This window comes from Drosophila rhopaloa, unplaced genomic scaffold, assembly GCF_018152115.1.
Source record: "Drosophila rhopaloa isolate 14029-0021.01 unplaced genomic scaffold, ASM1815211v1 contig_133, whole genome shotgun sequence".
In the NCBI taxonomy this organism is placed as follows: domain Eukaryota; kingdom Metazoa; phylum Arthropoda; class Insecta; order Diptera; family Drosophilidae; genus Drosophila; species Drosophila rhopaloa.
Window position 1 is genome coordinate 511,872 of NW_025335010.1, and position 576,716 is coordinate 1,088,587.

General features: G+C 40.0%; 5 protein-coding genes and 1 pseudogene across 8 annotated transcripts; 2 read left to right on the plus strand and 4 right to left on the minus strand.

Moving 5' to 3' along the window:
• Nucleotides 1–10,485: 10,485 nt before the first annotated feature.
• Nucleotides 10,486–477,295, minus strand: LOC108049303 (transcription-associated protein 1). Of its 4 annotated transcripts, XM_044456610.1 has the most exons (21): nucleotides 476,972–477,295; nucleotides 467,423–467,608; nucleotides 413,139–413,336; nucleotides 367,732–367,898; nucleotides 306,696–306,786; nucleotides 296,721–296,859; nucleotides 286,705–287,077; nucleotides 285,590–285,674; nucleotides 285,390–285,533; nucleotides 285,136–285,339; nucleotides 240,668–241,285; nucleotides 234,872–236,264; nucleotides 221,299–221,594; nucleotides 158,857–160,443; nucleotides 158,512–158,797; nucleotides 141,009–141,159; nucleotides 136,364–139,160; nucleotides 134,963–135,499; nucleotides 107,955–108,077; nucleotides 42,359–43,573; nucleotides 10,486–11,298 (listed from the first exon to the last, which is right to left on the minus strand). In XM_044456610.1, the coding sequence occupies exons 1-21, from the start codon at nucleotides 477,206–477,208 to the stop codon at nucleotides 10,726–10,728; spliced, it is 11,400 nt and encodes a 3,799-aa protein (XP_044312545.1). In that variant the 5' UTR covers nucleotides 477,209–477,295; the 3' UTR covers nucleotides 10,486–10,725. The 4 variants fall into 4 exon arrangements, with proteins under 4 accessions (XP_044312545.1, XP_044312546.1, XP_044312547.1 ...); XM_044456611.1 differs by lacking the exons at nucleotides 10,486–11,298; nucleotides 42,359–43,573; nucleotides 107,955–108,077; ... (3 more) ...; nucleotides 158,512–158,797; nucleotides 158,857–160,443 and adding an exon at nucleotides 163,009–163,275; XM_044456612.1 differs by lacking the exons at nucleotides 10,486–11,298; nucleotides 42,359–43,573; nucleotides 107,955–108,077; ... (6 more) ...; nucleotides 234,872–236,264; nucleotides 240,668–241,285 and adding an exon at nucleotides 254,332–254,388.
• LOC108038927 lies at nucleotides 368,278–368,671 on the plus strand (annotated as a pseudogene).
• Nucleotides 433,659–435,484, plus strand: LOC123037113. Its single transcript, XM_044456614.1, has 2 exons — nucleotides 433,659–433,748; nucleotides 433,803–435,484. Exon 2 carries the CDS (start codon nucleotides 433,827–433,829, stop codon nucleotides 435,135–435,137), a length of 1,311 nt encoding a protein of 436 aa, XP_044312549.1. The 5' UTR covers nucleotides 433,659–433,748; nucleotides 433,803–433,826; the 3' UTR covers nucleotides 435,138–435,484.
• Nucleotides 477,296–535,093: 57,798 nt separating the features above from the next.
• LOC123037106 lies at nucleotides 535,094–536,008 on the minus strand. The gene is made up of 3 exons (XM_044456601.1): nucleotides 535,856–536,008; nucleotides 535,624–535,769; nucleotides 535,094–535,557 (listed from the first exon to the last, which is right to left on the minus strand). The coding sequence occupies exons 1-3, from the start codon at nucleotides 536,006–536,008 to the stop codon at nucleotides 535,401–535,403; spliced, it is 456 nt and encodes a 151-aa protein (XP_044312536.1). The 3' UTR covers nucleotides 535,094–535,400.
• Nucleotides 536,009–539,083: 3,075 nt separating this feature from the next.
• LOC123037095 lies at nucleotides 539,084–539,823 on the minus strand. Its single transcript, XM_044456585.1, has 3 exons — nucleotides 539,596–539,823; nucleotides 539,364–539,509; nucleotides 539,084–539,297 (listed from the first exon to the last, which is right to left on the minus strand). Exons 1-3 carry the CDS (start codon nucleotides 539,746–539,748, stop codon nucleotides 539,141–539,143), a joined length of 456 nt encoding a protein of 151 aa, XP_044312520.1. The 5' UTR covers nucleotides 539,749–539,823; the 3' UTR covers nucleotides 539,084–539,140.
• Nucleotides 539,824–542,823: 3,000 nt separating this feature from the next.
• On the minus strand, nucleotides 542,824–543,534 carry LOC123037096. Its single transcript, XM_044456586.1, has 3 exons — nucleotides 543,336–543,534; nucleotides 543,104–543,249; nucleotides 542,824–543,037 (listed from the first exon to the last, which is right to left on the minus strand). The coding sequence occupies exons 1-3, from the start codon at nucleotides 543,486–543,488 to the stop codon at nucleotides 542,881–542,883; spliced, it is 456 nt and encodes a 151-aa protein (XP_044312521.1). The 5' UTR covers nucleotides 543,489–543,534; the 3' UTR covers nucleotides 542,824–542,880.
• Nucleotides 543,535–576,716: the final 33,182 nt, after the last annotated feature.

Here is a 576,716-nt window from a genome sequence, read left to right on the forward strand (position 1 = left end):
TCGCGAAAATTTTAATTTAAAACCTTTAAATACCTCGATAGCTTGACGAATAGTAGCTATACCTGGCATTAGCTTGGATTTTTGGAAGTTTCTGGATGGATCTTAAATGTACTAAGTGTTCATGGTTTGTTTACGTTAAATGAGCCTAATCACCTGAGTGGGACCGCCCAGAATCACCTATTGGTACTTTCGGTTACTGCAGAACGTGGTTTAGTGAATACGTCACTATATATAAGTTATTTTGATTTGGTATTTGGTATTTAATTAATCCCTATTTCTCCTAAACCTGTTAAGGCAGAGGATAATAAAGACACGGTGCGATATTAAGTTTATTATTTATTACTCCTAAACCTGTTAAGGTAGAGGATAAACAAGACTTGATTTACAAAACACAGCTAGGGCTGCGGAGTACAAATTTAGACTAACTTAAGGTCCCGGTCCGGCCGCGGATCGAGGCTTTTGCCTGGTCGCAGCGCTGCCGCTAAAGTGCCGGGTCAGCACTTGGTATCCGGCCGGTGGCGATTATCCGCTGAGTAAGTGTTCCCAGCGCCAGAAGTAAAGCACCAGGTCAGCAGCAGATATCCGGCCGGTGGCGATCACTCGCTCCGCGAGTGCTCTGACCGGACTCCGGGCAACTGCCCTCGGAGTGCAGAGTCGGCGGTTTCTTTACTGCGCGTGTTGGCCACCGGATATGGCCTGCAACTTGACAATTTGTCTTTGTGGGAACTGGGTGTGTTAACTTCTCCCTCTTTTAAGTGGTCGCCGTCCCGGTTAAGCTAGGGTTAAGCCCATTAGGATATTTTCCAGATCTGTGATAACGATTCCATTTTTTGCCAAAATGATTTCCAAGAGGTGTGTTTCTTTATTGGTTTCAAACTTCTGAATTTGATTCATTGCGCTCGCGAGTTCGTTCAAACGTTCCTGAAATTTAATATTTAATTCAGTTTGGCCCTCGTCTGCGTTCATTAGTTGCTCTTGATTGAATTTTATCTGTTCCCAATCATTGAAGTCGGGAGTGCCTGCAATGACCTTTAAAGCTGTCCCAATTAAGTTTATACTTCTAGCGGACCTATGATGGATTTTTAGGGTAGCTACCAACTTGCGAATGTGCTTAAGGTCTGTTGTTATAACCGGTATTCTATGGTCGTCAGTAAAAGTCCTCGTCAATGTTTCAGTCTGGTCGGCGTAGTCTTCGTAGGTCGTCATGTTCGTTGCGTGCTGTAAGTATCCGTAAGATTCCCAAACTACTATGCTACCGTCCTCTATTGGGATATAGTCTGCGTTCGTATAGTCGTTCAGTTTTACTGTCGCGTCCGTCCCAGCAGCCGTTAGTGCGATCTTCTAGCGAAGATGATTAGCGCAGATTGTCCTTGTGGACCACCCTCCCACTAATTAGGACCGTTGTCCCAAGGTCTGCTTCAATAACTTCTTCCGAACATAGCGGTGAGAGTTTATTTCCTAGGCGCTTGTTTGCTTTAAGAAAAACTTTTTCGCCGACCTGATAGTCCTTATAAGTCCTACCCTTGTTTGCGTGGTCAAGGCTCCTTTCTTGGGCTTGTTGAATTTTCCTACTAATTCCTCTCTCGAATTCTGTGGACTTTGAGTGAACTATTTCCATTGGTTTCCTGTCAGTTACTGAGTGAATTGAATTGTTATATTTGTTAGCTGCCAAAAGGATTAATTCGATAATGTCGTTTAGTTTGTTTTCCAGTTTCAGGCATCTGGCCATTTCTGCCAGAGTACCATGAAACCTCTCCACTTGCCCATTCGAGGTGCTATGTAGGGGTGGAGCGTTGGAAATGGTTATATTGAAGTGGTTTAGCAAAATTGATTTAATGGTTTCAGAGTTTAGTGATCTTTCATTATCGCAATAGATTGTTTTTGATTTTGGGAAAAAATTTATTACATGTAGTAAGGGGGCTTTAATGTCCACAATTGCCCTCGATGCGATGGCTTGCACTGTGGCGAATTTCGAGAATTTATCTACGCAAGTGAGGAATAGTTTTCCGTCTGTTGAGAAGATATCGATGTGTAGGATTTCTCCCACGGAAAAAGGAATAGGTGTTTTCGCTAATGCCTGCTTAGATGGATGGCGTTTGTATTTTGCCATAGAGCAGGTTCTGCAGGTTGAGGTGATTTCCGTTGCTAGCCGAAGCATTTTTGGGAAAAAGTAATCTCTAAGGATTTGCTTCACGTTTTCCTGTGCAGCTCGGTGAGCCCTGTTGTGTTCTGTTATGACGATCTCCTTCTGTTCGGTTGTGCCCCTTATGTCCTGAACAAAGCTCTTCGCGTACTTGAAGAATGTGCTAGGGAACGACTCGGCCAGCTGATGTTGAATAAATGCCAATGTTGGTAGGGAGCAGTGAATTGCGTTTACTACCTCATCGTTTGCGACATCTTGTAGTGCGTTTAGAAGGTTTTCCCGATTAGGTGTTCTAATTGTATGCCTCACCTTACTCTTAAACAAGATAAATGTGTCTACCGAGAAGCTGTTTCCGTCCTCAATTATTATTTGATTTCGGAAACAGTTTACTGGGTTGTCAGTTGTATCAATCGTGTACGTAAGCGACTGTTCGCTGTGTATTGTGGCTGCATCTGATTCCTGTCCGTCTTTTAAGGCGTTTATGTTCTGGCGGGATAATGCGTCCGCCACAAGGTTTTCCTTGCCTGGCTTATAAACTAGTTTTGCGCCATGATCATCAATAATCCCCTTCCAACGTTTTAGCTTCGCGTTGGGATTTTTGTCCGAGACAGCAAAGGTTAGTGGCTGGTGATCGGTAAAAATCTGTAAGCCTTTTACTCCGTAAAGGTAATTCCGGAGGTTTTTTAGTGACCAAACAATGGCGAGGAGTTCTCGTTCATTGGTCGCATAATTTTTTTCGCAGTCACGTAGGGCACGTGAAATCATTGTGATTGGGCGGCCATCTTGGGATAGCACCGCCCCCAAACCAAAGCCCGATGCATCCGTTGTTAAATCGAATGGTTTCTTAAAATCTGGATACGAGAGCAGAACATCTTCTGACGCCAAGATTTCCCTTAGTCTGTCAAAAGTTTCTCTCTGTTCTTTGGTGAAATCTATGTCAATTTTCCTTGACTGGTATTTGCTGGCTTTCCCATTTTCTCCCTTTAGGATGTTTGTCAGGGGTCTTGCGATTGTCGCGAAGTTTTTGATAAAGCACCTGTAGTAGCTTGCTAACCCCAGGAAGGATCTGAGGTCGAAAAGTGTTTTTGGTTGGGGAAATTCCTTTATGGCTTTTACCTTTTCAGGTGAATTTCTAAGCCCCCCTTGTGACACAATGAACGCCAAGTACTCAACGCTCTTTTTAAAGAACTTTCATTTTTCCTGGGATACTCTCATGCCTGCTTCCAGGAGTTTGGTTAGTACCCAATCCACGTCTTTAACGTGGTCCTCTTTTGTCTTAGAAAATATTATGACGTCATCTACGTACACGTAGCATAACTTAGGAGATTCCTTCTCTAAGCACGTCGTCGATGGCCCTTTGAAATATGCTTGGGGCGTTTTTGAGTCCGAATAGCAATCTACAGAATTCGTACTTGCCGTTGTTTATAGAGAAGGCAGTCTTTTCCCTGTTCTTATCCGCCAGCTCTATCTGGTGAAAACCTGATTTGAGGTCGAGTGTCGTAAAGAATTGTGACTCGCCCATGTTCGACAGTATTGTCGAAATTGTAGGGATAGGGTATCTATCATCTACGGTTCTTTCATTCAACTTCTTAAAGTCGATAACCAATCGCTTCTTCTTAACGCCATTTTGGTCTGTGCCTTTTTTGTATACAACCCATTTAGGGTTGTTATATGGGGACTTGGGTGGCCTTATTACGCGGTCCGCAAGAAGTTGTTTAACCTCTCCATTGACGAATTCGGTTACACCCATGGGATGCGGGTACGACTTGGACACCGGCTCCCCGTCAGTTTTAATCGTGACGATCGAGTTTATATTAAACGGCAATGCTTCGTCTGGGTCGGCGAAGGCCCTATGATTTTTTACAATCATTTTGTCAAAGGTGGCTTTAATTGCCAGCGGAACATCCTCATCATCGATTTTTATAAAGTTAACGTTTTCTGCTTTAGTAAACTGGATCTTTTCAGTTCCATTGTTTGTAAGCAGGATATTGCCAGTAAAATCGAGTTTCGCATTCACTTGTTTAAGCAAGTCGAGCCCGATAATACCGTCAAAGTCTTTAAGGTTATTTAATATAAAAAAGGGCGTTTTTACGTTAAAAACTGAAACTAGACATTTTTTGTCTATTTTGGTGAAGCCATGTATTGATTTCACTGTGAAATGTTTCTCCGCCGCCACGATGCCTTTTAGCCCCGGGAGTGGAGTGATATAATTTTTGGAAGTGCCTGTATCTAGTAGTAATTTTATTTCACTTCCTGCTACCTTACGCGTAATGTAGGGGAGCAGGGACTTTACCCTAAAAAATTACAGGAGTCCTCTGCGTCTAACTCGTCTTCCATCTCAGTAGCGCAGGCCTGGGCAATGGAGTCATAATCTTCGTCCTCGGGTTTTTCCTCCGGCATGAAGTTTATTTTTTGTTGAAACCGTGCCGACTGCCCTTTTTGCCATGTTGTGGGCTGCCTAAATCTGGAGGAGGTATCAATCTCCATTGGCTCTGGTGTTGGCTGGCCCTGATTATTCCCTGTGCTATTATATGGCTTCTGACGGAAAGAACCATTTTGGTTGTTGGCTCCTTTCTGGGTCCTAACGAAGTTGGGGTTTTTTTTTATTGCCCCTTGATTTTGGTTCTGCTCATAATTTTTCCAACCTGCTTGTCGCTGGTTGCTCGGCTTAAATGATTTTTCTTCACTGTGCCGGGCGAAGGTTGCCGCAAATATGCTGACGGCAAGTCCCGTGGCTGTGCCGGAAAAACGGCTATTTTCAGTGATTTTTTTAACCCAGATATGAACGCATGCAAAGCGTCTTCTCTGTGTTGTTCATTTAGGACGGCCGCTGCGGCTGCGTCGTGTGTCATGATAGTTTTGTTAGTTAGAAGCGTTAGCTTCCGTTCTATTTCATCGTAATACTTGAGCAGAGGTAGTTCCCCCTGCCTCGACAAGCTTAATTCTTGTTCAATTACGTGTGTCGGAGTTTTGTCCGCATACGTGAAGTCTAGGCGTGCCAGTATGGCATGAAAATTGAATACCGTGTTGAAAGAGGATAGCGCAGCAGCCGCTGGTCCCCTTACTTTGTTTTTCAGTATTCCGACAGCCTGATAATGTCGGCTGCTGCCTTCATAGCCCTCAAATACTTTGTAGGCTGCGGTGGCAGCTTGTCTCCAGCAAACATAATTTTCTTGTTTACCGTCGAATTCTGGGACTGACTTGACCATGTCAAGAGGTTCGTCACAACGTACTCTTTGTGGTTCTAATTTAATTTCTTCGAATGTTTGGATTCGTGGAACATTATCCTTAACTTTTAATGAGTTTAACTCCCCTACAATTGCGGCTAATTTTTCATCAAATAGCTGCTGTTGTTTTTGGAGTGCGCCAGCTATGGCGGCCTCCATATTTGCAATCTGTTCTGCTTGCATATCTTGTGCTTCTTGCTGGGTTTCTGGGTTTGTGACGTTGAGAACGCTGTCTCGAATGAATACTGCCCTACTGCTAGATGGGTAATCTGCCTCGGAATGTTGGTAATTTTTATTTTTTACGTTTGTATTTAAGAGTTTCCTATATTCCTCGAGAACCTCCTCGTCCGATGAAACCCCCTCGTCAACCCTATACATAGGTCCGTATTTCGAAATATTTCATGAGAATAATTTATTTTCAATATTTATTTTTTTCCACAACGATAGTAGAAGAGAGAAAAAAAAATTCAAATAAAAATGTGTAGCACCAGTTTCTATGGGTGCGACGAAATCCGATCAAGAGTTTTCTTGAATATTGTGTAGATGAGTTTTAATGTTTTCTCACTCCGACAATTAGAGAATGGTAATTTAAAAAAATTTTTTTTTTTTTTAAATATCTTGAAAAATTTTATTTGTTTTAATTAATAATTCATTTTATTACTTGAAATAAAAATTGAATACACGGGGAATACTAATGCTCCCACCGTTAATAGATTTTATTATAATTTTAATATTTTAATATTTCCAGAAAAACACTCCTTGTATCCTTTGGCAATTAATAATTAATTTGTTCAAAAATAACAAAAATTTTGTGTGGGGAAAATAATAATGTGTGCCCACTGTACCGGCAATTTTACTTCTCCGAATACTTTATTATTTATTTATTAATTAACGAGGACGGAAGCTAACTTCGGCAAGCCGAAGTTTTAATACCCTTGCAGACTTTGACGAAATTGCTAAAAGTGAAAAAGTAGCGAAAGGAATAAGGTATACATAAGTAAACTAGATTTGCATCGTTTCAAGTCAATTGCTTTTATACTGCAAAAATGTCATATACAAAAGGGATACTTTCGCAGCCTTTAACAATTTTTACTATCTCCTTTAAGATATAGACTTCCGAGCGGCAAGCGCTTTTACCCTAATCAAGATATGCGTAAATAAATAAGAATTGGAAAATTTTATGTTAGTAGCTTACACACTGCGCGAAATATTCTGATAATCATCAAATTTGGACCGATTTCACCCTATTGTTCTTATGGGAGCTATAGGATATAGACGTATGTCAATAGCTTATACACTGCGCGAAATATTCTAAAAAACATGAAATTTTGACCGATTTCACCGTATTGTTCCTATGGGAGCTATAGGATATAGACGTCCGATCAGCACGCGCTTTTACCTTGATGAAGGAATGCATAAAAAAATACGATTTGAAAAAATGTACAGCAATAGCTTTTACACATCGCGAAATATTCTGAAAAACATCAAATTTGGACCGATTTTACCCTATTGTTCCTATGGGAGCTATAGGATATAGACGTCCGATCGTCACGCGCTTTTACCCTGATCAAGGTACGCATAAAAAAATAAGATTTGGAAAGATTTATGTCAATAGATTTTACACTGCGCGAAATATCCTAAAATCATTAAATTTTAACCGATTTTACCCTATTGTTCCTATGGGAGCTATAGGATATAGACGTCCGATCGCCACGCGCTTTTACCCTGATCAAGGTATGCATAAAAAAATACGATTTGTAAAGATTAATGTCAATAGCTTTTACACTGCGCGAAATATCATAAATTCTTGCAAGATATATCCAATTGTTCCTATGGGAGCTATAGGATATAGACGTCCGATCGGGGCGATTTTCAAACTTGATCTGCGTACACATGTTTTAGGACGATTGTGAAAGTTTCAGATCGCTAGCTTTTAAACTGAGCTCGCAAACGGTATTGAAACAGACGGACAGACGGACAGACGGACATGGCTATATCGACTCCCCTATTGATCCTGATCAAGAATATATATACTTTATGGGGTCGGAAACGTCTCCTTCACTGCGTTACAAACTTCTGACCAAAATTATAATACCCTCTGCAAGGGTATAAAAATAAAAAAATTTGTGTGGGGAAAATAATAATGTGCCCACTGTACCGGCAATTTTAGCTCTCCGAATACTTTATTTATTGGCGAGTGAAAAAAAAGACAAGAAGCCTACTCACATTTCTTATGGTTACTCCGCCGTCGAGATTTTTTATTTGTTGTCTCTGCACGCGCTGCCTTCTCTGCCGCCTTTTCTGCTGCAGTCGTCTCTGCCGTCGCTGCAGTTGTCTCTGCCGGCGCTGCAGTTGTCTCTGTCGCCGCTGTTGTCTCTGCCGCCGTTGCAGTCGTCTCTGTCGCCGCTACAGTTGTCGTTGTTGTTACCGCTGTCGTTGCTGCTGCTGCTGCCGTCGTTGTCGTTACTCGGGTGGCGGGTGAGAGGTCTTGTGTTCCCCTTTATTTCCCGTCGCTGATTTCTTAGCGTTTAATTTTATATGTCTCTGCTGCCAATATCGATGCTTTATTTGCTTTATTTATTTTGCCGTTTTTCTATTTTATTTTATAGGCAATTTAATTATTTATTTATTATTATTTTTTTTAAATTCACTGCACGGTGTCGCGCGAGTATTTTTAATACTTTTGAATTGCAAATTACTTTTTGTAATTCGCACGGTACCGAGTATCGCGGGATCGGTTACGTTGAGCGCCAGTTATTTTGATTTGGTATTTGGTATTTAATTAATCCCTATTTCTCCTAAACCTGTTAAGGCAGAGGATAATAAAGACACGGTGCGATATTAAGTTTATTATTTATTACTCCTAAACCTGTTAAGGTAGAGGATAAACAAGACTTGATTTACAAGCACTAAGGCTGCGGAGTACAAATTTAGACTAACTTAAGGTCCCGGTCCGGCCGTGGCTCGAGGCTTTTACCTGGTCGCAGCGCTGCCGCTAAAGTGCCGGGTCAGCACTTGGTATCCGGCCGGTGGCGATCATCCGCTGAGTAAGTGTTCCCAGCGCCAGAAGTAAAGCGCCAGGTCAGCAGCAGATATCCGGCCGGTGGCGATCACTCGCTCCGCGAGTGCTCTGACCGGACTCCGGGCAACTGCCCTCGGAGTGCAGATTCGGCGGTTTCTTTACTGCGCGTGTTGGCCATCGGATATGGCCTGCAACTTGACAATTTGTCTTTGTGGGAACTGGGTGTGTTAACTTATTCATAACTAAAAATATTTAAATTTTGAAATGAATTCATGCCATTCGTGCTGGCTAGTTTTGGGACCAAATTTTAATTTAAAACCTTTTGCTTTAAATCCCTCGGTAACTTAACGAATAGTAGCTATACCTGGCATCAGCTTTCCAGATCTACTACGATTTTTGGAACTTTCTGGATGGTTCAAAAAGGACAACCATCGTGCACTAGGGACTTTAGATTTCAGATACGATGGGAAGCGCGTAAGAGGGGGATAAACATTTTCATCCTCAACCATTTAAAAACGAACATAATCTATCCTTTATGAAAACTATACATGGCAACCAACTCCACTCGCCATAGCACAGTGGCCGATTTGGCTTATCTAACTTAAAAAATGGAATTTCATAATAAATAACGATAAGTTTGAAATTTTTATGGAATGTCAACCCAAAAAGGAATAAAATTTAGCACTTTTAATTTAATTTAATTTAATTTTTTATTTTTTATTTTTAAATTAAAATTTTTTTTTAGTTTTTTTTTTTAATTGAATATTTATTTTGTTTTTAAAGATGTTATTTAAAAAAATAAACCTATTTCAATTTTCCGATTCTGAATCGGAATTTTCTTGTTGTACATTGTAGTCCAAAAGTAAATTTTGACCTTCAATATCAAAAGAAACTTGTTGGCTCAAGTTATTGGCCGAACTTTTGCATAAACTTGTTATTACTGGATCCGACGATACTAACAATAAGTGCAACTGATCCTCCATTGTGTTAGACCGCGAGTTTTTGCGCGTATGGTTCAAGCGACAATTTCTTAAATCTTTGTTTCGGGCTTCCAAGGCTTCTTCTGACAACATCCCGATTGGAAGTGGTACAGTTTTGAGGATGGCATGTAAAGCCACGGATATTCTTTAATAAAAATGCGTGCAGTTTCGAAAGCATATTCGCGAAATCTCTGAATGTTAAAGGTGTATCCAGAAGCCGTACAGCGCGTTCTTGTTGTCGAAACGCTTTATATCCCTATTACATTTTCTCCACCTTTTACATAGAATTTTACAACAAATTTTAAAGGTGCCATATATAGAATTCAAATTCGTTTCATAACATTTAGATTTGTCTAGAAAATTCTCAATAATATGCTCAACTAGTGCAGTATTCTCCTTCGTGGCGTCTGTTTCCCCATGCCATACTGCAAAAAGTGCATGTTTGCAGACCGACATGATTGCTGCAAATATCCCAAACTTTAGCAGGGGCACGTAAGGTCAGCTGATCTTGAATAATTTACACACTGGACGAACCATAGTTTACCACAGATATTCACTTTTTGCGGGCCGGGACGGGCTTCACAAAGTTTTAGTCTACAGAAGCTGAAGTTTTCTTTCAAAAAGCGGGCTACAAACATTGATGGATTTGAACTAAAACTACGAATACAACATCTACTCACAAAACATTCATTTTATTTACTACATACCTTGAACATAAGGAAAATGGGGAACTTGTTTCAAAACAGGTGAAATCCAACAAAATGTCGCAAATATAAAAATAAGTGCATCAATCAAGCTAAACGCTTTAAGAAGTTTAGTGCTACAATATGTTACCTTTGAGGGTTAACAGCCGATCTAGTTTATCGAATTTTTCAGGGTTAGTTTTTTTTTCGATAAATGACTATTTTACTATCGGTAGAAAACAAAACTTTTATTATTTTTAACAGTTCAAAATTTGCTTAATCTTAAGCTAAAACAGCCATATCGGCCACTGTGCATAGGGCCGAAATGTCCAAATGGCGAGTATTAATTAATTTTTTTTTTTTTTTTAATTGGGCCAATGTTCTTTTATTATCGATAGCTAAGGCATCCTAGGATTTTTCGCACACAATATTGTGGTTTTATTATACAAAATAAAAATTGGCTTAATTTATTATATTTATTTGTATTTGAAAGTAATTTTATAACAATATGATATACATAAATTGAATCGAATCTTAAATAACTTCAATCCCTTAAAAGGTGAGCTTTACAATACAAAATGGGGCATTTTTGTCGTTTCATTAGGTAAAAGTTCATTTAAAAGATTTCACAAGACAAACACATTAATGCAAGACAACGATGAGTTCTGAATTATAGCCAGGGATGCCAGGCAGGGTCCATACGACAAAGATTATCTATGTTTGTTGCCGATTGTATAAGCAAAGAAATCTTTTTATTTTCAATGCTATCGAAATAAGAAATTGTATTAAAACGAGTCAGTATAATATCCACCGCTGAATTAACAACGTTAACTGTGTGCTCCGTAAAATTTCCATCGGAGTAACTGTCTTCCGACCCCTCGGTTAATTTACATTCTCTTAATCCTTTTTTTTGCATTGCTATTATTTCATCTCTTAAAATAGTTTGTAATATAGAGCATAGCTTATAATTTGGCTGAATAAAACATCGAGCTGTAGCCACAATTGCCGCCGATAAAGGTCCAGTTATTCCAATATGTGTTATAAATTCTCCAACGTTCGGAGTTAAGCGAAATGGTACTGGTCTATGTTGATTAAGTTGACACTTATCATCATTCACATCAAACTTGAAATAAGATATGTTCATCAGTCCAGAATCTTGATGAAGATACATCATATCAGCATTTAAACGAGTAAGGTTTAAAGCGTGCTCGCATAGAAAAGCCAAAGCCAACTGTATGGTAAGCTGAAAAATAAAGATAATAAATTTTTGTAATTGTCGATGTAAACATTTTAAGAGTTAATTATGGTATTATCAAGCTTGACCGAAAATATGCGATTTTTCAATCATTTCCACGAATTTTTACCTAGTTTAAAATCCACTAATGTAGTGTCCTTTAATAAAAACGATAAACTTGATCTGACAAGCCGATCCAGACTTTTGGGTAAAAGATAGTAGGTGAGTAGTCGTGTGCTAATTGCGAATCGGCGAAAACTCATTCAGTGAACAAATTTTCTGTGTTCATAACTTCATGAGACTTACTTTTGTTTAGCATTTAAACAAACCTTTTTGAAAAAAGATATCAAAAGTTGACACCTTTGAAAATCAAATATTCGTTTTATTTTAAGTAGCAGTGAAAACAATTTTTAACACAGACATCAGCAAAAAAATTTAATTTTTTGATGGCTAAAATAGCTTAAGTGTCCACTATTTAGAATATTAATCAAAATTAAAATTTTGAAGTGAGTATTATTTTTTGGATAATTTCTGTTCTTGTCTTTCTGGTAAAGATAAAACCAACGAATGGAATTTTAAGTTCGATGCAACCTTTGATTTTCTGCCAACTAAAAAATCGAACGACAAATTTTCGTCTTTGACTTTCAAAGTGAACGGTCGTGTTTTTTTTCTGAGCTTCGAATTTTGTATTTTGTTTTCGTTTATTCCCATCGGTGGGTTTTATAAAAACAACATTAAATTTTCTTTCGGTTATTTAAACATAAATTTAAACTCCGTTCGCTTCGCGAGTGCACTTTGTATTGATACTAATAAATTGTTTTAGTTTTTCGTAATTCTTATCTGTGTTTTCTATCCTATTTATATCCACGCTGTTTCTCTTTTGTGCATGCACTTTAACTTATTTACGCTCCCGCTCTCTTGCTCTCTTTGCTTTTGAAAGTTCTAAGCGTGCAGTTTCTGCGCTCTTGCGGTACTTATAACTGCTCGCTTATAAATTTCAATTTCTCTTTCTTGGTACAGTGGTAAATAAATAAAATGAATAATAAAAATTTAGTCTGCTTCTGCAAAAAATGCAGCCTCGTAATCAGGGCTGACCAGTCTAATATGACTTGCTGGCTCTGTGAAAATATGGTGCACACCAAGTGCGCCGGTTTTACCGGCCGGACAAGTGATGACCTTTCAAAGGGGCCCAATTTGCAGTTTTGTTGTGACGCTTGTGTCGAGGTTGCGAACGAGATGAAATTGTTCATGCGCCAAACTAAAGGCGGCCTGATGGGACTGATTAGCTGTTTCGGAGTGGCTAGAGATAGTTTTCGCCGAGCTGATGATCTCCTATCTGCGCTGGACTCGCAGTTTAATAGTCGTAAGCTATTAGAAGAGTCCCCTAAGCGCAAAAAGGCCGCTGGTGGTAAGGAGCAAAAGGGGAACACCCCGCAACCGAAATCAAAAGAACAACAGAGCATTCCGGCGGATCAGCAGCTGATTTCAGCAAACCCTGAAATGTTGCTAAGATCAGCAGCTAAAAAAGATTCGGTATCCGAACAATCCGTTACAGAATGCATGCAACCAGGGACTTCTAAGAATTCCGATTTGTCCGTAGTGGTTTCACAATTAGTGGATCCACCTATCTCTCAGAATGTAGTATCACCACCACAAGGGACTACTGAGTCCGGACAACCGGCTCAAGTTGGTTTTGCAGAAACAATGTCTGCTCCACCAAAATCCCTTTTAGTGGTTCCACTAAAGAAACAAATTTTCGTTTCTCGGCTTTCCCCTGATCAAACATCTTCTGATGTATTGTCTTATATACAAGACAAAACTAAAGCCGATTGTAATAGTGTAAAGGTGGAAAAGTTTAAGTTTTCTTATGCTAGAGACATTTCATCTTTCAAGATAACTGTCCCTAACGAGCTTTTTGAAGCCATATGCTCGGGCGACTTTTGGCCGGATAATATGGTTGTAAAAGAGTTCGAGGCTAAGATAAAGAAGAAGGGGCCCGTAGGAGTAAAACTTCCTAGTCGAGGCCAAACCAGTGTACCAATTTCAAAAAACTAACTTCTAACCTCCTTCTTTCCTATCAGAATGCAAGAGGTTTGCGTAGCAAACTCACTAAATTGTATTCTGATAGCCTTTCCTTTGCATCTCATATTATTGTGTTCACAGAAACCTGGTTAAAGCCGGAGATCTTTAGCTCCGAAGTTTTTCCAGGTAAGTACACAATATATAGGTATGACCGTCCCTCTAGACGGGGAGGTGGAGTCTTAATTGGAGTTGATTCAAACTTCCCGTCTGAGGTGTTATTTTTTGATGAATTCAATACCATTGAATTTATTTGTGTAAAGTTATCGCTTCCTGGTAACTTTATATACATAACTTGCTCATATATTCCGCCGTTGTCTGAACTTCCTGATTATTTAAATCACCTATCCGTTATTAAGTCCATTGCAAATAAGCTTTCCGATAGGGATCAGTTGATAGTTCTAGGTGATTTTAATATACCTGGAGTTACTTGGTCCACTGAGGATGGATCGAATGTCTTACTACCTATAGCACAGCATGATTTTATTGATGACCTGCTTGACATATCTCTATCTCAAGTAAACCATGTTCGAAATTCATTAGGTGGTCGCCTACTTGATTTGTGTTTTGTATCAAATCCTGAAGGTGTATTTCTGTCCAGAGTAGCACCACTGACGCAACCTGAAGATCCATATCACCCAACAATCGAACTTTCATTTGATACGGGTAGAGTTATAGAAGAAAAATCAGAAAAATCCAAACGAATGCATTGTTTTCGCAAGGCAGACTTTCTGAGGCTAAATAATTTTATTTCTGGCTTTAATTGGTCTGATATTTACTTATGCATTAATATGTCCGATGCAGTTAATGTTTTTTACACTGCAATAAACTCATTTTTTAATTCCTGTGTTCCGTGGTACTATCCGTCAACTTCCAATAAATCACCTTGGTTTAGCAAAGCGTTGACACACTTAAGAAATGTAAAGTCCAGACTTTTTAGGAAATATAAAAATACCGGTTCTCAATCTGTTTTTACTAGATATTTAAGTGCTCGGTCAAGATTTACCGTGCTTAATGCTTAATGTTATAATAGTTACTTAAACCGTTGTAAGGTCCAGTTCTCTCAGGACCCGAAACAGTTTTATAATTTTGTTAACACCAAGCGTAAATCTAATTCTTTTCCTTCCTCTCTGTCGATCGAAAACATGACGGGAACCACAGATCAGGCAATAGCCGATATATTTGCCCAATTTTTTCAAACGACTTACTCTACTTTAGATTATTCATCTCAGCCTTATTCTTACACCATGCCCAAGTCAAACCTCATATTCTGTCCCACTTTAACAGAAAGCTCTCTTCTTTTGGATCTTCTTCGTATTAAGCCTGTTTATTCGCCAGGGCCCGATGGTATTCCTGGGTGCGTGCTTAGGTATTGCGCTAAGGCCCTGTGCAAACCTCTTCACAAGTTGCTTACCTTATCTCTAGAAACGTCCCAATTCCCAAATATTTGGAAGGAATAATTTGTTATTCCTCTTTTCAAAAAAGGTAACAAGTTAGAAGCCAGTAACTACAGAGGTATTTCTAAGTTGTCAGCTATTCCTAAGCTTTTTGAAAAAATTATTACTCCTCATTTGCAGCACCTTTGCAGATCAATCATTTCTCCGTGTCAACACGGATTTATAAAACGTAGATCCACAATCACAAACCTTCTAGAGCTCACTTCATTTGTGATAAAAGGCTTCAATAGTAGTGTTCAAACAGACGTCATTTACACTGACTTTAGTAAAGCATTTGACTCTGTAAATCACTTACTTCTCATTCAAAAACTTGACCTTTTAGGTTTTCCAGTTGATCTGCTTAAATGGATTTCAAGTTATCTAAATGGCAGGTCACAAAGGGTCCTTTTTAAAAATTCAATTTCTGAAATTCTCCGTGTTACCTCCGGTGTCCCACAAGGGAGCCATCTGGGTCCTTTACTTTTTACATTATTTATTAACGATCTTCCATCAATTATAAGTCATTCTCGCGTACTTATGTACGCAGATGATGTTAAGTTGTGCCTGCAGTATAAGGACATTTCCTGCCATTTAGACTTGCAATCCGATCTAGATAATTTTCAAAACTGGTGCCGAGTTAATTTACTAAATTTAAACGGTTCCAAGTGCAAGCTGATGACTTTTTATCGGGCCAATCCGATATACGCGCCTTACACGTTAAGTGGCAGCTCTTTGGATAGAATAACTCTTGTAAACGATCTTGGCGTTCTCTTCGACCCTAAACTAAAATTTTCTAATCACATTTCGTCCATGGTTAATAAAGCCAGAGGAGTGCTTGGATTTATTAAAAGGTGGTCAAAAGAATTCGATGAATTCTGGAGTCCACAATACGGAATACATATTGGTCGTATTGAATCTGTACAAAAAAACTTCCTTCTTTTTGCTTTACGGCGCCTAAACTGGGATGCAAATCTTATCTTACCTTCTTATTCTAGTAGACTTCTTTTGATTAATTTACCATCCCTAGCCAACCGTAGAACGATGCTTGGTACTATCTTTATTTATAACCTTATACATGGTGATATTGACTGCCCCGACTTGTTAAGTCGGCTAAACTTTTCTGTGCCAAGTAGATTAACTAGAAATTATATTCCCCTAATTTTAAATCATTGTAGATCTAACTATGCCTTGCATGAGCCTTTCAGAGTATTATGTTCTGACTATAATAGACTTTTTCCTGTAATATCAAATCTTGACTCTCTGCCGCTCCTAAAACGATTAATACTTGCTTCATTGGCACAAGATTGATCTAACTATTACTTTTTTCCCCGGACCTTTACCTTTATTTTCCTATCTCGCGTCTATCCTATCGCGAATCGTGCCGTACGATACACGGCTGCGCCCCTCGGTCGGTTGGGCGGGTAAGTGGGCCGTGGGACTCCGCGCGAAAAAAAAAAAAAAAAAAATTAAACAAAATGCTGATAGTTTAACCAGGCTGCTACAAAAAAGGGCTGAAAACAAATAAGGGCCCTAGACAAAGAAGGAAATCCCGAAGACGAAGGTTGTAGCACAAAATAATCTGTGTTCTGCATTAACGACAATCATAAAGAAATTATTCATTAAAATAAAGAAACACGCAGAACTTACATTACAACTTAAATAATTCATTAATTAGTAATTAAAAAATAAATTAATCGAAGACGCGATTATTTTTCTTGGTTCTTAAAGAAGATAGGCAAGTCCTTACTGATAACCGGTCTTGTTGCTATCTGCGATGTGTAATCACACCCTTTCGTCAACGCCGAAACCACCGTTTGAAAGTTTAGGTGCGGCCGATGAACACGTCTTCATTCGAATCACTATTTCGAACTCCAAATGTTCTTCTAGTTCTGCAGAACTCGTAACAGATATAAAGTCGAACTTTCTGTTTTCCAAACTTACGCTTTGGTTTCGACTTTATTTACGTAAAATCGAACTTCTAGCTTGCGCCAGTCACATTTAAACTATTTTTAAACACTTAAAATAATCAAATCGGCGGCCTATCACTAAGCTAAGAAAGCTGTGTTAAAAAATTTTACTTTTAATTTTTCATTAATAAAAGTAATCTTTTCTAAAATATTCCAAACTACGAAAATTTTCAAACAACCAAGTGTTTTCCGAAATCTTTCCTTCTAGTTGAAAAAATTAGCATTCTTATAATTTTTATCAGAAATAATACAATATTAATATTTAATTTTGAACACCGATGAACACGTCTTCATTCGAATCACTATTTCGAAACAACTCCAAATGTTCTTCTAGTCCCGCAAAACTCGTAACAGATATAAAGTCGAACTCACTGTTTTCCAAAATTCCGCTTTGGCTTCGACTTTATTTACGTAAAATTGAACTTCTAGCTTGCGCCAGTCACATCTAGTCTAGTGACATTTTAACTATTTTTGTACACTTACAAAAATCATATCGGCGACCTAGCACAGCACTACGCTAAAAAAGCTGTGTTACAAAATTTGACTTTTAATTTATTTCATTAATAAAAATAATTTTTTCTAAATGTTTCCAAACTACGAAACACCCAAGTGTTTTCAGAAATTTGACCTTCTAGTTGAAAAATTAGAATTCTTATAATTCTTATAATTATAATTCAGCAATGTTGAGATTGTGGATAGCAAGAAAGAAATTGTGTAAATGGGATATACAAGCGATGGACACGAGGAGTTGGACATTATAGTTCATTCCATGAAATTAATCTGAGTACAAGTTGGAAAACAGTTTATAGATGAAAAAGCCGGTTTACTGTCCACCTACACCACCACACACTACTGATTTTGGCTAGTAGTTATGTTTTCCATCTAAACGATCTTCCTAAGCGGACAACCCATGACTTTTACAGAAGCAAGATAACCGGCAACACCGCAAACGTAAAAAGCAATGTTGAGATTGTGGATAACAAGAAAGAAATTGTGTAAATGGGATATACAAGCGATGGACACGAGGAGTTGGACAATATAGTTCATTCCATGAAATTAATCTGAGTACAAGTTGTAAAACAGTTTATGGATGAAAAAGCTGGTTTACTGTCCACCTACACCACCACGCACTACTGATTTTGACTAGCAGTTATGTTTTCCATATACTAGATCTTCCTAAGCGGAGAACCCATGACTTTTACAGAAGCAAGATAACCGGCAACACTGCAAACGTAAAAAGCAATGTTGAGATTGTGGATAACAAGAAAGAAATTGTGTAAATGGGATACACAAACGATGGACACGAGGAGTTGGACAATGTAGTTCATTCCATGATATTAATCTAAGTACATGTTGGGAAACAGTTTATGGATGAAAAAGCCGGTTTACTGTCCAACTACACCACCAGGCACTACTGATTTTGACTAGTAGTTATGTTTTCCATCTACAAGATCTTCCTAAGCGGACAACCCAGGAGTTTTACAGAAGCAAGATAACCGGCAACACCGCAAACGTAAAAAGCAATGTTGAGATTGTGGATAACAAGAAAGAAATTGTGTAAATGGGATATACAAGCGATGGACACGAGGAGTATGACGAATGTTAAACGTAAAAAATTACGGTTTAGGGGCTGTATGCTATACTATCCGGTTCGTTCCGACTGAGTACAAGATGGGAAACAGTTTATGGATGAAAAAGCCGGTTTACTGTCCACCTACACTACCAGGCACTACTGATTTTGACTAGTAGTTATGTTTTCCATCTACAAGATCTTCCTAAGCGGACAACCCAGGACTCTTACAGAAGCAAGATAACCGGCAACACATCAAACTTAAAAAGCAATGTTGGGACTGTGGATAACAAAAAAGATATTGTGTATATGGGATATACAAGCGATGGACACGAGGAGTTGGACAATTAAGTTTATTCTATGAAATTAATCTGAGTACAAGTTGGGAAACAGTTTATGGATGAAAAAGCCGGTTTACTGTATACCTATACAACGAGGAACTACTGATTTTGACTAGTAGTTATGATATCTATCTACAAGATCTTCCTAAGCGGACAACCCAGGACTTTTACAGAAGCAAGATAACCGGCAACACCGCAAACGTAAAAAGCAATGTTGAGATTGTGGATAGCAAGAAATAAATTGTGTAAATGGGATATACAAGAGATGGACACTAGGAGTTGGACAATGTAGTTCATTCCATGAAATTGGGAAACCAAAACTAGTTAAACCGTCGTCGCATGCAGACGTGTATTTATTGTGCTCCGGGAAAAAGTATTCAATAAAATCACAAAAGTGCAGTGACCGATTTAATAAATCTACTATAACGCGAAAAGACGCTTTCTGCGATGAAATCGCGAAATTTTATATTGATTGGTCATTTAATTAATATAAAATTTAACTTTTAAAACTCTAATTAACTTTACGAATACAATGAGTCTGAACGAAGTTCGCTCACAACGTCAACGTGAGCAAGACGAGAGACGGCTCTCAGTACAAAGAAATAACGCGTACTTCTCTTTTAAAGCAACCGAAAATAATGCAAGCTCTGATCAAGCGCGGGCAATTACCCCCAACTTGACCGAGTTCTTAAACGTAGCGAGCGAGAGAGCGCGTTCTTGCTCCCCCTCGCTACCATCGACGTCTCTGCAGCCAAAGAGCGCTGAAAGTGCTCCAATGTAGGTATGCAATAACCTAAGCTCATCAGCAGTAACTAGCACCGCAATTTCTTTAACAACGTCAACTGTAACTACAACAACAACTGCAACCTTATCGACTGCGCGTTTAATGACATCATCAGCTAGCAGCGCAAATATTAATACGTCTGCCGCTGCGCTGCCCGAAAAACAGAACAAAACCAATGAATGTGCTAAGCCGGCTGTGCAGACTGGTATGGATCGCTACATCCAAATCAAAAGGAAGCTGAGCCCTCTAAAATCTCAACGCAAAATAACCAGTAACAATGCTAGCCTAGCTGGAATAGGAACGCCTATGACGTTGAGGCGGATCCACTGAAGTCGAGAAAAGGAAGCCAAAACCTCCGCCTATTTATATTCGAGAAAAAAGTTCCAATGTTCTTGTCAACAAAATTATCGAGCTTATTGGAAAGGATAACTTCCACATAATACCTCTAGTAAAGGGCAACTTCCAGGAAACAAAGGTTCAAATGAAGTCTGAAGATAATTACAGAGTATTATCGAAATATCTTTCCGAGAATAAAAAGAACTTTTATACGTATCAGCCCTGTTTATAAGGAGCTGAAAAGTCGCATCCACCAGAGAGGAACTGCCGCCCGCACCCAAAATAAACAGATGACATCTTCCAGATCAAACCCTGAAGTCTTCTTCTCGACTGCAGCCAGATCCTCACTAGGACCCTTAAACTCTGATAAAAATATGACTTACGCAAGCGCTTTAAAATGAGGACTGGCTAACCCTGTCTCAAAAAGTTGATTTCTGCAATCAGCATACCAAGAACCGAACACGGCTCAGCAGCAACAACTCCCGGAGCAGTCAAAAAGCAACTTTGAAGATATGATATACAGCCTGCAGCAAAGCCTTACGGAGTTTATGTCGTTTATGCGCACAACTATGCAAGATTTAATGCGAAACCAAAATCTATTGATTCAAATGCTGGTTTCACAACAATCCTAATAATGACTTCCCTAAGGATATCTACGTGGAACGCTAACGGCGTCTCACAGCATAATCTTGAGTTAGCTCAATTCCTACTCGACAACCATATCGACGTAATGCTGCTTTCAGAAACACACCTTACAAACAAATACAATTTTCAACTACGAGGTTATTCATTCTACGGAACCAATCATCCAGATGGTAAAGCACATGGTGGGACTGGAATTCTAATCAGAAGCCGTATTAAGCACCACTATCATAACAAATTTGCTAAAAATTACCTACAGGCCACATCTATAAATATACAAACAAATACTGGCAACCAACATACACTAGCCGCCGTATACTGCCCCCCTCGCTTCACCATAGCTGAAGATGAGTTTATACAGTTTTTCAACTCACTAGGAGACCACTTCATAGCAGCAGGGGACTACAACACCAAGCACACACACTGGGGATCACGTCTCGTGACTCCAAAAGGAAAACAGCTCTATAATGCAGTTATAAAAGCCAAGAACAAGCTGGACTATGTTTCTCCTGGCAGACCAACATACTGGCCGGCAGACCCAAGGAAACTACCCGATTTAATAGACTTTGCAATTACCAAAAACATTCCTAAAAATCTGATAAGCGCCGAATGCCTCTCGGATCTTTCATCGGATCACTCGCCTGTCCTGTTTATTCTACTCCGACATCCAGGCGCATTGGAGCAATCGTTTAAATTGACATCTCAGAAAACCAATTGGGTTAAGTACAAGAAATACATTAGCTCACACATTGAGCTAAGTCCTCATCTCAACGATGAAGCCAACGTAGACAGATTTGTTAATACACTGGAGTCTGTACTCGTCTCTGCAGCTCGAGTTTCAACACCCCAAACTACAAGTACACAAAGCAACCAAAAGAAGACAAATCTACAAATAGAACAGCTCGTCCTCGAAAAGCGACGCTTACGTCGAGAGTGGCAACTCCACAGATCACCATCTGCTATGCAAAGCACTCACTATGGAGAGCTCACCCTACTCTAAGCTCACCGAAAGTAACCGTGATGCCTATTAGAAATCCCACAGGCGGCTGGGCGCGCAGCGATGCACACAGAGCCAGCACGTTTGCCAACCACCTTAAAACTGTCTTCCAACCAAATCCTGCCACTAGTGCGTTCACCTTGCCGACTTTACCACATGAGCCTCAGCTTCAACATGAACCAATTGAGTTTCGCCCAAACGAAATCGTTAACATCATCAAAAATCAGATGAATCCGAAAAAATCCCCGGGCTGCGACCTCATAACTCCCAAAATGATTATTGAGCTCCCATATTGCGCCGTTTGCACTATCACCCAGCTTTTTAATGCCATCGCAAAACTTGGCCACTTTCCAGTGAAATGGAAAAAGTCGATTATAATAATGATAGCAAAGCCAGGAAAAGACCACACAATTCCCACGTCGTATAGACCTATAAGCCTACTCTCATGCTTATCTAAACTCTTTGAAAAATGCGTATTGACTCGGATAAACACATACCTAAGAATCCAGGAAGGAATTCCGTCACATCAATTTGGGTTTCGTGAAAAGCACGGAACAATTGAGCAGGTAAACCGGATAACATCAGAAATTCGGAACGGGTTCGAAAAACGAGAGTACTGTACTGCCATATTTTTAGACGTCTCTCAAGCATTTGATAGAGTTTGGCTAGAAGGTCTAGTGTACAAGATCAAGACAATGCTTCCCTACAACACCCATAAGCTTTTAGAGTCTTACCTCTACGACAGAAAATTTGCTGTTCGATGCTACACTGCTATAACTGACGATTTCACTATTGGAGCTGGAATTCCTCAAGGAAGCGTGCTCGGGCCAACATTATATGTCCTCTACACAGCAGACATCCCAACAAGCACACGACTAACAACATCTACGTTTGCTGATGATACAGCCATTCTCAGCCGCTCAAAATGCCCGATGCAAGCAACTGCGCAGCTCGCTCTTCATCTGGTCGATGTAGAAAAGTGGCTTTCAGATTGGCGAATTAAAGTGAACGAACAAAAATGCAAGCACGTTACGTTCACCCTGAACAGGCAAAACTGCCCGCCGCTCATGTTAAACCATACTCTACTCCCGCAAGCAAACGAAGTGACATATCTAGGAGTACACCTCGTCAGAAGACTCACATGGCGCCGGCACATTGAAGCCAAAAGACCACACCTAAAGCTAAAAGCCAGTAGCCTTCATTGGCTTATCAACGCTCGGTCTTCCCTTAGTCTTGAATATAAAGTCCTGCTGTATAACTCGGTACTAAAACCTATATGGATGTACGGCTCTCAGTTATGGGGGAATGCTAGCAATAGCAATATTGACATAGTCCAGCGAGCTCAGTCGAAGATCTGGAGAACAATCACCGGGGCACCGTGGTACGTTCGCAACGAAAACATACATCGCTACTTAAACATTCTACCAGTCAAAGAAGTGATCGCAGAACAGAAGGAAAAGTACTTTACCAATTATCGTTGCACCCTAACCACCTGGCGAGAGGTCTTACAAGGTTGATCAACCAATCACGCCTTCGTCGCAATGACTTACCCACCCAGCGACCGACTTGAGGCACGCGCAACCAGAATGCAGTCTTATTATACTGTTAGTTAAATTTAAATGTTAAGATTCGTAAACTTATTGTTAGTCTCAAAATTAAGAGAAGATTCACTAAATAAAAGCAAAGTTAAATAAAAAAAAAAAAAGTTGGCAAACCGTTTATGGATGAAAAAGCTGGTTTACTGTCCAACTAAACCACCAGGCACTACTGATTTTGACTAGTAGTTATGTTTTCCATCTACAAGATCTTCCTAAGCGGACAACCCAGGACTTTTATAGAAGCAAGATAACCGGCAACACCGCAAATGTAAAAAGCAATGTTGAGATTGTGGATGGCAAGAAAGAAATTGTGTAAATGGGATATACAAGCGATGGACACAAGGAGTTGGAGAATATAGTTTATTCCATGAAATTAATCTGAGTACAAGTTGGGAAACCGTTTGTGGATGAAAAAGCCGGTTTAGTGTCCACCTACACCACCAGGAACTACTGATCTTGACTAGTAGTTATGTTTTCCATCTACAAGATCTTCCTAAGCGGACAACCCAGCCTCTTACAGAAGCAAGATAACCGGCAACACCGCAAACTTAAAAAGCAATGTTGAGATTGTGGATAACAAGAAAAAAATAGTGTAAATGGGATATACAAGCGATGGACACGAGGAGTTGGACAACATAGTTTATTTCATGAAATTAATCTGAGTACAAGTTGGGAAACAGTTTATGGATAAAAAAGCCGGTTTAGTGTCCACCTACACCACCAGGCACTACTGATTTTGACTAGTAGTTATGTTTTCCATCTACAAGATCTTTCTAAGCGGACAACCCAGGAGTTTTACAGAAGCAAGATAACCGGCAACACCGCAAACGTAAAAAGCAATGTTGAGATTGTGGATAGCAAGAAAGAAATTGTGTAAATGGGATATACAAGCGATGGACACGAGGAGTTGGACAATATAGTTTATTCCATGATATTAATCTGAGTACAAGTTGGGAAACAGTTTATGGATGAAAAAGCCGGTTTACTGTCCACCTGCACCACCAGGCACTTCTGATTTTGACTAGTAGTTATGTTTTCTATCTACAAGATCTTCCTAAGCGGACAACCCAGGACTTTTACAGAAGCCAGATAACCGGCAACACCGCAAACGTAAAAAGCAATGTTGAGATTGTGGATAGCAAGAGAGAAATTGTGTAAATGGGATATACAAGCGATGGACACTAGAAGTTGGACAATGTAGTCCATTCTATGAAATTAATCTGAGTACAAGTTGGGAAACCGTTTATGGATGAAAAAGCCGGTTTACTGTCCAACCACACCACCAGGCAATACTAATTTTGACTAGTAGTTATGTTTACCGTCTACAAGATCTTCCTAAGCGAACAACCCAGGACTTTTACAGAAGCAAGATAACCGGCAACACCGCAAACTTAAAAAGCAATGTTGAGATTGTGGATAACAAGAAAGAAATTGGGTAAATGGGATATACAAGCGATGGACACTAGGAGTTGGACAATGTAGTTCATTCCATGAAATTAATCTGAGTACAAGTGTAAGTGTGATGAAAGTTAAGTGGAATAAATCGTTGCGTTATAGAAGAAATTAAAATATAACCAACGTATGACCTCGAGTAATTCAATAACACTACAATTATTGTTTACAAGGTCGATACAAAACCAACATAAACAAAAGGGATCCACTCGCCCTAAATTCAGCAATTAAAAACAATCTTCAACTATTTGTTGTATTTACCAGTCTGCATATCGAAAAAAACCGAGGGGTTTTTCAACAGACAAAACACTGAAAACTTTCACACACTGATAGAAGCTTTAACGACAGAACTCCACCTATGTTAAAACCAATGAACTTTGGCAACTCACAATTGCCAAAAAGCTTATCTGATCGTAATATTGGGGAGTTTCTGACGCTCTGCTTCCATCCCCGTAGATAGCTGATGAGTCTGAGGTGACGTGCAGACGAAACTAGCTAGTCCTATCATAGTCGGGTTCACTCCCCAGGGAGCGTAAGTGTGATGAAAGTTAAGTGGAATAAATCGTTGCGTTATAGAAGAAATTAAAATATAACCAACGTATGACCTCGAGTAATTCAATTATACTACGATTGTGGATAGCAAGAAAGAAATTGTGTAAATGGGATATACAAGCGATGGACACGAGGAGTTAGAATATAGTTTATTTTATGAAATTAATCTGAGTACAAGTTGGGAAACAGTTTATAGATAAAAAGCCGGTTTACTGTCCAACTACACCACCAGGCACTACTGATGTTGACTAGTAGTTATGTTTTCCATCTACAATATCTTCCTAAGCGGAAAACCCAGGACTTTTACAGAAGCAAGATAACCGGCAACACCGCAAACTTAAAAAGCAATGTTGAGATTGTGGATAACAAGAAAGAAATTGTGTAAATGCGATATACAAGCGATGAACACGAGGAGTTGGACAATGTAGTTCATTCCATGAAATCAATCTGAGTACATGTTGGGAAACCGTTTATGGATGAAAAAGCCGGTTCAGTGTCCACCTACACCACCAGGCACTACTGATTTTGACTAGTAGTTATGTTTTCCATCTACAAGATCTTCCTAAGCGGACAACCCAGGACTATTACAGAAGCAAGATAACCGGCAGAACCGCAAACGTAAAAAGCAATGTTGAGATTGTGGATAGCAAGAAAGAAATTGTGTAAATGGGATATACAAGCGATGGACACGAGGAGTTAGACAATATAGTTCATTCCATGAAATTAATCTGAGAACAACTTGGGAAACAGTTTATGGATGAAAAGGCCGGTTTACTGTCCACCTATACAACGAGGAACTAGATTTTGACTAGTAGTTATGTTTTCCATCTACAAGATCTTCCTAAGCGGACAACCTAGGACTCTTACAGAAGCAAGATAACCGGCAACACCGCAAACTTAAAAAGCAATGTTGAGATTGTGGATAACAAGAAAGAAATTTTGTAAATGGGATATACAAGCGATGGACACAAGGAGTTCGACAATGTAGTTCATTCCATGATATTAATCTAAGTACAAGTTGGGAAACAGTTTATGGATGAAAAAGCTGGTTTACTGTCCACCTACACCACCAGGCACTACTGATTTTGACTAGTAGTTATGTTTTCCATCTACAAGATCTTCCTAAGCGGACAACCCAGGACTCTTACAGAAGCAAGATTACCGGCAACACCGCAAACGTAAAAAGCAATGTTGAGATTGTGGATAGCAAGAAAAAAATTGTGTAAATGGGATATACAAGCGATGGACACTAGGAGTTAGACAATGTAGTTCATTCCACGAAATAAATCTGAGTACAAGTTGGGAAACAGTTTATGGATGAAAAGGCCGGTTTACTGTCCACCTATACAACGAGGAACTAGATTTTGACTAGTAGTTATGTTTTCCATCTACAAGATCTTCCTAAGCGGACAACCCAGGACTTTTACAGAAGCAAGATAACCGGCAACACCGCAAACGTTAAAAGCACTGTTAAGATTGTGGATAGCAAGAAAGAAATTGTGTAAATGCGATATACAAGCGATGGACACTAGGAGCTGGACAATGTAGTTCATTCCATGAAATTAATCTGAGTACAAGTTGGGAAACCGTTTGTGGATGAAAAAGCCGGTTTAGTGTCCACCTACACCACCAGGCACTACTGATTTTGACTAGTAGTTATGTTTTCCATCTACAAGATCTTCCTAAGCGGACAACCCAGGGCTTTTACAGAAGCAAGATAACCGGCAACACCGCAAATGTAAAAAGCAATGTTGAGATTGTGGATGGCAAGAAAGAAATTGTGTAAATGGGATATACAAGCGATGGACACGAGGAGTTGGACAATATAGTTTATTCCATGAAATTAATCTGAGTACAAGTTGGGAAACCGTTTGTGGATGAAAAAGCCGGTTTAGTGTCCACCTACAACACCAGGCACTACTTATTTTGAATAGTAGTTATGTTTTCCATCTACAAGATCTTCCTAAGCGGAAAACCCAGGACTTTTACAGAAGCAAGATAACCGGCAACACCGCAAACGTAAAAAGCAATGTTGAGATTGTGGATAGCAAGAAAGAAATTGTGTAAATGGGATATACAAGCGATGGACACGAGGAGTTGGACAATATAGTTTATTTTATGAAATTAATCTGAGTACAAGTTGGGAAACAGTTTATAGATAAAAAGCCGGTTTACTGTCCAACTACACCACCAGGCACTACTAATTTTGACTAGTAGTTATGTTTTCCATCTACAATATCTTCCTAAGCGGACAACCCAGGACTTTTACAGAAGCAAGATAACCGGCAACACCGCAAACTTAAAAAGCAATGTTGAGATTGTGGATAAAAAGAAAGAAATTGTGTAAATGCGATATACAAGCGATAGACACGATGAGTTGGACAATGTAGTTCATTCCACGAAATAAATCTGAGTACAAGTTGGGAAACAGTTTATGGATGAAAAAGCCGGTTTACTGTCCACCTATACAACGAGGAACTAGATTTTGACTAGTAGTTATGTTTTCCATCTACAAGATCTTCCTAAGCGGACAACCCAGGGCTTTTACAGAAGCAAGATAACCGGCAACACCGCAAACGTAAAAAGCAATGTTGAGATTGTGGATAGCAAGAAAGAAATTGTGTAAATGGGATATACAAGCGATGGACACTAGGAGTTGGACAATGTAGTTCATTCCATGAAATTAATCTGAGTACATGTTGGGACACCGTTTATGGAAGAAAAAGCCGGTTTAGTGTCCACCTACACCACCAGGAACTACTGATTTTGACTAGTAGTTATGTTTTCCATCTACAAGATCTTCCTAAGCGGACAACCCAGGACTTTTACAGAAGCAAGATAACCGGCAACACCGCAAACGTAAAAAGCACTGTTGAGATTGTGGATAGCAAGAAAGAAATTGTGTAAATGCGATATACAAGCGATGAACACTAGGAGTTGGACAATGTAGTTCATTCCATGAAATTAATCTGAGAACAACTTGGGAAACAGTTTATGGATGAAAAGGCCGGTTTACTGTCCACCTATACAACGAGGAACTAGATTTTGACTAGTAGTTATGTTTTCCATCTACAAGATCTTCCTAAGCGGACAACCTAGGACTCTTACAGAAGCAAGATAACCGGCAACACCGCAAACTTAAAAAGCAATGTTGAGATTGTGGATAACAAGAAAGAAATTTTGTAAATGGGATATACAAGCGATGGACACAAGGAGTTCGACAATGTAGTTCATTCCATGATATTAATCTAAGTACAAGTTGGGAAACAGTTTATGGATGAAAAAGCTGGTTTACTGTCCACCTACACCACCAGGCACTACTGATTTTGACTAGTAGTTATGTTTTCCATCTACAAGATCTTCCTAAGCGGACAACCCACGACTCTTACAGAAGCAAGATTACCGGCAACACCGCAAACGTAAAAAGCAATGTTGAGATTGTGGATAGCAAGAAAAAAATTGTGTAAATGGGATATACAAGCGATGGACACTAGGAGTTAGACAATGTAGTTCATTCCACGAAATAAATCTGAGTACAAGTTGGGAAACAGTTTATGGATGAAAAGGCCGGTTTACTGTCCACCTATACAACGAGGAACTAGATTTTGACTAGTAGTTATGTTTTCCATCTACAAGATCTTCCTAAGCGGACAACCCAGGACTTTTACAGAAGCAAGATAACCGGCAACACCGCAAACGTTAAAAGCACTGTTAAGATTGTGGATAGCAAGAAAGAAATTGTGTAAATGCGATATACAAGCGATGGACACTAGGAGCTGGACAATGTAGTTCATTCCATGAAATTAATCTGAGTACAAGTTGGGAAACCGTTTGTGGATGAAAAAGCCGGTTTAGTGTCCACCTACACCACCAGGCACTACTGATTTTGACTAGTAGTTATGTTTTCCATCTACAAGATCTTCCTAAGCGGACAACCCAGGGCTTTTACAGAAGCAAGATAACCGGCAACACCGCAAATGTAAAAAGCAATGTTGAGATTGTGGATGGCAAGAAAGAAATTGTGTAAATGGGATATACAAGCGATGGACACGAGGAGTTGGACAATATAGTTTATTCCATGAAATTAATCTGAGTACAAGTTGGGAAACCGTTTGTGGATGAAAAAGCCGGTTTAGTGTCCACCTACAACACCAGGCACTACTTATTTTGAATAGTAGTTATGTTTTCCATCTACAAGATCTTCCTAAGCGGAAAACCCAGGACTTTTACAGAAGCAAGATAACCGGCAACACCGCAAACGTAAAAAGCAATGTTGAGATTGTGGATAGCAAGAAAGAAATTGTGTAAATGGGATATACAAGCGATGGACACGAGGAGTTGGACAATATAGTTTATTTTATGAAATTAATCTGAGTACAAGTTGGGAAACAGTTTATAGATAAAAAGCCGGTTTACTGTCCAACTACACCACCAGGCACTACTAATTTTGACTAGTAGTTATGTTTTCCATCTACAATATCTTCCTAAGCGGACAACCCAGGACTTTTACAGAAGCAAGATAACCGGCAACACCGCAAACTTAAAAAGCAATGTTGAGATTGTGGATAAAAAGAAAGAAATTGTGTAAATGCGATATACAAGCGATAGACACGATGAGTTGGACAATGTAGTTCATTCCACGAAATAAATCTGAGTACAAGTTGGGAAACAGTTTATGGATGAAAAAGCCGGTTTACTGTCCACCTATACAACGAGGAACTAGATTTTGACTGGTAGTTATGTTTCCCATCTACAAGATCTTCCTAAGCGGACAACCCAGGGCTTTTACAGAAGCAAGATAACCGGCAACACCGCAAACGTAAAAAGCAATGTTGAGATTGTGGATAGCAAGAAAGAAATTGTGTAAATGGGATATACAAGCGATGGACACTAGGAGTTGGACAATGTAGTTCATTCCATGAAATTAATCTGAGTACATGTTGGGACACCGTTTATGGAAGAAAAAGCCGGTTTAGTGTCCACCTACACCACCAGGAACTACTGATTTTGACTAGTAGTTATGTTTTCCATCTACAAGATCTTCCTAAGCGGACAACCCAGGACTTTTACAGAAGCAAGATAACCGGCAACACCGCAAACGTAAAAAGCACTGTTGAGATTGTGGATAGCAAGAAAGAAATTGTGTAAATGCGATATACAAGCGATGAACACTAGGAGTTGGACAATGTAGTTCATTCCATGAAATTAATCTGAGTACAAGTTGGGAAACCGTTTATGGATGAAAAAGCCGGTTTACTGTCCAACTACACCACCAGGCACTACTGATTTTGACTAGTAGTTATGTTTTAGATCTACAAGACCTTCCTAAGCGGACAACCCAGGACTTTTACAGAAGCAAGATAACCGGCAACACCGCAAATGTAAAAAGCAATGTTGAGATTGTGGATGGCAAGAAAGAAATTGTGTAAATGGGATATACAAGCGATGGACACGAGGAGTTGGACAATATAGTTTATTCCATGAAATTAATCTGAGTACAAGTTGGGAAACCGTTTGTGGATGAAAAAGCCGGTTTAGTGTCCACCTACAACACCAGGCACTACTTATTTTGAATAGTAGTTATGTTTTCCATCTACAAGATCTTCCTAAGCGGAAAACCCAGGACTTTTACAGAAGCAAGATAACCGGCAACACCGCAAACGTAAAAAGCAATGTTGAGATTGTGGATAGCAAGAAAGAAATTGTGTAAATGGGATATACAAGCGATGGACACGAGGAGTTGGACAATATAGTTTATTTTATGAAATTAATCTGAGTACAAGTTGGGAAACAGTTTATAGATAAAAAGCCGGTTTACTGTCCAACTACACCACCAGGCACTACTAATTTTGACTAGTAGTTATGTTTTCCATCTACAATATCTTCCTAAGCGGACAACCCAGGACTTTTACAGAAGCAAGATAACCGGCAACACCGCAAACTTAAAAAGCAATGTTGAGATTGTGGATAAAAAGAAAGAAATTGTGTAAATGCGATATACAAGCGATAGACACGATGAGTTGGACAATGTAGTTCATTCCACGAAATAAATCTGAGTACAAGTTGGGAAACAGTTTATGGATGAAAAAGCCGGTTTACTGTCCACCTATACAACGAGGAACTAGATTTTGACTGGTAGTTATGTTTCCCATCTACAAGATCTTCCTAAGCGGACAACCCAGGGCTTTTACAGAAGCAAGATAACCGGCAACACCGCAAACGTAAAAAGCAATGTTGAGATTGTGGATAGCAAGAAAGAAATTGTGTAAATGGGATATACAAGCGATGGACACTAGGAGTTGGACAATGTAGTTCATTCCATGAAATTAATCTGAGTACATGTTGGGACACCGTTTATGGAAGAAAAAGCCGGTTTAGTGTCCACCTACACCACCAGGAACTACTGATTTTGACTAGTAGTTATGTTTTCCATCTACAAGATCTTCCTAAGCGGACAACCCAGGACTTTTACAGAAGCAAGATAACCGGCAACACCGCAAACGTAAAAAGCACTGTTGAGATTGTGGATAGCAAGAAAGAAATTGTGTAAATGCGATATACAAGCGATGAACACTAGGAGTTGGACAATGTAGTTCATTCCATGAAATTAATCTGAGTACAAGTTGGGAAACCGTTTATGGATGAAAAAGCCGGTTTACTGTCCAACTACACCACCAGGCACTACTGATTTTGACTAGTAGTTATGTTTTAGATCTACAAGACCTTCCTAAGCGGACAACCCAGGACTTTTACAGAAGCAAAATAACCGGCAACACCGCAAATGTAAAAAGCAATGTTGAGATTGTGGATGGCAAGAAAGAAATTGTGTAAATGGGATATACAAGCGATGGACACGAGGAGTTGGACAATATAGTTTATTCCATGAAATTAATCTGAGTACAAGTTGGGAAACCGTTTGTGGATGAAAAAGCCGGTTTAGTGTCCACCTACACCACCAGGCACTACTTATTTTGACTAGTAGTTATGTTTTCCATCTACAAGATCTTCCTAAGCGGACAACCCAGGACTTTTACAGAAGCAAGATAACCGGCAACATCGCAAACGTAAAAAGCAATGTTGAGATTGTGGATAGCAAGAAAGAAATTGTGTAAATGGGATATACAAGCGATGGACACGAGGAGTTGGACAATATAGTTTATTTTATGAAATTAATCTGAGGACAAGTTGGGAAACAGTTTATAGATAAAAAGCCGGTTTACTGTCCAACTAAACCACTAGGCACTACTGATTTTGACTAGTAGTTATGTTTTCCATCTACAATATCTTCCTAAGCGGACAACCCAGGGCTTTTACAGAAGCAAGATAACCGGCAACACCGCAAACGTAAAAAGCAATGTTGAGATTGTGGATAACAAGAAAGAAATTGTGTAAATGGGATATACAAGCGATAGACACTAGGAGTTGGACAATGTAGTTCATTCCATGAAATTAATCTGAGTACAAGTTGGGAAACCGTTTATGGATGAAAAAGCCGGTTTACTGTCCAACTACAACACCAGTCACTACTGATTTTGACTAGTAGTTATGTTTTAGATCTACAAGATCTTCCTAAGCGCCAGGACTTTTACAGAAGCAAGATAACCGGCAACACCGCAAATGTAAAAAGCAATGTTGAGATTGTGGATGGCAAGAAAGAAATTGTGTAAATGGGATATACAAGCGATGGACACGAGGAGTTAGAAAATGTAGTTCATTCCACGAAATAAATCTGAGTACAACTTGGGAAACAGTTTATGGATGAAAAAGACGGTTTACTGTCCAACTACACCACCACGCACTACTGATTTTGACTAGTAGTTATGTTTTCCATCTACAAGATCTTCCTAAGCGGACAACCTAGGACTCTTACAGAAGCAAGATAACCGGCAACACCGCAAACTTAAAAAGCAATGTTGAGATTGTGGATAACAAGAAAGAAATTTTGTAAATGGGATATACAAGCGATGGACACAAGGAGTTGGACAATGTAGTTCATTCCATGATATTAATCTAAGTACAAGTTGGGAAACAGTTTATGGATGAAAAAGCTGGTTTACTGTCCACCTACACCACCAGGCACTACTGATTTTGACTAGTAGTTATGTTTTCCATCTACAAGATCTTCCTAAGCGGACAACCCACGACTCTTACAGAAGCAAGATTACCGGCAACACCGCAAACGTAAAAAGCAATGTTGAGATTGTGGATAGCAAGAAAGAAATTGTGTAAATGCGATATACAAGCGATGGACACTAGGAGTTGGACAATGTAGTTCATTCCATGAAATTAATCTGAGTACAAGCTGGGAAACCGTTTATGGATGAAAAAGCCGGTTTACTGTCCAACTACACCACCAGGCACTACTGATTTTGACTAGTAGTTATGTTTTCCATCTACAAGATCTTCCTAAGCGAAAAACCCAATGCTTTTACAGAAGCAAGATAACCGGCAACACCGCAAACGTAAAAAGCAATGTTGAGATTGTGGATAGCAAGAAAGAAATTGTGTAAATGGGATATACAAGCGATGGACACTAGGAGTTGGACAATGTAGTTCATTCCATGAAATTAATCTGAGTACATGTTGGGACACCGTTTATGGATGAAAAAGCCGGCTTAGTGTCCACCTACACCACCAGGAACTACTGATTTTGACTAGTAGTTATGTTTTCCATCTACAAGATCTTCCTAAGCGGACAACCCAGGACTTTTACAGAAGCAAGATAACCGGCAACACCGCAAACGTAAAAAGCACTGTTGAGATTGTGGATAGCAAGAAAGAAATTGTGTAAATGCGATATACAAGCGATAGACACTAGGAGTTGGACAATGTAGTTCATTCCACGAAATAAATCTGAGTACAAGTTGGGAAACAGTTTATGGATGAAAAAGCCGGTTTACTGTCCACCTATACAACGAGGAACTAGATTTTGACTAGTAGTTATGTTTCCCATCTACAAGATCTTCCTAAGCGTACAACCCAGGGCTTTTACAGAAGCAAGATAACCGGCAACAACGCAAACGTAAAAAGCAAAGTTGAGATTGTGGATAGCAAGAAAGAAATTGTGTAAATGGGATATACAAGCGATGGACACTAGGAGTTGGACAATGTAGTTCATTCCATGAAATTAATCTGAGTACATGTTGGGACACCGTTTATGGATGAAAAAGCCGGTTTAGTGTCCACCTACACCACCAGGAACTACTGATTTTGACTAGTAGTTATGTTTTCCATCTACAAGATCTTCCTAAGCGGACAACCCAGGACTTTTACAGAAGCAAGATAACCGGCAACACCGCAAACGTAAAAAGCACTGTTGAGATTGTGGATAGCAAGAAAGAAATTGTGTAAATGCGATATACAAGCGATGAACACTAGGAGTTGGACAATGTAGTTCATTCCATGAAATTAATCTGAGTACAAGTTGGGAAACCGTTTATGGATGAAAAAGCCGGTTTACTGTCCAACTACACCACCAGGCACTACTGATTTTGACTAGTAGTTATGTTTTAGATCTACAAGACCTTCCTAAGCGGACAACCCAGGACTTTTACAGAAGCAAAATAACCGGCAACACCGCAAATGTAAAAAGCAATGTTGAGATTGTGGATGGCAAGAAAGAAATTGTGTAAATGGGATATACACGCGATGGACACGAGGAGTTGGACAATATAGTTTATTCCATGAAATTAATCTGAGTACAAGTTGGGAAACCGTTTGTGGATGAAAAAGCCGGTTTAGTGTCCACCTACACCACCAGGCACTACTTATTTTGACTAGTAGTTATGTTTTCCATCTACAAGATCTTCCTAAGCGGACAACCCAGGACTTTTACAGAAGCAAGATAACCGGCAACATCGCAAACGTAAAAAGCAATGTTGAGATTGTGGATAGCAAGAAAGAAATTGTGTAAATGGGATATACAAGCGTAGACACGAGGAGTTGGACAATATAGTTTATTTTATGAAATTAATCTGAGGACAAGTTGGGAAACAGTTTATAGATAAAAAGCCGGTTTACTGTCCAACTAAACCACTAGGCACTACTGATTTTGACTAGTAGTTATGTTTTCCATCTACAATATCTTCCTAAGCGGACAACCCAGGACTTTTACAGAAGCAAGATAACCGGCAACACCGCAAACTTAAAAAGCAATGTTGAGATTGTGGATAACAAGAAAGAAATTGTGTAAATGCGATATACAAGCGATAGACACTAGGAGTTGGACAATGTAGTTCATTCCATGAAATTAATCTGAGTACATGTTGGGACACCGTTTATGGATGAAAAAGCCGGTTTACTGTCCACCTATACAACGAGGAACTACTTATTTTGACTAATAGTTATGTTTTCCATCTACAAGATCTTCCTAAGCGGACAACCCAGGGCTTTTACAGAAGCAAGATAACCGGCTACACCGCAAACGTAAAAAGCAATGTTGAGATTGTGGATGACAAGAAAGAAATTGTGTAAATGGGATATACAAGCGATGGACACGAGGAGCTGGACAATATAATTTATTCCATGAAATTAATCTGAGTACAAGTTGGGAAACCGTTTGTGGATCAAAAAGCCGGTTTAGTGTCCACCTACACCACCAGGCACTACTTATTTTGACTAGTAGTTATGTTTTCCATCTACAAGATCTTCCTAAGCGGACAACCCAGGACTTTTACAGAAGCCAGATAACCGGCAACACCGCATACGTAAAAAGCAATGTTGAGATTGTGGATAGCAGGAAAGAAATTGTGTAAATGGGATATACAAGCGATATTTCTAACTCCTAGAAAATGTAGTTCATTCCACGAAATAAATCTGAGTACAAGTTGGGAAACAGTTTATGGATGAAAAAGCCGGTTTACTGTCCACCTATACAACGAGGAACTACTTATTTTGACTAGTAGTTATGTTTTCCATCTACAATATCTTCCTAAGCGGACAACCCAGGGCTTTTACAGAAGCAAGATAACCGGCTACACCGCAAACGTAAAAAGCAATCTTGAGATTGTGGATGACAAGAAAGAAATTGTGTAAATGGGATATACAAGCGATGGGCACTACGAGTTGGACAATGTAGTTCATTCCACGAAATAAATCTGAGTACAAGTTGGGAAACAGTTTATGGATGAAAAAGCCAGTTTACTGTCCACCTACACCACCAGGCACTACTGATTTTGACTAGTAGTTATGTTTTCCATCTACAAGATCTTCCTAAGCGGACAACCCAGGGCTTTTACAGAAGCAACATAACCGGCAAGACCGCAAACGTAAAAAGCAATGTTGAGATTGTGGATGGCAAGAAAGAAATTGTGTAAATGGGATATACAAGCGATGGACACGAGGAGTTGGACTATATAGTTTATACCATGAAATTAATCTGAGTACAAGTTGGGAAACAGTTTATGGATGAAAAAGCCGGTTTACTGTCCACCTACACCACCAGGCACTACTGATTTTGACTAGTAGTTATGTTTTCCATCTACAAGATCTTCTTAAGCGGACAACCCAGGACTTTTACAGAAGCCGGAAACACCGCAAACGTAAAAAGCAATGTTGAGATTGTGGATAGCAAGAAAGAAATTGTGTAAATGGGCTATACAAGCGATGGACACGAGGAGTTGGACTATATAGTTTATTCCATGAAATTAACCTGAGTAGAAGTTGGGAAACCGTTTATGGCTGAAAAAGCCGGTTTACTGTCCAACTACACCACCAGGCACTACTGATTTTGACTATTAGTTATGTTTTTCATCTACAAGATCTTCCTAAGCGGACAACCCAGGACTTTTACAGAAGCAAGATAACCGGCAACACCGCAAACGTAAAAAGCAATGTTGAGATTGTAGATAGCAAGAAAGAAATTGTGTAAATGGGATATACAAGCGATGGACACTAGGAGTTAGACAATGTAGTTCATTCCACGAAATAAATCTGAGTTCAAGATGGGAAACAGTTTATGGATGAAAAAGCCGGTTTACTGTCCACCTACACCACCAGGCACTACTGATTTTGACTAGTAGTTATGTTTTCCATCTACAAGATCTTCTTAAGCGGACAACCCAGGGCTTTTACAGAAGCAACATAACCAGCAACACCGCAAACGTAAAAAGCAATGTTGAGATTGTGGCTGGCAAGAAAGAAATTGTGTAAATGGGATATACAAGCGATGGACACGAGGAGTTGGACTATATAGTTTATACCATGAAATTAATCTGAGTACAAGTTGGGAAACAGTTTATGGATGAAAAAGCCGGTTTACTGTCCACCTACACCACCAGGCACTACTGATTTTGACTAGTAGTTATGTTTTCCATCTACAAGATCTTCTTAAGCGGACAATCCAGGACTTTTACAGAATCCAGATAACCGGAAACACCGCAAACGTAAAAAGCAATGTTGAGATTGTGGATAGCAAGAAAGAAATTGTGTAAATGGGCTATACAAGCGATGGACACGAGGAGTTGGACTATATAGTTTATTCCATGAAATTAATCTGAGTATAAGTTGGGAAACCGTTTATGGATGAAAAAGCCGGTTTACTGTCCAACTACACCACCAGGCACTACTGATTTTGACTATTAGTTATGTTTTCCATCTACAAGATCTTCCTAAGCGGACAACCCAGGACTTTTACAGAAGCAAGATAACCGGCAACTCCCCAAACGTAAAAAGCAATGTTGAGATTGTGGATGGCAAGAAAGAAATTGTGTAAATGGGATATACAAGCGATGGACACTAGGAGTTGGACAATGTAGTTCATTCCACGAAATTAATCTGAGTACAAGTTGGGGATCAGTTTATGGATGAAAAAGCCGATTTACTGTCCAACTACACCACCAGGTACTACTGATTTTGACTAGTAGTTATGTTTTCCATCTACAAGATCTTCCTAAGCGGACAACCCAGGACTTTTACAGAAGCAAGATAACCGGCAACACCGCAAACGTAAAAAGCAATGTTGAGATTGTGGATGGCAAGAAAGAAATTGTGTAAATGGGATATACAAGCGATGGACACTAGGAGTTGGACAATGTAGTTCATTCCACGAAATTAATCTGAGTACAAGTTGGGAATCAGTTTATGGATGAAAAAGCCGGTTTAGTGTCCACCTATACAACGAGGAACTACTTATTTTGACTAGTAGTTATGTTTTCCATCTACAAGATCTTCCTAAGCGGACAACCCAGGGCTTTTACAGAAGCAAGATAACCGGCAACACCGCAAACGTAAAAAGCAATGTTGAGATTGTGGATGACAAGAAAGAAATTGTGTAAATGGGATATACAAGCGATGGTCACGGGGAGTTGGACTATATAGTTTATACCATGAAATTAATCTGAGTACATTCCACGATATAAATCTGAGTACAAGTTGGGAAACAGTTTATGGATGAAAAAGCCGGTTTACTGTCCACCTACACCACCAGGCACTACTGATTTTGACTAGTAGTTATGTTTTCCATCTACAAGATCTTCCTAAGCGAACAACCCAGGGCTTTTACAGAAGCAACATAACCGGCAACACCGCAAACGTAAAAAGCAATGTTGAGATTGTGGATGGCAAGAAAGAAATTGTGTAAATGGGATATACAAGCGATTTACACGAGGAGTTGGACTATATAGTTTATACCATGAAATTAATCTGAGTACAAGTTGGGAAACAGTTTATGGATGAAAAAGCCGGTTTACTCTCCACCTACACCACCAGGCACTACTGATTTTGACTAGTAGTTATGTTTTCCATCTACAAGATCTTCTTAAGCGGACAACCCAGGACTTTTACAGAAGCCAGATAACCGGAAACACCGCAAACGTAAAAAGCAATGTTGAGATTGTGGATAGAAAGAAAGAAATTGTGTAAATGGGATATACAAGCGATGGACACTAGGAGTTGGACAATGTAGTTCATTCCACGAAATTAATCTGAGTACAAGTTGGGGATCAGTTTATGGATGAAAAAGCCGATTTACTGTCCAACTACACCACCAGGTACTACTGATTTTGAGTAGTAGTTATGTTTTCCATCTACAAGATCTTCCTAAGCGGACAACCAGGACTTTTACAGAAGCAAGATAACCGGCAACTCCCCAAACGTAAAAAGCAATGTTGAGATTGTGGATGGCAAGAAAGAAATTGTGTAAATGGGATATACAAGCGATGGACACTAGGAGTTGGACAATGTAGTTCATTCCACGAAATTAATCTGAGTACAAGTTGGGAATCAGTTTATGGATGAAAAAGCCGGTTTAGTGTCCACCTATACAACGAGGAACTACTGATTTTGACTAGTAGTTATGTTTTCCATCTACAAGATCTTCCTAAGCGGACAACCCAGGACTTTTTACTGTCCAACTACACCACCAGGCACTACTGATTTTGACTAGCAGTTATGTTTTCCATCTACAAGATCTTCCTAAGCGGACAACCCAGGACTTTTACAGAAGCAAGATAACCGGCAACACCGCAAACGTAAAAAGCAATGTTGAGATTGTGGATATCAAGAAAGAAATTGTGTAAATGGGATATACAAGCGATGGGCACTAGGAGTTGGACAATGTAGTTCATTCCATGAAGTTAATCTGAATACAAGTTGGGAAACCGTTTATGGATGAAAAAGCCGGTTTAGTGTCCACCTACACCACCAGGCACTTCTGATTTTGACTAGTAGTTACGTTTTCCATCTACAAGATCTTCCTAAGCATACAACCCAGGGCTTTTACAGAAGCAAGATAACGGGCAACAACGCAAACCTAAAAAGCAATATTGAGATTGTGGATAACAAGAAAGAAATTGTGTAAATGCGATATACAAGCGATGGACACGAGGAGTTGGAACAATGTAGTTCATTCCATGAAATTAATCTGAGTACATGTTGGGAAACCGTTTATGGATGAAAAAGCCGGTTTAGTGTCCACCTACACCACCAGGCACTACTGATTTTGACTAGTAGTTATGTATTCCATCTACAATATCTTCCTAAGCGGACAACCCAGGATTTTTACAGAAGCAAGATAACCGGCAACACCGCAAACGTAAAAAGCAATGTTGAGATTGTGGATGGCAAGAAAGAAATTGTGTAAATGGGATATACAAGCGATGGACACTAGGAGTTGGACAATGTAGTTCATTCCACGAAATTAATCTGAGTACAAGTTGGGAAACCGTTTATGGATGAAAAAGCCGGTTTACTGTCCAACTACACCACCAGGCACTACTGATTTTGACTAGTAGTTATGTTTTCCATCTACAAGATCTTCCTAAGCGGACAACCCAGGACTTTTACAGAAGCAAGTTAACCGGCAACACCGCAAACGTAAAAAGCAATGTTGAGATTGTGGATGGCAAGAAAGAAATTGTGTAAATGGGATATACAAGCGATCGACACTAGGAGTTGGACAATGTAGTTCATTCCACGAAATTAATCTGAGTACAAGTTGGGAATCAGTTTATGGATGAAAAAGCCGGTTTACTGTCCACCTATACAACGAGGAACTACTGATTTTGACTAGTACTTGTGTTTTCTATCTACAAGATCTTCCTAAGCGGACAACCCTGGGCTTTTACAGACGCAAGATAAACGGCAACACCGCAAACTTAAAAAGCAATGTTGAGATTGTGGATGACAAGAAAGAAATTGTGTAAATGGGATATACAAGCTATGGACACGAGGAGTTGGACAATATAGTTTATTTCATGAAATTAATCTGAGTACAAGTTGGGAAACCGTTTATGGATGAAAAAGCCGGTTTACTGTCCAACTACACCACCAGGCACTACTGATTTTGACTAGTAGTTAAGTTTTCCATCTACAAGATCTTCCTAAGCGGACAACCCAGGACTTTTACAGAAGCAAGATAACCGGCAACACCGCAAACGTTAAAAGCACTGTTGAGATTGTGGATAGCAAGAAGATAGCAAGATAGAAAGAAATTGTGTAAATGCGATATACAAGCGATGGACACTAGGAGTTGGACAATGTAGTTCATTCCATGAAATTAATCTGAGTACAAGTTGGGAAACCGTTCATGGATGAAAAAGCCGGTTTACTGTCCAACTACACCACCAGGCACTACTGATTTTGACTATTAGTTATGTTTTCCATCTACAAGATCTACCTAAGCGGACAACCCAGGACTTTTACAGAAGCAAGATAACCGGCAACACCGCAAACGTAAAAAGCAATGTTGAGATTGTGGATGGCAAGAAAGAAATTGTGTAAATGGGATATACAAGCGATGGACACTAGGAGTTGGACAATGTAGTTCATTCCATGAAATTAATCTGAGTACAAGTTGGGAAACCGTTTATGGATGAAAAAGCCGGTTTAGTGTCCACCTACACCACCAGGCACTACTGATTTTGACTAGCAGTTATGTTTTCCATCTACAAGATCTTCCTAAGCGGACAACCCAGGACTTTTACAGAAGCAAGATAACCGGGAACACCGTAAACGTAAAAAGCAATGTTGAGATTGTGGATAACAAGAAAACAAATTTTGTAAATATGATATACAAGCGATGTACACGAGGAGTATTACAAATGTCAAAAATTACGGTTTATCCGGTGCTATTCGGTTCGTTCCGACTTATTTACTACCTCCGATCCTATGAAGCATATATATTCTTAATTAGGATCAATAGCCGGTCTGATTATAGGTTTTATTATATATTTAGTCTCGCAGAATCCACTTTAACAATGTTTGGTTTGATTATCCACAGCTGTTCAGATTAGCTGTTAACGGATAGAAGATGGTGGATTTGGATGGAATCTATGGAATGAGGGTATTCGAAACTCAATACACAAAAAAATCAAAAAACCAAGTAAACCGAAAACAAACTTACTACTTTACATTATGGGTGATCACCGATTGGAGATCCATCTGTTGTCTTGCCATAGGTAGTCTCATATCCGTTATATAACAAATAAATTCAAAGCATGATCTCTCAAAGATCAGGCAACTTCTACACGATGACGACGGCCTCAACAGAAGTGGGAAAAATATAAACACTAGCACTTTGAACAACAAGTAGGTGCTTACTGCAAGACTCGGAGCACCTTCATGGTTTCGTATCCAAGCGTTACCGCTGACAGGGTAGCGGCGGTCAAAAAAATTGGTAAAAGCGACACAAAAAAAATATTTTGAAGGTATTCCAATTTTGTCTTGTTCTAACATTTACCCTACAGTAACCACTCGCAAATGAATACTCTGAGATCTAATAATAATTTAATAATCAGTTTAACTCTATAGTACATAATATAACATTTAGCTTAACGATTAAAAGATATGATAATATGCGGAAATAAAATAGTGCTTACCATTTTTCTGAAATGCCAAAAGTCTGTAGCCGCCCTAAATATTTTTAAAGCCCAATGCTTTAGTAATGTCTTTGGGACCATAGTCCATTGTATTTCAGAAAATATTTCTCTTAAAATTGAATGTGTAGTCTGTGTTCCTCGTGCCTGAACTTCAGAAAGACGATCATAATACTTTACTATAGGCATATCGTAGTCTATCTGCATATTGTGGCAACATTTTTTAAATATTTTAAGCAAAGAAATGCTGTTTGGATTATCTTCCGCCAATCGCATTTGGGGCGATATTGGAACAACCCTTGGTACTGTTATATTGAGAAAACGCCGGCTTGTCTCTTTTTGCTTTTCTAGGTAATAGTTCAACATGCGTTTTAATTGCAGTACTCGTTCTTCTCGGCGAGCATCTCCTAGTCCTGAATCGAGAACCACAAGATAAGGATATATTTTTCCATTCGTACCTCTTATATAAAGCCTTCGCGCAGCTGTATTATTTTTTTGTACAATTTCCACACGTGGCATGAACCTGGCGATTCTTACATAGTAATGAGATGATAAGGGTATTAATAATTCGCCAGGAAGTTCAACCTCAGCTGTTTTTTGACTGAAGTTTGATAAGAACCTACACTTGTCTTCTATTAAAAAAGATGTGGGTAGTTTTTTAACCTTTGTTTCAAGAACCTTTATCCATGTTTTTAATTTTGATATCAAATTATGCAACTTCATGGCACCTGGCTTCGAAAAATCAAAGTCATTGGTAAATTGTTCTTTCATTTTTTGAAACACTGGATCCTGGAAAGTAACTTGGGCACGTCGGGCCAAAGATTCGGAGGCTGCTGAATTAGATATTGATGAGGTCACAGATCCTGGAACATTTTCTATTCCTATGCCAAACGTAGAACCAAGCTTTTTAACAAAATGCAATGTGTGGGGAGTTATAGTAGAATGTACAACAGTATTTCTATTCTCAAATGCTATGGCATAGCATTTTATCAAACCTTGGCGTAGTTGTCGAAGAACTTCCTCTGTCCAACTTTCTCTAAACCAAACCATTTGGTCTACAATTCCTTCCAAGGAACTTAATATTGTGGGGTGTACTTCTCTTTGTAATTGCATCACCTTGGAGCAACGCCACATAGGAGGGGTTGCTTTTATGGGATTCACTGATGAATTGTTTCCGAGATTAGCTCTTCCATAATTTGAAGCAATGCCATCCATATTCTAAAAAAAAATACATTTATAAAATAGTTTGTTTAATTCTCAAAGGCTTAAAAGAACAGGAAGAAATGCTTTAAATTTAAATATTTCACAGCAAGTATGAAGATAGTCTAAAACAAGGAAAAAAGAGTTCAGTCGAGTGCTTCAACTATAAGATACTCTTTACTCAGCTAACCAATTTCTAAATAAAAATGCACCCAGATGAATAAAAATAGTATTATCTGCAAATCGCAGTGCCAACAACTCTAGCTGAAAGCGGGCACTCTCTTAAATATATGAACTCCGATTTTCTTGAATATGCAGTGACGTCATAATTAACACTAAATTTTTTAATAACTTCTAAAGTAATTTAACTTAGAAAATTATTGGTGTGTCGATAGATATAACCCGAATGCGTTTTAGTGCCCTTTTGACATACTGCCCAAGGGATTCTACCATGTACCTTAAAAAGGTCTTAATTATACAAATATTATGGAAATTAAAATCTAATTCAACAATACTAAACACTACCGATACTCCAAAATTGCATTATATTAATGTATTGTATTAATGTCTGTATAGTCAATTCATGTATTTTCCTATCATCTTAATCTATCTTATTATCCTATCATAATGATTAATAAAATAGGTTCTTATAATATCATAATAATTAATAATCAATCATATTATCCTATCATAATAATTAATAATCTTATTAATTTTGTAAAGCTGTGACATGACAGGCCACTGATAGCTGTGAGGCGGGACAGCGCTTGTTGAAATCGCTAATCATTAACGGATCCTTTTTATACCCTTGCAGAGGGTATTATAATTTCAGTCAAAAGTTGACAACGCAGTCAAGGAGACATATCCGACCCTATAAAGTATATATATTCTTGATCAGCATCACCAGGAGAGTCGATCTAGCCATATCCGTCCGTCCGTCTGTCCGTCCGTGCGTCCGTCCGTTTCTACGCAAACTAGTCCCTCAGTTTAAAAGCTATCTGCTTGAAACTTTCCCAAAAATTGTCTTTCTATTGCAGGTAGTATATAAGTCGGAAAGAGTCGGATCGGGCGACTATATCATATAGCTCCCATAGGAACAATCGGAAAAAAAATTCAAAAAAATTATAACATTGTTTTGTTTGTTTGTTCTTTGGAATTTGGTAATATTTAAATATTATTGATTTAATTTAATTAACGGATTTAATTAGCTGCCATAGAAAAGATGGAAAAACGCAGCGTAAAATCAACATAGCTTCATTGTTATTATTAATATAGGCATAGAAATTCAAATGTAGTCGATTTGTAATAACTGCAAGGGTATATAAACGTCGGCTTGCCGAAGCTAGCTTCCTTTCCTGTTTAATTTAGTATCAAACTGTACAGAAAACTACTTTTAATTTTGCTCATTAGGCCTAATACTCAGATCGACGAAAATATTCCAGAAAGAACCTAATTTTCTTAGAACCTCATTCTTTTATTTATTTTTATCATAAATAAAAAAAGTTATAAAAATTATCATTAATAGCATTGAAAAAAGTAATGCCAATTAAAAAATATTTTATTCGATTTTTAAAAAGTAATATTACTGAATGAAATATTTTGTATTATAATTTGCTTAATGATATTTAAGGAAGAACATCTATGCTTATAGGCACAAGTATTAAGAACTACTATGCTATTGCTATATTAAATTAATTAAAACTATACTTTTTCTATATATTAAAAATAGCTCTCATCTCGACAATATTTTCTTTAGCATATATTATATATTAGGTGTTGGAATTAGTTTTAAAGGTTTTTCTAAGTGTATGTTGCATGCGGGCTATAAAAAACAACGAGTATAGATTTTTCAAAATTTTTTTTTTATTGGATAGCCTCATTATTGCGGTTTATGTATGAAACACCACGTATAACGCCAAGACCGAATATCCATGGACTTTTAGTGCGATCAGTTGGGCGTCATTTATTATGAGCTGCTCAAACCGAGCGACAACATCACCGGGGCCCTCTACCGGACGCAATTGATGCGTTTGAGTCGGTCATTGAAGAAAAAACGGCCGCAATTCGACCAGCAGCACGACACAGTCATTTTGCAACATGACAACGCTCGTCCTCATGTCGCAAAACCCTTCAAAAAGTATTCGGAAACGTTGAAATGGGACGTTCTTCGGCAACCGCCGTATTCCTTAGATTGCCCCGTCAGATTACTATTTGTTCCGATCGATGGCACATGGCTGATCAGCACTTCACTACGAGGAAACAAAAAAATGGATCGATACATGGATCGCATCAAAAGACGAACTAACTGTTCTTCCGAGCTGGTATCCGAAAATTGACAGAAAGATGTAAAAAGTAGTGGCTAGCGATGGGCAATTGTACATTGTACATTGAATAATCGATTAATCACCATATTTGTCTCAATTAAGCCTCAAAGTTCGAAAAAAAACCTTTAAAACTAATTCCAACGCCTATTACAAGAAAATTTTTAAAATAAAGTATAATTTTATTAAGCCTGAGTACAATACAAAGCAATTGCTATAACGTCTATAACTATACAAGTGACGTATTCGTAAATACCCAAACACCAATCCCAACACACAACACACAACACAAGCACCCTAATTATAAACATTTTACACGCCTTTATCAACGACGGCAGATATAAACAATATTCAAACTTTTAAGCAAAGGGTCCACCCTGAAAACCCATTCAGCATAAAAGCTTTGACCAATCCAAATTAATTAAGCAAAAGATACAGCCAAAAAACCATTTCATCAGGTCACAGTTTTGACCTATACAAATTCTCTAACCACCGCTTAAAGACATAATTATAAGAATAATGTATTTTGTAAAATCAGTTTAAGATTGGGGATCTAACTTAAAAGAACTTTACCAATAAAGACTCCGCTATATATTAAAATAAAAATCGTTTTTTTTAATATATCCCGAACCGAAAAACATAATTGGCGCAGCCGGTAGGATACAAGTAATATCCTCGCGAGTGGCTATCTAAAAAGAACTTAAAAATTTCTTCGCGAAAATAAAACATTATTTGTATCCGCAAAACGAACTTACTTTAAAAAAAATTGTAAATCAACATTAGTTAAATCAAGGAATAATGTATTTTGTAAAATCAGTTTAACATTGGGAATCTAACTTTAAATAACTTTACCAAATAAACTACGCTGTATTTTAAAATAAAAATTGATTTCTTTTAATCTTTCCGGAAGCAAAAAACATAATTTATAAGTAAATATATGGATGACTGTTGGTAACCTACATAAGCTTGAACTAAATGACCACAATTTTCCAAGAACTTAAAACATCAAGATTTTGCTATTTTTCGGTAAAAATTTTAAGAATCAGTTTAAAACAAGAGAGAACGCTGTAGTCGATTGCCTCGACTATTAGATACCCGTTACTCAGCTAAATAAATTTAGATTTTGCATTAACATAATGTGAATTAGGGTGACCACAGGGAAAAAGGACAAAAAGTTCAAATTATCAATTTAAATTCGTCGATCTCTTAGAGCTGGCAGCTTTACAGCACGAGCATCAGCACCAGCGCTGCTTTAGCGCAGGCAGCTTTTGTCCTGCACCAGCATACACACATACGCCATTGTTTGACTCAGACCTCCAATTTGGCTAACTTGATTTGATTGGCATAGTTCTTGGGATATAGTTCGGTATTGACAAATGAAAACCACCGCAATTTCCTTTAATAGAAATCCTTATAGAGAATTAACGTTGACTCTGTTGAGCACCTTGGCCAGCTGTTCCAAAGTCATCATCTACCATCTACCCCAATACATGGGTTTTTGGGCGTTAGAGTGGGCGTGGCAAACTTTTATTAGGCCAATCGATAGGTATTGACGAAACAAATACATATCAATTAAACTTTTCATAATAGCATCAAAACTGTGGCCAGAGCTTGTGGCTTGTGGGCGTCAGAGGGGGCGTGGCACCATTTTGAAACAAACTTGCGCTGCGTAGGAACTCCTAAAATCTACATGCAAAATGACAATCTTCTAGCTTTTATAGTTTCCGAGATCTCAGCGTTCATACAGACAGACAGACAGACGGAAAGACGGACATGGCTAGATCGACTCGGCTAGTGATCCTGAACAAGAATACTTCATAGGGTCGGAAACGCTTCCTTCTACCTGTTACATACTTTTGCACGAATACAATATACCCTTTTACTCTACGAGTAACGGGTATAATAACAAAAGACAACAAAAATCTTAATTAAAACACCTATTGGGCCAAAGGTGACAACAAAAAATTAAACAAGAAAGGAAAGCTAACTTCGGGCGGAGCCGAAGTTGAAATAGCCTTGCAGATTATTCTGCAAATTATATTCTCTAAAATTATTCATATGATATATTCTTAACACTCATAAAAATCCCAACTTTCTAACTTTAAAATCACATAAGTTATGGCATTTCCAATCGTTCAGTTATATGGCAGCTATAGGATATAGTCATCCGATCCTTATGAAATTTAGTAGGTCGGATTGATTGGCCAAAAATAAAACCCATAGAAAATCCCAACTTCCTAACTTAACAAACACCAAAGTTAGGGCATTTCAGATCAATCAGTTATATGGCGGCTATAGGATATAGTCGGCCGATCCTTATGAAATTTGGTAGGTCGGATTGATTGGCCAAATATAAAACCGATAGAAAATCCCAACTTAACTTTACAAACACCAAAGTTATGGCATTTCCGATCAATCAGTTATATGGCAGCTATAAGATATAGTCGGCCGATCCTTATGAAATTTGCTAGGTCGGATTGATTGGCCAAATATAAAACCGATAGAAAATCCCAACTTCCTAACTTTACAAACACCAAAGTTATGGCATTTCCGATCAATCAGTTATATGGCAACTATAGGATATAGTCCGACTTATATACTGCGTGCAAAGGAAAGAAGGGTGTGTGCAAAGTTTCAATTCGATATCTTTAAAACTGAGAGACTAGTTCGCGTAGAAACAGACAGACGGACAGACAGACGGACAGACAGACGGACAGACAGACGGACAGACAGACGGACAGACAGACGGACAGACAGACGGACAGACAGACGGACAGACAGACGGACAGACAGACGGACAGACGGACATGCTTATATCAACTCAGGAGGTGATCCTGTTGAAGAATATATACTTTATAGGGTCGGAGATGTCTCCTTCACTGCGTTGCACACTTTTGACCAAAATTATAATACGCTCTGCAAGGGTATAAAAACAACTATAAGTATTACAAAAACAAAAACTAAAGAAATGCGAAAAGTGAAATCTAAAAAAGAATTAAAATGGAACTGAACGAAAACAACCTAAGTGAAGTCCTTAGGCAACTAAAGAACATTATCCCGGAGAACCGGAAATCCAATTTACATATATTAATAGGGTCGACTTTACCTTGCCGCTCTACCAAACAGACGACGTTCGACAACAACGCATTTTACTCGGAGCTATTGAAAGAAATCTTCGTGGATCCGTAACCAGATCAATGGGACTACCAAATATTGAAGATAGGCCTAACCTGAGAACGATATTAATTGCAGAACACAAACCCCATACGCCAAACTACAATTTGCTGGAGAATTTCCTTGAGACCCTTTAGAAAGGGAGCCTGCGAGGATTCTGCGAGGAAGCCGAGAAACGACGTCAGCTGCTTATTTCGTAACTGCATTTAGAAGCTAACCAGGCAAACCTAATTATTTATCTTAAAGCGATTAGAGACCCTATTAAGACATTTAACACCAAAGTTATGGCATTTCCGATCAATCAGTTATATGGCAGCTATAGGACATAGTCGCCCGATCCCGTAACCAGATCAATGGGACTACCAAAAATTGAAGATAGGCCTAACCTGAGAACGATATTAATTGCAGAATACAAACCCCATACGCCAAACTACAATTTGCTGAAGAATTTCCGTGAGGCCCTTTAGAAGGGGAGCCTGCGAGGATTCTGCGAGGAAGCCGAGAAACGACGTCAGCTGCTTATTTCGTAATTGCATTTAGAAGCTAACCAGGCAAACCTAATTATTTATCTTGAAGCGATTAGAGACCCTATAAAGACATTTATAAGAAAACTACCAATCCAACGGTTTCCTATATTGGTTCACCACGATATTACGGACTTCAAATCTATAATTAATGTTGCACAAAACGAGGGAATTTATGAGGAACACATTAATTTTAAAAAGAATAAATAAGAATCAAATAAAATTATTAAATGTTTACCAAAATCCAAATCAAAAACCCCAATATAAACCAAGATACCCCCAAAATTAACCAAGAACCACCAATATTCTCAGCCTTTGCAACCAAATCTTAATCAATTTATCATTTCATCAGAGTAGATACAGACCAAATTATTTTGGTCCTAACAGGAACATGAACCCAAAAACCATACAATCCCAACCTCCCAAAATAAAAACTCCCGGAACCAAACGATTAAGACCATCCGACAGTGTAGAGAGTAAAATGCCAACTAATAAAAGTAGACTACAAGATGCACAAGATTCCAACTTCCTAACTTTAAAAACACCAAAGTTATGGAATTTCCGATCAATCAGTTATATGGCGGCTATAAGATATAGTCATCTGATCTTTATGAAATTCGGTAAGTCGAATTGATTGGCCAAAAATAAAACCGATAGAATATCCAAATTTCCTAACTTTAAAAACACCAAAGTTATGGCTTTCCGATCGTTCAGTTCGTCCCGGACAGAGGCCTATATATATGGAAGGTCATGCCCTTCGGACTTCACTCGGCCAGCGCAGCGTTCCAACGCGCTTTGGATAGCGTGATTGGTGCGGACATGGAGCCGTTCGCCATTGGGCGATATCATCGTTATAGGTGCCATGGAGGAACAACATTTGGCCAACCTGGCCGAAGTCTTCCGTAGGCTACGGAGGGCGAACCCAAAGAAGTGTGCGTTCTTCAGGCGGAGATTAGATTACATAGGCCACGTAATTAGTGCCGAATTACCAACCTAAAGCCAGCCTCAAGGAGCTCCGGCAGTGGCTATGCATGGCGTTTTGGTATCGCCGGTACGCCCCTAACTTAGCGACTGTGGTACAACCGATGACGGCCGTGTTGGAGAAGGGTCGGAAGTGGGCATGGAGGCACGAAGAACGGAAAGCGCTAAGAGAGGTGAAAAGGAGGTTAACCATTGCCCCCGTGTTAGGATGTCCCGACTTCGAGAAGACGTTTGTGTTGCAAACTGACGCTAGTGACGTGGGAGCAGTCCTGTCGCAAGACATCGAAGGCCAGGAGAAAGTTATCGCTTACGCCAGCCGTCGACTCACGGCCACGGATGGCAATGTCACGACAACAGAGAAGGAGTGTGTGGCCATCATATGGGCCATTAGGAAAATGCTGTGTTACTTGGAAGGTTATCGGTTCGAAGTGGTTACCGATCACCTAGCCCTCAAGTGGTTGAACTCCATCGAAAGCCCCTCTGGTCAGGTAGCAAGATGGGCGCTGGAGTTACAACAGTTCCATTTCGACGAGCGTTACCGACGAGGCAAATTGAACGTGGTAGCGGACAATTTATCCCGACAACCCTGTGATGTCTTGCAACAGATGTCCGAAATGAATCCAAGGTATGAACGTTAAGATATGAGAATACGTAGTGGAAAACGGACAACTGTACTGTAATCTAGGACACAGAACTGATGACGAGGACTACTTCCCATGGAATCTGTGCGTCCCTACTCCAAGTAGAGTCCGAGTCCTCCAAGAAAGTCACGACGCACCCACTGCTGGGCATCTGGGGGTCCGAAAGACCGTTTCTCGACTAAAGGTGGCCGAAGGTTTCGCCGTCAAATTGGACCAAAATATGACGGCCCCTACACCGTTACGAGGTTCTCATCGCCTAGCCTTGCTCTTTTGCGACGCCCGTAGAAAGACGCTCACGCTCCGCCAACATCAGTCAGCTTAAACCCTACTACTCTGAAGACTTCGAGAATGCAGACGCAGAAGAAGGTGACGAGACTACCCATGGAGTTCACACGAGAAGAAAAGCAGGGTAGAAGGTCACACGGTGATTTCGGAATTGTATTAACACACACTATGTTATTATCTAAGTATTCTAAGTCGAGGTTTAACTGCAGCGATAGGTAGGGAGCTTAAACAATAAGGGTCTCGTATCTATTAGTTTAGTCTTCGCTTTCAGATGGAAGAAGTCATCGAGTTGTCGGATAGTTCCGACGATACTAAAAGCTTTCACCACGACCTTTCTGATCGCGACGAGTGGGTCGCGGAAGGGTACGACGGAGGAGGTTCGGAGGCATCGGAAGGCAAAGAGGGAGAGAGGGCCGACGATGGCGGCCAAGGTAAAGAGGACGCATACGACGGCGCAGAGTCTTCCGACGACCAGGAGTCAGAGGGCACGGGTAAGTCTCGGTTTGCGGACATGTGGAGCCGTAAGCCCGGCGAGACGCGACGACCCGCTCGACCCTCGGCAATTTACCACGTCGAGGATGACTCCAGCAACGCGAGCGTCAGTGACGCGCTGAGCCTCAAGATTATACGCAAGGTCGTCGTTCACATGGGTCACGGTTTCACGAGATCCTCGAGACGGTCACCCGAAATACACTGAGTCCCGCCAACGCCCTTCCATCGAACACACTTATCACTGTACGGTCGAAGACCAAGACAGTCGTTGGGAAGGACATGTCTCGATGATGCGCATCGAAGTCAAGTCGGTCGTAATCAAGGCACCGTGGATACGCGCCGGAGGTCCTCACGAGGACGAATTTCCGTCACCCCCGCCACCCCCCACGTTGGGATAGGACGCGACGTTCCATTTAGAGGCAGATATTCAGACATCCCCGACTCGTCTACGACGCTCGCCGAAGAAGACTAGTGCGCAGTCTGTCTAGACGTCCCCGACTTGCCTGCAACGCTCGCCGAGGAAGACTTCTGTCCAGGCGGCCCAGACATCCCCGGTTGGAATGCAGTGTGAGTGTGAGTTGGCGACCGATAGCGAGGATGGGGTAGAAGATCGTCCACTTTTTCGTCCTGAACCCAGCGACATCCAAGGCCAGTACGGCGGGTTTGACCTCAGCGAGACCGAGGAGAATGATGTGACGGCTCAATCGGCGTCAATCCCCGATCTGCGCCCCGCCAGACGCGCCGCTGACAGAGTGGGAGGATGGCGTCCTCGATCAGGCTTTAACCGAGATTCAGGGAACCGGTTGGGACGGGTCATTCGTGGAGGAATTGGTATCTCTGGATGAGTTACGTCCGTTACCAGAAGGCTGGACCGGGACGGGCGAACTACGGCTACTGCCAGCATCGGTAATTCGAACAAACCGAACAAACCGGACGAGGACACCGCATTCGCTTCGCCGTCAAGGAAGGAGATTGGCATTACGTCGTCACCATGAAGAGTGACGGACGTCTCATCATTAGCCCCGGGAAGTAAAAACGCGGTCGTTAGGAAAATAAAGTTAGTGAGCAAGAAGTGTAATCGGCGCAGTGAAACAAGAATATATTTATGAAACGGAACCACGAAGAAAGGTGACAGTGAATGAAAACAAGTGAAATATATATATATATACAAAACGACAAAGGATGGTTTTAACGTGTATTATATTTACCCAAACGCACCCTTTTCCCAAAGTGACTTAGGTTACCGATGGCCGGCGATCCAATTGGGAACGGTAAAGATATTGACACTACATATATATTCTCACAACTTTCTGGCCTTCATTCATTCCATCCTGCGCAGTGAGGCGGGATATTTCCTCACTCTCCCACTTTCGAGAATTGCACGACCTACGCCCACCTGAAATACGCCCCTCGAGCGGATAGACCTAAATCTCCGGGATAATTAATTAAAAATCATCGTTCGCCCCGCGGACATTACTCTCTTGCAAAGTGTCTAAGTGATTTTACAAATTTTTTGCAAAAGGTCCTCTGGATCCGACTGAGAGTTGTACCCCGGCCAGAGAGCATCCTTACAAGGGCAAACAGAACTTTATAGCCGATGCGTTGCAAGAATCAGCATAGTGCAGAAGAAGATGGTAGTGGATTTTTTTAGTAAACCGCAATTTAATAATCAAAATTTTCTATGATAAAAAGACTCTTGACATATTCATCTCCAAAAACCGTTGCTATGTACATAAAAAGTGATGCCGATTTTGAAATTATTCAGACAGCTTGTAGATAAATTAATAATACTTCCTATACCAAGGTGATTTGTAGCTTTATCCTACTAAAAAACGTAAGTTCATATGCAGAATTTAAACAAATTATACTTTAATCCCATGAAAAACTAGTACACCCAGTTATGATACCTTACCCCCAGTCCTGAACACTGCCGCATTAGATTCGTGGTTGACATTTATTCGTCCGAAGGCAAACATTATCTTAGTTGCATTAAAATGTACTCAAAATTTTCCACCGTTCACCAAAAAAAAAACCAAAAATCGGCTATGGGTATTTTTAACCAACTGGGCGCATTTTCCAGTCTAGCCCTTAAAGGATGTCTCAAGAGCGAGGGCATTGACACAGCAAAGACACGTGTTAGCAGCTCATGAGAGATTGCACAAAACCATAAATAAAAAAAATCTTACAATCCATTCCTCAAATGACGATGAAAATTAATTAAGCGAAATGGAAAATATACTTTACATATACAATCACAAGACCAGTCATGATACTACTGAGCAGGTACCCTGATCAGGGTATGCATAAAACAAGAAAGAAAAGCTAACTTCGGGCGGAGCCGAAGTTGAAATACCCTTGCAGAATATTCTGTAAATTATATTCTCCAAAATTATTCACTCATTATTCAAATGATGCATTCTTAACAGTCATAAAAATCCCAACTTCCTAACTTTAAGAACACCAAAGTTTTGGCATTTCCAATCGTTCAGTTATATGGCAGCTATAGAATATAGTAAGCCGATCCTTATGAAATTTGGTATGTCGGATTTATTGGCCAAAAATAAAACCCTTAGAAAATCCCAACTTCCTAACTTAACAAACACCAAAGTTATGGCATTTCCGATCAATCAGTTATATGCCAGCTTTAGGATATAGTCGGCCGATCCTTATGAAATTTGATAGGTCGGATTGACTGGACCATAGGAAATCCCAACTACCTAACTTTACAAACACCAAAGTTATGGTTCCGACTTATATACTGCGTGCAAAGGAAAGAAGTGTGTGTGCAAAGTTTCAATTCGATATCTTTAAAACTGAGAGACTAGTTCGCGTAGAAACAGACAGACAGACAGACGAACATGCTTATATCAACTCAGGAGGTGATCCTGATCAAGAATATATATACTTTATAGGGTCGGAGATGTGTCCTTCACTGCGTTGTACACTTTTGACCAAAATTATAATACCCTCTGCAAGGGTATAAAAATACGATTTGGAAAGATTCATGTCAAAAGCTTTTACACTGCGTGAAATATCATCAATTCTTGCGAGATATGTTCAATTGTTCCTATGGGGGCTATAGGATATAGACGTCCGATCGGGTCGATTTTCAAACTTGATCTGCGTACACGTATTTAAGGACGACTGTGAAAGCTTCAGATCGCTAGCTTTTAAACAGAGCTCGTAAACGGTATCGAAACAGACGGACATGGATATATCGACTCCCCTATTGATCCTGATCAATATTTATATGTCGGAGATGACCGAGCTTGCGCCGGGATTGAAGGTGTCTCATCCTTTTCTGCCATATCAAGTTTAGAGTAGCACTGCAAGTCGCCTGTGTTGTTCTGCTCTTCGCCTTCTCGAACTGACTGACTCGCAAGCCCTTCCGCGCTCTCATTCTCCTTCTCCTCTTTCGACCTATTCTTTGCTACAACTGTACTAAGAGTAGAACAACTACAGGCGCCATGCACTTCTGAATCAAGTTCAAATGATGCTCTCCTTGTATAACAAAATTATCTCTCTCTCTTTTGATGCAACGGAATATTGACATGATTTCAAATTCAAATTTAAATCTTCTTCTTTGTGCAATTAAAAATAATTTCAGTTAAATTCAAAATGATGATATCGATCCCCGACACGGCCTTCCTGACGATCACGACACCTCGCGGGCCATGTCTCTATTCACAACTCAACAGCAGATTTCTTTCAAAGTTTTTATTATCAACTTTCTGTTGTCTTAACTTAATATTGTTTCCTTCCTTAAAGTTTAAGTTGGTATTAACTTAACATTACTCTTCAGTATACGGTCATAAATCAAACATAAATGTAATAGGAAAAACTAATTTAGTTTAACGAACTAGTGTAGCGCTCCATGCCTTGCTCAATATAAATATATATATTTTTTGTGTTTTTTACATCTTTTTCTCTTCAATCGTCTCTGAACTTTTCCACCATAACTCCATCTCTTTGCATGCTCATGTTGCACACCTTGCAACGCTCTCTCGCACAATCTGCGTCATGTTCCCACTGGACCCAAATAGTCCCCGCCATAAAGTTACTGCGCAGCTAATTGCATGGCGCGGCTAAAGCCTTGTAAATGTTTTACACTGAGTCAATGGTATCTACGACTGCCTCAGCCGGCGATCTCTTCTTCTGCGTCCACCTCCTCAGGCATGGCACGTAACTGTTCATAGGCATATTTGTATGTCCTTTTACTTTTTAAGGATTTTAGCACATATCGGTCACCATCTAGACTCTCTATAATCACAAAGGGTCCTTTAAACTTCGGATCTAGCTTTGTTTGGTGCCGTTCTTTACTCTTGAGCAAGACATGGTCTCCTACCTTGTATCTTTTTATCTTAGCCTTATTTTTATCGAAAATTTGCTTTTCATATTCGGCAGCCTTTTCTTTATTCTGTAGTGCATTCGATCTTACATTGTCGATATCTATTTCTAATTCTTCTAGCAACGGCATCATGCCCAGCTTCCTTACCAATTAAATGTTCTAATGGACTTGTCTGCGTAACTCTATTGGCCGTGCAATTCATTGCCAACTGAACCTCCTTTAAGGCTTCTTGCCAGGATCGTTCACTTGTCTCTACCGCTGTCAACATCGCCTTCGTGGTACTCATTACGCGCTCCACCTGCTCATTGGTACGGCTGGCGCCGGTTGCGATTAGGTGTAAGTCTATTTTTTGTGTAGCACAGAACTGCCTAAAATCGTTACTGGCAAAACTGCGGCCCTGGTCGGCAATTATACGACTTGGTACCCCAAACATACAGATAGTTGATTTTAACGCCTCAAAGCAGCTGTTCGTGTCAAGGCCAAGGGAGTGATGCAAATGAACGTATTTAGTGAAGGCATCTATTTGCACTATCACATATTCTTTGACACCATTCTTAGCACTCAGCTTGCCACTGATGTCCATGTGCACTGTATGTCAAGGTACACTGACTTTTGGTATGGGATGGAGTTCTACCTGCGCCTTTCCCGAAAATGATTTGGAAAGTTTGCATGTGATGCAATTGTCTACAAATTTTCGTACGTATTTAGACATACTCGGAAACCAATACTGTGTTTATACCTTGTCTAAAGTTTTCTCCCAGTCCAAGGGCATTAGTGCCACATGCACGTCATTGATTACGGACCATTTAAACGCTCGTGGGATTACCGGCAGACATCGATTTCTTCCATTTCTTTGTATTTTCCGGTATAACATACCAGATCGCAACTTTTTTGCATCTTCTAACTTTAGTTCATTGTTTTGCAGCTTTGATACTAGTTCGGAAAATTTGGAATCTCGATGCTGTTCAGCAAGCAGCCAGTCATCGGATATATTTGCTAGATCTATTCGCACTTCTGTTGTTTTTGTAGTCTGCTTAACAATTGGTAATGGATTCCGTGAGAGGAAATCTACATGTAGCATGGCTTCCCTTCCTATACTCTACCACGAGTGGCATCTTGTTTCTGCTCCCGTGATGCACTTGCTATAGTACTCAATGACTCTAGGTTTACCGTTTACCTTGTGCATCAATATTGCACCATACCCATCTGCACTAGCGTCAGTGTGAAGTTCAACCGGAAACTGTGGATCATAGATGATAAGTATCGAATCGCTAACCAAAGTAGATATAATCTCTTGACGCACCTGCTCATGTTTGTCACGCCACTCAAACTTCGAAGATAATAAATACAAGGGCATTTTCTGGTGCCGCCATCTTTGTGTGAGTATATGCGTTTGAAAGATACATTATTCACCGATTTTCCCTCCAAATTTCAAGACATTTGGAACAGTGGAATTAGAATTATTGCGTTTTAAGTGACAGTACCTTGTGTTAGTTGGTCGACGAAAAATCATGGAGCAAAGAGCGGTTATTAAGTTTTGTTTTAAACTCGGTAAAACTTTCACCGAGACTCATAAATTGATGAAACAAGTTTATGGTGATGATTGTCTATCCCGTACCTCAACTTACGAGTGGCTTAATCGTTTTAAAAATGGTCGTGAAAGCCTGGAAGACGACGAACGTTCGGGCCGTCCGAAAAGTGCTGTTATTGATGAAAACATTCAAATTGTTCGTGATTTTGTCAAAAAAGAACCAAAATCTTCGTTGAGATACATAGAAATGGAGTTGGAGATATCCTATAAGTCTATTCATCGCATTTTGATTGAGCATTTGGGTATGCGGAAGGTTTGTGCACGGTTTGTTCCACACACACTCAAAGAGCACGAAAAGGCGCTTCGCATTCAGCATTCGAAAGACGTCGTTATTGAAGCACGAAAAAATCCTAATTTTCTTTTCAACATCGTGACTGGTGACGAGACGTGGTGTTTTCAATATGAACTCGAAACTAAGCGTCAGAGTGCGGAATGGAAGGAGCCAGATGAGCCGAAACCCAAAAAAACACGCCGCGAAAAGTCAAAAATCAAGTCTCACTTGATTTGTTTCTACGATTCGAAGGGAATTGTTCATTGGGAATTCGTTCCAACGGGCCAAACCATCACTGGAGCATTTTATCTTGGTGTCATGAAACGTTTGCTCTGTCGTATTCGTCGTATACGCCCAGAATATCGCGAAAACGGCAGTTGGCGCTTGTTGCATGATAATGCGCCGTCTCATCGATCAACGCTTTTGACCGATTTTTTAACAAACAAGAGAGAACGCTATAGTCGGGTGCCCCGACTATCAGATACCCGTTACTCAGGTAAAGGGAGTGCGAGGGAGATGGAGATAGAAACTTTGATCACGCATAACTTTTTAACGAATGGTCCGTTTTGAAAAATTTCTTCTACATTTCGATAGGTATTGATAAACACAATAAAACTGCATTTTTACTTTTCCGAAATATTTAAATTTTTAAAATCGTATATAAGCGATTGTGGGCGTTAAAGGGGGCGTGGCACCTTTTTGAAACAAACTTGCGCTGCGTAGGAACTCCTAGAATCTGCATGCAAAATGCCAATCTTCTAGCTTTTATAGTTTCCGAGATCTCAGCGTTCATACGGACGGACAGACAGACGGACAGACAGACAGACGGACAGACGGACAGACGGACAGACGGACATGGCTATATCGACTCGGCTAGTGACCCTGATCAAGAATATATATACTTTATAGAGTCGGAAACGCTTCCTTCTAGCTGTTACATACTTTTGCACGAATACAATATACCCTTTTACTCTACGAGTAACGGGTATAAAAATCACTTTCTTACCGTCAACCACTCACCATATTCACCTGATTTAGCTCCGTGTGACTTTTTCCTATTCGGAAAATTAAAATTGGCAATGAAAGGAAGATATTTTGATGACATAAAGTCCATTGAAAAGGCGACGACCGACATACTCAAGGCCATCCCGGTTGACGAGCTAAAACACTCATTCGAATCACTTTTAAATCGTGCAAATCGTTGTATTGAGTCGGAGGGAGACTATTTTGAATAAATGCAAAGTTTCATTCCAAACTATTTTGTAGTTTTTTTTCTTTTTGAAAAGTTTGGAAACTTTTGACACACACCTTGTGTAAAGGTTTCATTAATTCGGAAAATCGTGGGACGAATTGTCGAAAATAGAATGACAAGCCAATGAATTGTCTGAGCTGCGTAACTGACTGAGGGGGCGGCAATGCGGCCAATGACTGAATTTTTCGTGGGTTTGGTCTTATTTCACCCATCTCAATTTTATATCCTAGATATTCTACACTAGGCTGTAAGAAAGAACACTTGTTTATGTTGTAGGAAAACCCAGCACTTGATAGTCTTTGCAATACCTCCTTGAGTCTAGAGAGAAGCTTCCTCCTTTGTGTTAGCGACTATAAGGACATCGTCGATGTAAATAATTGCATATGAATAAGCCGCTTCACCCAAGGCTCTCATGATGCCTCGATGACACTGATAATGCGTTTTTTAAACCAAACGGCATGGCTATGAACTCGTATTTTCCATCTGTCGTGACGAATGCAGTGCGTTCAATAGAGTCTGGATGTATGGGTATCTGGTAAAAGACACTGGCCATATCAAGACTCGTGAAATACTTGCTGCCACGCAATCTATCAATTTGATCTGCAATCAGAGGCAGTGGGTATTTATCTGAGACTGTATTTGCATTCAACTCCCTAAAATCAATACACAAACGATCACTTCCATCCTTCTTCTTTACCAATAACATTGGGCTCGCTCAAAAGGGGAGCAACTCGGTCGTATGACTTTGGATGCCAGCAGTTCCTGTATTTTATCCCTCACCAGCAAATTTTTCTTCCGTGCTGAGCCTATATGGACGCCTCATTACCGTTTTATTGACATTAATTAGACGGATTTCTAGTTCGCCTGTGGTAACTCGTCGGCTTAGAATACCCTTTATGAATGCTGATGCGTGTACCTTTAATATTTCTGCCAGTTCGGCTTTATCGGACGGACTCAGATTCACATCACCATTTATGGAATACATAAAATTTAGTTCAGCAATGTTGGCTGTGTTAATTTTGTACAGAATGAATTTGTTAGCATCTATAGTTACACCAAAACCCTGGCCTAGAATTTCACGAAATTTATACATCACTACATGAAACAAAATTTCTATGGAAAGTTCACATATTTTTACAGTGGCTAGAATTTGCTTTGTGCATATAACAGAGCCTTCGCCTATGCCACTTATAAGCACTGTGTTGTTGATCTTCTTACCCACTAACTTATCTGATAATTTCTCTTTTATTAGAGAGCACTCTGCTCCGGAATCAAAAAAGTATAGAACGGGCTCACCATGTTGGTAAAGGATTCCCTTTGGATCGACGACGGTTCACACATCCACTCTCTTCTCAGACGGGTTGCCCTTGCTTGACGATGATGAGGCCATTATACCACAGGTCACGGCTGACATGTCTTTCCTCTGTAAGGTGTTGCTGCGAATCGAGTTGCTTTTTACGTCACTTCCGCCTCCAGGTCTCCTGCTTCGACAGTCTGCAATTTTATGTCCAGGTTTTCCACAAAAGTGACACTTCACTTGCCACGGCGATCTCTGCTTCTTCCGGTCTGGGCCACTGGCGTGGTCTGGTGTTTGAGAATCACTGCGCTTGCCAAAAGCATAGGCACGCAGTTGTTGCTCCAGTTCGCATCGTGATGTTATGTTTGTTGTAAATAGCAAACGTTGCAGCCGTTTGTCATGTTATTGTACAATGGCTTTGGGACACTGCTGAACATGTTAAGCAAAATGGCGGCCGGCGTCTCAACACCTTCGTGACGTTAAATGAAGAGTTCTCGGAATTCTTGCTACTTTATTAGCAGATTTGCGACACTGAGATGCTTCTCCGTCCAGAGAGTTACTTAGTGCCATAACAAGGGTGCCACCTTCCAGAGTGTTCTCTACCATCGACGGTTTTGCACCAAGCAGCAGCGTCAGCATTCGCAGCGTCTGGGCAGAACTTTGGTAGCGTCACTTTATTGCTGGGTTGCGTTGCCATTTTTTCTGTCTGCATGGATTTAATTAGATCCAGCAAATTTTTGTTTTGTGCTTCCAATAAGGAACGCCATTGATCATCGGATAAGTCTCGTGGTGAAGTGGTGATGTCGGAGATGACCGAGCTTCCGCCGGGAATGGAGGTGTCTCATCCTTTTCTGCCATATTAAGTTTAGAGTAGCACTGCAAGTCGTGGTTCTGCTCTTCGCAGAAGACCCTTGTACTACCCTTGTAGTTATTACAAAACGACTACATTTTGATTTCCCTATATTACTAAAAACAATGAAGCTATGTCGATTTTGCTCTGCATTTTGCAATCGCTTCTATGGCAGCAATGACAGCAATTTTGAAAAAACTAAAAGCGTAATTCTGAAATTCCGAATTCCTTGACTCAAAGTAACAATGCTATTCCTGCTAAGGCCATGCCCAACATAACCAAATAAACACCATTAATACCGATCACTGCTATCTACTTTTTTTAAGTAAACCAGTTCAAATATTATCAGCATTTGAACACCTTTGCCCAAAGATGAATTTATCAGAAATCACTGCTATAACTACATATTTTGGTAACAAATTGCCCAGACACACCTCGCGTAAAATTTTTGTATAATAAAATAATTAAAGAATTAAACGGAATAACCTTGCATAGAGATCTGTTTTCAAATATCTTTTGGGTACACTTGATGATTCCGACAGAGTAGAAATATAGGAGAAAAAAGAAGCAAAAGCGGCAGACTCGATCAGGATGCATGAATTTTACGACGTGATCCAATTTGTCAATAATGGACTAAAAAGAATAAAAAAATACAAAAGTAGTATTGATAAACCCGTTTATGAGCTTTGTAACGAACTGATTTTTATGGTCTGCTCGCTACGAGTATCGTGCGGCTAGCTCAGAAGATTTGTGTTGTTCGTCCCACCAAATTTATATAAACGTGACCGCCCGATTGTCTAGTGAGAACGCACAGAATGTTGGGATGTTTATGCTAGGATCTTTATTCGCCGATTTGTCCCTCGGCCTGGGACTTAATGGTGACAGATGGTTGTCTCAACGCCTTCCTGATGGACTTGGGAATGGCTGCTCCACCGTCGCTCTCCGCTGCCTCGTTTCGCTCTGGTCCGGAACGCCTCCGTTGTCTTTGGCCTCGGGGCTATGAGGGTCTAGGGATGCGTCACCGTTCCCAGACTAGGGTGAACAGGCACTGGGCTCATAAAGCGTACGCCTTTCGCAGCCACAGCCTCCTGTCCCTGGATCTGTCCCGGCCGGTCGCACCAGACGCCTACACAGTTTCTAAGGCCGCCAATGCAGTCCCTGTGGCAGGACGCTAGGTTCAAGACGAACGCTTCCGCTTCTTAGCCGCGGACTGGATACGTTGGAGTATGGCTTGCTTGCTGCTGGGCCTACGATGACTGCTCGTCGTTCCTTGTGTCCTCGATGTCCTTGCTCTGCTCACGGCGCGAATCCTGGCTCCGTTGTCCGCGTGCTCTTGTGAGACTAGGTGCAGCGGGTCTTTGGCTCTCGGGATTCGGTCAGCTGCCTGTCTAGGACTCGGACGCGCGTCCTTTTTGACTAGTCGCACCAGGGCCTGCACAATTCTCGCCTGTCGGTTCAGGCGTACGCCGGAATTCGACAAGGCAATTGTTTTCGCACGTCAGCTGGTTCTGGACAACTTCCCTTCCGAGCCCACGGTTCTTTGTCGAAGGACTCTTTTTATTCACTTCTGTCGGACTCGCCGAGCAATACGCCAAGCTCAAGTCGCGACTAGAATTAGAACAAAGCGCCTGGACTTAGCCGCGTGATGCCTTAAGGACCTCAGCTACCTGTTTCTCAGTTCGGAGACTTCAACTCTAAGTCCCGAACGTCTTGATGTAGCGATCTTGCTCCTGTTGATTTGGCGCGGCTCTGCTTCCTCCTGATGTTGAATTGACTTGTTTTATTCACTGGTTTTCTGCTTGTCTACTGATCTTGCTGGATTGACTCCTTGTGATCGACTGATCCCGCTTCCTGCGCTCGGTCCGCTTATATAGGCCGGCGCATCCCGTTAATTCTCGGCTTCTCCTTTTTTCGGTTTTGCGCACGGCGCCATACTCGGTCCAAAGTCCGCCGCCTTCTACCATTACACGTTCTCTCCAAACTCTCTCCAGCTGTATTCTCCAAACTCTCACCAGCTTTATTCTCGAAACTCTCACCAGCTGTATTCTCCAAACTTTCACCAGCTGTATTCCTCCAAACTCTCTCCAGCTGTATTCTCCAAACTCTCATTCATTTGTGAGGGGTTATTTAACTCCTCACATTCTCCCCTTTTTTTCTTCGGGAACGAAATGAGACTTGCACATCTTCTTCGGCTGTTATCTTGGAGTTCTCCTTGGATCCGCTGTTCTGGATCGCTGATGTTGGTCCTCCTTCCCTCGACGTCGCTCCTTCTCGTTCTATGTATTTCTCGCCACAAGATGTTTCCCCCATAGACTTGATTTTCCTCTCAGGCTGTTTTTCTTGTAAATTCTTGTAGCCTGCGAGTCCTCTTGCTCCTTCAAATGGTTGCCTCGACGCTCACATCTCGTACCTGAGTTTCACAGAGCCGATGCTCCATTCCTTTTCCCGCCCAAGATGTTTCCCCCATAGACTTGATTTTCTTCTCTCCGGCTGAGTCAAGGAATTGTATATCATTGTAGCCTTCAAGTCTTCTTGCTCCTCCAAATGGTTCCCTCGACGCTCACAGCTCGTACTTGAGTTCCACAGCTTTTCCCGCCCAAGATGCTTCCCCATAGACGTCTCGTGTTCTCCTTCGTATCTCCATTGAATGTCCCGCCCAAGATGTTTCCCCCTTATACTTCGCGTTCTAAGCATCTCCTTTATTTCGTTGTCTGGTCACACTACCGCTTTCCCGGTCGGTTTTCCAGTCGATCTCGATGATTCGAATTATTGCAGCGTAGCCACCCGGTGGTGGCGATATTTTTTAGTGTGACCCTTCCTGTGCCGTCATCTCCAGTGTTCTGTGCCCATCGATCGACACTATCGTCTAGTGCCAATCGACCGCTTATAAATCGAAGCGCCCCCATCCCTTTATAACGTGCAGCGTGCTAGGAAATTTTCTCCGGTAAGTTTTGTCCTTTTCCTCTTGCTTTCACATTTCTTACTTTTCCTCTCTCTTCCTTTTAGCCTTCCCCCACACGCCTCACCTTTGCCCTCGGCCGAGGCCCTTGGAGGCGTACCAGGACGGGCAGAATTGCCACTGCTTCTTCAATTCCCCCCGCTCAGCTGGCCGGAACCCCTCATCACACATGTATATCACAGTGAGTACCTTGCCGCTTCTTCTTGGTGGGCCGAACTTAATGCATTTCTCTTTTTTTCCCAGGTTTTTTTATGCAAATATACAACCCCTTTTTTTTATTGTGTTATTATTTTGTGTGTTTTTGTGCGCGTTCGTGATGTTTACCCCGTTCACCCAGTGCCAAATATATTTATACCCTTGCAGAGGGTATTATAATTTTGGTCAAAAGTGTGCAACGCAGTGAAGGAGACATCTCCGACCCTATAAAGTATATATATTCTTGATCAGGATCACCTCCTGAGTTGATATAGCCATGTCCGTCTGTCCGTCTGTCTGTTTCTACGCAAACTAGTCTCTCAGTTTTAAAGCTATCGAATTGAAACTTTGCACACACCCTTCTTGCCTTTGCACGCAGTATATAAGTCGGAACGGCCGGGATCGGCCGACTATATCTTATAGCTGCCATATAACTGATTGATCGGATATGCCATAACTTTGGTGTTTGTAAAGTTAGGAAGCTGGAATTTCCTATGGGTTTTATATTTGGTCAATCAATCCGACCTACCAAATTTCATAAGGATCGGCCGACTATATCCTATAGCTGCCATATAACTGAACGATCGGAAATGCCATAACTTTGGTGTTCTTAAAGTTAGGAAGTTGGGATATTTTATAAGTATTAAGAATGCATCATATGAATAATTTTGGAGAATATAATATACAGAGTATTCTGCAAGGGTATATCAACTTCAGCTCCGCCCGAAGTTAGCTTTCCTTTCTTGTTTTTTTTTATTCCAGGTTTGTGTTCCTTTTATTGTTTATACACCCTCATACCTGACGGCCCCAGCCGTACTCGGCGTCCGCCCCGCTGCACCAGGACGCACTGTTTCCCGCCCCTTCGTCGCGCGGCTAGAACCGCCGGTGCTGCCTCGATCTCCGAGGGCCCCTGCTGCCTCCGGACCTCCATCCACCGTCGCTCGTCGGGCAACGACACTTGCCGCACAAAATGAGGCCTGATGGTTCCGTCCGGCGCGGAACTCTGTCTGGCCAACTTCGGCCTTCCTCCAGGCTCGGGATCGGGCCACTCCCACGGGCCTTTCTCTACGGGCTCCTCCTCCTGCGCCGACCTACCGCCGTCTGCCGATAGGGACTCGGCCGAGGTCGGTGGTGTCGGCGGAGTCACGTGGGCGTGTCCCACACGTAGGCGGGGGTCTCTGGGGTTGGGTGGGGGTTTAGGTGTCTCCTCTGCATCCTCGGTCGGCGCTGGTCCTTCCGCACGGGTGAGCTCCCGCTCCCCATGCAGCCCAGGGGTGTTGGGGTCCCCGGTAGGATGCTACCCATCATGGGGTCCACGGCCCTCCTTTCCATGCTTTGATCTTGGCAATGGCCCGACGAAGTCCGCACATACTGTTGCCCATGGTTCCCTGCATTTTCCCTGCAGCTGATTGGGCTTGTATTTCAGGCAAACTTCACACTTGCGTACGTGGGTCCTGGCGTCCCTGTGCATTCCTGGCCAGTAGTACCGGGCTGCCAGGCGTGCTATAGTTCTTCTACTCCCAACATGACCAGCAGATGGGGAGTCATGGTTTTCTTCCAGTACTGCTTGTCTTAAACCCTGCGGAACGCACAGTTTCCAAGCCACGACATCTTCGTTTCCCGCTCTGTGTGGAATGTGCCTATAGAGAGACTCGCCTTCCATTAAATAATCTGGATACTTTTGAGGTTGGGCTTTTATTTTCTCGCACATACTCCTGATCCAGCTGCAGCTATTGATCGGTTTTTTCGATGCGTCTTTTATGGCCATGAGTGTCTCCGGCAACGGTTGTCGGGATAGGGCGTCTGCCACTACATTCAGCTGTCCTTCTATGCTGTTTAACCACTTTAAAGCCATGTGGTCTGTAACCACTTTAAAATGGTAGCCCTCCAAGTACGGCTTCAGCTTCCTGATTGCCCACACGACTGCCAAGCACTCTTTCTCTGTTGTGGAGTAATTTTTCTCCGCGCCGTTTAGAGTCCGGCTTGAGTATGAAATGACCCTTTCGCCGTCCTCTGTCTCTTGCGTCAGGATTGCACCTAATCCATAGTCGGTGGCGTCCGTCTGAACGATGAACTTTTTCTCGAAATCTGGGCACGCCAGCACTGGATCGGCTACTAGTCGTGCCTTTACTTCTTCGAAAGCCTGTTGGTGTTCCAGCGTCCATATCCACTTTGTGCCTTTGCGTAGTGGTGGTTTTACTAAAAGCGCAAAATCTGGCACAAATCGTCGATACCATGAAGCTACGCCTAGGTATTGCCGTAGTTCGCTTACTGTCGTTGGTGGCTCTAGTTCGGCTATGGCCGCTACTTTCTCGGGATCTGTGCCTATCCCTTCGCTAGTAACGCGGTGTCCTAGTTAAAGCAACTCTCGCTTGAAGAATTTGCATTTATCGGCGTTTATTCTTAAGTTTGCTTCCTTGAGGCGCCTAAACACTTCCTTTGGGTTCTCCACGTGTTCTTTCAGCGTGCGTCCGATCACAATGATGTCATCTTGGTATGCAGACGCGTATGGTGATATCTCCGGGCCGATTACCTGATCCAGAGCCCTTCGGAACGTGGCCGAAGCTGAATGTAGACCGAAAGGCATTACTTTCCATTGGAACAAGCCTTTGCCGGGTACTGTAAACGCCGTATATTGCCGACTATTTACCTCCAAAGACACTTGCCAATATCCGTCTTTCAAGTCTAGACTACTTATGTATTTCGCCTCTCTGAGTTGGTCCAGGATATAATTAATCCGCGGCATCGGGTAGGCATCTTTTATGGACTTCGCGTTTATTTGTCTGAAATCAACGCATAGCCTCCACTTGCCCGTCTTCTTTTTCACCATTACGATGGGCGAGCTGTATGGACTTCTTGAATGTTCTATGAAGCCCATTTGTAACAACTCGTCCACCTTTGCGTTGATCTCTCCTTGGACTCTTGGGTTCTTAGGATAATAAATCTGTTTGATTGGCTTGTCGTCTTTCATGGTGATTTGGTGCTCGGCCACTGTAGATGTTCCTCTTCATCACTTACGTGTGAATCTACCGCCACCGACAGCCTTTCTTCCAGACATCCATTGTGCCGTTTTCTTGCCGGTATTCGCAAGTCATGCCCGGCACATTTTATTTCCGCCTAGACTCCCGTGAGGAAATTCCACCCCAGCACTACTTCATCCACTACTCCTGGAAGTATTAGCAGATTCATTTCCAATTGTTTGTTTCCAAATTCCACCGTGATCTCGAGCTGTGAGCTTATTCTGCTGCACCTGCCGTCTGCCAACCTAACTTGCCGTCTTGTCCTTGTGATCCTTCCTTTGTCAGCCAGTCTATCCGCTAGCTCCTCGTTGATGAAACTTGACGTAGCTCCCGTGTCAATTGTGGACTTGTAAGCGACGCCTTCACTTTCAACGTACGCGGATAACTGCTGCTCTTCCTTGATCAAATTGCCCGTTAGTTTGGAGAGGAGACACTTTGCGATCCCTGTGCGCCTCTCTGCGACTGGGATTGCTGCCCATTTCCCGCTTTTTGGCAGCACTCTACGCTCCTGATACCAACTTTGCCGCACACCTAACAGAACAGTACTCTCTGGTTTCTGCATCCTCGTGCCCAGTGTTCGTGTCCTCCACAACGGCGACATGCATCCTGTGGGTTCACTATGTGGGTCTGTGCATTGGTGGCTCTTGGTATTGGGTTGCGTGCCACCTGAATGGTGATCTGTGGCCTCCATAATGTGTTCGTTGGCTGCCTTTGGTGTGTTACATTGGCCGGTGTTTACTGGCCATAGGACGGTGTTTGGTTTCCCGTGCTGTCTTCACATCTCCTGGATGTAGTTGGGTGGTGCTGCGATTTTGTTTCGAGAGAACTTGTGTTCGTGAACGAATTCTTCTCGCTCTTTGTCCAGTTCTTCGTATTCGTCACCCAAGATCATTAATGTGTCCAGATCTTCCACTTTGTACGTTCTTAGTGAAATTCTCAGGTCTGGTGTGCAGTTGTCCTTGATTATTTCTAGGGTCTCCTTAGGCGAGTACCCGAGTGGCCTCATCAAAGTCTGCATGTCCACCATGTAGTCTTTCAACGGTTCCCTGAAACCCCTGTTTCCGCTGTTTCACCTTGTCTGCCAACTTCGAGAAAAACCCTCTCGGCAGAAAGTAAGTCTGGAAACTTTCGCTGAAATCTCCCCATGTTCTTCAATGTTTATTGTTTGAAATAAACCATTTTAGAGCTTTGCCTTGCAATAGTTCTGGCATTGCACGTGGGATCATGTTCAGGTTAAGACCGTACGTGTTTGCAGACCACTCCACCTGTTCTAGGAATTCCAGTGGCTTCTCTGTGCCATCGAATTTGAATGACCACTCTCTCACTTGCTTTGCGACTTTGGCGTAATCTGGTGTGCTAGGTCTTTGCTGCCCTGATTTTCTTTCCTGGCTTGCGTTTCGACTCCTGCCAGCTTCCTTCATGCTGTCCACTCCAAGGCTAGCTATGAGTTCCTCGGCGTCAGGGTTCAGCAATTTGATTGTTGGGCCTGGCTTATCGTCGTATTTCTCTTCCAGCTCAGCCCAGATCTCTGTTTGGGTCATCCTGTTTTCTCGTTAGGTACTCTGAGAGGCCTTTCCTCATGTCATCCGTTCTTCCCTCCAAAGTGTTGCCTAACTTGGCTCCTATTTTGGCGAAATCCTCTTTCTTGAAGAGATATATCCATCCTTTCCCCATTTTCTGTATATTTGCTGATTTTCACCGACCGGACAATCACGTTTTGGGCGCCAGATGTAACGAACTGATTTTTATGGTCTGCTCGTTACGAGTAGATTTGTGTTGTTCGTCCCACCAAATTTATATAAACTTGACCGCCCGATTGTCTAGTGAGAACGCACAGAATGTTGGGATGTTTATGCTAGGATCTTTATTCGCCGACTTGTCCCTCGGCCTGGGACTTAGTGGTGACAGATGGTTGTCTCAACGCCTTCCTGATGAACTTGGGAATGGCTGCTCCACAGTCGCTCTCCGCTGCCTCGTTTAGCTCTGGTCCGGAACGCCTCCGTTGTCTTTGGCCTCGGGGCTATGAGGGTCTAGGGATGCGTCACCGTTCCCAGACTAGGGTGAACAAGCACTGGGCTCTCAAAGCGTACGCCTTTCGCAGCCACAGCCTCCTGTCCCTGGATCTGTCCCGGGCGGTCACACCAGACGCCTACACAGTTTCTACCTGACGGTTCAAGCATACGCCGGAAGGCCGCCAATGCAGTCCCTGTGGCAGGACGCTAGGTTCAAGACGAACGCTTCCGCCCTCGCCTCTTAGCCGCGAACTGGATACGTTGGAGTATGGCTTGCTTGCTGCTGGGCCTGCGATGACTGCTCGTCGTTCCTTGTGTCCTCGATGTCCTTGCTCTGCTCACGGCGCGAATCCTGGCTCCGTTGTCCGCGTGCTCTTGTGAGACTAGGTGCAGCGGGTCTTTGGCTCTCGGGATTCGGTCAGCTGCCTGTCTAGGACTCTGGCGGTGAACTACTGTGCTCTCGACGCATACTCCTCTCGAGACACCCGTGGTTCGGACGTGCGTCCTTTTTGGCTAGTCGCAACAGGGCCTGCACAATTCTCGCCTGTCGGTTCAGGCGTACGCCGGAATTCGACAAGGCAATTGTTTTCGCACGTCAGCTGGTTCTGGACAACTTCCCTTCCGAGCCCACGGTTCTTTGTCGAAGGACTCTTTTTATTCACTTCTGTCGGACTCGCCGAGCAATACGCCAAGCTCAAGTCGCGACTAGAATTAGAACAAAGCGCCTGGACTTAGCCGCGTGATGCTTTAAGGACCTCAGCTGCCTGTTTCTCAGCTCGGAGACTTCAACTCTAAGTCCCGAACGTCTTGATGTAGCGATCTTGCTCCTGTTGATTTGGCGCGGCTCTGCTTCCTCCTGATGTTGACTTGACTTGTTTTATTCACTGGTTTTCTGCTTGTCTACTGATCTTGCTGGATTGACTCCTTGTGATCGACTGATCCCGCTTCCTGCGCTCGGCCCGCTTATATAGGCCGGCGCATCCCGTTAATTCTCGGCTTCTCCTTTTTTCGGTTTTGCGCACGGCGCCATACTCGGTCCAAAGTCCGCCGCCTTCTACCGTTACACGTTCTCTCCAAACTCTCACCAGCTGTACTCTCCAAACTCTCACCAGCTGTATTCCTCCAAACTCTCTCCAGCTGTATTCTCCAAACTCTCATTCATTTGTGAGGGGTTATTTAACTCCTCACAGCTTATGCAATTTATAAAATATATTGAAGACCTAGAGATGGGTATGCAAATTTCACGGCTAGGACTATTCAACGTCAACAGACCAAAAATACTACTAATAAAACATCCACATGGATTAATTATAAAAGTAACGAACTACTAATAATATCACACATCCCCATTTGTTCAGGCCACAAGCACCCTGTGTTTGATCCGCTCATGGTCACTCTCCCCCGCTCTGGCTGCCTGCGCTTCCAGGCTCTCCATGAAGTCTCCATGAAATCTCCATGAAGTCTCCAGTACGCTCGGAAGGGCATCGTTCTAATTAGTTTTAAGTAGTTCTCAGACGACAAATCGTGATTAAACATCGCCCGGCCGCTCCACGCATTTTTGAAAAGACCACAGTGTTTTAATTCCTTTTAGTTTCTCCTTCGCGCTCGCCGAGTGGTTTTTTTCCCCTCACAGCTTGCTGCCTCCGACTAAGTTCAACCCCCGAGCAACAACCGGGTTTTTCCAGCCCCAAAATTTCGCAAGATAAGTACGAACTTGTATAAAAACAAGAGAGAACGCTATAGTCGGGTGCCCCGACTATCAGATACCCGTTACTCAGGTAAAGGGAGTGCGAGGGAGATGGAGATAGAAACTTTGATCACGCATAACTTTTTAACGAATGGTCCGATTTGAAAAATTTCTTCTACATTTCGATAGGTATTGATAAACACAATAAAACTGCATTTTTACTTTTCCGAAATATTTAAATTTTTAAAATCGTATATCAGCGATTGTGGGCGTTAAAGGGGGCGTGGCACCTTTTTGAAACAAACTTGCGCTGCGTAGGAACTCCTAGAATCTGCATGCAAAATGCCAATCTTCTAGCTTTTATAATTTCCGAGATCTCAGCGTTCATACGGACGGACAGACGGACATGGCTATATCGACTCGGCTAGTGACCCTGATCAAGAATATATATACTTTATACGGTCGGAAACGCTTCCTTCTAGCTGTTACATACTTTTGCACGAATACAATATACCCTTTTACTCTACGAGTAACGGGTATAATTATTTTAAATGCCGGTCAACAGTCAGCCATCGAAAACTCCGTTTCGTTTGACTTTCTGTATGATTTGTCTAAAATCAAACTTCGATTAATCCGACAACGGCAATTAAAATACAATTTCGTCTTTCCTTATTTTTCTTTGATCGTGCGGCCATTTAAATCCATTTTCCTTTTGTGCAAATTAAGTACATTTGGAATACATAAGAACATTTGGCAGTACATCAAAGCCAATTATATATATACATTCCGAAATATACATAAGTGTACATACATAATTAAAATACAGTGAACTGAAAAGTTTAAAGTGTGCAAAATAAATTCCCAGCGCACAGTGAAAATTAATTTAAAGTGCCAGTGCTTCACTGTGTTTCCACGGCTAAAATATTGTTTTTCCACACCTTTTACATTTCAAATACAGTCTACATAAAATCAAAAATTACAACACATTCCCGCCGGCCAGATTTATAAATACATTTTTCGCCACCTACATACATATAATAACATACCACATATCTACTTCAAAAACATATTTACACTACGCATTTGACACACCCAAAATCATCGGCTCCCAAGAGTCGCCAATTAATATAAACATCCTCTTGAGTTATAAACAAATGAAAGAACACCAAATTGTCGGCTCCCACGAGTGCCCAATTAATGTAAGCATCCTCTTGCACTATAAACAAATGTCCCCAAACTCCAAAAAGCTTTTATCCCCCAATTCTGTAAAATTGCAGACGCAGCTCAAACCTAGATCGCTCTCATGCTCAGTGCTCTCATTTTGGACACTCTCAATTTATCAATCGAGTTATTTCTCCCAATCGAAGGTTTGATAAGCGTCAGCGTAGTTTATAAGTTTGAGTTTTAAGTTGAATCTTGTAAAATTAATATTTTTTCAAAGTGGTAAATCCCGAAGTTCTTATTATTTATATTACATACATATATTTTCCTACATACATATATATTACATACAGCATAGTTTCCTACGTACATATATATTACATTCATCATATTTTCTAAATCCTACAGCGAAAATATAAATATACAAATATACAATAAATAAAATTCCAAGGCCTACGGCTAAAACTTTCCCAGTGTTTTTTCTCTCTGAACCTGTGTCCCATTTAGGGTTGTCGAAAATTTTAAAAATATCGTATCGATGATATTTTTTTTGTCAAAAAAAAAATTATAATATTTAAAATATCACATACAAATTTCGATATATTTGATATACTTGATATTTTTTGTGTTAAATGAAAAAATTGACCGCCCACAATAAAAAGACAATAAGTTTTTTTTAAAAAACAATAGTATTTTATTATGTATATTTTATGCCCAGTGTGCAGGGTTTAGGGATTTTAATACCCTTTGCGTTATGTGTGTGTCAGTCATCCTGGTTCTTGAGTCGCACACAACACATTTGATAGCGGACGCCGTTTTTTATATCCGTATAGTTTGATTTTACACTCAATTTTTTATTTCGCGCCTGAATTCTTTCACTCGATGTCGCTTTGGAATTCAGAGTGATCAGATCACCTGTTCCATCACAAACAATACCAAAAATTTCGGTAATGCCGCCCACTCCTAAGAAGGTAAAGTCGCCACCTCCTGAACAGTCTCCGCAAACTCCTCAAGCACAATCGGGTCCTTCCCAGACGTACATTCCGTCAGGCTGTCGGCTTCCTCCGTGCGACACCGAGGTTTTCACTGGGTATTATCTTCGATGGCCGACTTTTAGGGATCTGTTCACGGCCATTTATATTAACAATCCGAGGCTAACGCCTGTTGAAAAATTATTCCACCTTAACGCCAAAACGAGTGGAGACGCGCACACCATAGTTTCTAAAGCGCCTCTTACTAACGATGGTTTTCGCTCAGCTTGGGCTAACCTAACTGAGCGTTTCGAAAACAAACAATTGTTAGTAAAAAGCCAACTAAAAATATTGTTTAATGTGCAGTCGGTCACTCAGGAATCTGGGTCGGCTTTACGAGAATTGCAAAGCACCATGCAAGGGTTCCTCGAGGCGCTACAAATGTGCGGAATTAATACTGAAAATTGGGATTGCCCTCTGGTTTACATGTGCTCCTCCAAACTCCCGAAGCTCACGCTTTCCTTATGGGAGCAGTCGCTACACGACAAGGCCAATATTCCTACTAGAGGGTGCGATTTGTGTAATCGGGAAAACCGTACGAACATGCCCCCGGTTTCTCCGGATGTCTGTCGATGAGCGGTCCGATTACATAAAATTGAAAGGGCTGTGCCTGAACTGTTTCGCACGAGGACATCAGCTGCGTGACTGCGAAAGCACTCATAACTGCCATCACACGCTACTGCACCGAGGCAACTCAAACCCAGCGCCTTCCAATCCGACTCCGTCACCCAGACCAAGACCAAATACACCCGTTCCCGCGGCTACCGTTGCTACGGACTCCACTGTGCAAAATTACTTTGAGAAGGGGTATAGATCAGTTTTGCTGGGTACCGCTATAATCGACATTTGTCACATGAGTTCCAATATTAAAGATCGTGCTCTGATAGATTCAGGTTCTGAGGCAACCTTTATCACTGAGCGGCTTTTCAAATTAATTAAGTTACCTCATCAAGTTATCCAAGCTCAGGTATTAGGCTTAAATCAGACAGTATCCGCTGAATCCAAAAAGCTCTGTCACTTTACTATTCGTTCGCCAAACCGGCCTAGCTTGCAGTTAAGTACGACTGCCTACGTTCTTCAGCAACTAGCGGGAAATCTTCCATCCTGTCCGATTCCGCAACATTTTCTCCGGGATCTTCCCGAACTTCCACTAGCGGATCCAAAGTTTTACGAGAGTGCACAAATAGATCTTCTGATCGGGGCCGATATACTCCCATCCATTCTCCTAAGCGGTACCCGACCGAACATCTGTGGCACTCTTCTCGGTCAAGAGACAATTTTCGGCTGGATCCTAACAGGACCAGTGCCTGCGTCAAGGTGAAATACGATTTCCGGCTTTTCCACGCGAATTTCCCACGCGGTTGACACCTCCCTGGATAAACTACTCACCAAATTTTGGGAGGTGGAGGAAATGAAGAAAAATTCCTTCGGACAACTACGAGGGACAATAGAGGCAGGTATGTCGTAAGTCTTCCGTTCCGTGATTTCGAAAACGTAAAGTCAGCCCTAGGATATTCCAGATCATCTGCGTTAGCCCAATTTTTAAGGAATGAGCAACGCCTAAAAATGGATAGTCAACAGAAAACTAAGTTGACTCCGTGACTCCAACGACATGAGAGAGGTACATCCCACCCACGATGCTGCCAGCTATTACCTTCCGCATCATGCCGTGCTCAAGCCGGAAAGTACGACCACCAAGCTTCGGGTGGTATTCAATGGCTCCAGCCCTTCAGAAAATGGAGTCAGTCTAAAGTACATCTTTCATGCTGGCCCAGCCTTACAGTCCGACTTAATCATCCAAATCCTAAAATGGCGTTATTTCCGATACGTCTATAGTGCAGATATCGAGAAGATGTATCGACAAATATGGGTAAACCCAAAACACACCCCGTTCCAACGCATTTTATTTCGCAACAACGGGGGGTATGTTCGAGATTTTGAGCTCAAGACGCTAACGTTTGGAGTCAACTGTGCGCCCTTCCTGGCAATTAGAGTTCTGCAACAACTGGCGACAGACGTGCAATGTCATTCGCAAATACATGTATGTCGATGATGTTCTTTTGGATGCTGACTCCGCAGATGACGCTCAGCTCATTGTTCGGGAGCTACAAAGTGCCCTAGATTCCGCGGGTTTTTAATAAAATGGACCTCCAACCACAAGGAAATCTTAGCTCATATCCAAAGCAATCATCTTCTGAACACAGACTTTTTCGAGATCGACACTGAAAGTACAGCCAAAACTCTCGGCTTGGAAAGAGACGTCCGATGAATTTTTCTTCGTCCCACCAGTGTTGACAATGGAAATCTTCCCCACAAATGCCAGGTCCTTTCCCAAATTGTCAAGCTGTTCGATCCAGCAGGCTGTCTAGCTCCATTTCTTGTGTGTGCCAAAGTCTTTATACAAAAGATTTGGCTTTAGAAGATGAACTTCCAATTGAGCTGCGCCAAAGGTGGCGCGACTTTTTCCAAAGTTACTCGGTCCTAGATCAGATCCGAATTCCAAGATGGGTTTCCTTCCGCCCAGAAGTCCGAGTAGAGCATCACGGATTCTGTAACGCCTCTCAAAACGCAATTTATGTGCGCGTAGAGATGGGGCATACGACGGTGGCACATCTTCTCACGGCCAAGACGCGCGTTGCGTCAGTCAAAACTGTGTCGTCTAGAGGGCCAAGAACTTGTCGCCGCTGAACGGTTCATGGTCATTGGCACGCAGCGCAGATATTTTGCTAATGAATATCGCTGGTTGAGTCAAAAGCGCCTAGTGTCCGCGTCAAGGCCTACATCCGATCTGACGACTGAGAAATTTCTTGCAGCTTTTGCTCGGTTCGTATCCAGAAGAGGGTGTCCTCGTCACGTTCAGTCCGACAATGAAAAAACCTTTGTCGACGCCGCCACCCTGCTCTCCGAGATTTTTACAAGCCGTAAAAGAGTCTGTGACTGATGCGTATAGTCATCAGCTGCTCAACTGGCAATTCATTCCTTCTGGGGCACCCCAGCTTCAAGACCTTGTTTTATAAGTCCACCGCTACGCGAAGAGGATAGCCGATGGTAACGTCCGCGTAGTCGACATTCGTACGACACGCGGCGTTGTCCGGCATCCGATAACTAAGGTTGTTCTCTTACCGGGGGCGCCTTCCGCATCTTTTACATATTATTCCATTTTCTGCTATCCATAGTCTATAAGCACGCACCACTACAGCATAAATCATATCCATTTGTTTTCTTTCTTTTCCCATGAATCACCGTCAGATCCATTAAGGATGGCCCCACGTCAACGCAGCGTCCAAGCATTGGAGAGCAGACGTACTCGAGGTACGCAGTCCTACCATGCCGAGTCTGCCGGGGAATCCATCCATCCTCGTAGCAATGACCGGTGCAAGATTTGCAACCGGAGTCACCACATGCTGCTCCATATGATAGAGCCTCCCAGCGCCCAGCGACGTTCTATAGTTAATTCGGCCAAAAAAGGCCGGGTATTGTCAGATCAATTTTTTTATAAGCATATCAAAGTACAACATTTATGCTGTTTTCATAAATTTTCATGGAAAAAAAAATAAATGAGCCGTTCGCAGCCAAGCTCCGTAGGCGCCTCCAAAAAGAAAGGTTTGGCGGAAAAAACAAAAAAAAAATTGTTTATTAGTTAAGATGTTTCTAAAGGTAACTACGTTGAGCTCTTTTTTTTATTCAATTTTTTGATTTTTGATAATACTTTGAAGTCAAAAACGTGATTCGATATATTTGATATTATAAAATGAAAAAAAAAACAGTAAACAAACAAATCCACGTCAGTACCTGTGGATTTAGGTACAAAAATTGTGTGCAAAATTTCAAAACGATTCGTCCAGTAGATTTTGCAGGATCGTGTTCACCGTGTTGGACACCCAAAAATCGAATACAAAACGAGCTCTTACCGATGTTCAACTGCCCATAACTTCGGAAGTTTTACTCGGATCAATTAAAAATTGTAACGCAATATTCTTCAAATATTGTACACGCAGAAAAAAAATTAATGTAAAAAAGCAAAAAACATTGTAATACCATACCATAAACAAGCTGGAGAGATTATTATGAAGAAAGAACAAGACGGAATAAAGACAAGTAATAAGATATTGTCGTGGAACTCGAGAGTACAAAACTCATATGCAGAATTTGAAGTCCAATAATCTTAGACAAATGCTCATTGTAGTATGTTCACATTTCGAATGCACACTGTCCTCAGTGTTATGCATAAATAATATTTCAAACACATTGTAGCACTTGGCCACAATATTTAAATACAAATCCACGACCCAATCCGACATATATCAAAATGTTCTTCGTTCCACAAAGGTTCAATGTAAATGCACAAAAATTGGATTAAACAAATTTAATTAATAAGTAAAAAAATGGCACCTGCTATTAAATATCATGCTCTTCGGATTCTAGTTCAATATTTCATTGAAAATCAAAAGGATTCTAATTTTCAACGCAACTAGTGTTAAGGTTGCAAAACTTGAGGTTATGTACTTAAAAATTAAATTTCGGAAAAAGTGGCAATAAGTGGCGATTCCAACCATATACATTTTAAAAAGAATTTAATACTCTACAAATCTCAATAGGTTTCAGAAGTGGACTCCCTTGGACTCACTTTGTTACTCCACTTAAAAATTAGTTTTCTAATTAAAAAACGCGTTTTAGACAACTCACTTTAACACTTAAGTACAAAGACAGATTTCAACCATTTAAACACTTAGTACACACCACCATTCATCGAATTCATATCACAAACATTTTTTGGAACGCTTATAAACTGCTTTTTTAAATACTTTAAAAATGCAATTTATAAGTCCAATTTCAAAAGCACGTGGCTTGCATCTTAAACATCTGATTTAACAGCTGTTATCTTATTAGTGCGTAGGTTACAAACTCATATTTGACATTATTTAAAATCAGTTCGTCACCGACAACTAAACCAACCGGAGTTTTCATTGAGATTACAATTACAAAAGAAATTATCCAGCAAATCAATTGACGGGAGATGACCACCCAGACCCAGTGAAAAGGGAGAAGACCCCGACAGAATCATCTAAATTCACAAAACTCAACTATAATTCTGTGCTCGTTCTAAAAATAATAAAGAATCCCTAGTACAACAAATCATATTGTTACCAAGTTCATCAACGCTTCAACCCACGTCTAGTAATAATCATCAATCTAAAAGTACAAACGGGGACATTCAATAAAGATATATCAAACTAGAAGGTTAATTTTCTTCAAAACAACTAAGCTGCATTGGAGGCTTCAAGTAGAGCTGGAAAACAATCGATGGCAATATCGATACCATCGACGTTTCTTAAATTTTCTAAACATTTATGTTTCTTAAATTTTATAAACATCGAAACATCTATGTTTCTTAAATTTTATAAACATCGATGGTTCTGTGGCCACTATTGATTGTTTTTATTGTATCTGTGCATTGAGACAACGTGTAAGTAAAATTTAATTTGTGTCGCATTATTATACCCGTTACTCGTAGAGTAAAAGGGTATATTGTATTCGTGCAAAAGTATGTAACAGGTAGAAGGAAGCGTTTCCGACCCTATAAAGTATATATATTCTTGTTCAGGATCACTAGCCGAGTCGATCTAGCCATGTCCGTCTGTCCGTCTGTCTGTCCGTCTGTCTGTCCGTATGAACGCTGAGATCTCGTAAACTATAAAAGCTAGAAGATTGGCATTTTGCATGTAGATTTTAGGAGTTCCTACGCAGCGCAAGTTTGTTTCAAAATGGTGCCACGCCCCCTCTGACGCCCACAAGCCACAAGCAGTGGCCACAGTTTTGATGCTATTATGAAAATTTTAATTGATATGTATTTATTTCGTCAATACCTATCGATTGGCCTAATAAAAGTTTGCCACGCCCACTCTAACGCCCAAAAACCCATTAAACGCTTAAACCTGGCTAGCGCCTACATTTCCGCCTTTCATGGCCCGTGGTACCACTGTAGCGCCATCTAACGGATGACTTTGGAACAGCTGGCCAAGGTGCTAATTCGAGCGGCGAAAAACATACAAGAAGGCATATTTATATTAAGTTGTTTAGCTGAGTAACGGGTATCTAATAGTCGAGGCAGTCGACTATAGCGTTCTCTCTTGTTTTTATTGTATTAAATGTTTGATCACATGTAGTGGTGTTGGCTGTGGGCGTGGTGTTACAAAATGGACAAATTTGTGATAAGTAAGTTTTGTTTCTAAATGGCGCTCTGCATACAAGTGAAAATGTATACATGCGTATGTAAGATAACATTACTGATTTTGAATTTGAATTTGCAACTTTTTTTTTCGATTTGCTATTAGCAACAAATCTAGCAACTTTTCATTTTTTTTTGCAATTTTAGCAACTTTATTACAAAACTAAACATTTTTTTATTTTTATACCCTTGCAGAGGGTATTATAATTTTGGTCAAAAGTGTGCAACGCAGTGAAGGAGACATCTCCGACCCTATAAAGTATATATATTCTTGATCAGGATCACCTCCTGAGTTGATATAGCCATGTCCGTCTGTCCGTCTGTCTGTCCGTCTGTCTGTTTCTACGCGAACTAGTCTCTCAGTTTTAAAGATATCGAGTTCAAACTTTGCACACACCATTCTTTCCTTTGCACGCAGTATATAAGTCGGAACGGCCGGGATCGGCCGACTATATCCTATAGCTGCCATATAACTGATTGATCGGAAATGCCATAACTTTGGTGTTTGGAAAGTTAGGAAGCTGGGATTTCCTACGGGTTTTATTTTTGGCCAATCAATCCGACATACCAAATTTCATAAGGATCGGCCGACTATATCCTATAGCTGCCATATAACTGATTGATCGGAAATGCCATAACTTTGGTGTTTGTTAAGTTAGGAAGTTGGGATTTTCTATGGGTTTTATTTTTAGCCAATCAATCCGACCTACCAAATTTTATATGGATCGGCCGACTATATTCTATAGCTGCCATATAACTGAACGATTGGAAATGCCATAACTTTGGTGTTTTTAAAGTTAGGAAGTTGGGATTTTTTATGAGTATTAAAAATGCATCATATGAATAATTTTGGAGAATATAATTTACAGAGTATTCTGCAAGGGTATATCAATTTCGGCTCCGCCCGAAGTTAGCTTTCCTTTCTTGTTCTTCATCATTTTGAACTTTTTATACCTATTCCAATTTACTGAACCAATTACAATCGAAAATGGTTCACAAAGATATCGGAATTATTTTTTAACTCAGTGGTTCAATCATATGAACACTTTTGGGCACTTTTCTGCTGTGTTGTTTTCCGGATGCCTGGCTGCGCTACGACGAGTTTAAGGAGTGGATTCGCAAGGACTGCACGGACACTAACAGGGCCTATTGTGCGTATTGCAAATCCACAATAGGCGCGAAACTTTTCGAGATCCGACACCACGCCGCATCAAAAAAAACACGTGGCTGCGATGGGCGCTGTTACACAAACAAATAAGTTGCCCTTCCTTCAAAAGTCCACGAAAACGGAGGAACAAGAAGCGGCACTATACCTATACATTGCAAAACACTCGGCGATAGCGACAAGCGATCATTTATATGCATAATTAGTTTAAAAGTTAAATTTAACTGATCTATCATTTTTTTGGCTATTTTCGACGAATTTTTAGCAATTTCTAGCATCTTTTTTTTCATAATCTAGCAATTTCTGCTTGGGAGTTTCTGGCAGCACTGTTCGTGATTGGCAGGGCTAAATACTTTACAACCCTGGATTTAAAATCCGGATATCAGCAAATAGTCCTCGCCGAGCAAGATCGTGAAAAACCTCATTTTCAGTCAACTGAGGAAAGTATGAATTCTGCTGATTGCCTTTTGGGTTAAAAAATGCTGGTAGCATCTTTCAAAGGGCAATCGATCATGTCTTGAGAGAGCAGTCTATGTGGACGAGGTCATTATTTTCGGAAATCGAAAATGAACACGTCAATCACATAGATTGGGTCATGAAAAAATTAGATTAGGACTTTTTTAAAGAAAGTGTCCAATGCCTCGGCTTCGTAGTGAGACGAAAAGGGGCTACAACCGACCCTGAGAAGGTAGCAGCTCCTCCTTAAGGGAGAGAACGGTTCCGTAAGTAAGCACATGTCAAGGAAAATATCAATAAATTTTAACGAACAGCTAAGTGACTCATTCAATAGACTACGAAATATTTTGTCATCAGAAGATGTCACTCTCAAATACCTGGACTTCAAGAAACCGTCCGATCTGACCACTGATGCCTCAGCTTACGGCATCAGGGCTGTCCTGGCACAAGACAAAAAACCCATAACCATGATATCCAGAACCCTTAAAGACTGCGGCACCCGTTACGCAACAAACGAAAGAGAGTTGCTCGCTATAGATGGGCTCTAGGAAAATTAAGGCAATATTTGTATGGCATTCGTGACATAAGAATCTGCACAGACCATAAGCCGCTAACGTTCGCTGTCTCGGACAAGAACCCAAATGACAAAATAAAGCGTTGGAAAGCATATATAGATGACTACGGCGTAAAAGTCATATACACTCCGGGCAAAGAGAATTATGTCGCCGACGCCCTTTCACGACAAAACATCAATGCCCTCCAAAACGAACCCGAATCTGATTGTGCAACAATTCACAGTGAAGAATCTAGCACTTATACGATCGAAACAATGGAAAAACCCTTAAATTGTTTCAGAAATCAGATAGTCCTAGGAGAGGCAAAGTATTCCTTGAAGCGATACTTTATATATTCGGAAATAAGTCCCACCATATTATACATTTCACGGAAAACCCCACCCTTTTAGAAACATTAAAACCAATCATCAACCCAAAAGTTGTCAACGCTATTCATTGTGACTTGCCAACATTGGCCAGCATTCAACATGCATTAGTGTCAAATTTTTCAGCGACGAAATTTTGGCATTGCAAGAACTTTGTATCAGACATTTCCGATAGAAGTGAACAGATCGAAATAGTTACCGCAGAGCACAATCGGGCACACAGAGCTGCTCAGGAAAATATCAAACAAGTCCTTCGAGTCCTTGTCACTACCGAGGTAGTGACAAACTGCAAAATATGCACTACAGCGAAGTATGACAGACACCCCAAGAAACAAGAACTTGGGGAAACTCCAAATCCATCATATGTCGGCGAAATGCTGCATATTGACATTTTTCAACTGATAAAAAACTATTTTTAACTTGCATCGACAAGTTCTCCAAATTTGCAACAGTACAACCAATAGTGTCTAGGGCGATAGTGGACGTGAAAATCCCTATCATCCAATTAATAAACTTATTCCCAAATACCAAGACAATATACTGTGATAACGAAGCGCCTATCAGCTCTAAAACGATCACATCGCTGCTCAAAAATCAGTATGGCATAGATCTTGTAAATGCACCCCCGCTGCACAGCATTTCAAACGGATAAATCGTACGCCTCCACAGCACCCTAACAGAAATAGCGAGGTGCATCAAAATGGATAAGCAAATTAATGATACAGTGGAGTTAATTATGCGGGCGACCGTTGAATATAATAAAACATTACACTCAGTCATTAATCAAAACCCCATTGATGTGATTCACTCTGCTTCCGACGAAATTAATTAAAAATTAATATTGCAAAAGCACAAAAGGATAATCTTGACAGATGTAACCCATCAAGACAAAATAGAGTATTTGAGGTAGGAGAAAAGGTCTACTTAAAGAACAATAAACTGGGCAATAAGCTAACTCCGTTATACACGGAAAAACGCATAGAAGCGGACATGGGGACAGCTGTCCTCATCGGAGGGAGGGTGGTCCATAAGGACAACCTTAAATAACTTTTTTCTCTAATATACGTACTTAACACACCCGACACAAACACACACTTAGTTTTCTAAGCCAGTAGATTTAACCTGTCATTTTCTTACCGGATCGCGGGAATCATATTAACAATATTAGTAGTAGTTAACGCCAGAGTGACAGACTGCACTCACGCCCGATACATCCCATAACGGACGGAGTTGCATTGCTGTGGGAACATAGGAATTACTTTAGACATTCGAGAAATTTAACAGAGTTCTCAATTATGATAGACGAAACAACTAAATTGTCCGAGTTATTTCCAGAATCACACATGCGAAAATTGTTAGACGTTGATACTGATCATCTTAGAAATATTTTGTCCGTATTAAAGGTACACCACAGAATTGCCAGAAGCCTAGACTTTTTTGGTCTGGAAGCCATCGTCGTCCAAGTCCAAACAATATCCACATTTTAAGCAAAACAATAACGCACAACCTCGCAGGCAAAAAATTGCAAAAGACCAAACTCCTCAGATAGGATAACTGACCAAAGGCGCAAGCGGTTTGACAACTCCGAGCAGACCGTCAGTGCCAAAGACCAAGAATATGATAACGCTGCGGTTGCCGCGCTGAGCGCAAACGAAGACGACAGCGACTCGGGCGACTCCCATGACCTTCTCAATTTTTTAGAGAGCGGTTCCGGCTTCCGTTCATCGAAAGACGGTTGGCTGGGACAACTTTAAAAATTCTTATTGACACAGGGGCAGCGAAAAGTTATATAAAGCCCGTAAAGGAGCTTAAAAATATAACGCCAGTAGCCTCACCGTTTTGCGTGAATTCAATTCACGGGTCCAATGGCATAAATAAAAAGTGCCTAATAAGCGTCTTGGGGAAAACTTCCCCATTTTTTATATTAGATTCCCTAACAACATTTGATGGGATCATAGGCTTCGACTTGCTAACTCAGGTGGGAGCCACCCTCAATATGCAAACTAAAAAAAAAATTTTGTATGGTTCCGTATCTGAGGACCTGCAGTTCCTTGACTGCGACAATGTGAATTTTACCAACATAAAGGAAATAGTTGTTCCAGAGTCAGTGAAAAAGGAGTTCATCGAAATGATGAAAAAAAGATTTAAAGTCTTCTCCGACGCAACTCAAACCTTGCCGTACAACATAAATGTTGTGGCAACTATTCGCACTGAGGATAAAAACCCAGTCTACTCTAAAACGTACCCACACCCAATGGGTCTTGCAGAGTTCGTTAATAAAGAAATAAAAGACCTACTGAAGTCTAATATTATTACCCCGTCGAGATCACCGTACAACAATCCCACTTGGGTGGTCGATAAAAAAGGATTAGATAAGACAGGTAGTAGGAAAAAGCGTTTGGTAATCGACTTTAGGAAACTGAACGAAAAAACCATTCCTTGCCAAGCATCGAGTTAATACTGGCAAACCTTGGCAGGGCTAAATACTTTACAACCCTGGATTTAAAATCCGGCTATCACCAAATTTTCCTCGCGGAACAAGATCGCGAAAAAACCTCATTTTCAGTGAACGGGGGAAAGTATAAATTCTGCCGTCTGCCTTTTGGATTAATAAATGCTGGTAGCATTTCTCAATGTCTTGAGAGAGCAGATAGGGAAATCATGTTGTCTATGTGGACGATGTCATTATCTTTTCGGAAAACGAAAAAGAGCATGTCAATCACATTGACTCGGTCCTGAAAAAATTAAACCAAACCAACATGACCATCTCACAAGAGAAAACCCATTTCTTTAAAGAAAGTGTTCAATACCTCGGCTTCGTAGTAACCCGAAACGGAGCTTCAACTGACCCTGAAAAGGTAGCAGCTATTAAGGAATACGCAGAACCCAAAAGCTTATTCTCATTAAGATCATTCTTAGGACTCGCCAGCTATTATAGGTGTTTCATAAAGGATTTCGCTACAATAGCTCGGCCATTTACCAACCTCCTTAAGGGAGAAAATGGTTCCGTAAGTAAACACATGTCTGGGAAATTACCAATAGATTTTAACGATCACCAAAGAGACGCATTCAATAGACTTCGAAAAGTTTGGCATCAGAGGATGTCACTCTCAAATACCCAGATTTTAAGAAACCGTTCGATCTCACAACCGATGCGTCAGCTTACGGCATCGGGGCTGTACTGTCGCAAGACAAAAAACCCATAACGATGATATCCAGAACCCTTAAAGACTGCGAGACCCGTTACGCAACTAACGAAAGAGAGTTGCTCGCTATAGTCTGGTTTCTAGGAAAATTAAGGCAATATTTGTATGGCACTCGTGACATAAGAATCTACACAGACCATAAGGCGCTAAGGTTCGCTGTCTCGGGCAGGAACCCTAATGACAAATTAAAGCGTTGAAAGGTATTTATAGATGACCACGGCGCAAAAGTTATCACAGAATTATGTCGCCGACGCCCTTTCACGTCAGAACATCAATGACCTCCAAGACGAACCCTAGTCTGATTGCACAACAATCCACAATGAACAATCTAGTACTTTCACGATAGAAACAACGGAGAAACAATGAAATTGTTTCAGAAACCAAATGGTCCTAGAAGAGGCAAAGTATTCTCTAAAAGATGCCTTATACTTTTCGAAAATAAAATCCGCCTTATGATCCATTTCACGGAAAAATCCACCCTTTTAGAAACTTAAAAATCAATCGTTAACCCAAAAGTGGTAAACGGTATTCATTACAACTTGACAATGTTGGCCAGCATTCAACATGCGTTAGTTTCACATTTTCCAGCGACCAACTTTTGGCACTGCAAAAACTTTGTATCAGACATTTCTGATAAAAGCGAACAGATCGATATAATTAACGCAGAGCACAACCGTGCATACAGAGCTGCCCAGGAAAATATCACACAAGTCCTTCGAGACTACTATTTACCGAAAATGTCCAAATTAGCGACCGAAGTAGTCACAAATTGCAAGATATGCACTACTGCTAAATATGACAGGCACCCTTAGAAAGAAGAACTTGGAGTAACACCAATTCCGTCATATGTCGGCGAAAGGTTGCATATTGACATTTTTTCCACCGATAAGAAGCTATTTTAGCACCGACAAATTCTCCAAACTTGCGACAATTCAACCGATAGTATCAAGGGCAATAGTGGACGTAAAAATCCATATAATCCAATTAATAAACTTATTCCCAATTACGAAGACCATTTACTGTGATAACGAGGCATCTTTCAACTCCAAAACGATCATATCGTTACTCAATAATCAATATGGCATAGATCTTGTAAATGCACTCCACCTGCACAGTAGTTCAAAAGGGCAAATGGCAATTGAACGCATCCACAGCACCCTAACAGAAATCGCGAGGTTCATCAAAATGGATAAACAAATTAATGATACTGTGGAGCTAATCATGCGGGTGACAATAAAACGTTGCATTCGGCCATTAACCGAAAACCCATCGATGTAATTCACTCTGCATCCGATAAAGTCAAGCAAACAATTAAGGTAAATATTGAAAAAGCACAAAAAGATAATCTTGACAAGTGTAACAAATTAAGGCAAACTAGAATATTTGAAGTTGGTCTATTTAAAAAATAACAGAAGACTAGGCAATGAGCTGACTCCGGTATACACGGAAAAAGCAGATGCTCTCCGAGTACTACTTTTCAAAAATGGTTAAGTTAGCGAATGAAATCGTCGTTAACTGCAAAACTTGCGCAAAGGCAAAATATGAAAAATATGAAAATATGAAAGGCAAACTTGAGCTCGGAGAAACGCCAATCCCATCTCATGTAGGGCAAATGCTACATTTATAGATTTTCCCCACGGACAAAAAATATTTCCTTATGTGCATCGACAAATTTTCCAAATTTGCCGTGGTTCAGCCAATTCCGTCTAGAACCATAGAGGATCTGAAACATGTCAAATACACAGTGTCTCGAACGGACAAGTGGAACGTTTCCACAGCACTCTGATAGAGCTTGCTTTAAAATCGACAGAGGCATAAACGAAACGGTAGATATAAGCTTTTATCAAATGCTAGTAAAGTTAGTAGTACTTTATTATACCCTTGCAGAGGGTATTATAATTTTGGTCAAAAGTGTGCAACGCAGTGAAGGAGACATCTCCGACTCTATAAAGTATATATATTCTTGATCAGGATCACCTCCTGAGTTGATATAGCCATGTCCGTCTGTCCGTCTGTCTGTCCGTCTGTCTGTTTCTACGCGAACTAGTCTCTCAGTTTTAAAGATATCGAATTGAAACTTTGCACACACCCTTCTTTCCTTTGCACGCAGTATATAAATCGGAACGGCCGGGATCGGCCGACTATATCCGATAGCTGCCATATAACTGATTGATCGGAAATGCCATAACTTTGGTGTTTGTAAAGTTAGCAAGTTGGGATTTTCTATGGGTATTATATTTGGCCAATCAATCCGACCTACCAAACTTCATAAGGATCGGCGGACTATATCCTATAGCTGCCATATAACTGATTGATCGGAAATGCCATAACTTTGGTGTTTGTAAAGTTAGGAAGTTGGGATTTTTTATAAGTATTAAGAATGCATCATATGAATAATTTTGGAGAATATAATTTACAGAGTATTCTGCAAGGGTATATAAACTTCGGCTCCGCCCGAAGTTAGCTTTCCTTTCTTGTTTTTATACTAAGTTAATATCCTTGGTGGTGGGCTACCTCATTATGAACAAACATAACAATACAGGTTTACACCCATACCCCTACTCTTCCTTCTTAACATCGGCTCACGTCACTGACAACTCCCAGGCGAAATATAATCTCATTATTCGCATTTGTAAAACTCTCAGCGAATCTCTCAGAAAATCGGCGCGTAGTGAAGGAAACCGATGACTTGACCAACACGTTTCCCCAGTTACACATGCAAAAGCGGGGCCTGCTCGACTCATTAATGATCCACGCTTCGACTTCCTAGGAACGGCGTTAAGGTAGTGGAAATTTGGAAAACATTAAATTCACTGAGGTTCAATTAACAAATGCAAACAATAAAGAAATATACATCAATATTAACATACAAGATCAAATTACCAACATTTTTACTACTGTCAATCAAATTCTGAGGTCGGCTAAAAATTCCCAAATTGATACAGGACACCTATACGAGATGTTATTAACTCGGAATAGGATGATTGCAATTGAGCTGCAAAATTTAATATTATCCGTAGCCCTTGCTAAAGTCAATATTGTTAGCCCTAGCATATTAGATCATGCAGACATGGAAAATGTGTGGATGAAGGAGCCGACCGAAACTCCTATCAAAGACATATTGTCTGTTGGGTCCGTTAAAATCTTACAATCCGTTAAAATTATAATTCTTATCATTAAATCAAAGATCAAGATGCTTAGGTTAGTAGATAACGTCGTGTCGGAATGTAGCGGAGAATTTCACAGTCAGAAACTGTTCCATTGCACCGGGGGTCACGTTTTGCCAGCTGGCGCTAAGAAGGAGGGACAGCGCACTGCGGGACCCAGAAGAGTGACTTACATCCCATCACTTACGTCGACGAGGGAATCATCTTCGTAAACGATCGACCAGCTCGCGTCAGTATCCATATTCGTTGCTCACATTTTATTACCTTTACCGAGTGTGCCATGGTCAACGAAACCCGATTTTTCAATCATGACACAGCACAGAAAACGGCTCCAAGTGTAGCCAGCTCGCCATGAAACACGACAACCTCAGTCTTCCATACCTTCACCGCTTAAGTGAACGTAATTTGGAATATATTCGGGGAGAATGTCATCAACTACCGATAACATCATATAGCGCTAATTGCAGGAGCAATATATAGGAGGGCCAGGAGATCTGCGGCCCAATAAAGAGAAGTGATTGCCCAAATAGCGTGGGCCGAGGGCGGACGCATTCCTGAGTGGGGAGTAGTTAACATCGCGACGGCGATGACCAAATGTCCGAAGACCGACACCGGCTAAACTGCTGACATAGCGTCTGGCCGGATGCTCGTGCATAGCCAGCGAACAGTTAGCTTTAAGTTCAGTTTATTTTGAAGACTCAATAAAGAACACTAGATCTCTTGATAAAAATAACTCCGGCAAGCCGCCGTTAAACGTTTAATTATTTCACACTGTCTGAGTCCCGAGGCCAGCAAGTTAAGAAGGGCAGTAAACCATCCACCATAATCTACCTAATTCATCATTACATGACCAATCGGCCACTCATAACCAGTGACCACTGAGAGGGAGCCCCCTTTGATTTTCTCAACAGTAACATCAAATCCGATTGGAATTGAACTTGGCTGTCTGTCATCCTTGACATGGTCTCGGTCTGCGCTCGCTGATCCTCCAACCGTTCTCGAGCTATCTCCACAAGCTCGGCCTTGTGGTCAACCTTTGCGCGCTTTGCAGGAGTCGTAGTGTTGACCGAGCGTTGACTTCTGCTGGAGATGCAGGCTTTCATGTCATCTGGGTCCACATCATAATTACATTTTACTAGTTAATTGTAAACCACAAATATAATATCCATGTTGTGGGTGCACTATGCGCCTAGGAAAGAGCGGAGCTACTCCTAATGCTGACACACGGATAGAGCCCCACCGCACAGTGTTGGCGCCCATAGGCCAAAATTAAAAAAATCGACGGAACCTAAAATGGGCAAAGGGTATGCAAATTTTCTCTAAAATGCCCAAGCTTCTTTGTGGTATACCAGATATTTCTGGAAAACCATCGGTACTTTCTAAAAATAGACCTAAAGTCGATTTTAAAAAAATCCTTCCATTTTTGTGCGAATTTAATAATCCTAGTTGATGGTATAGCCATACATGTACTCTTCCTAATCCCGTTGGAATTTTTGGTTTCAGAAGTTCCAGTGATCACAAGAGTTGACACAAACAGGGATTTGGTGAATAGATTGCTCTTAAGCTCAGACCCTTTTATAATGGGGCAAAGACTCTTCCCATGCACTAAAAAAACCAAATTGTTACCCGGTGTGCATTTGTTGTTAGATGAATAAATTTTATATTTTATTAATTAATGATTGTTTTGACTTTTGGGGACGAAGATTTCACCAACGATCACATTAAGAGGGTAAATATTCAAAATAAGCCTTGAAAACCCAATTTTATTAAAAGTGGCACAATCCGTTTGTATGGGAGCTATAAGATATACTGGGCCGATGTACACCATTTTTATACCCTTGCAGAGGGTACTATAATTTCAGTCAAAAGTTTGCAACGCAGTGAAGGAGACATTTCCGACCCTATAAAGTCACCAGGAGAGTCGATCTAGCCATGTCCGTCTGTCCGTATGTCCGTCCGTCTGTCCGTCCGTCTGTCCGTCAGTCCGTCCGTTTCTACGCAAGCTAGTCCCTCAGTTTTAAAACTATATGTTTGAAACTTTCCCAAAAGTTTTCTTTCTATTGCAGGTAGTATATAAGTCGGAACGAGTCGGATCGGGCCACTATATCATATAGCTGCCATATAACTGAACGATCGGAAAAGCCATAACTTTGGTGTTTTTAAAGTTAGGAAGTTGGGATTTTCTATGGGTTTTATTTTTGGCCATAAGGATCGGCCGACTATTATCTTATAGCTGCCATATATCTGAACGATTAGAAATGACATAACTTTGGTGTTTTTAAAGTTAGGAACTTGGGACTTTTTATGAGTATTAAGAATGCATCATATGAATAATTTTGGAGAATATAATTTATAGAATATTCTGCAAGGGTATATCAACTTCGGCTCCGCCCGAAGTTAGCTTTCCTTTTTTGTTTTAGTTTATGTTTAAAACATTTTTATAAAACTTTGGACAAAATTTCATAGGGATATCACCATCAGAAGTATTTTTGACAGCAGCTCCATACAAGCCCAACCACCTGTGCACCGCTTGGTCGCATTTTATTTTATTCCCGCCTGCAAAGAATAATATAGTGGAATATATTACCAAAGTCAGGTTTTAAATTTTTGTCCGGACATGTTTGTAGGACATATCATAGCCAGCTTCCATTTAGGACTGGGCCATCTCTAAGGGTCGGTTGAAATCTTGGGAGATTATTGGATCGCCCTTGTGTTTCTAGATGCCGACTCAGCACAGCCGCCTTTGGAGGTCGCGCTCGGATCCCATTGGTTCCCGGTATGGTAAATTGTGGCCATACTGCAACCGTCAGCATTTGCAACAATTTGATATTCGCCCACTGAGCTTAATGCCAGGGGTATAGGGGGCAGTCACCCTCTTATCGTAAACTTCAATTGATTTATCGACACCGGACTCCCTCGTGGGCAGCAGCCACGGCACCCAGCGGGACACCTAACGATGCCACGTGACTACCGGCCCACCCTAATTTAATATAACTTGTATAGGTATGCAAAAGCATTGAAGTGGCAAGAATTTATACATATACTCTTTACAGAAAAGTTGGACAGATCGTCGTTTAAGCTATTGTTCTTATACAAAATTCAACCACATGATCTCTAATAAAAAAACTTGTAAATTTTTATGTTTTAGGGTAAAAAAATTAAAATTTGCAGAGGGAAAGTCCAAACATAGAGGAAGGACAAATTTTCTTATTAAAGGTCATATACTTAGGTGGCCAATGGAGAAAGTGGACTAGGGCAAAGACGAAAAGGTTAGGGTGGTATAAGTTAAAATACAAGATGGATTTATAACTAGAAAACAATTTGTTCCTTAGACGCAATAAAGTCTGTCGATAAAATAGAATCATAGACCCGAAAAAACAAAACCCAAAAGGTATACAAGAGGTCATTTATATTCTGACAGTTTTCTAACGCATCAGTTTGAGTTATTCATTATTTAATAATAACGGACGTTTAATTTGGAGATGCTAAAAAATGGTAAAGAGTTAATACCAAAATTGAGAGTTATTAGCGAACGACTTTATAGTTTTGAGGATCAATGCCACTAGTTCTGAGTAACACAGAAAGGTAGATCTCAGACTTAAAAGAAAATAATAAACTGTTTATGGCTTAGGGTAAATCGAGAAATAAACGTACTTTATCTTCATCACATTCTATTTGGAGTAATGGATGAAGACGACAGGTTAGAAATGGGGGATAAGCTAAAAAAACTTATTAAGCAATCAGCTTAGGCTTAATAAGTTAAGTAGGATAAAAACTTCTTTAGTCGATTGTACAACCAACATTTTAAAGAAAACGACTGATAAATCAAATTTAACCCTCTACTGCATGAGCATAGAAATAATAAAGGAAAAAATTTTTTGAATGTAATTAAGTGTTTATTTAGGCCAAAATAATATATATTTGGACTTTTTTTTTTGGGTAGGGGCATAGTTTGGGGTGGGGGAAATGGGGCCATATATGGCTTTGTATGCATTCAGCTGATTCCATAGTTTGCCATATATGGCTCTGTATGCATGTATACATTACTTCATGTGAAAGTTGGTGAAACAGTTTCTTTTGTCGTTGTAGCATAGAAATACATTGCATTTCTCACAAAAGTGTATTAGCGGAAAGAACAATCGTTTTTGCAGAGTTGCCTTTGCTTTTTCCTGGTGGGAAAATGCCCAATATGGTCCTCCCGAACAGAATTCAATGGAATTTCCTGGTGCTTTCGTCTTTTGCTGGTAGTAGGAGTACCTTCCCTACTTGTACACGGGGATGAAGTTGGAGTCATCGCAGGTCGTCCGCGCTTCTTTACTTTTCCTGCCTTGCACAGGTGCTCAGCTATTAAAAGCTTGAAATCGAAGAGTGGCATATATTGATCTGACTTACGACGCCATAGAATCCATGAATTCACTATGCACATATCAATCATGTGAAAAAATATTTTCTTATACCATTTTCTTGAGCGCAATTGAATTCTATAAAGTCCAAGTAAAGAATCCAGTAAGTCAACGCCACCCATATAATTATTGTAAACATCAACTGCCTTAGGAGAGTTGATTTCTACATACTTTTTGTCTTTCTTACTGAATCGTTTTTTTGTTGTAACAGGATTGCTTCCCACGTAACTAGAAAGAATGTTGACTACTTTATTGCATATAGAGCCATATATGGCGTCCACAGTTTTTTGCATAGAATAGTATATGTGATGCTCACCTATAGTCAAATTCTATTTTTTATGAACGAAAACTTTATATTCTCTTAGGAAAAAAATACTTTTCAGTGATAAAACTGATTTTTAGTGTAGTAATTTTAATTTTAATTTCACCACAATTCACTTTCGTTCGTCTGCTTAAGACGCGAGCACAAAACTGATTGAAACTTGAGATAAGGCAACACAAAGAAGTTCTGAGTATAGACATCTAACAGAAAATAGTTGGAAGAGAATAAGTGATAACAAACGGTTTAGTATATGTACCGTTTTATTGCAAAAAAAAATTATTGAAAGTGAAAGGCCATATATGGCTTTGTATGCGGTAGAGGGTTAAGGGGAATCGACAAGAGATATAAGAGCACCTTAGCAGAAATAAAGAAACAGGCAATGCTTCGTTTCATGAATATGGAGTAGAAATTAAAAAAAATTAAAATCTAAGGTTAGACCATACTAAATCATAAAGAAATATATGGATTAGGACAAATGGTCAAAGTGCAGAAAGTACTTTTTACCGCATAGGGCTCTAATAAAAGATTCAAACCTGATGACCAAATGTCATTTATTATTTTCTAATTGTAGATATCAATTTTAAATAGTTTTATTAATCCTATTTTTTTTTTGGTAAACTAATTTTTATTTATTCTTTTTATGTCAATCACCCATTCATGGATTCATGAAATCAATCAATGACAATCCATCGAACTTGACATTTTTGTAGTACTTTAACTTCTTGTGTTTATATGACTCCGCCCAATTTGTGTAATAATGGAATTATGATTGTTTGATTTGTTTGAAAATTGGTTCAGTTTTCCATTTGCAAGTGAGCGATTACGCGCAAAAGTATCCATTATTTAAATGTCTGATGGCTTCATATTTTGCGAGCTGAGAGTCTTTTAAAAGTATAAATCTTTTTAATTGTCTGGATAACTAAATATGTTATTAGTGCTTGGAGTAGCCATAATTCTCATCCTGGTTAAGCGAACAAATAAATTTTATTTTTTTTAAAACGACCATGTTTTGATTTTGAGAAAAGGACGGACGGATATGTTACAAAAATTAATTAATTAATTCCTTTTTTTTAACGACCATGTCTACCCAGGACAGACGAATAGACAGACATGGCTAGATCGACTCTCTTGGAGATGGTCCTCACGAATGTATATCATGAACGTCTGGTTCACTGTCTGACCTTTGACTGAAATTACAACACCCTTTGCAAAGGTAAGCAAATTATTGTTGATTAATGCTTTTTTGTCCAGCAAATGTATTTTCAATATTACATAACAATTGCAATATATTTACAGGTTTTGCCTCAGCAAATGGAGTCATGGGACTTTAGAGTCCTATTTAAAAGTACATTTAACTTGGCTAGCAACTCCGTTTTATGTTTAGAACTTGATTTGAACCAATGACTCTATTCTTAGCAGTTTTGTATCAAAAATTGGGGTCTGTACCTTGAATATTTTGTTAATTGCTACAGATCAATGTAAAGCCAAATTTAAAAAAACTATCGTGCCTGTCCAAATTACTGGAAAAATGCCTGCTCACGCGCATCACACCATATTTAAGAGAACGAAACTTAATCCCGGCACATCAATTCGGGTTTCGTGAAAGCCACGGAACCATCGAGCAAGTCAACCGGATAACTTCAGAAATTCGTACAGCCTTCGAACATCGGGAATATTGTAGTGCGATATTCCTCGACGTCTCTCAGGCATTCGACCGAGTGTGGCTTGAAGGCCTTATGCATAAAATCATAACATTACTGCCAGAAAACACTCATAAGTTACTTAAGTCGTACCTCTACCACAGAGTCTTTGAGGTTAGATGCAATACAACGACATCCAACGAGTATAACATTGAAGCCGGAGTCCCACAAGGTAGCGCCCTGGGCCCTACCCTGTTTATTCTATACACAGCAGACATCCCTACGAACGAGAGGCTGACTACGTCCACATTTGCTGACGACACCGCAATCCTGAGCCGCTCGAGATGCCCAACTAGAGCAACAGCTCAACTGGCTGATCATTTGGTGGTAGTTGAAAAGTGGCTATCAGACTGGCGAATCAAAATTAATGAACAAAAGTGTAAACATATAACGTTTACCCTTAACAGACAATCGTGCCCGCCGCTAACTTTGAATGGTACGCAGATTCCCCAAGCCAGCGATGTAACATATCTCGGCGTCCACCTCGACAGACGCCTAACCTGGCGGAGGCACATTGAATGCAAGAAAGTACATCTCAGACTTAAAGCTAGCAGACTACACTGGATTATAAATTCTCGATCACCCCTGTGTCTGGACTTTAAAGTTCTTCTCTACAACTCCACCCTCAAGCCCATTTGGACCTACGGCTTCCAGCTCTGGGGGAACGCGAGCAACAGCAACGTTGACATCATACAGCGCTCACAATCAAAAATCCTGCGAACAATCACTGGGGCACCATGGTATGTTCGGAACGAAAACATCCACAGGGATCTGGGCATACCACCGGTCAAAGATGAAATAGCAAAGTAGAAAGCGGCCTACCATAACAAGCTTACACTGCACCCAAATAATCTCGCAAGGAACCTAAGACGGGTTTCGAACAGAACTCGTCTGCATCGTAACGATCTACCAGCCCAGCAATAAATATTAGGGCCCGTTAGTCTAAATTCAGTCTACATGACTGTAAGTTAAGTTATATTCTTAAGATTTGATATACTTATTGTTAGTCTCATATAGAGAAGATTCAATAAATAAAGCATATATTTACAAAAAAAAAAAAATATATTTTTAGAACAATATGGCTTGATAAAAAAAAATGGAGTCAGCATGAACAACAGGCGCAGTTTTGCTAAATGTAAGATGGTAGGTAAAGTAGTTGTTGTAGTTGCTTGTTTTCTGAATGAACAGTATTCGAGTAATAGTGATATAAGTTAACACAAAACGAATTCGCAACCGAAGTTGGCCACGCGCATCCGGTATTGCACCAGCAAGTAGAAGTGCAAGGGCAACTTCCCGGCTTCGGTCAGTAGCTCCCAAAAAGTGCTGACTGCAGGGTCTGAACCACTTCCCGCTGCAGCGACGACAACGGCAAAGCTCCGACGTTGGCAGAGGCAGCGACAAAGTTATTAGGTATAAATATGGCAATTTCTGTAATCATAATTTAGTTCCAATTTTTGTGCAAATAAATACGGACCAAGTGTCCTAAAATTTATATTTTTTTAAATACTGAAGTCACTCGTGTTTAACTGGCGCCCAACGTTTAAGGGTCCTGTCTGCGGAAATATCCTTGGTATCGAATCAAAGGAACACTCGTAAGAGCACCCCATAGGCTGCCCGGGTTCCACCTATCCGAAAAATATGTCGCGACTCCAAAAATCACCTGCAAGTGCACCCCATAGGCTGCTCTGGTAACACCGGAAAAAAGGCGCACCAAAGGAAAGGCAACACTGCTGGACGACCCGCCAAGAAAAGGACTCACTTACATCAGACTGCAGGCGATCGCCGTAGACAACTGGACGGGAGTGTCAGGAAAAGGTACCCCAGTAGCAAGGAGCAAAAAGGACTACTACCAACTGACCGGTTCAGGATGCATTTTATTTTACTGTTTACTTTTAATTACAAACCACAAACCAAACAAGAAATCACAAAAGTGAAACATACCTAAAAGAAATCGTTTTAAACAAAAGCTAAAAAGCTAAAACAAAGGCAAAAAAACCGCAACAAAAGCAAAAATAAAGCAAAGAAACACACAAAACAAATCATATCTAAAATCTAAAAAATTATTAATTTAAGAATTTATATTTTACATACAACCCTACACAACCATACACATACAAAAAATATTTTATTACAATGGCTAATCCTAATAATCTGATCAGGCCCGCGATGCTACCCAATAGTGGGGTACAAGCCTCTGAAATAAACCAAGACCCAGCAAACTTAGTTAATATGAAAGCCCAAATACAAGAAATAGTAAATTAAATCCAGATTCAGTACCGCTACTCGATCAAACTTATACTGCTAATGCAAATAATATGAATGAATTTGACAGAGTCCCAGACATAGTAAAAAGCCTCAGGGAATTTTCTGGCCAAGCAGGAGAATTCAGCTCTTGGAGAAAGAGCGTAGAGAGAATAATAACAATATATTCATTAACAGAAGGATCCCCCAGGTACTATTCAATTTTAAATGTTATTAGAAACAAAATAGTAGGTAATGCAGACTCAGTTCTAGAATCATATAACACACCACTAAACTGGACAGTAATCTCCAAATGTTTAACAGCCCACTACGCTGATAAACGAGACGTTACGACATTAGAATATCAGATGACTTCGCTAGTACAGGGTAATCAAACCACAGCAGATTTCTACCAACAGGTAGAATCACTCATCTTGAACAAAATTTCATGCATGGAAATGGGAAGAGAATCAATCGATCTTTTAGCCAAATCTTACAGAGACAAGGCGCTTGATACTTTTATTAGAGGCTTAACGGCGACTAGCCTAGACTGCTAGGTACCAAAGAGCTGGCAGATCTTCCATCTGCACTTCAACTTTGCGAAAGACTAGAAAATCAAAATTTCAGAACCAATTACGCCAATAATAATCAAAACAATTCAATAAAATTTGAAGGCCATACTAGAGGACCTGCCTTACCAAAAAATTTCGCACAGCAACCATTCAACGCAGCTAGACAACCATTTATCCCACGACACCCTATTTTCCACAGCAGCAAATGCAATTCAGTGGACATCGACAACAATATTCTGCTTACCCAGCAATACAACCACCACGTCCATTGGCTCCAAAACCTCAGCCTAAGCCAGAACCTATGGATATAGATAAAAGTTTACAGACAAGACAAATAAATTATATGAACAGACCAAATAATGGAATGCAGGGAAAACGACCACCACCTCAAATGACAAGCGGACTGGTAGATAAAAGACAGAGAAATTTTCACATAAACACTTAACAAGAACAGACATTAGAATATACCGACCAATTAACGGAAACTGACGAGACAGCAGCCGAATACCACGCGGAAATTCCAGATTTCGAACAAGAAACAGAGGAAACCGAATATACTGGCCTTTATTATTATCCCCGTTACTCGTAGAGTAAAAGGGTATATTGTATTCGTGCAAAAGTATGTAACAGGTAGAAGGAAGCGTTTCCGACCCTATAAAGTATATATATTCTTGTTCAGGATCACTAGCCGAGTCGATCTAGCCATGTCCGTCTGTCTGTCCGTCTGTCTGTCCGTATGAACGCTAAGATCTCGGAAACTATAAAAGCTAGAAGATTATGAAAATTTTAATTGATATGTATTTGTTTCGTCAATAAACATCGATTGGCCTAATAAAAGTTTGCCACGCCCATTCTAACGCCCAAAAACCCATTAAACGCTTAAGCCTGGCTAGCGCCTACATTTCCGCCTTTCATGGCGCCATCTAACGGATGACTTTGGAACAGCTGGCCAAGGTGCTCAACAGAGTCAATGTTAATTCTCGATAAGGATTTCTATTAAAGGAAATTGCGATGGTTTTCATTTGTCAATACCGAACTATATCCCAAGACCTATGCAAATCAAATCGAGTTAGCCAAATTGGAGGTCTGAGTCAAACAATGGCGTATGTGTGTATGTATGTAAGCATATACATATGTATGTATTTACATTGTACACAGTTGCAATTGCCCGGCAAAGATAACTCCTTTCAAAGAAAGCTATTCGCTATACCCGTTACTCGTGTTGTGCAAACATTTAGACTTTAATATACATAATATTATTTAATACTTAATCTTATATTAAGTTGTTTAGCTGAGTAACGGGTATCTAATAGTCGAGGCACTCGACTATAGCGTTCTCTCTTGTTTAGAGTAAAATCCTCTACATTACCTTACTTTCAATGTAAAACCGGTGATGGAGAGATGATCAAAATTTTAATAGACACCGGCTCTAATAAAAATTATATCCAACCGCGATTGGTAGAAAAACCAATCGAAAATAATAAATCTTTTTATGTAAGCTCCGTAGCCGGAGATATCCATATCACCCACCACACAATTGCCAACCCATTTGACTTAAAAGATACATTTGTTAAATTCTTTTTACTACCCTCATTAAAATCTTTCGATGCTATTATAGGAAATGATACACTTCGCGAAATCAACGCTCAAATAAATATGCAGGAAGGTTACATTTCAATTAAAAACAAACGTAAAATTAAAATAAAACAGAAAGCTTCTCCCGAAGTCAACAAGTTAGATATTCGAATAGACCATACAACAAAAACGCAAAAACAACATTTAAAAATTATTTGCTTAAAATTTCCAAACTTATTTGGCGACCCGGACGAAAAACTGACATACACTACCAAAGTAGAAGCCACTATAAGAAGTACAAACGAAAGTCCAATATACTCGAGGCACTACCCATACCCAGAAGCTCTTAGGCCCGAAGTCGAAAAACAAATACAAGAGCTACTCGAAAACGGCGTAATTAGACCTTCAAGGTCTCCGTATAATTCTCCAATAAGAATTGTACCCAAAACAAGAAAGGAAAGCTAACTTCGGGCGGATCCGATCTTGATATACCCTTGCAGAATACTCTGTAAATTATATTCTCCAAAATTATTCATATGATGCATTCTTAATACTCATAAAAAATCCAAACTTCCTAACTTTAAAAACACCAAAGTTATGGCATTTCCGATCAATCAGTTATATGGCAGCTATAAGATATAGTCGGCCGATCCTTTTGAAATTTGGTAGTTCGGATTGATTGGCCAAATATAAAACCCATAGAAAATCCCAACTTCCTAACTTTACAAACACCAAAGTTATGGCATTTCCGATCAATCAGTTATATGGCAGCTATAAGATATAGTCGGCCGATCCCGGCCGTTCCGACATATATACTGCGTGCAAAGGAAAGAAGGGTGTGTGCAAAGTTTCAACTCGATAGCTTTAAAACTGAGAGACTAGTTTGCGTAGAAACAGACAGACGGACAGACGGACATGGCCATATCAACTCAGGAGGTGATCCTGATCAAGAATATATCACTGCGTTGCACACTTTTGACCAAAATTATAATACCCTCTGCAAGGGTATAAAAATGGATGCCTCCGGACAGAAAAAACATAGAATGGTGATTGACTATAGGAAGCTTAACTTGGTCACTATTCCAGACAGATACCCTATACCAGACATAAACAATGTACTGGCACAACTAGGACAAAATAAATTTTTTTCTGTTTTGGACCTTAAAAGTGGATTTCACCAAATCCCACTCAGACAATCAGACATAGAAAAAACTGCATTTTCAGTAAATCAAGGCAAATATGAGTTTACCAGAATCCCGTTTGGACTTAAAAATGCCCCTTCCATTTTTCAAAGAGCGCTAGATGACATTCTTAGAGAACATATAGGAATTAGGTGTTTCGTCTACATTGACGACATTATTATCTTCAGTAAAAACGAAGAAAATCATCTAAAAGACATGGACAAAGACAAAATTCTTGAAGATGCAAACATGAGAATTCAGTTAGATAAATGCGAATTTTTTAAGAAAGAAATTGAATTTTTAGGATTTTAAGTAGCAGATACCGGTATTAAGAAAAATCCGGAAAAGGTGAGAGCAATCGTCGAATTCCCCGAACCAAAGACACTTAAAGATCTTCGTTCCTTTTTAGGACTGTCAGGGTTCTAACGTCGCTTCATTAAAGATTATGCAAAGCTTGCAAAGCCCCTAACAGCCCTTTTAAGAGGGGAAGAGGGCCGAGGCCGTATCTCAAAAAATGCCTCAAGCAAAACTCTGATTGATCTTGACAAAGAGGCAAGGGAAGCATTTAGAAAATTAAAACAAACTCTCGCCTCCGAGGAGGTAATGTTATCATATCCAGACTACAATAAAGAATTTAAATTAACTACCGATGCTTCAGATTATGCTATTGGTGCCGTATTGGCCCAAGAAGACAAACCTATAATGTTTATTTCTAGGACTCTAAGTAAGGCAGAAGAAAGTTATGCCCCTAACAAAAAGGAAATGCTAGCTATAATTTGGCCTATACAGACTCTTAGAAATTTTCTGTACGGTCCGACTAAAGTGAAAATATTTACAGACCACGAATCTCTCACACACCCAACTAACCCTAAAAGCCGTAACGATCAGATGAAGAGATGGAAAGCAATTCTAGAGGAGTACAATCACGAACTGCTCCACAAACCTGGCAAAGCAAACGTTGTTGCCGATGCTCTGAGTAGACCTCCCATTCAAACGCGAGGGGAAGTAAACACACTAACAGGCACTATTCACAGCAGTTCTAGTTCTCCTGAGAGACTAATACCAATGGCAGAAGAACCAGTAAATGTTTTTAAAAATCAAATACTATTATATTTAGGAAATACACCCTCCTATAAATTCGAACTTTTTCCACTTTTCAATAAATATAAAACCAGATTCTCAAGCAGACTAGTTAAAGATTTAAAAGACGAAACTGATCAAGAGAATGCAATTATAACAGAGCATAGAAGAGCACATAGAAATAGCAATGAAAACAAACAACAATTGTTAAACAAAGTTTACTTTCCACACATGAGGGCCAAAATAATAAAACTTGTAAAAAAATGCCAAAAATGTAAGGAACATAAATACGAAAGACACCCCAACAAACCAGAGTTACAAAAAACACCAATACCACAATACCCAGGTCAAATTAATCACCTTGATTTTTACCTCACATGCAAACAAGTCGTTTTGACTGCAATAGATAAATATTCAAAATTTGCACAGGCTAGGATAGTCAAATCCCGAGCAACTCAAGACATAAAAGAACCTTTAAAAGATTTATTAATCAATTTTGGTATCCCAGAAATAGTAGTAATGGATAATGAGAAATCACTTGGTTCGGCTCCCGTAATGCGGATGCTACAAGATCAATTTAATATTGAAGTTTACAAAACACCTCCATATAACAGTTCAGCAAACGGCCAAATCAAACGTTTCCATTCAACACTGTCAGAAATTATTCGGTGCCAAAAGGCCGACAAAGTACACGCTTCGTTAAAAGATCTTATAGACAGATCAGTTGTCAAATATTATATTATATTATTATATATTATTCAATACACTCAACCACTAACAGAAAACCAGTTGACTTATTTTTTGGAAGAAAGGTAGCACTTAACCCTAAACTACAACAAACAGAGAGACAAAAAATTACAGAGAGAATTACAACCACACATGAAAAAGACAAAACAAAAGTAAAGATCACATAAAAAAATATGACCCAGGAGATGAGATATTTGTTCAAAATAATAAAACATTAGGTACAAAACTATCCGCCAGATATAAAAAGAAACCGTAAAAGAAGACAGAAACACCACAGTACTAACAGAAACTGGAATAATTATTCATAAACAACTTATTCGAAATTAAATCACATTTACAGAACCCTTTTCACTGCGTGCGCGGCTGACGTACAAATAACTGACTACACGAAATCCAATATCGTGACTCTAATTACCGGACTGGCAAAGGTTCAAACGGGAACCTTCAGATTAATTCATATTATTGACTTAGAAAAATACGAAGAAACACTTGGAAAAATTAATTACACTGCTAACTATAAATTAAAAACATACGACCCAATATTTCAAAAAATTTAATTAATAACCTCAAGATTAAGAGTAGAAGGAAAAGACATATAGATTTATTAGGCAGCGCCTGGAAATGGTTAGCTGGATCTCCCGACAGTAGATTTCGAAATAGTTCAAGAAAAAATAAATTCAGCATTAACTAACAACAACAATCAAGTTATTCTAAACAGACTTATCGTAGAAAAAATAAATAATATCACCCAGGCCAATGCAAATCTTATAAACAGCTTAAAATACGGAGGAGATCCTCAAAGAGACACTAGCACAATATTAATGTTTCAAATTAAAATGCTTAAAGAAGAAATTGTCAACTTAAACCACGCAATACAATGGGCAAAAGCAGATATTAGTAACACCCAGATATTAGGAGATGAAGAGGTAAATGAAGTTATAAAAACACTTGATCAAGACCAGTTGCCCTACACTAATTTTGAAGAAGCCATGAAAATAGCAGAAGTAAGCGTAGCAAGCAATGGGCCAGCACTTATTTATATCATTAAAATTCCTATAACCGACACCAACTATTGTGAAGAACTTTTAATCAAACCAATAAAAATTGGTCAATATGTTAATAAAATTCAAAGCGAAAATGTAATCAAATGTAAAGGAAAACTTTTTGCAAAAATTTCCAAATGTAATAATAATAATGAGATAACCATTTGTAAACATAGAAATATGATAGACATAAGTAATTCCTCTTGCCTACCAAATTTATTAAAAAGTCGCCCTGCCACCTGCACTCGAATCAACAACCAACACATTCCAGTTATTGACGAACTCGCACCTGGAGTCATTCTACTCAACAAATTCTCCGGCAACGTACAAATAAATGGGACATCCACAAGTCTCAACGGAACCTTTGTTATTAACTTCAGCAATTCCACAATTAATATTGATGGACAGACCTTCACCAACAAAGACACGGTACACTATCACCCGATGCCAGCAATTCTCCAAACTGAGATGACCATTAAAAAGATAGAAGAAAAGCTATCATTAGAATTGGTAAAAGAACTGAACATCAACAATACGAAAACCTTGGAACTGTTAAAAACAACATCGCATACAGCCGATTTTCTAATAAGTTCCATAACATTCATCGGACTAACTGCACTAGCTAGCCGCTTCTTGATTAAAAGGCTCAAAATACTGCACATCAACAAAATAGCTTCTGATAACGACATCAATGACCGCATCGAGCGTGGACACTCGATTTTAAAGGTGGAGGAGTTAACACAAAACGAATTCGCAACCGAAGTTCGCCACGCGCATCCGGTATTGCACCAGCAAGTAGAAGTGCAAGGGCAACTTCCCGGCTTCGGTCAGTACTGCTGACCCAAAAAGTGCTGACTGCAGCGTCTGAACCACTTCCCGTTGCAGCGACGACAACGGCAAAGCTCCGACGTTGGCAGAGGCAGCGACAAAGTTATTGGGTAAGAAGATTATAAAATGAAAGACCGATTTTTAAGGGGATACGGCCACAGCCCAAACCGTAAGAGCAAGAGCAGCCAAATTTTTTCACAGTATTCCATTGGGGGCGTGGGCGCCCACTAAGATCCGATATGTCCCCCCAGTGGCCCCAAACAGCTCCAACATCCATTATTCTGAGCAAAAACAAGTTGATGTATTTAAGCTTAACTTCTAAAGTGGTTGGAATTTTGATATTTGGTTTTTTCCGAATTTTAGGTTTTGAAAAGGCCTAATTAGAAATCTAAAAGAAATTTCGATATCCCCCATAATTTGGGGGCTACATTTAAAATTAACTTTTCGATTTAAAAAATCTAAACCGCTGCTCCGATCAAGATGATTTTTCGCTATTTATTTAGATTTTCTAAGTTATTGCGTTGCATTTTGCGGGAGCCTGTCGAGAGAACGAAACCCAGAGAGCGGATGCCAAGAGAGCGACGGCCGAGAGAGCAACAGCCAAGAAAACTGATGAGGGGGAGGGGTAGTGCTGCAGGGAAAGGGGAGGGGAAAGAAGCAATTTAAGTTAAATTTGTTTTGGATTTTAAAAACTTAAACTGCTGCTCCGATCAATATGATTTTCGATCAATAAAGAGCCTTATTTAATTTCCACCATGGAAGAAAATAGAAAATTACTACAAATTCTGTAAGCAAAGCCAAAATGTTTCCAAGTTAAATATTAATCTTAAGATTCGAACTTTTGACCAAATACATATGTATATTTGGATATGTTTTGATTTGCTTATATGTACAATACATGTACATACATACAATGTGTGTGTATGTTTCTATTCGAAAGTAGATAATGTGCTTAAATACAAATAAAATGATTTATTATACCCGTTTATCGATCAAATGTGGAATCTGAAAATAATACGTTACTTTGCTGTTTTTGTATTGGATGCCAATCTTTTACTGTGTGTACAAAGGTTTTCGTTTCATTCAAAACAAGAAATTTGAAAATAACAAATTCCAATTTACAAACAAGTATACATATTTGTGCGCAAATTAAAATTGCATTGATAACATTGTAACTGATAAAAAGTATACAAGCTCACGACTGTCACTTTCATTTATTATATAGCTCTGCCAGTATCCTTCTGATTCTCTCTCTTGAAAGATCTTCTACAAAGGTTGTTAATACAAAGGTTTACAAAAAACGCGCAAATAAGAAATAAGAAAGTCCTGACAACCCAATTTCCTAACTCCAAACTAATATTAAGCGAACGAGCAAAAAGTCGTATACAATACAATTTTACAAAGCGTTGGGGCTGAGATGGGTGAAATATTTTTTTTGGATGCACCTGGAGGGACAGGTAAAACCTTCTTGACAAACTTATTGTTGGCAAAAGTTGGAAGTTAAAAAAAAATAGCCCTAGCTGTAGCATCTTCCGGTATAGCTGCTACCCTGCTCAATGGAGGTCGAACTGCTCATTCTACATTTAAACTTCCTTTGGATTTTGTTGATTAAGAAACACCTCATTGCTCTATTTCAAAGCAATGTAATATGGCTGCGGTGTTTAAAGATTGTAAGTTAATTGTTTGGGATGAGTGCACAATGTCACATAAAGGTGGGCTTGAAGCCATAAATACAACCCTGCAAGATATTAATGAGAATACTATGTTGATGGGTGGTATTACAGTCCTGTTAGCTGGAGACTTTCGCCAAACCCTTCCTGTTGTGCCAAGAGGTACAAGAGCTGACGAAATAAAGGCCTGTTTAAAATCTTCATTTTTATGGCCACAGATAAACAAACTAGCGCTCACGAAAAATATGCGAGTGCACTTAAAAGGAGACAGTTCTGCAGGAATTTTTGCCGAAACTCTTTTAAAAATTGGGAATGGCGTCCATCCAACAGTTGATGGAAAAATAGTTATAACATCACGCTTAGGAAATGTAGTCAAAAACGTTCAAGACCTTACATCCAAAATATTTCCTGACATTTCCAACATATCATGTAAAAGCTTAGATTGGCTATCTGAGCGCGCCATTTTGACAACGAAAAATGAAAGAGCAACCACTATTAATAATTTATTGCTAAACTCATTTGATGGTTTAGAAGTCTCCTATAAATCGGTCGACTCTGTTCCTGATGCTGATAATGCTGTTCATTACCTTGTTGAATTTTTAAATTCTTTGAATCCTCCAGGAATTCCTCAGCATAATCTGTCTCTTAGGATTGGAGCACCCGTAATGTTATTGCGAAATTTAAGTCCCCCAAAGTTATGCAATGTGACACGATTGCAGATAAAAGGTCTTCATAAGAATGTAATCGAAGCAACAGTATTTTCGGGGTGCGCGAAGGGGGAAACAGTGTTTATACCCAGGATCCCATTAGCACCATCCAGTCTGCCGTTTAAGTTTAAAAGGCTTCAATTCCCTCTAAAAGTTTGCTTTGCAATAACTATAAATAAATCGCAGGGGCAGACTTTGAAGCTGGCTGGACTAGATCTTAGAGAAGATTGCTTCTCTCATGGACAATTTTATGTCGCATGCTCTAGAGTTAGCTCTGCCAGTAGCCTTATTATTCTCGCTCCTGAAGGATCTTCTAAAAATGTTGTTTACACAGAGGTTTTAAAGTAATCATATTAATTAACATTATTAAACCTAGAAAGTTTCAGTGGAATAGGTCTAATTGGAGATACCACATTAAAAAAAACGCGCCAATTTCTCTATATCAGGGGTGGTGTGGAAATGGGAAAGTCTTGACAACCGTACTCAAAACTAATTTTAAGCGAACGAAGTCGCGCCGGGTACAGCTAGTTGGGTATAAATATGGCAATTTCTGTAAACATAATTTAGTTCCAATTTTTGTGCAAATAAATACGGACCAAGTGTCCTAAAATTTATATTTTTTTAAATACTGTAGTCACTCGTGTTTAACTTATATAAGGAAGGATCTCCAATCTGATAAGGTAAATATGATAGAGCTTCAAATTATGCAGAAGAAAGTCCGACTGGCAAAAGTTGCACATACAAAAAATACGATTTGGAAAGTTGTATGTTAATTGATTTACACTCCGCGAAAAATCTGCGTAGAGCTATACAGCAAGTATGGCAGATATATGAGAACTATAGGATAACGCCGATTGGATAAATGGAATATTATTATTATAACATTATTAAATTACAATTTTTGAGGCCGAAATAAGTAGTTTAGTAATAACTTATATATTTATTTTTAAAATGTTTATATTCGGACATTAATTACTTGTGTTTAATAAATTTGACACCCCTTGAACGGAAAATGATTTGAATTCGAAAAAATATGGCCTATAAAAAATATGGTATATAAAAAAACAGTACTCACCGAGCTTCTCCCAGCATAAACAGCTTGTTCGGCCGTTTTGTGTTTTTCACGTTGTTCGATTTTTAAAGTTAAATATAATGTCCTGATCGGAAAATAAACCGCTTGAGGATATAGGCGTCCAATCTATATTAAATACACAGAATAATAAATGTTAACTGTTTCTGAATACATTTTTTTACCGCATTTTTAGATAAAATTTTGTTTATTATTTACCCCCCTGCCTAATCCACTGCTATGGTCAGTGGGGCATTTAGCTATGCACCGATAACGAAATTGCAGGTAGTCAAAAACAACGCAATAGTTTAGAAATTAGGTAAGCGGGGTGAGCTGAGAGAAGAAGGGCAATCTATTAATCACAAAGTTGTTATACCCTTGCAGAGGGTATTATAATTTTGGTCAAAAGTATGCAACGCAGTGAAGGAGACATCTTCGACCCTATAAAGTATATATATTCTTGATCAGGATCACCTCCTGAGTTTATATAGCCATGTCCGTCTGTCCGTCTGTCTGTCCGTCAGTCCGTCTGTCTGTTTCTACGCAAACTAGTCTCTCAGTTTTAAAGCTATCGAATTGAAACTTTGCACACACCCTTCTTTCCTTTGCACGCAGTATATTAGTCGGAACGGCCGGGATCGGCCGATGATATCCTATAGCTGCCATATAACTGATTGATCGGAAATGTCATAACTTTCGTATTTCTAAAGTTAGGAAGCTGGGATTTTCTATTGGTTTTATATTTGGGTAATCAATACGGCTGTTCGATGACATCATAAGTCAACATTAATTTTGATTTAATTATTATTATTGTTATGAATAACTTCGTTCAAGCTGATTAATAATTTGAATTCTTTGCCAACTTGTTATATTTAATTACCTCACACTGTAATCATATGCTAATGTTTTGAATTCGCCTTACGCTCTTTTATACATGCAGCTCACATATAATCTCGAAATCGAACATTAAAAATCAGTGCATATTAGAGACCGAAACAAGTCGAACGTTTTATTCCATTCTAATAACTCTGCATTCGGCAGAGTCCGCACATTTTGGCGACCGTGACAGGACTCTGCATTCGGCAAGTCCCACCATAAACCACTTCGAATCATTCCCTCTGCATTCGGCGGAGAAATAGATTCCATCAACGCCAGAATAATTGGTGTATTTCGGCACGCAGTGCAGCTCATCGGAGTATTGGCAGTGCGTTTGGCATCAGCGTTGGATCTCCGAAAGCATCGTTGGATCACCGGAATCTTCGCCACTGGATCGTCGTGGATACCTGCATACAGGGTATGCGCATCATAACCGTCGCAAGAACAGATTTGGAGACCAAAGAACAGCGGCACAAAGAGGACGAAAAACTGTAAGCTAGACTCGCAAATGCAATCGCGGTTTTGTCATTCCACTCTGAACCAAAGGGCATTGCCCATATACACACATACAAACTTGTGCAGCTGGTCTGCAAATAAATAAGCCAAAAATTGAGTTATTTTCCCAAGCATCGGAGTGTTTTGTTTTCTCCCTCTGAACCAAAGGGCATTGCCAACATATTTTGAATTGCTTCACTCAATAATTACTCCACAATTAGTTTTCGCTAAATAAATCGTTGCAAAAATGACTGATACTCAACTCGTGTCTTTAAGACAACAAAGGAATACAATTCAGCGAAATATAGTTAATCTCAAAGTTCGCATCGAACTGCAGAACGACCTTGCTGCCCTTGAATGCCAGTCACAAATTTTGGAATCGTATTTTAAACAAATTCTTCAAATTCAATCACAGATCGAACGGCTGGATGCGGCTGACGACGGCCGGCAAGAATTAGAGGACGTATTCATAGAATAGTCAAAGAAGGACCGGCCAGAAGATGCAAGTTTCTTTAATTCATCGGCAAATTGCGCAACTGGGCACCATAATCGTTTGCCTTCGTTAAAGCTGCCTAAGTTCGACGGGAAGTATGGTGACTACATGAAGTTTATTACTGCCTTTACTAGCATGGTACATGATGACGCTTCTATATCAGCTGTTGACAAATTTAACTACTTGCTTAGCTGTTTGTCTGGCCCCGCGCTGAGTGTTGTGGCCCCTTTTCAAGTGTCCGAAATCAATTATCCAAAGGCGTTAAAGCAGTTAAAGGAGCGTTACGATAAAAAGGTTTTGATTTTCATAGAGCACATATCTAGCTTATTTGATATTCAAATTATGAAAAGATCTGATCCCGCAGCTCTTCGTTGTATCTTGGATACCGTCTCCGCGCTGCGTGAATCGTTGTTGTCGTTAGGAACAGAAGCAGATGTTATGAACGCAATACTAATTCATCTTGTTTTATCTAAAATTGATGCAGATTCGAAATTATCGTACGATCGGGTTCAAGAATACGAGGTGTTGCCTACTTGGGAGGATTGTTATCGCAGTTTAAGCCGTCATTGTCAATTTTTGGAAAGCAACGTTAAACGAACATCTGATGAGAAGCCAAGGGAAAGGCCCACGCAGAATAGAAGAGCCTTTGTTACGGCACAGGGTGGTTGTAAAAAATGTTCTGTTACTGATCACTCTCTCAATCAGTGCCCTTCATTTGGTTTACTAGACTGGCAGGATAAATTAAATTTCGTCAAGCAATCCGCTCTGTGCATAAATTGTTTGCGCACCGGCCATTTGGCGAGCAGATGTCCAAGTAGATCTCGTTGCCGCGTTTGTCAAGGCTTACATCATACTATTCTGCATAGAACTGCTCATCCAGAGCAACCAACACAAATTGTCTCCCACACATCTCAGCAGCAGCGGGAACCCACACATGCTGTTTCCATGCTTTCGCGTCATTCGAGGCGCGCTTTAATTCCTACGGCAATAGTATTGATTAAGGATAAGTTCGGAATATTTCAGCCAGCCAGAGCTTTGCTTGACTCAGGCTCTGAAATAAATTTCATCTCTAAAGAGTTGGCCAAGCTCCTTCAGCTCAGATTCGAGAGACAGAAGTATGACATTTCTGGCATAGGCGATGTCAGAACGCAGATGAGATTCTCGGTCTCAACAACTATTCGATCACGATTATCTGTAAATGAATGGCATTTACAATTCGCTGTAGCCAAGACAATATCGCTTAATTAGCCAGAGCAATTCGTTGACACTTCACACTGGAACATACCCTCAGAGATTGACCTTGCAGATCCAGGCTTCTACATGCCTCACCGGATTGACCTACTCATCAGCACACAAGAGTTTTTTGATTTACTTTCACATGTCAAAATTTCTTTAGGTCCAGGCCTTCCTTGCCTGGTCAATACTGCACTTGGTTGGATCGTTGGCGGAAAGGTTTCTGATATTCCGCAATCCCAAGTCGTAACATGCAACATGGCACGTTCTACGGAGCTGCAAGGTGCATTAGAAAGGTTTTGGCTAATCGAGGAGTTTGATTCGCACGATCAAGGTTTCACCGCAGAAGAGCAGGAATGCGAACGACATTTTGTGGCAAACACAAGGTTTCTCACATCTGGACGAGTCCAAGTTTGCTTGCCATTTAAGGAGAATCCTCACATGTTAGGTAAATCTTTTGAAATTGCCAAATCCCGGTTTTTGCAAAATGAACGGAGGTTGAGCCGCAACCCGTTGTTAAAGGAGATGTACGTTCAATTCATGAGGGAATACCTAGATTTGAATCACATGCAATTGGCATCTGATTTCGACTCTCAAAAGACCCATTATGTAATCCCGCATCATGGAGTCCTGAGATCAGAAAGCACGACTACCAAGCTGCGTGTTGTGTTTGATGCATCGTGCAAAACAACGTCGAACCTTTCTCTGAATGAGTTGTTGATGATTGGCCCAAGCATCCAGCAGAATCTTATCCTAACACTTCTTGCCTTTCGCTTACATCGTCATGCACTTGTAGCTGATATCTGCAAGATGTATCGCCAGTTTGAAGTATCACCAGACGATCGTATGTATCAACTTGTTCTCTGGAGAGAATCCTCAGCTGCGCCTTTAGAATTGTTTCAGCTCAACACTGTCACGTACGGCATGTCCTGCGCACCATTTATAGCAATCAGGAGCTTGAAATATATTGCAGATAAGTTCTCAAATCAGTTTCCCATCGGAGCACCAGTACTTAAAGAAGATATGTACGTCGATGACCTCCTTACTGGAGCAGACAGTGTCGAAGAGCTTCATCTCAAGGCTACAGAGGTCACCAGCATACTTTCTAAGGCTGGATTAGAGCTTGCTCACCTGTACGATTTGCTAGGGCTCGTATCACCAGTCGTTATTCGATGCAAAATATTGGTCCAAGAGTTGTCGATGCATCGTCTAAACTGGGACGATCCACTTCCCCCTGAGCTTCAATCTCAGTGGAAGCGAATAGAAGAAGATTTGCACAATCTTCAAATCATCGAAGTTCCAAGATTCATTAACTCGTCACCTAAAAATCTATCGGAAATACACGGATTTTCAGATGCATCGCAGCGAGCTTATGGCTGTTGCCTATATTTACGAACATACATAAACGGAGAGTTCAAATCAATGCTAATCATCGCCAAGTCTAAGGTGGCCCCAATAAAAGCAATTTCATTGCCGCGGCTAGAATTGTGCGCCGCATATTTATTGTGTCAAACATGGGCCAAGATTAAGCATAAATTCGAAAAATACATTGATAGTATTTTCTTTTGGACAGATTCAAGAATCGTTCTACAGTGGCTTACCATGCACTCGTCCAGGCTAAACTGTTTCGTCGCTAACCGGATTTCTGAGATGCAATCAACCACGTCAAACATCACTTGGAGGCACGTTCCGGGCAAGGACAATCCCGCGGACATAGTTTCAAGAGGCTGCGCAGCGTCCGAGCTTATGGAAACTATATGGTTTCGTGGACCAAGCTTCTTACGTCAAGACTCATCTGGATGGCCTCAACCAGTACCAAATTCTCAGGACACCAATGAAGAGTTGGAGCTGCGAAAAGCAACAGTCCTCACATGTACCGATAATGGAAGCAAGGAAAATGTATTCGATGAAGTTATCAACAAATTCTCATCCTATCGGCGCATTTTGCGAGTCATAGCTTTTGTGTTGCGCGTCTTTAATAGAATCAAGGTCAACAAAAAGGTGAACTTAGTCGATGTAATTCATACACCAGCAACTGAATTGCAATACGCGTTCAAGCACATCGTATCACATATTCAGCAGAAGACCTTTTTCAACGAAATCCAGCAGCTAAAGGAAAACAGGATTTTAAAACCCGAATTTCAGAAACTAAATCTGTTCCTAGCAGCGACTAACGGGCCAAACGGTTCGATAACACTATTACGTGTAGGAGGCCGCTTAGCCAAGGCGCCCATTTCACTCGATGCAAAATTTCCTGTTCTTCTACCAAAGAATCATTGCTTCACGTTGAAATTTGTTGAGTATCTCCACCGGCATCACATGCACGCTGGACCAAAGGCTCTCATTGGAATCCTGCGACTTCAGGCTTGGATTGTAAACGCCAGAGAAGTTGTGCGAAAGATTGTACGGCGCTGCACACACTGTTACCATTATAAGCCTCGTTTAATGGAACAAATGATGGGATCACTTCCAGTTGATCGCTTTCATTCACAACGACCTTTTTTTGTAACTGGAGTCGACCTATGTGGACCATTTTCCACATCATACCGCATTCGAAGCAAGGTGCCATATAAAACATACATGGCTGTGTTTATATGTTTTTCATCAAAAGCAATCCACATAGAACTCATTTCCGATCTATCTACTTATAATTTTATTCTCTGCTTAAAGCGCTTCGTCAGTCGCAGAAGCATCCCACTACGCATTTATTGTGACAATGCAACTAATTTCGTCGGTGCACGATCGCAGCTCGAGGACTTTAAGCAGCAGCTATTCGACGAAGCCAACACATTGAATTTGCAGAAGTTCAGCAGCATCGTGGGATTCGAGTTCAAGTTCATCCCTCCGCGTGCTCCCCACTTTGGCGGCTTGTGGGAGGCCGCAGTGAAGTCCATGAAGAGCCTAATGATGAAAAACTTGGGCAACACTGGGCTAACGTACGAGGAGCTTCAAACAATTGCAATCGAGTCGGAGGCAATCTTGAACTCAAGACCAATGGCACCCCTTTCCAAAGACCCAAACGATGGAGAGGCGCTTAGCCCAGCGCACTTGCTGATTGGGTCCTCATTGATGTCCGTACAGGAGCCTTCAATTGACGAGAGCAGACCATCTTATCTTACGCGGTGGCAGCGCGTAACGTATTTGAAGCAGCAGTTCTGGGAGCTATGGAGGCGTGACTATTTACACACGCTTCAGGAGCGCTCCAAATGGCTCAAACCCCACGCCAACATTCAAATTGGACAAATGGTGATTGTTCACGAGGATAATACACCTCCCCAGGAATGGATCCTTGGTCGCATCACCAACACGCATGTCGGAGCTGATGGACGAGTACGAGTGGCCGAGATCAAGGTGAAAAATGGAACCATTCGAAGACTTATCTGTAAGATAGCGCCCCTGCCTGAGCAAACTGGTGCTTGAATACTCCTTGGATCATTCAACGGGCGGAGAATGTTCGATTACATCATAAGTCAACATTAATTTTGATTTAATTATTATTATTGTTATGAATAACTTCGTTCAAGCTGATTAATAATTTGAATTCTTTGCCAACTTGTTATATTTAATTACCTCACACTGTAATCATATGCTAATGTTTTGAATTCGCCTTACGCTCTTTTATACATGCAGCTCACACATGTACATACATACATATCTCTCTTTATAATCTCGAAATCGAACATTAAAAATCAGTGCATATTAGAGACCGAAACAAGTCGAACGTTTTATTCCATTCTAATAACTCTGCATTCGGCAGAGTCCGCACAACGGCCTACAACATTTCATAATGATCGGCCGACTATATCTTATAGCTGCCATATAACTGATTGATAAATATTGACTGATTGTAAATGTAGGATTTTCTATGTGTTTTATATTTGGCCAATCAATCCGACCTACCAAATTTCATAAGGATCGGCCGACTATATCATATAGCTGCCATACAACTGATTGATCGGAATTGCCATAACTTTGGTGTTTGTAAAGTTAGGAAGTTGGGATGTTCTATGGGTTTTATCTTTGGCCAATCAATTCGACCTACCAAATTTTATAAGGATCGCCTGACTATATCCTACAGCTGCCATATAACTGAACGATTGGAAATGACATAACTTTGGTGTTTTTAAAGTTAGAAAGTTGGGATTTTTATGACTATTAAGAATGCTTAATATGAATAGTCTTGGAAAATATAATTTACAGAATATTCTGCAAGGGTATATCAACTTCGGCTCCGCCCGAAGCTAGCTTTCCTTTCTTGTTTTTATTTGTAAATATTCTAGTCGATACTTATAAATAACATTAATTTAAGGGTATACTTTAAAAAAATACCATTTATTTTCATCGTTCTAAAAGAAATTAATGCATATATTAAGTCAATTTATGTTACGTAATATAATAATGCCTTGATGCGAAGCGAAAACAATAAAAAATAGAATGAACTGAGACTATTTCTTGTACGAAGTTGTTTTTACTTGTACTTTGCATTTGAAGAAGAGATCAAATAAGCGTCGGAGATTTTTGTGCGAAAAATTAAAAAAAAATTTGTAATCTCGTAAACAAACATCTCAAAGAATTAATAACACAACTTTTTTTATATTGGCAGAATGTGGAGGATGTAGAAATGTAATATTATAGGTTTATTATATATCCACTTTTTTTTCTATACTAGTAGAAATAAGTAAGTAATACGTAAATAAGTTGCCAGTAAAAATCACATTTCCGACCTTATAAAAAATTAAAGAAAACAACGCCTCTTTACGAAGTCGCACTTTCGAATTTTGTGAGAAAAAATGATTGGGCATTATTTGATATCTAAAATATATAGTATTGAAAATAACAAATCACTCAGTGAAATGCAGTAATATATATAGAACATTTAATTCCTTAGAGATACTGTTAGGATAGCATATCTACACTATTTTTCTAGCATTGATGTTTATTTAAGAAAAATAAGATTATTTAATAAGTCCTACAGGAAGAACTACAGAGGACAAAGCAGAATGCGATCGGCTAGACGAGCAAGCGGTCGCGATTCGTCGTTAAATTCGCATCAAAAAGCGGATGCGAATTTGCTTTCACATCAACTGAGAACAGGTGTCAAAACTGCCGAAGCTGCCAGCCCCATCAGTCCGGGCACCGAACCAGGAAAACGCTCTGGGAGTATCTGGTTGGCCTATAAGTTCGAAGCAAGTGATACCAGCAGCAACCTAACGCACGACGTCGAGGACAATATGACCATGTTCGTCAACCCCAGACCAAAACTTATATAATACATAAATAGATAGACAACAACCGGATAAAATTGGCTAAATTTGGTTGTTTTCGAAAAAGTATGCGAATTTCTTGCTGTTTTTTGAGTAATATTATATTATTTCGAATCCATCCCTTTAGCTTTTTTAGTGTTTTTATAGGTTTAAGGTCAAAAATTAAATAAAAAGGTTTTTAAAAAAAATCATTGTGCAGCAGAAACATATTTTTATTATAAATATTTCAAATTCAAAATCAGTAAGCCTTTCGGAAACACCTAAAATCTATATGTAAGTACCAAGTATAAATGAGAAAAAGTCAATCTTTTGCAAAATATGAAAACACACTCCTGCATGTGTTATTTTACGACTTACGAAACTTGCCTAGAATTTGCTAAAGAATTCCAAATAAAATGTTTGGTAACACACATAAATTAAAGATTAAACGAGGACGGAAGCTAACTTCGGCAAGCCGAATTTTAAATACCCTAAAATTGAAAAAGTAGTGAAAAGAATAAGTTATACATAAATAAATAAGATTTGAGTAGTTTCATGTCAAAAGCTTTTATACTGCAAAAATGTCATATAAAACGAGGACGGAAGCTAGCTTCGGCAAGCCGAAGTTTTAATACCCTTGCAGACAAATAAGATTTGGAAATATTTATGTTAATAACTTTTACACTGCGTGAATTATCTTCCATTCTTGAAAGTTATATCCGATTGTTCCTATGGGAGCTATAGGATATAGACAACCGATCGGGGCGGTTTTCAAACTTGATCTGCGTACACATGTTTTAGGACAACTGTGAAAGTTTCAGATCGCTAGCTTTTTGGCTGAGCTCGCAAACGGTATTGAAACAGACGGACATACGGACAGACGGACAGACGGACAGACGGATAGACGGACATGGCTATATCGAATCCTCTATTGATCCTGATCAAGAATATATATACTTTATTGGGTCGGAAACGTCTCCTTCACTGCGTTACAAACTTCTGACCAAAATTATAATACCCATTGCAAGGGTATAAAAAGCAAAAAAGGGATATTTTCGCAGCCTTTAAAAATTTTTCCTACGGAAGCTATTGGATATAGACGTTCGATTGGCAAGCGATTTTACCCTGATCAAGGTATGCGTAAATAAATAAGACTTGGAAAGAATTATATGAATAGCTTATACACTGCTCGAAATATTCTGAAAAACATCAAATTTGGACCGATTTCACCCTATTGTTCCTATGGGAGCTATAGGATATAGACGTCCGATCGGCACGCCCTTTTACCTTGAGGAAGGTATGCATAAAACAAGAAAGGAAAGCTAACTGCGGGCGGAGCCGAAGTTGAAATACCCTTGCAGATTATTCTGCAAATTATATTCTCTAAAATTATTCATATGATACATTCTTAACACTCATAAAAATCCCAACTTCCTAACTTTAAGAACACCTAAGTTATGGCATTTCCAATCGTTCAGTTATATGGCAGCTATAGGATATAGTCGGCCGATCCTTATGAAATTTGGTATGTCGGATTGATTGGCCAAAAATAAAACCCATAGAAAATCCTAACTTAACAAACACCAAAGTTATGGCATTTCCGATCAATCAGTTATATGGCAACTATAGGATATAGTCGGCCGATCCCGGCCGTTCCGACTTATATACTGCGTGCAAAGGAAAGAAGGGTGTGTGCAAAGTTTTAATTTGATATCTTTAAAACTGAGAGACTAGTTCGCGTAGAAACAGACAGACGGACAGACAGACGGACATGCTTATATCAACTCAGGAGGTGATCCTGATCAAGAATATATATACTTTATAGGGTCGAAGATGTCTCCTTCACTGCGTTGCGAACTTTTGACCAAAATTATAATACCCTCTGCAAGGGTATAAAAATACGATTTGAAAAGATTCATGTCAATAGCTTTTACACTGCGCGAAATATTATCAATTCTTGCTAGATATATCCGATTGTTCCTATGGGAGCTATAGGATATAGACGTCCGATTTTCAAACTTGATCTGCGTACACATGTTTTGGGACGACTGTGAAAGTTTCAGAGCGCCAGCTTTTAAACTGAGCTCGCAAACGGTATTGAAACAGACGGACATGGCTATATCGACTCCCCTATTAATCCTGATCAAGAAAATACTTTATGGGGTCGGAAACGTATCCTTCACTGCGTTACAAACTTCTGACCAAAATTATAATACCGTCTGCAAGGGTATAAAAAAATAAAGCTTATATTTTTTTAAAAATGATTAATTAATGTAAAGCAATGATTTTATGAATTGAAAATGCCCTAAAACTGTCACCCGCTCTGGAATACTGAGCTTTTTTGAGCTACCGAGATATTCCGTCCTCAACGCCATTGATTTTTCGTCTGTGAAGCTTCGCTTATCAGTTTCTCCAACACTTTCGTGTGGTTTTTGTTTCTTCCTTTTATTTGGATTTTTTCTACCTTTTCTTGCAGTTCAGGTTCGACTATGCTGATTTCCCTGGCCTTAGGGATGGTTATGTACAGTTAACATAGAGTAACATATATAAAGAAGCCTTGTAGCTTTAGACGCTTTCGTCCAGCGAGACTAATCCGTTGAAGCCGTTCAGCATTAAAGTGCCTGTCAATTTTGAAAATATGGTATGTGTTGATTGTTGAAAAATAAATGCAATTTGGAATTCAGATTCTTAATGTATTTATCAAAAGCTATTCAAACTTCACTTACGGGTTCTCTGGCTAAAATAATGTTTTGATATTATAGAGACTTATCAAATTCCAAGTTAAATTCCAGGTATACGAACTTAACATTTTTATAGCTAAAGATATTTGGTATTACCATATAATAAATAATAATAATATTTACCAACATTTTTAAGTGGATTTTCTTTTTGGGAATAAGAACCGACATTTTTAAGTGTTTTTTTTTAATTAAAAGAAGATTAATTATAACTCAGCAATTGTTAAGTTCTAGGTTTTTACTAATCGTCTTTTCGAAATCTTTTAAGCCGCGGTCGTTCTGCTAACCACTCCAGTGTACCGAATCTCAAAGGGAAACCAAAAATTGTTTTAGAAGTTTTTACTTTCTCTTTTAAAATTGGTTAAGTCTTGCAAAATTTTATATATTTTGTGGGTTCTAGGAAATTAAGATGCAATAGCCATGGCACTACATATTCTTGTTTAAGGTTTCCAACCCGAGTCGATAATTTGTGTTTCTGTTTTTTTTTTATATTTCAATATGTCAATGGACCTCTCTGTTGTTACCGAACGAAACGTTGTATTACTAAATACCATATTCCCATTGTATTCTTTTTCGATGGGGTCGACTGGAACAACTCTATTTTTCCGTACTTGACGTATTTAAAGTTGATAGCATAATTCAAATTGCCATTACCATTACCCAAATACGGATGGCCACTTTCGCCCAACTCACTTTTACCTCTTGGCGTTGCATTGTAGAACTACACCACCTAAATCGGTCCTTGATACACCACAAGTGCCACGGCTATAAAAACAGGACTTTACCAACCCGAGCCGAACAGGGAAAACATGGAACAGGAAATGGGACAGTCAGTCATATAGCAATATTGAAAATATAATGAAAACCCAATCATTCATCATTCATATGCAAAATCAAAATATTCTGATTCAGATTCTTGATGCTAAGCACTCGAAATATCAATGCGGAATTTAATTAAATCAGCGATTCGCGGCATTAACTCCAATGAATAACTTAGTTGCTTAATGGTGATCGTCTTCGACGTTAGGCTGCTAAAAAAAACGAATCTCAAAAAAATTCAAATTCCGAATTAGTGGGTATACTTTCTATTGCACATTTAATCCGAATACTAGGGCTTTTGGGCAATCTGTAATCTTATTTAGGGAGCGCATGAAGCATTAAGCAACGCCCGCATTACCATCGCCGCAGTCTACTGCCCACCATGCTCTAGAATATTTGAAGGACTTATACAACTCCCTTGGGGATCGTTATTTTGGCAGCAGGAGACTACAAAGCAAGGAATAAGAACTGGGGACACGCGACAGATTTCTTCGACAAAAAACATCGCACGCAATCTTATAAAAACTATCATTGGACCAATCGCATTTGAAAATAAGTATGTGAGTTCTCAAATTGAACATTTAGGCCGACATCGATTTTAAAAAATGATACGTCTTAAGAAACAATAACACAGTAAAGGCAACGATGCACACCATTCTATTTCTGAAGCCATGTCTTTTTTAACATAATTAAGAAAGCTAATCAAACCACATGCTTAGAAAGTATTAAAAAATTCTATTCAATAGTTTTATTTAAAGTTAAAAAAATAGTGCACCAAAATGGACATTTGGAAAATATTGAATTACCAGGCGAAACAGTATTTTTATGTTGTATGGTTACGATGGAATTTAAAAACAAGAGAGAAAAGCTTCGGCTCCGCCCGAAGTTGATATACCTTTGCAGAATATTCTGTAAATTATATTCTCCCAAACTATTCATATGATGCATTCTTAATACTCATAAAAATCCTTCAACTTCTTACCTTAAAAAACACCAAAGTTATGCCATTTCCAATCGTTCAGTTATATGGCAGCTGTGGGATATAGTCGGCCGATTCTTATGAAATTTGGTAGGTCGAATTGATTGGCCAAAAATAAAACCCATAGAAAATCCCAACATCCTAATTTTAAAAGCACCAAAGTTATGGCATTTCCGATCGTTCAGCTATATGGCAGCTATATAGCATAGTCGCCCGATCCGGCTCGTTCCGACTTATATACTACCTGCAATAGAAAGACAACTTTTGGGAAAGTTTCAAGCAGATAGCTTTAAAGCTATGTGACTAGTTTGCGTAGAAACGGACGGACGGACAGATTGACAGACGGACAGACGGACGGACAGACGGACATGGCTAGATTGACTCTCCTGGTGATGCTGATCAAGAATATATGTACTTTATAGGGTCGGAAATGTTTCCTTTACTGCGTTGCAAACTTTTGAATGAAATTGTAATACCCTCTGCAAGGGTATAAAAATGTGACTTTCAACACAATTTTGAAAACTAATTAAAAATTCTTGTCCATATAAATGGATTAAATTAAAACGCTTGAGCCCATTTAGGATAATCGTGTCAATATTCGGCAAGTTTTTAGTGAGGTAGATGAAGGAATCGATCAAAAAAATAAATATTCTTACACTTACTATTATGGGTTCCAAAATATGTTTAAGAATCTACAAATTGTCTTTGTTTTAATTTCAACATGTTGGCCATTTTAGTCCTTAATTTTATTAAGATCTATAATAATCCAGTAACAAAATAATTAAAAAATTAAAATTAGGAATTATTAATTGAGGAATCGACACGGATGTCCCAAGCCAGTATTTTTGGCTGATGTTTAGCGGTGGAATGGCTGCGCCCGAAACATGAAGCCGAAATCTCCGAGTTCTGTCAAGAGCATCAGGTTCATCAAGATATCGATGAGTTTCCATTGGTATGCTACAACCGCCGCAAGGGAGGCCAGAGATGTTACGGTAGCGGAGCAGCAAACACGTATAAGCCAATCTTATACTAACGTTTCATCACGCCAAGTGTCTTGGCTATTCGAGAAGAAACTCGTCTAATAGAACCGGTCAATTGTACAACTTTTACAAGGACGGAAATTTTCTCGAACAGAACTAATTACTGCGGAAATGTGGCTCTGAAGAATTCGCAGCTTGTCAAAGGCTAATCGAGGCTTTGCTCAAAAACATCTAATGCACTTGTTTACTGCCACTGTTTACTGCCTTGCTCACAGGAAATTATGTCGAGCAGTAATCAGGGCACAGCATAGGTGCAGGTTGCCTTCACGAACGTGAGTAATAATGTCCGGAGTGACCGGATGACTTGATAAAATAATGGCGTGATGGCCATCATAGAACATTTCCCTCGTCTACAATGACTTAATTTCTTTCCATAGATGAGAGCGTTGAACAAGTCGCAGCAGCAGTTTGGTTGCGTTTTTTCAGGGGCGTTGGGTACGATTGCTAATATGTCTGTGTTATAGCTTATTAGTAGAACCATTTGAGAAATTTTAAAGGGAATACCCCAAATCTTGAAGGCTCGACCCGGATCATTGAAAGTGCGACAGGCGAGTCACTCCAGTAATAAAACGGTCCTTTAAATAGTCAGATATTGTTGCGTTGCATCTCTGTTGCTCGACACATGAGTAGAACACCTCAAATGTAGATTTTCTATAGTTAATTGCAGCTCAACCAAGCCAACTAGGAAAATAATTTTTGTGTTCTTTTAAGTACAGGGGTGGTCAAAAGTATTTGCACAAATTACACGTACTTACTCATAAGAAATGTGCAAATACTTTTGACCACCTCTGTATATATATATATTTAAATGTAGTAATTTGACGAAAAATTACGAATTACAATTTGATGATAATTACAACATTTTGCAAAAGTCATTTTGCACCACTTGAATAGGACACTTTAACTAAAGACCAATTCAAAATATTTTAATCCTTTTCAAATAACAATATTCTGAAATTAGAAATTATTAAGCAAAAGAAAAAAGTTCTTTCTCCAAAACTTCACACATTCGGTCTGGAAGGGATAGATGCTAATTTGATATCTGCAATTAGTTCGGAACCGGTCGAAAATGGCTGACCTGATCCATAAACATAACGAGTCAGCCATCCCCACATATTCTCAACGATATTCAAGTACGGTGAATAAAATGGGCAGTTTAATGAACTCCATTACATATGTATAGGGGCATTATCATGTTTTTTAGATACTATTAAAACAAAACGCATTCATGATGGTTGGACCAAATTTAAGCTCACAGATGCCGTAATAGGAAATAGCCCCCACAATACCTCCAGCACAGCTGTGAGACTTATCAAGTGGCTTTTTTCAAAGAATTAAACTTTTTTTCGTCCGAAAAGACAACACGATGCCACTGTGGGTGCGGCCCTTCATGTTTTTTATACCCTTGCAGAGCGTATTATAATTTTGGTCAAAAGTGTGCAACGCAGTGAAGGAGCCATCTCCGACCCTATAAGCATGTCCGTCTGTCTGTCCGTCATGAATTCCGTCAAACACGGCTGGATTATTAGAGCACCATTTCCGTAGCTTAATGTTGCTTCTATCAGGATTTCGAGATAACTCCTCCTCATGTCCAAATGGAAATGCTGCCTGCTCAAATCAGTTGTCATGCACGGTCCTCAAAGCTAAATATGATGCAGCCTTGTTGCCATAAGTAACTGGGTCCAGCTTGAACACGCGCAAGTCGCCTTGAGATGAGTCCATTCACATAATGCATTGAAAGTAACAATCCTCATGTAGAAGAGTCTTGGAAAGCTCACTAAAAAACAAGTACAAAATATCGCCAGAAGTCGACAGACATCGATTTATGCCATCCTGGTATTTTATAAAAAATGCCGTTAATTGAGCCTTTACGGCTGGGCGACGTTCCACCACTCTTTTAAAAGACAATAATCTATTAGTAGGACTGCCCAATAAATCCAGATTAAACTTGGCTGGCAGTCGAACACAATAACTTCCACCTGGAAAGCGAATTAAAGGATTTTATAAATGTCTGTAAGTTAAGGAGTATTATTTTCTATTTTCTATATGCCTTGATTCTTGTTTCACTCCAGCGTTAAGCAAAACTTCGAGTTAGGGCGCTGACGTAGCATAGTCGCCTTTGGGGCTGCACCCTAATCGCGTTGGTCACCAGCGATGGCGTGATTCTTGCACTTCTTACCTAGTCAGCAATTACCATTGGGGCGTTTCGAAAAACATAACTTCGGCTATAGCTGTTTGACTTTGTCAGTCTGAGTCTTCAGACCAGCGGTAACGGAAGAGTAATTCAGCATCCCCATTTGACTGATTATAGGCCCCAGACACCACTCAAGGTAGACGAGTCATATAAGTAGCAGCAGCTTTTAAGATTGACTTTCTGCAACTAAGGGATCCAGACGCTGAGAAATATGGAGCTTGGTGTCAGCCAGTTGTATGTTCTGGGGTACATCCCAGTTGCAGTTGTCAAATTTTAAGCCTGTCTGCCGGTCTGTTATATTGGAGAAAACCCTTGCGGTGATGGTAGCCGAGAAGTTCGACTAATATTAATTAGTTCGTGTCGAATGAAATGGACTCATATGTACGGTAATGGTTGCAGTTGCTTTGTCGCAATTAATGCTCAATCTTAGCTAATGCAAAGATCGAGCTTCCTTGCTTCTTGAAGACGACTGGCGGAAGACTGTTCTTAGAAACTCGGGAAATGGTTTTACCCTCGATGCAACTTCATTGCAATCTAATTCCTCAAGCCCGTCCTTTAAATGTTTCTACAACCTCATCGATTGGGCAGGACCCTACCCAAAATAATCAGACATAGACCTTACCCGTGGAGTGCACTATCATGGTTAAGTTACAGATCATAGAACATTGACGTGGATGACCTGAAAGTTAGAAAGTTGGAAATTACGACAACTAAATTATGATTATGTTATAGTTGCCTACAGAATGATCGGAGTGCACGAACTCTGTGTATTGGAAACTGTAAAAGATATAGCAACAAAAAAATGCTTTCTGCAGAGGAAGAGTTACATTTGGGTTTCCAGATATCAGAAAAATCGTTACATTTAAATTGTTGTGAAGGAGGGCAGTCTGTTCAGAACTAAATTTAAATATTTCTGCAAACAGTACGACGTAGAATTACACGCCGACTTTTCCACAGTCGTCGATAAGCAGGGAAATAGGAGAGACATTTGACCTCAAGATTTACTGCACACAAAGTCTCAGAGATAGCGGAGATGGTGACTCTTTTAGATCACTTCAAGGTCAAAAAAGAGAAAGTTGAAACCATAGTCCCTAAAAAAAGAAAAATTTGGAGACTAATTACCAGACTTGTAGTAAAAGCCATTACTGGAAACGTGGAGGAATCGGAAAGACTGAAACAAAAAATTCGAAAGGTGCAAGTTACTGAAACAAAAAATCAGAAAGGTACATGTTACTTATCTTGATCATTTTCAGGTTTTTGTGTTTCAGAGCTTAAATGCACACAAACATGTGCAAAAGGCTTAACGCAATGCATTAATGAAAAACAGGTTACGGGGAACTCTATTATATATAGTTAAAAGAACGGAATTAGTAAGACCTTTATCGAATTTAAAACACATGTATTAAGATGCCAAGCTGACGCTCTTTAAAATGAGGTTTTGTCAAGCATCGACAATTTGGAAGAACTCCTCGCATCTGAAGATAATTATTGGGTTAATTATGATGAAGATTTTGGACCGCTAGATGATGTTCCCTTGCAGACATATAAAAACATTAACAACCCTAATGATTTGTATAGCAGTTTGGTGGACAAGAGAAATGTTTCGCTAAAGAACTCGGTTCCAACTAGATGGCACAGCGTGTTAGCAATGCTAGACAGTCTCGGGTGTCAACGAACAGCAATAAATAAATTGCTCACAAGCAGCAATAAGAATCATTTGATACTATCCGAGGCTGAAGCACAGCTTTTATATAAAGTAACAGAATTCTTAAAAAAATTTAAAGACGCTGTTAACATTCTGTCTGGAGATAAATATCCATCAATAAGCGTGGCCTTATTAATTCGTACGGAAATCGTATCAATATTGAATGAAAGCACAAACAACGAGCCACTTGCTTTGACTTCGATGAAAAACAATATAAAAACTAAATTGAATAATAGATTCCCTTTATCGGATATACCAGTCTGCGCATCATTATTAGATCCGCGATTCAGCTCTCTGGATTGTGTGCTTGACTATTGTGGTGAACAAAATTAAAAAAAACGGAGTTTTTGTTAAAAATGTATAAGGAGCTACTTGGCGATCCACAACAAGATATTGATCAGCAGGATAGTTCCAGAGATGGTTCATCAGCATGCAAAATTTTAAAGCTAGCTCAACGACACTCCAAAAATACAAAAAACAGCAATTTGGAAGCTGAATGCCACCTACTTTTAAGTTTGTCCTCATCCCAAGACGTTTTAACATTTTGGAATGAAAAGGCACCTGCAATACCATTGTTATCGAAGCTGGCACAGAAGGTGTTGTGTATTCCGGCAACGAGCACACCTAGTGAGCGAGTTTTTTCGATTGCTGGTCTTACCGTTTCTCAAAAACGATCTCAGCTCAGTCCTCATAATGTAAATAAAATTATATTTATACATGATAATTACGAAACATGCAAAGTTTAAAAAAAATAAAAATTTAAGAAATTAAGAAAACTTTTATTTAAAAAAAAAATTTTTTACTGCGTACGCCGCCGGCCGCCGACAAATTCGACGGCTTAGCTGCCGCCGCCGCCGCCGTTTCCATTTTAACTCTACGCCGCCGCCGGCGGCTTTTCTTGACCCCCACGCCGCCGCCGACGACCAAGCCATCGGCGTAAACCTCTAGTTCAAACTACGAAGGGCAAAAAGAAGAAATTTTTTTTGTACCGACTCAATACGGTCAATGTGCACTTGATATTGTGGACTCCAAACCGACGAACAATATTCCAAAATAGGACGGACAAGGGAGGTAAATAATAATTTGGTCGTATAAGGGTCATCAAATTCTTTTGACCAACGCTTTATAAAGCCAAGAACACTCATGGCTTTATTAACAGTGGACATTATGTGGCAGTCAAATTTAAGTTTAGGGTCAAGAAGAACACCTAAATCGTTAACTGAATATATACGGTCGAGTGACGTATTTTCAAGAAAATAACTAATAAACGTAGGAGTACCCCTATAAAAAGTCATGACGTTGCATTTAAGGTAGTTCAACTTTAAAAGGTTGTACTCACACCATTCATGAAAACAATCAATATCTGACTGTAAGTTAAATCCCGACGCTATATCATTATATGATAAACAAAGCTTAACATCATCAGCATACATTAGAACACGAGAATGTGTTATGATAGAGGGAAGATCGTTGATAAACAAAGTAAACAGCAAAGGGCCCAGATGACTTCCCTGAGGGACTCCAGATGTCACGTAGATCAATTTTGAAACAGAATTCTTATAACCCTCTGAGTCCTACCATTCAAGTAACTTGAAATCCAAGTTAATAGATTACCAGGAAACCCAAGCAGATCTAATTTGAATAAGAGAAGAGAGTGGTTGACGGAGTCAAAAAAAAATCTGTATATATAACGTCAGTCTGCATTTTTTTCTGAAATCCATTTATTACAATAGATGACAATTCAAGAAGGTTGGTGGTGGTCGATCTTCGCTTAACAAAACCATGCTGACACGGTGATATAAGCGGGGAACATAAATGTTGCAAATGAGAAGTGATAATACGTTCAAATGCTTTAGGAATTGCCGACAATTTGGAAATACCTCTATAATTCTTGGCATCAGCCTTCGCACCCTTTTTATGAAGTGGAATAATAAAAGAGTCCTTCCAGATAGTAGGAAAAACTGATGATGAAATAGACAAATTAAAAAGTTTAAGAATCGGTTTACAAATGACGCACAAAACTTGAGCACACATCCAGGAAGTCCATCTGGACCGGGAGAATAAGTCGGCGTTGTTGTTTCTAAATCTATTAAGAGAGAGTTTTCAGTAATTAAAGGGGAAAAAATACAATTTGCCCTATTTAAGGGATTAGGGTAGTTAGAATTTGACCACGCTGTCGAACTATAAGTGGTTTTAAAAAAACTCAGCAAATAAATCAGCAATGTCAGAATCCGTCGATGCCTCCATTGAGTTTAGACGTACCGATGAAGGCAATCCCGATGACTTACGCTTGGCATTAACAAAGCTGAAAAACTGTTTCGGATCATTTGAAAATTCAGATTTACATCGATTTAGATACATAGAATAGCAATGACATTGAGAACTACATATTTCGAAAAATCTGATGGCTTACCCGATTTTTTATACTTTTTATAAGTATTTGATTTAAGGTTTTTAAGTCTTTGAAGCGCATTGGTAAACCAAGGAGGCCTGTTTAGGTTTAAAGGAAACCTATCAGGAACGCATTCATTAAAAAAAGTATCTAACGCTATATAGAATAGTTCAGTGGCACTTTCAATGTCTGTACAATTGTACAAGTCTGTCCAATTATAATGAGAAATCATATCGTTAAGTTTATTATAGTCACATTTACGAAAACATCTCATTTTAGTTGGAGAAACTAAAGGAGAGAGGGTATCAGAGCAGGGGAGGCATATTGTCAATTCCATTGTTGGATGATATCGGTCTTCAGGTACAGACTGGTCTGAAACAAACACAAGATCTAATTGTATATTTAAAGAATTTCGTATAAAGCTTACTTGCTGTAACGATAATTCTAAAAGGCCATCTACAAAATCATGGGCGGATAAAGGTATAGCGACAAGTGTGTCAGTGGGAGGAGATCAAGAAATATCAGGTAGATTAAAGTCACCCAAAACAATCAAAAGGTCTCTGTTAGAAAGCAGGGATAGTACGGATTTTATTGCGGACAGATGGTGCTCATAAATTACTAGATCAGAGCCAGGTGGAATATAGGAACATGTAACAAAATTAGATAAAGATTGCAAAGAAACTTTCACACTTACAAATTCAATTTCGTTTGGGATATGAGTGAGAATTCTTTCGGATGTTAGGCTAGAGGTAGCGATCGGTCCTATAAGTATTAAAGTTATTTGACAGAACTTCAGAGTCAGATATCTCTGGTTTTAGCCAAGTTTCCGTAAAAGCCAAAATATCTTCGGTGAATGCAGAGGAGTCGGCATAAAGCTTGTGTAGCTTCATATTTAGTCCCCTAACACTTTGATACGCCAAGAATAAACTATTTAGTTTTTTGGCACAGTGGAAGGCCTGTTATTTGTTCTCGGTTTATTTGGAACAAATTCTTTAATTACTAAATCATCATTAAGCCAAAAACTTTCAGAAAGTAACACATTAAACACATCAGGCGGAGCAAATATTTTAAAAGACGATATCCTACGAGCGTAAGAAAATCGAAATTGTTCAACTGCAATATCCTCGGATGGGAATTTTTCACGTATAAATTCCAAAACATCCTCAGATGTGGTATCTGGGGTGAATCTAGAAACAAATAATTGCTTCCTTTGTGGAACAACTGAAAGTTTCTTACGGCCCCCACCAGCAGTCTGAACCACACTGGGCTGAGAACCAGGAACGGTGTCTACTGTACCTGTAGGTACGGTCGGCAACGAATTCTTTGACTTAGCCAGTACTGTAGCTTTTATTCTGGAAACAGACGTACCACCCGAACTAGCTGTATCCATAGGCACAGTTGGTTCATTTACCCCTGTGTCAACAGAAACTGCTGCTACCAAGTTCGGATTTGGGGTGGATTCCACAATCATATTAACGGCGGTTAAACTTTTTTACGTTTAGGCGACTCGGTTAATAATTTTTTATTATTAAACTGGGCACAGACGGAATTGAACCCCTCATTGAGTTGTTTAAAAGCTCCTGAGATATTCAATAAGCTGTCTCGAGTCTGCCTCATAAAGCCACTCATCTCAACAACCATTTCCTTGCAGGACCCACATGACCACATGAGACCAGAATTAAGATCAATGAAATCTTTGACTCTGCCAGTAAATCCTGCACATTTAACGTGCATCATCGAATCGCAGAGCCAGCAAAAAAATAAAAGGGTCTTTAGTTGAAGACGCAAGAGTACAATTTTTCTTAGAACAGACAAGAGCCATTGTAAGTTTAAAGCAAAATAAAAAAATAAGAGTATGAAAAATACCTCAAAGTAAATTTGGCACTGGGATCAAATCAAATTGTCAAAAACCACAAAACACGAAAAAAGTAAGAGCGCGAGCTCACGAAATTAAGTCGAATAAAGAGAGCACGAGAGAATAAATCTTATATCGACTGAGCGTGGCTTGTGCAACACAACAACTTTAATCAATAAACAAATGCAATGTAAAGCATGCAAGAGAGAAGAGAGAGAGAGAGAGTTAGAGAAATAAACGAACAAGTCTACCAGAAGTTCATAGAGAGTAAATTACAGTTATAAAATAGAGCGGGAGAGATTGAGAGGGAGTAAAAGAGTTCTAGCAAGTATAGAGAGCGTAAATTACACTAACAAAGCTACGAGATTAAACAAATCTAATAGAAATGTTAAAACAATTCTAAACACATACCCGTTTACTGGGAGATCTATTTAAAATTTCTAACACAGATATGTATTAAGTTAAGCTTTGTAAATAAATTAACACAAAACACTCGCACAAAATCACTGAAAAAATACAAAAACTCAGAGCACAAAGGTAAACACAACTGTTCACAAGCGACGCTAAATCGAAGTGATACCGGAACTTCAAAAAATTACATTGAACACCTTTCGATGCTGAAAGGCGTCGTGGGAGTAAAATCCCCATTTAGTGTTAAGTCAATTCATGGTCACACACAAATTACAAATAAGTGATTTCACTAAAAATATGTTGCTCACCAAATCAGAGAACGTCAATTTCATCAAAATTTATGACGAAAGTCATGAAGGGATAGGGAAAAAACAGCTTTTTCAATAACGGTAAATATAAATTTTGTAGATTGTCGTTCGGACTAAAAAATGCTCCGAGCATTTTTCAAAGAGCCATTGATCATCATCATATTGCGGGAAAAATTTCAAAGACTTGCTACGTGTTTGTCGATGATGTAATAATTTTTTCCCAGACAGGAGGACCACCTTAACGACATTCACTGGGTTCTCGAAAAACCCTTAGAGGCAGGCATGAAGGTGTCCCAAGAAAAATCAAAGTTTTTTAAAAAAAAACATTGAGTATTTGGGATTCATAGTATCAGAAGCGGGCTTACGACCCTCACCCGAAAAGGTCAAGGCCATTAAGGAATTTCACCTACCAAATCTCCGACTCTTTTTGGGACTGGCAAGTTACTATAGATGGTTTATTAAAGGTTTTGCATCAATAGCGGGTCCCCTTACAGGAATGCTAAAAGGAGAAAATGGAAAAGTAAGCAAGTATCAATCGAGGAAAATTTATATCGAAATGACTAAACAACACAGGGAAGCATTTCATAAGCTAAGAGAAATCTTAGCATCAGAAGATGTTCTTATATCATGCCCTGATTTTTCGAAGCCGTTTGATTTAACAAGGGACGCTTCAGGTTTTGGTTTGGGGGCGTTATTATCCCAAGGGGGACACCCCATTACAATGATATCTCGAACGTTACGTGATAACGAAAAAACTTCGCAACAAACGAACGTTAGCTACTTGCCATAGTATGGTCCCTACAAAATTTCTGCAACTACTTATACGGAGTAAAAGACTTACACATTTATACTGATCACCAACCGTTAGCGTTAGCTGTGTCGGATAAAAATCCCAATGCGAAACTAAAACGCTGGAAAGGTATTATCGATGATCACGGAGCAAAAGTAATTTACAAGCCAGGCAAGGAAAACCTTGTAGCGGACGCGCTGTCCCGTAAAAATATAAACGTACAAGACACTCCAAAATCGGATGCGGCTACTATGTATCGTATCGCGAGCAATCGCTTTCTTACACCATTGACACGACCAACAACCCGGTCAACTGCTTCCGAAATCAAATTATAATTGAAGAAGGAAACAGTTCATCTGTAGACAACTTTATTTTATTTAAAAATAAAATGAGACACATAATAAAGTTCTCCGACCGTAATAGCCTAATTAATACAATTCAAGATATAATTAATCCGGAGGCAGTAAACGCGATACATTGCTCCCTCCCAATCCTAGCTTTTATTCAGCATAGGTTAATCGAGTTATTCCCAAGCACAACATTTAAGTACTCGAAAAGCTTTCTACAAGATATAACAGATAAAACTGAACAAAAGGAAATTATAATTACCGAGCATAATAGAGCCCACCGTGCTGCTCAGGAAATGTAAAACAAATTTTACGGTACTATTTTTTCCCAAAAATGTTCAGGCTAGCAACGGAAGTAACTGTAAATTGTAAAATCTGTTCCATGGTAAAGTACAGCCGCCACCCCACCAAACAGACGGTCGGACAAACACCAATACGCAGGAGAAATTCTTCATATCGACATATTTTCAACGGACGGAAATCGTCTTTTCACATGCATTGATCCATTTTCCAAATTCGCTATAGTACAAAAAATAACTTCAAGTGCCATCGTTGATGTAAAAGCCCCAATATTGAACGTAATAATTTTTTTTCCGAACACAAAAACTATTTACTGTGACAACGAAAGGTCACTTAACTCTGAAACGATAAAATCAATCCTACTTAATAATGTTAATATCTGCATCTCAAATGCACCCCCACTAGACAACACCTAAAATGGTCAGGTAGAAATATTCCATAGCACTCTCTCAGAAATAGCTAGGTGCTTGAAACTGGAAAATAAATTAAACGACACTACCGAAATCATTTTACTGGCAACAAACAGATACAATAAAACTATTCACACGGTAACTGACAGGAAACCAATAGAATTAATACATTCGACACCCACGGACAGGCACAGGGAAAGTCTCTTGACTACGTTAACAAGTACAGGACCAATAAAAATTATCAGAGCGGATACAAGGTCTTCTTAAAGGCAAATAAACGTCTCGGAAATAAACTGTCCGCTTTGTGCTCGGAAGAAACCATTGAAGCAGAGATGGGACTACGGTTCTTATTAAAAAAATACTTCTTACTACTTACGCTAACGGCTGCCATGACGAACGCGACAGTAAAACTTAACAACTACACAAACGCAGACTACATCCCCATAGTGAACGGTGACATTTTAATTTGGGACTGTTACGGATACCTACGACATTCAACGAACTTGACATCGTACGAGGACTATGCGGACCAGACAGAAGCAATGACAAAGACCTTCACGAACGATAATAGGACTCAGGTAATAACCACTGAATTAGTTGCTAACCTGAATGTGCAACACAGGGATACGAGCATTAACTTAATCGGAACAGCACTTAAAGTCATTACAGGAATTCCAGTAAATAAAGTTTAATCAAGAACAATTAATTAACGCTGAAGAAGGACAATCTGAGTTAAATATTAAATTTTAAGAACGTTTAAATGCACTTACCAATTCTATGAAAAAAATTCAAAAGGTAGACAGGTACAAAGAGACCCACCTTTTAGAAATCATCTTAGCAAAAAACAGAATTGTTATCACAGGACTTAGAAAATATTTTGATGGGCCTAACCCTAGCAAAACTTAATATCGTAAGCCCGGCTATCCTGGATAGCAGCGACATAAGCGAATTCAAAGACAAACAGCCTACTAACATAAGTTTAATAGAAATATTAGAAGTATATAGTTTAAGCGTTTTTCAAAATTCAGAAATAATCCACTTCCTCATTAAATTCCCCTACTCTAAGCTAGTATGTAAAAAGATAACAGTCTATCCGGTTCAGCACCACAACAAGACCCTAGACTTTGAGAATGGAGACCTAATCGCCGATTGCGCAGCACGAATTGTCAACATCGGGGGCTGCAAAGCTGCAGTAGGCGCTACCTTCTGCAAGGACCTTCAAGGCGACACATGCGCACAACAGATGGTGGCCGGGGTGACTGCACAATATACTATAGTGGACCACGGTACCCTCATCATCAAGGACGCCAAAGTGACCGTAATCGACGACCTCGGTCTAAAGCAAGAAATATCTGGCTCAAACCTTGTAACCTACTCTAGCAAGGTATCACTCAACGGCACCAGGTACATAAACCAGCTTGGAACTTCGAAGAAAAAGCCTGTAGTCTCAGCCTCCCGTTTCTCCACGAACTGAGCTTGAGGAACGTCCATCACATCGGGACTCTGAGAGAAAAAATAACAATCGGTTCTCTTCTCGGCAACACCATCATTTTCTTCGCCGCCTTATCTCTATGCTGTGTAGCCTGGCTTGTTCATCATCACCTGATAGCCAAGTACTGCTCCGAGCCAAGGAGTAACGAGGATATAGAAACGACAGGTCACCGGGACGACGACCACTTAAAGACGGGAGGAGTTAACACGCGCATCCAAAAGGCAGAAAAATTGCCAAGTTGCACACCGGATACGGTGGCCCACACGCGCAAGGTCGAAAAAGCTGACCACGCATTTCTTGGGCTAAAGCCGGCTGCCCAACTCGGGCACGCCTGCAACGTATGATAGTTGCTGGGCGAATACAAAATGCCGTCAAGTGCGCTGTCGCTCGAAGTAGGATTGGAGTTCCAGCCGCGGTAAAGTTTAAATGAGTCTAAGTTGTACTCCTTAGGATGAAGCTTGCGAAAAATATTGTGAACCAACTTATTAAATATTCTTGCTCGAAGGAGTTCAATACTAATAAAATAAAATAAAATACCATCAAAGGAATTTATTAATTTATATGTCGGAACGAGCCGAATCGGGCGACTATATATCATAGGAACAATCGGACAAAAAAAATCAAAAAAATTATAACTTTGTTGTTTTTAATTGTTTTTCTTTGGGATTTGTTAATATTTAAATATTATGAAATTACGGTTTTAATTATATTATAATCGGAAATCTATATCATATAGCTTCCACTTTAACCAAATCTGGAGCAACAGTACCAATAGAGATCTTAAGGCTTCTGTTAAAAATTATAATATCCTCAAGGGACAATAATACATCTATATAATTTTGTCTGGTGATCCCAGCCAAAAAATAAATAAGTAATTTTGTTTTTATTACTTACTTGACTTAGAAGATTTAATATAACATCTCCATCGAATTGCTCCAAGCAACATAGCAATTGAGGTATCCATGGTAACCAGTAAGAGGGTGGAATGCCAGACACATACTTTTCCAAAGTGCTTATGAGTGTTTTAGTATGGTTATCATATGACAAAAACCACAAAACTTTTGCAATATATTTTCTGGTTTTGCTTTCAATTTGATTCCTGCTTGCATGTAGATAGCATATTAATGCATTAGCGGCCAGTGCGATTTGCTTTTCCTTTAAAAAAATGTTTTCCATATAATCGCCCCACATAGCCCAGGCCTTCGTAAGACCATCATGAAGCTGTGCAGCGGCACTAAAAGATTTTCCAGCTTCCTCTGTTCGTCCAATTTGACCTAGCAAAAGTCCTTTCAGAGCATAAAATTCAGCATTCATTTCACCAGTAAAGTATTTCAAATTAGTGGACTCAATAACTTCCAAAGCTTCATTAATTTCATTTTTTCCAGATGTTGAGGGCATTTGGAGATAGCATTTAACTTGCTGCCGAATTTTCTGCGAATAAAAATTAAAAAGAAAAGAAATCTTTTAAGAATATTGTGTTAACATTTTAGATTGATCCGAGTAAAACTTCCGAAGTTATAGGCAGTTGAACTTAGGTAAGTTAGCTCGTTTTGTTTTCGATTTTTGGGTGTCCAAAACTTTAAAACGCTCTCCTGAAAAGTTGCCATTTCAAAGTCGGTGTACACGATTCTGCAAAATCTACTGGACGAATAGTTTTGAAATTTTGCACAGTTCTTCTTTCCTAAATTCCTCAGGTAATTCTGTCGAGGAACGAGAAACGGACGGACGGACATGGCTAGATCAACTCTCCTGGTGATGCTGATCAATAATATTATAGGGTCGGATATGTTTTCTTCACTGCATTGCAAACTTTTGACTGAAATTATAATACCCTCTGCAAGGTTATACAAATTATCTCTGATAACGGATCCAACTTTGTAGTTGCTAGAAAGACGTTTGCGTTACATAACATTTACTTAATAACATTTTGGTAAATTCACATTACATATGTCAGTTCGGGCCAGATTATAATTACTATTATTGTTAATTAATTTTACCAAGAATTTTTTTTGTGCGGTATTTTTTTTAAAGGAGATAATTAAGCAATCATCGTAGCCCAGCTATGTATTTAAAAATGGTACAAAATATGTTCTTTTTCAAAAAAAAATGTTCAAAATGGCGGACATATGAAGTATGTACCAAAGCGTCTCATTCAAAAAACAAAAAATTTTTGTTTTTTTTATAAAAAAAAATTGATTGCAGTATTTATTTTTAATACGCATTTGATGAAAGTTAAAGATTTATTGGAAGATGCAAGGGCATAGTAAAGGTTAATTTTTTTTGTTTTTTAGTTACCTGAAAACAATCTACAATTGGAACAGAGGGAATTGTATATATCCTGGACAATGTCTCTTGACAAACACCGGTTAAGTTGTGTTTTCTAGCTATTTTTCCAAAAGAAATTATAGCTTGTGCGGATGCGTGTACTCCTAACATTGTATTTCCTTGATCGGATTGTTGCTCTAGGTGCTGTGTTATTATTTGGTAGTGATGTTGTCGCCAAGTAAATATATCACTCCAATGAGATAAGTCGTCAGAAATGATTGGTAACCGATTCCGCCATGTTTTAACGATAGCTTTCATATCGTGCAACGAATTATTACGTGATTGGGCCAGGCCTTGATGGATTTGGCTTGCCTCATGAAGTTCCATAATTTGCTGCGACGCTTGAAGATATGGCAAGTGGATGTGTGAAACAATGTTAGGCAATCGACGCCACTCACGAATACATAAGCTAGATGCAATTTCTACATATCGTTCTATACTGCCAGTTTGCCGTTCATCTTGGTGAAGAATACTTAAATAGCCTTTGTAAAGGTTTATTTTAAAACCATGATGTTTTAAATAACATTGTTCTGTTTTAGTCAATGCTGTTTTCATTAAGTTCCAATCAGGAACGCGCCATGAACTTTCAAGAATTAAAAACATATTTTTATCTTTATTAGTTTGGGCATAGTCCAGTAAAATGTCCCATTGATTTAGTTCCTTAGCACAACGCATCCAGTGCTTTTCCCACAACAATAATTCGCTATTAATGTATGAATTAACGACACCGTTATTTAAATCTTGCTTAAATTTGGTCATCGCTAGATCATAGGCACCTTGGGCCTCTTCGAAAAATCCCATTTGCTCATAGGAAACAGCAATATTTGTTTCCGGATAGTGAGCAAACTTCAGCCAAAGACCAGCCCATAGATCTTCCTCATGCATTGAAGAATACATTTTTGAAAGTGTGTCATATATATTGTTAGATTGCTGTATATCTATCTCAGACAAAATATTATCCACATCATCAGTGTTATCCTTATTTTGCGTTGATTGATTAACTGCCATTTCTTCTAAGACCAGGATTGCTCTGTGCCATAAGTTATGTGATTTTCCAAGGTAAGCTAATAAATTGGGCGGAATGTATATTGACGGCGTGCATTTTGTCAAACTTTCTACAAAAGTATTAAGTGTACTTGGAAAGCAGTCCTTTTGATTTACATTAGTTCCAGACGATAAAAAGGGTACTAATTCTTTTGTGATGTTATACCTTTGGTCTTCAGTAAATATACTCCAAATACGAGGAAAAATTGACAACCATACACTTTGAGCTAATTGAGTGTCAATATGGCAAAGCTGGGAAGTGGCAACCAGCATCTGATCAGTTCTAATATTTCGATTTGCTTCTAAAAATTCAGCTTGCTTATAAACCAGTTCAACTAACGTAACACGTCGAGTTGGTAAAATTTGTTGGCAATCATCTTTGCGGTCAGCAGTGAATTCAAGTGTTATATCGATATCAAACACGTCATCTTTATCATCAACACTTTGAACAACATCAAAAGATTCCGACTGAGATGATAAGAAGGACACGAAAGAATTTTCCTGTGTTTCGGCTGAGTTAGGTGGAATAACTGAAGTAATGCTGGGTATTTTAAATTCCTCATTTGAACATTGAATTTGCACCATTGTGTTAGCTGTTAAAATAAGCAATTCAATGCATTGTTTTATCCAATAATGGGAACCAATTGTGTCCCATGCTTGGGAACAAATTATATACAGCAATCTATCATGGAGTCTACGACGCATTGAAGAGTCCAAAATTTCAAAGAATTTTGCCCGTATGTGGGGATTTTGAAAACGTAAGCCATTTAGAAATGCTCCCTCCAGTTTGCTTGTTAACTCTGTTTGTTTAAGAATTTCATCTCTATAAATAAAATTTATAATTTCCAAGAATTGTACATTTAGTTCTGTCTCATCATTGAATTTCTTTTCAACGTTTTGCATTAATTTTACCAGCAAAGCTGATTTTTCCCGAATAGATGGAACTTGAGTCATAACATTTGGTTCTTTCGTTTTAACCCAATCATCAATCATTTTAATTATGCATTTTATAATTTTTACCTCCGAGCTCTTTTCTATAAGACTAACCAAAATTGTGCCTATAAAAAGTTTTCTGATTTCCACACTCATTATAAAAATTCTGTTCTTGATTAACTCTAACGAAAGGACCAAGAGCTCTAAAGGTAAAGAATTGGAATCAGGGGGTTGGCTGATAACATTATTACCACTGATGGAGTTAATATGATCCTTAGTAAGACGATTTAGGACTCTTATAAATTGAACTAAAATTCGGTCAATATAACTGTGGTTATTGGTGGTACATGCTTTCAAAATCATCAAGGTACCAAATAGCGACGAAGCATTCGGTTGGGGACTCTTTTCGTAAAATGTAAGGTTCTCAGCAATCATTTTACTAACAGCGTTATATAATAACTCGAGATCATCATGTTTATGTTGCGTGTCTGGTGGAAATATCCCCATAAGTCGGGTTAAAAAAATATGCATCAATCGCACAATCCGAGTATTTTGATGAATTATACATAAGGACAGGCCTCGTTGAACTGGTCGTATAATAGATACCAACTGCTCCGAGTTTAATATTGTAGTTAAAAATGTTAAAAAATCGATTCCAGTACAAATGTTGTTTAAGTTGTGATGAGGAGTTTCCACTGTTGCAAGAACTTTATCAAGCCAGTTAAGCTTGATATCAAAAGGTTGAGGCCAAATCTCGGGACGCATTGCCATTTTAAGGAGCATAACACATCTAAAAAACAATGATATATAACATAATTAGTCCATATTATAACAAATTGCATTGCAAAACTATATAAATTTAACAATACTCACTAAATATAAATACTGTATCAAAAAAAAAAACTGTATGTTAATTTATGTGTGTATGTTAATTTTATGAAAATGAAGAGTGATCTGTGGAGCTTCTCAAAAACAGCCCTTTCTATCGTCTTTTACTTTTTTGATCGGCGCGAATCGCGTTTCGCCCAACCATTATTTCATTTAAAGAAAGATTCTGTTTTTATTTATCACATCAGCCCAAAAAATTAGCATAGTACAATGGGATCAATAAACGAGGACGGAAGCTAACTTCGGCAAGCCGAAGTTTTAATACCCTTGCAGACTTTGCCAAAATTGTTTAAATTAAAAAGTAGCGATAGGAAAATGGTATACATAAATAAACTAGATTTGCATAGTTTCATGTCAATAGCTTTTATACTGCAAAAATGTCATATAAAAAAAGAAAAAAAGGGATATTTTCGCAACCTTTAACAATTTTTCCTACGGAAGCTATTAGATATAGACGTCCGATTGGCAAGCGATTTTACCCTGATCAAGGTATGCGTAAATAAATAAGACTTGGAAAAAAGTATGTGAATAGCTTATACACTGCTCGAAATATTCTGAAAAACATCAAATTTTGACCGATTTGGACTATTGTTCCTATGGGAGCTATAGGATATAGACGTTCGATCGGCTCGCCCTTTTACCTTGATCAAGGTATGCATAAAAAAATACGATTTAAAAAGATTCATGTCAATAGCTTTTACTCTGCGCGAAATATCATCCATTCTTGCAAGGTACATATATCCGATTGTTCCTATGGGAGCTATAGGATATAGACGTCCGTTCGGTTCGATTTTCAAACTTGATCTGCGTGCACATATTTAAGGACGACTGTGAAAGTTTCAGATCGCTAGCTTTTAAACTGAGCTCGCAAACGGTATTGATACAGACGGAGAGATGGACAGGCGGACATGGCTATATCAACTCCCCTATTGATCCTGATCAAGAATATATAACTTTATGGGGTCGAAAACGTCTCCTTCACTGCGTTACAATCTTCTGACCAAAATTATAATACCCTCTGCTGGAGTATAAAAAATAAAATTTTGTGTAATTATACAGGGGCGGTCAAAAGTATTTGCACAAATTACACGTACTTACTCATAAGAAATGTGCAAATACTTTTGACCAACCCCTGTACATAAAAAAAAGAAAGGAAAGCTAACTTGGGGTGGAGCCGAAGTTGATATAACCTGGCAGAATATTCTTGAAATTATATTCTCCAAAATTATTTATATGATGCATTCTTAACACTCATAAAATCCCAACTTCCTAACTTTAAAAACACCAAAGTTATGGAATTTTCAATCGTTCAGTTATATGGCAGCTATAGAATATAGTCGGCCGATCCTTATGAAATTTAGTATGTCGGATTGATTGGCCAAAAATAAAATCCATAAAAAATCCCAATTTCCTAACTTAACAAATAACAAAGTTATGGCATTTCCGATCAATCAGTTATATGGCAGCTATAGGATATAGTCGCCCGATCCCGGCCGTTCCGACTTACATACTGCGTGCAAAGGAAAGAAGGGTGATTTGATATCTTTAAAAATGAGAGACTAGTTCGCGTAGAAACAGACAGACGGACAGACGGACATGCTTATATAAACTCAGGAGGTGATCCTGATCAAGAATATATATACTTTATAGGGTCGGAGATGTCTCCTTCACTGCGTTGCACACTTTTGACCAAAATTATAATACCTTCTGCAATGGTATAATAAATTATGGTTACAAATTTTTACATTACCTTCGAGATAAACTTTCCCCTGGCGAAATTAATACAGCTTGTGGATCATTAACCTGGCATGCTAAACGCACCAAAAAATTTAAAACCGTATCGCAGTATGATTTATCTATGGAGCGCAAAATATCATCAGCCTTGGTATATGGTCCCACACCTGTAAAGATAAAAAGAAAACAAAGTAAGAATTATTCCTTTTTTTATCTTTTTAAATAAGGTTTTTAATAATTAATAATTTTTTTTTTTTTCGCGCGGAGTGCACGGCTTACTTACCCGCCCAACCGAACGAGGGCGCGGCCGTGTATCGTACGGCACGATTCGCGAGAAGATAGACGCGAGATAAGGAAATATAGGTAAAAGTCCGGGGAAAAAAGTAACAGTAAGATTAATTTTGTGCCAATGAAGCAAGTATTAATCGTTTTAGGAGCGGCAGAGAGTCAAGATTTGAGATTACAGGAAAAATTATATTATAGTCAGAACATAATACTCTGAAAGGCTCATGAAGGCATAGTTAGATCTACAATGATTTAATATTAGGGGAATATAATTTCTAGTTAATCTACTTGGCACAGAAAAGTTTAGCCGACTTACCAAGTCGGGGGAGAAAATATCACTAAGTATAAGGTTATAAATGAAGACAGTACCAAGCATCGTTCTACGGTTGGCTAGGGAGGGTAAATTAATCAACGGAAGTCTACTAGAATAAGAAGGTAAGTTAAGATTTGCATCCCAGTTTAGGCGCCGTAAAGCAAAAAGAAGAAAGTTTTTTTGTACTGATTCAATACGACCAATATGTATTCCGTATTGCGGACTCCAGACGGGAGACCCATACTCCAGAATCGGACGGACTAACGAAATAAATAAAGTTTTAGTTAAATAAGGATCATCGAATTCTTTTGATCACCTCTTAATAAATCCAAGCACTCCTCTGGCTTTATTAACCATGGACGAAATGTGGTTTGAAAATTTTAGTTTAGGGTCCAAGAGAACCCCAAAATCGTTTACAAGAGTTATTCTATCCAAAGAGCTGCCACTTAATGTGTAAGTCGCGTATATCGGATTGACCCGATAAAAAGTTATCAGCTTGCACTTGGAACCGTTTAAATTTAGTACCAGTTTTGAAAATTATCTAAATCGGATTGCAAATCTAAATGGCAGGAAATGTCCTTATACTGCAGGCACAACTTAACATCATCTGCGTACATAAGTACGCGAGAATGACTTATAATTGAGGGAAGATCGTTAATAAATAATGTAAAAAGTAACGGACCCAGATGGCTCCCTTGTGGGACACCGGAGGTAACACGGAGAATTTCAGAAATTGAATTTTTAAACAGACAATCAGATGACTTGAAATCCATTTAAGCAGATCAACTGGAAAACCTAACAAATCAAGTTTTTGAACAAGAAGTAAGTGATTTACAGAGTCAAATGCTTTACTAAAGTCAGTGTAAATGACGTCTGTTTGAAAACTACTAATGAAGCCTTTTATCACAAATGAAGTGAGCTCTAGAAGGTTTGTGATTGTGGATCTACGTTTAATAAATCCGTGTTGACACGGAAAAATTATTGATCTACAAAGGTGCTGCAAATGAGGAGTAATGATTTTTTCAAAAAGCTTAGGAATAGCTGACAACTTAGAAATACCTCTGTAGTTACCGGCTTCTAACTTGTTACCTTTTTTGAAAAGAGGAATAACAAATGATTCCTTCCAAATATTTGGGAATTGGGAGGTTTCTAGAGATAAGGTAAACAACTTGTGAAGAGGTTTGCACAGGGCCTTAGCGCAATACCTAAGCACGCACCCAGGAATACCATCGGGCCCTGGCGAATAAACAGGCTTAATACGAAGAAGATCCAAAAGAAGAGAGCTTTCTGTTAAAGTGGGACAGAATATGAGGTTTGACTTGGACATGGTGTAAGAATAAGGCTGTGATGAATAATCTAAAGTAGAGTAAGTCGTTTGAAAAAATTGGGCAAATAAATCGGCTATTGCCTGATCTGTGGTTGCCGTCATGTTTTCGAACGACAGCGAGGAAGGAAATGAATTAGATTTACGCTTGGTGTTAACGAAATTATAAAACTGTTTCGGGTCCTGAGAGAACTGGACCTTACAACGGCTTAAGTAACTATTATAACACTGAGCATTAAGCACGGTATATCTTGACCGAGCACTTAAATACCTAGTAAAAACAGATTGAGAACCGGTATTTTTATATTTCCTAAAAAGTCTGGACTTTACATTTCTTAAGTGTGTAAACTCTTTGCTAAACCAAGGTGATTTATTGGAAATTGACGGATAGTACCACGGAACACAGGAATTAAAAAATGAGTTTATTGCAGTATAAAAAACATTAACTGCATCGGACATATTGCGAAAACAATGTATTCGTTTGGATTTTTCTGATTTTTCTTCTATAACTCTACCCGTATCACATGAAAGTTCGATTGTAGGGTGATATGGATCCTCAGGTTGCGTGAGTGGTGCTACTCTGGACATGAACACACCTTCAGGATTTGATACAAAACACAAATCAAGTTGGCGAACTAATGAATTTCGAACATGGTTTACTTGAGATAGAGATATGTCAAGCAGGCCGTCAATAAAATCATGCAGGGCTATAGGTAGTAAGACATTCGATCCATCCTCAGTGGACCAAGTAACTCCAGGTAAATCACCTAGAACTACCAACTGATCCCTATCGGAAAGCTTATTTGCAACGGACTTAATAACGGAAATGTGATGTAAATAATCAGGAAGTTCAGACAACGGCGGAATATATGAGCAAGTTAAGTATATAGAGCTACCAGAAAGCGAAAACTTTACACAAATAAATTCAATGGTATTGAATTCATCAAAAAATAACTCCTCAGACGGGAGGTTTGAATCAACTCCAATTAAGACTCCACCTCCCCGTCTAGAGGGACGATCATACCTATAGGTATGATAGGTGGATCCACTAATTGTGAAACCACTACGGACAAATCGGAATTCTTAGAAGTCCCTGGTTGCATGCATTCTGTTACGGATTGTTCGGATACCGAATCTTTTTTAGCTGCTGATCTTAGCAACATTTGAGGGTTTGCTGAAATCAGCTGCTGATCCGCCGGAATGCTCTGTTGTTCTTTTGATTTCGGTGGCGGTGTGTTCCCCTTTTGCTCCTTACCACCAGCGGCCTTTTTGCGCTTAGAGGACTCTTCTAATAGCTTACGACTATTAAACTGCGAATCCAGCGCAGAGAGGAGATCATCAGCTCGGCGAAAACTATCTCTAGCAACTCTGATATAGCTAGTCAGCCCCATCAGGCCGCCTTTAGTTTGGCGCATGAACGATTTCATCGCGTTCGCAACCTCGGCACAAGCGTCACAACAAAACTGCAAATTGGGCCCCTTTGAAAGGCCAGTAAAACCGGCACACTTGGTGTGCACCATATTTTCACATAGCCAGCAAGTCATATTAGACTGGTCAGCCCTGATTACGAGGCTGCATTTTTTGCAGAAGCAGACTAAATTTTTATACCCTTGCAGAGGGAATTATAATTTCAGTCAAAACTTTGCAACTCAGTGAAGGAGACATTTCCGACCCTATAAAGTATATATATTCTTGACCAGTATCACCAGGAGAGTCGATCTAGCCATGTCCGTCTGTTCGTCCGTCCGTCCGTCTGTCCGTCCGTCTGTCCGTCCGTCCGTCCGTTTCTACGCAAACTAGGCCCTCAGTTTTAAAGCTATCTGCTTGAAACTTTCCCAAAAGTTGTCTTTCTATTGCAGGTAGTATATAAGTCAGAACGAGCCGGATCGGGCGACTATATCATATAGCTGCCATATAACTGAACGATCGGAAAAGCCATAACTTTGGTGTTTTGAAAGATTTTCTATGGGTTTTATTTTTGGCTAATCAATCCGACCTACCAAATTTCATAAGGATCGGACGACTATATCCTATAGCCGCCATAAAACTCATTGATCGGAAATGCCATAGCTTTGGTGTTTGTAAAGTTAGGAAGTTGGGATTTTCTATGGGTTTTATTTTTGGCCAATCAATCCGACCTACCAAATTTCATAAGGATCGGCCGACTATATCTTATAGCAGCCATATAACTGAACGATTGGAAATGTCATAAATTTGGTGTTTTTAAAGTTAGGAAGTTGGGACTTTTTATGAGTATTAAGAATGCATCATATGAATAATTTTGGAGAATATAATTTATAGAATATTCTGCAAGGGTATATCAGCTTCGGATCCGCCCGAAGTTAGCTTTCCTTTCTTGTTATTATTCATTTTATCTATTGGAACCACTGTACCAAGAAAACGAATTGAAATTTATAAACGAGCAGTTATAAGTACCGCAAGAGCGCAGAAACTGCACGCTTAGAACTTTCAAAGCAAAGAGAGCAAGAGAGCGGGAACGTAAATTAGTTAAAGTGTATTCACAAAAGAGAAACGGCGGAGATATAAGAAAAGAAAACACAGATAAGAATTACGAAAACTAAAACAATTTATTAGTATTACTCGCGATGCGAACGGAGTTTAAAATGTATGTTTGAATAACCGGAAGAAAATGAAAATTTGTTTTGATAAAACCCACCGATGGGAATAAACGAAACAAAAATACAAAATTCGAAGCGCAGAAAAAAAACACGACCGTTCACTTTGAAAGTCAAAGACGATATGATAATTAATTTTTAATAATTAATTAATTTATTTGAAAGTTACGGTACCTTATATCAATATCACTAATTTCATAAAAAGCATGGAAGATCCATGTTTTTTTAAAACAAGACATTTAACGAAATTTCACGTGAGACCAAAAGAACACCTTCAAACTTCTCAATATAAAGTTGATTATTCGATGGGTTTGCTTGGTCACAAATATACCTGGATACCTGTATATCACAGGAAGTCAACTGTAGTAAGAGGACAATTTTCTTTATGCTCAAGTGACCAAAATATGAAAATATTAAATACTAGCACAGCGTACCAATAGCTACACTTGACGGCTATTTCTAGATCCGGATATATCCTAAAGCTGTCACACGATGTAGCCAAATTTTCCTATACCAATTAAAAGTAGTAACAAGATAGGTAGCAACCTTCGCCAAGCCGAAAGTGAAAGTTTTCTGTGCTTTGTCTGTTAAAAAACCTTCGGAGACGTTTTCGACCCCATAAAGTAAATATATTCTTGATCAGGATCAATAGGGGAGTCGATATAGCCATGTCCGTCTGTCCGTCTGTTTCAATACCGTTTGCAAGCTCAGTTTCAAACCTTGCGATCTGAAACTTTCACAGTCGTCCTTAAATACGTGTACGCCGATAAAGTTTAAAAATCGGCCCGATCGGACGTCTATATCCTATAGCTCCCATAAGAGCAATCGGATTATATCTAGCAAAAATTGATGATATTTCGCGCAGTGTAAAAGCTATTGACATGAATCTTTCCAAATCGTATTTTTTTATGTACACCTTGATCAAGGTAAAAACGCGTGCGATCCGTCTGTTTCTAGCGATCTGAAACTTTCACACTCGTCCTAAAACATGTGTACGCAAATCAAGTTTGAAAATCGCTCCGATCGGATGTCTATATCCTATAGCTCCCTTAGGAACAATCGGATATAACTTGCAAGAATGGAAGATATTTCGCGCAGTGTAAAAGCTATTGACATAAGTCTTTCCAAATCTTATTTTTTTATGCGTACCTTGATCAGGGTAAAAGCGCGTGACGATAGGACGTCTATATCCTATAGCTCCCATAGGAACAATAGGGTAAAATCGGTTAAAATTTAATGATTTTTAGGATATTTCGCGCAGTATACAAGCTATTGACATGAATCTTTCCAAATCGTATTTTTTATGCATACCTTGATCAGGGTAAAAGCGCGTGACGATCGGACGTCTATATCCTATAGCTCCCATAGGAACAAAAGGGTAAAATCGGTTAAAATTTGATGATTTTTAGGATATTTCGCGCAGTATACAAGCTATTGACATGAATCTTTCCAAATTAGAGTATGAAGGAGATGTTTCCGACCCTATAAAGTATATATATTCTTGATCAGGATCAAAAGGGGAGTCGATATAGCGATGTCCGTCTGTCCGTCTGTGTCAATACCGTTTGAGAGCTCAGTTTATATATAATACAATATAACCATCCACTCACTAATAAATAAACCACCTATTGACATAATCCATTCATCGAACACTGAGCTTAACCACTAACCATACAACATATAGACTGATCATTTCATACAACGAATTTGGTCACAAAATTTTTCAATCGGGGGCCCCAGTGCTGGAATCGGCAGGCCCCGACACTTCGTGTGCCTTCGGGTTTTTTCGCTCTCGTTCTAATTCTTATTTTGACGCTCGCGCTCGAGTTCGGTCGTTCAGTCGCAGAGACGCGCATTTTGAAGAAGGTTGGCCTGCGCTTGAATTGGGCTTTGTATGTATGCGTGTTCATGCATTCTCATACAGGGGTGGATGTGTGCGATCATTTCATTTCGATGCAGCAAGAATATTTTGTCTTTTGCTACTTTTCAGACTTGGTACTTTAACAATATGGGCGTATTCACTATTGGGTTAATGATAAAAACAAGAAAGGAAAGCGAACTTCGGACGGAGCCGAAGTTGATATACCCTTGCAGAATATTCTGTAAATTATAAAATTATAAATTATTCATATGATGCATTCTTATTACTCATAAAAAGTCCCAACTTCCTAACTTTAAAAACACCAAAGTTATGACATTTCCAATCGTTCAGTTATATGGCAGCTATAAGATATAGTCGGCCGATCCTTATGAAATTCGGTAGGTCGGATTGATTAGCCAAAAATAAAACCCATAGAAAATCTCAACTTCCTAACTTTAAAAACACCAAAGTTATGGCTTATCCGATCGTTCAGTTATATGGCAGCTATATGATATAGTCGCCCGATCCGGCTCGTTCCGACTTATATACTACCTGCAATAGAAAGACAACTTTTGGGAAAGTTTCAAGCAGATAGCTTTAAAACTGAGGGACTAGTTTGCGTAGAAACGGACGGACGGACGGACAGACGGACAGACGGACGGACAGACGGACAGACGGACATGGCTAGATCGACTCTCCTGGTGATGCTGATCAAGAATATATATACTTTATAGGGTCGGAAATGTCTCCTTCACTGCGTTGCAAACTTTTGACTGAAATTATAATACCCTCTGCAGGTACAACAAGAGAACGCTATAGTCGGGTCCCCGACTATCGCGTTACTCAGGTAAAGGGAGTGGGGAGATGGAGATAGAAACTTTGATCACGCGTAACTTTTTAACGATGGTCGATTTCAAACTTTTACATTTCGATAGGTATTGATAAACACAATAAAACTATTTTTATTTCGAAATATTTAAATTTTTAAAACCGTATCTAAGCGATTGTGGGCGATAAAGGGGGCGTGGCACCGTTTTGAAACAAACTTGCGCTGCGTAGGAACTCCTAGAATCTGCATGCAAAATGCCAATCTTCTAGCTTTTATAGTTTCCGAGATCTCAGCGTTCATACGGACGGACAGACGGACAGACGGACATGGCTATATCGACTCGGCTAGTGACCCTGATCAAGAATATATATACTTTATAGGGTCGGAAACGCTTCCTTCTAGCTGTTACATACTTTTGCACGAATACAATATACCCTTTTACTCTACGAGTAACGGGTATAATAAGAATATTATATGTTACAGTATATTTTTTAATATTTAAGCATATATTTCATCTTGGTTTACAAATTCATATCAGTGGTAGCAGAAGAATGTTTTGCATATATGTAGGTATTCCAAATAATATAAATCAATCTAATGAGATAGGAACAGGGCACATCGCAGTCGGTGTCTGCGCTTAGTGGTTCAGAAAACTTCAAACCAAATCAGCTTTAGTTGTTGTTCTGCGAGCGGATAGTGCCTGCATACTCGATTGAATTTTAGGGGTGGGGACAGAAAGAAGAACGTTTTTTAGGACACTTGTTTTAAATGTTATGTTTAATGATAATTAATTTTATAATTTTTTTTATAGTAAAAATCATTAAAAGTTTACTTCTTGATTTAAAATAGTAATATAAATTTAAGAACAAACAATTTGTTGTTTTCCAAGATTAAAATTATAAAATTATTATATGTACATATGCAGGGACTGAAACCGATTGGAATACCGGTTCCGATTCCGGTTTCGGTTCCTATAAAAATCTGTTAGCGGTTCCGGTTCCAATTTCGGTTCCTAAGAAAAATCGCAAACCGATTCCGGTTTCGGTTCCGCTTCCTAAAAAATATTACAAATCGGTTCCGGTTCCAGTATCGGTTCCGGTTCCAGTATCGGTTCCGGTTCCAGTATCGGTTCCATTTTTATACCCTTGCAGAGGGTATTATAATTTTGGTCAAAAGTGTGCAACGCAGTGAAGGAGACATCTCCGACCCTATAAAGTATATATATTCTTGATCAGGATCACCTCCTGAGTTGATATAGCCATGTCCGTCTGTCCGTCTGTCTGTCCGTCTGTCTGTCCGTCTGTCTGTTTCTACGCGAACTAGTCTCTCAGTTTTAAAGATATCGAATTCAAACTTTGCACACACCCTTCTTTCCTTTGCACGCAGTATATAAGTCGGAACGGCTGGGATCGGCCGACTATATCCTATAGCTGCCATATAACTGATTGATCGGAAATTCCATAACTTTGGTGTTTGTAAAGTTAGGTAGTTGGGATTTTCTATGGGTTTTATATTTGGCCACTTAATCCGACCTACCAAATTTCATAAGGATCGGCCGACTATATCCTATAGCTGCCATACAACTGATTGATCGGAAATGCTATAACTTTGGTGTTTGTAAAGTTAGGAAGTTCGGATTTTCTATGAGTTTTATATTTGGCCAATCAATCCGACCTACCAAATTTCATAAGGATCGGCCGACTATATCCTGTAGCTGCCATATAACTGATTGATCGGAAATGCCATAACTTTGGTGTTTGTAAAGTTAGAAAGTTGGGATTTTCTATGGGTTTTATATTTGGCCACTTAATCCGACCTACCAAATTTCATAAGGATCGGCCGACTATATCCTATAGCCGCCATATAACTTATTGATCGGAAATGCCATAACTTTGGTGTTTTTAAAGTTAGGAAGTTGGGATTTTTATGAGTGTTAAGAATGCATCATATAAATAATGTTGGAGAATATAATGTACAGAATATTCTGCAAGGGTATTTCAACTTCGGCTCCGCCCGAAGTTAGCTTTCCTTTCTTGTTTTAATGTATAATCGTGTAGAAAAGTAATTGCGACAACATATGTATATATCATCATCAATTGCCCTATTGCGAGCACTGTTAGAACTGTACTATGATGAAATATTTTATGATTTAAAATCCGAGACTCATTCTCAAAAAAAGAATATCGGTTTCGGTTCCGGTTTCGGTTCCACAGTATGCCAAATAATCGGTTCCGGTTCCTGTTCCGGTTCCATCGAAAATTAAAATTTCGGTTTCGTTCCGATTCCGGTTACGTAAAAAGGAAACGGTTACGGTTCCGGTTTCGGTACCGGTACCGGTTCTCTTCAGTCTCTGTACATATGTATATTTATCGGTAACTAATTCAAGCGGCGACTTTCAAGAATAAGCAAACATAAAAATATATACCCTGCAGTACCGTTCATCACCTTTTAATCGCTTTTTCATCACCAAAAATTCATCACTGCTGATTAATCGGCGATGAAACTTCATACAAATTAGTGATGAATTTAACATTGGCATGTCCTAGGAGTTAATCAGTGAAAAATTCATCACTCTTTAATCAGTAATTCATCACTCTTTTTTCAGTTTTTCATCACTCTTTAATCAGTAATTCATCACTCTTTGAACAGCGTTTACTGATGAACATGCGATGAACAAGTGATTAAAATGCGATGAAATAGTGATTAACGAGTGATGAATTACAAATTAAAGAATGATGAATTCATCACATTTTCATCAGTAATTCATCACTCTTTAATCAGTAATTCATCGCTTTTTCATCTCATTTTCATCGCTCTTTCATCGCATTTTCATCGCTTTTTCATCGCATTTTCATCGCTTTTTCATCGCTTTTTCATCATCAGTAAAATTCATTCAGTAAATTTTCATATAAATTTAATTTTTTATTTTATTACAATATTTCATTATTATTTCATTACATATAACTAATTAATTTAACTTAATTCAATCTACATACAGGGTTGCCCATATTCGATGGACCCATCTGACGACGCCATAACTTTTGACAGAGATGCCAGATCGCTTAATGACATACAGCGTTTGAAGCGTCAGTCCAAGCAGATTTTTACCATGGAACAATACACGCCACGCGAGCGCTCTGAAATAGTTGAAATTTACATTCAACAGAACAAGTCAATTGTGAAAACTGAAGAAATTGTTTCCGGGCCGTTTGATGTCGAAAAGTGGTGATTTGGACTGGCCACCGCGTTCGCCCGATTTGACGCCGCCTGACTTCTTCTTGTGGGGATATTTGAAGTCAAAGGTTTACGTTAACAAGCCAAGGACCCTAGAAGAGCTCAAGGACAACATTCGTGAAGAAATAGCCGCTATTCCGGCCGAAATGTTGGCGAAAACGATGGAAAATGCTGCAAAAAGGGCACAATACCATCACGCCAGGGCCATTTGAAGATATTATTAAAATTGAGTAAACAAATCTACTTGGAACAAATTAATATTAAGATGCCAACAAATTTTTTTTTTTATTAAAAAAAATGTCCGTCGAATATGGGCAACCCTGTATGTACGTTTTCAGTTGTCCCGGAGGTGTTGAGGATGTTTCGGTTTCCGTGCCCTTTTTTTGACTTCGTGCTTTATGTACTGGCTCTTCCTGACCAAGTATATCTCAAATAGAAAAATTATTAAAAAATAAAAACTTACTGCGTTTTTTGTTTTGCCGCCGGCCAAGTCCAGCTTAGTTTATGCTGGCCCAACAGTTTTATTTTAATCTTCGCCTTAAATAATGAATAAATATATTAACAGTATATGTAGGTACAGTTCAAAATAATTAATAAAATAACACTTACATAAATTTCTGATAAATTTAGTTATATAATTTCACAAAAAATCTCAGCTTCGATCTGTTCTCTCCGTTCTCTCAAATGCAAGTGCAAGTAAAAACCGCGAAAACAACTTCAGTTGAAAACAAGGGCGCCGTTAATCCTATTGTTCTTTCCTCTGCCTAATTTGTCTTTACAAGTTTCGCTTCGCGTCAAAGCAGGGTATATAAAAAGGAATCAATACCTTTCAAAACTATCATAATAATTTTATTTTTAAAAAGTATTTCCATAAAATAATATAATTAATAAGAATCAACGACTACAATACAAAAATTATGCTCATTTATTTTCAAGGGTGTATAAAGGTCGATCTGATTTTAATACATTGTCCTCCACCTCTCAGCGCATTTTATGGGGGGAGAGACAGAGTAAGAGAGGGAGATGGAAATTTTTCTGCGTTGCCTACGATCGGGGACTGAGAGTTTCGGCTCTGCCTTCGTCGCACCCGGCTCTGCCGACTTTGCCTTTGGCTCTGCCGGCGTCGCAGTCCGCTGCTGATTAAACAGTGATGCATTTTTGTAGTGATGAATTTCGGAACTGCAGGGTATGTACAAAAAACATAATACAATCAAAAAAAAAAATCAACCAAAACTCATTAAACATATCATTCAAAACAAGTGTCCTAAAAAATGTAAACAAAAGCCAAACAGCCGTTCTTGTTTCTGTCCCCACCCCTAAAATTTAATCGTCGGTAGGGTATGCAGGCACCATCCGCTCGCAGAACAACAACCAAAGCTGATTTGGTTTGAAGTTTTCTGAACCACTAAGCGCAGACACCGACTGCGATGTGCCCTGTTCCTATCTCATTAGATTGATTTATATTATTTGGAATACATACATATATGCAAAACATTCTTCTGCTACCACTGCACTATGGGGAATTTGCCCGATTTTTTGGAATAAATGTATTTTTTAAAAGTATGCCGATTTTCTATTTTTTTTTTTAATGTATTAAGAAAACATCAAGCTGTTTGGTAACATACCGCAAATGTTAACTTAAAAGTCTAGTATTTAAATACCAACTGTTAAAGTCAGCTGTTGCAAGCGCACATGGTTTGTTTACATTTTGCTTAACTTTGAAGCTCACTTTCAAATCATTATCTCTGCAACAAAATGACGTAAGACAGTCAAATTTGAAATGATTACCAATTCTTAAGGTATGTTCTGTTCAAAAATACTTATATATTGCTTAATATGTGCGTCCAATTTTAACCATTTGAATATGTAGCAGGTGATGTTTTCGTTTGTGTTTTGGAAAGAAAGTTAAACTTTCAATAGAGTTTTAAAAAAATGTTTAACTTTGTTCAGTGAGTGTCTATATCCATGTTGTAGAGTCATTAATTCCGAATTTAGAACATATTGTCTCATCGTGCGCTTCGTGCGACTTTTCGCGTAATTTAATTTTTAAGAAACCAATCTTTTGATCAAAAACGCAGCCCTGCTGGAAGTGTGGCATAGGCAAAAGGGTCTTCGAGAAAAAGAAGATGCCGTATTCACTTTTGTTAGCAAGCAAGTTGATCCCACAGTCGAATCGCCAACTTTACAGATGTTTTTGAGAGAGCCATGGATACTTCAGACCCCATAATTTCATCTATGAATTTGAAGAAGCTGCTTTCTCTTCTACCAGAAGTCATTCAGTTGTTATTATGCCAATATGAACCTGGAGACGGGTCTTTAGATGTTGATGATTATAAAGAACAAAACAATTATGATTTTTTGTACAACATTGAAATTGAAAATAAAGAGCATATAAAGCTAAATTTGTAAAAAAAAAAAAAAAAATTTTGGTATACTTTCACTTTTCTAACAGGTGTGTATATGTATGTAGAACACTATAAAAAAAACCTCACTGAAATATGTTACATAGTTCGCGAGTTATTAATTTATTCCAAAAAATCGGGCAAATTCCCCATAGTGCACTGATATGAATTTGTAAACCAAGATGAAATATATGCTTAAATATTAAAAAATATACTGTAACATATAATATTCTTATTTTTATCATTAACCCAATAGTGAATACGCCCATATTGTTAGGGTACCAAGTCTGAAAAGTAGCAAAAGACAAAATATTCTTGCTGCATCGAAATGAAATGATCGCACACATCCACCCCTGTATGAGAATGCATGAACACGCATACATACAAAGCCCAATTCAAGCGCAGGCCAACCTTCTTCAAAATGCGCGTCTCTGCGACTGAACGACCGAACTCGAGCGCGAGCGTCAAAATAAGAATTAGAACGAGAGCGAAAAAACCCGAAGGCACACGAAGTGTCGGGGCCTGCCGATTCCAGCACTGGGGCCCCCCGATTGAAAAATTTTGTGACCAAATTCGTTGTATGAAATGACCAGTCTATATGTTGTATGGTTAGTGGCTTAACTCAGAATAAATGAAAAAAGTCCTAAATGCACAGCAAATAAGTTACAAAGATGAAATGAAAAAAGACAAGACAAACAAGAAATTTTAAGGTGGGAGACAAAATCCTTGTAAAATCAAAAAAGAGATTAGGAAATGTCATTCACAATTGTACACTGAAGAAACAATAGAAGCATACTTAGGTACCACAATATTAATAAAACGAAGGACAATTTATGGTAATTAAAAAAAATATTATTTTTTTGTTTTTGCTACATTAGGACTCTCATACCTCTCACTCTCTCAAAATATCATAAGCCGTATATAAGCATGTAAGAAAATAATCTTGCACCAAGTTCAACACAACGCCACTTTTCTTAATTTCTACGAAGACAATAATTTAACTGACCAGATTATGCCTTACAACAACATTCTGCAGAGAAATGATTTACCCAACATGCGCACAACAACTCCACTCAGTAGAAAACGCACAGTGTACCCCGTTGAACACAACAACACTATTCTTAATTTTACCGATGACAATAGTTTAGCTGACTGCAGTTACAAGATTATGCTGATTGGAAAATGCAGCGCTGCCCTTACAACAACATTCTGCAGATTTCTTTGCACAAAATGCGCACAGAAACTCGACTCAGGAGGCAACTCACAATGTACCACTCGCCCCAGACACCTTTGACCCGCTATGACGGAACAGCTACGATCAATGGACAACTAGTAATTGGAACGATCGTCGTTACATTTGAACGATCGTCGTTACATTCTTTTGGGGAAAAAGTCGTGGAAAAGTTCAAGACTTTCGGGGAACTGCATGAGAAGTCTTTTGGGAAAAACAGTCTTTTGAAAGGTTAAGGCTTTCGGGGAACTATCTGGGGAATATCTGGCGGGGAATCCGAATAGCCTACACATTGAGGGCGGAGAAAATCAGCACTTTTATCACGTTTCCGAAGGAAGGGGGAATGCGAGTAACCTTAAAAACTCCCGATGTAGAAGAGCGGCTTGGCAACAGGGAAGGAGGCGGGAATGCCGGAGCAGTGAAGGGCATCTAGGTCAAACGGGAAATATACGGACCTTGTACAAGTTCGAAGGGTAAACTGTCGGACTTCGGACCCGCGTTCCGTGAATCACCGGTACCGCGATGGACCTTAGACCCATGCACGGCAAGGGCAACAAGGTCGAACTGTAAACTGGAGGACTTTGGACCCGCAGAACGAGGACGCACCGTGAATTAACGGTACTGCAGTGGACCTTGGACCCGATCTCGAGGGAAATAACGGCACCTCCAGCGCATATAAAAGGACGTCGAAAGCGCAGCTCAGGGACAGTACGAGTGCGAGACTCAGACCGAGTACTTGAACGCGGAACAAGTAAAGTCAAAACCCAAGTGCCCAAGGAGCAAGATTGCCGAGATGCCGAACGTCGACAAACTGAACTTAAGGGCGATAAGGGAGAACCCAGTTCTACCTGCTAGGCGTTACACCTTGCCGACAAAGTCCAGACTGAACTCCAGGAGCTTGCGATAAAGGTGGCTAGGCGATAAAGCGAAAAATTGTTTCACCTGCTAGGCGGTACAACTTGCCGGCCCCGGTAGGGAAGTTCAATTACATCCAGGGTCTCGTTGGAGCCGTCCCGATCTCAGTCACCCGGAGCAGCAAGCCCGAAGCGACGCAGCAGCGGGCAGCGAGGAGCGACGCAGCAAAGAGCAGCGAGAACGAGCAGCAGAAGCAGTAGCAATAAGGCTATAGTACGAGAAACAATAAACCAGCACCAACCCAATCCTTTCTTACGTTATCCCTTGGCCACCGTCAATCACACATTATAAATTTGGTGGAACAAGCTCACAACCTCTCTGAGAATTATACACCGGGAGAGTAGGCGGGAAAGGAAGTAGAGCACCAGGACGCATAGCAGGAATACGCAAAGGTAGCCAAGCAAGTCCGTGAGTGGAACTTCCGCTACGACGGCAACGACAGGCCCTTGGAGTTTTTGGAACAAGTAGAGTGGTCAGTCGTGACGGACGGTCTCGACATAAATCAGATCCCACGAGCAATGCCGGAGCTGCTACAAGGCAGAGCCTTAAAGTGGTTCATAGCCAACAATCGGCACTGGGAGACCTAGGGACTTCATCTACAGCTTCCAAAACTACTTTCTTCCTCGAGGATACATGGCGAAGCTGGCAGACCAGGCAAGCCTACGGATAGAAGCCAGCCTACCCTGGCAACTAGCAAAGGGAAAATTTTGAGCTGGGGAACAATTCCCACAAGCAGCAAGTGCCGACCCATCCAGTGCCAAGGCCAAGGACAGACCAGTGAACACACAACCAAGAAGCGCGCTCCAAACCAGGAAACAATCGCGGCGGATACGTAATGAATCCTACAGATTCCTCCTCCCGCAGATGCGGAGGTCCAGACCGTTGGGCCAAGGAGTGCCGAAATCTACGGCTTACGTTCTGCTGGCTGTGCTGTTCTAGGAAACGCCCAGCGACCCCAGCCTCCGAGGGGCGACATGGGATCGCAAGGAGCTGCCTCTCGAAATTAAAGGGCGACCTGCAGGCGGAAGAAATGCAACTGTCCGCCACAGTGCTCATAAGTGACAAAAAAGTTAAGGCCACGGTGAATACCGGCGCCGCGGCGAGCTTCATTAGCGAAGAGCTGGCGGACAGATAGAGACCAACATCGGCTAGTGGAATTTCCTCCCCAGAATCGCCGCCGGCGAAGCAGGCACCGCACCACCGCCGTCACAGTCGCCGCCGATACCGCCGCCACAAATGGTGATTTTCAATTCGGCATAACAGTATTGGGAAAGTTCAAGTCTTTCAGGGAACTGTATGAGATTAGTCTTTTGGGGAAACAGTCTTGGGAAAGGTCAAGTCTTTCGAGGAACTGTCTGAAAAATATCTGGAACACAAGTCGGGCGGGGAACGCTACTGCGTCGCCAGCAAGGAGCAACAGCAGAAGTAGTAGCTGTAAGGCTATAGTAAGAGAAATAATAAACCAGCATAATCCCAATTATTTGTTATCCTTTGGTCACGGGAAATCACACAATATAAATTTTGGTGGAACGAACTCATAACCTCTCTGAGCTAGCCGCACATTTACAAGGCGAGCGAGGAACAAAAGAATCAGGTCGTTACAATACTTTTTTTAAAAATGTAAAACAAAGGTACTCGTTTCTTTTTTGATTGTCTAAATAGTTACTGAAATCAATATGAAAGATTCTGTTATGACATTTATAATATCAATTCCAAAAAAACCTTACAAATAATTTTAAACAATTAACTATTAACAGTTAACATATCTGTCTTTTCTACTTGGTAGTGAAAACCCTTGCAGAGGGTATTATAATTTTGGTCAAAAGTGTGCAACGCAGTGAAGGAGACATCTCCGACCCTATAAAGTATATATATTCTGGATCAGGATCGCCTCCTGAGTTGATATAAGCATGTCTGTCTGTCCGTCTGTCTGTTTCTTTTTAAAGTCAGGAACTGATTTTTTATGAGTATTAAGAATGCATCATATGAATAGTTTTGGAGAATAATATTTACAGAATATTCTGCAAGGGTATATCAACTTCGGCTCCGCCCGAAGTTAGCTTTCCTTTCTTGTTTTTTATAAAAGCTGTAAGGGTATAACTGTAAGAGCTGCAAGGGTATATAAACTTCGCCTTGGCGAAGTTTGCGTCCTTTATTGTTCATTATTAAAAAAAGTCAAAAAAACAAATTTAAATCAATTACAGGAAATAATTGTTCTTAGTCGGATTCCCAATTGTCAAGCAAATCCGGATATTTCGATCATTAAAGTAAGGCCAGTAAGGTGTGGTCGGTTCATATTTAAAATTAAATGTAAAGCGCGACTTAATGCTTAAGTACAATTATTTAATGAAGACAAGGTGGACTTAAGTAAACAATGGTTTTGCAAGGATTTCACTCTTGACCATTTTAGAAAATACTTGACCTCAAGTTATAAAAAACTTTAAATACTGTACATAAGGACTAAATTACTTTAAGAACATCTTTCATACCTTGTATTGTTGATTCTCGGTTGTTGTCAAATGACTTTTTTCGGGTTTCTGCCGAATCAATACCTGACCGTTTTATTGAGCTTTCTTGCAATAATTCTTCATCGGTTCCATCAGCTTTGGTTTCTCTTTCATCCTCTTTAATACGGTGCAGCTCCCATTTTATAATAACTTCTGCTAAGTCCACAGCTAGTTTCTTATGTTCAATAGATGCAGTAGGCGGAAATCCTAAGCGTTGCATATAATTTATCAAGTGTTGCACTAGTTGATGCCTAACAGGAAAATACACCTACAAAATAGTTCAAAAAATTAAAAGATTGAATCATTACAATTTAAATTGGTACTTACTTTATAATGACGAATTATAAGTTGTAAAATATGAAACAGCTGTTGCATTGCATGGCCTTCTTCAACGATAATTTTTTTTGTCCAGTGTGTCAGCATAGTGTTCCCGTCTTCCATTCGCAACGGCATAGCAGGTGTAAGTACATCGAGAGCTTGTTTGACTATAGATCTGGCCTCTAATGCATGTCCTTTTAGCAACGAATGAAATACTTGCAAAACAATTTTCTTATGAATTGCCAATCTAGCTATTATATGCGCAAGCAATAAATGTCCATGATATCGAGCAGTTGGGTCCACCGAATTCTTACTAAGCAAACAGGGCCAAGCAAAGGTCATGAGACGCCTAAGCTTATTACCTTGTCGCTTATTATTAGCATCTCCATCATGTATGTGCTGGGATGCGCGTTCTACCAATAAACATGCTAGCTGTAATAGAGCAATTCTAACTGCATCGTCATATTGTTTATCCGGGTCAAAAACTTTATTAATAAAAACGGAAACAATATTTTTTTCATCTTCATGATATGGCGTCGGAGGAGCTCCAATAAGTTTGTTTCCTTCACCTTTATCGAAACTTACAGTAAAACAAGGAATTATGACAGCTGTAATAATTTTCGCTTTTAGCTCTTCTGAAATTGTACTGTTATTAAAGTTTTCAACAAAATAAAAAAATGCGCTTCGTTTCCAGGTAACGGTAAAGCTTTGAGCAACTGTGTTTTGCAAGAAATCTCGTAAGAAGTACACATCAGGGATAAAACGAAAGCATAATGCCCTTAATAACTGAAAGAGGAGTTCAATATCATTTGTATTATTTGAAAAATATAGCAAAAGTATTTTTCCGATTAAGTGCCATAAATCGCAAGCTACGTTTTCAGAGCATGTGGAATATAAATTACTCTGCCAGCAATTTTTAAGGGCGTCAACAATGTCTTGCCGTGTTGGAATCCATTGATCGTCTGATTCCATTAACGTAAAAATTATTAATACGGCTTGGTAATTAACTTCGTATTTATATGTTTTCGGTAACTCGGAGTTGAAATTTAGATAAATTAATAATCTATTATATTTACTATTTTTTATAACTGAACGAAATGGTGATCCCATTTCGTGCTTCAAAAGAAATATAAAAAAACGATTCCATTGAGGGTCTACCATAATAGATTCCATTAAAAATAAATCCACTGTTTCTGCTGGAAATCGTTGAAGAAACTTAAGAAGCGCTTCTCGATATGGGCTTGATGCCTCAATCATTAAGTTTTTTTCTGTTTTTAACACGAGTTGACACAATTTTTCAATATATTTTACTGATGCTGAGATATGAAAAAACATTTCGATTAGTGTGACAATTTTCAGTTCATAATCTCCACCTTTTGACGATGCAAAAAAGTTAATATTCGGATTTGTGCACTTATAGTCTCCCACAAATATTTCAATAATTTTTGCGCAATGTTGCAATATTTGCTCACTTAACTTTTCGTTAAACATTTGTGGAAATAGCTGCGTAAAATAAGATAACCGTTTTATAGCTGGTATTGATAAATTTCTGTGATCGCCCAATTTTAAGAGCAGAGGGCGCATTGCAGATTGTACCTGTAAACGATAAACAAACGTGTATTATTATTATTATTATTTTATTAGTATTTAAATGCATATAAATACATTTTTATACCCGTTACTCGTAGAGTAAAAGGGTATATTGTATTCGTGCAAAAGTATGTAACAGCTAGAAGGAAGCGTTTCCGACCCTATAAAGTATATATATTCTTGATCAGGATCACTAGCCGAGTCGATCTAGCCATGTCCGTCTGTCCGTCTGTCCGTCTGTCTGTCCGTCTGTCTGTCTGTCCGTATGAACGCTGAGATCTCGGTAACTATAAAAGCTAGAAGATTGACATTTTGCATGTAGATTTTAGAAGTTCCTACGCAGCGCAAGTTTGTTTCAAAATGGTGCCACGCCCCCTTTAACGCCCACAATTGCTTATATACGATTTTAAAAATTTAAATATTTCGGAAAAGTAAAAATGCAGTTTTATTGTGTTTATCAATACCTATCGAAATGTAGAAGAAATTTTTCAAATCGGACCATTCGTTAAAAAGTTATGCGTGATCAAAGTTTCTATCTCCATCTCCCTCGCACTCCCTTTACCTGAGTAACGGGTATCTGATAGTCGGGGCACCCGACTATAGCGTTCTCTCTTGTTAAACATATATTCTTTGTACTTTTTTATAAAAAAGTCTTTATTATAACTATATTGCACACATAAGGGTATTTCCATGTACAAGAATAAAAATTAACATATTAAAATTAACTGTTGGCCAGTTTCTCCAGTTTTTTTTTACGTTAGCATTTTTGTAGTTTTGTTAATAATAGCAATAAAATTTGTCTTTGGCCAACTGTAGTAAGAAATGAAACGGAATATTATGAATCGATGAAACAGGAATATAGTATTTTATTAAGTTTGAATATGGGAAATAATCCTTATACATTTTTTTTTTGGGTTCGGGCCCCAGTCGCGATATAAAGGGACCTCTGCATTCTTCAAGATAAAAGCTAAGCATTTAGTAAAGAGAGCTCTTAGCAGAGTAATTTTTAGGGAATCCTTGTGCTTTTCCACTCAAGACATTTTTTTTCCAGATTCTTAGGTAAATTAATTATTTCCTTATTCAGGTTTTTACTTAAGACGCGCGGTACTGCGCGAATGAGAAGACTTAGGTTTCGGGAGGCGAAAAAAATTCAATTCCAAAATTCAACTAAATACTAAGTACATAAATTCTTATAATGAAAGCTAGCCCTATGCCCTGAAAGTGCTGACCCGGCGCCCCGTGTGTGGTGTTGGGTAGCCGTCGGTTGCGTCGCAGTGCATTGCCCGCTGATAGCGCTGACCGAAGCTTGGGCTTCTGCTACCGTCGTTGTGCAATATCCGCAGGTGTCGCTGGCTTTGCATTATTCTCATGCCGGCTACGCGTGATCAGTTTGGTAACTTCTCTGTTGCCGGGTGACCGTGTTAACTCCTCCCCCGCTTAGATGAAGGACGTCCTCGGACTTCTTGAAACCGTCAATAATAACTTGAAGGTCATGCTGGCGACGAACTCGCTGGCGTCTTTGGTAGAGCTTGAAAATGATAAAGCAGATGGCGAAGAAAGCGATCGCGGCCACTCCAGATATTATAGGCCGGTTTTCCAGTCTCTTTTCCATTTCGCCAATGTATCGTAGGTTTTCTATGTTTAATTTCTGTAAGTATTTCCTGATGGTCTGTAATGTTAAGGACCGTTGATGCAGCGGGTGCTGGGAATTTTTTTACGTAGCTCTTCAAGTTTCGGTATAAGATGTTGTTTACTTTTACCTCCTCGTCGAATGTAACGAGGAACGTTCCAGTTACCAGTTGTCCATTGACCGTAGCTGTTCCGTCATTGAGAATAATAACGCCGTCATCGATGATTGTTAGTGGCTCGAGGTGGCTGGTGCGAGTCGAACAGTGTGCGTTGCCTCCTGAGTGGAGTTGTTGTGCGCATGTTGCATAGGGCAGTTCTCTGCAGAATGTTGTCGTAAGGGCAGCGCTGCAGTTTCCAATCGGCATGATTTTGTTACCGCAGTCAGCTATACTATCGCCTTCAGCAAAATTAAGAATAGTGCCGTTGTGTTCAACGGGGTGCAAGATTATTTTCTTACAAGCTATGTAGAGCTTAGGATATTTTAATATAAAGTGTAAAAAGTTATTATTTAATAAAACTTTAATTTGAGCTACTTCCATTAGATCGGTTATAGTAACATTTGTGGAATGTTCATTGATTAAATTTTGTAAGTCATTTGAGTCTAAAATCGCGGGATTGATTATTCCAATTTTTGCAAGAGTAACCGACAACATTAAGGCCTCGAGTTCGGAAATAATAATTCTATTTCTTGATAGCAAGTTCTCATATAAATTTTCTGTATTTATCTGTTTTGCTTTTGCATTTTTTACTAAAATGTTTACCGTGTTCGTAAGGATATTTATTTGTTCCTGGGTCTTTGTGTTAATGTTTATTTGTCTACTTTCTGATTCTATGAGTTCTTTCTGCCTAAATTTAATGTTCTCAAAGTCATCAAAATCTGGAGTACCGGCTACGATTTTTAATGCGGTGCCTAATAAATTTATGCTTTTAGCGTGTCTATGATGAACATTTACGGTATCTATGAGAGTCTTAATGTGTCGTAAATCTGAGTCTAATATCTGCCTCATATGTGACTGGGGGAAATGGTTTCTCATTTCTTCTGTTTCTTTAACTATTTCCGAGTACATGGTTAAGTTGGTTGAGTGTTTGAGGTATTGGAAGTCTCTCCAAATAGTCACATGCCCGTCTATGATTGGTATGTAATTTGAGGCCGTGTAGTCGGTCATTTTAGCTGCTATTGGTACGGCGAGGAGTAGAATCATCCAAATCCTAGTGTGTCGAAGATAAAAATAAAAAGAAAAATAAGATTTATTGTAGTTACCTCAAATTGTCCTTATGGACCACCCTCCCTTTTATTAAGACTGTGGTCCCTAAGTCTGCTTCGACGGTTTCCTCGGAGTACAAATCTGAAAGTTTGTTTCCCAACCTCTTATTTGATTTCACAAGAACCTTGTCTCCTACCTGAAAATTTCTGTCTTGTCTTGTTTTGTTCAATCTTTGTAGTTGAATGTTCTGGGCATTTAAGACTTTATCCCTAATTTCTGTGTTGAGCTCAATGGTCGATGAGTGTATTATGTCAATGGGTCTTTTATTTGTTTCTGAGTGAATAGTTCTATTATATTCTATAGCCGCGGGAAGTATTAGTTCAACAGTGTCTTCAATACTTCTTTCAATTTTTAAGCACCGTGCAATTTCTGTCAGTGTACTGTGGAATCTTTCCACTTGTCCGTTCGATGTAATATGAAGAGGCGGTGCATTAACGATTTGTACGTTAAACCGGTTACTTAAAAGGGACTTAATTGTTTCGGATTTTATAGAAGGCTCATTATCGCATTAATTTTTTTTTGGTCGTCGATAGAAATTTATAAGTTGTAAGATCGCGGTTTGTACGTCTGCAATGGTTCTGGAAGCAATTGGTTGAACAATTGAAAATTTTTAAAATTTATCTACACAAGTAAGAAAGTATTTTTTGTCGGTCGAAAATATGTCAATATGTAATATTTCGCCCGTGTATGAGGGAATAGGTGTTTCCCCGAGATGATATTTTGCCTTCTGGCAAATTTTACAATTTGCGACGACCTCATTTGCCATATGAGTCATTTTGGGGAAAAAATAGTCCTGCATGATCTGCTTCACGTTTTCCTGTCCAGCTCTATGAGCCCTGTTATGTTCTGACACAGTAATTTCTTTTTGTTCGTTTTTGTCTAAGATGTCGGTCACCATGCGGTTTGTGTAACGAAAAGTGGTTGTCGGAAATGTTTCTATTAATTTATGTTGGATAAATGCCAGTACTGGTAGTTCGCAAAAAATTGCATTGACTACGTCCTTCTTGACCACATCACATATTTTCTGCATAAGTGTTTCCCTATCCGAGAAATGTAAGAGATGTCGAGTCTTTTCACCAAACATAATGACCGTTCTAACTGAAGCAATTCCGCTTTCTTCTATTATTATTTGGTTCCGAAAGCAGTTGACGACCGGCTTGTCCGTTTTTTCGATGGTGTAGGTTAGTGATAATTCGCTATGTATTGTGGCAATATCTGACTGCGCATCTTCTTCTAGCGAGTGAATGTGCTGTCGGGACAGCGCGTCAGCAACGTAGTTCTCTTTTCCTGGCTTGTAAAAAATTTGTGCATTGTGCTCGTCAATGAAAGCTTTCCAGCGCTTAATTTTTGCGTTTGGATTGCGATCTGAGACGGCGAAAGTTAGTGGTTGGTGGTCAGTAAAAATGTTTAAATTTTTTACGCCGTATAGGTAATTTCTGAGGATCTTTAAGGCCCACACAATTGCCAACAACTCTCTTTCGTTTGTTGCAAAATTTAGTTCCCTGTCTTTTAAAGTTCGTGATATCATGGTTATGGGTTTTCCGTCCTGTGATAAGACTGCTCCCAAACCGAAAGACGAAGCGTCCGTCGTTAAGTCAAAGGTTTTTTATAATTTGGATATAATAACATTACGTTTTCTGACGCGAGAACACTCTTAAGCTTCTCAAATGCCTGGCGCTGATGTTCATCAAAGTTAACGGGTATTTTTTTAGATTGACCTGCGCTTACTTTGCCATTCTCGCCTTTTAGGATGTCACTTATAGGTTTTGCAATAGATGCAAAGTCCTTAATAAAACACCTATAGTAACTTGCTAATCCAAGGAATGATCTGACATTAAATAGTGTGGTTGGTTGCTCGTAGTTACGAATTGCATCTACTTTGCTAGGGCATGTTCTTATGCCTCCTCGTGCAACTACGAAACCTAAATACTCTACGCTTTCCTTAAAGAAATTAGATTTTTCACGCGAAACCTTCATGTTGGCCTCATATAATTTGTCCAAGACCCATGCTATGTGTTTCACATGATCGTGCATATTTTCTGAAAAAATAATTACGTCATCGACATAGACATAGCATGATTTCCCTATTTGTTCTCTGAGCACATCAACGAAAAAAATGCTGGGCGCGTTCTTCAATCCAAAGGGCAGTCTGCAAAATTCATATTTCCCATTTCCTAATGAGAAGGCTGTTTTCTCTCTGTCGTTTTCGGCGAGAAGTATCTGGTGGAAACCAGACTTCAAATCCAATGTGGTAAAGTGTTTCGCCCTCCCTAAATTTGCCAGGATAAAAACAACATTCGGGATAGGGTATTTGTCGTCTATTGTCTTTAAGTTAAGTTTTCGGAAGTCTTTTACTAGGCGTTTTTTTGTGTTTCCCTGCTCATCGGTCCCTTTTTTATCTACAACCCAAACAGGGTTGTTATACGGAGACCGAGATGGTCGGATTATGCCGTCTCGTAACATGGCTTTTGTTTCTTTATTTACAAAGTCGGACACACCCATCGGGTATGGGTACAATTTTGAATATATTGGGTCTTCGTTCTCTGTCCGGATAGTACCAATGATATTAGTATTGTAAGGCAGCGCCTCGTTCGGCTCTGCGAATACGCCTGTGCGATTTCCCAACATGTCCTGGAATTTTTCTGAAATTTCCTGGGGTACCTCAATATCCTCAACCTTTGTAAAATTAACATTTGCACATTTTAAAAATTTAATTTCTTCTGCACTGCTATTAGTTATTAATTTCTTGTCTTTTAGGTCGAGTACGACATCAGTTTTTTTTAGTAAGTCTAGTCCGATTATTCCGTGAAAGGTCGTTAAGTTCGGTAGTAAGAAAAATGTTGTAGTTGTGTTAAAAGGGTGCATCATACATTTTTTATTTATGGTGTTGTGACCATGGATTGATTTTACAGAAAAAGGTTTATTTACGTAAATAGTGTTTTTTAATTCTTTCATAGGCTTGATATAATTTTTGGAAGCCCCTGTGTCTATCAAAAGTTTGATTTTCCTCCCTGCGATATCCCTTTCTATGAATGGGAGCAGGGAGTTATGCCTAAAAAATTTATTTCGTCATATTCTACAAGGTCATCGTCTACATCTTCTACTTCTTCCTCTGCTACTGTAGGGTATTCGTCATTGTTTTCGTTCGATAAATCGTTGTCTAACGCTAAATGGTTTATTCTTTGATGTTTCGGTCCTGTGTACCTAGCGCTACTATTATTAGGTCTTTTACTTGCCAGTCCCTGGTTATTGTAAGCGTTCGCTTGGAAATTTTGTGGACTTGTCTGCCATTGACTGTTTTGGGGCTGTCTTTGAAACGGACCACTTTGTTGATTTTGAGTTGGCTGTCTAAAGCGAGATGAGCTATCGACGTCCATTGGCTGTACCGGATCTTGTCTAAGTGGCTGTCTTGGCCTTTTATTAAAATAGGTGTTTTTTCCCTCCGGGTGGAATCTAGATTCTGTTACCGGATTTCTTTCTCTGTCCAGTTGTCTCTGTTCGGACCTTTGGAGTTTTTCCTCCGTGCTACGGGCAAAATTACTTGCGAACATATATCGCTCATGGTTAGCCTCTACTTCCTGTGCTAGCGCTAGAGCGGAAGGAAGATCAGATGGTCTTGCTGAAAAAAGAACATCGCTTAGCGATTTTCTTGTTCCAGAAATAAAAACGCGTAGCGCATCCGCTCTGTATTTTTCGTTCAGTGGAGCAGCTACGGTGTTGTCGTAGGTCATAATTGTCTTATTTATAAGCAGAGTCAGTTTTTTCTCTACTTCGTCATAGTACTGTAAGAGTGTCATGTTTCCTTGGCGGAGCGTTGACATCTCCTGTTCTATTAAATATACCGGCCGCTTGTCGGCGTATGTGAAGTCTAGTCGGTTTATTATGGCCCTAAAGTTCAGAGGTGTGTCGAACGACGAAAGAACCATATCGGCTGAATTTTTTATTTTATTTCTTAGTATCCCTAAAGCTTGGTAATGTTTGGAACTACCATCGTATTTTTCGTACACTTTATATGCGGCGTGCGCCGCTTTTCTCATTTTTACCCTCGAAGTCCGGCAGGGACTTCATAATATCATAATAATTACATGTAATACCTATTCTGATATCTGCATCTCTGTATGTTTCAACTTCTGGTGTACCGATATTAACACCACCTAGGCGCTTCTGAACGTCCTGTAATTTTTGTTCGAAATTTTTTTCCTGTGCGGCGAGTGCGCTCGCAACCGCGCCCTCTATAATGGCCTTTAATTGGTCGTTGGTCATTGCCATATTTAAGTTGTTTTGGTCTACTTGAAAATTATTCGCGCTTTTTAGCTTTCGGAATTCTTTTAACAATTCTTCTATCTCACTATATCACTACTCATATGTTTTAACACAAAGAACAAAGAATTTTGTTTTTACTGTATTTAATTTCTTTGTCGGAAAAATAAAATTTTGAAAAATTATTTCCCGAGCTTGTGCCTTTTTTATTTTTTAGACTCTTGAAATATTTTTATATATTTTGTTATTTTATAATTGTCAAAATTACTTTTTGGAAAATATTCTGATCTTAAAAAAAATTCGGGGAAAAATATCAATGAACACTCCACTTACAAGGTTTTTATTTAATTGTAGAAAAATTAAATCGCTGCTGATGCTCGTGTTATCTTCCTTCATTTAATTGCTGCTGCCGGTTCGACGGAGTTGGCGAATTGGATTTTAAAATGTCTTTTTTTTTTAACTGTTCGAGGGTCTTACGAACGTGTTTTTTATTTTTTATTTTAACGGATCGAGGGTCTTACGAACGCGTTTTTTATTTTATTTTTTATTTTAACGGATCGTTGGGTGCCAATTAATTATTTCCTTATTCAGGTTTTTACTTAAGACGCGCGGTACTGCGCGAATGAGAAGACTTAGGTTTCGGGAGGCGATGACCGTCACGATTTATTTCCAAAATTCAACTAAATACTAAGTACATAAATTCTTATAATGAAAGCTAGCCCTATGCCCTGAAAGTGCTGACCCGGCGCCCCGTGTGTGGTGTTGGGTAGCCGTCGGTTGCGTCGCAGTGCATTGCCCGCTGATAGCGCTGACCGAAGCTTGGGCTTCTGCTACCGTCGTTGTGCAATATCCGCAGGTGTCGCTGGCTTTGCATTATTCTCATGCCGGCTACGCGTGATCAGTTTGGTAACTTTGCCGGGTGACCGTGTTAACTGGTACATTTGCTTGAGTTTCTCGCTTATGACAGAACAGCGGTTCGCCTGGCCTACAAGGGCTAGAGAGAGGCAGTCATTAACCAGCTGACCGACAGTAATATTGGAAGATAAATACATATCCATTTCCAGATTTTTCTTAATAGCTAAAGCCTGCACTAACTAATATAGTTGGCAATTTCTGTCGAACCGTCTAATTCCATAGGCCGCAACTTAAACAAGAAAGGAAGCAAACTTAAACAAGCCGAAGTTGATATACCCTTGCACTTATTAGAAAACATTTCGATTTCTAGGCCAATATTACTAAAAAACAATAAAGCTATGTCGATTTTGCGCTGCATTTTGACATCGTTTCTATGGCAGCTACATGATATTGTTGCCCGATTTTGAGAAAACTAAAACCGTAATTCTGATAAAGTAAATCATTATTATACCTCAATTTTATTTTATCTTTTATTTTAATTTTTTTATTTTCCTATTGGAGCTTTATGATAGATATACGATCTTAATTTAATTAAAACCGAAATTTTATAGTAATTATTAGTAATTACCAAATCCCAAATTAAAATTTATGTAATTATATAAAAAAACAAGAAAGGACCCAAACTTCGCCAAGCCGAAGTTTATATACCCTTGCAGTTGTTACTAGTCTATGGCAGCTATATGACATTGTTGTCCGATTTTAATTTAATTAAAATCTAAATTCCATAATATTTAAATATAACCAAATCCTAGAGAACAAAAAAAAAATAATTAAATACAATAAGGTTATAATTTTTTTGGAATTTTTTTTTCCGATTGTTCCTAGGAGCTATATTATAAAGTCGCCCGATCCGACATATATACTACCTGCAATAGAAAGACAATTTTTGGGATGTTTCAAGCAGATAGCTTTAAAACTGAGGGACTAGTTTGCGTAGACAGACAGACGACCATGGCTAGATCGACTATCCTGGTGATGCTGATCAAGAATATATATACTTTATAGGGTCGAAAAAGTCTCCTACACTGCGTTGCAAACTTTTGACTGCAATTATAATACCCTCTGCAAGGCTATAAAAAGATTACCTATATGTAAACAATTTAATTTTTAAATGGCAGCTGTGGTTTATAGTTGTCTGATTGGCAAGAACTTTTACCCTGAGCAAGGTATACATAAATAAATTAGATTTGCATAGTTTCATGTCAATAGTTTTTTTACCGCAAAAATGTCATATAACAAGAAAGGAAAGCTAAATTCGGGCGGAGCCGAAGTTGATATACCCTTGCGGAATCTTCAGTAAATTATATTCTCCCAAATAATTAATATGATGCATTCCCATAAGTATCCCAACTTCCTAACTTTAAAAACACCAAAGTTATGACATTTCTAATCGTTCAGTTTTATGGCAGCTATAGTATATAGTAAGCCGATCCTTTTAAAATTTAGTAGGTCGAATTGATTCGCCAAAAATAAAACCCATGGAAAATCCCAACTTCCTAATTTTACAAACACCAAAGTTATGGCATTTGCGATCAGTTATATGGCGGCTATAGGATATAGTCGGCCGATCCTTATGAAATTTGGTAGGTCGGATTCATTGGCCAAAAATAAAACCCATAGAAGAAACCAACTTCCTAACTTTACAAACACCAAAGTTATGCATTTCCAATCAATCAGTTATATGGCGGCTATAGGATATAGTCAACCTATCCCGGCTGTTCCGACTTATATACTGCGTGCAAAGGAAAGAAGGGTGTGTGCAAAGTTTCAATTCGATATCTTTAAAACTGAGAGACTAGTTCGTGAGAAACAGACAGACGGACAGACAGACATGCATATATCAACTCAGGACGCGATCCTAATCAAGAATATATATACTTTATAGGGTCGGAGATTTCTTCTTTACTGCGTTGCACACTTTTGACCAAAAGGGTATGAAAATAGAAAGAGGGATATTTTCACAGCCTTTAATAATTATTCCTATGGAAGCTATAATATATAGAATCCGATCGGCAAACGCTTTTACCCCGATTAAGGTATGCGTAAATAAATAAGACTTGGAAAAATGTATGTCAATATACACTATTCACCCTATTGTTCCTATGGGAGCTATAGGATATAGACGTCCGATCAATACGCGCTTTTACCCTAATCAAGGTATGCATATAACAAGAAAGGAAAGCTAACTTCGGGCGGAGCCGAAGTTGATATACCCTTGCAGAATATTTTGTAAATTAAATTCTCCAAAATTATTAACATGATGCATTCTAAATACTCATAAAAAATCCCAACTTCCTAACTTTAAAAACCCCAAAGTTATGGCATTCCAATCGTTCAGTTATATGGCAGCAATAGGATATAGTCAGCCGATCCTTATGAAATTTGGTAGGTCGGATTGATTGGCCAAAAATAAATCATATAGAAAATCCAAACTTCCTAACTTTACAAACACCATAGTTATGACATTTCCGATCAATCAGTTATATGACGGCTATAGGATATAGTCGGCCGATCCTTATGCCATTTCGTAGGTCGGATTGATTGGCCAAATATAAAACCCATAGAAAATCACAGCTTCCTAACTTTACAAACACCAAAGTTATAGCATTTCCGATCAATCAGTTATATGGCAGCTATAGGATATAGTCGGCCGATCGCGGCCGTTCAGACATATATACTGCGTGCAAAGGAAAGAAGGGTGTGTGCAAAGTTTTAATTCGATATCTTTAAAACTAAGAGACTAGTTTGCGTAGAAACAGACAGACGGACAGACAGACGGACAGACGGACATGGCTATATCAACTCAGGAGGTGATCCTGATCAAGAATATATATACTTTATAGGGTCGGAGATGTCTCCTTCACTGCGTTGCACACTTTTGACCAAAATAATAATACCCTCTGCAAGGGTATAAAAGTAAGATTTGGAAAGATGCATATCAACAGCATTTACACTGCGCGAAATATTTTAAATTCTTGCAAGGCTAGATCGACTCTCCTGGTGATGCTGATCAATAATATATATATTTTATAGGGTCGGAAATGTCTCCTTCACTGCGTTGCAAACTTTTGACTGAAATTATTATTCCCTCTGCAAGGGTATACAAATCTAAAGTGCAATCACAGATCACGGGATCATTCAATTAAGTTGCCAGTCGAAATAAAAATAATATTGGAAGATGATATATTTTTCAAGCAGAGAGCTTAAAACTGAGGGAGTAGTTTTCGTAGAAACGGTCGGACGGACGGATGGACGGATAGACGGACACACGGACCGACACGGCTTGATCGACTCTCCTGGTGATACTGATTGTTTAGGTCAGTGGCCCACCGCTGTTCACTAAGCTCTCCGAGCTTTCGCTCTCGCCCCTCTTGCGCTCCCTCGCTCGCTTCTCGCAACGTCCGCGCTTCACAGTGCGAGCTCCGGGTCTCGGATCCGAACTCCTCGGACGGCCGCTGCCGATCTCCCGCTCTCGCTTCAGCGGAGTAAAGCGGGCGGGAGCGCGGCTTTAGGTGTAAGTTACAGTCTCATGTATGGAGCCGAATAAAACACATTGAATTACACCAACGCCCCGGTGATTTTTTCCGCAAAAAAGATAAGTACGAGCATTATCCGACTCTCTCTCGCTGCCGGTCTTCAGCAGTGGTTCGACCATTCAATTTCGTTCACACTGCAGCAAGATCAATTTTTTCGTGTCAACTCCACGTCCAAGATTTCCCGACACAACGGCAATCGAGAAATTTAACATTCATTCAATTCCAACAAATTTTCTAACCGTCTCTGCTTTGTGTACGTCGCCATACTCCTTGCCGTTTTTTTCGTTCCCCATTGTACACCAACTTGCCAACGGTCAAGGCATATGTGCATCCAGACATACACATACACGCGCCTGACAACTTGTGTACATAGTGTAGTGCAATTCTGCCTCCGAGAGAAAAGAAATACGACAAAAAGTGAAATTGTGTGGTGGAAAATAAAAAGGCATAACTAATATCAGCCACTCGGTGTGAACTACAATAATTTCGGGAGTTTCCCTGTTTATTTTATCTCCACATAATTTCACCTGTTCTGTCACTTCAAATACAGTCCACTCCTCGACGCTCTATTGTACCGATACACCTACACATATCCATAAACGCATGCAAATTAAATTTGATCGTATTGGTTGATTAAAAAAGATATAATTTTTATTTTTTAATTTTACTTTATTGGTGCAGACCTTAATTCACTAACTCAATAATACATCAAGACACTTTCACTTAAGATTATTTCCTATGACCGATCCCGGTTTCAATCCGAATAAGACTGGCTCCTTAATTCTAAAATCTTCTCCAACGAACCTCGCCAGAAGCTTTTCTTTTTTAAGCTTCTAGAACTTTTATTATACCCTTGCAGAGGGTATTATAATTTCAGTCAAAAGTTTGCAACGCAGTGAAGGAGACATTTCCGACCCTATAAAGTATATATATTCTTGATCAGCATCACCAGGAGAGTCGATCTAGCCATGTCCGTCTGTCCGTCCGTCTGTCCGTCTGTCCGTCCGTTTCTACGCAAACTAGTCCCTCAGTTTTAAAGCTATCTGCTTGAAACTTTCCCAAAAGTAGTATTTCTATTGCAGGTAGTATATAAGTCGGAACGAGCCGGATCGGGCCACTATATCATATAGCTGCCATATAACTGAACGATCGGAAAAGCCATAACTTTGGTGTTTTTAAAGTTAGGAAGTTGGGATTTTCTATGGGTTTTATTTTTGGCTAATCAATCCGACCTACCAAATTTCATAAGGATCGGACGACTATATCCTATAGCCGCCATATAACTGATTGATCGGAAAAGCCATAACTTTGGTGTTTTTAAAGTTAGGAAGTTGGGATTTTCTATGGGTTTTATTTTTGGCTAATCAATCCGACCTACCAAATTTCATAAGGATCGGCCGACTATATCTTATAGCTGCCATATAACTGAACGATTGGAAATGACATAACTTTGGTGTTTTTAAAGTTAGGAAGTTGGGACATTTTATGAGTATTAAGAATACATCATATGAATAATTTTGGACAATATAATTTATAAAATATTCTGCAAGGGTATATCAACTTCGGCTCCGCCCGAAGTTAGCTTTCCTTTCTTGTTTTTGTTTAAAATAAAAGCTTATGCTGAAACTGTCGCATCTCGTTGTGAAATTAAATTATGCTAACCGATGCAATTTTGATTGAAAATTGGAACGCAATACTTTTGGCTTTGAACGTGAGAGTTTGGCTTCGAACGGAAGCTGTTGTTTACTTTACGATAGGTTTATTTATCTTAGCAGAACGGTCAAGCGCAGCCCTCGAAGTCAATGAAAAAGGCGAAGGCAGGATCATAAAGAAAGGCAATGTAGCTGAGATTGAATTTAAAAATTTGTTTACTAATTCCATAAGTGGAACCGTTTCACGGGTTCGATAACTCTCCCCCTTCTAAAAAGGATCGTCCCGATTCATTATGGATTTCGTTTAAACGATCTCTTAATTCTGTTAAAAATATTTCTTCGTTAATAGGTTTTTTAATTCTGGCCGTTGTTTTTTGGTTACAAATATATTTCTGTATTTAATAATAGGTATCTGTTACAATAGACAGATCCAATGAGCTATACTTTAGTGGGTTAATGTTCCAATCAGCAGATGAGTGGCTGGAATTGTACCGTTCAACATAAGCTTTAAGCGCACTTGTGGGGTACGCGAGTACTTGCTTCGCCCATGCTTATTCAGTACAGCATTAGCCACCGTCTGCTACGATTATTTTTAAAGCGGTTCCCTTACTTCTTCGTCTCACGGCTTTATGTAACGCCATACAGCCAGCAGTTATATACTGAATAATAAATTGGATATAGGTTAACCTGCGAGTTTTATTAAGAACGGGACGCGCTAAGTAAAGTCGAGGACAGGGTGGCGCTGGCCTCAACATTCTTTAAAAATAATCGTAATAAATTACGTAACTAAACACGCGGATCACGTGGTTCCCGACTTAATAGTCCATTAGCCCCGACCAAGTGAAAATAACAATATTCGGGGAACTGCCCGACATACATACATACATCAATTCCTAATATGGATAACAACAACCTATCAAGTGGAGTGTACCATTGCAAGCTATGTGCACAGGAGGATTGTGATCAAATGGTTCAGTGCGGCAAATGCCACTCCTGGTACCACAGCGAGTGCGTGGGCGTTGATGATGATCACAGCTGGCAATGTGACTGCGAGAATATAATACGCGACGTCATCACAGTGGTGCCAACGATGCCGATGTCATTCCACAAATCCAGGCCTCCTCATCACCGACACAAGGAAATGGATTGGCGAAACTTCCATACAACCCGTCATTTCAAGCTTCTCATTTGGAACACATTAACAAAAATACACAGTACGCGTCGACGACGGTCACGACCACTAGCATGGCAGTGGGTGTCATCTCAGCGGTAGGTGAAAAGCCCGCTCAAACACCATGCGGTTTATCGAACCTAACCTCACATGGTCCGGCCCCGGTTACGCCACAGCTGATCAGGCCAAAGGACGGCGAAGCCGCAGGGCGCTTATTAGTGGGACCAGACGCAGCCAACAAAATAATGCTGACCTCTGGCATACCAACACCTTCGCAGATAGCCGCTCGTCAAGCGATCCCAAAAGAGCTACGAGCATTCGATGGCAACCCCCAAGCTTGGCCATTATTTTATAGCAGTTTTCAAACTAGCACAGAGATCGCCGGCTACACCAACGCGGAGAACCTCATGCGCCTACAGTCGGGCCCGAGAACTAGTACAAAGTAAATTACTATTACCAGCGATGGTCCCCGAAATCATACAGACACTTCAAATGTGTTTCGGTCGGCCAGAGCATGTACTTCAAACAATGCTTGATAAAGCACGTAAAATGCCGCCTCCAAAGGACAAACTAGAACCTCTGATCGAGTACGCGCTCTGCGTCAGAAACAAATATTCAACGATGGAAGCCTGCGAGCTAGTCGCCCACATGAGCAACCCACTCCCTGTGCAGGAACTAGTGGAAAAGCTTCCTTCGCAGCTAAAATTGGGCCATGCACCCAAAAGAAACCGCAGTACCGGTGGTGAAAGTATTCAGCGAATGGATGTACACAATTGCCGAAGCAGCTAGTCAAGTATCATCCCCACTATACTTCGGCCGCAGCGAACGCCTTAATTACCATTCGGCGAGTGAGGAACGACTTCGTGTTAGAGGGAAATGCGTGATATGCGATGCGGGAGACCACAAGATCCAAACCTGCCCTAACTTCTCCGCTATGAACATGGCAGAAAGATGGGACGTGTCCCGCACCCATCACTTTTGCCCCAATTGCCTCAACAAGCACCGAAGCCAGTGCCTTTTCAAGGAAGACATGCAACATAAACAACTGTCGTGAAAGTCACCATCCACTACTGTACGCACAACAATTCTACCGCGCCGAACATCCGCGCCAGCCAACAGCACCCGAGCTGGAGAGCGGTCACATTCTCGCCCATAGACATGCGGATCAAACTAATTTCCTTTCTAGACGAAGGATCATCAATAACGCTGATCGAAGAAACTATCTTTCAGCAACTGGGGATGACAGGCGTACCACACCCACTCTGCCTGAAATGGACCGACAATACAACCCGTGTCGAAGAAACTTCTAAGATAGCAAATTTACGTGTCATCAACACGCAGAACGGAGCCAAATTTAAACTGAGAGATGTTCGCAGCGTCAGAAGCCTAAACTTGCCAATGCAGTCCGCCAACATGGAGGAGCTCGCTATGAAGTTCCCGTACCTTAAAGGACTACCGATCGCCTCATATGCCAACGTGCGACCAACTATAATCGTTGGAGCAGATAACTGGAATTTAGCCGTACCTCTTAGAATCCGGGAGGGAGCGTGGCGCCAGCCAATTGCTTCCAAAACTCGACTGGGATGGACGTTGCAAATCCCTCCGAGCAAAAGAACTAACGCAGAGGGACACGTTAACATCCATGAGTGCAGATGCTACGAAGCCGACACCGCCTTACACTAGGCCATTAAGCAATCCTTCGCAGTAGAGACTCCCCGTCGTGTCCTCCTATATTCTGAAGCTGACTCCCGTGCCCTAGCCATCATGAACTCGACAGCCAAATTTAAGGACGGCAGATTTGAAATTGGACTGCTGTGGAAAAGCGAGAACGCAGCTCTACCAGATAGTTACCCAAACGCCCTTAGACGACTGATGTGCCTACAACGGAAATTCATCAAGGAACAAGTACTAAAGATTCAAACACAAAAGGAGATCGATAATCTCGTGCAAAAAAAATATGCCCGTAAGCTTAATGCAGCCGAGATACTGGAAGAACACGCGCGGGTATGGTATCTACCAGCCTTTATAATTACAAACCCGAACAAACCTAATAGGGTTCGGCTAGTTTGGGATGCAGCGGCGCAGTCAGGGGGACAATCCCTGAACGACTTCATACACGCCGGTCCCGATCTCTTGAAACCATTGGTGGATCTGCTGATCTCATTTCGCGCCGGAAAGGTGGCGATCATCGGTGACATCGCGGAGATGTTTCATCAAATTCGAGTCAAGCCGAAAGATGCCCATGTTCAGCGTTTCCTTTGGTACGAACAAGATGACGAGCTACACCACCCAAGCGTCTACGCGATGGAAGGGCTCACATTTGTCATAAACTGCGCGCCATGTATCGCACACTTCATACGGAACAGAAACGCTGATAGGTTCCAACAGCAATATCCCGCCGCAACACAAGCCGTAAAAAATTACCATTACGTCGACGACTTTATCTACAGCGGCAATGACAATAAGGAGTTCGCCATATTCACGCCGCAGGGGGGTTCTATATTCGCAACTGGGCATCGAACTCGAAGACTGTGCTTAGCGAACTAGGCGGAGAGCCATCGTCAACGGAGGTCGAAATCACCACCGCCGAGAAAGTCCTCGGCCTATACTGGATCCCGGAAACGGACGACCTAACGTTTATCTTCAAATTCTCACGTCTAAAACGCGACATATGGACAGAAAACGATGCACCCTCGAAGCGGGAACTCCTCCAAGTACTTATGTCAATGTACGACCCCCTCGGCCTCATCGCCTGCTACACTATAGAGCTGAAAATATTATTACAAGAAGTGTGGCGGACCCCCACCGACTGGGACGACTGCATACCAGAAAGCCTGCTCCCAAGATGGAAACGATGGAAGAAGGCATTAACCTTAATCGCCACGGTTAAGATTCCGCGGTGCTCCACACCTTCGTAGCGAGTGAACTCGCATATGCAGCAGTCTCGTATCTTCGCATCCACCAAGGCAACTCCGTTTATCTTAGCCTACTAGCAGCCAAAACTAAAGTTGCCCCGCTAAGCCCGCTGTCCATTCCCCGTATGGAATTACAGGCAGCAGTCACTGGTGCCAAGCTTAGCCAGCTAATTCAAACACATTCTCGGCTATCAGTTAACTCCCATTACTACTGGACGGACTCCAAAACAGTTCTCAAATGGCTGCGAATGGACCCGCGCCAGTTCCAGCAGTACGAAATGCATCGAGTAGGAGAAGTGTTGGAGCTCACCAATGTCGACCAATGGAACTGGGTGCCATCGGACTTAAACCCTGCTGACGTCGCCACTAAGACTTCGTGTTTCACTTCCATGCATAAATGGTTTGATGGCCCGGAGTACCTTCTCCAGGAACGCTATCGTTGGCACACCTGTACCGACCTAGGAGCCCCAACCAACATCGAAGTGAATCAGGTAATTTTCGTCGCTACTACGCCACTGGACCCCATTGTGAACGTAGAACACTTTTCCGACTGGCGGAGGCTATATCGAGCGGTAGCAACGTTCATATTATACGTCGAAAAGCTGAAAGCAACAGCCCGGAAAACGCCTCCGATTACGAGCATTAACGCTGAGATGATACGACGCGCTCAAACAACACTGATAAGCTACGCGCAAAAAAGAAAATGTTTACTCTCCAAAGGTAAAGCTCTAAACGCAAATTTAAAAATAATTTGTCTTAATGTGTTTCTAGACGATGACCAGCTGCTACGAATCCGAGGGAGAGCGGAAAACTTGTGCCCCCCACAGCAAATAATACTCCCTTACGGACATTACGTAACACGCCTAATTGTCAACTGGAATCACCGTCAGATGCACCACACCATGCACGAGGCCTGCATTAATAGGATTCGTGGCATTTATTATATACCACGCTTGCGAGTTCTTGCAGAAACGATAATGCCTCCCCAAAACTGCCGCAAATGGCCCAACTACCCATTGCTAGAGATCCAATTTATAATAAACTCAAGGCCGCTCACATTCATATCGCTGGACACCAACGATGACGAAGCCATCACACCCAACCATTTACTACTGGGGTCAGCAAGCGGATATAAGCCCATCATCGACAACAACCTCCCGGTTCGAGGCATGTGGCAATCGGCTCAACTATTCGCCGACCACTTCTGGAAACGATGGGTCAGGGAGTACCAAGTACGCCAAGCAGCCACCCTTAACGATTGGCAGCGTCATCCTCATAGTAGACGAAAACTAGACTGTTACAATAGACAGATCCAATGAGCCCGCTATACTTAATAATAGGTATCTGTTACAATAGACAGATCCAATGAGCTATACTTTAGTGGGTTAATGTTCCAATCAGCAGATGAGTGGCTGGAATTGTACCGTTCAACATAAGTTTTAAGCGCACTTGTCGGGTACGCGAGTACTTGCTTCGCCCATGCTTATTCAGTACAGCATTAGCCACCGTCTGCTACGATTATTTTTAAAGCGGTTCCCTTACTTCTTTGTCTCACGGCTTTATGTAACGCCATACAGCCAGCAGTTATATACTGAATAATAAATTGGATATATGTTAACCTGCGAGTTTTATTAAGAACGGGACGTGCTAAGTAAAGTCGAGGACAGGGTGGCGCTGGCCTCAACATATATAATGATTAAAATTAATAATATAAAGGATATAGATATTTTGGTATTTTTAATTTTAATGAATGAATTTAAAATATTTATATTATCTAAAGAGAGTTCCGAGTTATTTGAAAATATATTATCGGATATTTCATAATTTTTGAAGTGGTTTGTAGTAATATAGTTAAGAATTTTGTTGTCTAAATTGGTATATGAAACGTTATTTATTGTGGCTGTACCGTTAAATGTTTTTAAGAATGAACCACTTAATTCAGAGTTGTTGACGATGTTGTTACCATTTATTAAAATGGCACCATCTTGGATAATTTTTTTTTCTTATTTTTTTACAAATTGATTATTCACCGTTTAATAGTCAGGTAAAACATGTTTTTTCTAAACTTAGAGTGCAATAGTTATTAAAGAGTTATTTCTTAAATGTAGACATTTCATAATATGTATTTTCGCATTTTGCGACTTGATTACTTATTAATAATTTTCCATCCATTTGGGAAATCGGTCGAGTGTAATATAATTCGCATTTATTATTTATTATTGGGTATTTTATATAAATTATTAAAAGTTCTTTATGTAATGCGATTTTGAACACAGCGATATCCATTAAGTCAGCGATAATTACTGGCTTTGCTCGTGTTTTAATATTTCTTTTATATCTTCATTGTTTAAAATTTTGGTGTTGAAAACGTCAATTTTTGCAAGGGTGATAGTATCAATTAAATTTCGTAGATCAAATGTTATCAATCGTAAGCGATGTTTTCTTAGTGGTAAATCTTGATCAATAAAAAACCTTTTTAAAATCTTCAAAGAGAGATTGTATTTCTTTGAACAATTTGGAATCAATAATAGACTGTTTATTATTATTTTCAATTAAGTCATTGATTTTATTTTGTACTTTAATGAAATCATTATGATCCGGAGTTCCAGCTAACCATTTCCACACGGTGCCTAACTCATTTATTCCTATTTTTGTTCTAGCTGATATTAACTGGGATAAGATTAATTCGATTACTTCTATGTCGTACTTTATTTCCCATTGTGACATTTTATTTGAATCCTTTTTTATATTATCTGATTCTATATTAATTATTTCCTTTTAAATACTTAAAATAAATCGTTGTAAGATTCATAGGTAAGTACATCCTTGTTGTCTTTGAACAGAAAAAATACATGGTTCGAGTAATCAATTATTTCTGAACTGGCCAATATTATAATTGATAAAATATGCTTAATATTATCTTTGTGAATAATTCTGTTTCTACTGTTGATTATTATTTTATTAGGCATAACACCTTTAACTATTTGCTTCTTATATCTTGGTTTAAGTTTATTTCTTTCTCCATATTTCTTTTCATAAACAACTTGTCCTACGTGATTTTGTTTTTCCTCTCTGTTTTCATTGTGTTTCTAACATTTTCTCCTGTGTATTTTTTAATAATTGTGGAATATTATCGTGTTCGATTTTATTATAAAGAATGTCAACAGGTTTTTGGTTTGTTGTGGAATGAATACTCTGATTATATTCCTGAGCGGCTCTTATTACGATTTCGGAATAGTCAGTTAAATAAAATTGTTCTTTTATGCAGCGAGCTAATTCTGTTAATGTCGAATGTGCCCTTTCCACTTGTCCGTTTGAGGTACTGTGCCTCGGGTCTGCGTAATGTAGAGTTACACCGTATCTTTGTGCAAAAGATTTCAATTGTAGAAAAAATCGCATAAAAAAAACTTTGTTAGTAAAACTATTACTTAAAGAAACTGGAATATGATATAAATCTTCTAAACTGCAATAAATTCCAACCGTTATGTTAGGTGGAAGATACTCTCTTAATATGCTTATTAAGTTCTCAACTGTATCATATTCGATTATGTGGGTTGCCTTGTCAAAAATGTCCTGTGACTCATGTATTGTATACCTCCCCGTTGTTAATAACAATTGTTGTTAAATTGATTCCACGGTTTACGGGTCTCTTGTATTACATTTTCAAAACTACTTTCAGCTGAATGCTGTGTGTCTTGGGCTGAGCTTGACTGTTCAGAAACGTCTATATCGCTGTTTGTAACATTATTTATTTGTATTCGTGATAATGCATCGGCTACAACATTTGTTGTTCCGGGTTTGTATATAATTTTTGGGGTAAAACTTTCAATGAAAGAATACCATCTTTTCATCTCTACGTTTGGATTTTTATCCGAAATTGTGAACGATAAGGATTGATGATCCGTTTGTATTTCTATGCCAATTACTCCATATAAATAATTCCGAAGTTTTTTAAAGCCCATACTATAGCTAACAATTCTTTTTTATTTGTGGCATATAGTTTTTCCGTTTTATTTAATGTTTTTGAAATAAACGTAATTGGTTTATTATCTTGAGTTAGTACTGCCCCGACAGCTACGTCTGATGCGTCTGTAGTTAAAACGAATTTCTTACTATAATATGGCTGAATTAATTCGACTTGTGCTATTAGATTCTCTTTTAGTTCGTTGAAAGCTTGTACAGCTGATTCGTCAAACTGTATTGAAACTTTAGTAGACATTCTTTTAGAAACCTTTCAATTTTCCCCTCCTAGATATTTTGTTAATGGTTTAGCAATTTTTGCATAGTTACGGACAAATTTTCTGTAATACCCTGTTAAACCTAGAAAACTTCGGAGTTCTCTAATATTACGTGGAATCGGATATTTTGTAATTGTGGCCATTTTTTTGGGATCCGTTTTAATTACATTATGAGAAACAATGTACCCTAGAAATGTGGTTTCTAATTTAAAGAATTTAGATTTTTCGAGAGCAATTTTCATATTTGCTCTTTGTAAAATATTAATTATTTTAATTAAATCAGCATAGTGTTGTTCAATAGTGTTTGAAAAAAAATTTATATCGTCCATATAAACATGGCAAATTTTTCCTACTTGATCTCTTAAGATATCATCCATAGCTTTTTGAAAAATTCTGGGTGCGTTTGTTAACCCGAAAGGCATTCGTAAAAATTCAAATTTTCCGTTATTTATAGAAAATGCTGTTTTTTCAATATCTGAATCTTTCATTAAAATTTGGTGGAATCCAGATTCCAAATCACCAACACTGGAGAATTATAAGGACTTCTACTAGGTCTTATAATATTTTCCTTAAGCATTCTATTGATTTCCGTATTAACGAAATCTGATACTGATAAGGCATAAGGATATTGTTTACTATAAATTGCCCTGTCATTTTCGGTGTTTATATCACTCCGAATATCGGTACGAAATGGAATTTGTAAATTTATTTTTGAGTGTTCCTCCTCGATTATGTCAATTATTTTCTTCTCCAGTACTTCTATTCGATTTGTACTGGTCATATTAATATTGTTCATTTTATTTCGCTTGGGCTCATTAGTTTCAATATTTTTTATTCTTTAGTTGTCGGAAAAATCGACGTCGGGCTGTTTAGGATTTCCCTATCCTAAACCAATAATTTTTTTGTTGACGGAAACTTCATCGTCGGCGTGCTCAGGATTTGTTGATCCCAAACTATTTAATTTTTTGTTGACGGAAATTTCATCGTCGGCTCGTTCAGGATTTATTGATCCCAAACTATTTAATTTTTTGTTGACGGAAATTTCCTCGTCGGCGTGCTCAGGATTTGTTGATCCCAAACTATTTAATTTTTTGTTGACGGAAATTTCATCGTCGGCTCGTTCAGGATTTATTGATCCCAAACTATTTAATTTTTTGTTGACGGAAATTTCCTCGTCGGCGCGTTCAGGATTGGTTGATCCCAAACTATTTAATTTTTTGTTGACGGAAATTTCATCGTCGGCGCGTTCAGGATTTATTGATCCCAAACTATTCTCGCTTCTTTTCACAAATATAGAATCTGTGTTTTCGAAACTTATATTATCAAAATATTTTTTTATACCCTTGCAGAGGGTATTATAATTTCAGTCAAAAGTTTGCAACGCAGTGAAGGAGACATTTCCGACTCTATAAAGTATATATATTCTTGATCAGTATCACCAGGAGAGTCGATCTAGCCATGTCCGTCTGTCCGTCCGTCCGTCCGTTTCTACACAAACTAGTCCCTCAGTTTTAAAGCTATCTGCTTGAAACTTTCCCAAAAGTTGTCTTTCTATTGCAGGTAGTATATAAGTCGGAACGAGCCGGATCGGGCGACTATATCATATAGCTGCCATATAACTGAACGATCGGAAATAGCATAACTTTGGTGTTTATACCCGTTACTCGTAGAGTAAAAGGGTATATTGTATTCGTGCAAAAGTATGTAACAGGTAGAAGGAAGCGTTTCCGACCCTATAAAGTATATATATTCTTGTTCAGGATCACTAGCCGAGTCGATCTAGCCATGTCCGTCTGTCCGTCTCTCCGTCTGTCCGTCTGTCTGTCCGTCTGTCTGTCCGTATGAACGCTGAGATCTCGGAAACTATAAAAGCTAGAAGATTGGCATTTTGCATCTAGATTTTAGGAGTTCCTACGCAGCGCAAGTTTGTTTCAAAATGGTGCCACGCCCCCTCTGACGCCCACAAGCCACAAGCTGTGGCCACAGCTTTGATGCTATTATGAAAATTTTAATTGATATGTATTTGTTTCGTCAATACCTATCGATTGGCCTAATATAAGTTTGCCACGCCCACTCTAACGCCCAAAAACCCATTAAACGCTTAAGCCTGGCTAGCGCCTACATTTCCACCTTTCATGGCGCCATCTAACGGATGACTTTGGAACAGCTGGCCAAGGTGCTCAACAGAGTCAACGTTAATTCTCGATAAGGATTTCTATTAAAGGAAATTGCGATGGTTTTCATTTGTCAATACCGAACTATATCCCAAGAACTATGCAAATCAAATCAAGTTAGCCAAATTGGAGGGTTGGGTCAAACAATGGCGTATGTATGTATGCTGGTGCAGGACAAAAGCTGCCTGCGCTAAAGCAGCGCTGGTGCTGATGCCCGTGCTGTAAAGCTGCCAGCTCTAAGAGATAGCCGAATTCAAATTGATAATTTGAACTTTTTGTCCTTTTTTCCTGTGGTGACTCTAATTCACATTATGTTAATGCAAAATCTAAAGTTGTTTAGCTGAGTAACGGGTATCTAATAGTCGAGACACTCGACTATAGCGTTCTCTCTTCTTTTAAAGTTAGGAAGATGGGACAATTAATCCGACCTTTCAAATTTCATTAGGATCGTCCGACTATATCCTATAGCTGCCATATAACTGAACGATTGGAAATGCCATAACTTTGGTGTTTTTAAAGTTAGGAAGTTGGGATTTTTAAGAATGCATCATATGAATAATTTTGGAGAATATAATTTACAGAATATTCTGCAAGGGTATTTCAACTTCGGCTCCGCCCGAAGTTAGCTTTCCTTTCTTGTTTTTTTGCTGTTAAACATTCTACAACACCTTTTTGGACGCCTTTTCCTGATTTTTCCTGGCGTAGCCCAGAATAACCAGACTCGCGTCATTACCACCATGATTGCTTTTTGTAACCAGTTGGACAATGTTTGTATGTTGCGCAAATGTGGATCTAAAAACACCACAACAGCCACTGATAATTGCGATAGTAAATGAGAAACAAATCTTGTTGGTACTAGGACTGAGACTATATCCCATAGCTGCCATATAACTGAACGATTGGAATTGCCATAACTTTGGTGTTTTTAAAGTTAGGAAGTTGGGATTTTTTATGAGTATTAAGAATGCATCATATGAATAGTTTTGGAGAATATAATTTACAGAGTTTCTACAAGGGTATATCAACTTCGGCTCCGCCCGATGTTAGCTTTCCTTTCTTGTTCTTAATAAATTATACCCAATTAATAGGTCAGATTCCAATCCTTCTATTTCATAGAACAAATGTCTTGTTCCAAATATATTTATATAACTAGCTGTACCCGGCGCGACTTCGTTCGCTTAAAATTAGTTTTGAGTACGGTTGTCAAGACTTTCCCAATTCCACACCACCCCTGAGGTAGAGAAATTGGCTCGTTTTTTTAATGTGGTATCTCCAATTAGACGTATTCCACTGAAACTTTCTAGGTTTAATAATGTTAATTAATATGATTACTTTAAAACCTCTGTGTAAACAACATTTTTAGAAGATCCTTCAGGAGCGAGAATAATAAGGCTACTGGCAGAGCTAACTCTAGAGCATGCGACATAAAATTGTCCATGAGAGAAGCAATCTTCTCTAAGATCTAGTCCAGCCAGCTTCAAACTTTGCCCCTGCGATTTATTTATAGTTATTGCAAAGCAAACTTTTAGAGGGAATTGTAGCCTTTTAAACTGAAACGGCAGACTGGATGGTATTAATGGGATCCTGGGTATAAACACTGTTTCCCCCTTCGCGCACCCCGTAAATACTGTTGCTTCGATTACATTCTTATGAAGACCTTTTATCTGCAATCGTGCCCATTGCATAACTTTGGGGGACTTAAATTTCGCAATAACATTACGGGTGCTCCAATCCTAAGAGACAGATTATGCTGAATTCCTGGTGGATTCAAGGAATTTAAAAATTCAACAGGGTAATGAACAGCATTATCAGCATCAGGAACAGAGTCGACAGATTTATAGGAGACTTCTAAACCATCAAATGAGTTTAACAATAAATTATTAATAGTGGTTGCTCTTTCATTTTTCGTTGTCAAAATGGCGCGCTCAGATAGCCAATCTAAGCTTTTACATGATATGTTGGAAATGTCAGGAAATATTTTGGATGTAAGGTCTTGAACGTTTTTTTACTACATTTCCTAAGCGTGATGTTATAACTTTTTATACCCTTGCAGAGGGTATTATAATTTTGGTCAAAAGTGTGAAGGAGACATCTCCGACCCTATAAAGTATATATATTCTTGATCAGAATCACCTCCTGAGTTGATATAGCCATGTCCGTCTGTCCGTCTGTCTGTCCGTCTGTCTGTTTCTACGCGAACTAGTCTCTCAGTTTTAAAGATATCGAATTCAAACTTTGCACACACCCTTCTTTCCTTTGCACGCAGTATATAAGTCGGAACGGCCGGGATCGGCCGACTATATCCTATAGCTGCCATATAACTGATTTATCGGAAATGCCATAACTCTGCTGTTTGTTAAGTTAGGAAGTTGGGACTCTCTATGGGTATTATATTTGGCCAATCAATCCGACGTACCAAATTTCATAAGGATCGGCCGACTATATCTTATAGCTGCCATATAACAGAACGATTCGAAATGCCATGACTTTGGTGTTTTTAAAGTTAGGAAGTTTGGATTTTTTATGAGTATTAAGAATGCATCATAGGAATAATTTTGGAGAATATTATTATGGAGAATTCTGCAAGGGTATATCAACTTCGGCTCCGCCCGAAGTTAGCTTTCCTTTCTTGTTTTCCATCAACTGTTGGATGGACGCCATTCCCAATTTTTAAAAAAGTTTCGTCAAAAATTTCTGCAGAACTGTCTCCTTTTAAGTGCACTCGCATATTTTAGTTTTTTTATCTGTGGTCATAAAAATGAAGATTTTAAACAGGCCTTTATTTCGTCAGCTCTTGTACCTCTTGGCACAACAGGAAGGGTTTGGCGATAGTCTCCAGCTAGCAGGACTGTAATACCACCCATCAACATAGTATTCTCATTAATATCTTGCAGGGTTCTATTTATGGCTTCAAGCCCACCTTTATGTGACATTGTTCACTCATCCCAAACAATTAACTTACAATCTTTAAACACCGCAGCCATATTACATTGCTTTGAAATAGAGCAATGAGGTGTTTCTAAATTAACTAAATCCAAAGGAAGTTTAAATGTAGAATGAGCAGTTCGACCTCCATTGAGCAGGGTAGCAGCTATACCGGAAGATGCTACAGCTAGGGCTATTTTTTTTTAACTTCGAACTTTTGCCAACAATAAGTTTGACAAGAAGGTTTTACCTGTCCCTCCAGGTGCATCCAAAAAAAATATTTCACCCATCTCAGCTCCAACGCTTTGTAAAATTATATTGTATACGACTTTTTGCTCGTTCGCTTAATATTAGTTTAGAGTTAGGAAATTGGGTTGTCAGGACTTTCTTATTTCTTATTTCGGCGTTTTTTGAAAACCTTTGTGTAAACAACCTTTGTAGAAGATCCTTTAAGAGAGAGAATCAGAAGGATACTGGCAGAGCTCTATATTAAATGAAAGTGATCCAAGTAAAAGTCGTGAGCTAGTATACTTTTTATCAGTTAAAATGTTATCAATGCAATTTTAATTTGCGCACAAATATGTATACTTGTTTGTAAATTGGAATTTGTTGTTTTCAAATTTCTTGTTTTGAATGAAACGAAAACCTTTGTACACACACTAAAAGATTGGCATCCAATACAAAAACAGCAAAGTAACGTATTATTTTCAGATTCCACATTTGATCGATAAAAGGGGTATAATAAATCATTTTATTTGTATTCAAGCACATAATCTACTTTCGAATAGAAACATACACACACATTGTATGTATGTACATGTATTGTACATATAAGCAAATCAAAACATATCCAAATATACATACGTATTTGGTCAAAAGTTCGAATCTTAAGATTAATATTTAACTTGGAAACATTTTGGCTTTGCTTACAGAATTTGTAGTAATTTTCTATTTTCTTCCATGGTGGAAATTAAATAAGGCTCTTACTTCTGCTACAAAATGAAAAATAAAACCTAAGCATTTGATCCACAGGACTGACTATTGATCGAAAATCCTATTGATCGGAGCAGCAGCTTAAGTTTTTAAAATCCAAAACAAATTTAACTTAAATTGCCTCTTTCCCCTCCCCTTTCCCGGCAGCACTACCCCTCCCCATCATCAGTTTTCTTGGCTGTTGCTCTCTCGGCCGTCGCTCTCTTGGCATCCGCTCTCTGGGTTTCGCTCTCTCTAAATTCGTTAAAAATACTTTAAAAAAATGTTAAAAACTTGAAAAATTAAAATTAAGCATTTGGGCCATAGAATAACTATTGAGCGAAAAATCATCTTGATCGGAGCAGCGGTTTAGATTTTTTAAATCGAAAATTTAATTTTAAGTGTAGCCCCCAAATTATGGGGGATATCGAAATTTCTTTTAGATTTCTAATTAGGCCTTTTCAAAACCTAAAATTTGGAAAAAACCAAATATAAAAATTCCAACCACTTTAGAAGTTAAGCTTAAATACATCAACTTTTTTTTGCTCAGAATAATGGATGTTGGAGCTGTTTGGGGCCACTGGGGGGACATATAGGATCTTAGTGGGCGCCCACGCCCCCAATGGAATACTGTGAAAAAATTTGGCTGCTCTTGCTCTTACGGTTTGGGCTGTGGCCGTATCCCCTTAAAAATGGGTCTTTCATTTTATAATCTTTAGGAATGGTAATATTTAATAATTGAATACCCATGAACTGTAGATACTTTTTTGTAAATTGATAATTCATTTTTATTCTCAAAAATTCCCTTCTTTATATAGCAAGCCGTAGCTCCCGTGTCTATTAAAATATATAACACTTTCTTAGCTTATCTGTCCACTCTTTTTAGATTAGGAATTCCCCTGTAGGGGTCTGATCTAAAAAATGATCTTCATTGATATTATTTAATCTTGTTACCTTATTAGCAGGCTGATTAACTGTTCCTTCTAGTTCCCTTTTTTGAGCTTGAGTTTGCTCTTTGGTTGATTGGACGATAATAGTTTGTGCGATTATTGTTTTGATAATAATTATTATTATATCTACCTCGATTATTATTTGACTGCCAATTATTACTGGGCTTATTTTGAAATTGGAGCGATGAATCTACATCCATTGGCTCGACAGGTTGTTCTTTTTGATTGGTATTCTGATTATTATTTTGCCAAAAATTCTTATTCTGTGGCCAATTATTATTTTGATTATAATTCCAATTATTTCCGTTCCCTTTAGTATTAGTGTTTTGTTTAGAATTCATCTTAAATTATTTCCCTGATTTTTATTTTCATTTTTAAAGCCATAGTATCTGTTTGCAAATTGAGCTCGGAAATAGTTTGACTCTAATTCCTGGACCTTTGCCAACGCATTGGGCAAGTCCGGTGGATTTAATGAGAAAAGGGTTTCTGCTATCGGACCATTTAATCCAGAGATAAAAATTCGTAGAGCATTGCTCCTTATTGTTTTGTTTGTTTCTTTGGTAATTACGTTATCATTTTCGTTTGTCATTATAGTTTTGTTTATTAGTAAAGTCATTTTTTTATTAACTTCATTATAGTATTCAGTAACCTTCTCTAAGGATACTTAATTCGGACTCAAGAATATGGATTGGTCGTTTATCACTATATATAAAATCCAATCTAGATAAAATTCCTTGAAAATTTAGAACAGTGCCATGATTGGTAAGAGCGTCATGGGCTGATCCCATGATTTTATTTCGTAAAATTGTTAACGCGATAAAATACTGCTGACTCAGAATTTTATAAAGGCTCATTGCAGTTTCTGCAGCTTCTCTCCAACCTACGTATTGTGTTGGTTCCCCGGTGAACTTCGGTAATGATTTGATTACTTCAAGAGTGGTTTCACATTTTATATTTGGGTCAACTTCTTGAATTTTATAGTCCTCTACTATGTTTGCGTCTGTAACTAACTTTTCTTCCAAACCATCTATTTTATGGCTTACTTCGCTCAATTGAACATTAATTAATCTGTTAATTAATTCCACAGTTAGTTTACTGGCTGTGGCTAAACCACCTGCAGAAAAATTAGCTGAACTTACAGTTGCCATTGTTAAATTTAATTCACCGAAACTATCTATTAAATTTTCCAGATTGTTCTTTTTTATTCTCACTGTTATTTCATAAAAAATTTGCTTGTCTTAAATTAATTCTCTTTTCAGCTCCTTATTTAAAATAAAATTATATTTATCCTCACGATACTGTCCGATGGGTTCTTCCTTCAATTTATGCGATGTTCTTCTTGTTGTCGATAGAGATTAAATTTTTTTTCCAGTGTTGGCGAGGGATTGCCCTACAGCCCTTCCTTCCTATCAATTTGTCTTTGGTTGGTTATTAGTTGTCTGATTATTGGCTTGTTGTTTTTGGTTAATTTTGTAGTTTTAGTTGTTTTAGCGGTTTTCGGATTTATTTTATTTTTATAGTGTTCTTGATGTTTGAGATTTAGATCTTCAGTCCACCAACTAATCAACTTAATGGATTATTTCATTTATTGATTTCCATTACACGATCACTGTTTGGTGTTGGATGTTTTAATTTTTCCAATAAAAATTTTAGTTCTTGGCTGCGCGAGTTCCGTTGTAAATTTAACTTAGTTTTTCATTTTCGGTACAACAAAAAATTTCTTCTATTTGCCCTTTGTAGTTTGAACTGGGATCAAAACGTAAGGCTACCTTTCTACCAGAGTACATTGCTGTTGCTTAATTGCTACACTTGTAAATCGTAAAACAATGCTTGGTAATATTTTTATGCATAATCTTATAAGAGTTGATATTGATTCTGCAGAACTTGTAAACCGGCTAACTTTCAATGTTCCTTTTAGACTTACACGAAATTATATCCCTCTAAATTTGCCACGATGTTCATCAAATGTTTGTCTGCACGAGCCCTTTCGCGTTACATGTAATAATTATAACAACCTTTATCATCTAATTTGCATTTCAACTTCTATCCCGTTATTAAAAACTAATATTTTAACTTATTTGCTTTTCTCTTAATTGTGCCTTTTATTTTCACTTGTGTCTTGTCTCTATTTAATTTATGTATTTTCCTCGCGAACTCGCATTTTTTGCCCAAATTGATAATAGGGCCCGCGCGTAACAAGCACGAGCTTGGTGTCGTTGGGCCACTTGTTTGTGCTGCTCGTAGTGCATCAACGTCCATCAGAATTAAATTTTTATTTTTTGAACTTTTTAACGACACAGCCCCATGTTGGGCGCCAATTAAATTTGATCGTATTGGTTGAATATATAATATAAATAAAATATATATATAAAATATAATTTTTATTTTTTAATTTTACTTTATTGGTGCAGACCTTAATTCACTAACTCAATAAAACATCAAGACACTTTCACTTAAGATTATTTCTTATGACCGATCCCGGTTTCAATCCGAATAAGACTGGCTCCTTAATTCTAAAATCTTCTCCAACGAACGTCGGCTTTTCGTTTTTCAGTTTTTCTTTTTAAGCTTTTCTTTTTTAAGCTTCTAGAACTTTAATTTTTGTTTAAAATAAAAGCTTATGCTGAAACTGTCGCATCTCGATGGAATTTTGATTGAAAATTGGAACCCAATACTTTTGGCTTTGAACGTGAGAGTTTTGCTTCGAACGGAAGCTGTTGTTTACTTTACGATAGGTTTATTTGACTTAGCAGAACGGTCAAGCGCGGCCCTCGAAGTTAATGAAAAAGGCGAAGGCAGAATCATAAACAAAGGCAATGGCAATGTAGCTGAGATTGAATTTAAAAATTTGTTTATTAATTCGATAAGTGGAACCGTTTCACGAGTTGGATAACTTGCATGCCCATATCTACATCAAACTATTTTCTGCCTCCACATACAGGAACATACACATATCCATAAACGCATGCATGCACATATCTACATAAATATATTTTCTGCCTCCACATACAGGAAAATAAAATAAAATAAATTCAAATCCACACGGGTGCGACCGTGATTGTTTTTTTCCAAATTGCCGCAATTAACCTTCCCAGCGGCTGTGTTATTATTGTTGCTGATTTTTTCCCTTCTCTCACTCTCCCGGGTCCCTCACGCATGCACTGCGCTGCTGACGGCATAACCCAGTGAACATTTCTCCAGAACCAAAGCCCAGGTTTTAATTCCACCGTTCCGGCTCCTCTCAAAAATAATTATTTATAATTATATTTATTATTTAATTATAAACATTATTAATTCATAATTATAATTATTATTTAATTATAAATATTATATAATTATTTCCGGCAAAGTAATTAATTTATTTAATGTATTAATTTATTTATTTTTATTGCGTTTTCCGGATTTTTTTTGCGATCAAAGATATTTTCCAAACCCAAAAAAAAATAAGTAAAATAAATAATTAAATACAATTAAATTATTTGGCAACAATAACTAAGGTAAAAAATTAAAATAAACAAAAAAACAGAAGTCAACAAAGGGAGTAACAAGACATATAAATATATAAACAAGATATACATATAATCAATACATTTTCATCTATTTCCAAATATTTTCTTCCGATTATTCTCGTTTTTAAGCACTGTGCTTTCTACTCCGCACAAATTAACAGTGTGACCGTTCTCGGTGTTTTTTTTTTGGTCGTTCACTTGCAGCGACGACCAACTCGTTGGCGACTCAGATCGCGCCGAGAGCTTAACGATGAATATCCTCACGTTCCGAACGAAATGCCCTTGCTCAGGTCAGTCGACAAAAGTTCGAGTCCGGGAATGCCCCCGGGAGACGACAAGAAACCGAGGTCGATCCCATCTATCCGTTTGGACAGGTCCCAATCCGCGTCTCCGAGGCCGTCTCAATTAACGCCAAAGGCTGCCATTGCCATTCCAAGGGCAAAAAGCGACGAGTCCGTCGAGACTATCCCCGGTCCCCTGTCAAGGCTTTCTCGGCTGGTGTCCAAGATGCCTCAAACTGCGATAGACATCGCCCTCAAAAAGTTTATTGCCACAATAGACCGGGTTAGCCAATTTCAAGCGGATATTCATACTCCGAGCGCCGCTGGACCAGAACGACTTTCCCCTGGCATGTGTCAAGTCCATCGGGACGAAATCCAGGCCTTGTGGGAAACGGTGGAGAACAGCTATGAAAGTTTCTCCGATCTTCTTTCCGCGTCCACCCACAGTACGGCCACCCCGACAGTGCGTGAATCCAAGTACAGTTACTGCTACTCCGTATATTCGAGATGTTCAGGACATAATAGACAAAGCCGCCTCCCAGCCCACGCAGGCTTCTGTCAGTGTTCCAACACCGCCGTCTACGGGCTGTCGTTTGCCACCAGTCGACACCGAAGTTTTCGCTGGTGATTACCTGCGTTGGCCCACCTTCAGAGATCTTTTTACCGCGATATACATCCACAACTCGCGTCTTACACCGATGGAGAAGATGTTCCACCTATTGTCAAAAACAAGTGGCGATGCGCACGCCATTGTTTCCAAAGCCCCGCTGACCAACGACGGGCTAATCTCCGCGTGGCGAAGCCTCACCAACCGCTTCGAAAATCGGCTGTTATTAGTCAATAGCCAGTACCCCAAGAGTCCGGATCCGCTCTGAAAGATCTGCAAGGCACAATCCAAAGTTGCCTGACAGCCTTAGAGATGTCCTCTATTCAAGTCGAGACTTGGGATTGTCTCCTGGTGTATATAATTTCTTTAAAGCTGTCCAAAATCACGCTTTCGATGTGGGAGCAATCCATTCACAACAAGGCTGAGATTCCAACATGGAATGAGTTAGACTCGTTCTTAACAGAGCGTCATCGCACTCTGGAGGCTATCGATGACATCAGGCCTAGCAGTTCGGGTCAGTTTCCGCCAAGGCCGACACCTGCGAGGCCAGAGTGACTCATCCTGTTCGCTTATGTCCGCGCTTCCTTGAGATGGATGTAAATGGTCGCTCCGACTACATTAAGAAAAAGCAGCTTTGCCTGAACTGTTTTGCACGAGGGCACCTGCAACGGGATTGCACTAACGCCCATACCTGCCACAGCCGTCATCAAACCCTCCTGCACCGCTCCAATTCCGTCGGCGCCATACAGGTCTCGACCCGCGCCTACTAGAAGAGGCACGAGCGCCACAGAGGATCACTCTGATGGGCAAGTGTGCTTCGCTTCCGGCTCAAGAGCCGTCCTACTGGGCACAGCCCTCATTAACATTTGCCATCTAGGGTGCAATTTCCAGGCGCGAGCCCTCATCGACTCTGGTTCCGAGGCAACCTTTATTGCGGAGAGACTTTTCAACCTCGTGAAACTTCCATTTAAGACTATCCAGGCCCAAGGTTGTGGTCTTAATCAAACCGTTGCCGCTCAGTCCACGGGCTGAATTTAGAAACTTCAGCTTACGTTCTTCCGCAGCTGGCTGGGAATCTGCCTTCGTATCCAGTCCCTCGAGATCTTCTTAAGGGAATTCCTGACATCCCTCTTGCGGATCCCAAGATCTTCGAGAGCTCCCAAATCGATGTCTTGATAGGAGCCGACATTCTTCCGTCCATCCTCCCCGGCAACGCCAGGGCTAACATTTGCGGTTCACTTCTCGGCCAGAAAACCATTTTTGGTTGGGTGCTGGCAGGCCCCATATCTCCAGCGGCCCCCCGCAATGTGTCCGCCTTCTCCACGCAAGTTATCTGCGGACTCGACGACTCGTTGGATCATCTCCTTACCAAATTCTGGGAGGTGGAGGAAGTGCAAGTGCAAGTGGCAAATACGTTGTGATGCTCCCCTTGCGCGATCCCGAGCATAGTGGTTCCGAGCTCGCACCTTCACGATCCTTTGCTCTGGCTCAATTCCTGCGTAACGAACAGCGCCTAAAAAGAGATCCTCCTCTGAAGGCCCGGTATGACTCTGTGATCCAAGAATACCTCGATTTAGGTCACATGGCCGAGGTCCCTTTGACGAGCAGTTCCGCCACGTACTACCTTCCACATCACGCTGTTCTTAAGCCCGAGAGCACAACCACTAAAGTGCGGGTGGTTTTCAACGCCTCTAGCCCTTCCGCAAACGGGACCAGTCTGAATGACATACTTTACGCGGGCCCGGTCTTACAATCCGACCTCACGATTCAAATCCTGAAGTGGCGATACTTTAGGTTCGTTTTCAACGCCGACATCGAAAAGATGTATCGGCAAATTTGGGTAGACCCCAAGCAGCGTATTCTATTCCGCAATTCCGATGGGGAAATCCGCGACTACGGGTTGAAGACTGTCACCTTCGGGGTCAATTTCAACGCCGACATCGAAAAGATGTATCGGCAAATTTGGGTAGACCCCAAGCAGCGTATTCTATTCCGCAATTCCGATGGGGAAATCCGCGACTACGGGTTGAAGACTGTCACCTTCGGGGTCAATTGTGCCCCGTTCCTAGCGATCCGTGTCCTGCATCAGCTCGCCGACGACGAAAAGTCGAGGTATCCGCAGGCGAGTCGGATTATCCGACAGTACATGTACGTCGACGACGTACTCGCCAGGGCAGAATTCAAAACCGAAACGCAAGCGGCTATCCGCGAGCTCCAGGGGGCCCTGGATTCAGCAGGATTCCCTCTTAGAAAATGGACATCCAATAGCAAGGCGATTTTGGCCAACATCCAGAGTGAGCATCTGCTTCGCGCGGACTTCCTTGAAATCGACGCAGAGAGCACGGCTAAAACTCTCGGAGTGCGGTGGAAGACGACGTCTGACGAGTTTTTCTCCATTCCGCCCGAATTGACCTTGTCTTCAACATTCACCAAGCGTCAAGTCCTATCCCAAATCGCCAAACTATTTGATCCAGCGGGTTGGCTCGCCCCCTTCATAGTCCGGGCAAAGATGTTCATGCAGGACATTTGGCTCCAAAATCTAGGATGGGACGAGGCCCTCCCTCGAGTTTTTTGCCAAAGATGGGTTGACTTCCTGGAAAATTACTCCGCTCTTGATCAGATCCACATTCCCCGATGGGTCGCTTTCCGACCACATTTGAAAATTGAGCATCATGGGTTCTGCGACGCCTCGCAGAAGGCGTACGGCGCAGCCCTCTACGTACGAGTTGAGTCTGGGTCCGCGGTAGTGGTGAACTTGCTCACGGCAAAGACGTGGATGGCCCCAGTAAAAACGGTGTCGCTCCCCCGGCTCGAGTTGTGCGGAGCCTTATTATTGGTTGAAATGGCCAACGCGTTTCTTCCGAAGATGCCCGGGCCGGCGTCCGCCCTGCACTGTTGGACGGACTCTACGATTGTTCTCGCCTGGTTTCATAAAACGGCGTGCCACTGGACAACGTTCGTGGCAAACCGTGTGACCAAGATCACCCAGTTCACCGAGGTGGAGAAATGGGCACACGTCCGCTCCGAGCATAACCCGGCAAATCTCGCTAGCCGGGGGTGGCGCTTCATGACCTTGCGGACAGCCAGCTGAGGTGGCATGGTCCTTCCTGGCTGCAATGGCCTCGCTGCGAGTGGGCCACTGAAGGCTATGACCCCCGTGTGACTGAACTCGAGAAGCGAGCAGTCAAAGTCCATGTTGCGAAGGCTCCCCCTGAAGACATTCTTGAGCGTTTTTCCACACTCGACAAGGCGTTGCGAGTCCTCGCTTACGCTCATCGGTTCATCCAGCGCTGGCGAAAGCTCAGGTCTCCGTGTGAGGATCCCTTGACAGCTCCTGAAATTGCGTCGGCCGAGCGTCTCCTGATTTCCGTCACGCAACGCAAGCACTTTGTCCTTGAGATTGGCTGCTTAAGCCAAAAACGGCCAGTGCCAGCATCCAGCCTTGTCCAAAACCTGAACCCGTTCCTTGATTCCCAAGGGCTCATGAGAGCATGCGGCCGGGTCACGGCCTCAGAACTTCTCCAGTATGATGAATGGCATCCTGTCATCCTTCCATACGACTGCCATCTGTCTCGACTCCTCGTCCATTTTACGCATCGCATAACGCTGGACGGCGGCAATCAGCCTATTATCCGCTTGATCCGTTCCAAGTTCTGGGTCCCGAGGGTTAGAAATTTGGTCAAGTCCGTCATATATTCGTGCAAGGTATGCGTCATACACAAAAAAAAAGTTGCAAACGCAACTCATGGGAGACTTACCCAAAGAACGGACGTCCTTCTCGCGTCCCTTCACATATACTGGTGTGGACTATGCCGGTCCCTTCGACATCAAAAACTACACGGGACGAGCCTGTCTCATTACAAAAGGGTATGTGTTGGTGTTCGTGTGCTTGGCAACTAAAGCTGTCCATTTAGAGCCTACGTCCGACCTTACGACTGAGAAGTTTCTCGCCGCCTTCGCTCGTTTCGTGTCCCGTAGAGAATGTCCCCGGTAAGTTCAATCGGACAATAGGAAGATTGTGGGTGCGGCTGCCCTACTCTCCCGCGATTTTCTCCAAGCTCTCAAAGAAGCTGTGACAGGTGCCTATAGTCACCAGCAGCTGCTCTGGCAGTTCATTCCTCCGGGACCCCCGAACATGGGAGGCTTGTGGGAAGCAGGTGTTAAGAGCTGCAAGACCCTGTTTTCTAAGTCTACGGCGATGCGAAAATACACGTTCAAAAAGCTGTCCACGCTTCTGGCTAGAATCAAAGCATGAATTCGCGTCCGCTTGCGCCGATGTCCGAAGACCCCACTGATCTGTTGGCACTAACGCCAGGGCACTTTCTTGTTGGAGGTCCCCTCCTCGCCATGGTTGAAACCGAGGAGGCCGCTGGCAGCACCTAAAGGCTCTTCATAAATAATTTCGTCTGCGATGGAAGGAGAAGTACCTCAAGGAACTCCATAAGCGAAATAAGTGGCGAACCCCTACCAGAAATCTCCGTGCCGGCGACATGTGGTAGTCAAGGAAGACAACCTTACGTCCAATGAGTGGCGATTAGGCATAATTGACGCGGTGTTCCCAGGATCCGATGGCCATGTTCGTGTAGTCTACATCCGCACTGCGCGGGGACTCATTAAGCGTCCCATAGCGAAGGTCGTCCTTCCGATGGAAACGTCCGCCTCCCCACAATATCCAGTCGCCAGTTCAATTAATAGTTCCAACCCGTAGTTCCAATTCGCAGTTCTTATCAGTACTGATCCAAATTTTTCATTTGTCCTATTCCGCCAATCAGATCTCACACGATGTCTCCACGTCCGCGCAGCGCCATCGCATTGGAACACAGACGAACTCGAGGTATGCAATCCTACCGTTGCCGAGTCTGTAGCAGTATCCATCCACTTCGGAAATGTCGTCGGTTCCTCCGTCTGAGTGCCGAAAAGAGGCTCCGGGCTGTCCTTGCCAACTGCCACCGCTGTTTGGCCCACGAGCACTCCGAGATGATCGCTGCAAAACGTACGGCCAAAATCACCACACTCTTCTACATCTCTCGAAACCACCGATGTCATCACGGCAGTCCCGCCCGGCGGCACGCCGGTCGCAGAGCTCCGTTGCCACTCCACGATACTCCTCAGCCGATCCTCGGCCCTCGTCCACCACTCCACGGAACCCTTCAGCTGCTCCTCGGCCCTCGGCCCTCGTCCACCACTCCACGGCACCCTTCAGTTGCTCCTCGGCCCTCGCCCTCCACTTCACGGCATTCTTCAGCCGCTCCTCGGCCCTCGTCCGCCACCCCACGGCACTCATCCAACGCTCCGCGACAATTTTCTGCTACTCGTCGGGGTGCCCCGCAGCCCGCGGTCGCCGCTCCGTCCTTAACGTCCCTCCTGCAGCGGTGCAGCATCAACCTCCTCCCGACGGCTTTGGTGCGGTTAGAGACCGGGAGTCGAGTCTTCGACACTGCGGCGCTCATCGACCCGTGTACGCCTATGAGCCGCTTGCCGACCACCAACGTGGGAGGCGAACAGATTTGATCGGCAACCGTGGGGTCCAGAATCGACAGCGCTGTCCGGCTCGACGTAATTTTTAAAATACAGCCTCACGTGCGCATCCGCACTCCAATCCGGGAGCTGAGCGACGCGGTACGGACCCACTTCCGGGACATTACGCTGGCTGACGAGCGTTTTTATCTCCCCGCGACGATCTCCATCATCCTGGGCGCGGATATGTATTCGAGCGTAATGCGGCCCGGCTTCCTGCAAATTCAGGATGGACTACCAGTAGCCCAGAGCACGGTGTTTGGGTGGGTCGTGTCCGGAGCCTGCCACCAGCCGTGAGAAGAGCAACCAGGCTATGTTGCAACCCGAATAGTTGCAAGGGGGGGTGGAATGTTTAGGTCAGTGGCCCACTGCATCGCCGCTGTTCACTAAGCTCTCCGAGCTTTCGTTCTCGAATAAATCACATTGAATTACACCACGACGCCCCCGACTTAATTTCGTCCCCTTTTCCGTTTGCGCCGAGAGAATTTCTTGTGCCTTCAATTCTTTTTTGTGGCAGGATCGCCCCCCTTCAACACTGATCAAGAATATTTATATTTTATAGGGTCGGAAATGTCTCATTCACTGCGTTGCAAACTTTTGACTGAAATTATAATACCCTCGGCAAGGGTATAAAAATCTAAAGTGCAAAAACAGATCACGGGATCAATCAATTGAGTTGCCAGTCGAAATGAAAATAATATTGGAAGATGATATAGTCTGCCGCTATGTACGAGCCGTATTGATTAATTAATTATTAATTATTACAGTCCAAAAAATGGATGACATTATCATACCAACAAGAGAGAACGCTATAGTCGAGTGCCTCGACTATTACATACCCGTTACTTAGCTAAAAAAGTTCAAATTATCAATTTGAATTCGGCGATCTCCTAGTGCTGGCAGCTTTACAGCACGTGCATCAGCACCAGCGCTGCTTTAGCGCAGGCAGCTGTTGTCCTGCACCAGCAGCTGTGTTTATATTTATGTTTTTGAGTGCAATAAATTGACTAGAAATATTAAGCATACATACTTATATTGGCTAAACACATACATTCTTAAATAGTATTGAGTATATTAAAGTCTAAATGTTTGCACAACACGAGTAACGGGTATAGCGAATAGCTTTCTTTGAAAGGAGTTATCTTTGCCGGAAAATTGTGCAACTGTGTACAATGTAAATACATACATATGTATGCCAATTTGGCTAACTTGATTTGATTTGCATAGTTCTTGGGATATAGTTCGGTATTGACAAATGAAAACCATCGCAATTTCCTTTAATAGAAATCTTTATCGAGAATTAACGTTGACTCTGTTGAGCACCTTGGCCAGCTGTTCCAAAGTCATCCGTTAGATGGCGCCACGAAAGGCGAAAATGTAGGCGCTAGCCAGGCTTAAGCGTTTAATAGGTTTTTGGGCGTTAGAGTGGGCGTGGTAACCTTTTATTAGGCAAATCGATAGGTATTGACGAAACAAATACATATCAATTAAAATTTTCATAATAGCATCAAAACTGTGGCCACAGCTTGTGGCTTGTGGGCGTCAGAGGGGGCGTGGCACCATTTTGAAACAAACTTGCGCTGCGTAGGAACTCCTAAAATCTACATGCAAAATGCCAGTCTTCTAGCTTCTATAGTTTCCGAGATCTCAGCGTTCATACGAACGGACAGACAGACGGACAGACGGACATGGCTAGATCGACTCGGCTAGTGATCCTGAACAAGAATATATATACTTTATAGGGTCGGAAACGCTTCCTTCTACCTGCTACATACTTTTGCACGAATACAATATACCCTTTTACTCTACGAGTAGCGGGTATAACAATTGATGAGAATACAGGTCTATTAGTATTTAAAGAAGTCTTGGAAGTAGCAACTAAAAAAGGGCTGCGAATCAAGTGAAAAAAGGGTCATTGCTTTAATCGAAAAATTACATTCCTAGGATACGTAATCGAAAACGCAACTATTGCACAGACTGAGGATAACCAGTACCGCCAGCAGAAAGGCACATGAATGATTTTTGGGCTTTACATCTTATTCGCGAAACCGTTAAGTGATATACTTCGTAAAGCAGACAGGTAGCGAGAGGAAAAAATTAAGTTAGACGATCAGTGTGAAGTCAGCTTCGATAATCTAAAGAGCATTTTAATCACTGCACCAGTTGTCAAAACCATATGAATCTTGCGACAATACTGAAGTCCACACCAGACGCAAGTTGTTTCGGATGTCTTGAAATTCAGGTGCCAAAAGACTTAGGACCAATTATAGTAGAATTTATGAGCATAAAAAAAACATAGTGCGGTCAGCCGCCTAAAAAGTAGTACAACTTTGTTGTTTTTGAACAAATACAGATTTACTCTGATGAATATTAGTTTGACACAATTTCAGATGTATGGATTTAATTTTTTAAAAATCGTTGAAAAAAATGTTTTGGAAAATCGACAAAGCTTCATTGCTCTTAAACATATTAAATAATTATTCCATAAAACATTTAATTTATATTATAGCAGCAAGGGTATATAAACATCTGCTTACCAAAGTTGCTTCCTTTCTTGTTTTTAATTTTTAATAAACATGTTTTAAAAATAATACATAGTTTTTGCTGTTCATCCTGCCAGATCCAGTAATGGGAAAATCTATTGACAAATGCATTTCATATTTTATATATTGCTGAATACAATTTATATCCTGTGAAGGGCACATTTCAGACCCCATAAATATATATATTTCTGATCAGCATCACTAGGCGAGTCGATCTAGCCATGTCTTTCTGTCCGTATGTCCTTTAAAATGTTTTTTTTTAATTGATGCTGCAGCCATTGCAGCTGATATTATTTTCATTTTGGGGTTTACATCTATCTGAATTTACAAAACTCTGTATTGGTAGTTCAGTGAAATAGTCATCAGTAGATCATTTTTTTAAATTTGCCTCTTTTCATAGCATTGCTTTACATCGCCAATCTTCGCCTTCGCGGCTTTTTTTAAATTGCATGCATATTGCGTTTAGAATATGTTAACATAACATATGTGGCTGAGAAGTATTCATAGCTTGTATTACCTTTGTACTGCTTTCACTGCTACTAGCATAGTATAGTGCGATACGGATAGTCTCAGCTTAATTTTTGCATGTGATGGGCAACATTTTAATAACATGTGTGAATTTTGTCATCCAAAAATATTAAAAATTGAGTGAGATACAGGCAATCTCCGGCGGCGAATAAAACACGTTTTGCGGTGTACACGATAACTGCTCACAGAATCATCTCATTTAAAAAAATAAAATTGCATTAGTTTCTGTGCTCAAGGAATACTTGAGCCTGTAGAGTATTCGGAGTGGGCCACTCCGACAGTGTCCATAGTCAAGAAGGATGGTTCATTCGCATTTGTGGAGATTATAAATCGACGCTTAACACCAAATTCCTGCAATCAACACGCTATTAGCATCGATAAAAGGAAAAAAGACCAGAGAAACAGTTATATTTCTTATTTCTCAACCCGTGATACAGAAGTAGAAAGAACTTCTTCAAAGAGCAACTCAGCCCTACTGACCATTGACAGTGCGAGAGCACGGTCTTGCTCTCCCGTCCTACTCACACCAACTCCCACTTCATGGAGCTTGCAGTGTAGAACCCCACCCCCAGCTTCGACTCACAGCTCACCAGCCACGAGCACTGCGACCTCGTTAATTTCTGCAACCGCAGCCACTGCAACAACAACATCAACGGTCGCCGTTAACAATAACGCGATTTCGAATGCGTTTGCAACTTTTGCAGCGCCGAATAAAACTACAAGGCCAATTGTAAGTTCGAGTGCCAATATCGGCAATATGATGTGTTTAATGTGTTACTTTCTGAAAGTTTTTGGCTTAATGATGATTTAGTAATTAAAGAATTTGTTCCAAATAAACCGAGAACAAATAACAGGCCTTCCACTGTGCCAAAAAACTAAAAAGTTTATTCTTGGCGTATCAAAATGTTAAGGGACTAAATATGAACCTACACAAGCTTTATGCTGACTCCTCTGCATTCACCGAAGATATTTTTGCTTTTACGGAAATTTGGCTAAAACCAGAGATATCTGACTCTGAAGTTCTGTCATATAACTTTAATACTTATAGGACCGATCGCCCCTCACGTAGGGGGGCGGTGTACTGATTGCCGTTGCCTCTAGCCTAACATCTGAAAGAATTCTCACTCATATCCCAAACGAAATTGAATTTGTAAGTGTGAAAGTTTCCTTGCAATCTTTATCTATTTTTGTTACATGTTCTTATATTCCACCTGGCTCTGATCTAGTAATTTATGAGCACCATCTGTCCGCAATAAAATCTGTACTATCCCTTCTTTCTAACAGAGACCTTTTGATTGTTTTGGGTGACTTTAATCTTCCTGATATTTCTTGGTCTCCTCCCACTGACTCACTTGTCGCTATACCTTTATCCGCCCATGATTTTGTAGATGGCCTTTTAGAATTATCGTTCCAGCAAGTAAGCTTTAATCGAAATTCTTTAAATAGACTAATAGATCTTGTGTTTGTTTCAGACCCGTCCGAGGTCACGGTATGTAGAATTGACGCTCTTGTTGTACCTGAAGACCGATATCATCCAACAATGGAATTGACAATTTGCCTCCCCTGCTCTGATACCCTCTCTCCTTTAGTGCCCCCAACTAAAATGAGATGTTTTCGTAAATGTGACTATAATAAACTAAACGATATGATTTCTCATTATAATTGGACAGACTTGTACAATTGTACAGACATTGAAAGTGCCACTGAACTATTCTATTTAGCGTTAAATACTTTTTTTAATGAATGCGTTCCTGATAGGTTTCCTTCAAACCTAAACAGGCCTCCTTGGTTTACCAATGCGCTTCAAAGACATAAAAACTTTAAATCTAATACTTATAAAAAATATACAAAATCGGGTAAGCCATCAGATTTTTCGAAACATGTAGTGGATCGATCGGATTTTAATGTTCTCAACAGTAATTGCTATTCTATGTATCTAAATCGATGTAAACAGTTTTTCAACTTTGTTAATGCCAAGCGTAAGTCATCGGCATTGCCTTTATCGGTACGTCTAAACTCAACGGAGGCATCGACGGATTCTGACATTGCTGATTTATTTGCTGAGTTTTTCCAAACCACTAAATAAGGCAAATCGTATTTTTACCCCTTTAATTACTGAAAATTCTCTCTTAATAGATTTAGCGACAAGAACGCCGACTTATTCTCCCGGTCCAGATGGACTTCCTGGATGTGTGCTCAAGTTTTGTGCGTCAACCAATTATAAACCGATTCTTAAACTTTTCAATTTGTCTATTTCATCATCAGTTTTTCCTACTATCTGAAAGGACTCTTTTATTATTCCACTTCATAAAAAGGGTGCGAAGGCTGATGCCAAGAATTATAGAGGTATTTCCAAATTGTCGGCAATTCCTAAAGCATTTGAACGTATTATCACTTCTCATTTGCAACATTTATGTTCCTCGCTTATATCACCGTGTCAGCATGGTTTTGTTAAGCGAAGATCGACCACCACCAATCTTCTGGAATTGTTGTCTATTGTAATAAATGGATTTCAGAAAAAATTGCAGACTGACGTTATATATACAGATTTTAGTAAGGCCTTTGACTCCGTCAACCACTCTCTTCTTTTATTCAAATTAGATCTGCTTGGGTTTCCTGGTAATCTATTAACTTGGATTTCAAGTTACTTGAATGGTAGGACTCAGAGGGTTATATTCAAGAATTCTATTTCAAAATTGATCTACGTGACATCTGGAGTCCCTCAGGGAAGTCATCTGGGCCCAAGAGTATGGACACACCAGAAACAACTGCGGGCTTCGTTCAGTCTGCGTAGCTTGTGGTGGCTTCCACAAATCCGAACCTTGCCCTGCAAGCAAAGAAGACCCAAAGACAAAGAAATGCGCTAACTGTGGAGATAACCATACCGCAAACTACAGGGACTGCCCGGTCTATAAAGAGCTGAAGAGTCAGTTTCAACAAGCAAAACAAGCACGCTCCCAGAATGCACGAAATGCGTACGTGCAATCCCAAATCACACCTAATAGTTTCTTTGTGAAAGCAGCCAGATCTTCATTTGGGCCCCTCAACACAAATGGGGGAGTTTCATACGCCAGTGCCCTAAAATCAGGACTTGCCAATCAGATGGGGGTTCCCACAAGCTCAATGCTCTGAGCAAAATATAATAACACCTCAGCAAGCAATAGGACAAATACCAACCAGCATGGAAACCATGATGCTGACTTTACAACAGGGTATAATGGAATTTATGTCCTTCATGAAAACAACAATGACAAACCTTATGCAAAATCAAAACATTTTAGTAAATTTGCTCACATCCCAACAATCTAAATAATCGATGTCTTGTCTTCGAATATCCATGTGGAATGCCAATGGCGTTTCACGGCACAAACTTGAAATAACTCAATTCCTCAATGAAAACCAAATAGATGTAATGCTGCTGGCAGAAACGCATCTCACAAGTAAATACAACTTCTAAATAAGAGGTTATACTGCACAGATCATCCGTACGGTAAGGCTCACGGAAGAACTGGAATCTTAATCAGGGAACGCACCAATTTCACCAGAGGTTTGCAACAAATTATTTGCAGGCTACATCTATAAAACTACAAGCAGGCAACGGCAGTATCACTATAGCCGCTGTCTATTGCCCACCGCGTTTTACAATAACTGAAGAGCAATTCTTGGACTTCTACAATTCACTCGGAGATCGCTTTATAGCAGGAGGAGACTACAACGCCAATCACACGCACTGGGGATCAAGACTCGTGACCCCCAAAGGAAGACAACTGTATAAAGCAATCATAAATTTGAGCAACAAACTCGACTACTTCTCCCCTGGCAGCCCCACATATTGGCCAGCTGACCCCAGAAAACTCCCGGACTTAATTGACTTCGCTGTGACCAAGAACATCCCAAGAAATTTAGTAAGCGCCGAATCGCTATCGGACTTATCATCGGACCACTCGCCTGTTTTAATAACTCTCCTTCAAAGCTCGAAAGTAATTGAGCACCCCTTCAGGCTGATCTCGACTAGAACTAACTGGCTAAAGTACAAAAAGTACGTAAGTTCCCACATTGAACTAACACCACAGTTAAACATAGAAAACGACATCGACTTCTGTGCTGATGCCCTGGAGTCAGTACTCGTGGCAGCAGCCAAAATCTCAACACCAGAAGAAACAATCGTGCGTAGCAACCAATACAAAACTAATCTGCAAATCGAACAACTGGTTCGGGAAAAACGACGTCTACGACGCGTTTGGCAATCCTGCAGATCGAAGCAACTCTATAATGATGCCACCCGCAGACTCACCAAAACCGTCAAGCAAGAAGAGGAGCTTGCGCAGCGCCGGTACATCGAGAAACTGTCGCCGACCAGTACAAAGCATCCTTTGTGGAGAGCTCACCCAAATTTAAGCTCTCGGATAGAATCAGTCACTCCGATTAGAAACTCCTCGGGTACTTGGGCCCGCAGTGACGAAGACAGAGCCGAAACTTTTGCTTTACACCTACGAAATGTATTTCAGCCAAACGCCGCCACAAACTCTCTTCAACTACCGCCGCTTAGCTCTGAAATTGCAATTAACCCGATTTTGTTTCAAGCACCTGAAATTTCTAACGTCATTAGGAAGCAAATAAAACCGAAAAAGGCTCCAGGAGGCGACCTAATAACCCCAAAAATGATAATTGAACTTTTAAACTGCGCAGTGGATGTTATATGCAAGCTATTTAACGGGATCACAAAACTTGGCTACTACCCCAAAAAATGGAAAAAGTCCGTGGTTATAATGATACCGAAGCCTGGGAAAGACCACACAATTCCCTCATCGTACAGGCCAATAAGCTTACTATCGTGCCTGTCCAAATTACTGGAAAAATGCCTGCTCACGCGCATTACACCATATTTAAGAGAACAAAACTTAATCCCGGCACATCAATTCGGGTTTCGTGAAAGCCACGGAACCATCGAGCAAGTCAACCGGATAACTTCAGAAATTCGTACAGCCTTCGAACATCGGGAATATTGTAGTGCGATATTCCTCGACGTCTCTCAGGCATTCGACCGAGTGTGGCTTGAAGGCCTTATGCATAAAATCATAACATTACTGCCAGAAAACACTCATAAGTTACTTAAGTCGTACCTCTACCACAGAGTCTTTGAGGTTAGATGCAATACAACGACATCCAACGAGTATAACATTGAAGCCGGAGTCCCACAAGGTAGCGCCCTGGGCCCTACCCTGTTTATTCTATACACAGCAGACATCCCTACGAACGAGAGGCTGACTACGTCCACATTTGCTGACGACACCGCAATCCTGAGCCGCTCGAGATGCCCAACTAGAGCAACAGCTCAACTGGCTGATCATTTGGTGGTAGTTAAAAAGTGGCTATCAGACTGGCGAATCAAAATTAATGAACAAAAGTGTTTACAAGTGTTTAAGTGTTTAAAACGTTTACCCTTAACAGACAATCATGCCCCCCGCTGACTTTGAATAGTACTCAGATTCCCCAAGCCAGCGATTTAACATATCTCGGCGTCCACCTCGACAGAGGCTTAACCTGGCGGAGGCACATTGAATGCAAGAAAGTACATCTCAGACTTAAAGCTAGCAGCCTACACTGGATTATAAATTCTCGATCACCCCTGCGTCTGGACATTAAAGTTCTCAACTCCACCCTTAAGCCCATTTGGACCTACAGCTCCCAGCTCTGGGGAAACGCGAGCAACAGCAACGTTGACATCATACAGCGCTCACAATCAAAAATCCTGCGAGCAATCACTGGGGCACCATGGTATGTTCGGAACGAAAATATCCACAGGGATCTGGGCATACCACCGGTCAAAGATGAAATAGCAAAGCTGAGAGCGGCCTACCATAACAAGCGTACACTGCAGCCAAATAATCTCGCAAGGAAACTAGGACGGGTTTCGAACAGAACTCGTCTGCATCGTAACGATCTACCAGCCCAGCAATAAATATTAGGGCACGTTAGTCTAAATTCAGTATACATGACTGTAAGTTAAGTTATATTCTTAAGATTTGATATACTTATTGTTAGTCTCATATAGAGAAGATTCAATAAATAAAGCATATATTTAAAAAAAAAAAAAAATTCTTGTCCCGAAGGCCACCATTGCGGAGCCCTTACATATACTTCTAGACAAGAACGTACCATGGACATGGCGTCCAGTGCACCAAAAAGCATTCGCAGAACGTCAGATATACACCATGATAGAATGGGTAACTGATCCCACTGTCACCGCGAACACCTTAGCAACCAACACGTCTAAGGATTGCAGCCTCAGGAAGGTGCTCAACTGGGTGTTAAGGGGATGGGGTAGTGTTAAAGTTCAGCGTGATGATAACCTGTTCCCTTTCTTTGTTCGGCGAAACGAACTGACCAGTAACCAAGGAATATTCAGATATTTCCCTTATGGACAGGCAGGAAATTCTCTCTGCGTTACACGCGCACATCCCGGGAATCGTTCGAATGAAGGCTTTAGCCCGCAGTTACGCCTGATGGCCCGGTCTGGATGCAGATATCGAAAAGGCGGTGAGTCAATATTTAGTGTGCCAACATACGCGCAATTTCCCCTCAAGATCGGACGTACATCACTGGGAGTCTGCCAAGAAACCATGGACCCGCCTGCACATTGATTTCGCCCGACCGTTCCAAGGGAACACGTTTGTCTTAGTCGTCGATTCCTTAACGAAGTGGCATGAAGTTTTCCCCGTCAAATCGACATCCGCGTCAGCAGCAATCACCTTCCTTCGGCAGCTGTTCGCCGCTCATGGCATTCCGGATAAAATCGAGTCGGACAACGGAACTGCTTTCACCTCCGAGGAGTTTAAGTTGTTTACAAAAAAAAAACAATCGGGTCCGTCACATCCGATCATTGCCGTTCCACCTTGCAACCAACGGGAAGGCCGAACGAATTGTTTAAACCACGAAGAGTTACTTGAAGAAACTATATCGTCACACTGACATCAACTTAGCTTTGGCTCGTTTTGTCTTTCTACGCCACATTCGGTCACAAAGCCTTCGCCAGCAGAGTTACTGTTCAATAGGAAGCTCCAGACATTCTTTGACAAATTAAGTCCAGGCGAAATATCAAATGGTAAGATCTGCGAGGCCCAAGTTCAAGAGTCTTTTGTTACAGGCAGCCCCGTTCGGGTCCGAAACTATGCAAGCGATCCCAAGCGGATTAAAGGCAACGGGACTGATTTCCTATTTGGTGTGTCTGGAAGACGACCGATCAGTCAGACGGCAACTAGATCAGCTGCGATTGCGCAATCCTTCGCAGCAGCCAACACTAAAAGAGATATTATCACCAATTTGCTGATCCCCTCTAACCCCAGCTGAAGCTGTAGCTGGCGAATCGACAACTCCAGTTGGGCCACAGCGCTCGCCTGAGCCAATCGAAACTGGAGGGCCGCCGCGCAGGTCGGCCCGTGACCGTCGCCGCCCTCAGTTCTACGATCCGTCTGGGTGTTATGTTTGCAACTGCATTATCCCGCTCAGCGATCTTGCCATCTGAAGTCTGTCTTCACTTAAAAAATTTTTTTTTACCTCCGATACCAATAAATAAACTATGATTCATATTAGTTTTTAAAATACTCAAACAATTTTTTTTTACCTCCGATACCAATAAATAAATTATGATTCATATTAGTTTTTAAAATAAGTTCTTAATTAGTTTTTAATAAAGCTGCCAGGAATCTGATAAATGGTCAACATTGTTAGTTTAATGTCGGAAGGACAATGACCTTAACGAGAACTCCATGGCCGGAAGAGATAGGCCGCTACCTGGACGGGGTCTCGCTGACCTACCGAGTCGATCAGTTTGCCCCTTCCAACAAAGGCGACGGTCTAGGGTAACTCAGAGGTACGTCACCTTTTATTTGTGCTTAAGCGTATTCCTATCATGTAGAGGCTACGTGAACGACCATCCAGCGTGGCATACTGCGTTTTCTCTCTTAAATTCTTAAAAATTAAGATTTTTGTCCGCTGCATTTGCGAATTGATTTAAATTCCTATCAGCTGTCTATATTTTGCTGTGATAGTTTTTCTTACATAATTCTGGTTAATGCCGGAGATTCTAAGTTTCAAAGGATTGATCGTCTGTCCATATCATAAATGCTGTTGACTCAAACCTTACGAAAAACTAAATGACAGTAGTTTTATATATGTATATTTGTAACATAGAGTAGGCAAGCAGATCTACTAAAGGCACACTGGTTAACAGCAGCAGAAGTCTTACATCAGAGTAACAGCAGAAGAAGAAGAGAAGGAGCAGCCGAACAGAGTAACAGCAGAAGAAGAAAAGAAGTAGCAGCTGAACAGAGTAACAGAAGAAGAAGAAGAAGTAACATTAAAAACAAATTAGTAGCAGGAGAGAATCGAATCAGTCGAACGTGTGTGGAAAATCAGTAGAAAGTAGCAGCATTTATCCAGTAGTTTAATAAAAGCCAATTGTTATATTCATTACCTGTGCACCGCGAAATAATATTAACAAACAGTACTCAATAATATCTCACATATATATTAGGTGTGAATTAGTGTTACTCTTTTTTTTCGAACTTTGTGGTTTTATTGAAACAAAAATGGTGCTAAATCGATTATTTATTATTCATATGTTGCATTCTTAATACTCATAAAAAATCCCAACTTCCTAACTTTAAAAACACCAAAGTTATGGCATTTCCAATCGTTCAGTTACATGGCAGCTATAGGATATAGTCGGCCGATCCACATTTGATAGGTCAGATTGATTGGCCAAAAATAAAACCCATAGAAAATCCCAACTTCCTAACTTAATAAACACCAAAGTTATGGCATTTCCGATCAATCAGTTATATGGCAGATGTATAGTCGACCGATCCTTATGAAATTTGCTAGGTCGGATTGATTGGCTAAATATAAAACACATAAGAAATCCCAACTTCCTAACTTTAAAAACACTAAAGTTATGGCATTACCGATTGTTCAGTTATATTGAAGCTACAGGATATAGTCGGCCAATCCTTATGATATTTGGTAGATCAGATTCATTGGTCAAAAATAAATCCTATAGAAAATTCCAACTTCCTAACTTTACAAACTCCAAAGTTATGGCATTTCCGATCAATCAGTTGTATGGCAGCTAGAGGATATAGTCGGCCGACCCTTATGAAATTTGATATGTCGGATTGATTGGCCAAATATAAAACCAATAGCAAATCCCAGCTTCCTAACTTTACAAACACTAAAGTTATGGAATTTCCGATCGTTCAGTTATATGGTAGCTATAGGATATAGTCGGCCGATCCCGGCCGTTCCGACTTATATACTGCGTGCAAAGGAAAGAAGGGTGTGTGCAAAGTTTCAATTCGACATCTTTAAAACTGAGAGACTAGTTCGCGTAGAAACAGACAGACGGACAGACGGACATGCTTATATCAACTCAGGAGGTGATCCTGATCAAGAATATACATACTTTATAGGGTCGGAGATGTCTCCTTCACTGCGTTGCACACTTTTGACCAAAATTATAATACCCTCTGAAAGGGTTTGGTGCCGCATTCCTCAAAAGCCACCAGCAGAGGAAACGAGACAACAACCAGAAGGAAAGAAGATCAGAAAAAGAAAACGGTATTTTCAAGCAGACTACCGGTAAAGGTATTGCGCAACAGAATTATTATGACAAATGAAAAGGAACCACAAGATGAGAAAGTGGAAAAATACGAGGGACCAAGTGGATGAGGGACAGGTGGAAACAATCGCCGAAACGACACAAACGTCTTAGAAGAAAACACGCAGACTCTCCAAAACACTAAAGTTATGGCATTACCGATTGTTCAGTTATATTGAAGCTACAGGATATAGTCGGCCAATCCTTATGATATTTGGTAGATCAGATTCATTGGTCAAAAATAAATCCTATAGAAAATTCCAACTTCCTAACTTTACAAACTCCAAAGTTATGGCATTTCCGATCAATCAGTTGTATGGCAGCTAGAGGATATAGTCGGCCGATCCTTATGAAATTTGATATGTCGGATTGATTGGCCAAATATAAAACCAATAGCAAATCCCAGCTTCCTAACTTTACAAACACTAAAGTTATGGAATTTCCGATCGTTCAGTTATATGGTAGCTATAGGATATAGTCGGCCGATCCCGGCCGTTCCGACTTATATACTGCGTGCAAAGGAAAGAAGGGTGTGTGCAAAGTTTCAATTCGACATCTTTAAAACTGAGAGACTAGTTCGCGTAGAAACAGACAGACGGACAGACGGACATGCTTATATCAACTCAGGAGGTGATCCTGATCAAGAATATACATACTTTATAGGGTCGGAGATGTCTCCTTCACTGCGTTGCACACTTTTGACCAAAATTATAATACCCTCTGAAAGGGTTTGGTGCCGCATTCCTCAAAAGCCACCAGCAGAGGAAACGAGACAACAACCAGAAGGAAAGAAGATCAGAAAAAGAAAACGGTATTTTCAAGCAGACTACCGGTAAAGGTATTGCGCAACAGAATTATTATGACAAATGAAAAGGAACCACAAGATGAGAAAGTGGAAAAATACGAGGGACCAAGTGGATGAGGGACAGGTGGAAACAATCGCCGAAACGACACAAACGTCTTAGAAGAAAACACGCAGACTCTCCAAGATTTGGTTAAACTTCTCACGTTGAAAATTAGCGCCGATGAAATTGACAAAAGAAATGATGCGAAGCTGGTAGTGGAAAATTTTGCCAAAATAATTACTGAGTTCAGTGGAGAAAATATGTCAGTGCAGCAGTGGTTTAATAACTTCGAATTAAACGCCCACGCATATGGGCTTAACGACAAACAGAAATACGTACAAGCTTGTGCCAAAGTGACTTGTACTGACGCTCTTTTTCTCTAGTCTACAGAAGTGTACGAGTACAGCCAGCTGCGTCACCAACTTATAACGGAATTCGAGTGCGATTGTTTATGCAGTGCCCAAATTCACAATCAGCTGTCTGTGCGAGTGAAAGCAAACAACGAAAGCTTTCACGAATACATGCTACAGGTAATTCGGTACATTGTCGACGGATTGAGGCTTAAAACGGTTTACAAGTACACCTTGTATGGATGCAGTTCTTACAAGCAGCTAAAAGAGAAATACGAAATCTACGAACGAACGCGTCAGATCGATGATAATGTGATGGTGAAGAAGAAAGAATCACAGCCGCTCGCAATGAAGCCCGAGCACAACAGCTATGTGAGAAACTGCACTGCTACAATTGTGGATCCCAAGAACATCTACGCAAGGATTGCCGAGCTGCATTAAAGTGTCGATTTGCTATGACTTTATATCCAAATTCACAATGAGGTCGACGCCGGAAGGATATCAGTTTTCTCCTTTGAATGAGGAGGAAACTATGAACACGAATCAGTTAAGTATATACAATGTGGTTAAAGAAAACACTGATATAGATGTCCCCTCACAGTACAGAGATACCGTCCAATCGATGATTGAAGAATTTTTGGAAAAGAAACAGACTGCTGTGTGCCCGTTCACGCTGAAAATTTTATTAGATGAGAACATAACACCGTTTCGACATGCTCCAAGCCGAGTGGCTATTAGCGAAGCTGATGAAGTCAAGCTGCAGATTGATATATGGCTGAACGCTGGAATAATACGGCGCTCATCCTCAAATTTCGCCAGCCGCATAGTCATTGTCAAGAAAAAAGATGGGAGCAACAGGGTCTGCGTGAACTATCGCCAGTTGAACAAGATGGTGCTAAAAGATTGCTTCCCCGTTCCAATCGTTGAAGATGTGCTTGAAAAACTGGAAAATGCAAAAATGTTCACCATAATGGACTTGGAAAATGGTTTCTTCCACGTTCCAGTCGAAGAAAGCAGCAAGAAGTATACAGCGTTCATAACGAATGAGGGCCTCTTTGAATTCAATCGAGCGCCTTTCGGTTATTGCAATTCGCCAGCAGTCTTCATCCGCTTCATTGGTCATTTTTGCAAAACCTCATAAATGAAAACATTCTGGATCTTTACATGGATGACATTGGTATACACGCCGAAACTGCCGACGAATGCCTGGGAAGGGTAAAGAAGGTTATAGATGCAGCAGCTGAATACGGGCTGAAGATGAAGTGGAAGAAATGTCGATTCCTGCAGTCCTCAATAACATTTTTGGGACATCAAGTTGGAGGAGGAGAAATTAAGCCAGGACCGGAGAAAACCAAAGCCATTAGAAAGTTTCCAATTCCGCAAAACATCAGGGCGGTGCAGTCGTTTTTGGGGTTAACTGGGTTTTTCTGTAAGTATATAACAAACTATTCACTGATCGCAAAACCATTAACGAATTTGCTGCGAAAAGACGTTAAATTTAAAATGGGTCTGGAGCCAGGCGGTCGCCATATTAAAGGAAGCATAGGTGAGCGCGCCGGTGCTAAGACTCTACCGCAGGAATGCAAAAACCGAGATACACACCGACGCGTCGAAGCATGGGTTCGCAGCTACGCTGTTACAGTGGCATGCATCCGGTCTTACTCTGGAGCAAGAAAACTTCGGAGACTGAAGCACGACAGCATAGCTATATACAAGAAGCCAAAACTATTTTTCTCGCATGCAAAAAATTCCGTCAGTACATACTCGGTGACTGATTCCGCCGCTTTTAAACAAACGTTAAGCAAAAAGGACGTTCCGCGAGAGGTAGCCCAATGGATACTGTACCTGCAGGACTACAGTTTCGAGGTGGAACACAGACCAGGAGAGCGGCTGAAGCACGTGGATTGCCTGAGTCGATACCCAATTGATGTCATGATGGTATCGTCGGAAGTCACACCAAGAATCAAAAAAGCCCAGCAGGAGGATACGATGATTAAAGCAGTCTCCGAAATGCTGAAAAGTAAGCCATATGACAACTTTAAATTAAAGGCTGGTCTGGTGTACAAGGTTGTGCAGGGAACGGATCTGTTAGCAATACCGAAATCGCTGGAAAGAGAGATAATAACAGAGGCACACAACGCAAGCCACAAAAGACAATGCATGCCATACAGCAGAGTTATTGGATCCCACATTTAGAAGGGAAGGTACAGCAGATCCTAGGAAACTGTATGAAATGTATAATCTACAACAAAAAGTTGGGTAAAAAAAAGAAGGATTTTTGCATCAAATCGACAAAGGATCAGAGCCGCTTCATACTATACACGTAGACCATCTGGGATCAATGGATGCTGCTTCAAAGCACTACAAGTATATCTACGGGATGGTTGACAGCTTTAACAAGTTCGTATGGATGTATCCCACCAAAACAACAGGTGCAGACGAAGTCCTCAAGAAGTTACGGGAATGGTCGGACATCTTTGGTAATCCGGCTCGTATAGTAAGCGATCGCGTCTAGCTTTGAGGAATTTGTAAAGGAAGAAAACATCGAACACGTTTGGAGCACCACAGGAGTTCAAAGAGGCAATGGACAAATAGAACGTGTAAACCGATCCATCCTGAGCATTATTGCAAAGTTGTCGTCGGAGGAACCTGGAAGATGGTACAAGTTTGTACCTCGAGTTCAGATGGCTATCAATGGCACAGTTCATGAATCTACAAAGCGTTCTCCATTTGAGCTGCTGATCAAGATAAAAATGCGTTGTAGACCAGATAGCGATATACTTCAACTACTAGAAAAGGAGATGGTTGATAACTTTGATGACGAAAGAAAGAAGATGTGACAAGAAGCAAAAGACAATATTCGGGAGGGAAATATAAGGAGCAATTTGATAAAAAGCGAAAATGAGAAAGATGGCTATCGAATTCTTAGGTCCATACGAAATAACAGAAGTGAGACGAGGCGGACGCTATAATGTACGAAAAGCAGCAGACGTCGAGGAACCCAAAAATACGAGCACGAGCAATGATATCATGAAACTATGGAGTTTTTCTGTACACAACGAGGAGGCATGGTCATCAGGGACTGATGACTAATCAGGATGACCGAATGTAACAGAGAGTAGGCAAGCAGATCTACTAAAGGCACACTGGTTGACAGCAGCAGAAGTCGTACAGCAGAGTAACAGCAGAAGAAGAAGAGAAGTAGCAGCCGAACAGAGTAACAGCAGAAGAAGAAGAGAAGTAGCAGCCGAACAGAGTAGTAGCAGGAGAGAATCGAAGCAGCCGAACGTGTGTGGAAAATCAGTAGAAAGCAGCAGCATTTATCCAGTAGTTTAATAAAAGCCAATTGTTATATTCATTACCTGTGCACCGCGAAATAATATTAATAAACAGTACTCAATAATATCTCACATATATATTAGGTTTGAATTAGTGTTACTCTTTTTTTTTCGAACTTTGTGGCTTTGTGGCTTTATTGAAACAAAAATGGTGCTAAATAGATTATTTAAAGTATTCCCTATCGCTAGCCACTATATTCCCCATCTTTCTGTCAATTTTCGGAGACCAGCTCGGAAGAACAGTTCGTCTTTTGATGCGATCCTTGTATCGAAGTGTCGTTCTTCAATCAATCAATCGAGTCAAACTCATCAACCGAGTTTGGTAGAGGGCCCCGGTGATGGTTTTGCTCGGTTTGAGCAGCTCATAATAAATGACGCCCAGCTGTGCCCACCAAATACAAAGCATGAGCTTGGATCCATGGATATTCGGTCTTGGCGTTTATGACGATGCGTGGCCTGGGTATCTATAAGATTTTCTCCGTTGCCATCCAAAAATCCTTTCCTTTTTCCTTAAGTCGCCTCTCCATGTCTGTCGGCTTTAGCTCGTATGGCACGGAATTTCCTTGCTTCTGAATCATACCTACGACTTTGAGACGTTTGCCGACTGTTGACAAGCCAACCCCCAATGATAGCGACAATCCTTCGAGCGTTCGACACGGATCTTCGTCGAATAACGCCTTCAATTATTGATCTTCCGAAACCGTTTTTTCGGCACGAAAGTCGACATATTGAATGGTCATTTCAAATGAACGTTGTAACATTTGTGCGTAACGAATACTAATAGTCCTAGCTATGATAAGATACATTTGCGCTAGTTTCGATACATTTGCGCTTGTTTTGGTGTGCCGGAATGCAACATACACTTATAACTCCATCTCTTAGAAAACCTTTAAAACTAAATTCAACACCTAATATATTTTGCCCGTTTTTTTTTTTGGGATCTTTTGAATTAATTTGTCAATACACGAAAACAAGGTCCATCCTTGTGTGGCGTGTTCAATAAAAATGTAAAAGAAAAACCTGTGTCTTATATTCCACCATAATCTGAGTTCCCAATTTAAGCGAATAACAATTCTGCTTTGCGGTAATTTTCCAATAAATCATCAGATCGATCATGCACTAAAATGGCTGAGGATGTTAATATTTTTTATAGTGCATTGAATTACTTATATTTTCTGTGTGTTCCGTTACACTTTCCGTCAATTTAATAAAGAGTTGTCACACCTTAAGAATGTTAAGTCCATATTTTTCCATAAATTTAAAATGTGCGGATTACAATCTGCTATTTCCGATAACTAAGGGTGCTTTACGCCCGGTGTTCTAAAAGCTATCTGACTCGTTGTAGGGTCTAGTTTCTGGTCTTGTTCATATGCCAGGTCGAAGTCAAACTTAATTTTTAGTGCGAGTTTAAGGGAGGGCTCCCTTTCCTTGGATCTCCAAAAAGTTAAACCAGTCTTTTCGCTGGGCTAGACGAAGTTCCAGGCTGCGTGCTTATTTACTGCGCTGAAACCCTGTGCAGACTTATGAACAAATTATTCACCTTATTTGATGATACCTATGTCACAAAGACTCATTTCACTAGTCCGTCCAGTCCTAAAGTATTGTTCAGCAGTTTTGAGTTCTCAGTATGATGTACATATAGACTGGATAGAGTCTGTGCAAAAGAACTTTTTTTTATTTGCAAGTGCATAACCCTTGCGATCGGATTAAATATATATAAATATCGAGGAGCTCAAAACTGGTCATTACTCTCAGTGGGAAACCCGGAAAACAACAATAGGACTGAGTTTATTTTTAACTTTTTTGTTACTTAACACATAATTATATCATAAATAACAGGATAACACTCCTGTTTCTGAATGAGGTGGACTGTATTAATTTATATATAGGTTTTGAGATTTTACAAGGTTTTTTGCGATTAGCGAGCGGTTGCAGTGAAGTCAACTATATGAATGCCCAAAAAACGAGCAGAACAAAGAGAGAGCAGAAAAACGCGTGATATTTCAATACTAATGCAGATCTACTGCATTTTCGGGTATGCTTGTGAGCTTAAAGCTTTTTTGTAGAACAAAACAATGATGAGCGTTTAACTAGGTGCTATTATATGCCGATATTAAATGACTGATCTATTTCTCAACAACACCTTTTCTGAACATAGGTTCATAGACCGTCTAGACCGATATAAGGCATTCGTGTTTCTCAATACAAAAGGAAGAAACTGGCATATACCCTCCCTAAGGATCCGCCATGCAGACACAAACCTTAAATCAAAGCACTCCTCTAATACGAAAATTCACAGACAAATGTAATCTAGATTTAAGGACGCCGTGCCTAAGAAGTTTATGAAATAGCCGATATCAACACTCAGGACCAGTTGTAGTGCTCTATTCAGATATCCAAAAAAACCGCTGATGGCGCAAGATATCACAAACACCCCCCAAATGCTAGTGTGGCGAATGAGGAACGGCATTTCTCGCAAGGCCCGCACTCTAAAAGAAGGAGTAGGTCTCTCCCCTTCATAGCAGTAAACAAGCTGCTGTGTAAGTTGGAAGATGAATGCTCTGTAATCTTTCGAAAAGAAACGGACTGGCGTCAACCCATCTAAACGGAATTATGTTCTATTCCATTCTAAATATTTTTAAGCGATAGCGCTTGACACTGAGGTTTAGTATTAGTCAAGCGGTTGAATTGGATCAAAAACAACCAAGAGAGGGCTTAGGAAGCAATTGTTGTTGTTTGTTGCACCAAAAATTAGGCCATAGATATTAGATGGGATTAAAAGGATTTTCATGGCATTGGTTAAACCTCTCTTACTCAACGGAGAAACAACCTGGTGGTCTCTTAAGTTGTCTACCAAATGACAGTTATTTAATTTGCTGCGATCAGCGGCACTTTGATTTAGTGGCGCCCCATGTAGTTCACCAAACAACGCTCTAAATACTATTTACCTCAAAGAAATTTTAAATTAATTTTATTTTTAATCAATAAAAAAAGCAATCTTTGAAACTTATAAAGCGCTATTAAAAAACTGAAACTTTATTTTATATATTACCTTTTACAATAAACGGTAAGGTAAAACACAATTGTAATGTTTTTGTAAAAATCTACTAGATAGTTAGACTTCTTCTGTTTAATTCAGAAGTCAATAGGCGCCAGCAGAAAATATGTATAACTGTCATACAATAAATATTATTTATTTTAAATTAAAATTTTAAAATTTTTACAAAACCAATACAACCTTAGCTTTTTATACCCTTGCAGAGGGTATTATAATTTCAGTCAAAAGTTTGCAACGCAGGAAGGAGACATTTCCGACCCTATAAAGTATATATATTCTTGATCAGGATCACCTCCTGAGTTGATATAGCCATGTCCGTCTGTCCGTCTGTCTGTCCGTCTGAGTTTTAAAGCTATCGAATTGAAACTTTGCACACACCCTTCTTTTCTTTGCACGCAGTATATATGTCGGAATGGCCGACTATATCCTATAGCTGTCATATAACTGATTGATCGGAAATGCCATAACATTGGTGTTTGTACAGTTAGAACGTTGGAATTTTCTATAGGTTTTATATTTGGCCAATCAATCCGACCTACCAAATTAAATAAGGATCGGAAGACTATATCCTATAGCTGCCATATAACTGATGGATCGGAAATGCCATAACTTTGATGTTTGTAAAGTTAGGAAGTTGGAATTTTCTATAGGTTTTATATTTGGTCAATCAATCCGACCTACCAAATTTCATAAGGATCGGCCGACTATATCCTATAGCTGCTATATAACTGAACGATTGAAAATGCCATAACTTGGGTGTTTGTAAAGTTAGGAAGTTTGGATTTTCTATGGGTTTTATTTTTGGCCAATAAATCTGACCTATCAAATTTCATAAGGATCGGCCGACTATATCTTATAGCAGCCATATAACTGAACGATTGGAAATGTCATAACTTTGGTTTTTTTAAAGTTAGGAAGTTGGGACTTTTTATAAGTATTAAGAATGCATCATATGAATAATTTTGGAGAATATAATGTACATAATATTCTGCAAGGGTATATCAACTTCGGCTCCGCCCGAACTTAGCTTTCCTTTCTTGTTAAATTCCAATTTTTTAATTTTGTCGGAGACTTTGACGTTAAAAACACAATGTTTTGGAAAAAAATCCGCTAATTTTTCATTTTGAAATCAAAATTATGAACAAAAAAAAACTCGACAGCGTTACCTTGTAAAATATGTATAGAAATAGTGTTTAAAATTTCAAAAGGATCGGTGCAGGATTTTTTAAGTTATGAGGGGCACCGACTTTGAAATAGAAACTTTTCAGGAGTGCGATTTAAAGTTTTGGACACCCAAAAATCGAATACGAAACGAGCTAACTTACCCACGTTCAACTGCCCATAACTTCGGAAGTTTTATTCGGATCAATCTAATATTTTAACGCAATATTCTTCAAATGTTGTGCATTCAGAAAAAAAATAAATGGCAAAAAAAAAATTTGTATACCTTACCCCCCTTAAGTAACAGGAAAAGACAGATTGTAATTCGCACACTTTAAATTTATTGTAAAGTCAGGATTTCACAGTTTTATACCTTTCGTTGAGTAACACCATTTAACTGTGTCGTCAGGAAAAAAATCCCAAAAACTTTTTTCGTATTATTTGAGGAATTCGATGATCCGCGCGTAACAAGCACTTGTTTGATCTGATCATAGTGCACCAACGGATGAATACAATAAGAAAATACGTTTTCTTTATACAATTTGCCATATGGCCATTGCCTCTAGTTCACTAGTTTTTAACTTTGGTGGAAAAAAAAAATTTTTTTTACCATTGTTGCCATAAAAATGTTATTTGATTATTCTTCTGGGTATTTGGAAAGTTATAGCCGTCTGTATGTTTTTTTTAACTTCGTTAAAATTACAAGTAAATATGTGGTGCCCTATTTATTCTGATAGGACTATTGATAAGGGTTTTAAATTATGCGGCTATTTACATGGGTCTCCTCCCGAAATCTGTCTGTCTAATTCTTTATGATCGTATAGAAAATTTGGCTTAGTGAGAATGAGAATAAGGATACATTACCTTTTCTTTTTCTAGTGTAACTCCAGTAATAAAATGCTTCATGCATAGGTAGGCAGTTTCCTGAAGTTCCGATTTATCATTTTCCATTACTTTAAAAATTATATTTATAATTTTCTCTTTGTATCCAATATCACTGATATAGTGACATGCTGCTAATGCTCGCAACGCACTGACCCGAAGTGGTATAAGATTTGGAACGTTTTTATAACAGTCCAACTTAGCTAATGTGGCATCTTCGGCTTCACTTAATGTTAGCAACTCGTGAAAAAATAGTTTATGATAAGTATTCGTCAAATCTGAAAATTTACAAAAGCATTGAATACCGTTTGAACATAAACAAGAACAGAAGAAAACTTCGGTAAGCCGAATCTTAAACCAACTATGATACAAATGTTATCTATATGTTAAGTATTTTCTGTGGTAAGGAATTATTATTAATTAAAATAAATCTTATTTTTCTTTTTATTTTTGCTACATTAGGACTCTCATAGCTCCAATAAGTATTCATAATAGAGACTACAGAAGCATTAATTTATTAATCAGAAAGCAAACAGATAAATATTAACAAAATGACCAAAACAAATAAAAAGTCTTACAAATGCAATTAGCATTTTAGTAAACAATCCAAAAACAAAACAGACACAGAGAATTTAGATGAAACCACCTTGCTATAAAAAAATAGAGCAATAAATTCTAAACTCGAATCCTTGATGATATCGGTTACACTTGCGAAAACTAGAATAATCAACCCCGCGATTTTAGATTCTAATTAGCTTAAGGCAGGCTTGTACCTTGTGAGGTCAAAAAAATCATTTTTTTTTTTGCTGTTTCGGATACATACATGTTTCAATTTTACTCTCCTAAAATTTCAAGTCGAAATCTCTTGAATTACGAAAGTTATCGGCCGTTTGGTGGACCGGTGTCAAGCGCGTTGCCATTATAGTGCAAATTTTCAAACGCGATTTTCTCGAAACCATGTTTTCCGAGTTGGCGGAAGTCGTACAATCCGCAAAAATTGAGCAATCGTCATGAAATTTTTTATACATGTTCCTCAGAAGTATGTGCATGGCATAGACTACGTTCTTTTGAAAATATTAAAAATTGTTTATTTAAAAAAATAATGAGTAACGAAAAAATGAGGAAAAAACCGATTTTTTTCAAAAGCTCATAATTTCTGCATTTTTTATGTTTTTTCAATTATCTTAGTTCAAGCCATGCGAGCAAGTGTACAGATTAAGAATATATTCGTTTTTTGCGTTTCAGATTATTTCTTAAAATTCCATAAAATCCGCCATGAGGACGAGTTTTTCGCGCACATGCCGCCATTGTTGGGTACTCCCCCTCCCCCCTTCGCTTGGATCGCACTCAAAAAAATTGTGTAGCTTCTATAAACTGTACCCTACAACTGGCTAAAATTTTATTCCCACACCTACCATACTTTCCAAGAAATAAATTCCAGAAAAAAATCAGGTTTTGGGCGCCAACAAGGTGCAAGCCTGCCTTAATCAATGAACGTTTTACAAATAACACAATTTTTACCCCAAAATAAAGTCTTACTAAACGATAATTTTTCACACTTTATATTAAAATATCATAAGCCGTACATAAGCATGTAAGAAAATAATCTTTCATTAAGTTGAACACAACGCCACTTTTCTTAATTTCTCCGAAGACAATAATTTAGCTGACCAGATTATGTCTTACAACAACATTCTGCAGAGAAATGATTTACCCAACATGCGCACAAGAACTCCACTCACGAGGAAACGCACAGTGTACCCCGTTGAACACAACAACACTCTTATTAATTTTACCGATGACAATAGTTTAGCTGACTGCGGATTTCTTTAAACAAAATGCGCACAGCAACTCCACTCAGGAGGCAACTCACAGTGTATCACTCGCCCCAGACACCTTGATCAACAATGGACAACTGGTAACTGAACCGTTCATCGTTACATTCGACGAGGAGGTAAAAGTAAAAAACACCGTATACCGAAACATAAAACCGTATGCATCAACGGTCCTTAACATTTCAGGCCATCAAGAATTACTGAGTTTACCATACTTGCAGAAATTAAACGTGGGATACCTACGTGGCGAAATGGAAATGGGACTGGTAAAACGGCTTAAAATATTTGGAGTGGCGATCGTGTCAAGCTGATCACGCAAAGCCGGCATGAGAATAATGCCAGGATGTTACACAACGACGATTCCGGAAGGCCAGGCTTCGTTCAGCGCAATCAGAGGGCACTGCACTGCGACGAAAGCGATGGCTGCACAACACCATACTCGAAGCGCCGGGTCAGCACTTTCAGGGCATAGGGCTAGCTTTTATTATAAATTTATGTACATAGTATTTAGTCGAATTTTGGCCTCGGTATCCTAAAGTCTTCTCATTTCTTCAGTGTACAATTGTGAAAGATATTTCCTAATCTCTTATTTGATTTTAAAATTATCTTGTTTCCCACCTGAAAAGAGCGGACCCGAAGAGAGCTCTGGGAAGAGTTGAAGAAAGTGGGTGTATTAAAGACAAATCAAATTAAAAACAACTAAAAAATTTGTTATTACAAATTATGCGAAATGACGCTAAAACAAAAAATCAGTGATATGATTAAATCAAGTGCAAATTATTGTATAATAGTGCCACGCCAAAAGTTTAAAGGCCGAAGCTCGGTGTGCCGAAGAGACGGTTACTTCTCGTATATCTCTACGCGCGATAGCCAAGTGGAAAAAACGTCTACCAAGACCCACCGGGCTCTACTGGCAGTCGATCGACAGCGATTTCGTCGACTGCAGTGCCAAATATAACGTCAACTAAACTTATGACAAAACAAAACCAAATAAATATTCAACAAGCAGGCCCGGCCCTATAGACCGGCATGGATCGCTACATCCAAATTAAGCGTAAGCTTAGCCCGCAGAACACCGCGGTATGTAATAAGCCAAAAATAAACCGTGTCCAAAGAGACAACAAATTACCCGAGATATCCAAGAACAACAGATTTGCCCTCCTAACTTTAACTCAACCAGAACTGGGTAAAGAGACCCAACCGAAACTAAAGCTCCCACCAATTTACATTAGGGAGAAAAGCTCCAACGCCCTGGTCAGCAAAATTGTGGCGCTGGTCGGGGACGGAAATTTTCATGTGGTTCCGATCAAGGGAATATTCACGAAACCAAACTTTAGATTAAATCCTATGAACATTTCCGAGCTGTTTCTAAATACCTGGAGGAAGCTATGAAATACTACTACACGTACCAACTAAAAGCAGCAAGTGCTTGCAAGTTGTACTAAAAGGGTTAGAGCCCGATTTAACCCCCAATGAAGTTATCGATGCCCTCAAAGAATGGTTTTTCTGCAAAGAACGTTAGTAACATCATTAACAGGAACAAAAAGCAGCAACCACTCTTCAAAGTAGAGCTGGAGCCAGACAGCAGAGTCTTGAAGAAAAATTAGGTGCACTTCATCTATAACCTGCAATACCTATTGGACCAAAGAATTAAGGTGGAAGAACCACATAAAAGGAACGGCTCAGTTCAATGTACAAGCTGTCAGGAGTATGGACACACCAGAACATACTGCACACTTCGATCAGTATGTGTAGTTTGTGGAGACTTTCACAATTCCGCTAATTGCCCTGCCAACAAGGAAGAACCCAAAAATAAGAAATGTGTTAACTGCGTAGAAAGTCACACGGCAAACTACAGGGGCTGTGTGGTAAACAAGGAGTAGAAAAACTGCATGCGACAAGTGACAACAACGCGCCATCAAACTCTCAAACCGTGTACACTTACTCAAAAACGACGCCGGAAGTATTTTCGGGACCCAGAAAGGATTCTCATACGCCGATGCCCTTGGAACGAAAAACCCACTCCAGTCTAATATAAAACACGTTCAGCAGGTCCCAGGACTGTCACAAAACACACTGGCTGCTATGATGGTTACTATGCAACAAAGTATGATGGAATTTATGTCCTTCATGAAAACGACCATGCAAACACTGGTTCAAAACCAGAACATGGTGTTACAGTTGGTTGCAGCTAAGCAGTCCAAATAATTGATGGCAAATCTACGAATAACATCAATGGCGTTTCCCGGTACAAACATGAAATAACACAGTTCTTGAATGAAAACCATCTCGACATTATGCTACTGATAGAGACGAACCTCACAAGCAAATACAATTTCCAAATAAGAGGCTACACCTTCTACCGCACAGATCATCCAGATGGTAAAGCCGGAACCGGCATCCTAATCAGGGAACGCATCAAACACCACTTTCATGAAAGGTTTGCAACTAATTACTTGCAGGCCACGTCTATCAAAGTGCAGTCAGATAGCGGACCCCTTTCCATAGCCGCTATCTACTGCCCGCCTCGCTTTAAAATTACTGAAGGACAATTCATAGATTTTTACAACTTACTTGGAGACCGCTTCAGAGCAGCAGGAGATTATAATGCCAAACATGCCCACTGGGGATCACGACTCGTGGCTCCCAAAGGAAGGCAATTATATAATGCAATTATAAAACTAAGAAACAAATTGGACTATGATTCCCCAGGTAGCCCCACATACTGGCCAGCAGACCCCAGAAAGGTCCCAGACTTAATAGATTTTGCGGTGACAAAAAACATTTCACGCAATATAATAAGCGCCAAAGCGCTTTCGTACCTTTCATCTGACCACTCGCCAGTGCTAATAACTCTTCTTCAAGGCCCAGAAACTACAGATCACCCCCAGAGATTGACATCGCACAGAACAAACTGGTTAAAATATAAAATGAATGTAAGTCCTCACATCAAACTAACCCCGCAGCTCAACATCGAAGAGGACATCGAAAAATCCACTGATGCTCCTGAAGATGTTCCCGTGGCAGTAGCCACTATTTCAACACCACAACCGAAGGACGTGCAAATCAAGCATTTTAAAACTAATCTTCAATTGGAACAGCTTGTACTGGAAAAGAGGCGTATGCGACGTGCTTGGCAAACCAATAGATCGCCATCTTCAAAACAACGCCTTAATGAAGCAACTCGCACACGAAACCGAGCCCTGAAGAAAGTTGAAAATGCACAACTGTGGTACATCGGAAAATCACTTCGATAAGAAACCCATTAGGAAGCTGGGCCCGCTGCGACGAAGATAGAGTCGTAACTTTTTCTTCACATCTCCGAAGCGTTTTCCAACCGAGCTCGCCACTGGTCCATTTCTCCTACCACAAATCGAATCTGAAACTATATCCTTACCAAATCTGGAATCTGAAACCGAAAAAGGCTCCGGTCGGTGATCTAATAACACCAAAAATGATATTTGAACTTCCTAAATATGCTATTGAAGCTATTTGTAAACTCTTCAATGGGATCAAATGGAGTAAATCTACTATCATAATGATACCGAAGCTCGGAAAAGACCACACAATACCGCCATCCTACAGACCAATATGTTTATTATTATGTGTTCGAAAAATGCCTCCTTACACGCATAATACCATATCTGGAAGCACACAATGTTATCACGGCACATCAATTTGGCTTCCATCAAAGCCATGGAACAATCGAACAAGTTAACAGAATAACATCAAAAATACGCACAGCCTTCGAGCATCGGGAATATTGCAGCGCAAGAGATGCACCCGATTGCCTAATCAAAAAAGATTGTCACACTTTATGTATGACTCGACAAGTAGAAACAATAATAGCAGACTGTAGTTTATCCCTCCTCGAAAGCACTATCATCGGCAAGATTAACATTGAAACCAGTATGTAAAAATGGTCAACTTAGTTTAGCATTAGAATCGTATGATGTAACAGAAAATCAGAATTATTTGTACGGTTGTACAACAGATAAGGTGCAGTCATGGGGGTGCAGTCCTTGCAATGGAAAATCAATATAGGTTAAGAATTTATTTATACCTATGAAAGAGGCCAAATGGGAACAATTCTAAGCTTGATATAAAAAAATTGTTAGCAAACAGTACATAAGCAGTTTCAGGTTGGTTGTCGCAACTATTACTTGTAACTATAAGGACTGGTATGTTGCACAACAAAATGGGCCGCTTGGGTACCTAAGCTTAATTTAAGCGTAACAAACGAAAATCACTTTCCAGAAAACGTCTAGGTAGCACAAGACAATAAAAATTCCATTTTCAAAAAAAGTGTTCAGCACCTCAGGAAATATTGCAACAAAAATATTTTCGGCATTGAAAAGAAAAATCTCACCCGAAATCTGGAAAGGTTATGTCAACTTTAAAACAGATTACGAATTTAGCAGATCAATATTTCATACTTCACCACTATGTGCTGAAACCCAATAGTAGCACAAAGAATCTACAAGTCGTATTTGACGCTTCTTGCAAAGCAGCAAGCAATAAATTATTAAAGCTAGACCCACGGTACGGAGCGAACTAAAGACCATTTTACTTCGCACGTACGTATTTAGCAGATTAGGTGCAGGGATGGGCGTTTCAACTCGGCTTTGACTCCCACTAAAAAACTTAGGCATTGAAAAATGGTATAGTTATGAAGCGTTCCGGAAGCAATTCAATTAATAAGTTTAAGCTGCGGAAGTAGTTTTCAAACAACGACGAAATTTTGCAGAAGGACACTATAAGCGATGTTAAATTGGACGAAACCTTTCAGAACTAAAATGTAAAAACGGTCTCAGGAATTACATACCTTGCATAATGCCTCTAAACGAGCATACAGCGAGTAGCTCCGAAGGCACTGCGCAGAACTTACCGATTGAATTAGAAAGGAGTCCTAATACTGGATATTTCTTGAGTGATTCCACAGTGGCAAATTGAATAACTAAAGTTTCGTCAGTTATTTTCGGTCAGCAATGCTCCGGGTGGTCCTCCGAGAAATAACCGCCAGAAAATTAGTATGGTATTATGAGCCACTATTCTAATATTCTAAGGGAAAAACCACGAATGGATACCCAGCAAGCTGGAACGGCGAACAAAACATTTAAGTTTACCGATTGCGACAAACACCTTTTGAAAGGAAATATACAACAATATACAACAAGAAACATGACGTTAACGATAAAGCTTACTGCTGGGAGGAAAGAGACAAAGCAATACATCGGTTAGCGACTTAACAACAGGCTCCTTTTTAGCCGCTTTGCGGAATATTTAAAGAATATTTAAAGAATTTAAAGAAGGCCTTATAAAGGATATTGTTCCAAAAGACATTGTTCTTAAAGGACTATGATCAGCACAAACAAGTGGCTGGGCTTGTATGGGGAGGGCGGCCAAAAATACTTCTAGTGAAGATACAAATTTGTAATTTTTTCCAAAATTCTATAAAAATATAATAAAAAAAACAAAAACAAAAAATCGTTGTTATTCAACCTACTTCTTAAGTTACACCCCCTGCTCTATATAAATATATCAACATTTTAAGACAGAATCATGATTTTGATTCTAATCTTAGCACGTATATTTTATTGTATAATATTATATGTTATTCCAAAAGATCAAAAACATTTTTATTTAAAACTGAATTCTTTCAATAAGGTCTTTTTATCTAACCCTGTAATTTCTGAAGATAACCCAGGATTACCAAAGAATTGTCTGACAGTGTTTCCATCATTCAATGTACCAGAACCCCCAACCTTCGGCTTATCTAAGATCTGTTTAAATGTTCCTTTTTCTTTAAAGAACTTTCTCTTTTCCTCCAATGCTCCGAACTTGCCAGAATTGTACATCAAGTCTGTACGACAAATGAATAAAATATTCAAAAAATCGTATGTATGCATGAAGAGGTGACAATCCGAACTTCCCTTTCTAAACTTGTCTGAATATCGTTCATCTCAGTTGGCTTCGCGTTGCATGCATAACATTTTGAAGATGGTGTTTGAGATAAGGCATTACAAATTTTGCCATCAACCATTGTGAGTTGCAAAATATGCTAAACATATATTGTTTTATTACCGAAAGTTATTTTCGTCGGAACAAGATTCTTAATTTTGACTTTAAAGTATTTTTCCTCCTTGATACTCAATTCAGTTGATTCCTTTAAAAATTGAAATCGCACAAGTCGACAATATCGTGTGGATGCGGGTCGTGAGTTTTCCATATAAGATATAGTCGGCCGATCCTTATGAAATTTGGTAGGTCGGAAATGCCATAACTTTGGTGTTTGTAAAGTTAGGAAGTTGGGATTTTCTATGGGTTTTATATTTGGCCAATCAATCCGACCTACCAAATTTCATAAGGATCGGGCGTCTATATCCTATAGCTGCCATATAACTGAACGATTGGAAATGCCACAACTTTGGTGTTTGTAAAGTTAGGAAGTTGGGATTTTCTATGGGTTTTAATTTTGGCCAATCAATCCGACCTACCAAACTTCATAAGGATCGGCCGACTATATCCTATAGCTGCTATATAACTGATCGATTGAAAATGCCATAACTTTGGTTTTTTAAAGTTAGCAAGTTGGGATTTTTTATGAGTATTAAGAATGCATCATATGAATAATTTTGGAGAATATAATTTACAGAGTATTCTGCAAGGGTATATGAACTTTGGCTCCGCCCGAAGTTAGCTTTCCTATCTTGTTTCTTAATTAAATATAATAGTTAATACCTTTCTTTACAATATTAAATACTTCCATTGTTGTCATAATCGATTTTAAAATAGTTTTTATTTTTTGTTTCGAATTCTCACTTGCAACTCGCTAACACTGCAAAACCAATAAATTGTGTTCCTCTATGTTTAACTGGTATTCTTGAGGAGGACAACTGGATCAAAACAAAAATAACAGCGGATTAAAAAATTTGAGCTATTAAGAGACAGTGTTGGCACACTTTTAGCTATAATTTTAGCTTTTAATTTTGTATTTATGGCCTATGGGATTTTACAAAAGGATATAACATCGAGACTTCAAACAAAAAACAATGAATTGGTGGAAAATCTTTCCATAAAAGGAGTTATTTCACGGAGCGAAAGGAATAAGTTAGACACGACAGCGGCATTATCCCCATATACGGACTACCAAAAATCCACAAGGAAGGGACTTCCTTAAGGCCTATATGCTCATCTATTGGATTACCATCACACGGTCTTTGTAAATACATTCAATTATTCAATACATTGCAATCAAACTCATTAAAGAACATCACGATGGACTCTACCTACAACATTAAAAACTCAGTAGAATTTAATGAAAAAACCAATGAAAAATGAATACCTTTTTTTGTATTGCCCTGCATACCTATAGACCTTGTACTAGACACAATTAGAAAAAGATGGACAAAAATAAAAGAGCATACAAATATTCCGAATATAAGGTTTATGGACATAGTAAAATTTTTATACCAGGAAAACAGATATTTTAAATTTTAGGACGATATATACACACAACTAACAGGAATGCCGATGGAATTTCCTACTTTACCAATCATTCCAGCCATAGTAATGGAAGGGCTATTAGGCAATACTTTAAAAAAACTAGGACAAAAACCAAGACTTTTGATGAAGTACGTAGATGTTTTATTCGCAATAGTAAAAGAAGACGAAATACAAAACACAATTGACGCTTTAAGGGTATATACCTTTTTTTGTCAAACTATTGTTTTTATTAAATGAATGATTATATTTTCTGAAAGTTTAGATCGTTGACAATGTTTATGCAAAAATTTTTGAAAAAATATTTAATAGTTTTTAAGGTGTGGCTGTTTCTCTTAAACGTCTTTTTTTAAAGAGCCTTGCGGTGATAATTCCCCAGGACGAATGGGTCAACTGATACCGAAAAAATAAAAATATTTCATTAGTTCATTGGTTCTTTAATGGTATTTGCCATTTCCCCTGAACTATTATTTTTTCTCGTACTCTTTTATAAATATACCCTCGGGCCAGAATCTGGCGGAACACACAGATGCAAATTGAGCACAAGGAATACCAATCTTAAATGTTGATACTTTCTTAGCATAAGAAAATTTAAATTGTTTGACCATCAAATCACCAACTGGGATTTAGTTTCCCATAAACACCATTTTTTGGAAGAGCCTTGCGGTGATAATTACCCAGGACCAACGGGTCAACTGAAACCGTCAAAATAAAAATATTTCATTAGTTTAGAGATATATCCTGTACTTGAACGATCGTTTTAAATTTTTTTTTTTTTGTGCATACGGAAACGTTTTATGCATAAAATTAAGTTTTTGAACGCCATGGTGAATCGTAAAAATGACTGTAAAAATGTGTTTTTACTGAACCTTTTTTTAATGTGTAAATTGCGTTTTTCACTGTTGGTATTTTTATACCCGTTACTCGTAGAGTAAAAGGGTATATTGTATTCGTGCAAAAGTATGTAACAGCTAGAAGGAAGCGTTTCCGACCCTATAAAGTATATATATTCTTGATCAGGGTCACTAGCCGAGTCGATCTAGCCATGTCCGTCTGTCCGTCTCTCCGTCTGTCCGTCTGTCTGTCCGTATGAACGCTGAGATCTCGGAAACTATAAAAGCTAGAAGATTGGCATTTTGCATGTAGATTTTAGGAGTTCCTACGCAGCGCAAGTTTGTTTCAAAATGGTGCCACGCCCCCTCTGACGACCACAAGCCACAAGCTGTGGCAACAGTTTTGATGCTATTATGAAAATTTTAATTGATATGAATTTGTTTCGTCAATACCTATCGATTAGCCTAATAAAAGTTTGCCACGCCCACTCTAACGCCCAAAAACTCATTAAGCGCTTAAGCCTGGCTGGCGCCTGCATTTCCGCCTTTCATGGCCCGGGTAGATGGCGCAATACATTAGCGCCATCTAACGGATGACTTTGGAAGGATTTCTATTAAAGGAAATTGCATTTGTCAATACCGAACTATATCCCAAGAACTATGCAAATCAAATCAAGTTACATAATTTTAAGGTCTGAGTCAAACAATGGCGTATGTGTGTATGCTGGTGCAGGACAAAAGCTGCCTACGCTAAAGCAGCGCTGGTGCTGATGCTCGTGCTGTAAAGCTGCCAGCGCTAAGAGAACGCCTAATTCAAATTGATAATTTGAACTTGTTGTCCTTTTTCCTGTGGTCACTCTAATTCACATTATGTTAATGCAAAATCTAAAGTTGTTTAGCTGAGTAACGGGTATCTCATAGTCGAGGCACTCGACTATAGCGTTCTCTCTTGTTTTTATCATAAATTTATTAATGTAGAATTAATAATATTTTAATTATTTCATAATTTTTATTTTTCGCTTTTAAACTAAGATAAGGGTAATTGTCAATTTTTATTTAACAATTGAACGATAAGAATGGATTTTAATTATATTTTCTGAAAGTTTAGATCGTTGACAATGTTTATGCAAAAATTTTTGAAAAAATATTTAATAGTTTTTAAGGTGTGGCTGTTTCTCTTAAACGTCTTTTTTTAAAGAGCCTTGCGGTGATAATTCCCCAGGACGAATGGGTCAACTGATACCGAAAAAATAAAAATATTTCATTAGTTCATTGGTTCTTTAATGGTATTTTCCATTTCCCCTGAACTATTATTTTTTCTCCTAGCTTCGTACTCTTTTTTTGAAATATACCCTCGGGCCAGAAACTGGTGGAACACACAGATGCAAAAAGAGCACAAGGAATACCAATCTTAAATGATGATACTTTCCTAGCATAAGAAAATTTAAATTGTTTGACCATCAAATCACCAACTGGGATTTAGTTTCCCATAAACACCATTTTTTGGAAGAGCCTTGCGGTGATAATTACCCAGGACCAACGGGTCAACTGAAACCGTCAAAATAAAAATATTTCATTAGTTTAGAGATATATCCTGTACTTGAACGATCGTTTTAAATTTTTTTTTTTTTTGTGCATACGGAAACGTTTTATGCATAAAATTAAGTTTTTGAACGCCATGGTGAATCGTAAAAATGACTGTAAAAATGTGTTTTTACTGAACCTTTTTTTAATGTGTAAATTGCGTTTTTCACTGTTGGTATTTTTATACCCGTTAATCGTAGAGTAAAAGGGTATATTGTATTCGTGCAAAAGTATGTAACAGCTAGAAGGAAGCGTTTCCGACCCTATAAAGTATATATATTCTTGATCAGGGTCACTAGCCGAGTCGATCTAGCCATGTCCGTCTGTCCGTCTCTCCGTCTGTCCGTCTGTCTGTCCGTATGAACGCTGAGATCTCGGAAACTATAAAAGCTAGAAGATTGGCATTTTGCATGTAGATTTTAGGAGTTCCTACGCAGCGCAAGTTTGTTTCAAAATGGTGCCACGCCCCTCTGACGACCACAAGCCACAAGCTGTGGCAACAGTTTTGATGCTATTATGAAAATTTTAATTGATATGAATTTGTTTCGTCAATACCTATCGATTAGCCTAATAAAAGTTTGCCACGCCCACTCTAACGCCCAAAAACTCATTAAGCGCTTAAGCCTGGCTGGCGCCTGCATTTCCGCCTTTCATGGCCCGGGTAGATGGCGCAATACATTAGCGCCATCTAACGGATGACTTTGGAAGGATTTCTATTAAAGGAAATTGCATTTGTCAATACCGAACTATATCCCAAGAACTATGCAAATCAAATCAAGTTACATAATTTTAAGGTCTGAGTCAAACAATGGCGTATGTGTGTATGCTGGTGCAGGACAAAAGCTGCCTACGCTAAAGCAGCGCTGGTGCTGATGCTCGTGCTGTAAAGCTGCCAGCGCTAAGAGAACGCCTAATTCAAATTGATAATTTGAACTTGTTGTCCTTTTTTCCTGTGGTCACTCTAATTCACATTATGTTAATGCAAAATCTAAAGTTGTTTAGCTGAGTAACGGGTATCTCATAGTCGAGGCACTCGACTATAGCGTTCTCTCTTGTTTTTATCATAAATTTATTAATGAAGAATTAATAATATTTTAATTATTTCATAATTTTTATTTTTCGCTTTTAAACTAAGATAAGGGTAATTGTCAATTTTTATTTAACAATTGAACGATAAGAATGGATTTTAATTTTTGATTATTTAAAAATACAAAAGTAAAAAAAATACAGTCAATACAAATTTAGACAAATTTATATTTTTCCTGGATTCTTATTAAAAAATATGTTATGTAGAATTATTTTACTCTCCCTTTTTTTTTGCGTTGAATTGTTTTTATTTGTAGTCTCTTTTTTTTTGTATACCCATGCACGGATATATAATTTAACATATTTTTTAACAATTAAAAAAGAACTAATGAAACGAAGCATACATAAATATGAAAATATTTGTGTTAAAATGCAGTTAAAAACCCTAAAAAATTTATATGAGAATCTGACAAAATTAGTTAATATTGTTGTGAAAAATATATATTGCATATATTTTAGTAAAACCAAAACCAGACTTCTTAAACTAATAATTATTATTATTTTCGAGATCCCGATTTTGGCACGGACAGACATGAATAGATTGACTCGAGTGATAACCCTGATAATAAATTAGATATTTTATAAAATCGGAAATACCTCATTTACTTCGGCTCGACAAAATAACAGCCAATTTCATAAGTCAAATCAAAAAGATATGCTTTTTCATTCAAATAAATTACAAACGTCGAACAGATTACTCTAAAGTTAACTTACCAATCGTAAATAAACGTGGCTCTAAAGTTGTACAGAATGTATTGCCATCCATTAGTCCAATTTGTGCATTAGCAGGCTGGTGCCTCAATAAATGCTTCTTTGGAGGTATTATGTCAGCAAGAACATCTTTATGTGGATCCATAACTTCAGAAACTGTTTTTGATTGCATTGTTCCAATGTGTTTTAATAATATCATAGATTCTTCTCTAACGATTGCGTTGGGACTTGTAATATGTCGCACTAACTCGTGAATTACTTCATAAGAGGCTTTGGCTTGTAAATCTTTTAAGTCTACATTTTTATAAGATTCACGTATGGGGCTTAAACAAATTTCCAACATAGTCTTCATATAGTTTTTTGTTATTTCGATAGCGCCGTTAGAAACATCTCCTTCTAGGTCCATTAGGACAAACATAAACGCTTTTAAAAAATTAAAGAGATTTTGAAAAAGAGCACGCAGAGACATATGTTTACATAAAAACTGAATAGCTTGACAACCGCCCACTTTTGAGTACCAAGGGCGGTCATAACATAGGGATATCATTTTTTCAGCTAGATACTGGATAATAGGTAATCTGCACGCTCTTTCTTTATTACCCATAATATTTGTTGCAGTTTCAATAATAATACCCATACATGCTATTCCGGGTTTACATAATTCCTTTTCTTCGTGCCCCATGCAAGAGGCTAAAGCATCAATTAATACCATGGGATCGATCCCATTCGAAGTTTGATACCCTTTCTGTGAAAAGGGTCCCGCCTGTTGTGCAATAGCTACCATGGTATAATGTCTTACAACAGCAGCCATTACTGGGCACACAGAATCACGCAAATCCTTTGTGGCTGAAGCAACCAACATTCCTATTAGAGCTGTCTGATGGGTTCCTCGAACAGTTTCATCCTCAACTTTATGTTGAAAAAACGTAGACGAATTTATATTATTTTCAACAAAATCCACATGAGTAAAAAGTTTGAGCAATATATGTTTCTCATCGTCCAAACTAATAAACGCAGCTAAGAAACATCGGATAACTTCCCAGCTTTGTCGTCTATAAAACTGGTCAGTAGAGTTTGATCCCAAGGCTCTAAGAGCTGATTCAATCGCCTCATCGACAGGGAAATCTATTGGGGTTTCATATTCCTGAAAATATGTTACAATTGAAATCACAGGCTTTTCAGTTTGCTCATATGATAAAGTTTGCGGCTCCACCATCATTTTTCGATTTCCGCCTCCGAATTTCCCAAGAACGCGAAATGCAACTAAAGCGGCGTTGTCCTGATTTCTTAAGGTTTTCCACAAAGCTTGCATCAAAGCTGCTCGCACTGGTTGTATATGATCGTATAAAAAGTCAGGCTGCAAATTATCAACGCACAGTTCCAATGTTCGCAAGCCCTAAAAATATAAACAACATTATTAATTTAAAAGCATAAGTGTAAAGTTAGAAAGTCGAATTGCTACCTAATAATATAAAACATAAAAAAATCGTAGTAGATGCTTCCTAGATTCAATGAAAAATTAATATACATTTTCAAATATATGTTTAAACCAAGGGCCGACGATCTAGGACACGGGTTTTATAATAAATCACGTTCTTTATGATGTTTGATTTCGCAACATTTAATGTTTTGTTTTTTGTGCTGTTTGACTACTAGTAAAGTGTGCGGCGCCTTTGCCATAACATTAGGTGTACAGAACGTTATACAAGGCGCACTGTTTGGAAACATTTCTTTAAAAAATTTGTTTATTGCAGTGTAATAAACATTAAGAGCATCGGACAAATTATTGCATGAGTAAAGATCACACCAACTAAGGGGTTATCCGGGTCTTGAAGCACGAAAAAAAGCATATTTTCGTGAATTTTTTTAAAGGATCTTACGAATTTCTCAAATTTCATTTATTTTACATTAATCTTTAAAGTTTGACCAACATTGTGTAAAAAATTGAACCAAAAAATTTAAAAATTGAGACGTTGAGGCAGGCTTGAACTTGACCACATAACAAATTGTGTCCTTGCGGTTGGCAAAATATCTCCGTCTGTCTATTTCTACGCGAACTAGTCTCTCAGTTTTAAAGATATCGAATTGAAACTTTGCACAAACCCTTCTTTCCTTTGCACGCAGTATATAAGTCGGAACGGCCGGGATCGGCCGACTATATCCTATAGCTGCCATATAACTGAACGATCGGAAATTCCATAACTTTGGTGTTTGTAAAGTTAGGAAGTTGGGATTTTCTATGGGTTTTATATTTGGCCAATCAATCCGACCTACCAAATTTTATAAGGATCGGGCGACTATATCCTATAGCCGCCATATAACTGCTTGATCGGAAATGCCATAACTTTGGTGTTTGTTAAGTTAGGAATTTGGCATCAAAGTTAGAAAGTTGGGAATTCCTATGGGTTTTATTTTTGGCCAATCAATCCGACCTATCAAATTTCATAAGGATCGGCCGACTATATCCTATAGCTGCCATATAACTGAACGATTAAAAATGCCATAACTTTGGTGTTTTTAAAGTTAGGAAGTTGGGATTTTTATGAGTGCTAGGAAAGCATCATATGAATAATTTTGGAGAATATAATTTACAGAATATTCTGCAAGGGTATTTCAACTTCGGCTCCGCCCGAAGCTAGCTTTCCTTTCTTGTTTACGTAAATGTTGGCCATATTTTGGCTTATAAAATGAGTTGTAATTGAAAATAAAACAAGAGAGAACGCTATAGTCGAGTGCCTCGACTATTAGATACCCGTTACTCAGCTAAACAACTTAATATAAATATGCAATTGCAACTGTGTACAATGTAAATACATACATATGTATATGCTTACATACATACACACATACGCCATTGTTTGACTCAGACCTCCAATTTGGCTAACTTGATTTGATTTGCATAGTTCTTGGGATATAGTTCGGTATTGACAAATGAAAACCATCGCAATTTCCTTTAATAGAAATCCTTATCGAGAATTAACGTTGACCCTGTTGAGACCCTTGGCCAGCTGTTCCAAAGTCATCCGTTAGATGGCGCCATGAAAGGCGGAAATGTCGGCGCTAGCCAGACTTAAGCGTTTAATGGGTTTTTGGGCGTTAGAGTGGGCGTGGCAAACTTTTATTAGGCTAATCGATAGGTATTGACGAAACAAATTCATATCAATTAAAATTTTCATAATAGCATCAAAACTGTGGCCACAGCTTGAGGCTTGTGGTCGTCAGAGGGGGCGTGGCACCATTTTGAAACAAACTTGCGCTGCGTAGGAACTCCTAAAATCTACATGCAAAATGCCAATCCACTAGCTTTTATAGTTTCCGAGATCTCAGCGTTCATACGGACAGACAGACGGACAGACAGACGGACAGACGGACATGGCTAGATCGACTCGGCTAGTGATCCTGAACAAGAATATATATACTTTATAGGGTCGGAAACGCTTCCTTCTACCTGTTACATACTTTTGCACGAATACAATATACCCTTTTACTCTACGAGTAACGGGTATAACAAGAAAGGAAAGCTAACTTCGGGCGGAGCCGAAGTTGATATACCCTTGCAGAATACTCTTTAAATTATATTCTCCAAAATTATTTATATGATGCATTATTAATACTTATAATAAATCCCAACTTCCTAACTTTAAAAAGTTATGGCATTTTCAATCGTTCAGTTATATGGCAGCTATAGGATAGGCCGATCCATATGAAATTTGGTAGGTTGGATTAATTGGCCAAAAATAAAAGGCATAGGAAATCCCAACTTTCTAACTTTACAAACACCAAAGTTATGGCATTTCCGATCAATCAGTTATATGGCAGCTATAGGATATAGTTGGCCGATCCTTAGGTCGGATTGATTGGCCAAATATAAAACCCATAGGAAATCCCAGCTTCCTAACTTTATAAACACCAAAGTTATGGCATTTCCGATCGTTCAGTTATATGGCAGCTATAGGATATAGTCGGCCGATCCTTATGAAATTTGATAGGTCGGATTGATTGACCAAAAATAAAACCTTCTTCGTTTAGTTAATTTTTCTGATTTCTCTTCTATTACGGTACCCGTGTCGATTGTCAGTTCGATTGTAAGATTATATGGATCTTCAGGTTATTATCGGCCGATCCTTATGAAATTTGGTAGGTCGAATTGATTGGCCAAAATAAAACGCATAGAAAATCCCAACTTAAGGGTCCATTCGGGTTAGTTTGTTCAAAAAAATTTTTTTTTGCATTTTTTGATAGCTACAGGTGTCTAGAATATCATACTAAAAGGGCAAATCGATATAGTAATAGTTTAAAAGTTATGAGCCTCCGAGCCGGCAGACTCAAAGGAGGTATGAAGCGTACATCAAACTTTAAACGCGTTTTCTGGAAAACTACATTTTTCGAGCTGGCGACCGTCATATCTCAGTCAATTGTTAACGAATCTTAATTTTTTTTTTTAAATACGCGTTATTAAATTGTCTATGGATTGAATAGCTTATAGATTAGATTTTTTATCGACAAAAAATTGAAGAAAATTTCGGTAAATTTTGTTATTTTTTATTCAATTTCGATAAATGTAGTTCAGTCCATAATTTCACTCCTACTAAACTAGAAAATTTTTGAATATTTTGTTTTACACGATTTTTACGACCTGTAGAAGGGTCGCCAGAGGGGTTCCTGTGTTTCCCATTGTCCTCTGTCGCCCTGTGTCCCGCGTCCAAAAATGTTTCAAAATTTTTGACATTTGTACAAAATAAACCTTAATATATCAGAAATATACATGAAAAGTTTGAAGTACCTATGGTTTTTTCTTTGTTCAATAAAAAATTCCCGCAAATGGCCTATTTAGTGACAGAACTAACCAGAATGGACCTTTAACAAACACCAAAGTTATGGCATATCCATCAATAAGTTATTTGCCAGATATAGGATATAGTCAGTCGGATTGATTGGCCAAATATAAAACCGATAAAAAATCCAAACTTCCTAACTTTAAAAACACCAAAGTTATGGCATTTCCAATCGTTCAGTTATATGGCAGCTATAGGATATAGTCGGCCGATTCTTATGAAATTTGGTAGGTCGGATTGATAAAACCCATAGAAAATTCCAACTTCCTAACTTTACAAACACCAAAGTTATGGCATTTGGATATAGTCGGCCGATCCCGGCCGTTCCGACTTATATACTGCGTGCACAGGAACGAAGGGTGTGTGCAAAGTTTCAATTCGATATCTTTAAAACTGAGAGACTAATTCGCGAAGAAACAGACAGACGGACAGACGGACATGCTTATATCAACTCAGGACGCGATCCAGATCAAGAATATAAATACTTTTTAGGGTCGGAGATGTCTATAATACCCTCTGCAAGGGTATAAATACAAAAAAGTTATAATATTTTTGAATTCTTTTTTTCGATTGTTTCTATGGGAGCTATATAATATAATCGACCGATCCGGCTCGATCCGACTTATTTACTACCTGCAATAGAAAGACAACTTTTGAGAAAGTTTCAAGCAGATAGCTTTAAAACTGAGGGACTAGTTTACGTAGAAACGGACGCACAGACGGACGGCAGACGGACATGACTAGATCGACTCTCCTAGTGAATGATGATCAAGAATATATATACTTTATAGGGTCGGAAATGTCTCCTTCACTGCGTTGCACACTTTTGACCAAAATTATAATACTCTCTGCATGGGTATAAAAAAAAGAATTTCTTGGGCTAAACGAAATTCCCCTTAAAGTAGCATTTTTCCATAAATATAGAATATTGAGTAAAACGTTAGTAAATAATATTGGTACTTACCTGACTTATTAAAGTAGGGGAACCGTTCAACGCAGAAACTAATGGATCCATTAACATTGGTAGATATGGAAGTAAAGATGACAATCGAACCGGTACTGTAAGACAAAGTTCTACAAAAAGATCCCGCATATGTTGTTTATGAAATCCACTTTGTAGGCGATTTAATCCTTCCAACAAATTTGGTAAAAGTGGCAGAAACTCCTGGTACAGAAGGTCATGGCTTCCACCTCCAATTGATCTAAATAATGCTCTTAGGAGTAAAAAATAGTTGTACGGCTCGTCCGAAATTAAAGCCAATTCCATTGATCGGATGACTATTTTATGGAGATGGGGACGCAACATTTGTTCATTTTCCACTGGGAAAAGACTGACGCTTCCAAAAACCAATTTGAATAACCGTAGATACAAGTTAGAACGCTCCAGGTTGGATCCCATTTCTTCCATTTTTTCCAAAAGATATTCCACTAACACTGTGGCAAAAAGTGGTGATGTAGTCGGATTAGCTAAAAATGAGTTTGCTATCACTTGCAGGGATTGATTTTTATGGATCCTTTCCACTAAGAAATGGATTGTTGTCGAAAATATTTCTTGAAAATTTTGGGAATGCATCATTAAGAACTGTTAAAAAATAAGAGACAGCAGAAATTTTTTATTAGTATTAAAATAAACAATAAACGCCTTCATGTGAAAAAAAAATTCTTAAAAAATAATTCGCCATATATTTAAAATTGTAATAATTATTAAAAAAAACGTTTTTTCTTGAGCTCTTAACTGACTTGAGATAAAGTACAGTTTAAAGTTAAGTTAAAGTTTCAGTGTTTTCGGACGTAATTAAATTAAAATGTGTCCACTGTCCTTTTATAAAATCCTTTGACCGTGAAGGCTAATATGAACCATTTTTACAGAAAAATATTCGCGAGTGCCATGACAACCACTTTAAACATAAAAATAAAGTATTTATATTATCGATCAGCATCACCAGGAAAGTCGATCAAGCCATATCCGTCTGTCCGTCCCTCCGTCTGTCCGTCCGTCTGCCCGTCCGTCCGTTTCGACGCAAACTAGTAACTTAGTTTTAAAGCTATCTGGCTAAGGATCGCGTCCTTAGTTGATATAAGCATGTCCGTATGTCTGTCCGTCTGTCTGTTTCTACGCGAACTAGTCTCTCAGTTATAAAGATATCGAATTGAAACGCAGTATATAAGTCGGAACGGCGGGGATCGGACGACTATATCCTATAGCTGCCATATAACTAAACGATCGGAAACGCCATAACTTTGATGTTGTTAAAGTTAGAAAGTTGGAATTTTTTATGAGTATTAAGAATGCATCATATGAATAATTTTGGAGAATATAATTTACAGAATATTCAGCAAGGGTAAATCAACTTCGGCTCCGCCCGAAATTAGCTTTGCTTTCTTGTTTTATTTACCAAAGTTGAAATAAAAGATAAAAGCTGGCATCAGACTAAATCTGATGGCCATACCTTCCTACCTCTTGTTTGAAATTGTATGCAAATTAAATTTGATCGTATTGGTTGATTAAAAAAAAAAATATAAATTTTATTTTTTAATTTCACTTTATTGGTGCAGACCTTAATTCACTAACTCTTTATTACATCAAGACCCTTTCACTTATTATTATTTCTTATGACCGATCCCGGTTTCAATCCGAATAAGACTGACTCCTTAATTCTAAAATCTTCTCCAACGAACCTCGGCCAGAAGCTTTTCTTTTTTAAGCTTCTAGAACTTTGATTTTTGTTTAAAATAAAAGCTTATGCTGAAACTGTCGCATCTCGTTGTGAAATTCAATTATGCTGACCGATGCAATTTTGATTAAAAATTGGAACGCAATACTTTTGTCTTTGAACGTGAGAGTTTGGCTTCGAACGGAAGCTGTTGTTTACTTTACTATAGGTTTATTTATCTTAGCAGAACGGTCAAGCGCGGCCTTCGAAGTTAATGAAAAAGGCGAAGGCAGAATCATAAATAAAGGCAAAGGTAATGTAGCTGAGATTGAATTTAAAAATTTGTTTATTAATCCCATAAGTGGAACCGTTGTATAATTGAATTTAAAAATTTGTTTATTAGTTCCATAAGTGGAACCGTTTCACGGGTTGGATAACTCTCCCCCTTCTAAAATGGATCGTCCCGATTCATTATGGATTTCGTTTAAACGATCTCTTAATTCTGTTAAAAATATTTCTTCGTTAATAGGTTTTTCTAATTCTGGCCATTGTTTTTTGGTAACAAATATATTTCTGTATTTAATAATAGGTAGAGAAATCAAATATATAATGATTAAAATTAATAATATTAAGGATATAGATATTTTGGTATTTTTAATTTTAATGAATGGACTTAAAATATTTATATTATCTAAAGAGAGTTCTGAGTTATTTGAAAATATATAATCGGATATTTCATAATTTTTGAAGTGGTTTGTAGTAATATAGTTAAGAATTTTGTTGTCTAAATTGGTATATGAAACGTTATTTATTGTGGTTGTACCGTTAAATGTTATTAAGAATGAACCACCTAATTCGGAGTTGTTGACGATGTTGTTACCACTTATTAAAATGGCACCATCTTGGATAATGTCTATTATTTTATTTTTTTCTCTTATTTTTTTACAAATTGATTGTTCACCGTTTAATAGTCGGGTAAAACATGTTTTTTCTAAACTTAGAGTGCAATAGTTATTAAAGAGTTCTTTCTTAAATGTAGACATTTCATAATATGTATTTTCGCATTTTGCGACTTGATTACTTATTAATAATTTTCCATCGATTTGGGAAATGGGTCGAGTGTAATATAATTCGCATCTATTATTTATTATTGGGTATTTTATATAAATTATTAAAAGTTCTTTATGTAATGCGATTTTGAACACAGAGATGTCCATTAAGTCAGCGATAATTACTGGCTTTTGCTCGTGTTTTAATATTTCTTTTATATCTTCATCATTTAAAATTTTGGTGTTGAAAACGTCAATTTTTGCAAGGGTGATAGTATCAATTAAATTTTGTAGATCAAATGTTATCAATCGTAAGCGATGTTTTCTTAGTGGTAAATCTTGATCAATAAAAACCTTTTTAAAATCTTCAGAGAGAGATTCTATTTCTTTGAACAATTTGGAATTAATAATAGACTGTTTATTATTATTTTCAATTAAGTCATTGATTTTATTTTGTACTTTAATGAAATCATCATGATCCGGGGTTCCAGCCAACCATTTCCACACGGTGCCTAACTCATTTATTCCTCTTTTTGTTCTAGCTGATATTAACTGGGATAAGATTAATTCGATTACTTCTAAGTCGTACTTTATTTCCCATTGTGACCTTTTATTTAAATCCTTTTTTATATTATCTGATTCTATATTAATTATTTCCTTATAAAAACTTAAATTAGTTACGTGGAATAAATCGTTGTAAGATTCATACGTAAGTACATCCTTGTTGTCTTTGAACAGAAAAAATTCATGGTTCGAGTAATCAATTATTTCTGAACTGGCCAATATTATAATTGATAAAATATGTATTAAAGAATACATTTTCTGTAAGTTAAAAAAATAATTTATTAATGCTTAATATTATCTTTGTGAATAATTCTGTTTCTACTGTTGATTATTATTTTATTAGGCATAACAACTTTAACTATTTGCTTCTTATATCTTGGTTTAAGTTTATTTCTTTCTCCATATTTCTTCTCATAAACAACTTGTCCTACGTGATATTGTTTTTCTTTTCTGTTTTCATTATGTGTTTCTAACATTTTTTCCTGTGTATTTTTTAATAATTGTGGAATATTATCGTGTTCGATTTTATTATAAAGAATGTCAACAGGTTTTTGGTTTGTTGTGGAATGAATACTCTGATTATATTCCTGAGCGGCTCTTATTACGATTTCGGAATAGTCAGTTAAATTAAATTGTTATTTTATGCAGCGAGCTAATTCTGTTAATGTCGAATGTGCCCTTTCAACTTGTCCGTTTGAGGTACTGTGCCTCGGGTCTGCGTAATGTAGAGTTACACCGCATCTTTGTGCAAAAGATTTAAATTGAGCTGAGGTAAAGCTCGGTTCGTTATCGGTCATAATTACTTTGGCTAGGGGAAAATATTGAAGTAGTTCCATTACTTTATTTTCGATATTTAATTTATTCTGAATTTCTTTAACTACTAGGAATTTAGAGTATGCGTCAATACAAGTTAAAAAAGTTAATTCTCAACTGTATCATATTCGATTATGTGTCTTGTCTTGTCAAAAATGTTCAGTGACTCATGTATTGTATACCTCCCCGTTGTTAATAACAATTGTTGTTTAAATTGATTTAACGGTTTACGGGTCTCTTGTATTACATTTTCAAAACTACTTTCAGCTGAATGCTGTGTTTCTTGGTCTGAGTTTGACTGTACAGAAACGTCTATATCGCTGTTTGTAATATTATTTATTTGTATTCGTGATAATGCATCGGCTACAACATTTGTTGTTCCGGGTTTGTATATAATTTTTGGGGTGAAACTTTCAATGAAAGAATACCATCTTTTCATCTCTACGTTTGAATTTTTATCCGAAATTGTGAACGATAAGGATTCATGATCCGTTTGTATTTCTATGCCAATTACTCCATATAAATAATTCCGAAGATTTTTTAAAGCCCATACTATAGCTAACAATTCTTTTTTATTTGTGGCATATAGTTTTTCCGTTTTATTTAATGTTTTTGAAATAAACGTAATTGGTTTATTATCTTGAGTTAGTACTGCCCCGACAGCTACGTCTGATGCGTCTGTAGTTAAAACGAATTTCTTACTATAATATGGCTGAATTAATTCGACTTGTGCTATTAGATTCTCTTTTAGCTCGTTGAAAGCTTGTACAGCTGATTCGTCAAACTGTATTGAAACTTTAGTAGACATTCTTTTAGAAACCTTTCAATTTTCCCCTCCTAGATATTTGGTTAATGGTTTAGCAATTTTTGCATAGTTACGGACAAATTTTTTGTAATACCCTGTTAAACCTAGAAAACTTCGGAGTTCTCTAATATTACGTGGAATCGGATATTTTGTAATTGTGGCCATTTTTTTGGGATCCGTTTTAATTACATTATGAGAAACAATGTACCCTAGAAATGTGGTTTCTAATTTAAAGAATTTAGATTTTTCGAGAGCAATTTTCGTATTAGCTCTTTGTAAAATATTAATTATTTTAAATCAACCAACGTAGTGCTGTTCAAAAGTGTTTAAAAAAATAATAATATCGTCCATATAAACATGGCAAGTTTTTCCTACTTGTTCCCTTAAGATATCATCCATGGCTTTGTGCAAATTCGTTTGTTAACCCAAAAGGCATTCGTAAAAATTCAAGTTTTCCGTTATTAATAGAAAAGGCTTTTTTTAATATCTGAATCTTTCATTAAAATTTGGTGGAATCCAGTTTTTAAATCAATTGTTGAGAAGTATTTAGCCTTTCCTAAATTAGCTAATATTACAGACGGGTCTTGCATCGGGTATCTGTCCGGTATAGTGTTTTCGTTCAGTTTTTGTAATCTATTACTAATCTATGTTTGAGACTGCCATCTTCATTTTGACCTTTTTTGGGTACCACTAACACTGGAGAATTATAAGGACTTCTACTAGGTCTTATAATATTTTCCTTAAGCATTCTATTGATTTCCGTATTAACGAAATCTGATACTGATAAGGCATAAGGATATTGTTTACTATAAATTGCCCTGTCATTATACCCTTGCAGAGGGTATTATAATTTCAGTCAAAAGTTTGCAACGCAGTGAAGGAGACATTTCCGACCCTATAAAGTATATATATTCTTGATCAGCATCACCAGGAGAGTCGATCTAGCCATGTCCGTCTGTCCGTCTGTCCGTCTGTCCGTCTGTCCGTCCGTCTGTCCGTCTGTCCGTCTGTCCGTCTGTCCGTCTGTCCGTCCGTCCGTCCGTTTCTACGCAAACTAGTCCCTCAGTTTTAAAGCTATCTGCTTGAAACTTTCCCAAAAGTTGTCTTTCTATTGCAGGTAGTATATAAGTCGGAACGAGCCGGATCGGGCGACTATATCATATAGCTGCCATATAACTGAACGATCGGAAAAGCCATAACTTTGGTGTTTTTAAAGTTAGAAAGTTGAGATTTTCTATGGGTTTTATTTTTGGCTAATCAATCTGACCTACCGAATTTCATAAGGATCGGACGACTATATCCTATAACCGCCATATAACTGATTGATCGGAAATGCCATAGCTTTGGTGTTTGTGAAGTTGGGATTTTCTATGGGTTTTATTTTTGGCCAATCAATCCGACATACCAAATTTCATAAGGATCGGCCGACTATATCTTATAGCTGCCATATAACTGAACGATTAGAAATGTCATAACTTTGGTGTTTTTAAAGTTAGGAAGTTGGGACTTTTTATGAGTATTAAGAATGCATCATATGAATAATTTTGGAGAATATAATTTTTAGAATATTCTGCAAGGGTATATCAACTTCGGCTCCGCCCGAAGTTAGCTTTCCTTTCTTGTTTTCGGTGTTTATTTCACTCCGAATATCGGTACGAAATGGAATTTGTAAATTTATTTTTGAGTGTTCCTTCTCGATTATGTCAATTATTTTCTTCTTTAGTACTTCTATTCGATTTGTACTGGTCATATTAATATTGTTCATTTTATTTCGCTTTTTTATTCTTAGTTGACGGAAAAATCGACGTCGGGCTGTTTAGGATTTTTATATCCTAAACCAATAATTTTTTTGTTGACGGAAACTTCATCGTCGGCGTGCTCAGGATTTGTTGATCCCAAACTATTTAATTTTTTGTTGACGGAAATTTCATCGTCGGCGCGTTCAGGATTGGTTGATCCCAAACTTTTCTCGCTTCTTTCCACAAATATAGAATCTGTGTCCAATTAACAGGTCAGATTCCAATCCTTCTATTTCATAGAACAAATGTCTTGTTCCAAATATATTTATATAATGGTAATATTTAATAATTGAATACCCATGAACTGTAGATACTTTTTTGTAAATAGATAATTCATTTTTATTCTCAAAAATTCCCTTCTTTATATAGCAAGCCGTATCTCCCGTGTCTATTAAAACATTTAACTCTTTCTTAGTTTTTCTGTCCACTCTTTTTAGATAAGGCATTCCCCTGTAGGGGTCTGATCTAAAAAATGATCTTCATTGATATTATTTAATCTTGTTACCTTATTAGCAGGCTGATTAACTGTTCCTTCTAGTTCCCTTTTTTGAGCTTGAGTTTGCTCTTTGGTTTGATTTGGACGATAATAGTTTGTGCGATTATTGTTTTGATAATAATTATTATTATATCTACCTCGATTATTATTATTTTGACTGCCAATTATTTCTGGGCTTATTTTGATATTGGAGCGATAAATCTACATCCTTTGGCTCGACAGGTTGTTCTTTTTGATTAGTATTCTGATTATTATTTTGCCAAAAATTCTTATTCTGTGGCCAATTATTATTTTGATTATAATTCCAATTATTTCCGTTCCCTTTAGTATTAGTGTTTTGTTTAGAATTAAATCTTAAATTATTTCCCTGATTTTTATTTTCATTTTGAAAGCAAATTGAGCTCGGAAATTGTTTGACTCTAATTCCTGGACCTTTGCCAACGCATTGGGCAAGTCCGGTGGATTTTATGAGAAAAGGGTTTCTGCTATCGGACCATTTAATCCAGAGATAAAAATTCGTAGAGCATTGCTCCTTATCATATCATATTCGATTATGTGTCTTGTCTTGTCAAAAATGTTCAGTGACTCATGTATTGTATACCTCCCCGTTGTTAATAACAATTGTTGTTTAAATTGATTTAACGGTTTACGGGTCTCTTGTATTACATTTTCAAAACTACTTTCAGCTGAATGCTGTGTGTCTTGGTCTGAGTTTGACTGTACAGAAACGTCTATATCGCTGTTTGTAATATTATTTATTTGTATTCGTGATAATGCATCGGCTACAACATTTGTTGTTCCGGGTTTGTATATAATTTTTGGGGTGAAACTTTCAATGAAAGAATACCATCTTTTCATCTCTACGTTTGAATTTTTATCCGAAATTGTGAACGATAAGGATTCATGATCCGTTTGTATTTCTATGCCAATTACTCCATATAAATAATTCCGAAGATTTTTTAAAGCCCATACTATAGCTAACAATTCTTTTTTATTTGTGGCATATAGTTTTTCCGTTTTATTTAATGTTTTTGAAATAAACGTAATTGGTTTATTATCTTGAGTTAGTACTGCCCCGACAGCTACGTCTGATGCGTCTGTAGTTAAAACGAATTTCTTACTATAATATGGCTGAATTAATTCGACTTGTGCTATTAGATTCTCTTTTAGCTCGTTGAAAGCTTGTACAGCTGATTCGTCAAACTGTATTGAAACTTTAGTAGACATTCTTTTAGAAACCTTTCAATTTTCCCCTCCTAGATATTTGGTTAATGGTTTAGCAATTTTTGCATAGTTACGGACAAATTTTTTGTAATACCCTGTTAAACCTAGAAAACTTCGGAGTTCTCTAATATTACGTGGAATCGGATATTTTGTAATTATTATTACATTATGAGAAACAATGTACCCTAGAAATGTGGTTTCTAATTTAAAGAATTTAGATTTTTCGAGAGCAATTTTCATATTTGCTCTTTGTAAAATATTAATTATTTTAATTAAATCAGCATAGTGTTGTTCAATAGTGTTTGAAAAAAAATTTATATCGTCCATATAAACATGGCAAGTTTTTCCTACTTGATCTCTTAAGATATCATCCATAGCTTTTTGAAAAATTCTGGGTGCGTTTGTTAACCCGAAAGGCATTCGTAAAAATTCAAATTTTCCGTTATTTATAGAAAATGCTGTTTTTTCAATATCTGAATCTTTCATTAAAATTTGGTGGAATCCAGATTCCAAATCAATTGTTGAGAAGTATTTAGCCTTTCCTAAATTAGCTAATATTACAGACGGGTCTTGCATCGGGTATCTGTCCGGTATAGTGTTTTCGTTCAGTTTTTTGTAATCTATTACTAATCTATGTTTGAGACTGCCATCTTCATTTTGACCTTTTTTGGGTACCACTAACACTGGAGAATTATAAGGACTTCTACTAGGTCTTATAATATTTTCCTTAAGCATTCTATTGATTTCCGTATTAACGAAATCTGATACTGATAAGGCATAAGGATATTGTTTACTATAAATTGCCCTGTCATTTTCGGTGTTTATTTCACTCCGAATATCGGTACGAAATGGAATTTGTAAATTTATTTTTGAGTGTTCCTTCTCGATTATGTCAATTATTTTCTTCTTTAGTACTTCTATTCGATTTGTACTGGTCATATTAATATTGTTCATTTTATTTCGCTTTTTTATTCTTTAGTTGACGGAAAAATCGACGTCGGGCTGTTTAGGATTTTTATATCCTAAACCAATAATTTTTTTGTTGACGGAAACTTCATCGTCGGCGTGCTCAGGATTTGTTGATCCCAAACTATTTAATTTTTTGTTGACGGAAATTTCATCGTCGGCGCGTTCAGGATTGGTTGATCCCAAACTTTTCTCGCTTCTTTCCACAAATATAGAATCTGTGTCCAATTAACAGGTCAGATTCCAATCCTTCTATTTCATAGAACAAATGTCTTGTTCCAAATATATTTATATAATGGTAATATTTAATAATTGAATACCCATGAACTGTAGATACTTTTTTGTAAATAGATAATTCATTTTTATTCTCAAAAATTCCCTTCTTTATATAGCAAGCCGTAGCTCCCGTGTCTATTAAAACATTTAACTCTTTCTTAGTTTTTCTGTCCACTCTTTTTAGATAAGGCATTCCCCTGTAGGGGTCTGATCTAAAAAATGATCTTCATTGATATTATTTAATCTTGTTACCTTATTAGCAGGCTGATTAACTGTTCCTTCTAGTTCCCTTTTTTGAGCTTGAGTTTGCTCTTTGGTTTGATTTGGACGATAATAGTTTGTGCGATTATTGTTTTGATAATAATTATTATTATATCTACCTCGATTATTATTATTTTGACTGCCAATTATTTCTGGGCTTATTTTGATATTGGAGCGATAAATCTACATCCTTTGGCTCGACAGGTTGTTCTTTTTGATTAGTATTCTGATTATTATTTTGCCAAAAATTCTTATTCTGTGGCCAATTATTATTTTGATTATAATTCCAATTATTTCCGTTCCCTTTAGTATTAGTGTTTTGTTTAGAATTAAATCTTAAATTATTTCCCTGATTTTTATTTTCATTTTGAAAGCCATAGTATCTGTTTGCAAATTGAGCTCGGAAATTGTTTGACTCTAATTCCTGGACCTTTGCCAACGCATTGGGCAAGTCCGGTGGATTTTATGAGAAAAGGGTTTCTGCTATCGGACCATTTAATCCAGAGATAAAAATTCGTAGAGCATTGCTCCTTATTGTTTTGTTTGTTTCTTTGGTAATTACGTTATCATTTTCGTATGTCATTATAGTTTTGTTTATTAGTAAAGTCATTTTTTTATTAACTTCATTATAGTATTCAGTAACCTTCTCTAAGGATACTTAATTCGGACTCAAGAATATGGATTGGTCGTTTATCACTATATATAAAATCCAATCTAGATAAAATTCCTTGAAAATTTAGAACAGTGCCATGATTGGTAAGAGCGTCATGGGCTGATCCCATGATTTTATTTCGTAAAATTGTTAACGCGATAAAATACTGCTGACTCAGAATTTTATAAAGGCTCATTGCAGTTTCTGCAGCTTCTCTCCAACCTACGTATTGTGTTGGTTCCCCGGTGAACTTCGGTAATGATTTGATTACTTCAAGAGTGGTTTCACATTTTATATTTGGGTCAACTTCTTGAATTTTATAGTCCTCTACTATGTTTGCGTCTGTAACTAACTTTTCTTCCAAACCATCTATTTTATGGCTTACTTCGCTCAATTGAACATTAATTAATCTGTTAATTAATTCCACAGTTAGGTTACTGGCTGTGGCTAAACCACCTGCAGAAAAATTAGCTGAACTTCCAGTTGCCATTGTTAAATTTAATTCACCGAAACTATCTATTAAATTTTCCAGATTGTTCTTTTTTATTCTCACTGTTATTTCATAAAAAATTTGCTTGTCTTAAATTAATTTTCTTTTCAGCTCCTTATTTAAAATAAAATTATATTTATCCTCACGATACTGTCCGATGGGTTCTTCCTTCAATTTATGCGATGTTCTTCTTGTTGTCGATAGAGATTAAATTTTTTTTCCAGTGTTGGCGAGGGATTGCCCTACAGCCCTTCCTTCCTATCAATTTGTCTTTGGTTGGTTATTAGTTGTCTGATTATTGGCTTGTTGTTTTTGGTTAATTTTGTAGTTTTAGTTGTTTTAGCGGTTTTCGGATTTATTTTATTTTTATAGTGTTCTTGATGTTTGAGATTTAGATCTTCAGTCCACCAACTAATCAACTTAATGGATTATTTCATTTATTGATTTCCATTACACGATCACTGTTTGGTGTTGGATGTTTTAATTTTTCCAATAAAAATTTGAGTTCTTGGCTGCGCGAGTTCCGTTGTTAATTTAACTTTGTTTTTCATTAAATTTTTATTTTTTGAACTTTTTAATGACACCGCCCCACGTTGGGCGCCAATTAAATTTGATCGTATTGGTTGATAAAAAAAAAAATATAAATTTTATTTCTTAATTTCACTTTATTGGTGCAGACCTTAATTCACTAACTCTTTATTACATCAAGACACTTTCACTTATTATTATTTCTTATGACCGATCCCGGTTTCAATCCGAATAAGACTGACTCCTTAATTCTAAAATCTTCTCCAACGAACCTCGGCCAGAAGCTTTTCTTTTTTAAGCTTCTAGAACTTTGATTTTTGTTTAAAATAAAAGCTTATGCTGAAACTGTCGCATCTCGTTATGAAATTCAATTATGCTGACCGATGCAATTTTGATTAAAAATTGGAACGCAATACTTTTGTCTTTGAACGTGAGAGTTTGGCTTCGAACGGAAGCTGTTGTTTACTTTACTATAGGTTTATTTATCTTAGCAGAGCGGTCAAGCGCGGCCTTCGAAGTTAATGAAAAAGGCGAAGGCAGAATCATAAATAAAGGCAAAGGCAATGTAGCTGAGATTGAATTTAAAAATTTGTTTATTAATCCCATAAGTGGAACCGTTGTATAATTGAATTTAAAAATTTGTTTATTAGTTCCATAAGTCGAACCGTTTCACGGGTTGGATAACTTGCATACATTACATAAACAGGTTGGTTGTCGCAACTATTACTTGTAACTACTGAGACTACGGAGATAGTTTCAATCTAAAAACACTTTCCAGAAAACGTCCAGGTAGCACAAGACAATAAATTTATCATATAACTTCCATTTTCGAAAAAATGTTCAGCACCTCAGGAAATATTGCAACAAAAATATTTTCGACATTGGAAAGAAGAACTTCGTCCGAAATCTGGAAAGGTTATGTCAACTTATAACAGTGTACACAGGATTGGGACATTTGAAGCCAGTATCGTTAACGACATTTTAGGAGATTACTATTTAAGAGGGAATATACCATTTTTATTTTCAAAAAATCAAAAAAAAATGTTCAGCACCTCAGGAAATATTGCAACAAAAATATTTTCGACATTGGAAAGAAGAACTTCGTCCGAAATCTGGAAAGGTTATGTCAACTTATAACAGTGTACACAGGATTGGGACATTTGAAGCCAGTATCGTTAACGACATTTTAGGAGATTACTATTTAAGAGGGTATGTACCATTTTTATTTTCAAAAAATCAAAAAAAAATTTTTGCTTTATCTTAAAGAGCAACTTCTTGAAAACATTTCCCCAAATTTTTATAGAGATTTGAGCAGTAGATAAAAAGTTACAGCGCTCCTAGCCGCGCGCCTCGTCCCCGACCAAACCCAAACTTGAAACTTTAAACGCGAATATCTCGAAATGGTGTTTTTTGAAAAATGACTTTGCGGTGATATGGATTGGCAAAAAACTACTGAACTGATTTTCTTCAATTTTTTTTTTTTTGAATGTTCGTAATGAATTTTATGAGTACTTCGATCGATTTTTCATGTAAACAATTGTATTTCGCCGGAATATATACTTTTGTAAGAATTCTAGCGTTCAAAAACTTAATTTTATGCATAAAACGTTTCCGTATGCACAAAAAAAAAAATTTAAAACGATCGTTCAAGTACAGGATATATCTCTAAACTAATGAAATATTTTTATTTTGACGGTTTCAGTTGACCCGTTCGTCCTGGGTAATTATCACCGCAAGGCTCTTCCAAAAAAAGGTGTTTAAGGGAAACAGCCATTTTTTCACAAATTTTGGCACAAATATTGTCAACAATCTAAACTTTCAGAAAATATAATCATTCATTTAATAAAAAAAAAAGTTTCATACATAACAAACTTACCTATTTTTTTCGACAAAAAAGGTATATACACCTTAAGACAATCTAATGGCTGCTAAGAACCGAATACATCATGCAGCAGATTAGTTTTTCCTAGTATAGCCAGGGACTGAAACCGATTGGAATACCGGTTCCGATTCCGGTTTCGGTTCCTATAAAAATCTGTTAGCGGTTCCGGTTCCAATTTCGGTTCCTAAGAAAAATCGCAAACCGATTCCGGTTTCGGTTCCGCTTCCTAAAAAATATTACAAATCGGTTCCGGTTCCAGTATCGGTTCCATTTTTATACCCTTGCAGAGGGTATTATAATTTTGGTCAAATGTGTGCAACGCAGTGAAGGAGACATCTCCGACCCTATAAAGTATATATATTCTTGATCAGGATCACCTCCTGAGTTGATATAGCCATGTCCGTCTGTCCGTCTGTCTGTTTCTACGCGAACTAGTCTCTCAGTTTTAAAGATATCGAATTCAAACTTTGCACACACCCTTCTTTCCTTTGCACGCAGTATATAAGTCGGAACGGCTGGGATCGGCCGACTATATCCTATAGCTGCCATATAACTGATTGATCGGAAATTCCATAACTTTGGTGTTTGTAAAGTTAGGTAGTTGGGATTTTCTATGGGTTTTATATTTGGCCACTTAATCCGACCTACCAAATTTCATAAAGATCGGCCGACTATATCCTATAGCCGCCATATAACTGATTGATCGGAAATGCTATAACTTTGGTGTTTTTAAAGTTAGGAAGCTGGGATTTTTATGAGTGTTAAGAATGCATCATATAAATAATGTTGGAGAATATAATGTACAGAATATTCTGCAAGGGTATTTCAACTTCGGCTCCGATCGGCCGACTATATCCTATAGCCGCCATATAACTGATTGATCGGAAATGCTATAACTTTGGTGTTTTTAAAGTTAGGAAGCTGGGATTTTTATGAGTGTTAAGAAAGCATCATATAAATAATGTTGGAGAATATAATGTACAGAATATTCTGCAAGGGTATTTCAACTTCGGCTCCGATCGGCGACTATATCCTATAGCTGCCATACAACTGATTGATCGGAAATGCTATAACTTTGGTGTTTGTAAAGTTAGGAAGTTCGGATTTTCTATGAGTTTTATATTTGGCCAATCAATCCGACCTACCAAATTTCATAAGGATCGGCCGACTATATCCTGTAGCTGCCATATAACTGATTGATCGGAAATGCCATAACTTTGGTGTTTGTAAAGTTAGAAAGTTGGGATTTTCTATGGGTTTTATATTTGGCCACTTAATCCGACCTACCAAATTTCATAAGGATCGGCCGACTATATCCTATAGCCGCCATATAACTGATTGATCGGAAATGCTATAACTTTGGTGTTTTTAAAGTTAGGAAGTTGGGATTTTTATGAGTGTTAAGAATGCATCATATAAATAATGTTGGAGAATATAATGTACAGAATATTCTGCAAGGGTATTTCAACTTCGGCTCCGCCCGAAGTTAGCTTTCCTTTCTTGTTTTAATGTATAATCGTGTAGAAAAGTAATTGCGACAACATATGTATATATCATCATCAATTGCCCTATTGCGAGCACTGTTAGAACTGTACTATGATGAAATATTTTATGATTTAAAATCCGAGACTCATCCTCAAAAAAAGAATATCGGTTTCGGTTCCGGTTTCGGTTCCACAGTATGCCAAATAATCGGTTCCGGTTCCTGTTCCGGTTCCATCGAAAATTAAAATTTCGGTTTCGTTCCGATTCCGGTTCCGTAAAAAGGAAACGGTTACGGTTCCGGTTTCGGTACCGGTACCGGTTCTCTTCAGTCCCTGAGTATAGCTCATCTTCTTATAGAAAAATGGTTATGGTCGCGAAATAAATCAATAACTCACCACTATGTGCTGAAACCCAATAGTAGCACAATAGATCTACGAGTCGTATTTGACTCTTCTTGCAAAACATTAAGCAATAAATTATTAAATTAATACTGCAAGCTGGACCCATGGGACAGAGCGAACTAATGGCAATTTTACTTCGCACGTACCTATTCAGCAGATTAGGTGCAGGGATGGACGTTTCAACTCGGCTCTCTGCAGACTGCCACTAAATAACTTAGGCATTGAAAAAATGTATTGTTAAACCCAGAAGATCAGTTTCATTAATTGATCATTTGGAGAAAGAGGCCTTCAGAACATATAAAATATTAACGACTAAAATTATCACACCTGCTCCTGGACCTTCAATCAACGAAGAACATCATTACCAATCGGATAATTAATTCTAAAAAATGATTTTTAGGAGCAAATAGCGTTCCAGAAGCAATTCAATTCATAAGTTTAAGCATCGGAAGTAGTGTTCAAACAGCGAGTAAATCTTGCAAGGAATTGCTGAGAAAGACACTGTAAACGATGTTAAATTAGACGAAACCTTTAAGACTTATAGTGTAAAAAACACTTGCTCTCAGGAATTACATAGCCTACATTATGCCTCTGAACGAGCATACGGCACATCAACAACAAAAACAACCGCGTTTCAGTTCAATTACTCTGCTCAAATTCCCCAGTAGCTCCGAAGGCACTGCATACCTTACCCCGCAGAACGTACCTATAGAATTCGAAAGGAATCCTAATACTGTTGCAGAATATTTCTGGAGTGATTCCACAGTGGTACTGTCCTGGATTAATTTAACTGCATCAACCTTCCACACTTTTATTGCAAATCGAATAGTCAAAGTGTCGTCAGATATCTTTGGCCAACAATGCTGCGGGTGGTCCCAGAGAAATCAGAAAATTAGTATGGAAAAATCTCATCTCATACCCAGAAACCTGAAACGGCGAAAAAAACATGTAAGTTTGCCGATTGCGAAAAACACCTTTGAAAGGACACACATATATAACAATATACAAAAAGGAACATGACGTTAACGATAACGCTTACTGCTTCGAGGAAAAAAGCCAAAAAAAAAAACAAAACAAATAAAAAACCATCGTGCGTCTTCACAGTAAACGGTCGTGTTTTTGTTTTGCGCTCCGAATTTTCATTTTTCTTATTGAAACCATCGGGGTTTACTTAAATATTTTTAACGTTTCTACACCTTTAAGTGTCTTCTAACAACTTTCCGTTCGCTTCGCGAGTGCATAGTGATTAACTTGTGTTTAGAAAATATAAAGTTTTTATCATAATTTAATTCGGTGCTGGTTTGTTGTTATTGTTTTCTATAGCCCCCCTTTTCAGTCTTTCTCTTCGTCGTTGAGCGCTGTTGGAACGGCACGCACTCCAACGGTAATATCTCTCAGAGGTGTTTTATACCGGAGTTAATCGGTTAATAATCCCGCTCTCTCTCTCTTTTCGTTTCTATCTCGTTTCGTGGTGCCTAACATCAAAGTTAATCGGTGTCGCTCTCCTTGCTCTCTCATTAAAAAGTTCTTAAGCGCTTTCGAATTTTTTGTCCGCTATAGTGCACAGTGGTCCGTGGTCAGTGATAATGGCATTCTGTTCATTGAAAAATTGCAAGAAAGTTATCTCGCTGGACAGCAAAGTATTCCCTGCCATACAGGTGATAAAATTTAACACGCAAAGTGTCTTGGCTATTCTGGCCTGGCCTGCCATCGATAAGAGGAGTGGCCTACGCTACTACTGCGATGAATGCATCGTATATGAGAACCAGGCAATATCTATTAGGGGGCTCACAAAAAGCAGTGTTAAGGAATTAATCCGGAACTGCCGTAAAAATACGGACCTGCTCGTGGCGCTTGAATCGCAGCTCACTAGTCACATGCTAGCTGAGCCCGATTCCCCAAAAGGCAAAAAAGTCGCGGTCGGTGGGCATTCTATGGCAGGTGCCGTGCAACCTGCTGCCCGCGATTCAATTCCAGCTCAGCTGCCAATCTTAGGCGCCACTCAAATTGTACTAAGATCGGGGGCAAAAAGTGATTCGGTACCCGAAGTTGCTGGAACCGATGTGGCGCCGATAGGTACTTCCGCTCTGTCCGATCAAAATAAAGTAGTGGCCCCATCACCTCATGTAGACTTAACGACCGGATTACCGGCCGATACTAGTAGTACAGATACAAATTCTGTAGTACCAAAAAAGGGTGCCTCTTTGCTATCAGAATACAAGAGGCTTACTTAGTAAGCTGACTAAATTGTATTCGGATAGTTTTTCATTCCCATATAATATTATGGTATGTACAGACCCCTGGTTAAGGCCAGATATTCTTAGCTCCGAAATTCTCCCGGGTAAGAACACAATTTATATCCTTGATCGTCAGTCCAGACGGGGAGGTGGAGTCCTGATTGCTGTCGACTTCACCTTTTCGTCTGAATTACTGACTTTCGAAGAATTTTATGACATCGAATTCCTAGGTATAAAATTATCGTTTCCCGGTAGTTTTGTAAATATATCCCACCATCATCTGAGTTCCCTATTTCCGCAAATCACCTTTCCGTTATTCAGTCCATTTCCAAAAAACTGTCATATCGAGATCAGTTAATAGTATTGGGTGATTTTAATATACCTTCTTCCGTTAGCGCAGCATGACTTTATTGACGGCTTGCTTGACATTGCGCTATCCCAAGTGAACCATGTTAAGAACTCCTTGGGACGTTTACTGGACTTGTGTTTTGTTTCAAATTCAGAAGGCGTTTGCCTATCAAGTACATCACCACTTACACAACCGGAAGATCCTTATCATCCAACTCTAGAGCTGACTGTAGACGCAAGAACAGAGCTGAATAAAAAATCTGAAAAGTCGGTTAAACGAATCCGCTGCTTTCGCAAGGCAAACTTTCATCTTTTAAATACTTTTATATCCGGCTTTGACTGGTCCGAATTTTATTCATGCACTAACGTGGCTGAGGTCGTTAATATCTTTTATAATGCATTGAATTCCTTCTTTTATCTGTGTGTTCCGTTATACTATCCGTCAATTTCAAATAAACCTCCGTGGTTTAATAAGGAGTTGTCACACCTAAAAAAATATTAAGTCCAGACTTTTTAATAAATTTAAAATGTGCGGTTCACAATCTGTCTTCTCTCGGTACCAAAGGGCTCGGTCAAGTTTTATCGTGCTTAACGCCCGGTGTTATAAAAGCTATTTGACTCGTTGTACGGTCAAATTTTCACAAGATCCAAAACAGTTTTATAATTTTGTTAACACTAAGCGTAAATCAACCTGTTACCCTGCACCGCTCTCATTCGAAAACTATACGGCAAATTCTGATCAGGCAATTGCCGATCTATTTACCCAGTTTTTCCAGACAACATATTCTGTTTCATCCCGTCCAAATCCGACTTATTCAAATGCCATACCCAAGTCGAACTTGATTTTTTGTCCGAGGTTAAGCGAAAGCTCCCTTCTTTTGGATCTTCATAAAGTTAAGCCTGTCTATTCACCGGGTCCGGACGGAGTTCCAGGCTGCGTGCTGAGGTACTGTGCTGAAACTCTGTGTAGACCTCTGTACAAATTGTTTACCTTGTCTTTAAAAACATCTCATTTCCCACTTATTTGGAAGGAGTCATTTGTCATTCCCCTCATAAGAAAGGAAATAAAAGCAATAAAAGTAATTACAGAGGCATATCCAAATTATCCGCCATCCCAAAGCTTTTCGAAAACACTATTACACCCCATTTGCAACATCTTTGTAGATCGATTATTTTTCAATGTCAACATGGATTTATGAGGCGAAGATCTACGACGACAAACCTCTTGGAGCTAACGTCTTTTGTAATAAATGGCTTTAGAAAGAACATGCAGACTGACGTAGCTTATACCGATTTTAGTAAAGCGTTTGATTCAGTAAATCACTCGCTTCTTGTATTAAAGCTAGACTTATTAGGGTTTCCATGTGATCTTCTAACATGGATCTCAAGTTATCTGAGTGGTAGGACTCAACGAGTCCTCTTTATCCTCTCTGATTTGATCCGAGTTACTTTAGGCGTCCAACAAGGAAGCCACCTTGGCCCACTTCTTTTTACTTTATTTATAAACGAACTCCCTCTAGTCTTGCCAAAGTCGCGTGTCCTTATGTACGCAGATGACGCTAAGTTATGCCTGCAATATAACGAAATTTCTAGCAGTTCAGACTTACAATCTGACCTAAATGCTTTTCAAACATGGTGTTGTGAAAATCTTTTGGATTTAAATAGCGTTAAGTGCAAAGTAATGACATTTTTTCGGGTGAACCCACAATATGCAACGTATACGCTGGGTGGTTGCGCGTTGTCTAGAATTACGCATGTTGATGACCTTGGCGTCCTCCTTGACCCTAAACTTAAGTTTTGTGACCATATTACTTCTATGGTGAATAAAGCCAGGGGAGTACTTGGATTTATTAAAAGGTGGTCAAAGGAATTCGATGATCCCTATGTTACAAAGACTCTCTTCATTTCACTAGTCCGTCCAATCCTGGAGTACTGTTCTGCAGTTTGGAGTCCTCAGTATGGTGTACATATAGACCGGATAGAGTCTGTGCAACAGAACTTTTTATTATTTGCTCTACGGGGCCTTAACTGGAATGCAAGCCTTATTTTACCATCCTACTCTAGTAGACTTCTCCTAATTAATCCACCATCCTTAGTAAACCGTAGAACGATGCTTGGCACAACTTTTATCTATAAACTTATTCACGGGGATGTGGAGAGCCCCGAGCAACTGGGTCGCATAAGCTTCTCCGTGCCTAATAGAATTACCAGGAACTATGTTCCACTTACATTAAATATTTGTAGATCTAACTTTGATATGCATAAACTGTTTAGAGTACTGTGTAACGACTATAATAGACTATACCATATTATTTGTACTACCGACTCTTTGCCAAGCCTAAAAGCATTTTATCTTACTTAGCACAAAATTAGTATTAGTATTAGTCTCGTACGTATTTCTAACTTAGTATGTCCGCTTCTATATTGTCCTTTTTCACTTCTCGCGATCTAGTTTTTACGCCTATTGGGTAATAGGGCTCCGCGCGTAACAAGCACTGCTTGGTGTTGTAAGGGCCACTTGTTTACGCTGATCATAGTGCATCAACGTACGGAAAAAAAATACATACAACGTCATATTTTGCTGTTTCTCCACAAAGGCAGTACATTAGTTAGCGACTTGGTGCCTGTTTGAGAACTTTGCGGTTTTATTTAAATTTTCTTGTTTCCAGTTTTTAGGCGAGAGCCGGGGAACCAATAAAGCATTTATTCGCTTTTGCGAATACGCCCCGTTTCTCGCCCCTTAGCTAAACATAGGTTCTAAGAAAAGTAAAATGAAATTAAAAAGTCTGTGTTAAATCGAATCTGATCCTCACCGCACTCCCTTTCGGAGTCGATATTTCGTTCAGTAAATTGCTATTACAAATCAAAGCTCGCGTTTCTTTTTTGGTTAATACAAAACAGTATTACATTTTTATTTTGACCCCGACGTGATCAATTGTAATAGCGTTAGCGATTTGACCCCAATTTTATTGGTATAAACAACCACTTGTTCGAGTCGGTACGGCAAAAAATTTATTCGGAAACCGTCTGCGTTGGAAGTGTGTGCCGATCCCTTTGTTGCTGCTTCTGCTTGGAGATGGATTTAAAGGAAGTTTCAAACCCCGAACTGGGCAACAAGCTATAGAGTGCTTAAAATTGAAAGTTAATCTGTGGCGTTTGTTATTCGTGTTGGGCCCATCTTTCAACTTTTTGCATTCGGGAACAAATCGGTATATAGTGAGCATTCTAACCAAGAAAATACAAAATTGCATGTACTAACAATTATAATTATTATAATATTATACATCGAATTATACGCTTTGGACATTACGGGTTTATATACAGCTAGGATTTTCAAAAAATCGATTTTTTTGTTGCATTTTCTTAATATTTATATATATCTGAGTATACACACACAAAATTTCAAGTCGATCCGACGAATATTTTCGAATTTATAGACACATTAGTGAATGTGCGCCGCGGCATCTCGCAGTAGGGGACCGATCGATAAAATGACAGTTTGAAATTGTGATTCAGTTAAAAATATGCATCTGGGCCACATTTGATCATTACTGCTCAACAGACAAGAATCCAAACATGAAAAGTGCCGGACCGGAACAAAATCATGGTGCTCTTGGCAGCGGCCGCAGCTGCAAATGAGTTATCTACGTATGAGCATGATTATTAACCACTTCCAGAAGATGTTGCTATACGTCCAATCTATGAACATCTTAGCAGTGAAGAATTATTGGAAAGATGTGTGGGTGGATTTACTCAAAATAACAACGAGTGCTACAATCAACTGATATGAAAGATCTCTCCAAAAGTACTTCTGGTTTAATAACGGTGGAAATGAAGGCGCAGCATCACTTCTATATTATATGAAGGCAATCGGGGTCTCAGCTGGGCCCAATGCGCATTCGTATGCCGACAGAGAAGATGGACAGCGCAAAAGGATCTCTGACTTGAGAGCGCATGAGGGCACGCGGGAGGGAATAATGGCTCGCTGACAGCAACAAATTGAATTATTAGAAGCTGCTACTGCTGCAGATGGATTATTATACGGCCCTAGAATAGATGACTAAGTGTAAGTTGAAAAAAAAGAGACAGGAAAGCTAGCTGCGGGCGGAGCCGAAGTTGATATACCCTTGCAGAATACTCTGTAAATTATATTCTTCAAAATTATTCATATGAAACATTCTTAATACTCATAAAAATCCCAACTTCCTAACTTTACAAACACCAAAGTTATGGCATTTCCGATCGTTCAGTTATATGGCAGCTATAGGATATAGTCGCCCGATTCTCATAAAATTCGGTAAGTCAGATTGATTGGCCAAAACTTAACTTCCTAACCTTACAAACACCAATGTTATGGTATTTCCGATCGTTCATTTGTATAATATAGTCGGCCGATCGTTATGAAATTTGGTAGGTCGGATTGATTGGCCAAAAAAAAAACCTACACAAAATCTCAACTTCCTAACTTTACAAACACCAAAGTTATGGCATTTCCGATCAATCAGTTGTATGGCAGTTATTGGATATAGTCGGCCGATCCCGGCCGTTCCGACTTATATACTGCGTGCAAAGGAAAGAAGGGTGTGTGCAAAGTTTCAATTCGATATCTTTAAAACTGAGAGACTAGTTTGCGTAGAAACAGACAGAAGGACAGACGGACAGACAGACGGACAGACGGACATGCTTATATCAACTCAGGAGGCGATCCTGATCAAGAATATATATACTTTATAGGGTCGGAGATGTCTCCTTCACTGCGTTGCACACTTTTGACCAAAATTATAAACCCTCTGCAAAAGTATAAAAATCATTATTTTTGATATCTCGATATATTTTTTATACCCTTGCAGAGGGTGTTATAATTTTGGTCAAAAGTGTGCAACGCAGTGAAGGAGACTTCTCCGACCCTATAAAGTATATATATTCTTGATCAGGATCACCTCCTGAGTTTATATAGCCATGTCCGTCTGTCCGTCGGTCTGTTTCTACGCGAACTAGTCTCTCAGTTTTAAAGATATCGAATTGAAACTTTGCACACACCCTTCTTTCCTTTGCTCGCAGTATATAAGTTATTTTAGTTTGGTATTTGGTATTTAATTAATCCCTATTTCTCCTAAACCTGTTAAGGCAGAGGATAATAAAGACACGGTGCGATATTAAGTTTATTATTTATTACTCCTAAACCTGTTAAGGTAGAGGATAAACAATACTTGATTTACAAAACACAGCTAAGGCTGCGGAGTACAAATTTAGACTAACTTAAGGTCCCGGTCCGGCCGCGGCTCGAGGCTTTTGCCTGGTCGCAGCGCTGCCGCTAAAGTATCCGGCCGGTGGCGATCATCCCCTGAGTAAGTGTTCCCAGCGCCAGAAATAAAGCGCCAGGTCAGCAGCAGATATCCGGCCGGTGGCGATCACTCGCTCCGCGAGTGCTCTGACCGGGCTCCGGGCAACTGCCCTCGGAGTGCGGAGTCGGCGGTTTCCTTACTGCGCGTGTTGGCCACCGGATATGGCCTGCAACTCGACAATTTGTCTTTGTGGGAACTGGGTGTGTTAACTTCTCCCTCTTTTAAGTGGTCGCCGTCCCGGTGACCTGCTGCTTCTACGTTACCATTAGCCCCTGATTTGACGGGGCTCCTGGTCTTCAGATGGTGGTAGCCGAGCCAAACAGTGGAACACAGTAGGAAGGAGGCGAGTAGGGTGATGGAGTAGCTGAGGAGGGAGCCCAAGGAAAGCTCTTCTCTAAGGGTCCCGATGTGGTGAAGGTTTCTCAGGCTCAGCTCGTGGAGAAATGGGAGACTTAGCCGGTTTTGGTGTGCCGTGACGTTGACAACTGCCATGGCCGATACGGCGGGTTTTTTCATCGAGTTTATGAACCAAGTTCCGTTGAGACTTATTCTGTCGGAATAGGTTACCAGGTAGGTCCCAGATATTTTTTGGTCCCGTCCTTGGTCGTCGGTTATGGTCATGTTGGCCTCGTTCACTATGAGGGTGCCGTGATCTACTACCGTAACTGGATCCAGATGCCCTGGAAGCGTGGAGCAGTGCGCAGTGGCTCCGGAAACTAGTTGCTGGGCACAAGTACCATTTTGCAGCTCCCTGCAGAAGGTGGCGCCAACCGTCGTCTTGCAGTATCCGATGTTGAGATTTCGCCCTGGGCACTCAGCGACTAGGTTTCCTTTTTCAAAGTCCAGTATTTTTTTGTTGTGCTGGACCGGGTAGACCGTTATCTTTTTACATACGAACTTAGATGGAGGATATCGAAATTTTGAAAAACACTTATACTAGATACTTCTAATATTTCTATTAAACTAATGTTAATAGGCTGCTTGTCCCTAAATTCGCCAATGTCGGAGCTATCTAGAATTGCCGGACTTACAATATTTAATTTTACTAGGGTTAAGCCCATTAGGATATTTTCCAGATCTGTGATAACGATTCTATTTTTTGCCAAAATGATTTCCAAGAGGTGTGTTTCTTTATTGGTTTCAAACTTTTGAATTTGATTCATTGCGCTCGCGAGTTCGTTCAAACGTTCCTGAAATTTAATATTTAATTCAGTTTGCCCCTCGTCTGCGTTCATTAGTTGCTCTTGATTAAATTTTATCTGTTCCCAATCATTGAAGTCGGGAGTGCCTGCAATGACCTTTAAAGCTGTCCCAATTAAGTTTATACTTCTAGCGGATCTATGATGGATTTTTAGGGTAGCTACCAACTTGCGAATGTGCTTAAGGTCTGTTGTTATAACCGGTATTCTATGGTCGTCAGTAAAAGTCCTCGTCAATGTTTCAGTCTGGTCGGCGTAGTCTTCGTAGGTCGTCATGTTCGTTGCGTGCTGTAAGTATCCGTAAGATTCCCAAACTACTATGCTACCGTCCTCTATTGGAATATAGTCTGCGTTCGTATAGTCGTTCAGTTTTACTGTCGCGTCCGTCCTAACAGCCGTTAGTGCCAAAAGTAAAATGCACCTTCCTAACCTAGAGAAATATAAAGTTGTAAAAAAGGAATATAAGAATAAAAAGAATACAAAATATAAAAAGTATAAAAATGGGTCGGGAATCTAGCGAAGATGATTAGCGCAGATTGTCCTTGTGGACCACCCTCCCACTAATTAGGACCGTTGTCCCCAGGTCTGCTTCAATAACTTCTTCCGAACATAGCGGTGAGAGTTTATTTCCCAGGCGTTTGTTTGCTTTAAGAAAAACTCTTTCACCGACCTGATAGTCCTTATAAGTCCTACCCTTGTTTACGTGGTCAAGGCTCCTTTCTTGGGCCTGTTGAATTTTCCTACTAATTCCTCTCTCGAATTCTGTGGACTTTGAGTGAACTATTTCCATTGGTTTCCTATCGGTTACTGAGTGAATTGAATTGTTATATTTGTAAGCTGCCAAAGGATTAATTCGACAGTGTCGTTTAGTTTGTTTTCCAGTTTCAGGCATCTGGCTATTTCTGCCAGAGTACTATGAAACCTCTCCACTTGCCCATTTGAGGTGCTATGCAGGGGTGGAGCGTTGGAAATGGTGATATTGAAGTGGTTAAGCAAAATTGATTTAATGGTTTCAGAGTTTAGTGATCTTTCATTATCGCAATAGATTGTTTTTGTTTTCGGAAAAAATTTATTACATGTAGTAAGGGGGCTTTAATGTCCACAATAGCCCTCGATGCGATGGCTTGCACTGTGGCGAATTTCGAGAATTTATCTACGCAAGTGAGGAAAAGTTTTCCGTCTGTTGAGAAGATATCGATGTGTAGGATTTCTCCCACGGAAAAAGGAATAGGTGTTTCCGCTATCGCCTGCTTAGATGGATGGCGTTTGTATTTTCCCATAGAGCAGGTTCTGCAGTTTGATGTGATTTCCGTTGCTAGCCGAAGCATTTTTGGGAAAAAGTAATCTCTAAGGATTTGCTTCACATTTTCCTGTGCAGCTCGGTGAGCCCTGTTGTGTTCTGTTATGACGATCTCCCTCTGTTCGGTTGTGTCCGTTATGTCCTGAACAAAGCTCTTCGCGTACTTGAAGGAAGTGCTAGGGAACGACTCGACCAGCTGATGTTGAATAAATGCCAAAGTTGGTAGGGAGCAGTGAATTGCGTTTACTACCTCAGCGTTTACGACATCTTGTAGTGCATTTAGAAGGTTTTCCCGATTAGGTGTTCTAATTGTATGCCTAACTTTACTCTTAAACAAGATAAATGTGTCTACCGAGAAGCTGTTTCCGTCCTCAATTATTATTTGATTTCGGAAACAGTTTACTGGGTTGTCAGTTGTATCAATCGTGTACGTAAGCGACTGTTCGCTGTGTATTGTGGCTGCATCTGATTCCTGTCCGTCTTCTAAGGCGTTTATGTTCTGGCGGGATAATGCGTCCGCCACAAGGTTTTCCTTGCCTGGCTTATAAACTAGTTTTGCGCCATGATCATCAATAATCCCCTTCCAACGTTTTAGCTTCGCGTTGGGATTTTTGTCCGAGACAGCAAAGGTTAGTGGCTGGTGATCGGTAAAAATCTGTAAGCCTTTTACTCCGTAAAGGTAATTCCGGAGGTTTTTTAGTGACCAAACAATGGCGAGGAGTTCTCGTTCATTGGTCGCATAATTTTTTTTCGCAGTCACGTAGGGCACGTGAAATCATTGTGATTGGGCGGCCATCTTGGGATAGCACCGCCCCCAAACCAAAGCCCGATGCATCCGTTGTTAAATCGAATGGTTTCTTAAAATCTGGATACGAGAGCAGAACATCTTCTGACGCCAAGATTTCCCTTAGTCTGTCAAAAGTTTCTCTCTGTTCTTTGGTGAAATCTATGTCAATTTTCCTTGACTGGTATTTGCTGGCTTTCCCATTTTCTCCCTTTAGGATGTTTGTCAGGGGTCTTGCGATTGTCGCGAAGTTTTTGATAAAGCACCTGTAGTAGCTTGCTAACCCCAGGAAGGATCTGAGGTCGAAAAGTGTTTTTGGTTGGGGAAATTCCTTTATGGCTTTTACCTTTTCAGGTGAAGTTCTAAGCCCCCCTTGTGACACAATGAACCCCAAGTACTCAACGCTCTTTTTAAAGAACTTTGATTTTTCCTGGGATACTCTCATGCCTGCTTCCAGGAGTTTGGTTAGTACCCAATCCACGTCTTTAACGTGGTCCTCTTTTGTCTTAGAAAATATTATGACGTCATCTACGTACACGTAGCATAACTTAGGAGATTCCTTCTCTAAGCACGTCGTCGATGGCCCTTTGAAATATGCTTGGGGCGTTTTTGAGTCCGAATGGCAATCTACAGAATTCGTACTTGCCGTTGTTTATAGAGAAGGCAGTCTTTTCCCTGTCCTTCTCCGCCAGCTCTATCTGGTGAAAACCTGATTTGAGGTCGAGTGTCGTAAAGAATTGTGACTCGCCCATGTTCGACAGTATTGTCGAAATTGTAGGGATAGGGTATCTATCATCTACGGTTCTTTCATTCAACTTCCTAAAGTCGATAACCAATCGCTTCTTCTTAACGCCATTTTGGTCTGTGCCTTTTTGTCTACAACCCAGGTAGGGTTGTTATATGGGGACTTGGGTGGCCTTATTACGCGGTCCGCAAGAAGTTGTTTAACCTCTGCATTGACGAATTCGGTTACACCCATGGGATGCGGGTACGACTTGGAGTACACCGGCTCCCCGTCAGTTTTAATCGTGGCGATCGTGTTTATATTAAACGGCAATGCTTCGTCTGGGTCGGCGAAGGCCCTATGATTTTTACAATCATTTTGTCAAAGGTGGCTTTAATTGCCAGGGGAACATCCTCATCATCGATTTTTATAAAGTTAACGTTTTCTGCTTTAGTAAACTGGATCTTTTCAGTTCCATTGTTTGTAAGCAGGATATTCCCAGTAAAATCGAGTTTCGCATTCACTTGTTTAAGCAAGTCGAGCCCGATAATACCGTCAAAGTCTTTAAGGTTATTTAATATAAAAAGGGTGTTTTTACGTTAAAAACTGAAACTAGACATTTTTTGTCTATTTTGGTGAAGCCATGTATTGATTTCACTGTGAAAGGTTTCTCCGCCGCCACGATGCCTTTTAGCCCCGGGAGTGGAGTGATATAATTTTTGGAAGTGCCTGTATCTAGTAGTAATTTTATTTCACTTCCTGCTACCTTACGCGTAATGTAGGGGAGCAGGGACTTTACCCTAAACAATTACAGGAGTCCTCTGCGTCTAACTCGTCTTCCATCTCAGTAGCGCAGGCCTGGGCAATGGAGTCATAATCTTCGTCGTCGGGTTTTTCCTCTGGCATGATTTGTTGAAACCGTGCCGACCGCCCTTTTTGCCATGTTGTGGGCTGCCTAAATCTGGAGGAGGTATCAACCTCCATTGGCTCTGGTGTTGGCTGGCCCTGATTATTCCCTGTGCTATTATATGGCTTCTGACGGAAAGAACCATTTTGGTTGTTGGCTCCTTTCTGGGTCCTAACGAAGTGGGGGTTTTTTTTATTGCCCCTTGATTTTGGTTCTGCTCATAATTTTTCCAACCTGCTTGTCGCTGGTTGCTCGGCTTAAATGATTTTTCTTTACTGTGCCGGGCGAAGGTAGCCGCAAATATGCTCCTTTCGTTACTTGATTCAGCCTCTTGCGCTAACGCCAATGCTGATGGCAAGTCCCGTGGCTGTGCCGGAAAAACGGCTATTTTCAGTGATTTTTTTAACCCAGATATGAACGCATGCAAAGCGTCTTCTCTGTGTTGTTCATTTAGGACGGCCGCTGCGGCTGCGTCGTGTGTCATGATAGTTTTGTTAGTTAGAAGCGTTAGCTTCCGTTCTATTTCATCGTAATACTTGAGCAGAGGTAGTTCCCCCTGCCTCGACAAGCTTAATTCTTGTTCAATTACGTGTGTCGGAGTTTTGTCCGCATACGTGAAGTCTAGGCGTGCCAGTATGGCATGAAAATTGAATACCGTGTTGAAAGAGGATAGCGCAGCAGCCGCTGGTCCCCTTACTTTGTTTTTCAGTATTCCGACAGCCTGATAATGTCGGCTGCTGCCTTCATAGCCCTCAAATACTTTGTAGGCTGCGGTGGCAGCTTGTCTCCAGCAAACATAATTTTCTTGTTTACCGTCGAATTCTGGGACTGACTTGACCATGTCAAGAGGTTCGTCACAACGTACTCTTTGTGGTTCTAATTTAATTTCTTCGAATGTTTGGATTCGTGGAACATTATCCTTAACTTTTAATGAGTTTAACTCCCCTACAATTGCGGCTAATTTTTCATCAAATAGCTGCTGTTGTTTTTGGAGTGCGCCAGCTATGGCGGCCTCCATATTTGCAATCTGTTCTGCTTGCATATCTTGTGCTTCTTGCTGGGTTTCTGGGTTTGTGACGTTGAGAACGCTGTCTCGAATGAATACTGCCCTACTGCTAGATGGGTAATCTGCCTCGGAATGTTGGTAATTTTTATTTTTTACGTTTGTATTTAAGAGTTTCCTATATTCCTCGAGAACCTCCTCGTCTGATGAAATCCCCTCGTTAACCCTATACATAGATCCGTATTTCGAAATATTTCAACGATATTTCAACGTATTTTCCACAACGACAGTAGAAGAGAGAAAAAAAAATTCAAATAAAAATGTGTAGCACCAGTTTCTATGGGTGCGACGAAATCCGATCAAGAGCTTTCCTGAATATTTTGTAGATGAGTTTTAATGTTTTCTCACTCCGACAATTAGATGTGGGAATGGTAATTTTAAAAAATTTTTTTTTTTAAATATCTTGAAAAATTTGTTTTAATTAATAATTCATTTTATTAATTGAAATAAAAATTTAATACACGGGGAATACTAATGCTCCCACCGTTAATAGATTTTATTATAATTTTAATATTTTAATATTTCCAGAAAAACACTCCTTGTTTCACTTGGCAATTAATAATTAATTTGTTCAAAAATAACAAAAATTTTGTGTGGGGAAAATAATAATGTGTGCCCACTGTACCGGCAATTTTACTTCTCCGAATACTTTATTATTTATTTATTAATTAAAAATAAAAAAATTTGTGTGGGGAAAATAATAATGTGCCCACTGTACCGGCAATTTTAGCTCTCCGAATACTTTATTTATTGGCGAGTGAAAAAAAAGACAAGAAGCCTACTCACATTTCTTATGGTTACTCCGCCGTCGAGAGTTTTTTTATTTGTTGGTTCTGCACGCGCTGCCTTCTCTGCCGCCTTTTCTGCTGCAGTCGTCTCTGCCGTCGCTGCAGTTGTCTCTGCCGGCGCTGCAGTTGTCTCTGTCGCCGCTGTTGTCTCTGCCGCCGTTGCAGTCGTCTCTGTCGCCGCTACAGTTGTCGTTGTTGTTGCTGCTGTCGTTGCTGCTGCTGCTGCCGTCGTTGTCGTTTCTCGGGTGGCGGGTGAGAGGTCTTGTGTTCCCCTTTATTTCCCGTCGCTGATTTCTTAGCGTTTAATTTTATATGTCTCTGCTGCCAATTTCGATGCTTTATTTGCTTTATTTATTTTGCCGTTTTTCTATTTTATTTTATAGGCAATTTAATTATTTATTTATTATTATTTTTTTTTAAATTCACTGCACGGTGTCGCGCGAGTATTTTTAATACTTTTGAATTGCAAATTACTTTTTGTAATTCGCACGGTACCGAGTATCGCGGGATCGGTTACGTTGAGCGCCAGTTATTTTAGTTTGGTATTTGGTATTTAATTAATCCCTATTTCTCCTAAACCTGTTAAGGCAGAGGATAATAAAGACACGGTGCGATATTAAGTTTATTATTTATTACTCCTAAACCTGTTAAGGTAGAGGATAAACAATACTTGATTTACAAAACACAGCTAAGGCTGCGGAGTACAAATTTAGACTAACATAAGGTCCCGGTCCGGCCGCGGCTCGAGGCTTTTGCCTGGTCGCAGCGCTGCCGCTAAAGTGCCGGGTCAGCACTTGGTATCCGGCCGGTGGCGATCATCCGCTGAGTAAGTGTTCCCAGCGCCAGAAATAAAGCGCCAGGTCAGCAGCAGATATCCGGCCGGTGGCGATCACTCGCTCCGCGAGTGCTCTGACCGGGCTCCGGGCAACTGCCCTCGGAGTGCGGAGTCGGCGGTTTCCTTACTGCGCGTGTTGGCCACCGGATATGGCCTGCAACTCGACAATTTGTCTTTGTGGGAACTGTGTGTGTTAACTTATACAGGGGTGGTCAAAAGTATTTGCACAAATTACACGTACTTACTCAAAGAAATGTGCAAATACTTTTGACCACCCCTGTATGTCGGAACGGCCGGGATCGGCCGACTATATCCTATAACTGCCATATAACTGATTGATCGGAAATGCCATAACTTTGGTGTTTGTAAAGTTAGGAAGCTGGGATTTCCTATGGGTTTTATTTTTGGCCAATCAATCCCACCTACCAAATTTCATATGGATCGGCCTATCCTATAGCTGCCATATAACTGAACGGTTGGAAATGCCATAACTTTGGTGTTTTTAAAGTTAGGAAGTTGTTATTTTTAGGAGTATTAAGAATGCATCATATGAATAATTTTGGAGAATATAATTTACAGAATATTCTTCAAGGGTATATCGGTTCCGCCCGAAGTTAGCTTTCCTTTCTTGTTATACCCTTGCAGAGGGTATTATAATTTTGGTCAAAAGTGTGCAACGCAGTGAAGGAGACATCTCCGACCCTAAAAAGTATATATATTCTTGATCAGGATCACCTCCTGAGTTGATATAGCCATGTCCGTCTGTCCGTCTGTCTGTTTCTACGCAAACTAGTCTCTCAGTTTTAAAGCTATCGAATTGAAACTTTGCACACAGCCTTCTTTTCTTTGCACGCAGTATATATGTCGGAACGGCCGGGATCGGCCGACTATATCCTATGGCTGCCATATAACTGATTGATCGGAAATGCCATAACTTTGGTGTTTGTAAAGTTAGGAAGTTGGAATTTTCTATGGGTTTTATATTTGGCCAACCAATCCGACCTACCAAATTTCAAAGGGATCGGCCGACTATATCCTATAGCTGCCATATAACTGATTGATCGGAAATGCCATAACTTTGGTGTTTGTAAAGTTAGGAAGTTGGGATTTTCTATGGGTTTTATAATTGGCCAATCAATCCGACCTACCAAATTTCATAAGGATCGGCCGACTATATCCTATAGCTGCCATATAACTGAACGATTGGAAATGCCATTACTTTGGTGTTTTTAAAGTTAGGAAGTTGGGATTTTTTATGAGTATTAAGAATGCATCATATGAATAATTTTGGAGAATATAATTTACAGAGTATTCTGCAAGGGTATATCAACTTCGGCCCCGCCCGAAGTTAGCTTTCCTTTCTTGTTTCAATTCAGATAATTCTGTGACCCGTTATGGTGTACACCGCAAAACGTGTTTTGCGCCGTCGGAGATTGCATGTATCTCATTCAATTTTTAATATTTTTGGATGAAAAAATTCACACATGTTGTTTAAATGTTGCCCTATCACATGCAAAATTGAGCTGAGACTATTCGTATCGCCAATAAAAATTCTTAATAGATGACCGATTTTGCACCGAATTAACTATACCCCCCCTTTAAAGCAAATTTGCAACGCAGTAAAGGGCGACACATTTTCGACCCCAAAAAGTTTTTTATTCGGACGCTGATGCACTATGATCAGCGTGCAGTGCAAGTTACGCGCGGAGCCCTTTTCCCCAATGGGTTTAACAAAACGAGATCGCGAGAAATGAAAAAGAAAACGGACAGACTAAATTAGAATGCATGCGAAACAAAATACTAATACTAATTTTGTGCTAAATTAATGCTTTTAAGATTGGCAAAGAGTCGGTAGTAGAAATAGTATGGTATAGTCTATTAGAGTCACTACATAGTACTCTAAAAGGTTCATGCATATCATAGTTAGATATACAATGATTTAAAGTAAGAAAAATAAAGTTCCTGGTAATTCTTTTAAGCACACAGAAGTTTAGGCGACCCAGTAACTCGGGACTCTCCCCATCCCCGTGAATATATATACCTCAGTAAAATTGATATATGTGCACATTTTATTTTTGATATTTCCGTCGTTCTAATAGTGACAGTTATATTATTTTGAGTACACCCAATTTTTATCTTATATGTATTCATGTTTCTTCATACATTGATTTCTTATCAGATCCAAATCTGGAGCATCGTTAGAATAAAGAAGAACGCAAAGTGATGCCCTTCAAAGAAAATTGATAAATGTGCAAAGTTCTTCATTTGCGTTTTGAGTGTGATACGGAAATAATTTCAAGGAACAAAGTGACTAAATTTGTGTGATCACCTAAAAAACCAAATTAAAAACAAGAGAGAACGCTATAGTCGGGTGCCCCGACTATCAGATACCCGTTACTCAGGTAAAGGGAGTGCGAGGGAGATGGAGATAGAAACTTTGATCACGCATAACTTTTTAACAAATGGTCCGATTTGAAAAATTTCTTCTACATTTCGATAGGTATTGATAAACACAATAAAACTGCATTTTTACTTTTCCGAAATATTTAAATTTTTAAAATCGTATATAAGCGATTGTGGGCGTTAAAGGGGGAGTGGCACCTTTTTCAAACAAACTTGCGCTGCGTAGGAACTCCTAGAATCTGCATGCAAAATGCCAATCTTCTAGCTTTTATAGTTTCCGAGATCTCAGCGTTCATACGGACGGACAGACGGACAGACGGACATGGCTATATCGACTCGGCTAGTGACCCTAATCAAGATATATATACTTTATAGGGTCGGAAACGCTTCCTTCTACCTGTTACATACTTTTGCACGAATACAATATACCCTTTTACTCTACGAGTAACGGGTATAATTATATTGCGTTACTTTGACAAGCTTTCAGTAAAATAAACGGTAGAAACCAATTAAAATGCCACGTGGAACCGAATTGAGTAAAGAAGAGCAGATTAAAATCAAAACTAAGGCTGATTGTGACGTTAAAGTGGGTGTTATTGCTGCATCATTAAACAGGCATCAAAATACTATATCGAATTTTCAAAAGTATCCGCAAAAATATGCTCAGAACATCCGAAAAGGTGCAATTCGTAAGGTTGATTAGCGCACTAAACGCCACGTTCGAGCTTTAGCAACTGATAAAATGATGAGTTGCACCCAAATTAAAGCAGAACTGAAGCTGCCAATAACTCGGCAAAGGGTGCAGCAAATTTGCCGAAAGGAGTTACATCTCCGATATGAAGCTAAGGTACCAAAACCTAAGCTATTAGGACGCCATAAAATGGCCCGAATTGCTTTTTATGAAAAATATAAATTTTGGGATGGTAAATTCCATAATGTCGTCTTTAGTGATGAGAAAAAATTTAATTTAGACGGCCCAGATGGAAACCAAAAGTATTGGCGAGACCCCAGGCATCCCCGGCTGACTTGCCACAGGCGCAACCATGGTGGTGGCTCTCTTATGGGTTGGGCGGCTTTTAGCTTCTTTGGAAAATCGCTAGTATGCTGTACCAGGTCACATTAATGCGGAAATATATACGAATCTCTTAGAAAGTGAACTTATATCATTTTCTGAAAAGTTCCATTGCGAGGATGTTGTGTTTCAACAGGATAACGCTCCTATACATGTTGCACGGTACACAAAGACGTTTCAGGAATCAAAAAAAAATACCCTTGATGCAGTGGCCTGCTAAAAGTCCGGACTTAAATCCGATTGAGGATCTTTGGGGCATCCTATCAGCTAAAGTTTTCGGAGGTGGAAGGCAGTTTGAGACCTTAAGGGACTTAAAGGTGGCAATTATTAGGGAATGGGCAAACATTGATAAACCTGTCCTGGAGAACTTGGTTAATTCAATGCCTAAACGATTGTAATTAGTGGAGCAACAAAAGGAAGACACTATATCATACTAAAAATTATTAAATCAGTTATATTATAAATGTATATACAACTTTTTTCTTATCAAGTCAATTTTGCACATTTATCAATTTTCTATGAACAATAATTTTAAGTTATTTTTTAAATATGAAACAAGGCTTTATTAAATATATTCGAAGCTCATTCATTTTGTACACATACTACCTACATAAATAAGAAAACTAAAAATGTAACATGAAGAAGTTAAACAAAAAAAAAAACAGCAAAAACTCGATGCACATATATCAAATCATTGAAACACCCGGAGAGTGCATACGTGAAAAACAAATAACTAAAAATACTGGAGTAGTGTAATAAAGGCAATCTTATTGCTAAAAACAGAAAATAAAATAGTATATAATAATTAGTGCTATGTATAAAACTAGTGCAAAGTTATTATAAAAACTAAGAAGTGCCAGGAGTAATAGCTCAATGAGCGGCGATTCAAAAAATGAGCGTAGAAGCTCCGTAGACCAGAGAAACAGTTATATCTCTTATTTCTCAACCCGTAGAAAGTAGAAAGAACTTTTTCAAAGAGCAACTCGGCCCTACTGACCATTGACAGTGTGAGAGCACGGTCTTGTTCTCCCGCCCTACTGACACCAACTCCCACTTCATGGAGCTTGCAGTGTAGAACCCCACCCCAGCTTCGACTCACAGCTCACCAGCCACGAGCACTGCGACCTCGTTAATTTCTGCAACCGCAGCCACTGCAACAACAACATCAACGGTCGCCGTTACCAACAACGCGATTTCGAATGCGTTTGCAACTTTTGCAGCGCCGAATAAAACTACAAGGCCAATTGTAAGTTCGAGTGCCAATATCGGCAATATGATGTGTTTAATGTGTTACTTTCTGAAAGTTTTTGGCTTAATGATGATTTAGGCCTTCCACTGTGCCAAAAAACTAAAAAGTTTATTCTTGGCGTATCAAAATGTTAAGGGACTAAATATGAACCTACACAAGCTTTATGCTGACTCCTCTGCATTCACCGAAGATATTTTGGCTTTTACGGAAACTTGGCTAAAACCAGAGATATCTGACTCTGAAGTTCTGTCAAATAACTTTAATACTTATAGGACCGATCGCCCCTCACGTAGGGGGGCGGTGTACTGATTGCCGTTGCCTCTAGCCTAACATCTGAAAGAATTCTCACTCATATCCCAAACGAAATTGAATTTGTAAGTGTGAAAGTTTCCTTGCAATCTTTATCTATTTTTGTTACATGTTCCTATATTCCACCTGGCTCTGATCTAGTAATTTATGAGCACCATCTGTCCGCAATAAAATCCGTACTATCCCTGCTTTCTAACAGAGACCTTTTGATTGTTTTGGGTGACTTTAATCTACCTGATATTTCTTGGTCTCCTCCCACTGACTCACTTGTCGCTATACCTTTATCCGCCCATGATTTTGTAGATGGCCTTTTAGAATTATAGTTACAGCAAGTAAGCTTTATACGAAATTCTTTAAATAGACAATTAGATCTTGTGTTTGTTTCAGACCCGTCCGAGGTCACGGTATGTAGAATCTTGTTGTACCTGAAGACGGATATCATCCAACAATGGAATTGACAATTTGCCTCCCCTGCTCTGATACCCTCTCTCCTTTAGTGTCGCCAACTAAAATTAGATGTTTTCGTAAATGTGACTATAATAAACTTAACGATATGATTTCTCACTATAATTGGACAGACTTGTACAATTGTACAGACATTGAAAGTGCCACTGAACTATTCTATATAGCGTTAAATACTTTTTTTAATGAATGTGTTCCTGATACCCTCTCTCCTTTAGTGTCGCCAACTAAAATGAGATGTTTTCGTAAAGGTGACTACAATAAACTTAACGATATGATTTCTCACTATAATTGGACAGACTTTTACAATTGTACAGACATTGAAAGTGCCACTGAACTATTCTATATAGCGTTAAATACTTTTTTTAATGAATGTGTTCCTGATAGGTTTCCTTTAAACCTAAACAGGCCTCCTTGGTTTACCAATGCGCTTCAAAGACTTAAAAACCTTAAATCTAATACTTATAAAAAGTATAAAAAATCGGGTAAGCCATCAGATTTTTCGAAATATGTAGTTCTCAATGTCATTGCTATTCTATGTATCTAAATCGATGTAAATTTGAATTTTCAAATGATCCGAAACAGTTTTTCAACTTTGTAATGCTAAGGCATCGGCATTGCCTTCATCGGTACGTCTAAACTCAACGGAGGTATCGACGGATTCTGAAATTGCTGATTTATTTGCTGAGTTTTTGCAAACTACTTAAGTTCGACAGCTTGGTCAATTTCTAACTACCCTAATCCCTTAAATAGGGCAAATTGTATTTTTACCCCTTTAATTACTGAAAATTCTCTCTTAATAGATTTAGCGACAAGAACGCCGACTTATTCTCCCGGTCCAGATGGACTTCCTGGATGTGTGCTCAAGTTTTGTGCGTCAACCAATTATAAACCGATTCTTAAACTTTTCAATTTGTCTATTTCATCATCAGTTTTTCCTACTATCTGAAAGGACTCTTTTATTATTCCACTTCATAAAAAGGGTGCGAAGGCTGATGCCAAGAATTATAGAGGTATTTCCAAATTGTCGGCAATTCCTAAAGCATTTGAACGTATTATCACTTCTCATTTGCAACATTTATGTTCCTCGCTTATATCACCGTGTCAGCTTGGTTTTGTTAAGCGAAGATCGACCACCACCAATCTTCTGGAATAGTCGTCAATTGTAATAAATGGATTTCAGAAAAAAATGCAGACTGACGTTATATATACAGATTTTAGTAAGGCGTTTGACTCCGTCAACCACTCTCTTCTTTTATTCAAATTAGATCTGCTTGGGTTTCCTGGTAATCTATTAACTTGGATTTCAAGTTACTTGAATGGTAGGACTCAGAGGGTTATATTCAAGAATTCTATTTCAAAATTGATCTACGTGACATCTGGAGTCCCTCAGGGAAGTCATCTGGGCCCTTTGCTGTTTACTTTGTTTATCAACGATCTTGCCTCTATCATAACACATTCTCGTGTACTAATGTATGCTGATGATGTTAAGCTTTGTTTATCATATAATGATAAAGCGTCGTAATTTAACTTACAGTCATTTATTTATTGATTGTTTTCATGAATGGTGTGAGTACAACCTTTTAAAGTTGAACTACCTTAAATGCAACGTCATGACTTTTTATAGGAGTACTCCTACGTTTATTAGTTATTTTCTTGAAAATACGTCACTCGACCGTATGTCCACTGTTAATAAAGCCATGAGTGTTCTTGGCTTTATAAAGCGTTGGTCAAAAGAATTTGATGACCCTAATACGACCAAATTATTATTTACCTCCCTTGTCCGTCCTATTTTGGAATATTGTTCGTCGGTTTGGAGTCCACAATATCAAGTGCACATTGACCGTATTGAGTCGGTACAAAAAAAATTTCTTCTATTTGCCCTTCGTAGTTTGAACTGGGATCAAAACGTAAGGCTACCTTCCTACCAGAGTAGATTACTGTTGCTTAATTTACCTACACTTGTAAATCGTAGAACAATGCTTGGTACTATTTTTATGCAAAATCTTATAAGAGGTGATATTGATTCTGCAGAACTTGTAAACCGCCTAACTTTCAATGTTCCTGTTAGACTAACACGAAATTATATCCCTCTAAATTTGCCACGATGTTCATCAAATTTTTGTCTGCACGAGCCCTTTCGAGTTCTATGTAATAATTATAACAACCTTTATCATCTAATTTGCATTTCAACTTCTATCCCGCTATTAAAAACTAATATTTTAACTCAGTTGCTTTACTCTTAATTGTGCCTTTTATTTTCACTTGTGTCTTGTCTCTATTTATTTGGTGTCGTTGGGCCACTTGTTTGTACTGCTCGTAGTGCATCAACGTCCATCAGAATAAAATAAAAAAAAAAAAATATCAAACAACAACAAGTGGGTCCGGCTATACAGACTGGCATGGATCGTTACATCCAAATCAAACGGAAGCTAAGCCCGCAAAATAAAATGGTTGGAAATAAACCAAAACAAAATTGCCCTAATAAAGGCAGCGAACAACCAGGGGCATCTAGTAACAGCAGATTCGCCCTATTGTCGAAATTGACAATAATCAATCCGAAGCTGGACAGGTTGTTCAAAAGAAACCAAAGCCTCCACCAATTTACATAAGGGAACAGAACTCAAATGCCCTAGCAAAGAGAATTGTTGTGCTGGTCGGGAATGACAACTTTTATGTTACTCCTCTTGTTTAAGGGAATGTTCATGAAACAAAGCTTCAAGCTAAAATTGAAGATCAATTCAGAGCTGTAACCAATTACCTAGACGAGGCTAGGAAACCCTACTACACGTACCAGCTCAATAGTAGCAAGGGCTTGCAAGTAGTGCTAAAGGGCATAGAGCCCGACGTATCCACCAATGAGGTAAAAGAGGCACTGAAAGAAAAAGGATTCTTCTCCAAAAATATTATTAATATTATCAACAAAAATAAAAAGCCGCAACCACTCTTTAAGGTCGAACTGGAGCCTGAAAGCAGAGCCTTGAAAAAAAATGAAGTGCACCCGATCTACAAACTGCAATTCCTGTTGCATAGAAGGATTACTGTTGAAGAACCGCATAAGCGAAATGGTCCGCTGCAATGCACAAACTGCCAAGAGTATGGGGACACACCAGAAACAACTACGGGCTTCGTTCAGTTTGCGTAGCTTGTGGTGGCTTCCACAACTCCGAACCTTGCCCTGCAAGCAAAGAAGACGCAAAGACGAAGAAATGCGCTAACCATAACGCAAACTACAGAGGCTGCCAGGTCTATAAAGAGCTGAAGAGTCAGTTTCAACAAGCCAAACCCGCACGCTCCCAGAATGCACGAAAAGCGTACGTGCAATCCCAAACCACACCTAATGTTTTCTTTGCGAAAGCAGCCAGATCTTCATTTGGGCCCCTCCACACAAATGGGGGAGTTTCATACGCCAGTGCCCTAAAATCAGGACTTGCCAATCAGACGAGGTTCCCACAAGCTCAATGCTCTGAGCAAAAAATAATAACACCTCAGCAAGCAATAGGACAAATACCAAACAGCATGACTTTACAACAGGGTATGATCCCATACCAATTTCCCAATAATCTAAATAATCGATGTCTTGTCTTCGAATATCCATGTGGAATGCCAATGGCGTTTCACAAACTTGAAATAACTCAATTCCTCAATGAAAACCAAATAGATGTAATGCTGCTGGCAGAAACGCATCTCACAAGTAAATACAACTTCCAAATAAGAGGTTATACTGCACAGATCATCCGTACGGTAAGGCTCACGGAAGAACTGGAATCTTAATCAGGGAACGCACCAATTTCACCAGAGGTTTGCAACAAATTATTTGCAGGCTACATCTATAAAACTACAAGCAGGCAACGGCAGTATCACTATAGCCGCTGTCTATTGCCCACCGCGTTTTACAATAACTGAAGAGCAATTCTTGGACTTCTACAATTCACTCGGAGATCGCTTTATAGCAGGAGGAGACTACAACGCCAATCACACGCACTGGGGATCAAGACTCGTGACCCCCAAAGGAAGACAACTGTATAAAGCAATCATAAATTTGAGCAACAAACTCGACTACTTCTCCCCTGGCAGCCCCACATATTGGCCAGCTGAACCCAGAAAACTTCCGGACTTAATTGACTTCGCTATGACCAAGAACATCCCAAGAAATTTAATAAGCGCCAAATCGCTATCGGACTTATCATCGGACCACTCGCCTGTTTTAATAACTCTTCTTCAAAGCCCGAAAGTAATCGAGCACCCCTTCAGGCTGACCTCGACTAGAACTAACTGGCTAAAGTACAAAAAGTACGTGAGTTCCCACAATGAACTAACACCACAGTTAAACATAGAGAACGACATCGACTTCTGTGCTAATGCCCTGGAGTCAAATCGGGGAAAACGACGTCTATGACGCGCTTGGCAATCCTGCAGATCGAAGCAACTCTTTAATGAAGCCACCCGCAGACTCACCAAAACCCTCAAGCAAGAAGAGGAGCTTGCGCAGCGCCGGTACATCGAGAAACTGTCGCCGACCAGTACAAAGCATCCTTTGTGGAGAGCTCACCCATATTTAAGGTCTTCTATACAATCAGTCACTCCGATGAGAAACTCCTCGGGTACTTGGGCCCGCAGTGACGAAGACAGAGCCGAAACATTTGCTTTACTCCTACGAAATGTATTTCAGCCGAACGCCGCCACAAACTCTCTTCAACTGCGTCGGTAGCTCTGAAATTGCAATTAACCCGATTTTGTTTCAAGCACTGGGCCCTACCTTGTTTGTCCTATACACAACAGACATCCCTACGAACGAAAGGCTGACTACGTCCACATTTGCTGGCGACACCGCAATCCTGAGCCGCTCGAGATGCCCAACTAGAGCAACAGCTCAACTGGCTGATCATTTAGTGGTAGTTGAGAAGTGGCTATCAGACTGGCGAATCAAAATTAATGAACAAAAGTGTAAACATATAACGTTTACCCTTAATAGACAATCGTGCCCCCCGCTAACTTTGAATAGTACTCAGATTCCCCAAGCCAGCGATGTAACATATCTCGACAGACGCCTAACCTGGCGGAGGCACACTGAATGCAAGAAAGTACATCTCAGACTTAAAGCTAGCAGCCTACACTGGATTATAAATTCTCGATCACCCCTGTGTCTGGACTTTAAAGTTATTCTCTACAACTCCACCCTTAATCCCATTTGGACTTACGGCTCTCAGCTCTGGGGGAACGCGAGCAACAGCAACGTTGACATCATACAGCTCACAATTAAAAATCCTGCGAACAATCACTGGGGCACCATGGTATGTTCGGAACGAAAACATCCACAGGGATCTGGGCATACCACCGGTCAAAGATGAAATAGCAAAGCAGAAAGCGGCCTACCATAACAAGGTTACACTGCACCCAAATAATCTCGCAAGGAACCTAACACGGGTTTCTAACAGAGCTCGTCTGCATCGTAACAATCTACCAACCCAGCAATAAATATTAGGGCCCGTTAGTCTAAATTCAGTCTACACGACTGTAAGTTATAACTGTAATATAACTTTGTTAAGATTTGATATACTTATTGTTAGTCTCATATAGATAAGATTCAATAAATAAAGCATATATTTTAATAAAAACAAAAATATATTTAAATTTTACTTAGGTATATCTGAGTATACTAACACGAAATTTCAAGTCGATCCGACGAATATTTTCGAAGTTATAGACACATTAGTGAAGGCGCGCCGAGGGATCTCGCAGTAGGGGGCCGATCGATAAAATGACAGTTTATTATGGTTTAGCGATCAGGAGAAATTGTGATTCAGTTAAAAATATGCATCTGGGCCACATTTGATCATTACTGCTCGACAGACAAGAATCAAAAACATGAAAAGTGCCCGATCGGACCAGAATCATGGTGCTCTTGGCAGCGGGTCGCAGCTGCAAATGAGTTATCTACGTATGAGCATGATTATTAACCAATTCCAGAAGATGTTGCACTACGTCCCATAGATTGGACATCTTAGCAGTAAAGAATGATTGGAACAATGGGTGGGTGGTTTTACTCAAAATAACAACGAGAGCTACAATCACCTGATATGGAAGATCTCTCCAAAGGTACTTTCGGCTGGTTTCAAAACGTTGGAAATGGCTACATATATAGCTGCTGGCATGTTAAATGAAGGCGCAGCATCACTTCTATATTATATGAAGGCAATGGGGGTCTCAGCTGGGCCCAATGCGCATTCGTATGCCGGCAGAGAAGATGCACAGCGCATAAGGATCTCTGACTTGAGAGCGCATGAGAACAAGCGGTAGGGAAGAATGGCTTGCAGACAACATCAAATTGAATTATTAGAAGCTGCTACTGCTGCAGATAGATTATTTTATGGTCCTGGAATAAATGACTCAGTGAAAGTTGAACAAGAAAGGAATGCTAACTTCGGGCGGAGCCGAAGTTAATATATACTCTTGCAGAATAATCTGTAAATTATATTCCCCAAAATCAGGTCGGTTGGCTAAAAATAAAACCCATAAAAAATCCCAACTTCCCAACTTAAAAAAACGAAAGTTATGGCATTTCCAATCGTTTAGTTATATGGCAGCTATAGGATATAGTCTGCCGATCCTTATGGCAGGTCGGATTGATTGGCCAAAATTAAAACCCATAAAAAATTCCAACTTCCTAACTTTAAAAACGCCAAAGTTATGGCATTTCCGACCGTTCAGTTATATGGCAGTTATATGATATAGTCGCCCAATCCGGCTCGTTCCGACTTATATACTACCTGCAATAGAAAGACAACTGGGAAAGTTTCAAACAGATAGCTTTAAAACTGAGGGACTAGTTTGCGTAGAAACGGACGGACGGACAGACGGACATGGCTAAATCGACTCTCCTGGTGATGCTGATCAAGAATATATACACTTTATAGGGTCGGCATTGTCTCCTACACTGCGTTGCAAACTTTTGACTGAAATTTATTATACCCTCTGCAAGGGTATAAAAACGAGAAAGGGAAGCTAAATTCGTGCGGAGCTGATGTTGATGTACCCTTGCAGAATATTCTGTAAATTATATTCTACAGTCGGCCGATCCTTATGAATTTTGATAGGTCACATTGATTGGCCAAATATAAATCCCATAGAAAATCCTAACTTCCTAACCTTAAAACACCATCTTCTCTAATCTCAACAAATCTTAAAAAAAAATAAATAAAAACATAAGGAGACATTTCCGACTCTATAAAGTATATATATTCTGGGAAGCTGGAGTAAAATCTATGAAATACAATCTTAAAAGGGTTATCGGGGACAACAGCCTAACATACGAAATGTCGACGCTCTTGTGTCAAATACGCGCATGTTTCAACTCAAGACCTTTATACACTGTGGAAGATGGTATTGATCAACAAGAAGTTTCTACTCTAGGTCATTTTTTGATTGGTAGACCACTATTAGATTAAGTTGGGCCAATGACAGACGACAAAAGAAAGGAAGTAAACTTCGGCACGCCCAAGTTTATATACCCTTCCAGTTATTACAAATCGACCACATTTCGATTTCTACGCCTATATTACTTAAAACAATGAAGCTATGTCGATTTTGCGTTGCATCGTTTCTATGGCAGCTATATGATATTGTTTTCCGATTTTAATTTTAATTAAAACCGTAATTCAATAATATTTAAATAAAACCAAATCCCTAATTATAATTTTTTGAATTTTTTTTCCGATTGTTCCTATGGGAGCTATATCCGGCTTGATCCGACTTATATACTACCTGCAATAGAAAGACAACTTTTGGGAAGGTTTTAAGCAGATAGCTTTAAAACTGAGGGACTAGTTTGCGTAGAAACGGACAGACGGACATGGCTAGATCGTCTCTCCGGGTGATGCTGATAAAGAATATATATACTTTATAGGGTCGGAAATGTCTCCTGAAAATTTTTGACTTAAATTGTAATAATCTCTTCAAGGGTAAAAATGTCTAACTCAAAGCATGTGATACCGCAAAGTTTCACTCAAGGCATCAATCAATTAATCATCACGAGAAATAAAAGTATTTTTGTAGTACTTACAATGCCACTAAAATGTTCTAATACTTCTTTTTCTTCTTTACTCCTAGATATCAATCCAGACGTTCTCTGTTGATTTGGATTAACGTTAATAGTATAAATATCTAAAGCCTCCATTGCATAATGGACCAAGTCGATATAAGAGCATAAAATTTCAGGGCTGAACAGCTTTTCGTGTTGGGGTAGACCTGTTTCAGATATCTGAAACTTTTCGAGACATTATGAATAATAAAAGTGATAAATTGTGAAAAACGTACCTTAGAGTTGAAAAAACCCCATGTTATAGTTTTAACTCCACCCACAAGAGTTTTAACTAAGCTTCGAAATTCGGCAACATTTACAGAATTCACCCATTGCGATCCAGTTCCATATGATTTTGTTTGTTCATTGGATATTTGATCCTAGTAGAATAAATTTTGTTTAGCAATAATGAAAATAATTTATTTACAATACATACATCCTTTAAGTCTGCCACATTAATAAGCGACAATGAAACAGTGCCAGTTGTATTTGTCGGTGCTCCAAAATTAGATTGTCCTTTGCTTTAATGTAAATAAATAAATTAAAGAGTTCAATGCAAAATTAATTAAAGAACACTACGATTTATTTTATTACCAAGAACGGCCATAAATGTTTTTATTGTTTTACAACAGCATCTCTTTAAATCAATACTAAAATCAATATTTAAATTTCATTTGGCGGAAGGACAGACAGGCGTTGTTGATATTCTTTTCACCGGTGTTTTTGAATGTTCAATTATAAATTATTATTACACCATAGTCGAGACCTAATATTTTGAGTTATAACGGTCAGTCGTCGATTAAAAAGATATATTGTATGACAGATTGTCCGTCTCTCGGTATGAACATCGAAAACAATAGGTACACTTATGGACAAAATTATAGGTGTGTTTTTTTCTTTTTATACCCTTGCAGAGGGTATTATAATTTAAGTCAAAAGTTTCCAACGCAGTGAAGGAGAACTTTCCGACCCTATAAAGTATATATATATATTCTTAATCAGCATCACCAGGAAAGTCGATCTAGTCATGTCTGTTTGTCCGCCCGACCTGTTCGTCCATCCGTCTGTCGGTCCTTTCCTGTTTTTTTTAATTTTTTTTTGTTCGTTACTGTTTTAATTAAGGAAAAATTTGACATCTAAATTATATAGCTCCCATAAGAAAATCAAAAAAAAAACAAAAAAAAATTATTAAAAAAAAATTATTAAAAAAAAATTATTTTGCTGTATTTCATTTCATTGGTCAAAATATTCCTTTTAGATATAGTATTTATTTACTAAGACAATTAATAAACTTCCATAAAAACGATGACAAAATGCAACGCAAAATCGATATAGCTTTATTGTTTTCAGTAATATCGAAATCGAAATGTCGTAATAACTGCAAGGGTATATAAACTTCGGTTTGCCGAAGTTGGCTTTCATTCGAGTTTTTTGTGCTTTTAATAAATCAACGTACATCAATAAGTAAGCAAATTATCTTGTGAACTTAATAGAACGTGTGATTTCATTTAAACCATGATGTGTCATTTTACAAGCCTGAGTTGTACTTACCATTTATGAATTATTAATGGAAGCTGAATTTTGGCAATAGTTTCAAATTTTTTTACAAAAACTTTTAAAAGTTTTGAAAGAATAGCTCTAGATTTTTGAGGCTCTATTTCACTGTGATGTCGTAAGCAATCAACTAGATTCAACAAAAGCTTGCAAGACATGGTTTGTATTCCTACAGCAAGTGTTTCATCATGAACATTTTTTGAAAAAAGATTTACTGCTTTTATTAATACGTCTAAACTAAGGCTTTGGCGAACATGGTGAGCAAGATCTGCTAGTGTTGAATATGCCAAAGGTCGAATCGAATCCAACGTGATCCCTTTTCCAATAAGCAAGTCTTCATCAAATAGGTTATCAATTGACGGAATGAATTCTAAAAAAGAAATAATTAAAATAATATAGTAAAAATTAAGTCAACTGTTTTAAACAGGCGTTATTAGCAGAATATCGCGTTTGGGTATAATAATTTGCAAAAAAAACTTTGCAAATCATATTTTGGTATGTGTGAAATAACATATATAATATATTATTTTTGCCCACTAAGGCAATAAGAAGAGTTTAATAAAACAAGTCTACTTATTCTTGTCACTCACAATATACAGTTTAGCTGAGTTTTTGGGATTATCTCTCTAGTCACCTATTTTTATCTTCTTCTTTACGTTTTAATCAATAAAATGTAAATTGAGGGTTGCATTTGTTGTGAAATAGACAAAGGAATCCAAATAAAAATTGTTTGTTTTTCATATTTCCTAGTTTAAAGTTGATCGGAACAACAGCTCTAAGTTGGGTAAACAAAAAGCCTAAAACCTAAAAAGCCTTCCCTTACACCGTGGAAAAATCTTTTTTTTTATTTTACTCATTTTCTAACTATTCAACAATAAAAATCAGTACAGTTCCGAAGCCAACTTCCATTATTTCGAAAGATTTGATAGAGCAAGGGATCCAATTGGTATGATCCGGTCCTGTCTACAGAAAACTATTAGGCATCATAATTGTTTTTTTGAAAAATAAATGTTGCACTCGACACTGCTGGGAAAACCAAAATACCTGAGGAGTTTATTTACAAATTCTATATATAATTTGTTAGTCCGCTTCTCCGCAACTTAGTCTTAGCTTTACCAATTCGCCTTCAGCTAAAAATTTGCTTTTAAAAACATTTTTGATATGACTGACGAAAGTCGTCAAGCTTGATTTGAAGTTTGAAATTAATCAACTAAATAAATTAAGTTATTTGGTAATAACATTACGGTTTATTTATTGATTTTTAAACCGTTCCAGAAGGTATTATAATTTCAAAAGTCAAAAGTTTGCAACGCAGTGAAGGAGACATTTCCGACCCTATAAACCATATATATTCCTGATCAGTATCAGAGTCGATCTAGCCATGTCCGTCAGCCCGTCTGTCCGTCAGTCTGTCGGTCTGTCCGTCAGTCTGTCCGTCCGTCTGTAAGTCTGTCCGTCCGTCCGTCCGTTTCTACGCAAACTAGTCCCTCAGTTTTAAAGCTATCTGCTTGAAACTTTCCTATTGCAGTTCCTATTCTTTCTATTGAGTTAGTATTTATGTCGTATCGCGATTCGTCCACACAGATCCACAAGTCCCGATTCAAATTCAAATGGTTTCGCTGACTCTTCCATGCGAACGTATGGAGCGTGCATCTACGTTCGTACTTAAACTGCTAAAGATTTAAAAGTGTCTTTATTGACCGCCAAATCGAAAGGAGATCCCCTCAACGTGTCTTTGGAGAAACGTTCCCACGAAAGTTAACCCAGCAGACATTGAGTCCCATGGATGTGACGTTGAGGAGTTTACAACATCCATTTTGTCCGGCGGGCCTCTATTCTTGCTGGACTCAGAAATTAATTGGCCTGTAAATCGAAATTTCGAACTGCCGGCCGAAGTAGTTTCCATGGAATTACGCAAATCGGCATTAGCTCTCGTAGTAAACCCAGAGCCAAATTATCTGCTTCAGAAAATAGAAGAGAGAACTGAATTTCGCTTTTGAGAAAATTGTTGAAGTTATCCCATTTCATGAATTCAGTGACGATATTAGTAAAATTCGGAAAAATCGTTAACAACGAATATTCAAATCTAAACCCCGTTATTTAGGATAATAAATTAAATTGGTGTTTCTCGACATTGCTACGAGTTAAGGGTCGGTTTTTGAATGCTCCTATTCCGTTCGAAGCGAAATTCCCGTTGTTGCTGTCTAAAAGCTCACAATTCAATAGATCCTAAGTGTCATACCTGCACGTTACGAATAGTCACGCTGGACCTCGAGCTCTTGTAAGTCGTCCGCGGTATACAACCATACGCATCAAAAAAAGTATGCGAGTTTGCGTTCATACCGCCCAGAGCACCGCACTTCGGCAGACTTTGGAAAGCAGGTGTGAAGTCAAAGCACCTGTTCCTTCGAAAGGTCGGCTAAGACCTCTTGACCGCGGAGGAATTCTTCTCACCAGCGTGGAGGCCGTGCTGAACTCCAGGCCTCTAGGAGCCTTCAGCAGTAACCCAAACGACGGCGAAGCCCTGACCCCCGGACATCTGCTCATTGGCGGGCCCCTGTTGGCCCCACGTTCGGAAGCAGTCCCGGAGCTCATCAACCTGACCTGCTTGCGTCGGTGGAGAGGGTTCTTCTCGCTCAAGCACAGGTTTTGGCAGCGATGGTCCCGGGAGTACATCTTAAGCCTGCAGCAGAGGACAAAGTGGTACAAGGAGGAGCCAAAAATCGACGTGGGAAGAATGGTCGTCGTTCACGAGAACAACCTTCCACCCCAGCAGTGAAGGATCGGGCGAGTGGTAGCGGTCCACGCCGGCGCCGATGAGAAGGTTCGGGTGACGGACGTGCGGACGCAGGAAGACGTATACCGGCGAGCTGTCCATCGGCTGGCCCCTTACCTGTGTTTGGCTAAAGGACGTTGTTCCTTCAGAGGGGGCGCGCATTTGGCGCTTTAATTTAAATTTTCTAGCTGTAAAACGAGAGCATGAGCCAATAAAGCTTTCATTCGCTCTTGGGAATTCGCCCCGTCTATCGCCAATGGCTAAGCATAGGTCTAGAAGCCGTACTATAATGTGAAATTAAAAAATCAGTGTTAAATCGAAGCTCATTATCACCGCACTCCCTTTCGTCGTCACTATTACGGTGAGTAAATCGCTATTACAAATCTAAGTTCGCGTTTCTTTTTTGGTTAATACAAAACAGTGTTAAATTTTCAATAATTCTAATAGTATATACAGCACTAAAGTAGTATAAATATATTAAATCCATTTTCTGAAAGTCGTCTTAAAACATGTGTTCCCGATCGGACGTTTATATCCTATAGCTCCCATAAGAACAATCGGATATACCTTGCAAGAATTGAAGATGTTTCGCGCAGTGTAAGGCCTATTGACATGAATCTTTCCAAATCTTATTTTTTATACCCTTGCAGAGGGTATTATAATTTTGGTCAAAAGTGTGCAACTCAGTGAAGGACACATCTCCGACCCTATAAAGTATATATATTCTTGATCAGGATCACCTCCTGAGTTGAGGTGTCTGTCTGTCCGTCTGTCTGTCCGTCTGTCTGTCTGTCTGTCCGTCTGTCTGTCTGTCTGTCCGTCTGTCTGTCCGTCTGTCTGTCCGTCTTTCTGTCCGTCTGTCTGTCCGTCTGTCTGTCCGTTTGTCTGTCCGTCTGTCTGCCCGTCTGTCTGTCCGTCTGTCTGTCCGTCTGTCTGTCCGTCTGTCCGTCTGTCTGTCCGTCTGTCTGTCCATCTGTCTGTTTCTACGCGAACTAGTCTCTCAGTTTTAAAGCTATCGAATTGAAACTTTGCACACACCCTTCTTTCCTTTGCACGCAGTATATAAGTCGGAACGTCCAGGATCGGCCGACTATATCCTATAGCTGCCATATAACTGATTGATCGGAAATGCCATAACTTTGGTGTTTGTAAAATTAGGAAGTTTGGACTTTCTATGGGTTTTACATTTGGCCAATCAATTCGACGTACCAAATTTTATATATCCTATAGCTGCCATATAACTGATTGATCGGAAATGCCATAACTTTGGTCTTTGTAAAGTTAGGAAGTATTTTTGGCCAATCAGTCCGACCTACCAAATTTTATAAGGATCGGCCGACTATATCCAATAGCTGCCATATAACTGAACGATTGGAAATGCCAAAACTTTGGTGTTTGTTACGTTAGGAAGTTAGAATTTTCTATGGGTTTTATTTTTGGCCAATCAATCCGACCTACCAAACTTCATAGGGATCGGCCGACTATATCCTATAGCTGCCATAGAACTGAACGATTGGAAATGCCATAACTTTGGTGTTTTTAAAGTTAGGAAGTTGGGATTAAGAATTGAGTATTAAGAATGCATCATATGAATAGTTTTGGAGAATATAATTTACAGAATATTCTGCAAGGGTTTATTAATTTCGGCTTCGCCCGAAGTTAGCTTTTCTTTCTTGTTTATGCATACCTTTATCAGGGCTTGATAAGCGCTTGCCGATGTGACGTCTGTATCTTATAGCTTACGTAAAAAAAAAATGTTAAAAGCTCGTTTTTTTCTTGTTTTCTATTTTCATATGACATTTTTTCAATATAAAAGCCTATTGATTATTGTAAAAGTTCTTGCCAATCAGAAAAATATATACTACAACTGCTATTTAAAAATGAAATTGATCTTTTTTATACTCTTGCGTTGATCTTTTGGTCAAAAGTGTGCAACGCAGTGAAGGAGACATTTCCGACCCTATAAAGTTTATATATTCTCTTCCTGAGTTGATATAAGTAGAGGTTTACGCCGATGGCTTGGTCGTCGGCGGCGGCGTAGGGGTCAAGAAAAGCCGGCGGCGGCGGCGTAGAGTTAAAATGAAAACGGCGGCGCCGGCGGCAGCTAAGCCGTCGAATTTGTCGGCGGCCGGTGGCGTACTCAGTAAAAACAACATTTTTTTTTAAAATAAAAGTTTCCTTAATTTCTTCAACTTTTATTTATTTTCCGTATTAAACATAATAACATAATTAAACAAACATAAAATTTCAAGAAATTAACACTTCTTTTTCTGAGAGATGGAGCTGAAACAATATCGATTCTTTTATTCGATTACTTAAAAGCATCGTGATTCGGCGGCGGCGCCTTAAAAAAGACAAAAATCGGCGGCGGCGGCGGCGGCGTGGCTCGGCGGTGTAAATTGGGATTTTATATGAGTATTAAGAATGCATCATATGATGATGAGTCCGAGCTCAGTTTAAAAGCTAGCGATCGGAAACTATCACAGTGTATGCAGATCTGTACGCAGATCAAGTTTGAAAATCGCCCCGATCGGACGTCTATATCCTTTAGCTCCCGTAGGAACAATCGAATATAAATAGCAAGAATTGGTGATATTTCGCGCAGTGTAAGGGCTATTGACATGAATCTTTACAAATTTTATTTTTTATGCATACCTTGATCAGGGTAAAAGCGCTAGCCGATCGAACGTTTATATCCAATAGGAACAATAGGGTGTAATCGGTCAAAAACTGATGTCTTTCAGGATATTTCGCGCAGTATATAAGCTATTGACATGAATCTTTCCAAATCTTTTTTTTATACCCTTGCAGAGGGTATTATAATTTTGGTCAAAAGTGTGCAACGCAGTGAAGGAGACATCTCCGACCCTATAAAGTATATACACTAGTCGGCATAATTATTTTGACGAAACCTCTTTTTGACTATTGAACTTAGCGTTACTTAAAATCGTCAAATAACGGTTTAAAACGTAAGTGCAAAGCAAACAATATATTTTTAGCTATGTGCATTCCCAATTTTGTTTCGTTTACCCTTTGCATTCTCTTTTTGCTGATAAGAATGCATGCAGACAACGGGTTTTTGAATGGCATAAGTATTTTGCGAGCATCTTTGTGGATATATTTTCACATTTTTGAGCACGCGAGAATCAAACAGCTTTTGTGCTTAGCCTTTATCAAAATTATATGTTATTATTAAAATACAAAAGTATTAAATAACATAGGTAAAACGGCTGAGTCAAGTTTGGCTACCAGATCTTCAATGGAAGCGAAGTTTAAGGCTGGAATTGCAGTCAAAGACATTGCCAAGGAGTTTGATGTGTCGCGTCAGACAGTGCACTACCAAATTAAGAAGTTTGAAAAGCATAACGACTTGCGTAATTGAAGAAGATCAGGTGCCAAGCGCAAAACAAAACCCAGTGAAGACCGAGTCCTTATACGGGAATTTAAAAAAAATGTTTTTCTGAAGCCTCAGTCTACTGCCGATCAATTTAATTTAACAGTGAAGACCCCAATTAGTGAGCGCACAGTCCGTCGGCGACTAAAAGAAAGTGATCTTTAGACCTACAAAGCCAAGGACGTGCCATACATATCAACAGCAAACAAGCTTTAAAGACTGTCCTTTGCAAAAAAATATATCAATAAGCCAAAGGAATTGTGGAGAAGCGTTTTATGGACATTTCCGATCGTTCAGTTATATGACATCTATAGGATATAGTCGGCCGATCCTTCTGAAATTTGGTAAGTCGGATCGGCCAAAAATAAAACCTATAGAAAATCCCAACTTTCTAACTTTACAAACACCAAAGTTATGACTAGTTTGCGTAGAAACACACAGACGGACAGACGGGCATGGCTATATCAACTAAGGAGGTGATCCTGATCAAGAATATATATACTTTTTAGGGTCGGAGATGTCTCCTTCACTGCGTTGCACACTTTTGACCAAAATTATAATACCCTCTGCAAGGGTATAACGAGGACGGAAGCTAACTTCGGCAAGCCGAAGTTTTAATACCCTTGCAGACTTTGCCGAAGTTGCTAAAACTGAAAAAGTAGCGAAAGGAATAAGATATACATAAATAAACTAGATTTGCGTCGTTTGATGTCAATTGCTTTTATACTGCAAAAATGTCATTTAAAAATTGAAAAAAAGGGATACTTTCGCAGCCTTTAACTATTTTTCCTACGGAAGCTATAAGAAATAGACGTCCGATCGGCAAGCGCTTTTACCCTAATCAAGATATGCGTAAATAAATAAGACTAGGAAAAATGTATGTCAGTAGATTACACACTACGCGAAAAATTCAGAAAACCAACAAATTTGGACCGATTTCACCCTGTTGTTCCTATGGGAGCTGTAGGATATAGACGTCCGATCGTCACGTGCTTTTACCCTAATCAAGGTAAGCATAAAAAAATACGATTTGGAAAGATTCATGTCAATTGCTTATATACTGTGCGAAATATCCTAAAAATCATTAAATTTTAACCGATTTCACCGTATTGTTCCTATGGGAGCTATAGGATATAGACGTCCGATCGCCAAGCGCTTTTACCCTGATCAAGGTATGCATAAAAAAATAAGATTTGAAAAAGATTTATGTTAATAGCTTTTACACTGCGCGAAATATCTTCCATTCTTGAAAGTTATATCCGATTGTTCCTATAGGAGCTATAGGATATAGACGTCCGATCGCCACGCGCTTTTACCCTGATCAAGGTATGCATAAAAAAATACGATTTGGAAAGATTCATGTCAATAGCTTTTACACTGCGCGAAATATCATCAATTCTTGAAAGATATATCCGATTGTTCCTATGGGAGCCATAGGATATAGACGTCCGATCGGGGCGATTTTCAAACTTGATCTGCGTACACATGTTTTAGGACGAGTGTGAAAGTTTCAGATCGCTAGCTTTTAAACTGAGCTCGCAAACGGTATTGAAACAGACGGACAGACGGACAGACGGACATGGCTATATCAACTCAGGAGGTGATCCTGATCAAGAATATATATACTTTATAGGGTCGGAAACGTCTCCTTCACTGCGTTACAAACTTCTGACCAAAATTATAATACCCTCTGCAAGGGTATAAAAAGAAAGGAAAGCTAACTTTAATTTTTCTAATTCAAAGTTATTTAAGTAAGAACAAGAAAGGAAAGCTAACTTCGGGCGGATAAGTTGATATACCCTTGCAAAATATTCTGTAAATTATATTCTCCAAAATTATTTATATGATGCATTCTTAATACTCATAAAAAATCCCAACTTCCTAACTTTAAAAACACCAAAGTTATGACATTTCCAATCGTTCAGTTATATGGCAGATATATGATATCGGCCGATCCTTATAAAATTTGCTAGGTCGGATTGATTGGCCAAAAATTAAACCCATAGATAATCCCAACTTCCTAACTTTACAAACACAAAAGTTATGGCATTTCCGATCAATCAGTTATATGGCGGCTATAGGATATAGTCGTCCGATCCTTTGGTAGGTCAGACTAATTGTCCAAAAATAAAACCCATAGAAAATCCCAACTTCCTAACTTTAAAAACACAAAAGTTATCGTTCAGTTATATGGCAGCTATATGATATAGTGGCCCGATGCGGCTCGTTCCGACTTATATACTACCTGCAATAGAAAGACAACTTTTGGAAAAGTTTCAGTCAGATAGCTTTAAAACTGAGGGACTAGTTTGCGTAGAAATGGTCGGACGGACAGACGGACATGGCTAGATCGACTCTCCTGGTGATGCTGATCAAGAATATATTTACTTTATAGGGTCGGTAAAGTCTCCTTCACTGCGTTGCAAACTTTTGACTGAAATTATGTAATACCCTCTGCAAGGGTATAAAAATTGATGTAAGTTTTACAGGAGCTCGCGTAAATCAACTTAGCTCAGTTCCGTACTCGCGGACGTTTGTAAGTAGATGACATAGTTCTGGTTAGCGATTAATTTATTCGATGTATTTTGCCGAGTATGATGGTTTACGTCATATCGAATCAATCCCTTGAGTAAATTGTATTTAAAGCGGTCATACGTATATTCGTGCAGACCACGTTGTCAACAATTTTCCTTATAACAGCGTGGATATTAAAAGTAAGGCTTGCTGATTCAAAATCAATCAAAAAAGGAAGGTATATACCCTAGCAGCTGTTTTAAAAATTAAATATTCTATATTTCTTTATCTTTAAAACAAGAAAGCTAGGTTGATTTTCAGATTGTTCAGTCGTGTTCAGATACAGTCGTCCGATTTGTATAAAAGTAAAACCGTAATTCTGAAATCTTTAAAATACAATATAAATGTTTTAATTTTATTAAATTGTTTCTGATTGTTCCCTTATGATATAGTAAGGCGTTCCGACCCGTTCTGGAAACGGACAGACGGACTTGGATGGATCTACTCGTCTGGTGATGATAACAACCTTTATACCCTCTGCAAGGGTATAACAAAAATTGGTTATGCGCAATTCGAGTTATGGAGTTGGCAATGTCTAAACGCTAATTCAGTTATCGCTGTTTTGGTATGCACCATGGATTTTTTGACAGCTCTCTCTTTATTTCTTTTTGAGCTGTCTATGCACGTAAACTCGTGACTTAGACCAAAATCAGAATTAATGGAAAACAAAATGGGAGAAATGCTATCAGAAACTAAAATGTTTGTATAATGCAGGGGAGTATTACAAATAAAGAAAATCCCAAGAACACATGATTAAAATAGTTTTAAAATTGCACAATCCTATCAGCTGCAGCTTTCAACAACTTCTTTCCCAGAAGCCTTTCATTTGTATAAAACTGGACAAAAAACAATGGCCTACCTTTACCAATGTGGGTAATCCTTGATTGGAAGCTCGACTTGAACCTTAATATACACAAGCTGGTGCGAAACTACGGAACAACTACCGGCCTTTATACCCATCTGAAGGCCATAGGGTTAATCTGAGGCATGGCCTCATTGGCAATACAATGGATATATATTGTGCAGATCCGATCGATATCCGCTTCGATCTCTTCCCTTCATAGCGTTGCGGGCTATATCGAAAATGTGGCTGGTCGAATTAAGTGGCTTTACGTTTTCAAAGTTATCAGACATGTTGATCCTTTGTCAATTAACTCTAAGGTATTGGACAAACAGTTTGCTAAGATCGATTGCGTACTTAAGAATTACGTACTTATAAACGTAGTATGTAATCGTATAATATCATCAAATTGATGATTAAAAACTTACTTTGACGTAGGTCTGTAGCAAATATATGACGAGCCGCAATTAAAAGTTCTTTCCGGAGATGAGCTGCTTCCTTGGGACAATTTCTCATCAGGTTGAGCATACCGCTTGTTACAGATAATGAGCTGGTAATCACTACTTCCTTAAATATAAATATAAGAAATATCAAATCAATTAAAGTAGTTCATTTTGCAATTAAAAATAATATTTAACAAGAAAGAAAAGCTAGCTTCGGGCGGAGCAGAAGTTGATATACCCTTACAGAATATTCTGTAAATTATATTCTTCAAAACTATTCATATGATGATATGATCTTAATACTCATAAAAAATCCCAACTTCCTAACTTTAAAAACACCAAAGTTATGGCATTTCCAATCGTCCAGTTATATGGCAGCTGTAGGATATAGTCGGCCGATCCTTAAATTTGGTAGGTCGAATTGATTGGCCAAAAATAAAAGCCATAGAAAATCCCAACTTCCTATCTTAACAAACACCAAAGTTATGGCATTTCCGATAAATCAGTTATATGGCAGCTATAGGATATAGTCGGCCGATCCTTATGAAATTTGGTAGGTCGAATTAACTAACCAAATATAAAACCCATAGAAAATCACAGCTTCCTAACTTTACAAACATCAAAGTTATGGCATTTCCGATCAATCAGTTATATGGCAGCTATAGGATATAGTCGGCCGATCCTGGACGTTCCGACTTATATACTGCGTGCAAAGGAAAGAAGGGTGTGTGCAAAGTTTCAATTCGATAGCTTTAAAACTGAGAGACTAGTTCGCGTAGAAACAGACAGATGGACAGACAGACGGACAGACAGACGGACAGACGGACATGGCTATATCAACTCCAGAGGTGATCCTGATCAAGAATATATATACTTTATAGGGTCGGAGATGTCTCCTTCACTGCGTTGCACACTTTTGACCAAAATTATAATACCCTCTGCAAGGGTATAACAAGAAAGGAAAGCTAACTTCGGGCGGAACCGAAGTTGATATACCCTTGAAGAATATTCTGTAAATTATATTCTCCAAAATTATTTATATGATGCATTCTTAATACTCATAAAAAAACCCATTTTCCGGAAGGAACGAAGGGTGTGTGCAAAGTTTCAATTCGATATCTTTAAAACTGATAGACTAGTTCGCGTAGAAACAGACAGACGGACATGCTTATATCAAGTTAGGACGCGATCCTGATCAAGAATATATATACTTTATGGAGTCGGAGATGTCTCCTTCACTGCTTGCTCACTTTTGACCAAAATTATAATACCCTCTGCAAGGGTACTAAAATTATAATACTAAACATGGGTGGTACTGAAATTGCTTTTTACATTTACCAACTTTGCCGCTTTCCTTTTGGTTTTTCATAAGTGAAACACATTTGAATAAAGATTAATTATCGCATATATCCACATTGTTGAACACAAAGTTTTAAAAAGCAAGCTTACTACTAGGCCACATAAATCTTTAATAATAAGTATCGAACAAATAAACCCAGCAGTATGACCGCATTAGAAAAGAACGACGAAGGCAGCAACTTGGCTCCCTTTCCTAACGCCACGCCATCGACATTATGCGTAATCGGCCACAAGCAACCAAGTACGAGGTCACCAAGGAAGTTACATCCGGAAGTTCTCGGGCTCCCACCAAAGCAGGTTTGACAACTGGGCAGCTTTAAACCATCACAGTTCCTAGAAAAGATGAAGAACTTAGCTGGCTTTACAATGCCGAATAAAGTAGTAAAATGTCTCTGGCTGGAAAAAAAAAGCTTAAGGCTGACGATCCATTTATATCATCTTTCTAAAACAAATCGAACTCTTCAACTCGATCGGGGATATGACCATAAAGTGCGCTGAGCTAAGCGATGTGATGGTCAGCTTTGTATGTGTACGGCTTAAGTCATATACATACGTAGTTTTGAGAGTCACTTTGTTTGTCTTATCTTATCTCTTAAACAAAAGCTGAAAAGATAAAGCCACGCTTGTGTAAAAGAACTTTGGTTAGCTGATTTATCTTAGTCAGCAATACTATCTGTTTTTTTTTTTGGAAGTAAGCTTATCCTACGCCCACTCGGTTTATGGAAAACTTTTAAGCATGTGCATTTAGTTGGTCAGAGTCTCTCAAATAAATCAGATCGTTCTTGGAGTAAATAAAATCGTACAGTTAAAACACGTGATAATTTTTGCACATGCCAAATAAATATAAAATGGCAATTTTATTCAAAGTGCGTTACAAAAATATTAAGTGCATAATAGAAAAACGTTCAAGAGACGTAGGAAGAACCTAACTTGGCAAAACATATATATGTGCAGGTAAAATTTGTCACAAAAAATATCAATACATGTGACTGAAATAAAACATAAAGTTTCAGGATTTGTGGTTGGATTTAAATCCACCAATTAATGAAACTGCACCTTCTGACGAAGCACCACAAAATAATTTAGCTGCTAAGCTGGCCAAGCGACGTTCAACCTGATCAACTAAAAACTCACAGCAGCGCAGCGTAAAGGAAATAACTTGGATGCGAACTAAAACTATATATACTGGACGAATAAAAAACGAAAAGAGCATGCTACCACAGATATTTTTTAATTAATAATTTTTTATATTTATATAACCTAACCTTAACCATTAAAGTTACAGCCACTCAGCTACAGGCCTGCATGTTATCCAACCCATGAATATTCATAGCTTATGAGTTTCATAAACAAATTTCCAATCGTAGCAACCACTGAAAAATCTAAGCTTCGCTAGCAAAATCTCCCCTCACTCAAACCGGCCACATTCGGGCTATTATAAACAAATGACCCCTTCCAATCTTAGCAACCGCTGGAAATTCTAGCTTCGTTAACAGAATCTCCCCTCACTCAAACCGAGCGCTGTGAGAACCACATCCGGCCTACTGTAAACAAATGACCCCAGTCATAAACAAAGCTTCCAAATTTTCCACTTAGGGTCCGATCTAGTCCGAGCCAGTTGCTAACCAAATTTTTGTCAAATAATCAATTTATTGAGTTTCAATTACTTCTCAATTATTTCATCAGCCAATTGTCCTACTCTCTTAACTTTGCCTAATCTCTTTTAATCTCTTCTGAGCAAGATTCTCTTAAGCCGAGGTTTCATGATTAATATTTTATCAAACGAAGGGCAGTTCTTTTTTGGAGACGACTCGATCGGTCGGCAAAATCAAATTGTATGTTAAGTGACTTGTGAAAGTGAATTTAATAAAATAAAAGGTGAACATCAAAATAAAAATAAAAAATTAATTTTTTTATAAAAAATTATCAACAAATAAATTTAATTGGCGCCCAACGTGGGGCCGCGTCTTCAAAAGTTCCTAAATTTTTTTAAGGAAAACAAATTAAAAATACAAAAAAAACGGAACTCACGCGGTCAAACAACTCGAATATTTTGTGGAAAAATCAAACTGTCCGCAACCGACACAAACCCAAAGTGATTGTGATCGTTAAAACATTTAAGTGGAAAATAATAAATAAAAAATAATCCATTTAAAAAAAAATAAAAGTTGATAAAAAGGTGTACCAAAATTTAAATTCACTAAAAAGCAAGAACACAATAAATAAAATAAAGAACTCAAAAAAAGGGAAAAACACAAGTAATAAAAACACATAAATTAAAAGATATATAAAAATAAATAAACCAACACACAAAAAAAACCGCAAAAGAAGGAAGGAAGGGCTGAGGGCATTCCCTCGCCACAGAGCTACACTAGAAAAGTCTATTCGCTGACAGGAGGAAGGGCTGAAGGGCAATCCCTCGCCACAAAGTTACACCGGAAAAGTTTTAATTTCTTACCTCAGGAGAAAACAACAATCAACAACGACCAGCGGATCAAATCCTGACGACGATCAACAGGAAGCAAGCAAATCGTGAGGAATTGAAAATTAATTATTTTTTTGTTTACATATATAATTATATCATTTAAAGTTAGCCGATAGTTGATAATCTTGAATACTTATTGAACCTCTGTGAATCGAAAAACAATCTGGAAAATTTATTAAAAAACTTTGGAAATTTAAATTTGAATATGGCAACCGGTGGGACAGGTCAAAATCTTACCAGCAGTGGTCTGGGATCAAATCTAACAATGGAATTAATAAACCGAGTGGTAAATTTACAGTTGACAGGTTTAAATGAAAAAATTAATGAGCTTAGTTATAAGTTAAACTCGAATGCAAATGTAGTGGAAGACTATAAGCTTCAAATAATTGACCCCACAGTTAGATGCGATACAACTCTAGAAGTAGTAAAAGCTGTGCCAAAATTTTTGGAGAACAATCCCAGTATGTCGGATGGAGGGAGGCCGCAGAAACATCTATGAGCCTATACAAAATTAATAGTGAACAGTATTTTATTGCCCTAACTATTTTACGGAACAAAATCATGGGAGCGGCGCACGACGCCTTAACTAGCCATGGTACCGTATTAAATTTCAAGGCCATACTTTCGAGACTGGATTTTATCTACAATGATAGAAGACCAATCCACGTTCTCGAGTCAGAATTAAGTATTTTGAGACAGGGTAAAATGACAATTACGGACTTTTATAACGAGGTAAACAAGAAAATGACAATGCTTATCAACAAAACCATAATGACCTATGGAAAAGAAAGCGAAATTACCAGGGAGACTACAAGAACAATAAGAGCCAACGCCTTAAGAGTTTTCATTTCTGGACTGAATGGTTCAATCTCCGAAACTCTATTCTCTCTAAGCCCACCAGACTTACCGAACGCTTTAGCGAAGGTTCAAGAACTAGAGTCGAACAACTTCCGAGCTCAGTTCGCAAATTCGGAAATTATCTAAGATTCAACCAGGTGCAGCCCAACCAAAACTTCAACCCTAAAACGGGAAATAATTGGTATCAAAATAGAAATTATGATCAAAACAATTTTCACCAAAAACAAGCAGTAGAACGTAACATAGAACCAATGGAAGTTGATCCATCAAATCAAATTAAACCCTTTAAAAATTGGCAGGGACATAATGAAAGACAGGGGAATTACAATTATTATAATTCCAACAAAAACTACAACCGACCGTATTCAAGCCGTCCGAACCATTACCAACAAAATAGTAACGAGCCAAAACAAACACATCCACCACTAAAACGCGAACCAACTAACACTATAAATCAGCCCCAAAATAAAACCATGCGAATTAACAACATCGAAGAGAATCATTTTTTAGACCAGGAACAAAAGTAGGGTTACCCTACTTGACGAGGATAGATAGGCAATCAAAGCAAAAATTAAAAATATTGATTGACACAGGAGCAACATCCTGTTATATAAAAAAGGGGATCTATTCAAACAAAAGTGAACTCCCCATATACAAAATAATATAATCCCCATTAATGGATACTCAATAATAAAACATTACCACGTAATAACTATTTTTAATACAAAACAAATATTTTACGAAATTGAAGGGTTAGACGCCGATTTGTAAGTAGGATTTAACCTACTTAAAAAAATAGGTGCCGTAATTGACACAAATATAGGCGTCATGAAATATCACGGAAAGGAAGAAAAATTAGTTTTTCATAATAAAGTGAGCGGAAATAAAGCATCTCCCACCGAGGAAAAAATTAATCTTCCCCTAAGTGAATTCATTATAAAAAAATACTTCAATGAATTAGCATTAAATAAAACCGATTCACTCTACGTTGAAAAAAGTAATTGCAGCTCGAAAACCGAGCGTTCCGACGTTGAATTATCCGTCAATAGTGAATTAAATAATATCCAGTTGGAATTTTCAAACCAAGTGGAAAGAATGAAAGAAAATATAATAAATCAAATCGAAGCAAAACATTCTACGATCGATATCCAAATTCCATTTCGAACGGATATAAGAGGAGAAATTACTACAATTCATGACAGACCAGTTTACAGCAAACAGTATCCCTACGCTCTGTCTGTCTCAGATTTTGTTAATAGGGAAATAAGCCGAATGCTATCGGAACAAATAATAAGGCCAAGTAGAAGCCCATACAACTCACCCGTCTTAGTTGTCTCGAAAAAGGGACAAAATGAAGACGGAAGTCCTAAGTTAAGATTAGTAATTGACTATAAACAAGAAAGGAAAGCTAACTTCGGGCGGAGCTGAAGTTGATATACCCTTGCAGAATATTCTGTAAATTATATTCTTAAAAATTATTCATATGGTGCATTCTTAATACTCATAAAAAATCCCAACTTCCTAACTTTAAAAACACCAAAGTTATGCCATTTCCGATCGTTCAGTTATATGGCAGCTATAGGATATAGTCAGCCGATCCTTATAAAATTTGGTAGGTCAGATTGATTGGCAAAAAATAAAACCCATAGAAAATCCCAACTTCCTAACATTAAAAACACCAAAGTTATGTCATTTCCAATCGTTGAGTTATATAACCTTATGAAATTTGGTAGGTCGGATTGATTGGCCAAACATAAAACCCATAGAAAATCCCAACTTCCTAACTTAACAAACACCAAAGTTATGGCATTTCCAATAAATCAGTTGTATGGCAGCATGTCTATATCTTAAGACGGCGAATGCGGCCGTTCCGACTTATATACTGCGTGCAAAGGAAAGAAGGGTGTGTGCAAAGTTTCAATTCGATATCTTTAAAACTGAGAGACTAGTTTGCGTAGAAACAGACAGACGGACATGCTTTTATCAACTCAGGAGGCGATCTTGATCAAGAATGTATATACTTTATAGGGTCGGAGATGTCTCCTTCACTGCGTTGCACACTTTTGACCAAAATTATAATACCCTCTGCAAGACGAGTGCCTCAACAATAAGATCCCCGTTACTCAGCTAACCAATTAAAAACAAAATTTGCGCCATCTGCCGAACTGAAGTGGAAACACCACAAGCTGAGAGCGACCACATCCCACCCCCACAAGGATTCATTGATTTGGCTATTTATCCCGATCAACAATATATAATACATACTTTATAGGGTCCGGAAAGGCTTCCTTCTACCTGTTAAATCCAGACAGCTTTAAAGCTGAGGAACCAGACCATTTATATTATTAATATTATAAATAGGATTTACACTTCAAAATGTAAAAGCTATTCGCGGACAGCTTTGAGAGAACACATACTACGGTGGGCAAAAGATGGCGGACTAGTTCTTTTTTTCTTGAGTTGACATCTGGCGGTTATTTCATGTCAATGCCTGTATCAGTACTATATTTACGCTTGTGTTTACCAAACGATCAAGAGTGCATTTGTCGATTTTTACAATGTCTGATTTAATTGAGCAGAGAAGTGCCATCAAATTTTGTTTGAGAAATTAAATTTCGGCTGCGGAAAGATGGTGATTGGTGATTCTACCATGTCCCAGAAAAATGTTTATAAGTGGTACAAAGACTTCAAAGAGGGTCGGGAACGTGTTGATGACTTGAAGCGCTCCGGACGTCCATCGACGTCAACAGATGACCAACACGTCAATGAAGTGAAGGAATTAGTGCTCAAAAATCGTAGGTTGACTGTTAGAGACCTTACTGATATGATCGGAATATGAGAAGGATCTGTGAAAACCATTTTGAAAGACCATTTGGGCCTACAAAAAGTCAAATCTCGTTCTTTGTGACCAAATCGCCAAGAATTCGACGCATATCGTTCCGCAACCACCGTATTCTCCTGATTTGGCTCCGTGTGACTTCTGGATATTCCCAAAACTCAAGAGACCACTCCGGGGAACGCGTTTCGAGTCGATTGAAGAGATAAAAGCGGAATCGACGAGGGCGCTCATGGCTATGGGATTTAAAACAAGAAAGAAAAGCTAACTTCGGGCGGAGCCGAAGTTGATATACCCTTGCAGAATATTCTGTAAATTATATTCTCCAAAATTATTCATATGATGCAATCTTAATACTCATAAAAAATCCCAACTTCCTAACTTTAAAAACACCAAAGTTATGGCATTTCCAATCGTTCAGTTATATGGCAGCTATAGGATATAGTCGGCCGATCCTTATGAAATTTGATAGGTTGGATTGATTGGTTAAAAATAGAACCCATAGAAAATCCCAACTTCCTAACTTAACAAAAACCAAAGTTGTGGCATTTCCGATCAATCAGTTATATGGTGGCTATAGGATATAGTCGGCCGATCCTTATGAAATTTGGTAGTTCGGATTGATAGGCCAAATATAACACCCATAGAAAATCCCAACTTCCTAACTTCACAAACACCAAAGTTATGGCATTTCCGATCAATCAGTTATATGGCAGCTATAGGATATAGTCGGCCGATCTTTATGAAATTTGGTAGGTCGGATTGATTGGCCAAATATAAAACCCATATAAAATTCCAACTTCCTAACTTAACAAACAGCAGAGTTATGGCATTTCCGATCAATCAGTTATATGGCAGCTATAGGATATAGTCGGCCGATCCCGGCCGTTCCGACTTATATACTGCGTGCAAAGGAAAGAAGGGTGTGTGCAAAGTTTCAATTCGATATCTTTAAAACTGAGAGACTAGTTCGCGTAGAAACAGACAGACGGACAGACAGACGGACAGACAGACGGACAGACGGACAGACGGACATGGCTATATCAACTCAGGAGGTGATCCTGATCAAGAATATATATACTTTATAGGGTCGGAGATGTCTCCTTCACTGCGTTGCACACTTTTGACCAAAATTATAATACCCTCTGCAAGGGTATAAAAACGTTGGCATAATTTTTTTTTTTATCAGGAGGGGATTACTTTGAAGGGGATGAAATTGATTCAGGAGAATAAATAATGAATTTTCACTTTACAAAAAAATTCACCTTACTTTTTGCCCACAGTAGTAGTTTCTAAGACTCCTTTCGACATAATATAGTAAATAATATCATTTAATAATAATAATTGATCATTTCCGTAAAAATATAAAATTTTCGTAATATATATCGTCAAATAAAACATTAAACGAGGTAAAAAAGGAGTTACGGTCGCACAATTAAAATGTAAAACTTCAGGTATCCAATTTTGGAGCGAAAACTAATTATATTTTCGTGTAAGCAAATACAACATTTTTTAAAATTGTCTTATTCCGCTCGCTGCAATAAATACAAGCTTTACCTATTTTTACCTATTCAAATATCTCTTTCATCGTGCCGACTGAGGAAACTGTATACAATCATAATAACAGATACGTCGTCTTACAATCTCTCCAATCTAACGACTATATTCTCTAGTTGCCATAGGAAAATTTTGTAAATAAATATTTACATAACAGGAATAGCAGATTTCCAATGAAACCTGCTATTAAATATAACTTCTCGTTTACTTAAGTTTGTCTATCAGGGAGATCAAGAATCTTTTAAGTCTTCTTACTGTTATGCTATTGTCTTATAGACCTAGGGCTAAATTATTTTCATGAATGTGAAGTCTGTCTGTATATTTCTTACTAAATTTGTTTATCTCTTCTTTTATTGTTGAAATGTGATGATCTTTATGAATATTTGCATTGGTTACATAGAATGGAGCGTTAACGCAATGTTTATACCCGTTACTCGTAGAGTTTGGTGAACCTCAGTTCTCCATGTATTTTATGGAATGACAAAAACGTAGTCTGAAACTAAAATTATGCCTAATCAAATCGATTTTTATAGATGTAACGAGCTAAAGGTCAGAATTCCAGATATAAGGCAAACATTTTTATGTAAATCAACATTCCTGGAAACTCTGATCAAGAATATAAATACTTTATATAATGGGAGTAGTCACCATTTCTGCATTTCACATCTAAGCAAAATACTCTCGAAAAGGGAAGCCGCTGGGGGATTGCATTTAAATTATTTGATTATCTAAAATGGCTCTATTGACTAGGGCCACAAAATAGAATTCAATGAAAATAAAATTGATTTTAGTCATATATATTAATTAGTTTTATAGTTTATAGTTATATATAAAAAATGTATTATATTGATAAAATATGCATTACCTGAAAAATTCGAACAATGTACGCCAAAAACGAAAGAGTTTTAATTTGTGCACCCATGAAATCTACAAAAATTTCTTTTTGTGGCGAGTTTCTGTAAAGAAAGTTTTATAAAATGAATTAAAATGTAATAAATGAACATTTAATTTAAATTAAAATTTCTAAAGACACTGTACTATTCAAATGTCTTTAACATGAATCAAAACACAATACAATACAATTCAGCATGAATACGAGAAAAGGACAAAAATACAATTGTCCTCGATTTTATGCTGAGCATAACAATAAATGTAAAGACCAATATACGGTGTGTTAATTTTGGTTGCTCTCAATGTATTTGCCAAGTAAAAATCAGCTGATGACAAAAGAAAATCTTAATCTTGAAACTACAAAAATTATATTCTTTTTAAATCATTTTATTCAATTTGGACGAAACCTTTTGTTTCTGATGTTATTAAAAAACATCTTTAACATTTTGTCATTTATTTTTTTTTTTTTTGAAGGAAAACAAAGAAGGGAAGCTAACTTTGGGCGGAGCCGAAGTTGATATACCCTTGCAGAATATTCTGTAAATTATATTCTCTAAAATTATTCATATGATGCATTCTTAATACTCATAAAAAGTCCCAACTTCCTAACTTTAAACACACCAAAGTTATGGCATTTCCAATCGTTCAGTTATATGGCAGCTATAGGATATAGTCGGCCGATCCTTATAAAATTTGGTAGGTCAGATTGATTGGCAAAAAATAAAACCCATAGAAAATCCCAACTTCCTAACAATAAAAACACCAAAGTTATGTCATTTCCAATCGTTCAGTTATATAGTATAGTCCGTATAAACGGACAGACGGACGGACGGACGGACAGACGGACATGGCTAGATCGACTCTCCTGGTGATGCTGATCAAAAATATATATACTTTATAGGGTCGGAAATGTCTCCTTCACTACGTTGCAAACTTTTGACTGAAATTATAATACCCTCAGCAAGTGTATAAAAATAACTAGTTCTAAAATGTGGTCAAAAGTTATTTGTTAAAATTAAACGTTTTCAAGTGCGATGCAGATGACTTTTTTTTTAATAATAACGTGGTGGCCAAAAGATTTTTGTCAAAATTAACTATTTTTAAGAGGTTTTTTTTTTAATACTTACAGGTCAAGAGATGGCCAAACATGGGCATCTTCTATTTTTTCTAAATAACGATTTTTAAGTGGGCAAATGATTTTTGTGAATAAGAAAGGAAGCTAACTTTTGGCAAGACGAAGATTATATACCCTTGCAGCTATTACATAACGACTATATTTCGATTTCTATGCCTGCAGTACTAACAAGAAAAGAAAGCCAACTTTGGGCGGAGCCGAAGTTGATATACCCTTGGAGAACACTATGTAAATTATATTCTCCAAAATTATTCATATGATGCATTCTTAATACTCATAAAAAATCCCAACTTCCTAACTTTAAAAACACCAAAGTTATAGTCAGCCAATCCTTATGAAATTTGGTAGGTCGGATTGATTGGTCAAAAATAAAATCTATAGATCGGCCGACTATATCCTATAGCTGCCATATAACTGAACAATTGGAAATTCCATAACTTTGGTGTTTTTAAAGTTGGGATTTTTTATGAGTATTAAGAATGCATCATATGAATAATTTTGGAGAATATAATTTACAGAGTATTCTGCAAGGGTATATCAACTTCGGCTCCGCCCGAAGTTAGCTTTCCTTTCTTGTTCTTTATCTAATATGATGATATTTTAATGAAGAAAAATATTTTTAGATATAATCATTAATTTAGTGTTAAATACAAGTGACTTCATAAACTTATCTTTTATAAATAATTTAATAAAAATAAAAAACAAAAAATGGACCAAATTTCTCTGAATTAATTATTGGCACACTTGGGTTTTAATTAACTATTTTGTTAAAAGTTTATCCATTTGGCCACTTGGACCCACGCAGTTGCAAAATGCAGGGAGCTGGAGCTCCAAGAGGACAATAAGGGACGGGAACATAATAAATAAATACAAAAAGTATTTTAGGTACATACGTACAAAAATTACTTAAAATAAAATTTTGGGACGCCAACGTTGACGACGGCCAGTATGCCACGCAGGGATTTCGGCAAGATAACCTTTGGCTGCTGGTCCCAAAAGTCAAAACAAATGTCGGCCAAGAAGAACTTAATCCCGTTTCGTCTGCGCCACGCCGTGCTCTAGCCACTGCGGATCGCAAGGATAGAGATGCCGCGTGGTGAAGGGCCCTGTCAGATGAACGGAGTCACCGAGAGAAGTTTACTTTTCTTGGTGGCTGTTGTTCGTGGTGGTTGCTGCCAATTTCTTTCCAGCCAGTTCCAACTTGAAATGCAACATGTTGATTTTTCTTTAAACTCTACTGAGTTTTGATGTTGTAGGTCGTGATGTTCTTTAATGCGTTATAAATGTATTTTCAAAGTCCGTGTGATGGTGATCCAAGCGATAAACATATAGGCCTTAAGGGAATCCCTTCTTTGTGGATTTTCCCTGAACTAAATTATTGCCACACTTGGGTTTTAATTAACTATTTTGTTAAAACTTTATCCATATGGCCACTTTTTTTTTATTGATCCCATTTGCCTCTATACTCTTAATGGTATAATGATTAATTTGATGGCTAAAATTATTTTAGTGCCTTAAAATAAAGGAAAAGTTGTTTTGACTTTACAATGTAAAAATTAAATCAAGCGCATGTGTCCAAAAACTAAAACTTAATAAGCAGGATCAATGTGTTATTTAATGTGTTAAAAATGTATTTTCAAAGTCCGTGCGATGGTGATCCAAGCGATAAACATATAGGCCTTAAGGGAGTCCCTTCTTTGTGGATTTTCAGTATATATATATTTATATATATATATTTTTGGCGACTTCGAGGCCCTTTCAAACATCGAAAAAGTGATTTAACAACAAAAAATTAAATAACAACAAAGTGACTCCCAATAATACAAAAAAAAAAATACAAATAATAAAGAATAATAAAGTGACTCCCAACAAAAAATCAAAAAAATCTTAATTCATCCGTAAAACACCAAAACTGCATAAGGGACTCCTGGACTTTAAGGACTTTAGCAATACAACGACTACTACAACTACAAGATCGAGAACTGCATCGGGAAAAACACGCAAGCATCAACAGAGGCAAGAAACATCGAGGATTCAGGAGCGAGGACAACAGCGGCAACAAAATTCATAGGATCAGAGAAGTCCTAACTATCAAATTAAAAAAAAACAAGAAAGGAAAGCTAACTTCGGGCGGAGCCGAAGTTGAAATACCCTTGCAGAATATTCTCCAAATTATATTCTCCAAAATTATTCATACGATGCATTCTTAATACTCATAAAAAATCCCACCTTCCTAACTTTAAAAACACCAAAGTTATGGCATTTCCAATCGTGCAGTTATATGGCAGCTACATGATATAGTCGGCCGATCCTTATGTCCAAAAGTAAAACCCATAGAAAATCCCAACTTCCTAACTTAACAAACACCAAAGTTATGGCATTTCCGATAAATCAGTTATATGGCAGCTATAGGATATAGTCGGCCGATCCTTATGAAATTTGGTAGGTCGAATTAACTAACTAAATATAAAACCCATAGAAAATCACAGCTTCCTAACTTTACAAACATCAAAGTTATGGCATTTCCGATCAATCAGTTATATGGCAGCTATAGGATATAGTCGGCCGTTCCCGGCCGTTCCGACATATATACTGCGTGCAAAGGAAAGAAGGGTGTGTGCAAAGTTTCAGTTCGATATCTTTAAAACTGAGAGACTAGTTTGCGTAAAAACAGACAGACGGACAGACAGACGGACAGACGGACATGGCTATATCAACTCAGGAGGTGATCCTGATCAAGAATATATATACTTTATAGGGTCGGAGATGTCTCCTTCACTGCGTTGCACACTTTTGACCAAAATTATAATACCCTCTGCAAGGGTATAACAAGAAAGGAAAGCTAACTTCGGGCGGAACCGAAGTTGATATACCCTTGAAGAATATTCTGTAAATTATATTCTCCAAAATTATTCATATAATGCATTCTTAATACTCATAAAAAATCCCATTTTCCGGAAGGAACGAAGGGTGTGTGCAAAGTTTCAATTCGATATCTTTAAAACTGATAGACTAGTTCGCGTAGAAACAGACAGACGGACATGCTTATATCAAGTTAGGACGCGATCCTGATCAAGAATATATATACTTTATGGAGTCGGAGATGTCTCCTTCACTGCTTGCTCACTTTTGACCAAAATTATAATACCCTCTGCAAGGGTACTAAAATTATAATACTAAACATGAGTGGTACTGAAATTGCTTTTTACATTTACCAACTTTGCCGCTTTCCTTTTGGTTTTTCATAAGTGAAACACATTTGAATAAAGATTAATTATCGCATATATCCACATTGTTGAACACAATGTTTTAAAAAGCAAGCTTACTACTAGGCCACATAAATCTTTAATAATAAGTATCGAACAAATAAACCCAGCAGTATGACCGCATTAGAAAAGAACGACGAAGGCAGCAACTTGGCTCCTTTCCAACAACAGGCAAAACCTAACGCCACGCCATCGACATTATGCGTAATCGGCCACAAGCAACCAAGTACGAGGTCACCAAGGAAGTTACATCCGGAAGTACTCGGGCTCCCACCAACGCATGTTTGACAATCTCTAGCAGGAAGTTCAACTGGGCAGCTTTAAACCATCACAGTTCAGAAAAGATGAAAAACTTAGCCGGCTTTACAATGCCGAATAAAGCAGTAAAATGTCTCTGGCTGGAAAAAAAAAGCTTAAGGCTGATGATTCATTTATATCATCTTTCTAAAACAAATCGAACTCTTCAACTCGATCGGAGATATATCCATAAAGTGCACTGAGCTAAGCGACTTCAAAAACTTAACCCGGTGAATTAAAATTAACTTCACCTGTTCGAGGTTTACAGCGGAGACGCATTGAAGAAGACACCGCAAACGCTGGAAGCTTTATAAAAAAGAAGCATTGTTTCCTATTAGTTTCTGCGTTCCTTTTATTGTACTGTCATTATTATACCTTTCATGCGGACCGGAATAGTGTGCTAGGGCAACAAACAAACAAAAAACACTACACGCAAGAGCAACACGCAAAAATGAAAATCTGCTGTGATGATCCGATTGTTTGATGATCGATTTTAGTAAATAGACGCAAAAAACATTAAAGGTTATTAAAAAACAAGAAAGGAAAGCAAACTTCGGGCGGAGACGAAGTTGATATACCCTTGCAGAATATTCTGTAAATTATATTCTCCAAAATTATTTATATGATGCATTCTTAATACTCAAAAAAAATCCCAATTTCCCAACTTTAAAAACACCAAAGTTATGGCATTTCCAATCGTTCTGTTATATGGCAGCTATAAGATATAGTCGGCCGATCCTTATAAAATTTGGTAGGTCGGATTGATTGGCGAAAAATTAAAGCCATAGATAATCTCAACTTTCTAACTTTACAAACACCAAGTTATGGCATTTCCGATTTGAAATTTGGTAGGTCAGACTGATTGGCCAAAAATAAAACCCATAGAAAATCACGACTTCCTAACTTTACAAACACCAAAATTATGGCATTTCGATCGTTCAGTTATATGACAGCTATACGATATAGTGGCCCGATCCGGCTCGTTCCGACTTATATACTACCTGCAAAAGAAAGACAACTTTTGGGAAAGTTTCAAACATATAGCTTTAAAACTGAGGGACTAGTTTGCGTAGAAACGGACGGACGGACAGACGGACAGAAGGACGGACAGACGGACAGAAGGACGGACAGAAGGACGGACAGACGGACATGGCTAGATTGACTCTCCTGGTGATGCTGATCAAGAATATATATACTTTTTAGGGTCGGAAATGTCTCCTTCACTGCGTTGCAAACTTTTGACTGAAATTATAATACCCTCTGCAAGGGTATAAAAAATACATTTAAACACAAACATAAAAAGGAATGAAGAAAACTTTGGCAAGCTGAAGTTTATAAACCCTTGAAGCCACCATATATATGTAAAACTTTATAGAACGACTATCGAGTTTAAGCATGTATGTTTAACAAGAAAGGAAAGCTAACTTCGGGCGGAGCTGAAGTTGATATACCCTTGCAGAATATTCTGTAAATTATATTCTCAAAAATTATTCATATGGTGCATTCTTAATACTCATAAAAAATCCCAACTTCCTAACTTTAAAAACACCAAAGTTATGGCATTTCCGATCAATCAGTTATATGGCAGCTATAGGATATAGTCAGCCGATCCTTATAAAATTTGGTAGGTCAGATTGATTTGCAAAAAATAAAACCCATAGAAAATCCTAACTTCCTAACTTTGAAAACACTAAAGTTATGGCATTTCCGATCAATCAGTTATATGGCAGCTATAGGATATAGTCGGCCGATCCCGGCCGTTCCGACATATATACTGCGTGCAAAGGGACGAAGGGTGTGTGCAAAGTTTCAATTCGATACTTAAAAAATGAGAGACTAGTTCGGTTAGGAACAGACAGATGGACAGACAGACGGACATGCTTATATCAGCTTAGGACGCGATCCTGATCAAGAATATATATACTGTATTGGGTCGGAGATGTCTCCTTCACTGCCTTGCACAATTTTGACCAATATTATAATACCCTCTGCAAGGGTATATATATTATAATATTATATAAGTTATCGGTAAATTAATAATAATTAAAAAATATTACAAGTTTATCATTTAAAAAAAAAAAACAAAAGAACTTATAAAAATGTTGTCCGCTCAGATTATCGCCCTGATAAAAAGGCAGGTTGAAATTACAAACGCCAGTAAGGCGCTTGAAGATCTCCCAAGTTTATCTTTTGAGTATTTAAAAAAATTTGACGAGCTGAAGGCAGAGTGCATTCAAAATAACAAGGCTCTGATTCATATTGGAGTAGTCAAGCATGACTACTTCATTAAGAATCATTACAAGGTTGTAAGTGCAAGCTGATGTCTTTTTATCGGGCCAATCCGATATATGCGACTTACACATTAAGTGGCAGCTCTTTGGAAAGGATAACTCTTGTAAACGATCTTGGCGTTCTCTTGGACCTTAAACTAAAATTTTCTAATCACATTTCGTCCATGGTTAATAAAGCCAGAGGAGTGCTTGAATTTATTAAAAGGTGGTCAAAAGAATTCGATGATCCTTATTTGACTAAAACTTTATTTATTTCGTTAGCCCGTCCGATTCTGGAGAATGGATCTCCCGTCTGGAGTCCACAATACGGAATACATATTGGTCGTATTGAATCTGTACAAAAAAACTTCCTTCTTTTTGCTTTACGGCGCCTAACCTGGGATGCAAATCTTAACTTACCTTCTTATTCTAGTAGACTTCTTTTGATTAATTTACCATCCCTAGCCAACCGTAGAACGATGCTTGGTACTATCTTTATTTATAACCTTATACAGGGTGATATTGACTGCCCCGTCTTGTTAAGTCGGCTAAACTTTTCTGTGCCAAGTAGATTAACTAGAAATTATATTCCCCTAATTTTAAATCATTTTAGATCTAACTATGCCTTGCATGACCCTTTCAGAGTATTGTGTTCTGACTATAATAGATTTTTTCCTATAATATCAAATCTTGACTCTCTGCCCGATTAATGCTAGCTTCATTGGCACAAAATTGATCTTACTATTACTTTTTTCCCCAGACTTGTATCTTTATTTTCTTATCTAGCGTCTATCTTCTCGCGAATCGTCCCGTACGATACACGGCTGCGCCCCTCCGTCGGTTGGGCGGGTGAGTAAGCCGTGGGGCTCCGCGTGAAAAAAATAAATAATAATGACTGCCTTAACCGAATAGAGGATAGGGAAGAATTACCTTTTATCGTAGATGAATCTTTGAACAGCTATATCGACATTAGCTTTATTCAATACCAGCGCCATAAGCACAGTTTTTCATGTTTAAGAGAGCTGTGTGGCCACGAATTCAATATGCCATACCCTCCAATGCCTGAAACATTGGGTTTATATTCATTGAAAGAAAACGAAACCAATGTTGAACATTCTAAATAATTGTTTAAAAAAACTAAAGAGCTTTTAAAGTCTAGTTCCGATGATTTCGCTCCAGCCTAATAAACCTCAGATATTGCTTCGTCGCAATTTTTCCGACAGGTTGTTCAATGCTTACATAGGGAAAACATGGATATTCAATTTATCCAAGATGCGTACGCGTGTTGTAGTTATATAGTTAGCTACATTTTAAAATTCAACCGTGTCGTGTCGCAACTCCTTCGGGAAGCAATGAATGAAATAAGTCACGGAAATATTTCTGTTTAAAGAAAACTGCAGCATCTCGGGAGCTCACTAACGCTACAGAGATTTCTGCCCAAAAAGCAGCTTACATACAACATTTTAGGATTTCATATGTCAGAGACTAGCGAAGGAAATATTTTTGTTAACACTTGCCATCCAGATAAAATAGTGCGGATAGAGCGATCTGTTAGGGAATTAGAACAGCTTCCTGAAAACTCCACTGATATATTTAAAAAACAAGAGAGAACGCTATAGTCGGGTGCCCCGACTATCAGATACCCGTTACTCAGGTAAAGGGAGTGCGAGGGAGATGGAGATAGAAACTTTGATCACGCATAACTTTTTAACGAATGGTCCGATTTGAAAAATTTCTTCTACATTTCGATAGGTATTGATAAACACAATAAAACTTCATTTTTACTTTTCCGAAATATTTAAATTTTTAAAATCGTATATAAGGGATTGTGGGCGTTAAAGGGGGCGTGGCACCATTTTGAAACAAACTTGCGCTGCGTAGGAACTTCTAAAATCTACATGCAAAATGTCAATCTTCTAGCTTTTATAGTTTCCGAGATCTCAGCGTTCATACGGACAGACAGACAGACGGACAGACGGACATGGCTATATCGACTCGGCTAGTGACCCTGATCAAGAATATATATACTTTATAGGGTCGGAAACGCTTCCTTCTAGCTGTTACATACTTTTGCACGAATACAATATACCCTTTTACTCTACGAGTAACGGGTACAAAAATACTTGATTAGTATCTACAAAGGCATGAACAATTAGAGTCAATATGTCTTGCAGAATTTGGGGCTTGGTAAAGGGCGAAAGAAGATTATGATGGACCGATCGACTTAGAACCAGATGGTAAAAACGCCATTGCTGAACCATGTTACGCACTTCAAGATGGGACTGGTAGTGTGAAAAGGCGTAAGCATGCCTTAATTCTTAGATGGGTTCGCTTTAGCTTAAACTCTTTCCCATCTGATTATTTTAGAGAGCATTTAATGTTTTTCTTTCCGTAGAGGAGTGAGGAATCGCAACTTATTTTGCAAAATTTTAGTAGAGAACCAAACAATCCTCTAACCGAGGGGCTTGCTTCCCAATACCTAGATGAAGAGTTCAGAGCCTAGAACCAAACGTTGGGCAAAACGTAAATGTACTCCAAGATGACATTGATAATAAGCCAGAGGATGGAGAACTTCAACTTATTAGACTATCTGAAGACACACTTTGCTCCCTCACTCAATAGGTAGGATACATGAAAAAAAAAAAAAAAAAAAAAAACAAAAAAAAAAAGATACATAAGAAAGAATAGATGAGGAATAATTCGATAATTAAATTCAGTGAGGAAATAGTTGATAATTATATTTATAATTATAATTTTAACAAAACAATAAAGGCTATAGTAGACGATAAGTCAGTGTATTCCACTGCTAACGTAATAAAGACATTTCCACGAATGGTCATACAACATCAACACCTCGATCGGACCAAAGTAATGTATTCCAATTTCAAGTAAAAGTAAATGTTTTTTATGTAGGTTAAATTTTAAATTTGGGAAGCTGTTTCAGTCTGTGGCTTGGCAATCTATTTTTTAAAAAATTGACAGTTACAAAATATTGTATTGACTGTACATCTAACTATTTTAGTCGATATTTAAGTGAATATGTGACAATGTTGCTGTTTACAAATTGAAATATTCAAGTAAAGCTTTCAAAGTTATGGGCAGTTTAAAGCATATAAATTAGTGGGTTTTATATTCAAATTTTGTTTGGCCAAAACTCTCCTGAAAAGTTGACATTTTCAAGGTCGGTGTAGAAAAATTCGGGACTATTAAGGGGTATATACCTTTTTATTTTCAAAAAATCAAATTTTTTTTTTGCTTTCTCTTAAAGAGCAACTTCTTGAGAACATTTCCCCAAATTTTCATAGATAGTTGAGCAGTAGAAAGAAAGTTACTGCGCTCCATGCCGCGCGTCTCGACCCCGCCCAAACCCAAACTTGAAACTCAAAACGCGGATATCTCGAAATGCTGTTTTTTGAAAAATGACTTTGCGGTGATAAGAATACGATCGTTCAAGTACAGGATACTTCTCTAAACTAATAAAATATTTTTATTTTTACGGTTTCAGTTGACCCGTTCGTCCTGGGGAATTATCACCGCAAGGCTCTTCCAAAAAAAGGTGTTTAAGGGAAACAGCCATTTTTTCACAAATTTTTGCATAAATATTGTCAACAATCTAAACTTTCAGAAAATATCATTTAATAAAATTTCATTCATTTAAGGAGAATTCCTCCATTCTCGATTTCAAATTTTGACGATTTTCAATGGGCTGGAAAATGCACATATATTATTTTTTAGGCTTGCAACTTTGCATCGATTTAATTGAAGACTTAAATAATAAGAAAAAAATTTAACATTTAAATATATTTTTGTTTTGTTTGTCGTTGTTTTTTGTCATTGAACAAAAGGCCTTCTTTTCGTCGGCGTAGTGGATTTAAGCTCACGGGAACATCTGAAACCAAAAATTCCAACGGGATTAGGAAGAGTATACGTATGGCTATAGCATGAACTAGGATTTTTAAATTCGTACAAAAATTAACAAAATGGCGGACCTTTGAACATTTGTTTTTCTATATCGCCTTCTTTTCAGCCACATATCAAGTTGAAATGTAAAGAAGATCTTCGCCGATTTGATTTATTCTAGTTCATGCTATCGCTATATATGTATAGAAAAACGTATTAAAATTTGGAACCGATTGGATTAATAGTTTTTGAGTAATCTCCTTCGCCAGTCGTAAAAATACTGTTTCGAGAAAAACGCGTTTTAAGTTTTGAGAAGGCCTCGCCGTCGCGTGAGGCTTGCACCATAAATCGGCTATATCTTCAAAAGTTTTTGAAATTTTCTCTTGAATATTCTTGAATAGTTATAGGTTCGAATTAAATACGATTTTTTAAACCGAGAATGGGGGGTCCCCTTAATAAAAAAAAATTTTTACATACATGAAAAAAATCCAAACTTTCCTATTTTTTTCGACAAAAAACGGTACACTCATAGCAAAATTAACCATAAATTTTAGAAATTCGCCATAAAACTTTTTTTTTTAAATCCAAGAAAAGATTATTATTTTCAAGGAATTTTTTTTCTCAAAACAAGAGAACTTGTTTTGAATCAAGAAAGTATTTCTCCAATGTAGAAATTGTCGCCATATACTAAACTCGCCCCAAATCCAAGAAAAAATTTCTATATTTTAGTAAAAATGGTACTTGTTTTTAGAATTTTTTTTCTTAAAATTAGGAATTCCGCCCTAAAAAGTTATTTACCCTAAAAAATATACAAATTTTCTCAAAATAACCTTAAAAATTCGATAATCCTAAAAAATAAAAACGCTTTCTTAAATATAGAAATATTTTCTTAAATATAGAAATATTTTCTAAACAAGAAAGGAAACCTTATGAAATCCTTATGAAATTTGGTAGGTCGGATTGATTGGCCATATATAAAACCCATAAAAATTCCCAACCTCCTAACTTTAAAAATACCAAAGTTATGGCCTTTCCGATCAGTTATATGGCAGCTATAGAATATAGTCGGCCGATTCGGCTCGTTCCGACTTATATACTACCTGAAATAGAAAGACAACTTTTGCAAAAGTTTCAAGCAGATTGCTTTAAAACTGAGGGACTAGTTTGCGTAGAAACGGACAGACGGATGGACAGACGGACATGGCTAGATCGACTCTCCTGGTGAATATATTAGGTTGGCAAAAAAGTCTTGCGGTATTTTCGCTAGTTGGTCATACTATACCTTTTTGGAATGCTCATTTCACGCGCTAACACGTGTTTGATTGATTGTCTTTTCTTTTAAGTCGTTCGTTAGTTATAGCGTCGCAATCATGGAGCAAAATAAAGAGAAAACACGGCATATTTTACAGTACTACTACGATAAAGGCAAAAATGCATCTCAAGCCGCCAATAAAATTTGTGAAATTATAATACCCTCTGCAAGGGTATAAAAAATACATTTAAACACAAACATAAAAAGGAATGAAGAAAACTTTGTGGCCCTTGAAGCCACCATATATATGTAAAACTTTATAGAACGACTATCGAGTTTAAGCATGTATGTTTAACAAGAAAGGAAAGCTAACTTCGGGCGGAGCTGAAGTTGATATACCCTTGCAGAATATTCTGTAAATTATATTCTCAAAAATTATTCATATGGTGCATTCTTAATACTCATAAAAAATCCCAACTTCCTAACTTTAAAAACACCAAAGTTATGGCATTTCCGATCAATCACTTATATGGCAGCTATAGGATATAGTCAGCCGATCCTTATAAAATTTGGTAGGTCAGATTGATTTGCAAAAAATAAAACCCATAGAAAATCCTAACTTCCTAACTTTGAAAACACTAAAGTTATGGCATTTCCGATCAATCAGTTATATGGCAGCTATAGGATATAGTCGGCCGATCCCGGCCGTTCCGACATATATACTGCGTGCAAAGGGACGAAGGGTGTGTGCAAAGTTTCAATTCGATACTTAAAAAATGAGAGACTAGTTCGGTTAGGAACAGACAGATGGACAGACAGACGGACATGCTTATATCAGCTTAGGACGCGATCCTGATCAAGAATATATATACTGTATTGGGTCGGAGATGTCTCCTTCACTGCCTTGCACAATTTTGACCAATATTATAATACCCTCTGCAAGGGTATATATATTATAATATTATATAAGTTATCGGTAAATTAATAATAATTAAAAAATATTACAAGTTTATCATTTAAAAAAAAAAACAAAAGAACTTATAAAAATGTTGTCCGCTCAAACTATCGCCCTGATAAAAAGGCAGGTTGAAATTACAAACGCCAGTAAGGCGCTTGAAGATCTCCCAAGTTTATCTTTTGAGTATTTAAAAATTTGACGAGCTGAAGGCAGAGTGCATTCAAAATAACAAGGCTCTGATTCATATTGGAGTAGTCAAGCATGACTACTTCATTAAGAATCATTACAAGGTTGTAAGTGCAAGCTGATGTCTTTTTATCGGGCCAATCCGATATATGCGACTTACACATTAAGTGGCAGCTCTTTGGAAAGAATAACTCTTGTAAACGATCTTGGCGTTCTCTTGGACCTTAAACTAAAATTTTCTAATCACATTTCGTCCATGGTTAATAAAGCCAGAGGAGTGCTTGAATTTATTAAAAGGTGGTCAAAAGAATTCGATGATCCTTATTTGACTAAAACTTTATTTATTTTGTTAGCCCGTCCGATTCTGGAGAATGGGTCTCCCGTCTGGAGTCCACAATACGGAATACATATTGGTCGTATTGAATCTGTACAAAAAAACTTCCTTCTTTTTGCTTTACGGCGCCTAACCTGGGATGCAAATCTTAACTTACCTTCTTATTCTAGTAGACTTCTTTTGATTAATTTACCATCCCTAGCCAACCGTAGAACGATGCTTGGTACTATCTTTATTTATAACCTTATACAGGGTGATATTGACTGCCCCGTCTTGTTAAGTCGGCTAAACTTTTCTGTGCCAAGTAGATTAACTAGAAATTATATTCCCCTAATTTTAAATCATTTTAGATCTAACTATGCCTTGCATGACCCTTTCAGAGTATTGTGTTCTGACTATAATAGATTTTTTCCTATAATATCAAATCTTGACTCTCTGCCCGATTAATGCTAGCTTCATTGGCACAAAATTGATCTTACTATTACTTTTTTCCCCAGACTTTTATCTTTATTTCCTTATCTAGCGTCTATCTTCTCGCGAATCGTCCCGTACGATACACGGCTGCGCCCCTCCGTCGGTTGGGCGGGTGAGTAAGCCGTGGGGCTCCGCGTGAAAAAAATAAATAATAATGACTGCCTTAACCGAATAGAGGATAGGGAAGAATTATCTTTTATCGCAGATGAATCTTTGAACAGCTATATCGACATTAGCTTTATTCAATACCAGCGCCATAAGCACAGTTTTTCATGTTTAAGAGAGCTGTGTGGCCACGAATTCAATATGCCATACCCTCCAATGCCTGAAACATTGGGTTTATATTCATTGAAAGAAAACGAAACCAATGTTGAACATTCTAAATAATTTTTTAAAAAAACTAAAGAGCTTTTAAAGTCTAGTTCCGATGATTTCGCTCCAGCCTAATAAACCTCAGATATTGCTTCGTCGCAATTTTTCCGACAGGTTGTTCAATGCTTACATAGGGAAAACATGGATATTCAATTTATCCAAGATGCGTACGCGTGTTGTAGTTATATAGTTAGCTACATTTTAAAATTCAACCGTGTCGTGTCGCAACTCCTTCGGGAAGCAATGAATGAAATAAGTCACGGAAATATTTCTGTTTAAAGAAAACTGCAGCATCTCGGGAGCTCACTAACGCTACAGAGATTTCTGCCCAAAAAGCAGCTTACATACAACATTTTAGGATTTCATATGTCAGAGACTAGCGAAGGAAATATTTTTGTTAACACTTGCCATCCAGATAAAATAGTGCGGATAGAGCGATCTGTTAGGGAATTAGAACAGCTTCCTGAAAACTCCACTGATATATTTAAAAAACAAGAGAGAACGCTATAGTCGGGTGCCCCGACTATCAGATACCCGTTACTCAGGTAAAGGGAGTGCGAGGGAGATGGAGATAGAAACTTTGATCACGCATAACTTTTTAACGAATGGTCCGATTTGAAAAATTTCTTCTACATTTCGATAGGTATTGATAAACACAATAAAACTGCATTTTTACTTTTCCGAAATATTTAAATTTTTAAAATCGTATATAAGGGATTGTGGGCGTTAAAGGGGGCGTGGCACCATTTTGAAACAAACTTGCGCTGCGTAGGAACTTCTAAAATCTACATGCAAAATGTCAATCTTCTAGCTTTTATAGTTTCCGAGATCTCAGCGTTCATACGGACAGACAGACAGACGGACAGACGGACATGGCTATATCGACTCGGCTAGTGACCCTGATCAAGAATATATATACTTTATAGGGTCGGAAACGCTTCCTTCTAGCTGTTACATACTTTTGCACGAATACAATATACCCTTTTACTCTACGAGTAACGGGTACAAAAAATACTTGATTAGTATCTACAAAGGCATGAACAATTAGAGTCAATATGTCTTGCAGAATTTGGGGCTTGGTAAAGGGCGAAAGAAGATTATGATGGACCGATCGACTTAGAACCAGATGGTAAAAACGCCATTGCTGAACCATGTTACGCACTTCAAGATGGGACTGGTAGTGTGAAAAGGCGTAAGCATGCCTTAATTCTTAGATGGGTTCGCTTTAGCTTAAACTCTTTCCCATCTGATTATTTTAGAGAGCATTTAATGTTTTTCTTTCCGTAGAGGAGTGAGGAATCGCAACTTATTTTGCAAAATTTTAGTAGAGAACCAAACAATCCTCTAACCGAGGGGCTTGCTTCCCAATACCTAGATGTAGAGTTCAGAGCCTAGAACCAAACGTTGGGCAAAACGTAAATGTACTCCAAGATGACATTGATAATAAGCCAGAGGATGGAGAACTTCAACTTATTAGACTATCTGAAGACACACTTTGCTCCCTCACTCAATAGGTAGGATACATGTAAAAAAAAAAAAAAAAAAAACAAAAAAAAAAAAGATACATAAGAAAGAATAGATGAGGAATAATTCGATAATAAAATTCAGTGAGGAAATAGTTGATAATTATATTTATAATTATAATTTTAACAAAACAATAAAGGCTATAGTAGACGATAAGTCAGTGTATTCCACTGCTAACGTAATAAAGACATTTCCACGGATGGTCATACAACATCAACACCTCGATCGGGCCAAAGTAATGTATTCCAATTTCAAGTAAAAGTAAATGTTTTTTATGTAGGTTAAATTATAAATTTGGGAAGCTGTTTCAGTCTGTGGCTTGGCAATCTATTTTTTAAAAAATTGACAGTTACAAAATATTGTATTGACTGTACATCTAACTATTTTAGTCGATATTTAAGTGAATATGTGACAATGTTGCTGTTTACAAATTGAAATATTCAAGTAAAGCTTTCAAAGTTATGGGCAGTTTAAAGCATATAAATTAGTGGGTTTTATATTCAAATTTTGTTTGGCCAAAACTCTCCTGAAAAGTTGACATTTTCAAGGTCGGTGTAGAAAAATTCGGGACTATTAAGGGGTATATACCTTTTTATTTTCAAAAAATCAAATTTTTTTTTTGCTTTCTCTTAAAGAGCAACTTCTTGAGAACATTTCCCCAAATTTTCATAGATAGTTGAGCAGTAGAAAGAAAGTTACCGCGCTCCATGCCGCGCGTCTCGACCCCGCCCAAACCCAAACTTGAAACTTAAAACGCGGATATCTCGAAATGCTGTTTTTTGAAAAATGACTTTGCGGTGATAAGAATACGATCGTTCAAGTACAGGATACTTCTCTAAACTAATAAAATATTTTTATTTTTACGGTTTCAGTTGACCCGTTCGTCCTGGGGAATTATCACCGCAAGGCTCTTCCAAAAAAAGGTGTTTAAGGGGAACAGCCATTTTTTCACAAATTTTTGCATAAATATTGTCAACAATCTAAACTTTCAGAAAATATCATTTAATAAAATTTCATTCATTTAAGGAGAATTCCTACATTCTCGATTTCAAATTTTGACGATTTTCAATGGGCTGGAAAATGCACATATATTATTTTTTAGGCTTGCAACTTTGCATCGATTTAATTGAAGACTTAAATAATAGGAAAAAAATTTAACATTTAAATATATTTTTGTTTTGTTTGTCGTTGTTTTTTGTCATTGAACAAAAGGCCTTCTTTTCGTCGGCGTAGTGGATTTAAGCTCACGGGAACATCTGAAACCAAAAATTCCAACGGGATTAGGAAGAGTATACGTATGGCTATAGCATGAACTAGGATTTTTAAATTCGTACAAAAATTAACAAAATGGCGGACCTTTGAACATTTGTTTTTCTATATCGTCTTCTTTTCAGCCACATATCAAGTTGAAATGTAAAGAAGATCTTCGCCGATTTGATTTATTCTAGTTCATGCTATCGCTATATATGTATAGAAAAACGTATTAAAATTTGGAACCGATTGGATTAATAGTTTTTGAGTAATCTCCTACGCCAGTCGTAAAAATACTGTTTCGAGAAAAACGCGTTTTAAGTTTTGAGAAGGCCTCGCCGTCGCGTGAGGCTTGCACCATAAATCGGCTATATCTTCAAAAGTTTTTGAAATTTTCTCTTGAATATTCTTGAATAGTTATAGGTTCGAATTAAATACGATTTTTTAAACCGAGAATGGGGGGGTCCCCTTAATAAAAAAAAAATTTTTACATACATGAAAAAAATCCAAACTTTCCTATTTTTTTCGACAAAAAACGGTACACTCATAGCAAAATTAACCATAAATTTTAGAAATTCGCCATAAAACTTTTTTTTTTTAAATCCAATAAAATTTGTGCTCTTTATGGACCCGATACAGTTTCCATTTCCACCGCACAACGATGGTTTCAACGTTTTCGTACTGGTGTAGAGGTGGTCGAAGATGCGCCACGCTCCGGAAGGCCTGTCGTCGAAAATTGCGATAAAATCGCTGAATTGGTCGAAAGAGACCGGCATAGTAGCAGCCGTAGCATCGGTCAAGAGCTGGGCATGAGTCATCAAACCGTTATTAACCATTTGAAGAAGCTTGGAGTCACTAAGAAACTCGATGTATGGGTGCCACACGAATTGACGCGAAAAAACATCTTTGACCGTATCGACGCATGCGAATCGCTTCTAAATCGCAACAAAATCGACCCGTTTTTGAAGAGTATGGTGACTGGCGATGAAAAGTGGGTCACTTACGATAACGTAAGGCGCAAACGGTCGTGGTCGAAAAGCGGTGAAGCGGCCCAGACGGTGGCCAAGCCTGGATTGACGGCCAGGAAGGTTCTTCTGTGTGTTTGGTGGGATTGGCAGGGAATAATCCACTATGAGCTGCTCCCCTATCGCCAAACGCTCAATTCGGACCTGTACTGCCAACAACTGGACCGCTTGAAGACAGCACTCATGCAGAAGAGGCCATCTTTGATCAACAGAGGCCGAATTGTCTTCCACCAGGACAACGCCAGGCCACACACATCTTTAGTGACGCGCCAGAAGCTCCGGGAGCTCGGATGGGAGGTTCTTTTGCATCCACTGTATAGTCCGGATCTCGCACCAAGTGATTACCACCTGTTTCTGTCCATGGCGAACGCGCTTGGTAGTCTGAAGTTGGCCACAAGAGAGTCCTGTGAAAATTGGCTCTCCGAGTTTTTTGCCAATAGGGAAGCGAGCTTCTATGAGAGGGGCATTATGAAGTTGGCATCACGTTGGGAACGCGTCATCGAACAAAACGGCGCATATTTGACTTGAATCGCATTATTGTAACCAATTTTATGAACAATTGAAAATTCAATAAAAATACCGCAAGACTTTTTTGACAACCTAATATATGTATACTTTATAGGGTCGGAAATGTCTCCTTCACTGCGTTGCAAATTTTTGACTGAAATTATAATACCCTCTGCAAGGGTATAAAAAGAAAAATTAATCCCAAAATATAGAAATATTTTCTATTACATGGGAAACATTTTCTAAAAAATCACACCCTGACCATAAAATTTTTTAACCCTGTCCGAGTAGCCTAGGGGTTAGAACGTCTGACCAGAAATCTAAGCACCGCAAGTTCAATTTCAGCTGCCGTCGGGCCATACATCTTTCTTTTTTTCTTTTTATACCCTTGCTGAGGGTATTATAATTTTGGTCAAAAGTGTGCAACGCAGTGAAGGAGACATCTCAGGCCCTATAAAGTATATATTATATATTCTTGATCACGATCACCTCCTGAGTTGATATAAGCATGCCTGTTGAGGGTTTACCTGAAGTTGTATTATTAATATCCGATCGAAAGACCAAATTTAAAATGCGCGTCTCAGATTTGTACGTCGTTCACATAGACACTTTATTTCGCAAGTGGTCGCCTCTTCTGTCGGCGTTGCCAATTCGGTTTTTACATAATATAAATGCATTCTTCAACACTGATCGTCTGTTATATGTTTAAATTTAAACTAAAAATATATAAATGTTCAACATTCTCCTCCCAAGTATTGCATTATAATTAAGTTGGCAATACTTAAGCTCTTACATTGTTTTCTTAACATCTAATTTAATTAACTTAACAATGGGTCTCTTGTAGATGTTTCCTTTTATCTTAACGTCTACAATTCGAACAGTGTTATCTTTGGCAGGATAGGTTTTTACAATAATACCTTTTGGCCAAACGTTTCTTGGTAAATCTGCATCCATAACCAGCACAATATCTCCTTCCTTTAAATTATCAAATTTTTTAACCCATTTACGGCTATACAGAATATATTGCCTGTATTCTTTTCTCCACTTGACCCAAAAAATATCAGCCAGTCTCTGAGAAGCCTTCCACATATTTAACAATTTTAGGTCTCCATCCGACACATCAGAATGGAAAGATTCTCGAAAATTTGGACCAATTAATATATTATTTGGCGTAAAAGGCTCTTCATCTGGTAAATCAGATGACACAAACAAGAGTGGACGACTGTTCATCATGAATTCAATTTCGCAAAACAAAGTTTTAAGTGTGTACTCTTTTGGGAACCGTTCTTTAAGTAAAAAACATAAATATTTTTTAATAGATTGAATTAATCTCTCCCAGGCTCCTCCCATATGAGGCGACAACGGGGGATTAAACGACCATGTGCAATTTTTTTGTGCCAAGAACTCTGTCATTTCGTCATTTGACCAATTGTCAATTATTATTTTAAGATCCTTACTTGCTCGTTTAAAATTGGTCCCATTGTCTGAGTATAATTCTATTGGAAAGCCACGACGGCAACCAAACTGACGAAACACATGCATAAATGCATTACAAGACAAGTCCTCTGCTATTTCTAAATGAACTGCACGAGTGGTCATACAAGTAACAAGACAGGAAAGCTAACTTCGGGCGGAGCCGAAGTTGATATACCCTTGCAGAATACTCTGTAAATTATATTCTCCAAAAATATTCATATGATGCATTCTTAATACTCATAAAAAATCCCAACTTCCTAACTTTAAAAACACCAAAGTTATGGCATTTCCAATCGTTCAGTTATATGGCAGCTATAGGATATAGTCGGCCGATCCTTATGAAATTTGATAGGTCGGATTGATTGGCCAAAAATAAAACTCATAGAAAATCCCAACTTCCTAACTTAACAAACACCAAAGTTATGGCATTTCCGATCAATCAGATATATGGCGGCTATAGGATATAGTCGGCCGATCCTTATGAAATTTGGTAGGTCGGATTGATTGGCCAAATATAAAACCCATAGAAAATCCCAGCTTCCTAACTTTACAAACACCAAAGTTATGGCATTTCCGATCAATCAGTTATATGGCAGCTATAGGATATAGTCGGCCGATCCTTATGAAATTTGGTAGGTCGGATTGATTGGCCAAATATAACACCCATATAAAATCCCAACTTCCTAACTTTACAAACACCAAAGTTATGGCATTTCCGATCGTTCAGTTATATGGCAGCTATAGGATATAGTCGGCCGATCCCGGCCGTTCCGACTTATATACTGCGTGCAAAGGAAAGAAGGGTGTGTGCAAAGTTTGAACTCGATAGCTTTAAAACTGAGAGACTAGTTTGCGTAGAAACAGACAGACGGACAGACAGACGGACAGACAGACGGACAGACGGACAGACGGACAGACGGACATGGCTATATCAACTCAGGAGGTGATCCTGATCAAGAATATATATACTTTATAGGGTCGGAGATGTCTCCTTCACTGCGTTGCACACTTTTGACCAAAATTATAATACCCTCTGCAAGGGTATAAAAATTACACCATACCTTTTTACATGACTTCTGTTTACCAATACCTCGATGGGACCGAAGTAATCTATTCCAACTTTTAGGAAAGCTCTTTCTGTTGGTTCAATTCTGCATTTAGGAAGCTGTCCCATTAGAGCTGTCTGTAGCTTAGCACGTCTATTCTTACAAAATTGACACTCACGAATTATTTTCTTCACCGTATTTCTACATCTAATTATCCAATATTTCATTCTAAGATTAGAAATTACCGTCTCAGTAAAAATATGACAATTTTGTTTATGGTAAAAAAAGATCAGCAGCGCAGTGATTGGATGGTCGTTACTAAGAAGTATCGGATTCTTTGCGTTCATGTTATAGTCCACGTCATTCAAATTGTCCAATCTCCCTTTTAATCTGAGTAGTCCGTCGGTTGTAAAATATAATGGTAAAGCTTTTAAGCGACTTGAGTTCCCTATTGACTCTCCTTTTTGTAGACTTTGAATTTCAGCTTGAAAGGAATCCGATTGAATTTTTCTGTGAATTATATTTTCGGCATCAACTAACTTATTAGCTGTAAGTTCGCCATAAAGGCGAAGTTCTTTGTTGCTCCTGAGATTTTTCACAAATCGAAGTAGCCAAGCGGTTGTTCGTAAAAACCTTGTCCAACTGGAGAATCTGCTTACATCAGGTAAAACAAATGTACGTTTTGCTTCAGATATTACATTTACGTATTCGTTTGTGTCGTCATCTTCAAAGGTTATTTGACTTGTTGGCCACTTTTTAATATTGGTATACAAGAATTCTGGGCCTTTTATCCACGAATTGTTCTTTTCCAAATCTACCTTTGCGACCCTTGTGGCTTCATCAGCGGGATTGATTTTTGACGGAACATATCTCCAATCACGAACGTTGGTTAGTTCTTGAATTTCACCTAACCGCTGGGATACGAAGGTTTTAAATCTTTTACTGCTAGACCTTAGCCAGTACAAAATAATTTGAGAGTCAGTCCACAAATATATTTTATTTATTTTCAAATTTAATGTTTCTAGTAGTGCTTTGCTCATTCTTGCACCTAATAAAGCACCCTGTAATTCCAATCTTGGGATCGACATAGGCTTAAGAGGAGCGACTCGTGACTTCGCTGTTATCAACATGCAATCGATTGTCTCATTTTTTTCAAATCGAATGTAAGCGCATGCTGCATATGCAAATTTTGATGCGTCAGTAAATATGTGCAACTGAATGTCGCATTCTGTGATTGGCAATGTTGTCATAAGTCTGGGAATTGCAAAGTTTCGGATTTTTCGAAAAGAATCGCAGAGTGTTTTCCAAATCGCAAAATGTTCGTCAATGATTTGGTCGTCCCAGCCAATACCGCTATCCCATATAGCTTGCAAAAGTATTTTGTTAGTTATGAGAATATTTGAGAGAAAACCCAATGGATCAAAAATCGACATTGTAATCTTTAGAATCTCTCGCTTGGTGGGTCGCCTGGACATATTAATTATTTCATGATGTGCTTTTGTAAATTGAAGATTATAGGCGAATGTGTCGGTTTCGTAATTCCACATTAGCCCTAGCACACGTTCTTCTGTAAGTGTTTTGATTTTATGAGAAGCCTGAGCATTATTTTGACCATTGACAGTATTTATTTGATTCAGAACCTCTGCTGAATTTGATATCCAATTACACATTTGGAAGCCACCTTTTTGATGTACAAATGAAATGTCTTTGATCAGTTGAACAGCACTGTCAATGTCATCTGCTCCGCCTAAGTAATCGTCCATATAATGCTTGGTTATAATGTCTTGACAGGCCTTGGGATACTTCTGTTGGAAATCATTCGCGTTGTAATTTCTTACTTGTTGAGCTATACTCGGACTGCATTTGGCTCCGAAAAAGATAACTTGGATTTCATAAACGTCCGGAGGGCCCTCTCCATAGAATTCTTTGAGCATGTCTATCTGTCTCAGGTACTTGGATTTGCAGAAACATTTCTTTAATGTCTCCTACGAAAACTATTTTCTTTTCTCTGAAGTTCATAAGAACGGAAGATAATTGATTATAGAGGTCAGGTCCAGGTAGTAAAAAATCATTCAAGCAATAGTTGTGGTTTTCCTGGTTTGTTGATGTTTTGTACACCAAAATGCGGAAGATAGTAAGTCAGTGGTGTTTTAATGTTAGCTTCTGTCGAGCTTAGCTTTTTTAAATACCCTTTTGAAATATAAGATTCCATTACTTCGGAATATTTTTGTCCATAGTCGGGATTCTTGTCAATTTTACGTTCGCATGATAGTAACCTAGACATAGCGTTATTATAGCTTTCAGGAAGCTGTAGGTTATCTTTTTTCCAGAAAAGTCCGCACTCAAACCTGTCACCTACTCGCTTTAAAGTATTGTCAACAATACTTATGCATCTTTTGTCGTCTACAGACATTGGAAAGTCTTTTTGAGTTGAGAGTTTGTTTTCGATTGACCAGTAAGACTTTACTAGGTTATGAAGCTCATCCAAATCGTCATTTTCTGTAAAATGGTTGGTTACATGTAGTGTATGATTTGTCTCGTTCGACTGTCTTTCAGGTTGTGTTAAACCATGCACGACCCAACCTAACCATGTGCTGCTAGCAACCGGACCGTCAAAGGATTCGTACTTCAACTTGCGTGATACAATAAGAGACCAGTTGTCTTGTCCTATTAGAATTCTAGGATGTGCCCGATCGTAAGAGCAATGGGTAAAGTTCTTTAAAAACTGAATGTTGTCTGTCATGTCGTCTATGTTTAAGGTTTGCAGCGGCAAATTGAGACTAGAAACAGTCCTTACCCTTCTCATCGTGTGTGTCTTAGTATTAGAACCACTGCCTTTGATGCGTACGCTGACTACTTTAGAGTTATCTTGTTCATATGTTTCATTGTTAGTCCATTGCATTTTCAAAGGCTTTGTTGGACCGTCAAGACCTAAATCGTTAGCTAACTTTTCATCAACTAAGGAAATGGTGGACGCTTCATCAAGAAGAGCATATGTTTCAATCGTATTTTGTGGTCCCATAAGAGTGACATGTACCACTTTTAACAAAACTTTGTTTTTATTCCAGTTAACGTTGCAATTCTTTTCTGTGTTACTTGAGACTGTCTGTTCACTACCATCAGACTTGCCTGATTGTATGTTTTGAGATTTGTCTTTATGTAGAAGACTATTATGACTGTAACTACAATTATTTCTGTTACATTGCCTTTTACGATTGCAGTCTTTAAGTAAATGGTTTTTACCAAGGCACGAAATACACAGGTTATTTTGAGTTACATGCTCCCAGCGTTTGTCAACATTTAAATCTTTAAATTTAGTGCAAGTATTCACGTAGTGATCAGTCAGTTTGCAAAAATTGCAAAAACCTTTCACCTGAGCTTTGCCTGTGCCATCCCGAATACCCGAAACCGTCAAAGTGGTGTCTCTAGACTTGCTGATAATGTGGCCAAATCCTAAAGTGGTGGCAGCTTTGATAGTCTCACCTAGCCACGAATGAAAAATGATTATTTTTGGGTCAATTTTTTCTTTTAACTTTTGATAGTATTTTACGAAGGCAATACGTTGATGCATGGGAAGCTTGTCTAAAATCTCATCGAAAATTAAAGGGTTTCGTATTTGATCTATATCACCGATATTCAGCAAAGTGTGAACCAGATTGGTGATTATGTCATAGAATGCAAAAAGTTTGTCGTATTTGTCGTCTCTAATAACTGGGAACTGTTTGATTTTGTCAAGGAGCAATCTTATTATGTAACATGGGTCTCCAAAACGCTCTTTAAGGATTTCAATAATGGTGTCGACATTTTCTGGTAAAATTAAAAGTGCCTGAACACATTCTTTGGCACGTCCTCCTAAAGCTTTTCTGAGTCTATTTAAGTTTTCATAGTCATTGAAATTACAAATTTTAGTAATATTTTCAAACTCTGCATAGAATATGGGCCACTCTAATGGGTCCCCTGAAAACGATGGAAGATCTTGTTTGATCGTCTGCCTGGCCATGAATGTTTCGATATCGTTATGGTTAGATAATTTGTTTTCAGACATAGTATCGTTTTGAAACTTAAGCTTACGTTGAGCTCCATTGACCCACTCACGCGTACGGAAATCTTTGTTGTCGTCGTCATATTGTTCCAGATTGTCCAGATTGTTGTCATCTATTTGGCTGCCTGCATCGGATCCCAATTGGGCCAAATATAATTGCTGCTCGAGATCCAATTGTTCCTGTTGAAATTGTAGCCGTGCTCGCTCTTGTTCCTGTTTTGCCAGTTGATCACGTAGCTCCTGTAGTTTCTTAGAGTACTCAAGCTGTACCTGAAGTCGTTGCACCTTGGCTGAACTGCGGGAGGATTGACTTCCTCCGAAGTGTATGCGGTTTCCATGCGGATGTACGGATTCATTCACTGCGTTTATAATCGCCGGTGTAGATGCAACCAGTGTTTGGTTGCGATTTTCTAGAATTGTGTCCCTTGTGGTCGAAAGATCGGGTCGCGGTGTGTCGTCAGGTCTATCCGCTTTAATTTGTTTTGTGTTTGAAGTTTTTTGTTGTTGATTTCCTTGCGATTTCTTTTTATGTCCTGTTGGTGCCATGATTGCTGTCTGCGTCTTGTTTTCACCTCACAGAGATCGTAGAGAAATCATTTATTGCGTCGTAGATTCCGAATTTCACAATCTTACGATATATTGCAAGCTTTCGCGAATACACACACACAACTCAAGTCGTCGTCTATGTGAGCGTGTATGTGAAGTCCTGAGGAAGCGAAAACTGAGGTTGCGAAAACTATTTTTCAATCCATTTGCTGTTCAGTTGACATCGAAGGACCATGTTGAGGGTTTACCTGAAGTTGTATTATTAATATCCGATCGAAAGACCATGTTGAGGGTTTACCTGAAGTTGTATTATTAATATCCGATCGAAAGACCAAATTTAAAATGCGCGTCTCAGATTTGTACGTCGTTCACATAGACACTTTATTTCGCAAGTGGTCGCCTCTTCTGTCGGCGTTGCCAATTCGGTTTTTACAAAAATTCTTATTTTAAAAGAGCTAAATTATAAATGCATTCTTCAACACTGATCGTCTGTTATATGTTTAAATTTAAACTAAAAATATATAAATGTTCAACAATGCCGGTCTGTCTGTTTCTACGCAAACTTGTCTCTCAGTTTTAAAAATATCGAATTGAAACTTTGCACACACCCTTCTTTCCTTTGCACGCAGCCGGGATCGGCCGACTATATCCTATAGCTGCCATATAGCTGAACGATCGGAAATGCCATAACTTTGGTGTTTGTAAAGTAAGGAGGTTGGGATTTTCTATGGGTTTTATATTTGGCCAATCAATTCGACCTACCGACTATATCATATAGCTGCCATATAACTGAACGATCGGAAATGCCATAACTTTGGTGTTTGCAAAGTTAGGAAGTTTGGATTTTTTATGAGTATTAAGAATGCATCATACGAATAATTTTGGAGAATATAATTTGCAGAGTATTCTGCAAGGATATATCAACTTCGGCTCCGCCCGAAGTTAACATTCCTTTCTTGTTTAAACTAATATTCTTCGCAAACGCCTTATCATATAGTATTTTGTTTTCCGTGCGTTCTTCGCGCGCGACCGTGGCTCCATTCAATGTCTTTGAACTCACGCGCGGAAGACCTGGGTTCGAATCCCACCGACGGACGAATAAAATTAAAAGTTTTTTCGGACAAGATACTTATTGGATTTTACTTGTAAGAACTGAAATATATCATAATTGTGCTATTTTCTCTATTCTCTCTCTTCCACACAGAATTACAGTTGAAATCGATATTGGCAGTTCATTAGTGCAATGCTGATACAAACTTTGTGACTATATCTTATAGCTGCCCACAACTGATTAGGAAGTTGGGATTTTCTATGGGTTTTATTTTTGGCCAATCAATTCGACCTACCAAATTTCAAAGAAGGATCGGCCGACTATATCCTACAGCTGCCATATAACTGAACGATTGGAAATGCCATAACTTTGGTGTTTGTTAAGTTAGGAAGTTGGGATTTTCTATGGGTTTTATGGTTGGCCAATCAATCCGACTTACCAAATTTCATAAGGTTATATAACTGAACGATTGGAAATGACATAACTTTGGTGTTTTTAATGATAGGAAGTTGGGATTTTGTATGAGCATTAAGAATAATTCATATAAATAATTTTGGAGAAATTAATTTACAAAGTATTCTGCAAGAGTATATCAACATCGGCTCCGCCCGAAGTTAGCTTTCCTTTCTTGTTTTTAATTTTTTTTTTTTGTTCTTTGTGATTTGGTGATATTTAAATATTATGAAATTACGGTTTTAATTAAATTAAAATCGATCGAAACGATGGAAAACTGTAGCGCAAAATCGACATAGCTTCATTGTTTTTAGTAATATAGGCATAGAAATCAAAATGTAGTATATATGTAACAACTGCAAGGGTAAATAAACTTCGGCTTGGCGGATTTTGCTTCCTTTCTTGTTTAATATTTGATTGAAAGTTTGGAGTATGGACACAACTGGGATCGTTGTTCATGTTTTTTCAATCTTCCTCAATTTTCATACTACTGTGAGCAAAAAGAAAGGTGAATTTGTTTGTAAAATGAAAAATCTTTATTTATTCTCCTAAAACAATTTTATCCCCTTCAAAGTAATCCCCTCGGCAACGTTTTTTCAAATCCTCGAAACATGCCAAATAGTCCCTTTCCGGTATAGCCATGAGCGCCCTCTTCGATTCAGCTTTTCGACTCGAAACGCGTTTCCCAGAGTGGTCTCTTGAGTTTTGCGAATAGCCAGAATTTACGGAAAGATATGCATCGAATTCTTGGCGAAATGGTCACGAAGAACGAGTGCAGTGTGAGACGGTGCATTATCGTTATGGAAAAACCTAGAATTGTTGGCCCATAATTCTGGTCGTTTTACACGAATTGCATAACGCTCAAATAATAATCCTTCTTAACAGTTTGGCGATGTGGAAGGAATTCATGGTGCACCACACCACGAAAATCAAAAAAAAAACTGTCATTATGACCTGTATTTTTGAACGACTTTGACGTGTTTTTTTCGGTCTAGCCTCGCCATTAGCACGATATTCGCTTGATTGGTCTGTTGTTTCAGGGTTATAAGAATAAATCCAAGTCTCATCTCCCGTAATTTGCATTTGAGCTTGTCTTGATAGTCAGAAAGCATTGTTTCACACACATCAAGCAAGCAGATGACTTTTTTGCAAGAAATTGAGCGTTTTCGTTACCAAACGAGATTTTACTTTTCGTAGGCCCAAATGGTCTTTCAAAATGGGCTTTCAAATAGAATCACCAAAGGCATTCCCGAACATCTTCAACGTTTCCGCAGCCGAGATTTCATTTCTCAAACAAAATTTGATAGCACTTCTCTGCTCAATTAAATCAGACATTGTAAAAATCGAAAAATGCACTCTTGCTCGTCAGATGTCAGCAACAGTCCTGCAAACTCACGAAAAAAAGAGTAAAAATGCTTCATACATATTCTACTAGTGCCTATAAAGACCATTTTTGCTTCAGCCAAGTGCCACGCCCACTTTTAAGCCCACAAAAACCATCAACGCTAAAATCTGGCTAGCAGCCGCATTTCGAATGATTTTGTAAAAATGTAGATCAATACCCATATACTCATTCAAAATTGTTTAAATCGGACCTTCGGCTGAGTAACTGGTATCTGATAGTCGGTGCACCCAACAATCGAGTAAACTGTTGTTTTATTTGTAAATTCTAGACTCCAAAAATTTTCGAATCACTCCAATCGTATTTTTTTTTTTTTTTTTTTTTTCGCGGAGTCTCACGGCCCACTTACCCGCCCAACCGGCCGAGGGGCGCAGCCGTGCATCGTACGGCACGATTCACGATAAGATAGACGCGAGATAGGAAAATAAAGGTAAAGGTCCGGGGAAAAAAGTAATAGTTAGATCAATCTTGTGCCAATGAAGCAAGTATCAATCGTTTTAGGAGCGGCAGAGAGTCAAGATTTGATATTACAAGAAAAAGTCTATTATAGTCAGAACATAATACTCTGAAAGGCTCATGCGAGGCATAGTTAGATCTACAATAATTTAAAATTAGGGGAAAATAATTTCTAGTTAATCTACTTGGCACAGAAAAGTTTAGCCGACTTAACAAGTCGGGGCAGTCAATATCACCATGTATAAGGTTATAAATAAAGAGCATCGTTCTACGGCTGGCTAGGGATGGTAAATTAATCAAAAGAAGTCTACTAGAATAAGAAGGAAAGATAAGGTTTGCATCCCAGTTTAGGCGCCGTAAAGCAAAAAGAAGGAAGAACAGATTCAATACGACCAATATGTATTCCGTATTGTGGACTCCAGACGGGAGACCCATACTCCAGAATCGGACGGACTAGCGAAATAAATAAAGTTTTAGTCAAATAAGGATCATCGAATTCTTTTGACCACCTTTTAATAAATCCAAGCACTCCTCTGGCTTTATTAACCATGGACGAAATGTGATTAGAAAATTTTAGTTTAGGGTCCTAGAGAACGCCAAGATCGTTTACAAGAGTTATTCTATCCAAAGAGCTGCCACTTAACGTGTAAGTCGCGTATATCGGATTGGCCCGATAAAAAGTCATCAGCTTGCACTTGGAACCGTTTAAATTTAGTAAATTATCTCGGCACCAGTTTTGAAAATTATCTAGATCGGATTGCAAGTCTAAATGGCAGGAAATGTCCTTATACTGCAGGCACAACTTAACATCATCTGCGTACATAAGTACGCGAGAATGACTTATAATTGATGGAAGATCGTTAATAAATAATGTAAAAAGTAACGGACCCAGATGGCTCCCTTGTGGGACACCGGAGGTGACACGGAGAATTTCAGAAATTGAATTTTTAAAAAGGACCCTTTGTGACCTGCCATTTAGATAACTTGAAATCCATTTAAGCAGATCAACTGGAAAACCTAAAAGGTCAAGTTTTTGAATGAGAAGTAAGTTATTTACAGAGTCAAATGCTTTACTAAAGTCAGTGTAAATGACGTCTGTTTGAAAACTACTATTGAAGCCTTTTATCACAAATGAAGTGAGCTCTAGAAGGTTTGTGATTGTGGATCTACGTTTTATAAATCCGTGTTGACACGGAGAAATGATTGATCTGCAAAGGTGCTGCAAATGAGGAGTAATAATTTTTTCAAAAAGCTTTGGAATAGCTGACAACTTAGAAATACCTCTGTAGTTACTGGCTTCTAACTTGTTACCTTTTTTGAGAAGAGGAATAACAAATGATTCCTTCCAAATATTTGGGAATTGGGAGGTTTCTAGAGATAAGGTAAACAACTTGTGAAGAGGTTTGCACAGGGCCTTAGCGCAATACCTAAGCACGCACCCAGGAATACCATCGGGCCCTGGCGAATAAACAGGCTTAATACGAAGAAGATCCAAAAGAAGAGAGCTTTCTGTTAAAGTGGGACAGAATATGAGGTTTGACTTGGACATGGTGTAAGAATAAGGCTGTGATGAATAATCTAAAGTAGAGTAAGACGTTTGAAAAAATTGGGCAAATAAATCGGCTGTTGCCTGATCGGTGGTTGCGGTCATGTTTTCGAACGACAGCGAGGAAGGAAAATAATTATTAGCTTGGTATTAACGAAATTATAAAACTGTTTCGGGTCCTGAGAGAACTGGACCTTACAACGGTTTATGTAACTATTATAACACTGAGCATTAAGCACGGTAAATCTTGACCGAGCACTTAAATATCTAGTAAAAACAGATTGAGAACCGGTATTTTTATATTTCCTAAAAAGTCTGGACTTTACATTTCTTAAGTGTGTCAACTCTTTGTTAAACCAAGGTGATTTATTGGAAGTTGACGGATAGTACCACGGAACACAGGAATTAAAAAATGAGTTTATTGCAGTGTAAAAAACCTTAACTGCATCGGACATATTAATGCATAAGTAAAGATCAGACCAATTAAAGCCAGAAATAAAATTATTTAGCCTCAGAAAGTCTGCCTTGCGAAAACAATGCATTCGTTTGGATTTTTTTGATTTTTCTTCTATAACTCTACCCGTATCAAATGAAAGTTCGATTGTTGGGTGATATGGATCTTCAGGTTGCGTGAGTGGTGCTACTCTGGACAGAAACACACTTTCAGGATTTGATACAAAACACAAATCAAGTAGGCGACCTAATGAATTTCGAACATGGTTTACTTGAGATAGAGATATGTCAAGCAGGCCATCAATAAAATCATTCTGTGCTATAGGTAGTAAGACATTAGATCCGTCCTCAGTGGACCAAGTAACTCCAGGTATATTAAAATCACCTAGAACTATCAACTGATCCCTATCGGAAAGCTTATTTGCAACGGACTTAATAACGGATAGGTGATTTAAATAATCAGGAAGTTCAGACAACGGCGGAATATATGAGCAAGTTATGTATATAAAGTTACCAGGAAGCGATAACTTTACACAAATAAATTTAATGGTATTGAAGTTTGAATCAACTCCAATTAAGACTCCACCTCCCCGTCTAGAGGGACGGTCATTCCTATATATTGTGTACTTACCTGGAAAAACTTCGGAGCTAAAGATCTCCGGCTTTAACCAGGTTTCTGTGAACACAATAATATGAGATGCAAAGGAAAGGCTATCAGAATACAATTAAGTGAGTTTGCTACGCAAACCTCTTGCATTCTGATAGGAAAGAAGGAGGTTAGAAGTTAGTTTTTTGAAATTGGTACACTGGTTTGGCCTCGACTAGGAAGTTTTACACCCACGGGCCCCTTCTTTTTTATCTTAGCCTCGAACTCTTTTACAACCATATTATCCGGCCAAAAGTAGCCCAAGCATATGGCTTCAAAAAGCTCGTTAGGGACAGTTATCTTGAAAAATGAAATGTCTCTAGCATAAGAAAACTTAAACTTTTCCACCTTTACACTATTAAAATCGGCTTTAGTTTTGTCTTGTATATAAGACAATACATCTGAAGATGTTTGATCAGGGGAAAGCCGAGAAACGAAAATTAGTTTCTTTAGTGGAACCACTGTAAGGGATTTTGGTGGAGCAGACATTGTTTCTGCAAAACCAACTTGAGCCGGTTGTCCGGACTCAGTAGTCCCTTGTGGTGGTGATGCTACATTCTGAGAGATAGGTGGATCCACTAATTGTGAAACCACTCTGGACAAATCGGAAATCTTAGAAGTCCCTGGTTGCATGCATTCTGTAACGGATTGTTCGGATACCGAATCTTTTTTAGCTGCTGATCTTAGCAACATTTGAGGGTTTGCTGAAATCAGCTGCTGATCCGCCGGAATGCTCTGTTGTTCTTTTGATTTCGGTTGCGGGGTGTTCCCCTTTTGCTCCTTACCACCAGCGGCCTTTTTGCGCTTAGGGGACTCTTCTAATAGCTTACGACTATTAAACTGCGAGTCCAGCGCAGATAGGAGATCATCAGCTCGCGAAAACTATCTCTAGCCACTCCGAAACAGCTAATCAGTCCCATCAGGCCGCCTTTAGTTTGGCGCATGAACGATTTCATCTCGTTCGCAACCTCGACACAAGCGTCACAACAAAACTGCAAATTGGGCCCCTTTGAAAGGTCATCACTTGTCCGGCCAGTAAAACCGGCGCACTTGGTGTGCACCATATTTTCACACAGCCAGCAAGTCATATTAGACTGGTCAGCCCTGATTACGAGGCTGCATTTTTTGCAGAAGCAGACTAAATTTTTATTATTCATTTTATTTATTTACCACTGTACCAAGAAAGCGAAATTGAAATTTATAAGCGAGCAGTTATATGTACCGCAAGAGCGCAGAAACTGAACGCTTAGAACTTTCAAAAGCAAAGAGAGCAAGAGAGCGGGAGCGTAAATAAATTAAGGTGCATGCACAAAAGAGAAGCGGCGGGGATATAAGAAAAGAAAACACAGATAAGAATTACGAAAAACTAAAAAAATTAATTAGTATTAAATACAAAGTGCACTCGCGAAGCGAACGGAGTTTAAATTTATGTTTAAATAAACCGGAAGCGAATTAGAATTGTTTTGATAAAACCCACCGATGGGAATAAACGAAAACAAAATGCAAAATTCGAAGCGCAGAAAAAAAACACGACCGTTCACTTTGAAAGTCAAAGACGATATGATGTTATTTAAAGGTTTCAATATGTATTTTATTTAAAGGTTTCAATATGTACGTTTAAAGGCTTTATTAGGGCACCAAAAACTTTAAACCTAAAGGAGAATAGAGGAGGAAGCGCTGTACTATCAAAAAAAAAAAAGTAAGACGTCTCATTCGATTCGCATAAAAGCGTTATATATGCCCCATGCATTTTAAACCTGAAGGAATTGTCTAATTTTTGACCATGTTAATTAAACTTTTATTTGATGGTACAGGTGCTCTTTTCCTTGATTCTCATAAAAACGTAGAGGGTCGGGCAATAAAATTGTATATTTCGCGCAGTGTTTAAGCTATTGACATCAATTTCCCAAGTCTTATTTATTTACCCATACCTGGACTAGGGTAAAAGCGCTTGCCGATCGGACGTCTATATATTATAGCTTCCATAAGAAAAATTGTTAAATATCCCTTTTTTTCTCTTTTAATATGACATTTTTGCAGTACAAAAGCTATTGACATAACACTATGCAAATCTAATTTATTTATGTATTTAAAGTTCTTGGCAATCGGACAACTATATACTACAGCTGCCATTTAAAAATTAAATTGGTTACAAAAATGACCTATATTTTTATACCCTTGCAGAGGGTATTATAATTTTGGTCAAAAGTGTGCAACGCAGTGAAGGAGACATCTCCGACCCTATAAAGTATATATATTCTTGATCAGGATCACCTCCTGAGTTGATATAGCCATGTCCGTCTATAAACACAAATCTTACATATCTTGAGCGATCAACGAATATGAAACCACGAGTTGACTGTTTTAAAACAAAAAGTACATACAGTGGAGAGCAAAATTGAGTGCATATTCACGACACAGCCTTTTTCTTCACCCATAAAATCAATTTCACACAAGAAAATCCAAAAAATTATTTTGATTTGTATTATTTTTATTATTTCATTCTTAATGAATTCTAAGCAAAAACAAAGATGACTTAAAATTAAAACGTGTTTCGGGCTAAGCAAAGTGTTTTTGAATTAGCTTGTAATTATAAATAATATGTTATAAATTTGCGAACAAAAAAATTAGAAAACAAGAGAGAGCGCTATAGTCGAGTGCCTCGACTATTAGATACCCGTTACTCAGCTAAACAACTTAATATAAATATGCCTTCTTGTATGTTTTTCGCCGCTCGAATTAGCACCTTGGCCAGCTGTTCCAAAGTAATCCGTTAGATGGCGCTATTGAAAGGCGGAAATGTAGGCGCTAGCCAGGCTTAAGCGCTTAATGGGTTTTTGGGCGTTAGAGTGGGCGTGGCAAAATTTTATTAGGCCAATCGATAGGTATTGACGAAACAAATACATATCAATTACAAGAGAGAACGCTATAGTCGGGTGCCCCGACTATCAGATACCCGTTGCTCAGGTAAAGGGAGTGCGAGGGAGATGGAGATAGAAACTTTGATCACGCATAACTTTTTAACGAATGGTCCGATTTGAAAAATTTCTTCTACATTTCGATAGGTATTGATAAACACAATAAAACTGCATTTTTACTTTTCCGAAATATTTAAATTTTTAAAATCGTATATAAGCGATTGTGGGCGTTAAAGAGGGCGTGGCACCTTTTTGAAACAAACTTGCGCTGCGTAGGAACTCCTAGAATCTGCATGCAAAATGCCAATCTTCTAGCTTTTATAGTTTCCGAGATCTCAGCGTTCATACGGACAGACAGACGGACAGACGGACAGACGGACATGGCTAGATCGACTCGGCTAGTGATCCTGAACAAGAATATATATACTTTATAGGGTCGGAAACGCTTCCTTCTACATGTTACATACTTTTGCACGAATACAATATACCCTTTTACTTTACGAGTAACGGGTATAACTATCTGAAGCATACGAAAATAATGTTGCAAGCCTGACCGAGAATGGTTTTATTTGGTATAAGCACTAACCATACAACATATAGACTTGTCAGTTCATACAACGGAAATGGACACAACAATTTCTTAGAGACAGGCCCCAAGGCATGATACAATAACAAATAACAAATATATATTATTTATTGTATCATGCCCCAGGGCTCCTAAAAGCAGGCCCCGGGCGCTTCGTGTGCGTTCGGGTTTTTCGCGCTCTCATTCTTATTCTCATGATGCTCGCGCACTCATTGCACGAGTTCGGTCGTTCAGTCGCAGTGAGGCGCATTTTAAAGAAGGTTGCCCTCCGCTCGAATTAGTCTTTATATTTATGCGTGTTTATGCATATTGGGCATGTGTGCGATTATTTCATGTGTGCGATTATTTCATTTCGATGTAGCAAGAATATTTTGCCATATTTTTTCATACTTGGTATTGGGTTAATGATAAAACTAATAATATTATTTGTTATAATATATTTTTTAATATTTCAGCATAAATTTCATTTTGGTTTACAAAAAAAATCAGTGGTAGCAGTAAAATATGTTGCATATATGTATGTATGAATTACAAACACATTGTAGCACTTGGCCACAATATTTAAATCCGAGTCAAAAGCAGTTCCCCAAGTAATATAACCGCGGCGACTCTTCGTCGTCATTTACTTATAGTAAGAAATTGGATTTGAGTCGAATAAAAAATCCACACGCCGAACTTTGAATTAAAACACGATTGAGATTGTATGCGGTGCTGTGTCTTTATTATTTAAAGATTAGCTTATGTTCGAATTAAGCGCCAAAGCGTCAAAGTATCAATCTGGTAACATTAATTTCAGGCATCTACTGACACATCTTTCTCCACACTTTTTTGGTTTACTTATACTCGCGTTTATGTAAGTTAACATTAATGAAGAGTAACAAACAGTCGGTAGAAATCTTGGATGATTCTTGTATCACCCTAATGTTTCTAGATGCCAACTCAGCATACCCGTCTTTGGGGGTCCGTGCCTGGGTCCCATTGGTTCCCGGTATGGTGAGTTATGGTCATTTTGCAATCGTCAGCATATTCCACGGACGCGCGGTCGGCCTGCCGACCAAGATAAGTTTTTCGTACAGTTAAAACCCTCAGTTCTGTTTTACATATATTTGAATAAAGAGCATTTGGCTCATAAACTTTACTCCGGCCACCGCCGTTATATTTTTGAATTCGCCCCTTCATCAGCGGACATCTAGGAGCAACATTGTTGCCGACCGCCAACACTTATCCAACACATGGTCAGCAGCCACCCAGCGGCTGCAATAGCACTCAGCGAGTACCCTACTGGTGTCACGTCATCATCGGCCCGACCAGGAGCGGCACAGCCACCGTGCAACCCCAACTCTACATAACCTGACCAGTAGCGGCACCGGGCAACCCCAATTCACCATAATTTGTACTCAAAAAGAACGGTCGAGCTCGCGTTTGGTTATCCGGATAAGTCCGAAGAATATTGAATAAACTTTATATAATCGTCAACGGCTATTGTGTACTTATTGAAACGGATACTCACCTGTGTTCGGGAGAAAATCCCAATAGGTTATGGGCCCAGGACGTGTAGTATCAAAGAAACAAAATTAAAGAAGTGCGAAGCTGGTTGGAAAAGAAACGAATATCGAAGCTGTGAAAAATGGCGGGTACATATATGCGGATCGAGCCGTAAACGCGGAGAACTACGATACATGGAAGTTGCAAATGTGTGCTATACTTGTGAAAAACGATTTATGGCCATACGTGAGTGGTACGAAAAAGTGCCCCAGTGATGAAGAAGATCTGGCAGAATGGACCATAAAAGACGAAAAAGCCCGAGCAGATATACTTTTGCCGATAAGTACATCCGAGTTAGGACTAATCGAGGATTGTACCACATCAAGTGAATATTGGTTGAAATTACAAAAAATATTTTAATCAAAGCTGCCGGTGACCTGCTTGTTAAAACGGGTAGCATTGTCGCGAATGAGTGAGGGAGACGACGCGCGCCTCCATATCAACGGTTTTTTCGATGCGGTAAAGAAGTTGAAAGAGATCGGAGTAGCCATTGGCGATGATTTGCTCGCGATTCTCTTATTATACAGTTTACCCGATTCATATGAAACATTTAGATGCGCGATCGAGACCCGAGACGACTTACCAAGTCTAGATGTGCTTCGTGTTAAGATATTGGAAGAATCGGAGGTGCGAAAAACGAAGAGTAATCGTGACGGACAGAGTGCACTGTACGCAAACCGAAAGAGAATCGGCAAAGAAAACAAAGCTCATAAGGAGACCAGAAAATGTTTTGTGTGTAAGAAAGACGGACATCTTGCGCCAAATTGCCGAGTGAAGCCGAAAGAGAACGCTAGTGTGAAAATCGAGGAACGCGAAAATAACGGAAATCGGTACAAAAAGGAAATGACAATGAACGTAAATGAACACGCATAAATATCCGAAGGGCATAATGATATGTGGTGCCTGGACAGCGGTTGTTCGGCACACATGAGTTCCAATAAAAAAATGTTCAAAGAAATAATAAGTGTTGAAAAAACATTGAATTTGGCCGATAGTAACACAACGAAGGTTAACGGTGTCGGTGATGTGAAAATTGACATACAAGGAAAGAGAAATGAAGAGATTACTCTTAAAGACGTTTGTTTGTGTCAGACATTCGCCAGAATTTACTTTCCGTTTCCAAAATAACGGAAAAGGGTTACGAAGTGCGTTTTCGTAAAGATGAAGCTTTAATTATGGAGAAAAATAATCAAGTTTGGCTTCGAGCGAAGAAATACGGCAATTTGTATTACTTGAATACCGAAAGGAACCAAGCTAACAAAGTAAACGAAGAACAAGACGAAATAGAAACATGGCATCGTCGGTTTGGCCATCTAAATGAAAAAGATTTAAAGAAGATGTCTATATGTGGAAAAGTTCACGGAATGAACATAAAAGAAAATGAAAAACTATCGCAGTGTGAAATTTGCATCAGTGAAAAGCAAACGGCAAATACTTATAAAAGTGATACAGAAAAGAGATCGCAGAAAACTCTAGAAATTGTACACAGTGACCTGTGTGGACCAATGCGTACACAGTCCATAAGTGGCTGCAAGTACTTTGTTACATTTATAGATGACTATTCGCGATATAGTTCGGTCTATTTTTTAAAGAAAAAATCAGAAGTGTTAGAAGAGTTTAAATCGTTTAAAGCATTAGCTAAAAATGTAACCGGAAATAAAATCAAACAGTTACAAAGCGATAATGGAACAGAGTTCCGAAACAAAGAATCCGAAAATTTCTTGCGACTAAATGGGTTAGTAGACGTCAGTCTGCCCCACATACTCTACAACAAAACGGCAGAACCGTACACTGGTCAGGAGTATAATAAAACAAGCGGGAGCCTCACCGTCATTCTGGGCGGAAGCTACACAAATAAGGGAAAGTTAGAGTCAAGATCAGAGGTATGTATATTAGTTGGTTATGGTGCAGAATCGAAGGCCTATCGATTATACTCCCCAAATGGGAGATCCATAGTGGTGAGTAATGACGTAAAGTTTCTGAATACATCTGGTTTCAAAAGTCATTATGAGGAATTTTACGAGAACGAACCTGAAGGAGAAGTAAGCATTCAGATGACAAATAACTTACCGGACGAATAAGTAGATGAATCCTCAAGCAGCAGCGAAATCGAAGGACGCCCAAAATTGCTGAGAACCGGACAGCGTGGAAGGCCACGAAAAGTATACCAAAAAGGGCACGAAGGGGCAACCGCTCACAGAGATCTTCAGCATTTCAATCTGAAGAGGCAGTAAACTGGACACGCGCAGTGGAAGACGAGTTCAAGTTCTCAACAAAACTTGGGAGATAACAGAACGCCCGGAGAATCGCAAGGTAATTGGAAACAAGGTTGTTTTCCAAACAAAAGATGACGGCAGCTCGTTGGGGAAAAAGAAGGCCCGTTTGGTTGCCAAGGGTTATGCTCAGAAACCAGGAGAAGATTTCTTTGAATCTTACTCACCTGTAGCGCGATTCACGTCAGTTCGACTTTTGGCAGCACTAGCAGAATATCACATGGAAATACATCAAATGGACGTCGTCACCGCCTACCTAAACGGTGAGCTAAAAGAACATGTAATTATGGATATTCCAGAGAGTTTTAACGAGTTCATGGCAAAACTGGAATCGGGTGCCCAAATCGGATCGAAGCAAGAGCTAGCATCTGCAGAGTTAAAAAAGGCAGCAGTTTTTTGTCGAAAATCTCTAAGGATCCAGTATGCTTACTACAAGACACTTTACGGGCTTCGTCAATCGTTGGTATTGCAAGCTTACAGAGAAGCTTAAGGAAATCGTACTTAATCCAACCGAGCAAGATCCATGCTTTTTCGTCAAACAGGGAAAAGGAAAACTTCTACTGGCCACTATATATGTAGATGATTTGCTTTTGGCGTCAAATCATTCCTATTGGTTGCAAGAGACCAAAGCCCACCTGGGAACAGCATTCAAGATGAAAGATTTTGGATCGGTCAATACATGCTTGGGCATCGAATTTAAAAAGGTCAAGCGCAAGCAGACTGTTTTCATGGGCCAAGAGAAGTACATCGACGCCATCCTTCGGAAGTACGGAATGGAAGACTGCAAGATGGCTATCACACCGATCGAGGCAAAGTCAGCACTAAAGCGACCAGAGAACCCAGACGAGGAGGACATGAAACAGTATTCTTATCAAAGCTTAATTGGTTCTTAAATGTTTCTTGCAGTTTCTACGCGACCAGACATCCAATTTCTTGAGTCAGTTTAACTCTAACTACTCAGATAAGCACTGGAAGGCATCGAAGCGTATCCTACGCTACTTAAAAGGTACGAAGACACTTGGGTTACTCTTCAAGAAGACTGGAGATGATATTTATAGTGTCGTGGATGCAGACTGGGGGTCCAATCTATCGGACCGACGCTCTTATTCGGGGCAAGCATTCATCCTGGCTGGCGCTTCCATATCTTGGGAGGCGCGTATCTTAAGGCTCTTCTTAACCGGATCGGGTCGACTTGTGGATCGGTCCGAATCTTCAACGACAACCAAAGCGCTCAAAAGCTGGTAAAAGGTTTCGGTTTTCATTCTCGAACGAAACACATCGATGTGCGCCACCACTTTATCCAGGGGAAGGAGAAAAGTGGTGATATCACAGTTGCATACATGCCGACTGAGAAGATGCCCGCTGATGTCCTCACCAAAAGATTAAGCAGTTGCAAACATAATGATTGTATCTCTTGTTTAGGCGTAACAAGTATTTAAGTATACGATTGCTTCTTTGAGGGGGTGTGTTCGAATTAAGCGCCTTAGTCAAAGTATCAATCTGGTAACATTAATTTCAGGCATCTACTGACACATCTTTCTCCATACTTTTTTGGTTTACTTACACTCGCGTTTATGTACTCAAAAAGAACGGTCGAGTACGCGTTTGGTTATCCGGATAAGTCCGAAGAATATTAAATAAACTTTATATAATCGTCAACGGCTATTGTGTACTAAACGAATACTCATGCACCTGCGTTAGGGAGAAAATCCGAACAGCTTAAGACTAAATCGAATGGTGAGATGAAATCAGAACTGAGCTATGTATTCATAGTTTGTTGACATTAAATAAGCGAGATCGCCTAAGGGGGACCGCCAAGGTTCACTTATTACTTGTGAAGCTTTGGTTTATTTATTTAAAAGTGGCTGTGCCTCTTGAGCTCTAATTGATGTCTAATGGGATAAGTGTGAGAGTGAATACGTCACTTCTGCACCCTTAAAAAGCAGCCTATGCTTGGGCTGGTACTGTTGGGTATAATGTGGGTAATTGGATTCAAATTCAACTTCTTGAGTCTGCTCCTGATTTTTCTTTGTTTGTTGTTTTCTTATTATTTTTCTAAACAAAAACATAGGTGTATTTGGATTTACATATTTTAAAATAAAGAGCAATCCGACCAAAGCCAGAATAACAATTATAAATATTATGTAAATTGTATTATTATTTTGTGATATCAATTTTACAAAGTCCTTATGTTCTATAGTTTTAATTTTAGTTGTGTTGTAAGACCAAATTCTTTTATCTTAAAACAATATTTTTAATTTTTAAATTACATTATTTTCTGTCGTTACTTAAATTTTGACAATTTTGTGAAATGGTGGTTTTAGATTAATTCCATATAACTATAACATTTGGTTCAATATATTAAATCATTTCTTTTGTGGAAATTGGTTAAAGGTTATAAATTTGATTCTTACGTCTAATTATGTTTGTAATGCACTATTATTGCTATTTATTTCTTAATTTTTTTTTATTCGGACGTTGATGCACTATGATCAGCGCAAACAAGTGGCCCTTACGACACCAAGCAGTGCTTGTTACGCGCGGAGCCTAATAGGCGTAAAAACGAGATCGCGAGAAGTTAAAAGCACAATGTAGAAGCAGACAGACTAAGATTACAAATACGTACGAGACTAATACTAATACTAATTTTGTGGTAGGTAAGATAAAATTAATGATTTTAGGCTTGGCAAAGAGTCGGTAGTAGAAATAATGTGGTATAGTCTATTATAGTCGTTACACAGTACTCTAAACGGTTCATGCATATCAAAGTTAGATCTACAAATATTTAATGTAAGAGGAACATAGTTCCTGGTAATTCTATTAGGCACGGAGAAGCTTATGCGACCCAGTAACTCGGGACTCTCCACATCCCCGTGAATAAGTTTATAGATAAAAGTTGTGCCAAGCATCGTTCTACGGTTTACTAAGAACGGTAGATTAATTAGGAGAAGTCTTCTAGAGTAGGATGGTAAAATAAGGCTTGCATTCCAGTTAAGGCCCCGTAGAGCAAATAATAAGAAGTTCTTTTGCACAGACTCTATCCGGTCTATATGTACACCATACTGAGGACTCCAAACTGCAGAACAGTACTCCAGGATTGGACGGACTAGTGAAATGAAGAGAGTCTTTGTAACATAGGGATCATCGAATTCCTTTGACCACCTTTTAATAAATCCAAGTACTCCCCTGGCTTTATTCACCATAGAAGTAATATGGTCACAAAACTTAAGTTTAGGGTCAAGGAGGACGCCAAGGTCATCAACATGCGTAATTCTAGACAACGCGCAACCACCCAGCGTATACGTTGCATATTGTGGGTTCACCCGAAAAAATGTCATTACTTTGCACTTAGCGCTATTTAAATCCAAAAGATTTTCACAACACCATGTTTGAAAAGCGTTTAGGTCAGATTGTAAGTCTGAACTGCTAGAAATTTCGTTATATTGCAGGCATAACTTAACGTCATCTGCGTACATAAGGACACGCGACTTTGTCAAGACTAGAGGGAGATCGTTTATAAATAAAGTAAAAAGAAGTGGGCCAAGGTTGCTTCCTTGTGGGCACTAGGTATATTAAAATCACCTAATACAATTAACTGATCTCGATCCGACAGTTTTTTGGAAATGGACTGAATAACGGAAAGGTGAGTTGCGTAAATAGGGAACTCAGATGATGGTGGGATATATGAACAAGTAATATATACAAAACTACCGGGAAATGATAATTTTATACCTAGGAATTCGATGTCATACAATTCTTCGAAAGTTAGTAATTCAGACGAAAAGGTGGAGTCGACAGCAATCAGGACTCCACCTCCCCGTCTGGACTGACGATCAAGCCTATAAATTGTGTACTTACCCGGGAGAATTTCGGAGCTAAGAATATCCGGCCTTAACCAGGTCTCTGTACATACCATAATATTATATGGGAAAGAAAAACTATCCGAATACAATTTAGTCAGCTTACTAAGTAAGCCTCTTGTATTCTGATAGCAAAGAAGAAAAGAGGAGGCTAGTTTTTTGGGACAGAAGAGGATGTGGAGGGCGCTGGGGAGGGTTCTTTAATGGTGTTTTCCATTTCCCCTGAACTATTCTTTTTTCTCTTAGCTTCGTACTCTTTTACAAATATGCCCTCGGGCCAGAAACTGGTGGAACACACAGATGCAAAAACAGCACAAGGAATACCAATCTTAAATGATGATACTTTCCTAGCATAAGAAAATTTAAATTGTTCGACCTTCAAATCATCAACTTGGATTTTGTTACGGATATAAGCCGTAATATCCAATGATGAGAGGTCTGGGGCGAGCCGTGAAACAAATACATGTTTTAGCTGGGGCACCCGAACACAAGTAACCGTTTTTGGTACAACACATGCAACCCTTTTTGGTACTACAGAATTTGTATCTGTACTACCAGTATCGGCCGGTAATCCGGACGTTAAGTCTACATGAGGTGTTGGGGCCACTACTTTATTTTGATCGGACAGAGCGGAAATACCTAGCGGAGCCACATCGATTCCAGCAACATCGGATACCGAATCACTTTTTGCCCCCGATCTTAGTACCATTTGAGTGGAGCCTAAGATTGGCAGCTGAGCTGGAGTCGAATCGCGGGCAGCAGGTTGCACCTGCCGTAGAATGCCCACCGACCGCGACTTTTTTGCGCTTTGGGGAATCGGGCTCAGCTAGCATGCGGCTAGTGAGCTGAGATTCAAGCGCCACGAGCAGGTCCGTATTTTTACGGCAGTTCCGGATTAATTCCGTAACACTGCTTTTTGTGAGCCGCCTAATAGTTATTGCCTGGTTCTCGTATACAATGCATTCATCGCAGTAGTAGCGCAGGCCACTCCTCTTATCGATGGCATCACGAACCAGGCCAGAATAGCCAAGACACTTTGCGTGATAAATTTTATCACATGTATGGCAGGGAATACTTTGCTGTCCCACCGAGATAACTTTCTTGCAATTTTTTAATGAACAGAAAGCCATTTTCGCTGACCACGGACCACTGTGCACTATAGCGGACAAAAAAATCGAAAGCGCTCAAGAACTTTTTAATGAGAGATCAAGCAGAGCGACAGAGCGGGAGCGAAACACCGAATAACTTTGATGTTAGGCACCACGAAACGATATAGAAACGAAAAGAGAGAGAGAGCGGGATTATTAACCGATTAACTCCGGTATAAAACACCTCTGAGAGATTTGACCGTTGGAGTGCGTGCCGTTCCAACAGCGCTCAACGACGAAGAGAAAGACTGAAAAGAGGGGCAATAGAAAACAATAACAACAAACCAGCACCGAATTAAATTATGATAAAAACTTTTTGTTTACTAAACACAAGTTAATAACGATGCACTCGCGAAGCGAACGGAAAGTTGTTAGAAAACACTTAAAGGTGTAGCTACGATGAAGAGATTTAAGTAAATCCCGGTGGTTTCATAAAGAAAAATGAAAATTCGGAGCGCAAAACAAAAACACGACCGTTCTCTGTGAAGACGCACAAACCATTTTAGTTATAAATTTTATGGTCGTTTTCAAAATATGATTGTATGAATAGTCCAACTGATTTCCATTGTGGTCAGGATAGGGAATTATTTAGATTGTGTTGATATATGTGATATGTGATATTATTAGTAGTTCTTTACTTCTATAATTAATTCAAGTGGATATTTTATTAGGAGTATATTTTGGCTGTTAACGTTTTCTAGTTTGTCATAGTTTACTAATTTTGTGTTGTATAGTCCTAGCTGTGAAAGTTGCATACCCATCTCAATGTCTTCAATTTATTATATTAATTGCAAAAGCTCATAAACAAGTGTATCAATACTATTTTTGATGTTTTCGTAATATTTTATTCTCTCTAGTCCATTATTGACAAATTTGATCACGTCGTTAAACTCATGCATCCTGATCGAGTCTTCCGCTGTTACTTCTAATTTCTCCTTTATCTCTACTCTGTCGGAATCATATTTGAAAACAGATCCCACAATGTTAGAAGCCCTTGTTTTTGTTTGCGTTCTCTAAGCCAGGTTATTTCGTTTAATTCCTTAATTAGTTTATTATATAAAAATGTTATGCAAGATTTCTATGTTTTGTTTATTATTTTGTTACCAAAATATGTAGTTATAGCAGTGATTTCTGAAATGGTGCTCAAATGCTGATGGTATTTGAACTGGTTTACTTAAAATAAGTCGATACCCGTAATCGGTATTACTGGTGTTTATTTGATTATGTTGGGCATGGCCTATGGTGATTAGCAGGAATAATATTGTTCGTTTTTATACCCTTGCAGCATCACCAGGAGAGTCGATCTAGCCATGTCCGTCTGACCGTCTGTCTGTCCGTCCGTCCGTCCGTTTCTACTCAAACTAGTCCCTCAGTTTTAAAGCTATCTGCTTGAAACTTTCCCAAAAATTGTCTTTCTATTGCAGGTAGTATATAAGTCGGAACGAGCCGGATCGGGCGACTATATCATAAAGCTGCCATATAACTGAACGATCGGAAAAGCCATAACGTTGGCGTTTTTAAAGTTAGGAAGTTGAGATTTTCTATGAGTTTTATTTTTGGCCAATTAATCCGACTTACCGAATTTCATAAGGATCGGACGACTATATCCTATAGCCGCCATATAACTGATTGATCGGAAATGCCATAACTTTGGTGTTTGTAAAGTTGGGATTTTCTATGGGTTTTAGTTTTGGCCAATCAATCCGACCTACCAAATTTCATAAGGATCGGCCGACTATATCCCATAGCTCCCATATAACTGAACGATTGGAAATGCCATAACTTTGGTGTTTTTAAAGTTAGAAAGTTGGGACTTTTTATGAGTATTAAGAATACATCATATGAATAATTTTGAAGAATATAATTTATAGAATATTCTACAAGGGTATATCAACTTCGGCTCCGTCCGAAGTTAGCTTTCCTTTCTAGTTTTTAATTTTATTATTTTGTTCTTTGGAATTTTGTAATAGCCCGCCAAAAAAAAAACTATTATTTCTTTGAGATATAGTAATTGTTTACTATTTCAGAATCACGCTCTGCATATTGCCATCGTTTCTATGGCAAAATCGACATAGCTTCATTGTAATATAGGGAAATATAAAATGTAGTCGTTTTGTAATAACTACAAGGGTATATAAACTTTGGCTGAAGCAAACATCGGCTTCCTTTCTTTTTTAAACTATGTTTTATAGTAATTAGTGATTCTATTTCGGTTAGTTATTTTATGGTGGTCAGGGTCGCTTTTCTGTACATTTTTATTTTCTTTAAATGGGTTTTCTAATTTTCCTTTTCTGAAGGGGACCCTTTCTGTATGTAGTGTCAATGTCGTATTTTTGGGTGTTTAGATTTAGTTGAGCAGGTATCTGCCCAGTAGTATCATGACTGGTCTTGTGATTGTATATGTAAAGTATATTTTCCATTTAGCTTAAATAATATTCATCGCCATTTGAGGAATTGATTGTACGATTTTTTTATTTATGGTTTTCTGCAATCTCTCAAAAGCTGCTAACACGTGTCTTTACTGTGTTTAGCTGTAATTCAATGCCCTCGCTCTCGAGACATCCTTTAAGGGAAACTGCGCTCAGTTAAATAAAAATACCCATAAGCGCATTTTTGCATTCTATCCGATTTTTGGTTTTTATTTGTTCAAAGGAGGCATAAAGTAAGTAAATTTTAATGCAACTAAGATAATGTTTGCCTTCGGACGAATAAATGTCAACCACGAATCTAACGCGGCAGTGTTCAGGACTCTAAGGTATCCAAACTGGGTGTACTACTTTTTCATGGGATTGAAGTATAATTTCTTTAAATTCTGCATATGAACTTACGTTTTTTTAGTGAAATTGTGATTATTAAATTGCTGTTTACTAAAAAAATCCACTGCTATCTTCTTCTGCACTATGCTGATTCTTCGCAACGCATCGGCTATAAAGTTCTGTTTGCCCTTGTTAGGATGCTCTCTGGCCGGGGTACAACTCTTAGTCGGATCCAGAGGTCCTTTTTCAAGATATTTGTAAAATCACTCAGACACTTTGCTAGAGAGTAATGTCCGCGGGGCGAACGATGATATTTAATTAATTATCCCGGAGATTTAGGTCTATCCGCTCGAGGGGCGTATTTCAAGTGGGCGTAGGTCTCGCAATTCTCGAAAGTGGGAGAGTGAGGAAATATTCCGCCTCACTGCGCAGGATGGCATGAATGAAGGCCAGAAAGTTGTGAGAATATACATGTAGTGTCAATATCTTAACCGCTCCCAATGGATCGCCGGCCATCGGTAACCTAAGTCACTTTGGGAAAAGGGTGCGTTTGGGTAAATATAATACACGTTAAAACCATCCTTTGTCGTTTTGTATATATATATATATTTCACTTGTTTTCATTCACTGTCACCTTTCTTCGTGGTTCCGTTTCATAAATATATTCTTGTTTCACTGCGCCGATTACACTTCTTGCTCACTAACTTTATTTTCCTAACGACCGCGTTTTTACTTCCCGGGGCTAATGATGAGACGTCCGTCACTCTTCATGATGACGACGTAATGCCAATCTCCTTCCTTGACGGCGAAGCGAATGCGGTGTCCTCGTCCGGTTTGTTCGAATTACCGATGCTGGCAGTAGCCGTAGTTCGCCCGTCCCGGTCCAGCCTTCTGGTAACGGACGTAACTCATCCAGAGATACCAATTCCTCCACGAATGACCCGTCCCAACCGGTTCCCTGAATCTCGGTTAAAGCCTGATCGAGGACGCCATCCTCCCACTCTGTCAGCGGCGCGTCTGGCGGGGCGCAGATCGGGGATTGACGCCGATTGAGCCGTTACATCATTCTCCTCGGTCTCGCTGAGGTCAAACCCGCCGTACTGGCCTTGGATGTCGCTGGGTTCAGGGACACCCGACGAAAAAGTGGACGATCTTCTACCCCATCCTCGCTATCGGTCGCCAACTCACACTCACACTGCATTCCAACCGGGGATGTCTGGGCCGCCTGGACAGAAGTCTTCCTCGGCGAGCGTTGCAGGCAAGTCGGGGACGTCTGGACAGACTGCGCACTAGTCTTCTTCGGCGAGCGTCGAAGGCGAGTCGGGATGTCTGGATATCTGCCTCTGAATGGAATGTCGAGTCCTATCCCAACGTGGGGGTGGCGGTGGTGACGGAAATGCGTCGTCGTGAGGACCTCCAGCGCGTATCCACGGTGCCTTGAATACGACCGACTTGACTTCGATGCGCATCATCGAGACATGTCCTTCCCAACGACTGTCTTGGTCTTCGACCGTACAGTGATAAGTGTGTTCGATGGAAGGGCGTTGGCGGGACTCAGTGTATTTCGGGTGACCGTCTCGAGGATCTCGTCTGGTTCAAGACTGTTCGTCGTCTCCTTGGTGCGTGAAACCGTGACCCATGTGAACGACGACCTTGCGTATAATCTTGAGGCTCAGCGCGTCACTGACGCTCGCGTTGCTGGAGTCATCCTCGACGTGGTAAATTGCCGAGGGTCGAGCGGGTCGTCGCGTCTCGCCGGGCTTACGGCTCCACATGTCCGCAAACCGAGACTTACCCGTGCCCTCTGACTCCTGGTCGTCGGAAGACTCTGCGCCGTCGTATGCGTCCTCTTTACCTTGGCCGCCATCGTCGGCCCTCTCTCCCTCTTTGCCTTCCGATGCCTCCGAACCTCCTCCGTCGTACCCTTCCGCGACCCACTCGTCGCGATCAGAAAGGTCGTGGTGAAAGCTTTTAGTATCGTCGGAACTATCCGACAACTCGATGACTTCTTCCATCTGAAAGCGAAGACTAAACTAATAGATACGAGACCCTTATTGTTTAAGCTCCCTACCTATCGCTGCAGTTAAACCTCGACTTAGAATACTTAGATAATAACATAGTGTGTGTTAATACAATTCCGAAATCACCGTGTGACCTTCTACCCTGCTTTTCTTCTCGTGTGAACTCCATGGGTAGTCTCGTCACCTTCTTCTGCGTCTGCATTCTCGAAGTCTTCAGAGTAGTAGGGTTTAAGCTGACTGATGTTGGCGGAGCGTGAGCGTCTTTCTACGGGCGTCGCAAAAGAGCAAGGCTAGGCGATGAGAACCTCGTAACGGTGTAGGGGCCGTCATATTTTGGTCCAATTTGACGGCGAAACCTTCGGCCACCTTTAGTCGAGAAACGGTCTTTCGGACCCCCAGATGTCGTGCGTCGTGACTTTCTTGGAGGACTTGGACTCTACTTGGAGTAGGGACGCACAGATTCCATGGGAAGTAGTCCTCGTCATCAGTTCTGTGTCCTAGATTACAGTACAGTTGTCCGTTTTCCACTACGTAATCTGAGAACTTATCGGGGTATTCTCATATCTTAACGTTCATACCTTGGATCCATTTCGGACATCTGTTGCAAGACATCACAGGGTTGTCGGGATAAATTGTCCGCTACCACGTTCAATTTGCCTCGTCGGTAACGCTCGTCGAAATGGAACTGTTGTAACTCCAGCGCCCATCTTGCTACCTGACCAGAGGGGCTTTTGATGGAGTTCAACCACTTGAGGGCTAGGTGATCGGTAACCACTTCGAACCGATAACCTTCCAAGTAACACAGCATTTTCCTAATGGCCCATATGATGGCCACACACTCCTTCTCTGTTGTCGTGACATTGCCATCCGTGGCCGTGAGTCGACGGCTGGCGTAAGCGATAACTTTCTCCTGGCCTTCGATGTCTTGCGACAGGACTGCTCCCACGTCACTAGCGTCAGTTTGCAACACAAACGTCTTCTCGAAGTCGGGACATCCTAACACGGGGGCAATGGTTAACCTCCTTTTCACCTCTCTTAGCGCTTTCCGTTCTTCGTGCCTCCATGCCCACTTCCGACCCTTCTCCAACACGGCCGTCATCGGTTGTACCACAGTCGCTAAGTTAGGGGCGTACCGGCGATACCAAAACGCCATGCATAGCCACTGCCGGAGCTCCTTGAGGCTGGCTTTAGGTTGGTAATTCGGCACTAATTACGTGGCCTATGTAATCTAATCTCCGCCTGAAGAACGCACACTTCTTTGGGTTCGCCCTCCGTAGCCTACGGAAGACTTCGGCCAGGTTGGCCAAATGTTGTTCCTCCATGGCACCTATAACGATGATATCGCCCAATGGCGAACGGCTCCATGTCCGCACCAATCACGCTATCCAAAGCGCGTTGGAACGCTGCGCTGGCCGAGTGAAGTCCGAAGGGCGTGACCTTCCATATATATAGGCCTCTGTCCGGGACGAACTGAACGATCGGAAAGCCATAACTTTGGTGTTTTTAAAGTTAGGAAATTTGGATATTCTATCGGTTTTATTTTTGGCCAATCAATTCGACTTACCGAATTTCATAAAGACCAGATGACTATATCTTATAGCCGCCATATAACTGATTGATCGGAAATTCCATAACTTTGGTGTTTTTAAAGTTAGGAAGTCGGAATCTTGTGCATCTTGTAGTCTACTTTTATTAGTTGGCATTTTACTCTCTACACTGTCGGATGGTCTTAATCGTTTGGATCCGGGAGTTTTTATTTTGGGAGGTTGGGATTGTTTGGTTTTTGGGTTCATGTTCCTGTTAGGACCAAAATAATTTGGTCTGTATCTACTCTGATGAAATGATAAATTGATTAAGATTTGGTTGCAAAGGCTGAGAATATTGGTGGTTCTTGGTTAATTTTGGGGGTATCTTGGTTTATATTGGGGTTTTTGATTTGGATTTTGAGATTTTCTATGAGTTTTATTTTTGGCCAATTAATCCGACTTACCGAATTTCATAAGGATCGGACGACTATATCCTATAGCCGCCATATAACTGATTGATCGGAAATGCCATAACTTTGGTGTTTGTAAAGTTGGGATTTTCTATGGGTTTTAGTTTTGGCCAATCAATCCGACCTACCAAATTTCATAAGGATCGGCCGACTATATCCCATAGCTCCCATATAACTGAACGATTGGAAATGCCATAACTTTGGTGTTTTTAAAGTTAGAAAGTTGGGACTTTTTATGAGTATTAAGAATACATCATATGAATAATTTTGAAGAATATAATTTATAGAATATTCTACAAGGGTATATCAACTTCGGCTCCGTCCGAAGTTAGCTTTCCTTTCTAGTTTTTAATTTTATTATTTTGTTCTTTGGAATTTTGTAATAGCCCGCCAAAAAAAAACTATTATTTCTTTGAGATATAGTAATTGTTTACTATTTCAGAACCACGCTCTGCATATTGCCATCGTTTCTATGGCAAAATCGACATAGCTTCATTGTAATATAGGGAAATATAAAATGTAGTCGTTTTGTAATAACTACAAGGGTATATAAACTTTGGCTGAAGCAAACATCGGCTTCCTTTCTTTTTTAAACTATGTTTTATAGTAATTAGTGATTCTATTTCGGTTAGTTATTTTATGGTGGTCAGGGTCGCTTTTCTGTACATTTTTATTTTCTTTAAATGGGTTTTCTAATTTTCCTTTTCTGAAGGGGACCCTTTCTGTATGTAGTGTCAATGTCGTATTTTTGGGTGTTTAGATTTAGTTGAGCAGGTATCTGCCCAGTAGTATCATGACTGGTCTTGTGATTGTATATGTAAAGTATATTTTCCATTTAGCTTAAATAATATTCATCGCCATTTGAGGAATTGATTGTACGATTTTTTTATTTATGGTTTTCTGCAATCTCTCAAAAGCTGCTAACACGTGTCTTTACTGTGTTTAGCTGTAATTCAATGCCCTCGCTCTCGAGACATCCTTTAAGGGAAACTGCGCTCAGTTAAATAAAAATACCCATAAGCGCATTTTTGCATTCTATCCGATTTTTGGTTTTTATTTGTTCAAAGGAGGCATAAAGTAAGTAAATTTTAATGCAACTAAGATAATGTTTGCCTTCGGACGAATAAATGTCAACCACGAATCTAACGCGGCAGTGTTCAGGACTCTAAGGTATCCAAACTGGGTGTACTACTTTTTCATGGGATTGAAGTATAATTTCTTTAAATTCTGCATATGAACTTACGTTTTTTTAGTGAAATTGTGATTATTAAATTGCTGTTTACTAAAAAAATCCACTGCTATCTTCTTCTGCACTATGCTGATTCTTCGCAACGCATCGGCTATAAAGTTCTGTTTGCCCTTGTTAGGATGCTCTCTGGCCGGGGTACAACTCTTAGTCGGATCCAGAGGTCCTTTTTCAAGATATTTGTAAAATCACTCAGACACTTTGCTAGAGAGTAATGTCCGCGGGGCGAACGATGATATTTAATTAATTATCCCGGAGATTTAGGTCTATCCGCTCGAGGGGCGTATTTCAAGTGGGCGTAGGTCTCGCAATTCTCGAAAGTGGGAGAGTGAGGAAATATTCCGCCTCACTGCGCAGGATGGCATGAATGAAGGCCAGAAAGTTGTGAGAATATACATGTAGTGTCAATATCTTAACCGCTCCCAATTGGATCGCCGGCCATCGGTAACCTAAGTCACTTTGGGAAAAGGGTGCGTTTGGGTAAATATAATACACGTTAAAACCATCCTTTGTCGTTTTGTATATATATATATATTTCACTTGTTTTCATTCACTGTCACCTTTCTTCGTGGTTCCGTTTCATAAATATATTCTTGTTTCACTGCGCCGATTACACTTCTTGCTCACTAACTTTATTTTCCTAACGACCGCGTTTTTACTTCCCGGGGCTAATGATGAGACGTCCGTCACTCTTCATGATGACGACGTAATACCAATCTCCTTCCTTGACGGCGAAGCGAATGCGGTGTCCTCGTCCGGTTTGTTCGAATTACCGATGCTGGCAGTAGCCGTAGTTCGCCCGTCCCGGTCCAGCCTTCTGGTAACGGACGTAACTCATCCAGAGATACCAATTCCTCCACGAATGACCCGTCCCAACCGGTTCCCTGAATCCCGGTTAAAGCCTGATCGAGGACGCCATCCTCCCACTCTGTCAGCGGCGCGTCTGGCGGGGCGCAGATCGGGGATTGACGCCGATTGAGCCGTTACATCATTCTCCTCGGCCTCGCTGAGGTCAAACCCGCCGTACTGGCCTTGGATGTCGCTGGGTTCAGGGACACCCGACGAAAAAGTGGACGATCTTCTACCCCATCCTCGCTATCGGTCGCCAACTCACACTCACACTGCATTCCAACCGGGGATGTCTGGGCCGCCTGGACAGAAGTCTTCCTCGGCGAGCGTTGCAGGCAAGTCGGGGACGTCTGGACAGACTGCGCACTAGTCTTCTTCGGCGAGCGTCGAAGGCGAGTCGGGATGTCTGGTTATCTGCCTCTGAATGGAATGTCGAGTCCTATCCCAACGTGGGGGGTGGCGGTGGTGACGGAAATGCGTCGTCGTGAGGACCTCCAGCGCGTATCCACGGTGCCTTGAATACGACCGACTTGACTTCGATGCGCATCATCGAGACATGTCCTTCCCAACGACTGTCTTGGTCTTCGACCGTACAGTGATAAGTGTGTTCGATGGAAGGGCGTTGGCGGGACTCAGTGTATTTCGGTGACCGTCTCGAGGATCTCGTCTGGTTCAAGACTGTTCTCGTCTCCTTGTCGTGAAACTCCCATGTGAACGACGACCTTGCGTATAATCTTGAGGCTCAGCGCGTCACTGACGCTCGCGTTGCTGGAGTCATCCTCGACGTGGTAAATTGCCGAGGGTCGAGCGGGTCGTCGCGTCTCGCCGGGCTTACGGCTCCACATGTCCGCAAACCGAGACTTACCCGTGCCCTCTGACTCCTGGTCGTCGGAAGACTCTGCGCCGTCGTATGCGTCCTCTTTACCTTGGCCGCCATCGTCGGCCCTCTCTCCCTCTTTGCCTTCCGATGCCTCCGAACCTCCTCCGTCGTACCCTTCCGCGACCCACTCGTCGCGATCAGAAAGGTCGTGGTGAAAGCTTTTAGTATCGTCGGAACTATCCGACAACTCGATGACTTCTTCCATCTGAAAGCGAAGACTAAACTAATAGATACGAGACCCTTATTGTTTAAGCTCCCTACCTATCGCTGCAGTTAAACCTCGACTTAGAATACTTAGATAATAACATAGTGTGTGTTAATACAATTCCGAAATCACCGTGTGACCTTCTACCCTGCTTTTCTTCTCGTGTGAACTCCATGGGTAGTCTCGTCACCTTCTTCTGCGTCTGCATTCTCGAAGTCTTCAGAGTAGTAGGGTTTAAGCTGACTGATGTTGGCGGAGCGTGAGCGTCTTTCTACGGGCGTCGCAAAAGAGCAAGGCTAGGCGATGAGAACCTCGTAACGGTGTAGGGGCCGTCATATTTTGGTCCAATTTGACGGCGAAACCTTCGGCCACCTTTAGTCGAGAAACGGTCTTTCGGACCCCCAGCAGTGGGTGCGTCGTGACTTTCTTGGAGGACTTGGACTCTACTTGGAGTAGGGACGCACAGATTCCATGGGAAGTAGTCCTCGTCATCAGTTCTGTGTCCTAGATTACAGTACAGTTGTCCGTTTTCCACTACGTAATCTGAGAACTTATCGGGGTATTCTCATATCTTAACGTTCATACCTTGGATCCATTTCGGACATCTGTTGCAAGACATCACAGGGTTGTCGGGATAAATTGTCCGCTACCACGTTCAATTTGCCTCGTCGTTAACGCTCGTCGAAATGGAACTGTTGTAACTCCAGCGCCCATCTTGCTACCTGACCAGAGGGGCTTTTGATGGAGTTCAACCACTTGAGGGCTAGGTGATCGGTAACCACTTCGAACCGATAACCTTCCAAGTAACACAGCATTTTCCTAATGGCCCATATGATGGCCACACACTCCTTCTCTGTTGTCGTGACATTGCCATCCGTGGCCGTGAGTCGACGGCTGGCGTAAGCGATAACTTTCTCCTGGCCTTCGATGTCTTGCGACAGGACTGCTCCCACGTCACTAGCGTCAGTTTGCAACACAAACGTCTTCTCGAAGTCGGGACATCCTAACACGGGGGGCAATGGTTAACCTCCTTTTCACCTCTCTTAGCGCTTTCCGTTCTTCGTGCCTCCATGCCCACTTCCGACCCTTCTCCAACACGGCCGTCATCGGTTGTACCACAGTCGCTAAGTTAGGGGCGTACCGGCGATACCAAAACGCCATGCATAGCCACTGCCGGAGCTCCTTGAGGCTGGCTTTAGGTTGGTAATTCGGCACTAATTACGTGGCCTATGTAATCTAATCTCCGCCTGAAGAACGCACACTTCTTTGGGTTCGCCCTCCGTAGCCTACGGAAGACTTCGGCCAGGTTGGCCAAATGTTGTTCCTCCATGGCACCTATAACGATGATATCGCCCAATGGCGAACGGCTCCATGTCCGCACCAATCACGCTATCCAAAGCGCGTTGGAACGCTGCGCTGGCCGAGTGAAGTCCGAAGGGCGTGACCTTCCATATATAGGCCTCTGTCCGGGACGAACTGAACGATCGGAAAGCCATAACTTTGGTGTTTTTAAAGTTAGGAAATTTGGATATTCTATCGGTTTTATTTTTGGCCAATCAATTCGACTTACCGAATTTCATAAAGACCAGATGACTATATCTTATAGCCGCCATATAACTGATTGATCGGAAATTCCATAACTTTGGTGTTTTTAAAGTTAGGAAGTCGGAATCTTGTGCATCTTGTAGTCTACTTTTATTAGTTGGCATTTTACTCTCTACACTGTCGGATGGTCTTAATCGTTTGGTTCCGGGAGTTTTTATTTTGGGAGGTTGGGATTGTTTGGTTTTTGGGTTCATGTTCCTGTTAGGACCAAAATAATTTGGTCTGTATCTACTCTGATGAAATGATAAATTGATTAAGATTTGGTTGCAAAGGCTGAGAATATTGGTGGTTCTTGGTTAATTTTGGGGGTATCTTGGTTTATATTGGGGTTTTTGATTTGGATTTTGGTAAACATTTAATAATTTTATTTGATTCTTATTTATTCTTTTTAAAATTAATGTGTTCCTCATAAATTCCCTCGTTTTGTGCAACATTAATTATAGATTTGAAGTCCGTAATATCGTGGTGAACCAATATAGTAAACCGTTGGATTGGTAGTTTTCTTATAAATGTCTTTATAGGGTCTCTAATCGCTTCAAGATAAATAATTAGGTTTGCCTGGTTAGCTTCTAAATGCAATTACGAAATAAGCAGCTGACGTCGTTTCTCGGCTTCCTCGCAGAATCCTCGCAGGCTCCCTTTCTAAAGGGTTTCACGGAAATTCTCCAGCAAATTGTAGTTTGGCGTATTGGGTTTGTATTCTGCAATTAATATCGTTCTCAGGTTAGGCCTATCTTCAATATTTGGTAGTTATTTGGTTACGGATTCATGAAGATTTCTTTCAATAGCTCGGAGTAAAATGCGTTGATGTCGAACGTCGTCTGTTTGGTAGAGCGACAAGGTAAAGTCGACCCTATTAATATATGTAAATTGGGTTTCCGGTTCTCCGGGATAATGTCCTTTAGTTGCCTAAGGGCTTCACTTAGGTTGTTTTCGTTCAGTTCGATTTTAATTCTTTTTTAGATTTAACTTTTTGCATTTCTTTAGTTTAGTTGTTTTTCCTAATTTTTAATTTTTTGTTGTTACCTTACCTTTGGCCCTATAGCTGTTTTAATTAAGATTTTTGTTGTCTTTTGTTATTTTTTTCTTCCACTTAATCGGGATATCCGAATTGGATTTATTCTCACAGAGGAAACGCGAACAGAAAGCTACGTTTTGCGAGTAACGAATTAAAAAAGTTAATTTATTTTCACTGACGGTTCTTTTGTCGGATCAAAAGCGCCTGTAAAATTTTTGAGTTGAATAAATGATCCACATGATCCAATGAAATAAAACAATTGAATGTGGTGCTGTGTCACTATTATTTGAAGACTGGCTTAAGACTAAATCAAATGGTGCGAAAACATCTATACTGTGCTATGTATTCATATTTTGTTGGCATTAAATGAGCTATATCGCCTGAATTGCTACTTTCGATTTTTGTTTACATTCAGGTGGACCGTTGGACCGTAGAAGGCGATGCGCAGTTTTAGTTTATTTATTTAAAAGTGGCTGTGCCACGGCGCAGCAGCGCGTTTTTTTGTAATAATCTTCAATGTAAAACAAGAAAGGAAAGCTAACTTCGGGCGGAGCCGAAGTTGAAATACCCTTGCAGAATATTCTGTAAATTATATTCTCCAAAATTATTCATATGATGCATTCTTAACACTCATAAAAATCCCAACTTCCTAACTTTACAAAAGTTATGGCATTTCCGATCGTTCAGTTATATGGCAGCTTTAGGATATAGTCGGCCGATCCTTATAAAATTTGATAGGTCGGATTGATTGGCCAAAAATAAAATCCACAGAAAATCCAAACTTCCTAGTTGACTTATATACTGCGTGCAAAGGAACGAAGGGGGTGTGCAAAGTTTCAATTCGATATCTTTAAAACTAAGAGACTAAATTGCGTAGAAACGGACAGGCGGACGGACGGACATGGCTAGATCGACTCTTCTGGTGATACTGATCAAGAATATATATACTTTATTGGGTTGGAAATGTCTCCTGAAATTGTAATAATCTCTGCAAGGGTATGCAAATATAGTGTTGGTCAGCCAAATTTGTTTACGTGGAGCAACACGAAGTTTGCCCCATTGGAATAAGATAAACATAAGGCGACCATGCACTTTTGTTCGAAGATAATGTTCCCTTAAAGTAAGTATTTTTTCGGGTATATAAAAAGGCATTTCGAAGGCTCAGACTATTTTTCTTAACACTATTTCTAACACTTAAATACATTAAGACGAACAATAGGGGCCGTAATACAGAACCCTGCGGTACACCACATATTTCGCGGAAAATAATTGGCAATTAGTTTTTTAAAGTTCTTAGAATGGTTAGACAAGATTGAAATTGGTCAATTTCATTATATGACAGCTAATGGAAAAGAAACATTAAAAACATTGAATTTCGCAAAGTGAGCAAATCAGCATCTAACAGTACAACCTGGGCAGACGCTAGTTAAGGGGGTATATACCTTTTTCCTTTTTAAAAAATGGAAATTTTTTTTTTTTGCTTTATCTTAAAGAACAACTTCTTGAGAATATTTCCCAACATTTTCATAGAGAATTGAGCAGTAGAAAAAAAGTTACAGCGCTCCTAGCCGCGCGCCTCGTCCCCGCCCAAACCCAAACTTGAAACTTTAAACGCGAATATCTCGAAATGTTTTTTTTTTAAATGACTGCGGTGATATGGATTGGCGAAAAACTACTGAACCGATTTTCTTCAAATTTTTTTTTAAATGTTCGTAATGAATTTTATTAATACGTGAACGATCGTTTTTTCATGTAAAAATTTTTATTTCGCCGAAATAAACTAATGAAATATTTTTATTTTTTCGGTATCAGTTGACCCATTCGTCCTGGGGAATTATCACCGCAAGGCTCTTAAAAAAAGGCGTTTCAGGGAAACAGCCACACCTTAAAAACTATTAAATATTTTTTAAAAAGTTTTTGCATAAACAGTGTCAACAATCTAAACTTTCAGAAAATATAATCATTCATTTAATAAAAACAATAGTTACATACATAAAAAAATTCAAACTTTCCTATTTTTATCGACAAAAAAAGGTATATACCCCCTTAAGAGCGATGCTGAAAGCGTTCGCGGCAGATGTCGTAAGCTTTCTAGAAAAATACGTTTTGTATTTGTTCTGAAAACGCAAGCGTTTGCCCAGTTACTCAGCCAATATGGAATTTAACACGTTCGCCACAATCGAATGCAGCGCCACAAAGCCTACCAAGAAGCTTTGTATGCATGGTCTCGCATGCAAGTGCGTATCCGATCATGCCCCAACGTCCTTCCAACTGAAGATCAATGACTGTACCTGGCAGATGAGATTAAGTCCGAACGAAAGTTTTCCATGGATTGGTCTGGACGCATAAAAAAGCTAATCGCAAAAAAATAATGGTATAATGCTAAGGCCAATCGAATTATTACAAAATGTTCTTTCTTTTCATATAGAAAAGCAAATTTTCTAATCATTTTGTTTGGGGGTGGGTACACAATTTCCCGTCGTGAAGAGTCTGTAGAGTTAAAGCTTTTAAAATGAAGGGTGTGCGTAGAGGCCACAGGCCCAGTTCTAAAAGCAAGCCGAGGGCGTTCAATGCTACTGTTAATCTTTCGAATATTATATAGCTGTAGTTAATAACAAATTTATTTTTAAAATGGTCTATGTCTCCAGTTATATGCGTATATGTTGCATATCAATAATTTTTAGGATCATTCCTATGATAATTTTACCCCTATAAGATATAGACCTCCGATCCGGACAAAAGGACATTGCAAGATCGACTACTCGCTGATCAAAAATCCTTAAAAATGCCGAATCATAAAATTTAAAATTGTTCTTATTGTCTTAAATTTAAATTGTCATCCAATCTCTTATTTTAACCTTAACCCAGCTTTATATAAATAAAACAAGAAAGGAAAGCTAACTTCGGGCGGAGCCCAAGTTGATATACCCTTACAGAATATTCTGTAAATTATATTCTCCAAAATTATTAATATGATGCATTCTTAATACTCATAAAAAATCCCAAATTCCTAACTTTAAAAAGACCAAACTTATGGCATTTCCATCCGTTTAGTTATATGCCAGCTATAGGATATAGTCGGCCGATCCCGGCCGTTCCGACTTATATACTGCGTGCAAAGGAAAGAAGGGTGTGGGCAAAGTTTCAATTCGACATCTTTAAAACTGAGAGACTAGTTCGCGTAGAAAGAGACAGACGGACAGACAGGCGGACATGCTTATATCAACTCAGGAGGTGATCCTGATCAAGAATATATATACCTTATAGGGTCGGAGATGTCTCCTTCACTGCGTTGCACACTTTTGACAAAAATTATAATACCCTCTGCAAGGGTATAAAAAGTACACCATACAATACGCTTGAAAGTTGATTTTGGGTAAGCGTTGACATTTTCTTATGTGGTTAGATACAGAATTTTCTTTTTAAATAGGCGCAAGAGCTGCAGATATATATATTGGAAGCCCATATTTTAGCTTGGGTAAGATTAAGATTTCTTGCAATATTAACGGGGGTATTTATATGACATAGGAGCTGGGAAACCGTACTATATAAGTCTAGTTTCTAAATTATTTATAAGCAGCAAAAATTAAATTTCAAGTCGAGTCCAATTTTAAGAATTTAAGGATCATTTACTATTATGAGAATATTTTTAAAATATGAACAGCTTATTTAGAGGGCTTCAGGTCGTAGCAAAGACATGTGGGAGAGCGCAAGGATCAATAGTCGAGATTATTAAGAATATGAATATGTAAGAAAAACGGGACTTATTCGGTCAATAAACAATTTTTCAAATTGCACCATTACTTTAAAAATTAAGTGTTTATTATGACGTCAATGCTTATTTAAAAAAATGGTGTTCATATATTTGAGAGAGCGAGAAAACTGTTAGCGGGGGCCGGGCATGCTGCTCGCTCTTAGCTTTGCTGTTTGCACTTCCTAAGAGTTTTAAAATCCACTACCAGCTGCGTAACGGGTATATTGTATTCTCAAATCTCGACTATAGCGTTTCTCCTTGTTTTTCAGACATTTTCCTGAACAAATTCATTCTTTTAAATTCACAGTATATTTTTTTTCTGCGTGGGTTGCCGACTAATGTATTTAAGTCGCAAATTAAACTTTTATTAAGTTTTAACATCTAAAATACCAAAGCAATCCGTTGATTAAATATGAAATAGTTGAAGAACGATAAATGAGAACCAATTTAATGATGTTATAAACAATTGTGTTTAATTTTACCTCTGTGTTATTGTGGGCTGCAAATTAATGGTAGTCAATATTAAAGGAATAAATTCAGCAACTTCTTGATGTACTGCATTTTTATATATTTGGTACATTAGTACAACAATAATTGGAAGCTCCTGTAATACTTTTAAGGATAATATTCCTCGGGGTAGAAGATTATACTGAAAAAAAAATAATGTGATTAATATATAAATAATGTTCGGATTTAGATAACAATTTTAAAAAAAATCATAATGACAACGAGTAATAATATCTATTTAATTTTTTTTGTCTTAAAATGCTTACATATGGTAAATATCGTAGATAGTTGGTAACCCGTTTCGGATTATCTAATTTCTGAATTCCAAACCCACCAACATTTTCAGAGCTATCCGCTTTTAAAAAGTTATGTCAATACAACTTTCACAAGTCTTTTTTTTGTTTAGATATAATATGGTAGAGCTTATTATAGTCATTAGACAATACATTAAAAGGTTTATGGATATTTATGCAGTTGTAGTTGCATATTCGCCAGCGATTTAGACGCCATCTTCCGACTCCCGAAAACTTACTATCATGAAAATCCACAAGGACATCATTACCGACGAAGAGATGTTCGCCGACACCTACAAAATAAAGCAGGTGGACGAAGTGATCTATGAGGTGTACGATAAAAAACTGGCATGCGCCAACGCCTCTGCGGAGGAGGGCTCCGAAATCACCTCGGAGAGCAGTGTGGATGTGGTGTTGAACCACCGCCTGTCGGAGTGCTTCGCCTTCGGTGACAAGAAATCGTATACCTTGTACCTGAAGGACTACATGAAGAATGTACTGGTTTTCAAGACAAGGTCATGAAGGAAATCCTCGGACGTTTCAAGGAGCTGGCGAATCAATGGACTGCAATGGCATGGTGGAATGTGGTGAAATGCTAAATCGGTACGCAATCCCCCCGTAACACACTATACTCATGCATACCTTTTACATATATTTATCAGATGCGCAGTTACAATTTTGAAAGTCTTAAATGTATGTTAAACGCTGACGAAAAGCCTGTCCTCGATCTTGTTTATGTTTCTTGTTTAAACCCACACCAAGCTAAACAACTGAATTGCGCCAACAACTATTGTAATAAAATCATTAATTTGATAGCAACAATTTACATTTTTGTATGCATTTTCGCTATACCCATAATTACATTTTTTTTAATATATATTTATTGTTGAACACGCCACACAAGGATGGACCTTGTTCTCGTGTATTGTCAAATTATTTCTAAAGATCCCAAAACAAGCGGGTAGCGGGTTCTCCATTCTTAGGCAAATCAGGTGTGGTCATAGCCGGTCATAAGTCAGAATGTGTTGTTACAGAAGACGACCGTATTTGTCACGGCATACTTAAATAAAAGGAAAAAAAAAAAATAAACAAATACAAAAAACTGCAAATGGTAGCAACAGTACTTAAATTAAACGGACAATATATATCAAAGTTTGATCTACAAATTTGACAAGGAGTAGAGATAATATGGTAGAGTCTATTATTGTCGAAGTTATTGATTAAACCAGAGTGAAATGGTAATATTACCTTTGCTCTTTTGCACATACTCTTTCCGGTCGTCTATATAACAATACTTCATTATTGGAAAGGAATAATGTATTTGTGACTTAGGGATCATTGAATACCATTAACCGCCTTTAATTCAAGAACTCCATAAATTTTTTAACGACAAGATCCAAAACTTGCATGATTTTTAACGCAAAGCCACCCAGCGTATACGTGGCATCCTGAGGGATAATTTTATTATTTTGCATTTAGTTTAATAGTAGTAAGTCCAATATATTTGTACAACACCAGGTTTGATTAGCATTTAGATCTACTAAACATTTCCTTTGTTATAAAGAGGAATTGTAGTATGTTCACAAATCGAATTCATACTGTACTTAGTGCTATGCATTAATATTTTCATAAACAGTTTCCCAAAAGCCCGGTAATATGATCGCCGTTGAGTGTAATGGGACTGGGAAGAGCTTAATCGGCATATTTGACATGCGCGACGGCTCTGTCACTATGTGAACATAATACCTTCCCTCTGCCGCGGCGACTCTTCGCAAGCCGCTGCTTATACATACATTTATACATAAGCACTGTCCGCTGCTCTGCCGGCGCAGCTGCATTCTCTTTAGCTATACGTACCATTGTAGCAAAACTAAGAATTATTCAATAAAGATATATTAAACCCGAAGGTTGACTCTCAAAATACTGCATTAAAGAAAATAATCGGATCACATTAATTGGAACATACAACAGAATATTGATCGTGATCCACCCGCTTTAAAGTTATTAAACACCAATATATTTATGTATTTCAGAATTTTGTATTTAAAAAAAAAAAACAAAGCTAAACCGTCGTCGCATGCAGACGTGTATTTATTGTGCTCCGGGAAAGAGTATTCAATAAAATAATAAGAAGTGCAGTGACTGGTTTAATAAATCTTCTAAATATAACGCAAAAAGACGCTTTCTGCGACGAATTCGCGAATGTTTATATTGATTGGTCAATTAATTAATATAAAATTAAAAACTTAAAGCTCTAATTAACTTTACATCGAATACAAGGAGTCTGAACGACGTTCGCACACAACGTCATCGTGAGCAAGACGACTCTCAGTAGAAAGAAATAACGCGTACTTCTCTTTTAAAGCAACCGAAAATAATGCTAGCTCTGATCAAGCGCGGGCAATTACCCCAATGTGACCGAATTCTTAAACGTAGCGAGCGAGAGAGCACGTTCTTGCTCCCCCTCGCTTCCATAACTAGCACCGCAATTTCTTTGACAACGTCAACTGTAAATTTAACAACAACCGCAACTGTACCGACTGCGCGTTTAATGACATCATTAGCTAGCAGCGCAAATATTAATACGTCTGCCGCTGCGCTGCCCGAAAAACAGAACAAAAACAATGAATGTGTTAAGACGGCTTTGCAGACTGGTATAGAGCGCTATATCCAAATCAAAAGGAAGCTGAAACATCTAAATTCTCAACGCAAACTGACCCGTGGCAATGTTAGCCTAGCTGGAATAGAAATGCAGACACCTATGACGTTAAGGCGGCCGAATCTACTGAAGTCGAGAAAAGGAAGCCAAAGAATCCGCCTATTTCAATTCGAAAAAAAAGCTTCAATGTTCTTGTCAACAAATTATCGAGCTTATTGGAAAGGATAGCTTTCAGATAATACCTCATGTAAAGGGCAACATCGAAGAGACAAAGGTTCAAATGAAGTCTGAAGATAATTACAGTGTATTATCGAAATCTCTTACTGAGAGTAAAAAGTCGTTCTTAAGGGCAGAGATAACAAAAGCGCTACAAGAGAAGGGCTTTAGCGCTAAGACAGTCTTCGATATCCTTAACAGGGATAGAAAGCCGCAGCCACTTTTTAAGGTTGAGCTCGAACCAGATAATAAGCCCCTAAAGAAATACGAAGTGCACCCTATATACAATCTTCAGTTCCTGCAGCACCGCAGAATTACAGTTGAGGAACCGCACAAACGCAAGGGCCCGGTACAATGTGCGAACTGCCAAATATATGGACATACAAGGTCATACTGTAAACTGCGCCCGGTGTGTGTAACTTGTGAAGAGCTTCATGACTCCGCACACTGCCCAGCGAGCAAAGATGACTGCAACTCGAAAAAGTGCGGCAACTGCGGTGGCAATCACACTGCTAACTACAGAGGCTGCCCAGTTTATAAGGAGCAGTAAAGTCGATCCACCAGACAGGATCCACCAGCAACCATAATAAACAGATGACAGCTTCCAGATCAAACCCTGAAGTCTTCTTCTCGACTGCAGCCAGATCCTCACAAGGACCCATAAACTCTGATAAAAATGTGACATACGCAAGCGCTTTAAAATCAGGACTAGTTAACCCTGTATCAAAAAGTTCATTTCTGCTATCAGCATACCAAGAACCGAACGAGGCTCAGCAGCAACAGTCCCCGGAGCAGCCAAAAAGCAAACTTTAAAGCTAAGATATGCAGCCTGCAACAAATCCTTATGAAGTTTATGTCGTTTATGCGCACGACTATGCAATATTTAATGCGAAACCAAAATCTATTGATTCAAATGCTTGTTTCACAACAATCCAAATAATGACTTCCCTAAGGATATCTACGTCACAGCATAACCTTGAGTTATCTCAATTTCTACTCGACAATCATATCGACTTAATAATGCTGCTTTCAGAAAACACCTTACAAACAAATACAATTTTCAACTAAGAGGGTATTCATTCTACGGAACAAACCATCCAGATGGTAAAGCACATGGGGGGACTGGAATTCTAATCAGAAGCCGTATTAAGCACCGTTAAGCATCATAAACAAATTTGCTAAAAACTACCTACAGGCCACATCTATAAATATACAAATAAATACTGGCAACCAACTTACACTAGCCGCCGTATACTGCCCCCTCGCTTCACTATAGCTGAAGTATATGCAGTTTTTCAACTCACTAGGAGACCACTTCATAGCAGCAGGAGACTACAATGCCAAGCACACACACTGGGGATCACGTCTCGTGACTCCAAAAGGAAAACAGCTCTATAAAGCAGTTATAAAAGCCAAGAACAAGCTGGACTATGTTTCTCTTGGGAGACCAACATACTGGCCGGCAGACCCAAAGAAACTATCCGTTTTAATAGACTTTGCAATTACCAAAAACATTCCAAAAAATTTGATAAGCACCGAATGCCTTACGAATCTTTTATCTGATCACTCGCCTATCCTGTTTATTCTACCCCGACATTGGAGGAGCTTTGGAACAATCGTTTAAATCACAGAAAACCAATTGCGTTAAGTACAGGAAATATATTAGCTCACACATTGAGCTAAGTCCTCATCTCAACGATGAAGCCAACGTAGATAGCTTGTTAATACACTGGAGTCTGTACCTCAAACTACAAGTACACAATGCAACCCGAAGAAGACAAATCTACAAATCGAACAGCTCGTCCTCGAAAAACGACGCTTACGTCGAGAGTGGCAATTCCACAGATCTCCATCTGCTATTCAACGCTTAAAACATGCCTCACGTCAACTCACTAAAGCTTTACAGCAAGAAGAAGCATATGTCCTCGGACGCTACATAGAGCAATTGTCAACATCTAGTACAAAACACTCACTATGGAGAGCTCACCCAACTCTAAGCTCACCGAAAGTAACTGTGATTCCTATTAGAAATCAGACAGGCGGCTGGACGCGCAGCGATGCAGGCAGAGCCACCACGTTTGCCAACCACCTTAAAAATGTCTTCCAACCAAATCCTGCCACTAGTGCGTTCACTTTGCCGACTTTACCATATGAGCCTCAGCTTCAGCATGAGCCAATTGAGTTTCGAAATTCAAATAAAATCGTTAACATCATGAAAAATCAGCTGAATCCGAAAAATCCACATAACTCCCAAAATGATCATAGAGCTCCCATATTGCGCCGTTTGCACTATCACCAAGCTTTTTAATGTCATCGCAAAACTTGGCCCCTTTCAAGGGAGATGTAAAAAATCGATTATAATAATGATAGCACAGCCGGGAAAAGACCACACAATCCCCATCAATTTGGGTTTCCTGAAAAGCACGGAACAATTGAGCAGGTCAACCGGATAACATCAGAAATTCGGAACGCGTTCGAAAAACGAGAGTACTGTACTGCCATATTTTTAGATCTCTCTCACGCATTTGATAGAGTTTGGCTAGATTGTCTAGTGTACAAGATCAAAACAATGCTCCCAAACAACAACCACAAGCTTGTAGAGTCTTACCTTTACGACAGAAAATTTTAGACGACAACTTCATAACGACAACCTCGTAGAAACTTCCCTCCTTATTTGCGAAAAACTCTGACAGCCACTTTTCACAACCCTCTTTTGAGCCCAACATTACACCAGTAAGGGCATTCGCCATGGACAGGAACAGGTGGTAGTCACTTGGCGCTATGTCCGGGCTATATGGCGGATTTACCTTTTACGAAGGAAAACTTTAAAACAGCGCAAATTTCGGCGTTATCGAACTGCATGTTTACACATGTATAACTTTTCAACGCAATAACCAAACTTGTTATGAATAGCGTCGTTTTGTAGGTTATGTCAAGACCTTTTAATCGATATATAGCGTTGCCCGATTTCGATATGTAGCGCTTTGCACACAGCCGCCAAATTCAAAAACCAAAAAAAGCGGAAGGAAGATATTTGACAACCTGATATGTCCTCTACACAGCAGACATTCCGACAAGCACACGACTAAAATCATCTACGTTTGCTGATGATACAGCTATTCTTAGCCGCTCAAAATGCCTGAGGCAAGCAACTGCGCAGGTAGCTCTTCATCTGGTCGATGTTGAAAAGTGGCTTTCAGATTGGCGAATTAAAGTGAACGAACAAAAATGCAAGCACGTTACGTTCACTGGAAAGGAAAAACTATCCGAGTTCAATTTAGTCAGCTTACTAACTTACTACTCTAGTATTCTGATAAGAAAGAAGAAAGGAGGAGGCTAGTTTTTTGGGGAAGGAATATGGAGAGCGTTGGGGATGGTTCTTTAGTGGTATTTTCCATTTCCCCTAAACTATTATTTTTCCTACTCGGGCCAGAAACTGCCGGAACATACCAATCTTAAATGATGATACGAAAATGTATATGCTCATCCTTCAAATCATCAACTTGGACTTTGTTACGTATATAAACCGTAATATCCATAGCTGAGAGGTCTGTGGCAAGCTATGAAACAAATACATGTTCGAGCTGGGGCACCCAAACACATGTTACCGTTTTTGGTACCACACATGCGACTTTTTTTTATACTACAAAATTTAATTTAGACGGTAAGTCAACACGAGGTAATGGGGCCACTACTTTATTTTGATCGGAAAAAACGGACGTCCCTGGCGGCCCCACGGGTTCCGAATCCCTTTTTCTTAGTACCATTTGAGTGGCGCCTAAGATTGGCAGCTAAGCTAAAAGAAAATAGCGGCAGCGGGTTGCACGACGCCACTCATAGACTTCCCACCGAACGGGACTTTGTTGCGCATGGCTAGTTTTTTGGGGGAGAAGAGGATGTAAAGGGAATAGGGATGGTTCTTTAATGGTATTTTCCATTTCCCTTGAACTAATATTTTTTTCTTAGCTTTGTTCTCTTGAATGTATGTCCTCGGTCCAGTACAATGTGGGAACTTCCAAATATATGGCCATACAAGGTCATACTGTAAACTGCGCCCGGTGTGTGTAACTTGTGAAGAGCTTCATGACTCCGCACACTGCCCAGCGAGCAAAGATGACTGCAACTCGAAAAAGTGCGGCAACTGCGGTGGCAATCACACTGCTAACTACAAAGGCTGCCCAGTTTATAAGGAGCAGAAAAGTCGATCCACCAGAGAGGATCCACCAGCAACCATAATAAACAGATAACAGCTTCCAGATCAAACCCTGAAGTCTTCTTCTCGACTGCAGCCAGATCCTCACAAGGACCCATAAACTGTGATAAAAATGTGACATACGCAAGCGCTTTAAAATCAGGACTAGTTAACCCTGTATCAAAAAGTTCATTTCTGAAATCAGCATACCAAGAACCGAACGAGGCTCAGCAGCAACAATCCCCGGAGTAGCCAAAAAGCAAACTTTAAAGCTAAGATATGCAGCCTGCAACAAATCCTTATGAAGTTTATGTCGTTTATGCGGACTACTATGCAAGATTTAATGCGAAACCAAAATCTATTGATTCAAATGCTGGTTTCGCAACAATCCAAATAATGACTTCCCTAAGGATATCTACGTCACAGCATAACCTTGAGTTATCTCAATTTCTACTCGACAATCATATCGACTTAATAATGCTGCTTTCAGAAAACACCTTACAAACAAATACAATTTTCAACTAAGAGGGTATTCATTCTACGGAACAAAACATCCAGATGGTAAAGCACATGGTGGGACTGGAATTCTAATCAGAAGCCGTATTAAGCACCACTATCATAACAAATTTGCTAAAAACTACCTACAGGCCACATCTATAAATATACAAATAAATACTGGCAACCAACTTACACTAGCCGCCTTATACTGCCCCCTCGCTTCACTATAGCTGAAGATGAGTATATGCAGTTTTTCAACTCACTAGGAAACCACTTCATAGCAGCAGGAGACTACAATGCCAAGCACACACACTGGGGATCACGTCTCGTGACTCCAAAAGGAAAACAGCTCTATAATGCAGTTATAAAAGCCAAGAACAAGCTGGCCGGCAGACCCAAAGAAACTATCCGTTTTAATAGATTTTGCAATTACCAAACAAGAAAGAAAAGCTAACTTCGGGCGGAGCCGAAGTTGATATACCCTTGCAGAATATTCTGTAAATTATATTCTCCAAAATTATTCATATGATGCAATCTTAATACTCATAAAAAATCCCAACTTCCTAACTTTAAAAACACCAAAGTTATGGCATTTCCAATCGTTCAGTTATATGGCAGCTATAGGATATAGTCGGCCGATCCTTATGAAATTTGATAGGTTGGATTGATTGGTTAAAAATAGAACCCATAGAAAATCCCAACTTCCTAACTTAACAAAAACCAAAGTTATGGCATTTCCGATCAATCAGTTATATGGTGGCTATAGGATATAGTCGGCCGATCCTTATGAAATTTGGTAGTTCGGATTGATAGGCCAAATATAACACCCATAGAAAATCCCAACTTCCTAACTTCACAAACACCAAAGTTATGGCATTTCCGATCAATCAGTTATATGGCAGCTATAGGATATAGTCGGCCGATCTTTATGAAATTTGGTAGGTCGGATTGATTGGCCAAATATAGAACCCATATAAAATTCCAACTTCCTAACTTAACAAACAGCAGAGTTATGGCATTTCCGATCAATCAGTTATATGGCAGCTATAGGATATAGTCGGCCGATCCCGGCCGTTCCGACTTATATACTGCGTGCAAAGGAAAGAAGGGTGTGTGCAAAGTTTCAATTCGATATCTTTAAAACTGAGAGACTAGTTCGCGTAGAAACAGACAGACGGACAGACAGACGGACAGACAGACGGACAGACAGACGGACAGACAGACGGACAGACGGACAGACGGACAGACGGACATGGCTATATCAACTCAGGAGGTGATCCTGATCAAGAATATATATACTTTATAGGGTCGGAGATGTCTCCTTCACTGCGTTGCACACTTTTGACCAAAATTATAATACCCTCTGCAAGGGTATAAAAACATTCCAAAAAATTTGACTCGCCTATCCTGTTTATTCTACTCCGACATCCAGGAGCATTGGAACAATCGTTTAAATCACAGAAAACCAATTGGGTTAAGTACAGGAAATATATTAACTCACACATTGAGCTAAGTCCTCATCTCAACGATGAAGCCAACGTAGAAAGCTTGTTAATACACTGGAGTCTGTACTCGTCTCTGCAGCTCGAGTTTTAACACCTCAAACTACAAGTGCACAATGCAACCCGAAGAAGACAAATCTACAAATCGAACAGCTCGTCCTCGAAAAACGACGCTTACGTCGAGAGTGGCAATTCCACAGATCTGCATCTGCTATTCAACGCTTAAAACATGCCTCACGTCAACTCACTAAAGCTTTACAGCTCGGACGCTACATAGAGCAATTGTCAACATCTAGTACAAAACACTCACTATGGAGAGCTCACCCAACTCTAAGCTCACCAAAAGTAACTGTGATTCCTATTAGAAATCCCACAGGCGGCTGGGCGCGCAGCGATGCAGGCAGAGCCAGCACGTTTGCCAACCACCTTAAAAATGTTTTCCAACCAAATCCTGCCACTAGTGCGTTCACTTTGCCGACTTTACCATATGAGCCTCAGCTTCAGCATGAGCCAATTGAGTTTCGAAATTCAAATGAAATCGTTAACATCATGAAAAATCAGCTGAATCCGAAAAATCCACATAACTCCCAAAATGATCATAGAGCTCCCATATTGCGCCGTTTGCACTATCACCAAGCTTTTTAATGTCATCGCAAAACTTGGCCCCTTTCAAGGGAGTTGTAAAAAGTCGATTATAATAATGATAGCACAGCCGGAAAAAAAGACCACACAATCCCCATCAATTTGGGTTTCCTGAAAAGCACGGAACAATTGAGCAGGTCAACCGGATAACATCAGAAATTCGGAACGCGTTCGAAAAACGAGAGTACTGTACTACCATATTTTTAGATCTCTCTCAAGCATTTGATAGAGTTTGGCTAGATTGTCTAGTGTACAAGATCAAAACAATGCTTCCAAACAACAACCACAAGCTTTTAGAGTCTTACCTTTACGACAGAAAATTTTAGACTACAACTTTAAAACGACAACCTCGTAGAAACTTCCCTCCTTATTTACGAAAAACTCTGACAGCCACTTTTCACAACCCTCTTTTGAGCCCAACTTTACACCAGTAAGGGCATTCGCCGTGGACAGGAACAGGTGGTAGTCACTTGGCGCTATGTCCGGGCTATATGGCGGATTTACCTTTTACGATGGAAAACTTTAAAACAGCGCGAATTTCGGCGTTGTCGAACTGCATGTTTACACATGTATAACTTTCAACGCAATAGCCAAACTTGTTATGAATAGCGTCGTTTTGTAGGTTATGTCAAGACCTTTTAATCGATATATAGCGTTGCCCGATTCCGATATGTAGCGCTTTGCACAAAGCCGCCAAATTCAAAAACCAAAAAAAGCGGAAGGAAGATATTTGACAACCTGATATGTCCTCTACACAGCAGACATTCCGACAAGCACACGACTAAAATCATCTACGTTTGCTGATTATAGAGCTATTCTTAGCCGCTCAAAATGCCAGAGGCAAGCAACTGCGCAGCTAGCTCTTCATCTAGTCGATGTTGAAAAGTGGCTTTCAGATTGGCGAATTAAAGTGAACGAACAAAAATGCAAGCACGTTACGTCCACTGGAAAGGAAAAACTATCCGAGTTCAATTTAGTCAGCTTACTAACTTACTACTCTTGTATTCTGATAAGAAAGAAGAAAGGAGGAGGCTAGTTTTTTGGGGAAGGAATGTGGAGAGCGTTGGGGATGGTTCTTTAGTGGTATTTTCCATTTCCCCTAAACTATTATTTTTCCTAGCCAAACTTGTTATGAATAGCGTCGTTTTGTAGGTTATGGCAAGACCTTTCAATCGATATATAGCGTTGCCCGATTCCGATATGTAGCGCTTTGCACAAAGCCGCCAAATTCAAAAACCAAAACAAGAGAGAACGCTATAGTCGGGTGCCCCGACTATCAGATACCCGTTACTCAGGTAGAGGGAGTGCGGGGGAGATGGAGATAGAAACTTTGATCACGCATAACTTTTTAACGAATGGTCCGATTTGAAAAATTCCTTCTACATTTCGATAGGTATTGATAAACACAATAAAACTGCATTTTTACTTTTCCGAAATATTTAAATTTTTAAAATCGTATATTAGCGATTGTGGGCGTTAAAGGGGGCGTGGCACCTTTTTGAAACAAACTTGTGCTGCGTAGGAACTCCAAGAATCTGCATGCAAAATGCCAATCTTCTAGCTTTTATAGTTTCCGAGATCTCAGCGTTCATAGGACAGACAGACAGACGGACAGACGGACAGACGGACATGGCTAGATCGACTCGGCTAGTGATCCTGATCAAGAATATATATACTTTATAGGGTCGGAAACGCTTCCTTCTAGCTGTTACATACTTTTGCACGAATACAATATACCCTTTTACTCTACGAGTAACGGGTATAAAAAGCGGAAGGAAGATATTTGACAACCTGATATGTCCTCTACACAGCAGACATTCCGACAAGCACACGACTAAAATCATCTACGTTTGCTGATTATAGAGCTATTCTTAGCCGCTCAAAATGCCAGAGGCAAGCAACTGCGCAGCTAGCTCTTCATCTAGTCGATGTTGAAAAGTGGCTTTCAGATTGGCGAATTAAAGTGAACGAACAAAAATGCAAGCACGTTACGTCCACTGGAAAGGAAAAACTATCCGAGTTCAATTTAGTCAGCTCACTAACTTACTACTCTTGTATTCTGATAAGAAAGAAGAAAGGAGGAGGCTAGTTTTTTGGGGAAGGAATGTGGAGAGCGTTGGGGATGGTTCTTTAGTGGTATTTTCCATTTCCCCTTAACTATTATTTTTCCTACTCGGGCCAGAAACTGCCGGAACACACAGATGCAAAATGAGCACAAGGAATACCAATCTTAAATGATGATACGAAAATGTATATGTTCATCCTTCAAATCATCAACTTGGACTTTGTTACGTATATAAGCCGTAATATTCATAGCTGAGAGGTCTGTGGCGAACTATGAAACAAATACATGTTCGAGCTGGGGCACCCAAACACATGTTACCGTTTTTGGTACCACACATGCGACTTTTTTTATACTACAAAATTTAATTTAGACGGTAAGTCAACACGAGGTAATGGGGCCACTACTTTATTTTGATCGGACAAAACGGACGTTCCTGGCGGCGCCACGGGTTCCGAATCCCTTTTTCTTAGTACCATTTGAGTGGCGCCTAAGATTGGCAACTAAGCTAAAAGAAAATAGCGGGCAGCGGGTTGCACGACGCCACTCATAGACTTCCCACCGAACGGAACTTTGTTGCGCATGGCTAGTTTTTTGGGGGAGAAGAGGATGTAAAGGGAATAGGGATGGTTCTTTAATGGTATTTTCCATTTCCCTTGAACTAATATTTTTTTCTTAGCTTTGTTCTCTTGAATGTATGTCCTCGGTCCAGTACAATGTGCGAACTGCCAAATATATGGCCATACAAGGTCATACTGTAAACTGCGCCCGGTGTGTGCAACTTGTGAAGAGCTTCATGACTCCGCACACTGCCCAGCGAGCAAAGATGACTGCAGCTCGAAAAAGTGCGGCAACGGCGGTGGCAATCACACTGCTAACTACAGAGGCTGCCCAGTTTATAAGGAGCAGAAAAGTCGATCCACCAGAGAGGATCCACCAGCAACCATAATAAACAGATAACAGCTTCCAGATTAAACCCTGAAGCCTTCTTCTCGACTGCAGCCAGATCCTCACAAGGACCCATAAACCCTGATAAAAATGTGACATACGCAAGCGCTTTAAAATCAGGACTAGCTAACCCCGTATCAAAAAGTTCATTTCTGCAATCAGCATACCAAGAACCGAACGAGGCTCAGCAGCAACAATCCCCGGAGCAGCCAAAAAGCAAACTTTAAAGCTAAGATATGCAGCCTGCAACAAATCCTTATGAAGTTTATGTCGTTTATGCGCACGACTATGCAAGATTTAATGCGAAATCAAAATCTATTGATTCAAATGCTGGTTTCGCAACAATCCAAATAATGACTTCCCTAAGGATATCTACGTCACAGCATAACCTTGAGTTATCTCAATTTCTACTCGACAATCATATCGACTTAATAATGCTGCTTTCGAAAACACGCTACAAACAAATACAATTTTCAACTAAGGGTATTCATTCTACGGAACAAATCATCCAGATGGTAAAGCACATGGTGGGACTGGAATTCTAATCAGAAGCCGTATTAAGCACCACTATCATAACAAATTTGCTAAAAACTACCTACAGGCCACATCTATAAATATACAAATAAATACTGGCAACCAACTTACACTAGCCGCCTTATACTGCCCCCTCGCTTCACTATAGCTGAAGATGAGTATATGCAGTTTTTCAACTCACTAGGAGACCACTTCATAGCAGCAGGAGACTACAATGCCAAGCACACACACTGGGGATCACGTCTCGTGACTCCAAAAGGAAAACAGCTCTATAATGCAGTTATAAAAGCCAAGAACAAGCTGGACTATGTTTCTCCTGGGAGACCAACATACTGGCCGGCAGACCCAAAGAAACTATCCGTTTTAATAGACTTTGCAATTACCAAAAACATTCCAAAAAATTTGATAAGCACCATCCTGTTTATTCTACTCCGACATCCAGGAGCATTGGAACAATCGTTTAAATAACAGAAAACCAATTGGGTTAAGTACAGGAAATATATTAGCTCACACATTGAGCTAAGTCCTCATCTCAACGATGAAGCCAACGTAGATAGCTTGTTAATACAAGCTCGTCGTCCTCGAAAAACGACGCTTACGTCGAGAGTGGCAATTCCACAGATCTGCATCTGCTATTCAACGCTTAAAACATGCCTCACGTCAACTCACTAAAGCTTTACAGCAAGAAGAAGCATATGTCCTCGGACGCTACATAGAGCAATTGTCAACATCCCTAAAGATTATAAAATGAAAGACCGATTTTTAAGGGGATACGGCCACAGCCCAAACCTTAAGAGCAAGAGCATCCAAATTTTTTCACAGTATTCCATTGGGGGCGTGGGCGCCCACTAAGATCCGATATGTCCCCCCAGTGGCCCCAAACAGCTCCAACATCCATTATTCTGAGCAAAAAAAAGTTGATGTATTTAAGCTTAACTTCTAAACTGGTTGGAATTTCGATATTTGGTTTTTTCCGAATTTTAGGTTTTGAAAAGGCCTAATTAGAAATCTAAAAGAAATTTTGATATCCCCCATAATTTGGGGGCTACATTTAAAATTAACTTTTCGATTTAAAAAATCTAAACCGCTGCTCCGATCAAGATGATTTTTCGCTCAATAGTTATTCTATGGCCCAAATGCTTAAGTTTAATTTTTCAAGTTTTTAACATTTTTTTAAGTATTTTTAACGAATTTATTTAGATTTTCTAAGTCATTGCGTTGTATTTTGCGGGAGCCTGTCGAGAGAACGAAACCCAGAAGCCAAGAGAGCGATGGCCGAGAGAGCAACAGCCAAGAAAACTGATGAGGGGGAGGGGGAGTGCTGCAGGGAAAGGGGAGGGGAAAGAGGCAATTTAAGTTAAATTTGTTTAGGATTTTAAAAACTTAAACTGCTGCTCCGATCAATATGATTTTCGATCAATAGTCAGTCCTGTGGATCAAATGCTTAGGTTTTATTTTTCATTTTGTAGCAGAAGTAAGAGCCTTATTTAATTTCCACCATGGAAGAAAATAGAAAATTACTACAAATTCTGTAAGCAAAGCCAAAATGTTTCCAAGTTAAATATTAATCTTAAGATTCGAACTTTTGACCAAATACGTATGTACATATGTATATTTGGATATGTTTTGATTTGCTTATATGTACAATACATGTACATACATACAATGTGTGTAAATACAAATAAAATGATTTATTATACCCGTTTATCGATCAAATGTGGAATCTGAAAATAATACGTTACTTTGCTGTTTTTGTATTGGATGCCAATCTTTTACTGTGTGTACAAAGGTTTTCGTTTCATTCAAAACAAGAAATTTGAAAATAACAAATTCCAATTTACAAACAAGTATACATATTTGTGCGCAAATTAAAATTGCATTGATAACTTTGTAACTGATAAAAAGTATACAAGCTCACGACTTTTACTTGGATCACTTTCATCCCTAAAGATTATAAAATGAAAGACCGATTTTTAAGGGGATACGGCCACAGCCCAAACCGTAAGAGCAAGAGCAGCCAAATTTTTTCACAGTATTCCATTGGGGGCGTGGGCGCCCACTAAGATCCGATATGTCCCCCCAGTGGCCCCAAACAGCTCCAACATCCATTATTCTGAGCAAAAAAAGTTGATGTATTTAAGCTTAACTTCTAAAGTGGTTGGAATTTCGATATTTGGTTTTTTCCGAATTTTAGGTTTTGAAAAGGCCTAATTAGAAACCTAAAAGAAATTTTGATATCCCCCATAATTTGGGGGCTACATTTAAAATTAACTTTTCGATTTAAAAAATCTAAACCGCTGCTCCGATCAAGATGATTTTTCACCTATCCTGTTTATTCTACTCCGACATCCAGGAGCATTGGAACAATCGTTTAAATAACAGAAAACCAATTGGGTTAAGTACAGGAAATATATTAGCTCACACATTGAGCTAAGTCCTCATCTCAACGATGAAGCCAACGTAGATAGCTTGTTAATACACTGGAGTCTGTACCTCAAACTACAAGTACACAATGCAACCCGAAGAAGACAAATCTACAAATCGAACAGCTCGTCCTCGAAAAACGACGCTTACGTCGAGAGTGGCAATTCCACAGATCTGCATCTGCTATTCAACGCTTAAAACATGCCTCACGTCAACTCACTAAAGCTTTACAGCAAGAAGAAGCATATGTCCTCGGACGCTACATAGAGCAATTGTCAACATCCCTAAAGATTATAAAATGAAAGACCGATTTTTAAGGGGATACGGCCACAGCCCAAACCTTAAGAGCAAGAGCAGCCAAATTTTTTCACAGTATTCGATCCGATATGTCCCCCCAGTGGCCCCAAACAGCTCCAACATCCATTATTCTGAGCAAAAAAAAGTTGATGTATTTAAGCTTAACTTCTAAACTGGTTGGAATTTCGATATTTGGTTTTTTCCGAATTTTAGGTTTTGAAAAGGCCTAATTAGAAATCTAAAAGAAATTTTGATATCCCCCATAATTTGGGGGCTACATTTAAAATTAACTTTTCGATTTAAAAAATCTAAACCGCTGCTCCGATCAAGATGATTTTTCGCTCAATAGTTATTCTATGGCCCAAATGCTTAAGTTTAATTTTTCAAGTTTTTAACATTTTTTAAGTATTTTTAACGAATTTATTTAGATTTTCTAAGTCATTGCGTTGTATTTTGCGGGAGCCTGTCGAGAGAACGAAACCCAGAAGCCAAGAGAGCGACGGCCGAGAGAGCAACAGCCAAGAAAACTGATGAGGGGGAGGGGGAGTGCTGCAGGGAAAGGGGAGGGGAAAGAGGCAATTTAAGTTAAATTTGTTTAGGATTTTAAAAACTTAAACTGCTGCTCCGATCAATATGATTTTCGATCAATAGTCAGTCCTGTGGATCAAATGCTTAGGTTTTATTTTTCATTTTGTAGCAGGAGTAAGAGCCTTATTTAATTTCCACCATGGAAGAAAATAGAAAATTACTACAGGGAAAGGGGAGGGGAAAGAGGCAATTTAAGTTAAATTTGTTTTGGATTTTAAAAACTTAAACTGCTGCTCCGATCAATATGATTTTCGATCAAAAGTCAGTCCTGTGAATCAAATGCTTAGGTTTTATTTTTCATTTTGTAGCAGAAGTAAGAGCCTTAATTAATTTCCACCATGGAAGAAAATAGAAAATTACTACAAATTCTGTAAGCAAAGCCAAAATGTTTCCAAGTTAAATATTAATCTTAAGATTCGAACTTTTGACCAAATACGTATGTACATATGTATATTTTGATATGTTTTGATTTGCTTATATGTACAATACATGTACATACATACAATGTGTGTGTATGTTTCTATTCGAAAGTAGATAATGTGCTTAAATACAAATAAAATGATTTATTATACCCGTTTATCGATCAAATGTGGAATCTGAAAATAATACGTTACTTTGCTGTTTTTGTATTGGATGCCAATCTTTTACTGTGTGTACAAAGGTTTTCGTTTCATTCAAAACAAGAAATTTGAAAATAACAAATTCCAATTTACTAACAAGTATACATATTTGTGCGCAAATTAAAATTGCATTGATAACATTGTAACTGATAAAAAGTATACAAGCTCACGACTTTTAGTTGGATCACTTTCATTTATTATATAGCTCTGCCAGTATCCTTCTGATTCTCTCTCTTGAAGGATCTTCTACAAAGGTTGTTAACACAAAGGTTTTTAAAAAACGCGCAAATGAGAAATAAGAAAGTCCTGACAACCCAATTTCCTAACTCCAAACTAATATTAAGCGAACGAGCAAAAAGTCGTATACAATACAATTTTACAAAGCGTTGGGGCTGAGATGGGTGAAATATTTTTTTGGATGCACCTGGAGGGACAGGTAAAACCTTTTTGACAAACTTATTGTTGGCAAAAGTTCGAAGTTAAAAAAAAATAGCCCTAGCTGTAGCATCTTCCGGTATAGCTGCTACCCTGCTCAATGGAGGTCGAACTGCTCATTCTACATTTAAACTTCCTTTGGATTTAGTTAATTTAGAAACACCTCATTGCTCTATTTAAAGATTGTAAGTTAATTGTTTGGGATGAGTGCACAATTTCACATAAAGGTGGGCTTGAAGCCATAAATAGAACCCTGCAAGATATTAATGAGAATACTATGTTGATGGGTGGTATTACAGTCCTGCTAGCTGAAGACTTTCGGCAAACCCTTCCTGTTGTGCCAAGAGGTACAAGAGCTGACGAAATAAAGACCTTCATTTTTATGGCCACAGATAAAAAAACTAGCGCTCACGAAAAAGATGCGAGTGCACTTAAAAGGAGACAGTTCTGCAGGAATTTTTGCCGAAACTCTTTTAAAAATTGGGAATGGCGTCCATCCAACAGTTGATGGAAAAATAGTTATAACATCACGCTTAGGAAATGTAGTCAAAAACGTTCAAGACCTTACATCCAAAATATTTCCTGACATTTCCAACATATCATGTAAAAGCTTAGATTGGCTATCTGAGCGCGCAATTTTGACAACGAAAAATGAAAGAGCAACCACTATTAATAATTTATTGCTAAACTCATTTGATGGTTTAGAAGTCTCCTATAAATCGGTCGACTCTGTTCCTGATGCTGATAATGATGTTCATTACCCTGTTGAATTTTTAAATTCTTTGAATCCTCCAGGAATTCCTCAGCATAATCTGTCTCTTAGGATTGGAGCACCCGTAATGTTATTGCGAAATTTGAGTCCCCCAAAGTTATGCAATGTGACACGATTGCAGATAAAAGGTCTTCATAAGAATGTAATCGAAGCAACAGTATTTACGGGGTGCGCGAAGGCGGAAACAGTGTTTATACCCAGGATTCCATTAATGCCATCCAGTCTGCCGTTTAAGTTTAAAAGGCTACAATTCCCTCTAAAAGTTTGCTTTGCAATAACTATAAATAAATCGCAGGGGCAGACTTTGAAGCTGGCTGGACTAGATCTTAGAGAAGATTGCTTCTCTCATGGACAATTTTATGTCGCATGCTCTAGAGTTAGCTCTGCCAGTAGCCTTATTATTCTCGCTCCTGAAGGATCTTCTAAAAATGTTGTTTACACAGAGGTTTTAAAGTAATCATATTAATTAACATTATTAAACCTAGAAAGTTTCAGTGGAATAGGTCTAATTAGAGTTACCACATTAAAAAAACACACCAATTTCTCTACCTCAGGGGTGGTGTGGAAATGGGAAAGTCTTGACAACCGTACTCAAAACTAATTTTAAGCGAACGAAGTCGCGCCGGGTACAGCTAGTCTAGTACAAAACACTCACTATGGAGAGCTCACCCAACTCTAAGCTCACCGAAAGTAACTGTGATTCCTATTAGAAATCCCACAGGCGGCTGGGCGCGCAGCGATGCAGGCAGAGCCAGTACATTTGCCAACCACCTTAAAAATGTTTTCCAACCAAATTTGCCGACTTTACCATATGAGCCTCAGCATCAGCATGAGCCAATTCAGTTTCGAAATTCAAATGAAATCGTTAACATCATGAAAAATCAGCTGAATCCGAAAAATCCATGGGCTGCGACCTCATAACTCCCAAAATGATCATAGAGCTCCCATATTGCGCCGTTTGCACTATCACCCAGCTTTTTAATGTCATCGCAAAACTTGGCCACTTTCAAGGGAGATGTAAAAAGTCGATTATAATAATGATAGCACAGCCGGGAAAAGACCACACAATCCCCATCAATTTGGGTTTCGTGAAAAGCACGGAACAATTGAGCAGGTCAACCGGATAACATCAGAAATTTGGAACGCGTTCGAAAAACGAGAGTACTGTACTGCCATATTTTTAGATCTCTCTCAAGCATTTGATAGAGTTTGGCTAGATTGTCTAGTGTACAAGATCAAAACAATGCTCCCAAACAACAACCACAAGCTTGTAGAGTCTTACCTTTACGACAGAAAATTTTAGACGACAACTTCAAAACGACAACCTCGTAGAAACTTCCCTCCTTATTTGCGAAAAACTCTGACAGCCACTTTTCACAACCCTCTTTTGAGCCCAACTTTACACCAGTAAGGGCATTCGCCATGGACAGGAACAGGTGGTAGTCACTTGGCGCTATGTCCTGGCTATATGGCGGATTTACCTTTTACGAAGGAAAACTTTAAAACAGCGCGAATTTCGGCGTTATCGAACTGCATGTTTACACATGTATAACTTTTCAACGCAATAACCAAACTTGTTATGAATAGCGTCGTTTTGTAGGTTATGTCAAGACCTTTCAATCGATATATAGCGTTGCCCGATTCCGATATGTAGCGCTTTGCACAAAGACGCCAAATTCAAAAACCAAAAAAAGCGGAAGGAAGATATTTGACAACCTGATATGTCCTCTACACAGCAGACATTCCGACAAGCACACGACTAAAATCATCTACGTTTGCTGATGATACAGCTATTCTTAGCCGCTCAAAATGCCCGAGGTAAGCAACTGCGCAGCTAGCTCTTCATCTAGTCGATGTTGAAAAGTGGCTTTCAGATTGGCGAATTAAAGTGAACGAACAAAAATGCAAGCACGTTACGTCCACTGGAAAGGAAAAACTATCCGAGTTCAATTTAGTCAGCTTACTAACTTACTACTCTTGTATTCTGATAAGAAAGAAGAAAGGAGGAGGCTAGTTTTTTGGGGAAGGAATGTGGAGAGCGTTGGGGATGGTTCTTTAGTGGTATTTTCCATTTCCCCTAAACTATTATTTTTCCTAGCCAAACTTGTTATGAATAGCGTCGTTTTGTAGGTTATGGCAAGACCTTTCAATCGATATATAGCGTTGCCCGATTCCGATATGTAGCGCTTTGCACAAAGCCGCCAAATTCAAAAACCAAAACAAGAGAGAACGCTATAGTCGGGTGCCCCGACTATCAGATACCCGTTACTCAGGTAGAGGGAGTGCGAGGGAGATGGAGATAGAAACTTTGATCACGCATAACTTTTTAACGAATGGTCCGATTTGAAAAATTCCTTCTACATTTCGATAGGTATTGATAAACACAATAAAACTGCATTTTTACTTTTCCGAAATATTTAAATTTTTAAAATCGTATATAAGCGATTGTGGGCGTTAAAGGGGGCGTGGCACCTTTTTGAAACAAACTTGCGCTGCGTAGGAACTCCAAGAATCTGCATGCAAAATGCCAATCTTCTAGCTTTTATAGTTTCCGAGATCTCAGCGTTCATAGGACAGACAGACAGACGGACAGACGGACAGACGGACATGGCTAGATCGACTCGGCTAGTGATCCTGATCAAGAATATATATACTTTATAGGGTCGGAAACGCTTCCTTCTAGCTGTTACATACTTTTGCACGAATACAATATACCCTTTTACTCTACGAGTAACGGGTATAAAAAGCGGAAGGAAGATATTTGACAACCTGATATGTCCTCTACACAGCAGACATTCCGACAAGCACACGACTAAAATCATCTACGTTTGCTGATTATAGAGCTATTCTTAGCCGCTCAAAATGCCAGAGGCAAGCAACTGCGCAGCTAGCTCTTCATCTAGTCGATGTTGAAAAGTGGCTTTCAGATTGGCGAATTAAAGTGAACGAACAAAAATGCAAGCACGTTACGTCCACTGGAAAGGAAAAACGTTCAATTGGTCTTAATTTTCTACTTTAAAAAAAAAAACATTATGGTTCTTTAGTGTTTTTTTTCCCTTAACTATTATTTTTCCTACTCGGGCCAGAAACTGCCGGAACACACAGATGCAAAATGAGCACAAGGAATACCAATCTTAAATGATGATACGAAAATGTATATGTTCATCCTTCAAATCATCAACTTGGACTTTGTTACGTATATAAGCCGTAATATTCATAGCTGAGAGGTCTGTGGCGAACTATGAAACAAATACATGTTCGAGCTGGGGCACCCAAACACATGTTACCGTTTTTGGTACCACACATGCGACTTTTTTTTATACTACAAAATTTAATTTAGACGGTAAGTCAACACGAGGTAATGGGGCCACTACTTTATTTTGATCGGACAAAACGGACGTTCCTGGCGGCGCCACGGGTTCCGAATCCCTTTTTCTTAGTACCATTTGAGTGGCGCCTAAGATTGGCAACTAAGCTAAAAGAAAATAGCGGGCAGCGGGTTGCACGACGCCACTCATAGACTTCCCACCGAACGGAACTTTGTTGCGCATGGCTAGTTTTTTGGGGGAGAAGAGGATGTAAAGGGAATAGGGATGGTTCTTTAATGGTATTTTCCATTTCCCTTGAACTATATTATTTTTTCTTAGCTTTGTTCTCTTGAATGTATGTCCTCGGTCCAGTACAATGTGCGAACTGCCAAATATATGGCCATACAAGGTCATACTGTAAACTGCGCCCGGTGTGTGCAACTTGTGAAGAGCTTCATGACTCCGCACACTGCCCAGCGAGCAAAGATGACTGCAGCTCGAAAAAGTGCGGCAACGGCGGTGGCAATCACACTGCTAACTACAGAGGCTGCCCAGTTTATAAGGAGCAGAAAAGTCGATCCACCAGAGAGGATCCACCAGCAACCATAATAAACAGATAACAGCTTCCAGATTAAACCCTGAAGCCTTCTTCTCGACTGCAGCCAGATCCTCACAAGGACCCATAAACTCTGATAAAAATGTGACATACGCAAGCGCTTTAAAATCAGGACTAGCTAACCCCGTATCAAAAAGTTCATTTCTGCAATCAGCATACCAAGAACCGAACGAGGCTCAGCAGCAACAATCCCCAGAGCATCCAAAAAGCAAACTTTAAAGCTAAGATATGCAGCCTGCAACAAATCCTTATGAAGTTTATGTCGTTTATGCGCACGACTATGCAAGATTTAATGCGAAATCAAAATCTATTGATTCAAATGCTGGTTTCGCAACAATCCAAATAATGACTTCCCTAAGGATATCTACGTCACAGCATAACCTTGAGTTATCTCAATTTCTACTCGACAATCATATCGACTTAATAATGCTGCTTTCAGAAAACACGCTACAAACAAATACAATTTTCAACTAAGAGGGTATTCATTCTACGGAACAAATCATCCAGATGGTAAAGCACATGGTGGGACTGGAATTCTAATCAGAAGCCGTATTAAGCACCACTATCATAACAAATTTGCTAAAAACTACCTACAGGCCACATCTATAAATATACAAATAAATACTGGCAACCAACTTACACTAGCCGCCTTATACTGCCCCCTCGCTTCACTATAGCTGAAGATGAGTATATGCAGTTTTTCAACTCACTAGGAGACCACTTCATAGCAGCAGGAGACTACAATGCCAAGCACACACACTGGGGATCACGTCTCGTGACTCCAAAAGGAAAACAGCTCTATAATGCAGTTATAAAAGCCAAGAACAAGCTGGACTATGTTTCTCCTGGGAGACCAACATACTGGCCGGCAGACCCAAAGAAACTATCCGTTTTAATAGACTTTGCAATTACCAAAAACATTCCAAAAAATTTGATAAGCACCAAATGCCTTCCGGATCTTTCATCTGATCACTCACCTATCCTGTTTATTCTACTCCGACATCCAGGAGCATTGGAACAATCGTTTAAATAACAGAAAACCAATTGGGTTAAGTACAGGAAATATATTAGCTCACACATTGAGCTAAGTCCTCATCTCAACGATGAAGCCAACGTAGATAGCTTGTTAATACACTGGAGTCTGTACCTCAAACTACAAGTACACAATGCAACCCGAAGAAGACAAATCTACAAATCGAACAGCTCGTCCTCGAAAAACGACGCTTACGTCGAGAGTGGCAATTCCACAGATCTGCATCTGCTATTCAACGCTTAAAACATGCCTCACGTCAACTCACTAAAGCTTTACAGCAAGAAGAAGCATATGTCCTCGGACGCTACATAGAGCAATTGTCAACATCCCTAAAGATTATAAAATGAAAGACCGATTTTTAAGGGGATACGGCCACAGCCCAAACCTTAAGAGCAAGAGCAGCCAAATTTTTTCACAGTATTCTTGGGGGGGGATCCGATATGTCCCCCCAGTGGCCCCAAACAGCTCCAACATCCATTATTCTGAGCAAAAAAAAGTTGATGTATTTAAGCTTAACTTCTAAACTGGTTGGAATTTCGATATTTGGTTTTTTCCGAATTTTAGGTTTTGAAAAGGCCTAATTAGAAATCTAAAAGAAATTTTGATATCCCCCATAATTTGGGGGCTACATTTAAAATTAACTTTTCGATTTAAAAAATCTAAACCGCTGCTCCGATCAAGATGATTTTTCGCTCAATAGTTATTCTATGGCCCAAATGCTTAAGTTTAATTTTTCAAGTTTTTAACATTTTTTTAAGTATTTTTAACGAATTTATTTAGATTTTCTAAGTCATTGCGTTGTATTTTGCGGGAGCCTGTCGAGAGAACGAAACCCAGAAGCCAAGAGAGCGACGGCCGAGAGAGCAACAGCCAAGAAAACTGATGAGGGGGAGGGGTAGTGCTGCAGGGAAAAGGGGAGGGGAAAGAGGCAATTTAAGTTAAATTTGTTTAGGATTTTAAAAACTTAAACTGCTGCTCCGATCAATATGATTTTCGATCAATAGTCAGTCCTGTGGATCAAATGCTTAGGTTTTATTTTTCATTTTGTAGCAGAAGTAAGAGCCTTATTTAATTTCCACCATGGAAGAAAATAGAAAATTACTACAAATTCTGTAAGCAAAGCCAAAATGTTTCCAAGTTAAATATTAATCTTAAGATTCGAACTTTTGACCAAATACGTATGTACATATGTATATTTGGATATGTTTTGATTTGCTTATATGTACAATACATGTACATACATACAATGTGTGTGTATGTTTCTATTCGAAAGTAGATAATGTGCTTAAATACAAATAAAATGATTTATTATACCCGTTTATCGATCAAATGTGGAATCTGAAAATAATACGTTACTTTGCTGTTTTTGTATTGGATGCCAATCTTTTACTGTGTGTACAAAGGTTTTCGTTTCATTCAAAACAAGAAATTTGAAAATAACAAATTCCAATTTACAAACAAGTATACATATTTGAGCGCAAATTAAAATTGCATTGATAACTTTGTAACTGATAAAAAGTATACAAGCTCACGACTTTTACTTGGATCACTTTCATCCCTAAAGATTATAAAATGAAAGACCGATTTTTAAGGGGATACGGCCACAGCCCAAACCGTAAGAGCAAGAGCAGCCAAATTTTTTCACAGTATTCCATTGGGGGCGTGGGCGCCCACTAAGATCCGATATGTCCCCCCAGTGGCCCCAAACAGCTCCAACATCCATTATTCTGAGCAAAAAAAAGTTGATGTATTTAAGCTTAACTTCTAAAGTGGTTGGAATTTCGATATTTGGTTTTCCGAATTTTAGGTTTTGAAAAGGCCTAATTAGAAATCTAAAAGAAATTTTGATATCCCCCATAATTTGGGGGCTACATTTAAAATTAACTTTTCGATTTAAAAAATCTAAACCGCTGCTCCGATCAAGATGATTTTTCGCTCAATAGTTATTCTATGGCCCAAATGCTTAAGTTTAATTTTTCAGGTTTTTAACATTTTTTTAAGTATTTTTAACGAATTTATTTAGATTTTCTAAGTTATTGCGTTGCATTTTGCGGTAGCCTGTCAAGAGAGCGAAACCCAGAGAGCGGATGCCAAGAGAGCGACGGCCGAGAGAGCAACAGCCAAGAAAACTGATGAGGGGGAGGGGTAGTGCTGCAGGGAAAGGGGGAGGGGAAAGAGGCAATTTAAGTTAAATTTGTTTAGGATTTTAAAAACTTAAACTGCTGCTCCGATCAATATGATTTTCGATCAATAGTCAGTCCTGTGGATCAAATGCTTAGGTTTTATTTTTCATTTTGTAGCAGAAGTAAGAGCCTTATTTAATTTCCACCATGGAAGAAAATAGAAAATTACTACAAATTCTGTAAGCAAAGCCAAAATGTTTCCAAGTTAAATATTAATCTTAAGATTCGAACTTTTGACCAAATACGTATGTACATATGTATATTTGGATATGTTTTGATTTGCTTATATGTACAATACATGTACATACATACAATGTGTGTGTATGTTTCTATTCGAAAGTAGATAATGTGCTTAAATACAAATAAAATGATTTATTATACCCGTTTATCGATCAAATGTGGAATCTGAAAATAATACGTTACTTTGCTGTTTTTGTATTGGATGCCAATCTTTTACTGTGTGTACAAAGGTTTTCGTTTCATTCAAAACAAGAAATTTGAAAATAACAAATTCCAATTTACAAACAAGTATACATATTTGTGCGCAAATTAAAATTGCATTGATAACTTTGTAACTGATAAAAAGTATACAAGCTCACGACTTTTACTTGGATCACTTTCATCCCTAAAGATTATAAAATGAAAGACCGATTTTTAAGGGGATACGGCCACAGCCCAAACCGTAAGAGCAAGAGCAGCCAAATTTTTTCACAGTATTCCATTGGGGGCGTGGGCGCCCACTAAGATCCGATATGTCCCCCCAGTGGCCCCAAACAGCTCCAACATCCATTATTCTGAGCAAAAAAAGTTGATGTATTTAAGCTTAACTTCTAAAGTGGTTGGAATTTCGATATTTGGTTTTTTCCGAATTTTAGGTTTTGAAAAGGCCTAATTAGAAATCTAAAAGAAATTTCGATATCCCCCATAATTTGGGGGCTACATTTAAAATTAACTTTTCGATTTAAAAAATCTAAACCGCTGCTCCGATCAAGATGATTTTTCGCTCAATAGTTATTCTATGGCCCAAATGCTTAAGTTTAATTTTTCAGGTTTTTAACATTTTTTTAAGTATTTTTAACGAATTTATTTAGATTTTCTAAGTTATTGCGTTGCATTTTGCGGTAGCCTGTCAAGAGAGCGAAACCCAGAGAGCGGATGCCAAGAGAGCGACGGCCGAGAGAGCAACAGCCAAGAAAACTGATGAGGGGGAGGGGTAGTGCTGCAGGGAAAGGGGAGGGGAAAGAGGCAATTTAAGTTAAATTTGTTTTGGATTTTAAAAACTTAAACTGCTGCTCCGATCAATATGATTTTCGATCAATAGTCAGTCCTGTGGATCAAATGCTTAGGTTTTATTTTTCATTTTGTAGCAGAAGTAAGAGCCTTAATTAATTTCCACCATGGAAGAAAATAGAAAATTACTACAAATTCTGTAAGCAAAGCCAAAATGTTTCCAAGTTAAATATTAATCTTAAGATTCGAACTTTTGACCAAATACGTATGTACATATGTATATTTGGATATGTTTTGATTTGCTTATATGTACAATACATGTACATACATACAATGTGTGTGTATGTTTCTATTCGAAAGTAGATAATGTGCTTAAATACAAATAAAATGATTTATTATACCCGTTTATCGATCAAATGTGGAATCTGAAAATAATACGTTACTTTGCTGTTTTTGTATTGGATGCCAATCTTTTACTGTGTGTACAAAGGTTTTCGTTTCATTCAAAACAAGAAATTTGAAAATAACAAATTCCAATTTACAAACAAGTATACATATTTGTGCGCAAATTAAAATTGCATTGATAACATTGTAACTGATAAAAAGTATACAAGCTCACGACTTTTAGTTGGATCACTTTCATTTATTATATAGCTCTGCCAGTATCCTTCTGATTCTCTCTCTTGAAGGATCTTCTACAAAGGTTGTTAACACAAAGGTTTTCAAAAAACGCGCAAATAAGAAATAAGAAAGTCCTGACAACCCAATTTCCTAACTCCAAACTAATATTAAGCGAACGAGCAAAAAGTCGTATACAATACAATTTTACAAAGCGTTGGGGCTGAGATGGGTGAAATATTTTTTTGGATGCACCTGGAGGGACAGGTAAAACCTTTTTGACAAACTTATTGTTGGCAAAAGTTCGAAGTTCAAAAAAAATAGCCCTAGCTGTAGCATCTTCCGGTATAGCTGCTACCCTGCTCAATGGAGGTCGAACTGCTCATTCTACATTTAAACTTCCTTTGGATTTAGTTAATTTAGAAACACCTCATTGCTCTATTTAAAGATTGTAAGTTAATTGTTTGGGATGAGTGCACAATGTCACATAAAGGTGGGCTTGAAGCCATAAATAGAACCCTGCAAGATATTAATGAGAATACTATGTTGATGGGTGGTATTACAGTCTTGCTAGCTGAAGACTTTCGCCAAACCCTTCCTGTTGTGCCAAGAGGTACAAGAGCTGACGAAAGACCTTCATTTTTATGGCCACAGATAAAAAAACTAGCGCTCACGAAAAAGATGCGAGTGCACTTAAAAGGAGACAGTTCTGCAGGAATTTTTGCCGAAACTCTTTTAAAAATTGGGAATGGCGTCCATCCAACAGTTGATGGAAAAATAGTTATAACATCACGCTTAGGAAATGTAGTCAAAAACGTTCAAGACCTTACATCCAAAATATTTCCTGACATTTCCAACATATCATGTAAAAGCTTAGATTGGCTATCTGAGCGCGCAATTTTGACAACGAAAAATGAAAGAGCAACCACTATTAATAATTTATTGCTAAACTCATTTGATGGTTTAGAAGTCTCCTATAAATCGGTCGACTCTGTTCCTGATGCTGATAATGATGTTCATTACCCTGTTGAATTTTTAAATTCTTTGAATCCTCCAGGAATTCCTCAGCATAATCTGTCTCTTAGGATTGGAGCACCCGTAATGTTATTGCGAAATTTGAGTCCCCCAAAGTTATGCAATGTGACACGATTGCAGATAAAAGGTCTTCATAAGAATGTAATCGAAGCAACAGTATTTACGGGGTGCGCGAAGGCGGAAACAGTGTTTATACCCAGGATCCCATTAATGCCATCCAGTCTGCCGTTTAAGTTTAAAAGGCTACAATTCCCTCTAAAAGTTTGCATTGCAATAACTATAAATAAATCGCAGGGGCAGACTTTGAAGCTGGCTGGACTAGATCTTAGAGAAGATTGCTTCTCTCATGGACAATTTTATGTCGCATGCTCTAGAGTTAGCTCTGCCAGTAGCCTTATTATTCTCGCTCCTGAAGGATCTTCTAAAAATGTTGTTTACACAGAGGTTTTAAAGTAATCATATTAATTAACATTATTAAACCTAGAAAGTTTCAGTGGAATAGGTCTAATTAGAGTTACCACATTAAAAAAACACACCAATTTCTCTACCTCAGGGGTGGTGTGGAAATGGGAAAGTCTTGACAACCGTACTCAAAACTAATTTTAAGCGAACGAAGTCGCGCCGGGTACAGCTAGTCTAGTACAAAACACTCACTATGGAGAGCTCACCCAACTCTAAGCTCACCGAAAGTAACTGTGATTCCTATTAGAAATCCCACAGGCGGCTGGGCGCGCAGCGATGCAGGCAGAGCCAGTACATTTGCCAACCACCTTAAAAATGTTTTCCAACCAAATCCTGCCACTAGTGCGTTCACTTTGCCGACTTTACCATATGAGCCTCAGCTTCAGCATGAGCCAATTGAGTTTCGAAATTCAAATGAAATCGTTAACATCATGAAAAATCAGCTGAATCCGAAAAATCCATGGGCTGCGACCTCATAACTCCCAAAATGATCATAGAGCTCCCATATTGCGCCGTTTGCACTATCACCCAGCTTTTTAATGTCATCGCAAAACTTGGCCACTTTCAAGGGAGATGTAAAAAGTCGATTATAATAATGATAGCACAGCCGGGAAAAGACCACACAATCCCCATCAATTTGGGTTTCGTGAAAAGCACGGAACAATTGAGCAGGTCAACCGGATAACATCAGAAATTTGGAACGCGTTCGAAAAACGAGAGTACTGTACTGCCATATTTTTAGATCTCTCTCAAGCATTTGATAGAGTTTGGCTAGATTGTCTAGTGTACAAGATCAAAACAATGCTCCCAAACAACAACCACAAGCTTGTAGAGTCTTACCTTTACGACAGAAAATTTTAGACGACAACTTCATAACGACAACCTCGTAGAAACTTCCCTCCTTATTTGCGAAAAACTCTGACAGCCACTTTTCACAACCCTCTTTTGAGCCCAACTTTACACCAGTAAGGGCATTCGCCATGGACAGGAACAGGTGGTAGTCACTTGGCGCTATGTCCTGGCTATATGGCGGATTTACCTTTTACGAAGGAAAACTTTAAAACAGCGCGAATTTCGGCGTTATCGAACTGCATGTTTACACATGTATAACTTTTCAACGCAATAACCAAACTTGTTATGAATAGCGTCGTTTTGTAGGTTATGTCAAGACCTTTCAATCGTAATATAGCGTTGCCCGATTCCGATATGTAGCGCTTTGCACAAAGCCGCCAAATTCAAAAACCAAAAAAAGCGGAAGGAAGATATTTGACAACCTGATATGTCCTCTACACAGCAGACATTCCGACAAGCACACGACTAAAATCATCTACGTTTGCTGATGATACAGCTATTCTTAGCCGCTCAAAATGCCCGAGGTAAGCAACTGCGCAGCTAGCTCTTCATCTAGTCGATGTTGAAAAGTGGCTTTCAGATTGGCGAATTAAAGTGAACGAACAAAAATGCAAGCACGTTACGTCCACTGGAAAGGAAAAACTATCCGAGTTCAATTTAGTCAGCTTACTAACTTACTACTCTTGTATTCTGATAAGAAAGAAGAAAGGAGGAGGCTAGTTTTTTGGGGAAGGAATGTGGAGAGCGTTGGGGATGGTTCTTTAGTGGTATTTTCCATTTCCCCTAAACTATTATTTTTCCTACTCGGGCCAGAAACTGCCGGAACACACAGATGCAAAATGAGCACAAGGAATACCAATCTTAAATGATGATACGAAAATGTATATGTTCATCCTTCAAATCATCAACTTGGACTTTGTTACGTATATAAGCCGTAATATTCATAGCTGAGAGGTCTGTGGCGAACTATGAAACAAATACATGTTCGAGCTGGGGCACCCAAACACATGTTACCGTTTTTGGTACCACACATGCGACTTTTTTTTATACTACAAAATTTAATTTAGACGGTAAGTCAACACGAGGTAATGGGGTCACTACTTTATTTTGATCGGAAAAAACGGACGTTCCTGGCGGCGCCACGGGTTCCGAATCCCTTTTTCTTAGTACCATTTGAGTGGCGCCTAAGATTGGCAGCTAAGCTAAAAGTAAATAGCGGGCAGCGGGTTGCACGACGCCACTCATAGACTTCCCACCGAACGGGACTTTGTTGCGCATGGCTAGTTTTTTGGGGGAGAAGAGGATGTAAAGGGACTAGGGATGGTTCTTTAATGGTATTTTCCATTAAATTTCCAACTATTATTTTTTTCTTAGCTTTGTTCTCTTGAATGTATGTCCTCGGTCCAGTACAATGTGCGAACTGCCAAATATATGGCCATACAAGGTCATACTGTAAACTGCGCCCATTGTGTGTAACTTGTGAAGAGCTTCATGACTCCGCACACTGCCCAGCGAGCAAAGATGACTGCAACTCGAAAAAGTGCGGCAACTGCGGTGGCAATCACACTGCTAACTACAGAGTACACAAACTACAAGTACACAATGCAACCCGAAGCAGACAAATCTACAAATCGAACAGCTCGTCCTCGAAAAACGACGCTTACGTCGAGAGTGGCAATTCCACAGATCTGCATCTGCTATTCAACGCTTAAAACATGCCTCACGTCAACTCACTAAAGCTTTACAGCAAGAAGAAGCATATGTCCTCGGACGCTACATAGAGCAATTGTCAATATCTAATATCTATCAACTCTAAGCTCACCGAAAGTAACTGTGATTCCTATTAGAAATCCCACAGGCGGCTGGGCGCGCAGCGATGCAGGCAGAGCCAGTACGTTTGCCAACCACCTTAAAAATGTTTTCCAACTAAATCCTGCCACTAGTGCGTTCAGTTTACCGACTTTACCATATGAGCCTCAGCTTCAGCATGAGCCAATTGAGTTTCGAAATTCAAATGAAATCGTTAACATCATGAAAAATCAGCTGAATCCGAAAAATCCACGGGCTGCGACCTCATAACTCCCAAAATGATCATAGAGCTCCCATATTGCGCCGTTTGCACTATCACCCAGCTTTTTAATGTCATCGCAAAACTTGGCCACTTTCAAGGGAGATGTAAAAAGTCGATTATAATAATGATAGCACAGCCGGGAAAAGACCACACAATCCCTATCAATTTGGGTTTCGTGAAAAGCACGGAACAATTGAGCAGGTCAACCGGATAACATCAGAAATTTGGAACGCGTTCGAAAAACGAGAGTACTGTACTGCCATATTTTTAGATCTCTCTCAAGCATTTGATAGAGTTTGGCTAGATTGTCTAGTGTACAAGATCAAAACAATGCTCCCAAACAACAACCACAAGCTTGTAGAGTCTTACCTTTACGACAGAAAATTTTAGATGACAACTTCATAACGACAACCTCGTAGAAACTTCCCTCCTTATTTGCGAAAAACTCTGACAGCCACTTTTCACAACCCTCTTTTGAGCCCAACTTTACACCAGTAAGGGCATTCGCCATGGACAGGAACAGGTGGTAGTCACTTGGCGCTTGACGTCGAGAGTGGCAATTCCACAGATCTGCATCTGCTATTCAACGCTTAAAACATGCCTCACGTCAACTCACTAAAGCTTTACAGCAAGAAGAAGCATATGTCCTCGGACGCTACATAGAGCAATTGTCAATATCTAATATCTATCAACTCTAAGCTCACCGAAAGTAACTGTGATTCCTATTAGAAATCCCACAGGCGGCTGGGCGCGCAGCGATGCAGGCAGAGCCAGTACGTTTGCCAACCACCTTAAAAATGTTTTCCAACTAAATCCTGCCACTAGTGCGTTCAGTTTACCGACTTTACCATATGAGCCTCAGCTTCGGTATGAGCCAATTGAGTTTCGAAATTCAAATGAAATCGTTAGCATCATGAAAAATCAGCTGAATCCGAAAAATCCACGGGCTGCGACCTCATAACTCCCAAAATGATCATAGAGCTCCCATATTGCGCCGTTTGCACTATCACCCAGCTTTTTAATGTCATCGCAAAACTTGGCCACTTTCAAGGGAGATGTAAAAAGTCGATTATAATAATGATAGCACAGCCGGGAAAAGACCACACAATCCCCATCAATTTGGGTTTCGTGAAAAGCACGGAACAATTGAGCAGGTCAACCGGATAACATCAGAAATTTGGAACGCGTTCGAAAAACGAGAGTACTGTACTGCCATATTTTTAGATCTCTCTCAAGCATTTGATAGAGTTTGGCTAGATTGTCTAGTGTACAAGATCAAAACAATGCTCCCAAACAACAACCACAAGCTTGTAGAGTCTTACCTAGACGACAACTTCATAACGACAACCTCGTAGAAACTTCCCTCCTTATTTGCGAAAAACTCTGACAGCCACTTTTCACAACCCTCTTTTGAGCCCAACTTTACACCAGTAAGGGCATTCGCCATGGACAGGAACAGGTGGTAGTCACTTGGCGCTATGTCCGGGCTGTATGGCGGATTTACCTTTTACGAAGGAAAACATTAAAACAGCGCGAATTTCGGCGTTATCGAACTGCATGTTTACACATGTATAACTTTTCAACGCAATAACCAAACTTGTTATGAATAGCGTCGTTTTGTAGGTTATGTCAAGACCTTTCAATCGATATATAGCGTTTCCGATTCCGATATGTAGCGCTTTGCACAAAGCCGCCAAATTCAAAAACCAAAAAAAGCGGAAGGAAGATATTTGACAACCTGATATGTCCTCTACACAGCAGACATTCCGACAAGCACACGACTAAAATCATCTACGTTTGCTGATACAGCTATTCTTAGCCGCTCAAAATGCCCGAGGCAAGCAACTGCGCAGCTAGCTCTTCATCTGGTCTATGTTGAAAAGTGGCTGTCAGATTGGCGAATTAAAGTGAACGAACAAAAATGCAAGCACGTTACGTTCACTGGAAAGGAAAAACTATCCGAGTTCAATTTAGTCAGCTTACTAACTTACTACTCTTGTATTCTGATAAGAAAGAAGAAAGGAGGAGGCTAGTTTTTTGGGGAAGGAATGTGGAGAGCGTTGGGGATGGTTATTTAGTGATATTTTCCATTTCCCCTTAACTATTATTTTTCCTACTCGGGCCAGAAACTGCCGGAACACACAGATGCAAAATGAGCACAAGGAATACCAATCTTAAATGATGATACGAAAATGTATATGTTCATCCTTCAAATCATCAACTTGGACTTTGTTACGTATATAAACCGTAATATCCATAGCTGAGAGGTCTGTGGCAAGCTATGAAACAAATACATGTTCGAGCTGGGGCACCCAAACACATGTTACCGTTTTTGGTACCACACATGCGACTTTTTTTTATACTACAAAATTTAATTTAGACGGTAAGTCAACACGAGGTAATGGGGCCACTACTTTATTTTGATCGGAAAAAACGGACGTTCCTGGCGGCGCCACGGGTTCCGAATCCCTTTTTCTTAGTACCATTTGAGTGGCGCCTAAGATTGGCAGCTAAGCTAAAAGTAAATAGCGGGCAGCGGGTTGCACGACGCCACTCATAGACTTCCCACCGAACGGGACTTTGTTGCGCATGGCTAGTTTTTTGGGGGAGAAGAGGATGTAAAGGGACTAGGGATGGTTCTTTAATGGTATTTTCCATTAAATTTCCAACTATTATTTTTTTCTTAGCTTTGTTCTCTTGAATGTATGTCCTCGGTCCAGTACAATGTGCGAACTGCCAAATATATGGCCATACAAGGTCATACTGTAAACTGCGCCCGGTGTGTGTAACTTGTGAAGAGCTTTATGACTCCGCACACTGCCCAGCGAGCAAAGATGACTGCAACTCCAAAAAGGGCGGCAACTGCGGTGGCAATCACACTGCTAACTACAGAGGCTGCCCAGGTTATAAGGAGCAGAAAAGACGATCCACCAGAGAGGATCCACCAGCAACCCTGAAGTCTTCTTCTCGACTGCAGCCAGATCCTCACAAGTACCCATAAACTCTGATAAAAATGTGACATACGCAAGCGCTTTAAAATCAGGACTAGCTAACCCCGTATCAAAAAGTTCATTTCTGCAATCAACATACCAAGAACCGAACGAGGCTTAGAAGCAACAATCCCCGGAGCAGCCGAAAAGCAAACTTTAAACTAAGATATGCAGCCTGCAACAAATCCTTATGAAGTTTATGTCGTTTATGCGCACGACTATGCAAGATTTAATGCGAAACTAAAATCTATTGATTCAAATGCTGGTTTCACAACAATCCAAATAATGACTTCCCTAAGGATATCTACGTCACAGCATAACCTTGAGTTATCTCAATTTCTACTCGATAATCATATCGACTTAATAATGCTGCTTTCAGAAAACACCTTACAAACAAATACAATTTTCAACTAAGAGGGTATTCATTCTACGGAACAAATCATCCAGATGGTAAAGCACATGGTGGGACTGGAATTCTAATCAGAAGCCGTATTAAGCACCACTATCATAACAAATTTGCTAAAAACTACCTACAGGCCACATCTATAAATATACAAATAAATACTGGCAACCAACTTACACTAGCCGCCTCTTACTGCCCCCTCGCTTCACTATAGCTGAAGTAAATGCAGTTTTTCAACTCACTAGGAGACCACTTCATAGCAGCAGGAGACTACAATGCCAAGCACACACACTGGGGATCACGTCTCGTGACTCCAAAAGGAAAACAGCTCTATAATGCAGTTATAAAAGCCAAGAACAAGCTGGACTATGTTTCTCCTGGGAGACCAACATACTGGCCGGCAGACCCAAAGAAACTATCCGTTTTAATAGACTTTGCAATTACCAAAAACATTCCAAAAAATTTGCAAAAAAGCACCAAATGCCTTCCGGATCTTTCATCTGATCACTCACCTATCCTGTTTATTCTACTCCGACATCCAGGAGCATTGGAACAATCGTTTAAATAACAGAAAACCAATTGGGTTAAGTACAGGAAATATATTAGCTCACACATTGAGCTAAGTCCTCATCTCAACGATGAAGCCAACGTAGATAGCTTGTTAATACACTGGAGTCTGTACCTCAAACTACAAGTACACAATGCAACCCGAAGAAGACAAATCTACAAATCGAACAGCTCGTCCTCGAAAAACGACGCTTACGTCGAGAGTGGCAATTCCACAGATCTGCATCTGCTATTCAACGCTTAAAACATGCCTCACGTCAACTCACTAAAGCTTTACAGCAAGAAGAAGCATATGTCCTCGGACGCTACATAGAGCAATTGTCAACATCTAGTACAAAACACTCACTATGGAGAGCTCACCCAACTCTAAGCTCACCGAAAGTAACTGTGATTCCTATTAGAAATCCCACAGGCGGCTGGGCGCGCAGCGATGCAGGCAGAGCCAGTACATTTGCCAACCACCTTAAAAATGTTTTCCAACCAAATCCTGCCACTAGTGCGTTCACTTTGCCGACTTTACCATATGAGCCTCAGCTTCAGCATGAGCCAATTGAGTTTCGAAATTCAAATGAAATCGTTAACATCATGAAAAATCAGCTGAATCCGAAAAATCCACGGGCTGCGACCTCATAACTCCCAAAATGATCATAGAGCTCCCATATTGCGCCGTTTGCACTATCACCCAGCTTTTTAATGTCATCGCAAAACTTGGCCACTTTCAAGGGAGATGTAAAAATTCGATTATAATAATGATAGCACAGCCGGGAAAAGACCACACAATCCCCATCAATTTGGGTTTCGTGAAAAGCACGGAACAATTGAGCAGGTCAACCGGATAACATCAGAAATTTGGAACGCGTTCGAAAAACGAGAGTACTGTACTGCCATATTTTTAGATCTCTCTCAAGCATTTGATAGAGTTTGGCTAGATTGTCTAGTGTACAAGATCAAAACAATGCTCCCAAACAACAACCACAAGCTTGTAGAGTCTTACCTTTACGACAGAAAATTTTAACCGACAACTTCATAACGACAACCTCGTAGAAACTTCCCTCCTTATTTGCGAAAAACTCTGACAGCCACTTTTCACAACCCTCTTTTGAGCCCAACTTTACACCAGTAAGGGCATTCGCCATGGACAGGAACAGGTGGTAGTCACTTGGCGCTATGTCCGGGCTGTATGGCGGATTTACCTTTTACGAAGGAAAACATTAAAACAGCGCGAATTTCGGCGTTATCGAACTGCATGTTTACACATGTATAACTTTTCAACGCAATAACCAAACTTGTTATGAATAGCGTCGTTTTGTAGGTTATGTCAAGACCTTTCAATCGATATATAGCGTTGCCCGATTCCGATATGTAGCGCTTTGCACAAAGCCGCCAAATTCAAAAACCAAAAAAAGCGGAAGAAGATATTTGACAACCTGATATGTCCTCTACACAGCAGACATTCCGACAAGCACACGACTAAAATCATCCACGTTTGCTGATGATACAGCTATTCTTAGCCGCTCAAAATGCCCGAGGTAAGCAACTGCGCAGCTAGCTCTTCATCTGGTCGATGTTGAAAAGTGGCTTTCAGATTGGCGAATTAAAGTGAACGAACAAAAATTCAAGCACGTTACGTTCACTGGAAAGGAAAAACTATCCGAGTTCAATTTAGTCAGCTTACTAACTTACTACTCTTTTATTCTGATAAGAAAGAAGAAAGGAGGAGGCTAGTTTTTTGGGGAAGGAATGTGGAGAGCGTTGGGGATGGTTATTTAGTGATATTTTCCATTTCCCCTTAACTATTATTTTTCCTACTCGGGCCAGAAACTGCCGGAACACACAGATGCAAAATGAGCACAAGGAATACCAATCTTAAATGATGATACGAAAATGTATATGTTCATCCTTCAAATCATCAACTTGGACTTTGTTACGTATATAAGCCGTAATATTCATAGCTGAGAGGTCTGTGGCGAACTATGAAACAAATACATGTTCGAGCTGGGGCACCCAAACACATGTTACCGTTTTTGGTACCACACATGCGACTTTTTTTATACTACAAAATTTAATTTAGACGGTAAGTCAACACGAGGTAATGGGGCCACTACTTTATTTTGATCGGAAAAAACGGACGTTCCTGGCGGCGCCACGGGTTCCGAATCCCTTTTTCTTAGTACCATTTGAGTGGCGCCTAAGATTGGCAGCTAAGCTAAAAGTAAATAGCGGGCAGCGGGTTGCACGACGCCACTCATAGACTTCCCACCGAACGGGGAAGAGGATGTAAAGGGACTAGGGATGGTTCTTTAATGGTATTTTCCATTTCCCTTGAACTATTATTTTTTTCTTACGTTTGTTTTCTTGAATGTATGTCCTCGGTCCAGTACAATGTGCGAACTGCCAAATATATGGCCATACAAGGTCATACTGTAAACTGCGCCCGGTGTGTGTAACTTGTGAAGAGCTTCATGACTCCGCACACTGCCCAGCGAGCAAAGATGACTGCAACTCGAAAAAGTGCGGCAACTGCGGTGGCAATCACACTGCTAACTACAGAGGCTGCCCAGTTTATAAGGAGCAGAAAAGACGATCCACCAGCAACCCTGAAGTCTTCTTCTCGACTGCAGCCAGATCCTCACAAGGACCCATAAACTCTGATAAAAATGTGACATACGCAAGCGCTTTAAAATCAGGACTAGCTAACCCTGTATCAAAAATCTTTTCTGCAATCAACATACCAAGAACCGAACGAGGCTTAGAAGCAACAATCCCCGGAGCAGCCGAAAAGCAAACTTTAAAGCTAAGATATGCAGCCTGCAACAAATCCTTATGAAGTTTATGTCGTTTATGCGCACGACTATGCAAGATTTAATGCGAAACTAAAATCTATTGATTCAAATGCTGGTTTCACAACAATCCAAATAATGACTTCCCTAAGGATATCTACGTCACAGCATAACCTTGAGTTATCTCAATTTCTACTCGACAATCATATCGACTTAATAATGCTGCTTTCAGAAAACACCTTACAAACAAATACAATTTTCAACTAAGAGGGTATTCATTCTACGGAACAAATCATCCAGATGGTAAAGCACATGGTGGGACTGGAATTCTAATCAGAAGCCGTATTAAGCACCACTATCATAACAAATTTGCTAAAAACTACCTACAGGCCACATCTATAAATATACAAATAAATACTGGCCACTTACTTACATTAGCCGCCGTATACTGCTCTTTCGCTTCACTATAGCTGAATATGAGTTTATGCAGATTTTCAGACTACTTTATAGCAGCAGGAGACTACAATAACAAGCACACACACTGGGGATCACGTCTCGTGACTCCAAAAGGAAAACAGCTCTATAATGCAGTTATAAAAGCCAAGAACAAGCTGGACTATGTTTCTCTTGGGAGACCAACATACTGGCCGGCAGACCCAAAGAAACTATCCGTTTTAATAGACTTTGCAATTACCAAAAACATTCCAAAAAATTTGATAAGCACCGAATGCCTTCCGGATCTTTCATCTGATCACTCGCCTATCCTGTTTATTCTACTCCGACATCCAGGAGCATTGGAACAATCGTTTAAATCACAGAAAACCAATTGGGTTAAGTACAGGAAATATATTAACTCACACATTGAGCTAAGTCCTCATCTCAACGATGAAGCCAACGTAGAAAGCTTGTTAATACACTGGAGTCTGTATTCGTCTCTGCAGCTCGAGTTTTAACACCTCAAACTACAAGTGCACAATGCAACCCGAAGAAGACAAATCTACAAATCGAACAGCTCGTCCTCGAAAAACGACGCTTACGTCGAGAGTGGCAATTCCACAGATCTCCATCTGCTAGTCAACGCTTAAAACATGCCTCACGTCAACTCACTAAAGCTTTACAGCAAGAAGAAGCATATGTCCTCGGGCGCTACATAGAGCAATTGTCAACATCTAGTACAAAACACTCACTATGGAGAGCTCACCCAACTCTAAGCTCACCAAAAGTAACTGTGATTCCTATTAGAAATCCCACAGGCGGCTGGGCGCGCAGCGATGCAGGCAGAGCCAGCACGTTTGCCAACCACCTTAAAAATGTCTTCCAACCAAATCCTGCCACTAGTGCGTTCACTTTGCCGACTTTACCATATGAGCCTCAGCTTCAGCCTGAGCCAATTGAGTTTGGAAATTCAAATGAAATCGTTAACATCATGAAAAATCAGCTGAATCCGAAAAATGCACGGGCTGCGACCTCATAACTCCCAAAATGATCATAGAGCTCCCATATTGCGCCGTTTGCACTATCACCAAGCTTTTTAATGTCATCGCAAAACTTGGTCACTTTCAAGGGAGATGTAAAAAGTCGATTATAATAATGATAGCACAGCCGGGAAAAGACCACACAATCCCCATCAATTTGGGTTTCGTGAAAAGCACGGAACAATTGAACAGGTCAACCGGATAACATCAGAAATTCGGAACGCGTTCGAAAAACGAGAGTACTGTACTGCCATATTTTTAGATCTCTCTCAAGCATTTGATAGAGTTTGGCTAGATTGTCTAGTGTACAAGATCAAAACAATGCTCCCAAACAACAACCACAAGCTTTTAGAGTCTTACCTTTACGACAGAAAATTTTAGACGACAACTTTATAACGACAACCTCGTAGAAACTTCCCTCCTTATTTGCGAAAAACTCTGACAGCCACTTTTCACAACCCTCTTTTGAGCCCAACTTTACACCAGTAAGGGCATTCGCCATGGGCAGGAACAGGTGGTAGTCACTTGGCGCTATGTCCGGGCTATATGGCGGATTTATCGGCGTTATCGAACTGCATGTTTACACATGTATAACTTTTCAACGCAATAACCAAACTTGTTATGAATAGCGTCGTTTTGTAGGTTATGTCAAGACCTTTCAATCGATATATAGCGTTGCTCGATTCCGATATGTAGCGCTTTGCACACAGCCGCCAAATTCAAAAACCAAAAAAAGCGGAAGGAAGATATTTGACAACCTGATATGTCATCTACACAGCAGACATTCCGACGAGCACACGACTAAAATCATCTACGTTTGCTGATACAGCTATTCTTAGCCGCTCAAAATGCCCGAGGCAAGCAACTGCGCAGCTAGCTCTTCATCTGGTCTATGTTGAAAAGTGGCTGTCAGATTGGCGAATTAAAGTGAACGAACAAAAATGCAAGCACGTTACGTTCACTGGAAAGGAAAAACTATCCGAGTTCAATTTAGTCAGCTTACAAATTTACTACTCTTGTATTCTGATAAGAAAGAAGAAAGGAGGAGGGAGGCTAGTTTTTTGGGAAGGAATATGGAGAGCGTTGGGGATGGTTTTTTAGTGGTATTTTCCATTTCCCCTAAACTATTATTTTTCCTACTCGGGCCAGAAACTGCCGGAACATACCAATCTTAAATGATGATATGAAAATGTTTATGTTCATCCTTCAAATCATCAACTTGAACTTTGTTACGTATATAAGCCGTAATATCCATAGCTGAGAGGTCTGTGGCGAGCTATGAAACAAATACATGTTCGAGCTGGGGCACCCAAACACATGTTACCGTTTTTGGTATCACACATGCGACTTTTTTTTATACTACAAAATTTAATTTAGACGTTAAGGCAACACGAAGTAATGGGGCCACTACTTTATTTTGATCGGACAAAACGGACGTTCCTGGCGGCGCCACGGGTTCCGAATCCCTTTTTGCCTTCGTTCTTAGTACCATTTGAATGGCGCCTAAGATTGGCAGCTAAGCTAAAAGAAAATAGCGGGCAGCGGGTTGCACGACGCCACTCATAGACTTCCCACCGAACGGCACTTTGTTGCGCATGGCTACTTTTTTGGGGGAGAAGAGGATGTAAAGGGGCTAGGGATGGTTTTTTAATGGTATTTTCCATTTCCCTTGAGCTATTATTTTTTTTTTAGCTTTGTTCTCTATGTATGTATGTCCTCGGTCCAGTACACAGAGATGCGAAACGCATACCAAGAATACCAGTAATAGCATAAGAAAATATAATTTGTACAACCTTCAAATCATCAAATCATCACTACTTTAATTTAATCGGACAGAGCGGACGTTCCTGGCGGCACCACATTGCGACCGGATCACTTTTGGCCTCAATCTTAGTACCAGTGGGGCCTAAGATCGGCGTTAGCCATAGACTGCGCATTGACCGAAATTTTTTGCGATCGAGGGAATTCGGCTCAGATGGCATGCGACTAGTGAGCTGCAATTCAGGTGCCACTAGCAGATCCTGATTTTTTCGGCAGTTGCTGATTAAGTCCTTTGAGGTGGTTTCTGTGAGCCACCTAATAGAAATTGCCTCATTCTCATAAACGATGGACTAATCGCCAACTTATCTGATCGATAGCATAGTTTTTAAATGAACAGGATACCATTATCACTCTTAATCGGACCAATGTGCAGAGAGAGAGTACAGGGAGCAGAAGCGAAATACCGATTAACTACGATATTAGGCACCTCTGAGCTGGTTAGGCAGAGAAAGTGACATATTGTGATAGCAACGTAAAGTTTTTCCGTTCCAACAACTCCGCAACGAAGTGCTACACCTCAGAAATAACTGCAAAGAGGTAAAGAGAGTTGTTACCGTACAGAGTCCAACGACAAAGAGAAATTTGAAAGGCAGGCCATAGAGGCCATAGAAAAACAGTAACAACAAACCAGAACATAACTAAATGTTCAAATGTCCGAACGAACGGACTGTTGTTAATACACTAAAATGGTAACTCGTGTCAAAAAAAATTTTCAGTGGAAAATCGACAATTGAGTGAAAATTTGGCAACTGGGTAACAAGGAGTAGCTTATGTTCCGGATTTTCCTGGAGTGGCGTATCTGATGGATGATGATGAGAAATCGGTTCTGGAAAAGTTGGGTTGACGAGCAGCAGCGCGCATTGCCAGTGCCGATGGAAAAGGAGGTTGCTTCACCGGGGTAGGAATATCGTGGAACGGATTAGATTTAAATGTAGCGCTCAGTATTTCAGTATTTGCTATCGATGTTTGCTAGAAACAATGTTTGCTGTAATCTAAATGCGGTCACACGAAATGCTACGCCTTGATTTATTCCAATTGTAGAGATCAAAGAGACAGGGGGCAAGACTGCGGTATGTAACAGTATTGTTCTTTAACCGAACACAAATATCGTCGGTATTGCCGACGACGTAGCGCTGGTACCTGTAAAAAAAAAGGGATTGCCGTAGCACAATTCAAGTTGGCGTAGCAACAATAACATCTCAACGAGCGATCAAGTGCCTGTATCCCCAGTGTAGGCGGGGCGGCAGATGTCAGGCGCTGCAGCGAGCATATAAACGCTTAGAAACCTGGAGAGGCAGAGGAAGAATCAGTCAGAAACAAGAAAGGAAAGCAAACTTCGGGCGGAGTCCAAGTTGATATACCCTTGCAGATTATTTATATGATGCATTCTTAATACTCATAAAAAATCCTAACTTCCTAACTTTAAAAACGCCAAAGTTAAAGTTATTTCCAATCGTTCAGTTATATGGCAGCTATAGGATATAGTCGGCTGATCCTTATGAAATTTGGTAGGTCGGATTAATTGGCCAAAAATAAAACACGTAGAAAATCCCAACTTCCTAACTTTATGGCATTTCCGATCGTTCAGTTATATGGCAGCTATAAGATATAGTCGGACGATCCTTATGAAATTTGGTAGGTCGGATTAATTGGCCAAAAATAAAACACGTAGAAAATCCCAACTTATATATATGGCAGCTATAGGATATAGTCGGCCGATCCTTATGAAATTTGATAGGTCGGATTAATTGGCCAAATATAAAAGCAAAAGAAAATCCCAACTTCCTAATTTCACAAACACCAAAGTTATGCCATTTCCGATCGTTCAGTTATATGGCAGCTATAGGAAATAGCCGGCCGATCCCGGCCGTTCCGACTTATATACTTCATGCAAAGGAATTAAGGGTGTGTGCAAAGTTTCAATTCGATATCTTTAAAACTGAGAGACTAGTTTGCGTAGAAAGAGACAGACGGACATACAGGCGGACATGCTTATATCAACTCAGGAGGTGATCCTGATCAAGAATATATATACTTTATAGGGTCGGAGATGTCTGCTTCACTGCGTTGCACACTTTTGACCAAAATTATAATACCGTCTGCAAGGGTTTAAAAAAACCAACTTTCGCGCTAATCAATGCTTAGCAACAGACCCGCGCCAGCTGGATTCGTGTTTCCGAACCACAAAACTATTGTTGGTATATTGAGTTAGTTAAATAAAGAAATAAAACAAGAAAGGAAAGCTAACTTCGAGCGAAGCCGAAGTTGATATACCCTTGCAGAATACTCTGTAAATTATATTCTCCAAAATTATTCATATGATGCATTTTTAATACTCATAAAAAATCACAACTTTCTTACTTTAAAAAAACCAAAGTTATGGCATTTCCAATCGTTCAGTTATATGGCAGCTATAGGATATAGTCGGCCGATCATTATGAAATATGATAGGCCGGATTGATTGGCCAAAAATAAAGCCCATAGAAAATCCCAACTTCCTAACTTAACAAACACCAAAGTTATGACATTTCCGATCAATCAGTTATATGGCAGCAAAAGGATATAGTCGGCCGATCCTTATGAAATTTGGTAGGTCGGATTGATTGGCCAAATATAAAACCCATAGGAAGTCCCAGCTTCCTTACTTTACAAACACCAAAGTTATGGCATTTCCGATCAATCAGTTATATGGCAGCTATAGGATATAGTCGGCCGATCCCGTCCGTTCCGACTTATATACTGCGTGCAAAGGAAAGAAGGGTGTGTGCAAAGTTTCAGTTCGATAGCTTTAAAACTGAGAGACTAGTTTGCGTAGAAACAGACAGACGGACAGACAGACGGACAGACAGACGGACAGACAGACGGACAGACGGACAGACGGACATGGCTATATCAACTCAGGAGGTGATCCTGATCAAGAATATATATACTTTATAGGGTCGGAGATGTCTCCTTCACTGCGTTGCACACTTCTGACCAAAATTATAATACCCTCTGCAAGGGTATAAAAATAATACACATGAACACAGACGCACACACCGCTGATTTTGAGATCCCCTTTACTTTATCCCTTAGTTTTCACTGAAGAAATAGGTAGATTATTACGGTCCCTGCAAATCCCTACAAATCCATTCATTTCAAAATATACTAGATTAACTAAAACGCCTATCCGGATGAACATTCGTCCCTCGACATAAGACATTATGTCTACCAAACACTAAGTAGCTATAAATAGTTGTTATTCATTAATACTTACAATTTGCTGTTGAGAATTTGAGTCAAGTTGCTTTTCGACATGTATGGTTCTTACGGAGTATGCTTCCGATAGAAGCACGTCAAAATGTAAGTCCTTTAAATCGTTTATCCAAATATCACTGGACGTTTCAAAAATGTATGCCAGATGGTTGGGAAGATTTGTATAGATATCCTTAACAAATCCTAAAAACAGTTGAATCTAGAAGGAAATTTGATTTATATTGATTTTGTTTTGAATATAAAATATTAAGCTTAACTTAACATTGTCATTATTTTATTTCTTAAGATAACATTTAAAATAATATCAACAAATATGCATTTAATCGAAAGTTTAATGTCTTTTACAACCCAATCCAAGTACCAGAAATTTTGTACCAATATAAAAATAAAAAAAAATAAATTTTTTCCCTTGAACGTATTGACTACTTTACATTCAATGCTGACTTCACAACCTTTGCGACAGTCACAACCTATATTAATGGAAATCGGTAGATTCACAACTGGGACCATTGAATTCTAACATTGACTTTTAATTTATTACTCATGTACCCGTCAAAATAATGACTGTTAGAAACTCTTTTAAATATGTTTTAACAATAACATAAAAAAATTCACTTTAATGAACGATAAGACATACTTTAAATGGAAACGATATAAAACTGAACATTTTGACAGACTATTTAAAAACAAAAGGACCGCAGTGACCAAACTCATTATAATTTATTTTTGGCCAATCAATCCGACCTATAATGAGTTCATAATTCGATAGTTTTTATATTCACAAATATCTCCCTAAAAGGATTTTTCAAAACTCAAATTATTTTCAAAGTTATAGCCGTTTTAGTAAAGTGCCAACTAGACCGGTTGAGCGAACGACTGGAACTTTAAACGCGTTTTTCTCGAAACTACTTTTTTTGATGCGGTCGCCACTCAGTCGACGATTGAAATTTGGCATGAATATTCTTTAAATATATCTCTATCGCCGGAACCAACAAAAAATAAAAATTTTAAATTTATAATATTTTTAAAAATTCGACAAAATGGAAAAATTAGTGAAAAAATCGACTTTTTTCTTTGAGTTGCCATTTCATGAAAAAATAATTTTTTTTTTTTGGTGCTTCATGCCATAGCGACATTCGTACTCATTAAGAATCTATCATAGTTTTATTTTTGAGACAACGACAAGCATAGATATCATGGCGACGCGGACACGGCCTCTTTTTTTCCCCCTCTTCTTCAAGAAAGAATAACTAAATGAAAACAAATTTTTTTTTTTGAAATTTATTTTATGTACTCCTTAAGTTTAATAAACAAATGATAAAAAATCGGATAGTAAAAATATCTATTGCTTTTTTTTTATTAATTGTTAAAAAAAGGTCGAAATTCGAGCCTCAAAGACCCCTTAAGCTTAATGGTGCAATAGCAACATAAAACATATGGAAAGTAATACAAAATCTAGGAAATAAGAAACTAAAAAAAACTGTGATTAAAGATGATTTACATGCGGACTTACTACAGTGCGTAGTGACAACACCAACCAAAAATAGTGTACATAATTGCTTTGATTTTGTTTGTATAACTCATCTTAGGAACTATAACAAAAAAAAATAAATTAAAACCTACAGGATTTGATGCCAGATAAATTTACGAGTCGCTTATGATCGATATGTGCTCTGCGATTTTTGTCAAATTTTGAAATACTGGAATACTGCAAATACTGAAATAATGCGTAGCCTAATAGCAGTGTTTGTATTTTGGAATTAGATAATTCTTTTAACTGTCAACTAATTTTTCGCACTCTAATAAATTTGTATAAATCTGTTTAAGCCCCGTGCTTTGTTATTGTAATTGTGTGCATACTCTGCCAATGCTTCTGTTGTTGTTCTTTTAACATGTAACGATTTTAATATCTTAATCTCTCTTTCCCGCTCTATTTTTTTGCGGCTTATATAACAGTTCTTGTGCATATTTATTAGTGTTACACAATCCAAACTCAGTGGATAAAAAAATGTTCTTGCTTTTGCATTTTTTTCGAAAAAAAAAGAGAAACTGAGAGCCGGCCGGATCCCCCCTAACAGTTTTCTCGCCCTCTACCGCTCCCTCAAATATATAAGGTTGTCAAATAACTCCCTTCCGCTTTTTTGCTCTTTATTCAATGCTTTATAAAAATTGATACAGTGAACGGATTTAGCTAAAATATGCGCCGTTTTGTTCGATAATGTGTTCCCATTTAGACGGCAACTTCATAATACCCCCCTCGTAGAAACTTCCCTCCTTATTTGCGAAAAACTCTGACAGCCACTTTTCACAACAATCTTTTGAGCCCAACTTTATACCAGAAAGGGCATTCGCCATGGACAGGAACAGGTGGTAGTCACTCGGCGCTATGTCCGGGCTATATGGTGGATGCGATAAAATCTCCCAACCGAGCTCCCGTAGCTTCTGATGAGTCATCAAAGAAGTGTGTGGTCTGGCGTTGTCCTGGTGAAACACTACACCCTTCCTGTTGGCCAATTCTGGTCGCTTCTGGTCGATCGCCAGCTTCAAGCAGTCCAGTTGTACGGAGTAGATGGTAGAATTAAGCGTCTGGGCATATGGGAGCAGCTCATAGTGTATGATTCCCTTCCAATTCCACCAAACACAAAGCAAAACTTTCCTGGCCGTCAATCCCGGCTTGGCCACTGTTTTGGAAGATTCAGCGGTCTTCAACCACGACCGTTTTCGCTTGATATTGTCGTATGTGATCCATTTTTCGCCGCCAGTCACAATCCGCTTCAAAAATGGGTCGAGTTCATTCCGTTTCAGCAGCATATCGGAGGCGTTGATTCTGTCTAACAGGTTTTTTTTGCGTAAAATCATGCGGGTTCCGCATCCAGCTTTTTTTATATCCAGCCTTCTGCAGATGGTTTCAAACGCTTTGGTGACTAACTCCTATCTCCTCGGCGAAAAATGAGGCGATTTGGAAAATTATTTGAGTGTGGATAGCTTTAGTTCTTGTAGTTTCCGAGATCTGGACGCCCATATGGATAGCGGACGAGCGGACGGACGGACAGACGGAAAGACAGACTGACATGGCGAAATCAATTCGGCTATTTATCCTGATCAACAATACAGTGGCTATTCAATAGCTATATTAAATAATATAAATATATATTATATAATCAAGGAATCCGCTCCGCTTCCAAGTCCCACGCCAATATTTAGCAAAAAAATTGAATTTTGCCGCTGAAAGTGGTTACCGAACCTAGAAATTCTGCACCATTTGCGTTTTGAAAAATTAACCGAAAACATATATTTTTGTCAAGAACAAGAATACACACAATTGTGAAGTCGCGATAAAAGACCAGCCAGCTGTCGTCCTCTCTTTTGGAATATGAAAAATATTTTTGGTTATCATCCGGATTAAACGGTGAACTTCTACAGGTTGAGGGTGCCTGCAAATATTCAGTGGGCAGATCCCAGAACATTTCTCAGTTGGCCAGATAAAGCAGGTGCCTGAGCTTCCCATCTCGGCTGTATATTGTCAAGAGAGAACGCTATAGTCGGGTGCCCCGACTATCAGATACCCGTTACTCAGGTAAAGGGAGTGCGAGGGAGATGGAGATAGAAACTTTGATCATGCATAACTCTTTAACGAATGGTCCGATTTGAAAAATTTCTTCTACATTTCGATAGGTATTGATAAACACAATAAAACTGCATTTTTACTTTTCCGAAATATTTAAAATTTTAAAATCGTATATAAGTGATTGTGGGCATTAAAGAGGGCGTGGCACCTTTTTGAAACAAACTTGCGCTGCGTAGGAACTCCTAGAATCTGCATGCAAAATGCCAATCTTCTAGCTTTTATAGTTTCCGAGATCTCAGCGTTCATACGGACAGACAGACATGGCTATATCGACTCGGCTAGTGACCCTGATCAAGAATATATATATTTATCGTCGGGTCGGAAACGCTTCCTTCTAGCTGTTACATACTTTTGCACGAATACAATATACCCTTTTACTCTACGAGTAACGGGTATAAAAATAAATGTATGTTGTTCCAGACGGGGAGGTGGAGTCCTGATTGCTGTCGACTCCACCTTTTCGTCTGAATTACTAACTTTCGAAGAATTTTATGACATGGAATTCCTAGGTATAAAATTATCGTTTCCCGGTAGTTTTGTATATATTACTTGTTCATATATCCCACCATCATCTATTTTTACGAAAATCTCCTTTCCGTTATTCAGTCCATTTCCATTTACCTAGTGCGACATGGTCCCCTGACGAAAACTGTAACATATTACTTCCTTTAGCGCAGCATGACTTTATTGACGGCTTGCTTGACATTGCGCTATCCCAAGTGAACCATGTTAAGAACTCCTTGGGACGTTTACTGGACTTGTGTTTTGTTTCAAATTCAGAAGGCTTTTGCCTATCAAGTACATCACCACTTACACAACCGGAAGATCCTTATCATCCAACTCTAGAGCTAACTGTAGACGCAACAACAGATCTGAATAAAAAATCCGAAAAGTCGGTTAAACGAATCCGCTGCTTTCGCAAGGCAAACTTTCATCTTTTAAATACTTTTATATCCGGCTTTGACTGGTCCGAATTTTATTCATGCACTAACGTGGCTGAGGCCGTTAATATCTTTTATAATGCATTGAATTCCTTCTTTTATCTGTGTGTTCCGTTATACTATCCGTCAATTTCAAATAAACCTCCGCGGTTTAATAAGGAGTTGTCACACCTAAAAAAATATTAAGTCCAGACTTTTCAATAAATTTAAAATGTGCGGTTCACAATCTGTCTTCTCTCGGTACCAAAGGGCTGGGTCAAATTTTATTGTGCCAAACAGTTTTATAATTTTGTTAACACTAAGCGTAAATCAGCCTGTTACCCTGCATCGCTATCATTCGAAAACTCTACGGCAAATTCTGATCAGGCAATTGCCGATCTATTTGCCCAGTTTTCCAGCCAACAAATTCCAAATCCATCTTGATTTTTTGTCCGAGGTTAAGCGAAAGCTCCCTTTTTTTGGATCTCCATAAAGCCAGTCTATTCACCGGGTTTGGACGGAGTTCCAGGCTGCGTGCTTAAATACTGTGCTGAAACTGTGTGTAGACCTCTGTACAAATTGTTTACCTTGTCTTTAAAAACATCTCATGTCCCACTTATTTGGAAGGAGTCATTTGTCATTCCCCTCATAAGAAAGGAAATAAATGCAATACAAGTAATTACAGAGGCATATCCAAATTATCCCCTATCCCAAAGCTTTTCGAAAACACTATTACACCCCATTTGCAACATCTTTGTAGATCGATTATATCTCCATGTCAACATGGATTTATAAGGCGAAGATCTACGACGACAAACCTCGATTATATCTCCATGTCAACATGGATTCCTCCCCTTGGAGCTAACGACTTTTGTAATAAATGGCTTTAGAAAGAGCATGCAGACTGACGTAGTTTACACTGATTTTAGTAAAGGGTTTGATTCACTAAATCACTCGCTTCTTGTATTAAAGCTAGACCTATTAGGGTTTCCATGTGATCTTCTAACATGGATCTGAAGTTATCTGAGTGGTAGGACTCAACGAGTCCTCTTTATCCTCTCTGATTTGATCCGAGTTACTTCAGGCGTCGCGTCCCACAAGGAAGCCACCTTGGTCCACTTCTTTTTACTTTATTTATAAACGATCTCCCTCTAGTCTTGACAAAGTCGCGTGTCCTTATGTACGCAGATGACGTTAAGTTATGCCTGCAATATAACAAAATTTCTAGCAGTTCGGACCAACAATCTGACCTAAATGCTTTTCAAACATGGTGTTGTGAAAATCTTTTGGATTTAAATAGCGCTAAGTGCAAAGTAATGACATTTTTTCGGGTGAACCCACAATATGCAACGCATGTTGATGACCTTGCCGTCCTTCTTGACCCAAAACATAAGTTTTGTGACCATATTACTTCTATGGTGAATAAAGCCAGGGGAGTACTTGGATTTATTAAAAGGTGGTCAAAGGAATTCGATGATCCCTATGTTACAAAAACTCTGTTCATTTCACTCGTCCGTCCAATCCTGGAGTACTGTTCAGCAGTTTGGAGTCCTCAGTATAGTGTACATATAGACCGGATAGTCTGTGCAAAAGAACTTTTTATTATTTGCTCTACGGGGCCTTAACTGGGTCGCAAAAACTTCTCCGTGTCTAATAGAATTACCAGAAACTATGTTCCTCTTACTTTAAATATTTGAAGATCTAACTATGATATGCATGAACCGTTTAGAGTACTGTGTAACGACTTTGACGTTAAAAAACAAATTTTAATATATTTGGAATTGTTTCACTAGTGAAAGAATGACAAATTTTCAAATTCTCCGCACTATTTTATTTCGTAACTATGCTTTCTCTGGCCTCATCCCCGTTAAGATTGGTGTTTGATGTCTATATCTTGATGGTGGGCCAAACTGTTCGAAGCTGCTTCGGCTTAGGATGCATAAGATTGTCCTTTCGGTAGATGTCAGATGAATAGCCAAGTAATGGTTGAAAAAGCTGACCGAAACTTTCAGCATTAAATGTGGACACTCACTATGTATATAAAATGGATTCCACTAAATCATAAAATTTCTTATCTAGTTGAAATACTTCTAAGAGAGGCTTTCTCTGGCTCTCTCTCCACTCCTTCCATCAGGAAAGTTTTTATTTTAAAATCACATAGAATATATATATTCCCTTGTTCTATTCTTGCGTATACAGAGCCGTTTTTTTAGAAATAGAAAAAGTACATGCGTAATATTGTCTCTGTGTGTGATACAGCTATTATTGGGGTTTTAGATCCTATAGCCTTGTAAGATTCTATAGACTACTAGCATTCGTAAGGTGCCCAGATGGTCATAGAATATTGCTGCGTGTTTTGTGAACTAACTGACATTGCTCTGTGCCAGTGCCACTGGAAGGATGAGTAGCTACACCAATAGTGTTGACAAAATCCCAGGCGCCACTAGCTGCTTACGACTTTTAGGTGGCTTAGAAGTTCGATTTCAAAACTAACGCGTTTACAGGGCGAATCTTCTGAAAATAAAGGCTCTAGTCGAGCGATGGGGCGCTTCTATACTTCAGAGACTGTTTTGATGTCAGCTACCCCAAACAGTTTTTCATACCAGAAATCTTAACCGCATTTGAAGTTCGTAAATAATTATGGTAACACTCACATTCGGTTTTGAGTTCGCTCATGAGTTAGCTCATCATCCCAATCTAGTTCTGTTTCCCAGTTTTTCACTAAAGCTCTCAAAGATAGTCTAATTTATCGACTCTGACGAGTCCTCTTTATTTGTTTAAACATCAGTTTCAAAGTTTATAGCAATATTTAGTTTAAATAACAATATTTTGTTTGAGAATTGTTTGTTCAATTCTTAACGAATTTTAATGGCTTCGGCTATATGCTCCAGTGAGGCAGTATTTGTCCTTTGTTGGTCCAGGCAGTTAATGGCTAGGGTTGGTGCAGATGTTGTACCATACGCGACAGTTTTTAGTCGGTAGTATTTTGTTTGTGATGGTCTCTTTCTCTTAACGATCAATTATTAGAACTCATCTTCAGGGTTTATCAAAACGTGACGGTACACTTTCTCAATCTCCGCTATGAATACGTACTCGTAAGTTCTAAACCGTATTTAAATTGCTCTGTATCGTGGATTCGGTACGTTGTGTAACGTTAAATGACTTATTGCAGGAATTGTTTTAGCCTCGTTGTGCTACTATCGGGCTTTAGCACACAGTTGTGGGGGGAAGTAGTAATCCTTTGGAATGTGAATTAAAGGCACTGGTTTTATATGTCTCAATCCTTTTTACTCTGTCACAAAGTCCCCATGCCCTTTCCAGATTTCGGACGAGATCCTTCTTTACAAAGACAAAAACGTTTTTGTTGAATTTTTTTAGTGACCCCTCCAGGGCTGAAGACTGTTTAGGAAATGGGAGCTTTACAATACACCTGAAGGTTTTCAAGAAAGACATTTTTGCAGACTATATCGTTCAAGCTTCTATTATTAGTATTTTCGGCTGAAGCATCAGAAACTAGTCTAAGATTGGTCGTCGGGCTGTAATCCCTAATACTAGGTGGGGTGAAAAGTAACCTCCTTGACCGCCAGAATGCTCTACTACTGCAAAGAAGGTTATGGTACCTTACGGTGCGTTCATATTTAGGCAAGCATAATTTCAGTGCGATACTGCCCTTAGTTTTGTTTTGGCAGCTGGACAAAAACGATTTTCGTTCTTTCATAAAACATTATTTTTTGAGAGGCAAAACGGCGAAGGAAACAAAAGAACAAATTGGACAAATATTATGGGGCAAATGCTCCGTCAGATTACACCGTGAAATATTGGTTTCGAGAGTTTCGTGGTGGCCGCAACTCCACTACCGATGAAGTCCGCAGCGGCAGGGCTTCCGATGCGGATACAGAGGACAATGTTAAAAAAATACATGAAATGGTATTGGCTGATCGCAAAGTGAAAGTGCGCGAGTTAGCAGATGCCACAACGATCAGTACTGACCGAGATTCTGCATATGAAAAAGTTATCCTGCCGCTGGGTGCCGCGCATGCTCACTCCTGACCAAAAACTCGAACGCGAGAGCAGTTCGAAAGAGTGTTTGTACTTACTGATGTGGAATCCGGTGGACTTTTGGCGTCGATTGGTAACTGTTGATGAAACCTGGATCCACTTTTACACACCAGAAAACAGAATGAGTGCCCGGCAATGGACCAAAGCCGGCACGAGTGCTCCGAAGCGGCCGAGGGAGGCTTGATGGGTCGGAAAGGTTATGGCGTCAGTTTTTTGGAATTGTCATGGCATACTCTTCGTGAACTACCTCGAAAAAGGAAAAACCATCAACAGCGAGTATTACTGTGCATTGTTGGAGCGATTGAAGGCCGAAATCGCTGCAAAACGGATTCACATGAAGCGAAAAAAAATTTGGTTTTTGCAAGGCAATGCACCGGCGCACAAGAGCGTAGAAATCGAAATGTAGTCGATTTGTGATAACTGCAAGAGTATATAAATTTCGGCTTGCCGAAGTTTGCTTTCTAGTTAATCTACTTGACACAGAAAAGTTTAGACGACTTACCAAGTCGGGCTGTCAATCTCACCATGTATAAGGATATACATGCAGAGAGTACCAAACATCGTTCTACTGTTGGCTAGGGAGGGTAAATTAATCAACAGATTTTAGGAGCCGTAAAGTAAAAAGAAGAAAGTTTTTTTGTACTGATTCAATACGACCAATATGTATTCCGTATTGTAGACTCCAGACCCATACTCCAGAATCGGACGGACTAGAGAAATAAATAAAGTTGGATAAAGGATCATCGAGTTCTTTTAACCACCTTTTAATAAAACCAAGAACTCCTCTGGCTTCATTAACCATGGACGTGTAAGTCGCGTATATCGGATTGACCCGATAAAAAGTCATCAGCTTGCACACTTAGAACCGTTTAAAATTAATAAATTATCTCGACACCATTTTTAAAAGTTATCTAGATCGGATTGTAAGTCTAAATGGCGGGAAATGTCCTTATACTGCAAGCATAACTTAATATCATCTGACTTAAATAATAAATAATGTAAAAAGTAGCGGACCCAGATGGCTCCCTTGTGGGGCACCGGAGACAACACTGAGAATTCTAGAAATTGAATTTTTTAAAAGGACCCTTTGTGACCTGCCATACAGGTAACTTGAAATCTATATAAGGAGATCAACTGGATAACCTAACATGTCAAGTTTTTGAACAAGAAGTCAAGAGTCAAATGCTTTACTAAAATTAGTGTAAATGACGTGTTTGAAAACTACTATTGAAGCCCTTTATCACAAATGTAGTATGCTCTAGAAGGTTAGTGATTGTTGATCTACGTTTAATAAATCTATGTTGACACGGAGAAATGATTGATCTGCAAAGGTGCTGCAAATGAGGAGAAATGATTATTTTAAAAAGCTTAGAAATAGCTGACAACTTAGATATACCTCTATAATAACTGGCTTCTAACTTGTTACCTTTTTTAAAAAGAGGAATAACATATGATTCCTATTTGGAAATTGGGAAGTTTCTATAGATAAAGTACAAAAGTTGTGAAGAGCTTTGCACAGGGCCTTAGCGCAATACCTAAGCAAGCACCCAGGAATACCATCGGGGCCTGGCGATTAAAGAGGCTTAGTACGAAGAAGATCCAAAGAAGAGAGCTTTCTGTTAGAGTGGGACAGAATATAAGGTTTGACTTGGATATGGTGTAAGAATAAGACTATGATGAATTATCTAAAGTAGAGTAAGTTGTTTGAAAAAATTGGGCAAATAAATCGGATATTGCCTGATCTGTGTTTGCCGTCGTGTTTTCGAACGACAGAGAGGAAGGATAAAAATTAGATATACGCTTGGTGTTAACGTAGTTATAAAACAGTTTCGGGTCATAAGAAAACTGGACCTTACAAAGGTTTAAGTAACTATTATAACACTGAGCATTAATCACGGTAAATCATGACCGAGAATCGGTATTTTTATATTTCCTACAAAGTCTTGGCTTTACATTTCTTAAGTGTGTCAATTCTTTGCTAACCCAAGGTAATTTATTGGAGATAGACATTTTTTAGGCATAACTCACTGCTCCCATTCACAGAAAGTGATATCGCAGGGAGAAAAATCCAACTTTTGATAGACACAGGGGCTTCCAAAAATTATATCAAGACTATGAAAGAATTTTCTGTAAAATCGATCCATGGTCACAACACCAGAAGCAAAAAATGTATGATGCACCTTTTTAGCACAACTACAAAAATTTTGTACTTCCGAACCTAACAACGTTTACTTATAAAAAAGAGACGTCGTACTTGACCTAAAAGACAAAAAGTATATAAGTATATAAAATGTGCAAATGTTAATTTTACCAAAGTTGAGGATATGGAGGTACCCAAGGAAATTATTGAAAAATTCCAGGCAATGTTAGGAAACCGCAGAGGCGTATTCGCAGAGCCGAACGAGGTGCTGTCTTACAATACTAATATTATTTAGTACTATCCGGACAGAGAACGAAAACCCAATAATTGTAAATTTTACCTGATTTTGTTAATTAAGAAACGCAAGCCATGTTATGAGAAGGCATAATGCGACCATCTCGGTCACCATATAACAAAAAACTGTCAATACTACATTCAAAGACAATAGACAAAAATTCCCTATCCCGAAAGTAGTTTTTTGGAAAGCATAGGCAGGTCAAAATACTTTAAAAACATTAGATTTGAAGTCCGGTTTTCCCCAGATACTAATCGCCGAAAACGACAGGGAAAAAACTGACGTCGTACTTGACAACCTGATATACTCTGCTCTATTTTGCAGCTTAATTATATACATTATCAATGCTTACCATTCCACTCATCAATATTTTACAACTTGACACTTTAACAACCATTCGTACTTCTAACTGAAAAATAGTCGTAAACCCTCCACTGCGTGAATATTTTTTCAAAACAATTGTGTTATATCACTAACCATACAACCACGGTCTTTTTTTTCGCGTTGGCTTCTTGGCCCATTTTTATTGAATTTGGCTCTTTTTTGCTAATGGCGATAAAAAATATTTTAAACTTGAAAAATAAGAATTCATTTTTTTATTAATGCATTTTTTTTTGCACTTTTAAAAGTGATTAATGTCTGAAACCCAAAAGTGTCAGATCGAAACTAAATTGTTTCGCTGGTATGGTAGCTCTAAACAAGTGTATCGATATGGTAACTTTCACATGTGCTTCTAAATTTGGCGGTGATTGTGGTGTCTCAAAGTGTGCGAAAATAATTTGTGAAAAATGGACAAGTAAGTAAAGAAATCATGTACATTTGTGTATCTCAAATGCAATATAGCTAATTTATTTACCTACATGGCAGGTTTGTTTTAACTTCAAGCAGTTTAAATAAAGCTGCGCCCACGCCGCAAACGCATACTGAGACTTCAAGCGATTCACATCCCGCAAACAAAAAGTAAGAGTAAAAGTGTTATTTTTCTAATGAACTAGCTAACATTTCTTCGTCGTAGAATTTCTGTTTCGGAAAATCGCAAAGTGCGTACTGAATGGCTGGAAAAATTTTCCTGGCTGAAGAACGAGGACGGGCGTGCGACTTGTATTCCCTGTGGTATAATTTTACGCAATCACCTGACCCACATCCAAAGACATTCGACCCAGGCTTCACATATACGTTGCTTAAAAATAAAGGAAAGCCAACTGAAAATCGACAGATTTACAAAGGAACGTAGTGACAATAATTATAAGCAGGTGCGCGATGACGAGTACGCACTTGTTATGTTTTTGGTAATGCATAACCTTCCTTTTTTGCTGATGGACTACTTGCCGGACTTGCTGCGGGTCTGTTGTCCCGATTCAAAAATTGCGAAGGGCTTGAAGTGTGGTCGGACCAAGGCAACTGACATTTCGAAGGAACTTGCAAAAAAAGCAAAGCAGCGGATAGTGAGTGCATTACAAGAAACAAAATTTTCTTTAATTGTTGATGAAACCACAGACGTTGCCAACAAAAAAGCACTTGTGTTGGTGGCACGTTACTTTCACAACATTTCTGGCAGTATTAAGGACCAATTTTTAGCTCTTATTAAGGTGGAAAAATGTGATGCTCAATCGATTTATAACGCCATCAAAGCGATCTTTTTTGACAACCAAATACCTCTTAAAAATCTAATCGGCCTAGCAACAGATGGTGCTAATGTTATGGCTGGAGGCCTTAATAGCCTTAAAACCAAATTAAGGGGGTATATACCTTTTTTTGTCGAAAAAAATAGGAAAGTTTGGATTTTTTTATGTATGTAACTATTGTTTTTATTAAATGAATGATTATATTTTCTGAAAGCTTAGATTGTTGACAATGTTTATGCAAAAATTTTTGAAAAAATATTTAATAGTTTTTAAGGTGTGGCTGTTTCTCTTAAACGCCTTTTTTTATGAGCCTTGCGGTGATAATTCCCCAAGACAAATGGGTAAACTGATACCGAAAAAATAAAAATATTTAATTAGTTTAAAGTAGTATCCTGTACTTGAACGAACGTTTTTAAAATTTTTTTTTTTTTGTGGATACGGGAAGGTTCAATGCAAAAAATGACGTATTTGGACGCTAAAATTCTCACAAAACTATCTATTTCGGCGAAATACAAATTTTTACATGAATAAACGATCGTTCAATTACTAATAAAATTCATTACGGGCATTGTGAGGACGCTTAAAGGCGCCTCTCAAAACTTATATAATCTCAGCCCTTGGAGGCCAAAACTTATATAATCTCAGCCCTTGGAGGCCAAAAAACTTATATAATCTCAGCCATTGGAGGCCAAAAACTTAAGTCACAGCCACTGAAGGACTGACTAGTTATTAAGTCTCTAAAATATATATATTTAAGTCTAAAAACCTAAGTAATCCTAGTTTTCAAATAAGCGCGCGAGGGCACCAGTATTGATCAGCAGGATCAGTCCGCTGGCCAGTCGGGGCGAATGGCCAACAGTATCGATGAGTTATCGCAAATCACCCGTGAATAAGCGCGCGGGCTGTTAAGCGCAAAGCGTGCGACTAAGGGCAAGCTTAGTGCTGTTAATAATAAAACGCGGGCTGTTAAGCGCAAAGCGTGCGACTAAGGACAAGCTTAGTGCTGTTAATAATAAAACACCAGCAGCAGAGACTCCCGCGGACGGCAACGCCATATCAAAGGCATAGAGTAAGACAAAAGGCAGAGGTTAGAAACCCAGATACTGAGTGCGAAGGTTAGGGAGAAAGACCAAGTGAATAAAATAAACATAAAGTTGTGAAACTCAAACCCCAAGCCTGGCTACTAAAATTTAGTGAACTTCGCTGAGTGTTTTTCCGGGTCGGCTAGGTTACCGTATTGCGTTTCCGAGGTTTATTATCTCTTCGCAACGCGGATACCAAAACTAACCCACGTGCTACTCCAGGTCGGACAAGTTCTCGTATTGCGTTTCAGAGGTTTATTTTCTCTGCGCAATACGAACGTTTACCAGACTAGAGAAAAAAACGCGGGAAACTATCGCCGGCCCTTTCTGCACACGCTCAGGTTAGGGAGAGGCTAATAAGATTTAGTGCATCTCGCGGAGGGGCTTTCGGTCAGTGAGGCTTCTGAGTTGCGTTTTCTGAGGTTTATTTTCTCCGCGCAACGCGGACGCCAAAGCTGCCCGCGGGCCTATTCACGTCGGACAAGTTACCGTATTGCGCTTCCGAGGCTTTCTCTGTGCAATACGGACGCTTGCCGGACCGGAAAAGCTATCGCCGATCGCCCACGCTCAGGCCCAGTCGAACATCCCTCTCGAGTTAATTTGTGACGGCCCTGTTTTTCGTGTTGCGTTTCCGAGGTTCTTTTCTCTACGCAACACGGACGACGAGGCTGTACGCGTGCTCCTTCGCGTCGGACAAGTCCCCGTATTGCGCTTTCGAGGTTTTCTCTGTGCAATACGGACGCTTGCCGGACCGGAAAAGCTATCGCCGATCGCCCACGCTCAGGCCCAGTCGAACATCCCTCTCGAGTTAATTTGTGACGGCCCGTTTTTCGTGTTGCGTTTCCGAGGTTCTTTTCTCTACGCAACACGGACGACGAGGCTGTACGCGTGCTCCTTCGCGTCGGACAAGTCCCCGTATTGCGCTTCCGAGGTTTTCTCTGTGCAATACGGACGCTTGCCGGACCGGAACAGCTAACCCCGGGTGCTGATTAGTTATGTCGTCCCGGCGGCAACTCCCAGTCCCGTTTCGTCTCCTGTGTTTCTACAAATTTAACTGTAGAGGACTCTGGCCGGACTGAAGTCTATCCCAGCCTAAGAAAAGTCCTTACAGTTTGGCGCCCGAGCAGAGACGACTCAGGGTCGACCTAGGTATCCTGTAGGAGTTGGGTTTTCAGTATCAACCGCATGGCTTAAAGACCCATGCCCAGCCGTGGGAAATTTTTTTGATTAGGAACACCCAAGTTTTAAAAAAGCCTAGTTAGAGAGCAAATAGGGGAATCTGTACTGCCACTTACGACAACGCCGATCTACTCCGCAACTGCGCCGCTTACTATGAGCACCCCGAGCGCCTACCCAGCCCGCTCACATCAGGAGCACTCTGGAGTCCATCCGCGCCGTCGCCTGAGCGCCGCCTGCTGAGGGCTCTCCAGCATCCCAGTGGGCCACCTGCGCCGCTTACCGAGAGCACTCCCAGAGGCCGCTCACATCAGGAACGAGTCCAAAGCTCAGCAGAGCCACACCACGAGCAGCCCAGCGATCAGCCGCGCTCGCCTTCGGGAACGACCCTAGAGACGCTTCGTCGCCCGGCTTGCGCCCCCCAGCAGCGCCACCTACCGTGCCGACTACAGCACGCACCGCGACGAGGAAAACAGTCGCCACGCTCACCGTGGACCCCGGATCACTCGCCGCCAGGAGAGTCGCTCCTGCGCCACCACCATTCGCTAGTCGGGAGACCCAGCCACTCCCACATCAGCATCCGCGTGACGCCCACTCAGAGGCCCAACAGCAGCGGGCACCCAGCCACACCGTTCACCGGGTCGACCGATGAAAACGAACCGGGAACAGAAAGCGTCGGAGGACGCCGAACAAAAACCCGCTACATCAGCCGCCAGACAGATCGAGGAGGGGAGCTTCTCCGAATCCGACGACGCATCCACGACCCGAGCCATGGGGGTCAGGTGGATTTCCTACCGGCGGAAGGACGAACTCCAAGCTATCCTCAAGGAGTTCGGTTTGAACACCCAGGGCCAGGTGGACGAACTGCGACCCAGGCTTGCATCGTTCATCGGAGGGTCCAACCACAGTCCGGCGCTCCGGGAACGCTTTGCCGCATTGGAGGCCATCTACCCAGAGGCTCCCACATCAAAGGTAGTGACCAACCGGTCCACCTCACCGATGCCCGGCGCAGGGGACACCCTTCTCTCCGTGCCACCCCCAGAACACCGTCACACGAGCCCAGGACGTGGAGTCCAAGGCTCCCACCCCGCTGCCCAATCGCCATCCCAGCACATGTCCGCAGCCGCATTCGCCGAGAAGCTTCGGGGATGGGGCGTCCATTTCGATGGACAAGCCGACCCCCTGCACTTCATGGAACGAGTCGAGGAAGGCGCTACGTCATACAGCGTACGGAATAGCGACATCCCACGAGCCATCGCCGGATTACTGTCGGGCCGTGCCGAAGGCTGGTACCGAGCCTACCAGATGCACGCCGAGCCCTGGGAAACTTTCAAGCGGGAGTTCTTGGAATTTTTTCTACCTCCACGGTACTACCAGCGCCTGGAGGATGCGATCAGGACCCGACACCAACAAGGCGGCGAGCCTTTCAAGTTCTATGTGGTAGAACTACGCCTGATGATGCAGCGGGCAAATTACTCGTTCGAACAGGAGCTCGAAAGGATTTACGAGAATCTGCTACCGGAGTATCACCTCTTCATAAGGCGTCACGAATTCTCCTCGCTGGAAGGGTTGACACAACTAGCCACCGCTTTCGAAATTGCTCGGGACCGAGACCCAGTCCGACAAGCAGCACTAGTTCCACCCGCCAGTGGACACTACACTACGAGGAGCAGCCCTCCGCCCGGCCCTCGCCGACGAGAGCCCATACGACCAGCGGCGACGCCTTTCGGCACATCGAATCTAGCGATTACAAACCGGATGATTTCCCAGGATGCCGAAGCACCTGTCGACGTGACCCGAGCCTGTAGTCGCTGCGCTGAGGTGGGACACTTCGTTCGGGAATGCCAGAATCCGCCAGTCCTATACTGCTGGGACTGCGGGAAACGTGGTACTCGCACCATTGACTGCTGCCGGCAGTCGGGAAACAACCAGGGTCCTCGCACACACAGGGAGCAGGCGGCGACCCACTCAGCGCTCCCCCATCATTAAATCCACCGCTCCGCTTGACGGGAGGCCGGATCATCGCCACGGTTACCATCGAGGGGCAACTCTTCGCGGCAACCATCGACACGGGGGCCTCCAGAAGCTTTGTCAGCGAAGCGCTGGGCAACCGGCTCGATTCGGATCGAAACATCAAAGAGGTTCGCACCCAAATATCCCTGGCGGACGGATCCCCGAAGGAAGTCACCAAGGCCCTGCACGCACAAGTGCGCCTGGACCAACAACATGTCCGCATGACCCTCCTGGTCCTGCCAACGATCTTGGACGAGGTGATCCTCGGGATCGACTTTCTCTGGGGCATCCGGGCAACCATAATCAGCGGCCAGGTGTGCCTCCAACTAGCTCCGCCCACCACACGAAGAGCCGAACCAGGCCCAGCCACCCGAGCGGCGCCAACAGCGGCGGTCGCCCACCTTTCGGACCCACCGACTCCTACCCGGCGGACAACAAGGACCAACAAGGAGGCCACAACGGGTCCCATACCCGCCCCAAGACAGCGCATCACCGCGGGACGGAACCCAGCTCCAGTTCCATCGGAACGCTCGCCACCACCGGTTCCTCCCGCCACTACCACGGGAATCACGAAGGCCGATGTCACCGTCAAGGAAGGCAGGTACAGCCTCCAGCCACTACCGGATGCCGCCGTGGCCAAGAAAAGGAGCCCTTTTCGGAGGTATCTCGCGGGTCAGGACCGTTTAGCCAGTACAACAACAGGAACGTCCCCCGACGACCGGATACGCCACGTTCTTCCCCGGGAAGCCCGATAAGAATCGGGAAATACCAGCTACTCGCCCAGCCGGATACAAAGGACGCTCAGAGGCGCAATCCGTTCCGGAGGCATTGCCCTCACGGACACCTGGCCACAGTCGCGGAATCCCCGCCGGGATCGCTAGTGTCTGAGGAACCTCTCGACGCAGTAACCCTCCGGTTCCTTCAAGAGGAGCTTAGGTATTTCGACCAGCTGCAAGAAACGACGGATATAGCCGAGCACACCATCACCCTTCGGGGAGATAAACCGCTGAAACAGCGGTATTATCCCAAGAACCCGGCCATGCAGCGTATTATCAACGAGCAGGTGGACGAACTGCTGCAGGATGGACGAATCGAACCCTCTCGAAGTCCGCACAGCGCACCGCTGGTGCTAGTCCGAAAGAAGACGGGGGACATGCGGATGTGCGTTGACTATCGTCAACTCAACGCACACTCCATACCCGACGCGTACCCGCTTCCACGCATCAACCATATCCTGGAACGCCTACGGAATGCCCGGTTCATCTCCACGTTGGACCTTAAAAACGGGTATTGGCAGATTCCCATGGCAGAAGGCAGTCGAGAATGCACCGCATTCACTGTCCCCGGACGTGGACTCTTCCACTGGAAGGTCATGCCGTTCGGGCTCCACTCCGCCCCAGCGACTTTCCAACGAGCTCTGGACAGCGTCATCGACCCCGATATGGAACCCCACGCCTTCGCCTATTTAGACGACATCATCGTCATCGGGGCAACGTGGGAGGACCATGCGCGCAATCTGAGGGAAGTCTTCCGGCGCCTTCGAGAAGCGAATCTACGCTTAAATCGGGGTAAGTGCAAGTTCTTCCAAAGAAAACTAGTGTATTTGGGTCACCTGATCAGCGGGGAAGGCATCAGGACAGACCCCGACAAAATAGCGGCCATCCAGGGGCTACATCCCCCGACTAATGTCAAGGAACTTCGCCGCCAACTCGGAATCGCATCCTGGTACAGACGTTTTGTCCCAGACTTTGCTTCGCTCGTACAACCAATGTCACGACTCCTGAGGAAGGGAGTAAAGTGGACCTGGGAAGAACCCCAACAGCAGGCGTTTGATTCGCTTAAGGCTCGACTGACGTCCGCTCCTGTATTGGCCTGCCCAAACTTCGAGTATAAGTTCCAACTTCAGACGGACGCCAGCGACAAAGGACTCGGCGCGGTCCTCACCCAGAATATTGAGGGCGACGAACGGGTAATCGCCTACGTGAGCCGTCGACTCGAGCGGGCGGAGGAAAATTACTCGGCCACTGAAAAGGAGTGCCTCGCCATTGTGTGGGCCACCCGAAAGCTACGTTGCTACCTGGAGGGTTACAAGTTCGACGTTATCACGGATCACCTGGCCCTTAAATGGTTGAACTCCATTAACAACCCCACGGGACGTATAGCACGGTGGGCACTGGAGCTCCAGCAGTACCAGTTCGACATACTCTACCGGAAGGGCAAATACAACGTGATCGCCGACGCCCTCTCCCGGCAACCACTTGGAAGACTCCAGTTACTCGCAGAACTTAAGTGCCACTGCAAATGGGTACGAAAGATGCAGGAGCAGGTCCAAAGACACCCCGAGAAGTTTCCGGATTACTCCCTGGATAATGGACAGCTCTATAAACGCTTAGGGCATCCCGTAGGCATCAGAGTAGGCAACCCCTGGAAGTTGTGCGTGCCGCGAGAACGTCAACGCGTGCTGGGAGAATGCCACGACCACCCCGCCGCCGGACACCTAGGCATCCGGAAGACGCTCAGGAGGATCGCCCAGCGTTACTTCTGGCCTGGACTTCATCGGGACGTGGTACGCTACGTTACGCCAACAGTACAAGGTTAGTCAGTATAAACCAGCCGGCAAGATGCTCACTCACCAACCTACAGAGCCGTTCGCGCTCGTCGGAGCCGACTTCGTTGGACCCCTTCCCCGGACCCGGCGAGGAAACACCATGCTCTTGGTTTTCATAGATGTATTCTCCAAGTGGGTAGAGCTCATCCCATTGAGGAAAGCCACCTCCGCCCAACTGGAGTTCGGATTCCGAGAAAGGATCCTCTCTCGCTTTGGAGCCCCCAGAAGGTTGATTTGCGACAATGGCACGCAGTTCACCAGCCGAAGCTTCCGGGTGTTCTGCAGGAACAACGGCATTCAACTGGAATACACCGCGCCGTACTCTCCCCAGCAAAATCCGACGGAACGCGCCAACCGCACTATCAAGACCATGATAGCACAATATGTGAACCAGGATCACCGGTCGTGGGACCAGCTACTGCCCGAGATCTCCCACGCCATAAACACTAGCATCTCAGATAGCACGGGGTTTAGCCCGGCTTACCTAGTACAGGGTCGGGAGCCTAGGTTGCCAGGTGCCCTCTTCGATGCGGTCGCACCCGACTTACAGGCCTCGCCATTGGATCCAACGGAACGAGCCAGAAGGCTTCAAGAAGCGTTCCGCACCACCCTAGAAACCAACCAGATAGCTTCTCAGGAACAAAGTCGACACTACAACCTGAGGCGACGTGAGTGGCGACCCCAACTAGGCTCACAGGTGCTAGTCCGCCTTCACCATCTGTCCAAAGCCAGCGAGGGCTTTAACGCAAAACTTGCGCCGAAGTACGCTGGCCCGTTTAAGGTGGTGAAATTTCTATCATCAAACGTCGTGCGGCTACAACAGATAGACGGCCGGAAAAGGCGTACATCTGGCATAGGCGATCTAAAAGAGTATCATCAGCGAGAAGGACAACTAGACGACTCTTCAGAAAGCCCCAGAAGGAGCGATTCGCACCACGCACCTGATGACGTGCCCGTTACACCACTGCAAGGGTAAGCATAAGTGGCGTACTCGCCAGCAAGTTATTTTAAGCGGGAAAATTGTATCGAATAGGCTAATTAAAGACAGTTGATCTTCGCACTCAGGTTAGGCAAGTTAGAAAAACGTAGTACTAGGCTAACTATTTGGACACCTTTCAGAAAAAAGACAACAGCGTGCAACAAATGGATCCCTATCATGTGGAGGGAGAGTACAGACCCGTCGACCACCGAGGAGGATCTACGGCCAGCAATAGCGGAGAGTCCCAAGGCGGCGACTCGGTGTTATCCACCCACAGCCCGACTCCACCCCCGTTCAGCCCATGGCAAGGAATGAGATCGCCCGAAGGACCCGCTAGTCTTAATCCACCGGACAACGCCGACTCCGTGTCGACCGAGGTTCGGTCTCCAGACGTCAGCATGGTCGTCAGCGGAGACGTGCCGGAAGTATTTGAGCCCCTACCCGGAGACGACGAGGAGGAGGAGCCAACCACCCCCACGATTGCACGCCTGGCCCGGCTACAGGTGGACGACGAGGACGAGCCCGGGGCATCGACCACCCACATCCTGGTGGGCGCATGGCTGCAAGGTCAGGACCATCACGCCTTCGCTCCTGGACACCTGCAACGATGCCTCTGGGAGGCCCACCGGAGTTCCCCAGCGAGCCCAACGTCCACCGACGACTCGGACGTCGGAGTCGACGGGCGATTTTGGAGGGACCGCCCGCAAGCCCAGGTCGAGCGCGCCATAGCCGAGGCGAACCGGGCCTGGGACGGCTACGCTGGCGACGTCGCACCAGCTCCGGAGGGATCCGAGCCTGAGAGTGGCCTCTGCTCCAGCCAGGGGGACAGCGACGACGAGGGAGAGGATGTGCTGTACATCCACGCAAGGGAGGTCGGCCCCGACTTGGCCGTACCCGAGGAGCACGTTCCCGCTATAGCCGAGAACCCGCAGGACCAAACTCCACCCGGAACTCTAGCACGCTCCAACCCCCCGTCCACACCGAGACGCTGCCAAACGGAGTCCCCGCGGACCCCCACCAACGCGGTACGTCCGCGCCTGGAGCTGTCGTCGCCCGCGCTGTCACCCGGCCTCGTACCCTCTCAGCGGGAAGCACCACCCACACCCGGCCGATCCATCCCCCATTCGGTCATGGACCTGTTCCTAAGACCCTCGACGCAGGCGCCGTCCCAAAGCGGAGACGAGGAGCTGGACCTGCAGCTGTTCCTCACCGGCGGAGAGCAACATGAGGTGCTTCAGGCTCTCCAGGAGGACCCAGCAGAGGACCCAGTCAGGGGTGACGCCCACTGGATCGAGGCCCCAGCGGACTGGAGGGTAGACACTCCGGATCACCGTCTGCCCCCCATCCTCGTCGCGTCCATTCAGGCCCAGGATCGCCGACGCGTTCGGTATCTACGCCACTTCGACGGGGCCAAATTCCGAGGCAGCGTGACCGCACGAGGCGAAGTCTCCGTGACCCTCCGCCCGTCTCAATAACCACACCGAAGTAAAGGGGGGGTGTGAGGACGCTTAAAGGCGCCTCTCAAAACTTATATAATCTCAGCCCTTGGAGGCCAAAACTTATATAATCTCAGCCCTTGGAGGCCAAAAAACTTATATAATCTCAGCCATTGGAGGCCAAAAACTTAAGTCACAGCCACTGAAGGACTGACTAGTTATTAAGTCTCTAAAATATATATATTTAAGTCTAAAAACCTAAGTAATCCTAGTTTTCAAATAAGCGCGCGCGAGGGCACCAGTATTGATCAGCAGGATCAGTCCGCTGGCCAGTCGGGGCGAATGGCCAACAGTATCGATGAGTTATCGCAAATCACCCGTGAATAAGCGCGCGGGCTGTTAAGCGCAAAGCGTGCGACCAAGCTTAGTGCTGTTAATAATAAAACGCGGGCTGTTAAGCGACAAGCTTAGTGCTGTTAATAATAAAACGCGTGCTGTAAAGGGAAAAAGCGTGTCGACGTGGAACCGCGATCGACGGAGATTGGCCTCATTCTTTTCCGGCAGCCAAGCAGCTCAGACCACAAGGACCACACCAGCAGCAGAGACTCCCGCGGACGGCAACGCCATATCAAAGGCATAGAGTAAGACAAAAGGCAGAGGTTAGAAACCCAGATACTGAGTGCGAAGGTTAGGGAGAAAGACCAAGTGAATAAAATAAACATAAAGTTGTGAAACTCAAACCCCAAGCCTGGCTACTAAAATTTAGTGAACTTCGCTGAGTGTTTTTCCGGGTCGGCTAGGTTACCGTATTGCGTTTCCGAGGTTTATTATCTCTTCGCAACGCGGATACCAAAGCTACCCACGTGCTACTCCAGGTCGGGCAAGTTCTCGTATTGCGTTTCAGAGGTTTATTTTCTCTGCGCAATACGAACGTTTACCAGACTAGAGAAAAAACGCGGGAAACTATCGCCGGCCTTTTCTGCACACGCTCAGGTTAGGGAGAGGCTAATAAGATTTAGTGCATCTCGCGGAGGGGCTTTCGGGTCAGTGAGGCTTCTGAGTTGCGTTTTCTGAGGTTTATTTTCTCCGCGCAACGCGGACGCCAAAGCTGCCCGCGGGCCTATTCACGTCGGACAAGTTACCGTATTGCGCTTCCGAGGCTTTCTCTGTGCAATACGGACGCTTGCCGGACCGGAAAAGCTATCGCCGATCGCCCACGCTCAGGCCCAGTCGAACATCCCTCTCGAGTTAATTTGTGACGGCCCTGTTTTTCGTGTTGCGTTTCCGAGGTTCTTTTCTCTACGCAACACGGACGACGAGGCTGTACGCGTGCTCCTTCGCGTCGGACAAGTCCCCGTATTGCGCTTCCGAGGTTTTCTCTGTGCAATACGGACGCTTGCCGGACCGGAACAGCTAACCCCGGGTGCTGATTGGTGTCGGCCAGTTGACATTACGCCTCCGAGCGATCTACGCCACGTAGAGGTGGAGACCCAGAGCAGGTGATCCCGTAAACAAAATCCCGGCGGCAACTCCCAGTCCCGTTTCGTCTCCTGTGTTTCTACAAATTTAACTGTAGAGGACTCTGGCCGGACTGAAGTCTATCCCAGCCTAAGAAAAGTCCTTACAGTTTGGCGCCCGAACAGGGACGACTCAGGGACGACCTAGGTATCCTGTAGGAGTTGGGTTTTCAGTATCAACCGCATGGCTTAAAGACCCATGCCCAGCCGTGGGAAATTTTTTTGATTAGGAACACCCAAGTTTTAAAAAAGCCTAGTTAGAGAGCAAATAGGGGAATCTGTACTGCCACTTACGACAACGCCGATCTACTCCGCAACTGCGCCGCTTACTATGAGCACCCCGAGCGCCTACCCAGCCCGCTCACATCAGGAGCACTCTGGAGTCCATCCGCGCCGTCGCCTGAGCGCCGCCTGCTGAGGGCCCTCCAGCATCCCAGTGGGCCACCTGCGCCGCTTACCGAGAGCACTCCCAGAGGCCGCTCACATCAGGAACGAGTCCAAAGCTCAGCAGAGCCACACCACGAGCAGCCCAGCGATCAGCCGCGCTCGCCTTCGGGAACGACCCTAGAGACCGCTTCGTCGCCCGGCTTGCGCCCCCCAGCAGCGCCACCTACCGTGCCGACTACAGCACGCACCGCGACGAGGAAAACAGTCGCCACGCTCACCGTGGACCCCGGATCACTCGCCGCCAGGAGAGTCGCTCCTGCGCCACCACCATTCGCTAGTCGGGAGACCCAGCCACTCCCACATCAGCATCCGCGTGACGCCCACTCAGAGGCCCAACAGCAGCGGGCACCCAGCCACACCGTTCACCGGGTCGACCGATGAAAACGAACCGGGAACAGAAAGCGTCGGAGGACGCCGAACAAAAACCCGCTACATCAGCCGCCAGACAGATCGAGGAGGGGAGCTTCTCCGAATCCGACGACGCATCCACGACCCGAGCCATGGGGGTCAGGTGGATTTCCTACCGGCGGAAGGACGAACTCCAAGCTATCCTCAAGGAGTTCGGTTTGAACACCCAGGGCCAGGTGGACGAACTGCGACCCAGGCTTGCATCGTTCATCGGAGGGTCCAACCACAGTCCGGCGCTCCGGGAACGCTTTGCCGCATTGGAGGCCATCTACCCAGAGGCTCCCACATCAAAGGTAGTGACCAACCGGTCCACCTCACCGATGCCCGGCGCAGGGGACACCCTTCTCTCCGTGCCACCCCCAGAACACCGTCACACGAGCCCAGGACGTGGAGTCCAAGGCTCCCACCCCGCTGCCCAATCGCCATCCCAGCACATGTCCGCAGCCGCATTCGCCGAGAAGCTTCGGGGATGGGGCGTCCATTTCGATGGACAAGCCGACCCCCTGCACTTCATGGAACGAGTCGAGGAAGGCGCTACGTCATACAGCGTACGGAACAGCGACATCCCACGAGCCATCGCCGGATTACTGTCGGGCCGCGCCGAAGGCTGGTACCGAGCCTACCAGATGCACGCCGTGCCCTGGGAAACTTTCAAGCGGGAGTTCTTGGAATTTTTTCTACCTCCACGGTACTACCAGCGCCTGGAGGATGCGATCAGGACCCGACACCAACAAGGCGGCGAGCCTTTCAAGTTCTATGTGGTAGAACTACGCCTGATGATGCAGCGGGCAAATTACTCGTTCGAACAGGAGCTCGAAAGGATTTACGAGAATCTGCTACCGGAGTATCACCTCTTCATAAGGCGTCACGAATTCTCCTCGCTGGAAGGGTTGACACAACTAGCCACCGCTTTCGAAATTGCTCGGGACCGAGACCCAGTCCGACAAGCAGCACTAGTTCCACCCGCCAGTGGAAACTACACTACGAGGAGCAGCCCTCCGCCCGGCCCTCGCCGACGAGAGCCCATACGACCAGCGGCGACGCCTTTCGGCACATCGAATCCAGCGATTACAAACCGGATGATTTCCCAGGAGGCCGAAGCACCTGTCGACGTGACCCGAGCCTGTAGTCGCTGCGCTGAGGTGGGACACTTCGTTCGGGAATGCCAGAATCCGCCAGTCCTATACTGCTGGGACTGCGGGAAACGTGGTACTCGCACCATTGACTGCTGCCGGCAGTCGGGAAACAACCGGGGTCCTCGCACACACAGGGAGCAGGCGGCGACCCACTCAGCGCTCCCCCATCATTAAATCCACCGCTCCGCTTGACGGGAGGCCGGATCGTCGCCACGGTTACCATCGAGGGGCAACTCTTCGCGGCAACCATCGACACGGGGGCCTCCAGAAGCTTTGTCAGCGAAGCGCTGGCCAACCGGCTCGATTCGGGTCGAAACATCAAAGAGGTTCGCACCCAAATATCCCTGGCGGACGGATCCCCGAAGGAAGTCACCAAGGCCCTGCACGCACAAGTGCGCCTGGACCAACAACATGTCCGCATGACCCTCCTGGTCCTGCCAACGATCTTGGACGAGGTGATCCTCGGGATCGACTTTCTCTGTGGCATCCGGGCAACCCTAATCTGCGGCCAGGTGTGCCTCCAACTAGCTCCGCCCACCACACGAAGAGCCGAACCAGGCCCAGCCACCCGAGCGGCGCCAACAGCGGCGGTCGCCCACCTTTCGGACCCACCGACTCCTACCCGGCGGACAACAAGGACCAACAAGGAGGCCACAACGGGTCCCATACCCGCCCCAAGACAGCGCATCACCGCGGGACGGAACCCAGCTCCAGTTCCATCGGAACGCTCGCCACCACCGGTTCCTCCCGCCACTACCACGGGAATCACGAAGGCCGATGTCACCGTCAAGGAAGGCAGGTACAGCCTCCAGCCACTACCGGATGCCGCCGTGGCCAAGAAAAGGAGCCCTTTTCGGAGGTATCTCGCGGGTCAGGACCGTTTAGCCAGTACAACAACAGGAACGTCCCCCGACGACCCGGATACGCCACGTTCTTCCCCGGGAAGCCCGATAAGAATCGGGAAGTACCAGCTACTCGCCCAGCCGGATACAAAGGACGCTCAGAGGCGCAATCCGTTCCGGAGGCATTGCCCTCACGGACACCTGGCCACAGTCGCGGAATCCCCGCCGGGATCGCTAGTGTCTGAGGAACCTCTCGACGCAGTAACCCTCCGGTTCCTTCAAGAGGAGCTTAGGTATTTCGACCAGCTGCAAGGAACGACGGATATAGCCGAGCACACCATCACCCTTCGGGGAGATAAACCGCTGAAACAGCGGTATTATCCCAAGAACCCGGCCATGCAGCGTATCATCAACGAGCAGGTGGACGAACTGCTGCAGGATGGACGAATCGAACCCTCTCGAAGTCCGCACAGCGCACCGCTGGTGCTAGTCCGAAAGAAGACGGGGGACATGCGGATGTGCGTTGACTATCGTCAACTCAACGCACACTCCATACCCGACGCGTACCCGCTTCCACGCATCAACCATATCCTGGAACGCCTACGGAATGCCCGGTTCATCTCCACGTTGGACCTTAAAAACGGGTATTGGCAGATTCCCATGGCAGAAGGCAGTCGAGAATGCACCGCATTCACTGTCCCCGGACGTGGACTCTTCCACTGGAAGGTCATGCCGTTTGGGCTCCACTCCGCCCCAGCGACTTTCCAACGAGCTCTGGACAGCGTCATCGGCCCCGATATGGAACCCCACGCCTTCGCCTATTTAGACGACATCATCGTCATCGGGGCAACGTGGGAGGACCATGCGCGCAATCTGAGGGAAGTCTTCCGGCGCCTTCGAGAAGCGAATCTACGCTTAAATCGGGGTAAGTGCAAGTTCTTCCAAAGAAAACTAGTGTATTTGGGTCACCTGATCAGCGGGGAAGGCATCAGGACAGACCCCGACAAAATAGCGGCCATCCAGGGGCTACATCCCCCGACTAATGTCAAGGAACTTCGCCGCCAACTCGGAATCGCATCCTGGTACAGACGTTTTGTCCCAGACTTTGCTTCACTCGTACAACCAATGTCACGACTCCTGAGGAAGGGAGTAAAGTGGACCTGGGAAGAACCCCAACAGCAGGCGTTTGATTCGCTTAAGGCTCGACTGACGTCCGCTCCTGTATTGGCCTGCCCAAACTTCGAGTATAAGTTCCAACTTCAGACGGACGCCAGCGACAAAGGACTCGGCGCGGTCCTCACCCAGAATATTGAGGGCGACGAACGGGTAATCGCCTACGTGAGCCGTCGACTCGAGCGGGCGGAGGAAAATTACTCGGCCACTGAAAAGGAGTGCCTCGCCATTGTGTGGGCCACCCGAAAGCTACGTTGCTACCTGGAGGGTTACAAGTTCGACGTTATCACGGATCACCTGGCCCTTAAATGGTTGAACTCCATTAACAACCCCACGGGACGTATAGCACGGTGGGCACTGGAGCTCCAGCAGTACCAGTTCGACGTACTCTACCGGAAGGGCAAATACAACGTGATCGCCGACGCCCTCTCCCGGCAACCACTTGGAAGACTCCAGTTACTCGCAGAACTTAAGTGCCACTGCAAATGGGTACGAAAGATGCAGGAGCAGGTCCAAAGACACCCCGAGAAGTTTCCGGATTACTCCCTGGATAATGGACAGCTCTATAAACGCATAGGGCATCCCGTAGGCATCAGAGTAGGCAACCCCTGGAAGTTGTGCGTGCCGCGAGAACAGCGTCAACGCGTGCTGGGAGAATGCCACGACCACCCCGCCGCCGGACACCTAGGCATCCGGAAGACGCTCAGGAGGATCGCCCAGCGTTACTTCTGGCCTGGACTTCATCGGGACGTGGTACGCTACGTTACTAGCTGTCTGACCTGCCAACAGTACAAGGTTAGTCAGTATAAACCAGCCGGCAAGATGCTCACTCGCCAACCTACAGAGCCGTTCGCGCTCGTCGGAGCCGACTTCGTTGGACCCCTTCCCCGGACCCGGCGAGGAAACACCATGCTCTTGGTTTTCATAGATGTATTCTCCAAGTGGGTAGAGCTCATCCCATTGAGGAAAGCCACCTCCGCCCAACTGGAGTTCGGATTCCGAGAAAGGATCCTCTCTCGCTTTGGAGCCCCCAGAAGGTTGATTTGCGACAATGGCACGCAGTTCACCAGCCGAAGCTTCCGGGTGTTCTGCAGGAACAACGGCATTCAACTGGAATACACCGCGCCGTACTCTCCCCAGCAAAATCCGACGGAACGCGCCAACCGCACTATCAAGACCATGATAGCACAATATGTGAACCAGGATCACCGGTCGTGGGACCAGCTACTGCCCGAGATCTCCCTCGCCATCAACACTAGCATCTCAGATAGCACGGGGTTTAGTCCGGCTTACCTAGTACAGGGTCGGGAGCCTAGGTTGCCAGGTGCCCTCTTCGATGCGGTCGCACCCGACTTACAGGCCTCGCCATTGGATCCAACGGAACGAGCCAGAAGGCTTCAAGAAGCGTTCCGCACCGCCCTAGAAACCAACCAGATAGCTTCTCAGGAACAAAGTCGACACTACAACCTGAGGCGACGTGAGTGGCGACCCCAACTAGGCTCACAGGTGCTAGTCCGCCTTCACCATCTGTCCAAAGCCAGCGAGGGCTTTAACGCAAAACTTGCGCCGAAGTACGCGGGCCCGTTTAAGGTGGTGAAATTTCTATCATCAAACGTCGTGCGGCTACAACAGATAGACGGCCGGAAAAGGCGTACAGCTGGCATAGGCGATCTAAAAGAGTATCATCAGCGAGAAGAACAACTAGACGACTCTTCAGAAAGCCCCAGAAGGAGCGATTCGCACCACGCACCTGATGACGTGCCCGTTACACCACTGCAAGGGTAAGCATAAGTGGCGTACTCGCCAGCAAGTTATTTTAAGCGGGAAAATTGTATCGAATAGGCTAATTAAAGACAGTTGATCTTCGCACTCAGGTTAGGCAAGTTAGGAAAACGTAGTACTAGGCTAACTATTTGGACACCTTTCAGAAAAAAGACAACAGCGTGCAACAAATGGATCCCTATCATGTGGAGGGAGAGTACAGACCCGTCGACCACCGAGGAGGCTCTACGGCCAGCAATAGCGGAGAGTCCCAAGGCGGCGACTCGGTGTTATCCACCCACAGCCCGACTCCACCCCCGTTCAGCCCATGGCAAGGCATGAGATCGCCCGAAGGACCCGCTAGTCTTAATCCACCGGACAACGCCGACTCCGTGTCGACCGAGGTTCGGTCTCCAGACGTCAGCATGGTCGTCAGCGGAGACGTGCCGGAAGTATTTGAGCCCCTACCCGGAGACGACGAGGAGGAGGAGCCAACCACCCCCACGATTGCACGCCTGGCCCGGCTACAGGTGGACGACGAGGACGAGCCCGGGGCATCGACCACCCACATCCTGGTGGGCGCATGGCTGCAAGGTCAGGACCATCACGCCTTCGCTCCTGGACACCTGCAACGATGCCTCTGGGAGGCCCACCGGAGTTCCCCAGCGAGCCCAACGTCCACCGACGACTCGGACGTCGGAGTCGACGGGCGATTTTGGAGGGACCGCCCGCAAGCCCAGGTCGAGCGCGCCATAGCCGAGGCGAACCGGGCCTGGGACGGCTACGCTGGCGACGTCGCACCAGCTCCGGAGGGATCCGAGCCTGAGAGTGGCCTCTGCTCCAGCCAGGGGGACAGCGACGACGAGGGAGAGGATGTGCTGGACATCCACGCAAGGGAGGTCGGCCCCGACTTGGCCGTACCCGAGGAGCACGTTCCCGCTATAGCCGAGAACCCGCAGGACCAAACTCCACCCGGAACTCCAGCACGCTCCAACCCCCCGTCCACACCGAGACGCTGCCAAACGGAGTCCCCGCGGACCCCCACCAACGCGGTACGTCCGCGCCTGGAGCTGTCGTCGCCCGCGCTGTCACCCGGCCTCGGACCCTCTCAGCGGGAAGCACCACCCACACCCGGCCGATCCATCCCCCATGCGGTCATGGACCTGTTCCTAAGACCCTCGACGCAGGCGCCGTCCCAAAGCGGAGACGAGGAGCTGGACCTGCAGCTGTTCCTCACCGGCGGAGAGCAACATGAGGTGCTTCAGGCTCTCCAGGAGGACCCAGCAGAGGACCCAGTCAGGGGTGACGCCCACTGGATCGAGGCCCCAGCGGACTGGAGGGTAGACACTCCGGATCGCCGTCTGCCCCCATCCTCGTCGCGTCCATTCAGGCCCAGGATCGCCGACGCGTTCGGTATCTACGCCACTTCGACGGGGCCAAATTCCGAGTCAGCGTGACTGCACGAGGCGAAGTCTCCGTGACCCTCCGCCCGTCTCAATAACCACCCCGAAGTAAAGGGGGGTGTGAGGACGCTTAAAGGCGCCTCTCAAAACTTATATAATCTCAGCCCTTGGAGGCCAAGACTTATATAATCTCAGCCCTTGGAGGCCAAAAACTTATATAATCTCAGCCATTGGAGGCCAAAAACTTAAGTCACAGCCACTGAAGGACTGACTAGTTATTAAGTTTCTAAAATATATATATTTAAGTCTAAAAACCTAAGTAATCCTAGTTTTCAAATAAGCGCGCGCGAGGGCACCAGTATTGATCAGCAGGATCAGTCCGCTGGCCAGTCGGGGCGAATGGCCAACAGTATCGATGAGTTATCGCAAATCACCCGTGAATAAGCGCGCGGGCTGTTAAGCGCAAAGCGTGCGACTAAGGGCAAGCTTAGTGCTGTTAATAATAAAACGCGGGCTGTTAAGCGCAAAGCGTGCGACTAAGGACAAGCTTAGTGCTGTTAATAATAAAACGCGGGCTGTTAAGCGCAAAGCGTGCGACTAAGGACAAGCTTCGTGCTGTTAATAATAAAACGCGTGCTGTAAAGGGAAAAAGCGTGTCGACGTGGAACCGCGATCGACGGAGATCGGCCTCATTCTTTTCCGGCAGCCAAGCAGCTCAGACCACAAGGACCACACCAGCAGCAGAGACTCCCGCGGACGGCAACGCCATATCAAAGGCATAGAGTAAGACAAAAGGCAGAGGTTAGAAACCCAGATACTGAGTGCGAAGGTTAGGGAGAAAGACCAAGTGAATAAAATAAACATAAAGTTGTGAAACTCAAACCCCAAGCCTGGCTACTAAAATTTAGTGAACTTCGCTGAGTGTTTTTCCGGGTCGGCTAGGTTACCGTATTGCGTTTCCGAGGTTTATTATCTCTTCGCAACGCGGATACCAAAGCTACCCACGTGCTACTCCAGGTCGGGCAAGTTCTCGTATTGCGTTTCAGAGGTTTATTTTCTCTGCGCAATACGAACGTTTACCAGACTAGAGAAAAAACGCGGGAAACTATCGCCGGCCTTTTCTGCACACGCTCAGGTTAGGGAGAGGCTAATAAGATTTAGTGCATCTCGCGGAGGGGCTTTCGGGTCAGTGAGGCTTCTGAGTTGCGTTTTCTGAGGTTTATTTTCTCCGCGCAACGCGGACGCCAAAGCTGCCCGCGGGCCTATTCACGTCGGACAAGTTACCGTATTGCGCTTCCGAGGCTTTCTCTGTGCAATACGGACGCTTGCCGGACCGGAAAAGCTATCGCCGATCGCCCACGCTCAGGCCCAGTCGAACATCCCTCTCGAGTTAATTTGTGACGGCCCTGTTTTTCGTGTTGCGTTTCCGAGGTTCTTTTCTCTACGCAACACGGACGACGAGGCTGTACGCGTGCTCCTTCGCGTCGGACAAGTCCCCGTATTGCGCTTCCGAGGTTTTCTCTGTGCAATACGGACGCTTGCCGGACCGGAAAAGCTATCGCCGATCGCCCACGCTCAGGCCCAGTCGAACATCCCTCTCGAGTTAATTTGTGACGGCCCGTTTTTCGTGTTGCGTTTCCGAGGTTCTTTTCTCTACGCAACACGGACGACGAGGCTGTACGCGTGCTCCTTCGCGTCGGACAAGTCCCCGTATTGTGTTTCCGAGGTTTTCTCTGTGCAATACGGACGCTTGCCGGACCGGAACAGCTAACCCCGGGTGCTGATTGGTGTCGGCCAGTTGACATTACGCCTCCGAGCGATCTACGCCACGTAGAGGTGGATACCCAGAACAGGTGATCCCGTAAACAAAATCCCGGCGGCAACTCCTCCTTTTTTTTTTTTTTTTTTAGAGGACTATCTGGCCGGACTGAAGTCTATCCCTAAGAAAAGTCCTTACAACATTTAAAAAAATTTGAAGAAAATCGGTTCAGTAGTTTTTCTTCTTTCCATATCACCGCAAAGTCATTTCGAGATATTCGCGTTTAAAGTTTCAAGTTTGGGTTTGGGCGGGGACGGGGGGGGCGGGTGGGGGCCCTTAAAACACAAAAAATTTTTAAAAAAAAATAAAAAATTTTTTTTAAGAAGTTGTTCTTTAAGATAAAACAAAAAAAAATTTTTTGATTTTTTGAAAATGAAAAAGGTATATCCCTCTTAAGGCAGGCTTGCACCTTGTGAAGTCAAAAAAATCAAATTTTTTTTTTTTGCAGTTTCGGATAAATACATGTTTTAATTTTACTCTCCTAAAATTTCAAGTCGAAATCTTTTGAATTTCGAAAGTTATCGGCCGTTTGGTGGACCGGTGTCAAGCGCGTTGCCATTATAGTGAAAATTTTCAAACGCGTTTTTCTCGAAACCATGTTTTCCGAGTTGGCGGAAGTCGTACAAGCCGCAAAAAATTGAGCAATCGTCATGAAATTTTTATACATGTTCCTCAGAAGTATGTGCATGGTATAGACTAGGATCTTTTAAAAATATTAAAAATTGTTTATTTAAAAAAATAATGAGTAACGAAAAAATGAGGAAAAACCGATTTTTTTTTCAAAAGCTCATAATTTTTGCATATTTTATGTTTTTTCAATTATCCTAGTTCAAGCCATGCGAGCAAGTGTACAGATTAAGAATATATTCGTTTTTTGCGTTTCAGATTATTTCTTAAAATTCCAAAAAATCCGCCATGAGGACGAGTTTTTCGCGGACATGCCGCCATTGTTCGGTACTCCCCCTCCCCCATTCGCTTGGATCGCACTCAAAAAAATTGTGTAGCTTCAATAAACTGTACCCTACAACTGGCTAAAATTTTATTCCCACACCTACCATACTTTCCAAGAAATAAATTCCAGAAAAAAATCAGGTTTTGGGCGCCAACAAGGTGCAAGCCTGCCTTAAGTGGAGACACCAATCTCTTTTTTTTTTGAAATGTACCTGCCATTCTTTACACCTTTGCTCAGGATACGCCTGTAAAAAATTACCTTTCGAAATTGAAATGCTGTGCCGCAAAATATATTCATATTTTTCGTTTAGTCCAAAAAGAACATCGGAATTAAAAGAATTTCAAGAATATTGTAGTATAAAGACCCATAAAATTTTAGGAATAGCCATGACACGTTGGTTATCTTTAGAGAAGGTTATTTCGCGAATTCTGGAGCAATGGGATGCTCTTGAACTCTTTTTTTTGTCCCAGGTTTTGGAAGTTAACAACATTAAGCCAAAAGAGATAGCTCAATCCATGGCCAAGCCAGAGCTTAAAATTTACATATTATTTTTAAGCTACATTTTAAAAATCATTAATGATTTAAACGTTGAATTTCAGTCTGAATCGGCTCGTTTGCCATATTTGTATGCAAGATTACAAAGCAGCATTAAGCTTATTTTAAGCAACATTGTAACGCAGGACTACGTCAAAAATATGAATTTAGAAGAATTAAATATATGTGATCTAGAAATATATTTTTTGCCTGTTGAAGAAATATTCATAGGATTTAGTGCACAACAGTGCATCTCTGACTCTGGTTTACTAGAAGAGCAATCTAACAGCATTAAGGTAATAATAAGACAATTTTTTTTGGAACTTGTTGACCAAATAACACGACGATTTGATTTCTCAAGAAAGGACATACAAAATTTGGTTTTAATAACTCCTGCCAAAGTTCTTTCCGCTGAGGAGTGGAGCATTGTTCCACTGCTAAAAAATTTTGAATACCTCTGCGAATCAGAGTTTGACAAAATAATAAATCAGTGGAAAATGCTGAAATTATCAAATGATACATTAAAACAAGAAAGGAAAGCTAACTTCGGGCGGAGCCGAAGTTGAAATACCCTTGCAGAATATTCTGCAAATTATATTCTCCAAAATTATTCATATGATGCATTCTTAATAGTCATAAAAAATCCCAACTTCCTAACTTAAAAAACACCAATGTTATGGCATTTCCAATCGTTCAGTTATGTATATGGCAGCTATAGAATATAGTCGGCCGATTCTTATGAAATTTGATATGTCGGATTGATTGGGCAAAAATAAAACCCATAAAAAATCCCAACTTCCTAACTTAACAAACACTAAAGTTATGGCATTTCCGATCAATCAGTTATATGGCAGCTATAAGATATAGTCGGCCGATCCTTATGAAATTTGGTAGGTCGGATTAATTGGCCAAATATAAAACCCATAGAGAGTCCCAATTTCCTAACTTTACAAACACCAAAGTTATGGCATTTCCGATCAATCAGTTATATAGCAGCCATAGGATATAGTCGGCCGATCCTTATGAAATTTGGTACGTCGGATTGATTGAGTCCCAACTTTCTAACTTAAAAAACAGCAGAGTTATGGCATTTCCGATCAATCAGTTATATGGCAGCTATAGGATATAGTCGGCCGATCCCGGCCGTTCCGACTTATATACTGCGTGCAAAGGAAAGAAGGGTGTGTGCAAAGTTTCAATTCGATATCTTTAAAACTGAGAGACTAGTTCGCGTAGAAACAGACAGACGGACAGACGGACATGGCTATATCAACTCAGGAGGTGATCCTGATAAAGAATATATATACTTTATAGGGTCGGAGATGTCTCCTTCACTGCGTTGCACACTTTTGACCAAAATTATAATACCCTCTGCAAGGGTATAAAAAGAGACTGATATAATTTTATTTTGGGATAACATTTCAATGATTACAAATGGATTAAATGAAAGTGTGTTTAAAGATCTCATTAAGTTTGTACACAACTTATTATCACTCCCACACAGCTCTGCTGCAGCAGAGCGAAAATTTTTTGCAATTAGCCTAATAAAACCAAATTAAGAAATAAATTAGAATTCAATACCGTTAGCAGCATAATGCTATGCAAGGAATTAATTTTAAATAAAGAAACGCACTATGTTTGGTCGCACAAAGATCTAAATTAAGATATGATAAGAAGAAAAAACTGAATATGTTTGGTCTCAGAATGACTTTAATTACCAGTAAGTCTCAGCAGTTAAGCTGTTTCATTTCAGAAAAATGTTTTGTTATGTTTTTGTTTATGTTTTTTTTACTCTGTTATGATTAAAGATAAATAAAATCAAAATAAATAATAAATAAAAATTTGGCTCTTTTTTATTCAAATTGGCTCATTTTTAATCTTTTTTTTGGTCATAAAAAATTTTTGAAGTGGCAACCGTGCATACAACATATAAACTGGTCATTTCATACATCGAAAATGGACACGAAAATTTCTAAGCGACCGGCCCCAGAGCTCTTAGCAGCAGGCCCGGACGCATCGTGTGCGTTAGGGCTTTTTGCGCTCTCATTCTTATTCTCATTTTGATGCTCGCGCACTCATTGCACGGTTTCATTCGCTCTGTCGCAGAGAGGCGCATTTTGAAGAAGATTGTACCTGCGCTTGAATTGGGGTTTATATGTATGCGTGTTCATGCATTCTCATACAGGGGTGCATGTGTGCGTTTATTCAATTCGAAACATCAATATTTTGTCTTTCATACTTTTTACTTTTCATAATGTATACCCTTACAATATGAGCGTATTCACTATTGGGTTAATGATAAAAATAAGAATATTATATGTTATAGTATATTTTTTAATACTATTTCAGCATAAAATTCATTTTGGTTTACAAATTCAAATCAGTGGTAGCAGTAAAATATGTTGCATATATCTATGTATTCCAATACTGAGATAGGAACAGGGCATATTGCAGTCGGTATAACTAAAAACACCGACTGCTTTTAAGGGGGTATATACCTTTTTCATTTAAAAAAAATCGAAATTTTTTTTTTTGCTTTATCTTAAAGAACAACTTTTTGAGAATATTTCCCAAAATTTTCAGAGATTTGAGCAGTAGAAAAAAAGTTACAGCGCTCATAGCCGCGCTCCTCGTCCCCGCCCAGACCCAAACTTGAAACTTTAAACGCGAATATCTCGAAATGGTTTTTTTTTTTAATGACTTTGCGGTGATATGGATTGGCGAAAAACTACTGTTGAGAAATAGATCGGTCATTTAATATTTGCCTATAATAGCACCTAGTTAAACGCTTATCATTGTTTCGTTTTCTATATAAAAGCTTTAAGCTCACACGCATAGCCGAAATTGCAATAGATCTGCATTAGTATTGAAATATCACGCGTTTTTCTGCATTCTTTTTTGTTCTGCTCGTTTTCTGGGCATTCATAGCAAAACATATTGTAAAACCGCTTAACCTTAATAAAATCTAAAACCCTATATATAAAATAATACAGTCCATTTCATTCATAATCATACCAAATTTTGGTCCGTTCGAGTAGCCGGATACCCGCGTTTGATTTTGAGTTTTTTTTGTGAATAATAAAAGACAAATAAGCTGCCGTTTTCGTCATGAACGCGATAATGCATCGGACAATTCAACAACGTGGTGCCTGCAAGGGGCAATTAACGCGCACCCTTAACGGTGCTTTGGAGTTTTCGCAGAAGTGTGATAGTGTGGAAACATTGCAAATGAAGCTGGAGCGTCTAGTAGCCACTTTCAACCATTTCATGGAGCTCTCCGATGATTTAGTGGCATTCAACAAGGAGGAAGGATATGAGGATCCTGGATTGGATATCCCTGAATACGAGGAGAAGTTCTACAGAGCGCATTCTATTTTTAGTAAAGCCATTAAGGAGATGGGTGGTCAAGATCATGGACAGGACCAGTCGAATATTTTGCTATCAAGTACAGTGGAACGTCTATTTGAGGGACAAAACCAACTTCTGGAACAAATTCATAACTCATCGGGAGCAGCTAATTTAAGGTTTGAAAAAATTCGCATTCCCACATTTTCTGGAAAGTACGAGGATTGGAGCCAGTTTAGTGATTTGTTCTTAAGCTCAGTAAATAATAACGAGAAACTGTCCAAGTGCCAAAAGTTTCATTATTTGAAATCTTATTTAGATGGGGAAGCACTTTCCTTAATTAAACATATTGCCGTTTGTAATGACAATTACCAAGATGCGTGGGAAAAATTGGAAAATCGTTATAACAAGAAAACGCTAATCGCTCGATCTTTTGTTCAGAATTTTCTTTCGTTGCCAACCGCTAACAATTCGAATATCGCTGAGTTACGTAGGGTAATTGACTCTGCCGACGAATGTATTCGAGGCCTGCACGCGCTGAACTGTGACAGCCGCGATGTGTGGCTAATTCATATTTTGCTATCCAAGTTAGACCCCGAAATTAAACAAGTTTGGGCTAACTGTAGTGTGTCGTCCAAGGAAGACGTCACCATAAATGATTTATTCACTTTTCTTTTTGCTCATTGTGATACTTTGGAGTCTTGTCAGGATATACACGTAGCGCAACCCTCAAGACCAGCCCAGAGTAGACGCCGCCAAGTCGCTTATCATGCAAGTGGATTAAATCAGTCTTCTCGCAACTGTATATATTGTCAAGAACAGCACAATATATATGCATGCACTGAATTCAAAGCCCTAGATGTACTAAAACGCCGTACCTTCGCCAGGGATACTAAGCTTTGTTTTAATTGCCTAAGTCGATCGCATCAAGTCAGGGATTGCAATTCTTCGAACACTTGCCGTCAGTGCAACGGTAAGCATCACACGCTAGTCCACCCGGAAGAGTCAAGATCGATTCCGTTGGCTCCTGCCCACATGTCTGCCGCTAAAGTAAATATAGTTCCTTCGTCTGATCATGCTGCTGATTTGAATATTGCCGCTGCCAGCCATCATACTGTGGAGAGGGCTAACAAGCAAGCTCTACTTCCAACGATTCTTACCAATGTAATTGACACATGTGGCAACAAGACTACATGGAGGTTATTGCTCGATACTGGATCAACAATAACCATGGTAGCTGAGTCCTTTATCCAAAGGATAGGAATTCCACGTACGCACGCTCGCATCTCAGTTGTTGGTTTAGGTGCTAACCCGGCTGGAGTTAGCCGAGGTCGCGCTAGCTTCACATTGCTTTCAAGAACCACGACTGCATCATTGGAAGTCTCTGCTTTATTTATGTGTTCTCTGAGTTCTTTGATTCCCGCTCAGCAGGTCAAATCCAGCGCTCCTATCTGGAACAAGATTCGCAGCTTACCATTAGCTGACCCGTCGTTTGGAGCACCGGGAAAAATCGACGTGATTTTAGGCGCTGATCAACTGTGGAACATATATTCTGGACATCACCGAGAGTTTGGTATTGAATACCCTATCGTACTGCATACTAATTTTGGTTGGGTTATTACAGGCAGCTATAATGATTGTGACAACGCATCTACGCACGCACAAGTCCATCACGCTTACGAAGATTTGGATTCCTTAGTTCGATCATTCATGGACATGGAGCAGGTGCATCCGAGCAAAGCAACGATTGACGCCAGTGATCCTGCAGAACAACATTTTCGGACAACGTATGCTCGCAGAGAAGATGGTGTATATATTGTCCAGTACCCATTCAAGGAACCCATCAGGCCACTTGGCTTTACGTTGCCACAAGCTTTAAACCGCTTCGCCGCCTTAGAGCGGAAATTCCGCAGTTTCCCTGCACTCAAACAAGAGTATGTTAATTTCATGGAGGATTACTTGAAAAGATGACACATGGAATTGATACCTGCTGCGGACGCGTCTGAGGATCCAGCACGCTGCAACTATTTGGCACACCACGCAGTGTTTAAAGCGGATAGTACTACCACACTTTGCCGAGTTGTATTTGACGGCTCAGGAAAGGATTCCAAGGGCCATTCGCTTAATTCAAGACTACACATAGGACCACCTATTCAAAGGGATTTAATTGGAGTATGTCTTCGCTTCCGTCAGCATCTTTATGTATTTTGCGCTGACATTGAGAAGATGTTTAGAGGTATTTTGGTGTCAGACGAACACACGCAGTATCAACGTATAGTTTGGAGAAAGGAGGAGAGCGCTACCCTGGATCATTATCGACTGCTGACTGTAACATATGGTTTAGCCTCATCGCCGTTCCTCGCCGTTAGAGTTCTCAAGCAGCTCGCGAATGACTATGCCGAAATGTATCCGAGCGCTGCTGTCGTTCTTAACAGAGATGCGTACGTTGATGATATTCCCACTGGATGCGACCAAATTAAGGATCTCATTGCACTCAAAGATGAATTAATTTCGCTTCTAAGCAAAGCTCAATTCAACCTTCGAAAGTGGAGTTCAAACTGTCACGCCCTATTGAAGTCTTTGCCAAACGAGATTTGTGAGTATCGACTTGAAGCTTTAGAGAAAGACAGCTCCTTTCGATTTGTTAAAGTGCTGGGATTGTGTTGGGAACCAAAAAATGACAATATTTTCTTCAAGCTAGAAATCCCCGGAATTACAACGGCTCTTACCAAACGCATTCTGCTTTCGGAACTAGCCAAGTTCTACGATCCGCTGGGTTTGCTTGCGCCCACAACTGTTTTTCTAAAGATTCTCTTTCAAGATAGTTGGCTGAGTTCTGTCGAATGGAATGAGGTATTACCTCCCCAATTATGCACACGGTGGCAACAGTTCGTATCTCAAATGCATTTATTGGAAACTAGCCAAGTTCCTCGCTACATATCAGCACCGCGTCAAACAATGGAACTGCATGGATTTGCAGATGCATCATCTCAGGCATATGCTGCCGTCATTTATAGTCGCGTCGAAGTCTGCAATGGATATGCTGTTAAATTTATAATGGCAAAAACTCGCGTTGCACCTATTAAGACTGTCTCCATTCCGTGACTTGAGTTAAACGCAGCCCATTTACTCTCTAAATTGATTTCCCTGGTCAAGCAATCATTAACTATTCCTATTTCCAGAATCAATTGTTGGTCAGACTCTGAAATAGTCTTGCATTGGCTCTCATCTCCTCCCCGGACCTGGAACACATATGTTTGCAACCGAACTGCAGAAGTTTTAGAGGCGTGTCCACGTAGCTGCTGGCAACATATTCGAAGTGGCGATAACCCTGCAGACTGTGCATCCCGAGGAATTCTTCCAAAGGATCTCATGGAGCATCCAATCTGGTGGAATGGACCAGCTTGGCTATCTCAGCCACGCTCATCTTGGCCTCCCGTTAAGGCTAAATTTATTCTGTCGACAGAAGAAGAAGCTTGCCTAGAGGTGAAGGCCGAACCAAAGGTTAATTTACACATTTCCGACGACGGCAATTCACTAACCCGTATGATCAACAAAACCTCTTCATGGTCTCGTTTGTTGAGGATACTTAGCTACTGTTTTCGTCTCCTTCATCGTATTCGTGGAAGGAATCAACTTTTACCATTTCTGTCGGCGTGGGAGCTACAATATGCCCGATACAGGATATTCACCCACGTTCAGAAGGAGTTTTTCAAAGTGGAATACAAGCAGTTAAACACCGGACAGCCATTAAAAAAGAACTCGAAGTTGATCCGATACACCGCTTTTTTGGACGAGCAGCGAGTAATACGTGTTGGTGGTCGCATCGACAATGCTACGGCTAATAATGACGCAAAACATCCCAAAATCCTGCCTAAGGAATCTCCTGTAGCTGTTTTATTAGTTCAATATCAACATGCCGCATCGCTACATGCCGGAGTCGAATACACGTTCCATGGTCTACGACAAAGATATTGGATTCTAGGAGCCCGAAACCTTGTCCGCAAAACCGTATTTAATTGCAGGACTTGCTGCTTGCAACGACGACATACGAGTTCTCAACTTATGGCTAATTTACCAGAGTTTCGAGTTCAACCCGCCCGTTGTTTTCTTCACACTGGATTGGATTATGCTGGACCTGTGACGATCAAGGCCTCCACCGGTCGCTTATAGCAAAACATATTGTAAAACCGCTTAACCTTAATAAAATCTAAAACCCTATATATAAAATAATACAGTCCATTTCATTCTTAATCAACTACTGAACCGATTTTCTTCAAATTTTTTTTTAAATGTTCGTAATGAATTTTATTAGTACTTGAACAATCGTTTTTTCATGTAAAAATTTTTATTTCGCCGAAATAGATAGTTTTGTAAGAATTTTTTCGTCCAAAAACGTCATTTTTTGTATTAAACGTTCCCATATGCACAAAAAAAAAAAATTTTAAAAACGTTCGTTCAAGTACAGGATACTACTTTAAACTAATGAAATATTTTTATTTTTTCGGTATCAGTTGTCCTGGGGAATTATCACCGCAAGGCTCTTTAAAAAAAGGCGTTTAAGGGAAACAGCCACACCTTAAAAACTATTAAATATTTTTTCAAAAAGTTTTGCATAAACATTGTCAACAATCCAAAATATAATCATTCATTTAATAAAAACAATAGTTACATACATAAAAAAATCCAAACTTTCCTATTTTTTTCGACAAAAAAAGGTATATACCCCCTTAAATGGTTGGGAAAACTTTAAGCCAAATCAGCTTTGGTTGTTGTTCTGCGAGCGGATGGTGCCTGCATACCCTACCAACGATTGAATTTTAGGGAAGCGGGCAAAAAAAAAACAGCTGTTTGGCTTTTGTTTTGTTTACATTTTTTAGGACACTTGTTTTGAATGTTATGTTTAATGATCTTTGGTTGATTTTTTTTTTTGATTCACAGTGTAATTTGGTTTAATGTTGTTATTTAATGATCTAGTTGTATATATTTTTATGTATGTTTGTTCTTAAAAGTCGCCGCTCGAATTAGTTTCCGATAAATACCCACACATATATGTACACCTCTGTTTAATAGTAGTTTTTAATTTAGTAGTTTTAAACTTTAAAAAAAAACGAATTTATGTTAAACTTCTAAAATACTTTTTATATTTTTGTAAAGGTACATAAACAGAACAAATATACAAATCTGCATTATTTGTTTCTGCCCGCTCCCCTAAAGTTCAAAGTAGCATTCGTTGTATGACCAGTCTATATGTTGTATGGTTATATTTATAAACATGTGGATAACTTTAAAGATTTATTTGAATATGTGGTAGTGGCTGACGTGTCAGTGCGTTTTCTCCAATATTTAGCTGACCTTTCGCGATTTCGAATATATTGTTACACTTCCACCGCACATCGTGGGATTTTTCCGGTCTAACTGTTGATGCTATTCAACCAGTTCACGACCATGTGATCTGTGGGAGTCCTTAAAGTAAGATTTAATTGCTAGGCATTCCTTTTCGGTTGCGGAAAAATTTTGTCCGATCGAAACAAGGACCGGCTGGAATAGAAGATCATCCTCTCTCCTTAACCGAAATTTTGCAATCATAGTAACAATCCCATAATCGATATCGTCGGTTTGCAGCACAAACAAACCGCCTGTACCACGATGCCACAACACAAGAAGGCGTGTGGCTTCATTTTGGGACCCATGACTTGCTCCAACGCTCGGTGCAATGTTGCTGATGCGAAGTGTAGACCAAACGCCATCACCTAATGGAAAATGCCTTTCCCTGGCACTGACAATGCGGTCTAATGCCTAATGTCTGCCTTCAAATGTACATGTCCTTTAAGCCCAGTGTACTTAGCCTCCCTAAATTGGTCCAGAATTGTAATGTTTCTCGTGGCAACAGGAGTTGCCTTTTAACTAGATTTGATTTGGAGAGCGGTTAGCACTGGGACGTTTTCGGCTAGGACTTCCCCGGATTGGGGGGATCTTTTATCAAAACTAGCTAACGAAATTACAAGAGAATTTATGTGCTAACCTAGCCTGGTGTTACATTTTTTGTTATGTTTATGCGTATTGTTATACCCGTTACTCGTAGAGTAAAAGGGTAAATTGTATTCGTGCAAAAGTATGTAACAGGTAGAAGGAAGCGTTTCCGACCCTATAAAGTATATATATTCTTGTTCAGGATCACTAGCCAAGTCGATCTAGCCATGTCCGTCTGTCCGTCTGTCTGTCCGTCTGTCCGTCTGTCTGTCTGTCTGTCCGTCCGTATGAACGCTGAGATCTCGGAAACTATAAAAGCTAGAAGATTGGCATTTTGCATGTAGATTTTAGGAGTTCCTACGCAGCGCAAGTTTGTTTCAAAATGGTGCCACGCCCCCTCTGACGCCCACAAGCCACAAGCTGTGGCCACAGTTTTGATGCTATTATGAAAATTTTAATTGATATGTATTTGTTTCGTCAATACCTATCGATTGGCCTAAAAAGTTTGACACGCCCACTCTAACGCCCAAAAACCCACTAAACGCTTAAGCCTGGCTAGCGCCTACATTTCCGCCTTTCACGGCCCGTAGCGCCATCTAACGGATGACTTCGGAACAGCTGGCCAAGGTGCTAATTCGAGCGGCGAAAAACATACAAGAAGGCATATTTATTTTAAGTTGTTTAGCTGAGTAACGGGTATCTAATAGTCGAGGCACTCGACTATAGCGTTCTCTCTTGTTTTATATATATACCCGCCCAACCTTGTTAACACTTTGCAATGCAAGGTATATGGTGTGTTAACCCTTAAGTAAATTTGATGGGTTTATTTTAGTACACCATTATATTAAATTAGTTCAGTTTCTTCATGTTAACATTCAAATACAAATCTCTGTCTTAATAGCAATAAATATGTTTATAAAAATAATCGAGTTCATTTCAATATTTTATCTCTTTTCTAGTTATAAACAAATACTTCATTTTCTTTTGTGAGAAGGCTTATCCTAGTATATATATTCTTAGCATATTGAATGGTTAAGTAATGTGTAAATAATTAATTTGATTATACGAGGGCAGTCCGATAAGTACTTAGCCTCACCGTCCGATGGAGTCACTATCGCAAGAGAAATTTACTATCGTGTAGTACATTCTAGTAGACGGCTACTGTCGAAATTTCAGCCGAATCGGACTCGTAGTTTTGTTTTGACTGCGTGTGGAATTGGACGTGTCCGCCGCGGATTTTAGAAAAATGGAGAAAGAGCAATATCGGTCTGTGATTCGATTCTTGTTTTTGAAAGGGAAATCGGGCAGCGAAATCAAAGAGCGCTTGGATGCTGTGTACGGTGACTCTCCTCCTTCGATGGCGACCGTCAAAAATTGGTTTAACGAGTTTCAACGTGGTCGCACGTCGGTTTTTGATGAGCCACGCCCAGGGGCCCCGGCTACCACGGAGGATAGCGTGACAAAAATCCACGATCTCGTATTGGCAGACCGCCGATTGAAGATACGCGAGATAGCTGAAACGGTAGGCATGTCAAAAGACCGCGTGGGTCATATCCTGCATGAAATGTTGGGCATGAGAAAGCTGTTAGCGCGATGGGTGCCGCGTTTGCTCACTCCGGACAACAAACGCAACCGAGAGACCACTTCAGAGCAGTGTTTGACGCTGTTTAAGCGCAATCCGAAGGAGTTTCTGCGTCGTTTTGTGACCGTCGACGAAACATGGATCCACTGGTACACACCAGAAACAGTTAAAACAGTGGACATCACCCGGCGAACCTGCTCCGAAAAAGGCGAAGACTGTCCCATCGGCCGGAAAGGTGATGGTCACCGTTATTTGGGATTCACAAGGTGTGATCTACATCGACTACCTGGAGAAAGGCAGAACGGTCACAGGGCTGTACTACGCCGAATTATTGGGCCGATTCCCCGCCGAATTGCAGAAAATACGCATTTGCGAAGAAAAAAGTGCTCTTCCATCATGACAACGCACCGGCTCACACTTCCGGCCTCGCCAAGCCGAAATTGGCCGAATTGGGCTACGAACTGCTATCCAATCCACCATATTCTCCAGATTTGGCCCCGTGTGGCTTCTTTTTGTTTCCAAACTTGAAAAAGTCACTCGCTGGACAGAAAGTTACGTCGAATCAGGAGGTCGTCGCCGCCACAGAGGCCTATTTTGCAGACCTCGAGAAAACGTAGTTTTCAGAGCATCGCTGGGTCAAGTGTATCGAGCTAAAAGCAGATTATGTTGAGAAATAAATCACCACTTTTCCAAATTTTTTTTTTTATTTTAGAGGCTAAGTACTTATCGGACCACCCTCGTATAATTTTATATTGTACAAGAAGATAAAACTATAGAATTTGATTTTACTTGTCTATCATTAATTTTTTTATAATTTATTTTTTATATATATGCATGATAAACTAATTTAATTTAATTTATTTTTATTTTGTTTTTAACTTGTTACCTTTTAAATCCACGCGTGTATGCAGGCCTGTAGCTGAATGGCTGTAACTTAATTGGTTAAAGTAAGGTTATATAAATATAAAAAACTGATTAATTTAAAATATCTCTGGTAGCATGCTCTTTTCCTTGTTTATTCGTCCAGTATTTATAGGTTTTGTGCGCATCCAAATTATTTCTTTCACGCTGCGCTACTGTGAATTTTTTTAGTTGATCAGGTTGAACATAGCTTGGCCACCTTAGCAGCTAATTTTTTTTTTTTTTTTTTTTTTGTAAATATATGCTTTATTTATTGAATCTTCTCTATATGAGACTAACAATAAGTATATCAAATCTTAAGAATATAACTTAACTTACAGTCATGTAGACTGAATTTAGACTAACGGGCCCTAATATTTATTGCTGGGCTGGTAGATCGTTACGATGCAGACGAGTTCTGTTCGAAACCCGTCTTAGGTTCCTTGCGAGATTATTTGGGTGCAGTGTAAGCTTGTTATGGTAGGCCGCTTTCTGCTTTGCTATTTCATCTTTGACCGGTGGTATGCCCAGGTCCCTGTGGATGTTTTCGTTCCGAACATACCATGGTGCCCCAGTGATTGTTCGCAGGATTTTTGATTGTGAGCGCTGTATGATGTCAACGTTGCTGTTGCTCGCGTTCCCCCAGAGCTGGGAGCCGTAGGTCCAAATGGGCTTGAGGGTGGAGTTGTAGAGAAGTACTTTAAAGTCCAGACACAGGGGTGATCGAGAATTTATAATCCAGTGTAGGCTGCTAGCTTTAAGTCTGAGATGTACTTTCTTGCATTCAATGTGCCTCCGCCAGGTTAGGCGTCTGTCGAGGTGGACGCCGAGATATGTTACATCGCTGGCTTGGGGAATCTGCGTACCATTCAAAGTTAGCGGCGGGCACGATTGTCTGTTAAGGGTAAACGTTATATGTTTACACTTTTGTTCATTAATTTTGATTCGCCAGTCTGATAGCCACTTTTCAACTACCACCAAATGATCAGCCAGTTGAGCTGTTGCTCTAGTTGGGCATCTCGAGCGGCTCAGGATTGCGGTGTCGTCAGCAAATGTGGACGTAGTCAGCCTCTCGTTCGTAGGGATGTCTGCTGTGTATAGGATAAACAGGGTAGGGCCCAGGGCGCTACCTTGTGGGACTCCGGCTTCAATGTTATACTCGTTGGATGTCGTTGTATTGCATCTAACCTCAAAGACTCTGTGGTAGAGGTACGACTTAAGTAACTTATGAGTGTTTTCTGGCAGTAATGTTATGATTTTATGCATAAGGCCTTCAAGCCACACTCGGTCGAATGCCTGAGAGACGTCGAGAAATATCGCACTACAATATTCCCGATGTTCGAAGGCTGTACGAATTTCTGAAGTTATCCGGTTGACTTGCTCGATGGTTCCGTGGCTTTCACGAAACCCGAATTGATGTGCCGGGATTAAGTTTTGTTCTCTTAAATATGGTGTAATGCGCGTGAGCAGGCTTCCAGTAATTTGGACAGGCACGATAGTAAGCTTATTGGCCTGTACGATGAGGGAATTGTGTGGTCTTTGCCAGGCTTCGGTATCATTATAACCACGGACTTTTTCCATTTTTTGGGGTAGTAGCCAAGTTTTGCGATCCCGTTAAATAGCTTGCATATAACATCCACTGCGCAGTTTGGAAGTTCAATTATCATTTTTGGGGTTATTAGGTCGGCCCCTGGAGCCTTTTTCGGTTTTATTTGCTTCCTAATGACGTTAGCAATTTCAGGTGTTTGAAACAAAATCGGGTTAATTGCAATTTCAGAGCTAAACGGCGGTAGTTGAAGAGAGTTTGTGGCGGCGTTCGGCTGAAATACATTTCGTAGGTGTAAGGCAAATGTTTCGGCTCTGTCTTCGTCACTGCGGGCCCAAGTACCCGAGGAGTTTCTAATCGGAGTGACTGATTCTATCGGAGAGCTTAAATTTGGGTGAGCTCGGCGACAGTTTCTCGATGTACCGGCGCTGCGCAAGCTCCTCTTCTTGCTTGAGGGTTTTGGTGAGTCTGCGGGTGGCATCATTATAGAGTTGCTTCGAATGGGGCGATCTGCAGGATTGCCAAACGCGTCGTAGACGTCGTTTTTCCCGAACCAGTTGTTCGATTTGCAGATTAGTTTTGTATTGGTTGCTACGCACGATTGTCTCTTCTGGTGTTGAGATTTTGGCTGCTGCCACGAGTACTGACTCCAGGGCATCAGCACAGAAGTCGATGTCGTTCTCTATGTTTAACTGTGGTGTTAGTTCAATGTGGGAACTTACGTACTTTTTGTACTTTAGCCAGTTGGTTCTAGTCGAGGTCAGCCTGAAGGGGTGCTCGATTACTTTCGGGCTTTGAAGGAAAGTTATTAAAACAGGCGAGTGGTCCGATGATAAGTCCGATAGCGATTTGGCGCTGACTAAATTTCTTGGGATGTTCTTGGTCACAGCGAAGTCAATTAAGTCCGGGAGTTTTCTGGGGTCAGCTGGCCAATATGTGGGGCTGCCAGGGGAGACATAGTCGAGTTTGTTGCTCAAATTTATGATTGCTTTATACAGTTGTCTTCCTTTGGGCGTCACTAGTCTTGATCCCCAGTGCGTGTGCTTGGCGTTGTAGTCTCCTCCTGCTATAAAGCGATCTCCGAGTGAATTGTAGAAGTCCATGAATTGCTCTTCAGTTATTGTAAAACGCGGTGGGCAATAGACAGCGGCTATAGTGATACTGCCGTTGCCTGCTTGTAGTTTTATAGATGTAGCCTGCAAATAATTTGTTGCAAACCTCTGGTGAAAGTGGTGCTTAATGCGTTCCCTGATTAGGATTCCAGTTCCTCCGTGAGCCTTACCGTCCGGATGATCTGTGCAGTATGAAGTATAACCTCTTATTTGGAAGTTGTATTTACGTGTGAGATGCGTTTCTGCCAGCAGCATTACATCTATTTGGTTTTCATTGAGGAATTGAGTTATTTCAAGTTTGTGCCGTGAAACGCCATTGGCATTCCACATGGATATTCGAAGACAAGACATCGATTATTTAGATTGTTGGGATGTGAGCAAATTTATTAAAATGTTTTGATTTTGCATAAGGTTTGTCATTGTTGTTTTCATGAAGGACATAAATTCCATCATACCCTGTTGTAAAGTCAGCATCATGGTTTCCATGCTGTTTGGTATTTGTCCTATTGCTTGCTGAGGTGTTATTATATTTTGCTCAGAGCATTGAGCTTGTGGGAACCCCGTCTGATTGGCAAGTCCTGATTTTAGGGCACTGGCGTATGAAACTCCCCCATTTGTGTTGAGGGGCCCAAATGAAGATCTGGCTGCTTTCGCAAAGAAAACATTAGGTGTGGTTTGGGATTGCACGTACGCATTTCGTGCATTCTGGGAGCGTGCTTGTTTTGCTTGTTGAAACTGACTCTTCAGCTCTTTATAGACCGGGCAGCCTCTGTAGTTTGCGGTATGGTTATCTCCACAGTTAGCGCATTTCTTTGTCTTTGGGTCTTCTTTGCTTGCAGGGCAAGGTTCGGATTTGTGGAAGCCACCACAAGCTACGCAGACTGAACGAAGCCCGCAGTTGTTTCTGGTGTGTCCATACTCTTGGCAGTTTGTGCATTGCAGCGGGCCATTCCGCTTATGCGGTTCTTCAACAGTAATCCTTCTGTGCAACAGGTATTGCAGTTTATAGATCGGGTGCACTTCATTTTTCTTCAAGGCTCTGCTTTCTGGCTCCAGTTCGACCTTAAAGAGTGGTTGCGTCTTTTTATTTTTGTTGATAATATTATTAATATTATTGGGGGAAAATCCCTTTTCTTTCAGTGCCTCTTTTATCTCACTGGTGGATACGTCGGGCTCTATCCCCTTTACCACTACTTGCAAGCCCTTGCTACTCTTGAGCTGGTAAGTGTAGTAGGGTTTCCTAGCCTCGTCTTGGTAATTGGTTACAGCTCTGAATTGATCTTCAGTTTTAGCTTGAAGCTTTGTTTCATGAATATTCCCTTTAACAAGAGGAGTAACTTAAAAGTTGTCATTCCCGACCAGCGCAACAATTTTCTTTACTAGGGTATTTGAATTCTGTTCCCTTATGTAAATTGGTGGGGGCTTTGGTTTCTTTTGAACAGCCTGTCCAGATTCGGATTGATTATTATCAATTTCCGACAATAGGGCGAATCTGTTGTTACTAGATGCCCCTGGTTGTTCGCTGCCTTTATTAGGGCAATTTTGTTTTGGTTTATTTCCAACCATTTTATTTTGCGGGCTTAGCTTCCGTTTGATTTGGATGTAACGGTCCATGCCAGTCTGTATAGCCGGACCCACTTGTTGTTGTTTGATATTGCCGATATTGGCACTCGTACTTACACTTGGCTTTGTAGTTTTATTCGGCGCTGCAGAAGTTGCAAACGCATTCGAAATCGCGTTGTTGTTAACGGCGACCGTTGATGTTGTTGTTGCAGTGGCTGCGGTTGCAGAAATTAACGAGGTCGCAGTGCTCGTGGCTGGTGAGCTGTGAGTCGAAGCTGGGGGTGGGGTTCTACACTGCAAGCTCCATGAAGTGGGAGTTGGTGTGAGTAGGGCGGGAGAACAAGACCGCGCTCTCGCACTGTCAATGGTCAGTAGGGCTGAGTTGCTCTTTGAAGAAGTTCTTTCTACTTCTGTATCACGGGTTGAGAAATAAGAAATATAACTGTTTCTCTGGTCTACGGAGCTTCTACGCTCATTTTTTGAATCGCCGCTCATTGAGCTATCACTCGTGGCACTTCTTAGTTTTTATAATAACTTTGCACTAGTTTTTTACATAGCACTAATTATTATTTACTGTTTTTAGCAATAAGATTGCCTTTATTACACCACTCTAGTATTTTTAGTTATTGTTTTTCACTTTTGAGCGGTTTTTTTCCGGAGCTCGTGCAAAACACGTCTGCACTCTCCGGCTGTTGTTTGTATATCCGCAGCTAAATTAAATGATGGATTTGGAAATCAAACCACAAATCCTGAAACTTAAACCTTCTTAAATCAGTCACATGTCTTAAAATGTTTTGTGACAAAGTTACCTGCACATATGTCTTTGCCAAGTTCGGTTCTTCCTACGTCTCTTGATCGGTGTTTTCTATGGTGCACTTAATATTTTTCTAAAGCACTTTGAATTAAATTGTATTTTATATTTATTTGGCATGTGCAAAAATTATCACGTGTTTAAGTATATACGATTTTATTGACTCCAAGAACGATCTGATTTATTTGAGAGACTCTGACCAACTAAATACACATAATTAAAAGTTTTCCATGAACCGCGTGGGCGTTGGATAAGCTTACTTCCAAAAAAAAGACAGTTGTTGCGAGGCTAATAGGAAGGTTTAGCCGCGCGCCAACTGTCCAATTTCAAAAGTCGATTTATTTGAATTTATCTGTTAGTTTAAAAATACTCTTAAGTTGTTCAACACTGTTAGTTTCATCATTTTATTGTTACTATTGGAAAACTTAGAATTTTAGGAGAAGAAAGTGACGCTATTAGAAGCTGAAGAGTGGCAAACCCCAAGTGTAAGAAAAAATATTATTAATTTGATTAATTGTGAACGCATTTGAATTTAAATAAAGATTTCAGCTATCTGTATGCTGTGAACCAGAGCTCGAAATAAGTGGAAATCCTCTGGGAGCGTGAGTGTCCCAACAAAAGTACTGCTGACTAAGATAAATAAGATAACCAAAGTTCTTTTTCACAAGCGTGGCTTTATCTGGTTATGCTTTTGTTTTAGAGATAAGATAAGACAAACAAAGTGACTCTCAAAACTGTATGACTTTATCCATATACATACAAAGCTGACCATCACAGAATGTAGTTTATCATCGGCATTCCCGCACCGACCTTTCCTGCCTCCTGCAGTCTGTCAGCCTGCTGTTTGCTACTAAGGCCACATTTGCATAGTTTCCTTTACGCTTTCCTTTCTTTTTCGGCTTCTTTCCCGCAGCCTACGGTCCAGGACTTTCCCATTTTAAAATGTTTATTACCTTGGTCAGGATAATTACTCATCGGTGCCAGATGTGACGATTTGATTGAGACCTAGTAATATCGCAAGTGCTTGTGGGACTATTTAGGGTTTATTATTTGCTTTTATATTTTTTGCTCGCTACGTTAAAGTGCGACTAGGTCAGAGAGGCTTTTTCATTCCACCAAATTTATATTGGGTGATTCTCGTGACCGAAGGATAACGCAAGGGTTGGTTGAAGTCGTACTTATTTATTTGCTTCATATCACTGTCTTCTGTCCACGTTGGCTGCTAAGGAGACGTTCCTGGCTTGCGTGACGGATCCACCGAAACGTTATGCGAACCTCCCTGGGACCGGCAAGGGATATCGCCTAGCAGGTAGAACTCGTTGGATTTCAGAATTGTAGCCTCAGCCTTGTCGACTCGTCGTCGTTTGGCGTCTCGACTTAGCGATCTTGATCCTTAGACACTTGGCACTTGACTTCACTTGCTTACTGGTTTCGCGTTAACGCGCTCACTCTGAGCTTGAAGTCCATTTATAGCCCGTGGTGGTCCCGTTATTTCTCTCCTCCAGCTCACGTGATCGGGTCCAAGTTCCACTTCCGTACCGTTAATTCGCGGTCTGTATTAACCGTTCTACATCGTTGGCCTTGCCGTTATCTGACGGTGTCTCCGATTCGCGTGGGCTTAAGGGGTTATCCGGGTCTGGGAGCACGAAAAAAAACCTATTTTCGTGAATTTTTTTAAAAGATCTTACGAAAATTTCACAAATTTCGTTTATTGTACATTAATGTTTATGGTTTGTCCAACATTGTATAAAAATTTGAACCAAAAATTTTTAAAATAGAGCCGTTGAGGCAGGCTTGAACTTGACCTCTTAAAAAATTGTGCCCTTGCGGTAGGCAAAATGTCTCCGTCAATTTTTATCTGAAATCAAAAAACCAAAATTATTCTGATAGTGTGTGTGTCTCGCTTGTCCTCTACGAGCCATTTTTTTTAAATTAAAAATTTACGTAAAATTTGGTTATATTTTGGTTTATAAAATGAGTTGTAATTAAAAATTAAAAAAATCCCTCCGTTAAGGACAAGAGAATTATGTCTAAAAGAAGTGTGCAAAAGCAGAAGTTGATCGGTGCAATAGTTTTTGAGAAATCGTGACTACCGACTTCAAAAAAGTGGTTTTGAGAAAAACGCGTTTAAAGTGCCGCATCTGCCCGACGCCAGAGCCCGAATTGCCCGTTGTGACGTTCGAAGCGCTGGTCTTTAAATTTCTCCCATTCCTACATTTTTGCTTCGATCGACTTGAAATTTTCAGACAACATTCCTGAAACTTTGTACTATTATATAAAAAAGTTTTAAAAAAATGAATTTTTTGAAGTGTCAAGACCCGGATAACCCCTTAAGGTCCGTTTGATTCCTTCTCTGTTGCTAGACCGCTCTTCTGGATTGTGATTTGTTGGAAGTTTTTGGACTTTTCACATTCCCTTTTTCTTTGGAAACGTAATGAATATGGTGCCCTTTGATATTTAACGGTTATGGGGGCCTCGGATTTACCCCTGGGTGATGCGGTAACTCATCCCGAACAGCTCTGACCGGTCCTTCTTGCCTCTTGTTCGCTACCGGCATCTTATTTAGCACGAGAGAGCTGGAAGTTTTCAAACTTCCTTGCCCTTTGTTTTCACCCCTCTCGATCGCTTTTATACGCCCCATGGGGAATAAGGCTCCGAGCGAAAGAAGCACTGCTTGGAGATCATAGTGCATCAACGTCCGAATAATTCCCACCGACGGACAGATAAAAATAAAAGTGTTTGATAGATGCACATATTCTCTTCGCCTGGTTCCATTTGAAATCGAAGTTAAAAATGTATCAATATATGCATAATACAACTTTTCCTCAAATAATGCAAATAAAAAATACATGTATACTAAATCAACATGCTAAAATAAAAATACATCATGACTTAACATGTTTATTGTTTAACCATTTTTTTATTAATACTTTTTTTTGTAGTAAAGATCCCCTTTTTTTGGACATTTGCATTAATTTACAGTAAATGCTATATAATATAATTTTCCTATTTTCATTTAATAAAAAAAGTAATTCTGGAATTTTGTGGAGTAAATGTAAAGAAAAAGAATATTTTTTTCATTTGTTTTCCAATTGTTTTTATGGGAGCTATGTGATTTAGTCGTCCGATTTATATATTGTCTGCGATAGAAAGAAACATTTTTGGGAAACCTCACCAGGACTGCATTTTTACACGAGTGTTTTTTCCTGACAACAATCAGAAAAGATACCAATTATTACGACGATTGTATTTAAAACAAGATGACAACCAGACATACGAAATGGGACGCACTACTTTTTACCACTGATTTTCCTAAACCAAATGATTTTCTCATAGTTTTGGTAAGCACATGACCAGCACAGAAGATTTTTCATTATAATGCTATATAAAGTATTTACAATCTCACACGCTGCCCATACGCACTGCCGTCCACAGTGATGATGGACTTTTGTATTTACATACATTTAAATAATTTTTTAATTTAAAAATATTGCACTTACTTCGGGGTTAAACGAAGGACGAAAATGTTTATGCAGCTCAATTATAATGCGAAGGCTTACAAGAACATTTTCCTCGTTATCTGTTTTTAATATTTTAAGCATCATAGTAATTATTGGCTTGACATGTTGCCTTAAGCTTTCAGTTATAGGCAACCTGTGAATCATCTCCAAAATAAGCTTTCGGATCTGAAATATAGGAAAATTAAAATAAACTTAATTTATGTTGTTCCAAAGTAGAAATCGAAATATAACTTTTCTTTGTAATATTTTAATTTGGATGAATTACAGTGAATACAATTTTTTTATTAAGCAAAAATAACATTTTAAAAATTTGTATTAAATATTTCTATCTGACTTGCCGTCAATATAATCCCTAAAGATTATAAAATGAAAGACCGATTTTAAAGGGGATACGGCCACAGCCCAAACCGTAAGAGCAAGAGCAGCCAAATTTTTTCACATTATTCCATTGGGGGCTTGGGCGCCCACTAAGATCCGATATGTCCCCCCAGTGGCCCCAAACAGCTCCAACATCCATTATTCTGAGCAAAAAAAAGTTGATGTATTTAAGCTTAACTTCTAAACTGGTTGGAATTTCGATATTTGGTTTTTTCCGAATTTTAGGTTTTGAAAAGGCCTAATTAGAAATCTAAAAGAAATTTCGATATCCCCCATAATTTGGGGGCTACATTTAAAATTAACTTTTCGATTTAAAAAATCTAAGCCGCTGCTCCGATCAAGATGCTTTTTCGCTCAATAGTTATTCTATGGCCCAAATGCTCAAGTTTAATTTTTCAAGTTTTTAACATTTTTTTAACGAATTTATTTAGATTTTCTAAGTCTGTCGAGAGAACGAAACCCAGAAGCCAAGAGAGCGACGGCCGAGAGAGCAACAGCCAAGAAAACTGATGAGGGGGAGGGGTAGTGCTGCAGGGAAAGGGGAGGGGAAAGAGGCAATTTAAGTTAAATTTGTTTAGGATTTTAAAAACTTAAACTGCTGCTCCGATCAATATGATTTTAGATCAATAGTCAGTCCTGTGGATCAAATGCTTAGGATTTGTTTTTCATTTTGTAGCAGAAGTAAGAGCCTTATTTAATTTCCACCATGGAAGAAAATAGAAAATTTCTACAAATTTTGTATGTACATATGTATATTTGGATATGTTTTGATTTGCTTATATGTACAATACATGTACATACATACAATGTGTGTGTATGTTTCTATTCGAAAGTAGATAATGTGCTTAAATACAAATAAAATGATTTATTATACCCGTTTATCGATCAAATGTGGAATCTGAAAATAATACGTTACTTTGCTGTTTTTGTATTGGATGCCAATCTTTTACTGTGTGTATAAAGGTTTTCGTTTCATTCAAAACAAGAAATTTGAAAACAACAAATTCCAATTTACAAACAAGTATACATATTTGTGCGCAAATTAAAATTGCATTGATAACATTGTAACTGATAAAAAGTATACAAGCTCACGACTTTTAGTTGGATCACTTTCATCCCTAAAGATTATAAAATGAAAGACCGATTTTTAAGGGGATACGGCCACAGCCCAAACCGTAAGAGCAAGAGCAGCCAAATTTTTTCACAGTATTCCATTGGGGGCGTGGGCGCCCACTAAGATTCGATATGTCCCCCCAGTGGGCCCAAACAGCTCCAACATCCATTATTCTGAGCAAAAAAAAGTTGATGTATTTAAGCTTAACTTCTAAAGTGGTTGGAATTTCGATATTTGGTTTTTTCCGAATTTTAGGTTTTGAAAAGGCCTAATTAGAAATCTAAAAGAAATTTCGATATCCCCCATAATTTGGGGGCTACATTTAAAATGAACTTTTCGATTTAAAAAATCTAAACCGCTGCTCCGATCAAGATGATTTTTCGCTCAATAGTTATTCTTTGGCCCAAATGCTTAAGTTTAATTTTTCAAGTTTTTAACATTTTTTTAAATATTTTTAACGAATTTATTTAGATTTTCTAAGTTATTGCGTTGCATTTTGCGGGAGCCTGTCGAGAGAGCGAAACCCAGAGAGCGGATGCCAAGAGAGCGTCGGCCGAGAGAGCAACAGCCAAGAAAACTGATGAGGGGGAGGGGTAGTGGTAGGATCAAATGTTTAGGTTTTATTTTTCATTTTGTAGCAGAAGTAAGAGCCTTATTTAATTTCCACCATGGAAGTCCAGTCTAATATGACTTGCTGGCTGTGTGAAAATATGGTGCACACCAAGTGCGCCGGTTTTACTGGCCGGACAAGTGATGACCTTTCAAAGGGGCCCAATTTGCAGTTTTGTTGTGACGCTTGTGTCGAGGTTGCGAACGAGATGATATCGTTCATGCGCCAAACTAAAGGCGGCCTGATGGGGCTGATTAGCTGTTTCGGAGTGGCTAGAGATAGTTTTCGCCGAGCTGATGATCTCCTCTCTGCGCTGGACTCGCAGTTTAATAGTCGTAAGCTATTAGAAGAGTCCCCTAAGCGCAAAAAGGCCGCTGGTGGTAAGGAGCAAAAGGGGAACACCCCGCAACCGAAATCAAAAGATCAACAGAGCATTCCGGCGGATCAGCAGTTGATTTCAGCAAACCCTCAAATGTTGCTAAGATCAGCAGCTAAAAAAGATTCGGTATCCGAACAATCCGTTACAGAATGCATGCAACCAGGGACTTCTAAGAATTCCGATTTGTCCGTAGTGGTTTCAGAATGTAGCATCTCCACCACTAGGGACTACTGAGTCCGGACAACCGGCTCAAGTTGGTTTTGCAGAAACAATGTCTGCTCCACCAAAATCCCTTTTAGTGGTTCCACTAAAGAAACAAATTTTCGTTTCTCGGCATTCCCCTGATCAAACATCTTCTGATGTATTGTCTTATATACAAGACAAAACTAAAGCCGATTGTAATAGTGTAAAGGTGGAAAAGTTTAAGTTTTCTTATGCTAGAGACATTTCATCTTTCAAGATAACTGTCCCTAACGAGCTTTTTGAAGCCATATGCTCGGGCGACTTTTGGCCGGATAATATGGTTGTAAAAGAGTTCGAGGCTAAGATAAAGAAGAAGGGGCCCGTGGGAGTAAAACTTCCTAGTCGAGGCCAAACCAGTGTACCAATTTCAAAAAACTAACTTCTAACCTCCTTCTTTCCTAACAGAATGCAAGAGGTTTGCGTAGCAAACTCACTAAATTGTATTCTGATAGCCTTTCCTTTGCATCTCATATTATTGTGTTCACAGAAACCTGGTTAAAGCCGGAGATCTTTAGCTCCGAAGTTTTTCCAGGTAAGTACACAATATATAGGTATGACCGTCCCTCTAGACGGGGAGGTGGAGTCTTAATTGGAGTTGATTCAAACTTCCCGTCTGAGGAGTTATTTTTTGATGAATTCAATACCATTGAATTTATTTGTGTAAAGTTATCGCTTCCTGGTAACTTTATATACATAACTTGCTCATATATTCCGCCGTTGTCTGAACTTCCTGATTATTTAAATCACCTATCCGTTATTAAGTCCGTTGCAAATAAGCTTTCCGATAGGGATCAGATGATAGTTCTAGGTGATTTTAATATACCTGGAGTTACTTGGTCCACTGAGGACGGATCTAATGTCTTACTACCTATAGCACAGAATGATTTTATTGATGGCCTGCTTGACATATCTCTATCTCAAGTAAACCATGTTCGAAATTCATTAGGTCGCCTACTTGATTTGTGTTTTGTATCAAATCCTGAAGGTGTGTTTCTGTCCAGAGTAGCACCACTCACGCAACCTGAAGATCCATATCACCCAACAATCGAACTTTCATGTGATACGGGTAGAGTTATAGAAGAAAAATCAGAAAAATCCAAACGAATGCATTCTTTTCGCAAGGCAGACTTTCTGAGGCTAAATAATTTTATTTCTGGCTTTAATTGGTCTGATCTTTACTTATGCATTAATATGTCCGATGCAGTTAATGTTTTTTACACTGCAATAAACTCATTTTTTAATTCCTGTGTTCCGTGGTACTATCCGTCAACTTCCAATAAATCACCTTGGTTTAGCAAAGAGTTGACACACTTAAGAAATGTAAAGTCCAGACTTTTTAGGAAATATAAAAATACCGGTTCTCAATCTGTTTTTACTAGATATTTAAGTGCTCGGTCAAGATTTACCGTGCTTAATGCTCAGTGTTATAATAGTTACTTAAACCGTTGTAAGGTCCAGTTCTCTCAGGACCCGAAATAGTTTTATAATTTTGTTAACACCAAGCGTAAATCTAATTCTTTTCCTTCCTCGCTGTCGTTCGAAAACATGACGGCAACCACAGATCAGGCAATAGCCGATTTATTTGCTTAATTTTTTCAAACGACTTACTCTACTTTAGATTATTCATCACAGCCTTATTCTTACACCATGTCCAAGTCAAACCTCATATTCTGTCCCACTTTAACAGAAAGCTCTTTTCTTTTGGATCTTCTTCGTATTAAGCCTGTTTATTCGCCAGGGCCCGATGGTATTCCTGGGTGCGTGCTTACAAAGACCAATATAAACTCCAAGATGCGTAACGCCATACGATTTTTTTGCACACGAATTTTTTGTGCTGGCTTTTCAACTGGCTTTTCGCTCTCTGCCCAAAAGCCAGCCAGAGAGCGCTCTAAAGCCAGCCGCACTTTTGCACGCATACTGCGACAGCCGACGAATGTATGTGTACACATGTATTCACAAGCGAAGAAATTCGCTGCAGCGCGCTGTCGAAATATACTCTTTATTTTAAAATTATAACATTATTAAAAATACTTATTTTGTATTGCCTTTATATTTACTTTATTTACTAATTATTCGAATGTATAATATTTTTTAGTAATGACCAAATATATCTAAGTATAAAAAAATTACATAATTTATTTCATACATGACTTCACATTGGAATAATTGTCATTAGGGTATTCAGCATGCGACGTGTGAACGACTTTTAGGAGCCTCAGAAATTTTGCGATTGAACAGGATGAATATTTTTATATTTATTGTATTTTAAATATATGGATTAAAAAATATGTGGTATTTTTATATGATACGTATTATAATAACATTATATAAAATTATTATCATAATATAAATTAAATTTCTATAAATATTTGTAAATTAACTATTTTAATTATTTAGAAAAAAGAGAAACCAAAAGGGGAAACAAAAAAGGTTTAAATATATTGAATATACTATTTAATAATTAAAATAGTTTATACAGTCATGGAAAAAATAATAGAAAGGACAATTTTTTTTCGTATTTTTCAAACTTTTCTTCAGTCAATTTTTTTTTTTTTTAAGTTTAATAATTTTGATTGATAGTCGATTCAATTATGTGTCAAAATATACCAAAACAATAATTTTCAAAAAACATTATGAACTAAAAAATAATTTTTAAAATTTTTAGGCCTGGAAATAATAATAGAAACGACTGAGTTAATTCTATAAAAAACAGTTTTGTAGCTTCAAAGCCTATTAGTTTAGATGGTAACTTTAATATATAGTTGTGCCACCGCTATTTTTAATGACTTTGGTTCAGCGGTGTCCCATTGAATCCACCAAATTGGCACAAATTGATGGTTCAATGGAGTACCACTCAGAATTCACTTTCTTCCACAAATCTTCCCTAGTTTTGGACTTAAACCCACCAAGCCTCTTCTTTATTATCCCCCAAAGGTGCTCTATAGGATTTAAGAAGATTTTTGAACCACTAAGCGCAGACACCGACTACGATGTGCCCTGTTCCTATCTCATTAGATTGATTTATATTATTTGGAATACATACATATATGCAAAACATTCTTCTGCTACCACTGATATGAATTTGTAAACCAAGATGAAATATATGCTTAAATATTAAAAAATATACTGTAACATATAATATTCTTATTTTTATCATTAACCCAATAGTGAATACGCCCATATTGTTAGGGTACCAAATCTGAAAAGTAGCAAAAGACAAAATATTCTTGCTGCATCGAAATGAAATGATCGCACACATGCACCCCTGTATGAAAATGCATGAACACGCATACATACAATGCCCAATTCAAGCGCAGGCCAACCTTCTTCAAAATGCGCGTCTCTGCGACTGAACGACCGAACTCGAGCGCGAGCGTCAAAATAAGAATTAGAACGAGAGCGAAAAAAACCCGAAGGCACACGAAGTGTCCGGGGCCTGCTGATTCCAGCACTGGGGCCTCCCGATTGAAACATTTTGTGACCAAATTCATTGTATGAAATGACCAGTCTATACGTTGTATGGTTAGTGGTACAGACCAATAAGTTTACTCTCGTGTCTGTCAAAACTGCTAGAAAAATGCCTTTTGACGCGCATAATCCCGTATCTGAAAGAGCACAACGTTATTCCAGCACACCAATTTGGCTTTTGAGAAAGCCATGGAACAATAGAGCAAGTCAACAGACTAACAACAGATATACGGACTGCATTCGAGCTCCGGGAATACTGCAGTGCGGTATTCCTAGACGTTGCACAGGCTTTCGACCGAGTCTGGCTTGATGGCCTTATGCATAAAATCAAAACGATCCTGCCGGGAAACACTCACAGGATACTTGAATCGTACCTTTACCATAAGTCGGTCCAAATTCCCAATTCAGGCAACAGCACTACTAGCTGATCATCTCGTGGTAGTGGAGAGGTGGTTATTAGACTGGTGTATACAAATAAATGCGCAAAAGTGTAAACACATAACGTTTACTCTTAACAGAGAAAACTTCCACAAGCTGACGATGTAACATACCTTGGCATCCACCTAGACAGGAGACTTACATGGCGGAGACAAATCGAAGCTAAGAAAATTCACCTAAAACTAAAATCAGTCTCCATTGGCTTATAAACGCGCGCTCCCCCCACTGCCTGGACTTCAAGGTCCTGCTCTACAATTCAACGCTTAAGCCAGTCTGGGCCTACGGCTCCCAATTTTGGGGAAACGTGAGCAGCAGCAACATCGACATTATTCAGCGAGCACAATCAATAATCCTGATAACTATCACTGGGGCACCTTGGTATGTTCGGAACGACAACATCCACAGAGATCTTGCCATTCTACCCGTAAGAGATGAAATATCAAAACAAAAAGCGTCCTACCACACCAAGCTAACTTCTCATCCAAACCAGCTCGCCAGGGGCTTAGCCAGGGTTTCCAACCGGACCCGATTGCAACGCAATGACCTTCCAGCTCAGCAATAGTTATTAGAGCCCCTAAATCTCGCGCCAGTCACCTTGACTGTCAGATAGTTTTTTAATTTAAGATTCTATATAGTTATTGTTAGTCTCAATTCAGAGAAGACCCAAATTTTTTGTTCGATTTTCTCAAATTTTTAGACTAGACCCCCTTAATAGAGAATTTTAAATTTATTTTCAAATATTTTTGTTAACAAGTTCCATTTTGATTCCATATATCTGCAAAACAGACGCTTAAAGATTGGCTTGCCTATGCGTGTGAATGTATACCAATACATACGAAAAAAAATCTTTTGCTTAACCGAACACGACAAAACGGTCTTGGAACAACCAGAACCAAACAGAATAGACAAAAACGGTTTCGCTCTGAGCGCGAGCGAGCTCATTCAAGAACTCATAAATCGGTTGCTTTTTGAGTCTTTTCGTAAAGAGTCAGGAAAAGACACTTATTTGCAGACAACAAGAAACAGTCGACAGTTATTTGCGAGCTCTGGCTAAAACCAATTGACACATATTTAGCTGGCAGACGCGAGCCAGCACTATGTCTTTTGAAAATATTTATGCTGTGGCTACCATTTTTATTGTTTCGGTCCTCATTAGTTTTGTTCCAAGTGCTAAAACCAATTGACACATATTTTTAGCTTAAGTACACAATTCCCGCAAGGGATCCAACATTGATAAATCCACATGTAGGCTCCCTTATCATATATTCCGCCGTTGTCTGAACTTCATATATAACGTCAAACTTTGGAAGGTTGATTATTCGTAGCTGCTCATCAGTTGGCCATGACTATCTTCTGTACTTATTTTTCTAACTTTCCGTCGGCTTCCTTATTTGTGTCCATAATGATTATAATATAAATTTTTTGACGTTTCTTCGGATACAAATTTGGATATTATTTTTACTGCAGTTAAAATTTAAAAAAAAAAAAGAGGACGGAAGCTAACTTCGGCAAGTTTTAATACCCTTGCAGGCTTTGCCGAAATTGCTACAATTGAAAAAGTAGCGAAAAGAACAGGGTTTGCAAAAATAAATTAGATTTGCATAGTTTCATATCAATAGCTTTAATACTGCAAAAACGACATAAAAATAGAAAAAATGGGATATTTTCGCCGCCTTTAACAATTATGTCTACGGAAGCTATAAGATATAGACGTCCGATCGGCAAGCGCTTTTACGCGCTTTTACCTTGATCAAGGAATGCATAAAAAATACGATTTGGAAAGATTCATGTCAATAGCTTTTACACTGCGCGAAATATCATCAATTCTTGCAAGGTATATCCGATTGTTCCTATGGGAGCTATATGATATAGACGTCCGATCGGTCGATTTTAAAACTTGATCTGCGTACACGTATTTACGACGACTGTGAAAGTTTCAGATCGCTAGCTTTTAACCTGAGCTCGCAAACGGTATTGAAACAGACGGACATGGGTATATTGACTCCACTGCCCCTGCAGCTATTACAAAAATTAAATGTTCATATATTTCGCTTTCGATGGAATGAAAAAAAAATGAAGCTAGGTCGATTTTTCAATTAATTTTTCGATCGGTGCTATGGCAGAATATGATAAAGTCGTCCGATTTAAAAAAAACTGAAATGGTTAAAAAGTTTACAGAAACAAGGAAAATCAAAGGATTGAACTGATCCCGCCAATTGTGCGTATAGCAAATCCACAATAGGCGCTAGGGATTTAGATTAGATTTTTTCCTATTCAATTTATATTAGGGTTGTTGAAAATATTTAAAAATATCAATATATCGACACAAAAATATCAAATATATCGACATTTTAATGTGATATTTTAAATATTATAATTTTTTTTTTGATAAAAAAAATATCATCGATACGATATTTTTAAAATTTTCGACAACCCTAATTTATATCCGTTAAAAAAAATTTTGTTTTTAATCTGACAGCAGTGCTTTCTATATTATAAATGTTGTCAGAATTTTTTAATGATCTTAAATACCGATCGAATTGCCCGCTCAGTTAAAAGTTAAAATTAATATTAAATTTGTTTTTTACAATGTGAATGTTACTATTTGTGTAAATCTTGTTTTTTTTAATAACAATAATTTTGCTGGCCTCAACGTAGAAAGTGCAGTTGAGGCTTTGGAAATACCTTGAACTTAAAAATGCTTAAAAGCTCGATAGGCCTTTTAAGAAATTTAGTGAAAGCCCATTGGTGCTTAACGGATATTGTAAACACTGTGATATTTTATAAAAAAAAATTAAATACAATACATTTGTGTACTTTAAATGCATAATTCTGTATTAAATCACGAACAAACTTCTATTCAAATTGAATCTCACTTATTAGAACTGTAAAACTTACGTGTTGCATCGTATTTTCTTGAATAAACTGAGGCTCGCCGTCCTGCAGAATACGCATAAATATTTTTAGCGAGTTTTCTAAGAAGGACGGGTATGCTGGGCTTTGAATTATCATTTCGAAATGTTCACTAAGCTCTTGTGTGGCTTTCAGCTTGAGTTCTTCTTTTGCAGAAGAATCATTAAGAATATTTAAATAATTCCGGAACGTATTAACCGGAATACTTTCGATCAGCGCCATAATAATATGATCTCAATTATTTTTGAATACAAAATAAACATATCCCGGTGTAAACAATATTGACCGGCGGAAGATAACTATTTTTGCGGAGATACTATATTTATATTGTGTTTTAACCGAATTTGAAATTTTGGAATAGGAACGCAAAATATATAATAAGTTACCTAAAACAAAAAGGCCGGTCTTATGACCTCTTCCCATAGAGTCCATCCATTCGAAACGGTTGGGATTTTTGACAAATGTGAAACTCCGATTCCCACAGAGGACTTCCGAGAACTTCCATCCGATAACAGCTGATCTAAGCAGCTGTGGCTCATCATTTTAGCCCGTTGCATTTTGCACAACATTTAAAATGAGCACAACAGGGTTATAAATAATACTTAGAACAGACTGCAAGTGATCTACTCGAACAACCAAATCGAACTAATATAATATGTCTGCAGATTTTTGCAGAAAAATAAAGTACCTGCAATAAATATATTTTATTAGTATATGTAAACCACAAATATAAGTCTGGGACCATACTCTCGTTTTCGAAGGTGTTCTGCTTCATGTTGTGAGTAAGGTGTGCGCCTAGGAAAGGGTAGAGCAACTCTTAATGCTGCCACACGAATGGATCAGTAAATAATTATTTATTACATGTATAAGCAAAATTGTTTGATTTGGCTGTTTCCTCTTCCCATAGAGTCCATCCGTCTGAAACGGTTGGGATTTTTGACAAATGTTAAACTCCGATTCCCACAGAGGACTTCCGAGAACTTCCATCCGATAACAGCTGATCTAAGCAGCTGTGGCTCATCATTTTAGCCCGTTGCATTTTGCACAACATTTAAAATGAGCACAACAGGGTTATAAATAATACTTGGAACAGACTGCAAGTGATCTACTCGAACAACCAAATCGAACTAATATAATATGTCTGCAGATTTTTGCAGAAAAATAAAGTACATGCAATAAATATATTTTATTAGTATATGTAAACCACAAATATAAGTCTGGGACCATACTCTCGTTTTCGAAGGTGTTCTGCTTCATGTTGTGAGTAAGGTGTGCGCCTAGGAAAGAGTAGAGCAACTCTTAATGCTGCCACACGAATGGATCAGTAAATAATTATTTATTACATGTATAAGCAAAATTGTTTGATTTGGCTGTTTCCTCTTCCCATAGAGTCCATCCGTCTGAAACGGTTGGGATTTTTGACAAATGTTAAACTCCGATTCCTACAGATCACATCCACCATCCACCATCCGATAACAGCTGATCTGAACAGCTGTGGCCCATCATTTTAGCCCGTTGCATATTGCACAACATATATAATGAGCACAACAGCGTTATAAATGCTACTTAGTAACAGACTGCAAGTGATCTACGCGAACAACTAAATCGAACTAATACGTCTGCAGATTTTTGCCAGCCCGCAGACAAAATATGAACAGCTATTGCCCAATATTGTCCAAATGGTCAAATCAAGTTCATTATATATAAATGTTTGTTTTTTGTTTTATTATAATTTCATATTTTATTTTATTTTAAATGTTCTGCTCCATGTTGTGAGTACGGTATGCGCCTAGGAAAGAGTGGAGCAACACCTAATGCTGTCACACGGATGTAGCAGTAATTAATTAATTATTACAAGTATAAACAAGTATTACAAGTATTTCAAATGTTACCTGACATTATTTATTTAAATTTTCGTAGTGAATGTTTCAATTTTCACCGCCTAGAAGAATAACTCAGAGTTGCACGGAAAAAACATCGCCTAACTATCGAATAAAAAAGTCCGTCAAATTTGGATGGAGAACTAACTGGGAATTTTCGGAACGGCAAAACATTATGGACCATGTGGGAAGAGGACATAACAAGCAAAATAATTTCAACCAGCCCCCAAAAAAAATTATTTATTTCAATTGTTGCATTTCATGTTGGAATCGGCTGGAGGAAATAAGGAGGTATTCGTTTTTGGTATCGATAAAGTTGGAGGGTGGCAACCCCTACTGAAGTGGCGCCCCCTTCTGCTCATGCCCTTGGCTATCTAGCTATTTAAACTAGCCCGGTTCGCTCTGGGTATGGCTAGGATGGCCTTGGAAAGGGAATATGGCGTGATGAGCATGACATTGCGTAGGTCAGGGATAGGGTTTAGTTGCTGCCAGACATCGAAGCCATGTCGACGTGATTTTTCTATTTGTTATCTTAGATTAGCTCATGAAAAAGTGAGAGTGCGATTAGTGCGAATAAAGTTAAGAAATAAAGTGCAAATTTATTTATTTTAGGTCCACCGGGGACCCTAGTACATAGGGCCCCGGCAGTTTCTTCGATTTTCCCTATTTTCCTCTCTGAGGAAGGGCAGTAACAACAGCCACAGGCAGCAGTAGCAGCAGCAGCACACAGCCACCGGCAGCAGCAACTACCACAGGCAGCAGTAGCCACATCAGGCAGCAGCAACAGCTACCGGCAGCAGCAACAGCCAACGGCAACTGTAACTACCACCGGCAGCAGTAGCCAGCCACATGCGGTAGTAACCTCCGCAGGCAGCCGCAACCTCCACGATCAGCAACAAAAATTTCACGTTACCTCGGTGAGTCCGTTCCGGGCACGTAGAAACCGAGGAGCGCAGCGTCGCGACCCCGACCGTGCTCCTCCACCACGCGGCATCTCCAACGTCCACAGTGGCCGAACAAAGGCGCGGTACCGATCTCCGGACCGACAACGCCACACCAACGCTAGCTCTCCAAGGGGTCCCTTTCGGTCCCAATTTGTTACATAGCGACCAGCAGCCGAAATCCCTGTGTGGCTTACGGCCGCGCCTGCAATTAGATTTTAAGTTATATTTCTGTACTTGTAAATTTGTATACTTGTATTCTGCTCGTCCGTTTCTGCACGTCTTCGTGATTCCGCGAGCTTGAGTCTGGCCTTGCGCAAGCTCGGGGTCTGAAATTGCAAAAGCGGGCTTAGCAGAACTTAATACAATTTATTTATTTATATTTACCTGTCCCTTTTGTGTCCTCTTGTAGCTCCAGCAGGGTAATTAGGAGAGAAAAGAGGTGTTCAATTAATTACAGCCGCTTGGCTTAAACTTTTCTGCGGGGCCAAATTTCCGATTTAAAGAACCCTTGCAGGGTTTTGGGTAGTGGTTTTGCCCTGATCTGCACGTAATGGTATAAGGCAATTACCAGTGGGGAGATGAACCGGCCGTAGTCCGGCCTGGCAGTGGCTCCGGCCTTAGAAAATGGGTGGTGCCCCCTGAAATCCACTGGGGCACCATAGGATGGGTGGGAGCGCGGTGGCAAGTCCATCTAAACCCACACTTTTGTATTTTGTCCGATGTTTACATTTTTTTGTTTCTGTTTACCTTTTGAGTCGTTAGTGATGGTCCTATTGAACATAGTGTGTGAGACGTCGATTTGTATCGATTCCGTGTTGGGAACTGTAGGGACATTGGGGGTACCCTGCCCTGAGCAACCGAGCTAGCCGGGGCGGTCCCCATGAAAAATAATGCTGTTCCGTAACAATAGTGGCGCCCAATGTAAAAAAATAAATTGTCGAGTCGACGACGCCTCGCATATAGGGACTTGCCTCGCAAAGCCTCCGCCCCGGTGACTTGCAGGGCAACAGCAGGTTGCATGCAACTGCACCGGGAGTGGTGGGCTGCGAGGCAGAGCGAAACGTTTAGAGGGATTTTTGAGCAGGCAGGAGGCTTGGCTCCGAATGGAGACAATGGCTCCTGCTCACAGAGCAGACTGGTCGTGACCGCCGGGTGGCATCTTCGCCTGTAATAGGATCGAAGGATTTGCATCCGAAGGTGGTCCGTGCAATAAGCACGAAAGACGATTATTTCTGTGATAACTCTGTGATAAAATTGTTAGGGCGTAGATTTTTATTTATTTATATTTATTATTTTGTGTTTTGGGGTAAAGTCCGTGTTCGTGACCCGTGACTTACACGCCCTGCACGAACACCTCGATTTAAGAATCAAACTACAAACGGGAAAACAAAGCCAACAGGACTCAACTAGCAGCCGAAGTCCTTAACTGGCGGCTATCAACAAAACTGATAGTCAGTCCAGTTGACAAGCGGCAGTGCAGGGACGAATTTACAAAAAAAAAATACGATCCAGAAAGTCTTTGGTCAGGAGTCCACCGGCTGGTGACCGGTTTTATCTCCCAAAAAAAAAAAAGAAGAAAAATCTTAAAATAAATAAAATAACAAGGAAAGAATAATATATATGTTACTTATTTATCGATTTTTTTATTCTATTTATTTACTTTCATTATTTATTCGTTTTCCCAAATATTTATTTATTTCCAAAAAAAATTCTCAATTTATTTCCTAAAATTATACATTTATTTATTTTGAACATTTATTTATTTATTTAAAATTTTGTTTCTGTTTATATATTTATCTGTTTATTTATGATTTGCTAGTCCTTATTTTAATATTTGTTATTCTTCTTAAGTATTTATTTCTTTTGGTGATTTGTTTAGGGTATATTTTTGTTTTATTTTGTGGTCCACCGATATAGATGAGGCTTCCGGGGCCGAACAGCCACTTATATCGATAGGACTGCCAAGGACACCGTTGGGTCGTCTTCGACAGGAGCTGCGTAGGGAACAGCAGGTGGGAACAGATCCCACGCAACACCAAGTTCTGGAGCAAATGAACTCGGATGCGAACCAGCTGCTACAGATTGACGGTAGGGATGACCGTACTCCGGAGGCGTTTCTGGGCGACGCGGCGATGTCGACCGTAAGCGTGGTATTTGCCCAGGCGGCAGAGACCCATCGAAAGGCTCAGGAGTCCGGCGTCGGCCAGTCCTTAAGGGATGAAATCCGAGGTGGTTTCCTGGAAATGATGAAGCTGACAAACGAGGTGTTAGGGCCTGCTGCTCAGCGGCCGCAGCTTCCAAAGGGGAACCATACCGATCAGCAGCAGCATCCGGGTTGAATGGACACGGCGGCACCACAGGCTTCAGGTCTAGTCCAGAAAGGGGCAATTCCGAAGACTGCACCATCAGCAAGTACGATTGGCTCCCGGCCACCGCCACCTAAGGTTCCACCAAAGCCGCCTAGAAGGCCCTTGGAGTCGTTTCCGGTGGAGAGCAGCAGTCCAGGATATCCTCTGGATGGCGAACGAGGGCGACGCAACGAGCCTCGAAATTGGCACTTCGAGGACCGCAGGGCTTCCGATTTCCGCGAGGAGCCGCGTTTATATGCCAATACAGGGCTAGGTGGCGGCAGCCAACAGGTTCGCATCGAGCGGTGGGGCGTTTCTTTTGATGGCGAGGACGAGCGAAACTCGGTGGAGGATTTCCTGTTTCGGCCCGAGTTCCTGCAGCGGGAGTACCAGTGCCCTTGGCAGGAAGTGCTCTGCCATTTTCATGTGGTGCTAACAGGACGGGCACGCGAGTGGTATTGGGTCCACGTGCGTCACTGCAGGGTGGAGAGATGGCCACAGCTGCGCGCCGCGCTGATGGACAGGTTCCGAGGCCACCAGACGGAGCACGACCGGATGCATCAGCTTCTGCAGAGGGAGCAGCAGCCGGGAGAAGCCGGAGGAGGATCCGGATGGGCTAGAGGTGGCTGAGCTGCGGGCCGAGCGGGCTTCTGGAACTGCGGAGCCGTAGACTACGGGTTCCGGGACTGCGCTGTAACAGAACGCCGGTTGTTCGGCTACCGATGCGGGAGGTCAGACACCGTGTCTGGCGAGAAGTGGTTGCCGCTGTGAAGCGCAGTGGAACGGGAGATCCTCGACCATTCGCTGAAGTCAGGATCCTGACCCATCAGCTGACTGGATTGTTAGACACGGGAGCGAGTGTCAGCCTGCTGGGCAAAAGTGGAAGAGAGCTCGTCGAGGCGTTGGAGGTGCCAGTCCAGAAGTACCTATCCGTGGTCCGAACGGCGTCTGGAGAGGACCGCTCGATTATAGGACGCGGCGAGGTACCTGTGGAGAACAGAGGACAGATAAAGCGGATCCTGTTCTATGTATGCCCTTACCTGGAGCAGGAGGCCTATTTTGGAGTTGACTTCTGGCAGGCGTTTGGCGGTGATAGGCGACAGCGACCTGAAAAGCGTGAAGAAGGCAGACGAAATCCACGCTAGGGATATGGAGCACTACGCCGAACAAGAAGATGACGACGAGGAAAAGCCGGATCCCGAATCATGGACCTTATCCGAGGCCGACGCACGACAGCTCGCGGAGATCCTGGAGGTGTTTCTCACATTTGAGAAGGATGGTCTGGGAACGACCAATCTTGAAAGGCACACGATCGAGCTGATTGAGGAAGCCAAGGTCTTCAAGGATCGGCCGTATCCCATGTCTCCAGCCAAGCAGAGGGTAGTCGAGGATGAGGTGGACAAGATGCTAGCGCTCGGAGTCATCGAGGAGAGTAAGAGCCCGTGGAGCAACCGGACGACGGTAGTGTCAAGACCTGGAAAATATCTGTTCTGCTTAGACGCCCGCAAATTGAACGACCTGACCGTCAAAGACGCTTTCCCGCTGCCTAGTATCGACGGAATCCTGTCCAGAATCGACCAAACGTTTTTCATTACCAGCGTGGATTTGAAGTTCGCATTCTGGTAGATCGAGTTGGACCCGAAAAGCAAGGAACTGACGGTCTTTACGGTTCCTAGTCGGCCTCTCTACCAGTTCCGGGTGATGCCTTTCGGACGAGTGATCCCAGCTGAGATCCGTTCCAACGTCTTCGTCTACTTAGATGATCTGCTGATACTGGCTCCAGATATTCAGACCCATTTCAGATACCTTCGGCGAGTCGCAGAATGCCTGAAAGCAGCGGGTTTAACCATCGGTATGAGTAAGTCAAAGCTTTGCTTCAAATCGTTGACCTATCTTGGTTTTATCGTTGGTGGAGATCGTCTACGGATCTACGGATGGATCCAGGACGAGTACCAGCAATCAGGAGGATGCCAGAGCCTAGGGCGCAGCGTGACCGTATTTTTAATACTTTTTGGTATTTTATCAGCTCTATATTTGCTTTAAAGTATTTTAATGGTATGTAGGTATTTAGTAGCATTTTTCTTAGATTTTATGGTATTATATGGTATTTTCGGTTTGATCACACCTTTAAAAATGTGACGCTCTATAGCAAATCGAATCAAGTTTAAACTTTGTGATAATATATTAAAAGTGAAGATGAGTAATAAACAAAAATATAGAGCTGAGTGGGAGACTATGCCGAAAAATCAAAAATGGCTGGGCAGGAGCGCAAATAAGATGGACGCACACTGCAAAGCGTGCCAGACGGACATTTTGAGTAGGCTGGTGCGTTTCTGCAGCGGGAAGGCCATAATCATTGATGAATCGACTGATGTTTCGTGTACAATGGTCTTGGCTTGTGCTGTTATGTATTTCGACAGTGCAGCGCAAACAAAATTCTTGTTCACCATTGACTTAGAGGGTGAAAGAGCAGTCGACCTTTTTGCAGCACTCAGCGATGGACTCAAACTTAATGGCTTTGACATCAGTAATATAATTGGATTTGCTGCAGACACAACTAATGTGAAGTATGGTGAGCGCAATAGCATTATGACGAAGATACGAGACGTCAACAAATCATGTTTCTTTGTAAAATGTGTTTGCCATTCGTCTGCTCTTGCTTCAAGCTATCCATGCAAGCAACTGCCTCGAAACTTAGAGCAAACCATTAAAGAGCTACATATATAACTACTTTTCAAAAAGTTCTAAGCGTCGACGAAAATTTAAAGAGTTTCAAACTTTCTTAGATTCTCCTGCACATAATATACTTAACCACTACGAGATACGTTGGCTATCGTTTCATTCTTGTGTGGCACGCATACTAGAACAGTGGGATGCCCTCATTGCATTCTTCCAAGAAGAATATGAAATTGATAACAACTTATCAGCTGAGTATATTCTATCTAATTTAAACAAGAGAGAACGCTATAGTCGGGTGCCCCGACTATCAGATACCCGTTACTCAGGCAAAGGGAGTGCGAGGGAGATGGAGATAGAAACTTTGATCACGCATAACTTTTTAACGAATGGTCCGATTTGAAAAATTTCTTCAACATTTCGATAGGTATTGATAAACACAATAAAACTGCATTTTTACTTTTCCGAAATATTTAAATTTTTAAAATCGTATATAAGCGATTGTGGGCGTTAAAGGGGGCGTGGCACCTTTTTGAAACAAACTTGCGCTGCGTAGGAACTCCAAGAATCTGCATGCAAAATGCCAATCTTCTAGCTTTTATAGTTTCCGAGATCTCAGCGTTCATAGGACAGACAGACAGACGGACAGACGGACAGACGGACAGACGGACATGGCTAGATCGACTCGGCTAGTGATCCTGATCAAGAATATATATACTTTATAGGGTCGGAAACGCTTCCTTCTAGCTGTTACATACTTTTGCACGAATACAATATACCCTTTTACTCTACGAGTAACGGGTATAAAAATCCAACTGTTAAACTTTATCTATTATTTTTGGATTATATACTTGCTTTAGTAAAAAATTCAATATTATATTCCAGTCTAGTCGATCTGTTGTACACTATTTCTATAAAACTATGTCCGAATTTTACAAAAGTATATTGGCTTGTTATATGCAGGATATGTATATAACAAATACAGATTTAAATGCCATAGAGCCAACAAACACATTTTATCTCGGAATAAAAGTGGCAACTGAACTTTCGACAAATAACTTGGACAAAGAACATAAATTGGCTTTTTTGAAACGTTGCCAGTTATTTTTTATCGAGTTATGCGTACAACTAAAAAAAAGATTACCGTTACAAGATAACTTTCTGAAAATGTTAAGTTTTTTGGATCCAAATTATTATTACAATCAAAATTGTCAATCGTTGTTCAAGCTGTATGAACGCTTTCCCGATTTTGTCAATGATCCACAAATAATTGACAACGAGTATCGAACAATGAAAACTGACGACATGGTTAAAATGCTTTTGACTAAAAATCTTAATTGCGATACATTCTGGTGCGAATTGAGTCAGTTAAAAGATATAAATAATTGCTATAAATATGCGAATATTTCGAAATTTGCTCAATCTATGTTAATTTGGCCCGTTTCTAATGCGTCGTGCGAACGCATATTCTCCCAAATTAATTTAATCAAAACGAAAAATCGAAACCGCTTTAAAAATGTAAATGTATCACATATATTACATGTAAAACAATCGGTGCACGAAAATGGGTGCAATAATTTTAAGCCTAATGAAAAAATGTTAAGTAAAGATCTCAACAAATTTATTTTAAGCAGCTCTGACGAAGAAGGCTAGTAAATTTAATTAAATGTGATATTCCGATCTTAAAAGAAACTTTCAAGACTGGACAAAGAAGTTCCTTTATTATTATATTTTAAGAACATGGTACTCTATGATTGGACAAAGAAGTTCCTTTATTATTATATTTATAGAACATGTTACTCTATGATTGGACAAAGAAGTTCCTTTATTATTTTGTTTTAAGAACATCTTACTCGATGACTGGGCAAAGAAGTTCCTCTATGATTTTATTTTAAGAAAATGTTACAAAATAAATTTTAAGCATTTAATTAATTTTAAGACTTTAAATATATATTGAAATGAAATAGTATTTTATAGTATATTTTTGAGACCAAATTGGTATTTCTCGTTTGGTCCGGCGCGGTCACGCTGCTAGGGCGATGAAGGAGGTGAGAGCGTTTCTTGGGACTGCTGGATGGTACCGCCGGTTCATGAAGAACTTCGCGGCGTTGGCCGCCCGCTCACTGAATCATTGAAGAAAACTGGAAACTCGAAGTTTTCATAGAGTCCTTTAAGATGGCGTTAACGACAGCACCAGTCCTGGTGCATGCGTACTTCAAGAGACGCTTCCTTATTCAGTGCGATGCGTTACACGTCGGAGTCGGAGCGGTGCTTTTCCAGCGAGACGACGACGGACAAGAGCAGCCAATTGCTTTTTTCTCGGCCAAGATGAATAAACATCAGGTAAATTACACCGTGACCGAGAAAGAGTGTCTCGCGGCGCTCATGGCAATTCGGAAGTTCCGGCCATATGTCGAAGGGATGCCATTCACCTGCATCACAGACCATGCCAGTTTGAAGTGGCTCATGTCCATGAAGGATCTGTCGGGACGGTTGGCGAGGTGGTCACAGCAGCTGCAAGGATTCCACTTCAACATCGAGCACCGAAAAGGAAGCGAGAACGTCGTGGCAGACACCCTTTCACGGTGTGTGGAGGAGTTCATAGTGAATCCGACGGATTTGTTGGGGTTCGAAACCACCGAGCTCGCTGGAGAAGATTACCTCGAGTTAGTGAAGGATGTGGAGAGTAACTTGGAAAGCTTACCGGACTTGAAGATCGAGGATGACCTCATCTTCAAGAGAGTCTCTTCGGCAAATCTGGACGATGAGATGGAAGGTTCCGAATGGAAACTGTGGATCCCACAGAGTCTGACACACAGCCTAATCGAGCGTGCGCATACAGACCCAACAGCAGCTCACGGCGGAATGGGAAAGACTCTGGAAATCCTACGGCGACAGTTCTACTGGCCAGGCATGGTGCTGCACGTCCGAGCGTTCGTACGCGGATGTGATTTCTGTAAGGAGTCCAAGGCGCCGAATTTCCGGATGCAAGTTGGTATTGGGGAAAGAGTCCAGACTGAGCAGCCATTTCAGAAACTGTACATCGATTTTCTAGAAAAATATCCGAGGTCGAAGAAGGGCCACGCATGGATCTTCATTGTCGTCGACCATTTTTCGAAGTACACGTTTCTGAAAGCCATGAAGAAAGTCTCGGCCGCCAGCGTGGTAGATTTCCTCATCCACGAGGTATTCTACAAGTTCGGGGTCCCGGAAATCATTCACTCGGATAACGGTCGAGGCTTCGTGGAGGCTATGGAGAGTTTCGGCATTTCCCACATCAAAACTCCAGTCTATTCTCCGCAAAGCAACGCCGCAGAACGAGTTAATCGAAGCGTGCTGGCCGCAATTCAGAGTTATTTGGAAAAAGACCATCGGGAATGGGAATCGCAACGCGATACACGCAGCTACTGACAAAACGCCCTTCCTCACGGTTTTCGGTCATCACATGTTCTTGAACGGGGCCAGCTACAAGTTGGCGAGAAAGTTGAAATCCCTGTGCGACCATGAGATTGCTGGGATGGGAACAGTCGACAAGCTCAAAGTGATCCAGGCCAAGGTGCAGATGAATCTCGAAAAGACGTACGAGCGAAGTCGCCAGCAGTACGACCAGAGAGCTCGGACGTTCCTTGCGAAGCCAGGCCAGGAAGTGTAATGCCGTAACTTCGTCCTCAGCGACTTCAAAAGTGCCTTTAACTCGAAGTTTTCTTTCTTTCGGGCCACGCATATGGCGCCGTTTGGAACTGCATTCGGATTTCGCCAGACACCGATCCCCAATGCTCCCAATGATTTCGTCTAGTGGCCGTGGTACGGAGGCGTCTCTGTAAATCCTTGGGTGGTGTTGCATTTAGGGTTGTTGATAATATGTCAAAATTTTTCATTTAACACAAAAATATCAAATATATCGACATTTTTATGTGATATTTTAAATATTATCATTTTTTTTTTGATAAAAAAATATCATCGATACGATACTTTTAAAATTTTGGACAACCCTAGTTACATTTCATGTTGGAATCGGCTGGAGGAAACAAGAAGGAGCTATTCGTTTTTGGTATCGATAAAGTTTGAGGGTGGCAACCTGTCTTGTTGCTCGGCACCTCGACCGACTTGGGATTGCAGTGTCGTTAACGAACGTAAATGTTGTTAGCTGCTCGTTTGTAGGAATGTCCGCGCTTCCTTGCGGGACTTCAGCTCGATTATGCAGTCGTTAGATGTTGATGTGTTGCACCTTACTGCGAAGACTCTGTTGTAGAAATACGACTCAAGTAGTTTATCAGTGTATGTAGGCAAGTGTGTTTTGATCTTATGCATGAGGCCATCGAGCCAGACTCGATCGAAATCTTGAGATACATCGAACTTGTAGCGCAATATTTTCGATGCCCGAAGGTTGGGCGTATTTCTGATTATTATATGTTAACTTGTTCGATTGTTCCTTGGCTTTGACGGAAGCCAAATTGATGTGCCGTTATAACATTGTGTGCTTCCAGATATGGTATTATGCGTGTAAGGAGGCATTTTTCGAACACATAATAATAAACATATTGGTCTGTAGGATGCCGGTATTGTGTGGTCTTTTCCGGGCTTCGGTATCATTATGATAGTAGATTTACTCCATTTGCTCGGATAGTAGCCTAGACGTATGATGTATGATAAATAGCTTCAATAGCATAGTTTGGATGTTCAAATATCATTTCTGGTGTTATTAGATCGCCGCCCGGATTCGGTTTCAGATTCCAGATTTGGTAAGGATATAGTTTCAGATTCGATTTGTGGTAGGAGAAATGGACCAGTGGTAGGGTTCAGCTGGAAAACGCTTCGGAGATGTGAAGAAAAAGTTACGGCTCTATCTTCGTCGCAGCGGGTCCAGCTTCCTGATGGGTTTCTTATCGGAGTGACTGTTTCGATTGGATACCCCAGATTTGTGTGAGGATGTTTTGTACTGGTTGGCGAAAGTTTTCCGATGTACCGCAGTTGTGCATTTTCAGCGTCTTTCTTCAGGGCTTTCTTCAGGCGTTGTCGATGTCGATCTATTATCTATTTCCAGTACAAACTGTTCCAATTGCAGATTAGTTTTGAAATGCTTGGTTTGCACGTCCTTCGATTGTGGTGTTGAAATAGATGCTGCTGCCACGAGTACATCTTCAAGACCATCAGTGGATCTTTCGATGTCCTCTTCGATCTTGAGCTGCGGAGTTCGATGTGAGAACTTACATACATTTTATATTTTAACCAGTTTGTTCTGTGCGATGTCAATCTCTGGGGGTGATCTGTAGTTTCTGGGCCTTGAAGAAGAGTTATTAGCACTGGCGAGTGGTCAGATGAAAGGTACGAAAGCGCTTTGGCGCTTATTATATTGCGTGAAATGTTTTTTGTCACCGCAAAATCTATTAAGTCTGGGACCTTTCTGGGGTCTGCTGGCCAGTATGTGGGTCTAGCTGGGGAATCATAGTCCAATTTGTTCCTTAGTTTTATAATTGCATTATATAATTGCCTTCCTTTGGGAGCCACGAGTCGTGATCCCCAGTGGGTATGTTTGGCATTATAGTCTCCTGCTGCTATGAAGCGATCTCCAAGTAAGTTGTTAAAATTGTCTTTCAGAAATTGTAAAGCGAGGCGGGCAGTAGACAGCGGCTATGGAAAGGTGTCCGTTACCTGGCTGCATTTTGATAGACGAGGCCTGTAAGTAATTAAATGTAAACCTTTGGCGAAAGTGGTGTTTGATGCGTTTCTTGATTAGGATGCCGGTTCCGCCGAGGTCGTCTGGATGATCTGTGCGGTAGAAAGTTTAGCCTCTTATTTGGAAGTTGTATTTTTTGTGTGGTGCGTGTCTATCAGTAGCATAATGTCGATATGATTTTCATTCAGGAACTGTGTTATTTCAAGTTTGGTTATTCGTAGATTTGGCATCAATTATTTGGACTGCTTAGTTGCAAGCAACTGTAACACCATGTTCAGGTTTTGAACCAGTGTTTGCATGGTCGTTTTCATGAAGGACATAAATTCATCATACTTTGTTGCATAGTAACCATCATAGCTTCCAGTGTGCTTTGTGACAGTCCTGGGACCTGCTGAACGTGTTCTAGATTAGACTGGAGTGGATTTTCCGTTCCTCTTCGAAGGGCATCGGCGTATAAGAATCCTTTCTGGGTATTTAGCCGACCAAATAACTATCTTGCAGCCGTCCCGAAAAATACTTCCGGAGTCGTTTTTGAGTTAGTATACACGTTTTGAGTTAGTATACACGTTTTGAGTTTATTAATAGCGCGTTATTATTACTCGTCGCATGCGGTTTTTCAACTCCTTGTAGACCACACAGCACCTGTAGTTTATCGTGTGAATTCCTCCGCAGTTTCCCCATTTCTTCTTTTGGGGCTCTTCATTGTTTGCAGGGCAATTAGCGGAATTGTGAAAGTCTTCGAAAACTACACAGACTGATCGAAGTGTGAAGTATGACACCTGGACACCATACTCCTGGCAGCTAGTACAGCACTGGGTCATTCGTTTTATGTGGCTCTTTCAACTTAATTCTTCGGTGCAATAGGTATTGCAGGTTATAAATGGGGTGCACTTCATTTTTCTTTAAGACTCTGCTGTCTGAAGAGTGGTTGCGGTTGCGGTTTTTTGTTCCTGTTGTTGATGATACTAACGTTCTTTGCAGAAAAACCATTTTCTTTGAGGGCATCGATAACTTCATTGGGGGATTCGTCGGGCTCGATTCCTCTTAGTGTAAAATAGCCAAATGTCGATTAGAAGGAGCTGCATCTGCATGGTCTACCTCAGTTTGGCAGCGGCGGTTCGCGTATTATCGACTGTAAAATTAAAAACAAAACCGTATGGACCATCCGTGCAAAAGATGGTGGATGGTTTTCTGTGGGAATGCGTTAAACCATTTCGACATAACTAACGAAATAATAGCAAGGTTATACTGTAACGCAATCATCATAATCATACATTTTTCAATTACTTCATTTTAATTCAGCGTCAATCCGTCTTTGACTTTCAAAGTGAACGGTATGGTTTTTTTTTTGCGCTCCGATTTTGTATTTTGTTTTCGTTTAACACCATCGGTAGGTTGTATTAAAACAATTTTCACTTTCATTCTGATCTTTAAATTTACATTTAAATTCCGTTCTCTTCGCGAGTGATCTTTATTTATATAATTTATATAAATGTGACCGCACGATTGTCTAGTGAGAACGCACAGAATGTTAGGATGTTTATACTAGGATCTATATAACGCTTTCGCCCTCGCCTCTTAGCCGTGGACTGGATACGTCGGTGTGTGGCTTGGTTGCTGCTGGGCCTGCGATGACAGCTCGTCGTTTCTCGTGTCCTCGATGTCCTCGCTCTGCTCACGGCGCGAATCCTGGCTCCGTTGTCCGCGTGCTCTTGGGAGACTAGGTGCAGCGGGTCTTTGGCTCTCGGGATTCGGTCAGCTGCCTGTCTAGGACTCTGGCGGTGAACTACTGTGCTCTCGACGCATACGCCTCTGGAGACACCCGTGGTTCGGACGCGCGTCCTTCGTGGCTAGTCGCACCAGGGACTGCACAATTCTCGCCTATCGGCTCAGGTGTACGCCGGAATTCGACAAGGCAATTGTTTTCGCACGGCCGCTGGTTCTGGACAACTTCCCTTCCGATCCACTTCTGTCGGACTCGCCGAGCAATACGCCAAGCTCAAATCGCGACAAGAATTAGAACAAAGCGCCTGGACTTAGCCGCGTGATGCCTTAAGGACCTAAGCTACCTTTTTCTCAGCTCTGAGACTTCAACTCTAAGTCCCGAACGTCTTGATGTAGCGATCTTGCTCCTGTTGACTCAGCGCGGCTCTGCTTCCTCCTGATGTTAACTTGACTACTGATCTTGCTGGATTGACTCCTTGTGATCGACTGATCCCGCTTCCTGCGCTCGCCCCGCTTATATAGGCCGGCGTATCCCGTTAATTCTCGGCTTGTCCTTTTTTCGGTTTTGCGCACGGCACCATACTAGGGTTCAAAGTCCGCCGAGTTCTACCGTTACTCCTCACATTTTCCACTTTCTTCGGGAACGAAATAAGACTTGCACCTCTTCTCCGGCTGTTATCTTGGAGTTCTATCTAGATCCGCTGTTCCGGATCGCTGATGTTGGTCCTCCTTCCCTCGACGTCGCTCCTTCTCGTTCTATTTAGTTCCCGCCCCAAGATGTTTCCCCCATAGACTTGATTATCTTCTCTCCGGCTGTCTTCCTTGTAAATCCTTGTAGCCTTCGAGTCCTCTTGCTCCTTCAAATGGTTCCCTCGACGCTCCCAGCTCGTACCTGAGTTCCACAGCGCCGATGTTCCATTCCTTTTCCCACCCGAGATGTTTCCCCCATAGACTTCTCGCGTTCTTCGTATCTCCTTTGAATGACCCGCCCAAGATGATTCCCCCTTATGCTTCGCGTTCTAAGCATCTTCTTTCCTTCATTGTCTGGTCACACTACCGCTTTCCCGATCGGTTTTCCAGCCGATCTCGATGTTTTGAATTAGTGCAGCGTTGCCATGCGGTGGTGGCGATATTTTTTTAGTGTGACCCTTCCTGTGCCGACATCTCCAGTGTTCTGTGCCCATCGATTGACACTATCGTCCAGTGCCGATCGACTGCTTATTAATCGAAGCGCCCCATGAGATGAGCGACATGACAAGAAAGTTTCAATGGTAAGTTTTTTCCTTTCTTTCTCCACTTTCTGACTTTGTACTCTCTCTTTTAGCCTTTCGCCCTCCATTCGCCCTTGGCCGTAGGGTCTAAATGTCGTGAAGACCGATGCCGCCTGTACCCTTTTTTTTTGTGTTATTTATTTGCTTGTATTGTGCGCGTTTGTTATGTTTGCTGTGCCCGTGTCTTCTGTGTTCCCTGTGCCAGTGTTTTTTTTATGTTTATATATGTTATGTTTTTATTTTCTTTTATTTTATTATTATTATTATTTTTTTTTTAAATCAATCGCATCGCATCGGGACCTACGGTGCAGCTCTGCTGTGTCGTCTCTCCCCTTTCTTCGGCAGCTCTGCTCTAATCCGCATAGAGTCTAACGACGATACGGATTTGCAGTTGCTGCTCGTACTTTATAAACCTGTTCCACGCGGCGTATAGGCGGATGACTCGGGCGTATGCCAGACGCTGAATCCGACTGCCTTGTTGGGGTTTTTATGCAATCTTTCTTTTCCTTATGTACCCTATTTACGCGGCGTATAGGCGGATGACTCGGGCGTATGCCCGAAGCTGAATCCGACTGCATCGTTGGGGTTTTTATGCAACCTTTCTTTTCCTTAGGTACCCTATTTACGCGGGGTATAGGCGGATGACTCGGGCGTATGCTCGACGCTGAATCCGACTGACCCGTTGTATGGGTCCCCTTTTTTTTTTTGTTACACCTTATCTACGCGGCGTATCGATGGATGACTCGGTCGTATGCCTGACGCTGAATCCATCTGCCTCGTAGTCGGGGTGCCTTTTCCATGTATATGTTTCCTTGTGATTGTCCTTTCTGCGTGGCGTATGGATGATTTTGCTTTGGCCTGACGCCAGTTGCCTCGCAGTCTGTATCAATGTGAAATCCTTGTCCTAGTCCTCCGATGTGTCCGCCGTCTGTTCTTGTGCCGTTTCAGTTTGTTGCTGCTTAAGCTCGCCAATGTGAATCGTCCGCTCTTTCTTCGAATGTGTGTGGCGTATTTTGCAGATTACCGGCGAGACGAAATCTACAACCTGGTAAGGACCATCGTACCTCGGGGATAGTTTCGCAGCAAACCCTTCGGCTAATTTGGATAGGTGGTGTTCTTTGGCCCACCTCTGGTGTCCACTGCCTCCGCCTCAGATTGTAGTGTCTGGCTTGGTCCTGGGATGTGTTTTCCATATTTCACCGTACGATTTCGAAGATTTCTTTTAACTTAGCGGCATTCTCGTCTGGAGTCTCTGTGTTTCTCCCAGAGCCTAACGTTTCTCTGTCATATAATGCGTTTGGCAAACCGGGTTCCCGTCCTTGTGTGAGAAACGCTGGGGAGTATCCAGTTAATTCAGATATGCTTGAGTTCACTGCCAGCATAATTTCTGGCCAGTTCTCGTCCCAAGTTCTGTGATCCTTTCCTGCGAATTGAGCTACCATCGTTTTTACCGTACGGTTAGCCCGTTCTGTTGGGTTTTCCTGCGGTGTGTAGGGCGCCGTGAATTGCTGCTTTATTCCCATTTCGCTAAGAAATCTTTTGAAGGATCGACTGGTGAACTGTACTCCATTGTCGGTTATCACTATCTTCGGAGCCCCAAACCTTGATATTACGGGTTCTCTGAACGCCCTCTGTAGGGTCTCCGCTGTTGCTGTTCGTAGTGGTCCATTTGGAAAACCGATCGATTAACACAAGTATCATCTGGTTTCCGTGCTTTGATCTTGGCAATGGCCCGACGAAATCTGCACATAATGTTGCCCATGGTTCCTCTGGTACCTGAGGGAGCATTTTCCCTGCAGCCTGCAGCTGATTGGACTTGTATTTCAGGCAAACTTCACACTTGCGTACGTGGGTCCTGGCGTCTCTGTGCATTCCTGGCAAGTAGTACCGGGCTGCCAGGCGTGCTATTGTTCTTCTACTCCCAATATGACCTGCGGATGGGGAATCATGGTTTTCTTCTAGTACGGCTTGTCTTAGACCCTGCGGAACGCACAGTTTCCAAGCCACGACATCTTCATTGCCCGCTCTATGAGGAATGTGCCTATAGAGAGACTCGCCTTCCATTACATAATCTAGATATTTTTGTGGTTGGGCCTTTATTTTCTCGCACATACTCCTGATCCAGCTGCAGCTATTGGTTGGTTTTTCCAATGCTTCTTTCATGGCCCTAAGAGTCTCCGGCAACGGTTGTCGGGATAGGGCGTCTGCCACCACGTTCAGCTGTCCTTTCCTGTACGCTATCGTCGAAGTCGTACTGCTGTAACTCCAGGGCCCATCTTGCTATCCTTCCAGAAGGATTTACTATAAGCGCAAAATCTGGCACAAATCGTCGATACCATGAAGCTACGCCTAGCTATTGCCGTAGTTCGCGTACTGTCGTTGGTGGCTCTAGTTCGGCTATGGCCGCTACCTTCTCGGGATCTGTGCCTTTCCCTTCGCTAGTAACGCGGTGTTCTAGGTAAAGCAACTCTCGCTTGAAGAATATGCATTTATCGGCGTTTATTCTTAAGTTTGCTTCCTTGAGGCGCCTTAACACTTCCTTTAGGTTCTCCACGTATTCTTTCAGCCTGCGTCCGATCACAATGATGTCATCTTGGTATGCAGACGCGTATGGTGACATCTCCGGGCCGATTACCTGATCCAGAGCCCTTTGGAACGTGGCCGATGCTGAATGTAGTCCGAAACACATTACCTTCTATTGTAAACGCCGTATATTGCCTACTATTTACCTCCAAAGGGACTTGCCAATATCCGTCTTTCAAGTCTAGACTGCTTATGTATTTTGCCTCTCTGAGTTGGTCCAGGATATAATTAATCCGCGGCATCGGGTAGGCATCTTTTATGGACTTCGCGTTTATTTGTCTGAAATCAACGCAAAGCCTCCACTTGCCCGTCTTCTTTTTCACCATTACGATGGGCGAGCTGTATGGACTTCTTGAATGTTCTATGAAGCCCATTTGTAACAGCTCGTCCACTCTTGCGTTGATCTCTCCCTGGACTCTTGGGTTCTTAGGATAATACCTATTTTTGATTGGCTTGTCGTCTTTCATGGTGATTTGGTGCTCGGCCGCTGTAGATGTTCCTGACATGGTGCTGAAATCTGCTAACTGTTTATCGAGGAATTTCTCAATGTCCTCTTCATCACTTAAGTGTGAATCTACAGCCACCGACAGCCTTTCTTCCAGACATCCATTGTGCCGTTTTCTTGCCGGTATTCGCCATTCATGCCCGGTACATTTTATTTCCACCCCGACTCCCGTGAGAAAATTCCATCCCAGCACTAGTTCATCCACTACTCCTGGAAGTATTAGCAGATTCATCTCCAATTGTTTGCTTCCAAATTCCACCGTGATCTCGAGCTGTGAGCTTATTCTAGACTTGCTATGAGCTCCTCGGCGTCAGGGTTCAGCAATTTGACTGTTTGGCCTGGCTTATTTTCGTATTTCTCTTCCAGCTCAGCCCAGATCTCTGCTACTCCTGGGTCATTCTGTTTCCTTGTTAGGTACTCTAAGAGGGCTTTCCTCATGTCATCCGTTCTTCCCTCCAAAGTGATGCCTAACTTGGCTCCTATTTTTGCGAAATCCTCTTTCTTGAGGAGATATTTCCATCCTTTCCCCATTTCTGTTTATTTGCTGATTCTCACCGACCGGACAATCACGTTTTTGGGCGCCAGATCTAACGAACTGATTTTTACGGTCTGCTCGCTACGAGTAACGTGCGGCTAGCTCAGAAGATGTGTGTTGTTCGTCCCACCAAATTTATATAAACGTGACCGCCCGATTGTCTAATGAGAACGCACAGAAAATTAGGATGTTTATACTAGGATCTTTATTCGCCGACTTGTCCCTCGGCCTGGGACTAATGGTGACAGATGGTTGTCTCAACGCCTTCCTTGAAGAATTTGTGGTCGTTCCCCCGTCGCTCTCCGCTGCCTCACTGCTCGCTGCCTCACAGGCACTCCTGTCCCTGGATCTGTCCCGGCCAGTCACACCAGACGCCTACACAGTTTCTACCTGACGGTTCAAGCATACGCCGGAAGGCCGCCAATGCAGTCCCTGTGGCAGGACGCTAGGTTCGCCTCTTAGCCGTGGACTGGATGCGTCGGAGTATGGCTCGGTTGCTGCTGGGCCTGTGATGACTGCTCGCCGCTCCTTGAGTCCTCGATGTCCTTGCTCTGCTCACGGCGCGATGTCCTGGCTGCGTAGTCTGCGTGCTCTTGTGAGACTAGGTGCAGCGGGTCTTTGGCTCTCGGGATTCGGTCAGCTGCCTGTCTAGGACTCTGGCGGTGAACTACTGTGCTCTCGACGCATACGCCTTTTGGAGACACCCGTGGTTCGGACGCGCGTCCTTCGTGGCTAGTCGCACCAGGGCCTGCACAATTCTCGCCTGTCGGTTCAGGCGTACGCCGGAATTCGACTAGGCAATTGTTTTCGCACGGCCGCTAGTTCTGGACAACTTCCCTTCCGAGCCCACGGTTCTTTGTCGAAGGACTCTTTCTATTCACTTCTGTCGGACTCGCCGAGCAATACACCAAGCTCAAACCGCGACAAGAATTAGAACAAAGCGCCTGGACTTAGCCGCGTGTTGCCTTAAGGACCTCAGCTACCTGTTTCTCAGCTCGGAGAATTCAACTCTAAGTCCCGAACGTCTTGATGTAGCTATCTTGCTCCTGTTGACTCGGCGCGGCTCTGCTTTCTCCTGATGTTGACTTGACTTGTGTCGTTCACTGATGTGCTGCTTGTCTACAGATCTTGTTATATTGACTCCTTATGATTGACTGATCCCACTTCCTGCGCTCGGCCCGCTTATATAGGCCGGCGTATCCCGTTAATTCTCGGCTTCTCCTCTTTCGGTTTTGCGCACGGCACCATACTAGGGTCCAAAGTCCGCCGCGTTCTACCGTTACTCCTTCTCTCCAAACTCTCTCCTCGTTCTCTCCAAACTCTCTCCAGCCGTATTCTCCAAACTCTCTTCTCGTTTCTCTCCAAACTCTCTCTAGCTGTACTCTCCAAACTCTCTCCAGCTGTATTCTCCAAACTCTCATTTATTTGTGAGGAGTTATTTAACTCCTCACATTCTCCCCTTTCTTCGGGAACGAAATGAGACTTGCACCTCTGCTCCGGCTGTTATCTTGGAGTTCTCTCTATATCCGCCGTTCCGGATCGCTGATGTTGGTCCTCGTTCTATTTAGTTCCCGCTCCCAAGATGTTTCCCCCATAGACTTGATTTTCTTCTCTCCGGCTGTCTTCCTTGTAAATCCTTGTAGCCTTCGAGTCCTATTGCTCCTTCAAATGGTTCCCTCGTCGCTCACAGCTCGTACCTGAGTTCCACAGCGCCGATGTTCCATTCCTTTTCCCACCCGAGATGTTTCCCCCATAGACTTCTCGCGTTCTTCGTATCTCCTTTGAAGTGTCCCGCCCAAGATGTTTTCCCCTTATGCTTCGCGTTCTAAGCATCTCCTTTCCTTCGTTGCCTAGTCAAACTACCGCTTTCCCGATCGGTTTTCCAGCCGATCTCGATGATTTGAATTAGTGCAGCGTTGCCATCCAGTGGTGGCGATATTTTTTAGTGTGACCCTTCCTGTGCCGATATCTCCAGTGTTCTGTGCCCATCGATCGACACTATCGTCCAGTGCCAATCGACCGCTTATTAATCGAAGCGCCCCCATCCTTTCTTTCTCCACTTTCACCCTTCTCACTTTTTACCGTCTCTTTTAGCCTTTCGCCCTCCAGTCGCCCTTGGCCATAGGGCCTCGATGTCGTGAACGGAAAGACCGATGCCGCCTGTACCCTTTTTTTTGGTGTTTGTGTTATTTATTTGCTTGTATTGTGTTCCCTGTGCCAGGGTGTTTTTATGTTTATATATGTTATGTTTTTATTTTCTTATATATTATTATTTTTTTTTTTAAATCACTCGCATCGCATCGGGATTTACGGTACAGCTCTACTGTATAGAGTCTAACGACGCTACGGATTTGCAGTTGCTGCTCGTACCTGTTCCACGCGGCGTATAGGCGGATGACTCGGGCGTATGCCAGACGCTGAATCCGACTGCCTTGTTGGGGTTTTTATGCAACCTTTCTTTTCCTTAGGTACCCTATTTACGCGGGGTATAGGCGGATGACTCGGGCAAATGCCCGACGCTGAATCCGACTGACTTGTTGTATGAGTCCCCTTTTTTTTTGTTACACCTTATCTACGCGGCGTATCGATGGATGACTCGGGCGTATGCCTGACGCTGAATGCATCTGCCTCGTAGTCGGGGTCCCTAGCATCCTTTTCCATTTATATTTGTTTCCTTGTGATTGTCCTTTCTGCGTGGCGTATGGATGACTCTTGCTTTGGCCTGACGCCAGTTGCCTCGCAGTCTGTATCAATGTGAAATCCTTGCCTTAGTCCTCCGATGTGTCCGCCGTCTGCTCTTGTGCCGTTTCTGTTTGTTGCTGCTTAAGCTCGCCAATGTGAATCGTCCTCTCTTTTTCCGGCGAGACGAAATCTACAACCTGGTAAGGACCATCGTACCTCGTGGCTAGTTTCGCAGCAAATCCCTCGGCTGCTTTGGATAGCTGGTGTTCTCTGCCCACCTCTGGTGTCCACTGCCTCCTCCTCAGGTTGTAGTGTCCGGCTTGGTCCTGGGATGCTTTTTCCATATTTCGCCGTACGGTTTCGAAGAGTTCTCTTAACTTGGCGGCCTTCTCGTCTGGAGTCTCTGTGTTTCTCCCAGAGCCCAACGTTTGTCTGTCAAATAATGCGTTTGGCAAACGGGGTTCCCGGCCTTGAGTGAGAAACGCTTAGGAGTATCCAGTTGATTCAGATATGCTTGAGTTCACTGCCAGCATAATTTCTGGCCAGTTCTCGTCCCAAGTTCTGTGATCCTTTCCTGCGAATTGAGCTATCATCGTTTTTACCGTACGGTTAGCCCGTTCTGTTGGGTTTTCCTGCGGTGTGTAGGTCGCCATGAATTGCTGCTTTATTCCCATTTCGCTCAGAAAGGAGGAAGGATCGACTGGTGAACTGGACTCCGTTGTCGGTTATCACTATCTTTGGAGCCCCGAACCTTGATATTACGCGTTCTCTGAACGCCCTCCGTAGGGTCTCCGTTGTTGCTGTTCGTAGTGGTACAATTTCCGTCCATTTGGAAAACTGATCGATTAACACAATTATCATCTGGTTTCCGTGCTTTGATCTTGGCAATGCCCCGACGAAATCTGCGCATAATGTTGCCCATGGTTCCTCTGGTACCTGAGTGAGCATTTTCCCTGCACCCTGCATCTGATTGGGCTTGTATTTCAGGCAAACCTCACACTTGCGTACGTGGGTCCTGGCGTCTCTGTGCATTCCTGGCCAGTAGTACCGGGCTGCCAGGCGTGCTTATTGTTCTTCCCAACATGACCAGCGGATGGGGAATCGTGGTTTTCTTATAGTACGGCTTGTCTTAGACCCTGCGGAACGCACAGTTTCCAAGCCACGACATCTTCATTGCCCGCTCTGTGAGGAGTGTGCCTATAGAGAGACTCGCCTTCCATTACATAATCTGGATATTTTTGTGGTTGGGCCTTTATTTTCTCGCACATACTCCTCATCCAGCTGCAGCTATTGGTTGGTTTTTCCGATGCGTCTTTCATGGCCCTAAGAGTCTCCGGCAACGGTTGTCGGGATAGGGCGTCTGCCACCATGTTCAGCTGTCCTTTCCTGTACGCTATCTCGAAGTCGTACTGCTGTAACTCCAGGGCCCATCTTGCTATCCTTCCAGAAGGGCTTACTATGCTGTTTAACCACTTTAATGCCATGTGGTCTGTAACCACTTTAAAATGGTAGCCCTCCAGCTTTCTGATTGCCCACACGATTGCCAAGCACTCTTTTTCTGTCGTGGAGTAATTTTTCTCCGCGCCGTTTAGTGTCGGGCTTGAGTATGAAATGACCCTTTCGCCGTCCTCTGTCTCTTGAGTCAGGATTGCACCTAATCCATAGTCGCTGCCGACCGTCTGAAGGATGAACTTATTCTCGAAAGCTGGTCACGCCAGCACTGGATCGGCTACTAGTCGTGCCTTTACCTCTTCGAAAGCCTGTTGGTGTTCCGGCGTCCATATGCACTTTGTGCCTTTGCGTAGTGGTGGTTTTACAATATCTGGCACAAATCGTCGATACCATGAAGCTACGCCTAGGTATTGCCGTAGTTCGCGTACTGTCGTTGGTGGCTCTAGTTCGGCTATGGCCGGTACCTTCTCGGGATCTGTGCCTATCCCTTCGCTACTAACGCGGTGTCCTAGGTAAAGCAACTCTCGCTTGAAGAATTTGCATTTATCGGCGTTTATTCTTAAGTTTGCTTCCTTGAGGCGCCTAAACACTTCCTTTAGGTTCTCCACGTGTTCTTTCAGCGTGCGTCCGATCACAATGATGTCATCTTGGTATGCAGACGCGTATGGTGACATCTCCGGGCCGATTACCTGATCCAGAGCCCTTTGGAACGTGGCCGAAGCTGAATGTAGACCGAAAGGCATTACTTTCCATTGGAACAAGCCTTTGCCGGGTACTGTAAACGCCGTATATTGCCGACTATTTACCTCCAAAGGGACTTGCCAATATCCGTCTTTCAAGTCTAGACTGCTTATGTATTTTGCCTCTCTGAGTTGGTCCAGGATATAATTAATCCGCGGCATCGGGTAGGCATCTTTTATGGACTTCGCGTTTATTTGTCTGAAATCAACGCAAAGCCTCCACTTGCCCGTCTTCTTTTTCACCATTACGATGGGCGAGCTGTATGGACTTCTTGAATGTTCTATGAAGCCCATTTGTAACAGCTCGTCCACTCTTGCGTTGATCTCTCCCTGGACTCTTGGGTTCTTAGGATAATACCTCTGTTTGATTGTCTTGTCGTCGTTTATGATGATTTGGTGCTCGGCCACTGTAGATGTTCCTGACATGGTGCTGAAATCTGCTAACTGTTTGTCGAGGAATTTCTCAATGTCCTCTTCATCACTTAAGTGTGAATCTACAGCCACCGACAGCCTTTCTTCCAGACATCCATTGTGCCGTTTTCTTGCCGGTATTCGCAAGTCATGCCCGGCACATTTTATTTCCGCCCCGACTCCCGTGAGGAAATTCCATCCCAGCACTAGTTCAACCACTACTCCTGGAAGTATTTGCAGATTCATCTCCAATTGTTTGCTTCCAAATCCCACCGTGATCTCGAGCTGTGAGCTTATTCTGCTGCATCTGCCGCCTGGCAACCTAACTTGCCGTCTTGTCCTTGTGATCATTCCTTTGTCTATCCGCTAGCTCCTCGTTAACGAAACTTGACGTTGCTCCCGTGTCAATTGTGCCCTTGTATGCGACGCCTCCAATTTCAACGTACGCGGATAGCTGCTGCTTTTCCTCGATCAAATTGCCAGTTAGTTTGGAGAGGAGACATTTTGCGACCTCTGTGCGCCTCTCTGCGACTGGGATCGCTGCCCATTTCCCGCCCTTTGGCAGCACTCTACGCTCCTGATGCCAACTTTGCCGCACACCCAGCAGAGTAGTAATCTTTGGTTCCTGCATCCTCGTGCCCAGTGTTCGTGTCCTCCATAACGGCGACATGCCTCCTGTGGGTTCATTATGTGGGTCTGTGCATTGGTGGCTCTTGGCATTGGGTTGCGTGTCATCTGAGTGGTGTTTGGTGGCCTCCATAATGTGTTCGTTGGCTGCCTTTGTTGTGTTACATTGGCCGGTGTCCACTGGCTATAGGACGGTGTTTGGTTTACCGTGCTGTCTTCACATCTCCTGCATGTAGTTTGTGGTGGTGCTGCAGTTTTGTTTCGTGAGAACTTGTGTTCGTGAATGAACTCTTCTCGCTCTTTGTCCAGTTCTTCGTACTAGTCAGCCAGGATCATTAATGTGTCCAGATCATCCACTTTGTACGTTCTTAATGAAATTCTCAGGTCTGGTGTGCAGTTGTCCTTGATTATTTCTAGGGACTCCTTTGGCGAGTACCCGAGTGGCCTCATCAAAATCTGTCCACCATGTAATCTTTGAACGGTTCTCTGAAACCTTGTTTCCGCTGTTTCACCTTGTCTGCCAACTTCGAGAAGATCCCTCTCGGCAGAAAGTACGTCTGGAAACTTTCGCTGAAATCTCCCCATGTTCTCCAATGTTTATTGTTTGAAATAAACCATTTCAGTGCTATGCCTTGCAATAGCTCTGGCATTGCACGTGGGATCATGTTCAGGTTCAGACCGTACGTGTTTGCAGACCACTCCACCTGTTCTAGGAATTCCAGTGGCTTCTCTGCGCCATCGAATTTGAACGACCATTCTCTCACTTGCTTTGCAACTTTGGCGTAATCTGGTGTGCTAGGTATTTGCTGCCCTGATTTTCTTTCTTGGCTTGTGCTTCGACTCCTGCCAGCTTCCTTCATGCTGTCCACTCCAAGACTTGCTATGAGCTCCTCGGCGTCAGGGTTCAGCAATTTGACTGTTGGGCCTGGCTTATTTTCGTATTTCTATTCCAGCTCAGCCCAGATTTCTGCTACTCCTGGGTTATTCTGTTTCCTTGTTAGGTACTCTAAGAGGGCTTTCCTCATGTCATCCGTTCTTCCCTCCAAAGTGATGCCTAACTGGGCTCCTATTTTTGCGAAATCCTCTTTCTTGAGGAGATATTTCCATCCTTTCCCCATTTCTGTTTATTTGCTGATTCTCACCGACCGGACAATCACGTTTTTGGGCGCCAGATCTAACGAACTGATTTTTACGGTCTGCTCGCTACGAATAACGTGCGGCTAGCTCAGAAGATGTGTGTTGTTCGTCCCACCAAATTTATATAAACGTGACCGCCCGATTGTCTAATGAGAACGCACAGAAAATTAGGATGTTTATACTAGGATCTTTATTCGCCGACTTGTCCCTCGGCCTGGGACTAATGGTGACAGATGGGTGTCTCAACGCCTTTCTTGAAGAATTTGTGGTCGTTCCCCCGTCGCTCTCCGCTGCCTCGCTGCTCGCTGCTCCGGAACGCCTCCGCTGTCTTTGGCCTCGGGGCTTTGAGGGTTTAGGGATGCGTTACCGTTCCCAGACTAGGGTGAACAGGCACTGGGCTCTCAAAGCGTACGCCTTTCGCAGCCACAGCCTCCTGTCCCTGGATCTGTCCCGGCCAGTCACACCAGACACCTACACAGTTTCTACCTGACGGTTCAAGCATACGCCGGAAGGCCGCCAATGCAGTCCCTGTGGCAGGACGCTAGGTTCGCCTCTTAGCCGTGGACTGGATGCGTCGGAGTATGGCTCGGTTGCTGCTGGGCCTGTGATGACTGCTCGCCGCTCCTTGAGTCCTCGATGTCCTTGCTCTGCTCACGGTGCGATGTCCTGGCTGCGTAGTCTGCGTGCTCTTGTGAGACTAGGTGCAGCGGGTCTTTGGCTCTCGGGATTCGGTCAGCTGCCTGTCTAGGACTCTGGCGGTGAACTACTGTGCTCTCGACGCATACGCCTTTTCGAGACACCCGTGGTTCGGACGCGCGTCCTTCGTGGCTAGTCGCACCAGGGCCTGCACAATTCTCGCCTGTCGGTTCAGGCGTACGCCGAAATTCGAAATTGTTTTCGCACGGCCGCTAGTTCTGGATAACTTCCCTTCCGAGCCCACGGTTCTTTGTCGAAGGACTCTTTCTATTCACTTCTGTCGGACTCGCCGAGCAATACACCAAGCTCAAACCGCGACAAGAATTAGAACAAAGCGCCTGGACTTAGCCGCGTGTTGCCTTAGGGACCTCAGCTACCTGTTTCTCAGCTCGGAGAATTCAACTCTAAGTCCCGAACGTCTTGATGTAGCTATCTTGCTCCTGTTGACTCGGCGCGGCTCTGCTTTCTCCTGATGTTAATTCTCGGCTTCTCCTCTTTCGGTTTTGCGCACGGCACCATACTAGGGTCCAAAGTCCGCCGCGTTCTACCGTTACTCCTTCTCTCCAAACTCTCTCCTCGTTCTCTCCAAACTCTCTCCAGCCGTATTCTCCAAACTCTCTTCTCGTTTCTCTCCAAACTCTCTCTAGCTGTACTCTCCAAACTCTCTCCAGCTGTATTCTCCAAACTCTCATTTATTTGTGAGGAGTTATTTAACTCCTCACATTCTCCCCTTTCTTCGGGAACGAAATGAGACTTGCACCTCTGCTCCGGCTGTTATCTTGGAGTTCTCTCTATATCCGCCGTTCCGGATCGCTGATGTTGGTCCTCGTTCTATTTAGTTCCCGCTCCCAAGATGTTTCCCCCATAGACTTGATTTTCTTCTCTCCGGCTGTCTTCCTTGTAAATCCTTGTAGCCTTCGAGTCCTATTGCTCCTTCAAATGGTTCCCTCGTCGCTCACAGCTCGTACCTGAGTTCCACAGCGCCGATGTTCCATTCCTTTTCCCACCCGAGATGTTTCCCCCATAGACTTCTCGCGTTCTTCGTATCTCCTTTGAATGTCCCGCCCAAGATGTTTTCCCCTTATGCTTCGCGGTTCTAAGCATCTCCTTTCCTTCGTTGCCTAGTCAAACTACCGCTTTCCCGATCGGTTTTCCAGCCGATCTCGATGATTTGAATTAGTGCAGCGTTGCCATCCAGTGGTGGCGATATTTTTTAGTGTGACCCTTCCTGTGCCGATATATCCAGTGTTCTGTGCCCATCGATCGACACTATCGTCCAGTGCCAATCGACCGCTTATTAATCGAAGCGCCCCCATCCTTTCTTTCTCCACTTTCACCCTTCTCACTTTTTACTCTCTCTTTTAGCCTTTCGCCCTCCAGTCGCCCTTGGCCATAGGGCCTCGATGTCGTGAACGGAAAGACCGATGCCGCCTGTACCCTTTTTTTTGGTGTTTGTGTTATTTATTTGCTTGTATTGTGTTCCCTGTGCCAGGGTGTTTTTATGTTTATATATGTTATGTTTTTATTTTCTTATATATTATTATTATTTTTTTTTTAAATCACTCGCATCGCATCGGGATTTACGGTACAGCTCTACTGTATAGAGTCTAACGACGCTACGGATTTGCAGTTGCTGCTCGTACCTGTTCCACGCGGCGTATAGGCGGATGACTCGGGCGTATGCCAGACGCTGAATCCGACTGCCTTGTTGGGGTTTTTATGCAACCTTTCTTTTCCTTAGGTACCCTATTTACGCGGGGTATAGGCGGATGACTCGGGCAAATGCCCGACGCTGAATCCGACTGACTTGTTGTATGAGTCCCCTTTTTTTTTGTTACACCTTATCTACGCGGCGTATCGATGGATGACTCGGGCGTATGCCTGACGCTGAATGCATCTGCCTCGTAGTCGGGGTCCCTAGCATCCTTTTCCATTTATATGTTTCCTTGTGATTGTCCTTTCTGCGTGGCGTATGGATGACTCTTGCTTTGGCCTGACGCCAGTTGCCTCGCAGTCTGTATCAATGTGAAATCCTTGCCTTAGTCCTCCGATGTGTCCGCCGTCTGCTCTTGTGCCGTTTCTGTTTGTTGCTGCTTAAGCTCGCCAATGTGAATCGTCCTCTCTTTTTTCCGGCGAGACGAAATCTACAACCTGGTAAGGACCATCGTACCTCGTGGCTAGTTTCGCAGCAAATCCCTCGGCTGCTTTGGATAGCTGGTGTTCTCTGCCCACCTCTGGTGTCCACTGCCTCCTCCTCAGGTTGTAGTGTCCGGCTTGGTCCTGGGATGCTTTTTCCATATTTCGCCGTACGGTTTCGAAGAGTTCTCTTAACTTGGCGGCCTTCTCGTCTGGAGTCTCTGTGTTTCTCCCAGAGCCCAACGTTTGTCTGTCAAATAATGCGTTTGGCAAACGGGGTTCCCGGCCTTGTGTGAGAAACGCTTAGGAGTATCCAGTTGATTCAGATATGCTTGAGTTCACTGCCAGCATAATTTCTGGCCAGTTCTCGTCCCAAGTTCTGTGATCCTTTCCTGCGAATTGAGCTATCATCGTTTTTACCGTACGGTTAGCCCGTTCTGTTGGGTTTTCCTGCGGTGTGTAGGTCGCCATGAATTGCTGCTTTATTCCCATTTCGCTCAGAAAGGAGGAAGGATCGACTGGTGAACTGGACTCCGTTGTCGGTTATCACTATCTTTGGAGCCCCGAACCTTGATATTACGCGTTCTCTGAACGCCCTCCGTAGGGTCTCCGTTGTTGCTGTTCGTAGTGGTACAATTTCCGTCCATTTGGAAAACTGATCGATTAACACAATTATCATCTGGTTTCCGTGCTTTGATCTTGGCAATGCCCCGACGAAATCTGCGCATAATGTTGCCCATGGTTCCTCTGGTACCTGAGTGAGCATTTTCCCTGCACCCTGCATCTGATTGGGCTTGTATTTCAGGCAAACCTCACACTTGCGTACGTGGGTCCTGGCGTCTCTGTGCATTCCTGGCCAGTAGTACCGGGCTGCCAGGCGTGCTATTGTTCTTCCCAACATGACCAGCGGATGGGGAATCGTGGTTTTCTTCTAGTACGGCTTGTCTTAGACCCTGCGGAACGCACAGTTTCCAAGCCACGACATCTTCATTGCCCGCTCTGTGAGGAATGTGTGTATAGAGAGACTCGCCTTCCATTACATAATCTGGATATTTTTGTGGTTGGGCCTTTATTTTCTCGCACATACTCCTCATCCAGCTGCAGCTATTGGTTGGTTTTTCCGATGCGTCTTTCATGGCCCTAAGAGTCTCCGGCAACGGTTGTCGGGATAGGGCGTCTGCCACCATGTTCAGCTGTCCTTTCCTGTACGCTATCTCGAAGTCGTACTGCTGTAACTCCAGGGCCCATCTTGCTATCCTTCCAGAAGGGCTTCCTATGCTGTTTAACCACTTTAATGCCATGTGGTCTGTAACCACTTTAAAATGGTAGCCCTCCAGCTTTCTGATTGCCCACACGATTGCCAAGCACTCTTTTTCTGTCGTGGAGTAATTTTTTTCTCCGCGCCGTTTAGTGTCGGGCTTGAGTATGAAATGACCCTTTCGCCGTCCTCTGTCTCTTGAGTCAGGATTGCACCTAATCCATAGTCGCTGCCGACCGTCTGAAGGATGAACTTATTCTCGAAAGCTGGTCACGCCAGCACTGGATCGGCTACTAGTCGTGCCTTTACCTCTTCGAAAGCCGGCGTCCATATGCACTTTGTGCCTTTGCGTAGTGGTGGTTTTACAATATCTGGCACAAATCGTCGATACCATGAAGCTACGCCTAGGTATTGCCGTAGTTCGCGTACTGTCGTTGGTGGCTCTAGTTCGGCTATGGCCGGTACCTTCTCGGGATCTGTGCCTATCCCTTCGCTACTAACGCGGTGTCCTAGGTAAAGCAACTCTCGTTTGAAGAATTTGCATTTATCGGCGTTTATTCTTAAGTTTGCTTCCTTGAGGCGCCTAAACACTTCCTTTAGGTTCGCACGTGTTCTTTCAGCGTGCGTCCGATCACAATGATGTCATCTTGGTATGCAGACGCGTATGGTGACATCTCCGGGCCGATTACCTGATCCAGAGCCCTTTGGAACGTGGCCGAAGCTGAATGTAGACCGAAAGGCATTACTTTCCATTGGAACAAGCCTTTGCCGGGTACTGTAAACGCCGTATATTGCCGACTATTTACCTCCAAAGGGACTTGCCAATATCCGTCTTTCAAGTCTAGACTGCTTATGTATTTTGCCTCTCTGAGTTGGTCCAGGATATAATTAATCCGCGGCATCGGGTAGGCATCTTTTATGGACTTCGCGTTTATTTGTCTGAAATCAACGCAAAGCTCCACTGCCCGTCTTCTTTTTCACCATTACGATGGGCGAGCTGTATGGACTTCTTGAATGTTCTATGAAGCCCATTTGTAACAGCTCGTCCACTCTTGCGTTGATCTCTCCCTGGACTCTTGGGTTCTTAGGATAATACCTATGTTTGATTGGCTTGTCGTCTTTCATGGTGATTTGGTGCTCGGCCACTGTAGATGTTCCTGACATGGTGCTGAAATCTGCTAATTGTTTATCGAGGAATTTCTCAATGTCCTCTTCATCACTTAAGTGTGAATCTACAGCCACCGACAGCCTTTCTTCCAGACATCCATTGTGCCGTTTTCTTGCCGGTATTCGCCATTCATGCCCGGCACATTTTATTTCCACCCCGACTCCCGTGAGAAAATTCCATCCCAGCACTAGTTCATCCACTACTCCTGGAAGTATTAGCAGATTCATCTCCAATTGTTTGCTTCCAAATTCCACCGTGATCTCGAGCTGTGAGCTTATTCTAGACTTGCTATGAGCTCCTCGGCGTCAGGGTTCAGCAATTTGACTGTTGGGCCTGGCTTATTTTCGTATTTCTATTCCAGCTCAGCCCAGATTTCTGCTACTCCTGGGTTATTCTGTTTCCTTGTTAGGTACTCTAAGAGGGCTTTCCTCATGTCATCCGTTCTTCCCTCCGAAGTGATGCCTAACTTGGCTCCTATTTTTGCGAAATCCTCTTCTTGAGGAGATATTTCCATCCTTTCCCATTTCTGTTTATTTGCTGATTCTCACCGACCGGACAATCACGTTTTTGGGCGCCAGATCTAACGAACTGATTTTTACGGTCTGTCGCTACGAATAACGTGCGGCTAGCTCAGAAGATGTGTGTTGTTCGTCCCACCAAATTTATATAAACGTGACCGCCCGATTGTCTAATGAGAACGCACAGAAAATTAGGTGTTTATACTAGGATCTTTATTCGCCGACTTGACCCTCGGCCTGGGACTAATGGTGACAGATGGTTGCCTAACGCCTTCCTTGAAGAATTTGTGGTCTTCCCCGTCGCTCTCGCTGCCTCGCTGCTCGCTGCTCGCTGCCCGGAACGCCTCCGCTGTCTTCGGCCTCGGGGCTTTGAGGGTTTAGGGATGCGTTACCGTTCCCAGACTAGGGTGAACAGGCACTGGGCTCTCAAGCGTACGCCTCTCGCAGCCACAGCCTCCTGTCCCTGGATCTGTCCCGGCCAGTCACACCAGACGCCTACACAGTTTTTACCTGACGGTTCAAGCATACGCCGGAAGGCCGCCAATGAGTCCCTGAGGCGGACGCTAGGTTCGCCTCTTAGCCGTGGACTGGATGCGTCGGGTATGCTGCTGGGCCTGTGATGACTGCTCGCCGCTCCTTGGTCCTCGATGTCCTTGCTCTGCTCACGGTGCGATGTCCTGGCTGCGTAGTCTGCTGATCTTGTGAGACTAGGTGCGCGGTCTTTGCTGGATTGTAGCCTGTCTAGGACTCTGGCGGTGAACTACTGTGCTCTCGACGCATACGCCTTTTGGAGACACCCGTGGTTCGGACGCGCGTCCTTCGTGGCTAGTCGCACCAGGGCCTGCACAATTCTCGCCTGTCGGTTCAGGCGTACCCCGGAATTCGACTAGGCAATTGTTTTCGCACGGCCGCTAGTTCTGGACAACTTCCCTTCCGAGCCCACGGTCCTTTTCGAAGGACTCTTTCTATTCACTTCTGTCGGACTCGCCGAGCAATACACCAAGCTCAAACCGCGACAAGAATTAGAACAAAGCGCCTGGACTTAGCCGCGTGTTGCCTTAAGGACCTCAGCTACCTGTTTCTCAGCTCGGAGAATTCAACTCTAAGTCCCGAACGTCTTGATGTAGCGATCTTGCTCCTGTTGACTCGGCGCGGCTCTGCTTTCTCCTGATGTTGACTTGACTTGTGTCGTTCACTGATGATCTGCTTGTCTACAGATCTTGTTATATTGACTCCTTATGATCGACTGATCCCGCTTCCTGCGCTCGGCCCGCTTATTTATATATACTAGGGTCCAAAGTCCGCCGCGTTCTACCGTTACTCCTTCTCTCCAAACTCTCTCCCTCTCCTCGTTCTCTCCAAACTCTCTCCAGCCGCATTCTCCAAACTCTCTTCTCGTTTTTCTCCAAACTCTCTCCAGCTGTACTCTCCAAACTCTCTCCAGCTGTATTTTCCAAACTCTCTCCAGCTGCATTCTCCAAACTGCCATTTAATTGTGAGGAGGATTTGACTCCTCACAACTTATTGTTGGGATCAGGGGAAAATAATGAGGCCGCTTGGGAATTGTTAACCAAACGGTATGAAAATAAAAGGAAAATATGTTCCGACCAAATTAATCGCCTTCTTGATCTCCAAAATCTGAATGTGGAATCAGTTCGGCAATTAAGAATGTTTATTGACACTATTAATGAGTCAATTCATATGATAAAATTAAAGGCACAAATTTCTGACGAGGTTGATATAGTTTTTGCACATATAATAATAAGAAAATTTAACAAAAAAGCTCTGCAGCTATATGAGAGCCATGTTAAAAAACTGAAGTAATTCAAGCATTGTACGACGTCATTGAATTTTTAGAGCAACGACTCAGTTCGATTAGCTCAGTTTAGGATGAAAAATATGGAAAAAAAGTGTTCAGTAGCAATATGAAAGAGTTGTCTACTAACAGTTGTGCTATGTGCAAAAGTACGGGACATTTGATACTTCATGGTCAAAAATTTAAGGCTTTGAATCCATCTGAACGGATGGAAAAAGTAAAAAAGGCACATTTAGTCAAAGTGACATTTCATGTTCGATTTGTATGAAAAATCAACTCAGTATGCTACACATTTATGTAAAGTCTAAAACAGACCAAAAAACTGAAAAAACTAATGAAAAAGTAAACACGTGCATGACGTCGGAACAAGCTTTGATAGCTACAGCACGCATTCAAATTCGAACCTCTGAGGCAGGTTTCGAAAATTTTAGAGCTTTGATCGTCAGTCGTTCTCGAAGCACAATAATTTAAGAAAAATCTGCGCAGATTCTGAAATTGCCCAAAATTCGGTCTCAAACAGGGATCAGTGGAGTATCGTCCACGGGAAAGTGCATCTCGAAGCACAGGGTAAATCTTTCAATTAAACGAAATAATTCCCAAAAAACAATTAGAGTTGAAGCATTAATACTTCAAAAATTAATGAGGGCTCTCCCAGTCAACACAGTTAATGTTGACAAAACAAAGTGAGAGAACTACAATTTGGCTGACCCAGTCTTTAATAAACCGGGTCGTGTAGATCTGATAATTGGGGCAGATCTATACCCTCACATTCTGCAGAATGGAGTGGTCAAAAAACCGATTTCGGGTGGATTGTCTCAGGATGCAAAAAATCCAAAGGTAAGAAGACAGTTGTAGCAATCACCATCGAATTAAAAGATATGGATCGGTATTGGGAAGTTGAGGAAGAAGTCAAAAATGATATCGAATCTGAAATATGTGAAAATCATTTCATAAAAACAACAAAAAAAGGTTTAGATGGTCGATACATTGTGTCAATTCCATTTAAAGATGATGCTACCTTAGGAGATTCGATGAAACAGGCAATGGCTCGTTTCATACATCTTGCGAAAAAATTAAAAAGAAATGAAAAACTAAGGTTAGACTATGCTAAATTCATGCATCAATATATGGATTTAGGACAAATGGCCGAAGTGGAGGAAGAAAGAAAGTACTTTTTACCTCACCAGGCAGTAATTAGAGATTCAAGCCTGACGACCAAATTAAGAGTTGATTATGACGAGTAAAAACAACTAATAATAAAAGTTTTAACAACATAATGTGGGTTGGTCCACGAGTTCAAAAAGATATTTTTGACATTATCATTAAATGGCGAAAATGGGAATTAGTTGTATCTGCGGACGTTGAAAAAATGTATCGTCAGATAAATATTAATGATAATGATCAGGAGTACCAATACATTTTATAAAGAGATTCTCCAGATGGAAAAATTAAAAATGGAACTGCATCTGCGCCATATCTAGCTACTAGAGTTCTAGTAGATATTGCTGATAAATGCAAAAACAAAGATGTAAGTGAGATAATTAGGAATGATTTTTATATGGATGACCTAATGACTGGGGCTGATTCTATAGAAGATGCCAATAATTTAATTAAATTAATTTCTCAAGACTTACAAAAAGTGGGAATGAATTTAAGAAAATGGATTTCGAACAGTTTAAAAATAATGGAAACTGTAGAAGATACAGGAGATACCAAGGTTCTTACTCTTGTGGAAAATGAAAGCGTAAAAACCCTGGGGCTTCAATGGGAACCGCAAAAGGATTTATTTAAATTCAAGGTAAATTGCGGGGATTCGAAAAACATCAACAAAAGGATGATGTTATCAACATTATCAAAAATATATGACCCTTTGGAATGGCTGGCTTTTGTAACTATTTTAGGAAAACTTTTTATTCAAAAACTATGGATAAATAAGAGTGAATTATCCAATGAAGAAAATGATTATTGTGTAAATTATAAAGAAAATTTATTGCTTTTAGAAAAGATTCGAATTCCAAGATGGATTAGTTCCAAAAACTTTTCAATAATACAGCTTAATGGATTTGCTGACGCTTCCGAAAAGGCATATGCTGCAGTGGTGAACGCTAAAGTAGGGAATTGTGTAAATATAATAGCCAGCAAAAGTACAATTAATCCAATTAAAAATAGAAAAACTATTCCCAAGCTAGAGTTATGTGCAGCTCACTTGCTTAGTGATTTGATCAAACGAATAATTGAATCCATTGATACTAAGGTAGAAATCTATGCTTAAAGTGATTCCACTATCACTTAAGCATGGATTAAAAATGGTGATAGTAAGGTCAAGTTCATTGGACGAAGAACGGATGACATTCGAAAATTAACTAATACCGAATGGAACCATGTGAAGTCTTAAGGAAATCCTGCAGATTTATCATCTAGAGGAATTAGTTCTAGCCAACTGACCACCTGTGATTTATGGTGGAAAGGTCCGAAATGGCTATCTGAGCCAAAAGAGCATTGGCCTCGACAGCAATCTAAAGAAGATGTAGTTTTGGTAAATTCAATTCTAAATAACAAGCCCGATGATCCCATTTACAAATTATTGGAAAAGTTTTCTAGCATTGAAAAAATAATACGAATAATAGTATATTTAAATAGATTCATTCAATCAAAAATTAAGAAAGAATCGTATCCTTCTTTTCTATAAGTAATGGAGCTGAAACGAGCTGAAAAGATCGTTATTAAGAAACAGCAAGAATATCAATTCAGTCTATAGATAAAATGTCTGGAAACAAAAAAAGAAATTGAGACAAGTAATAGGATATTGTCGTTGAATCCATTTTTAGATAGGGATGGTAGACTTCGAGTGGGAGGGAGACTGCAAAACTCCAATTCAGAATTTGAAGTAAAGCATCCAATTATTTTAAACAAGTGCCATTTAACAAATTTATTGATCCAAAAGGCTCATAAAGAAACTTTGCATGGAGGGATAAGCTTAATGCGGAATTATATCCAAAGGAAATATTGAATTTTCGGGCTAAGGAATTCGTATTGAGAGAATGTGTCAAGTGTGCTAGGTACAGACAAAATACTGCTCAACAAATAATGGGCAATCTGCCTAAATACAGAGTTACGATGTCCTACCCATTCTTAAATACTGGAATAGATTACGCAGGTCCTTATTTTGTTAAATGTTCCAAGAATCGTGGGCTAAAAACATATAAGGGGTACATTGCAGTATTTGTGTGTATGGCCATCAAGGCCATTCATCTAGAAATGGTAAGTGATTTAACCTCGGATGCATTTCTAGCAGCCCTCAGAAGATTTGTTGCTAGAAGAGGTAAAGTTGCCAATATCTATTCAGATAACGGAACAAATTTCGTAGGAGCTAAAAGAAAGTTGGATCAAGAGTTAGTTAAAGCAATCAAAGAAAACACAATGATTGCCGCACCGCTTAAAAAAGATAGAATTGATTGGCATTTTATCCCCCCGGCAGGACCTCAATGCGGAGGTATTTGGGAATCTTGAGTTAAATCCATGAAGCACCATTTGAAACGGGTAATAGGGGAAAATAGTCTGACATACGAAGAGATGTCAACACTTTTATGTCAAATAGAAGCATGCCTGAATTCGAGACCATTGCATACTGCTGAGAATGAAATGGATCAACATGAAGTATTTACTCCAGGTCATTTCTTGATTGGTAGACCACCGTTAGAGATTGTTGAACCAATTGAAAATGAGAAAATTGGTATTTTAGTCCAAAAAATTAGAAGAGACTTCTGGGTTAAATGGAAAGAGGAGTATTTGCATACTCTACAACATAGAAACAAGTGGAAAAGGGAAAGTCCAAATATAGAGAAAGGACAAATTGTCTTGTTGAAGGATGAAAACAGTCATCCAGCCAGGTGGCCAATGGGAAAGGTGGAAAAAGTCCATAAGGGTAAAGATGAAAAGGTAGAAGTGAAATAACAAGATGGATTTATCACCAGACCAATAAGCAAAATTTGTCCCTTAGACGGAATAAAGTCTGTCGATAAAATGGAATCTGATCCGGAAGAGACAAAACCGAAAAGACAAACAAGAGGTACATCAAAGATCTCAAAACTTGGTTTTGTAATGGCTATGTTATTATTTATATTCTGCCAATTTGCTAATTCATCAGCTAAAGTTGATCAGCCAAGGTATGCAATAGAGAAGATAAATAAGACTTCGGCCATATATTTAGACCCAATGGGGGACGTTGAAATTATAGCCTCCTCTTGGAATTTAATAATATATTATAATATAGACGTTTACTTCGAAATGCTTAAAAAAGGTAAAGATTTAATACCAAAAATTAGGGTAATTTGCGAACGGCTTCATAGTTTTGAGGATCAATGCCTTTTAGTTCTGAGTAACACAGAAAGGCAGATCTCAGACATAGAAGAAAATAATAAACTTTTTATGGCTCAGGGAAAATAAAGAAGTAAAGGTGCTCCATTTGGTTTTATGGGATCGCTTTATTATTTGGAATAATGGATGAAGACGACAGAATACAAATGGAGGATAATATGAAAAACGTATTAAGCAATCAGCATAGCCTTAACGAGTTAAGTAGGAAACAAACTTCCTTAGTCGATTCTACGACTAACATTTTAAAGAAAACGACTGATGAAGTTAACTCAAATTTTAAAGGAATGAACGAAAGAATCAAGAACAAAGAGTCTATAAACTTTTTTATGATAACCAAACAGTTAAGTAATATTATAGAAGAATTCGAGAAAATTTAATATGGTATCATAAGCCTATTAATAGACATAAATCATGGCCGACTTAATACAAACATATTAAGACCTAGTCAGCCAAAGAGTGAAATTTCCAGAATAAAAGACAGTTTGTCTGAAAATTTAGTCTTGCCAGGGAAAAGAATGGGCACAGAATTAAAGGAGGTTTACACATTATTGACGGCTAGAGGTTTATTTGTGGATAAAAAAATAATAATTTATGCCAAAATACCATTGCATGGTAGACATGCTTCAGTACTATATAAAATTATTCCAGTTCCGGTTAAATTGGACGACCGCATGATTACAGTGCATGTAGATTCTCAGTACTTAATTTATAATTTTGAGATCGATGCATATCACCTTATAGCAGAATCTACTATTAATAAATGTCAAAGGTGGCAGTCGAATAAAAGAGTTTGTGAGGGAAGTTGGCCTTGGAGTAGTGCAAACGACAATAGTTGTGAGATTAAACCTCTCAAACCAAATAAGTCATCGAACTGCAGGTATAAATCGATTGTTGAAAGTAAGTCATATTGGGTTCAGTTGGAAAAGAAAAGTAGTTGGCTTTTTAAAGTTCAGAACAATTCTAAGGCTAGAGTTCAATGTAGCAACTCAAAAATAGAGATAGTAGATTTCCCTGAACATGGAATAATAACTATAAGGTCAGATTGTACTGCTCGAACTGATGATAAAATCTTGGTTGCTCAACACAGTATTCAGCTAGAAGATCAGGGAACATTAGCTTTGACTTACATTGGAGAAGTCAACGAAATACCAAAGATTATTTGGAACCCGCCTGAAATGCCATTAATTACTCATACGGACGAAATCAATCGTTTATCAAAGCAAATTCAATATTTAATAACTAACAAGCTAGAATTGAGGGAACTAGACTTTCACCATTTAACTGGACACGCATCACTAATTTTACCAATTGTAATAATAATTATATTAACTGTATATTTTATAAGAAAAATAAAAATACAAAGGCAGTTACAAGCCAAAGCATTACGCAGCGGTATGCTTAATTTTTAAATTAGTAGATGCAATAAATCAATGATATAAAAATGTTTTATGTTAATAAATAAATAAATTTACTAACATGTAAAAACACAATAATTGCAAGCCGTGGAAAGGTGTCAAAATTATTAAGCAAAATAAAATATATCGAATTAATACAGTCCACTAATTTTGTATTGCAATGTTTTTGAGAATAAATGAAATAAATTGTAATTAACACATACACCTAATCTTGCCGGCCCTTGCCAGAATGTTCAGACGAGCACTAATAAAAATAAAATATATATACTTTATGAGCTCTGTACATGTCATGTGACAATTGTAAATCGACTCAGAGCCCTACAAGGGAGCGGTGTTAGCACTTGTAATCTGTAAGTGCAGGCCACTTGAGCCTAACCGAAGATAATCACTTGAGATGTTTCTCACACTGCACCAAGGGTTCCTGTGCGGGGGTCAAATGATAACTCTCCCGCTCAGGCAGACGCGGCCTCTGCGTAGGCCACAGTTAAGACCAGAATAAAAACTTCATGTTAGTTTCCTAAGCAGGGACTTAGAAAATAAAATTCAGTTTTAATACAGAACTCAACTGAAAAGGTTGTTTTATTTAATTCATTCCTTTCAACCTTTTTTGAAAAGAGGAATAGCATATGATACCTTCCAAATATTTGGGTATTGGGAAGTTTCTAGAGATAAGGTAAACAACTTGTGAAGAGGTTTGCACAGAGCCATAGCGCAATACCTAAGCACGCACTGACGAATACCATCGGGCCCTGGCGAAAAAACAGGCTTAATACGAAGAAGATCCAAAAGAAGAGAGCTTTCTGTTAAAGTGGGACAGAATATGAGGTTTGACTTGGATATGGTGTAGGAATAAGGCTGTGATGAATAATCTAAAGTAGAGTAAGACGTTTGAAAAAATTGGGCAAATAAATCGGCTATTGCCTGATCGGTGGTTGCGGTCATGTTTTCGAACGACAGCGAGGAAGGAAAATAATTATTAGCTTGGTATTAACGAAATTATAAAACTGTTTCGGGTCCTGAGAGAACTGGACCTTACAACGGTTTAAGTAACTAGTAAAAACCGATTGAGAACCGGTATTTTTATATTTCATAAAAAGTCTGGACTTTACATTTCTTAAGTGTGTCAACTCTTTGCTAAACCAAGGTGATTTATTAAAAATTTACGGATAGTACCACGGAACACAGGAATTAAAAAATGAGTTTATTGCAGTGTAAAAAACATTAACTGCATCGGACATATTATTGCATAAGTAAGGATCAGACCAATTAAAGCCAGAAATAAAATTATTTAGCCTCAGAAAGTCTGCCTTGCGAAAACAATGTATTCATTTGGATCATTTTTCTGATTTTTCTTCTATAATTCTACCCGTGTCAAATGTAAGTCCAATTGTAGGGTGATATGGATCTTCCGGTTGCGTGAGTGGTGCTACTCTGGACAGAAACACACCTTCAGGATTTGATACAAAACACAAATCAAGTAGGTGACCTAAAGAATTTCGAACATGGTTTACTTGAGATAAAGATATGTCAAGCAGGCCGTCAATAAAATCATGCTGTGCTATAGGTAGTAAGACATTCGATCCATCCTCAGTGGACCAAGTAACTCCAGGTATATTAAAATCACCTAGAATACCAACTGATCCCTATCGGAAAGCTTATTTGCAACAGACTTAATAACGGAAAGGTGATTTAAATAATCAGGAAGTTCAGACAACGGCGGAATATATGAGCAAGTTATGTATGTAGAGCTACCAGGAAGCGACAACTTTACACAAATAAATACAATGATATTGAATTCATCAAAAAACTTAAAGATAAAGGCTCCGGCTTTAACCAGGTTTCTGTAAACACAATAATATGAAATTCAAAGGAAAGGTTATCGGATATTCTGTTAGGAAGGAAGGAGGTTAGAAGTTAGTTTTTTGAAATCGGTACACTGGTTTGGCCTCGACTAGGAAGTTTTACTCCCACGGGCCCCTTCTTTTTTATCTTAGCCTCGAACTCTTTTACAACCATATTATCCGGCCAAAAGTCGCCCGAGCATATGGCTTCAAAAAGCTCGTTAGGGACGGTTATCTTGAAAGATGAAATGTCTCTAGCATAAGAAAACTTAAACTTTTCCACCTTTACACTATTACAATCGGCTTTAGTTTTGTCTTGTATATAAGACAATACATCAGAAGATGTTTGATCAGGGGAATGCCGAGAAACGAAAATTTGTTTCTTTAGTGGAACCACTGAAAGGGATTTTGGTGGAGCAGACATTGTTTCTGCAAAACCAGCTTGAGCCGGTTGTCCAGACTCAGTAGTCTTTTGTGGTGGTGATGCTACATTCTGAGAGATAGGTGGATCCACTAATTGTGAATCCACTACGGACAAATCGGAATTCTTAGAAGTCCCTGGTTGCATGCATTCTGTAACGGATTGTTCGGATACCAAATTTTTTTTAGCTGCTGATCTTAGCAATCAGTTCGCTGCAATCAGCTGCTGTTCCGCCGGAATGCTCTGTTGTTCTTTTGTTTTCGGTTGCGGGGTGTTCCCCTTTTGCTGCTTACCACCAGCGGCTTTTTTGCGCTTAGGGGACTCTTATAATAGCTTGCGGCTATTAAATCTCTAGCAACTCCGAAACAGCTAATCAGCCCCATCAGGCCGCCTTTAGTTTGGCGCATGAACGATTTCATCTCGTTCGCAGCCTCGACACAAGCATCAGAACAAAACTGCAAATTGGGCCCCTTTGAAAGGTCATCACTTGTCCGGCCAGTAAAACCGGCGCACTTGTTTTTTTTTTTTTTTTATTCTTTATTCTTATTTATTGGATCTTCTCTATTACTTAAGAGACTAACAATAAGTTTTCAAATCTTAATCTATGTTACGTTAACTTATGTTATTGAAGAGGGATGGGAAATCATTCCGCTGTAGACGGGAATAATAGCTTAGCCGGTTGAGTTGTCTGGCAAGCAGGTTTGGGTGATTTGATAATCTGGCTTCATATTTAATTTTTCTGGAAACAATTTCTTCTTTTACGGGATTTATATCCAGGTCTCTCTGGATGTTTGCATTGATGTACCAGGGGGCTCCAGTTATTGTTCGTAAGGTCTTTGATTGTACTCTTTGAATAATTTCTATATTGCTGCTGCTTGCGTTTCCCCAGAGCTCGGAACCGTAGGTCCAGATCGGCTTTAAGCACGAGTTATACAGTAGTACTTTATATTCGAGTGGAAGGGGAGAGCGGTAGTTCATAAGCCAGTGAAGGCTGCTGGCCTTTAGTTTTAAATGGGTCTTCTTTGCTTCTATATGCTTTCTCCAGGTAAGCCTCCTGTCTAGGTGTATGCCGAGATAGGTGACTTCGTCTGCTTGTGGAACCGGCTCGTTGTTTAGCGTCAGTGGTGGGCATTTCGACAAGTTTAGTGTAAATGTAATGTGCTTACACTTTTGCTCGTTGACTTTGATACGCCAGTCTGCGAGCCATTTTTCTACAGCTACCAGGTGTTCTTTTAAATGGGCTGTAGCTGTTTTTGGGCATTTCGAGCGGCTGACAATGGCAGTGTCGTCAGCAAAGGTTGAGATGAGGGTCTGGCGGCTTGTTGGAATGTCTGCCGGATGTACAAGATTGGTCCAAGCTCACTTCCTTGGGGTACTCCAGCTTCGATGTTACGGATGGTTGAAGTAAAGGTTTTACATCTCACGGTGAAAACTCTGTTTCTGAGGTATGACTCAAGCAACTTGTGAGTGTTTTCCGGTAGGAGGGTTTTGATTTTGTATACCAGACCGTCGATCCAGACGCGATCAAATGCCTGTGATACGTCCAGAAATAAGGCACTGCAATATTGCTTGTGTTCGAAAGCCGTGCGAATTTCAGATGTTAAGCGGCTTACCTGTTCGATAGTTCCATGCTTTTCCCTAAATCCGAATTGGTGCAGAGGGATCGTTCTGTTGTTTTGAAGATGTGTTACTAGATGAACAAGAAGCAGTTTTTCAAATAGCTTTGATAGATATGGGAGCAGACTGATGGGCCGGTACGAGGAAGGCTGGGATTTGTCTTTTCCTGGCTTCGGGATCATTGTAATGACAGACTTTTTCCATTGGTCAGGAAAGTAGCCCCATTTCAATATTGAGTTAAATATAAGTATTAAGTATTAAGTATTGTGCTGGTTTCAAGAGTAACTGGGGAGGACGGCGACGCTAGAGAGTCATTCGGTAGAGTGAATTGGTTGGATGGCGGGTGGGGCTTGAAGACGTTTTACAAGTGATGGGCAAAGGTGTTAGCTCTTTCTTCGTCACTGCGCGCCCAGGCACCTGTTTGTGATCGAATTGGCCAATCGGGATCTATTGGTGGTTGCATGTTTGGGTGAGCTCTCCATAGTGGGAATTTATGACCCGCAATGTAGGCCCGTAGGGCCTGGTTCTTTTCGGTAGAGAGCGCCTTCGACAATTGATCGAGATGCTTCATTAAGTCTTTTCTTAGTAGCTGGGGACCGATGAGTCTGCCAGTCTCTGCGAAGTCTACGTTTTTCAAGTAGGAGAGACTCGATCTGGATACTTGAGCGTCCAGTTCATAGCGGGTTTGTGGATGAGGGTTCTGGCGTAGAATGTTTGGCGGCAGAGGACATTACGTCCGTGAGGTGTTTAAGCGACTTATCAATGTCAGATTCAGAGGAAATTTCAGGATCAAGTTCGATGTGTGCACTTACATATTTTTTGTACTTCAGCCAGTTTGTTTTGTTTGATGTTAGATGTTGGGGGCGTTCCAGAAGCTGCGGCTGTTCAGATAGACAGAGGAGAACTGGCGAATGGTCCGATGTAAGCTCTTCTAAGGTTTTGATGTTTATCAGCCTGTGCGAGACTCTTCTAATAACAGCGAAATCGATAATGTCAGGTTGTTTATTTGGATCTGTGGGCCAGTATGTAGGCCTAGCTGGTGAGACAAAGTCAAGCGTATTACCAGGAGTGATGATAGCGTTGTATAATTGGCGGCCTTTGGGGTTGATAAGACGAGATCCCCAGTGGGGATGCTTTGCGTTATAATCACCGGCAGCTATAAAGCAGCGTCCTAGTGAGTTGTATAAATTCATAAACTCATTTTCTGCAATACTGAAGCGTGGGGGGCAATATATGGCGGATAGGGTAAGTGGGCCGCCAATTAGGTTTATACGTAGGGATGTGGCCTGCAGGTAGTTAGTAGCGAATGTCTCCAAGGGATGATGTTTTATGCGTTGTTTTATGAGTATACCAGTACCTCCGTGTGCTTTACCGTCCGGGTGGTTGGTCGCGTGGAATATATATCCGATGATATGGAAGTAGTTTTTATTAGTTAGATGGGTTTCAGAAAGTAGCATGATATCGATATTGTGGCTGTTTAGGAACTGTAGGAGTTCGGTTTTTGTGCCGGGAAACGCCTTTTGCGTTCCAGAAGCATATTCTTAAGGAGTCCATTTATACAGACTTTTGTTTGATCAGCAGTTCCATTAGAAGGCTCTGGTTTCGCAGTAGTTCTTGAAGGGAACTTTGAATCGTCATCATGACGTTTGCAAGAGTAGTGACCGTAGTAGACCGCTAACTGTTTGTGGGGGAAGCGTTTGATTTAGCTGCGTAGAAGGTTGACTTGTTGTTTGGCCATTTTGGCTTAAGAGCGGAAAATCATTTAGATTTGATATGGGTGGCTGTGGACGCAATGCTGCAGGTTGGGCGGTAGATGTTTGTGAGATTCCAGGGTAGCGGATGCGTTGGCAAAGGAGACACCAGGAGTGGTTGTTGATGGGGTGAAGATGTTTGGTTGGGCAGAGTGTTGAGCCGCGAGTGGATTACTGCGTCTCTGATTTAGGCGGCTCTTGAGTTCTTTGTAGACGGGACAGCCCCGGTAGTTGGCAGTATGATTTCCCCCACAATTACTGCATTTCCTCAGAGTAGGGTCTTCTTTGTTTCCCAGGCATGCTTCAATGCAATGCAAATCTCCACAGGCGACACAAACTGGACGCAGGGTGCAGTAGGTTCTTGTATGCCCGAACTCCTGGCAGTTTGTACACTGTACGGGGCCGTTCCGCTTATGCGGTTCCTCTACGGTGATTCTTCGGTGAAGGAGATATTGCAGATTGTAAATAGGATGCACTGCATTTTTCTTTAGAGGTTTCGTCTCTGGGGCCAGCTCAATCTTAAACAGTGGTTGAGGAATTTTATCCCTGTTCACTATGTTCACGATGTGCTTAACGTCGAAGCCATTTTCCGTGAGGCCTTCAGCTATCGTCGATTCTAAACCTTTAAGTACAACTTGTAGGCCTTTCTTACTTTTTAGTTGGTAAGTGTAGTAATTTATAAGCTCATTGTCGAGATATCTTGTTACAGAACGGAAGTTGTCTTCGTTGTTAACCTGGAGTTTTGTTTCTAATATGTTTCCTCTTTTTAGGGTATTGATATAGAAGTGGTTAGGCCCGATTACTTGTTTAAGCTTATTGATCAGATCGACACTGTTGTGTTTCCTAATATATATTGGCGGTGGCTTTACAGCTTTCATGACTTGAGGCGCCTGACCCTTGTCTTCTTCGGTCTCGCCAGGTATGGCAAATCTGTTTTCGGATGTTCGTGAGTTGCCTAAAGTTTTCGGTACTTTTGGCCAATTTGAGTTTACGTTTTTTTTGTGGACTAAGCTTTCTTTTTATTTGTACATACCGATCGATCCCCGTCTGTACGAGAGTATTATTCGTAAGAGGGACAGTAGAGCAAAGTTTTACTTGTGGTGTTGAGATAGGCCACTGGGTAGCCGCAGACGTTAAAGTTGTTGATGGCGTTGACGTTGCTGTAGTAAGAGAGGGTACAGTACTGGTGGGCGCACAAGCCGAAGTAGTCGGTGCATCGATGAGAGAGAGAGGTGACGGGCATTGTGAACTCCACGACTGAGTAACGGCAGCGCTGCTTGAGCATAAAATCGCTGGTGACAGTGAGCGGGCTCTTTCGGTAGCGGTCAGTGACGTTGATTTTGTTGTTGCCTCCGATGAGTCAATTGAAATGTAAGCATTGTTCCGTGCAGAAGACAGCCGTCGTTCGTCTAGTTGTATTTGTTGCCGATCGCGACTTGGCTTGGCGCACTTGGTGTGCACCATATTTTCACACAGCCAGCAAATCATTTTAGACTGCTCAGCCCTGATTACGAGGCTGCATTTTTTGCAGAAGCAGACTAAATTATTATTATTCATTTTATCTATTGGAACCACTTGTTGCAGTTGGAGTCGATAATGGGATGGACTCTATCGATAGGTTAGGATGATAGAGCGATGGTTTCGGTGGCGCCCCCCTTTGAGGAATCTGGCGGACGATCTGGCCATTTGAAATAATCCCGGTTCGCTTAGGGATTACTTTACCTTGGCCTTGAATATGTCCGATGACCCAGTTTCGAGAGAGGCAAGGGAATATGGCGATATAGCAATGATAGGGCAACCATATTGTCCAGAAAGCTAGACGGATCGGGAGTTAATAAGTGTTTGTGCCGAAATCAAAAATAAAGTGAGTGTAATTAGCGTGTTAGGCTTATGAGTTTAATTTATTTACAAATAATTAGCCGTAGGGCAACCGGGGTCCCAACACAAAGGGCCCCGGGAGAATTAATTTGAAGATTAATTTTGATATTTACCTTGGAGATATATACCCACCTTCGTTCGACCCAGCTACGAGATCTGGACATACACCACACGCCTTCCTCGGACGCAGCCAACGCCATCCACCATTCCCCGGTGAGTCCGTTCCGGGCTATTGAGACCCACTTGCTTTGGGGTCCTCAGGCTGCCAATGCGCGCGGCGTTAAGAGGCACCGCCATCAGTCTCGCCTTCGCCACCGTTCCTCGTGCGGTTCCAGGCCCTTATTGCTGCTGGACTCCGGCAGAGTACTCTTCGGCCGGGGCATATCTTGCCCGTTGCCTAGCCCAGAAGTGGCTGAAAATCATTAATGTTAATTAAATGTACACATTACTTAATTTATACTTACCGTGTTGACCTGTGAATTTATCCGGACTTCGACCCGAAAACCTCAGTTATCCTCGTTGTTGCCTGAAAAAGGGTCGCGTTTATTAGTTTTCGGCGGGATAGTTTACAACGCATATTACTTACCGTTTGGCATATCCCTTATTTTCCCCAGGAGCTCCTCAGGATTAGGTGTCCCGACACATACATAGTGTGTGCCCTTTTTTTGTGCGCCTCGGTCACTGTGAGTTCCACCAATACGTGAGTGGTGGAACATAATTTCCGCGGCGCCTGTAGCCTTTGCCAAGGGCAATCTTCTGCTTTTTTTTTTGTTTTTTTTTTGACGTTGATGCACTATGATCAGTGCAAACAGTTAAAGTTCAAAAGCACAATGTAGAAGCGGACAGACTAAGATTAGAAATACGTACGTTATTCGTCTTTGACTTTCAAAGTGAACGGTCGTGTTTTTTTTCTGCGCTTCGAATTTTGTATTTTGTTTTCGTTTATTCCCATCGGTGGGTTTTATAAAAACAACATTAAATTTTCTTTCGGTTATTTAAACATAAATTTAAACTCCGTTCGCTTCGCGAGTGCACTTTGTATTGATACTAATAAATTGTTTTAGTTTTTCGTAATTCTTATCTGTGTTTTCTATCCTATTTATATCCACGCTGTTTCTCTTTTGTGCATGCACTTTAACTTATTTACGCTCCCGCTCTCTTGCTCTCTTTGCTTTTGAAAGTTCTAAGCGTGCAGTTTCTGCGCTCTTGCGGTACTTATAACTGCTCGCTTATAAATTTCAATTTCGCTTTCTTGGTACAGTGGTAAATAAATAAAATGAATAATAAAAATTTAGTCTGCTTCTGCAAAAAATGCAGCCTCGTAATCAGGGCTGACCAGTCTAATATGACTTGCTGGCTGTGTGAAAATATGGTGCACACCAAGTGCGCCGGTTTTACTGGCCGGACAAGTGATGACCTTTCAAAGGGGCCCAATTTGCAGTTTTGTTGTGACGCTTGTGTCGAGGTTGCGAACGAGATGAAATCGTTCATGCGCCAAACTAAAGGCGGCCTGATGGGACTGATTAGCTGTTTCGGAGTGGCTAGAGATAGTTTTCGCCGAACTGATGATCTCCTATCTGCGCTGGACTCGCAGTTTAATAGTCGTAAGCTATTAGAAGAGTCCCCTAAGCGCAAAAAGGCCGCTGGTGGTAAGGAGCAAAAGGGGAACACCCCGCAACCGAAATCAAAAGAACAACAGAGCATTCCGGCGGATCAGCAGTTGATTTCAGCAAACCCTCAAATGTTGCTAAGATCAGCAGCTAAAAAAGATTCGGTATCCGAACAATCCGTTACAGAATGCATGCAACCAGGGACTTCTAAGAATTCCGATTTGTCCGTAGTGGTTTACAATTAGTGATCCTTCTCAGAATGTAGTATCACCACCACAAGGGACTACTGAGTCCGGACAACCGGCTCAAGTTGGTTTTGCAGAAACAATGTCTGCTCCACCAAAATCCCTTTTAGTGGTTCCACTAAAGAAACAAATTTTCGTTTCTCGGCATTCCCCTGATCAAACATCTTCTGATGTATTGTCTTATATACAAGACAAAACTAAAGCCGATTGTAATAGTGTAAAGGTGGAAAAGTTTAAGTTTTCTTATGCTAGAGACAATTCATCTTTCAAGATAACTGTCCCTAACGAGCTTTTTGAAGCCATATGCTCGGGCGACTTTTGGCCGGATAATATGGTTGTAAAAGAGTTCGAGGCTAAGATAAAGAAGAAGGGGCCCGTAGGAGTAAAACTTCCTAGTCGAGGCCAAACCAGTGTACCAATTTCAAAAAACTAACTTCTAACCTCCTTCTTTCCTAACAGAATGCAAGAGGTTTGCGTAGCAAACTCACTAAATTGTATTCTGATAGCCTTTCCTTTGCATCTCATATTATTGTGTTCACAGAAACCTGGTTAAAGCCGGAGATCTTTAGCTCCGAAGTTTTCCCAGGTAAGTACACAATATATAGGTATGACCGTCCCTCTAGACGGGGAGGTGGAGTCTTAATTGGAGTTGATTCAAACTTCCCGTCTGAGGAGTTATTTTTTGATGAATTCAATACCATTGAATTTATTTGTGTAAAGTTATCGCTTCCTGGTAACTTTATATACATAACTTGCTCTTATATTCCGCCGTTGTCTGAACTTCCTGATTATTTAAATCACCTATCCGTTATTAAGTCCGTTGCAAATAAGCTTTCCGATAGGGATCAGTTGATAGTTCTAGGTGATTTTAATATACCTGGAGTTACTTGGTCCACTGAGGATGGATCGAATGTCTTACTACCTATAGCACAACATGATTTTATTGATGGCCTGCTTGACATATCTCTATCTCAAGTAAACCATGTTCGAAATTCATTAGGTCGCCTACTTGATTTGTGTTTTGTATCGAATCCTGAAAGTGTGTTTCTGTCCAGAGTAGCACCACTCACGCAACCTGAAGATCCATATCACCCAACAATCGAACTTTCATTTGATACGGGTAGAGTTATAGAAGAAAAATCAGAAAAATCCAAACGAATACATTGTTTTCGCAAGGCAGACTTTCTGAGGCTTAATAATTTTATTTCTGGCTTTAATTGGTCTGATCTTTACTTATGCAATAATATGTCCGATGTAGTTAAATGCAATAAACTCATTTTTTAATTCCTGTGTTCCGTGGTACTATCCGTCAACTTCCAATAAATCACCTTGGTTTAGCAAAGAGTTGACACACTTAAGAAATGTAAAGTCCAGACTTTTTAGGAAATATAAAAATACCGGTTCTCAATCTGTTTTTACTAGATATCTAAGTGCTCGGTCAAGATTTACCGTGCTTAATGATCAGTGTTATAATAGTTACTTAAACCGTTGTAAGGTCCAGTTCTCTCAGGACCCGAAACAGTTTTATAATTTTGTTAACACCAAGCGTAAATCTAATTCTTTTCCTTCCTCGCTGTCGTTCGAAAACATGACGGGAACCACAGATCAGGCAATAGCCGATATATTTGCCCAATTTTTTCAAACGACTTACTCTACTTTAGATTATTCATCTCAGCCTTATTCTTACACCATGCCCAAGTCAAACCTCATATTCTGTCCCACTTTAACAGAAAGCTCTCTTCTTTTGGATCTTCTTCGTATTAAGCCTGTTTATTCGCCAGGGCCCGATGGTATTCCTGGGTGCGTGCTTAGGTATTGCGCTAAGGCCCTGTGCAAACCTCTTCACAAGTTGTTTACCTTATCTCTAGAAACGTCCCAATTCCCAAATATTTGGAAGGAATCATTTGTTATTCCTCTTTTCAAAAAAGGTAACAAGTTAGAAGCCAGTAACTACAGAGGTATTTCTAAGTTGTCAGCTATTCCTAAGCTTTTTGAAAAAATTATTACTCCTCATTTGCAGCACTTTTGCAGATCAATTATTTCTCCGTGTCAACACGGATTTATTAAACGTAGATCCACAATTACAAACCTTCTAGAGCTCACTACATTTGTGATAAAAGGCTTCAATAGTAGTTTTCAAACAGATGTCATTTACACTGACTTTAGTAAAGCATTTGACTCTGTAAATCACTTACTTCTTATTCATAAACTTGACCTTTTAGGTTTTCCAGTTGATCTGCTTAAATGGATTTCAAGTTATCTAAATGGCAGGTCACAAAGGGTCCTTTTTAAAAATTCAATTTCTGAAATTCTCCGTGTTACCTCCGGTGTCCCACAAGGGAGCCATCTGGGTCCGTTACTTTTTACATTATTTATTAACGATCTGCCCTCAATTATAAGTCATTCTCGCGTACTTATGTACGCAGATGATGTTAAGTTGTGCCTGCAGTATAAGGACATTTCCTGCCATTTAGACTTGCAATCCGATCTAGATAATTTTCAAAACTGGTGCCGAGATAATTTACTAAATTTAAACGGCTCCAAGTGCAAGCTGATGACTTTTTATCGGGCCAATCCGATATACGCGACTTACACGTTAAGTGGCAGCTCTTTGGATAGAATAACTCTTGTAAACGATCTTGGCGTTCTCTTGGACCCTAAACTAAAATTTTCTAATCACATTTCGTCCATGGTTAATAAAGCCAGAGGAGTGCTTGGATTTATTAAAAGGTGGTCAAAAGAATTCGATGATCCTTATTTGACTAAAACTTTATTTATTTCGCTAGTCCGTCCGATTCTGGAGTATGGGTCTCCCGTCTGGAGTCCACAATACGGAATACATATTGGTCGTATTGAATCTGTACAAAAAAACTTCCTTCTTTTTGCTTTACGGCGCCTAAACTGGGATGCAAATCTTATCTTACCTTCTTATTCTAGTAGACTTCTTTTGATTAATTTACCATCCCTAGCCAACCGTAGAACGATGCTTGGTACTATCTTTATTTATAACCTTATACATGGTGACATTGACTGCCCCGACTTGTTAAGTCGGCTAAACTTTTCTGTGCCAAGTAGATTAACTAGAAATTATATTCCCCTAATTTTAAATCATTGTAGATCTAACTATGCCTTGCATGAGCCTTTCAGAGTATTATGTTCTGACTATAACAGACTTTTTCCTGTAATATCAAATCTTGACTCTCTGCCGCTCCTAAAACGATTAATACTTGCTTCATTGGCACAAGATTGATCTAACTATTACTTTTTTTCCCCGGCCCTTTACCTTTATTTTCCTATCTCGCGTCTATCCTATCGCGAATCGTGCCGTACGATACACGGCTGCGCCCCTCGGTCGGTTGGGCGGGTAAGTGGGCCGTGGGACTCCGCGCGAAAAAAAAAAAAAAAAAAAAAAATACTAATACTAATTTTCTGCCAAGTAAAATAAAATTAATGCTTTTAGGCTTGGCAAAGAGTCGGTAGTAGAAATAATATGGTATAGTCTATTGTAGTCGTTACACAGTACTCTAAACGGTTCATGCATATCAAATGCATATCTACAAATATTGAATGTAAGAGGAACATAGTTCCTGGTAATTCTATTAGGCCCGGAGAAGCTTATGCGACCCAGTAACTCGGGACTCTCCACATCCCCGTCAATAAGTTTATAGATAAAAGTTGTGCCAAGGATCGTTCTACGGTTTACTAAGTATGGTAGATTAATTAGGAGAAGTCTACTAGAGTAGGATGGTAAAATAAGGCTTGCATTCCAGTTAAGGCCCCGTAGAGCAAATAATAAAAAGTTGTTTTGCACAGACACTATCCGGTCTGGTGTACATAACACCATACTGAGGACTCCAAACTGCTGAACAGTACTCCAGGATTGGACGGACTAGTGAAATGAACAGAGTCTTTGTAACATAGGGATCATCGAATTCCTTGACCACCTTTTAATAAATCCAATTACTCCCCTGGCTTCATTCACCATAGAAGTAATATGGTCACAAAACTTAAGTTTTGGGTCAAGAAGGACGCCAAGGTCATCAACATGCGTAATTCTAGACAACGCGCAACCACCCAGCGTATACATTGCATATTGTGGGTTCACCCGAAAAAATGTCATTACTTTGCACTTAGCGCTATTTAAATCCAAAAGATTTTCACAACACCATGTTTGAAAAGCATTTAGGTCAGATTGTTGGTCCGAACTGCTAGAAATTTTGTTATATTGCAGGCATAACTTAACGTCATCTGCGTACATAAGGACACGCGACTTTGTCAAGACTAGAGGGAGATCGTTTATAAATAAAGTAAAAAGAAGTGGGCCAAGGTGGCTTCCTTGTGGGACGCCTGAAGTAACTCGGATCAAATCAGAGATCGAGTTTTCAAAGAGGACTCGTTGAGTCATACCACTCAGATAACTTGAGATCCATGTTAGAAGATCACATGGAAACCCTAATAAGTCTAGCTTTAATACAAGAAGCGAGTGATTTACTGAATCAAACGCTTTACTAAAATCAGTGTAAACTACGTCAGTCTGCATGTTCTTTTAAAGCCATTTATTACAAAAGACGTTAGCTCCAAGAGGTTTGTCGTCGTAGATCTTCGCCTTATAAATCCATGTTGACATGGAGATATAATCGATCTACAAAGATGTTGCAAATATGGTGAAGTAGTGTTTTCGAAAAGCTTTGGGATGGCGGACAATTTGCCTCTGTAATTACTTGTATTGCATTTATTATAGGAGAGCCATTATAGCAATGTTTATCATAGGTACTTACTGTGGATATTAAATGTATGTAACAACTGAAATGTGGGAGTGAGTTGTCGTTGTGGGGGAGACGGAGCTGTCCTAGTCGCGAGGAGTGACTTAGACCAACTGGAACATGGGTGATGCCCCTGCAAAAACGTCCGGGGCATCCTTGGTTGGGTGGGCGTGCTTGGCTGGGTCAACAATAGCCACCAAAACATTTTCAGGTCTTTTTTTTTTTTTTTTTTAATATAACATATATTTTATTTATACGTTAATCAGCCAATTAAATGGCTATAAAACGTAGGGACTAGAAAGACTAACAAACATAAAATGGAAAAACATAACAGCAGCGATAAATATCAATATGTTTTTGACTTTAAAAATAATTGGAGATTTTGGTGACGATCACGATAATATTTTATTTATTGGGGAAGGACTCTCGTTCTATGCCGCCCTCCTATCCATAGGTCTGCTTGATGCCTTCTCTTTAGCCTTCTTCTAATCATAGGGGTTGCCAATGCTGCAGCTAGGTGGTTCGAGTGGGCTCGAATCCGTGCATTGTAGCGACTTGAGTGACGATTGATTTGTTCCCGCACGGTGGGGATGTGAAGGTCTTTTGTTATGTCGTCATTTCTCACATACCACGGCGCATTTACAATGGTTCGCAGTGCTCGGTTTTGCAGCCGTTGTACTCGCATGATGTTTGAGTCGCATGCAATACGTCATGGAAGGGACTACTATTGCCTTGTAGATCAGAATTTTATTTCTGAGGCTCAGATGACTCGCTGCTCTAAGCATCCAATTAAGCTTCCTAAGCTTACTACGGCATGTTGCTGCTATTTTGACGGTGTGTTGCCTTCATGTGAGCCGCTTGTCGAGGATCAATCCAAGATATTGCGCCTGAGGGGATTGTGGGATGAGCGTGTCTTGGAATTTAACCCTAGGGAGGGTTTGATGCCTTAAGGAGAAGTTGCAATGTTGCGACTTATTTCCGTTTATACTTATATTCCACCTGCTCGTCCACTCGCTGTACAGGTCCAAGAAGCTCTGGGTAATTCTGGACGCCTCGATTCGACACGGAGACTTTGCGATGAAGGCTGTGTCGTCAGCATACGTTGCCAAGAGGGTACCCGGGTCTCTAGGATTTGGCAAGTCAGAGGTGTAAAGGGTGTACAGCACAGGACCCAAAACACTACCTTGTGGTACGCCAGCTCGTATGCATCGGATAGGTGATCTTTCGCCTCTCACTTCAACCATAAAGCTTCTATCCAGCAGATATGTTTTAAGAAGGAGATACTGCGCAGTTGGCAAGAGAGTCTTCAGCTTAAATAGCAAGCCATCGTGCCACACTCTATCGAAAGCTTCTTTTACGTCCAAGAAGATAGCAGAGCTGTACTGTCTATTCTCGAAGGCATCCAAAATATGTTGAGTAACTCGGTGCACTTGCTCCGGGGTTCCATGGTGATTCCTGAAGCCGAACTGGTGGTCTGGAATTGCATCCTGAACCCTTCTTACTGCCATCATTCTGCTAAGAAATATTCTCTCAAATATTTTAGAGAATGTGGGCAGCAAGCTTATTGCGTCGCAGATTCATGCGGTCGAGGGATCCAGCCGACAAAAGGGCATATCGTCGCGCTGAGGGCGATGTCAAAAAGTTGTTGCACAAAACAAAAAATGACTACTTCGCTGATCTGCTACGTAATGCTGATCCTACAAAACCATATGGATTTAGCATCTGGAAAGCAGCAAGAGTTATAAAAAGGCAGCCCCCTCGCAGAATACCTATTAAGCGAACTGACAACACTTGGTGCAGATCGGATTCCGAAATTTCTCTGGCTTTTGCTGACGAACTGGAAAATCGCTTTCAACCATTTTCAGGTCAATTATAATTTTTTACGGTGTTTACATTTTGTTTGTTTGTTTGTTAGTGATGAGCGATTATTTTGTGATGTGAGACAGTGTAGTCATCGACGTTTATGTTGCGGGCTGTGGCATTAGGGGGAATCCGCCCGGAGAGAAGACTGAGCTAGCGGCACTGCCAAAGAACAAAAAAGCAGTTCGTAACACACTGTACCAAGAAACCGAATTGAAATTTATGAGCGAGCAGTTATAAGTACCGCAAGAGCGCAGAAACTGCACGCTTAGAACTTTCAAAGCAAAGAGAGCGGGAGCGTAAATTAGTTATGCAAATTAGTGCATGCAAAAGCAACACTAAAAACAGCACTACGACTTACGACGGTCAACGCACAAAAGAGAAACGGCGAGGTTACAAGAAAAGAAAACACAGAACAGAATTACGAAATTAAAACAATTTTTTAATGTTATTACACAAGTTCACAAAGATTTATAGTTCACTCGCGAAGCGAACGGAATTTAAATGTATGTTTGAATTAACCGTAAGAAAATGAAAAATTGTTTTGTTTACCCTATCTCTAGAAACTTCCCAATTCCCAAATATTTGGAAGGAATCTTTTGTTATTCCTCTTTTAAAAAAAGGTAATAAGTTAGAAGCCAGTAACTACAGAGGTATTTCTAAGTTGTCACCTATTCCTAAGCTTTTTGAAAAAATCTTTACTCCTCATTTGCAGCACCTTTGTAGATCAATCATTTCTCCGTGTCAACACGGATTTATTCAACGTAGATTCACAATCACAAACCTTCTAGAGCTTACTACATTTGTTATAAAGGGCTTCAATAGTAATTTTCAAACAGACGTCATTTACACTGACCTTAGTAAAGCATTTGACTCTGTAAATTATTTACTTATAGTTCAAAAACTTGACTTGTAGGTTTTCCAGTTGACCTTCTTAGATGGATCTCAAGGTATCTGAATGGCAGGTCACAAAGGGTGCTTTTTAAAAATTCAATTTCTAAAATTCTCCGTGTTACATCCCTTGTGGGAGGGAGCCATCTGGGTCCAGATCGACGAAAACAGTACGCCAGTCATGAGAGAGAGCGAGAGGCAAACAGCTGGCGTTCACTTTTCGTGAAGCTTTTTTTTGACCTAGGTCCTCAGTTCGACGAAAAAAATACCACAAAATTTAATCGCGTTGCCAACCACCTGAAATGAACTTTGGGTGAACCCTAGCAAAAAGAATAAAAAATTTAATCTTTTGGCGTGCGCTTCTCATCGAGAATTTAAAAAAATGAAGGGAAAAAATCTGAAAACCCGCAAAAGTCGGTTGTGGAGTTTAATAGTTGGTGAGGAAAAAATTGGATTGATACGATGCGTGGAGTCGCGCCCAGAATTGTGGGACCTTTCAAATAAAAAGCATTTTAATGCAACTTTCATAAAAAGATCGTGGGAGGAAATAGCCTGGGAAATGGACAAAGATGGTAAATTATAATTGTACATTATTAAATATTTAAATACAATATTTATGTTTAGATAATAGTTGCAAGCTGGCGTGGAAGTCTCAGCGGGACAGTTATAAGTACCATAAGTGCAAGCAACCAAAGAGAGGAAGTGCTGAAGGAGACCCACTGGAGAAGCCAACAGGTGCTGCAGAGTGGGATTTCGCCCCCTACATGGGCTTCCTGCCGGTCTTATCCACGCAGAGGCAGTAGGTTCTGGCCAAAAATTTTGTGACATTATACTAATATAATATATTTTTAACAGAACAACCCAATCAATTTTAATATAATATATTTTTAACAGAACAACCCAATCTTTGTTTTCTGAGAGCGACGGAGCCCAAGCAATGGACTACTCCATAGACGAGTCTCACATCAGCATATTCCCCGTCGTCCACTTGGGGAATTCATCCCGCACAGCAGTCAAAATGGCAATAGACACCTGGAGGAGAATCACTCCAAAATGTTGCTTACTGATCCGATAAGTTGATCCAATATGGCGTTGCAGGTCTCCAGAGGCAAGAAATCTAAATGAAGGGATACAAAATATAAATATATTGTTATCTAAGACTAAATATTTAAAATCTAATTACTCTAAAACGATGGCCAACTTGGCTTTTATTGGTATAGCATCTGGGCGAGTGTTCCGTTTCGGTATAAGGTACTGCTCCACCATTCCAAAAAGAGTGTTAAAACTCTTCTGAGGCATAGGAAAGTTTTCGAAAAACATTGAGGGAGTCTGCAATAAGTTTTGAAACATTAAAATAATAAGAAAATATTTTTTAGTGCACGAATATTAATACATTATTGAACAGTATTACTTACGTCGGAAGCATATCGGCCTTTAAGGGCCCTTTCCTGCAGATATGGGCTCACCCAATATTTCCGCCGCTGTCCTTTGTCCTCTTCCTCCAATGCTACAATACATGCCACCATGCCGACAACCAAAATCACGCTTGTGTTTTTTGAACTCGACATTTTCGTTTAATTTAACTTTGGTTTTTTCTTTGTCAACAAACCCAGCTGATTGACAGTAAGACCGTAGTAAGCTCAGTTCGGATGAACTCTCGAAACTTTAATTCTAAGTGCAAGCTGATGACTTTTTATCGGGCGAATCCGATATATGCGACTTACACGTTAAGTGACAGCTCTTTGGATAGAATAACTCTTGTAAACGATCTTGGCGTTCTCTAAAACCAGAGAAGTGCTTGGATTTATTAAAAGGTGGTCAAAAGAATTTGATGATCCTTATTTGACCAAAACTTTATTTTTTTCGCTAGTCCTTCCGATTCTGGAGTATGGGTCTTCCGTCAGGAGACGGAATACATATTGGTCGTATTGAATCTGTACAAAAAACTTCCTTCTTTTTGCTTTACGGCGCCTAAACTGGGATGCAAATCTTAACTTACCTTCTTATTCTAGTAGACTTATGTTGATTAATTTACCCTCCCTAGCCAACCGTAGAAAGATGCTTGGTACTATCTTTATTTATAACCTTATACATGGTGATATTGACTGCCCCGACTTGATAAGTCGCCTAAACTTTTCTGTGCCAAGTAGATTAACTAGTAATTATATTCCCCTAATTGTGGATCTAACTATGCCTTGTTAGAGCCTTTCAGAGTATTATGTTCTGACTATAATAGACTTTTTCCTATAATCTCAAATCTTGACTCTCTGCCGCTCCTAAAACGTGTAATACATGCTTTATTGGCACAAGATTGATCTTACTATTATTTTTTTCCCCGGACCTTTACCTATATTTTCTTATCTCGCTTCTATCTTCTCGCGGTCTGTTGGGCGGGTTAGTGGGCCATAAGACTCCGCGCTAAAAAAAAAATGTAATAAAAAAAATGGTTTTTTAGATTTTTTTGGTTATTAATATTAATTAAAATTCCTGTTATTAATTTAAATCTAAATCTTAATTCTATATGCACTTTCAGGTGTGTGAAGGTCTCGGTGTTTATTTATTTATTTATTTTATTTTAACATTCTTATATATTTAACTATATTATATATTATATCTGAAGGTGATATTTGTGTATTTTTAATTTTTAGAATGGAGGTAATATTAGGCGGGAAGATGTGGATATTAAATGTATGTAACAACTGAAATGTGGGAGTGAGTTGTCGTTGTGGGGGAGATGGAGCTGTCCTAGTCGCGAGGAGTGACTTAGACCAACTGGAACATGGGTGATGCCCCTGCAAAAACGTCCGGGGCATCCTTGGTTGGGTGGGCGTGCTTGGCTGGGTCAACAATAGCCACCAAAACATTTTCAGGTCAATTATAATTTTTTACGGTGTTTACATTTTGTTTGTTTGTTTGTTAGTGATGAGCGATTATTTTGTGATGTGAGACAGTGTAGTCATCGACGTTTATGTTGCGGGCTGTGGCATTAGGGGGAATCCGCCCGGAGAGAAGACTGAGCTAGCGGCACTGCCAAAGAACAAAAAAGCAGTTCGTAACACACTGTACCAAGAAACCGAATTGAAATTTATGAGCGAGCAGTTATAAGTACCGCAAGAGCGCAGAAACTGCACGCTTAGAACTTTCAAAGCAAAGAGAGCGGGAGCGTAAATTAGTTATGCAAATTAGTGCATGCAAAAGCAACACTAAAAACAGCACTACGACTTTCGACGGTCAACGCACAAAAGAGAAACGGCGAGGTTACAAGAAAAGAAAACACAGAACAGAATTACGAAATTAAAACAATTTTTTAATGTTATTACACAAGTTCACAAAGATTTATAGTTCACTCGCGAAGCGAACGGAATTTAAATGTATGTAAGAAAATGAAAAATTGTTTTGTTTACCCTATCTCTAGAAACTTCCCAATTCCCAAATATTTGGAAGGAATCTTTTGTTATTCCTCTTTTAAAAAAAGGTAATAAGTTAGAAGCCAGTAACTACAGAGGTATTTCTAAGTTGTCAGCTATTCCTAAGCTTTTTGAAAAAATCTTTACTCCTCATTTGCAGCACCTTTGTAGATCAATCATTTCTCCGTGTCAACACGGATTTATTCAACGTAGATTCACAATCACAAACCTTCTAGAGCTTACTACATTTGTTATAAAGGGCTTCAATAGTAATTTTCAAACAGACGTCATTTACACTGACTTTAGTAAAGCATTTGACTCTGTAAATTATTTACTTCTAGTTCAAAAACTTGACTTGTAGGTTTTCCAGTTGATCTTCTTAGATGGATCTCAAGGTATCTGAATGGCAGGTCACAAAGGGTGCTTTTTAAAAATTCAATTTCTAAAATTCTCCGTGTTACATCCCTTGTGGGAGGGAGCCATCTGGGTCCAGATCGACGAAAACAGTACGCCAGTCATGAGAGAGAGCGAGAGGCAAACAGCTGGCGTTCACTCTTCGTGAAGCTTTTTTTTGACCTAGGTCCTCAGTTCGATGAAAAAAATACCACAAAATTTAATCGCGTTGCCAACCACCTGAAATGAACTTTGGGTGAACCCTAGCAAAAAGAATAAAAAATTTAATCTTTTGGCGTGCGCTTCTCATCGAGAATTTAAAAAAATGAAGGGAAAAAATCTGAAAACCCGCAAAAGTCGGTTGCTGGAGTTTAATAGTGAGGAAAAAATTGCATTGATACGATGCGTGGAGTCGCGCCCAGAATTGTGGGACCTTTCAAATAAAAAGCATTTTAATGCAACTTTCATAAAAAGATCGTGGGAGGAAATAGCCTGGGAAATGGACAAAGATGGTAAGTTATAATTTTACATTATTAAATATTTAAATACAATATTTATGTTTAGATAATAGTTGCAAGCTGGCGTGGAAGTCTCTGCGGGACAGTTATAAGTACCATAAGTGCAAGCAACCAAAGAGAGGAAGTGCTGAAGGAGACCCACTGGAGAAGCCAACAGGTGCTGCAGAGTGGGATTTCGCCCCCTACATGGGCTTCCTGCCGGTCTTATCCACGCAGAGGCAGTAGGTTCTGGCCAAAAATTTTGTGACAATATACTAATATAATATATTTTTAACAGAACAACCCAATCAATTTTAATATAATATATTTTTAACAGAACAACCCAATCTTTGTTTTCTGAGAGCGACGGAGCCCAAGCAATGGACTACTCCATAGACGAGTCTCACATCAGCATATTCCCCGTCGTCCACTTGGGGAATTCATCCCGCAAAGCAGTCGAAATGGCAATAGACACCTGGAGGAGAATCACTCCAAAATGTTGCTTACTGATCCGATAAGTTGATCCAATATGGCGTTGCAGGTCTCCAGAGGCAAGAAATCTAAATGAAGGGATACAAAATATAAATATATTGTTATCTAAGACTAAATATTTAAAATCTAATTACTCTAAAACGATGGCCAACTTGGCTTTTATTGGTATAGCATCTGGGCGAGTGTTCCGTTTCGGTATAAGGTACTGCTCCACCATTCCAAAAAGAGTGTTAAAACTCTTCTGAGGCATAGGAAAGTTTTCGAAAAACATTGAGGGAGTCTGCAACAAGTTTTGAAACATTAAAATAATAAGAAAATATTTTTTAGTGCACGAATATTAATACATTATTGAACAGTATTACTTACGTCGGAAGCATATCGGCCTTTAAGGGCCCTTTCCTGCAGATATGGGCTCACCCAATATTTCCGCCGCTGTCCTTTGTCCTCCTCCTCCAATGCTACAATACATGCCACCATGCCGACAACCAAAATCACGCTTGTGTTTTTTGAACTCGACATTTTCGTTTAATTTAACTTTGGTTTTTTGTTTGTCAACAAACCCAGCTGATTGACAGTAAGACCGTAGTAAGCTCAGTTCGGATGAACTCTCGAAACTTTAATTCTAAGTGCAAGCTGATGACTTTTTATCGGGCCAATCCGATATATGCGACTTACACGTTAAGTGACAGCTCTTTGGATAGAATAACTCTTGTAAACGATCTTGGCGTTCTCTAAAACCAGAGAAGTGCTTGGATTTATTAAAAGGTGGTCAAAAGAATTTGATGATCCTTATTTGACCAAAACTTTATTTTTTTCGCTAGTCCTTCCGATTCTGGAGTATGGGTCTTCCGTCAGGAGACGGAATACATATTGGTCGTATTGAATCTGTACAAAAAACTTCCTTCTTTTTGCTTTACGGCGCCTAAACTGGGATGCAAATCTTAACTTACCTTCTTATTCTAGTAGACTTATGTTGATTAATTTACCCTCCCTAGCCAACCGTAGAAAGATGCTTGGTACTATCTTTATTTATAACCTTATACATGGTGATATTGACTGCCCCGACTTGATAAGTCGCCTAAACTTTTCTGTGCCAAGTAGATTAACTAGTAATTATATTCCCCTAATTGTGGATCTAACTATGCCTTGTTAGAGCCTTTCAGAGTATTATGTTCTGACTATAATAGACTTTTTCCTATAATCTCAAATCTTGACTCTCTGCCGCTCCTAAAACGTGTAATACATGCTTTATTGGCACAAGATTGATCTTACTATTATTTTTTTCCCCGGACCTTTACCTATATTTTCTTATCTCGCTTCTATCTTCTCGCGGTCTGTTGGGCGGGTAAGTGGGCCATAAGACTCCGCGCTAAAAAAAAAAATGTAATAAAAAAAATGGTTTTTTAGATTTTTTTGGTTATTAATATTAATTAAAATTCCTGTTATTAATTTAAATCTAAATCTTAATTCTATATGCACTTTCAGGTGTGTGAAGGTCTCGGTGTTTATTTATTTATTTATTTTATTTTAACATTCTTATATATTTAACTATATTATATATTATATCTGAAGGTGATATTTGTGTATTTTTAATTTTTAGAATGGAGGTAATATTAGGCGGGAAGATGTGGATATTAAATGTATGTAACAACTGAAATGTGGGAGTGAGTTGTCGTTGTGGGGGAGATGGAGCTGTCCTAGTCGCGAGGAGTGACTTAGACCAACTGGAACATGGGTGATGCCCCTGCAAAAACGTCCGGGGCATCCTTGGTTGGGTGGGCGTGCTTGGCTGGGTCAACAATAGCCACCAAAACATTTTCAGGTCAATTATAATTTTTTACGGTGTTTACATTTTGTTTGTTTGTTTGTTAGTGATGAGCGATTATTTTGTGATGTGAGACAGTGTAGTCATCGACGTTTATGTTGCGGGCTGTGGCATTAGGGGGAATCCGCCCGGAGAGAAGACTGAGCTAGCGGCACTGCCAAAGAACAAAAAAGCAGTTCGTAACACACTGTACCAAGAAACCGAATTGAAATTTATGAGCGAGCAGTTATAAGTACCGCAAGAGCGCAGAAACTGCACGCTTAGAACTTTCAAAGCAAAGAGAGCGGGAGCGTAAATTAGTTATGCAAATTAGTGCATGCAAAAGCAACACTAAAAACAGCACTACGACTTTCGACGGTCAACGCACAAAAGAGAAACGGCGAGGTTACAAGAAAAGAAAACACAGAACAGAATTACGAAATTAAAACAATTTTTTAATGTTATTACACAAGTTCACAAAGATTTATAGTTCACTGCATGAAGCGAACGGAATTTAAATGTATGTAAGAAAATGAAAAATTGTTTTGTTTACCCTATCTCTAGAAACTTCCCAATTCCCAAATATTTGGAAGGAATCTTTTGTTATTCCTCTTTAAAAAAAGGTAATAAGTTAGAAGCCAGTAACTACAGAGGTATTTCTAAGTTGTCAGCTATTCCTAAGCTTTTTGAAAAATCTTTACTCCTCATTTGCAGCACCTTTGTAGATCAATCATTTCTCCGTGTCAACACGGATTTATTCAACGTAGATTCACAATCACAAACCTTCTAGAGCTTACTACATTTGTTATAAAGGGCTTCAATAGTAATTTTCAAACAGACGTCATTTACACTGACTTTAGTAAAGCATTTGACTCTGTAAATTATTTACTTCTAGTTCAAAAACTTGACTTGTAGGTTTTCCAGTTGATCTTCTTAGATGGATCTCAAGGTATCTGAATGGCAGGTCACAAAGGGTGCTTTTTAAAAATTCAATTTCTAAAATTCTCCGTGTTACATCCCTTGTGGGAGGGAGCCATCTGGGTCCAGATCGACGAAAACAGTACGCCAGTCATGAGAGAGAGCGAGAGGCAAACAGCTGGCGTTCACTCTTCGTGAAGCTTTTTTTGACCTAGGTCCTCAGTTCGATGAAAAAAATACCACAAAATTTAATCGCGTTGCCAACCACCTGAAATGAACTTTGGGTGAACCCTAGCAAAAAGAATAAAAAATTTAATCTTTTGGCGTGCGCTTCTCATCGAGAATTTAAAAAAATGAAGGGAAAAAATCTGAAAACCCGCAAAAGTCGGTTGCTGGAGTTTAATAGTGAGGAAAAAATTGCATTGATACGATGCGTGGAGTCGCGCCCAGAATTGTGGGACCTTTCAAATAAAAAGCATTTTAATGCAACTTTCATAAAAAAGATCGTGGGAGGAAATAGCCTGGGAAATGGACAAAGATGGTAAGTTATAATTTTACATTATTAAATATTTAAATACAATATTTATGTTTAGATAATAGTTGCAAGCTGGCGTGGAAGTCTCTGCGGGACAGTTATAAGTACCATAAGTGCAAGCAACCAAAGAGAGGAAGTGCTGAAGGAGACCCACTGGAGAAGCCAACAGGTGCTGCAGAGTGGGATTTCGCCCCCTACATGGGCTTCCTGCCGGTCTTATCCACGCATAGGCAGTAGGTTCTGGCCAAAAATTTTGTGACATTATACTAATATAATATATTTTTAACAGAACAACCCAATCAATTTTAATATAATATATTTTTAACAGAACAACCCAATCTTTGTTTTCTGAGAGCGACGGAGCCCAAGCAATGGACTACTCCATAGACGAGTCTCACATCAGCATATTCCCCGTCGTCCACTTGGGGAATTCATCCCGCAAAGCAGTCGAAATGGCAATAGACACCTGGAGGAGAATCACTCCAAAATGTTGCTTACTGATCCGATAAGTTGATCCAATATGGCGTTGCAGGTCTCCAGAGGCAAGAAATCTAAATGAAGGGATACAAAATATAAATATATTGTTATCTAAGACTAAATATTTAAAATCTAATTACTCTAAAACGATGGCCAACTTGGCTTTTATTGGTATAGCATCTGGGCGAGTGTTCCGTTTCGGTATAAGGTACTGCTCCACCATTCCAAAAAGAGTGTTAAAACTCTTCTGAGGCATAGGAAAGTTTTCGAAAAACATTGAGGGAGTCTGCAACAAGTTTTGAAACATTAAAATAATAAGAAAATATTTTTTAGTGCACGAATATTAATACATTATTGAACAGTATTACTTACGTCGGAAGCATATCGGCCTTTAAGGGCCCTTTCCTGCAGATATGGGCTCACCCAATATTTCCGCCGCTGTCCTTTGTCCTCTTCCTCTAATGCTACAATACATGCCGCCATGCCGACAACCAAAATCACGCTTGTGTTTTTTGAACTCGACATTTTCGTTTAATTTAACTTTTGTTTTTTGTTTGTCAACAAACCCAGCTGATTGACAGTAAGACCGTAGTAAGCTCAGTTCGGATGAACTCTCGAAACTTTAATTCTAAGTGCAAGCTGATGACTTTTTATCGGGCCAATCCGATATATGCGACTTACACGTTAAGTGACAGCTCTTTGGATAGAATAACTCTTGTAAACGATCTTGGCGTTCTCTAAAACCAGAGAAGTGCTTGGATTTATTAAAAGGTGGTCAAAAGAATTTGATGATCCTTATTTGACCAAAACTTTATTTTTTCGCTAGTCCTTCCGATTCTGGAGTATGGGTCTTCCGTCAGGAGACGGAATACATATTGGTCGTATTGAATCTGTACAAAAAACTTCCTTCTTTTTGCTTTACGGCGCCTAAACTGGGATGCAAATCTTAACTTACCTTCTTATTCTAGTAGACTTATGTTGATTAATTTACCCTCCCTAGCCAACCGTAGAAAGATGCTTGGTACTATCTTTATTTATAACCTTATACATGGTGATATTGACTGCCCCGACTTGATAAGTCGCCTAAACTTTTCTGTGCCAAGTAGATTAACTAGTAATTATATTCCCCTAATTGTGGATCTAACTATGCCTTGTTAGAGCCTTTCAGAGTATTATGTTCTGACTATAATAGACTTTTTCCTATAATCTCGAATCTTGACTCTCTGCCGCTCCTAAAACGTGTAATACATGCTTTATTGGCACAAGATTGATCTTACTATTATTTTTTTCCCCGGACCTTTACCTATATTTTCTTATCTCGCTTCTATCTTCTCGCGGTCTGTTGGGCGGGTAAGTGGGCCATAAGACTCCGCGCTAAAAAAAAAAAATTCCTGTTATTAATTTAAATCTAAATCTTAATTCTATATGCACTTTCAGGTGTGTGAAGGTCTCGGTGTTTATTTATTTATTTTTTTATTTTAACATTCTTATATATTTAACTATATTATATATTATATCTGAAGGTGATATTTGTGTATTTTTAATTTTTAGAATGGAGGTAATATTAGGCGGGAAGATGAGGGTGTAAGGGGGACATAGCTCTTTAACAAAGATGGGAAACAAGAGTGTCCAATGCGTATGCGGGTGAATATGCTGCACTCGTGTCTGCTAAGGGTTGTACGGAATGCAAGTCGCCATTGTGATATCGAGCAAGTGCACAGAGTAGTTAACAATGTCCTGGGTGCTTTCGAAGATCACAAATTCAGTCCTTTGACAGGGTTTAGCACAAAGGATTGTTCTACAAGCTAATGCTGTTTTTGCCTGAGAGACTCTGGTATCTCATTGTACCGTTCTTAGATAATGGGGAGTTTGCTGTAGATATTCGTGGACACCGTTCTGGACTTCGCCCAATTCGTGCTGGTGTTCCGCAGGGAAGCACCCTTGGTCCGGTCTTGCACACATTTTACACTTCGGATCTTCTAAGCCCAGTTGCTCGTGGTACACTCCTGGCCACATATGCAGATGACACAGCATTTCTTGCAGCTGGTAGCACCACTACGTCTTCCTCCCGACGTGTCCAGACATTCTTGGACGAATTTGAGTGCTGGGCCTCTCGATGGAGCATTGCGCTTAATGTTGACAAAACGCAGCAATCCTCATTTGCTCTCCACTTTGGCCGTTCGCGTAGATTTTCCATTGATGGGAATAGGCTCCGACTTTAAACTGGGGTATTACTTGCTGGGCCACGACCTGTGATTCATCACTAAAAAGGGTGCAAACGTGCATTACAAAGGCTCTCAGGAGGATGCTGCGGGTGAAGTGGCACCGTTATGTGGAAAACCGAGTTATGTTTCAGAACACGGGAGTGCCGACGGTAACGGAGACGATTTGTAAATCCTCAAGACGATACCGAGAACGTCTGCTCACACATGCAAACTGTCTGGCAAGACATCTGCAACACCACTGGGTCGACGGCGTCTCTGCAGACGACACCTGGCAGACTTAAGGATTCTCGGCTGTGACAGACAAGGGCGTATCCTTTAATCCACACATCTTGATTAACGTATGACCGGCTATGACCTCACCTGATTTGCCTTAGAATAGAGCATCCGCTACCCGCTTTTTTGGGATCTTTGAAAATAATTTGTCAATACACGACAAAACAAAAAAAATATATATATATATTAAAAAGATTGACCCTACTGGTGATCCTGATCAAGAGAATATATACTTTATGGGGTCGGAAATGTCTCCTTCACTGCGTTTCAAATTTTTGACGGAAATTATAATACCCTCCGCAAGGATATACATATATATATGGAACAATCAATAAAAAATACACAATTTTTTACATGTTTATTTTTTTTATTTAAAAAAGTGTCTGTGTCAAAAATAATATAAACATGTTTTGGTTAAATAGAGGCAAGAAGCTCACCAAGTACCATTCCCGCATACGGCGAACTTATGTTGGCGAAGAGAGCTGACCATCGGGCTCTTCTTCCTCGGTCCATGTACGTTGAACTTTTTAACTTGAGTTTTCGCTCGCTTTAAAAAAATTAAAATTTCTTTGCCAATAGTTTTTTGTTTCAAAAATTGTACGACCGATAGACTGAAAATAAAAAAAGAACTCAATACAGATTGGAGTTTTTTACACACAGGTTAGTTTTAAGATATTACTTTAAAGTCGAGATAAGCTTCAAAACTTCAGTAAAAGTATTTTTAAGTAATTCGCATATTCAGATCTCCAAAAAATTCCAACAGTTCCACTGGGATGTGCTCTGTGAAATTTGGGTGTTATATTTGGGATTGACGACAGGTGACCCACACTTCCACAATCAAAAACCAGTCTACAAGTGGGGAGAGCCATATAATTTAAGAAGTAAATTCATTTTTTTTTTTTTAACACTTTGCCAGAGTTGAAAGGCTTTTGTCAAAAAGGACACCCTCGTGGAACGGTCTGAATTTTGACAGATGTGAATCTTGTGTTTCAACTGAGCCTGTGTTGGCCGTGAGAAAAATATTTTGAATCTGTTTGGCTTGAAGATTATCCAAACTTTTAAATGGTAGCCTACAGCTATTGCTTAAACAAATTGCTGCCTGTGAGAGTTTAACAACTTCCAAAGCTCCCCTTCCCTTCCTACTATTTCCCTGGTTCACAAAAATTAAGGTGCCAGCATGTAAATTTAAATTGGTTCGCAACAAGATGGTGGTGCTCGGAGAAACCATCGTATAAATATCGCCTTAAAACGTGCAGTTAGAAACGTTAATCCATCATCTAGCACTAAAGCCTAGTAGCCAAAATTTCGAGAGTTCATCGGAATTAAGCGTGCTACGGTCGTACTGTCAGTCAGCTGGGTTTGTTGACAAGGAGTTAAAATTCATATGTCGTATTTGCGGGAAAGAGCCATTAAAAGATATTATCAAATACCTTGGCAAGACAAGTCTGCCGCTGTACAAAGAAATTAAATACAATACAATTTAAATTTAAGAGTTGTTTTTTTTAATGTACTGATAATTATTTGCTAATTTAAAGTTCATGCTGCACTTTTATTGTGTTTTTCGTACATTTTTGACCAAATAAACATTTTGCTCTGACAAGAGGCACCACAGATAGTATTAATGTTATTTTGTCCTCACATGTAAACTCCTGCAATCGACTTTTGCTAGTTTTTTGAGTTTTTCCCTCCATTTCTTATAATGTTCAGTGAGAAGCGCACGCCAAAAGATTAAATTTTGTAATCTTTTCGCTAGGGTTCAGCCAAAGTTCATTTCCGCAGACTGGCAACGCAATGCAATTTTCTGGTATTTTTTTCGTCGATCTGAGGACCGAGGGGAAAAAAACGTTGACGAAAAGTGAACGCCAGCTGGTTGCCTCTCGCTCTCTCTCATGACTGGCGGACAGTTTTTGTCGATCTGAGTACTAGGCTTAACTGGTAAATTTTTTGCACGGCAAAGCTTTGTGAACCATACCGTAAATAGATAGTGTGCATGTGCTCTTTTGGATGTTTGCTAGAATTTTCAATCTTGAGAAATAAAATCTACTGCCCGATTCCCACAGAATAGTCCATAATAGCCTATTCATAGTACAGTATTTTCTGCAGGAGCTTGCTGGTTGAGCCTAGTACTCAGATCGACAAGCGAGTACGCTATCGTAAATTGGTTCGCAACAAGATTTTAGTGGTGCTCGGAGAAACCATCGTATAAATATCGCCTTAAAACGTGCGGTTAGAAACGTTAATCCATCATCTAGCACTAAAGCCTAGTAGTCAGATCGACAAACGAGTATGTTAGCGTAAAAAAATTTATCTTTCCAGTGCGGCCAAAATTTCGAGATTTCATCAGAATTATGCGTGCTACGGCCGTACTGTCAATAAGCTGGGTTTGCTGACAATCAGTTAAAATTCAAATATCGTATTTGCGGGAAAGAGCCTTTAAAAGATAGTTGTTGGCAAGACAAGTCTGCCGCTGTACAAAGAAATTAAAAAACAATACAATTCAAATTTAACAATTGTTTTTTTTTAATTTACTGATAATTATTTGCTAATTTAAAGTTCTTAGCTGGCACCCCAGATGGTATTAATGTTATTTTGTCCTCACATGTAATATCCTGCAATCGACTTTTGCGGGTTTTTTGATTTTTTTTTCGTCGATCTGAGTACCGACGTGAAAAAAAAGGCCCGACGAAAAGTGAACACCAGCTGTTTGCCTCTCGCTCTCTCTCATGACTGGCGCTCAGTTTTCGTCGATCTGAGTACTAGGCTTTGGGAAGAAAATCCTGAAACTAAATAAATTAGTAAGAAAGCTGCAAAAGCTTACATACGTTTTTACAGATCATTGATAATGTTTGTTTTTAAAAAAATCAGTTAAGGTATTTAATAAACAAGTGGACAGAGTTAATTGACACCCACAAGCTGGTCACGCCGCTGTTGAACGTTGGTGCAGTGGGAGCACGACCAGTTGTACATCCATCAAATATTGCTGTTGTTCCTCTGGGATGTGCTTTGTAAGTTTTGGGTATAATAACTCAAATTTTCAATGAAACATTTACTAAATTTTTTCGATTAATATTTTTGGAAGTTATCGAAACACGAAAAATTGAACTGGTTCCTTTGTGTCAGTTATTCTCCAATTTTAGTCGGTTCTCAATTTATAATAATATTACAATCTTTCCATTTGTTTGTTAGTGTATTTAAAGTGTTGTTATCCAATACACAAAAAATGCGGACCTGGTGATTAAATTGTAGTAAATATGATAATTTACATATATGAACAAGATTTAAGCGCGTATCTACATCAATTGGGTATGTTAAACTAGACCACAACTTTGATAGTGGGTGTTAATTCAACTATTGTCCAGATATATTGATTTTTTAATCAAATCAGTAGGTTAAAATTTAATCTTAAAATATAAGCTAATTTGTATATTATGAAAAACTTGAAAAATCGATACAGATATTTAAACATACATAAAGTATAAAGAAAATATGTATGCAAATAGGGTCATCATATGTTGTTGAGTCTTCATAATGATACATATATGTAAGCATTAAAATCCGTGTCATATGTTGCGTTGATATAAAACTTTTTCCTCGTTATAAAAAACATTTCCCAAGTAAATCTATTGAATACACACCTAAGGGGCGTGGTTCGACATTAAAGTGTATAGTTTCTCACAGTTTTGGATCAAAAATAAAAAACCAAATAAGAAGGGATTTAAAACATATTTATAAACGCAATGTATTTATAAAATTATATTTGCGATCGAAGGGCCGCAAAAGTCATTCGTATTTATTAAAGACAAAAAATTATTTTTTTCTGAGATGGGAAAGCACTATAGCTCCATGATTTATAAGAAATAATTTAGAAATAACCGTCTACGGTAGAAATATTGTATGACGAAGGAAACTTATTTATGAAAGACTTAGCTTTTTATGACTTCAGTGGTTTTTAAAAGTTGCGCCGTTCCAAAAAATTAAAATTGACAACAAAATCTTTATTTTAATTAGGAAAAATCTATAATGCTTAATCAGTGCTGACTCCACTGTTAATCGCAGTGGTTGTGTCAGTTTCTTCTTAATTAAAAAAGAGATCAATGATAAAGTATGGAAAGACGATGAAGAAAATATGACTACGGAGCAAACAGCAAAAGCGGCAAATTGGGATTGTGTATACCAAGCCCAAAAAAATTAAACAACCTGAAATCTTACGGCAGAAGCCCGATGAAAGAGAATGATAAAGACAACGGCTATACTAGAAAAAAGGCATGCGTACAAACATGTTCTGCAACTAAAAAAAATGGTGTTAAAAATATTAAAAATTAATTTTTTTTTCTAACAATTAGTAACATTTATTAAGCTTTCATTTTATGCAACTTATTATACGTTTCATAATATTTTATTTCTGGCAAAGTGATTAGAATTTATTACGGAGTACCCTTTTTATTTAAGAACTTCACACAACCGATTTGGCATTGACTGGAGCAATGGGTCCTCCACCTATATTTTATTTCATTTCCTGACAATGACTTTTTTTTATCATATCCTTGGATGTAATGGTGTGTTTACAAATCTTGCGCTTCAGGAGGTCCCACAAATGCTGAATGGGATTGAGATCTGGGAATTGCGGTGGCGAATTGAACTGGTTCTTCACACAATAGAGCAACCAAAGCTATGTATTCTGACAGATCTTGCGCTTCAGGAGGTCCCACAAATGTTGAATGGGACTGAGATCTGGGAATTGCGGTGGCGAATTGAACTGGTTTTTCACATAGTAGAGTAACCAAAGCTATGTATTCTGGGATCATTGTTGAATTGAAGGCTATTATAGCCTTCCTCATCAAAATTTTGCGTAAAGTGTCATGATGAAGATTGTTAAACTTGTCTATTATATCCTTTGCAATTTAGGAAACTGTTGTCGGTAGTTTTTTATTTTAATTATCTTCAAAACGCTTTCTTCTCCCGCTCAGTGAGTTTTGGACCTCTACCAGAGCGGGGTTTTGACTGAATTTTAATTTTCAAAAACTCTATAAAGAGGAGTGTGCGCTGCCAACTATGACACCAATTTCCTGAAGCGTTTCCCTTCATCTACGTGATGTTTAACTATGAATTTTCTCAAATAAACCTATGAATTTCCTCAAATAAGTCTATGAATTTCCTCAAATCAAATATATAAAGGCTAGAAGTAAATTAGTTACATCGAATGAAAGAACACCAAACGTACTATTTGTTAAAAAATATTGTTTTATATGTTTATATGATGGATGGTGATGCACTTCGAGCAGTACAAACAAGTCGCCCAACGACACCAAGCACGTGCTTGTTAAGCGCGGGGCCCTATTTTCAATTTGGGCAAGAAATGCGAGTTCGCGAGGAAAATACATAAAACAAATAGAGACAAGACACAAATGAAAATAAAAGGCATAACTAAGAGTAAAGCAAATTAGTTAAAATATTAGTTTTTAATAACGGGTTAGAAGTTGAAATGCAAATTAAATGGTAAAATTTGTTATAATTATTACATAGAAAACGAAAGGGCTCGTGCAGACAAAAATTTGATGTACATCGTGGAAAATTTAGAGGAATATAATTTAATATAAAAAAACAGAAACATTGAAAGTTAGGCGGTTTACAAGTTCTGCAGAATCAATATCACCTCTTATAAGATTTTGCATAAAATTAGTACCAAGCATTGATCTACGATTTACAAGTGTAGCTAAATTAAGCAACAGTAATCTACTGTGGTAGGAAGGTAGCCTTACGTTTTGATCCCAGTTCAAACTACGAAAGGCAAATAGAAGAAATTTTTTTGTACCGACTCAATACGGTCAATGTGCACTTGATATTGTGGACTCCAAACCGACGAACAATATTCCAAAATAGGACGGACAAGGGAGGTAAATAATAATTTGGTCGTATAAGGGTCATCAAATTCTTTTGACCAACGCTTTATAAACCCAAAAACACTCATGGCTTTATTAACAGTGGACATTATGTGGCAGTCAAATTTAAGTTTAGGGTCCAGAAGAACACCTATGTAAATCGTTAACTGAATATATACGGTCGAGTTGCGTATACCCATATAAAAAGTCATAATATTGCATTTAAGGTAGTTCAACTTTAAAAGGTTGTACTCGCACCATCCATGAAAACAATCAATATCTGACCGTAAGTTAAATCCCGACGCTATATCATTATATGATAAACAAAGCTTAACATCATCAGCATACATTAGTACACGAGAATGTGTTATGATAGAGGGAAGATCGTTGATAAACAAAGTAAACAGCAAATGGCCCAGATGACTTCCCTGAGGCACTCCTGATGTCACGTAGATCAATTTTGAAACAGCATTCTTAAATATAATCCTCTGAGTCCTACCAATTCAAGTAACTTGAAATCCAAGTTAGTAGATTACCAGGAAATCCAGGCTGATCTAATTTGAATAAAAGAAGAGAGTGGTTGACGGAGTCAAAGGCCTTACTAAAATCTGTAAATTAATTATTTCCTTATTCAGGTTTTTACTTAAGATGCGCGGTACTGCGCGAATGAGAAGACTTAGGTTTCGGGAGGCGATGACCGTCACGATTTATTTCCAAAATTCAACTGAATACTAGTACATAAATTCTTATAATGAAAATAAAAAAAAAATAATGGTGTTGGGTAGCCGTCGGTTGCGTCGCAGTGCATTGCCCGCTGATAGCGCTGACCGAAGCTTGGGCTTCTGCTACCGTCGTTGTGCAATATCCGCAGGTGTCGCTGGCTTTGCATTATCCTCATGCCGGCTACGCGTGATCAGTTTGGCAACTTCTCTGTTGCCGGGTGACCGTGTTAACTCCTCCCCCGCTTAGATGAAGGTCGTCCTCGGACTTCTTGAAACCGTCAATAATAACTTGAAGGTCATGCTGGCGACGAACTCGCTGGCGTCTTTGGTAGAGCTTGAAAATGATAAAGCAGATGGCGAAGAAAGCGATCGCGGCCACTCCAGATATTATAGGCCGGTTTTCCAGTCTCTTTTCCATTTCGCCAATGTATCGTAGGTTTTCTATGTTTAATTTCTGTAAGTATGGTAAACTCAGTATTTCCTGATGGTCTGTAATGTTAAGGACCGTTGATGCAGCGGGTGCTGGGAATTTTTTTTACGTAGCTCTTCAAGTTTCGGTATAAGGTGTTGTTTACTTTTACCTCCTCGTCGAATGTAACGAGTAACGTTCCAGTTACCAGTTGTCCATTGACCGTAGCTGTTCCGTCATTGAGAATAATAACGCCGTCATCGATGATTGTTAGTGGCTCGAGGTGGCTGGTGCGAGTCGAACAGTGTGCGTTGCCTCCTGAGTGGAGTTGTTGTGCGCATGTTGCATAGGGCAGTTCTCTGCAGAATGTTGTCGTAAGGGCAGCGCTGCAGTTTCCAATCGGCATGATTTTGTTACCGCAGTCAGCTCTACTATCGCCCTCAGCAAAATTAAGAATAGTGCCGTTGTGTTCAACGGGGTGCAAGATTATTTTCTTACAAGCTATGTAGGGCTTAGGATATTTTAATATAAAGTGTAAAAAGTTATTATTTAATAAAACTTTAATTTGAGCTACTTCCATTAGATCGGTTATAGTAACATTTGTGGAATGTTCATTGTTTAAATTTTGTAAGTCATTTGAGTCTAAAATCGCGGGATTGATTATTCCAATTTTTGCAAGAGTAACCAACAACATTAAGGCCTCGAGTTCGGAAATAATAATACTATTTCTTGATAGCAAGTTCTCATATAAATTAAATATAAATTAAATACTAAAATGTTTACCGTGTTCGTTAGGATGTTTATTTTTTCCTGGGTCTTTGTGTTAATGTTTATTTGTCTACTTTCTGATTCTATGAGTTCTTTCTGCCTAAATTTAATGTTCTCAAAGTCATCAAAATCTGGAGTACCGGCTACGATTTTTAATGCGGTGCGCCTAATAAATTTATGCTTCTAGCGTGTCTATGATGAACATTTACGGTATCTATGAGAGTCTGAATGTGTCGTAAATCTGAGTCTAATATCTGCCACATATGTGACTGAGGGAAATGGTTTCTCATTTCTTGTGTTTCTTTAACTATTTCCGAGTATATGGTTAGTGTTTAAGCTAATCATGAAGTTTAAATTTTGTTAAGATACTAATAAGTACCAGCTTAAGAGAGCCCAACAGTGTTAAGTTCACCGCTTATTATGTTAGATCTATGCTAAGATCGGATTCAGCGGGCCTTCAAAGGCTCTCACAAAACTGCTCTGCTGGGCACAATAAACGAGTTGAATTTTGAATATCGAATCGGCCAGTCTTGTGTTCTCTCTTCCCCCAAATTTTGCAGCACCCAAGCCAAAGTCTTTTTCTTCTTTTCTTTTTTTTCTTTTTTTTTGAACATTTACGGTATCTATGAGAGTCTTAATGTGTCGTAAATCTGAGTCTAATATCTGCCTCATATGTGACTGGGGGAAATGGTTTCTCATTTCTTCTGTTTCTTTAACTATTTCCGAGTACATGGTTAAGTTGGTTGAGTGTTTGAGGTATTGGAAGTCTCTCCAAATAGTCACATGCCCGTCTATGATTGGTATGTAATTTGAGGTCGTGTAGTCGGTCATTTTAGCTGCTATTGGTACGGCGAGGAGTAGAATCATCCAAATCCTAGTGTGTCGAAGATAAAAATAAAAAGAAAAATAAGATTTATTGTAATTACCTCAAATTGTCCTTATGGACCACCCTCCCTTTTATTAAGACTGTGGTCCCTAAGTCTGCTTCGACGGTTTCCTCGGAGTACAAATCTGAAAGTTTGTTTCCCAACCTCTTATTTGATTTCACAAGAACCTTGTCTCCTACCTGAAAATTTCTGTCTTGTCTTGTTTTGTTCAATCTGTTGAATGTTCTGGGCATTTAAGACTTTATCCCTAATTTCTGTGTTAAGCTCAATGGTCGATGAGTGTATTATGTCAATGGGTCTTTTATTTGTTACTGAGTGAATAGTTCTATTGTATTCTATAGCCGCGAGAAGTATTAGTTCAACAGTGTCTTCAATACTTCTTTCAATTTTTAAGCACCGTGCAATTTCTGTCAGTGTACTGTGGAATCTTTCCACTTGTCCGTTCGATGTACTATGAAGAGGCGGTGCATTAACGATTTGTACGTTAAACCGGTTACTTAAAAAGGACTTAATTGTTTTGGATTTTATAGAAGGCTCATTATCGCAATAAATTGTTTTTGGTCGTCGATAGAAATTTATAAGTTGTAAGATCGCGGTTTGTACGTCTGCAATGGTTCTGGAAGCAATTGGTTGAACAATTAAAAAATTTTTAAAATTTATCTACACAAGTAAGAAAGTATTTTTTGTCGGTCGAAAATATGTCAATATGTAATATTTCGCCCGTGTATGAGGGAATAGGTGTTTCCCCGAGATCATATTTTGCCTTCTGGCAAATTTTACAATTTGCGACGACCTCATTTGCCATATGAGTCATTTTGGGGAAAAAATAGTCCTGCATGATCTGCTTCACGTTTTCCTGTCCAGCTCTATGAGCCCTGTTATGTTCTGACACAGTAATTTCTTTTTGTTCGTTTTTGTCTAAGATGTCGGTCACCATGCGGTTTGTGTAACGAAAAGTGGTTGTCGGAAATGTTTCTATTAATTTATGTTGGATAAATGCCAGTACTGGTAGTTCGCAAAAAATTGCATTGACTACGTCCTTCTTGACCACATCACATATTTTCTGCATAAGTGTTTCCCTATCCGAGAAATGTAAGAGATGTCGAGTCTTTTCACCAAACATAATGACCGTTCTAACTGAAGCAATTCCGCTTTCTTCTATTATTATTTGGTTCCGAAAGCAGTTGACCGGCTTGTCCGTTTTTTCGATGGTGTAGGTTAGTGATAATTCGCTATGTATTGTGGCAATATCTGACTGCGCATCTTCTTCTAGCGAGTGAATGTGCTGTCGGGACAGCGCGTCAGCAACGTAGTTCTCTTTTCCTGGCTTGTAAAAAATTTGTGCATTGTGCTCGTCAATGAAAGCTTTCCAGCGCTTAATTTTTGCGTTTGGATTGCGATCTGAGACGGCGAAAGTTAGTGGTTGGTGGTCAGTAAAAATGTTTAAATTTTTTACGCCGTATAGGTAATTTCTGAGGATCTTTAAGGCCCACACAATTGCCAACAACTCTCTTTCGTTTGTTGCAAAATTTAGTTCCCTGTCTTTTAAAGTTCGTGATATCATGGTTATGGGTTTTCCGTCCTGTGATAAGACTGCTCCCAAACCGAAAGACGAAGCGTCCGTCGTTAAGTCAAAGGTTTTTTATAATTTGGATATAATAACATTACGTTTTCTGACGCGAGAACACTCTTAAGCTTCTCAAATGCCTGGCGCTGATGTTCATCAAAGTTAACGGGTATTTTTTTAGATTGACCTGCGCTTACTTTGCCATTCTCGCCTTTTAGGATGTCACTTATAGGTTTTGCAATAGATGCAAAGTCCTTAATAAAACACCTATAGTAACTTGCTAATCCAAGGAATGATCTGACATTAAATAGTGTGGTTGGTTGCTCGTAGTTACGAATTGCATCTACGAAACCTAAATACTCTACGCTTTCTTTAAAGAAATTAGATTTTTCACGCGAAACCTTCATGTTGGCCTCATATAATTTGTCCAAGACCCATGCTATGTGTTTCACATGATCGTGCATATTTTCTGAAAAAATAATTACGTCATCGACATAGACATAGCATGATTTCCCTATTTGTTCTCTGAGCACATCATCGATGGCTCTCTGAAAAATGCTGGGCGCGTTCTTCAATCCAAAGGGCAGTCTGCAAAATTCATATTTCCCATTTCCTACCGAGAAGGCTGTTTTCTCTCTGTCGTTTTCGGCGAGAAGTATCTGGTGGAAACCAGACTTCAAATCCAATGTGGTAAAGTGTTTCGCCCTCCCTAAATTTGCCAGGATAAAAACAACATTCGGGATAGGGTATTTGTCGTCTATTGTCTTTAAGTTAAGTTTTCGGAAGTCTATTACTAGGCGTTTTTTTGTGTTTCCCTGCTCATCGGTCCCTTTTTTATCTACAACCCAAACAGGGTTGTTATACGGAGACCGAGATGGTCGGATTATGCCGTCTCGTAACATGGCTTTTGTTTCTTTATTTACAAAGTCGGACACACCCATCGGGTATGGGTACAATTTTGAATATATTGGGTCTTCGTTCTCTGTCCGGATAGTACCAATGATATTAGTATTGTAAGGCAGCGCCTCGTTCGGCTCTGCGAATACGCCTGTGCGATTTCCCAACATGTCCTGGAATTTTTCTGAAATTTCCTGGGGTACCTCAATATTCTCAACCTTTGTAAAATTAACATTTGCACATTTTAAAAATTTAATTTCTTCTGCACTGCTATTAGTTATTAATTTCTTGTCTTTTAGGTCGAGTACGACATCAGTTTTTTTTAGTAAGTCTAGTCCGATTATTCCGTCAAAGGTCGTTAAGTTCGGTAGTAAGAAAAATGTTGTAGTTGTGTTAAAAAGGTGCATCATACATTTTTTATTTATGGTGTTGTGACCATGGATTGATTTTACAGAAAAAGGTTTATTTACGTAAATAATGTTTTTTAATTCTTTTTATAGGCTTGATATAATTTTTGGAAGCCCCTGTGTCTATCAAAAGTTTAATTTTCCTCCCTGCGATATCCCTTTCTATGAATGGGAGCAGGGAGTTATGCCTAAAAAATTTATTTCGTCATATTCTACAAGGTCATCGTCTACATCTTCTACTTCTTCCTCTGCTACTGTAGGGTATTCGTCATTGTTTTCGTTCGATAAATCGTTGTCTAACGCTAAATGGTTTATTCTTTGATGTTTCGGTCCTGTGTACCTAGCGCTACTATTATTAGGTTTTACTTGCCGGTCCCTGGTTATTGTAAGCGTTCGCTTGGAAATTTTGTGGACTTGTCTGCCATTGACTGTTTTGGGGCTGTCTTTGAAACGGACCACTTTGTTGATTTTGAGTTGGCTGTCTAAAGCGAGATGAGCTATCGACGTCCATTGGCTGTACCGGATCTTGTCTAAGTGGCTGTCTTGGCCTTTTATTAAAATGGGGGTTTTTACCCTCCGGGTGGAATCTAGATTCTGTTACCGGATTTCTTTCTTTGTCCAGTTGTCTCTGTTCGGACCTTTGGAGTTTTTCCTCCCTGCTACGGGCAAAATTACTTGCGAAAATATATCGCTCATGGTTAGCCTCTACTTCCTGTGCTAGCGCTAGAGCGGAAGGAAGATCAGATGGTCTTGCTTAAAAAAAAAGAACATCGCTTAGCGATTTTCTTGTTCCAGAAATAAAAACGCGTAGCGCATCCGCTATGTATTTTTAGATCAGTGGAGCATCTACGGTGTTGTCGTAGGTCATAATTGTCTTATTTATAAGCAGAGTCAGTTTTTTCTCTACTTCGTCATAGTACTGTAAGAGTGTCATGTTTCCTCCTGTTCTATTAAATATACCGGCCGCTTGTCCGCGTATGTGAAGTCTAGTCGGTTTATTATGGCCCTAAAGTTCAGAGGTGTGTCGAACGACGAAAGAACCATATCGGCTGAATTTTTTATTTTATTTCTTAGTATCCCTAAAGCTTGGTAATGTTTGGAACTACCATCGTATTTTTCGTACACTTTATATGCGGTGTGCGCCGCTTTTCTCCATGAGACGTACGTCTCATTTTTACCCTCGAAGTCCGGCAGGGACTTCATAATATCTAAGGTCTCATTACATGTAATACCTATTCTGATATCTGCATCTCTGTATGTTTCAACTTCTGGTGTACCGATATTAACACCACCTAGGCGCTTCTGAACGTCCTGTAATTTTTGTTCGAAATTTGTTTCCTGTGCGGCGAGTGCGCTCGCAACCGCGCCCTCTATAATGGCCTTTAATTGGTCGTTGGTCATTGCCATATTTAAGTTGTTTTGGTCTACTTGAAAATTATTCGCGCTTTTTAGCTTTCGGAATTCTTTTAACAATTCTTCTATCTCACTATATCACTACTCATATGTTTTAAGGGGGTCTTCTAGTCTAGAGGCTCGAATTTCGACCTTTTTTTTAACAATTAATAAAAAAAAAGCAATAGATATTTTTGCTATCCGTTTTTTTTTATCATTTGTTTATTAAACTTAAAGGAGTACATAAAAAAAATTTCAAAAAAAAAAAAATTAGTTTTCATTGAGTTATTCCTTCTTGAAGAAGAGGGGAAAAAAAGAGGCCGTGTCCGCGTCGCCATGATATCTATGGCATGAACCACCAAAACAAAAAAATCTTTTTTTTTCATGAAATGGCGGCTACTCAAAGAAAAAAGTCGATTTTTTTCACTAATTTTTCCACTTTGTCGAATTTTTAAAAATATTATAAATTTAAAATTTTTATTTTTTGTTGGTTCATGCGATAGCGAAAATTTTAGGTAAATCGACTGATTAGAACTTGAGTTAGAGTGGCGACCGCATCAAAAAAAGTAGTTTTCAGAAAAACGCGTTTAAAGTTCCAGTCGTTCGTTCAACCGGTCTAGTTGCTACGTTACTAAAACGGCTATAACTTTGAAAATAATATGAGCTTTGAAAAATCCTTTAAGGGAGATATTTTTGAATATCCAAACTATCGAATTATGAAAAAAAAAATTTTTCGATTTTCTCAAATTTCTAGACTAGAAGACCCCCTTAACACAAAGAACAAAGAATTTTGTTTTTACTGTATTTAATTTTTTTGTCGGAAAAATAAAATTGTGAAAAATTATTTCCCGAGCTTGTGCCTTTTTTATTTTTTAGACTCTTGAAATATTTTTATTTATTTTGTTATTTTATAATTGTCAAAATTACTTTTTGGAAAATATTCTGATCTTAAAAAAAATTCGGGGAAAAATATCAATGAACACTCCACTTACATGGTTTTTATTTAATTGTAGAAAAATTAAATCGCTGCTGATGCTCGTGTTATCTTCCTTCTTTTAATTGCTGCTGCCGGTTCGACGGAGTTGGCGAATTGGTTTTTAAAATGTCTTTATTTTTAACTGTTCGAGGGTCTTACGAACGCGTTTTTTATTTTTTATTTTAACGGATCGAGGGTCTTACGATCGCGTTTTTTATTTTGTTTTTTATTTTAACGGATCGAGGGTCTTACGAACGCGTTGGGTGCCAATTAATTATTTCCTTATTCAGGTTTTTACTTAAGACGCGCGGTACTGCGCGAATGAGAAGACTTTCGGGAGGCGATGACTGTCACGATTTATTTCCAAAATTCAACTGAATACTAAGTACATAAATTCTTATAATGAAAGCTAGCCCTATGCCCTGAAAGTGCTGACCCGGCGCCCCGTGTGTGGTGTTGGGTAGCCGTCGGTTGCGTCGCAGTGCATTGCCCGCTGATAGCGCTGACCGAAGCTTGGGCTTCTGCTACCGTCGTTGTGCAATATCCGCAGGTGTCGCTGGCTTTGCATTATTCTCATGCCGGCTACGCGTGATCAGTTTGGCAACTTCTCTGTTGCCGGGTGACCGTGTTAACTTGTATATATAACGTCAGTCTGCATTTTTTCTGAAATCCATTTATTTCAATAGAAAGTTAGTGGTGGTCGATCTTCGCTTAACAAAACCATGCTGACACGGTGATATAAGCGCCTCCGTTGAGTTTAGACGTACCGATGAAGGCAATGCCAATGACTTACGCTTGTCATTAACAATGTTGAAAAACTGTTTCGGATCATTTGAAAATTAAAATTTACATCGATTTAGATACATAGAACATTAAAATCCGATCGAGCCACCACATATTTCGAAAAATCTGATGGCTACCCGATTTTTTATACTTTTTATAAGTATTTGATTTAAGGTTTTTAAGTCTTTGAAGCGCATTGGTAAACCAAGGAGGCCTGTTTAGGTTTGAAGGAAACCTATCAGGAACGCATTCATTAAAAAAAGTATTTAACGCTATATAGAATAGTTAAGTGGCACTTTCAATGTCTGTACAATTGTACAAGTCTGTCCAATTATAATGAGAAATCATATCGTTAAGTTTATTATAGTAACATTTACGAAAACATCTCATTTTAGTTGGGGGCACTAATGGAGAGAGGGTATCAGAGCAGGGGAGGCAAATTGTCAATTCCAAACAAACACAAGATCTAATTGTCTATTTAAAAAAATTCGTACAAAGCTTTCTTGCTGTAACGATAATTCTAAAAAGCCATCTACAAAATCATGGGCGGATAAAGGTATAGCGACAAGTGAGTCAGTGGGAGGAGACCAAGAAATATCAGGTAGATTAAATTACAAGATCAGAGCCAGGTGGAATATAGGAACATGTAACAAAAATAGATAAAGATTGCAAGGAAACTTTCACACTTACAAATTTAATTTCCTTTGGGATATGAACGAGAATTCTTTCGGATGTTAGGCTAGAGGTAACGGCAATCAGTACACCGCCCTCCCTAAGTGAGGGGCGATCGGTCCTATAAGTATTAAAGTTATTTGAAAGAACTTCAGAGTCATATATCTCTGGTTTTAGCCAAGTTTCCGTAAAAGCCAAAATATCTTCGGTGAATGCAGAGGAGTCGGCATAAAGCTTGTGTAGCTTCATATTTAGTCCCCTAACATTTTGATACGCCAAGAATAAACTTTTTAGTTTTTTGGCACAGTGGAAGGCCTGTTATTTGTTCTCGGTTTATTTGGAACATATTCTTTAATTACTAAATCATCATTAAGCCAAAAACTTTCAGAAAGCAACACATTAAACACATCAGGCGGAGCAAATATTTTAAAAGACGATATCCTACGAGCGTATGAAAATCGAAATTGTTCAACTGAAATATCCTCGGATGGGAATTTTTCACGTATAAATTCCAAAACATCCTCAGATGTGGTATCTGAGGTGAATCTAGAAACAAATAAATGCTTCTTTTGTGAAACAACTGAAAGTTTCTTACGCCCCCCAGCAGCAGTCTGAACCACACTGGGCTGAGAACCAGGAACGGTGCTTACTGTACCTGTAGGTCCGTTCTTCAACGAATTCTTTGACTTAGCCAGTACTGTAGATTTTATACTGGAAACAGGGACTCCACCCGAACTAGCTGTATCCATAGGCACAGTTGGTTCATTTACCCCTGTGTCAACAGAAACTGCTGCTACCAAGTTCGGATTTGGGGTGGATTCCACAATCATATTAACGGCGGTTAAACTGGCTTTTTTACGTTTAGGCGACTCATTTAATAATTTTTTATTATTAAACTGGGCACAGACGGAATAGAACCCCTCATTGAGTTGTTTAAAAGCTCCTGAGATATTTAATAGGCTGTCTCGAGTCTGCTTCATAAGGCCGCTCATCTCAACTACCATTTCCTTGCAGGACCCACATGACCACATGAGACCAGAATTAAGATCAATGAAATCTTTAACTCTACCAGTAAATCGTGCACATTTAACGTGCATCATCGAATCGCAGAGACAGCAAAAAATAACAGGGTCTTTAGTTGAAGACGCAAGAGTACAATTTTTCTTAGAACAGACAAGAGCCATTGTAAGTTTAAAGCAAATAAGAAATAAGATATGAAAAATAAAGAATCACCAAAGGCCTTCCGCAACATCTTCAACGTTTCCGCAGCCGAAATTTCATTTCGGAAACAAAATTTAATGGCACTTCTCTGCACAATTAAATCAGACATTGTAAAAATCGAAAAATGCACTCTTGCTCGTTTTGTAAACACAAGCGTAAATATAGTACTGATACTGAAATTACCCCAGATGTTATCAACAGTCCTGCAAACTCACGAAAAAAATAACTAATCCGAAATGTTAAGCACGCGAAATTTAAATTGAATATCCACCTTACTTTTTACCTGCAGTAGTATGCGCCATGCAGTTTAAACCTGAAGGAATTGTCTAATTTTTGACCATCATGATTGAACTTGGTTGGGGTTTTAGATTCCTTTGCTTTCCATTCAGCGCAAGTTTGTTATGCGAATGTGCCACGGCTACTCTAACGCCTACAATCGTTTACGGCGCTAAGGTCTGTCAGCGCTTGATATCTTATTTTTCGATAGTACAGCGCTGTCCTCCTCGATTCTCATAAAAACGTTATATATGCGCCAGGCATTTTAAACCTAAAGGAATTGTCTAATTTTTGACCATCATCATTGAACTTTTTTTTTGAAAAAGGCTATGATTTCGGAAGCTATAAGATCTAGGGGTTGGGTTTTAGATTTCGATTCCTTTGCTTTCCATTCAGCGCAAGTTTGTTATGCTAATGTGCCGCGCTCACTTTAACGCACACAATCGCTATAAGAGCTAGAGGGCTGAGGCTTTAGATTTAGATTCCTTTGCTTTCTATTCAGCGCAAAATTTTTATACGAATGTGCCAAGAAATAGGCCACAATGATATAACGACATAAGTCAGAGAGCAATGGCTCTTTATTAATGCGAATGCGAATGCAAAACTGAACTAAATACAATTTTTAACTTAAAGCTAACGGACACGATTCACAGCCTCCACACAAAAATGCTGTGTTTGCCGGATGTGCATCAATGCTAGATCATCGATTTGGCCGATACAAATCAAAGCGCAGTATGAAAATGTCTTGGGTGGCGGTGATGTCCAACAATTGGGAGCTTGCAACGCCTGGAACTTCAAATATAAAAAGCATGCCAGTGGCAGTGTAATTTACAACCAGTAAAAGAGTCGGCCAAGTGGCTTAAGGGGGAGGTATAGTTAATTCGGTGAAAAATCTGACATTTTTTAAAAATGTTTATTGGCGGTACGGATAGTCTCAGCTCAATTTTTTTTTTGCATGCGATTGGGCAACATTTAAACAATATGTGTGATTTTTTTCTTCCAAAAATATTAAGAATTGACTAAGATACAGGCAATCTCCGGTGGCGCCTCGAATAAAAGATGTTTTGCGGTGTACACAATAACCGGTCACAGAATCATCCGAAATGAAAAAATTCAATGCATTAGTTAAAGAATAAGATTCTGTCAAGTTTTTATTTTTTATATTTTTTTTCGATTTTTTAAAGCACTTGAAAGTCAAAAACATTTTCGCCTAAAACGTCAAGATATTTGTTGCACTAAAAATAATAAATTTTCAAAAAAAAAAAAAACTCGACAGCGTTACCTGAGGTATTTAGTTGAGAACAACTGTGCAAAATTTCAAAATGATCGGTCCGATAGATTTTGCAGGATCATGTACACCGACTTTAAAAAGGAGAGAGAGACAGAAGAGAGCTAACTTACCTAGGTTCAACTGCCCATAAGTTCGGAAGCTTTACTCGGATCGATCTAAGACTTTAACACAATATTCTCAAGATGTTAATCGTTCAAAAAAAAAAATTTTTTTAAATGCAAAAAAAAAATTTTTTTTTAAATGCAACAAAAAAAATTGTAATACTATTACCACCCTTAACAAATGGTGTCCTTGTGGGCCACCATTCCCTTAATGAGGATGTCCCCAGGACCGCATCTGCGGCATTTTCCTCACACAAAGGTGTGAGCTTATTCCTTAGCCTACTATTGGATTTTACCGACTTACTGGTTCTTAGCGCTTCCCCGTATAGGTCATACAAACGCGTTAGTACAATGTCAGCTGGTCTGATATCAATGACCTAGTTAATTGACTTCTTGTACTTTCTAGTGGCCGAAGAATGACCTCTTTTGAGTTGCATATACCTTTGTCCATATGCAGACATCTATCAAGTTCTAACAGGGTGCTGTGAAAGCACCGAGATCGTATATGAATTTAATAAAATCACTTTGGCCTTGTGGAAGAAGTTTATTTGGCATTGGGGAAGAAGTTTATTATTTAAAGTAAGGCCGGCTTTAGGTCCTAAATGATTCTTAAGAGAACAGATTGTACGACCGCATATTTATAGAACTTATCGAAGACCGAGTGAACTTAGAAAACTTATCGATGAAAGTAACAAGTTAGTAAGTAATGAGTATGTAATGAATAAGTAAGTAATAAGAAAATTGTATATGAGAGGGGATCGGTAATTCGCAGATGTGATGTTTACCATCTTAGGAACAAATTTGGTTGCAAATCTGAGAACTATGTTATCTTGTGCCATTGCAAGTGTGTGCAAGTCACAGTGGAAGCCGTTTACATCTTTTGGAATTACTGTATCCGCGAGTTCCCCCATTAATAACCCTTTGCATGAGAAATTAATCGAATGTTGTTCCCAAACAGCATGAAGGTGCGTTTTGACGGTGATTGCATCGCTTCCAGAATTAGTTAGTTCTGAAGCAATTTAGGGGTTTATCCGTGGCTTTTATAGTGTGAATAAGGGATGCAATATTCGGCGCCCTCCTTTTGCTTTGCATATAGTTGTTGTCTTGATAAGGCATCAGCCACTAAATCTTTCTTGCTAGGTTTATAAAAAATTCGCACATCGTTGCGCGCTTTTTATATTTTAATCTTAGCATTTTGCTTAGATTCTGATATTTCCGAGGCATCCGTCGTTTTATCCAGGGCTGTGAACCCATATTATTTTGGCATGGGTTCGGTTCCGGTTTGCGAACCGGTTCATTGATGAGCCGGAGCAGGGTTCAGGTTCGAACCAGGGCTCAAATAAATAAATTTTTTTTTAATGAAATAATAAAGTCAAATATGTACCATTAAGATTTATGATTTATAAAGTGTTCATCAGTTAAGGTTAACTAACATAATATCTTCCAAAATATCTTCATTTCAAAGTGGAAAACGCGCTTTCTACTGATACCTGTGTAGCAGGTACGGCATGAGCAACATAAGCTAGTTTTCTTAAGTTTTCACATTAAGGGGGTATATACCTTTTTCATTTTCAAAAAATCGAAAATTTTTTTTTGCTTTATCTTAATGAACCACTTCTTCAGAACATTTCCCCAAATTTGCATAGTGATTTAGCGCCTCGTCCCCGCCCAAACCCAAACTTGAAACTTTGAACGCGAATATCTCGAAATGGTTTTTTTGAAAAATGATTTTGCGGTGATATGGATTGGAGAAAAACTACTGAACCGATTCTCTTCAAATTTTTTTTTGAATGTTCGTAATGAATTTTATTAGTACTTGAACGATCGTTTTTTCATGTACAAATTTTTATTTCGCCGAAATAGATAGTTTTGTAAGAATTTAAGCGTCCAAAAACGTAATTTTTTGCATAAAACGTTCCCGTATGCTCAAAAAAAAATTTTTTTGTTAAAACGTTCGTTCAAGTACAGGATACTAGTTTAAACTAATGAAATATTTTTATTTTTTCGGTATCAGTTGACCCTTTCGTCCTGGGGAATTATCACCGCGAGGCTCTTTAAAAAAAAGGCGTTTAAGGGAAACAGCCACACCTTAAAAACTATTAAATATTTTTTCCAAATTTTTTGCATAAACATTGTCAACAATCTAAACTTTCAGAAAATATAATCATTCATTTAATAAAAACAATAGTTACATACATAAAAAAATCCAAACTTTCCTATTATTTTCGACAAAAAAAGGTATATACCCACTTAATAGACGTCCCAAAACTTCAAAATACCATCGTCTTTCATTCTAATTCTTTCTATGCCATCAAAAGAATTAATAAAATCACAAGCTGTTTTCCTGCCTTTAATATTATAGTTAGTATTATATTGAGATCAAAGATTTTCATTTTCATCATCTATTGAACATGCAGAGGCAGCAGAGGCATTGAAAACGGCATCATCACCCAAGGCAAGATGCTTTTGATATATTTCACGTAGGTGTGCCTTAGCCTCATTTTTTTGCTCTCCTAATAATACTACTTGATATCTAGGGTCAAGAAAAACAGATGATATTATAGGAACTGAATTCAATATGTGTGATCGCTTTTCTAAGCATTTTGACAATGCTACACTATATTTAGAGGACGATTTTAATGTCTTAGAGCGAAGAGAAAACCACTGGAAATAGAAGTCACTTGGCAACAAATCCAGTTTCTGAAACTTTAAAGAGAACTCATAAAGAGGTTTCAGCAAATCACACAAATTTTTCACTGCGTCCCATTCGGTGTTTTTTAAACGAAGTTCTTTTATGTATCCACTTGAATTTGATCTATGTCAATTTCTGTTGAAATGCATTCGCATTCGGAGTGCTCTGCATCGAGGTCAACCATACGTAATTGCCTTAGTTTATTTCCCGCCAAAACCATATTGGCACCATTGTCCACCGTCAGCGTATATATTTGTCGGAGCGAAACTTCAAAAGACTCCAGCAGTTTTTGGATTATCGTGGTTAAGTTTACGCTTGTACGCTGCACGTGTATTTCTTTCATAGCTAATGTGTAGCACCTTACTTCCGAACCATTATAAAGCTGAGGGATTATACCGAGGATAGCACGATCCAAACGGCTTACAAAATCCACTTTTATAGATATAAGTCTAAAAATGTAATATCACCAAGTAACAGGAGTTCTGTTGGACTTACCGATTTTGTAGAACATTTTTAATGTGTAAGCGAATGATACTAGCTTTTTCCTGAATTAAGTTTCGTATGTTAAAGCGATTGATTTTCAATGGAGGGCTAAAAGCGTCACACATGGGCTTTAGAATTTTAAAAAAACCAGAATCTTCAACTAATTTTAATGGACGCCCATTTTTAGTGACTAGTTCCAGGCAAGCATCTAAAATGTCAGCTTTGGTGATTTTCACTTTGACATACGCTGTGTTCAAGAATTGCTTTATAGTTTGCTGCTACTTATTTGTTTCAATTTTCTGTACCAACTCCTTGTGCTTCCTTTCAATTTGCTTTAAATTCAATGTTTTAAATTTGATGCATGTTTGCCTGTCATTTCGAAATCGCAAAGTTTACACTTATTTTTATTATTTTCTTCATTATAAATTAAGAAGTCGTGAACTTTTTGGTTTTCCATTGCTGCTGGTAAAAGAGCCATTTCGAAGAATTGGAACTGCCAACCAACAGAATCTTTTCTTCTGTCAAACATAACCATAAAATGAAACGGAAAATATTTGAAAGCAAAAATAAAAACGAATTGTTTACACTATCCTCGATTTTTTTTTGTTACATTCACATAATTAATTCAAGATGTTTAATATGTTATTTTTAACATTCCGCATAAAAAATCGTCTATAACATTACTGGAAATACTCTATTATTAGTATACTACCATGAATTTAATCATGTAATTTTAATGTGGGCATACTGCGAAAAGTTTTGGAAGATAATTGTTATATATTATTAGATTGATTGAGTTAGATGCAGGCATTGCATAGACAACATATTTGCGCATTTTTATTTCCCTTAGCAAATAAACTCTATGTTAATATGATCAGAAAATCCCCCACAATGTTGAAAAAAAAAAGACATGAACACACAAAATACATTTTTCGTAAACCGAACTAAATTCCGAGTTCCACTCCGGTTCGGAGTGGTTCAGCTCCGGAGTGGTTCACATCCCTGGTTTTAACGATGTCTTTTTGTAATCGGGAGCCTTCTTTAGTGGCGTCAAAAAATCGGTATTTTTGATTCTTCAAAGTGGCATCGTTTTGTCTTTTCGAACAAAAAAAAGTTTAATTTGGAGGAAATCTAAAAAGGATTTATCAACATGATAATGCCCCATGCATACGGCTTGAATTGTTAAATCGTATAGCGAGCCGAAACGTAGAAGTAATTAAACTGCCCACCCTATTCAGCGGACTTGAATATCATTGAGAATGTGTGGGGATGGCAATGTGTAACGAACACACTCATCGAGCGTTGTCCCTCCTAACACGCTCTGTCTACATTTTCGACCAGCTTGCTCAGGGAGAGTGGGGTGGGTTTGTGTTAAGAGAGAACAAGATGTGTTACAGAACTAACAGTAGTAGACAGAGAAACGATAGCAAAAGATAACCAGCTCTATAGCTAAACTCGGACAAAGACAGTGCACCTATCGAAGATTGAGGACCAGATGTTATTGGCCTCGTTCTATACCCACCCTACCATGTGAAATCTAATTAGATTCCACCCATGAATAACTATTGCTCTACATACCCATAAGTGCCCTCCAAAAAGTAACCAATTAGTTCATCTTAAACATTATTTACTTCAACAAAATCAAATTTAGGTTCATGCTTCTTATATACTAAAGTTCCTAACACTATGTCCTAAAATCTAGAAATCGGTATTCGTTTTGTTTGTGTCTATATGTGTGTAATTATATTTTACTAAGGTTATAAAGGAATTAAGAAGTAAATTTAGTTTTACGTCAATGTATGTTTTATGGGACTACATCAGGTCCTTATTTCTTGCTAATATGAATATATTTAAATTATGTAGATATTTATATGGTTTCTCTATTCAATAAGATTTTCTTGTTCAAAAAGCAACAGCTCTTAGGCTGTGATTACGTTAAATTTACGAGTTAAATTTATTTGTATAAAATAAAGTATAAAAAGAGTGTGCAGACTCACAAGAGACTAGGAATGTTGACGGCTATGCCGTACTTACGCAGAGTCCAACGTTGTCCTCAGGCCTGATGACTGTTGAAGCGTTGCTGTAGACTTTATAAATGTGGATAAATGTTATGTCAAAACTGCACACAAAGTTTTACACTATAATAGGAGTCGTAAAGTTAATCAGTAAAATATTCTTAAATAAATACAAAAGAAAAGGCAACTAAATATACGATACTCAGAACTATTCTCGAAAACGAGCTTGTTGTAATGCTCTCCTTAGCGAGTTGATTCGCAGAAATCCAATTGAGGTGCGCAGCTGGACAGGATTGAACGTGTCGCAACGCTCAAGCACGCTTGGGCACACCACCACTACTCTTGGTAGGGATGAAATGTGGCCTGCAGCTTCTTGATAAATCCGGGGAAGAATGTACCACGAGAAAGTTTCCAAAAGATTTCCGAAGGTAGAAAATTCACGTTCTGCAGTGGACGGCGACTGTTTTCGTCTGATCTCAGGTAAACTCCTGTCTGTGCCAGCAGCGAGGCAAAGAGGTGAAGGGATCCGCAGTAAAATAACAGGCGAAGCGATCCGCAGCAAGGCAATTGGCGAAGCGATCCGCAGCAAAATATTAGGCGAAGCGATCCGCAACGTGGCAATAGGAAATGCGACACGCGGTTCCAAGGAATGCGTGTGCGACACGCGGTTCCAAGAAATTCGATGTGCACGCCGAAGTTCTGCGAACTCGCACACGCACAAAAGAATCAGGTAACCAGGAATCGCAAGTGGGCGCCTGGCCGATAGCCGTGCTTAAAGCCGGGGCTTGGAAAAGATATCCTCGTGTTCCATCTATGTATGTCTTGGGAACCACGAAGAAGACACCAGAATAATTCCTAGGAAAACGCAATTAAAATTGGCCGTCTTTGGGTCCTAATAAGCTTACCAGAAAAATATGACACTATTCACTTATAAAAATATTAATTACTTCTGAAAAAGGGTCAGCACGTTTTCAGGATGAACTGAGATATTAATTTCAAGAGCGAACGACTGCCTTCGGGAAAAGTTTCCAGAAAAGAGAAAGTTGCAGCCGGAAACAGCACTAATGAAGTGTGGACTTAGTACGTCCAAAATCCATAGGCGGGATTTTCGTTCTGGTATTTCTGTTGTTAATCTGGTATTTTTGTCAAGATCTGATCTTCACGTTGCCAGACTGGTGATATTTGCTTAAAATACCAAAATGAGTTTTAAATTTTCACTGGCTCCCACAAATGGATCAGGCCAGCAATATAATTGCAGATATCAAATTAGCAAAGAGCTCGATTTCGTTTAGCTATTTGTGAAAATTGTTTGCATCCCCTTCAGACCGAATGTGTGAAGTTTTGGAGGAAAAAGGTGGTCCAACACACTATTAAAAAACGCTATTTTTTTAACATGTTAATAATTTATGAATATTGTTATTTAAAAAGGATTGAAATATTCTTAAATATTTATACCCGTTACTCGTAGAGTAAAAGGGTATATTGTATTCGTGCAAAAGTATGTAACAGCTAGAAGGAAGCGTTTCCGACCCTATAAAGTATATATATTCTTGATTAGGGTCACTAGCCGAGTCGATATAGCCATGTCCGTCTGTCCGTCCGTATGAACGCTGAGATCTCGGAAACTATAAAAGCTAGAAGATTGGCATTTTGCATGCAGATTCTAGGAGTTCCTACGCAGCGCAAGTTTGTTTCAAAAAGGTGCCACGCCCCCTTTAACACACACAATCGCTTATATACGATTTTAAAAATTTAAATATTTCGGAAAAGTAAAAATGCAGTTTTATTGTGTTTATCAATACCTATCGAAATGTAGAAGAAATTTTTCAAATCGGACCATTCGTTAAAAAGTTATGCGTGATCAAAGTTTCTATCTCCATCTCCCTCGCACTCCCTTTACCTGAGTAACGGGTATCTGATAGTCGGGGCACCCGACTATAGCGTTCTCTCTTGTTTTAGTTGAAGTGGTGCTAAATGAAAACTCCACAATGCTAGCAATGTTTTTTGATGACCTACAACTTTTGAATAATTTTTTTTAAATTACTACATTTTCCTAGATGGCTTAGTTTAGCAGCAATTAACTATAGAAAATCAGCAGTGTATACTCTCACCGGATAGACACATTGTTTCATGTTTTTTCTCCTCTGGATGCCGACATAGATATTCCTCAGGTTATTTTCGTTTATTTAGAAGTTCGCTCTCGGTGGTATATATTTATACCTTTGCAGATGGTATTATAATTTCAGTCAAAAGTTTGCAACGCAGTGAAGGAGACATTTCCGACCCTATAAAGTATATATATTCTTGATCAGCATCACCAGGAGAGTCTATCTAGCCATGTCCGTCTGTCCGTCCGTCCGTCCGTTTCTACGCAAACTAGTCCCTCAGTTTTAAAGCTATTTGCTTGAAACTTTCCCAAAAGTTGTCTTTCTATTGCAGGTAGTATATAAGTCGGAACGATCCGGATCGGGCGACTATATCATATAGCTGCCATATAACTGAACGATCGGAAAAGCCACAACTTTGGTGTTTTTAAAGTTAGGAAGTTGGGATTTTCTATGAGCTTTAGTTTTGACCAATTAATCCGACCTACCGAATTTCATAAGGATCGGACGACTATATCCTATAGCCGGCATATAACTGATTGATCGGAAGTGCCATAACTTTGGTGTTTGTAAAGTTAAGAAGTTGGGATTTTCTATGGGTTTTATTTTTGGCCAATCAATCCAACATACCAAATTTCATAAGGATCGGCCGACTATATCCTATAGCCGCCATATAACTGATGGATCGGAAATGCCATAATAATTTTGAATAATTAATTTAATTTAATTTGAATAATTTTGGAGAATATAATTTACAGAGTATTCTGCAAGGGTATATCAACTTCGGCTCCGCCCGAAGTTAGCTTTCCTTTCTTGTTATTGACTGAATTCGTACAATTTGCTCTTAAGTTTACCAAGGCTGCGCGGTGCTAGGCCAGCGAAGCCGACGATGGAGCGGCAGACCGGTAGAGCAGCAAACTATGTATGCAAATAGTATCTTACGTAACATGCAGAGCCTTGAAGAAGAGCTGACTAGGCTTCTTGCCGTTGCACAGTGGGCGATTTGGTCTCGCTAGCGGCATTTAATTAATAACTTTTAAACTAAATTAGATGTCTTCAGTCGGTTATTTTTTCACTAATCAGAGAAAAATCATAAAATTTTTTAAGATACAAACAATTTTTTGTTTTTAATTTTTTTTGTATTTAAAAAAAAAATTTTAAATATAAAATTTTGTTTTATTTTTAGTTTTTTAACTTCAATTAACATATTTTAAAAATAAACTTTATCTAAAAAAGGCTAGAATGTTATTCGGAATCATCGGAATCAGAGAGGCATATCCAGATGCTTTATTAGAAGCAAACTCTTAACATCATCGTCCATAATAATTGTTTTTGTAGAAGAAATTGCAGACCCATTTGACAATGAAGTTATCAAAGGGTCGGAAGAAACTAATAAGGCATTTAACACATCTTCCATGGTATTTTTCCTGCAATTTTTCTTATATTGCTCTCGCGTACGTTTCGGAAGTCCTTGTTCTTGGCTTCAAGAGCTTCCTCGGACATCATACCAATTGGAAGGCAAAAATGGCTTATAATGTCTGCTCCATGAATTAAAATTCTGTGAACAGAATATGGCATATAAAACCAGGGATATGATTTCACAAACAATTCGGCGGTTTTAATGCGTAAGACCGGAATGCCTCCGAATATATTTCGTGGCAACAAGCCAGTGCTCGTAAGACTACACTGATGTATTAAATTATAGCTTACTCCTGTTATACGAGCAGCCAAATTTGGTTGTTCGAAAAACATCCTTGCAGTGTTTCCGTTGCTCGTACTGTCAGCAGTAGCAATTGGTATATCTACCAGCAAATGCATTTCTCCCCTCAGCTTCTGCTGAGTAATTCTTTTATTTTCTTTAACAACATCCTTGTCAACACCACGAGGTTGCCACTTTTGTATTGTAGTTCTTTATGCAATGTGTAAAACACACTTGAAAAACCTAATCCAGGCGTGAAGACTTGATAAGCCATATTCAAAGAGGTTTTCATTAATAGACAAGCTATTCACTAAATTAAGATCGTTCATATTCCTTGGATGATTCCGATATGACACTGAACGTTTTGCCATCAAGCATGGTCATATGAAATTGGTAATCAATTCTAAAGCCACTCACTAATGTTGGTAAAATATTAGGTTGTTTGATAATGACATACCGGTTTCTTTATTGATTTTTGACGACGATTTTAACATAGTTAGCATTGTTCGATTTAAGTGCTATATGTACCGTTGTCTTCGTTGATTTTCTAAAATTTTGATCGTAACTTGTATATGCCTCTCCTAAAGAAGTCCTTGTCCCTACTGGCAAGAAACTCGGCGATTCGATTTTCACAATCCTCCCTTGAACTCAATTTTTGTCCATCGAAAAAATTTTGCATGGCCAAAAACAGATGGTAATCGCTTGGGGCAATGTCTGGACTATAAGGTGGATGCATTAACACTTCCCAACCAAGCTCCCGTAGCTTGTGACGCGTCACCAAAGATGTATGGGGCCTGGCGTTGTCATGATGGAACACAACGCCCTTACGATTCACCATGGCTGGCCGCTTCTGTTCAAGTGCAATCTTCAATCGCTCCAGCACTTAAATCGGACAATGCTAACTATGTTAAAATCGTCGTCAAAAATCAATAAAGAAACCGGTATGTCATTACCAAACAACCAAATATTTGATATTTGGCTTTAAAGTATCTTAATGGGTCGACAATATCGAGTAGAAAAAGGTCCATTGTTTTTCCATAAAACCATCGGTCCGTTCTGCACTGTTAATGGCACCATACACGAAAATAAAAGTCATCAAATTTTTGCCTGTACGTTGAATGGCCGCTGCTGCCATCACAGCCCCATTTGTATGTAGCAGTTAATTGGGTGTTATTATTGTTTTTAATATGGGTTGGAAAACTTTCTGGGTGTGCTTCAATAATCCTAGCTTTGTAGTGCTACTTCAGCGAAATGACCAGTGACCGTGATGACACTGGGATAGCATTTTTTTTGCGCACAACGCAGTTTATCGTAGCATGGATATATATCAGCGTTTTGTCCTTTGGCGGCTCTCTTTGACCAATTCCATGTGTACTTGGAATGTCCAACATCTACAAATAGGGCCAGTGCTTTTTCATCAGAAAATTTTGACGGTAGACGCTGTGAGGTAGTCATAGTTTTCATTATATTACCGCTAAACTCTTCGTCGGCGTTTACCATTGAAACCAACTGTGAAGCACTGCGTTTATCAGCTTTATACAAGCTGCCGCTTGCAGGTACCAACAATGCATCTGATGGGACATCTTCAGTTAGGTCTGACAATTTGTTGACTTGCGTTTTTTTGCAACAATCCGCAAAATCTTTTTGTAGACGTCCAACATTTTTTGAAGATGAGATTTTCATTAGTACCAGCGTATCTTACCGGCGTATATAGCCATTCATGGTTTTTGGTTTCGAAAAAATCCTTATTTCTTCCACAGTCTTTACACTTTACTATAAGCCTACTAGTAAAATATCGCAACTTTTTGCCAATCTCGCACTGCGCTTCCAGAGTATATTTAAGGTTTTTCCAAATACAAAGTTTATATGACAACAAACTTTTTGGTTGGGATGACTTCTGAGTGCCATACTCAAAAAAAAGATCCCTTTTTGCTACTGACATTGTGCCTAAAAGGTACCATAGTTTGAAGGCCAGCAGGTAATAGCAGTTCAAATAACACATTTTGGACACCACTGATTCACAGTTTCGGCTAATAAAAGTGTTAGACTGAATCCACTTGAATCCGGTAAGTTCGACTCCACGAAAGACAGGTGTACGCTAATCCGGGCTCGTTGTTAATACACTGACTTACCACTACGTTTTATGAGTTACACATTTAAAGACATACCTTGAAGATAATAAAAAGCCAAACTTTTAATAAATTCAATAAAAATGGTAAGTTTTCGAGGAACTCAAAATCAATGTGCGCAAAAAGAAAGAATTTTGTAAAGCTCTTTGCAAAATCATATGGTGTGATTGTCCCTTCACAGCTGATGATCAGTTGATCGTAGAGCTTTTAAAAAGCTTCGATAAATATAATTAAAGCATCTGTTATCGACTTTTGAAAAAGTATCAACGCTTTTTATACCCGTTACTCGTAGAGTAAAAGGGTATATTGTATTCGTGCAAAAGTATGTAACAGCTAGAAGGAAGCGTTCCCGACCCTATAAAGTTATATATTCTTGATCAGGGTCACTAGCCGAGTTGATATAGCCATGTCCGTCTGTCCGTCTGTCTTTCCGTATGAACGCTGAGATCTCGGAAACTATAAAAGCTGGAAGATTGGCATTTTGCAAGCAGATTCTAGGAGTTCCCACGCAGCGCAAGTTTGTTTCAAAATGGTGCCACGCCCCTTTAACGCCCACAATCGCTTATATACGATTTTAAAATTTAAGTATTTCGGAAAAGTAAAAATGCAGGTTTATTGTGTTTATCAATACCTATCGAGATTTTTCAAATCGGACCATTCGTTAAAAAGTTATGCGTGATCAAAATTTCTATCTCCATCACCCTCGCACTCCCTTTACCCGAGTAACGGGTATCTGATAGTCGGGGCACCCGACTATAGCGTTCTCTTGTTTAAATTTGAATTAAATGCCGCTAGCGAGACCAAATCGCCCACTGTGCGTTGCCCGCTACATACAAGTGGGATCATATATCATTGCATGTGCTGGCCAGTTGCGTTTTGAAAACAACGACAAAGTGTCGTTGCTCTTTAGTTATTGTTAGAGTACAGTGTACTCTCGATTTATTTGCTTTTACTTTCACTCCTTTTGAAAAATATCCTAATATAATGAAGCTATTTTATAGAGATTATATTTTAGCAAATCTGCTTAGATTCATAAAGGCCTATTTTTGTAACAAATGCAGTAGATTTTCCACTTTGCTCCTAAACTGAAACATAAACAAGAAAGGAAAGCTAACTTCGGGCGGAGCCGAAGTTGATATACCCTTGCAGAATATTATGTACATTATATTCTCCAAAATTATTCATATGATGCATTCTTAATACTAATAAAAAATCCCAACTTCCTAACTTTAAAAACACCAAAGTTATGGCATTTCCAATCGTTCAGTTATATGGCAGTTATAGGATATAGTCGGCCGATCCTTATGAAATTTGATAGGTCAGATTTATTGGCCAAAAATAAAACCCATAGAAAATCCCAACTTCCTAACTTAACAAACACCAAAGTTATGGAATTTCCGATCGTTCAGTTATACGGCAGCTATAGGATATAGTCGGCCGATCCCGGCCGTTCCGACATATATACTGCGTGCAAAGGAAAGAAGGGTGTGTGCAAAGTTTCAATTCGATATCATTAAAACTGAGAGACTAGTTTGCGTAGAAACAGACAGACGGACAGACGGACACGGCTCCGTCCGAAGTTAGCTTTCCTTTCTTGTTATTGACTGAGTTCGTACAATTTGCTCTTAAGTTTACCAAGGCTGCGCGGTGCCAGGCCAGCGAAGCCGACGATGGAGCGGCAGACCGGTAGAGCAGCAAACTATGTATGCAAATAGTATCTTACGTAACATGCAGAGCCTTGAAGAAGAGCTGACTAGGCTTCTTGCCGTTGCACAGTGGGCGATTTGGTCTCGCTAGCGGCATTTAATTAATAACTTTTAAACTAAATTAGATGTCTTCAGTCGGTTATTTTTTCACTAATCAGAGAAAAATCATAAAATTTTT

Excerpts from the sequence above, each read along its gene's own strand:
- LOC123037113 (XM_044456614.1), top strand. The coding sequence starts at position 433,827 with ATGGATCCCTATCATGTGGAGGGAGAGTACAGACCCGTCGACCACCGA.
- LOC108049303 (XM_044456610.1), bottom strand. The coding sequence starts at position 477,208 with ATGGCGCTGATCGAAAGTATTCCGGTTAATACGTTCCGGAATTATTTA. Across the intron at positions 306,787-367,731 it reads CAGCCCACAATAACACAGAG|AAACTCGCCACAAAAAGAAA; the intron begins GTAAAATTAAAC and ends CTTTCTTTACAG. Across the intron at positions 285,534-285,589 it reads ATGTGGCAGACTTAAAGGAT|GATCAAATATCCAATGAACA; the intron begins GTATGTATTGTA and ends TTATTCTACTAG.
- LOC123037106 (XM_044456601.1), bottom strand. The coding sequence starts at position 536,008 with ATGTCGAGTTCAAAAAACACAAGCGTGATTTTGGTTGTCGGCATGGTG. Across the intron at positions 535,770-535,855 it reads AAGGCCGATATGCTTCCGAC|ACTCCCTCAATGTTTTTCGA; the intron begins GTAAGTAATACT and ends AACTTATTGCAG. Across the intron at positions 535,558-535,623 it reads AAGTTGGCCATCGTTTTAGA|ATTTCTTGCCTCTGGAGACC; the intron begins GTAATTAGATTT and ends CCCTTCATTTAG.
- LOC123037095 (XM_044456585.1), bottom strand. The coding sequence starts at position 539,748 with ATGTCGAGTTCAAAAAACACAAGCGTGATTTTGGTTGTCGGCATGGTG. Across the intron at positions 539,510-539,595 it reads AAGGCCGATATGCTTCCGAC|ACTCCCTCAATGTTTTTCGA; the intron begins GTAAGTAATACT and ends AACTTGTTGCAG. Across the intron at positions 539,298-539,363 it reads AAGTTGGCCATCGTTTTAGA|ATTTCTTGCCTCTGGAGACC; the intron begins GTAATTAGATTT and ends CCCTTCATTTAG.
- LOC123037096 (XM_044456586.1), bottom strand. The coding sequence starts at position 543,488 with ATGTCGAGTTCAAAAAACACAAGCGTGATTTTGGTTGTCGGCATGGCG. Across the intron at positions 543,250-543,335 it reads AAGGCCGATATGCTTCCGAC|ACTCCCTCAATGTTTTTCGA; the intron begins GTAAGTAATACT and ends AACTTGTTGCAG. Across the intron at positions 543,038-543,103 it reads AAGTTGGCCATCGTTTTAGA|ATTTCTTGCCTCTGGAGACC; the intron begins GTAATTAGATTT and ends CCCTTCATTTAG.